At 39.1% G+C, this 576716-nt stretch overlaps 3 protein-coding genes across 12 annotated transcripts; 2 read left to right on the top strand and 1 right to left on the bottom strand.

Moving 5' to 3' along the window:
• Nucleotides 1702-32984, top strand: BCLAF1 (BCL2 associated transcription factor 1). Of its 7 annotated transcripts, none has more exons than XR_310281.3 (14): nucleotides 1702-1844; nucleotides 9429-9519; nucleotides 11186-11299; nucleotides 12100-13011; nucleotides 14196-14861; nucleotides 15013-15182; nucleotides 17474-17579; nucleotides 18605-18689; nucleotides 21082-21257; nucleotides 21391-21552; nucleotides 22389-22569; nucleotides 23635-23781; nucleotides 29845-30057; nucleotides 30211-32980. XR_310281.3 is itself a non-coding variant. In XM_005684800.3 (13 exons), exons 3-13 carry the CDS (start codon nucleotides 11196-11198, stop codon nucleotides 30214-30216), a joined length of 2760 nt encoding a protein of 919 aa, XP_005684857.2. In that variant the 5' UTR covers nucleotides 1704-1844; nucleotides 9429-9519; nucleotides 11186-11195; the 3' UTR covers nucleotides 30217-32980. The 7 variants fall into 7 exon arrangements, 5 of the variants coding, with proteins under 5 accessions (XP_005684859.2, XP_005684858.2, XP_005684857.2 ...); XR_310280.3 differs by lacking the exon at nucleotides 21391-21552 and having other exon boundaries at nucleotides 1704-1844; nucleotides 30211-30299; nucleotides 31406-32984; XM_005684800.3 differs by lacking the exon at nucleotides 21391-21552 and having other exon boundaries at nucleotides 1704-1844; nucleotides 12106-13011.
• On the top strand, nucleotides 39031-56628 carry MTFR2 (mitochondrial fission regulator 2). 2 transcript variants are annotated; one of them, XM_005684797.3, is made up of 8 exons: nucleotides 39031-39728; nucleotides 40841-40953; nucleotides 47215-47319; nucleotides 47768-47880; nucleotides 49404-49639; nucleotides 51374-51728; nucleotides 54566-54753; nucleotides 55740-56628. In XM_005684797.3, exons 2-7 carry the CDS (start codon nucleotides 40891-40893, stop codon nucleotides 54750-54752), a joined length of 1059 nt encoding a protein of 352 aa, XP_005684854.1. In that variant the 5' UTR covers nucleotides 39031-39728; nucleotides 40841-40890; the 3' UTR covers nucleotide 54753; nucleotides 55740-56628. The 2 variants fall into 2 exon arrangements, with proteins under 2 accessions (XP_005684854.1, XP_005684853.1); XM_005684796.3 differs by having other exon boundaries at nucleotides 39031-39949.
• Nucleotides 90121-450438, bottom strand: PDE7B (phosphodiesterase 7B). 3 transcript variants are annotated; one of them, XM_005684794.3, is made up of 13 exons: nucleotides 450047-450438; nucleotides 342846-342906; nucleotides 183354-183437; nucleotides 142188-142339; nucleotides 139923-139986; nucleotides 137434-137529; nucleotides 134544-134644; nucleotides 132765-132896; nucleotides 109859-109950; nucleotides 106721-106865; nucleotides 104692-104788; nucleotides 98408-98488; nucleotides 90121-93789 (listed from the first exon to the last, which is right to left on the bottom strand). In XM_005684794.3, the coding sequence occupies exons 1-13, from the start codon at nucleotides 450065-450067 to the stop codon at nucleotides 93566-93568; spliced, it is 1350 nt and encodes a 449-aa protein (XP_005684851.1). In that variant the 5' UTR covers nucleotides 450068-450438; the 3' UTR covers nucleotides 90121-93565. The 3 variants fall into 3 exon arrangements, with proteins under 3 accessions (XP_005684851.1, XP_005684852.1, XP_005684850.1); XM_005684795.2 differs by lacking the exon at nucleotides 450047-450438 and having other exon boundaries at nucleotides 342846-342927; XM_005684793.3 differs by lacking the exons at nucleotides 342846-342906; nucleotides 450047-450438 and adding an exon at nucleotides 251271-253736.

The raw sequence follows: 576716 nt of genomic DNA, 5'->3' as shown, positions 1-576716 counted from the left end.
CTCCAGCACTCTTGCCTGGAAAATCCCATGGATGGAGGAGCATGGTTGGCTGCAGTTCATGGGGTCGCTAGGAGTTGGGCACGACTGAGCAAATTCACTTTCATTTTTCACTTTCATGCATTGGAGAAGGAAATGGCAACCCACTCCAGTGTTCCTGCCTGGAGAATCCCAGGGACGGGGGAGCCTGGTGGGCTGCCGTCTATGGGGTCGCACAGGGTCGGACCCAACTGAAGCGACTTAGCAGCAGCAGCAGCATACTGCCTCAGGTAGCAACATGACTTCGTTTTCAATGAATTCGCAACAGAATTGCAGAGAAAGGCTTAAGATAATATCCTAGCTTAAAAGTACTCTTGTCAGATTGTGGTTTATCCTGTATGGGTAAGGGCTTTTAGCTTTACATCACCCCCCTTCCTTACTTGCAGAATAGTAGTTGTATTGAGCCATCAATGACTTTTCCTTTTTTTCTTTTAATATAGTTTATCCATTCAACAAATATTTACTGAGCACGTACTGAATGCTTGGGACTTATCAGTGCACGACATAGGCCAAAGATTCCTGCTTCCATATTTTGATAGTGGTGAGGGGTTGAGGGCCAGGCTGTACAAGAAATAACCGAGAGTACATCTCATACAAATGAGGTATTTTTTCTAGTTGAGCTCGTAAATTGGATTGTGATGAGAGAACGCCCTAAGCACAGTATTAAATCCACGGCTAGGGCCCAATACTAGACTGCATTTACTGACAGAAGACTGGTTGCTAATTAGAACTTTTAAATCCTTTCAGGCTGTTCAGGTCCCTAAACAACAAAGTAATAACCATTTTAGGCCCTAAGGAATTACGCGCAGCTAAGTCTTAATAGAAAATGTGCTATGATTCTTATTTGAAATTTTATCCAAATCAAAACATGTGGCTTCCCCATTCGTAATCTGGTTTATATTTTTGGCAGATTAGGTTGTTTCTGGACCAGCACAACTGATCGTTAAGCTTCGCGTTCTGCTTTATTTTTATGCTCAAACCAATGTCTCGAGGCGTCTAAGTGGTAATGCTTTAACCACGTCCGAGGACACGAAGCATCCTCTGACGCAAACCGCCAAGACAGCGTAAGCCTACTTCGGAGTACTGCAGCGTGAACTCCGCTACGGGTAGGAGAGGTGGTGTGACGCCACTCTAGAAACGGACGCAGATCGCGGCCATTTTTCTACTTTCTAAGTGCGTCTGGCATATTTTCTATCAAACAAAAAGCGACACTTCCTAGTTTCCAGTTGGCGTCTGAGAAAAAACTCGGCGCTTCCTGGCACAGAGAAACGCAGTGTGCTAATAGAGTCCGTGTCTTTTCCTCAGTGTGAAATTATCCTTTTGTTTCTGGCCTGGTCAGAGTTGGTCCCACAGAAAAAACAGACCAGACGAGGAAAAGTGGGGGCAAGCGAGGTCCGGAGGGTTCGCTCAATGCAAACCAGAGACCAGCGAGTCCCCCGGTGTGGAACCACCACCTCACATCACCAAAACACCCCGCCCACTTTCTACCGCCACCCTGGCGGAGGCGGCTGATGAAGACCGGAAGGCGGAGCCGCCAGATCATCGCGCGAGACCAGCCACGCGACTTCCCAGAAAGCCTCAGGCAACATCTATACCGCGGCCGGAGAGCGGCTTTAGGGCGGTGGGGTGGGTGGGGCTTGGTCAGATATTTAGCGGCACCGGAGGCCACGCCCCAAATCGGAAGTGACGGAGAGGAGCTAGCGCGTCGAAGATACCTCTATGGTTTTCCTCCCGTTCTTGAGTGGGGAAATGGCCGCTGTGTAGTTACCGGTGAGATAAGTCCCGGGAACCGTCCTTCGGCGTGTCAGGTAGGCCTTGTGTTGCGTCCAGATAACTCAAAAGGCAGTGAATATCGAGGAGGAATGAATATTACTGAATCTTTTGTTGGTAGTGGCGGGTTGGCGGTGACAGAGGAGAGCGCAGGAAACGTTGCGCCGTTATTTATGCGTTTCCCAGCCAGTTTCCCTCAGGCTTTCGAGGCACTACGGGCCGAAGAGGTGGGGGGTGGGGTGAGCAGCGAGAACCGTGCGCGCGCGCGCGCCTGCGAGCCTGGCTCGAGACCCTCAGACCGCGCGGCCTTCCGTGCGCTTGCGCAGATCTGCCTTTTCAACCCTTCCCCCATTTTCCTCAGCCCTGATCTCTGCGCGTTGCCGACTGAAAGCTCGCCCCGGCGCACGCGCGCTTCCTCTTCTCTCCCTTCCCCGCCTACGGCTCCTCAGGCGGTCCGAGGTGCAACTTGTGTTCGCTTCTCATTGGCTGGAATCGCCACCTTCTTTTCCGGCCTGAGAGTCTTGGACAAAATAACTAACCTGCAACAAAGTGCTTTGGGTAGGTTAACCCCTTTTCGCGCCGTCTTTTAACTCCGGAGATTTTTTCGCGGCTTCACGCTCCCGGTCGGTTTACGCCTTGTTTTTGTTACTCTAGTTTGTCCTAGGATCTCGTTCCGTGCTCTGTCCCCGGCATCCGCCTCCGGCTTTCTGGGTTGCGGGAAATGTTTCTTCGGGTTCCCCTGGTAATTGATTTGAAGCGAGAGTGCACTTTTGACTCTAGGATTTGGTGCCTAGTTACTAGCTTGAGCAAAGGTCTCAGCCGATGGATGTAAGGACGGCCTTGCCACCTCCGGGGCTAAAGAGCAGTTCTGCAGTACCCGCTAAGGCACGTCCTTCATGCAGATTTAGCCACTGTACTTTGTTAGAAAAGTTGGATCCGCGATTGGTGGTATAAATGGATGGATGTGAGTGGTAAGTTGAGGTTAGGGACTTTGCCATCATAGAGCCTTGGTTGACTTTATTTAAATTTTAAGGTGTATCTTGTCAGAATCCAGCAGTATTGACAACTACTTTTCTAAGTCAAACTTCTTAATTTATTTTATATATATTTATAGAGAGAGAATTTTAGAAGTGAAAACAATTGAAATTAAATTTGGAGGTAGATATGACCAAAAATGACGTACAGAGATTAGCTCCTTCAGTCTTGTATTTTTTTGTGCAGCAGCGCCTCTTAAATTTTGGGGATATTAAAAGGCAAAACAGTTTATTTCTCACTGAGAATTCTCATTCAGATTGGACTATAGTGGGAATGGTTGGGCTACAGTTTAGACAAAGAACCTTTACATGGAAGGAAACGCTACCAGTTTATTTGCAGTTTTATGTGATCCTAGACAATTTTGGATAACTAATTGAATGGAAGGATTGTGTGTCCGAAATAACTCACTTTAGGTGAGTAAACTGAAGCCTGTTTAGTGATGGCAGTTAGCATCTTGTTTTTAGAATACCACATTTTCATTGTCACAGTGTGGTAGTCATGGGAATCCCCCTTGATTCAGATAATTGTGGCAAAGGAAATTTTTTGCCTAGAGCTGATTTCTTGAGTTGGAAGAGCAGTAAGTAGTGTTTCAGGACTTGGAGATAGATCTCTAAACACTTGTGGCTTGGGTAGGCTCAGGTTTAGTTCAGTGTATTGAATATGGGCGGCTACCTATACTAGATTATCTATGTGAGTGACAACTTGCCTTAATAGAAATGGAAAGTCTTTTCACTTCTGTTATATATAGAACTTTGTATTAGGGTTTTCCAGAAGCTACATTCAGAATCATTGGTGAAGGACAGGGAAGCCTGGCATGCTGCAGTTCATGGGGTGGCAAAGAGTCAGACATGACTTAGCAACTGAACAACAACCACAGCTGTGTAATTTACAGTGATTTATTAAGTGACAAAGAAGTGGATAAGGGAATTGGGAAGTCCAGCTGTCTCTGACTGATAAGTGTAAATGTTTAGGTTATAGCTGTAGATTATGAATTTGTTCATTTTTCAGTTCAAGTTTCTTAAACACTGGTTGTCAGTGTTAGCTTCAGAATGTTAAGTGTTTAATATTTTCTTTGCCCCCAGCTGGAAAAAAGTCTATAAACGTTCAGTTGCTCAGTCGTGTCCAACTATTTGTGACCCCCATGGACTGCAGCACACCAGGCTTCCCTGTCCTCACCATCTCCCAGAGCTTGCTCAAACCCATGTACATTGAATGGGTGATGCCATTGAACCATCTCGTCCTCTGTCATAACCCTTCTCCTCCTGCCTTCATCACTCTTTCCTAGCATCAGTCTTTTCTAATGAAATCACCTCTTTTGCATCAGGTGGCCAAAGTATTGGAGCTTCCTTCAGTCCTTCCCATGAATATTCAGGACTAATTTCCTTTAGGATTGACTGGTTGGATCTCCTTGCAGTCCAGGGTCCCCCAAGTCTTCTCCAACACCACAGTTCAAAAGCATCAGTTCTTCCGTGCTCAGCCTTCTTTATGGTCCAATTCTCACATCCATTCATGACTACGGGAAAAACCATAGCTTTGAATAGATGGACCTTTGTTGGCAAAATAATGTTCTCTGCTTTTTAATAACACAGTCCAGGTTGGTCATAGCTTTTCTTCTAAGGAGCAGGCATCTTTTAATTTCATGGCTTCGGTGGTTTCAGAGCCCAAGAAAATAAAGTCTGTTTCCGTGGTTTCCCCATCTATTTGCCATAAAGTGATGGGATTGGATGCCATGATCTTCGGTTTTTCAATGTTGAGTTTTATGCCACTTTTTCACTCTCTCACTTTCATCAAGAGGATCTTTAGTTCTTCTTCGCTTTCTGCATAAGGGTGGTCTCATCTGCATATCTGAGGTTATTGATACTTCTCCGTGCAATCTTGATTCCAGGTTGTGTTTCATCCATCCTGGCATTTTGCATAATATACTCTGCATAGAAGTTAAATAAGCATGGTGACAATATACAGTCTTGATGTAGTATTCCTTTCCCAATTTAGAACCAGTCCAGTGTTTGATACTAAGTATTTAATATTTTCTTTGCCCCAAGCTGAAAAAAAAGTCTACAAACATTAATGTAACAATAATACAGATTGACATTTGTGTGTTATTTTGGAATTTTCAAACCTTCAACTTGATCTAGTATTTCTCCCTACACTAGTTCAGTCATTCAGTCGCTCAGTTGTGTCTGACTCTTTGCAACCCCATGGACTGCAGCACACCAGGCTCCCCAGTCCACCACCAACTCCTGGAGCTTACTCATACTCATGTTCATCGAGTTGGTGATGCCATCCAACCATCTCATCCTCTGTTGCCCCCTTCTCCTGCCTTCAATCTTTCCCAGCATCAGGGTCTTTTCCAATGAGTCCATTCTTCACGTCAGGTGGCCAAAGTATTGGAGTTTCAGCTTCAGCATCAGTCCTTGCAATGAATATTCAGGGCTGATTTCTTTTAGGATAGACTGATTGGATCTCCTTGCATTCCAAGAGTCTTCATTGATGCCAAAGCATCAATTCTTTGGCGCTCAGCTTTCTTTACAGTCCAGCACTCAGATCCGTACATGACTACTGGAAAAACCATAGCTTTGACTAGACGGACCTTTGTTGGCAAAGTAATATCTCTGTTTTTTAATATGCTGTCTAGGTTAATCATAGCTTTTCTTCCAAGGAGCAAGCATATAGTAGGAGGAAGCCAAAAAAGGTAGAAAACTTTTTAGGGCCACATGAACCAGGGAGTGGCACAATCTGTTCTGGAATGCAGGTATTCTTTTTCTCAGTTCTGCATGCTTTTTTCTAAAGCAGGCTGACAAGGAACTGGACACAGGACTAAAAATTTGTGACTAAGCCTTTTTTTTTTTTTTAAGCTTTTTCTTAAGGAAATATTCAAGCACAAAAGTAGAATATTGAACTGTTACTTAAGCTTAATAATTATCAGCATTTACCAACTTTAACATTATTTGCTTTTTTTTGAGAGTGCTTAAAAATTATTTTATATTGGAGTATAGGTGATTAACGTTGTTGTGTTAGTTTCAGGTGTACAGTAAAGTGATTCAGTTATACATGTGAAATCTGTTCTTTTTCAAATTCCATTTTTCCGGAGTATTTTAAAGCAAAATTCTACTCATTAAGCATTTCTTGAGTCTGGAGCCTTAGACCACTTGGCCATCCTCACATGGCCATCCTCACATCCTTTAATCATTTGAAGTGAAATTAATAAACTTCAGTTAAGACTGTTTCAGACCAGTTAACATTTGAATACAGACCATATGCCAGATAAGTCATTTCCATTTATTAGTTTAGTACATTTAATCTTAAGCTGTTACTAGCTTTATTTTGTATCTGTGGAAAGTGAAGCTGAAAGAGATTAAGGTAATTTGTCCAAAGTTGGGTAGCTGGTTAATTGTCAAACCAGAATTTTGAACCTAGTCAGTTGGAGTAATAGTCATGGGAGGTATTTTTAGGATTATTAAAGATATGAATAGCAATAGTTTTCAAAAATTTGGAGCCCACATCCTGAATATGCTAAAATTAAGACTCAGCTCAAGTACTTACTGCTACTTCAACCTTCTAATTTGTCTCCCTTTTCTTTTCTCCATGTGGTTCATGCTCTATACAGCAGCCATCTTAAAATGTAAATAAATAAGATGGTGACACTTCCCTAATCAGACCTTCTAGGACCTTCCCATTACAGTTAGAGTAAAATCTCGACTCTACTCTGGCCTCCTTATTAGATGCTATTTGATTTAGTCCTTCCTGTTTCCTGCCTTATCTTGCACCCTCTCATTGATCACAGTACCTCAGCCTTCTTACAAGTATGTCTTGAATTGGTTAAGTTTGTGTCTTTTGCTTAGAATGCTTTTCTTGAATCTTTGCAGTATTCCTTCTGTTTAACTTGATTGTTACCTCTTTAAAGATGGTTCAAGGACCCACTGTAGTAGTCCTCCTCTCCATCTCTTGACATCACTTTGTGTTCTTTGGTTTCTTTCTTCCCCTGGCTTGAACGTAAGCTCCAACAGAGAAGGGAACTTAATGTCTCGCTTAAAGTGCTGTATTTCCTACAGTAGTAGTGTCTGGCTTCTGATAGTCTTTGTTTAAATTCATATCAATTATGAAAGCTTAATCTGAAAGGTGGGGTTAAATATGTAGGTTATGAGATTATGAGGATTAAATAAGATAATTTTGTTTAAAGTCACCTAGCATAGTTCTTCGGAGAAGGCAATGGCAACCCACTCCAGTACTCTTGCCTGGAAAATCCGATGGATGGAGGAGCCTGGTAGGCTGCAGTCCATGGGGTCACAAAGAGTCGGATATGACTGAGCAACTTCACTTTCACTTTTTACTTTCATGCCTTGGAGAAGGAAATGGCAGCCCACTCCAGTGTTCTTGCCTGGAGAATCCCAGGGACGGGGGAGCCTGGTGGGCTGCTGTCTATGGGGTCGCACAGTCAGACACGACTGAAGTGACTTAGCAGGGACCTGTCGTGTCTCCCATAATATATAACACAGTACTTTGTATATAGACTTCCATTTAAAAAAGAAAAAAGGCAAGCTGATTACGATCTTTGTACTATCTTAAATATTAACATAGTATTAAATGTTAATTTGTAATGTATATTATATATTACTGTATTATGTGTCATATTTTATATATGATCATTGAGTTTTTGGTATGGATGCTTGAATATATTCATAGATCGTGAACAAGAAGGTATATCTGCTAGGCTAACAGCCTACAGCCCCTTTTCCCTCACTTTGCTATTTCTAGCATATATTTTCTTGGTACTTCAGAAAATCATGACTTGGAGTAAAGAGAGATTTGGCAATTGGTTCTTCTTTGGATATACAGAAACTAAAATAAGCCTTTTAGAATTGTTTGGGGGTAAGTGTTGGCTAAAGCCTTGTATCACTCCCAGCAGTGAATCAGTAGTATTGGACTTCTCAGTCAGAATAAAGTTTCATAACAACCTATCAGTTTAAAAGATGAGAGTTTTTCTCTGCCCGCTTGGGGGATCTAATATTTTTAAAACTAAACATAGGAATACTTTAGAATGTATCCATGTTCTTTTGTTTTTGCTAATTTCTATTTTGCTGTATTTCCCATACTGGCTAGGTTCCTATTCCTTCTTCCTATCTTAAAAATAAAATAATTCCCTTAGCTGTAAGGCCGTGTATAAATATTTAGGGGACATGTTCTTGTTTTACCAGTTTAATCTTATTCTACTTTGTGTTTTCGTTTTTATTAGCTTTTTTCCATTGGATCAATAATTTGATAAGACAGATTTTCATATTAATGTGGGGTTTTTTCCCATTTAAACTGATTTATGAATTCTTTGAGTATAGTCACATACAATTTTGTATTGTTTAGTTTCTGATCCCCTCGTAGTTTTGACTGTGTTTTGTACATAGCTGATAATGTGTGCTAAGTCATTTCAGTCATGTCTGACTCTTTGTGATCCCATGGACTGTAGCCCTCTAGGCTCCTCTGTCCATGGGATTCTCCAGGCAAGAATACTAGAGTAGGTTGCTATGCTGTCCTTCAGGGGATCTTCCTGACCCAGGGAACAAACCCATGTCTCGTGTGTCTCCTGCATTGCAGGCAGGTTCTTTACTACTTGCACCACTTGGGAAGCCCCATAATTGATAATAACTGAATTTTATTCATAAGGCTAAGCATTTCAGTAAATACTGAAACTGCTTAATACTTTGTGTATAACTTAAACTTATTTGTATAGTAATATAAATTAGTTTAGGAAGAGCTCTAGCTTCCAGTTGATACTTGTTTCATCTACTGGCTGGGGGGGGGGCAGTTTTGAACATCTGTATATATATCAAAATCCTTTTTTTTAGGCACAAAATTACTAAAGTTACTATGATGGTGGTTATATTAATTTTAAAAATCAGCTTCATATGAAACTGCACTATATGAAAGGAAGTGGTCAGGAGAAAATAAGATAAATAGCATTAAAGTAAATTCATACTGTAGTTGTTATAAACTGTAGCATTATGAATACTAACTGTAGATGGTAGTAGTTTAGTCGCTAAGTTGTGTCCGATTCTTGCGACCCCATGGACTGTAGCCTCCCCGGCTCTTCTGTCAGTGGGATTCTCCAGGCAAGAATACTGGAGTGGTTTGCAGTTTCCTTCTCCAGGGAATCTTCCTGACCCAGGGATTGAACCCAGGTCTCCTGCATTGCAGGCAGATTCTTTACCGACTGAGCTGTGTGGGAAACCCTTGCTATAGATACATAACATGTTTTGATATACCAAGATGGCCACTTATGGTAAACTAACCACTTTGGAATTTTCTGATAGGATGACAGTATAGCTTCTGTTTTCTAAATCCCAGATTGCTAAAATTAGAACTCAACTGTTTGAATTAAAGGTTCTGCAGTTTCATAATGCACTGCTGCATTCTGATTAAAACAGAAGTTGAATTTCTTTAAGCTTTTATGGTTAAAAACTTATTTCCTGATTCAGTATCCTGTTCCTGAAATATTTAGTGCCTTTATTAAGAGTTTATTGCAGTGCTGAGTGGTAATATGTTGTAAATAGTGGGTTTTTTATCATAATTCAAAATTTTTTTTTTATCTTTGCTAGGAATTTAATTTCTCAGAACATTCTCTCCAGGAAGAATCTTACAGTTTCTCAAAGACTTCAGTTGACTGCTTGATCCTGCATAAAACCCAAGGTAGATGATTAGTTTTTCTAGTCTGCAGTTTGGACTTTTTAAAGAAAACGTGACTTCTGAACTTAACGATTTAGACCGATTGAAAGTGATATGGTCTGAAACTTTTGTTATGGTGACTTGTATGAAGTAAGCCAGATTTTTAAAGTTTTAGGGGAAAGATTCTCTTCTATTTCTAGGTTGTGTATCTGCTTTTACTTCTATAAACACATCTACTTAAAGACTGAGAACACACAGTTGTTCAAAAATAATCAGGATAAAATAGCTCTGCTTATTTAACTTATCTTTTATGCATACAAGGGAATTCCATAACTTAACTTTTCCCCCGTTACATGGGTGTTAAAGTTAGGTTTGATTGCTTATTATGTGCTAAAAATTGTTTTAATAATATTATATGTATCAACTCATTTAATCACTACATCTCTGAGGAAGGTGCTGTCTTTATATCTTAACTCACTTGGAATTAAGAGTGAGAAAAGGTGAAGGTGGTGTTTGTCTCTTTGAAGACAGTTGTGTTTTATTTTGTTATAAATATTTGAAACCCTTTGAATTTATCATTTATGTGGCTTTTTTGGTGAGGAAGTATGCAGACATCATTGCCTCCTCTAGTTCATCTCTGTACTTTTCAAAAACTGTTTCAGAATATTGAGCAAAGTCTAATCAGGTCAAAAGGGTTTAAATACATGGCAATTGCAGGCTATTAGGAAAGTTTACTGAGTTGATTTTTTGGGAAAAAATACTTATTTTGTGTAAGTTAGTGAAAATTTGAAAATAGTTGTAGCAGGAATAAATTTGGGAGATGTGTAGGCTTAATTTTGTAAAGAGTAGGTCTTATAAATCAGTTAGTCCTGTTACTGATTTCCGTGAGGTCTGATTATTGCATTAGATACTAGCTAGTATTTAGAAAAGTTAGAATATTGGTGTACAAGTTCTCTTTTTCTTTCAGTCCCAATCTCTTCTTGCAGCAATCTCTTTAGTTTCTTTTATCCTTTTTCATCTTTTCACCAGAAAGCTACAGGGTGAACTAGGCATTGTCACATAAGTCCGTTTTTATTTCTACAGTCATGACTGTTAAAAGCAGAGCTGTGGGCTCCAGCTGTTCAGAGACTTAGTGACCTTTATTCTCCTAGGAGACTTATCCGTCACCATTCCAAGCAGTATTGCATACATGGAGTGGTCGATTTAGTCCCATTTCAAAGCCATAAAGCACTTATGATGACAGCTGGGTAGGTTTACTCTGTTTTTTAATATTATGTCATTTGTATTTTCTTTTCAGGTTTGTTATCTGTAATACTCTGATATTATTTATCTTTTTTACAGGAGAGGTAGGCATTTGTATTGGGCATGGAATAACATCTAACGTACTGCTGCAGTCTGATGTTGCTCTTTCTGACTTCTGCAGCTGCTGCCTTTTTTTGGATTGAGGCACATAAGTGGAAAAGTCCATAGAAATCTTCTGTTGTGTCTTTACCATACCTGCCATGCAGGTGCAAATAAAGTTTTAGTTAGGGATAATTGACTTAGTACTCACTTGAATAATGATGGGTAATATCCTTTGAGAAACTTAATGTTTTATAAATTTAATTTGTATCTGAAGATAAGTTAAATAATAGAAACGACTTCTCTTGCATTGTGATTTTAACCTTTTTTTGCCCTCTCATTTGCCTAGGAGAAAAGAAATGGGTCGCTCCAATTCTAGATCACATTCTTCAAGATCAAAGTCTAGATCACAGTCTAGTTCTCGATCAAGATCAAGATCACACTCAAGGAAGAAGAGATACAGGTGAATTACTGTGCTTTTACCTTTCTAAATTATAATAATCATACCAGCTAACAGTTACAGATTGCTTACACAGGCAAAGTGCTAAATTCATTAACATGTTTTAGTCTCCAAGAACCCAGTGAGTGGATCTGTTGTTTAGAATTAGTCCACTGGGGAAACTTTGAATGAATTTCCTGCAGATAAAGGGAAACTGTTGTAATGTTAAGAGATGAATTGGATAATGTAAGAATTATTTGGCAGTAAACAATCTTTGCATACTATTTCATAGTTTCTTGTTTCTGATTCTGAGGTCTCAATAGGTTTATTCTTTTATATAAAAATGATTGACATGGTTTTTCTTTAAATGGTAATACATACTTAGCATGTAAAATAGAAACTACAAGTTAAAAATAAATGACCATGGTCTTGTTATGAATTAATGTTAGTTTCTGATTTTTCTTTAGTATTTTTCTTGGCCTAACTTTTTATTACATATACATTTAGCCAGTGGTATTTCACTAATGAATATTCTTCCGTGGCATTACATATTCTTTTAACATTACCACTTTAAGTGCCTGCATGAATGTAATGTGTTAGTGTGTCCTATTTTTGGATGTCAGTTTTTCCCTGTTTTCTTGATATATACCTTAGAATTGAGATGCTCGTCACTGAAAATAGTAACCTTTTACTTTTATATATAAGTGAGGGTTTGTTTTTTTTTTTAATACATTTTTAGCTTTGACAACTTATTTGCATATTTGATCAGAATGGTACAATGGAATAGTTTATTTTTCTTTCATTGATATTTATTTCATTTTTAGTTCTAGGTCTCGTTCCAGGACGTATTCAAGATCTCGTAGTAGAGATCGAATTTATTCTAGAGATTATCGTCGAGATTACAGAAATAATAGAGGAATGAGACGACCTTATGGGTACAGAGGAAGGGGTAGAGGGTATTATCAAGGAGGAGGAGGTAGATATCATCGAGGTGGATATAGACCTGTTTGGAATAGAAGACACTCTAGGAGTCCTCGACGAGGTCGTTCACGTTCCAGGAGTCCAAAAAGAAGATCCGTTTCTTCTCAAAGATCCCGAAGCAGATCTCGCCGATCATATAGATCCTCTAGGTCTCCAAGATCATCATCTTCTCGTTCTTCGTCCCCTTATAGCAAGTCTCCTGTCTCTAAAAGACGAGGGTCTCAGGAAAAACAAACCAAAAAAGCTGAAGGGGAACCTCAAGAAGAGAGTCCTTTGAAAAATAAATCACAGGAGGAACCGAAAGATACATTTGAACACGACCCGTCTGAATCTATTGATGAGTTTAATAAATCATCGGCCACATCTGGTGATATTTGGCCTGGCCTTTCAGCTTATGATAATAGCCCCAGATCGCCCCATAGTCCTTCACCAATTGCTACACCACCTAGTCAGAGTTCATCTTGCTCTGATGCCCCCATGCTCAGTACAGTACACTCTGCAAAAAACACACCCTCTCAGCATTCACATTCCATTCAGCATAGTCCTGAAAGATCTGGGTCTGGTTCTGTTGGAAATGGATCAAGTAGATACAGCCCTTCTCAGAATAGTCCAATTCATCACATCCCTTCACGAAGAAGCCCTGCAAAGACAATCACACCACAGAATGCTCCAAGAGATGAGGCTAGGGGACGTTCCTCATTTTATCCTGATGGTGGAGATCAGGAAACTGCAAAGACAGGAAAATTCTTAAAAAGGTAAGAGTTAAGAGAATTTAGATCATAATAGTAATACTTCTCTGAATTCTGTTTGGATTTATGTTTGGAAATGGCATTGTGATGTGTATTTAAGTATTTTTAATTGTGACTTCTTTTTATAAAATAATTTGAAGTTGATTGTAAAGTGTTTTAATGTTTATGAAGATAATTCATACTCTTCTTTTTCATTTCATCCATTTTTTTAAGTCCAGAATTAAGAATATAAATGAGAAGTTGAAAGTGTTAAAGCATTGAAAGGTTATTTTGTCTTCTTCATCATTATAATGTGACCTACATAAAATAATGCAGTTATATATTCTTGTGTATAAATAGTCCAGCTGCCAATTTTTAGTAAATCCTCCTGACTGTAGAAAAGATAATAAATGGTATTTCTTATTGACTCTAGTAACATTTCAGAGAGATGCTTGGTCTAAATGCTAATTTTAAGCATTGCTAAAGGTTCCTTAATGAAAATGGATTGCTAAGGTAATATGGTTGGTTTTAAGTAAGGAAATACAGTGAGCTTGCTATTTATTTTTTTAGTGCTTCCCAACCTAAAATTAATTTTTTGTTGAATTGATAGGTAGTTTCTACTTAATATTGCCAGAAATCATTTTCTACTGAAAAATATATACATGAATTATTTTGTGATTTAGATAGAATAGTAACATCTAATATTAACTACACTGAAGTCCACTTTTTTGAACTCTTATTTATATTAGTAGATATATTAAAGAGTGAAATTTTGAGTATAATCATAAGTAGAATTCAAATAGATAAATATATTAAATAGACAAGTATATTTTAAGTATCAAATAGATAAGTGTATTACAGATAAGTTTTTAGTGGTTCTTAGTCTCAAAAATAAAACTTAAGCTATGTGAAAATTTGGATTTGTTAGTGCAGAATTGTGAACTGTGAGGAAATAGAACAAGTTTTTGAGAATGGCTTTACTTTTTTTAACTTCAGAAGTCTTAATGTGTGCATTTATTTAAAACCTCAGCACATAAGCTTTATGGATGCTTTTAAGGCTTTCTATAAGTGGAATCTGAAAAAAGCAATTTTCAGTAGGAGTTTTTCCTCTTATTACTGGCCCTGTGATACTGGGAAGCACAGTTAAGTATGTAAGTGGTCCAGAATGAATGCAATCCAGAGTTACCATCCTCTTCTTTGCTTATTCACAGGTTCACAGATGAAGAGTCTAGAGTATTCCTGCTTGATAGGGGTAATACCAGGGATAAAGAGGCTCCAAAGGAGAAAGGATCAGAGAAAGGGAGGGCAGAGGGAGAATGGGAAGATCAGGAAGTTCTAGATTACTTCAGTGATAAAGAATCTGGAAAACAAAAGTTTAATGATTCAGAAGGGGATGACACAGAGGAGACAGAGGATTATAGACAGTTCAGGAAGTCAGTTCTTGCAGATCAGGGTAAAAATTTTGCTACTACGTCTCATCGGAATACTGAGGAGGAAGGACCCAAGTACAAGTCCAAAGTTTCATTGAAAGGCAATAGAGAAAGTGATGGATTTAGAGAAGAAAAAAATTACAAACTTAAAGAGACTGGATATGTATTGGAAAGGCCTAGCACTGCAAAAGATAAGCACAAGGAAGACGACAAAAATTCTGAGAGAATAACAGTAAAGAAAGAAACTCAGTCACCTGAGCAGGTAAAGTCTGAAAAGCTCAAAGACCTCTTTGATTACAGTCCCCCTCTACACAAGAATCTGGATGCTCGAGAAAAGTCTACCTTCAGAGAAGAGAGCCCACTTAGGATCAAAATGATAGCCAGTGATTCTCATCGTCCTGAAGTCAAACTCAAAATGGCACCTGTTCCTCTTGATGATTCTAACAGGTAATCCACATTGCTCCCCAATAAATAATCTGTGGGTGGTTAGTTAATAATCCAGTTAATTATCTTACTTTCTGACCATACTTCCATTTTCATATTCAAACCAATGGTATATTTTGTTTGTATGTGTCTGTCTGTTACCGATATGCTCCAGACCTGCTTCCTTGACTAAAGACAGACTGCTTGCTAGTACACTTGTCCATTCTGTCAAGAAGGAGCAAGAATTCCGATCCATCTTTGACCACATTAAGTTGCCACAGGCCAGCAAAAGCACATCTGAGTCATTTATTCAACACATTGTGTCCTTGGTTCATCATGTTAAAGGTATGTTTAGTATTGTGAATTATATTTTTCTTGCAAGTAAAAAAAAAATTAACAGCTATGCATAATAATGATGTACCCTAGGGCTCTATGTAGACTATTAAAATTTTGTATAAATAGCACTTCATAAATGAGATACCAGTCTTGTTAACATTAACACACCTATTTAATAAAGTGATTTTTAATATTTAATAAGTGAAATGTAAGTAAAATTAAAACATACCCTGAAAATCTGTATCATGATAAAAAATGATACAGATTTATACAGTGCTGAAAGTCTTTTTGAAATGTGCCGTAATACTGTCTTTGAAGTTCAGAGTGCTTGCAGATTATCTTTGATTGCATTCATAAGACTTGTATTAATATACTCTTGGTATAGATTTCTAACAGAGTGGTGCAACGTTGTTACTATTATGAAGAATTTTTTAGCCTTTAAAGAAACTTGAAACCAGTGGGGAGGGGAAAACAGTATTTCTCTGTTAATTCTATATTACTTAATTTGTTATAGTATTTTACTTTTTTATATGATAAATCAGAAAACTTTATTAGGATTTTTAAAAGGGAAAAAGTTCAAGAAATTTAAAAGTATGTTAGGTAAGTAGTGATACTATGAGTAGTGAATGACTAAGGATAAAAATGATATTTCTTGAGGTCCTGGGGATGATGAAGGATGTTCTTTTCAACTGAAGTAGTGATGTTCTCTTTTCACCAGTGTCTAATTTTAGTTCCAGAGTTACTAATACTTTTCAAAGATTTTAGCTTGTGACTTTTTGTGTTTGAAAGGGAGTTTACCTTGAAGTAGGTTTCTTACCCAGGAATCTCCGTGGCTGTTGCTCTGAAAAGCCGTTTTTGAAAAGTTTGTCTTTGGACCTGAGAAAAACTCATAGGTGAAACTTATCACTCAGGAATTCTTAATGCACTTGATATTTCAAAATAGTGAAGAGTTAATGAATTTCTTTTTTACTGTAATTATTTAAACGTAACAAAAGAGTTTTGCTATTTGGCTATAACTAGGTTTATGAACCAATTTATGACCATATTACTGTGGTGCATAGAATATGAAACATTAACATTTTTTCTTTTTTCTTTTTTTTTTTTACCTGTCTCTACATTTTACAATTTATTGCTGAATTTTGAGATCAGGTTTTGATAAATTTTTCCTTTTTCCTTTTTTTTTTTTTTGAAGAAAAGAACTGTAGTTATGTTTCATTATTGGTATTGTGCAACCGATCTGAACAGCTCTTACTTCGTATAGAGCTGAAAATGCCCAGTGATGTTTTCTTTTTCATTGTAACTAGGTCCTGGAATATGTTTTGAAATGGCAAATCCATGTTTCAAAGTAAAATAGCTGTTGAAAGATACAGGCAAAGTTGAATCTTCTGTCTTCCTGGCAAAAATGGCATAAAAACTGAGTTGCTAGCTCAAATTCCTGGGTTTCATGGAATTATGATTGAGGCACTACCCTGGTAGTGGCCATTTCAAGTTTTAATGATTGGTTATGAGACATGTGCTGGATATTGGGCGGTAAGTTGACACAGATGTATGTTGACCTGTTAAGCAGATAGCTTGCTTCGTAATGTAGCATTTCGTGACTTTATACGTCTTTCTATATTACATCAACAGCATATCTTGAAATGGTTTAAAAAAGAATTGGCGTTGATATTACTAATTTTTAAATTGTTAAAAGACAAGACAGTAATATCAAATGTACTGTCAGGTTTGCCAAGATGCCAGATTTTTGGAGTAATTAGTGTTAATTGATATAAAAAATATTTTTCCAATTGAAGTGCCAGTACAGTTTTTTCTTAAATCCGGTTTTTGTAAACAACATAGTTCTTGCCAAAATAATTTTATTAGTTTATTAAAACAAGCTTTCAAGTTATTTTAGTATTTTTGTTTTCTGCAAATGATTACTTGAAGTTAACTTCATTGGTTCATATTGGCAAGGCTTAAGGACATTGACGTATTATTGTTGCTTTTTGTTTAATTTGAGGAAGTGTAGTGCGTTATTGAAATGGAATTAGAGAGAGACTCTTGATTTAGTATGTTTATTGTTCTTGGATTATATGTAATATTGACAGAGACCTATGAGGAACTTTGCATCAGTTACCTGTTAAGGTACAAGAAGTTACGTGGGACAGGGTAGGAGTTCTTTGTAACACTTGATTCTCTTCTACTAGGTTTCTTGAGTATTTTTATTTTCTATTCACCTGCTACATGCCCTTCTGTCACAATTGAAAATTCCTCTTAAGGTAAAGGTAACTAATTGGGCAGTGTTTCTCCTAAATCAACAGAGCAATACTTCAAATCATCTTCAATGACCCTAAACGAGAGGTTCACTTCGTATCAGAAAGCCACTGAAGAACATAGTGCCAGGCAAAAGAGCCCTGAGATACACAGGTATGTATACTGGGCATGTAAAAATGTTGTTTTGATAGGAAGACACTGTTAAATAAGTTCATGTTGAAGCTATAAATAAGATACATGAAACTATATGGGTATCATGACTCAAATGAAAATTTGTAATTTACCATTTCTTTTTAATTTTCAGTTTATTTGGTTAAAACTCGTTGTTAGAACTTAAAATACTCACTCTTATCACTTCCCAGTATGGAATTAAATAGTTAGCAATTTTTCTTCTGGGAGGGGGTTGGATGCCTAGAGTAAGTAACCCTTGAATTTTATTCACTTCAAGTAAGTTTGTAAAATAAAAATGCTCGGTGAGATAGAATTGTTCCTTGTGGAAAGATCGTGAATTTGAAGTTAGATAGTTAATTTCAGTTCCTTGCTCTCACTTAATTGCATTGTGATAAAAGTTATTTAATCTCTGAATTTTTTTTTCCATCTACAAATAAGAATAACAAAATATCCTGTTTTGCAGGATGATGGTGACAGTATTAATTGTTAAGTATCTAATTCAGTGCTTAATACATAGTGGGTATGGTTTTGGTGGTCACTGCTGAAAGAGGCACTGGGAAGATTCAACTGACAGTAGCTTAAGAACGCAAGGAGAGGCACAGAATAAAACTAAAGATACTGAATATGTAAAAATATGGGAGATAACTTAAGAACAAATAATCCTATTTGTGTATTCGTTGATACTGATACAATTATATGGTGATACTTAAATGATAATTTTAATCAAAAAAGAAAAAACTTTTTTGATTATTAAAGTAAGCTTGATATCTTAAACGATCAGGCTTCATTTGTACATAAATAATTGGAGGCATTTTAATTTATTTTTAATAAGTACAGTTTTATTTCTTAATTATTAGGAATTAGATTAATAATCTTGCTATACTAAATTTAGTCAACTGGGAGAGAAACAACTGTCTGGTATTCCCTTTCCAAAAATGGACGGATTTTAGGAATTTGTGGAATCATAAAATTAATGTGACTACAAATAGACTTTATTTTACATTAAGGAGAATTGACATCTCTCCAAGTGCCCTGAGGAAGCATACCCGTTTAGCAGGGGAAGAGAGAGTTTTTAAAGAAGAAAATCAAAAGGTATGTTTTGAATGCACTTTTTCTTTTCCATGTTAACTTCTGTTTAGTTAATGATATTGTTCTAATAAGCAGTTTGTCTAGGCAAAATGTTTATAGACATCATTGATTTATAACTTGTAAATATATATATTTATGTATATATCTATATCTGTAGTAGTGTGTATGTGGTGTTTCTTCCTATAGAAAAATTAAGCTCACCTTTTACTATATGTTAAACCAAGAATAATTAATTTAAATGCTAATGAAAGGAAAAAAGTATTTCTAAGAAAAAGGCAAAGAATCAGTGAGTAGACAGAAAAATTATAATAGGAAAGATACACATTATATAAAGGTTTTTGTTAAAGGTGAAATGGGTAATTCAGAATAAATATTCCTTGATATATGGGTACCTAAATTAATATCTTTAGGTTCTTCAAAGAGAGAACAATAAGTAATTGCCATGCTACTGGGTATTTTTGATCTGGACTAAGAAATGAACATTCTAAGAACTGGTTTACAAATGAACACTTGGAATAAAAACTGTTACTATTGGAATATTGTAGATTTTGGGGAAGAATGCCTTTAAACTTGAGAAAGGAGTCTGAATGACTGGCATTGGGGTCGGGGGACTTTTAAGAATGGAATTCAGTCATTAAGGGGACTCTGTTTAATTGATAATTTGATATTTCCTAGGTAGATTAGTCTATGTGACAGGCCATAACATTCTAGTTGAAATGTGGAGCAAGGTTAAAAGGGAGCAACTGTCTGTTGTAATGAGAAGGTTAGGGACTTACAACGGTATTACTTGGTTCCAGTCGTGGCCATTACTGAGTACTGTCTTGAAAATAGGAATGTGATTAGCTTTTTGGATGTCGGTTTCCTGATAAGAAAAATGAGAATACATCTGTTTTGCAGAGTTGAATAACTGGGCTGTTACGATAAATTGGCACTTTATTACTAGAAGTTGTTACTAAGGCTTTCATTTATAAGCTTTTTAATTAGGCATGCTATTAATTTATTAAATAAGAAATTTAGAGCTTAGAAAGTGGTGTCTTTGCGTGGGGGAAATTGGTTTTGGTAAAGCAGATTCTGAGAAGTGAATGCTAATTTTGGCTTTTATTTTCAATATCTTGGGTTCAGTGTTGATTACTTTTGTCTTGCCCACAATTTAGTCTATTCTTGTACTCTGACAGAGTGAGTGTCTTTCTTCTCTCTTCATTATTCAGACCAGGTTTTGATAACTAATGGAAGGATAAGAGGAAAAGACATTGCTTTTTATCCTTTATCTTCCTATCTGAATGAACAATTAACATACATGTAGTAGTGTGTAGTTTACATATATAGTTTGGTGTTTACAAAGTACTTCCACCTATACTGTTACCCAAGGGCTTGCCAATAGCATATTACTAGGTGAATAGGAAAGTTTTTGCTCTTGATTAGATTTTCTCATAACTATGGGAGCAAATAGGTGAGTAGCTGATACCATTTGGACATATACTTCCAGTTTTAGGAATGTTTATGAACATTGTAGCTAGACTTCCCAGAGTAAGTACTTCTTATTGTTGAATACTAGCAAGGATGTCCACATTGCTTAGCATCTTACTGATGTATAATTTTTCTTCATTCCTAGATGCCTCTTTCCATCTTCCTAAATTATATAGTATTTGAAAAAGCAATGGAACAAGAAGGAGGTGAATTGTGACCCAGTTAAACTAATGTCCGTTGCAATACCTGAATTGAGAAAGGGCAGTATATGGCCCAGATACTGAGTACAGGATTGGGAATGACTCTTTCTGGCTTTGTTTCTACCCTTGTTCAACCTCAGTTGGTTTCATTAATCATATTATGTTTGCATGTTATGGAAAATACAGAATATTTAACTTGTAAAGTGATTTTTATCGGGTTGGTCAACTAATTTGGGAAGAACTTGATGATGATGAGGCTTAAATAATGAGAACCATTTACTTTAGGATCCCTTAACTTTACTGTCAGATGGCTATACCCACAACTGAGTATAATCTCTATCATTGTTAAAGTATATAAAAAGCTGTTTCAAAAGATGAGGGATAATTAATGAGGATGTACCAAGTGGAAAAATAATTATATCATTTTACTGTATGAAAGTTTATTATGGATTGCTTTGAACAGAAACCTATGACATTTTGAAGACAATTAGCTTTTAATTACTTCTCTAGTCCTGTTGTACTTGTGTTCACAAGTGTTTAGTGAAAACAGCAAGTATGTTTTTAAACAAAAACTTAAGTATGGAAGTAGTATGTTATATTCATTCTTTTCTGCTACTAAAAATGCCAGCTTAGAAACTGGCCAAAAAAAATTGGTATTTTATATATATATTTCTTTTTTTTTCCCTATAGTTTCCCTGAAATCTGCATTTTACATCTGTCTTTTCTAGGGAGATAAAAAATTAAGATGTGATTCTGCTGATCTTCGGCATGACATAGACCGTCGGAGAAAAGAAAGAAGTAAAGAACGGGGGGATTCCAAGGGCTCCAGGGAATCCAGTGGATCAAGAAAGCAGGAAAAAACTCCAAAAGATTACAAGGAATACAAATCTTACAAAGATGACAGGTAATTGTTGAAACTGTCGGAGTTAGGTTTTAGCTTCTAATTAGCCTTTAATAATTGTCAGCTTAATTGCTTTCAATTTTGACTGTGTAATCGAATGTTTAAATTTAAACAATTAAAATTATTTGTTTTACAGCAAAAATGTATTTGTCTTTTACACGGCTTATGGTGGATGAGGACAAAAACTTTGGAATAGCAAGCTAACACTGAAAAAAAAATGACAAATTAATGTGTCCTATTATCCAGGCTACATCAGGAGGTTGGACTTCAATGCAGTGCATTTCTAGAAACAGTTTGTGTAAGAACTTTGGTTCGTTATGCTTGATTCCGCACTTTTTCAACTCATAACACCCAGAGTACAAGAATTTTAAACTGATGTCTAGTGGTTTAACATGGGAGAGTTGGGGGGGAGGAAGGACTAGTTTTTTTGAAATAGCAATGTGTATTAGGCTTTCAAAGTAATGTTTCCATGGATACTGTTAGAAGTGGTAAGAGTTATCGCAGGTATGACCTTTTCGGGTATTGCAGTAGAATCATGTATTGATCATGATAGAGTCAAGTAAATATTAGGAATACTAAGTATCATAGATAATCGTTTTTCTTGCTGTTCATTAGGTGAATGGTGGTAATTTTACTCGTGTTTTTAAATTTATAATTAATTTTAATTTCCTGGTATTTATAACGTCTTATGCCTTTTATTTCAATAACGGAGTTATGGCCCAATCTGTATCAACTGTTTTCACCTAGGGTTGTACAAACTGCAATCATTTTGAAACATGGCCTTAAGGACATTCATACTTTTTCCTACTCTTCCCTTCCTTTCCTTAAAAAAAAAAAAAAAAAAGAATGTTAAAAATGTTGAACTGAACTTTATATTCTTGAAGTTTCCAGACTGCTAGTTTCTAACTGGCAGGTCATAGCATGTTTTCCAGTAGTGATATAAAACAAATATTGGAGGAGAATGGAAACAGACTATGTCAAAGTTGAACACCCAATCATTTTAGTTTCATGCTAATTTTAATAGGGGATAGTTTCTTTGACTTGAAAAATATCCCTCTTATTGTAAGATACAGCAGGGTCTTTCATAATCTTTTTTTTAAATAGCACATTTTTCTTGTTTCTTTTATTTTTCAGTAAACATAAAAGTAGAGAGCAAGATCATTCTCGATCTTCATCCTCTTCAGCATCACCTTCTTCTCCTAGTTCTCGAGAAGAAAAGGAGAGTAAGAAGGAAAGAGAAGAAGAATTTAAAACTCACCATGAGCTGAAAGAATACTCAGGCTTTGCAGGAGTTAGCCGACCACGAGGAACCTTTGTAAGTAATAAAATTATTTTCTGTCTTTGATAGAACTTTAGCGCACTGTACATAAGGAAAGTAAGATATATGATGATTTAGTCATTGTTGTATGAGTCATTACTCCTGAAGTCTTTAAAATGGTATTTGATATATCTTTATTAAGAAATGCCATTTGGGAGAGTGAGGAGGAACTGGAGCTGGGATGATAACCTCCTTTGTATAGAAAGTAAAAAATCCATGTTTTTGCCTGATTTTGAAAATATTCCATTTTGAGATTTAGAAGCATCTGTATAACTTATTAACTGTGGATTCAATAACTGTACATAGTGCTTAGAGACCCAAGAGTCAAGGAAAGTTAATAATTTAGATCCATTTCTTTAATCACTTTTTTATTAATAAGAACATGTTTTGAAACAAATCCATGTTTGTATTAACAACTATTTTCATTTTTGCCTATTCAAATTCTTTTTTATATGTGTGTCAGTCATAGAAATTATAAGACTTTTTATCCTACCTAATATATATATTATTATTCCTATGTTTCCATAAATTCTTACAATTGTAAATTTAATGATTTCATAGTAGTGCATCTTCTTGACTCCTTAATTTCTAGGTTCAGATTTCTAACTTAAGCTAGTATCCAGTTAGTTGTTAGTAGGGTTTATTAATTAGATCATTTGGGAAAGAGAAGAGCTTTGCCCATATGGTGAAAGGTGTAGTTAACACTTAGGACTCCTGTGTAATTCAAAGAAATTAGACAACTCTTTTGGCTAGTGAAAGGGAAAAGAAACAACTTCTTAAAATTTAAACTATTTAAAATTTTAGTTCAGGCCATGAAAGAAAGTGCAGTGTTCTGACAACTTAGGTTGACTGTGCATTTCTTCTTAACCTATTCAGCTTTCAATAGGCAGAATTTTTTCTGTCCTTACTAGTATAAAATGGCTACCCTTTCCATCCTCAGTGGCTGTGAAGTTGAGATTTAGGGAAGAAATTAGGGAATGTTTTTTGTTACTGCAGTAAAATTAGAGTTTGCATGTAACGTAATACCTTTTGATTTCATTACTAAACAACTTTGTTAATCAGTTTCGAATTAGAGGCAGAGGAAGAGCCAGAGGAGTTTTTGCTGGGACAAATACTGGTCCAAACAACTCAAATACTACTTTTCAAAAGAGACCGAAGGAAGAGGAATGGGATCCAGAATATACCCCAAAGAGCAAGAAGTACTTCTTGGTGGGTGTTAGAAATCTCTGTTTATTTGGTTTGCATTAATTTTCAAAGCATACTGGGTGAATACATTTGAGTACAGGCATCCACTACTATGAGAAGTTTTTACTATCATATAGGAAACTTTTAAAATAAATCGTTACCCAGATGATTTGAAGTTTTGAACATGTGGGTCCCTTTAGTCCTTTTTACACCTTATTGATACTATCTATGGACTGGTCAGTGTAAAGTAAAAATTTTCCTGATTTGATAGTCACATTCAGAGAAGAACATTAAACTGTTTCATATCTGTCTATAAGACGGTAAAGTTAAGAAGGTAAATCATTAAGATTTCCCTTTCATCACCACAGCTGTTTGTTTAATTGAAAGACAAGGAGAAGAATTCTTCCACAGTGCATGTAATTAAGGTTTTCAGGAGGTTGTTAACTTTTATTGGAGTAAAAGGAAGAGGAAAAATTACATTATGGAAAAATTGCTAGATACACATTAATTTGATACTTCCTTGTGATGCTCTTCTCTCTCAATTAGTTTGTAAGGGATGAAGCTAGAGGAGGTGGGTCCTGAAAGATTCTCTAAGTAATGATGGAAATTTTTTACATTTTGGCACGGGAGAAGAGGGTTTATCTTCCATTATAGAAACTTAAGGAAATACCAAAACTATTAACAGAATATTCATTTTTGTCATAGCTTTTCAGGGAAGTCATGTTTTAGAGATTATTTCTGAAGACTAGTTGTTTTGTTGAACCAAGGAGGAAAATAGTGCTGAGTTTTTAGAAATGTGTCTTTCATTTGACTTTTTATGAGTATATTTGAATAAAGCTGAATGTCCCAGCCTTCTGCCAAGGTGGACTATATAGCTGTATTCTGAACTAGATATATATTTTGGTTGAAGAATGGGCATTGTAGTTGTTTCAAAAATTAATTTCCATTTATCTCTTTTTTGGAGTACTTTAATGACCAAGAGTCTGGAAAAGTTAAATTTTTACAGAGTGCATTATGCATAATGTTTCCACAATCTGTGCTCCTTTGAGGAAAAATTTATGCTTGACTTGACAATCTCTGGAAAGTGAAAGATGTTTTATTCAGTTACAGAAAGTTTAAAAGATATATTTCATTTTTAATATAGGAATTTATGAATTAATACACTGCTGTTTATGCTATGGATGGATTTCAATTTTTGGTTTAAGAGACTGGTAACAGAGAACATTCTAAATACATACCGTGGATGTCCTCCTGAGGAAGAGTGGATTATTGCGAAGGAGATACTGATTAAGAGAGACTTTGTAGACCAGTTTGGATTGAATCTTAAGCTTAAAAGATGAGCAGGTGTGCTGTAAAAAAGCAGGAGTGAAACATCCTAATCTAGAGAGTTCCAGTACTCAAGTGGCTAGATGATTGGTATAAGTTTGGGAAAATTAAGAAGCAGGGGCCAAATTGTGGAAGACAATAATACTTGAGTAAATTTGGATGTTAAGCAGAGTTTGGGAAAACATGGCTGTGACAAACAGACCTGAGACGTAATTGAGTGTCTAAGGGACTAGTTTTGAAAAATGTTAAAGCCACATTTATGAAGGCTTATTCAGGGACCCTCTAGTTTGGTGTTGGAAGTGAGAAGAAAGGATATTGCAAGCACAGGGAATACAGAGGAAAGCAGCTCATTTGACGTGAAGGTTAAGTTCTGGTATGGAAGTGCCCAAGATGTAATAAGTGGAAATGTGCAGTAGGTAGTTGCTAACACAGATCTAGAGAGAAAAAATATCTAGGTTCCATTATACGGTCACAGAACCACAGTAATATCACCCAGTCAGAAGAGAAGAGATTAAAAGGCCAACTTTTCAAAGGTGTGAATGAGGAGCAAGTGCTTATAAAAATGCCAGATGGTAAAACAAGTATAAAAGCACAAAAACTTAAGGAAATGAGAGGTGAACAAGTTAAATAATTGTTTAACACTTCAAACATTTTATAAATAATTAATTTGGTGGCTCAGAGGGTAAAGAATCTGCCTGTAGTGCATGAGACCCAGGTTTGATCCCTGGGTTGGAAAGATTCCCTGGAGAAGGGAATGACTACCCACTCAGTATTCTTGCCTGAAGAGTCCCATGGACGAAGAAGCCTGGTGGGATACAGTCCATGGGATTGCAAAGACACAACTGAGTGACTAACACTTTCACTTTTCTATGACATTCTTTCTAGTATTATAGTTTTTGTCTTAAATTGGGACATAATTATTTTTGATTAGCATGTAATTAGGCTTTAGTTCGGAGAAGGCGATGGCACCTCACTCCAGTACTCTTGCCTGGAAAATCCCATGGATGGAGAAGCCTGGTGGGCTGCAGTCCATGGGGTCGCTAGGAGTTGGACACGACTGAGCGACTTCACGTTCACTTTTCACTTTCATGTATTGGAGAAGGCAGTGGCAGCCCACTCCAGTGTTCTTGCCTGGAGAACCCCAGGGACAGGGTAGCCTGGTGGGCTGCCATCTACGGGGTCGCACAGAGTCGGACGTGACTGAAGCGACTTAGCAGGAGCAGCAGCAGGCTTTAGTTACACTAATCAAGAGGAATGTTACTTGGGGTTCCACATGTTGCTGTTCTGGACTATATTTTAAAGTCCTCGTTTCTTTTATGAGACATCATGTGCATTTGTCACAGGCTAGTGCTCACTAGAAGTGAAATTAATGTCACATTTCTTCTTATATATAAGTCAGTTCCCCAAGTTAATTGTTTTGGTTGTTAATGAGCCATTGGAATGCCATCTTTGGTTTCTACATGTGTATTTATGGATAGTCTAAAGGTATTTTTCAGTGATGAGACTAGAAATACAAAATTTTAAAAAAATTCAGAATGAGTGAAGTTGAAAGCTATAGATTCCTCTAGGTTTTTTTCAGAATAATAAGCATGGACATTCTGTCCATAGTAATGAAACATTTAATACTTAGTAATAATAATGGATAACATTTACTGAGCATTTTGCTCGGCACCATTCTTAGTGTTTTGAACTGAAAGTGAAAGTCGCTCAGTTTGTTTTCATGCTTGTAAAGTCATTTTGAGGTAAGACCATTATTCAGTTTATATAGATGAAAAACACAGAGGTACAGAGATTGAGCAGCTTGACCAAAGGTACTCAGCCAGAAGGAGTGGGGTTAGGATTTGAACCCATGCTTTAGGGTTCAAAGGTTCTTAACAGCATGTAACATTTTTCCTCCAGTACTTGGTAACAGTTACTGCATTCTTATCTGAAATTTCCCTTGTCTAAACTTTGAGTTATACAAAGATAAGATAATGTTTTCAATAATGAATATTTCAGGAAAGATAGTCTTTAGAACCTGAGATTCTCTGGAGGGATTGAGAGTATTTGTAAAGAGTTGGACCAGATGGGAAAGTACTGAAATGGGTAAGTTCCCCATGTTAATGTCATCTGAGGAAGAGAAAATTCCTTATGGGAACAGGGATTTGGATTGGAGCTTTAGTAAATTAACTCTTTTGAAACTTGATCATTCTGTAGAGAAGAGAAGATGATTCAAAAGATTTTGGTTCTATGGCCTCCTTTGTTAACATATTTTTTTTCAACTGGAATTTTCCTTTAATAATTGTACTTATTTTTGACTATTCTGTGTCTTCACTGCTGCTCATGCTTTTTCTCTAGTTGTGATGTTCAGACTTTTCATTTCAGTGGCTTCTCTTGTTGGAGACCACGGTTTCTAGGGCCTGTGAGTTCAGTAGATGTGGTTTCTGGCTCTGCTCTACAGCCTTACTAGTTGTGATGCACGGGCTTATTTGGCCATGACACTTGGGATCATCCTGGATCAGGGATCAAACGTGTGTCTCCTGCATTGGCAGGTGGATTCTTTACCATTGAGCCACCAAGGAAGGCCTCCATTAACATATTTTTGATTATATATTATAAATATCTCATATCCCCTTTAAATCTTCTGTAAAGTAGTTAATGTTAATTAATGTACAGTAAGACTGAAATCTTGTAAGAATTTGAGGATTAAGACTCAGTATGCTTTAGGGCCTTCATGGTGGTCCATTGTTAAGACTCCGCGCCTCCACTGTAGAGGGCATGGGTTCCATCCCTGATCGGGGAACCAGTATTCTGCATGCCACTTGTCCAAAAAAGAAAAAGAACTAGTACGCTTAGCATTAAAATGTCACTTCGGTAGCTGCTGGGATATCCTTTGAGAAACACAGTGTGATGATGTAGCTGTTGTTTAGTTTCAGATTATTGTGTAAGATGATTGTATATTTAAAAGTAATGGCTAGTCTAACTCTAGTGTCTAGCTTTGTTACTACTTTTCCTGTTTTAGCTCTTGGCTACCTCAATTTAGTAGTCATTTATTGTTACCATGATTCCTGGGAAGCTTATTCTGAGGATGATGAGCATAAAGGGCATTGGAAAAGACTGGCTCTGTGGCTTTGGGCAAGTTACTCAGTTTCTCTGTCCCCCAATTTCTTTATTCCTAAAGTGGAGTTAGTAACAGTATTTTACAGTTGTTGTGAGGATTAGATGAGTAAGTATATAGAAAATGCTGAGACCAATGCCTCATCCTTAGAAATAAGTACCATTATTCTCACCACCTTTGATTGAGTGCCTGCCTGTCAAGCACTGGGCTGGGCACTTTTTACAAATCATTTGTGTTCCTTTAAGACTATCTTTGGTTTTTTTAATGAGGAAATAAAGTTCACTCAGTTTCTGTTAAGATTTAAATCCATACCTCTGGCTTGAAAACCCATTTGCTTCTTCCTACAAATTCATGGAATACTGTGTAAACACCACAAACAGAAAGCATAAACTCTTACAGAGTTGTGATGGTAACAAAAAGGAGCTTGAAATTACATCATTCTATGTATGCATTATTTTGAGTGGCAGACTATTTTAAAATAGTTTATTTTGGATTTACATTTAAACTTTGATGTACTGAAATGGTACATTTTTGATAGCTCCTAAGTTCATTCTTTGGTCATCTCACTGGTTTGATAAAGCTAGATAATTAGAAAATAAACTGGTAAGGGCTCTTTCACACTGTCTGTTAATTACATGTGTGAACTTGTTAAGTCAGGTAGGAGGGTGAGCTATATTATGTGAATATGCACAAAGGCACATTCTTTGTTTTGAAAAGGTGCTTAGTTATGTATTCTTTTTTAAAAGTTTAGTGACTTTGGGACAGTTGGTCAGTATCAGTACTCCATAAGTTATGCAGCTATGTTTGTATTATACCTGTTGTCTCATGAAGGGGCATCATTCCCATTTTTTGTAGGTACAAACTTAAAATGTTTGTTTGAGATGGGCAGCAGTTAAGGAGAACTTTTCATTTTTTGTTTTATTCTTTGGGATGTAATACTTACCTACTCACACACAAAGTCAAGTACTTTTCACTTTTTCAGATTGTTTTGGTTAATGGAATAATTTGTAATTTGGGGAACAATCTATTTGGATGCAATTAATAAAAAATTAAAGTTGAGATGTAATAGCTGTAGAATTTTAGGTTATTGAACAAGAAATAAGTTGAGGTATTACCCTAGGGATCATGCCATCCTGATTTGGCTTGTGCCCTTGAAGATTAATATGTAATACACGTTAATTTAAATTTATCTCAATAGGATTTTTAAAAGTCTGTAGCTATATGTAAGAGAGACTTCTTACCACCTATTTTATTTAGTAAATGTTACTGATAATGTTGTAATGACATTTTTATACTTTATGTACTTGTGACAAGTAATTTTGGGGGGAAAATATCAGTTACATTATCTCATTTATGCATAGTAGATTGAAGTAGTGAAAAGCAGAACAATAAAAAATTTTGATAATTGGCAGTAATTTAGCAGTTGAGATTCTTCAGAAAACTAGGCAGCTTTCAAATGCTTGGGTTACTAAGCATGTAATTATTTACTTTCATGATGCAACATGTTTTTGATGAAAAGTTCAGTTTTATTGATTTTGTGTATTTTAGAACAGTACCCACCTCATATACCCAATTTTCAGAACATTTATACAATAACACGATTGGGGATGTAATCATATTCCTTACAAGAAAGACATTTCTTTCTTTGTTTAACCTTTCTATAGCATGATGACAGAGATGATGGTGTGGATTATTGGGCCAAAAGAGGAAGAGGTCGTGGTACTTTTCAACGTGGCAGAGGGCGCTTTAACTTCAAAAAGTCAGGTAGCAGTCCAAAGTGGACTCATGACAAATACCAAGGGGACGGGATTGTTGAAGATGAAGAAGAGACCATGGAAAATAATGAAGAAAAGAAGGACAGACGCAAAGAAGAAAAGGTAGACATTTTCAACTTGTTAGTGGTTCTGATATGTTCTTTTATGTGAGTTTCTTGGGCCAGTTATTTGATTTTTAGATACAGTGATTATTTTGAATTATTTCCACTCTTCATATCTTTTCTAATCTTTATTTCCTTTCCTTTTTTTTTTTAGGAATAGGAAATCTGAAGTAAGATTGCAACAGAGAACAGAACTTGCACCCGCCATTTTTTTTTACATGATTTTTGTTTTCAAATAAGAATGTAAGCATTTTACTTAAATTTTACTGTTTGCAAGTAGTCTAGAGAAATTTTGTTTTGAATCTTCAAATATCTTGAAAAATAGTAGACTGTATGTTGAAAATTGTACTGAAATAAAGTAGAAGATTGTTACGTACCATATTTGTAACTATCAACTTTTAAAAAAATATATACTTTTACTGTTTTTGTTACATGCATTGTAATTCTGCTTTGTCTATAAGATATGGTCAAGTACAGCTCTGTGAAAGTTCTGATTCTCTTCCCTCCCTGTTTGTGTTAATGTTTATTCTGAAGTAAACGTTAGCTCTACATACAAATCCCTGAAGAGGAATTGTCTATAGAGACCACACTAATTATTTTAACTGTATACATCTGTTTAACATTCTCCTTAATTCAAACACACTACATTGTAGGGTGACTAATTTTTGAAGAGTACCATGGAAAAAGTTGTTATTTTGGTAAACTAAACTAATTTAACATCTCATCAAATGTTTAAGATGGAAAAAGCTTTGCCAATAGCTCAAAAATACTAGCTGTTAAAAGTTAAAAAGTATGAAAAAATTTTTTTCTTAAACTGAAAGCAAGCAGTGGGCTATAAAAAAACATTTTTAGGAGCCCTTACTATTTGCATTCAAAATTCAGTGTTCTCTGTTTCATTTGAACGTTTGAGTCATGGTCTTAGATATCAGTTCTTTGAGAGAGGAATCTGGTTTGTAATAATACAAATAAAACCCCCATTCCTACTGAACGTCTTGCTTAAAAAAGAAAAACAGAACAAAGCCTGTAATTCTGATTTGGTATTGAAGAGGATTATTCTGCAGAATAACTTGATAACGTTAAAAAGATGTGTACCTGACGTCATATCTCACATACTTATTTGAGCTTTTAGACAGCTAAATCACTAGTTCATAGTCTAACTATAATGAATAATAGGCAAACAGAATATACTGCTCATTAGTAGTATTTTAAGAAACTTGTTTTCCAAATGTCACCAATAAAAAGATTTGACAGGAAGTTTGTCACAGCATTGATCTACCTTGTTTTTTTTTTTTTTTTTTTCACTATTTCTGTTTCAGTTTGTAAAATGGGTTTTTCTTTTTCTTCCCAAGGGTTCTGTTCTTCAGGAAGATAATCTTTCAAAAGTGAATTGCCTTTATGTTTATGATGATATCTCTTAGAAGGAATGAAAATCGGAAATAGTAAAATTTTGAGTGCTAAGTCTGCTCTGTGAGCATAATGTAAAAGTAGTCAAACTTCATTTTGTTAATTCAGCAACTGAATTAGTTGTATTTGTTTGCATTAAAAGATAATGATTATTGTGTTAGTGTAAACAAGCATTTTAAGTGTATGGCTCGTTCATGCTCACTGATGATTTGGGATGCTTCTGGCACCTTGATTGCAGTCAGAGGCATTTACCTAACAGCTATATGAGGGGAAAAATAGAAAAACAAAACTCAACAAATGTGATGTTCATGGCCCTAAGATCCTTAAGCATTGCATGATTTCTCTTATTTTGTTTTTCTGAAATTGAGCAGAAAGGAAACACTGTAAAAACAAATATATGTTGCATTAATCAGGACATAACTAATATTCTCCTAGTCAGCATAGCACATAATTACATGCTAAAGTAACATGGATTTGATCTCCAACACAGGAAAATTTTCACGACCATTTTATACAAATAAATTTAGCTTTTATTTTAACAATTATTATTCGGTTAGATACTGAATCTCTATACATGACTATAAATGTGCAGTTTTGCTTTTCCACATAAGAGAAGTGGAAAGGGGAATTTACTGAGAAATTAATTTAATAGGAAGTAGGAATAAAGCTACTTAAATCCTGTAAGCAGGTTACAGGTTCAAGTGCATTGCTTTAACCCACATGTACTCATGTTTGGTTACTTGTATTAAAATTGAGGGGAAGAGTATCCTATTAAAATATAGTGGGAAAAGAGATTGTGAAAACACTTCAATAGAAAGCCATTGCGGCTGTTATCTTTGTTTTAGAGCCAAACATATAAAGAAGCCTGTCTTAAAACCACAATTCAACTCTACACTTCATGACATGTTATAAAAGCTGAATGGTTGCTCTTGGTAAGGATATTTGTTTACAAGTGCCAGAAAATAGTAGCTGTTTGATAACCTGCATTAATAGATTTCCTTTTGCCTAGCGAAGGAAAATAAAAATAACCAAAGGATATTTCTAGAAAGGATTAAGAAAGCTGTTTAAGAAGGCCATGACTCAGTCCTTAGCTGTGTACACTTTTCAACATCTTAGAAATTTTAATATAAAAAGCAAAATTTGTTTTTCCTATTGCAGCCTACTTTTGGGAATTACTGTTTTTCCCTTTTGTCACAGTTAAAATCAAGTATTGGGAATTCAATTACAATTTGAGTAAAAATATACCCAATAAGAATGAATGTAGATGGCTAAACGATTCTTACTCAGTGTGATGTATAATGCAACAGGGACCCTTGTAAATTGTCATATGCCAATAAAATGTCATAAGTGGTAATAGCTGCTGTTTGTTTACCTGATTTTGAGACTATGTCTGTGTCTGTGCTATACAGCCAATGTCAATGGTTTATGTCTAATTTATGTCTAACAGCTCATCTGTTAGTAAAGTTACTAGTATGATGGGGCTTTTGGGGAGATCAGTAAATATTCTATAAAACTTCAAATTCACATCTATTTTTTTCTTTTTTCCTCTGGAAACATGGGAAATGTTACAGTGGTGATTGTAAGCCATTTGTTAACACAGGAATTCCAAATTCTAGTCTAGCCCTCCTGTTCATGTGTTCATACAGGAACTGTCAGCTATAAATTATGATGGAGACAGCAGCATTACTTCGGTTTCTAAAAATGAAGTAGTTATTAACTAAAAAGTGTTGTTGTTGTTGTTTTTGTCTTTGTTCACTTGAGTTAGAACTGGTGTAATTCTTAACTTCACTGAACCCTTTTGTAAGTTACTTGAAATATAAAGTGACCATTCTGTAACTTTACAAGAATTTTCACAGAAATTTGTGTGCTAAGGTAACATTTTGATTAATACAAATGTTACTCCTTTCTCTGTATGTTTATTAACTACACTGGATAATTTTAACATGTTTCAGCTAGCTACATAAAAGTATACCATCTTATTTTTTAAGGACTTATTTTCATAAGATAGTTGCTTTTTTTCTTTTTTGACTGCAGCATGAGGGAATCTTAGTTCCCTGACCAGGGATTGAACCTGTGCTCCCTGCAGTGGGGCAGAGGAGCCCTACCCACTGGATGGCCAGGAAATTCTTCTCTTTGACTTTTCAGCTGGAATCTCTGGGATATACTTTGTTCCATGTGGAATGATATTCCTTTCACATTCAGAACAAGAAGTACAGAGACCTGTCTGAATTTGTAACTTGCTTAAATAGGGAAGAAACATGGGGAAACTAACTTCACCCTCAGATTGTATTTGATTGGTTTCAGTCTCTATAAGTAGTAGATTGTGATAGATACTTTGACAAAATTTTAGAATATAATCTGTTACATAACATCTTGGGTTCTCAAAACATGGTTGAAATCATTATTTATAAATATGAGTATCAAGGGTCTAATTGTTCAGTTTATTGAGGTAGATGTTAAAAATTTGAAGTCTATGTTAATGAAGTTTAAAGTGAAAATTTTATTTTGAAATCCAGGAATATATAGAAATTACTGTATTCCATTGTTTGACCTGAGAGCTTTAGTAGAGATTGTGTAAATTTATGAACTGGACTCAAGTTTCAGAATCATTCAGTAATGATTAGTGTCAGTTATGCAAATGAATCCAAAGTTGTACATTAAGTGTGCTAGTTCTCTTTATTGTTACCTCCTCACATGTTAGTTTTTTCAAGAATGGATCCCAGTGGTTAAAAAGAACAGGCATTAGGATGGCACTTGCGTGCAACTACTAGGAGAAAAATTTCCAAATAATGTGTCGTAATTATAATGATCTGTATGTAAGATATTTTTCTCAAGGATGTTTTAGGTGTTTGACAACAGTGAACTGATTTGCAGTGCTTTTAAAATGCAGAAGATCATTCTTGAAAGTAGAAAATGCTAAGTGGTTTTAATACTATTCTCCTAAGAATTGGAATCAGATTTTTTCCTGTAATCTCTTAGGGTTGCCCAGCTTCTTGATTGAATAATAACAAGCCCCAAAAGTAGATGATACATGTTTAAAATATGCAACCAACAAAAACCTACTGTATAGCATAGGGAAGAACTGTGCTCAATATTCTGTAATAGCTTAAATAGGAAAAGATTTGTAAAAGATACATATAAAACTGAGCCACTTGGCTATGTATACCTGAAACTAACACAACATTATAAATCAACTGTAGTCCAATATAAAAAACCCCACAAATGCCACCCCATAAAATAATTGGGGACTAGCAAAATGATAGTAAGTACACCATAAACTTAGGTGAAGAAAGGATGTACATTCACAGTATGAAGTCTGTATTTGACAATGATAACTTCTTGGTACTGTCATAGTAATTGCAAATTCCATGGCTTGTGAAAAGCCACGTAAAATTACCACTCTCACCCTCCAGATGTTGGTTTACTTGGAATCTTACTTAGTCCTTGATTGTGGGAGGCCATAATTTTTCTGGCTTATTTGTACCAGAAAAGGAAAATTTTTGGCTGTGCCACACAGCTTGCTTAGTTCCCTAAGCAGGGATTGAGTCTGGTCTCTGACAATGAAAGCGTCAAATCCTAACCACTGGACACTCGGGGAATTCTGTAGAAACGTAGTTTCCAGGGTACTCCTGAGGCTGCTATGAGGGAAATGTTAAATGTACTTGGAGTTTTTTTGAAAGCAATTGAATATCACCACCAAGTGGAGTCATAAAACGCAATTTAGAGACTTCCTTAGTGGTCCAGTGGTTAAGAATCCGCCTTGCAATGCAGGGACACAGATTTGATACCTAGTTGGGGAACCAAGATTCCACATGCCACAGAGCAACTGAGCCCACGTGCCTAAATGAATCTAGGGCCCACAACTAGAGTGTCCCCTCACCACAATGAAAGATCTTGTATGATGCAACTAATACCCGAGGCAACCAAACTATTTTAAAAACAGAATTTCACTGGTTAATGTCAGTATACAGTGATTTTGTGTTTACATTTGGTGATGATACTCAACTTTAAAAGTCAACGTGTGGCTCTTTTCACCCCTGTGATAACTGGTAAAGATGCTCATAAACCTCAGTTACTGCAGCAGTCTTCTAATTTGGAAATCTTGACCTTTAAATTTCATCTTTTAATTGCCATCAATGAAATGTTTTTCAGTTGAAAAATTTTTTTTAACTTAAAATTTCTTTGATTTCTTGTTGCCTAAATCTTAGGATGAACTACAGGAATTTCCTCTGAGCTGTGTGTGTGTGTGTGTTTTTAATCCTTTGCCATATCCTACTCCTTGTTCATTTACCTATCTTAAAATCTTACATCTTAGCAAAAAATCAAAAAATTCCTCTTGTCATTCTTTCAGGCTGGCAACTCATTCTGCTTATGTGTCATGCTTTGCTAGAATAAACATTTAGCAATTAGTATTATGTGTTGTGTAGGACATACATACTATGGACAGGCAATTACCTACTTGGTAGAATGTTAACATTGTACCCTGCCACATTACTTAAGGTAATTAGAATAATTGGAGTTCTCCTAATCACCTAAAATTGAGGTTTGTGTCGGAAGACTAATGGGGTTTCTAACTGGGCTGTCACAAGATTAAGTACCTAGCTTTCTAGCCTTTGTTTACTAGCCCTCAACCTCCATTTATTCACTGGGAAAGTATTCTTAACATTGGGTTTAAAGTTGAATCAAAATTTCTTGCTCTTGAGAATATAGTACCTAGTGTGATGATTAACAATAATGTATTAATGATTCTGAAAAAATATATCTAGATAATAAAGCCAAAGGTGATAAGCTTTTCCCATTAACCTGCAAGTAGCGGGAGAAGGTGATGGCACCCCACTCCAGTACTCTTGCCTGGAAAATCCCATGAATGGAGAAGCCTGGAGGGCTGCAGTCCATGGGGTCGCGAAGAGTCAGGCACTACTGACTGACTTCCCTTTCACTTTTCACTTTCATGCATTGGAGAAGGAAATGGCAACCCACTCCAGGATTCTTGCCTGGAGAATCCCAGGGACAGAGGAGCCTGCTGGGCTGCCGTCTGTGGGGTCACACAGAGTTGGATATGACTGAAGTGACTTAGCAGCAGCAGGATAGGGACACATCACCAACCTGCCTGGTACTGATTCCTGTGTGAGTAAAAGTAAGGGTTGGGTAGCATCTGACAGGCTGGAAAAGGAGATTCTCAAATGAGCCTACTAAAACTGGGGCCTTGTCCTCTCCAGTAGTGAGCACAAGGTACCCACAGTAAGTATGGAGAGACTGGAGCACTTGACCGCAGTGAACTCTTCAAGTAGACCTGTCAAGACAAGACTCCCTTTTAAGGACAGGACCCCACAGTGAAGAAAGGACTAAAAGGAATCTTAATGAGCAGAGTAGAGATAGGAGATGAAAAGGGCCTAGATGCAACTGGGAGAGGGGAACATAGCCAGGAAGAGTTTAGAAAGTATGCCACCATATTTTCGAACACCACTAAAAAATGACAGAAAAGGTAGAAAAGATTTACTGAATTCTGCATCCTTCTCAAAGTTCAGGATAGTAATTTCACTTTAAGGTAATAGGAAAATAATGTCATATCACATAAAAGGTTATCAAGATGTGGTATGTATGACTTTTTCAGTTCAGTCGCTCAGTTGAGTCCGACTCTGCGACCCCATGAATCGCAGCATGCCAGGCCTTCCTGTCCATCACCAACTCCCGGAGTTCACTCAGACTCAGCGATTATCGAGTCAGTGATGCCATCCAGCCATCTCATCCTCTGTCGTCCCCTTCTCCTGCCCCGATCTCTCCCAGCATCAGAGTCTTCCAATGAGTCAGCTCTTCACATGAGGTGGCCAAAGTATTGGAGTTTCAGCTTTAGCATCATTCCTTCCAAGAAATCCCAGGGCTGATCTTCAGAATGGACTGGTTGGATCTCCTTGCAGTCCAAGGGACTCTCAAGAGTCTTCTCTAACACCACAGTTCAGAAGTATCAATTCTTCAACTGTTTTAGTACACATAAAATGGAGGAAGGATCTCTGAAAAGTTAGAGGAAAGTTGTCAGCAAGGCATTGATGGAAGATGTAGCATTTGACCTGGGCCCATCTTGCACTTGGATCAGTTGAATTCTATTAATAGTGCAGCCTGAAGGAGGTGTGTTAGTACTACTGGTTTTCCTTCTCATGCTTGCAAGGGATATTTTGCCTTTTGACCCTATTGTCTGCTGTTTTGATATCAGATTGGAAAGAGGAAGTTATAAGATCATCATGTATTTGCAAAGGCAAAAGGGAAGGATAAGGAAGCTGAAAAAAATCTAATGTAGGGTCACTGATCCATTTGTTTTACATTTGTCCAGTAGCCCTTTCCTGCTCCTTTCATCCTTATCTAGCTTATACTACGGGGCCTGTGACTATAAGCACTATTGTTCTGCCAGTTTCTTAGTGTCAAATCATTCTTGGTGTCTGTTTTCTCTTAGGTATATAGAACTATTTTATTCAACAAACTCTTAATTGAATGCTCATCAAATATACCAGGTATTCCTCTAAAATGATGGAGATAACAGCATGGGTCAAGACAGAGTTCCTGTTCTGGAGTTTAGTTTGGCAGTAGGTGGAGCATAAATACTACATGATCTGAGTACTGTAAAGAAAAATAAATCATGGAAAGAGAGTGGAGACATGCTATTTATATGGTGTTCAGCGAAACCTCAGGTCTCCACTAGAATGTAAGTTCCAGGAGGGTAAGGATCTTAGCTGCCTTGCTAATTGCATTCTCGTTGTCAGAATGATTCCTTGCACGTAGTAGACATCCAGTGTTAGATGAATGAATACATGCTGTGGACACAGAGAAATTTGTTGAAAAATTCTCCCACTTAAAAATGGTGTTGGTCAGCAGGAGACACAGTTGATCTTAAATTATTATGTCACCCTAGTGCATTTCTTGGTGAAATATGAAAAGCAGGAGCTGTAGTTTCTTATGAAGCCCAGTAACTTCAGATCAGAACTCAAAATTGAGATATCAACTGCCAGGACTTGGTAATCGCTTAACCGTTGTCCGCTAGGCCAGGTCAGCATCCGGCTCATATTTGATAGCCTAGATAACCTGGAGAATTTCATGAATACTGCAGATTTCTCGATGACAGTGTTTAGCACCTGCTAGTCCCTTAAACCAAAGAAGGCAATGGCACCTCAATCCAGTACTCTTGCCTGGAAAATCCCATGGACGGAGGAGCCTGGTGGGCTGCAGTCCATGGGGTGGCTGGGAGTCGTACACGACTGAGCGACTTCACTTTCACTTTTCACTTTCATGCATTGGAGAAGGAAATAGCAACCCGCTCCAGTGTTCTTGTCTGGAGAATCTCAGGGACGGGGGAGCCTGTTGGGCTGCTATGGGGTCACACAGAGTCGGACACGACTGAAGCGACTGAGCAGCAGCAGCAGCAGTCCCTTAAACAGGGCTTTCCTGGTGGCTCAGACGGTGACGTGTCTGCCTTCAATGCGGGAGACCTGGTTCGATCCCTGGGTCGGGAAGATCCCCTGGAGAAGGAAATGGCAACCCACACCAATACTGGAATTGCCTGGAAAATTCCACGGATGGAGGAGCCTGGTAGGGCACAGTCCATGGGATCGCAAAGAATCGGACGTGACTAAGTAACTTCATTGGTTCACTAATCCCATAAACAACAGATGTTCGCTGAATGGATGAATGATTTAACAATAAATCGCGACACTCCACGACAGGCGTACTTGAGAGAGGGGTCCCACTTCGGGTCTGTATGTAGAGGACGATACACTTTCCCTACGATGATCTGTACGGGGCACGAACTCGGGATCGTGAGCCTGAGCCAAAGGCCATAAGACTCCACAACTCCAGGCTTCCTACGCAGGTATTTGACAGCGCTGGGGAAACCTAGAGACACCTTCTGAGCATGCGTCGCCATGTTTGTGCGATCTACCACGCCCGCCCGTTGGCTCTAAGCTTCCATTGGCTGGCCCGCTAAAGGCCCGCCCTCTTGAAGGAAAAGGACGTTGAGTGGCTAAATAACCTTCCGTAACCAATCACAAGCAACGACCTAAAGGTTTGTCCAATGACAACGGGCTTCGTGAGTGGCTAAATAGCCTTCCGTAACCAGTCACAAGCAACGACCTAAAGGTTTGTCCAATGACAACGGGCTTCGGTCAAGGCCCGCGGAGTTTAATTTTTGTCCGGGGACGCGGAAGTAGCGATCAGGTCTAAGCCGCAGGTTGAGTGTCGCACTGGAGGAGGGCCGAATCTTCATCCCGGATACCCCGCTGGGTGAGGACCTTCAGGGCCAATTCCGGGGCCAGTGGAGGTGGTGTTTCCGCCCGTGGCAGGAAAGCCGGGGCGCGAGGGCGGGCACATGTGGACCTCTAAGCGCTCCTGGACCAGGGCGAGAGCACGCCTGGCCTCGTCCTCTGCGGATTCTGCCGCGAGGTTCCTTAATGACTGTAGCTTGAAGTTCCCGTGGTTGCCGGGAGGCTGGGCTTCGGAGGAAGGTGAGCCAGGCGACTGTGATCACCAAGCGGGAGAGACCCCCAGGCCGCTTGGGGCCAAAGGGAGTGACGTAAGCCGGAGCTAGTCTCGGTCTGTTATTTAGTAGTTGGGTGACTAAGTCACGTCACCTATCTGGGCTGCACAATCCTTATCTTTAGAATGAGCTAGGAGGGATGGTTGGTAATCCGATACGTCAGTAAGGAAGTGTTATCATTCCTTTTGTTTGGTCAAAGTCTCTGGTCGGCCGCCTGCCTGCTCTCAAGGAAGGGCTGAACTCATCCCTGCTTAGTCTCAGCCGGAGCTTTCCGAGGGAGGCGAAGCTTTTGGCTTTCGCTATTGCAACTAACTTGAAGGCTTCCTGCTAAGTTTCCAGTCTATCCTTGATTGATATTTATTAACGAAGTGGTGCGTTGGTAAAGAATCCGCTTGCTGATGTAGATGTGAGTTCGAGCCCTGGGTTGGGAAGATCACCTGAAGGAGCCTATGGCAGCCCACTCCAGGAATCTTACCTGGGAAATTCCATGGACAGAGGAGCCTGGTGGGCTACAGTCCACGGGATCTCAAAGAGTTGGACACGACCGAACAGCTGAGCACACTAACACTGCGTCCCTTAAGAGGTTAAAAAAAACCCAAAAAAACAAAAAAACAAATCCTATGAATTTTTAATGCAACTTAACTGATAAACTGAAGGTTTTTTTTGTTTTGTTTTGTTTTGTTTTTTTAACCAGCCCTTCCCCATTCTCCCATTCCTCTTTGTCTCTCCTCACCTCAAAATAATGCTGGCCAGAGAGATTAGTTTAGTTGATGGTGTAATGTGTAAGGAAGGCTTTTTTGTTTGTGTGTGCAACAGTTATTTATCAAGAGTAATGTTTTCTTATTTTTATCCCCTTAAGGTATCAAGAAACAATGTTTCTTTGAATTTGCTTCTGTATTTGCCTCATCAATGTCATTCATATTGAGTATCTTAAGAGAAATGCTGGAATATTTTGGTGTTCCCATAAACCAGGTAAATGTTTTTAATGGATTTGAATGGACCTGTTTATTTGGGGTCTTATTTTGGAAATGATTTATATGTCAACATTCAAGGCAAAATTGTTACTTCTGTATAAGGTGTAACAAAGGCAAGTTTGCAGTAGTGTAGCTTTGATAATTTGAGTTAAAAAAAAGGATGTGATTATTAGGAACCTATTTACTTGAAGGGTCAAAAGCTGATGAAAGATCGAAACCAAGCAAAAGATAGACATGACCCTCATAGATAAAATATTTTAAAAATTCTGGTGGTTTTATTTAAGGTAATTTATTTGAACTGAAACTAACATAACATAGTCAATAAACTATACTACAGTATAAAATAAAAAGTTGAAAAAAATGCTTGACGTTTGTTATAGAATGATGAATTTTGTAGTTCAGCAAATTCAGGAGAGAGGTTGACTTAGGTGTGAGAATCATAAATCAGATTTTGTCTACTTACTGAGTAGCTATGACATCTAAGATCTAAGACAGTGTGCAATTGTTCTGTAAGTGATGCAGGGTGGCAGCACATCTTTCTTGTATTTATGATTCTCAAAATATAGTGTGAGATATGAGAAATATATACATACAGCTACAAGAGTACATATAAGACAGACACAAAAATAATGGAGGGGCATACACAAAATGGGCAAATTGTTGCTATTTGGTATGGTGAATTAGAATAGTCAAGGATAAGTAAAGGATTTTGAACAAAAGTAAGTTGAAGAATGATGGAGCCATTAATAAAAAATAGACAACTCAGTATGAGGAACTACTTTGTCCTAGGGAGATAAGTTAAATCTGTTGGAATATATAAATACAAATATCTTGCAGGTAATTAGATATATGGTTCTGGGTGTAGGAAAGAAAAGAGATTCAGATTTGGCGTTTTCTATATACTTTTATTATTTGACTTTGATGATAGAGGATGTCCATAATGAAGCATTTTGAATTTCAGAATTGAGGAAGTTAAAAACAACAAAGACCGAGGGATAGTTGAAGATGTGCTTCAGTATTCTTGCCTTGAGAACCCCATGAACAGTATGAAAAGGCAAAATGATAGGATAGTGAAAGAGGAACTCCCCAGGTCGGTAGGTGCCCAATATGCTACTGGAGATCAGTGGAGAAATAACTCCAGAAAGAATGAAGGGATGGAGCCAAAGCAAAAACAATAACCAGCTGTGGTGATAGAAGCAAGGTCCGATGCTGTAAAGAGCAATATTGCATAGGAACCTGGAATGTCAGGTCCACGAATCAAGGCAAATTGGAAGTGGTCAAACAGGAGATGGCAAGAGTGAATGTCGACATTCTAGGAATCAGCGAACTAAAATGGACTGGAATGGGTGAATTTAACTCAGATGACCATTATATGTATTACTGTGGGCAGGAATCCCTCAGAAGAAATGGAGTAGCCATCATGGTCAACAAGAGAGTCTGAAATGCAGTACTTGGATGCAATCTCAAAAACAACGAATGATCTCTGTTCGTTTCCAAGGCAAACCATTCAATATCACAGTAATCCAAGTCTGTGCCCCAACCAGTAACACTGAAGAAGCTGAAGTTGAATGGTTCAGTGAAGACCTTTTAGAACTAACACCCCAAAAAATATGTCCTTTTCATTATAGGGGACTGGAATGCAAAAGTAGGAAGTCAAGAAACACTTGGGGTAACAGGCAAATTTGGCCTTGGAATACAGAATGAAGCAGGGCAAAGGCTAATAGAGTTTTGCCAAGAGAACACACTGGTCATAGCAAACACCCTCTTCCAACAACACAAGAGAAGACTCTACATGTGGATATCACCAGATGGTCAACACCGAAATCAGATTGATTTTATTCTTTGTAGCCAAAGATGGAGAAGCTCTATACAGTCAGCAAAAACAAGACTGGAAGTTGACTGTGGCTCAGATCATGAACCCTTATTGCCAAATTCAGACTTAAATTGAAGAAAGTAGGGAAAACCACTAGACCATTCAGGTATGACCTAAATCAAATTCCTTATGATTATACAGTGGAAGTGAGATATAGATTTAAGGAGAGAAATAGATCTGATAGAGTGCCTGATGAACTGTGGACGGAGGTTCATGACATTGTACAGGAGACAGGGATCAAGACCATCCCCATGGAAAAGAATGCAAAAAAGCAAAATGGCTGTCTGAGGAGGCCTTACAAATAGCTGTGAAAGAAGGGAAGCAAAAAGCAAAGGAGAAAAGGAAAGATATAAGCATCTGAATGCAGAGTTCCAAAGAATAGCAAGAAGAGATAAGAAAGCCTCCCTCAGCTATCATTGCAAAGAAATAGAGGAAAACAACAGAATGGGAAAGACTAGAGATCTCTTCAGGAAATTAAAGATACCAAGGGAACATTTCATGCAAAGATGAGCTCGATAATGGGCAGAAATGGTATGGACCTAACAGAAGCAGAAGATATTAAGAAGAGGTGACAAGAATACACAGAAGCACTGTACAAAAAAGATATTCACGACCAAGATAATCATGATGGTGTGATCACTCATCTAGAGCCAGATATCCTGGAATGTGAAGTCAAGTGGGCCTTGGAAAGCATCACTATAAACAAAGCTGGTGGAGGTGATGGAATTCCAGTGGAGCTATTTCAAAGCCTGAAAGATGATGCTGTGAAAGTGCTGCACTCAATATGCCAGCAAATTTGGAAAACTCAGCAGTGGCCACAGGACTGGAAAAGGTCAGTTTTCATTCCAATTCCAAAGAAAGACAATGCCAAAGAATGTTCAAACTACCGCACAATTGCACTCATCTTACACAATAGTAAAGTAACATTCAAAATTCTCCAAGCCAGGCTTCAGCAATACGTGAATTGTGAACTTCTAGATGTTCAAGCTGGTTTTAGAAAAGGCAGAGGAACCAGAGATCAAATTGCCAACATCCGCTGGATCATGGAAAAAGCAAGAGAGTTCCAGAAAGACATCTATTTCTGCTTTATTGACTATGCCAAAGCCTTTGACTGTGTAAATCACAATAAACTGTGGAAAATTCTGAAAGAGATGGGAATACCAGACCACCTAAACTGCCTCTTGAGAAATCTGTATGCAGGTCAGGAAGCAACAGTTAGAACTGGACATGGAACAACAGACTGGTTCCAAATAGGAAAAGGAGTACGTCAAGGCTGTATATTGTCATCCTGCTTATTTAACTTCTATTCAGAGTACATGAGAAATGCTGGGCTGGAGGAAGCACAAGCTGGAATCAAGATTGCCGGGAGAAATATCAATAACCTCAGATATGCGGATGACACCAGCCTTATGGCAGAAGATGAAGAACTAAAGAGCCTCTTGATGAAAGTGAAAGAGAGAGTGAAAAATTTGGCTTAAAGCTCAACATTCAGAAAACGAAGATCATGGCATCTGGTCCCATCACTTCATGGCAAAAAGATGGGGAAACAGTGGCTGACTATATTTTTCTGGGCTTGCAAATCACCACAGATGGTGATTGCAGCCATGAAATTAAAAGACGCTTACTCCTTGGAAGGAAAGTTATGACCAACCTAGACAGGATATTGAAAAGCAGAGACATTACTTTGTCAACAAAGGTCCATCTAGTCAAGGCTATGGGTTTTTCATTGGTCATGTGTGGATGTGAGAGTTGGACTATAAAGAAAGCTGAGGGCCAAAGAATTATTGCTTTTGAACTGTGGTGTTGGAGAAGACTCTTGAGAGTCCGTTGGACTGCAAGGAGACCCAACCAGTTCATCCTAAAGGAAATCAGTCTTGAGTGTTCATTGGGAGGACTGATGTTGAAGCTGAAACTCCAATAATTTGGGCACCTGATGCGAAGAGCTGACTCATTTGAAAAGACCCTGATGCTGGGAAAGATTGAGGGCAGGAGGAGAAGGGGACGACAGAGGATGAGATGGTTGGATGGCATCACCGGCACAATGGACATGGGTTTGGGTGGACTCCAGGAGTTGGTGATGGACAGGGAGGCCTGGCGTGCTGCGGTTCATTGAGTTGCAAAGAGTCGGACATGACTGAGCGGCTGAAATGAACTGAACATATCACTGAAACAACTTGAAAATTCCTACTTAGTAGGAACGTCAGTGAAGTCAGTAGGAGAGTGCCAGAGCAGAAATAGAAGAGGGAGGTGAAATCGTAAGAGTGGTGAAGATGGTTAGTGGCAATAAGGAATGAGAGAGAAGGACAGAAGTTTGGCAGAACGGAAATTGTAGAGCAAGACATTCACATTATCCTGGGGTTATGTGACTGTGTGTTACAATAGTGGCCCTCACTGTAGTGGAGCCTCTAGTCCTGTGGTTCTTAGCAAGGGTGCACCTGTGAGTGATCTGCAGAGCCACAGAGATAATTATGTTAATTAAGTCGGGCTTCTGTACCATAGGCTGTGCTGATCAGTGTGAATGTCACTTTAAAATACTTGAAATGTCTAAGTTGAGATCTGTTATAGGTATAAAATATACAATGGATTTTGAAGATTTAGTCTGGAATGTATTATAAAATAATGGCATTGTTTTTAAAAAATGTTGATTTCACATTGACATAATATGCACATATGAATTAAATACATTAAGGAAATTAATTTCACTTGTTTCTTTCTAGTCTTCAAATGTAGCTACTAGAAAGTTGTATAAGCTGTTCGTATGTTTTGGATATTATCCAGTTGTTGGTTGCAAATGTTTTCCTCCATTCTGTAGGTTGTCTTTTTGTTTTGTTTACGGTTTTCATGTGGTGCAAAAGCTTGAGTTTGATTAGATCCCGTTTGTTTTTGCTTTTATTTCTTTTGCCTTAGGAGACCAATCTGAGAAAATATTGCTAGAATTTATGTCAGAGTATTTTGCCTATGTTGTGTTCTGAGAGTTTTATGGTATCATATCTTATGTTTAGGTCTTTAAATCATTTTGAGTTTATTGTTATGCGTGTTGTGAGGCAGTGTTCTAATTTCATTGATTTGCATGTAGCTGTGCATCTTTCCAGCACCACTTGCTGAAAAGACTGTCTTTTCTCCATTGTATATTCTTGCCTCCTCTATCATAGATTAATTGATCGTGCATGGGTGGGTTTATTTCTGGGTTCTCTGTTCTATTCTTTTGATCTTCATGTCTGTTTTTGTGCCAATACTACATAAGTAAGAGTGAAAAAGTTGGCTTAAAGCTCAACATTCAGAAAACGAAGATCATGGCATCCGGTCCCATCACTTCATGGGAAATAGATGGGGAACCAGTGGAAACAGTGTCAGACTTTATTTTTTTGGGCTCCAAAATCACCGCAGATGGTGACTGCAGCCATGAAATTAAAAGACGCTTACTCCTTGGTGAAAAGTGATGACCAAACTAGATAGCATATTCAAAGGCAGAGACATTACTTTGCTGACTAAGGTCGGTCTAGTCAAGGCTATGGTTTTTCCTGTGGTCATGTATGGATGTGAGAGTTGGACTGTGAAGAAGGCTGAGCGCTGAAGAATTGATGCTTTTGAACTGTGGTGTTGGAGAAGACTCTTGAGAGTCCCTTGGACTGCAAGGAGATCTAACCAGTCCATTCTGAAGGAGATCAACCCTGGGATTTCTTTGGAGGGAATGATGCTGAAGCTGAAACTCCAGTACTTTGGCCACCTCATGCGAAGAATTGACTCATTGGAAAAGACTCTGATGCTGGGAAGGATTGGGGGCAGTAGGAGAAAGGGACGACAGAGGATGAGATGGCTGGACGGCATCACGGACTCGATGGACATGAGTCTGAGTGAACTCCGGGAGATGGTGATGAACAGGGAGGCCTGGCGTGCTGCGATTCATGGGGTCGCAAAGAGTCGGACACGACTGAGCGACTGAACTGAACTGAACTGAAAGCATTCTTAAATTGTTTAGGGCATGATTCATTTATTCACCCCTTTAAAGGAAATTACATGAGTATACTCTGTATTACTTCATTGCTTGAGAAATTGACATTGTCAGTTTTTAATAAAGTTCCCCAGGGTATTTGGTCATTACCAGAAATAAAGGGAAATGAATTTGTGGTGCTTTCTCAAAAGATCTTCTTCCTGGAATATGCTTATGTTAACTGCCTCCCTCAGCTGCACTCCCCTATACCCCCACTTTTTAAAAAATACATGTGAATAGTTTGATTCTTTGAAGAAAATAATTTAAAAGCATGCAATGCTATATTTTTTTAAAAAATAAATGCTATTCTATCTTTAACATTTGTTCTTTTCATAAACAATATAAACATGCTCAACAGAGTACTACTTTTTAAATAATGATTTATGTTTAAATAGGTTTTACGCATTTGGGAAAATAAAGACTATGGATCAGCTCGGAGTATTGTACGTATCATTGGGAAACTTCTTCCTTTAGAACCTTGTCCCAGGCCTAATTTTGAGGTAAGTCAGTCAACGTGTATTATTTAAGTACCATGTATAAAAATTTCTATAGGGAAATAGGGACATAGACTGGAATAGAAGAAGAAATGTTTCCTGCAAACCAAAAACCTATAGCTTATCTTGGAAACAAGTCATTTCATCTGTGTTTTTGTCTTTATTGCTTTAATTATATCCAAAGATTGGCAGATGTGAAGAAACCCCTGAGTCGTTTCTTTGATTCTTTTAGTCTGTATTTTATGTTGGATGACATTCCTAGGGGAGAGAACAGTGCTGTATGCATAGACTTTAGAACTGTGTTTTCCTGAGCCGTTTTTCTTGCTAACAGGTGTATGTTTTCCTCTTGCATATCCTTTCTCCTTTTCACACTTGTGTAGGTGGTTTCCACAGGCATGTGTATCCCCCTGACTGCCCGCAGAGCTCTGACTTTCTTTTCCCTTTTTCCCTTTAGCTGGTTCCGCTCTTGAACTCTGTGGACCCGGCTAACTGTGGCTCTGTAGTTCCGTCTTTTGCTGACGTTTGGTGTGTGGCAAATGATGAAGAAGCCAGTTATCTCAGATTTCGGTAATTTTTCTACGTATCTTGAAAAAGTGGGGTGTGGGCTACAATCTGAATTCTTGCCGGTGGTGAAGTGTGTTCAGACTAAGTGAGGCTTTTCATTTATTTTGTCTAGCTTTGTAGTACACTTGGAGAAGGCAGTGGCACCCCACTCCAGTACTCTTGCCTGGAACATCCCATGGATGGAGGGGCCTGGTTGGCTGCAGTCCATGGGGTGGCTGGGAGTCGGACACGACTGAGCGACTTCACTTGGACTTTTCACTTTCATGCATTGGAGAAGGAAATGGCAACCCACTCCAGTGTTCTTGCCTAGAGAATCCCAGGGATAGGGGAGCCTGATGGGCTGCCGTCTATGGGGTCGGACACGACTGAAGCGACTTAGCAGCAGCAGTAGTACACTGAGTCCTACTAATGTCTTCATGATAAGGATGACTGGTGTTTTTTTTTCATTTTTGGCTTTTCTTAACGCATGTTTAAACCTAACCCTAGCCTATGAAGGAATGATATTAAAAGGGTTTGAAGATCACTGCATTCATTTTTAGGAGAAAGCTCTTTCCTGTATACTAAATACTGGATCTATTTTTCTTTTAAATTATTTAGTTCTGGCTACTCTAGGTCTTCGTTGCTTTCTGTGGGCTTTCTCTAGTGGTAGAGAGCGGGGCCTCCTCTCAAGTTGTAGTGCAGGGGCTTCTAACTGTGGTAGCCTCTTGTTGCAGAGCGTGGGCTGGGTAGATTGCATCTTGTGGGCTCTGGAGCACAGGCTCCGCAGTTGTGGTGCACAGTCCACTGTGCCCCTCGGCAAGGGGAATCTTCCTGACCAGGGATCAAACTCGTGTTCCCTGCATTGGCAGGTGAATTCTTAACCACTGGACCACCAGGGACGTCCAATATTAGATCTATTTTGTTTTATATATTTAACCAAAATTTATACAGTGTTTACTATATACTAGGCAATGATGTTAAATATATTTCATCATTTGGATGTTTTACTGGTTGGGAATACTAACTTAGGTGTTGGTGTATTCAGATACAGGCTGTTAGTACAATAAAGGTCAATTATTCAAAATTTCTGCTTAAATTTATTCTATGTGAAGCTGGTTTATAAATTTTCAAAAAATTAGAGTACTTACCCCAGTATAACATGGAATCCTTTCAAGCCTTATATTCCAAATATGTAGAATTTCTAAACAAATTATTTCTAAATAAATCCATTTGTTTGGTTTGATATTAACAGAACAGTTATAGGATAATTATTTCTGGTTTACAGTTTGAAAGCAAGATGTGTCCCTTTATTCACTGATCACTTTTGGTCACCTGCTAAAGGCAACATTCTGTGCTGGGTACTGAGGATACAAAGTTGTGTAAGATACTGTTTGTCCTCAGTGAGTCTACAGATAGTTATAGAGTTAGTTAAAGAGAGCTATTCTGATTTTGTTTTGGTGTTTTTGTTCTTTGACTGAAAGAAATTATTTCTCTTAGAAAATTTTCCTTCCCCCATCTATCTGTTTTTTCCTTCATTCTACCCATAGAAATAGTACGTGGAAAAATGAAGAAGAGGAGAAAATTGCATCTTTTCATCCCTTGCAACTAGTTGAAGGTCCACTGACACCTGCTGTAAGGCATAACAAACCAAGAAAAAATGATTGGCCTGAAAGTGAAACTGCAATTAAAAAGATAGCTGCCCTTGAAGATGAGCTAGCTTTTCTTCGCTCCCAGATTGCTGCAATTGTGGGACGGCAAGAACTGGGAAACAGTACAAAAGCTGGTAAGTAGCATTGGGTTTTTGTTTTGGTTGGATGGTACTCCTCTAGTATTTTAAGTCAGCGCAGTTCTAAGTAAGAAAAGAATGTTTGCTGCTAACGTATCCTCTGAATGACATGGAATATGAAAGGATGTTGCGTGTGTGTGTGCGTGTGTATATATATATATATATATTTATATATAAAACTGCTGATGTTTGTTAAGAATAAATTAAGATGCATTTGTAGTGACCAGAATGGCTTTGGTTTAAAGAAGAGCTAGCTATGCTGCCAAAGATTGTAGTTTTATATTTAAAAGCCTATTTTCTAAGTACAGTTGTCCCTCAGCATTTTGGTTCTAGGACCCCTGTGGCCACCAAAATCCAAGGATACTTACGTCCCTTATATAAGATGGCATATTTATATATAACCTGTCACATCCTCCATCTTCCTGTATACTTTAAATCATCTCTCATTACTTATAATACCTAATAAAATGCAAATCATTGTAAATACAATGGAATTGCTATGTAAACGGTTGTTAGTGTGTGGCAGATCAAGTTTGACTTTTTGAAACTATCCTGGAATTTTTTTAAATTATCATATTATTTTGTTTATTTAATATAAATTTATTTATTTTAATTGGAGGCTAATTACTTTACAATATTGTATTGGTTTTGCCATACATCAACATGAATCCGCCACGGGTGTACACGTGTTCCCCATCCTGAACCCCCCTCCCACCTCCCTCCCCATACCATCCCTCTGGGTCGTCCCAGTACACCAGCCCCAAGCACCCTGTATCATGCATCGAACCTGGACTGGCGTTTCACATATGATATTTAAAAAAAAAAAAATTTCCAATTGGCAGTTTTTTGAATCTGCAGATGTAGAGGATATGGGTGAGGACGACTATAAGCTTTACTGAGTCTTTAGAAAATCGTTAGAAATTTAAGCAGAGGGATGCATTAATTTGAGAGAAGAGTATAGGTTTGAGGTTCATATATTTGCTGTTTGAAGTTATTGCTGCTATGCTTCCATCAAATCTAGGTGAATACTCTTTTCTAGATGATTCTCTCCAATTTTTAGAGATGTGACTTGCTTTAAATAAAATATACAAACACACGGTATCTGTATGTATGTAGAAACACCTATATGAACACATGTATGATTTGTTTATAACCCATATTTATATAGTATTATATATTTACAATTTATATGAAATATTATATAGTATATGTTACTATAGAATAAAAAATGAGATTATATATACAGTTTTTAAAAAGTAGTCATGTTACATATGATTTTAGGAGCAAATCTGTTGTAAAAAATTTAAGTATTTGGTATCCATCTTAGGCTCTTGCCTAGAAAATATGTGTCTGGGTGTTTCTACAGTGTCATCATAGAGTGAATATATCAGTTCATGTGTTTCTAGCCACAAGCTGTTGATCATGTTTTAGCTTTTGTAAACTGAGGATGAAATTTAGATTGTAACTGAAAATATTTTTTATCTTCTCTTTGAAATACATTCTCTCCCTTCCCCCTACACAGAGAATCCTAATTGGATTAAAAAGAAATTTACTGCTTGCTTGACTCTTCCAAAAATTGCTAAGCAGATGGGGTTGATTCTCCTTCTTGGCCACCGTGTCATTTGTTTTGATAGTATTACAGAAATTGTTCCTATTTTGATTCTAATTAGTGTTACATGTTATATCAGAGACAGTTTTGTATGATTTTTCAACAGACTAAATTTTTTCTAGGTTTCCTGGACTTGAATGACAGGCCTAGTGGTTTTGGACAAAAGCCATCATCAGGGGCTACTCAACTCAATGTCAAACAAGATTCGTTTTCAAGTTCAGTGCTTCCCTCTTCTCCTCCTCCACCACCGCCTCCTCAGATTTCTTCTGTACAGCCTCCATGTTCTCCTCTCTTGAAAACAGCATCTAATAATATTTGTGCATCAGATAATTCAACAACTGAAGGGAAAAAACAGCACCCAGATGCTAGGAACACCAATGATAGTCATCATTCAAAAAACCAGAGAAATGAAGCTGTTCCAAACATGTTGGATGTTCTAAAGGATATGAATAAGGTTAAACTACGTGCTATTGAAAGGTATGTTGTCATAATTTGCAAAATGAACCAAAATTTTTTCAGTGGTGTTTAAATAAATTATTTTATGAAAGTAAACCTATATAAGGGCTTCCCTCAGAGGTTAAAGTATCTGCCTGCAATGCGGGGGACCTGGGTTTGATCCCTGGGTCAGGAAGATCCCCTGGAGAAGGAAATGGCACCCCACTCCAGGATTCTTGCCTGGAGAATCCCATGGATGGAGGAGCCTGGTGGGCTACAGTCCACGGGGTCGCAAAGAGTCGGACACGACTGAGCGAGTTCAATTTCACTTTCACTTTCACTTTCAAACATATATGTCTTCTCTTTGATTCTTCTTCACCCCAAACAGTACTCCTAGAGAGAATCATTTTCAAATTTTTGTGACTCTTCTAGTGTCTTACCTTCATACTTTTGAGACAACATTATACTTTTGCTATTTTTTGGTATTTTAGTTATATTTACTGGAATTGTTAAAAATCTGAAATACATTCTCTTAGACAGTCTACCTCCTAACACACATGCACACATACACTTCTTATCACATCTTCCCATTATGGTTAAGTCACAGTCTTAAATCCATGTTCAGAATTTATATCCTTATTATAATAAACATTCACAGGAAAGCTATTTCATATACAATTACATTTTATTTGTTAACTAATTTTATTTTTTATTGCAGTTAGCTATTAACTCTTTGAATTCCCCCCAAACCCCTGGAAATACCCTCTTGGAGCCCTCTGCCCTTCCCTAATCTTACTTGTTGCATTGTTATCCTAAGGATTTCCTTTGTCATCATAGGCATTCTGTTTGTCAAGTGTTGCATCACCCATGTCCTGGGTGTTCCATCTTCTGTAGCTTCCTGAGGAATGCATAAAAGCTAAATTATTTTAAGACCTTGCATATTTGAAACTTTTAAAAAAATTTCTCACACTTGCTAGTTTGGCTGATATATAATTGGCAGAAAATCATTTTTCCTCAGAATTTTGAAGACATTATTTCGTTGGTTTCTAGCTCTCAGTGTTCCTGTTGCAAGGTTAATGTCATTTTAATTCCTGATACTATGTGTGAACCCTGTTTCCCTTATTCTTGAAGCATTTGAGATCCTGATGTTCTCAAAATTCAGGATGATGAGCCCTGGAGTGTTCTTTTAAAATTTCTCATGCTGATCACTTATGGACTCAATCAGTTGTCCTTTATTTTTGAAAATTTCTTATAATATTTTTCTGATACGTCTCCTATTTTTTCCATCTTTTCTTGAAGCTCCTATTAGAAGTTCGAATGCCAGAATTTATTTGTCTTATCTTCATATCTTTCCCCTTCTGATTTCTTTCTCTTTGCTTTTTTATTGTACTTAAAAAAAAATCCTTTTCAATTCTTCTATGTGTTTTTCCTGTTATCAGTTTTTGAGGGGGGAGGCCACACTCAAATCTATGTACCCTCACTGGTCCCCACTGCCACCTTTCATTTTAAGCCACCATTTTATATAATTTGGACTTTGGCAGTGACCTCTTAACTGGTCAGTCTCTTTTCATTCTTGCCTGCTTGTCTGTTCTCCGTATGTGAATAATAACCAGAGTGATCTTTAAAAATAGAAGTCAGATCATGCCATTCCCCTGCTGAAAATCCTTTGGTGGTTTTCACTGTGCTTAGAATGAAACCTTGACACCTTGCTGTGGCCTGGATTCAGCCCTCGTGCCTCTGACACCCCATCCTGCTTCCCATCTTACTTCACTGCGCTCCAGTTGTACTTGTTTTCCCTTTCTAACAGATGCCAGCCTCCTTTCTGATGCATCCATTGGATGTTAACAATAAAACTGACTGCTTGTCGTTTCCTTAAGAAGAATGGCAAATCCTTTAAGAGACTTATCCCCTCAGCATCTCATCGAAAGCGCTTTATCCTAGCCACTATCACACTTCCCTCGTTTATTTATTTTTTATTTTAAAAAATACATATTTGGCTGTGCTAAGTCTTAGTTGCAGCATGCGAACTCTTAGTTGTGGCAGTGGGATCTAGTTCCCTGACTGGCGCCCCTACATTGGGAGTGGGGAGTCTTAGCTACTGGACCACCAGGAAAGTCCCTCCCGCTTTTATTTTATTAACAGCACTAATTGCTGCCCCAAATGTTCTTGCTTACTTGTTCACTGATGAACTCCTGCCGCTAGAGTGTTCCACGGGAGCAGGATTACCTCTTTACCTCCAAAATGTAAAAATGGAGCCTGGCAAAATAGTCAGCATTAAGACTGAGTGAGTGAACAAAGAGCCTGATGTGTTTCTTTTCGTGAACTCCATAGTCCTTTTAAAAGTTATTAATTTTTCTTTAAACTTTTCTACCCACTGGAGAATTAGAAAATGAAAAAACAAAGATGATATTTGATAAATCCCAGGTTATAATGGATTGTGGTAGAGCCCCATATGGTTTCTCAGCTTTCTGATTCCTAATCCATTGCACCCTTATATTTGTTGTCCTAAGCCAAAACATTCCAATCTTTTGAAGATGAAGTAGATTGTGATATATTATGCTTCTATTTCTGCTATATAATGCTTATATTTTTGCTATGCTTGTCAAGGCTTATGTGCTCAGTTGCTTCAGTTGTGTCCAACTGTTTGTGACCCCATGGACTGGGACCTGTTGGTCTCCTCTGTCCACAAGATTCTCCAGAATTCAGTCAGAGCGGGTTGCCATGCCCTCCCCAGGGAATCTTCCTGACCCAGGGATCCAATCTGTGTCTCTCACATCTCCTGCACGGGCAGGCGGGTTCTTTACCACTAGTGCCACCTGGGAAGCTCTTCAATAAGGAACTTAATACACAAAGTTTTAAGTTATTCCATTTTTTTAAAGGTCCCCTGGAGGCAGACCTGTTCATAAAAGGAAAAGAGAAGACTCACCTTGGGATCCAGTGTCTCTAATATCCCATGCACTTAAGCAGAAATTTGCATTCCAAGAAGAAGATTCCTTTGAGAAAGAAGATAATTGTTGGGAGTCTTCTCCATTTTCTAGTCCAGAAACTTCAAGGGTGCGCTTATAATGTAAGGTTAAATTTTCAGTTTTTCTCATGCATATTGTTCATGATGTATCTCTACCTTCAAATTCTCTTGAAGTAATTATGTGGACTGGACCATAAAATTGTTTGTTGATACTGTGTGCTGCTAATGTTCTGGTTGTTTGTACTGACTTTCACTTCCATGCTCATTTTAGCTTTTAGCATACTATGAAATTTTTTGAGATAAAACATTTGTTTTGAAAAATACTTGTGCATAAGTTTGTAATGGTTTATCCTGGATACATGCTAACTTGACATTGCTGTCTGTCACTGTTGCCGCCCAGTATGAGCTGGGCATCTCTAACTTTGAGAGGACCAGAGAGTAATGATGTAATAGATTCAACCTAACCATATTTAAATGTGAATACTCCCAGTATTTTTCCTCGTCACATGTAAAGACTGGATTATCTAGATAAATAGAATATTTATAATTGTGCTTAACAAAGCAAGTGAGATCATAATTACCTTCGATGACCATGCTCCCTGGACACTTAAAAAAATTCACAATATATTTCAACTCTTAACCCTGAAGATTGCTCCTTATTTGAAGCCTCTTTGCTTTACTTCAGATATAATCCTAATTTGGGGGGTGGTTTCCCATGTCACAGTTTAGTTGAGGAAGTAAAGAAGAGTAAGCCATGGGAACAAGGGGAGAGTGAAAGAGGGACAGAGTCTAAAGTCCGGTGGGTGGCACTGGAGTGGCAAAGGAGGAGGGGTGGAAGCTAAAAAGCAGATGACAACTCACAGAGCACAGCAGAGCAGAGGAGAACTGTTCTACTCTTGTCAGTTCCGGCAGAACTGAGGTCTCACCTTCCATGACCCCAGCCCTGAGCAGCTGGCGTGACACATAGCCCACTCTCAAACAACTACTTACTGTTGAATGAATTAAGCCTGATAGGGTCATTTGGTGCTTGTGTTGCTATTCTGTTTTTTCACATCAGAATAATGTATTACAGATTTGCTTTGTTTCAGTTTGGACACCGTATCTCAAGTCAGAAGTATGTTGAATTAAAGGAAGTGCCAATAAACCCAGCAGGTGTAGACCAAGCCGTGAGCACCAGGGGCCGTGTCTACACCTAGAAGGCAGGACTGCAGAAGGATGCCTGCATGCCTCTCCCTGCCTGCGAAAGGATCGCATCTCCTGTCAGTGAATCTAAATGCAGTCCATATAATGGGGTATGTTAGTGCAGAGGTCTGAAGGATCTTGACCTGTGTCTGGTCTTATAAGATCCACCAGTTAACGGGCCACTGATGATAGTCAGGTGCATGGATCTTTTTCATTTTTTCCCACATATATTAGGTTTATTAAAGCTGAATAAATACTTTGAATGATTTTCCTAAGAGCTAAATCGTAAACAATTTAATGTTTCTCATTTGAGAAAGGTAAGATCTCATTATAAGGTAACAGAAACCATTTAGTGGATTAAGAAAGTAATATAAACTAAGTCTGTATTGTACTACGCAGCCGATGATAGTACATTTGGGTTTTTTAAAATTTCTTAAATCAGTTATGACTTGCTTATTTAAGAGTCTTTCGGTCTTTTAAAGATTGGTAGTGATATGGTTTACCTGGCCTCCAGCAACTTGGAGATTTTAAAAGAATATAAAATTATAATTTTTTTCACTAAGAGAGTCATACTTTGAATCATAGATTGAACCCCATAAAACACTTGAGGTGATAAAGAATTATTCTTAGAAGCTGATTTTGACTATTAAATGCTCGATTGTAGAAGTATTTAAAGAATCTTCTTGATAAGTTTTGCCCTCACTTGCTATGTAAATATGTACACCTATCATTTTATTTCCTTTGTTCTTTATTATGCTCTGTTCCTTTGTAAATAAATACGCCTTTTTGAACTTGTTTGTGTTTTATAGCACTTCAAATTCATGTTTTCTTCTCACTACATTTAGGAAGTCTAAACTTTTGGGGGGAAGAGAATTGTGTAGTTAGTTTCTTGGTCAATACGATGAAACACGTAAGTTTGGAATAGGTGTTTTTTTCCTCTGCCATTACACTAATGTGTGTGGGAATTTCCATGTTTCCCTAGAAATGGAGCTTAGGTTCCATTTGGATGGACTCAGCACCCACCCATTTTGGAAGCTCTCTCCTTTTGAAAAAGCCCTTTTGCTTACCGTTTTCATGTCATGGTGTCAAAAATTGGCTGCCTGGTTATCTCCATGTCCAGCCCCTTTCACCCAGCACCTTCTAGTTAGGCCTGGCTATGCCGCATTCATCTTATGACCACGAGGGATAGGCTTTGAATCACAGAAATGTGATTCAAAGACATCACCGAGCTGTTGAACTAACGCCAGCAAAAGCCATCTCTAGACTTCTTGCATGAGAAAGATTAAAAAATATGCTGAGTGGGTTTTCTGTTATTTGCAGCCAAAAGCACTCATAGTGATACAGCAAGTACCCCAGTGTGGCTTTCGGACCTGCCTGTTACTCCCTCTGTGTAGTCTTTGTTGTTCCCGCCCCTCCTAGACACTGTCCCCATTCTGCCTCTTCTCATCTTGTACTTGGAATTAGAGTCCCTCTTCCTCTGAAATCACTAGTTTTTATCCCGTAGGGCAGTTTTGCATTGCAGGAACATTTTGAAGATACTATTTTCTGCCAAGTGAGATCTGTTTCCTAAGAAATCTCAAGTTGGTTTTTTGGGGGAGGGGGGCTTTTCTTTTCTACTTCAGAATGGATTTCCTGCTTGCCTAAAGCACATGTCAGCACTAGGATGCATCAGAATTGAGTTGACCTTGGGCTTACCTCTATTAGCTTCCCTGGTGGCTCAGACTTGCCTGCAATACAGGAGATCCAGATTTGATCCCTGTGTCTGGAAGATCCCTTGGAGAAGGGAATGGCAACCCATTCCGGTATTCTTGCCTGGAGAATTCCATGGACAGAGGAGCCTGGGGGGCTGCACCGTGGGGTCAGAAAGAGTTGGACCAAATGACTAACACCTCTATTTAGAAGGGTGACTTGCAGTGTCCTGGACAACACAAGACCATGCCATGAAATTCCCCTTTGGGAGGCCTTTTGAGTGGCCTATACTTGGGCTCCTTGTGACTTAATGTTGACTGTAGAGTTTGTGAGGGTTTAGGCTTTCATCATGAATCTATACATAAATTAATACCTACGTGTTGTTTATAACATTTTAAACTTGTCTAAACATATTGTGAATGTGGAAACGTTATCTTCTTGCAAGTTGTATAAACAACAGCTTATTTTCCTGACTCTAAGACATTAATCCTCCCACTTGGTCTTGAAGAGTCCCTCCTCTCCCCTTTTCCTCATATGCCTTAAAACTAAGTTGTATTCTCTCTCTTGACTGGCTGGTAGTTAATCTGTAGAGAAGAATTAAGGCATTTGACAAATCATTTGACAAGGCATTCTAATACTATTTTATATTTGGGAAAAATATTGGTTTTATAATATAGATTGCAGGAAGTTAATGCTGTTCAGAATCTTGACTGGTTGAGACATGCAGATGATAGCAGATTGTCAAGGCAGGGAGAGGAGATGGGACTTCCCAGGAGGATACATCAGCAGCTGGAGGAGGCACTGGAGTTGCAAATAGTGGCATGGGACTGTTATGGGTAGGGGTTACCCAAACCCTTGCTTTTACAATGAAAATGCATTTGTGCTTTAATTATGAAATTTACATAAAAATTCGGTTGGGAGACAAGCCAATCATGCAAGTGTGAGATTTTTATATCAAAAGAGGGCTACTGGGGGACTTCGCTGGTGGTCTAGTGGTTAAGAATCTGCCTTGCAGTGCAGGAGACGTGGGTTTGATCCCTGGTCAGGGAACTAAGTTGCCCACGTGCTGAGGGGCAACTAAACCCACACACTGCAGCTACTGGGCTTGAGAGCTCTAGAGCTCATGTGACATAGCTAGAGAGTCCCTGCGCTGCAACAAAAGATACTGCATTGCAACAAAGATCGATCTCTTGTGCCGCAGCTAAGACCCAATGCAGTCAAATAAATATTAAACAGAAAAGAGGGCTATTGGGACTTCCCTGGTGGTTCAGTGGTTAAGAATTGCTCTTTCATTGCAGGAGGCTCCAGTTCAAGGCCTGGTCAGGGGACTAAGATAACACAGGCTCCATGGTGAAGCCAAAACATACAAAAAATAAATTTATAATAACAATAAATCAAAACCAAAACCAAAAAAGGGCTATTGCAGGTTGGGTCATCTGGGAGGCAGACTGTGAGATAGGGATTAATGTGAGGAAATCTATCTGACTGTGTTCTCAGGATCATACCCCTACTAGGGAAGGAAGCAGGATTGTGTGAGGGAGAAGCTGGGCTGAAATGTACCCTCAGCAAGGGCCTCAGAGCACTCTAGAGGGAGCTCTGAAGCTGGAGTAGCCCTATGGAGTGGTCTCCCTAGGTGGTGGTAGTGGTAAAGAGCCCCCCTGCCAGTGCAGGGGACACAGGAGATGTGGGTTCAGTCCCCAGGTTGTGTTGGGACGATCCCCTGGAGGAGGGCATGGCTACTCACTCCAGTATTCTTGCCTGGAGAATCCCATGGACAGAGGAGCCTGGTGGGCTGCAGTCCATCGGGTCACTCAGACACGACTGAAGCGACTTAGCACACATGCATGCAGTCTGCCATTGCGCTGAGGGTGCCAGGCGTTTTTGTCTTCACATTGACCCTGCATTGATGAGTGTGGCATGATCTTGAGCAAAGCATCCTTCTTCAACCAAGGACATTCCCACAGAGGTTTGTCATAGTGGTACATCACAGTCCATTAGCAGACTAGTCATCCACAGCAGACATGGGTTCCAAAAATGTTGCAGGGTCCAGCCTGCCTTCCACTGCCATTAGCCTTGAGTAGTATTGACTGCCCAGAATTCCCACTACCCATTACCCTGTCTTCCTTCTACTGATTTTCTTGAAAATGTTTGCATTTTAAAAATTGGTGTTGAGAATGCTTTTCTTTTTCCAAATATCCCCCTTCGAACCTGTGCTGCTCCCCTCGGTTTCTTTGTGGGTAACCTTTGGTTGGTCTTTCACAGCTTTGCCCTTTTGTCATGGAAATAACTCATTTTCAAGGACTCAGAAACATTAAACAGTTATTTCATTGTGTGGCTTTGGGAACCAATGGAAGAAGTGCTGGAAATGTGCTGGGAGAACTGAGTTATTACCTCTTGGGCCCCAAGCTCCTTGACTGTAAAATGGAGCAAGACATGCTCTGGAGTCTGATGTACGATATTAACATCCTCTGACTTACTTGGCTCAGTTTGGTTAATCATAACTCAATTGAGCTTCCCTGATAGCTCAGTTGGTAAAGAATCCACCTGCAGTGCAGAAGACCTCAGTTCAATTCCTGGGTTGGGAGGATCCCCTGGAGAAGGACTAGGCTATCCACTCCAGTATTCTTGGATTTCTCTTGCGGCTCAGCTGGTAAAGAATACGCCTGCAATGTGGGAGACCTGGGTTCAATCCGCTGGGTTGGGAAGATCCCCTGGAGAAGGGAATGGCCACCCACTCCAGTATTCTTGCCTGGAGAATTCCAGGACTGTATAGTCCACAGGGTTGCAAAGAGTTGGACATGACTGAGTGACTTCTTTTACTTTCACAACTCAGTTTGGTTGCCATTTCAGTTTCTGTTCAGTTCAGCCGCGCAGGAGTGTCCGACTCTTTGCGACCCCACGGACTGCAGCACGCCAGGCCTCCCTGTCCATCACCAACTCCTGGAGTTTACTCAAATTCATGTCCATTGAGTCGGTGATGCCATCAACCATCTCATCCTCTGTTGGCCCCTCCTCCTCCCGCCTTCAATCTTTCCCAGCACCAGGGTCTTTTCCAGTGAGTCACTTCTTCGCATCAGGTTTTCTGTACTCTGTCCCAAATATTCCTAGCAAGGAGATGTGGTTTTGGACTGGACACTAGGGGCATATGGTCTGTGGGTCCCTGAGAACTTCTGTTACACTGCACTTGGGAGTGGGCTGTAATTTACCATTCAGATGAGAGCAAATAGCTCTCATTTTGAATGGCATTGATATATCAGCTCCTGTTCTTAGTGATTAACAAATATTGACTCTATTATAACAAGACAAGGTACTGTTTTTTTCCTCATTTCACAGATGGGGACTAGACATGGGGAGCCGAATGAACTCCCCCAGATTTCCATTGCTGGTAAGTGGCTGAATGGGATTTGAACACAGGCAGATGGGTTTACACACACACACACACACACACACACACACACACACACACACACATACACATATGCTTTTATAAAATACATATTTTTAACCCCTGGGAAACATTGTCCATCTTGCAAATTTGTTTACTTATTTGTTTACACTTTGCCTTTTTCCTGAAAGTATTTAAGGCAGTTTACAAGGATGTATAAAACTTGGCAGAAAAACTTGAAAGGGAAAAGTTCAGACCGCAGTTTTCTATGTTTGCCACAAGAGGGAAGTATAGCCTTAGAAGAGCACCCGCATGCGAGCTAAGTCGCTTCAGTCATATCCAACTCTTGGCGACCCTAGGAACTATAGCCCACCAGGTTCCTCTGTCCATGGGATTCTTCAGGCAAGAATACTGGAATGGGTTGCCATGCCCTTTCCCAGGGGATTTTCCTGACCCAGGAATCGAACCCACATCTCTTGTGTTTCTTGCATTGGCAGGGGGATTCTTTACCGCTCGAGCCTCCTGGGAAGCTGCTAACTAGTTATAGCACTTGAAGGTCAGATCTTTAGAAGTCACAAAGTAGAGTCAGATTTTCATAACTTGCAAAAACAGCTTACTTTAAAGCATAATCATGAATTACAAATGACCATAGCTTTTATCAACCTGAGATTTATCATCAAACTAATTCAACTTTTTTTCTTAATTGAAGTATAGTTGATTTACAAAGTTTCAGGTGTAGGATAGAGGAGCCTGGTAGGCTACAGTCCATGGAGTCGCGAAGAGTCGGGCAGGACTGAGCGATTTAACTTTCACTTTTCACTTTCATGCACTGGAGAAGGAAATGGCAACCCACTCCAGTGTTCTTGCCTGGAGAATCCCTGGGACGGGAGCCTGGCGGGCTGCCGTCTATGGGGTCGGGTCGCACAGAGTTGGACACAACTGAAGCGACTTAGCAGCAGCAGCAGCAGCAGCAGCAAGTGATTCAGTTAACTGAATCAGATTATTTTTCAGTTTCTTTTCCATTATAGGTTATTAGAATATGTTGAATATAGTTTCCTGTGCTATACAGTATATCCTTCTTGTTTATCTATATAATATACAGTAGTGTGTATCTGTTAATCCCTAATACCCAATTTATTCCTCCCCCTCTCCCCTTTGGTAACCATATGTCTGTGAGTCTATTTCTATTTTGTAAATAATTTCATTTGTATTTTCCTTTAGGATTCCACATATAAGTGACATCATATGATATTTGTCTTTCTTTGACTTCACTTAATATAATCTCTAGGTCCATCCATGTTGCTGCAAGTGGCATTATTTCATTCTTTTTGATGGCTGAGTAATATTTCATTGTATATGTGTACCACATTTTCTTTATCCATTCCTCTATTGATAAATATTTAGGTTGCTTCCATGTCTAGACTGTGTGCTTCCCTGATGGCTCAGATGGTAAAGAATCTGCCTGCAATGCTAGAGAGCCGGGGTTTGGTCCATGAGTTGGGAATATCCCTTGGAGAAGGGAATGGCAACTCACTCCAGTATTCTTGCCTGGAGTATTCCATGGACAGAGGAGCCTGGTGGGCTACAGTCTATGGAGTTGTAAAGAGTCAGACACAATGGAGTAACTAACACTTAAACACTTATAAATACTGCTGCTATGAACATTGGATGCTTGTATCTTTTTGTAATTCAGCTCTTTTCCCAACAAAATAAATTTTCTATATAATTCAAGGATAAGAACAGAAGACAGTATTGCTAAACTTTAAGATTTCAGTGAGATTATTATAAGTTCTTCAATGTAAGTACAGCTATTATTTGACTACTAGAGAGAAGCATAAGGCTAATTATGAATAATAGGATTATAGTTTTTGTTTTTATTCCAGTAAAGATTGGTACATTAAAGTGGTGGAATTTTGGACTTGCCTGGCTGTCCAGTGGTTAAGACTCTGAGCTTCCAGTGCAGGGGGCATGGGTTCCATCCCTGGTTAGGGATAAGATCCCACATGATGGCACCAAAAATAAAAAGTGGTGGAATTATTTTCTTCCCCTGGGTTGGGAAGATCCCCTGGAGAAGGGCATGACAACTCACTCCAAAATTCTTGCCTGAAGAATCCCATGGATAGAGGTGCCTAGAGGGCTACAGTCCCACCGAGTGACTAACATTTCACTTCATACCATAATTTATACTTGAAAATATATGTTTCCAAAGACATTGTAATTGTTTAAATGATTGCCCTCTCTTTCTACCCCCGCCACCCCCAACCCCTGCTTTTGTATTAGCCCAGTGTCATCCTGCAGTTGAGAGAAGCCTTGTCAGAGGCTAATCTGGAGAGGAGTATCAGCGATTTCAGGTCCATCTGCTGGGGCATGGAAGTATGATGTGGCACCGGAGGGTCCCCTGAGTAGGACGGCACTCTGTCCCAAGTGGTTTCAGCCTTTGACTAGGTCTCTGTCTGGTCCTCCCCGCTAAGGACCTTGAGTTCCCTGCTTCACGGTCAGGCTTTCAGCCTTGGCCTAAACAGCTGGTAGCCAGGGAGCCTGTGCTGGGTCTGCTCACACCAACCCTTCTTCCCTGAGAACTAGACCATAGCTTCTGTCCTCCAAGGTTCTGCTGCCTGTGGTCAGAGATGATGATAATCAATCACGATAGCTAAACTCAAAAACTTCGTTTGTTCTGGTCTCTGGACTAGACATTTTACAAGTATTAACCTGTTAAGTCATATTCCTTTTTTACAGATGAGGAAACTAAGGAGCAGAGAAGTTAGGTACTTAACCCACATTCATGCTACTAGTAAACTGCTTGAGTTCAAACTCTGGATTTCAGAGTCTGAGTTCTTTCCTGACCAACCAGCCCCTCCCAGTGGATACCACTGCTGCCTCATCTGACCTGCAAAGGCAATAGGTAACATCTGGTCCCCAAAGTGCCAAGTTAGCATCACTCTGTGCTATGTATGGCATTTGCTGTTTCTGCCACATGAGGATTTCCACTCATCCTTTAAGACCCAGTTTAGGGAACATTTTTCTCAGAAGCCTTATCTGGTTCTCCCTGTCCCCTAAACCCTCCAGCAGACGTGACCACTTCCCACCAACTGGGCTTTCCTCTTTGCTGTCATATTTGTTGCAGTTCTAATTGACCATGCGTGGACCTTGGTGAGCAGATCCCTGCCTCACCCAGATTCCCTCCCACTTTCCGCTGGCTCTGTGTCCCATGATGTACCACAGAAGAGCCTGCCTAAGAATTGCTTCAGAGTCTTTGGAAAACCACTTCCAGCAGGAGTATCTATTTCTCCTCTGAGGATGAATCTGATTTCTGGAAATAGACAAGTGCCAAGTCTGATGAATGAATGGTTGATCAAGCTGAATGATATCACAGTGAGTCACAAATGACGTCCAACTTGCAGGTAATTCAAGTGATTTTCTTGTAAGGATTGTTGTAATGTGCTTCTGAAGGCATTTCCTGAAGACTGGTTCCAAAAATATTTTTGAGCAGTGGCTACATCAGCTGCATTATCGGGGATGAATTTTGGAAGCAAAAAACTCACTTAATATGTTTTCAGTACAGAATTTCTGATAGAAGTGTCAGTATATCCACCATAGGGCTTTCCAGTCATCCATGTGTTTTGTGATTGGTATTGCCTGAATAGCTATTTAGATCTAAGATTTAAAATGTTAGTTTTAGCAAATGATAGAGTAAAATTTTGGGTGAAGATAATATATTCTTGTCTCCTTATGTCAAACGCAGGTGTTATGGGCTTCCTCTGCAGCTCAGTGGTAAAGAATTGTTTGCCAATGCAGGAGACACTGGTTCAATCTGTGGGTCAGGAAGATATCATGAAGAAGGAAATGGCAACCCATTCCAGTATTCTTACCTGGAGAATCCCAAGGATAGAGGAGCCTGGTGGCTGTGGGGTCACAAAGCGTCAGACATGACTGAGTGACTAATTAACAATAACTGGAGTGTTACATCATAAATACATCTATTTACCTTTATTTCTCTAAGATATACATGGGAATTTTATACTTATCTGTTATTTTCAACTCAAAATGCATATTCTGACCAAATTGAGTCATTAAAGAAGTAGATGGAGGGTAAGATATCACAAAAATTGATTTCTTTTCCTTTAATGAAATCTGTCTGTGACCAGGAATCCCTCATTTCCTAAACTGCTGACATCGATGATAGTCAGCTGGACATGAAAAAAAAAAACCATTATTTTGTCCAAGTCAACCAGTCTTTGAGCGTTTCACGTACTATATGCTGTGTTGAGTATTAGTTTCATAGTTTTTATTTTAAAATTTATTTTGGCCACTCAGATTGCGGGATCTTAGCTGTGCTACCAGGGATAGAACCTAGGCGCCCTGCAGTGGAATCTTGGAATCCTAACCACTGGACCACCAAGGAATTCCCAGTTTCATAGTTTTAACTACAAGCTTTGTTTTGTAACAATTCCAACTTTAGCCTTTTTCAACTTAATTTCAGAACTAGAGTTCGAGGAAAGCATATTAAAATGGACTGTGCATTCTGTTACAGTGGTCCTCTTTCCTTCTTCCGTTCCTCTGTCCTGATACGACAGGGGCAGCTGTGAGGAATAGAAGCAGCACAGACTGGACACTGGGAGGCTGGAGAGCTAGTCACTGCAGGGACTCCAGTGTATCTGTTCGTATTAGCCAAATCTTAAATACCATATCATATCACTTATACATGGAATCTAAACAAGAAACCTGTCTACGAAACAGAAACAGACTTGCAGACACAGAGAACAGACTTGTGTTTGCGGGGTGGGGGGAGTGGTGGGGAAGGGAGAATAGGGAAGGGTGGATTGGGAGTTTGGGATTAGCAGTTGCAAACCATTACATGTAGACTGGATAAATAAGAAGGCCCTACTGAATATAGCACAGGGAACTGCATTCCACATCCTGTGAAAGTGAAAGCCGCTCAGTCACGTCCGACTGTTTTCAACCCCATGGACAAGAGTCCACGGAGTTCTTCAGGCCAGAATACTGGAGTGAGTAGCCTTTCCCTTCTCCAGGGGATCTTCCCAACCCAGGGATCGAACCCAGGTCTCCCGCACTGCAGGCGGATTCTTTACCAGCTGAGCTATCAGGGAAACCCCAATATGTATCCTGTGATAAATCATAATAGAAAAGAGTATGAGAAAGAACGTATATGAATGTATAATCTGAATCACTTTGCTGTACAGCAGAAACTAACACAACTTTGTACATCAGCTATACTTCTATAAAGCAAGTTAAAAAAATGTTAGCCAAATCTTTTAACATCTTTTGGCCTCAAATTCCTTTTCCATGAATGAAGACTTCGGAAAAACTCTAAAACAAAAATGTTTTTTATTTTAAAGGTTATATCACTAACATATTATCCCTTATCATAGAAGAACAAATGTCTAAGTATGTTGACAGTCTTTGGTTCACTAGACAAATCCAAGATGACACTTATTTGCTTGTACTTATTCTATTCAAAAGCCTGAAATATTTTCTCTTGCCCGATTAATTCATAGAACACCAATGGTCCCTTAAGGACAGTGAACCATGAAACATTTCTATTTCCTAGTTATACCTGTACCATACTGGTTTATTCTTTTGGTGGTAAGTGGCGGGGGGCATTGATTTCTGTATTTTTGGTTTTAATAATTCATGAATATATACTACCACCATACACATACTTACAAGTGTGTGTGCAGATGTAAGTGGCATGTCGGTAAGGCATTGTTTTATTCACAGGTGTATCCTTGGCAAATAGAACAAGGTCTGATTTTCCAGGTACCATGCTAGGTCCTTGAGATGTAATGAAATACTTTAAAGATCATCCTAACTGCAACTCTTATTTAACCTAACTTATACTTATTGAAAGTTTACCTAAAACAGTTAGATCTATCTGATTGGTACAGGACCCAGTTAATCTGTTTCCAAGATACTTAGCTAATATGTTTTGAAGATCAAAAAACATTCTAGCTTTGACTGCATAGCATTTTCCAGAAATATACTGCTCTTTGTAGACATTTGTAATTTAGTTTTTGAGATCACTTAGAAGTTAGCTGCATGTAATTCTTTTCTCTTTGACATAAAAGGATGTTAGGGATGGTGAATTTTAATAAAATGCTAAGATGTTTTCTGAAGAAAATTAAAGCGAAATTTATTCACATAATCATAACATTTCCAACTATAAGGGGAACAAACTCAAAATGTACCTGGAATGAAATGAATATCCCTAAACAAATATTTCCTCCCAAACAAATAAATAAACAAACTGTGTGTACATTTAAGTTACAGTAGTAGAAGTAATGTCTACTGATTCTACTGTATATTGAACATTTTAGGGGATACTTGGAATAACATATCCATTAGAGACTGTTGTTGCCATTAGTCCATCCAGAGAAGTTGGACCAGGGTGGTTAGTGAACAGATGCCCTATTTTATAAGGAGGAGTTTATCCAATCTGATGCACTTAATTTGGAAGAGGAGATTGACAGAGAGCATGATAGATGTCTTCATGTGGCGAGTGAAAGTGAAAGTGTTAGTCGCTCAGTCATGATGGGACTCTTTGCAACCGCATGGACTGTAGCCTGCCAGGCTTCTCTATCCTTAGGATTCTCCAGGCAAGACTACTGGAGTGGGTAGCCATTCTTTTCTCTAGGAGATCTTCCTGACCAAGGATTGAACTTGTGTCTTTTGCATTGCAGGTAGATAGATTCTTTACCATCTGAGCCACCAGGGAAGCCCCTTATGGAGAGGGGCCCATCTTATGTGTTGTTCCAGATGGAAGCGCCAAGTTCACAAGCAGCAGTTAAAGGAAAGCAGATGGAGGCTCTGAGTTACGAAGAGGCTTCTAACCCTGAGAGTTGTTTTACCTGGAGTCAAAAACTGTGAGGCTGTGGGATCTGGGTCAGAACCTCCCTTAATAGGGCCCTCCCATCCGGACTGCCACATAACATTGAGCAGAGTTCCCTGCTATGGATAGCCTTGTTGATTATCCATTTTAAATACAACAGCATGGACATGGCGATCTCAAACTCCCTAGCTATCCCTTTTAGGGGCTGGATTGTTGACTGCAAATCCCATATTCTGCAGGCTGAACAGAATACCAGAGGTAAAAGGACGAAAAAGGCAGTTTCTAAAATAATACCCATCTACTTAAATGTCAACTGTGACCATACCTTGTGCTTAGTATGGACATCAGCCTCAAGACTATCTGATTATAAACGTTACTAAACAGATTATAATCAGGGAACCCTCTTGTTTTCCCTGGACTGACCCTCAGTTTCTCTATGAGCATTGGTTATCCATCTGAGATGCAGTTCTCTGTTTAGATGTTTTCAAAAACTTAGAGAAAAACATCAGTTGTTTCTGCTTCTAAGGTCCTTTTTCCCTCTCCTACTTCCCAAACTTTCCTCCTCTCTCCACAGCTCAGACTTCCTTTTGAACATGAAGGCAGCAAGAACCAAAAGCTGAGGATCTGAGAAAGACAGAGGGCTCATTACTAAGCCTTCCTCTGAATCTCTTCTGCAAGACTTCCAACTGACTCCATAGCTGGAACAGAGTTGCTTTTCTCATTGCTTCTTTCAGTTCAGTTCAGTCGCTCAGTCGTGTCCGACTCTTTGTGACCCCATGAATCGCAGCACGCCAGGCCTCCCTGTCCATCACCAACTCCTGGAGTTCACCCAGACTCATGTGCATCGAGTCCGTGATGCCATCCAGCCATCTCATCCTCGGCCGTCCCCTTCTCCTCCTGCCCCCAATCCCTCCCAGCATCAGGGTCTTTTCCCATGAGTCAGCTCTTCCTATGAGGTGGCCAAAGTATTGGAGTTTCAGCCTCAGCATCAGTCCTTCCAATGAACACCCAGGACTGATCTCCTTTAGAATGGACTGGTTGGATCTCCTTGCAGTCCAAGGGACTCTCAAGAGTCTTCTCCAACACCGCAGTTCAAAAGCATCAATTCTTCGGCGCTCAGCCTTTTTCACCGTCCATCTCTCACATCCATACATGACCACTGGAAAAACCATAGCCTTGACTAGATGGACCTTTGTTGGAAAAGTAATATCTCTGCTTTACATGGACAGTTAAACATTGACTTTTTAAAAAAGTATAAAGGTAACAAAATCATATATTCAGGAAATAAAACAAATTTGGGAAGCCCTTGGTAATATGACTACTTAGCAATTTACCATAATTTAGTTTGACCCTTCTTTCCTTTTTTGTGTGTTGTGGGATAACCTAGGGTTGGCTGTCTCCTGTCTTTCTATGTTGTCTTTGTGAAAAGAATCTGTTTAATTTAGTGCTGTTGGGAGCAAAGTAGAAATTACTGACACCTTCCCTGGGGATTTGGAAGAGAAGCTCTATGAGTTTAGCTTCTGCACCAAAGGGCTTATTGAACAATTTTCCCAACAAAGATAAGTTCCTCATCCCACCTTCAGAAGAAATCCTCATGCTTGCTTCTAAGAGAAGACAATTTTTTTTATACTATTGTGATTTGCAATCATACTGCATTTATGGTATTTTGTCTTTCATTAACATTATCATCTAAATATTTCCCCTTTCTCTACCTGCCTTCTATGTCCCCGGCTTTTAATGATTGTACAGTATATCCATGAAGATGTATCCTCTCATGCACTTATTCATTGCTCTAGTTGTTGGACACTCAGATTGTTTTTCTTTCATTTCTGATTAACCAATAATGAATATTTAACTTTCACTGGGTTGTTTAAATTTTAAATTTAAATTTCAGCTTTTTAAAGGTATGCTTGGTTCACATGTATATATAAAAATGTAAACCTGATCAAAAGATTTACAAGTGAAAAGCACATTCCCCAGCCCCCAGCTCTCCAGGCCCTCTATTCAGAAGCAATGGTCATCAGATCCTTCCAGAGGTACTCTACACATACTCTATGCATGGATGTAAATGCACCTCTTTCTATTTTACTGCATCCTGGCCTTAGGGCTGCTGCATACAGTGTGTGGTTTGTGCAAGGACCCTACCCTAAGGCTGCTTTCACTTAGAGAAAAGGGCACAGTATACTCCTACCAAGGTACTGCCCCTGTCTAAGCCTGCAGGGGGCAGAGGGACAGAGCAGAGGAGCCAGTTGTATAGACTAGAGACCTGGGTGGTTAATCCTGTATTTAGCTAGTTATCTCTTGATGGAAATTTGAGTTATTTCCTGTACAGACTACAACCTTGCACCAAAAAATGTCTATATGCACATCTGCATATTTAATTTTTGGAAGTGCAATTGCTGACAAGAAAAGCATATGTAACAGTACCCCCTTTCACACTGAGGAAGTTCATGACCAGAGCTGGCTGGCGATATAAAGACTTGCCTGCTTTGGAGACTTCAAGCAAGGGGACTCTTTAGGGAGCTTCTGAAGGGCCGTCCAACACTGTCAGGCTCTGGAGCTAGCTGGCCTTATTTCACTGCCCCTGACAAGGATTTAACCCTTTGGTTCATCTTCGGTTTTCTCACACTAGAAGAAACCATAGCACTCAATTCACAGGGCTGTTGTGAATGAATTCACTCAGAGCTCTTAAAACAGTATGTTGAGAAGTGCTTAACAAATGCTAGCTGCTATCATCATTGCCATCATTATGCTGTTCCTGCAATTCTGGGCAGGCTCTCTGAGAACCTCAGTAAGGCCTGAGACACTTTCATACTTTAGGTCCTTTCGATTTAAGTAGCTAGGAGCCTGGCAGGCTACAGTCCGTAGGGCTGCAAAGAGTTAGTTTAGTTCAGTCGCTCGGTCGTATCCGACTCTTTGCAACCCTATGGACTGCAGCACACCAGGCCTCCCTGTCCATCACCAACTCCCAGGGTTTACCTGAATTCATGTCCATTGAGTCGGTGATACCATCCAACCATCTCATCCTCTGTCGGCCTCTTCTCCTCCTGCCTTCAATCTTTCCCAGCATCAGGGTCTTTTCAAATGAGTCAGTTCTTTGCATCAGGTGGCCAAAGCATTGGAGTTTCAGCTTCAACATCAGTCCTTCCAAAGAATATCCAGGACTTATTTCCTTTAGGATGGACTGGTTGGATCTCCTTGCAGTCCAAGGGACTCTCAAGAATCTTTTCCAGTACCACAGTTCAAAAGCATCAATTCTTTGGCACTCAGCTTTCTTTATAATTCAACTCTCACATCCATTCATGACTACTGGAAAAACCATAGCCTTGACAAGACGGACCTTTGTTAGCAAAGTAATGTTTCTGCTTTTTAATATGGTGTCTAGGTTGGTCATGACTTTCCTTCCAAGGAGTAAGTGTCTTGAATTTCATGGCTGCAGTCACCATCTGCAGTGATTTTGGAGCCCCCCAAAATAAAGTCTGCCACTGTTTCCATTGTTTCCCCATCTATTTGCCATGAAGTGATGGGACCTGATGCCATGATCTTTGTTTTCTGAATGTTGAGCTTTAAGCCAACTTTTTCACTCTCCTCTTTCACTTTCATCAGGAGGCTCTTTAGCTCTTCACTTTCTGCCATAAGGGTGGTGTATAGCTGAGGTTATTGATATTTCTCCTGGCAATCTTGATTCCAGCTTGTGCTTCATCCAGCCCAGCATTTCTCATGATGTCCACTGCATATAAGTTAAATAAGCAGGGTGACAATGTACAGCCTTGACATACTCCTTTTCCTATTTGGAACCAGTCTGTTGTTCCATGTCCAGTTCTAACTGTTGCTTCTTGACCTGCATACAGATTTCTCAAGAGGCAAGTCAGGTGGTCTGGTATTCCCATCTCTTTCAGAATTTTCCACAGTTTATCATGACCCACACAGTCAAAGGCTTTGGCATAGTCAATAAAGCAGAAATAGATGTTTTTTCTGGAACTCTCTTGTTTTTTCCATGATCCAGAGGATGTTGGCAATTTGATCTCTGGTTCCTCTGCCTTTTCTAAAACCAGCTTGAATGTCTGGAAGTTCGTGGTTCACGTATTGTTGAAGCCTGGCTTAAAGAATTTTGAGCATTACTTTACTAGCATGTGAGATGAGTGCAATTGTGTGGTAGTTTGAGCATTCTTTGGCAATGCCTTTCTTTGGGATTGGAATGAAAACTGACCTTTTCCAGTCCTGTGGCCACTGCTGAGTCTTCCAAATTTGCTGGCATATTGAGAGCAGCACTTTCACAGCATCATCTTTTAGGATTTGAAATAGCTCAACTGGAATTCCATCAGATATAATTACTTTGGCCACCTCAGGCGAAGAGTTGACTCATTGAAAAAGACTCTGATGCTGGGAGGGATTGGGTGCAGGAGGAGAAGGGGACGACAGAGGATGAGATGGCTGGATGGCATCGCGGACTCGATGGACGTGAGTCTGAGTGAACTCCGGGAGACGGTGATGGACAGGGAGGCCTGGCGTGCTGCGATTCATGGGTCACAAACAGTTGGACACAACTGAGCGACTGAACTAAGAACTAACTAATGACTAAAGTGACTGATCACACACAAACACACGCAGGTCACTGGATTTCAGTGAGGGTCAATTTTGTGATGAATTCTCACTCTGCTTCTCTGTATAACTTGCCACTGGGTTAGCTGTCAATCCGTTGGGCTGATGCTGTGTCCTAGCTCCCAGGTGAAGTCCTTCTCTGCCTCTTAGTTAGACCCCAGCAGTGTGGACAGTTCTGGTGGTGTGTGTTTGCGTGCATGTGCCCGTGTGAGGTTGGGGCATAGGGTGATTGCAATTGTCTGCCTCACTCTCTGGACAGTCCTTAGCCCAGATCCAGTTACAGGGGCCTTGCCAGGGTACTGCCACAGGCATACAAGTGGTGGAGAGGGAGGAGCAGGTGTCCCCACTCACTGACTCATTGGCCTGGCTCTTGACCTCATTTTCCATGTTCTGAAAGGGTTTTGGCAGCAGTACCAACTCCCAAAGTTAGCTGAAGGCTGCGTGTGTATGAAACAGTTTGCTGCTCTGTCAGAGGTTGAGAAAAGTTGCTCTTCCTAAAGGTGATGACAATTTTCAGTGTTGCAAAGGGAACAAAGGCTTTATTTGCAAATTAACACATCAGTCCACGTAAATGTAATTCAAATAGCCAAAACAAGCCCCAGGAGCAGGGTCAGTCCTTTTCTCCACATAGAGACGGTGGGTGTGTAGGTTACCTTCTCATTACGGTGTGGCTGGCAATAACCCCCTGGGGCCTGGGCTTCTGTTGGTAATTTTTGTTTATGTCATCTTTGTAAAATCAGTGTGGGTGTTTGAAGCACTCAAGTTTCCTAGAGGCTGTGTATTTGTTACAGATTGCCTGTGAGTGTTCTGTAAAGTCAGAGAAGGTTCACAGAGCTGCTTTTGGCCAAAGGGGCCTGTTTCAATAGCTCTAAATTGCTCTCGCCGTCTGAGATCATGTCTGGCCCCGAAGACAGATTGTGTCCTTTCTGTAGTGCCTTCGTTTCTTACTCCTCCTGTGTTCTTTTAAGGAATGGAGCTCTGTCCTCCATGTTTCTTCCTGTCTCCGAGGTGTGAATGGGACTGAAGCATATCATTACATTTCCCACCCAATTAATTACACAAGTATTTCTGAGTGGGCACCAAGCTAATATGGCCTCATTTCTTTCTATGTCCCCCAAACATTGCCCAGTGACCTCAGTAGGGTCATTTCTGTGGTTGGTTTCTGGTTTCACTAGTCTTTTGCTGAATGTGTTTATTTATTTCCATTGTGATACATACCTAAATTATGATTCTAGAAATGTGTTCTTGTCTTAAGAGCAAACCAGATGTCAAAGCTGTTTGGTTTTGTTGGTTTGCTATCTGACTCTTTGGTAGATGTCAGAAGGATTGTTAATCCCGGGCAGGATTTTACATGAGAGAATTTAAAAGAGTAGTCGTTTCCTTGGAAGTTTAAAAAATATTACAAAACCAGAGTTCCAAGCTGAGTGAGGACTTCGGTCACTCTAACCCTGTGTCTACTTTGCTATTGACAATGTGAAGTGAGTGAAAGTCGCTCAGTTGTGTCCGACTCTTTGAGACCCCATGGACTATATAGTCCGTGGAATTCTCTTGGCCAGAATACTGGAGTAGGTAGCCTTGCCCTTCTCCAGGGAATCTTCCCAACCCAGGGATCGAACCCAGGTCTCCTGCATTGAGGGCAGATTCTTTACCAGCTGAGCCACAAGGGAAGGACAATAAAGGGTCATTTGTAATAATAATGATGATGATTCTATTTATAAGCTCTCTACTGTTTACCAAGTATTCTCATGGTCACAGTTGTATTTGTCCTCCAAATTGCAATATGAAGCATGAGGTGATGCTGTTGTTTAGTTGCTAAGTCGTGTCCAACTCTTGCGACTCTATGGACTGTAGCCCGCCAGGCTCCTCTGTCCATGGGATTTCCTAGGCAAGAACACTGGAGTGGGCTGCCACTTCCTTCTCCAGGGGATCTTCGCAACACAGGGGATCGAACCTGCGTCTCTGGCATTTTAGGTGGATTCTTTACCCCTGAGCCACCAGGGAAGCTCTGCAGTATAAGGTAGAACCATAATAATTATATGTCATTCTACCCCCTTTTTGACTCCACTCCCTCCAAGAAGGCAATTTCAAAAGGCTCAAGTAAACAGAAAAGGTAGCTATGAATCATCTCGGTCTTCTTGACACTGAGGGGATTCCCAGAATGTGTGACTTTCCATTTTGAAATGAAGACAGATCTGGGTGAAGCAGCAGGTGTTGATCACCCTGCCACTCTCTGCATACCCCAGTAGACAACTGTGACCAAGATGGCCAGTCTTCTCCAGGGCTCTCCATCCATCACACTGCCCTTCCCGACCCCATCTTCTTATACAGGGGTCCTTGCCAGACCTGCCTCCCAATCTCTACCAGCTCTTATTCTCTATTTTTCTGGAGCAAAGCTTAAATCAAAAAGATGCCCTGTTAAAGGAAAAAGAGTGAACTCATGTTGATTGTGATTCACCCCCAAACCTCCTAAAAGATAAAACAAAGAGAAAGAAATCAAGATATTTTTGTTACCATAGGAACGTAAGAACTGACAAGGGGAAATTGGAATGCTTCATCTGCTCTAAAGCCTCATTACATGGAGCTCTCAGCAGTTGATAGAAGGAGGGTGGCCATGGGATAAGGTTTAGCCAAGCTACCAATCTGAGAATCCAGAACAGACCAGAGGGCAGCAAAGCAGAGAAAATATACAAGAAATTCTCTGTGAGGAAAATCTGTATTTATGAAACACATTTTGTAAAAGAGATAATGCACTATCATGTAATCATGAACACTAGGCCCAGTTGGTAATAAGACTTCCCAGGTAGTGGTAGTGTTAAAGAGTCCGTCTGCCAATGCAGGAGGTGTGGGTTTGATCCCTGGGTTGGGAAGACCCCCTGGAGGAAGGCAGGGCAACCCATGCTAGTACTCTTGCCCGGAGAATCCCATGGACAGAGGAGACTTGCGGGCTATAGTCCATAGTGTTGCAAAGAGTCAGACACGACTGAAGCGATTTAGCATGCACACACACATATAGAATCTACAGAAGTTTCCAGGTAAAGGGAGAGTTTGTAGAGCTGAGCTTCCCAAATAGAACTAATGGCTGCATCACAGCCACAACCAGAATTAACAGACAACTAGTCAGTGGGCAAAACTAGTTTTCAGGGTATCTGACAACTGGGAGAGGCCTGAGAGGTAAAAAGGCAGAGAGAGAGAGAGAGAGACAAAACTAGAAAGTGTAGCTGGGTGCCCTAAGTATAATCATACAATGTCTTGCACACTCCAGTGGGACCATTGCCCTTTGAACATGGTTAGACTTTCAAGTTGGGCTTGTTGTGGCTTTTTGGCAGGCCCTACTATCATATGGGGCTTCCCTTGTGGCTCAGATGGTAAAGAATCTACCCACAATGCAGGATACCCGGATTCGATCCCAGGTCGGGAAGCTCCCCTGGAGAAGGGAATGGCTACCCACTCCAGTATTCTTGCCCGGAGAATCCCATGGACAGAGGAGCCTGGTGGGCTATAGGCCATGGGGTCGCAAAGAGCCAGACACGACTGAGTAAGCACACACAGTCATACAGTGATTGCTTTATTGTTTTACTATTTACCGACTAAGCTCTTGTAAAAATCCTCACAACCCATTTATAAATTCATAGATATTTTCAACTAAGTTCTGGCACTTATCATATCTCATTGGTGGGAAACTTGGTCTCCTTCCTACAACTCCAGAAAGTTCTTTGACTTCTGAAATGTGGGCAAATATGGAAGCACTGAATTAAAGGAATAAAGCTCATGAAGCCATTAAAGCCAGGTCATCTTGTTTCTGGGTATTAAATCATTTGCTTATTCACTGATAAACTTTTATTGAGCACAGTTGTTTTAGGTGTTGGGTTTTATAACAGCAAATAACATGCAGACTATATTCCTGAATTGCTCAAAGTCCAGTCAGTGAAACAAACACATTGCCAATGGTGAGAATATTGAATTGTAAGAGCTATGGTAGAGGGTGCGATAGTTGGCTGATGGAGGGCAGCCAATCAAACAGAATTGTTTCAGTTGGTCCAAAAAGGGTGAGGTGGAGAATGAGCATTCCTACTGGAGGAAAATGTAGGTGGGAGGGCTCATAGGTGAGAAATGACACGCTGTCTTCAGAAACCAGCAAGCGTCACTCAAGACTGTGTGAGGGGGAGGCAAGAGGGAGAATGGGACAGTAATTGTGAGAAGACTGTAGAGATTAGCAGAGTTCACAGTATGAAGACCTCAGTGTTCCAAAGAGTTGAGATTTTGGGACTTCCCTGGTGGCTCAGTGGCTAAACTCCATTCTCCCAATGGAGAGGGCCTGGGTTTTAATCCCTGGTCAGGAACTAGATCCCACATGCTGCAGCTAAGACCTGGCACAGCCAAAAACATAAATATTAAAAAAAAAAGAGTTGGATTTATCTTTGAAAAGTCACAGGGGAGACCATTAAATGACTGCAAAAAGGTTAGTTAGCTTAGTATTTTAGAAAGACTATTGTATTGACAGACTGGATTGTAATATTTCAGATGGGGAATTAGGAAGCCTGAACAAAAGCTGTATATGGGGAAAGGAGGACAGGGGATAAATATCTAGAAGGTAAAATCAGTAGGGGTGAGAGAGAAAGAGGAATTATCAGAGGCTTCCAGATTTGTTTTGCTTGGGATGACTAGGTAGATGGACACTTTGGTCATTTACCAAGATGGCAAATAAGAAGCCAGTTTTATGGAGAAGATGTGTTCTGTTTTAATACATTAGGCTATATTGGCAGTTTGGGTTTGGAGGAGGTATGGATTTGGTAACCACCATCCAAATGTATCAATAGTTTCTAAAGCCTTGAGTTGAATGAGGTCACCAGTGAGGCTTTATAGGTGAAAGGGTCAGAAGGCCAAGGATGGCACCCTTGGGACACTGGTATTTTAGTAGTGAGTGGAAGACTTGGAGACTTCAAAGGAGACTTAAGACCGGGCTGATCAACCATCCCAGTTTGCTCTGGTGTGAGGAGCTTTTTGATATGTGGCATTTTCAGTGCTAAAACTAGGAGAAAGTGAAAGTGTCCAACTCTTGTGATCCCATGGACTATAAAGTCCATGGAATTCTCCAGCCCAGAATACTGGAGTGGGTAGCCTTTCCCTTCTCCAGCGGATCTCCCTGACCTAGGAATCAAACCAGGGTCTCCCACATTCTTTACCAACTGAGCTATCAGGGAAGCCCCTTGAAGTTAGGAGACTCCTAAACAAATAGGGATGGTCACTCTACAAAGGAATGGCTAGTAGACGTAGGGAGCGAAATCAAGAGAATATGATGCAAAAAAAAGTGTTCAAAGGAAGAAATAGTGAGGTGCAAATAATAATGACATGTGAGATAAAAATAACTATGCCATCTGAATTTGGAAAGATGAGAAGTTTCATGAGCACTTTTAAGATAGCAGTTGGACTGCAGTGATTTTTAAGAGGTCATGAAAAGTGTAGGCAGAGCTTTAGGATCTTTTGGGGAGGTTGTTTTTTTTTTTCCCCTGGCTGCCTTGGATCTCAGTTGTGGCATATGCACTCTTAGCTGTAGCATGCAGAATCTAGTTCCCTGACCAGGACTGAACCCAGGCCCCCTGCACTGGGAGCATGGAGTCCAGTCTTAACCACTGGCCCACCAGGGAAGCCCCTGAGGAGGTTTTTGTTTTGTTTTTAAAGTTGTTTTTCTTTTGATGTGGACCTTTATTAAAGTCTTTATTGAATTTGTTATAATATTGTTTCATTTTTTTTTTTATGTTTTGTGTTTTTCGGCCATGAGGCACGTGGGGTCTTAGCTCTCCAACCAGAGATCGAACCCTCACCCCTGTATTGGAAGGCAAAGTCTTAACCACTGGACTGCCAGGGAAGTCCCCCTGAAGCAGTTTTTAAATAATGAGATTCTAGTTTTATTGCAACCTTAATTGATCTGTGCCAGCTATCATAAAATAGATATAAGAAGAGAAAAAGGTCTCAGTTTCCTGGATGAGGAAAAGGTAAGTTTTCTACTCTTCTTATGCCTAAATTGTTATTTCTGATTATGATTTGATAAGCTCTTATGATTCCCTAAGTCAACATAGTTTATTTAACCCAAGATGGTGAACAACCTCTGGAGTCCCATTGAATCTGGTTTAGGAAGTAATTCTTTGTCATTTTCCTTTCCATAAGTTGTGCAAGCCTCTGATGGTTATTCTGCCTTTACGTATTTTCTACATGATTGGGAAATGAATACTTGCGGTATTGAGATGCAAAAGTTCTTAAGATGAAAAAAAAGGCATTTAAACAAATTAGAATACACCTGAAACTAAGAAAACATTGTAAATCAACTATACTTCAATTTTAAAAGGTCTGAAATATGACCACACACAGAAAAATTTTAGGAAGTGGAGAAGAAAGCAGGGAAGAGCACGAGGCTAGAACTGGAGAATAGATGAAGGAATTCTTCCCGGAGCTTTGTGAAGAGTGCCTCTGCCAACGAAAGCAGAGTCCTCGTTAAGACAGAGGGAGCGTCGTTCCCCTTGGCAGTTGCTGTCTGCCTTGTTTGGGACTCTTCCAAATGTGCTTTTGCTCCCATCTCATGAAGATGTTGGAAGTTTGTCTCATTTATTCCTAGTAACTTAAAAAAAAAATCTTTTGGCTATGCTGCTCAGCATCTGAGATCTTAGATCCCCAACCAGGGACCAAACTGCACCCCTTGTAGTGGAAAAGTGTGTGCATGCTAAGTTGCTTCAGTTGTGTATGACTCTTTTTGACCCTGTAGACTGTAGCTCGCCAGGCTCCTCAGTCTATGGGAATCTCCAGGCAAGAATATTGGAGTGGGTTGCCATGCCATGCCATGTCCTCCAGGGAATCTTCCCGACCTAGGGATTGAACCCATATCCCTTACGTCTTTTGCACTGGCAGGCAGGTTCTTTACCCCTAGTGCCGAGCATGGAGTCTTAATCAGCAGACTGCCAGAGAAGCCCCCCTAGTAACTTCCATGCCTCTATTTTAGGCAGCTTAGTTATTATTCGTTACCAGCATGGACAAATGATGGTGGAGGGACCATGATTGGGTAGAAGATATTGGAAAGATGAACTGGAGTTCCACTTTCCAAGTGTTGGTTTGCAGGCCATTCTGCCCACTCTTTGAATGGCTGCTCCTGGATATTTCCTTTTTTTGCATTCCCTCTCCTTTTGATAGCCTTAAGTCTTCTATAACTATTTCATCTAAGGTTCATTTTGTTGAACAATCATTCTTGGAGGACCTATTATCTGCCAGAAGTGTGGATATATTCTGGGCTTGAATTGGTGAATGAGACAGTTTCAGGGAGCACTGTGTCTGGGAACACGACCTCCAAAGTTATGACAGCAATCTCGCAACAGCTACAAAAACTGAAATATATACTGACAATATTGCCTAGAGGAACCCTCCTTGAATTCTGAGCAAGGTGAGAAAAGTCAAGAGAGTGTGTTTTCATGTTTCTTGTTCATATGACCATTTAGCAATTTAAAAACTTATTAAGCTGCTACTATGTGGCCACACTGTTCCAACTCATTTGATCCTTTTAAGAACCCCATGAGCGGTGCTATTATTACCTCATTGACGTAACAGGGACACAAAGAGACTGAGAAACCCTCCAAGGGATAAACAGCTACCAAGTGGTCGAGCCAGAATTCCAGTTCAGGCCATCTTCCTGTAACCACTCTTCTATGCTGTTTCTCCACTGATCACCACTAGAAATCAGTGGCTTAGTAGACAACTGCTGGTTAATCATAGTAGAGGTGGAAGTTTGAGGGGAAGAGAGGAGTAACATCCCAAATATTGCATTCTTTAGGTGAATCTCTGAGAAGTTGTAGTGACCACTTAAACCAAGCCATCTTCTATTTTTCTACCAATGCTTTCTTGGACTAACCAATGTCCTAGTATAACTTAAATACATCGTGTTTCAGTGTAATATTTACTGACTTGGGTCTTGATTTCAAAATTACGTTCTAGTTGAAATTGGTGCTTGTTGATAGTAGAATTGCCATATAACCTCTTCATTTCTAAAGAATATTGGATTATAGATCCTGTAATTCTAGGAGGAAGAGGGCCTCTGCACATCATGTTAGCAGAAGATGGGGTTACCTTTAAAAATCTCTACTGAACTCTCTGGAATTCTAAATAAAAATTCCAGGAAGGCTTGGAGGCTTCTGGGCAGCAACATCAGTTTCAGGGAAAAAGAGATATTTTATTTTCTAGCAAGTTCTCAAATTCTAAGAATGGTCTCTTTCTTAACTTAAATGTTAATAAGAAATCACTACACAACGGTGTCTAAGTGATCTCTTTCTGTCCGTGTTCTCTGTTGCTTTTTGAGAGCCAAATCTGATTAGATAAAAGAGGGCTTGAGTAAAGTCTTTTTTTCTTGCTGATTTCTGGGCCTCTTTTTCTCCATGAACTGAGTTAGAATTGAGATTAAATTCTGGATGTTGTTTGATTTATACTTTACAAAGAGATTGCTTGCATTTCCAATGTGTAATTAGAAATAGTTATAAAAAATCATTTACCTTTTAGTATCCATTTTTAGTCTTTGCTGCTACATAATGTTCTCCATGATTAAAGAGTAGCCCATTTGGTTGGTCAGGGGTAAATTTCTTTCCATTTTTCAGACTTATTATATCTCCATTTCATCCATAAAACTGGTATATTTGATGAGCCTTCCTGTTACAGCTAGCTGTCTGGGCTCACAGTTGACCTCTGCAGACACAGTACAAAGGACACTTAAAAAGTGTTAGCTACAGACCGTATCTCTGCCTCTAGACTGCACACAGAATCTAGAACAGTAGTATTGCTGGACTTGGAGTCCCCAAAGGAGAAGCTGAGCTGGTGTATGCTGAATTCTTCTGGGTATTGCTGCTTCTCAAAGAGCCTACTCCCACCACTCCTCCCAGCCAAGGCTGTCTGGGTTGAGAGCCCCTAACCACTCTCTAGGGGCAAGTACAAGTTACTGATGTCCAGTTACTGGGCCCTCCTTGGGCCCATCACAGTCAATCCAAGCCATAAGTCACTTCTTTCAAGAGCTCAGGGTTCCTCTTTTTCCTGTGGCTTCAAAGTGCATCTAGGAGAACTTCGTAAATCCCTGAACGTCTCCTTCTAGCCACAGAGGGAATGTTGGGACTAGTTTTCTGGGCAATCAAATGTCCAGCGTAACCCACCATCCCCCACCTGGTTTACCACTAAGAATAATGCTTCCTCCATTCATTGTCTTCTTCTACAGCCTCATACTCCATGTTATTCTGATCTAACCTTTCACTAGAGTCCTCCTTTCTGATCCTTGTGTCACATTCTCTGGAGCTTCTGGAACAGGATAGACACACAATTACACCCCCTAGCTCCACAACTGACATTCCTCTATTCTTCATGCTTCAATAGAAAACTGCTCCCGCCTACCCTCCCCCACCCCCTGGCAAGACCCTGCTTTCAAGATGCCTCCCAAATGGAGGCCATTTATCACCAACTGTCCTTCATGTCAGGACTGGGAAATAGGATTGGTGTCCTCTTACATCTTACTGCTGCTTCTAGACCATTAGTCCTCTACCTTCACCGAGATATCCGAAACGCTGAAACTTTTTCCTGGGGTTCCTGCCATGTAGCGGCCCCGCCCCCTTGTCTCTGCCATCATTTGATGTTCCACAGTCTGTTTCAGTTACCGGAGAGGCCCTGGGCTTCTCACCCGAAGTCCTGCCTTCATTCTGCAGGTCATGACTGCAGCACGAAGTTGAGAACTCATCTGCCACCAGGTCCTTTTTGTTTTTCATCTACACTAACCTTCTCCTCCACATCCTGAACCTACTTACTCCTGTGGCCAACCCCCCTGGATCTGTTGCTTTGCTTCCAAAATACTAGTGAATAAATGGATTGGAGTGTCTGGAACATTAGTGATGATGAGAAAGTGAAGAAGCTGAAATGTGGAATAAGACACACATTGTCATCTCCAGATGGCAGATGCCAGAGAGATTTTCAAGAATTTTTTTTTCTTCAGAGACTGATCTGAATTAGTAAGTGAAGAAGATAGAAAAAAGACACAAAGATGTGCTTTCGATCTTCCTTCCTGTAAGATTTTTCTCCAAGATTTTCCCTCCAAATATGCAAAACAACCCTATCTCAAACCTAAAGCATTCTGTCCCAGTAGCCTCACTCAGGCAGAATCCGGAAGATGTGTCTCTACTGTGTGTGTGTGTGTGTGTGAGTGATGGGGCTGATGCCATGGGAGGTAATGCACAGAGTGCATTGGTGCACAGTGTCAAGCTGTACTGAACTGAATAGAACTCCCATCCTCGCAATATTCTTGTCCACAAGAATGTGACTTTCCTTGGAAATAATTCTTGTAGATGTAACTCGTTAACATGGGGTCAGACTAAATTTGGGTGGATCCTGATCCCATGACTGGTTTCCCAAGGAACACCTGGAAACTCCTAGACACTAGAAGAGGCAAGAAATGCTGCTTCCCTGGAGCCTTTGGAGGGAGCGTGGCTCTGATGGCACCTTGGTTTCAGACTTCAGCCTCCGTATCTGGGAGAGAATAGAGTTTTGTGGTGTGAAGCCACTCAGTTTGTGGTGACCTGTTAGAGCAGCCTCAGGACACTGACACAGCAGGGGAGGAGTACCTTGGTTTCAGCCTGGTTATTCTTCCTTAAAATCTTATTTTACTTCGAATGTTAAAGGAAAACCAATACAAGCTCACTTCCCTCACAACTTCTCCTCCTGGCCTCCTGTCTCCATCACCAGCCTCATTTAAGTTAGAAGAAGAATTTAAAAGGGGACTTTCCCGGTGGCTCAGTGGTAAAGAATCCGCCTGTGGAGAAATGTCTATTTAGTTCTTTGGCCCATTTTTTGATTGGGTCATTTATTTTCCTGGAATTAAGCTGCAGGTGGAATTTAGAAAGGTGGTAATGATAACCCTGTATGCAAGACAGCAAAAGAGACACAGATGTATAGAACAGGCTTTTGGACTCTGGGAGAGGGAGAAGGTGGGATGATTTGGGAGAATGGCACTGAAACATGTATAATATCATATATGAAATGAATTGCCAGTCCAGGTTTGATGTAGGATACAGGATGCTTGGGGCTGGTGCACTGGGATGACCCAGAGGGATGGTACAGGGAGGGAGGAGGGAGGGGGGTTCAGGATGGGGAACACATGTATACCTGTGGCAGATTCTTACTGATGTATGGCAAAACCAATACAATATTGTAAAGCAATTAACCTCCAATTAAAATAAATAAATTTATATTAAAAAAAAAAGAATCAGCCTGTGATGCAGGAGACCCAAGTTCGACCCCTGGGTTGGGAAGATTGCCTGGAGAAGGAAATGGCAACCCGCTCCAGTATTCTTGCCCAGAAAATCCCATGGACAGGTCGCCAAGAGTTGGACAGGTCGCCAAGAGTTGGACACAACTATTAAGTGTCAATACTATTCAAAATACTGTACAAAGCACTGCGAGTCTATTAGCTCTAAGCCTCACTCCAAAGTTACAAAATAGGCTCTATTATTACTGTTTCTGAAACAAAATTAAGCCTCAGAGATCACTTTCTTTTTTGTTTTATTTTTTAATTATTTTTTAAAATTTAAATTTATTTATTTTAATTGGAGGCTAATTACTTTACAATATTGTATCGGTTTTGCCATACATCAACATGAATCCGCCATGGGTGTACACGTGTTCCCCATCAGAGTTCACTTTCTACAAGTGGTAAGAGGAGGATGGGACAAACTGGGAGGTTAGGGTTGACATATATACACAACTGTGTGTAAAATAGCTGGCAGGAACCTGACATAAAGCAAAGAAAGCTCAACTCGGTGGTCTGTGATGAGTTAGACGGGTGGGATGAGGGCTTTGGGGTGGAAGGTCCAAGAGGGAGGGGACATATGTATACATATAGCTGACTCGCTTTGTAGTGCAGCAGAAACTAACACAACACTGGGAAGCAATTATGTGCGTGTGTGTGCTCAGTTGTCTGTGTGCCAGGCTCCTCTGTCCTTGGATTTCCCAGACAAGAATACTGTAGTGAGTTTCCATTTTCTTCTCCTTGGGTCTTTCTGACCCAAGGATCGAACCCACATCTCCTGTGTCTCCTGCATTGGCAGGCGGATTCTTTACCAATGAGACACCTGGGAAGCCTAAAGCAGTTTATACTCCAATTTAAAAAAAGAAAAGGAAAAAAGAAAGTTAGTAGAAGCATCTAAGAACTATTTCACAGCATGTTACATAACCCAGGGATTGAAAGATACATCTGAACTGTTTATTCTTCCCCAAATCAGTCAGGTTAACACTTAAAAAGTCATCTGTAATTCTAGAACACATTTCTCACTTATGCTAATATATGACACTTGGCATTTTATTTTCGTTTGTAAGTTATTTTTCTTCAAGTGTGGATGAAAGTCCATTGATATGTCAAGTCTGACTCTTTGCTTAGAAAGGTCCAAACAAAAATATAACAGCAGGAAGTGGGAAGGGATAAATAACTCTAAGAAATGACCCTTCATTTTGATCCCTTAGGCTTTACTTTGCTGACAACTTAAAAAATGCACATGTAATTGCTTCCTGGGAAGAGAAAGCAGGAGTTGGTAATATGGGGTTGCAAGTGCTTGAAACAAAGATAAAATAGGAGATTCATCTTCTGCTCCCATGTTCCTTTTTAAAGATGAGTGTTGGGATTTATGTCTGCCTTTTCTTGGATTGTCTGTTACAACAGGCAACTTTTATTAGCTCTGCAAAGGAAGCAATTTAGTGGTCCTGTAGGTTTCTCTTCTATTTGGATGAAAGAAAAAACTAGAAATCTTTGGGCATCAACTTTTTCAGGGGAATTATCTTTGCTGTCACCACTCAAAAGAGTAGGCTCATAAACTGGGAGGAGAAAACATGTTGTCTTCCTAAATCTTTTTCTTATTTAGACTTACAGGCAATGTAAGTCTACCAGATAGAAATTCAGCAAAATTGAAAAGCAACATCAGTATTCAAATTATAGGACATTTATTGTTCCAGTTGGAACATGTTTGTTCAGATTTAAATAGTAACATTATTGTTCTGATAGGATTTTCAATTTATTAATCAAAATTATGTTCTTTCATTTAAGAAGTATTTGTTTTGTGCTTTCTGTACTATACTGTGGAGAATATACTAGAAAGGATAGCTACTCCTGTTATCAAGGAGCTTATGGGTGAAGGGGTGAGGGACATGTTGGTTCTTGCTAATATTTAGTGAGTGCTTTCTGTGTGCCCTGCTTTCAAGTGCTTTATATGTATGAACTCTTTCCATCTTCAAAAGCTCTATGAAATGGGTAATATTTTTTTAATCATTATTTTACCAATGAAGAAACCGAAGCACAAAAAGTTTAGAAACTTGCCTGAGGTCAGACATCTCAGTCAGTTCAGTTGCTCAGTCGTGTTCGACTCTTTGCAACTCCATGGACTGCAGCACACCAGCCTTCCCTGTGCATCACCAACTCTGGAGTCTGCTCAAGCTCGTGTCCATCGAGTCAGTGACGCCATCCAAACATCTCATCCTCCGTCTCCTCCTGCCTTCAATCTTTCCCAGCATCAGGGTCTTTTCAAATGAGTCAGTTCTTCGAAGCAGGTAGCCAAAGTATTAGAGTTTCAGCTTCAGCATCTGTCCTTGCAATGAACATTCAGGACTGATCTCCTTTAGGATTGACTGGTTTGATCTCCTTGAGGTCCAAGGACTCTCAAGAGTCTTCTCCAACACCACAGTTCAAAAGCATCAATTCTTCGGTGCTCAGCTTTATTTATGATCCAACTCTCACAGCCATACATGACTACTAGAAAAACCACAGCTTTGAATAGATGAAACTTTGTTGGACCTTTGTTGTCAGACACCTAGTAAGTGGTAAATTCAAGCCACAAGCTCAAACAAGTTAACCACAATGTTATATTATATCTCAAGTTGGACAGAAAAGATATACACATATCAATAATAATACATAACTAATAATCACTAACAAAACTAAATGATAAATGGGGAGATCATTCTGGGTTGATATGATCAAGGAATCCTTGGTGATATGAAACCAAAATTAGATCTGAACAGTATCATTTATATTGTCGTCATGGAGCTGTGCCTTAGTATATGGGAGGTTCTGAGAAGCATAGAGGAGAGGAACTTGGTTGTTTAATACATTGCTTCTCAAACTTCTTTGGCTATGAAGCCATTTAAAAATTTTTTAAATTTTGACCACCTGGCGCAGCTTGTGTGTTAGTTACTCAGTCGTGTTCTCCAGGCAAGAATGGGTAGCCATTCCCTTCTCCAAAGGATCTTCCCCATTCAGGGATCAAACCCAGAGTCTTCTGCCTTGTAGCAGATTCTTTACCATCTGAGCCACCAGGGAAGCCCTTATGAGCTCTTATTTCCTGAGCAGGGATTGAACCAGTGCCCCCTGCAGTGGAAGCCTGGAATCTTAACCACTGGACTGCCAGGGAAGCCCCAGAAGCCACTCCCAACGCCCGCCCCCAGGAATACTTAATAAACACCTTTTAGCATATGCATTGTCAAGCATAATTTGGGAGAACAGAATCTATTTTAGGATCATCTATTTACAAAGACTCCCCTGGATTCTCCACATTTGCTGTCAGTGGCCAGAAAGGATCTAATATTACAGGGCGGAAGGGCCACTGGAAATGTCTGCAGATAGAATTTATAGGGTATGAATGGAATTCATGAAAACTTGACGGGATATCAAGTTTTGTTTGTTAACCAAATAACTGGGGTTGTATTATCACTACCTCTAGGAAAGCCTTGATAGATTGGTTCTCTCTGGCTAGGCTGAGGAACATTTTACTTCACATACAGAAAAGATAGGTCTACTTTCCAGTGGTTCAGACAGTAAAGAATCTACCTACAATGCAGGAGACCCTAATTCCATCCCTGGGTCAGGAAGATTGCCCTGGAGAAGGAAATGGCAACCCACTCCAGTATTCTTGCCTGGAGGATCCCATGGACAGAGGAGCCTGACAGGCTACAGTCCACAAGGTCGCAAAGAGCTGGACACGACTTAGCAACTAACACTTACTTAAATGTCCCTGGTCTTCTATCATTAGTACCCTAAGGACACTGTCTTCTTCTATAGTCATTTTTTACAACATTTTGTCCATATTATAAGTATTGTTTTATAATCAAACCGGTCACCTGTAAATATAATCAGGCTCAATGTCTATTAACGGACCTGTGATTTCTTTGGCACAAGAAGGTACAAGCAGAGAAATCAAAAGTCATACTCCAACTCTCGCTTCGTAAATTTTTGTTCTTTAAACGATGTAAGAATTTCTATCTGTTGAGTATCCTCTTTCTGCTAGAAATCGTGCTATATGTTTATGTATGTCTTCTCAGTTTGACCTCACACTGCCCTGGGAGGAAGGTGGTACTTCCATTTTACATAGGAGGAAATAGCGGCACAGAGACCTGAAGCCATCTGCCTGGGGCTAAATGATCAAGGAGTTTGAATTCTGGTTTGCCTTCAAAGCCCACACTTTTGAAACTCCATCGGACCACCTCCTTAAAAGGAAAAAATTACTGGAGATTAAATCAGCACTAGCAATATTAGAATTTAAAGTATTTCAGGGAATTGAATCAAAGATACACACCATTCCTTAGATGACTAAGCAAGGCAATCATGCATCGTCAAACCTTATCAGCTAAAACTTAAAAATTTTTTTCTAATAATCTCTCTGAAAAAAAAGACCATCATATACTGTTTCATAGCTAAAAGCTCCTTGTTTAGTCATTATTCTAATGTTTGTCCATTACATTCCTATGGAGGCAGGACGGAGCCTTCTCCCTTCTTCGACATGTTATTAGGAAATGCCTCTGCTCTGGGACAGACAGTAAGCTTTAGCTGAGAACATGTTTGGAGGTGTGTGAGTGAGTGAACCAAGTGTGCCCGGAGGCACCAGTCCATGCCTGCTCCTGCAAAGCCTATGCAAACTTTTAGGGACTGACACAGAGGACCAGAGCCATCACTAGCTGGATGTGGGACTTGAGTGGCATCGATGCCATGTATATAAATGACTCTTATTTTTGTTCTTTGGAGCTGTTTCTTTCTCAGAAATTTCTGACGAAACTGCTAACATAAGATACATTAACTTCTATTCTTGAATATAGAGGACTAAACAGAAAAGCAGGCTGTAGCTAAGGCAAGAGGTTTCATCAGATAGTCTTTTTTTTTTTTTTTAACAATTTTGCCAATAAACAGATAAAAAAATACAGGAGTGAGTCTAACTTCCCAGTGTAAGATCACTAGCATTCTTTACTACATTATTCCCCATATGTTATCCACATTCTTACCCATGTATGAATGGCTATTTGTGAAGTGTCTGATAATTTCAGAGGAGAGAACTTGTATCTATTAAAAGCCTACCATGTACCAGAGTGCTGGGTGCTTTTTGTATGCAATCTCTTTAATTTTTTTAAAGGTTTAAAAAAATTAGTTTATTTTTGGCTGCACTGAGTCTTTGTTGCTGCGCATGATCTTTCCCTAGCTGAGACAAGAGGGAGCTCCTCTTCGTTGCTGTGCACAGGCTTCTCATTGCGATGGCTTCTCTTATTGTGGAGCACAGGCTTTAGGCGTGTGGGCCTCAGTAGTTGTGGGCTTAGCTGCCTTGCCGCATTTGGAATCTTCCTGGACCATAACAAAACCATTATTTTCTGGAAATTATTTTGTAGAGAGTAACTTGCCTGAAGTCACAGAATAGGTTAGTGACAGAATCAAGATTGGGACAACTTCTGCCTTCCAAGCTCATCTGCATGATCTTATGTTGTTCTCTAGAAGTTGAGACCTCACGGATGTTTGCACAAAATCTCAGAAGAGTTCACTGGTAATGCAAATCTTTGACACGAGTCTGAATGCTCCTGAAAGGATTGGGTTTTTTCTTTCTTTCTTTCTTTTTTTTGTCTTCACTGCGTGGCATGTGGGATCTTAGTTCCCTGACCGGGGATCAAACCCATGCCCCCTGCAGTGGAAGCCTGGTGTCTTAACTACTGGACCACCAGGGAAGTCCCAGATTGGGTCTTTTTATATCCCAAGTGTCTAGCCCAACCTCTGGCACATAGTAGATCCTCAATCAATGTTTGTTGAATTAAATTCAGTTGCTCATATAGGCTTGGTCTATTTGATAATGTTTCTGCTAGGTTCCTGGGTACATTTGAAAGTTATGTCTGACCTTTACTTGGAAAACCACGGCGATCTTACTTTTGATTTTGAGTTGGATGACACTGAGTGTTGGTAAATGAAAAAAGTGACATTACATTCAGACATGGGGAAGCATTAAAGAATCAGTGAGATTCTGAATACAAATCTTAACAAAATAGATATGAGAGGGATAAATAAAGATACAACACTGTTTCTGGGAAACATGGATAGTTTCTGTGTGTTTTTTTTTTTCATTCTTGCTCTATTTCCAGATAGATTTAGACACTCAGTTGTCCTGCCTGAACTGTTCTGTTGTTCTTGGTGGCTTCCAATCCTGAAACACAAGACTATATTTTTCATCAGTAAGTCTGCTATGGTTCCACAACCTAAAACATTGTACATTATTCTCATTCATATATGAATTTGACAAATGTGGATCAGAAAACTATCAGGACTCAGAGGAAAGGCAGAATTGAATGATGGCCTTTCCCCCCTAGTTGGCAAGTTGCCAATTAGCAGTGTTCTTGACCTTGACCTTGAATGTGACTGGTTGGCTGATAACATGCTACCTGGTGAAAATCAGAGTATTTTTCATATTGTGATATTTTTAAGAAATTATCTTTATTTTTCATTGTTTACCTAGACATGCCAATGAATATTTAGGCCACATTTTGAGCAAAAACTCACAAGGTGTTTGTTTGTTTGTTTTCCAAACTTCACGTGTGTACACAAACAACACAATTTTAAGGGTTTGCATATAAGAACAAAGCATAAGAAATATAGTGAGATACAAGCTCATAACCAATGTTCAAATCAGTGAGCAGATCTGATTCAATATGAGAAAAGTTTATAAGACAAGTCTGTGGTTTGTAGGAAGCACTATCTGGTGACAGTGTTGCAGGACACGATCCACGTCCCATTGCGGGAAGCCTTGGACAGGTAGAAACAGAGCAGGATGTTCACTCGGCCTATCAGGGAGCGATGGGGAGGTCAGTGTTTCAGGAAAAAGGGTCTGACTGTTTGCGGGTGCTTTCAAAAGGAAAAGCAGGCTTTGTCCATCAGGCCTGGCAGTGATATCTATTCTCTCTTTTGATTTCAACTTTACCTGAACCCTTTGATTCCTCTCTTCTCAAGCATTGAAGGAATTAAACTTGGGAAGTCAGCAAGTGACGATCCAGGGACTAAGAGGAAAAAAAAAATGTGAAGATAAAGTCCCCAGATGATCCAACAGCGGTGTCTTAACTAGTAATCAGACTCCTTCTATTGAAATATTGCAAGACAGCCACCAGTAGGCAGGAAAAAAGAAAACAAACGTTTTCACATTTTTTTAAAACAAAAAAATGGATCTAGGAACTCATATGGTTGAAGGAAGAAGACAAATGTAACTAGTTTATGCATCACATCTCATTTTGCTTCAGATTTTTATTGTACTAGTAGCTGCTTCATAGGCTTAACTGTTAGATATTTGGTAGTTTTCTCTGTGAGTTCTTCTTTAAGACCTAAAATACTTGTGTCCTATAAATTTGAAACTATGAAAAATGCCTCCAGTCTTATTTATTTAAATTATGATATAAATATTGTTTAAACAAGGTTCATTTCCCAAACTCAAAGGAGAGGCTCCATTAGCTGAAACAGTGTCTTCTTCCTTACCTTTCCTGTATCTTCCCCAGTAATTGCTTTCTTTGATTTGATCTCATGAAAATTAGAAATAGACTACTCAAAAGTCCTCTGCATCACCAACCCAAAATAAGCGAATTTGGAAGCAGAAATACATTCAATGAGTTCTCTTTTGAGGACTCACCAAGCTAAGAGCTTCAGAGTATTAAAGCCATAAAGAATCGTGTCAGTTCATAGTTATTACAAGAAAAAAACAAACCCAAAAAATAAACCCAGAGTTAGTGTTAATTTTTCACAACTTCCCTTCTTACCCATATCAATAATTTCAACTTATTATCCACCCATTTCATGAGGTTTTCACACTTTCTTTAGGACCTTCTGACCATCTCTCCTACTTTAATGAAACTACAACCAACTTTCCAATTCACCCTAAACCTTAACTCTGCAAGCCTCGGTCTTTCTGCAGGAACTTAATACAACCCAGTCAAGTTTCTCACATTTCATTTGTATGTTAGGAGGAAAAAAAGAGTTGCACTTAGGAAATGAGAGTTAGCTGAAGTTCTATCAGCTTGTGAAACAGCTTGATAGTAGCAGAAACAATCATATTATTCTCCCCAGTACCACACAGTTGAAGATAAAAAGGGGGCATTGCCAATTTTCATGTAACATTAGTTATGCTGGAACTTCTAAAGAAAAGGTTCAGTGAGTGGAGTTTAGCTGACTAGAGAAGAATGCTATAACAAATTGACTTTCCAGCCAAGTGTCTACAGAAAAAATGGCAACAAAATACCAAGGTGACTCTGCTAGTAGAGTCGTAATTAACCACCGTAACCTGCAAGGAAGGTAATGGGAATATTTTCTTTCCTTAAATGATGTTAATGTCTGCTAAACAGTTGGGTAGTTCATATGAAATGAAAGAAAAAGAAAAATCCAGTTACTATTAACACCAGAGAAATTCAAGCCAACCATAAACCAAACGTGCTTTGGTACTACAGCCAGAACAGATGACGGGGTTATAGGGGAGCAGGGAAGTCCCTGATGGTTAGCTGACAGGGTTATGGAAGGTTGGTGAGACCTGCCATGTGTCCCGTGAGGCTGACACACCATGACAGGAGCTGTAGAAACACACGCTAATCAGCTGGCTTGTTAAAACAGAGTGCAACATCGCTGTGCTGAAAGTGACTTCAGGCTTGCTGAAGGGTCTTGTTCATCTGAGGAAACCATGCTTGGTGCCATAGATTAGACACTATGGTCTCAAGCGGAATGCATGTGAAGTTTCCAGATTATTTCCTCAAAGACTTTATTCAGTTTTGGTTTGTGACCTTAGCTGGAAAGCATCAAGATGGACATGGGCAGGCAGTTCAGAAGGACATCTGTGAGGATTTCAGTTGGGGAGCTTTCAGAAGATGAAAAGGTGTTTAAAGTTAAGGCCTTTATCTGCAAACAATAGTATATTAATAAACTCTATACCATATTTACAAATGCATTCTCTTGTATTAAAACTAACAGTATTCTGTTCACAGTGCCATTGTTTATACAGGTAGCAATCCCATAATACTCATGTATTTTGGCATGGGAATCAGTAGCGCTTGATATTTACAGAAGATGTACAGGTGTGAAAAGAAACATGTCACTGAATCTGAGTTATTGATAAAAGACAGATTGACTAATGGTGCAAAGGAATGAACTGTACAGCCCCTTCCCCTCGCATAGGATAGGAAACGTGGTTTCTTAAATTGAGAAGATGCCAAATCTCTGACCCAAAGTGGCATGGAGTCCGTAACAAAACAATGAACCCCCTGTTCATGTTTGGGTACGTGATTATCACGTTGAATAATCTTTGTCCAGAGTTTTAGATCCGTTGTCTAGTGCACAAAATAGAAAAGTTAAAAAGATTTATTATTATTTTATAATAATAATTATTATTAAAATAGAAGGTACTTTCTCTAACACTCTCTTGTTTGTGCTCTTGCACTTAAGACCAATATCCTCGGAGTTCCAAATATGCTGGTGTTTGTGTCATGCAGATCAGCAGTCCGATGGCCAAGGCTAAAATGCTCTGGACTCAGGAATGCCACCCGTCACAGTGTGACCCAGGGCCAGAAGGGCCGTGGCAAGAGCACCTCTTTCTTACTCCCCAGTCTTCTCCTCCAGGGCCAAGCCGGTCCCTGGAATCAGCTCCCTCATCGTGGAACAGAGTTGCTCATTTCGGCAGCTAATGCTGAGGTGACGGATGGCTTCTGTACACTTGGGAAAAGGAGGGAGGCAGGTGAGTGGGAGGAGGGTGGACTCTGAAGAGCTCCTGGATGATGTCCAGAGAGGGGCCGGCTTGATCCGCAAGAGCCCCCCGACGCATCCGCCCTCCCAGAGGCCTCTGCGCAAGGAGGCTGTCAATCTCAGTGTGCAGAGCGGGGTGCAGGCCTGGCAGGCCCTACGGGGTGTCGCCTTCCGTCACAGTCTGCTCCTCATCCTCAGTCCCTGGGCCTTTGTGGTCCGGGCTGCCATCACCACTGCTTCTGTGCTGTTTGGGCAACAGGCTCTTCCACTGGGCTTTGTTGTGCGCGAGATGGCTTAGCATGCTCTCAGACAGGGCACTGTGTCCTGTGAAGTGGGCCCATTCCCGGAAGAGGGGCTCCACGATGTAGGTCATGAAACCTGGAACAGGCAAGGTCAACGTCATCACCAGTAGGGCAGTAAGACCACTTCTTCTTCCCTCACACACGATTGGGCTCATGATGTACTTGGCTCCAGGGGTATGGAGGCCTGAAAGATGTGGTCCCTGCCCTCAGCCTAGGAGCATAAGGTAAGTCACCTTAGGCTTGGCATTTAATCTCTCTATGCCTCCGTTTTTGCATTTGTAAAGAGGAGTTAAGAAGGGTACCAAACCCATAGAGTTGTTAGGACAATGAAATAACACCTGTGAAATGCTTAGAAAGTTCCTGGCACATAGCAAACACTCAATAAATGTTGGCTTTTACTATTTGAAGAAGATCCACTGGAGAAGCGGTAGGCTACCCACTCCAGTATTCTTGGGCTTCCCTTGTGGCTCAGCTGGTAAAGAATCCGCCTTTAATGCGGGAGACCTGAGTTTGATCCTTGGGTTGGGAAGATCCTCTGGAGAAGGGAAAGGCTACCCGCTCTAGTATTCTGGCCTAGAGAACTCCCGGACTGTATAGTCCATGGGGTTGCAAAGAGTCGACATGACTGAGCCACTTTCACTTTCATTTGAAGAAGGATAAAGACATATAAGGAAAAAAGTTAAAAAAGAAATGAGCTAGAACTAAGGAAGGTGGCTGAGGGAGGGGAAAAAGGGAAAGTGACACCAGGAAGCCACACATTGTTGATTCAGACCATCTGAAGAGTTCATTCATACATTTACCCTGAAGATATTTCTTCAGGATTATTGTTTCACATTTTTGTCTTACTTTCAATTATATTAAGCAACCAGGTGTAGATAATAAAAGTTCATTCGTCTTCAAAACAGATTTTTACCTGCATAAAAGTTCTGCTTGAATGATGAGATAAGATGGGTTGGTATGAGACTTCTTTGTTAGCATGTCTGTTCTCTTAATTATTTTAGCTTTGTTAAACTTTCTAATCATGTCTCACTGTTAATGTGCTTTCCATATTAAGCATGATTTATTAAAGCAAAGGTAATTTCCAGTCTAGGTTGGAATTATTGGATTCATCACAAACTTGGATATATTTAGGTTTTATTGTATTTCCCTTGAAATGTTGGTATTGGGAGAAGGGGACTTCTGTGGTATGCGGAGAGGCAAGTTTTTTCAGCATAATGAAATCTTCCGACAACTATCCCTGTATGTTTATAGGCATGCGAATTATAAGGCTTGACTGGATTATTTTTTTATTGGACAAACAGCCGATATTTAGCCTTTGAGGATGCTCTGGAGATGAGAAAAGGATACGTTGATTCTAAATGTTAGTATATGTGTCTGCATTCTCTTATTAGATGTGAAATATAATTTAAATATTATAAGATGATGTTAGATAACCTGACTCTAAGGAGCAAAAAGTTAAGCTAGCGACTTACTGTGTACATTTTGATAAGGTTATGTAAGGAGCCAGACAATTAAGATTTCATTTTAGAATATTCTTGCTTGCTATTCTAGACTACCTCCATATCTAATTTTGAATATCTTGTATCTTAAGAGATATTAGATATTATATATCTAAAAAGATAGCCTGCAATATTGTTATACTATTCTGAAGTTTAAGGTGTGAATATTTACCAGGTTTACCCTAAGTATTAAAAAGTTACAAATCCCACACTCAAAAATCCAGTACTTAAAACTTCAGCTCATTTTTTTCCTGAAATTACTCTGGAGTTGCATCTCTATATTTCTACTCATTAGATATAAAGACCTCTCATAGGATATAGGAGAGTGATTTTGAAGTCTGAATAGACACCATGAGGCAGTTTTTCTCATGAAGCAAAGCTTCTGCATGATTAAATTCGAGGCTGTCCCACAGGTTCCACTGTATTTGTGCAAACTGACTCAGATGGTAAAGAATCTGCCTGCAATGTGGGAAACCCAGGTTTGATCCCTGGGTTGGGAAGAGCCCCTGGAGAAGGAAATGACAACCCACTGCAGTATTCTTGCCCGGAGAATCCCATGGACAGAGGAGCTTGGTAGGCTACAGTCCATGGGACTGCAAAGAGTTGGACACGACTGAGCGACTAACACGTTCACATTCACCCTCTTCTACTAAGTGATGTAGAGCTTGACTTTGTGGGGACATTGTCCTCCTGAAGGGGTGCAGGTTGGGGAGGGGAGAAATGATGGCCTCAGAGTTAATAAGGATTAAAGAAAGCCTCTTTTTCTTCATCTTTCTAGCTTTTTTGTTTTTAAATGGCTTACAAAATCTTAATTCCCCAACCAGGGATTGAACCTGGGCCCCAGGCAGTGAGACTGCCGAGTCCTAACGACTTGACTGCCAGGGAATTCCTATCTCCTTACCTTTCTATGAAAGTGAAAGTGTTAGTCACTCAGTTGGGTCTGACTCTTTGTGACCCCATGGACTACAGCCCTCCAGGCATCTCTGTCCATGGGATTTCTGAGGCAAGAATACTGGAATGGGTTGCCATTTCCTTCTCCAGGGGATCTTTTTGACCCAGGGATTGACCCAGGCCTCCTTCCTTGCAGGCAGATTCTTTACACTTGGAAACAGCAGGGAAGCCCATATTCCTATAGGTTTCACCAATTGGAGATTCATTTGATTTAGCACCTTCTTTTTGAAAGGCAGATTTTGATGGGAGTGGGGAAGAAGGTGGGTAAGGGGTGGATATTAAATCCTTGTTTCACTTGGGTAAATATGAATTACTTAAAAAGAGAATCAGATAGAAGCCTGAGATGGCACTCAGGAAATCCTCATTGTGAATTGGGAAAAGAAAAAGAGAGGACATTTTCAGTCCCAAGGGAATCAGGACAGAGGAACTACCTGCATTATTCACACCCACTGGAAAAATATTTGTTTGGGAGGCTGGAGCCCACAGCTCCCATTAGACTCTGTTCATCTATCTGGGTTTTTCTAGTTTAGCCTGATATGCCCCTGCACACCACACTTCCCAGCCTTGAACCTACCGAGCTAGGAGATGTGGAATGGAGACAGAAAGATTTATCTGCTGAGGGTTGTTTTATAATTACTCTTTCTCTTTATTACTGGTGTGCTGGTGTAGCATCCATGGGATTTTCCTATGCACTCAATCTTCATCCCATTTTAAAAACAGGTATCTATGGTAACCACATTTTCCTGAGCTGAAAATCAGGACATATGATCTGACAAAATAAGTGTGTTCTCATGACAACAAGAGAATAGAATCTCCGAAATCAAGTCTGTCTTGCAAATCCAGGTTGTGTGCTTAACAATGTGAGTGCTTTTCTCTGGGGGCTGAAAATGTCTTTAACAGGTGCCTGGCAAATTCCTTTCTAACCAGAGTTTAACAAACTGGGTCCTGGGATTAGGATTTGGGTCAGGGTCTATTTCCTTTGAATCGCATCTGCAGAATTTCCAACCAGATACAGCATTAAATCCAAGGAGGCTGAGATTGTATTTCTGTTGATACTGCTGCCCTTCGCCCTCCCCAGCAATTCTGTAGCTTTCTCTGCTCTGGATTCTTCCTGGGTTCTGCTTTTTATAACAACACCCCTCTCCCCCTTTTCAGGTGAAGGAATCAGTTTAATTGTAAACAAAACATAACAATATTAAGGGCAATTGGGAAAAAAATTATCAATAATTTCAGTGTTCCAATATATCTATTTTAATATTTGCATATTCCCTTCAGATTTTTAAAAACTAGATTAATTTTGTTCCTATTTCCTTAGGTTGACTTTGTGACTCTTTTGTGAGACTATGGATTCAATTTGACCCTCAGTAATTGGAAGCATATCATTCTAACTGCCTGGTTTTCTCAGTTTTCAGCTGATCTTTTTGGGTGGCCCATGCCCTCCCAATCTCCAGGCATTGAGCCTTGAGCCTTGCAAAGGTTTGCTGCACTCTTAAGGCAGTTCTGTCTGAACTGTCTTAAGGCAGTTAAGAAAAACTTAAACTGGTACATGTCAGGGCTATAGTTGATAAGTAAAAGAGTTCAAGTTCTGAGTTTGGTTTTAACTGGAGGAAACTGCAAGGAAAAGAAAGACTTGCTTTAAATGTAGATGGAACTGGTAGAGTGTTTAAAGAAGTGAGAGAAACGAATAGTTATTTTAAAGGAATTAGTGCTATAGTTTAACACTTTATTGAAATTGACTCTTCAGAGTGTGGCCATAAGAGAACAAGACTGAAAATAACATACTGAAGTGAAGAAGCATGGGACCCCACATCACATGTGTTTCTGGGCCTGAGTCTGGGGACCCAGCCTTTGGAATTATGCACTGAGGATGAAGGGTAGTGATCAAAATGGAAGGATCCAAAACTATAGATTTTCCACGTTTCAAGGCCTAAAGAGAGTGTGAGCTAATCTGAACTTCAGCAGCCAATAATTGATTCTTGTTACTTTCCTTCATTTGGTTTCTAAACAACAAAGTTAATATAAGTTGTTTATTAAGGGTCTATAACAAAGACTTTACCCTACGTTTCATCTCAATTGATAATTATTTAGTAAATAGGTCATGACTAGAGTGTTTATTTGGATTCAGTTATTCAAAGGGGCATTGATTAGTTCGGATCTTTCAAAAGCTGTGTGTAGACCTTCTTTGTGACTCTTGGCCGAGGTGCCAAAATTATTCATTTAAAATTACAATTGAGTTCAACTCACCAATTTGTATACTAGGGATTGAATCTTTCTGTTGATTGCAAAGAGGACTGATTTCCAGTTCAAATTTCTGTTCAAGATCACCTAAGAAGAAAGAAGAAGAAACACATTGGTAATGTAGAATTTGAAATTTTTAATGGTCTAGTTGGAAGGAGTTACCTGGGAATTACTGTTTCTTGCCTTGTTGTTAGGAATGCTCTAGCAATGACTGACTCTGCCCTGCTCTGGTAATTTCTGTGAAAATTTAAAATATCAGAGTATCCCATTGCTGGGCATACACACTGAGGAAACCAGAAATGAAAGAGACACATGTACCCCAATGTTCATCGCAGCACTGTTTATAATAGCCAGGACATGGAAACAACCTAGATGTCCATCAGCAGATGAATGGATAAGAAAGCTGTGGTACATATACACAATGGAGTATTACTCAGCCGTTAAAAAGAATTCATTTGAATCAGTTCTGATGAGATGGATGAAACTGGAGCCGATTATACAGAGTGAAGTAAGCCAGAAAGAAAAACACCAATACAGTATACTAACACATATATATGGAATTTAGGAAGATGGCAATGACGACCCTGTATGCAAGATAGGAAAAAAGACACAGATGTGTATAACGGACTTTTGGACTCAGAGGGAGAGGGAGAGGGTGGGATGATTTGGGAGAATGGGAATTCTAACATGTATACTGTCATGTAAGAATTGAATCGCCAGTCCATGTCTGACGTAGGGTGTAGCATGCTTGGGGCTGGTGCATGGGGATGACCCAGAGAGATGTTGTGGGGAGGGAGGTGGGAGGGGGGTTCATGTTTGGGAACGCATGTAAGAATTAAAGATTTTAAAATTTAAAAAAAAAAATTAAAAAAAAAATCAAATAGAAATTACCTAATCTACTCCTTATATTAACCACTATGACTATGATGGTAATTAAAGGCAATTTAGAAAAAAAAAAATATCAGTATCAACGATCATTTACAATAGGCTCATTGTTAATAGGTACACTCTGGGATTAGAATAAACTTTTGAATAAAACTTTATAAAAACAGGAAAATGAATGGCCAATTTCCTAATATGAGATGGAAATTCTGGTTTGAAGTTACAGATTAAGAAAACAGGTTTTATGTTTTTCCCTCCTTTCACTCTGCCTGACCCTTATCTGGTTTCACCTGAACAACCAGGAATAATAAGTAGGCAGGAAACAAGGAAGAGGAACTATTAATAGAAAGATCTCATATGAGAGTATCTCTAGAGCTACAAAATTAATCAAAATACGGGTCTGATTCTTTCATTCTGACTCCTTAGAATTTTACTTAGTATAACTAAAAGTTAAATGAAGTATAAAGGTCAGGATGATCTTTTTTTAAAGAAAACTTTATATTTTTTACTGGGATAGAGCCGATTAGCAATGTTGTGATAGTTTCAGATGAACAGTGAAGGGGCTCAGTCATACACATATATGTAAGGATGATCTTTCTTTTTAATGCCTCTGTCAGCTAGAAAACCAAAGGAGAAATACATCATGCAAAGCTTTATCAAAATACTTTATCGATTCTTCCTGAAGGTGAAAAATTGTGGGTAATTCTCTCATTGGGAAAAACAATCTGGTTAATCAGTAGAGAAGCTGATTCTCAGAACCACCAGCTGAATTCACAGCTGTGAATGCACCCCTCTAAACTAGAGGAGAAAGACACATATATTTATACCATGTTTACTGTGTGTCAGGCACAGTTCTAAACATTTCACCTATTTAATTAATGTAATCCTCGTAACAAGCTCAATATAACCCCCCTTTTACAAGATGTGGCAATTGAGATGAGGCATAGAGAAGTCTGTTGACTTAAGTCCTTCTGCCAGTGAGGAGGGGAGCCTAAATTCTAATGCTGGAAGTCTGGCTTCAGAAGGTCTCACTTAGCCACGGAGCTACAGTCTTTTGAGATGCCACATTTCCGTCATTTTCTCCGACTGTAGCCAACGGCTCCCATGGTCTCCAGCGCCATGGCGATTCTCAAAACCGATGTGAGGAAATCACTCTGGCTTAATCTGAGGGGTTTAGGGAAGCCAGGTGATAATGGCCTTGAGAGGACAGGTATGACACCATTTAATATCAAAATGAATTCTCCTCAAGTTGATTTCACTCCTTCCCTCCTGAGCTCCATTAATAGGGATTTTTCAGTCAAGCATGGCACTTGGAGGGAAGTTTCTCTTCCTTCTACCCTCTGTATTGAGGCAGCAAATCTCGTTTATTTCTCTGTTGAAATATCTCTTTTCCCTGGTTTCATTCTAGTCTGGCTTCTTTCTTTTTTCAAATCGAAGAATAGTTGATTTACAATATTAAATGAGTTACAGGTGTACAACATAGTGATTCAATAATTTTATAGATTATATCCCATTTAAAGTTATTATAAAGTATTGGCTATTTCCTATGTTGTACATTACATCGTTGTATCTTATTTACTTCATACTTAGTAGTTTTTAACCTCCTGATCCCCTACTACTGTCTTGCCCCTTCCTCTTCCCTCTCCCAGCTGGTAGCCTCTAGTTCTCTGTCTCTGTGAAACTGTTTCTGTTCTCTTTTTTATTTTCATTCACTTGTTTTATTTTTTAGATTTTATATATAAATGAAAACATACAGTATTTATCTCTTCCTGTTTGACTTATTTCACTAAGCATGGCACCCTCCAGGTTTATCCATGTTTTCACAAATGCAAAAACTTCATTCTTTTTTATGACTGAGTGGTATTCCACTGTGGACTTCTCTGGTGGTTCAGAGAGAAAGAATCCACCTGCCAAGGCAGGAGATGTGGGTTTGATCCCTGGGTCAGGAAGATCCTCTGGAGAAGGAAGGGGCAACCCACTCCAGTATTCTTGCCTGGGAAATTCCTGGCAGGCTACAGCCCATTGAGTTGCAAAGAGTCAGACACGACTTAGGGACTAAACAACAACAACAACTCAAGTATTCCATTATATATATATATGTGTGTGTGTGTGTGTATATGTGTATATATATACATATATGTATATATGTGTGTGTATATATATATATATGGGCTTCCCTGGTAGCTCAGTGGTAAAGAATCTGTCTGCAATGAAGGAGACTCGGGTTTGATCCCTGGGTCAGGAAGATCCCCTGGAGGAGGGCATATTGATCCACTCTAGTATTCTTGCCTGGAGAATCCCACGGACAGAGGAACCTGGTGGGCTACAGTCCATAGAGTGGCAAAGAGTTGGATACGACTGAAGCAATTGAACACGCACACACACATACATATACGTATCTCACATCTTCGTCTGGTTTCTTAAAAACTCATTCTTATTTTCTGCTTCTTAGCTAGTTTCTTTAGTATTTCTTCTGCTTCAACTACATAGGTTGCCCTAATTGCACTTTCTAAGATGACTCCCATTGTCATTGTCTCCACTTCAGCCTCAACAGGGGCTCAACAGATCCTCTTATTCTTACCTTCTCTGGAACCAAACTGGTCTATAAGGCACGGGGATGGTCCCTTCCCCACGCCTCTTCCCATTTCCACTCCTCTCTATCCAGCTCAGTGGGACTTTCTGCAATGATGGTTATATTCTCTCTGCTGCCCACTATAGTAGCCCCTTGAAATAAGACTAATAAAACTGAGGAACTAAATTTTACATTTAATCAAATTAATTTAAATTTAATGGCCACGTGTGCCTTGCGTCTGTCCCACTGGACAGTGCGGTCACTACACATCCTTTAATGCCCAGCTCAGATTCTACCATCCTTAGCACTAGATTTTCTCCTGTGACCTCCACCATGAGAGGATTTTCTTCCAGTTGGATCATTTATTCTTTTAACTATTTCAACGGATTTATAAAGCACTGTATATTTCAGACACTTTGTTAATCAATGTAGAAAATACAGTGAGGAAAATTGCAGTTTCTCTCCTCCAGGAACTTTACTAATTAGTATTTTGAGCTTGTGAGACATTAACTTTAATTCTTTGTCTCCTTCAGGACACCCCCAATGGAGCTTTGCACATAGGAAAATCACAGCTTTGCTGAGGATTAGACAAGGCTGGAAACAGATGTTCAATGAAAACTTCTGGGTATCTTGGTTGACTGAGAAGATACCAATATGTTGTTACCATAGGACAGAAATTCTACTCTTTTTGAGTCATTGAGAGGAAGAGGATGAATGATGTTTGAGTTCTAATATCTGTTCTGAGAAGTTAATACTGTCTCCCTAATTCATGGAATCACCTTTCTTTCTCTCTCTGTCCTCATCCTTGGTTTTTGGGCTTTTCCTTTGCTCAACATCACAAATCATCAAAGATATTTTTGCAGGAATTGTTAGCAGTCTGTGGAAACCCAAATCCTAAATGAAAAGCTGGAAGAAGATTAATCAAAATGATACAAATAGTGGTTTATAGAATTTCTAAAAAACAATTCAGTATGGAGGACAAGCAGTTTGGATAACCAGAGAGTCTAGTCTTCTCTTAAATAAGCCGAACTTCTGCTAGATGATATGGCTATTAATTAAAAAGGACCCGACACACCATCTGTACTTTCTTGTCTCTGCCAGGAGACATGATATGGAGCAAAGTATATGAAAGCTTGCCCTTAGAGATCAGAGTCACAAATATTCTAGGTTGTTCTATCTTATAATGCTACTTGTTGTTTAGTCACTAAGTTGTGTCCAACTCTTTGCAAGCCCATGGACTGTAGCCTGCCAGGCTCCTGTGTCCTTGGAATTTTCCAGGCAAGAATACTGGAGTGGGTTGCCATTTCTTTCTCCAGGGAATCTTCCCGACCCAGGGATGGAACCTATGTCCCCTGCCTTGGCAGGCTGGTTCTTTACTACTGAGCCACCAGGGAACCCCTATAATGCTGCACATGTGTATTATTATGAGGACAAATTTTTGCAAAGGCATCTTACAGATTACCTTTATTGGTTGATTCCATTTACTCCACTTAGCTAAAACAACTTTGATTCGCCAGCTCTGTATGCCTTGCCATCTGCCCAAGAGACATGATCCCTGCCCCAAGCAGCTCATAATCCAGAGAGTGTAAGATAAGTAAATGAAAGGGTTAAACTCCAATCAGTGTCAACAAGAACACATGATTGAGTCAAAACCAAGAGCAACAAGGTGGCATCTTTTCTCTGTCCCATTGTTTGATATCCAAGGATGAAGATCCTAGCCCTTCTCTCATTGGGCTATTTCAATATTTTCTATATTTTATAGTAAAGTATTTATCTTATCTAATCTAACCTCCCTTCTCTAAGTTCATCATATTTCCTTTTGTTTTTCCCTCAGTGGTGATCTTGTAACATGGGCAACTAGAAGTGACCTTTTTTGATTACTAACCACTCACATTCATTTGAAGTGAAATTGGACAGAATGGACGCTACACGAGTGCTTTTACCCAAGGGAAAGAGACGGGGAGCAGAGCCTTCTGGCCCCATGTGAAACCAATCTGCTCTGTTTTGTCTTCTGTCTTTGGGACCATCTCAATGTCTTTGACTCATCTTTCTACTGAGGCGTCTCCAAAAGGCTCACTGTTGCTACTTGACCTCCCCACAGAGCTGGTATGTGGGACACTTCAGGCTTTATTTGTTCTCAGCCTCTCAGACCTGAGCCTGTCACTAACATCAGGGCACTGTTGTGCCTGAAAAAACATCCTGAGCACTGAAACCAGGCCTGAAGAAACAAGCTGTATTTAAAGGCCAAGATCCCACCCAACGTCCAGATTCTGCTGCTAATTCATTGCCTTACTTCTGAATGAGGTTAACCTCTTAAAAATTATACCCTAACTTGGGACCATTTGTCTTTTCACAATATATATACACGAGAGGATGAACTCTGACTAAATATGCTCTATGTCCTTATTCACTTTAAGAAAACAAGGGAGAGAAATACAAAAAAAGTCCAAGTCCTTCTGTCAGAGTGGAAAACATTGACCCCAAATGGCATTTAGCTTTTAAGCCATGCTCAGCTCATTAACATGAAGGTCAGAGTAAAAGTCAAACTGTCCTCATACCCGCAGAGAAAAACCATGAAAATTATCTATATCCCTCTATTGCTCATGTTACTGTACCTCATTACTACCTGTTTCCATAGTAAGTCAACTTATTTATTTTTAAATTATTTCCAAAAAGGGCCAGATGGTGTGCAAAAGGTTTAAAGAGAAAAGTGGGGATAATAAGAGTTGATGAAATAACAAATGTGATGATAGACGATCCATTTCCTATTTTATTAGGATAAACGCCCAAAAGGAGAGGGGGGTGATGAACACTCAGCAATTGGATCCCTACTAACCTTGCCTGTAGAATTCTTCGCAGACCCTTTCACTCCATTGTTTGCTCATCTCCCAGATTCTACAAGGATTGCAAATGTCAGCACACTTCAAGGCAATCTGAGAAATGACAGGGCAGAGAGAGACAGTCAAAGGACGATCCTTGAGCAGCAAATGTACCCCAAGCCCAAGCGCGGTCGGACCTGCCCTTCGACCTCACGGTACCAAGCCCATATTTACAGAGGCCTCTCTGATGTGCCTCTTCAGGAAACAGCACTTATTCACCACTGCACAAAACCTTCATTCAGAACTCCCACTTTATAGCAGTGAGAAGGAGAGAAGAGTCACCGTCCAAGGACATGGGGCTTCCTGGAGGGGACCTGGAGTGGGCAGGCCAAGGAAAGCCGTGGCCTGGCTCCTTCTGTTGCTCCACCCCTCCTGGGCAGGGAGGCCACAGGGCCCCCAACCAGGCTCGAGTGAGATCACTGGGACCTCACCTCACAGTGACCACATTGGCCAACTCCATACATCACTTATACTATGTGTGTTTGCATTTATATGGCTGTATCTGTATGTGTCAGCAAGCTCAGACTGCCAGCCAGGGAGCTAAGCCATATCAAGCCCAGGAGAGTTTGCTTGCCAGAGATGAGTCTGGGCCTTCTTGGCTTGCCTCATACAGTTCTGCATCTGGGATGCCAGCTTTTGTCAGGGATGCTGACCCTCGGAGGGGTCCCTTGAATTTCCAAAGAAGCAGGTTCTCCCTCTTAACAAACAACTGCTGAGAAACCACCGCCTAGATGGGCTTCTGATGGTGTACCCTCCATCAGCAAGATCTGCTGGTTTTGACCTAGTACTTTGGGATCATAGAACTGCTAGCAGTTTTGGGGGCTGGGAGAGCCTGGGTCATATTAAGCTGCAAACATGGTTGGCTCTTTATTTCCAGGTTAATGGGGGCACCAGTACTTGTTAGAGGAGGTCAGGGGCAGAAGCCCCCTCCATTTTCTGCCCTTCAGGGATTAATGGGTGTTAGTGAGCTTTCCTTTTGGAATGCAAGTGTCCAGGCCAAATCTTTCAGCTACTCAAAAGACTTGAATCTCTAAAATCAGATGTCAGTGGTACCCAGGGGCTAGAAGTCTACTTTGGGAAGAAAGAAGGAGGGAGATTCAGTTTTACAGCTGGGGGGGGGAATTTCTTGAAAAGGATAGAGCAGTTGGATAACTTCAGAAGGCAGCCTGAAGGCATGGAAGGGAAAAGACTGTATAGTTTAGTCTCCCACTTGCCATTTCCCTGGTTAAAGCTGGTCTATCTAGATGCATCCAGGATCCAATCAGTCAGTCCTTTGTGCCAAAAGGAAAGAAGGAAGATGAGAGAAAATGGAAGATCAAGCAAAAGGCTCTGGTTTGGATACCAGGTCAGACTTTTGCTTCCAAGATGCACTTCACAAATGGCTTCTTGCCATGGAAGGAAGCAGAAAGTGCTGCGCTCGATATGATTCCGTTCATTCAATTAAACAAAATCATTTATTTATTGGTACCTGATAATGGTAAGACTAGGTAAATATTTTTGAGCTTCAGATGAATAAATGAGTTTAGGTTGTAAAAAGAAGCAAGATTTAATAGGCTTGAGGTAAAGGAAAGATACTCATTTCTCAATTTTTGTTAGTACTATAGTTAACATAATATACTTTTGTATTAAAGGAATAGTTTTAGACATTGCAAAAGTATGATAGTGATCAACATTACATCAAGCCACAAAATGTGGTAAATTCTTACTGCATGCAACTACCAAGGGGGGCTACTTTGTGGTGAAGCAGATACCAAACAAGGAAAAATGAGATATTATCAACCTACTGACATGAAACCCAGATTTTTTTTTACTTGCTTGGAAACCACTTAAAAATTTCATGTGTCTCAAGGTTTTTAATAAACTAGGTCACTGCTCTAGCTTATACCATGGGGGATACTCCTTCTCAGATGTGCTAAAATGATTGATTGTATCCTTAGTGTTTTATAGCAAGGATAATGATGTCTTATTGTTGTTGTTGTGGTTTACCTGAAGCATAAAGTGCCTGTCGTGTACATCCTCCAGTCTTAGGTCTTTATTGTGGAGGTGAGCTTTCAATCTGGTCAAAAATTCATTCTGTCTGTTGATGTCTGTTGCCAAGATCAAGGAGCCCAGCTGCTGTTCAATATCCTGTCTGCATCCACAAGAATGAAAGAGAAAACACACACACACAAAGCAAATCCCTTTGAGCAGAGTGGTTGATTCTTTCATCATCAGGTGGCTTGTTTCCTTATTTCTGCCTCTGATACTGTTTATTACACAGAGTCCTGGTCCCTTGCAGCCTAAGTGTGATTCTCTCACCCACCATCATTCTGTCCTGGGGTGGGAGGTATGCCAAGGACTGAACAGAGTGATTGAAACCTTGGGTGAACAAAGTTGTGGCAGTTTATCCGTTCCCACAGCTCCTATAGGTGGCAAGATTGGAAGCCAACTAGAAATGTGTGCTTGAAGGAGGTCACAAAGACTCACAGAATCACTGGCATTTGGATTGTGCTTTTGAATAGTGCTCACACCAACTCAAACCTTAAGACTTGCATGGGGAGAGAAGGGGTATAATAATAGTCATGAAGCCAGTAATAGTGACCGTTCTTATGGAGTGGAAAGATCCCTCAAGGGAGCAAAATGGATAGGCTGGGAAGAGATACTGGAACTTACAAAAGAGTCACAGTAGATTAAGGTACCATTAAAAAGCAGTGTTCAAGCAATATATTGGTCAACAAATGGTATACAGACAATGGGACGTTTTGGAAAAGTAAACCAAATTAGGGCTTTCCTCATATATGGAAAGTAACCAATGGGAGGAAAATCCGTATCTATTTTTAAAATTCACCTTTAAAAGTGAAGTATGTTTAGATAGAGTGCACAGAACATACACAAACAGTTTAAGGGATAAATTACAAAATAAACATCTTACAATCAATGCCTAGGTCAAGATCGTTGCCTGCCAGTACTCCAGAAAGTCCTCATTGTGTCTCTCATCCAAACCCACTTCCCCTCAACCCCTGAAGCAACTACTATCTTGACCTTTGTTTTAATAATTTCCTTGCTATTGATAATTTTACCATCTATGCATGCATGCCTAAATATTATGGTTTAACTTTAACTGCTTGTTCACTTTAAGTTATGTGGTAAGTATCAGTTTGTGACTTGCTTTTTTTAGCTTAATATATTTTTGAAGGTCAGTTAAGTTGATGTGTGAGCTGTTGTTCATCCATTTTCATGATTAGATTATATGCCAGTGTAGGACTGTACTTCAATGTATTTATCTGTTCTACTTTTGATGATCACTTGAGTAGTTTCTAGTTTTTGACTACTATGAAGAAAATGACACAATAAATACCATTACGTACCTCCAATTATACATTTGTAAAGTTTCTCTAGGGACTATGTCCAGGAATAAAATTATTGGATCACAGAGTATGTTCATCTTCAATTTCTTAGATATTGCTGATTATTTTAAAAACAGTTGTATAAATTTACATTCCAAGCAGCAATAGATGAGCTTCTCATTGCTTTACAGTCTTATCCTTTACATTTCTTTTTTTCTTTGCCAATTTGCCAATATCATGCAACTCATTGTCATTTTAATATGAATTGCCTTGATTACTAATGAGGTTGGACATATATTCATATGTTCATTGGTCATTTCCATTTCTTTCTTTGTGAAATTTGTTTTAGTCTTTACCTACTAGGGCATTACTGGGACAAATCTGGTTTGACAAAAGAACAAATCATTTTGTTCTTTCCTGTCTCTTTCTCTTTCCTTCCCTTCTCCTTTTCTCTTTCTTTGGCTTTCTTGTCCTTCACCTCCTCATTTCTCCTCCAAACTTAATTTGTTACTCTAGACTTTAGTTATTTTTGTACTTAACTTTTCCGATCTTTGCAATATATTGTTTTCATAAAAGGCATGAATTTTTATTCCCTGTATGAGGATTGATTTTATTTGGTTCCAGTGGGTAAAGTGTTATCAGAATTGAAGTTCTTTCCACGAATTTCACATTCCTCTGGGTGCTAGGAAACAGCATAAATAGGAGCAGAGGGCCAGGGGTAAACCAGTGTGCCCAGAGCATCCTGCTACTTGACCAGGAGACACCACGGGGCCCTTGACCTTGGTGCCCCTCTGGAAGATGGTACGGGAATCTATTTACTTGTTCCCACCTAGCTACTTTGGGTTCTGTGCATTAATGAAACAGATAGGAATTGGTGGTGGCCTTGGAAGACAGTGCAGAGGCTAAATTAAGGCCAATATGGTGCAGCTGCAGTCTATGGGGTCGCGAAGAGTCGGACACGACCGAGCGACTTCACTTTGACTTTTCACTTTCAAGCATTGGAGAAGGAAATGGCAACCCACTCCAGTATTCTTGCCTAGAGAATCCCAGGGATGGGGGAGCCTGGTGGGCTGCCGTCTATGGGGTCTCACAGAGTCGGACACGACTGAAGCAACTTAGCAGCAGCAGCAGCATGGTGCAGCAGCTAAACTGAAGCCAGATGGAAATGAGGCCGTGGTCTTGGATTTAGTAGACCTCAGCCTAAACATCCAGTCTAATAAATAGTGGACCAGGAAACTAGTATTTCCACTTCTGTTTTAAATGCAAGAAACATAGGTAAATTCCTGGTGGAAAAGAAATGGCTGGGGCCCGTTCAGTCACTTAACAAAAGATGTTTAGAACAGAATTTCTGACTTCTCTTTTTACTAAGATTGGCAATGACAAAACACCCTTTATTGAACAAGGCTTCAGTCTCGCTTGGGAACTCCTGTGTTCCTTCTTGATAAATATTTATTATTTGGATCTACACTGGAGGACAATTTTGCTAACATAAAAGACAGGAGTTTGGCAAAGCACAGCACTGAGGCCAAAGAGTGTGAAAGCTGAGAACTGTTTATTATCTCTTTTCCTGACATCAGGTCCTACACTCTCCAGGTCCTTTCAGAGCTCACAGAGGGACTCTGGTTTCTGGGTTGCTGTAACTGATACCACATCTCCTCCGAGAGGCGACTAAGGGAGTGTGGGCCGGAAGCACTGCTGGCTGGCTCCCTGCCATTCACCCCGGGGGTCTCAAGCCTGAGAGCACACGGCTTATCTCTAATGTGTGGACATCGGTATGTTTCATCTCTAGGTCACTTACGTCATTTCCTTTGGCAAGTGAGCCAGAAGCCTTGATTCTCGAAGCATGCCGATTGTAGATCGCCAGTGGTGATTCTCCAGCACAGACATATTCTAGAAAGAAAGAAAATTAAAACTATAAACGGGGGAGAAGCCAGATACTGATCTCTCTTGCTGAACACAGCTTTGTGGAGGCCAATATTTTCCCTCCGGCCAGTTCATACCTGAGGACACAGAGGCAGAGCAGAAATGAAACACAAAACAACTGCAGGTCTATTCTCAAGGCTATAATAATCATGGGGGGAGTGGCAAGACCCTGCTGCCCCTCCAGTGGAGGGCTGAATGAGGGTCGATTTCTAGCAGCCGCAGTCCTGCCTCTGCCCCTATTTTTGAAAACTCCTTCAGGTAATACTCATTGTAGAAGAAAGAAAGAGAGGCAGTAAAAATAGGTAGTAATGGATACCCTAGGGCTATGTGCATAATATAATCCAATATCATACTACTCAACCAAACAGAGGCTGGCCTCACAGCCGCTGCTGTGATCTGTGCCCTGCCCATTATCAAAACTGAGAAGAACCCGCTGGGCAGCTGGTGACATATGCAGACTCCTAAATCCCAGTCAATAGATTTGTGATGATTAATTATTGTGGATACTAAAGTCTAAGAACCACTGTCAATAATCTTTGTGACCAGTATAATGGCACTTAGCCCATTAAGTCTGGGTTTGAATCTACAGGTTGTTTTCTTCTTCAACTATCTTCATATTTCTTTCTTTGTGAGAACCTCTATTATGTTCAGTCTCTCTGTTGACCTTAAATATGCTGCTTGTCTGAACATTTGCTAACTATTTAAATAATGACTATTCATAACAACCTATTGTGTTCTATTCTAAATTAGCAAACAGTATGGCCTTACCACTGATTTCATTCACAGAGAATAAAACTCTTCTAGTCTCCAGAAAATCTTTTTCCTTTATTTTCTTATTTGTTTATTTATTCATCACTTCTTGGCCTTTTGACTAAGATTAAGAGTCTATTCATTCTTCACTTTCTTCCAAGTTTACATTTTTAAACATAAAAATATATAGGAAGATAACATTTATTAAAAGTGAAGTTAAGTTGCCAACATACAGAAAGAAACAACCTAAATGTTCATCAACAGATAAATGGATTAAGAAGACGTGGTATAATGGAATATTACTCAGCCATAAAAAAGAATGATGCTGTACCATTTGCAAGAAGATGGGTGGATTTGGAAGGCATTAAATGGCAACCCACTCCAGTACTCTTGCCTAGAGAATCCTATGGACATAGGAGCCTGGCAGGCTACAGTCCATGGTGTCACTAAAGTTGGACACGAATTAGTGACTAAACTATCCTAAGTGAAGGACTTCTGTGGTGGCTCGGAAGTAAAAAATCTGCCCGCAATGCAGGAGACTTGGGATTTGATCCCTGGGTTTGGAAGAGCCCCTGGAAAAGGAAATGGTAACCCACTCCAATATTCTTGCCTGGACAGAGAAGTCTGATGGACTATAGTCCATGGGGTCACAAGAGTTGGTCATGTTTTAGCAACAAAACCACCACCATCACCACCACCATCCTAAGTCCAATGAGACAAAGACAGATACTGTAAAATATCACTTATACGTGAAATCTAAAAAAACCCCAACAAACTAATGAATAAGAAAATAAACAGACTCATGGGGAATAACCTAATGGTTACCATCAACAGATGGTCAACACCAAAATCAGATTGATGATATTCTTTGCAGCCAAAAATGGAGAAGCTCTATACAGTCAGCAAAAACAAGACCAGGAGCTGACTGTGGCTCAGATCACGAATTCCTTATTGCCAAATTCAGACTTAAATTGAAGAAAGTAGGGAAAACCACTAGACCATTCAGGTATGACCTAAATCAAATCCCTTATGATTATACAGTGGAAGTGAGAAATAGATTTAAGGGACTAGATCTGATAGATAGAGTGCCTGATGAACTGCAGACAGAGGTTCGTGACATTGTACAGGAGGCAGGGATCAAGATCATCCCCAAGGAAAAGAAATGCAAAAAAGCAAAATGGCTGTCTGAGGAGGCCTTACAAATAGCTGTGAAAAGAAGAGAAGTGAAAAGCAAAGGAGAAAAGGAAAGATATACCCATTTGAATGCAGAATTCCAAAGAATAGTAAGGAGAGATAAAAAAAAGCCTTCCTCAGTGATGAGTGCTAAGAAATTGAGGAAAACAATAGAATGGGAAAGACTAAAGATCTCTTCAAGAAAATGAGAGATACCAAGGGAACATTTCATGCAAAGATGGGCTCCATAAACGACAGAAATGGTAGGGACTTAACAGAAGCAGAAGATATTAAGAAGAGGTGGCAAGAATACACAGAAGAACTGTACAAAAAAGATCTTCACAACCCAGATAATCACAATGGTGTGATCACTCACATTCACCTAGAGCCAGACATCCTGGAATGTGAAGTCAAATGGGTCTTGGGAAGCATCACTACAAACAAAGCTAGTGGAAGTGATGGAATTCCAGTGGAGCTATTTCAAATCCTAAAAGATGATGCTGTGAAAGTGCTCCACTCAATATGCCAGCAAATTTGGAAAAAGCAGTGGCCACAGGACTGGAAAAGGTCAGTTTTCATTCCAATCCCAAAGAAAGGCAATGCCAAAGAATGTTCAAACTACCACACAATTGCACTCATCTCACATGCTAGTAAAGTAATGCTCAAAATTCTTCAAGCCAGATTTCAGCAATATGTGAACCGAGAACTTCCAGATGTTCAAGCTGGTTTTAAAAAAGGCAGAGGAACCAGAGATGAAATCACCAACATCTGCTGGAAAAAACATCAAAACATGATGCCAACATCATCGAAAAAGCAAGAGAGTTCCAGAAAAACATCTATTTCTGCTTTATTGACTATACCAAAGCCTTTGACTGGGTTCAGTTCAGTTCAGTAGCTCAGCTGTGTCCGACTCTTTGCGACCCCATGAATTGCAGCACGCCAGGCCTCCCTGTCCATCACCATCTCCCGGAGTTCACTCAGACTCATGTCCATCAAGTCCGTGATGCCATCCAGCCATCTCATCCTCGGCCGTCCCCTTCTCCTCCTGCCCCCAATCCCTCACAGCATTAAAGTCTTTTCCAATGAGTCAACTCTTTGCATGAGGTGGGCAAAGTACTGGAGTTTCAGCTTCAGCATCATTCCCTCCAAAGAAATCCCAGGGTTGATCTCCTTCAGAATGGACTGGTTGGATCTCCTTGCAGTCCAAGGGGCTCTCAAGAGTCTTCTCCAACACCACAGTTCAAAAGCATCAATTCTTCGGCGCTCAGTAGATCACAATAAGTGGTGGAACCTTCTGAAAGAGATGGGAATACCAGACCACCTGACCTGCCTCTTGAGAAATGTGTATGCAGGTCAGGAAGCAACAGTTAGAACTGGACATGGAACAACAGACTGGTTCCAAATAGGAAAAGGAGTACGTCAAGGCTGTATATTGTCACCCTGCTTATTTAACTTATATGCAGAGTACATCATGAGAAATGCTGGACTGGAGGAAGCACAAGCTGGAATCAAGATTGCCAGGAGAAATATCAATCACCTCAGATATGCAGATGACACCACCCTTATGGCAGAAAGTGAAGAACTAAAAAGCCTCTTGATAAAAGTGAAAGAGGAGAGTGAAAAAGTTGGCTTAAAAGTTAACATTCAGAAAACATAACATTCAGAAAACTAAGATCATGGCATCTGGTCCTATCACTTCATGGCAAAAAGATGAGGAAACAGTGTCAGACTTTATTTTTTTGGGCTGCAAAATCACTGCAGCTGGTGACTGCAGCCATGAAATTAAAGGACACTTGTTCCTTGGAAAGAAAGTTATGACCAACCTAGATAGCATATTAGAAAGCAGAGACATTACTTTGCCAACAAAGGTCCATCTCGTCAAAGTTATGGTTTTTCCAGTGGTCATGTATGGATGTGAGAGTTGGATGATAAAGCTGAGCACCAAATAATTGATACTTTTGAACTGCGGTGTTGGAGAAGACTTGAGAGTCCCTTGGACTGCAAAGAGATCCAACCAATCCATCCTAAAGAAAATCAGCCCTGAATATTCATTGGAAGGACTGATGTTGAAGCTGAAACTCCAATACTTTGGGCACCTGATGCGAAGAGCTGACTCACTGGAAAAGACCCTGATGCTGGGAAAGATTGAAGGTGGGAGGAGAAGGGGCTGACAGAGGATGAGACATTTGGATAGCATCACTGACTCAATGGACATGAGTTTGAGTAAACTCCAGGAGTTGGTGATGGACAGAGAGGCCTGGCCTGCTGCAGTCCATGGGGTTGCAAAAAGTCGGACACGACTGAGTGTCTGAACTGAACTGAACTACCAGTGAGAAGAGGAAAGGGGAGGGGGCAACATAGGGGAAAGGGATTAAGAGGTAAAAACTATTATGTATAAACTGAAAGCGAAAGTGAAGTCGCTCAGTCGTGTCCGACTCTTTGTGACCCCATGGACTGCAGCCCACCAGGCTCCTCCCTCCATGGGATTCTCCAGGCAAGAGTACTGGAATGGGTTGCCAATTCCCTCTCCAGGGGATCTTCCCAATTCAGGGACTGCACCCAGGTCTCCCGCATTCCAGGCAGAAGCTTTAACCTCTGAGCCACCAGGGAAGCCCTAAGTTACAAAGATAGCTTGCACAACACAGGGAATAGGGCCAATATTTTATAATAACTATAGATGAAATATAACCTTAAATTATGAATCAGTATGTTATATACCTGTGATATACAATATTGCTCGTCAATTATACTTCATTTAAAAAAAGTGGGGGGGGAGTAAAGGGACTTCTGTGTTGGTCCAGTGGTTAAGACTTTGCCTTCCAAAGTGGGGGGTGGAGATTCCATCTCTGGTTGGGGAGCTAAGGCCCCACATGCCTTGTGACTAAAAAACCAAAACATAAAACAGAAGCATAATTGGAACACATTCAATAAAGATTTTAAAAATGAACCACATCAAAAAAAAAAATCTTAAAAAGTAGGGGGCAATTGTGTGACTCTGCTTACATGAGATACAAGTCATCAAATGCATGGGGACAGAAAGAATGGCAGTTCCAGGGGCCTGAGGGACTAGGGAATTATTATTTACTGGGAGCAGAGTTTCAGTTTTGCAACATGAAAAGAATTCTAGAGAGTGGTAGTGGTGATGACTGCACAATGCAAATGTCCTCGTACTACTGAAGTTGATGCTGAAAGTGACAGTGAGGTCACTCAGTGGTGTCCGACCCTGCAATCCCATGGACTGTAGCCTGCAAGGCTCCTCTGTCCATGGGATTTCTTGGGCAAGAACACTGGAGTGGGTTGCCATTTCCTTCTCCAGGGGATCTTCCTGATCCAGGGATCAAACCCAGGTCTCCCGCACTGCAGGCGGAGTCTTTACCCTCTGAGCCTCAGGGAAGCCCTGAACTTAATACTGCTGTACACTAAAAAATGGTCAAGAGGGTAAATTTTATATTATGTGTATGTTGCCACAATTAAAAAAAATGAGGGAAAGGAGCAAGGAAAATAGTAGTGGAGAGTAAAGGAGGCTGGTCAGAGACTGAAAAGCATTTCATCATTTCATACCCCCACCCTTCTTGCCACTATATCTGTATTATCCATGCAATGCTCAACTTTTTCAGTAAATGAGAAGAAAGAATCTCCCATGAGTGACACAATCCAGGGTCCATTAGGCAAAAACAAGTTCAAGAAAACTGCAACCATTCTTTGTTCTAAATCCAGACCATGATTTCTCTCCAGGACTTTGTAGACTGAATTGATGAGGTGAAGTCTTATTTTGACCCTTTGTATAGGTGGCTCTGTTGCTATTCATTTCTCTCCTTGCCAAGGAGTCATTATTCCTTACTCACCACTTGACCAGCTCCGAACCTGTGACAAGATTTTGTTACTTATCAACTGGTCTATTATCCCCTTTTGGGCATGAGCCAGACACAACAAAAGCCAATGTTTATGAGAAATATCATGCTAGACTAATTTGTTTTGATTGTAAAGATTTATGAGAGCAGAGAGTGATAGGTTAGTGTGATGTAAAAGATGTCCTATCCCTGACGTGACATTTAATTCATCACTTGTGAGCGCTCCCTTCAAGACTAATTCAAGAAGATGCGACATGAGTGCCCTCACGTGAGTTTTTCAAGAGGCCCAGAAAGCTGTAACGAGACTTAATGAAAAATGACGCCATATCCTTGTTGAGTGGAACAAAAGCATCTGGGGAATTGCCTCAGGCATTGTTATTTATGCCAGCCTGACTTAACATCTTCATTAATAATCTTCCTGAAGACAGAATAAAAAGATGCTTGGGAGCTCTATTGGTGAAACCATATTTGGAGATGAGCACCAGGAAAATGGCAGGAAATGCAAGGGGCTTGGAAGCTGGCTCAGAATAAAAGAAAATAGTGCACGCATTACAAACACAATCTTTCAGGGAGCTGTCATTATAAATAAAAGTATGTTCTGGCCAGAACTGTGTTGGAGGTGAGGGTCCTCTAGTGGATTCCAGAGAAGAAGACAAGAAGGGCTGTATAGGGAGGGGGGATTAACATTTTTGAACCACACCTACTGTGTGCCTGGCATTTTACATGATCTCACTGAATTCTCACATAACTGTCTACCGTTTTAATCATTAACCCACAGATAATAAAACCCAGTCTAGACAGCATATTAAAAAGCAGAGACATTACTTTGTCAACAAAGGTCCGTCTAGTCAAGGCTATGGTTTTTCCAGTGGTCATGTATGGATGTGAGAGCTGGATTATAAAGAAAGCTGAGTGCTGAAGAATTGATGCTTTTGAACTGTGGTGTTGGAGAAGACTCTTGAGAGTCCCTTGGACTGCAAGGAGATCCAACCAGTCCATCCTAAAGGAGATCAGTCCTGGTTGTTCATTGGAAGGACTGATGTTGAAGCTGAAACTCCAATACTTTGGCCATCTGATGCAAAGAGCTGACTCATTTGAAAAGACCCTGATGCTGGGAAAGATTGAGGGCAGGAGGAGAAGGGGATGACGGAGGATGAAATGGTTGGATGGCATCACTGACTCAATGGACATGGGTTTGGATGGACTCCAGGAGTTGGTGATGGACAGGGAGGACTGGCGTCCTACGGTTCATGGGGTCACAAAGAGTTGGACACGACTGAGCGACTGAACTGAACTGAACTGAATAAAGGTTTCTCTGAGAGCTTACACAATTAGTCAGTAGCTGAGAAAGACCTTAAACCCAGCTGTGCCAGGCTTCAAGACCTAAACTGCATACCCCCACTTGCTGCCTTGCCAGAGTTACCTCTGCTTGGCTACATCCAAGTATTCAGAGGCTTGACATTTATAAACTGAGGAGTGCCTGCTGTTATACTTAATTTTCCCCCCAGTCATCTACAGTTGCTGTTTTCAAAGAGTATGGTTGGGGACTTCCCTGGCAGTCCAGGGGCTGAGACTCTGTGCTTCCAATGGTTAGGGAATTAAGATCTCACATGCCATGTGGCATGGTCCTCTCCTGAAAAATGATCTTTTTGATCTATGGGTGATTGTTTTACTTAGATGTTAGTTTGTAAATCCACACTAGAATTCTTGCAACATACCCCCAAATTGGTGTCATTTCAAAAAATCGTATAGATTGAATATGCTATAAGTTGAGTAGATTTAGATAGTCCTGGGGGAGAATTAATCATTCAGCCACTCTCAGCCCTCACATCTGAACAGTCTCTGAGTCCTGTTGATTCTTCCATCATGGTGCCACTTATATCCATCCCTTGCTTTTACCAAAGTGACCCTATTTTAGTGCTTTATTTTCCTTAATTCTCCTTTCTTCTATCCACCCTCCCCTCAACTTCCACAATGTGAGTTATTTGACAAAAGTTTCTACCATCTCCTTAATCATTGGTTGAAATATAGACTAATGTTTTTTGAGCAGCTACTCATATGCCAGGTGCTATGGTGGGCACTGGGGGTCCAAGAATGAATAAGACAATACTGCTGCTTTCAAAGAGCTCACCTAACTTCTCTCCTGCTCGCTCTAGCAGGAGAGAGCTGGCACAGTGCGACTGTGCCTTCTCCCATGCCCTGCTCCAAACCCTACAATGGTTTCCTATTGGATAAGTTAGGCTTAACTCCTTAGCTTGGCATTCAATGCTTTCTAAAAATTGTCCCAACTATCATTTTGTTTCTATATGTTTGAGATAATTGAATACCATTACCTCTCCTTTCCTACAGAGGTCTTATCGTTCAAATAAATTATACCATAGTAATAAAATGATAACTTATTATTGACAAAATTATTAAATTATTAATATATGAAAATGTCCTTTCCTCTTGCCACTTTCATCCCTTTGAAGGTGGTTTGTTTTCCTCAAACTCCTTTTCCTCTGTGTTTCCTGATCAAACTAAAACCTGTCTTCCAAAGTTCAACTCAAATACTCGATCCACAAAGCCACCTGGAATCATCCAGCTAGAGAAGAACCTGGCTCTCTTCTGAGTCTTATAGCTCTCTCTCAGCATTCCTCAAGTCCAGAGGCCAGCTAGACTAAGTCCCACTGATGTGTGTGACAGCTGTGTATGTACTTCTTGTTCTTACTAGATTACAAACTACATGTCAGCAGGAAGCCTGTCTCATTCTTGCCATATCCACTCAACTCTATGCCTTGCACCAAGAAAGTACTTTCTATTAATTTGCTAAATAAATAGCTGAACAAATTACTTGATTTCATTGCACAAGTATACTGAAAACTCATTATGTTCCTAGCACTGTAATATGTGCTTAGAATATACCAGTGAAGAGAAGAGACAAAGAACTAGAGGTAGCAGGGATGGGGAGAGATAGATAATAAACAATAAACATAAGAAATGCTTGGGAAAAAGTGTAGCATCCAGAAGATAGCAGATGTATGGAAAGAGGGAAAAGTAGAGCAGAAGAGTGGGAATTTGAGTCTTGGGGGTGGGGTAGGGAAGGGAAAGTGGTGAGAGATGAGATTAGAGCAAAGACTTGAAGGCAGGAGAGAGCTAGCCATGCTGAAGAAGAAACTGTTCTGGAGAAAACAATTAAAGGAAAGGCCCCAAAGAGGGAGCACACAGCCGCGAAGGCCATGTGCCGTGAGGAAGGGGACATGTCAGGCCTAGGAGTTAGAGAGGTAATGAGAGACCAGATCACATGCGGCCTTGTGGCCATTATAACGATTCTGATTTTCACTCTGAGAGAAACATGGATCCAGGGCAGCAGTTTGGGAGGAATGAAATTATATGACTTTAAATAAGATCACTTTGGTTGCTATGTTGAGAATAGAGTCTGGGAGGGGATAAGAATAGAAAGAGGTGTGTGTGGGAGGGAGAGAGCAGTTATCCAGGCAAAAGTTGATAGAGACTTGAACAAGGAAGGTGGAAGTGGGGAGAGTGGTTGATTTCTGTACCTGCTAGGAGGACTCAGTGTTTCTGGCCTGAACAACTGGAAGGATGGTGTTGCCGTTACCTGAGATGGGAAAGCTGCAAGTGGAGAAGGTTAAGAGGAGTCTCATGGCTGTCTAGAATAAAGACAACATTTTCCAACTTCCTTACAATTAGGCGGGATCATTTGGCTAAATTCTGACCCATTAAGTGTAAACAGAAATACTGTATGGAATATTCAAGTAAGTTGTTTTAAAGGGAACAGTTTCAACTGGGAGAGGCTTCTTTTGCTTTATCCCTTTCTTTTTTCTCACTGTTTGGAATGTGGCAAGAATGGCTAGAGCTCCAGCAGCTATCTTGGGCAATGAGGACAAATGTCACACCCTAGTGATAGAAGACTAAAGACTAAAAGGATGTTGGGTCCCTCATTCTTAACTTTGTGATGCCACCATGACTGCCCTGGACTGTCAACCTCCAAACCTCTTTTATGAAGGATAGAAATAAACATCTACCCTTGTTCAATAAGTCACTAACATACCTCATTATTTAAAATTACTTTATTATCACCCACATCATCCCCAAACAGTTGATAGAATAATGTTGGGTATTTGCATAAGAATTTTAATAAAGGACTTTATAATTCTAAAAAGGAGTGAGCAAAATGACCTCAGTAAAGTCAGAAATGCATGTGTGTATGCACATGTCCACACACACAGACACACACCCAAACACATACACACACACACACACAGACTTCTTATTTCTGAGATCAATTGTTGCCATCTACTAGGAAAGACTTCCCTGGTTCTCCAAACAGAACTGACAGGTCCCTCTTCTAGCTCCTCATTCCCAACCCAAGCTTCTATTGGAATATCCAAAACACCTTATAACAACTTTGCTCATGGGCCTTGCTCCTGTGTGTCTATGTGCTAAGTTGCTTTATCATGTCCGAGTCTTTGCAACTCTATGGACTGTAGCCCACCAGGCTACTCTGTCCATGGGATTCTCCAGGCAAGAATACTGGAATGGGTTGCTGTGCCCTCCTCCAGGGGATCTTCCCCACCCAGGGATTGAATCTGCTGCTCCTGTGGCTCCTGTATTGCAGGTTGATCCTTTACCCCTGAACCACTGGGGAAGCCCAGTCTTGCTTCTACATGAGTAATTTTCACATGTTCTTGTTCGTTTACACTTAAAATTTGAGTTTTGAAAAATATACTCTCCCTATATTTTTTAAAATTGATATTTAAAATCACAAATTTCTATGGTGACAAAATATGTAATGTCCTGCCTATTTGTGGATATTGATATTTTAATATGAAACCATTATATCATTCTTTTATGTATTAAATATATCAGTCAGTTATATCCAATTCTTTGCAACCTCATGGGCTATAGCTTGCCAGATTCCTCTGTCCATGGGATTTCCCAGGCAACAATACTGGAGTGGGTTGCCATTTCCTTCTCTAGGGGATCTTCCTGACCCAGGGATCAAACCACGGTCTCCTGCATTGCAGGCAGATTCTTTATCATCTGAGCCACCAGGGAAGTCCCAAATGTATGCAAGGGAATCTAAATACCAATGGCATTTAGTGCCCATTTATCACCTATTTAAGAAAACACATGAATAATTTATTATTTAAGTAAAAAATAAGAAATTAATTCTTTTCCCTCTAGAACTTAATTATTATACTATTTCCCCATAAAATTTTATTTTGATGTAATATATTTTCCCATGTGATATTCTTCAATTATCACCCTATCATATATCTCTGCAACAAAAATAAGTTTATAAACTGAAGTTTTAATTTAACAAATTTTCTAAGTAGTAAATGTTTTTCCAGCTGGAGTTTACAATGCAATTATTATAGTAACTAACTGATCAAAATACACATATCTCAAATGTGGAAAAATTATGCTTGAGAATAAAAAATTTTGACAATGCCTCTATTCATGAGATAGCTGGGAACATTATAGTCCCTCAGTTATGGGAGATTTCCTTTAATATTTTTGGTTGTTTCTTTGGTATTTTTTCAAACGAGGGCAATATACTAATCAGCACAACTGGAGCAAGATGCAATATGCAGAATGGATAAGAGAAATGTCTTTGTTTTGAACAGTGGAAACAGGGTTAATTATGAAAGAGGAGTGGAAAGCAGAGCTGGCTGGACTGTCCTGTGACCATATTGCAGGCAGGCCAGTTTAAGGAGCTGAAAATGAGTTCTGTGAGCACTATTCATGCCTGTGCACCGTTTGGAAAGTCTTCGTGTGTCCCCAGGGGCACACAAGCCTGGTTTGAAGCTGCTGCCATACATGATCGCCATTGAGAATGAGGAGCGTATCTTATTCATCTTTGTGCCCCAGTATGTGGCACAGTGCCATTTAAATAAGTAAATATTTGTTGAATGGATACGGAGTAATTAACTTCCAAAACCCCAAAGTTCCCTAGCTGCAAAAGTTTAAGTAACTGTGAAAGTGACAGAGTCCTGTTAGTTTTTTGGTCTGATAAAAGCCAGACTTGGAATTTTCTGTTGTGAAATCCTTAGACTTTGGTAAAAGCCAAAGAGATTTAAAAGTTACTATAGCAATGGCTCTCCCGCTGTTTACTCACAGATGACCAGGATCGGGCAAGTGACTCCAGGAAGAACATAGAGTGGGCGAGTGGGTGCTCAGTTGCTTTAGTTGTGTCTGGCTCTGTGTGACCCTATGGATTGCAGCCTGCCAGGCTCCTCTGTCCATGAGATCCTCCAGGCAAGGATGCTGGAGTGGGTTGCCATGCCCTCCTCCAGGAGATCTTCCCAACCTGGGGATCAATCCCGCTTCTATCTGCACTATCTATTCTTTACCACTAGCACCACCTAGGAAGCATCTATAAGAGGGAGCATTTGTCAATTGCAAGATAAACAAATATGAATGTATCATCATAAAGAATTTTTCATAATGCTTCTCAGTCTTCATAGTACACTTGATGTAGGGAAGTAAGAATGCAGGAGGTAATCCCACAGGAGGTAATCCCACAGTAGTAACAAGTAGTAACAAGTGACTACTAAACAGACAGTATGGGTAGATGCCTTCTGGTCTGTGTGCTGCCGACTCTGTCAGATTTTCACTCTGGGTCCCTGTGTGTACTCACTACTGGCAGTATTCCTGATTTCTCAAGGCTACTCAGGTTCTGCCTTTCTTGCTGCATGGGTCCAGTCTGTGTAACCATCCGCTTACTCTTTCAGCAAACCTCCCACCACCCAACAAATATTCACTGAGCATGAGGACTGTGCCAAGTGCTGAGCATACAGCAGTGGAAAAGGTAGGTGCCGAGAAACTTTCAGACTGCGGAGGATATGGACATTGAATCAGGAAATGGCTATTTCCAGGGATAAACATCATGACAGAGGAAGTAAGAGAGGACTGTGAAATCATATAGGAGGAGGTATGGAAGATGGATGTTTAAAGAAAGAGACAGCTTTCAGGAGGAAGATGTGTCCAAGTTGAGATCAAAAAGGTGAGTGAGTTAGAGAGGAATCGGGGAATGCAGGCAATAGAGAGGGAGCATTTTATTAAAACAGGCAGGAGGAACATGTGTATGAAGACCCGGAGCAAGGGCGACACTTTAGATCTTCCTTCCCCGTTTAATTTTTTTATTAAAAAAATTTTTTTTTTGACCATGCAGCATGTGAACTGAGCCCAACCAGGGACTGAATCCACTCCTGCTGGGGCCTGGAGTCTTACCCACTGGAGTGCCCAGGAAATCCTTCTATTTTTTAATCATTAGAAATGATCACACTCTAACATACCATGTATTTCACTTATTTTTCTGATTCCCCTAATAGAAAGCAGGCATGTTTATGTGTTCTGTTCATCTTCTGTATTGCCACTGCCTGGCACACATGTTGGCTCTGAGATTCTGAGAGTAGTTCAGACTGGATGATGCATAGAGTCTGGGAGAGGCATGGTGGGAAGTGGGGCTGGAAAGTGTGGTGAGGGTCAGATCGTAATGAGGCTTGTAAACTGGGTTAAGACGTTTGGACTTAATCCTGAGGGCAGTGGGATTTTAAGCAGGCGTCTAAGTGTCACAGTTGAGTTTCAGGAACTCATTCTGGCTGCACAGTGGAGGAAGGGTTGGAGCCAGGCAAGGCTGAGTGTAGACGAGAGGATGAAAGATTTTGGTGCCTTGCACTTGGGGAGGATCAGGGGTGAGCAGGCTGGGAGGTACTGGTGTTTCATAGGGAGGTATCTTTGTCTTTCTTAACAAACGGGGGTGGTTCTGCTCTTATAGGCTCACTGAGTTTCACAGCAGCTCAAAGACCAGTATCAGCAAAAGATGGATTGAAAAAAGAAGAAAATCATTAGAAATGCTCATGGAGACTTGAACATAGGATGAGATGACACCACTTTAATACCCATTGAAATCCCAGCCCCATTTTGGGATCCCACAGTATGTACATCATCTGTCTACCTCCAGAAGCATCAGCTCAACAATTTCACATCATCCCAGTGACAATGTGTTCTGGTATCACAAACTCTTCATACTTGTAGTCTTAAGAATAATTTTCATCGTAAAGTTGAAAGAGTGAACATCTACCTTTGTGGCAACAAAACCTATCAGAATTTATTTTGAACAAAATAAAACCCTTCAAACTCCAACTACAAAACCTTTATTTCCCCTTTTATCTGAATAATCAAGTATTATCCACCCTAAGAACAAAACAAGCCCTTTGTTCCGGAATAACAACACATCTGGCATTTAATAAACCAACACAGGTTTTCAAATTAAATCAAGAGTCTATTTGTCAAAGAGAATCTGGCAGAGCAGATTTGCTATCATACAAAGCGGCTTTAAACTGCTGTTGTTTTTTTCTCCTATTTACTGGACACTTTCTTTGATTAAAATACTTAGACTGATGTTGATAAACTGAGTCTGGTGTACAACAAGACTCAGACTTAATTATACCTTTTCAACCAGTGGAGGCAGGAAGAAAAACAACAACAGGAACATAGTCTGTGTTTTCATTTTTAATTGCTCACGAAACTGGGAAGCAAGACTCAAGAAGATAATGAAGTCACTGAGTTCCTCCCTAACAAGCCCAGTGGTCTCCTTGGTGATGCTGCCAGAGCCCCAGCTCAGGAGGTCTCAGGGGAACAGAAACTCCTTGAGTCCTGAATAAGACCTTGGGCCTTGAAGAAACTATAGCTCTGCCATGTTTACTGCCTGTTGGAAGAGGTCTTTCTCTTGTTTGATCTGCTTCTGCCAAAGATACTGCTCTGAGGGCAAGGAGCCTGGGTGGACACTGAACTGCTGTCCATGCGGCAGGCCTGGGTTCATTCAGATCAGGGCCATGGAGGTGCCCACAACAGCTACCTCATGATGAACAGCAGAAAGTTAAGGAAACAGAAAATCAAATTTGAACCTGCTTTTTACAATTTTCACTCTACTTGCCCCAAACACCTTTCATGCTGCAAAAATTATGAGGTTACATATAATCCTTGCAGTTGCTTGTTAGAGTAGTGGTCATAGGACCATGTGGGAGGAACATGTCTCCTGGCCCTGTCAACTTCGTATTTACAGTTCAGTTGTTAAGAATTAAAAGTGGTTAAAAATGCTGGCTTCTTCTAAGTGCTTATGATAAATGACTAAGAAAGATGATTATAAACCTCTGCAAGACAAGTAGGGAATGCAATAAATATAATGCTTCATGGAACAATTATTTTACTCATTGGGTTGCTCTGTCAATAGTTAATATGAAGTTGGACTCTATCAAAAGCAATTAAAATTTTTATATGTTTTATTACAAGATGCTGAATATAGTTCCCTGTGCTATACAATACATCCTCACTGCTTATTTATTTTATGCATAGTGGTTTGTATCAGATGACCCCAAACTCCTAATTTATCGTTGCCTTCCCCTTTGGTAACCATAAGTTCGTTTTCTATGTCTGTGAGTCTGTTTCTGCTTTGTAAATAAGTTCATTGGTATCATATTCTAGATTTTGAATTGAACTGAAACCAATCCCTTTTATAATTGTAACAAGCAATATCATATCTGATTTAATGTTTATTTTGAAAAACTGCTGAACCTACATGTTGGAAGATTGGAAGGTGGAGGGACAAAGAAAATAATTCTCAACTGTATCTCTCACATGCTCTTAGGCACCCTCTTAGTTCACCACAGGCACCTGGACTGCTTCCAGTCTGATGAGAGAGGTGCCAGGTGAAAACACCTTTATGGTCTTCATGTTGAACTTGGGTTGGCAGTTCAGCCAGTGAGTCTGACCCAGACAGAGGACAATGGGAGAGAGTCCTCTGGCCTGGCCTTCACTCCAGCTGCCCTGACTCTCTTTATCTCAGGGCAGAAGCACAGGCTGGGCCTTATGCAATGATCTTCTTATTTATTAGAACTAAAAGAGTACAGCCAACAAAAGGAGGGAGAGGAAGCCCTCTTCCATTTTATCTCATTTATAGTAATTCTGGATTGTACACAGTCACGCACAGGGCGTTCTCAAAGCCACATAATTCCTGGCATAACTTCTTGGTTATTCTTGTTGACTAAATGTGTCTGCATGTACAGTTTTTGTATATATGCATATATACTGGGCTTCTCAGGTGGCACTAGTGGTAAAGAACCTGCCTGCCAACGCAGGAGATGTAAGAAAACTTGGGTTTGATCCCTGGGTTGGGAAGATGCCCTGGAGGAGGGTATGGCACCCACTCCAGTATTCTTGCCTGGAGAATCCCATGGACAAAGGACCCTGGCGGGCTACAGTCTGTTGGGTTTCAAAGAGTCAGACACTCACACATGATATTATTGCATGCATGCACCCATTATATAATATATATATGTGTATATGTGTGTATATATATATATATAGTATGTGTGTGTATATATATATTTTTTTTTCACTCATTATCACAGTTCTTATTATTTTCTGAATCTATAACTCATTTTAAAACATGAATATAAGTTATGGATCCCCTTTCTAGAAACATGTATATAGGAGGTACATCATCTGAAAATCTGCTTATAGTTTCCCGAAATCTCATTTATGTGTCAACCAACAGGCCATGGTAGGCTAAAAGGCTTTATTTCCAAAGATTTTTAAATATCGTGTGTTTCTAATGGTCTTTTTGAGTTGATATTTTACATAACATGATTTTTTTTTTTCTTGAAATTGAAAACCGGAAGAGTGATGCCAGTTCCTCATTGACAACTTCATGCAGACGGAAGACTTTCTGACCCAGGTCATGTTCCATACAACTAATCTACAGTGTCTATCAAAGACAGAATATACATTACATAATATGCCCAAGTCATTGAGCTGAGGGTAAGGGCCATTCATGACAGGACTGTGCTCAACTCAAGGGCCTGGAAACAGTCCATTTGCAGTTCCTCTGGATTGCAGGTTGACATCCCCAAAGTACACTGGCTTGTGCTGCCTTTAGGCTATACTCTCTGCCCTGCTACTCAAAATGTTACTTACACTTCAAGACAATATTTATATCACTCTTTTTCCATGAAGGGTTTTTTTTTTTTAATTTTCAGAAACCATATACAGAGTCAATTTCTCTTTTGCCTCTGTCTTTCCACCACGTTTGTTTGTAGCTAGCTGCTATAGAGTACTTAGCAAAGGCTCTCCCACTTTAAGCTACTTGTCTCCTGCTGGAGGCCCTGGAGGAGAGTTCTTAGCTTCCTGCACATTGTCGGTGATTCACATGAATTTTAGAGGTGGTATGTATAGTGCTTAGGCACTTTGGCTCTGGAGATAGAAGTCTTGAGTCCTAATTCCAGCCCTGCCATTAATTAGCTGCTTATTATAAGGAAGTGTTGCTCAGTCGTGTCCAACTCTTTGCAACCCTATGAACTGAAGCCCTGCCAGGCTCCTCTATCCATGGGATTCTCTGTGAAAGAATACTGGAGTGGGTAGCCACTCCCTTCGCCAGGGGATCTTCCCTACCCATGGATTGAACCTGGGTCTCCTGCTTTGTAGGCAAATTCTTTACCATCTGAGCTACCATGGGAGCTCACTTAAATTTAACAGAAATTTTCTTTTTTCTGAAAAATAGGTATGACAATAGTACCTACCTAACTGGGCTACTGTGAAGATTAAATAATATAATAGATAAAATCATTTAGCCAGTGTTTGAATCACAGTCTGACTCTTGCAGGTCTTCCCTGGTGGCTCAAAGGGTAAAGCGGCTGACTGCAATGCTAGAGACCTGGATTTGATCCTTGGGTCAGAAAGATCCCCTGGAGAAGGAAATGGCAACCCACTCCAGTATTCTTGCCTGAAGAATCCCATGGACAGAGGAGCCTGGTAGGTATAGTCCAATGGGTCACAAAGAGTCAGACACGACTGAGGGACTTCACTTTCTGAGTCATAGTAAGTGTTGAATAAAGCTTAGTTATACAATTCATTGAACTGAATTAAAAAAAATCTTTTGGGCTGCGCTGCACAGCATGTGGGATCTTAGTTCCCTGACCATTCCCTGCTTTGGCAGGATGGAGTCTTAACTACTGTACTACCAAAGAAGTCCCTGAACTGAGTTTTAAAAAGAGTTTTCTTTCTCTTTTAGGAGTTTCTTCATATAGTCAATAAGAAATGGTGTTTGATAAGCAATGGTATATAGCCAAATGTAAAAGCCATCATATTTTTTTGGATATAATTAAGATCTCATATTATTTTCAGATCCTTTTAATAATTTTACTTTTAATATATAAAGTCCCAATTTGGCTGATAAAAGATTTATACTTTTATACTAGACAGCTCTAGGATATTGGAAGTATCTTTATGACATTAAGTGATACTGTTTTGTTTTCAACACTATTCCTAAATTAAAGACATGGATCTCTGGCCTTCCAGAGAGTCCAAGACTGTTTGAGCAGGGGACTGATGAAGTTAATATCTTGAATGTGGTTTTTAGTCTTCTATGCCAATTTCTGTCTAGTCATTAGCCAAAAGATCCATCTCTTTACTATTGAGGATCAGGCCAGACAATTGAGATGCATAAATTCACTGCTAGAAAAAAAAAATCTCATTTTATTGTTGTAACATCTTTGTATACAAAGAACAGCATGAGTATTTATTCTTCAGAGGCTTTTAAAAAACTTTTTTCTATGTAAGTATACAGAGGTATATATGTATATCTTCGGCTAACTCCTCTAATGTTTTCCAAACTGGGATTAAGTTTTCTTGGATTTTGCACATTTTGAGCACCTCAGTTTGCACCAATGTTCAAGGGCAGGGATTATATTTTATTTATCTTTGTACTCCTCAGTTCAGTTCAGTTCAGTTGCTCAGTCGTGTCCGACTCTTTGCGACCCCATGAGTTGCAGCACGCCAGGCCTCCCTGTCCATCACCAACTCCCGGAGTTCACTCAAACTCATGTCCATTGAGTCAGTGATGCCATCCAGCCATCTCATCCTCTGTTGTCCCCTTCTCCTCTTGCCCCCAATCCCTCCCAGCATCAGAGTCTTTTCCAATGAATCAACTCTTCGCATGAGGTGGCCAAAGTACTGGAGTTTCAGCTTTAGCATCATTCCTTCCAAAGAAATCTCAGGGCTGATCTCCTTTAGAATGGACTGGTTGGATCTCCTTGCAACCCAAGGGTCTCTCAAGAGTCCTCTCCAACACCACAGTTCAAAAGCATCAATTCTTTGGTGCTCAGCTTTCTTCACAGTCCAACTCTCACATCCATACATGACCACTGGAAAAACCATAGCCTTGACTAGATGGACCTTTGTTGGCAAAGTAATGTCTCTGCTTTTGAATATGCTATCTAGGTTGGTCATAACTTTTCTTCCAAGGAGTAAGCGTCTTTTAATTTCATGGCTGCAATCACCATCTGCAGTGATTTGGGAGCCCCCAAAAACATAAAGTCTGACACTGTTTCCACTGTTTCCCCATCTATTTCCCATGAAGTGATGGGACCAGATGCCATGATCTTTGTTTTCTGAATGTTGAGCTTTAAGCCAACTTTTACACTCTCCTCTTTCACTTTTATCAAGAGGCTTTTTAGTTCCTCTTCACTTTCTGCCATAAGGGTGGTGTCATCTGCATAGCTGAGGTTATTGATATTTCTCCCAGCAATCTTGATTCCAGCTTGTGCTTCTTCCAGCCCAGCGTTTCTCATCATGTACTCTGCATAGAAGTTAAATAAGCAGGGTGACAATATACAGCCTTGATGTACTCCTTTTCCTATTTGGAACCAGTCTGTTGTTCCATGTCCAGTTCTAACTGTTGCTTCCTGACCTGCATACAGGTTTCTCAAGAGTTAGGTCAGGTGGTCTAGATACTAATATATCATCTGATGCATGTAATAAATAGTTGCTAGTTCAAAATATATATGTATGCTCTGCTGAAAAGGCTGCAGAATTTGGTTATATTGGAATGTTTATACTTAACAAGGAGATGAACTATTATTAAAAGTTACACTTTAAAAGTTTGAGTAAGGAATCCATATTTTGAGACCATTTTAATATCTGAATAAGATAGATTGCAATATCTTTCTTTTGAGAATCATTTTTTGTTCATTAGCAGTGAGTAGTTAATTGATGAAATTCTACTTTTACTTTCTATTTTTTTTTTTTGCATGTTTAACATCTGGCATATTTCTTTGTGACTTTGTGTCGAAACATTCATTCACTACATGTTTTATATATACTATTATACATGTCAAAGCATGGTTTTATGACCCTCATTTTTATGTACAAATCAGGCAGTAGAGTAGATACTCTGTTAAACTCCATTGATGTGATTTATTTGATGTTGAGAAATTAAAATTAGGCAAGCGTTTACACTATATGAAATCTGTCTGAAATGCAGAAGACCTGGGTTTGATCCCTGGGCTGGGAAGATCCTATGGAGAAGGGACAAGTTACCCATTCCAGTATTCGCCTGGAGAATTCCATGGACTACAGTCCATGAAATTGGACTACATTCCATGACTACAGTCCATGGGGTTGCAAAGAGTTGGACATGACTGAGCGACTTTCACTTTACATTATACGGAAGTAGTTCAAGCAGCCAGTTCTGTTACTTTATATTTTTTGTTTAAAGATATTTGAAAAGTTAAATTAAAAACATGACAAGGACAGAAAATCTATTTGGGAGCTTTCATTTCAGCCATTCATTTTTTTCCCTGGTCATATGTTTATGCTTTTCCCAAGCAATACGTTTAGCTTCTGAGATAGTCTAGTAAGTTTAGTTCTAATTTTTATTTTCTTTGTTCAGTTTTTAGAACTGGACATGGAACAACAGACTGGTTCCAAATAGGAAAAAAAGTACATCAAGGCTGGATATTATCACCCTGCTTATTTAACTTATATGCAGAGTACATCATGACAAATGTTGGGCTGAAGGAAGCACAAGCTGGAATCAAGATTGCTGGGAGAATTATCAATAACCTCAGATATGCAGATGACACCACCCTTATGGCAGAAAGTGAAGAAGAACTAAGAGACTCTTGATGAAAGTGAAAGAGGAGAGTGAAAAAGTTGGCTTAAAGCTCAACATTCAGAAAACTAGGATTATGGCATCTGGTCCCATCACTTCATGGGAAATAGATGGGGAAACAGGGGAAACAGTGGAAACAGTGTCAGACTTTATTTTTCTGGGGTCCAAAATCACTGCAGATGGTGATTGCAGTCATGAAATTAAAAGACGCTTACTCCTTGGAAGGAAAGTTATGACCAACCTGCTGCTGCTAAGTCACTTCAGTTGTGTCTGACTTTGTGCAACCTCATAGATGGCAGCCCACCAGGCTCCCCCGTCCCTGGGATTCTCCAGGCAAGAACACTGCAGTGGGTCACCATTTCCTTCTCCAATGCATGAAAGTGAAAAGTGAAAGTGAAGTCGCTCAGTCGTGTCCGACCCTCAGTGACCCCATGGACAGCATATTAAAAAGCAGAGACATTACTTTGTCAACAGAAGTCCATCTAGTCAAGGCTATGGTTTTTCCAGTAGTCATGTATGGATGTGAGATTTGGACTATAAAGAAAGCTGAGTGCCAAAGAATTGATGGTTTTGAACTGTGGTGTTGAAGAAGACTCTTGAGAGTGCCTTGGACTGCAAGGAGATCCAACCAGTTCATCCTAAAGGAGATCAGTCCTACGTGTTCATTGGAAGGACTGATGCTAAAGTTGAAACTCCAATATTTTGGCCACCTGATGCAAAGAGCTGACTGACTCACTGGAAAATACCCTGATGCTGGGAAGTATTGAGGAGAGGAAGAGAATCAAGGGGACAATAGAGGATGAGATGGTTGGATGGCATCACCAACTCAATGGACATGGGTTTGGGTAGACTCTGGGAGTTGGTGATGGACAGGGAGGCCTGGCGTGCTGCAGTTCATGGGGTTGTAAAGAGTCGGACATGACTGAGTGAACTGAACATCATCAAGAGTTTTTCTAAATTCTGTCATCCTGTCCTCTCTTTATGGTCATTACTACCCTAGCTTCTGGTACTGGCTGACAGCCCAAGAGAGCCCAGTGCTGAAGTATGTACCAGGGGGATTCATAAACCTTGGTATTCCACTTCCTATATGGACCAAAAGCTAATCAGATGAATGGGAAAAGGCTTTGTTTCATGTTCCAGCTGTGCTTTATTGGAAATTAATGCATCCTCAAGCTCTACCATCTTATATAACACATCTGTTTTCTGGGAATCCTTCAGAAATTTTTCCTGCACTGATTTTTTTTTTTCTTTACTGAAAGAGATCTACTACAGTTGAGATCAATGACTTCCTTGTAAGCAATGATTTTGTTAATGACAACCAAAGGTCTTCTAAAAACTGTCATGAAAATTCTGGGAATAATTCATTTATGATTTAGGGTATTAATGTCTGAAGGAATATCAGAGATAAGAGTTCTTCAGGTCAAACTACTAGTGTTGCTGAAATATTTTATAGCAACAAAGTATGCTTATTGTCTTTGATATTATAGCTTTGTCTCAGAAGCCAAAAAAGTTCAGAATATTGTCAATATTTTATAATAACTATAAATGAAGTATAGTCTATAAAATTTTTGAACCACTATATTGTATACCTAAAACTAATATCATATTGTAAGTCAACCATACATCAACAAAAAAATTAAAATGTGATTAACAAATGGTCCTAGAGATGTAACATAAACCTGAATAAGAATTATACCTGGGAAGTATAATTTATAGAAGTTCTACAAGGACTGGCTTCAACTGGCCATTATATACTAGATGATTCCCATGGAGACAGATAGTCTCAGACCATGAGAAGGCAGACTCAGGAATCCTGTTTGACCTAGGACAATTTCAAACCTGCTTTGGAGCAAACTGAATTCCTTGAATATCCTTGCAAACTAATTTTATCTTCCCTGGGGGATATTCTGAACCTATTTCAAATCCATGCTGTTTGGCTGTGGTCATCACTAAGGCTGACCCTGAATGATGGCTATTTCCAAGAGTGAGATTCAGGCTCCAGTACTGGGCCTAAACCAGTTCACCATAATGTATCTTGTTGCCTTCCTTACCTGATATAGGTTGGCGAGGTGGTGGTTCGTTTTGATCAGAAATGGCTGGTTCACCCCTGGGTGGTCCACATCGTGGGCTGCTGCAGCCAGCAGTCCAAGCATGATATCCAGAGGCGTGAGGAAGCTGGCGAGCTGTTAAAAAATGGAGTTGGGAGATTGACTGGTGTATTTCCCAAAATAGGCTAGTCTTTGTTTTGGCTAAATCACCTGGAATGAATCATCATATTAGTATTGTTCGGGCCTGTCAGTCAGACCTTAACCTTCTGAAGCTGTCAGTAAGGTAACAGCCCCATGAAATTTCAGGAAAGAAGAAAGAACTGGGAGGAAAATAACTCAGCAACTCAAATTGTGTAGCTCTTCCCAGTGGCCTCCTCTTCCTGCTGCTACTCTTGTCGTGTTTTGCTGTTGTAAAAGCACTGACTGTTGGCAACACTGCTCTCTATGGTGGGTGGGGACAGGCAGAGTCTAGTCAGCCTTGCTCCCAGGAAAGCTGTAAGTGAAGGAAAAAGTTGAAGCCAAAGTGATGGGCACATTAAAAAAAATCACTTTTGTATATCATTCATCCAATATATCATTGCCACTTCTTTGAATATGAAATCAATAGTGGACTGAATTGCAAAATTTGCATATTTCTCCAATGTGTAATAGAGCAAGGCAATGTGTGAGAAGCTGTCAGGTTTTTTTTTTTGGGTTAGCTAAGGAAACAAGCAGGAAAATGGGAATCTAGCACTAACTTTAAATATACAACTGTGATATATTACAATTTTCAAATTACTTAAGGATTAAATTAAAAAACCTTTAAGTTCTTTGGGATATTTTATAAGGATGAAGCATACCCAGTTTTGTCTTGGGAATGACTGTATATTTAGTGGTTGATGTTAAAACTGATTGAACTAAACAGAGTCTTAGACTGAGGTATCATTTTCCAAAAACCCGAACAAAACTCATCCGATATGTTATACCAGCTAGGTTTTATATGGCTAAGAAATTTTTAGGTTTTGAGTAACAAGCATTATCATGTTTAAAATTTTTGATTAATACATTGCATCTGGGTATACTTCTAAGATGTCTTTGATGTACACAGGTTCTCTTGGGCTAGAATCAGGATGTCTAGTTGCCTCAGTAGGAAGTGGAACTTGGGTCTTGAATTTTAATTCTACTTGCTAATCAAAAAACATGAGCTGGGAGACTTTTCCTAGAAAACTTCAGTGCTGGTACTATGTATGGCATAGTATTAAGGCAAAAGCAGCTAACTTTTGTGATTGTTGAAAATATCTAAGATGCAGATTGTCATAGAGAGCGTTACTTTTGTCCTAATGCAGCCTTGAAAATATATAAATTATAGAAGGGAACCTCTGAAAATTTACTTTCTTTCATGACTATTATACTTTCTTTCATGATTTCAGAGCTGATGATGAAACCTTTTTAACATTTTTCTTTAAAAGGTTTTTTTTGATGTCAACCATTTTTTTAAAAAGTCTTTATTGAATTTATTACAATATTGCTTCTGTTTTATGTTTTGATTTTTTTTTTTGGCCTCGATGCATGTGGAAGCTTAGTTCCCCGACGAGGAATCAAACCTGAACTCTCTGCTTTGGAAGGCAAAATCCCAAACACTGGATAGCCAGAGAAGTCCATGAACCCTTCATATAAGCAATTTGTATTCATGCCATAAATGACTCATAACCCAGTTGCTCTGTTATGTCGGGCAACCTGGGGCCCCGCAGGCAGTTTACCTGGCGTTTTCAGGTGGCCGGGAGGACAGTGGTCTTGCCTTACCTTTGGCTCCTTTAGGTAGCAATGCATGGCCTGGGTGACATCGGCTGCATGAACAGCATTGTGATACGGGTTTTGGCTGTGGTAATCTTCTTGAACCATGACTAGGAGGTAAACAGATAACTCAATCAGCTAAAAACAAAACACAAAGGACACACGAGCTCAGACTTGTTGAAGGTCTCTTTTGCTTAAAAATAGCAGCGACTCCCAAATGCGCAACACGGGGATGCCTTAGAAATGAATGTAGTTTGCCAGCTTGGCAGTTCTACTGGGTTGTTAGAGGAGAAGAGGGAGAGGGAGGAGGGAAGAAAGGCTAGAAGGATTTGTGAGGCCCTTGGGATTCCTCACCACCTTCATAAATCACCTCTTTTTGGCATTCATGAAGGCTCCCATTCATAGGAAAAATAAATATGTGGGAAAAGGACAACTTTATTTCATATTATAGTTTAATTAAGTTTGCTGCCATTTATGAATAATATGCCATGAAAGAGGCTTCCTTTTGAAAAGCCCTGCTCTCATCCAAAGATAGCTTTATCACTTAAATAACAAATACAGACCAGAGCAAACCTTGGGATTCTTCAGGAGGAAATTCACTGATCCAACTGAGGAATCCTTAGATTTATTTCTATCTTATTCAGATCAAATGATTATCTTTCATGCCCTTCCAATCTAAGGATGAGTGTGCTCTTGATACCAGAGACATAATGCAATTTTGTTTGCAATTTACAGAAACCACTTGCCTGTTTCAGCAAAGTTAACCAAGGCAATGCCTAAGATGCAATATATTCAGTGTGTGTAGAACATCCTGATTTTCAAGTGTGGCCATATTCTCTCAGCCCAGCCTATGACTTTGGCTGTAGATTCTGGTGTTATTTCTGTCACTGACTCTAGCTTTTTCACACATACTCTGGTGTGCACACATGCTCAAAGTATCTGCATTCTCCCTCTTTAGACAAATTGAAATTATTTGGCTCCATTCATGGGGATTACTTCACTCACTCTCTCTCAACACAATTAGCTTGAGGTTATTTGTGTTTCTGGAATGAGCCTTGCTCTGGCTGGTTTCCAATATTCCTGTTGTGCCACAGGTACATTTTATTCAGCAGGTTTATCTTACTATTATATGTAAATCCTGGCTCTATTACTTACGTATATTGGGAAAGTTACTTAGCCAAGTTTCCTTCATTTCCTCCTCCATAAAGTAGGGATAATAATAGCTTTGATCTCAAAGGCATATTGTAAGGATTAAATGGGTTAATATATGCAAGTTCTTAGAAGAGTTCCCAGCATGTGTAAACACCAAATAAGCCTGGTGGCTGCTGCTGTTGTTATCACCATCACCATTATTTTATTCTTGATGTATCAAGCCAGCTTTCAAATTCAAAGCACTGCCACATGGCAAGTCAAAGAAGTCAGGAACATGCTAAGAGGCAGAGGACAGTTATTTGGTGATTAAAAATGGACCAAGGATGGCTCAGTGGTAAAGAGTCAGCTGTCAATGCAGGAGATGTGGGTTCGACCTCTGGTCTGCGAAGATCCCACATGCAGCAGAGCAGCAAGGCTGGTGAGCCACAGCCACTGAGCCGGTGCTCTGGAGCCTGCAGACTGCAACTACTGAACCCACGTGCAACAACTGCTGAAGCCTATGGGCCCTGGAGCCCATGCTCTGCAACGAGAGAAGGCCTTGCACTCTAACTAGAGCAAAGCCTGAGCAGCAACAAAGACCCAGCACAGCCAAAATAAACAAATACACAAAAATAGAAAAAATGTGCCCTGGATAATTCACTGGAAGATAAATAAGCATATACATAAAGTTGAATGAGAGCTGAGACTGCTTTTTGATGAAAAATGATGGTGCAATTGGGTGGAAAGATGGTGGACTTTCAAATCCAACAGACCTGGGCTTGGATGGAGGCTCTGCCAATTACAATTTGTTGACCTTGAGCAAGTTACAAAACTTCTTTGTACTTCTCCTTATCCATGGGTCAAATATTGATAACACTCAACTTGCAGAGGTACTGAAACTGTTAGAAATAACATACTCAAAACACTGCCTACAACGTGTGCTATCTACACAGGGAAAGTGAAAGTGAAGTGGCTCAGTCGTGTCCGACTCTTTGCGACCCCATGGACTGTAGCCTACCAGGCTCCTCTGTCCATGGGATTTTCCAGGCAATAGTACTGGAGTGGATTGCCATTTCCTTCTCCAGGGGATCTTCCCAACCCAGGGATCAAACTCGGGTCTCCTGCATTGTAGACAGACGCTCTACCGTCTGAGCCACCAGGGAAGTCCATATACACAGTAGTTTTCTTCTCATTAAAAAAAAAGCCTATTGAATATTTCAACAACTCATGTCCAGAGTGGCATTATTGAGGAGTACTTTGCTTGGGTTTTGCTAATATATGAGCAGATCAGTAACTTCTCTGACAGTTATCTGCTCTTGATGGTTGTCTTTACATTGTGGTTGTTCAGTTGCTAGGTCATGTCCGACTCTTTTGTGACCCCATGGACTGTAAGCTCGCCAGGCTCCTCTGTTCATGGGATTTCCCAGGCAAGAATACTGGAGTGGATCACCATCTCCTTCTCCAGGGGATCTTCCTGACACAGGGACTGAATCTGTGTCTCTGGCACTGCAGGCAGATTCTTTACTGTTGAGCCATCAGCAAAGTCCCTGTCTTCACATAGCCTTTATATTTTAAGCCTAAGCATAAACTAATATTTTTTAAACAATTTAAATAGATAAATTATATTTTAAAATGAAGATGGATGATTTAAGACTAATATGAGGTCTTCATCTACCGTGCTGTGGCTCTTACCACTTTATAGTAAACAGTATTGTAGACTGCCATTATTCATGAGAAATGGAGTAGAAATGTGGAAAAAAGGACTTACCTAAAAATCTGTGTAAGGTCACCATATCTAACTTGAAGTGGTGAATGAGTCCATGGGTGTTGAAGAGGTGGCACAGCAATGTTACCAGGCTGTTTCCTATAGGCAAACAGTCAGCTGCTTTAATTCATATTCATTACTATTAAAATATCAAGACAGACAATAGGATCCAAAATTTCTATAATGAAAGTTCTCTGATAGAATCATTTCTTTTCCTCTTTAGATCTGAAATTATCCAAGTACAAAGGATATTATTATTATGATCTGGTCCCAGGTTTTCTCTTATTGCACAAGAAAAATTAACTCAGACATTTCCCCAATACCACAGGCAATGAAAACAGTAAGAGTTAAAAGGAGCCTGCCTATAGCAGTACCAGGGATACATACTCACGCATGTGCGTGCGTGCCTGCGTGTGTGTGGTTATGTGTTTGTATGGGTATTTAAAAAAATGTGCAGTTTAATGGTCACTGAAAATGTGTCTTAAGTTGCTTCCAAATGATTTTTACATTTATAGGGGTATCTAAGCCACCATATTGCCTACTCTTCCTTTGGAAAATCACTCAAGATGAGATTTGACCATGAGATACTTTGTAACTCAAGTCAGCAGAGGTGCAAAACTGAAGCTACAATAACTTGTTAAGCATTCAAGAAATATCGTTCACTAGAGAATAAGGATTTTGAACTTTAAAAGCATTGTAGAGTTTATGAAAGACTGAAATGGACTAAGAAAAGGACTGGTATCTTAAATGGAAAACTATGTGTTGCTTAAGCACACTCATCCAGGGTATCTGATTCTATGTGTTTTTATAGCTTTCATTATCTTTGAGCTATTTCACAAGAATCAAAATTTTAGATAACCAATATCATTCCAGACGATTCTTGTCAGTATACATGAAAATGAAATTAGAGGGAAATACAATTGATTTTCCCCTCCCAGTTTCTCAGCTATTGACAAATTCATTTCAGCATTTCTTACTGCTTACATATATATGACTCTTTGAATTTTCCTTTGAACTAGCTGTAGCATTTTACTGAATCTGTAACTAATTTAATTAAATAAAATCATTGACATATTCATTTCATATTTTTGTGAGTTGTGATTATACTCTTTTTTTTAACAAAGAGCATTGAACTAATCCTTTTGTTCACGGTTAATTCCATGTACTGGTTCCCATCTCTCAATTGACTTGAGCAAAGTGAGACACAAGATTATGAGATACATCCCTAAATGGTCTAGCTTTCAGTGTAAAGCTCATTTTCAGGCTCCCCAGGTGGCTCTAGTGGTAAATAATCCACCTGCTAATGCAGGAGACAAAAGAGATGTGGGTTCCATCCCTAGGTGGGGAAGATCCTCTGGAGGAGGAAATGGCAACCCACTCCAGTATTCTTGCCTGGAGAATCTCATGGACAGAAGAGCCTGGTGGGTTACAGTCCATGGGGTCACAAAGAGTCAGACACAGCTGAAGAGACTTAGCACTCATGCACGCAAAGCTCAGTTTCAGGGTCTGAGGCTGTATCTCTCCACTTCGTGTTGTTTGTCAGGAATAGAATGGTGAGGAAATCTGTAATGACTTAAAACACAATCCTGGTATATGATGAGTGTGTGCGTGCTAACCACGCAGTTGTGTCAGACTCTGTGCAACCCTATGGACTGTAACACACCAGGCTCCTCTGACAATGGGATTCTCCAGGCAAGAATACTGGAGTGGGTTGCCATGTCCTCCTCCAGGGAATCTTCCCAACCCAGGGATAAAACCCTGTCTCTTATGTCTCCTGCATTGGCAGGGTGGGTTCTTTACCACTGGCACCACCTGGGAAGGCCGTGGTAGATGATGGTCAGCATTAAATGTGATGTCTTTTACTGATTCCCTATTATCAGATTTGTTTAATGAGCAGTTAAAAATACAATAGGATCTTATTATTTTCTTAAGAGAAACCTCTATAGGAACAAGAATTCAAAAAGTGGAGCCAATAAGAATCTTACTTTTCCCTTCAGCTGCAATCTAAGCTTCTGTACTCTATTCTCAGCAATTATTTTCTTCTCATGATGCCAAGCATATCTGAACAATACCTGCAAAGGGGCAGACTCACTCACTTAATAAAGTGCAAAACCACTGGCTCCAGTAAGAGTCAGGACTGATCAGATATGATTTTATGTTCCCAGTTTTCATCAACTAAGAACGAATGACCTCCTTTTGCATGTGGCTGAAGTATTATGCAAGGAAAGATCTAATCTGTGCTTTTTAAATGCTTTTGGAGTCATCAAGACCAGAAGAAAATTGTATTAAGATTTGAAGTCCAAATTCAACCCTTATTCTTCATCTCAACTAATTTCCCTTTGCCCTGGCCCTCCTAGAATGGCTGTAGATTTATGAACGTGGGAAAAGAAAGAAAGAAAGAATAACAGTGTTTAAAAATAAATTTTGTTTTTCACAAAATTAATCCCATTTTACGGTGTGTATTTTAGTGAAAATTCTTTTGGGTGACTTACCATTTGTCAAGCGATCAAACAAGAAAATGTCAAAGTCCCACATTCCCACTTTGGAGAGCATGTGCTGAAAAGGCAAACAAAAAACAGCACTCAGATGAATCATATTGGAGACCCAAACATTTACTTTGAGACACAGTGAATTAAAGAATTAAACAGTTGAAAATAGCGTACTACTATCTATGTACAACTGGTTTAGCAGTAAAACAAACCTTACTCCACTCCCTAATAATAACAACAGTGTTAAAGGGACAGGTTCCGGAATTAGACCGCCACATCCCATGACAGCCGCATGTCTTACTGGCTGTGGTACCTTGGGTAAATTGCTTAGCGTCTTTGTACCTCAGTTTTCTAATACATTACCATATGCAAAACAGATAGCCAATGATAATTTGTTGTATGACTCAGGGAACTCAAACCCCTAGAAGGGTGGGATGGGAAGGGAGGTGTGAGGGAGGTTTAAGTGGGAGGGACCATCAGCTATTATAGCTATGGCTGATTCATGTTGATGTTTAGCAGAAACCAACACAATGCTGTAAAGCAATTATCCAAAAAAAAAGTTAAACCTGTTGTGAAGATTAAATAAAGCAATATATGTAAAGAGCTTAGAGCAGTGCATGACATAGTGAAACACATATGATAGATAGCTGGTAAAATTGTAGTTTTATAGTCTCTACCTAGGGGAGGAGGTTTACAGTAAAGTTAAAAAAAAAAGAAATCTAGATGACTGATGAGCATATTACTCTGCTCAGTGTAGACTAAATGTGAAATTAACCACTGTTACAGACAGGAAACTGAAGCGTGGGCAATTGAAAATATTGGGTAATTTAAAGACCTATCGTCCAATGTAGACTTATTGTCCTACTGAATAATCTTCCATTGCATGAATTATACCACGCTTCGTTTATCCATTCATTTCCTGGCACACATATGGGTTGTTTCCTCCTTTTGGGTCTTGTGAATAATGTTGCTATGAGTGTAGGTGTACAAATATCTGATTCAGTCCCTGTTTTCAAACCTTTGGTTATATCTTTTTTTTCTTTGTGCTGTGCAGCATTTGGGATCTTATTAATAGTTCCCTGATCAGGGATCAAACCCGTGCCCCTTGCTTTGGGAGCACAGAGTCTTAGCCACTGGACCACCTTTCTTTTGAACAATAGCCCCTGCTTAGAGTTAGATGGTGTCAGAGTTGCAGTTGCTAACTCTACCCTCACTGTAGCTCCAGTGACTGCCTTCCTCTCTTCTCATGGGCTCTGCTTCCGCTAAGGACCAGCTCTCTTTCCCCACCTCCCGTTGAGTGGTCCCCCTGTGTCTTATGATAAAATCCGAAGGCCTCATCATGGCACACAAAGACTTCACAACAGCATCAAGAAATAAAGGGACAGTAGGTTTTGGGTGAAGTCCAGTTTAAGTACTCTTTTAATCCAGGTCACGCAATTCTAAAGGCAAGGCTAAAATTTGATCTCGGATATCCTGATTTCCAGCCTGTTGGTTTTTCCTACATCTCAGTGTCATCTTTCTTGGGAGATGGCTGCTGAGAGGGGTGGCATCCAGGAGAATGCTGTCAGATGCTCCAGTGCTGGGAGCTTAGCTTTGCTCTCCTTCTGGAGCTTCTCTGGTGGCTCAGAGTGTAAAGAATCTGCCTGCAAGGCAGGAGCCTGGGGTTTGATCCTTGGGTGAGAAAGATCTCCTGGAGAAGGGAATGGCTACCCACTTCACTATTCTTTCCTGGCTCCTGCCACCAGAGTGGATTGCAAAGACCCCATGGACTGCAGCCCACCAGGCTTCTCTGTCTATGAGATTTTTCCAGACAAGGATACTGGAGTGGGTTGCCATTTCCTTCTCCAGGGGCTCGTCCCAACCCAGGGATCGAAACCAGGCAGGCAGATTCTTTACCAACTGAGCTACAAGGGAAACCCTTGTTTTACTTAGTGTTGTGCAAAAATTTTTTGCACATTTATAAAAATAAAAATAGCTAGCATGTGCTAGGTATGAGTCTATTAAGCATGCAAACATGCTTTACTTTATTTAGTCTTTGTGCCACCCCTATGAGGAGAGTGCTTCTATTAATTCGCTTTATATTAATATTTAAGGGAAAAGCCCAGATGTGTTGAGTAACTGTTGAGAGGCACAGAACTCCCCAGGGCCCCGAAGTAGGACTCAAAGTGAGGTGTGACCAGTGGAGGGAGGGGAGGTGAGAGGGTAGGGGGAGGCACACCCTCTCAGCCACTGGCCTGGTATGAAGCGACAGAGGGGTAACTAGCTCACCCTTGCTTGTCCAAGGTAGTCTTCATCCAACAGGTGAAGAGGGGCTTGTGGTATAATTCCACGAAGCAGCCTTGATGCATGGAAGTATCTCTGAAAGCTTAACAGTCTTTTCACCTTTTTCTTGGTGCCAATTTCCCCTGAGTGTGTTGTATCTGCGGAAAGCAATCAAATTCTGAAGTTATACATTTAAAAAGCCCTATTTTCTCCACTCTGTAAAAATAGAGTGCATTATAAATGAGAGAATCCCAAGAGATGCTCTCAACACTTTCTTAAATAGAGACCATGTAACTCTGTATTTGAAATTCTTCTAGAACAAGAAGGATATTTCTGATATGTTACATTCATTAAAAGGAGATATTTCTGACTAATTTTGGAAGACGTGAATGTGAATTAAAAACCTCATTTTCTTATTAACAACGTTCGTAAACTTAGTGAGTAAATTTACACACTTTTGTATGCATTTAAAGAACAGTTGTGCTTTTTTATTCTTCTATACTGGAATGGAGGTTCCGGAATTTAGAACAGGTTCTCATCCTACAATCTCTGTAGGCTGATGAAATCCTTCACCTGAATTAGAAGAGTTGAGAATACACTAGCTTGGATACAAGGAAAGGTTTCCTAATGTCCCAGGAACATCGGCAGCAAAGGAATTAAAACTCTCAGCACAAGAGTGACCTAGATTCTCATGCCATGAAGCAAAAAGGGTGTTTATTTTCTAATGGAGTATATTCTCTTTCACTGGTGGCCATGAAAATCTGATCCTGTCAGTAGAGATATTTTAATGCTCCTGTCACATGTGCCTTTAAAACTTGACTGTTGACTGTCCAGAAATACCCCAAGCACATAATTTGAATGTCTGTCAAGGTATGTTTCATCTCAGATGAAATCCTATGAATCACTCAGCCACATGAGTGATGTCTGCTGCCAAATTTAGATCTGGAGTCAACCGAATGGTCCTAGAAGGAAAACATACAGTTCATACATAAAGAAATTTTGGTTTCTTTCATGCCTCTTCCCATGTCCCCTTTTCCTCTATAGAAGTCAAAATCACAGTGGATATTGGAAGCAGAGGAATAAATGGAAAATGACCCTTTTACAATGTGGTGCTCCCAAGGTCAGGGAATGACCAAAATTAGAAAGTTACTTGGTTTTATTGTGCATGCAAAGACTTAACTCAGGGCACACAACACCCACTGCTTTTTGGAAATGCCACCTGATTAAAATTCTTTTTATTTTCAATTGGGTTTAGATTTTCTGTGTGGGGAGATGTAAACAAGACCATAAGGAGATAAGAGCAGTAAACTGAAGTTGGGTGCTTAGGCGCACATCAATATGAAACGTGGGCTCAGTTCTACTGATGGGTTCTCACTCATTTCTGTTTATCAATCAAAGTACAGGTTAAAGTGGTTCATTCATTAAAAAATGTTTTGAGGCAATTTTCTGATGGTCCAGTGGTTGGGACTTGGCATTTTCACTGGCAAGGTCTGGGTTTGATCCCTGGTTGGGGAAATAAGATCCTGCAATGAATGGAATGAAGCCACACACACAAAAAAATGTTTTGAGTGTTACTAAATGTTACTAAGGGACAGGCACTGTTCCAGATGCTTGGTGAGATCTTTCAGTTCTAGATCCTCTAGTGAGCAAAACAAAGACCCCCATCTTCAAGAAGCTTGCATTCTAGCCAAGGGAGATAGAAAATAAGCAATAAACAAAAAAAGAAGTAATTTATAAAAATGGGTTAGAAGCTGGTATGTGCAATGGGGGAAGAAAGGAAAGCAAGGGACAAGGGATCAAGAGTTCTGTGATGGGATAGCCAAGGTCACCCTCATTAGAGGCTACGATTTGATCAAAACTTGACTGAACTGTAAGTACATGAAGGAGCTGACCAAGCTCTGGGGAAAAGCCTTTCTTACAGAGGGACCAGCTCAACTAATTCCAGAGTGGGAGTGAGGCTGGGATGCTGGCATGTAGAGTGAGAGAAAAAGAGGAGAAAGAGATGTGTTCATAGAGCAAAGTGGAGGTGTGTGTGAGAATTTTACTCTGAAAGCCATTGTAACAACTTGGGCTCTACTCTCAGTAAAACATGGAACCACTGCAAAGTTTCGAGAGGAAGAGTAGTGTGGAAACACAGCATTTAAAAAGGGTCACCGTGGCCTCTGTATTAAGAAAAGATTTTAGCAGCAGACTTTTGATACAGTGAAATCTGTTATGGGGCTACTGGAATAATCTTGGCAAGAAATGATGGTTTGGTTAGACCATAGGGGTAGCCATGGAGAGAGCTGACGTGAGGGGATTCTGAATACATTTTGAAGATATTTTCAAGTTTTTGGCCTGAATAACTGGGGGAATGGAGCTGCCATCATCCGAGATGGGGAAGGCTGCAGATGGAACAGGTGTGGGGTGGATTTCAGCTTGATACGTGTTGAATTTGGATGTCTATTGGAAATTCAGGTGAAGATGTCTAGTAGAAATAAGCGGATATAAAATCTAGAGCTTGGGGGGAGAACACTGGGTTTGAGAAATACATTTGGGAGTGGTCAGATGAGATTAACCTAGGGACTGTGAGTGCAGCACTCACAGTCAAAATTCACTGAACTGTGCCGTTAAACAAGCACATTTTATTGTATCCTTATAAGCAACAGTATCCAGTAGCTACAAGCGCGTTTAGCATGCACATTTTGTTATTTAAATACAATTTATCGCTAAAAGGAGCCAGATAACCTTGGTGAAATGTGTGAATCTAGGACTGGGGCAGGCAGAGTACAAGATGAACTGTGACTTCTTATAATGCCAGAAAATAAGGGAGAGTTCAAAAAACGATGGGCTCGTAGAAAAATGACAGAGGAGACGATGTGAAGGGGGGCTTTCTGAGCAAATATGCAGCTATTTGAAACTCAGCATGAATAACAGGAGAGTGGATTATAAACCACTGACTAAGAAAAAGAAAAAAGACTCCACCAGCCCATAGTAAGGACGTGAGTAAATAAGTAAATAAGAGAAAGCTCTGACCAATAAGGTGGAAGAAACAGTGAATTATTAGTAATAGCAACCTTTATAGTAATAACTGATTCAGGCCAAAATCATTAATAGATAATAAAATTAAATAAAAAGCAACAGGATAATTACATAGTATTAAAGAATCTTTTCACAGGTGACACCAATCCAAAAGGAAAACATGGATAGTTTTCTAGTGGACAAAGGTAGAGGAGGTACCATCTTCACTAACTATTCAACGTTAGCATCACTTGTCATAGGAGAAGCTGTTATCTGACTCTGCCTGATGTAATTCACCGAGGACACAACATCACCTGTGCAGTGGTCCTGCCCCAAAGGTACATCCCACCCCTCAAAAGAGGTAACATCAGAAAAACCCAAACTGAAGCATATCCTTCAAGTAAACAATCTGTCCAAACTCTTTTAAAAATTAATTAATTAATTTTAAATTGTAGAATAACTGATTTACAATATTGTGTTGGCTTTTGCCATACATCAACACAAAAGAGCCACATGCCTCTGCTTACACTCTTAAAAAATATCAACTTCATAAAAGACAGGAGAACCCAGGTATTGTTTCATAATAATGGATACACAGATACAGTGTGCTTAATGCAATGCATGGCTCTGAACTGGATCCTGGATCCGCCCCCCCCCCCCAAAAGATTCCATAAATGACATTAGTAGGACAATCTGTAAAACTGGGATATGGACTTCTATATGAGATAATAATATCCTATCTATAAATGTCTTCACTTTGATAACTGAACTGTGGTTACATGGGAGAATCCCTTGTTGTTAGAAAATACATGTTGAAATATTTAGGGATAAAGGGGCATGATGTGTACAACAAATTCTCAAGTGATTATGAAGAAAGTAGCAGCAAGGTAAATAAAGCAAAATACAGCTGGTGCATCTGGGTAAAGGGACTACAAATGTTCTTTGTTCCGTTTGCACAAATTCCCTATAATTCTGATGTTATTATATAATAAAGAGTCTAAGAAGGGAAAGAATGGGAAGGGAGAAATCTGACATAATGACACGGAGTATATTCAGCTCTCAAGGAGTTTTGCCACGTTTGGGAGCAAAGCAATGTGGTGATATTTCTATATAGAGCTATGCAGAATGAAATCAAGTGTGTTGGTAGATAAATGAAATTAATTATTTCTGTATTATGTATAAACCTGAAAGGAAATATCCATACAACGGTCTATTCCTTTTTTTGGTAGTCTATGAAAATCCTCCCATTCTAAAATACTAGAAGAAAATCTCCCTTGTGGCTAATAGCATGCCTGTGTTTACATAATAGAATCAGAAGCAAACAACTTAAGCTTGGATTATGGAAATATGGCACAAACATAGCAAATTGAAATTATGGATTGTTTCTTGGTAAACTTCCATTCAGCTTTCCATGTAAGATATTTTAAGCAGATTCGTAGGTAAGATAATGACACTTGTTACATACAGTAAATATAGGTGATTAGAGATAATTTCTGGTCACCAAAATTATCATTTTGACTAAAATATTTCTAATCTCCTGTTGCCATGAGCTGAGAATCCATTTTTGCCTTAAAGAAAAGAGGAAAACAGCAAGACTCTCTCCTTATTTTTTACCCTTGTAGTCAAAATGGTGATAGTGTACTAAAATGACAATGTGGATCTCTTTCAATTTTTATTTTCATTTTTGATATTTTTTGTTCTTAATTTTTATTTTAAAAATATTATGTTAAAAAATAAAATATCTTAATTACTGAATTATTTGGTACCTTCTAAAATTTTGCAACTGAGGTAAGGGCTTCACTTGCCCCAGCCTAGTTTTGGCCCTGTCTGGCATCTTTGCAGCAGAAGCTCAGATAATGTGAAAAATGTTAAATATTAAAATAAATCTATACTTAAAACCTTCTCATAGTTAATTTTTTATGGTAGTGTGTAGGTTAAAAAATACATTAATAGCATATAACATCATTCATCATGGGAGAGTCAAAGTTTTGGAATCATTTGGTTTAATGTGTATTCTTTATTTGTGCAAATTCTTACTTATTGTCTGAGATGGGCAGGTAGGTATCTGCCAAGATACAGTATTTGTTGGTGGCCAATATCTTCTAAAATACAAAGGCATGTCGTAAGTATCCATATAGCACTGCTCTCTGGGTTGTTCTTTAATATATGAGAGAATAATTCAGAAGTGATACTGGGTGACCATTTATGAAAATGATAAACTTTCATTTTCTTACATGAGGACATTCATAAAGCTAAATGAAAAAAAAAACTTTAAGGTAGCTCTCTTGAAGAGATTCAATAATGAAAGAAAATAAATTTATTTAAAAATAATGTTAATGATTTATTTATCAACTGTCATTTAGGGAGCACTTTGTGCTGTGAGATAATAGGATAGAAAACTAGGATATAAACTGAAGGTATAGTTGGGAGAAAAAATTCATATAAAGAACAACCTGTGAATAAATCACCATGCTGTATAATAATCCTGGGTATTGGCTTTGGAAGTGTCGATATGTGTTATACTGTTATTAAATAAGACCTGACACATTTGTTTCCAAAAGGACTTTCAGTGAGTAGCATATTTTTGTTTTGATTATTAGGAGTACAGTGATAGGCATTTCTGGACAGAAATTTAAATGATTGGCTAAGCTAAATTTGGAAGATAGTTTCATTAAAATCAGGCTTCCCTGGTGGCTCAGATGGTAAGTAGAGAATCTGCCTGCAGTGCAGGAGACCTGAGTTCGATACCTAGGTTGAGAAGATACCCTGGAAAAGGGAACAGCAACCCACTCCAGGATTCTTGCCTGAAGAATCCCCATGGACAGAGGAGCCTGGCGGGCTACAGTCCATGGCGTCTCAAGGAGTTGGACATGACACTTTCAGTTAAAAGCCAGAAAGAAAAACACTAATACAGTATACTAACGCATATATATAGAATTTAGAAAGATGGTAACAATAATCCTATATGTGAGACAGCAAAAGAGACACAGATGTATAGAACAGTCTTTTGGACTCTGTGGGAGAGGGAGAGGCTGGGATGATTTGGGGGAATAGCATGGAAACACGTATAATGTCATATAAGAAATGAATCACCAGTCCAGGTTCGATACAGGATCCCTGGGGCTGGTGCACTGGGATGACCCAGAGGGATGGTGCAGGGAGAGGGGTGGGAGGGGGGTTCAGGATGGGGAACACGTGTACGCCCGTGGCAGATTCATGTTGATGTGTGGCAGAACCAATACAATATTGTAAAGTAATTAGCCTCCAATTAAAATAAACAAATTTAAATTACAAAAAAATAAAAATTAAGCAAAAAAAAGAAAGAATCTTAACAAAGTGTGTAATAATAAAATACTGGGTTTATTCAATACTTTTATAGAATTAAAAAACTTGATTTAAAGGCATTCATAGCTACCCTAATGGTGCTTTCTGTTTGGATTTTGTAGTTAATGGGCTATGGGTCCCCATATTCTCATTTGGAAGTTACAAAATGTTGCTCCAGAAGGCCTCATTGCCTAATCTATGTACGCATTGACTCTGACTGTGAAAGTCGTTTTCTGCTTGCTTGTTCTCTTACAAATTTCACAAATTGTACATATTAACACATTTCTGCACTATTTAGACACTAATTTTAGGGTTATGAAGTTTATATTGGCACTGCTCATATGGTAATTTTCAAATTTCACAAGCTGGGATTGGCTTCAGTGCAAAAAATGTTAATAAAAATTATTTTCATTTTGAGTACCTTCTCTATGGCATCTTCTCTTTACAGGGGCTGATACATTTCTGTACTAGGAGAAATCTTAAACCTAGAAATACTATCTGGGGTTAAAGAAAAGCTATAAGCTCACCTATATGATGAGGGTGTTTTTGTCAACTGTATACATAGTTCCTCCAACAATGTCTTTATCTACTATTAGGTTTAAAAAGCCCATTTGGGTTTTCCACACCATCTTGCAGAAAAACTTGAAGGACATTTTTGGCCAACCCAATATTTCCAGAATTTGAATAATTAGTAATTGGTGCAGAGGTAGCTCAGGTGGTTCTGAGAACAAAGAATGCTTTTATGTTTAAGTGGAAACTTGCTTCTAGCAAACATGGATACTCAACTTCATAAATTTAACATCAATACTTTCACAGCACTAATTCTACTGAATATTTAAAATAATATTATTAATAAATTCCATAATCTGATAATTATTGTACTAATAATTATAATACTTATATAATTATCATATAATTATATAATCACTATGTTATAATAATTATGATGAAATTCCTTGCTGAGTTAGTGGCTATTCAAATACTTTCATATTCTTCTCTTACAGAATTTTAATATGTCATACTAAAGGGATATTGGTATACACTTATCACTCCTCAAGGTTAGAAACCATCTTATCAAATGTAACTCCTTGTATCTAGTGTAAAATCTTGCTAATTATGGAAGCCCCATACAAAGTTTGTTGTTGCAATTTGATTCAATTCTTTCAATTAATTTATAGAAACATCATTATCAAGTGCCATTTTAAAACAATAAGCTGATTTGTAAAGTGTAAGATCCTAAAACTTACATTTATACACTAGCTTTTGAAATCATTTTCTCAACTCCCCCAAATGGAGTTCCAGAGACCAGGTGTTCCTGCTACTGCCATTTCCTTTGACTGACCTCCACCATAACATGTGCCCTGTGTGATAGCAAATTTACTCTTATTTACACATTTGACTTATTAGACTATAAGGTCTCAGAGGCCAGATTCATGGTAGTTTTCTTTGAAATTTCACATTATCCTACAGCAGATAGGTGCTAAATATATGATGATGGAATTAAATAATTTTGCTGTATCTGTGCTCTAGTTCTGAGCTCAAGAATGATGAGCCTTGGAGAAATCAGGTTGAAATTCTAGTTTTAAATATGTGGTTTTAAAAAAGATGAAAAAAGTTAATTAGTGTGATTTTAGGAGTCCTGAAACGCAAATAGCAGGTTTACAGTATAACGCTTCTTTTGTATAGCCAATTCTCACCAGTTTAGAATTCAGGATTCCTGCAAAGTTGGAAGGTTAGTAGAGTTATCCAGGATGGCAATTTTCTTGAAAGCATTCATGAGGGTTTTAAGATTGAAATAACCTATGCTAAGGTGCAGTTGCCCTATAGATAAAATTTTTAAAGACTAATGAAAAAAAAAACTAGTAGAGATAATATGTAGAAAATAATATCAATGTATTTTAAAAATGTATAATGTGGACCTCTAGTTTTCTTGACAAAGTGCTAAACGAGACTAGTGCTCACTTCAACCTACAATTGAAGTATTAAACACTTCAATCTATTATCATGTGCTTTTAGGAAATTTCATGGGCTTCCCAGGTGGCACTAGTAGTAAAGAGCCCTCCTGTCAATGCAGGAGATGGAAGAGATGCAGGCTGAGTCCCTGGGTTGGGAAGATCCCCTGGAGTAGGAAATGGCAACCTGCTCCAGTATTCTTGCCTGGAAAATTTCATGGACAGAGGACCCTGGTGGGCTACTGTCCATGCAGTCGCAAAGAGACGGACATGACTGAGCGACTGAACACATACATACACAGCAAATTTCATAATTTATAATTCAGACTGGGCTGTAATGACTTTAGTCAAATCCCAGCATTCACAGATTAGTATCTCTAGACATGAAAGCCTCCATTTCTTCATAAAAGAACCAGATGCCAAGAAATCTTTAAAATATAACAACAATATTATGATATTGATATATGATATATAGAAAGCCCTAAAGACTCCATCAAAAAACCCTTTGAATAATTGATATTAGTGAAGTTGTCAGATAAAAAATGAATACATGAAGATCTGTTGCCTTTCTATACACTAATAACAAACAGAATGAGAAATTAAGAAAATGATCCCAGATACAATTACATTAAAAAGAATAAAATGCTGAGGAATAGATTTAACCAAGGAGGTGAAAGATCTGTATACTAAAAACTACAAGACAGCAATAAAAAAAAATTGAAAGACAAATAAATGGAAGGATATTCTGTGCTCATCAATCAGAAGAATTAATATTGTAAAAAATTTTACCCAAAATATCCTACAGGTTCAATGCAATTCCTATCAAAATTCCAATGACATCCTCTATGGAAATAGAACAAATAATCCAAATATTTGCATGGTACCACAAAAGAACCTAGATAACCAAAACAACCTTAACAAAGAAGAACCAATCTGGAGGCATCACACTGGCTGATTTTAAACTATTTTACAAAGCTATAGTAATTGCATAGTATGATATTGGCATGAAAACAGACAAATAGATCAGGGGAATAGAATAGAGAGCTCAGAAATAAACCCTTTGCATATATGGTTAATTGATTTATGACAAAGGAGCTAAAGGTATACAATAGGGAAAAGAGTCTCTTCAATAAATGGTGTCACCATTGGTAACAACATGAATGGACTTGGAGGGCGTTATGCTAAGTGAAAAAAGACCAGTCAGAGAATGACAAATGCCGTATAATCTCTCCTACATGTGGAATCTAATCTGGGTCCTAAGTACAGAGAACAGATTGGTGGTTGCCAGAGATGGGGGTAGGGGTGACCAAAATGGATGAAGAGAGTATTAAATATTTTTAAACAGAGAAGAACAGAAAAGAGAATACTTTGTCTATTCTGGTCTTTCGAAAGTCATCAGTGGTCATAAATGACCATATTTGTTTATTTTTCCTGTACATATTACCAGCAGTCAGAAAATGGCACTTAGAAACTAAGGACAAACAAAGATATTACTTGTCCTATAATATCAAGTGTGGAGACTGTCCTCACATGGGTTGATATATGTTTAAGACAAAGTCAGTACAAATGACCTCCGAAATCCGAGAGCAATTTGATTGAGATAAAATAGAAATTAAATTCCTTAGCATTTGGGGAATTTTCTAAGGCCTTTAACAGGAAAATAAGAAAATCAGTTGTGATATCCAAAAACAAACAAAAATGTAGACAACATAACATTAACAATAACAAAATCACCAAAAAAAAGAGAGGAAAGGAACAAAAAGAAAACAAACCTAAACCAAAAGAAAACTCATCATTGCCTTAACATTTAACTTGAAGTTGGAAAATCAATTTGAGTTAAAAGGAGCTAGGTTATTTTAAGTTTCCTAAATGCAGGTTCTGAACAGAGATGTAGTAAAGCCCCATGTCATTAGCTCTTCTATGTACAACAAATACTCACGACTTCTTGATGGCTGTCACTTGAAGAAGAGCTATGCTTCAACACTGCCACTGAGTGGGAGGAAGTGGAGGAAGAAGAGTTTTTAAGGCAAAGAGAACTGTTTCTCTAGTTCTACTTTTTAACGTTTATTTTTTTAAATTGCCAATTCTCTTTTATGCTCTTGACAGTAAAGAGAAAACCAAAATGGCTGATATGAGTCCTAGAATAGAATGAACTCTTTCCTCAGTTCACTGCATCCACACCTGCTGCCTTGCCTTTAGAAAACATGCTCAGAAAGTGTTTAAGAGGGTTAAAATCCTTGTCCTCCTCAACCATCCAATGAACTGGTTTATGGCAAAATGTGCTGTTTCTAGTCTATTATTTTGCCTACCCCAAAATCCACTTCAACCCATGGATTATGAATCTCTAACTTCGGGGTTCAGGGATAGTTGAAAAACTATTTCCTTTTTGTAAGGAAGGAAAAGCCTTTAAAAATAAGCTCTTAAGAATTCTCTGGGCAATAGAGAGGTTTTTCAAAATCTCAGTTTGAATGAAATTTAAATGAATTAGTAAGCATCAAATTTCTTTAGTTTAAAAGGGGAAATATGTGCCAGGCACAATGTGGTTTTATTGAACTCTCCGCTTCTCAGTGTTTGAAATGTTTAGCAAATCCCAAGTTTTGAGGGCAATGGTTTGTGGTGAGCAAATTGAGGTGACCAAACTTTCAGTTGATTCTAAGTCTCCAGAGGTTTAAAAGCGGTTGCATTAACTCTCTAGTTCCCAGCATGTATTTAAAATAAGTGTGGTCTTTTATCGGAGATATGTGTTTGAATTGTTATATTTCACTATAAAAATTCCAGATTTGTGTTGTAATATACATCTGCTCCTTGCCTTTCACTCTGTCTGCTCATTCTACACCCCCACCCCGGGAGAGTGGGGGTAATCCTCTGATTGTCTCCAGTTGTCCCCTCCAATCACTCTCACCTACCACTGACAGATTTCTTTCTCAAGCACGACGCCTACCATGTCAGCCCCTCTGCTTCAAATTCTTCAGTGGCTCCCCAATGTCTACATAGCTATACTATTTTTCTGGTACTTATGGTCCTTTACAATGTTGATGCCAACTTATTTTCCCATTTTTATCTCCCACCAGTCCCCTTGCAGATAGATAGGTCTCTGTTCTGGCTGTTTTTTTCCCTTCCCAGGTCCCTCAAGCTTCGGTATGATTCCCACACTTCTCAGCTGATTAATCAATTGATTACTATCTCCATCTATAGAAATGCCATTAACCCTTCAATAGCCCACCTCAAATAACTCCTCCTCACTTCCCAGTCAGATGCATTCAGATCTTCTGTGAGCCCTCTAATGCTTTGCAGCTGGGATTGGAGCAACCAGCGTTCTAACTCTCCTGCCCGTTGCTGCACACACTACTATAAGCCCTATTAGAGTAGGACCACGTGGGTGCTGATAGTGGTAAAGAATCTGCTTGCCAGTGCAGGAGATGCAAGCGACATGGGTTTGATCCCTGGGTCAGGAAGGTTCCATGGAGTGGGAAATGGCAACCCACTTCAGTATTCTTCCCTGGAAAATCCCATGGACAGAGAAGCCTGGCAGGCTACTGTCCATGGGGTCTCAAAGAGTCGGATGTGATTGAGCACACACACATGCCTGTATAGTGTGGTGGCTGGCTTAAAAGATGCTCATTGAACAAGGGAATGAAGGGATAGGTGATTATTTATTATTATTTTTAACCATTAAAAAAATCAAAGTATAGTTGATTTACAATGCTGTGTTAGTTTCAGGTGTTCAGCAAAGTGATTCAGTTAGACACATATTATATATCTCTATTCTTTTTTCGGATTGTTTCTACTTAGATTATTATAGGACACTGGAGATCTGTGCTATAGTTCCCTGTACTATACACACAGGTCCTTGTTGTTTATGTTTTATACATAGTAGTGTGTGTATATTAATCCCAAATTCACACTTTATCTCTCCTGGTCCCCTCCCACCCTATCTCCTTTGGTAACCATAAATTTGCTTTCTATGTCTATGAATTTATTTCTATTTTGTAAATAAAGTCATTTATATCAGTTTTTAACATTCCACATGTAAGTGCTATCATATGATATTTGTCTTTCTCTTTTTGACTTACTTCATTTGATATGATTAACTCTAGGTCTATCCATGTTGCTGTAAATGGCATTATTTCATTCTTTTTGATGGCTGAGTAATAATCTATGGTGTGTGTATATATATGTATATATATACATATTCTTTTAAAAATTATTTATTTTTAATTGATGGATAATTGCTTTACAATATTGTGTTGGTTTCTGATTCATCAACATGAATCAGCCATAGGTATAGATATGTCCCCTCCCTCTTGAACCCCCTTCCCACCTCCCACCCCATCCCACCCCTCTAGGTTGTCCCAGAACATTCTTTCTGGAGTAAGGTGATCATTGGTTGAGATAGAAACTTTTTCTTTTTCCTACCTCTTGTAGCACATTATTTTCCTCATGATGCACACCTCCACAGAACTGACAGTAAGAATGAATTGTCTGGAGCAGGCAAGATTCATTCATTTTATACAACAGATAACAGGGTAATCTGCTATGTAGAAGAACTTGAACTTCTTTTTCTTTTGGAATTTGTAGGATTTTTGAAAACATTTAAGTATATCTTTAGAGTATCCATCAGCAGAGACCTGGGTAGGAATGTGGACCTCCAAAAATTTTCAGAAAAGGATCCTTTATGTTTTATTCTTTGGAAAGGAAGTTCATTGTGAGTGAATTCCTTTCTCTTTCTGGGTTATAATGGATGCTTGAGTTACTGTCCACCTGAGTGAATCCTCTGAATTAATGGATTGAATCAAGTGGGTATTATATGTAGTTGGAATATAGCTCTTTAAATGCAAACACCCACTCTACTTCAGTAGAGCTTGAGATTTTTACCTGCATGTTGAGATTTGTTTCTTATGGCCCATGGCTCTCTATGGGTTATAGTGGCATGTTAGGTGTAATCAAACGTGTAACACCGTTAAGGAACAAATTCCCACTGACACTCACACCATTCATAGGTCAAGGAAAGCTATAGATTTGTACACTGAGTTAGAGAAGAGAGAAGAAATTTTTAGAGGATTATTCTGGTGTCAACTTGCATGAGTACCTGAACTGTCCTCAAAGATATAACTGACGGATTTAATCTAGAACAAGCACCCCTGGCCTTCTGTTCCATTTCTTCTGTCTATAGCAAAAACAGGGCTTGGGGCCAGAGGGTGATGGGACTAAGAAATATTGAGCACCAACTAGATAGTTTACATTTGTCATCCTATTTAATTTTCAAAAAAGTGGGTACTGGAAGTCAGTATTACCAGGTAATTTCTACAGATGAAGCAATGGATTTAGAAGAGTTTACTAAATGTTTCACAACAGCTTACAGGGTAATCTCCTGTGCAGAAGAACAGGAACTGCCTAACTGATAAGTAGCAGAGCAGGGACTGGAACCTAAGTCTATCTGATTTTTCAAGATGCTTTGTTCATTATATTCTGTTCTTTATAGAATAGAAAAGGACAAAGAATAGGGGGCATGTGACAGTCCAGCATGGAACCTTGTTTTCCCTGAGGTACAGTGATGTATGAATACTCACGAATCTCAGATTTCCTTCCTTTTAAAAAAGTATAGTGAAACAAAAGCAAGAAAAGGACATTTCAGTGCAATTCATAAATACAAGTGTTCTAAAACCAGTAAAAATGTAAAGGTTGAAGATTAAAATCAGTATCATTGAACAAGAATGTCCGAGTGAGAAATACTGGAGGGCTAATATTGAAAGACAGTCAGTAAAATAACTAGAGAACAACCAGAGAAATAACTTCATAGCAAAACTTGGAAGTGATTCTATGTATGTAACTTTCCTGTTTCTCTCACTAAATGTACAAATGGAATATTGGGAGGTGAATAATAAATCACTTGTGGGTTTTAAAATTGAAAACACATGTATTACTGACACTGACTTAATGTGATTTGATTATTATGTTATTACACAAAGAAATTCACAGACATTGGTTAGTACCTCAAGCTTTGGAAAAGACTAACATTTTTGTTGTGTACATAGAACAGAGCGGCCGTTTCTGGGGAAGGGAAAGAGTGGGAGGTACTTGGGCAAACAGGCTGCTCAAAATAAAACTGTGACAGGATGCATACTGGCCTCGTGTTTAACCATTTCCGAGCCGGGCCTTAAAGGCTCCTAAGATTTTTACCTGAATGGTGTCTGCTGATCAAGATGTGATCTGAGAGTGTAATCCTACTTGTTTCACATGGCCTGTGGATTTCTCTTCTTTTCTCCAGTTTTCTTTCCTCTAGAAAACTCATCTATCTTGTACGTGTTTTCTAAATATTTCTAATTTCCTCTAAAATGTTAAATAATATTCTAATAGGCAAAGGTTATTTAATAAACATATAATATTCTTTGGTAGCTGTCAATGAATGAAAATAAAGTACTTTAAGCATGAGTTGGCTGTTTTTTTTTTTTTTCCCTGAGTCTCTCTTAGTGCTTAGATCTAAGCAGTGTCATAATTACTGGGAAGGCTCCATTCACAACTATTCACTGAGCACTTTCTCTGTGTAGGTACACAAGGTACTGTGTACTTGAACACACAAAATTTTCAAGACAGTGTTTCTGCCCTCATCTACCCAGAGGAAGGTGGTAGAATGCTCTCTTTACCATCTTCACTACCTTTGTCTCTACTTTAGCTATGATGGGAAAGGCATATTTTGACATAAAAATGCCTAGAAATTATCACATAAAGCAGAAAATATGAGCAAGAAAAAGATTATATCATCATATAATCTTTTTTTTTTGGATGTGAGCCATTTTAAAATTCTTATTGAATTTGTTACCATACTGCTCCTGTTTTGTGCTTGATTTTTTTTTTAACCTCAAGGCATGTGGGATCTTCACTCCCTGACCAGGGTTTGAGCCCACACTCCCTGCAGTGGAAGGCAAAGTCTTAGCCACTGGACCTCCAGGGAAATCCTGGGATGATTCACTTTCCCCTTGCCCTGGATGGAGTCAGAAGGCAAGATGGCACCTGAGACGAAGGTAAGGGAAGGGGAAGAGAGGCGAGGATCAGTGGACAGAGCAGGAGAAAAGGAATGAAGAAGAGAGATCAAAAGAAGAGAGACATACAAGCACCCAAAGGAGGTGTCTCTACTGTTAAGGCCAATCTGAGAAGGAATGTAAGGATCGTGTTGTCTCACCCTCTGAATGCCACATGGGTTTGGGATTTCCTACAGTGAGGTTGTGTTCTTCCTGGTCATAGACTGGGTCTTGCATGTTCTTCCAGATGAAGTGAAGCCTAACTGCAGGGGTAGAGTGGTCAGTCAGAAACATGTTCCTATTTTCAGGACTATAGAATCACAGAGCTCTAAAAACAAGCTTATAGAGGCTTGTACCCTAAAAAAAAAAAAAAAGTGAATATACATTTAACTTGCTAGAGCTGTAGAAAGACCTGCTCAAGAAGGAGTTGTGGAGATGTACTAGGCAAGGAATCAAAGTGGAATGACATAGAAATGCACGAATAAGTAGTATATTAAGTGTCTGGGCTGAGGTTTATCTTCCTTCTGTCCTCCTCGCTCATTAGCCCTGGACAGCTCAGAGTGAAGAGTTTAACTGCTGTGCCTGAAGGAAGGGGTGATGGCTATGGAATCAATTCAGCTAAGAGAGATTCAGCTGGAGAGATCCGGAGAAAATCTGTCCTCAATCATCTCAATAGCTCATTTTTCCTTCTGTCTCCATCTCTTCCCTCTCCTTCTTCCTTCCTTCCTTTCTTTCTCTAAACATTAAATAAGGATTTAGTAGCAGCAGTGTTAGTCACTCAGTCATGTCTGACTCTTTGTGACCCAATGGACTGAGCCCATCAGGCTTCTCTGTCCATGAGGATTCTCCAGGCAAGATTACTGGAGTGGGTTGCCATTCCCTTCTCCAGGGGATCTTCCCAATGTGGGGATTGAACCCAGGTCTCCTGAATTGCAGGCAGATTCTTTACCATTTGAGCTACAGGGAATCCCCAAATAAGGGCTTACTTTGGTCTAGACACTGGGTGGTGCTGGGGGTGCAGAAATTATGAAGACATGGCCTCTTCCCTTAAAGAGTTCCTTGTAAAGAAGGAAGTTCACTCCTGTTCCTCCACAGCAGTAATAGTCTAAAACTGTTAGCCTGGCTTGGGAGGGTGATACCGCACTCTCCTGGGACCCCCAGCTGCCCTTCTAACAGGCAGCTAGTGTGCCGGGGGTCTCTAGGAGCAGCTATGACACCATGATGGTTCTTGTTCCATCTCATGCAGATGAGCCATGTTAGCACTGCTCTACTTGGAGTCTCAGCCAGAGGGGTGGTCAAGCTAGGCAGAACCTACAGACTGTGATAAAAAAAGTGTAATACTGTGTGATATCACTTATATGCAGAATCTTTAAAAATGATACAAATGAACTTAATTACAAAACAGAAACAGACTCACAGACTTAGAGAACGAACTTACCTGGGGGGAGGTTTGGTGGGAAGGGACAGTTAGGGAGTTTGGGATTGACATGCACACACTGCTATATTTAAAATGGATAATCAACAAGGAACTACTGTATGGCACAGGAAACACTGTTCAATGTTATGTATTAACAACAACAAATTCTTGAGAAAAGCAAATTTGAAAAAGAATATATACATGTACATATATATATGTATATATATATGTGAATCACTTTGCTGTACACCTGCAACTAATACAACATTGCTAATCAACTATATTCCAATATAAAATTTAAAAAGTTTCCCAAAACAGTGTAATTCCAAGGAAGAAGCCTTTGGTCTAGAGTGAGATCACCAGGCTCAAGCCTTGGTTCTCCAGTTCTGATAAACGAAAATTAATCCACATGGAGCATATTCAACAAAGAGATTAGTGGAATGTGTAAGGCAATTGCAGTCAGAATGCAAACATCATCTGGAAAAAGTTACTTAACCAATCAATGAATATCTTAGCTTGACTTAGTTTGCAATTAGATAGGCAATATCAAACAGACAGATTCTGATGGAAGGGGCAGCAGAAACAGTTTAAAGCTTGGGGTTCTATCTCAGAAGAGCACTCTCTACTTTGGGGAGAGCTGGAAGTTGGGGTGGAAAAGTTGAGAGAAGAGATGGAGGATGGTGAAAAGTCTTCTCCATCCTTCTCGGCAGTTGCTGGTGTTCTGTGCTGGTTTCCCACAGCCAACCTCACCTCCAACTATATTTAGCAAAGCAATTATTCATTTGTATCAGAATTGCCATATTTACTTGTTGTTCTCACCAGCTGAACTGTTAGTTCCTTGAGGGTAGGAGCTATGCCTTCAGTTCAGTTCAGTCGCTCAATCGTGTCTGACTCTTTGCGATCCCATGAACTGCAGCACACCAGGCCTCCCCGTCCATCACCAACTCCTGGAGTTTACCCAAACTCACATTCATTGGGTTGGTGATGCCATCTAACCATCTCATTCTCTGTTGTCCCCTTCTCCTCCTGCCTTCAATCTTTCCCAAAATCAGGGTCTTTTCAAATGAGTCAGCTCTTCGCATCAGGTGGCCAAAATATTGGAGTTTCAGCTTCAACATCAGTCCTTCCAATGAACACCCAGGACTGATTTCCTTTAGGATGCCTTATTGACCTTTTAATCCCCAACATTTAGCACAATGGAGTGAATTAAAGAAGAGAGTCAAAGAAAACATCATTGATTTGGTCATTTGGACCCAGAGGACCCAGTTCTCCAATTAAAAAAAAAAACACTGAACTAATAATAGTTATCCCTATTTCAAGTTTATAAGCAGAGAAACAGCATACCAAAATTTTAAGGAACTTAGGTTTTAAAAAAAAACAACATAACAAAGAGCTTGAACAAGTAGAACAAGAGACATCTAAGAGCTCCCACCCATCTCAGTAACTGATACTGTTTCTTTGACTCCCATAATAGAATTAATTAAAAAAAATCAGGTTCTATCTTTACTGAGAAAAGTGTTTTAAATTCTCCATTTACTGCAAATAAACCTCTGTTAGTTGTTTTCAATGATAAGCTTTCTAAAGAATTAATGAAATGAATGTCAAATCATTACTTTGATAGCTTGTATGTTAGTCACTCAGTCATGTTCAGCTCTTTGTGACCCCATGGACTGTAGCCCACCAGGCTTCTCTGTCCACAGGATTATCCAGGCAAGAATATTGGAGTGGGTTGCCATTTCCTTCTCCAGGGGATCTTCCCGACCCAGGAATAGAACCTGGGTCTTCTGCATTGCAGAAAGATTCTTTACCATCTGAGCCATCAGGGAAGCCAGTGTAGCTTGTGTAGGACATGTTCTTTTTTCTCAAGCATATGTACTAAGCCAGCTTTCCCAGTGTATGGAAATCAGCCTCTTTCTTAAAATTCCGGGCTCAGACTCTCAGTAAAAACCAAAATCTGTCCAGCTTCTTTTGAGTCCTAGAGAACATCCCTCTGGTAATGACAAGACACAGTCTGCCCTCTTGATGACCTGGTTGGGCTGACAGATTTCACACTGTTTAAGAATGAAAAGTGAGGAGTGTGTGCTCTGGAGACCCTCCAGAGCAATTCCTCATAGTGTCAGAAAGATCACAATAGGGCTTGAAGTTCAGAAGTTCAGTTAAGTTTAAGGTCATTCACCCTGGAAAGTTTTCATTAACTTTATTTTTTCTCTTTCTTGTACAACCCAACGAATGCTGCAGTTGCAAATTTCTCAGCATGACTTGATCAAAATCCACTCAAAATTATGCCAAGAATCTGCTTTTTAAAGCTATGCTGTCAAAATCTGCAGCCCTAGGAGGCTTAGATAATTCAGAAAGTATCTGATTTTCAGTAAACGGATTTCTAGCTATATTGAATTTCAGATTCTTTCAGGAGCTCCAATTCTGAAATATTTTTCTTAAAAGCAACCAAACTTTCTGAAAGTGACTGTAAAAATACTTTACCAACTTTGAGCCAACAAACTTTGTAGTTAACAAGCCACAATCAATAAAACTATAATTATAATAAAATAGAATACTTCTATAATAATTTAGAAGCCATAGAGCTAAATGTTTTATATTTAAGATACCTTAGAACCAAATACTATCACTGATAAATACAAAACTCAAACTGGATTAATAACTACCTGTTAGTCAGCCGTGAAGAGCTTAAGAAGCAACTAAACTCAAGAGTGCTACTGGATTTATGAGATCAAAACAGAAGGCACTAGGGAAACGTTGTGGGGCATTTTTGAATGTCACAATGCCAGAAAGAGGTTGAATGGAATTTAGAGGAAGGGAGCCAGGAATGCTGGGAGTCCTGAAGTGTGCGGGACAGTTCCACATGTCAAAGAGTTGTCCGGTATCTTGTTCCAAATTTTCAGTGGCTACTGAGGCACTCATGGAGGTGAAAATTCTGCTTATAACTAATTATCTGAACCTAGAACCTAACCCTGTTTCCTTGTTTTCCATATAAGCACAAAGTATTCTTTTGTGCTTACATGCAAAGTACAAATTAATAGTTTGTGCTTTACAATATAGCTTAACATTCTCTTTTCAGGAATGCAACCACCATGCAAATTAAGGGAGGAATGTAATTTTGGCAGGGAGAGGTGGACAAGACTTTATCAGCAGTTTTCTCCTTCTTAGGAAATCACCAGTGGCAAAACTGCTTACGGTAATGGGTTGTGCTACTGATATAACACACTTGTCCCGGTCTGTAGTAGTAGCTGTCACTCACAGCGATTCTGCATGTGGGTGCAGTATCTGACTACATCATGGAGCCTTCTAAGAAGGTTATCCCTGGGCATTTACATATTGAAAACATTATGCGATGTTTTCATTAAATGTGGCTTGTCTTGTAGTTTTGCTTTAGAATACTGTCAGGACCTTGGATTGATTTTTTTAAAATTTATGTGAACAAGTAGGCTATGGACTTCCTATCAAAATAGTATAGGAGGACATTATAAATTATGTGCTATAAAATAGAAGCCTTGAGTCTGAGAAGGTTAAAAGCCATTCTACCATGTGGAAATCTAACTGGTGACGGTGGTAAAGCAACAGACTCCAGTCCTGTAAGAAGGTCCTTGTAAGGATGCAGGATGCCTCGTTCCAGGAGAGAATGAAGGTCAGAGTCCCCCCAGTTTCACTCATCCAAGAGGCATTATTATGGTCTTTACCATATCCTCTTACACAGCTATTTACTTACTATCTCTCTTTAAATCAAATGAATTCATTTTTACTTAAATGTATCTTAAATCAATTTGGTATCAATAAAAACTAGATTTCATGTGCTAGCTATACTTTCCTTAGTACATTAAAATAAATGTTACTATCAAAGGAAAAGAAAAAAGCTTATTCCTATAACAGTAAGATCTTATGTATCCTTTGATATGTACATTGCACTTTGGGAAATTGTGTTATAAAAGTGATATATATTAACAAAGGCTATAGGCTTGGAAAACACAATTTAAGGGCAAGGGATGATTTAGTTGTATATGTTAATTTTCTTTATTCCTTAGGAAAAAACGTATGTTCTTTTTGCTAAGATATATCCTAAATATTGTATTTCAGGCGTTAATGCTTTGTCACAAATATGAATACTTTAGAATGGAGTATATGTTATATGATACCTGTACCACATAATGTTGCTAGTCTTTATGAAAATATTCTTTACTGAACTCTTATTTGAAAGACTTTTTGTAACAAGGCAAATCGTCAGCCACTGTTGTCAGCATATTATGTACAAATTAACTATAGTAAAAATAGAATATACCATCCATAGCAACAAGTCTTTTTGAATAAACACCATAAATAATTTGTTTATTCATTCGACAAATATTTGTCAAGCCTTTACCAAGTGCAAAGCACTGTTCTCGACACTAGGATACAGCAGTGAACATCTTTCCTTATGTAGCTTTTATTTTATTGATATAAAATGAGAATAAGCAAAATTAATTTTCATTAATTCTGAGAAGGAAGCCTAAGTTTGGCATCAGGGGATGCGTACAAATGATCCTGTCATTTGACATTTAATTCTATACAGTTAAGTGATTTTAATGTTCTTTTGTTTAATGTCTTTTAACAATATACTATTTTGTTGAGCTCACATAGCTCAGAGGCACAGAAACAAACAACTGAAACAAAAAATGGGCAAGAGATCTAAATAGACATTTGTCCAGAGGAGACATACAGAGATAGCCAATAGGCAGATTTAAAAAATGCTCAGTATCAGTAATTATCAGACAAATGCAAATTCAAACCACAATGAAGTATCACTTCACTCTGTCAAAATGGCCATCATCAAAAAGTCTACAAACATTAGATGCTGGAAAGTGTGTGGAGAAAAAGGAGCACTCTTACACTGTTGGTAGGAATATAAATTGGTGCAGCCACTATGGAGAACAGTATGGAGACTCCTTAAAAAACTATATTACTATATTACTATATAATGCTGTGATCCCATCCCTTGTCTTATATCTGGAAAAAACTATAATTTGAAAAAATACATACATCTCAATGTTCATTGCAGCACTAGTGAACAGTAGCCAAGACACTGAAGCAACGTTATTGATGGGTTATTGATGGGTTCATCTGTATCCATTAACAGGTAAACGGATAAAGATGTGGTATATATATGTGTGTATATATATATATACACACACATACATATGTTGTTGTTTAGTTGCTAAGTAGTGTCTGACTCTTTTGTGACCCCATAGGCTGTAGCCTGTCAGGCTCCTCTGTCCATGGGATTTCCTAGGCATGAATACTTAGGGTTGCCATTTCCTTCTCCAGGAGATCTTCCCAACTCAGGGTTCAAATCTGTGTCTCCTGCATTGGCAGGCAGAGTCTTTACCACTGAGCCACCAGGGAAAGCCTATATATATAGCCTATTTAAATAGCCTATATATATGGATGGATATATATATATATATATATATGTATGGATGGACCTAGAAATTATCATACTAAGTGAAGTAAACCAGACAAAGACAAATATCATATGATATTGCTGATATGTAGAACCTTGAAAAAAGATACAAATGAACTTATTTACAAAACAGAAATAGATTCACAGACATAGAAAAACTTACGGTTACTAAAGGGGAAAGGGGGGAGGGATAAATTAGGAGTTTAATTAACATATACACACTACTGTATATAAAAGAGGTAACCAACAAGGACCTACTGTATAGCAGAGGGAGCTATACTTGATATTTTGTACTAACCTATAAGGAAAAAGAATCTGAAAAAGAAAAAAAAAAACTACATATGTAACTGAATCACATTGCTGTATACCTGAAACTAACACAACTTTGTAAGTCAACTATACTTCAGTTAAAGATATATATACACACTATTTTATTGATGCTTTGCATATATGTCTCTTGTCCTTTTAAAATTCCACTCCACAATGTAAGAAATGGAATTTAAGAGTTCCTTAATACTTCAGCTCAAGTTTTCATTTTTCATATGTAATTTAAATTGTCCTTAAATCACCTTGAGTCACACTTTCTTATTATTCATGCCATTAATATCATTGGTAAATGGTTATCAGAGCCTCTTAATTATCACTTTAAGGAGTATAATGTTCCTTCTCTTAATCTTCTCTATTTAAGACCTTAAAATATAATACCAATGGGTGATTTAAGGTGATAAAAGCTGTTAAATAGGTAGTTCAAAAATACTACCTATTTTTGAATAGGTAGAATGTTCTAGGAGAACATTCCTATCATATGAACACAGTGACATTAATTTCCATACAGTGGGTGTTTCTCACTTATTCAACTATTAATATTAGGTGAAATTTATTCATTATATTATTCTGTTAGTCATTTCCAAACAACTGAAATAAAAACCCACTGGTTTTAGATTATTTTCAAGTCCAAGGTGGTACCATTGGTCTGTGCAAGCTGAGAAAAGGAAATTTTAAGAATAAAAAAGCTAAACTCAAAAAAGATTGTTTTGAAGTTCAAGTTAATAATTGCTGTTAAAAATAATTGACTCTGACTCTTTCTAAGATTCTGAGAGATCATGAGTCACTGAAGAAAAACCAAGTTATGCCCAAATAGCTTTTATGTTAGGTGATTTTGATTGATACAATTCTTTCAAAACAGGTTATCTGTGTTTGGCAAGTCCCAATTAAGAGAATATTCAAATGGCTAGCGTATGCTTGTCTTTCAATATATGAATCAATCCTTATCTTTTAAGTACTTTCCTCAGAGGTATTATCACTTATTTGTCTCTGAAAATAATTTTTTATGTGAAGATTAAGATGCTTTGGCAGTGGTATCAAGAGTAGTGTTGACATTTTGGAAACCTAATGAGACCTAGGAAAAATAAATGCGATAGAGAAAATCCTCTAATATGTTCTTTAAGAGAAGAAAGTTTGTTGTTTGTTTCCTTTCCACTGTTGGAGCTAAGCCATCAGAACAGTGCCTGACACACAGTAGGTGCTCAATAAATAACTATTGAGTGAATGCGCATGCTCAGTCCTGTCTGACTCTTTTGCTATCCCATGGACTGCAGCCTGCTACACTCCGCTGTCCATGGGATTTCCCAGGCAAGAAGACTGGAGTGGGTTGCCATTTCCTACTTCAGGGGATCTTCCTGACCCAGGGATCAAACCTGCATCTCCTGTGTCTCCTGATATGGCATATGGATTCTTTACCACTGTGCCACCTGGGAAATCAACTGAGTGAATAAGTCGATGAAAAAGGATCCCAGCAGCCTGAGTGTGTCTGGAGACCTGCCTAAGGAGGATGCCGTCCTTATCAGGGAGGGTGGTGGGAAGCCTTCCACCAGAAAGTTACAGGGGGATCATCCTTAGAATCTACTGTGTGGCTTTGCACCCTGACTGTGTCCCACACAGCTTTGTGGACTTCTGATTCTTCTTGGTGCTTCCACTGCCTCTTATGCCAACTGAAGATAAAAATAATTAACAGAACCCACCACCATGTCAAGAGGGATAAATAAAGCTGTACATAAAAAGTGCTCAGCACATAGAATGCTTTCAATAAACATCAGCTAATTTTAGAGTAACAATGATACATTTTATATTGATACTGGATTGAGATCCTGCACTTTCTATGTAACTGTTTAAAATAGAATTGGACATCAAAAGCAATATATGCTGTTTTTATAAGGCTATCTTTAAAGAAGTCTTGCTGTTAGATATAGAAGATTGGACTAAAGGTTCTAAAGTGGTAGAGAATGCTATTTCACTGTACAGCCAGGAATCACTGGCCATTTCATTGTAATTCAGTTTTAATATTAAGAAGAAGAAACCACTTGCTGTCCAAGGTAGAGGAAGGAGAAAACGTGTTTTTCTTTGCACATGGACTTTCAGGGATTCTCCATTTTATTATTATTATTTTTTTTACAGAGTAAACGACAAACTAGTATTCAAGATAGCCTTTGGTCTAGTTCTAACCAATCCCCATGGTTCAGTAAAAGTTCAGCCTAATTTTACATGAATTCTAATTACACGTTCTTCAACTGTGCAATTCCCTCCCTTCAACACTATACACTCACTCTAGGATTTAAAGACATTCACCTTTAAAATGAACCTAGCCTTTCCCCACTCCTGGTCTTTATTCTGAATGTTCTTAAGAAAAGTGTCCACTTATAAAAATCCAACCACTGTCCAAGTACCAATGCCAACTTCCCCATGAGGTCCTTCATCAGAAAGTCCAATGCTTTCTCTATGAGAACCTCCTTGGTACCTGTCAGTTTATCTGGTGGTAATTTATCTGGTATTTGTCTGAATTGTGTGCCAGCCTTTCCACAGATGTTTTGTTTATCTTTTATCTCCTGTAGCTCATATCCTGGCACTCTTTATATTATCAATACATGTTTAATCTAGTTTATCTTTTCTTTCTTTTTTTTTTTTTAAAGAGACTTACTCCAGGTCTTCCAAGGAGAAGGTTTTTTGGGTGGACTTTTTGCTTCTTGGTGTTTACCAAGAATTATCTCCAAAATAGAAAATAAAGCAAATCGAGTAAGGCACAATATGAAAGAATGAGAAAAGAAGAAGACAGGAGATGGGGGATTTTATATTTTCACTTGGCAAAGATTGTCAAGAAACAGTAGGCAAGAGAGGGAAAGGGGGTGCTAAGGCTTGCAATCTATGCTAAGGTCAAGTTCGTTTACTTGACTATTTCTTGGTGACTCTTGAGAGAGAAGGTGCTAGAAATCTTCACATTGCCTTAGGAGCCACAGCCATTGGGGGAATAAGAGCAAGGAGGGAACATCTTCCAGCTCCTGCCTAGAAGCAAACTAGCTGCAGCCACTGCTGTCCTCATGTGATGAATTGGTTCCTGTGGGTGGTTGTGGGCTGGGTGTGCAAAACAGAAGTAAAACTTGTTTTCACGGCTGGATTTTCCTTCCAGATTGTATTACTCACAGAGCACAAATAAACCCAAGAAAGGGAGAGGAGTCTTGGACAGGAGATTATAATTTTCTTTGTTTTCAGTTTTGTACTGTGTAGAGATATGGGAGAGTCGGGGGTGGGGCAGGAATGGGGGCAAGCTTATCCATAAGGATCCACACCATGAGAAAAAGGGAAGCGATGACACAGACTAAGCTGTCCAAGGTAGGGCCAGGCGAGCATGCGGTCACTGGGATTAATTTCCCTTGTGATGGCACCACAGCTTTGGGACCACAGTTGCTGAGGGCAGGTGGCCAGGTGGCACACAGAATTATCTCTCTGGGCCATAAACACATGACTGTCAAGCTCAAAGGGTCTTCTAGTGACCTGTCTCTACCACCCTCCACCTTGCTTCCTACTTCATGGAGAGACTGAAAGTCACTTGGTGGGAAATTCCTTACTATTTTGCTATAAAACCTATAAAACTTCCTCCTCTGCAGACATTCTTTGTTTCATTCTCTCTCCCTCTATTTCCTTTCTAGGACATTTTGCTCTGTTGTGGCACTGGGCGGGTCAGTGGCATATTGCTTATTTTGAATTAAAGTTACTTAGGAAATGGCCAGTGTAAGAGAGATGCTCTGATTTTCCTGTGTCCATGAAAGCAGGAAACCAACTTTTCATGGGAAAGCAGTGCTCCCTGTATCTGGAGGTAGAAAGGCACGCTTATCATTGGAAGTGAAGTGAAGTGAAGTGGCTCAGTTGTGTCCAACTCTTTGCAACCCCATGGACTGTAGCCTACCATGCTTCTTCATCCATGGGATTTTCCAGGCAAGACTACAGGAGTAGGTTGCCATTTCCTTCTCCAGGGGATCTTCCCTACCCAGGGATTGAACCCGGGTCTCCCGCATTGTAGGTAGACGCTTTACCATCTGAGCCACCAGGGAAGTCCCTACACTTATCATCGGAGACTGGGAATTTGGGCTGAGAAACCTGCATGAGTAAACCTTGGTTCTTCCTTAGTTTACAAGCCCAAACTCTGTTTACATTCTTCACCTAACTGGGCACCTCAAACCTAACTTTCTTCACCCTGTCAATTCCTCACAGATATATTTTGTATAAAAAGTATAAGAGTAGCTTTCTTTGGCCACTTCATTGGTTCCATTTCTAATAGTCCAGCAAGCCCATGAATTAAAACTTGTTTCTTTTTCTCCTGTTCATCTGTCTTATGTCCATGTTATTATTAGTCCAGCCACAAAAAGTCAAGAGGGACAGAAGGGAAAACTCCCCCTCCTCAACAACTCCCAGTTAGGACCTTTCTCACTCATATATTCCATGGTTCTTTCTCAACCAGATCATTCTCACCATAATTTCATCATGCTTAAATGTCTTGCAAAAACAAAACAAAAGAAACGTCCAACTCCATGTTTCCAGCTACCATTTTCTCTCTACCACTTTATTTACAACAATACTTGGGAAAGAGATGGGTCTGACATTGCAGGGGGAGCTCAATAAATATTTGCTGAAAGAATGAAAAAGTGAATGCCGCCTAGCACAGCACGCCCCCCGAAATGGTCTCCAGTAATTTAAAAAAATGATTAGAAATGAAAGAAATTGCAATTAGAAAAAAAGAACAAATATGTAAAAGAATGAAAAACTGTAAAGGGTTAATAAATCACTCTCTTCAATATACGTCAATGTGTTTATGTATTACAGATTCTTCTCAAGCATTTCTACATGTGGTCACAGAGAAATAGGAATATGAATAACAGCAATAATAAAAGCCTACTTTTATTGAGGGTCTGTCCTGTGATGGGTACTGTGCGAGTGCTTTACACACATTTACTCATTACCTTTCACAATAACCCTATGAGGTCTGCGCTCTTCAATCCTTTTCCAGCCCAGGAAGTTGGAGAACAGAGAGGTCTGGGCAGTTGCTACTGCTAGAACCCAAACCAAGGCAGCTGGGTCCCACTACCTTCACGGGGAAGCTTTAATTTTTTGTCTCATTGCAAATGGTAAAATTTGTTTTATATCTTTAAGGGAATGTTTAAATAAGCAAAGTCTGTGTGACTGCATGGAAAAACAATGTCAAAAGGCCTGAATCCTGGATCTTAACTCTTTGATTATCATGGAATGAGTCACTGGGCCTCTCTTTTTTTGTCTGCTGGCTTTTTGCTTGTAAAACTGAGAAAAGGGGCTGAAAGATCTCTCGAGTGCCTTCATTTAAAAGCTTATATATGCAAAGTGCTATTTAAATGTGAATTCGAAGTTTGGTTTCATGTTCTTTGGAATAAACTTCCTTTTTAAAGGACAAGCCATCACTGCAAAGTACCACACATGGCTTCCATAATCACCCAATCTCACAACTTCCAATCAGATTTCCAAGGAAGCCTAGCAAATAATGTTTTCTAGACCACGACGGGAGCCACTTCATTTTCTGCATCCTGATAGTACTTTATTTAGGAAAAAAAGGTACATGCTCTATTTCTGGTCAACATTTTTTTTTCAATAATTTTTTTTCCCTTGAATATGAAAGGAATACATGCTTGTGACATAACAACAGAAAAAGGAAAATAATAATCGTCTAGAAATAATCCCTGTTAAGATTCTGGTGTGTTTTTAAAAACACAACTGAGACCTTCTTATAAGATATGCAATTTGCATCCTGCTTCTTCTTACTTAGGGTATTATAAGCATTTTCAGAAACTGTCTTTCAATGATGCAGTTTGCATGACAGGAAATAACCAACTCCCCCTTGAGAAAAATTAAAGCAACCGGTGGCAGCCTCAAATCTGACTTAAATTTGTCACAATAGTGATTCCATTTCCTTCTTGGGGACAGTTGACAAGTGTCCTCAGCTGTCACCACCACACCCTTCTCTTTCTTATCAAAGCACATAAGGTCAGGTGATGAACTGAGCCATTTGTCACTCAGCACCATCTGCCAGAACAGTAGGAATATTGAAAAACAGTTGAATAGTTGCAAAGCTATTTAGGTGTATAAATACAAATTTCTGGTTAAGTTATAGAAACATTTGTTCAATGATACTGAAGCAGTTTCATAACAAAAAGGGAATTGTTTAAACGTACTATAAAAAAGAAAATAATGATTATAATGTAAGAAAAATATTTAATATCGTAATTGACACTTAAAAGTACTATCTGGCATACACGACTGCCTTTGAATATTAAAATTCATTATATATAAAGAAGAATTATAGTTCAGTATGATAAAGAACTTGTGCTCTGGCATTGTATTTTTGAGGTTTGAATTTTGGCTAACAAGTTATTTCCTGGGAGACCTATTTCTCCTCTTTGATCTTCAGTTTCCTGGTGGCTCAGATGGTAAAGAATCTGCCTGCAATGCAGAAGACCTGGGTTGGGAAAATCCCCTGGAGAAGGGAATGGCTACCACTTCAGTATGCTTGCCTGAAGAATTCTGTGGACAGAGGAGCCTGGTGGGCTACAGTCCACAGGATTGCAAAGAGTCAGACACAACTGAGTGACTAACACTTTCATTTTCATTTTTTCCTCATTTTAAACAGTAGCGCCTACTTCATAGGGATCTTGTGGGGATTAAATGAGTCAACCTGTGCAAAGCATGTAAAACAGTATCTAGAACCTAAAGGTTCCACGCATCTTAGCTATTATTATTGTTGATGATATTATCATTTGATATGTGTGTGGCATAACTGACCTAAGTCAGTGGTTTCCAGATACCCATGGAAGGACCAGGTTTGCTGCACCAGATCACCTCAGCTTGTTTTGAGAATATACTATCTGGAGATTCAGGTTCAAGGTGTTTGCAGTTACAGTGTGATGGATACTTTCTTGAAGATATGGTGGGAGCACAGAAGTAGGAATAATTAGCTTCTTAGGAGGGCCAAAATAGTCTTCATAAAGATCATAATACTGCATGAGGGCTTGAGCAGTGAATACAGACCCCCTCTCCCTATCCGTGGGTTCCATATCCTTGGGTTCCACATCCATGGGTTCTGCATTCATGGATAAGGAGGGTGGATATTGTAAGGGATTTGAGCATTCGCTGATTTTGGTATCCACGTGCGTGGGGTTCCTGAAACCAATCATCTGTGGTCGCGAGGGACAAATGTAGATGTCTCCTAGGAGAGGAGGTGCCCGGGTATAGGGGTGCACTCGGCAGAGGCAGTAGACAGATCCAAACTCTGACTACATTTACAGTGGACCTACTAGGAGCCAGGTGGGCTGCTGGACACATTGATTTCATGTACCTCTCACCTCATCCCAGTGAAGCTAGTGTTACAATGTCCTTCCACCTGTGTGGACATTAAGTAGTTTGGGTACCTCTCCCAGGCTCACAAGAGATGTAAGATTTAAACTCGGGTCTGACTTGAAAGTTCATTGTCTTTCCATCAGTCTCTCCTGTTGACCACGGTTCAGTGTGCATGGGGCTCTGGCGGGCAGCCACAGTAGACCCTACAAAGAAGCAGCCTGCAAGAGTGTGAAGACCTCTTATTTCTATGCTTACAGCAGCCCTCCTGCGCTTCTCGACCTTGGGGAGACTGTAGCCTTGGGGAACCTTGCATGAGATGGCTCCAGAGCCTGCTTCCTGGGCCGGGGATTAAGCACCTCCCAGGTTAATGTTGTTGTGGTGGCCGTTGTTAGGTGCAGTGACACTGGGCACCTTCCCCTGGGACTTTCCTTTGTAATTGCTGCCACTTTTCTCAGGCATGGGTTTCACTGCCCTCTCTCCTAAGGTTACTTATCAGTAATAAACCACCCAGGTGCCCCAAGGCAATTTAGTTTGCTAGTTAGAAAGAAAACAAGATCTTGATCTTGTGTGTTAACCCTGAGATCTCAGTTTGGAAACACAAAAGATTTTAAGTATGGAAACACTCTATTTTCCCATATATGTAGTTCAATGGGGATCATGCTGAGTCTTTCCGAGCTTCTGAAACTCCGAGGGTAGACTGGTAATCAGAGGACATAACCCCTCATTTTGTTTACTAATGAAGTCACAAGAGATCGCCTGTGCCTGCTTCTGGGTAGGAGGTTGAATTTAATGTTATTTAACAAACAAGTCATTCTAGCTCAGTGACTCAGAGGGAAACTTCGGTCAAAAGAAACTTGACTTGCTCCTACTTCCCTCTATATTTTACTATCTCCAGAAATCCAAAGACGCCACTTTACGCCAGAAATACTCCTGGTGGGTTAGGGTTTTACTCAAGGAAATGCTGCAGTAGAAAATTACCATTTCTCTGTGCTCTTTTCAGGTGAGTTAGCAAACCCTCTGGGCTCTGACACAGGGAGCCATGTTTGTACCAAACAGAATCCTTGAGGGGAGGGAGGAACAGGGGGCAGGTATCTGAACTGAGGTGTCTAAATTGTTTCTCACAGAGGAAAAAAAAATTGCTGGTGAAACTTCTTTCCTTGTGGGCTTTATCATCCACCGTCTTATGCTTTGCTAAATCAAGAATATTATAAACGGACACTCTAGGAGCATCTGAACAAAGTAGTTGATTTTGTGATACCTGTTCTGGCCATATGGCTCGTGGAGGGATGTGATTCCCAAGTGGAGCGTCCAAGACAGGCCTCTCTCCCCTGCACTGCAGGCCCTTATTTCCAGCTTTGCATCGAATATTTCCACTTGGACTATTCTGCAAACAACGTGTCCCAACTGAGCTCACCATCTTTCCCCCATCACTGCCCACTTTCCTCACCAATGACTTCACCTCTGGTGTTTCAGATGACCAGACCAATCCCTGGAAGGCCTGGTCTTCAGTATCAGCATGTTTTATCTCCTTTTCTCCATGTCATCTCTGGATTTATACCTTCATTTCTACTGCCATCATTGTTTGCCACCTGACTATATTTCTTTTGATTCATTGGGATTGTTCCTCCTAATATATGGATGTGAGTCAATTTCCTGAAACACTGTTTTATCCACATTTTTCTTACAATTCTCCAGCAATTCTCTTTCCTTAATGAATCAAGTTCAAATTCTTGATCTTGGCATTCCAAGCCTTTCCATTTTCTCTCTAGTCAACACACTTTACTACTTTTGGGCCCTTCTTCCTACTCAATGACTTAATGTCTCCCATGTGTCAGTCTAGTTTCACCAGAAATTGGCAATTTCTGAACCAGCCAACACTCCACCTTATCTTTTAGATTTCAGCACAAGACCATAAAGCCCTCTTCTCCTGCTCAGGGCACATCAGTAATCTTTGCCTTCTCTTGTCTTTGATTTGCTGTCCATGTCAATTATTTGAGAACTAATTCATTTATGGCCTTGTATGGTCTTTGGCTTAATGTGTATCTGTCTTAGCCATCTAGTAATGTTGTTGGGTCTTTGAGGGTAAAGGGATATATCTAAAGGTTTCTTTTAAACACTCAGAATCTTCAGCCCAGGGATAGATACTCTAGGTGCCACCCTGCCACCCCACCGTCCTTGTGGGCTAGAAAGGAATTATTAAGATATCTGTGTTCAATGAATCTGGCAGACTTTGGTCCATTGTCGTCTGAGACAGGAGCTAGCCATCATGTAAAAGGTGGTTTCAGCCCTGTGGTTACTGGTGTGGTTCAGGGCACCCTGGCCTCATGGCCTGATTGGCGTAAAATGAGTGTTTGCTGAATGAATGGATAATAGCCCAGAGGAAACACTGGGCTCATGGATTCAATTTTCTGTTTTTTATCACTCAGATAAAAAATAAATTTGTTAAATGATGTTGGCCAGGTTAATAGAAGGCAAGGGCTATTTTCAGTTCTAGCTTTAGATGGTGAAAAGTGTTTCTTTTTCAGTATAGCTTTCCCCAGACAGTCAGGGATAATGCATGGATCCTCCTTGAATACCTCATCCTCCAATAACATGTATATCCAGTTGAGTAGACTGGGTGATGACTCTTTCCTGGTTCCTTAGGTCCTGAAGCCCTAAACCCTGGCCTCTGTGTGTAGCCTTCCTTCACATCATTATGGCTTCAGAGTTACTCAGGTTTTAGATCCTCCAGAAAGCCTTCTCTCATTTCCCCAAACAGAGCTGATTCTTCCTTTCTCTCACTTCCCCAAAGTTTATTCCTCTCTCCTCAGAATCTTGTTTACACGTCAGTCGTGTCCAACTTTTTGCAACCCCGTGGACTGTAGCCCTCCAGGCTCCATTGTCCATGGGATTTTCCAGGCAAGAATACTGGAGTGAATTGCCATTTCCTTCTCTAGGGGACCTTCCCGACCCAAGGATCGAATCCTTGTCTCTTGAGTCTCCTGCATTGGCAGGCAGATTCTTTACCACTAAGCCACCTGGGAAGCTCACTTTTATTCTATACTCATGTATTATTATTAGATGTATTATATCACATCAAAATGTACTTGTTTATATCTCTGTAAAAGGACTTCCTTGATAGCTCAGCTGGTAAAGAATCCGACTGCCTGGGTCGGGAAGATCCCCTGGAGAAGGGAAATGCTACCCACTCCAGTATTCTGGCCTGGAGAATTCCACGCAGTCCATGGTGTCGCAAAGAGTCAAACACGACTGAGTGACTTTCACTTTCACTTTTATGTCTCTGTAAATTCTCTGAAGCCAGTGGCTATGTCTCCTGTATCTTCGTATCTTTGGTGCCTGGCACACTGCTTACCCTAGGAGGCAATCTACTGATGGCCAGTGATGAATAGTGACAGGGAACGAGGGAAACAAGGCGGACACCATCAACTCTGTCTTCTGAGATGCAGTTGGCATTTCGGTGGCTAACCATCTTATGGGTCTGGCCCTTCCGCATCTGAAGTGCTAGGAGTCTGCAGCCAGAAACCCTGAGTGTCCCTCGTGGAGTATGTTCCAGGTGAGTCAGCAGGCACCACAACCGCAACCAGCGCCTTGCCTTTCTTCCAGAGGAAGGCAAATATTGAACTTTGAAATTGTGGGGCGTTACCTTGGCATTGGAAAAGTCTGAATTGGTCCCAACTAGTGCCTTCCTACTCTGTTCAGAGAGCTCGGGGCTGGGGTTTGGGACTGGTGGGATATCATGCTCTGAGCATGACTTCTTTCAAATCACAGTAACACTTTTTAAAAGAATGTTTCTATTTTATTCTCTGTTTTTAATTTTTTTGGCTGCCATGTGGCATTTGGAATGACTGTTTCCCAACCAGGGATCGAACCTGTGCCCCTTGCAGTGGAAGCATGGAGTTTTAACCACTGGACTGCCAGGGAAGTTCCTATTTTTCATTTTTTTAAATTTTCTGTTATTTTTAGAAAATTGAGACATAACAGCATAGAGCATTGTGTAAGTTTAAGGTGTACAACATGCTGATTTGATACCTTTATATGTTACAATATGATTACTACCACAGTGATAGCTAACACCTCTATTCCTTCACCTAGGTATCATTTCTTTTTTTGCGGCGATGAGTTAAGACCTAGTCTCTTGGCAATTTTGAAGTATATAATACAGTATTGTTGGTTAAAATCACTATGCACATGTGTGCTTAGCCCCTTAGCCGTGTCTGACCCTTTGTGACCCCATGGACTGTACCCCACCAGGCTCCTCCGTTCATGGGATTCACGGGTAAAGAATCTGCACACCAATGCAGGAGACATAAGAGACATGGGTTCCATCCTTGGGTCCAGAAGATCCCCTGGAGGAGGAAATGGCAACCTGCTCCAGTATTCTTGCCTGGAAAATTCCATGGACAGAAGAGACTGGCAGGCTATAGTGTATAGGGTTGCAAAGAGTTGGACGCAACTGAGCAGGTATGCATATATAGAGATCTCCAACAAGAACCTTCTGTATAGCACAGGGAACTATACTCAATATTTTGTAACAACCTCTGAGGGTAGAGAAGCTGAAGGAAAAAATATATATAGCTGAGTTGCTGCGCTGTACACCTGAAACTAACACATTGTAACTCAACCACGTGCTGTGCTCTGCTTAGTCGCTCAGTCGTGTCTCACTCTTTGCGACCCCATGGTCTGTGGCTTGCCAGGCTCCTCTGTCTGTGGGATTCTCCAGGGAAGAATACTGGAGTGGGCTGTCCTGCCCTCTTCCAGGGGTTCTTCCCAAACCAGGGATCGAACCCAGTATTCCCACATCGCAGGCAGATTCAAGTTAAAAAACAAAAAACAAAAAACAAAAAAGGGAAAAAAGTTATCTTTCAGAAGTTTACTGAAAGGCTGTCACCATCTGCTAGGAAGTCTCTTAGAAAATGGAGTTTATAATCAAACTGACCCCCCCTCTTTTAGATGGGGATATCATTTAGCACCAGATTTGTAAAATGCAGGGTGGCTTTTGGTTGATGGTCCTTATGTGAATGTATTTTATATTTCTGCAGGGTGTAATATGTTTAGATGGAAGATTTTGATAAAGCATTTGGGTCTCTGGGTCACTTATAAAGGTTAATATAAACATGTTTGCAAATATTCTATTTTGGAAATTATAATCAAAGGAAAATATTTTGGTAGCTCTGCTAAAATTACCTCATGCTTATACAGCTAAAATTGCCCTGTGTGGAGAGGCAGGTCTAGAGGAATATAACTTTAAATATCAAGATTAACAAACTAACTGACAGGAAAAGCCAATTAGCCAATTAACCTACTATTACACAGCCCCAGGGCAGGTCTGGAGATCCACGTTCTCTGTGGCAACTGATAGCTAGTGTCCTAAAACCTCCAGCTGATGCCCCTTCTTCCCCTCCAGCTCCACAGTCACTGGGCATGTTTGCTTTGTATGTCACTTCCTTTGCTGAGCCCACATGGAAATCACATCGTGTTGCTTCGAAATGGTTGCCACGGGAACATCTCCACCTAGTTATTATCTATTCAGGCTCCTGATTATATTAAGCCAGGAGACAGAGATGCAACAGGGGTCGCAGCAGCCACCTGCTCTGCATAAAACTGTAATTGCTTCTGCGACGCTCACCTCTGTGGCCACCTGTCTCTCTGAACACTCGTCTCTACATTTTCTCCTCTCTTGTTTTCCCCCAAACAAAGTCAGTAAATGAAATTAGTATGTTGGAAATCAGCCTGGGGATAATGTGAGAAATTACATTCCTTTCCCTCCCGCTTCCTTTCAGTCCTCTGTTTTAGAACCGCAAGTGGAATAAAAATCATTGTCACCCTTTTTCTCATTCCGTTCTGTCCCTCCATACTTAGATGTAAAGAGGAGTCTTTTAAAAAGTCTATGATTCCGGATTCCCACACAATGGTGCTGAAACCAGTTTCCTGCTACTGATCCAGAGTAGCTTCAAGAAATTCATATAGATGCCTCTTTTCTAATTGGTATAAAATATAAACAGGAAATGAAATTGGCTATTAACAAGTAATTTTATCTCACATATCTATTGATCTGGGTGAATTTCTTATGAGGAAAATTTTCTGATCTTTATTCTCAGATTGCAGGTAACATAGGAGGGGTGCTGGCTTGGAGTTCTCTTTTTGTAGGAAAAACCATATAATCCATTGGCATTGTAATTTATTGTCCAAGCCTGGATATTATGGTATCTGAAAGGTAGCATTATAAATAAGTATGCCTAGATAACAGGTACAAATTAGGGCTATTGCAGGCAAAGCAGGTATATATTGTCACCTTATACAGAGATGACAGGTACATGATTACCATAGTACTCTACCCTCAAAGAATATGGGGAAAGGAGCACCTCTTGAAGAAGAACATTTGTGCATTTAGAAATTATAATTGTGGAGTTTAAAATCTGGATATGAAACTCCCAGCAAGATAGTTTCACTTTGGCTTATCCTCCTACTGCATGTAAATTTGGTTAACGTGAGTCCATTCTTAAAGTCATGGCACTGGGGAATGAAAAGAAAAAAATGTTAACAAAGGAGAATAGGCTGGATTGAATTTATCTATAGAGATATCATAAACTCCTTTCCCTCAATTAAAAAATCTAATTTAAAGGTTGGTAACTTTTTTTTCTGTAAGGAGTCATGGTCTTTGTTACAACTGCTCTGCCATTGTAGGGTGAAAGTAGCTGTAGACAACATATAAACGGATGGGCATGGCTGTATTCCAGTAAAATGTTGTTGACAAAACAGTGACACAGATTTGGTGCATTAGCTACTGTTTGCCCATCTCTGTTCTAGTTCTGTTTTAATACCTAGAAGCTGTGTTCTGATCAAAGGGCAGTTGTTTTAGATATGAGTTCTGATGTCTCCTGTCCTATTGTGACAGGCTGGGGTTGTGGCTAATGGGAGAAGTACATGGATCTTACTATTTAGTGCATGTTTTTGCTTATGCATGTCTCAGCCATTCTAGGCATAGCTGAGGTGGGTGGTGGAGGGTAAGCTGTCATGGACACGCTGGACAGAGAATGGCAGCCATGTGGTTCTCATGAAGTCTTGTAGGAGGAAGGCTGCAGGGATGCAGACAGGGAAGAGAGGTTATGGTGGTACAGTTTTACCTCTATTTTTTTTTTTTTAAGTCCTAGATGAGATTTTTGGGAGAGTTTACAGAACTGGAGGCACTGGAGGAAAATGGGTCTGTGCCTATTCTTGGAAAATTTGACTCAAAATTAAGGTAAATTACATTAAAAAAATCACTTGAATTTGGTACTTATGGTGTAGAATTGGAATCAGCTGGTAAAACTAAAAGTTTTTGGAGGAAGTCCCAAAATATTCTTAGGGGTTTATTTTACATTTTTTATAAAGTTATATTTAAAATGTTTCCCTTTAGGTGGAAAGCAGACACTAACAACTCAGGCATACCACAACATGGACAAGGATGGGATCAAAGAGAATTAAGTAGATTGCATACTATAAGGCAGTAGGAAATATGACACATATATCTTATGTGACTCTATATGACACAGATAGCCACATCTGCTGCTACTTAGTGACAAGCTGCTTTAGTTGTAGACCAAGGAAACTGTGGAGAGTGAGAGCAATAATGTCACTGGTTCTAGGCAATGGAATGGCTAGTATCACAAATAAGGAAAAGTCTCAGAGGTCTTCAGTTCTATCTGAGCTGCTCAGTTAAATGAAGAGGATGATTGACATTTATAATTATTTAATATTATCTTTTTGAGGAGACCCTTTATTCAGTAAGTCAACAGGAGCTACTAAAAGGTCAACAACTACCAAGAGAATATCATTTAGGATCTTGTAGTCTATGTAGGGATGAGGCTTTTTGTATCTAGGAAAAAAATCGAGATAACTTATAAAACAAAGTACAGCAAAGGCAAATTAATATTGCCTTAGCATATGTTACTGATAAAGAGGCATGAGTGAAAGGGTTATCAGAGTAGAGTGCAAACAGATGAGAAAGGGAATTATAAGATGGATGCCCAACGCTGTCACTCAGTGGATGGGAGGTCATGAGCAACAGGCGAGGTGAAATGGGGATGGAGAACAGAGAGCAACCTGGGTCAGGGGGAGGAGGCTAAGACTGGGTCTAGGTGCCAGGAAGATCCTGGCAGATCTGCAGCTGAGGGAAGACAGGAAAGCACCTGGTTACAGATGATCTATTATATTGTGAATAATATAACACTGAAATATTATCTACATTGACTTTCTGTTGAAATTTTTTCCACTTTCCAATTTTTTCAGCTTAAAAAGTAAAACAATATATTGAAAAATCCAAGTGTTACAGAAGCCTAAGATGTAGACAGTTAAATATTCCATAGTTCCACCTGCAAAGATAACCGTTATTAGCAGTTGATATTGCTCATTAATACTAGGATAAATAAATTTTTAAAAAGAGTTTATCATTTTGAACCTTGGAATTATAGGGGGAAATGTCTCCTATTTTCCTAATTTGTTCATCCTGTATATTAGAACCCATGACATAACATCTCATTTACTACTGAAAAGAGGCTTTTTGGTTATTTTCTGCCTCTATCTGGTTTTAGAAAAGGCAGAGCAACCAGAGATCAAATTGCCAACATCTGCTGGATCATCGAAAAAGCAAGAGAGTTCCAGAAAAATATCTATTTCTGCTTTACTGACTATGCCAAAGCCTTTGACTGTGTGGATCACAATAAACTGTGAAAAAATTCTGAAAGAGATGGGAATACCAGACCACCTGACCTGCCTCTTGAGAAACCTGTATGCAGGTCAGGAAGCAACAGTTAGAACTGGACATGGAACAACAGACTGGTTCCAAATAGGAAGAGGAGTATGTCAAGGCTGTATATTGTCACCCTGCTTATTTAACTTCTATGCAGAGTACATCATGAGAAACGCTGGGCTGGAAGAAGCACAATCTGGAATCAAGATTGCCGGGAGAAATATCAATAACCTCAGATATGCAGATGACACCACCCTTATGGCAGAAAGTGAAGAGGAACTAAAAAGCCTCTTGATGAAAGTGAAAGAAGAGAGTGAAAAAGTTGGCTTAAAGCTCAACATTCAGAAAACGAAGATCATGGTATCTGGTCTCATCACTTCATGGGAAATAGATGGGGAAACAGTGGAAGCAGTGTCAGACTTTATTTTTCTGGGCTCCAAAATCACTGCAGATGGTGGTTGCAGCCATGAAATTAAAAGACGCTTACTCCTTGGAAGGAAAGTTATGACCAACCTAGATAGCACATTGAAAAGCAGAGACATTACTTTGCCAACAAAGGTCCATCTAGTCAAGGCTATGGTTTTTCCAGTGGTCATGTATAGATGTGAGAGTTGGACTGTGAAGAAAGCTGAGTGCCGAAGAATTGATGCTTTTGAACTGTGGTGTTGGAGAAGAGTTCTGAGAGTCCCTTGGACTGCAAGGAGATACAACCAGTCCATTCTAAAGAAGATCAGCCCTGGGTGTTCATCAGAAGGAATGATGCTAAAGCTGAAACTCCAGTACTTTGGCTGCCTCATGTGAAGAGTTGACTCATTGGAAAAGACTTTGATGCTGGGAGGGATTGGGGGCAGGAGGAGAAGGGGACGAAAGAGGATGAGATGGCTGGATGGCATCATTGACTCGATGGATATGAGTTTGAGTGAACTCTAGGAGTTAGTGTTGGACAGGGAGGCCTGGCGTGCTGCGATTCATGGGGTCACAAAGAGTTGGACACAACTGAGCGACTGAACTGAACTGAACTGAACCCTCAGTATGTGGTGCTGTTGAGGGTCCTGGTCTACATGGGACAGTAAATTAGGCCCTTGCTCATCCCCACACTCCTTGGTGAAGCCATATGCCTGGGACCTGGAAATCCATACAGGTTAGAGGCTGTCTCAAGGAGTAACTTCCATGGTTAGCTGGAACAACCCATCCAGGGTTATAAGGAGGGGTTAAGAGACACTGTTGGCTTTCCTGGTGGCTCAGCAGTAAAGAATCTGCCTGCCAAAGCAGAAGATGTGGGTTTGATCCCTGGGTCAGGAAGATCCCTTGGAGGAGGAAATGGCAACCCACTCCAGTATTCTTGGCTGGGAAATCCCATGAACAGAGGAACCTGGAGACTACAGTCCATGGGGTTGCAAAGAGTCAGACACAACAGCAACAAGAGACACTGTCGGAGCTCCTCATTGACCAAAATTGCATTAGTCTAGTGACTTGGATCCTATCCTCTAAAATGAAATTTTGGGGGAATGGGTGAAGGAGGTTGTCTCTAGTATGAAAAGAGTTACTCCAAATCTCTGTGTCTCTGAAAGAACTGCAAAAACAGATATTGCACACTGATATTGGAGGGGAACAAGCCAGGAGAAATACACTCCTGTCCATCCTTCATTGATCTGGGGAGGATCTAAGGATCAGAAATAGCAAGTTCCAGTTTCTTCTAGTAATTTTCAGGGGTCAAGATAAATCAAATTACATCTTGAGTTAAACTTGTTTATGCCAAAGAAAAGTAATACTTTGTGGGTACAACCCAGCACTTTGAAATTTATGGATGTGAAGTGATATGAGAACCAAATACTGAAAACCTTGGAGTAAGTTGTGAAATATATTCATTTTTCTTCATTCCCTACTCCCAAGTCCCAAGTGAAGGATGATTGTAATAAAAGACACAAAACTGGAGTGGAGGCTGTTACTGGTTTGGGTTTCCAGAGGAACCTGAGATTAAGAGAATTATGAACCGGAGGTTGAGCAAATCTCCAAAAGAGGAATAAAATAAAAGTGGAAAGGCAGCAATAAATGAACTTCTTAAGTAGTCATAATGGAGGAAGCAGCAAGTATAGACTGAAAGGACTTTGCCATGGTGAAGAGTTCTACCAGGAATGCAAGAACAGACCTCAGAGACTTAGATTAGATAAAGAAGGGAAATTAGATAATGGATGGTTACTAAGGGCAGTGGTAGAATAGGTTTCCCTGTGGAGTTTTTAAAATAAAATAGAATCTCATCTGGTCTAGTCCTGGCTGAAGGTGGAGAGAATGTCCTGGGTAGTGAAAGGAATCATTTCCTTGTATACGGCTTCACTGTTTTGAAGATTTACATTTTTCAAGCTGACATGACTTCATTGGACACCCCACTGTCGCCCAAGCTCTGAGAGGTAGGGCTGGGCTGAATGACTTCACTACGAAGGAAATCTAAAGACCAAGGGTTAATTTGCAATTGGGAGGGGAGACACAGAGGAAGGAAAGCAGACCTCCGAGGGTTTTGAAGTTCAGAGGGAAGTGAGAAAAATTTTTTTTTAAAGGAAACGTTTGTTCCTTTCCAGGTACACTTGATTACTCACTGTTAAGGAGGCGGAAGTCGATGAATGGGTAGGAGCCGCGGCGTTCAGCAGGAACCCCCGTCTGACCCCTCAGTCGTACATCTCCTAGAAAACAAAATCCAAACAAATGTTTGAAAACGTTGCCAAGTGTATTCACTTTTCCTCTGCAAATCCTCTTACCCACTTATGTCACTGGAACCAACACCAAATATCAGGAGAAAAACGATTCCATTCACCTTGTTTAAGAGAGCACTATGAGGAAAGGGATATTTAATGAATGCTGAGCGTAATGAACTTGGCAATATTCTAACCAGTGAAGCAGCGTGCCTTTATATCTGTCTGGAAGATAGGTCTGTGAACATTTTGGTAATTTACAAAGTTCCCATAGTTTTTTTTACTCTTCCTATCGCCATAAAGATGAAGCATCTTAATATAGAGGACAAAAAGTATGCTGGGATTAGAGCTTTTATTCTAATTAGAAGTTTTAACTACCCACAGTTCTGTTTCTCTTGGTCCAGCACAAGTTTTTTTTTTTTTTTCTCTGACCGGCATCCACCTTCTTTGCTTCTCAGGTTGTATCATTTGACCTGCCTTAGAATCTGCCAGGGCCCATCGAGCTCCTAGTACTTTAGACACTCAATGTGTAAAGTTTCTGCTGCTGCTGCTGCTGAGTCGCTTCAGTCGTGTCCGACTCTGTGCGACCCCATAGACGGCAGCCCACCAGGCTCACCCCTCCCTGGGATTCTCCAGGCAAGAACACTGGAGTGGGTTGCCATTTCCTTCTCCAATGCATGAAAGTGAAAAGTGAACGTGAAGTCACTCAGTCGTGTCCGATTTGTAGCGACCCCATGGACTGCAGCCTACCAGGCTCCTCCATCCATGGGATTTTCCAGGCAAGAGTACTGGAGTGGGGTGCCATCGCCTTCTCCGGTGTAAAGTTTCTAGTGTGTGTTAAATCGCTTCAGTAGTGTCCGACTCTTTGCGAAGGACTGGAGTGCAGCCCACGAAGCTTCTTTGCCTATGGGATTCTCCATGCAAGAATACTGAAATGGGTTGCCCTGTCCTCCTGCAGGGGATCTTCTCGACCCAGGGATCAAACCCATGTCTCTTATATCTCCTGCACTGGCAGACAGGTCCTTTACCACTAGTGCCACCTTCATGGGTGCTAAAAGTTTCTAGTACTTATTCATTTGTTGTTTTTCAGTCGCTAAGTCACGTCTGACCCTTTGTGACTCCATGGACTGTAGCCCACCAGGCTCCTCTGTCCTTCACTATCTCTCAGACTTTCTCGAATTTATATCCATTGAGTCAGTGATGCTATCTAACCATCTCATCCTTTGCTGTCCCCTTCTCCTGCCTTCAATCTTTCCCCAAATCAGGGTCTTTTCCAATGAGTCAACTCTTCACATCATGTAGCCAAAGTATTGGAGCTTCAGCTCCAGCAACATTAGAACACGGTAGACCTTGGATAAACTTAGCTCAGACACTTGCTACCTGTGTGATATTGGAAATTTTATTTCTCTAAGCCTCAGTTGCCTCACTTCAAGGTGCCATTGGTTGGAGAATCTGAAATGACACTTGCTGCCTGCGAATAAATGCTGGTTTTACTTCCTTCTACCCCACTCCAGTACTCTTGCCTGGAAAATCCCATGGATGGAGGAGCCTGGTGGGCTGCAGTCCATGGGGTCGCTTAGAGTTGGACACGACTGAGCGACTTCACTTTCACTTTTCACTTTCATGCACTGGAGAAGGAAATGGCAACCCACTCCAGTGTTCTTGCCTGGAGAATCCCAGGGACGGGGGAGCCTGGTGGGCTGCCGTCTATGGGGTCACACAGAGTCGGACACGACTGAAGCGACTCAGCAGCAGCAGCAACACACCTGCAAAGCTGGGGTCATATTTTGTGTTCTGCATTTCTCCATAGTGCTTTGTGCGCTGTCTGGTATTTAACAGACTCTAAGTGAATGTCTCCTATTGACTAGATTAGATATAAAGACCAAATCCACCAATTAGTACATATAACATGAAATCAGAGGAGAGGTAAAAATACATGAGACCCAATATTCTTCCGAAAGACTTGAACTGGGGAAGGTTTCAGTTCCAGGAGTAATGGGTCCACTTCCATAAACCACTCTTTCCCAGACATGAGATGGCACTAGGGCCTCCACCTATGAGTGAAGAGGAAGAACAGTCTTCTCTCATTAACTCCTGGAGTTTACCAGGGCCTAGGTGAGATCTCCATCAGTTCTAACTCATGTGACTTACTGTTTAAAATATCCCCCACAGATGGGCCTTGTATATACATGGGCTTATGAATTGCAAGCTGTGAGCCCTCAGGCAATTCTTGCTTTGAATCTTATATTGATGCTTTACTTAATGGTTTGTATAATCTGATGTTGTAGTGCCATATTGATATTAAAGAATGTTACAATTTACAGAATACAGCAAAGTGGGAGGAGGAGGGAAAGGATGGAAAAGTACATTTCAAAATATAAATACAATGAATATAATCTGGCATTAAAGAAGAGAATGCTAGCATTTGATAAGTTCATTGGGGTGCATGGTCAATAGTTATAGGAAAGCCACTGGCAAAACATGAAGAGTTTTTCTCTCCTTGGGTTGTCTTCATCATCTTATGTTTCTAGCTCTCTAGACTTTACAAAACACTTTCACAGATATTATAGTACATTTATTTTCTTGGTTTCTCTCTTTGGATGCTCACAATAGCCTTGTAAGGAGAACTGCTATTATTTCTCTTACTTTATAGGTGAGAAAACAGAGGCTCAGAAAAGAGGGTGAAGGGACTGCTATTTCACCCTCCTGGTCCCAGCTCAGGTCTCAGGCCCCTTAAAGGCATTCAGTAGACTGACTTTATTTATTTTTAAACTTCACCGTTCTTTATTGAAGTATTGTTGTTTTACAATATCATACTAGTTTCAGGTGTATAGTGTAGTGATTCAGTGTTTTTAATAGATTGTACTCTTTTAAATTTTGTTATAGGGTGATGACAATAATTCCCACTGCTATACAATATATCCTTGTTGCTTCTCTATTTTATACATAGCAGTTTGTTTCTCTCAATCACATACCCATATCTTGCCCCCTCCTCTTCTTATTCCCCTCTGATAACCACTAATTTGTTTTCTGTATCTGTGAGTCTTTCTGTTTTGCTATATATATTCATTTGTTAATTTTTAGATTCCACATATAAGTAATATCAAATGTTTTTGTGGTTTTCTGTTTGACTAATTTCACTGAGCACAATATTCTCTAGGTCCATCCACATTGTTGCAGTGGCAGAATTTCATTCTTTTTATTGACTGAGTAATGTTTCACTGTGTATATATACTGTATCTTCTTTATCCATTTGTCTATTGACTTTGAGTGCTTGAATTTATGGTGCTTTAAGCTTACAATTAGCAGGGTTAGTCCTTAAATCTAGGTTGTTCTGCTTCATAGGCAAAGATCTCTCCTCAGTACCACTGGTTTTTATCCCTATGAAGTGTACACACCTGGTTTATAAAGTTAAAAAAGTCATAGGCCCCCATTTTAAAATGATATGACAAATTCAGCACTGCATTTAAATGAATTTATATTTTATGAGTGAGAATAAGAGACACACACTTGAAAACCTATGCAGAGATGAGACTGTCTTCATTTGGTGGAAAGCTGGCTGGGCTTGTGGATTTGTTTACCTACTATGTCATCCTTTTGGGCTTTTCCTATGGGTTTCAGGCTCATCAATTGGAATTCACTTCTTCACCAGTATTTTCTTCTCAGTTTTACCAAAGAGTTCCTCCTGCTTTTGTAGTTCTGATGGTATTATTTTCCCAGAAAATTTCTAATATCATTGTGGGTTTTGAAGCCTCTGCCAGAGTTTATTCCATTTGTGCATCTGAAAGTCTAAGGCAGAGATGACCCATTATTCTGTAAGACTTTAGATTTAGAGAAACTGTGAAGAGACAGCACCAGGTGGCAAAGTGTGCAAAAAGGGGATGATAAGCTAGGATCAGGAAACTCCTATTACTGAGAGGATTAGCATTTCATCATCTTGGGTGACCTTGGGCTAATCAATAACCACTTTGAGGTCCAATTTTTTAATATTTAAATTTGTGTTATGTAGCATTTTTCCACACCACAGGATTGTTGTGAGGAAATTATCAAGTGCCTGAAAAATAACATGTTAACATTATTGAAAATAATGAATAACAATAACAGTTAATGCTACTTATGCTGTGCTGAGCATTTTACATGCATTGTCTCGTATCACCTACCCAACAACTCATCAAAGAAGGTATTAATATTATTATTATACCATTCACCAATGAGGAAACTGAGGCCAATGTAAATTTGATATTTTGTCTGTGCTCAGAGCTAGTGAGTGGAGAGTTTGTGCTTAAACTCAGAACTGGTTTCAAACCCCATGTTCTTAACCAACCATCCTTCTATAGTATTAGGATAAAAAACTTGTATAAAGAGTTAAGCATTAACTTTTTATTGCATAATGTATGCTCTGATTGTTTTTGCCCATAAACCAAGTATATACTCATCGTGATTCTTGGAAACTAAATACCAGGGAAATCCAGGCCCTTGATGAATTCAAGATTCAATCAGATAGATGTTTATTCAAATAGCACTTCACTGGAAATGGACTGTATGAATAAGACAACCAAATCCTGCTCTGGATCAACAACACATCTATTATTTTTAAGTAAGAAATGGAAGGCAATTATTAAAAATATTATTCAGCAGAACTCAAACGACCTGGCAACTAATTTACACAAACTCTTTGGCCTGGAGAATTCCACGGACTTTATAGTCCTTGGGGTCGCAAAGAGTCAGAAACAACTGAGCCACTTTCACATTCTTTCTTTCTTTCTTAATTAAGATAATTTTTTTATGATGCAATCCCACTTTTGAGAAAAAGAGACAAATAACAATGAAGCATGTTGATAGCAAAGACACCCAAACAAACAAATCAACAGCAACAACAACAAGCTACACAACCCATACTTGAAAGATTCTGTTAAATGGTTATTCTAGCTGTAACTACAATTACAGCCTGGGAAGCAGATACTCATAAACCTAACAATGGCCTTTAGGTGTAGTAGATCATTGCTTTAAAATAAGGATAAAATCCTGTTAAAAATACTAATGAGGCAAGAGTCAGGATGACTGTAAGTTGGCTAACAATGCATTTCAGAAAATTTTCAACATGAAAAGTTAAATACAAACCAAAGATTCCGTATCTTGAGGGTTTTATTGAAGCAAAGCTTGAATGGGGGTAAAACGAATGTTTTCAGCATAAGTTCTTATATAGAAAGGTCTTGCTCCTTCTCCCTGCTTTCAGGAGCCCCTTCTGATATTAAATTGCTTCAATATGTTCTTGCAAAGAGAGAAATGATTCAGTAACAATGGTCCCTGGAGGAGCAGAGGCCACTGGTCTGAGGAACAGGTCGAATGGTGTCCTGCTGTGCTGCTTTTACTGGCCCGTAGTCTCAAGCAATTATCTATTTACCTAAGGCCTTATATCCAAGCTAAACAATTATTTTAACTATTCATGAGACCCTTGTTTAACTGAAGCAACTTTTTTTTTTTTTCCTGCTGGCAAACGAAAAGTGCTGTGGAAGCAGGGGGGGAAGCGTTGACAGCTCGGAGTCGTGTCCTCGGTCTGTTCTTATTGTGTTCCAAAATGAAACAAACAGCAGGGGAATTCTTATTTTGAAAGGGCTGCTTCTCTTTCGCCCCTTCAGGCTGAAAACATAACATGTCGTCCTCGGGTATTTAAAGCTGCCAACATGGGCAGGGAGCTGAGACAGCCACTCACCCTCCCAGGGGACGTGGTTCCGGGATGGACCTCTTGCCCACTTGGCTTCCCAGGCTGTCTCTGTTTAATAAAAGCTTGGGAGGGAGCAGACATTATGTGGCCTCTTATGTAACTGGGAAAGAGGGTGGAGACTCTGACAGCGATGACAACTTACAGTGGCTGAAACACGGGCCACATGACAAGAACCAGACTCTGGCCCCTGTCTTGGTGTCAAGGTCATCTCAGGGTGGGGAAAACAGGTAGGAAAGTGATATAGCAGTAGCTACTGTGCTCTTACTGCATCTAAGATGAATGAAAAAGATAATGAGACAAGCTGCAGGAACCCAGGATAGATGTTTACAGGGCATCACAATGAACGAGGAAGATGAGATGGTGGTAGAGTCAGAAGGATGCTCTTGAGCAGCCCAAACACGGCAGGAGAGAAGATGCGCTCGGGAAAGGTATTCCTTTGAACTTCCTTAGGTATTTCTAACTCACGTCACTGCCACACACTTGCAAAACAAAGGCAGAGAGAACCCAGATCCACGAATCTCACACAAGCACTTCAACAGGCTGCCCTGCCTCAGCCCTGGTGGCTTCAAATATTTCAGATGACTACTCTCAATTAGCAAAGTGAATTATTTCTCCTAAAACATTGATCTAGCCAAACAGAGGAGAAAGGTTGCGCAATTTAATCACTCCACAGATTTATGGGATACGACAGGCAGCCAGTTTAGATAAGTCAGGCAGAGAGGACTGTTCTGAGGACTGTGAGCTCACAGGAGATCCAAGATGGCTGATGAGACCCAAGTTTCCCTCCCAGAGGTTTTATCTTCTGCTTTACTTTCTTGAGTGAGGCTGTCTGTTACTCAGAACCTGTCCAGTGATCTGTTGCACTAATTGTGTATTTCTGGGCTACTGCTGAGGGAGCTTTGTGTGTAGGAAAGAGAGGGACCAGGAGTTAGATGTCCTGAAACCATGCTTTTGGCACAGGAAATAATATAAAGTTTTCTTTGCGTGTGAAAAAAGTTTTTTCTCTCTTCTCTTCTTAAAAACCTTTAACTTCATGTCAAATTCAGACAAAGGGGAATTTCACCAAGTTAGAGTCAATATTCTATTGCCTAACTGTATTACCCTGCAACTTTAGTTTAGAATTATTAAATACGTTGTGACAAATGAATATTTTGGGACTTAAATGGTGAGAAAATGAATATACAAATAGAAGTGCTTCTATGTTCTAGCATGGGTATGGTATGTTTTAACTCAGACTAGATATTTTTCAGCTTCATGATTTAACAAAGGGAAAATGAGGGAAAAAATTACAATCTCTAGGGATACAGGAGAATAATAAAAAGGGATATTGAACAAGAAGCAGCAGGAATGCCTTAAGAGAATTCCAAGAAGCTGCTTTAAAAAAAAGCCTGAAAAGAACACAAAAAGCATATATTCTCTCAAAGATTGAGAAGAAAGGGAATAATCTGAGGAGTCATTTTAGGGAATACATGATCTGGATCTGCCTTAAGTAATGAAAACACCAGTGTAAGCTTGTACATTATTCACTTATTTCTGGGATAATGCTCTTTATTTTCAGAATGTCACCAAAGTAAATTTTGTTGTTTTTCAATAAATGTATAACGTACACTCACAATGCCTGTTACATCACAGGCACTCAAAAAACCCCAGTAACTATTACTATCATTTTGTTACTGTTCTGAGATTCCTGCGTCCTCCCCCATAATAGATTCCACTGGAGAGCCAGGTATCTTGTAGGGTGGTAGAACTTTTGGGTAAGTGTTTCAACAAAGGGGCCAATTCTAGGGTAGGCTCTGAGAAGACCTTCGATTAATTCAGTTCATTTCAATAAATATGTATGTAAAACATTATACAGAGTGTTGGAGTGTAGGTAGGGAAAAGGAAAAAATAAAGGTAGAGAAGATGTTATGTTGGTTTTCAGATAATTAATAGTCTGTTAGAAGAGATTCATAGAAATGAGTAAATATATAAGCCAGAAGGAATCTAACTTTTAGCGAGACTGGGATATTTGGGTTTGGATCCCACTCTCAGAAGTGTCATGAGGTTTTATGATTTTATATGGAGAAATAACTTGGATATTTCTGGGTCTAAAATGACTTCATAGTAATCCTGTAAAAATGTGTCAGTTAGTAGAATTGAAAGAGAATTATTTGATGTCCAATTTGAAAATTTAATATAATTTTACATTTAAAAGAACTTCATATTTTAGAACAGCGATTGAAGCTGTGATTTAGACTTTCATACCAGGTCTTCACTAAGCAAATTTCTGTGGGTACAGGCAAATAATTTAAATTAGCAACGTTATTTTCAGAAACCTCCTATCAATAGCAGGCGATGTCTTTCATATCTAATGTGTGTTAGCTTTCTGGAAAAAAAAATTACAGCAGGAGAGGTTGGGGAAAAGGAAGAGGAGGAGGAGGAGAGAGAGGAGGCCACAAAGAAAATGGACACAGGGAGGGACTGAGTCCTGGGGCTGAGGGAGAGGGAGGTATCAGAGATGATTTGTAGATTTCTGTCTTGCGTGACTGGATGGTTGGTTCTATCAATCACAGAAAAAGGAAATTCTCAAAGAGGAGTCATTCATGTCCTTCATTTGATAAATGATATTTATAAGACATGATGTTTTTGGCAGGCAATACAATGGTGAAGAACCTTGGGAAGAATCTTGGCCTCATGAAGTTTGTAATCTATTAGAGGGGACATTACAGAACAATTATGCATAAATATAAAGTTACAACTTTGGGTAGAGGAACAAAGAAGAGATATATACTGATGTTAAGAGTAATGAACTTCCCTTTGTTAGGGAGTTGTTGTGAGCCTCCTTGAGGAGGTGATATTTGATTGGAGATCTGAAGAATTAACAGCAGTTAATTTAAGGTGAACACATGTCCTGATTTGCCCTGGAGAATCTTGATTTAGGCCTCTGGTCTTGCCTGCTGTATTTAGTAATATCGCCCCTTTCACATTCAAAAGTATCCTGATTAGCTCACACATTACATGATTGCCCTGAGTGCAGCAATCCAGGCAGACAGGCCTGCGAGTCTAAAAGTTTATTGCAGGAGCATGGCATATCTGAGCTCCTGTAACAAGGCCTAGCATATTCCAGAAATAACAAAGTGGATATGGTGGGTCACAGGCAAAATGAGGTTGGAGAGGTGTCAGGGCTTTGCAGGACAGGTTGAGGAGTTTAACCTTATCACAAGAGAATTAGAAAGCGATGGGACGGTTTTAAGGGGAAGATGGTGTAATCAGATTTTCATGTTGAATAAAACAATTTTGGGTGAATAACAGAGAAGGATTGGAAGGGGCAAAACAACTAGTTAGAAGATCATTGTAGTAGTTCAGGTGAGAAAAATGGTGACTTGGAGTACAGTAGTGGTCCTAGAAGAGAAGTGAATAGATTTCAGAGATGTGTAGTAGGGAGAATTGCCTGTGGAATTGCCTGGCAGGTCTGAGGAAGAGGGAAGTAGTAAAGATAGTTCATAGATTTCTGGTTTTCATAACTGGATGATTGATTGTGCTAGCCATAGAAAAAGAGAATTTTAAAAGGACCAGATTTGGGAGAAGTTCATGTGATCAACTTTGGCTACTCTGAGTTTAAGTATTACTGGGATTTCAAAGCAAAAATATCAAGTAGGCAGTATGGGTCTAGACCTATAGGGAAGATCTGGGATGGAGATAGAAATTTACAACTCAAATAAAACTATGGGCATGTATACACATGTCTAGGAAATGAAGTGATAAGTGAATAAGGCTTGGCATGCAGGTTTAAGCAACCCTAACATTTAATGTCTTGCTGGAGGAGGAGTCTATAAAGGAGAAGAGATAGCCATAAAGGTGGGAAGAAATCCAGAAGCTCATTTTGTCTTGGAAGAGAGCAATTCAAGAGAGAGGGAATGGTTTTCAGAGAGATCTTGCTGAAAGCGTAAGTGAAATGATGGTTGAAAAAAGTCCATTGGTGGCTGAGTGACAGTAGTGTGAAAAAGCAGCAGAGTCCTTTGGACATCACCTGGAGTTGGGGAACGGAGAAGGTTTTATTAAGAAGCCAATATTTAGATGATCTTAAATGATAAGCAAAATTTTGAAAAGTAGCACTTTATAGTGTTGGCTTGCAGTTGATCCAATTATGATCATTGAAAGGAAGGGAAGAGATTTTTAAGAAAAAATCATGCTGAACTTAAGAGCAGTGGTAATTCTTAAGATTGATATTAATATCAAAATATAATTTGAAAATTGCACAGAGGACAAAATAGCTCTGGTCACGAAAATGCCTGCAAATTTTTACAAAATATAGTGATACCCTATCACTTCTCATACATAAATACACTTTGAGAAAAAAAAAAGTCTCATGCAAATTAATGCCAAGAAAAGTATTCATTGGAAAGAAAAGGATGGGCATTTCTAATGAGAAGAAATGTAATTAATAAGATAAAATACAATGTCCCAATATTGCTGAATAATTTCTTGTTTTCTTGAACTTTGAATAATTTGAGAGAAGCGTTTCAATGTATTGTTTGTTTTCATGTGCTTCTGAACTTCCTGATTCTGGCTGGGAACAAGGACAAACCTGCCAAAATACTGCAAGAGGAGATGTTGCTGATCACGGGCAGGAAATACTCAAAGTCCCACGAGATGGCCTGTTCTTAGGAGACTTCCACACCAAGTCTGCTGACCTCAGAAGGACCATCAGGCCACCACGCTCACTGCTGGAGCCTGCTCAGGCCCAGGAGGTGTTTGGGAATTCTTATTCCAGGCATCTGTGCCATGATGGCACTTGGGATTCTTTTAAGCTCCAAGTGTTGTTCATTCTTTGTTTTTGAGAAGGGAAACAGATGGCAAAAACTGGACTCAGATGGGAAATGGCTGAATCCATTTTATTATATCCATGTTATAGGAAACTATTTTTCTATTAAAACCAGTCACTTACATTTCCACAGCAATATGTCGTGTTCAATCATTAAGCCATGTCTGACTCTTTGTGACCCCATGGTCTGCAGCCCTCAGGCGCCCTTGTCCTTCACTGTCTCCCAGAGTTTGCTCAAATTCATGTCCATTGAGTTAACGATGCAATCTAACCATCTCATCATCTGTCACCCCCTTTTCCTTTTGCCTTCAACCTCTCCTAGCAACGGGGTCTTTCTCAGTGTCTGTAGTAACAGCTAACATTTACTGAGCATTTAGTATGTGCTAGGTAATGTCTGAAGTACTTCTCATGAATTAACTCATTTCATCCTCTTAAGAACCCTCCCCGCCCCCCACCCCGGCCTTAGATAAATCCTGTTGTCTATGTCATACCTGAGACACAGAGGTGTTAAATTACTTTTCCAAGAAGACATAGTCAGTAAGCATGAAGGCAGATTTGCAACCAGGGTGACTAATTCAAGTGGTAAAATCCCTGTTCAAATATGTCTTGATCTGAAGTGAGAACCATGTTATATTGTTAAAGGAGGGTGGGTATTATGTAGTATTAGAAAGTTGTATCACAAGGAAGAAGTTAATAATATGAGAAGCCGTTTACTACCTCTATGACCTAGGTAAGTATTAGCCATTTTGAGTTTCATTTAATCTGTTTCATTAAGTTGGGATAACAATATCTGCCCTGTATACCTCATAGAAGGTAGGAATCAAATCACATGGATAAAAGTGGTTTGTCAATAAAGTTTTATTATTAAGAATATTCTTATTTTTATGTTGCTATATAAATATTAAATATATTACATATAATATAAATTCTCTATTTTTTGTCTTACATTTTATATATTGTATAAAATTATTGATATTGCTATAAAAATCTAGGTCATTGGTAAGATAAATTCAAACTAAGAAGCATTATTCTTGATATGTAATTAATTGTGAATTAAAGGTGCTATAATCAAATGTGCTTGTGAAACACAGAGTTTTAGTAAAGTTAAACTTCTAAAAGTGCAATGTTATGGGCTAAATCATGCCCCCCATTTATATACTGGGCTTCCCTGGTGGCTCAGACAGTAAAGAATCTGCCAGCAATGCAGGAGACCTGAGTTTGATCCCTGGGTTAGGAAGATCCCCTGGAGAAGGGAATGGCTAACCCCTCTAGTCAAGGCTATGGTTTTTCCTGTGGTCATGTATGGATGTGAGAGTTGGACTGTGAAGAAGAATTGATACTTTTGAACTGTGGTGTTGGAGAAGACTCTTGAGTGTCCCTTGGACTGCAAGGAGATCCAACCAGTCCATTCTGAAGGAGATCAGCCCTGGGATTTCTTTGGAAGGAATGATGCTAAAGCTGAAGCTCTAGTACTTTGGCCACCTCATGAGAAGAGTTGACTCATTGGAAAAGACTATGATGCTGGGAGGGATTGGGGGCAGGAGGAGAAGGTGACGAGAGAGGATGAGATGGCTGGATGGCATCACAGACTCGATGGACATGAGTCTGAGTGAACTCCGGGAGTTGGTGATGGACAGGGAGGCCTGGTGTGCTGCAATTCATGGAGTCACAGAGAATCGGACACAACTGAGCGACTGAACTGAACTGAACTGAACCACTCCAGTATACTTGCCTGGAGAATTCCATGGACAGAGGAGCCTAGCAGGCTACAGTCCATGTGGTTGCAAACAGTCAGACTGGGAGACTAACACTTTTCACTTTCACATTCATATATTGAATTTGTAATTCCCTAGTACCTCTGAGTATGACTGTCTTGCCAGATAGGACTTTTAAAGAAGTGATTAGGTTAAAATGAAGCCATTATGGTGGGCTCTAATCCAATCTGACTGGTGTTTTTATAAAAAGAGGACATTTGGACACACAAGGAGACATCAGCTTTATGTGAGCACAGAGAAAAGGCCATGTGGGACACAGCAAGAAGGTGGCCATCTGAAAGCCAAGGGGAGAGGACTCAGGAATTCATTTTGATATCTTGACCCTGCACTAACCTCTAGAACTCTGAGGAAATAGATCTCTGATATTTAAGACACTCAGTCTATGGTATTTTGCTAGGGAGAGAAACAGCTTCTAGTGGCAAAGAAGATACATCAGAATGAGTTCAATGGCCCCAGCTTATCAGAGGCTTCCCATATGTCTCCATTCCAATTTTCAGGATCCCATTCCTTCCCAATCAATGCCCTCACTTTAGTAGGAGATACTCTCCAGTGTTGGGAATTCAATTGTTTTGTAATTCAGCCACTAGCAGGATGAGATTCTGGGCTTGGCTTTCAGGAATCTCAGCTTTGCAGCTACAGGAAATGAGTCTTTTTCAGGGCAGACATAGAAGCTTTCAGGTCATTTATACAGAACTTGAGCTGGAAATTTGAATCCTTTAGGTCATTCTTTTCTTTTCCCACTTTGTCCAGCAACATTAGGAGTAAACAGCCAATCTCATTATACTTGTTAGTTTGAAAAAAACAACTGAAGGGATTATATATGTGGGTACCCAGAAACTTGTCTCTTAAAGGTATTTGGTTAGGAGTATCCAATGTTGATATTTTGCATAGAACTATTGCTATATCACACCACTTGAAGTCATCAGTGCTCCCTTTATTAATGAAAATAATTAGTATTTTAAATCTAATCAAACTAGACCGCCAATCCCAGACAGTCTAGACCAATTCAGAAAACCCATCCATAAGATGCTATTCCTCTTGAACCACCCTTGGTACCAAAATCTCCTCTAGTCAGAGTTTTGTTTCTCTGAACAACCCTGACTATTATATGTGAGATTTTTTGGATCCTTCAAATTATTGATCTTCATTGTGAATATGCAAGAAGGTGGGTTCACATAGCATTTCCCAAACACCTTTGTCCATAAAACATGTTTTTCAAGTATATGTATCTAATACTTAGGTCAAAATCTCAGCACTGGAGGAGCTTAGAGGTCCCCTTGCATCCTTCTCTGGAACCACCACTCTTTGTATTCTTGTCCTATATGATTAAGTCTACATGTCTGGTACTAATTGCTTTTTGGGGTTTAAACCAACTGAATATTTATTCATTTATTCTTCAAATATGTTTTGAATGCCTAACTATGTGCCAGGCCTTGTTCTAGACTCTAAGCATATGGCAGTGAACAAAATAGAACATGCCTGCTCAGATTTGAGAGGGGCAAGACAGACAATGGACAAAATCAACAAGTAATTGCAGGTAGGAACCTCATGGAAGTGCTATGGGGTGAAATAAAGCAGGGACTTCTGGGTGGCCTGGAGCAGGTGGGGCTGCAGATTAAATAGAGGAGAGTCTGGGAAGGCCCATCTGGGGTACCTTGAAAGACTTGAATGAAATGAGGGAGGAGCCATGGGATCATCCGGGAGAAGCAGTTCAGGCTCAGGGAACAGCAAGCACAGGACACAAGCAACAAGCTCGATATATTCTAGAACTAGCAAGGAGGCCAGTATACTGGAACAGAGAGAGCGTGGGAGGAGGTAAGGGCAGAGAGGTGACAAGTGGGCAGGGGTGGACCAGGAGTTTAGAGACTCAGAACAGAGACACAATAAGGTTTTGAAGAGAGAGTGACATGATTTGACCAATGTTTTTCAGAGGATGGTGCTGGCTGCTCTGCTGGCAATAGACTGTTGGGGAGCTTTATACATTCGATAGATCCCCAGACTAATGTTCGGTCTGTTCCTATAACCTAGGTCCTGTCTTCTGTCTTAGTTATGACAAGTCCAGTCAGCCACCAAGGCCTGTTACTGTGCACTGCCCTCCACTCACAAGAGGTGGTCTTATCACTTAGTAGGGTAGAAGCTCTGTTAAAGCCAGTGTATGCAGGGCCCTCTCTAGAAAAGGAGGCTAAAGCAAAATATACCTTCTCCTGGCTTCATGGAGAAGGCAGAAGAATTGGTCAAGTCACATGGTTCTGTGGCTACTTCATCTGTACAAATTGCCATCAATTTTACAAGTATGTAAGATACCAGTATTTTATCATCTGTAAATTTAATTAAACTGGTCCTACTACTACTGCTAAGTCACTTCAGTCATGTCCGACTTTGTGCGACCCCAGAGACGGCAGCCCACCAGGCTCCCCCATCCCTGGGATTCTCCAGGCAAGAACACTGGAGTGGGTTGCCATTTCCTTCTCCAATGCATGAAAGTGAAAAGTTAAAGTGAAGTCGCTCAGTCATGTCCGACCCTCAGCAACCCCGTGGACTGCAGCCTACCAGGCTCCTCCATCCATGGGATTTTCCAGGCAAGAGTACTGGAGTGGGGTGCCATCGCCTTCTCCGAACTGGAGATACATAAAAAGACCTTACGGGACTTCCCTGGTGGCCCAATGGTTAAGAATCTGCCTGCCAATGCAGGGGACAAGGGATTACTCCCTGGTCTAGGAAGATTCTACATGCCAAGGGGCAACAAAGCTCATGTGCCACAGCTACTGAGCCCACATGCTGGAACCACTGAAGCCTGCGTGCTCTGAAACAAGAGAAGCCGCTGCAATGAGAAGCCCACACTGCAACTAGAGAGCAGCCCCCACTCACCACAAATAAAGAAAGCATGAGAACAGCAACAAAACCCTAGTGTAGCCAAAAAGTAAGCAAACAAATAAATAGATAAAAATTAAACAAGAAAGATCTTGCAGTATATTGACTTGAAATAAGAACTATTTAAGAAGCAGATAAAATATAAAACTCAAGAAACATTAGCTCCTATAGAGACAGTCCTTGAAACCTGAACTTCTGTGCCTGGACAGTACTCATGTCAGGGTCGATTGAAACATACATTAATTTACCCATTCAGAACTCTGCTCCTGGCTTGTTTACAGAGCCACCACAACTACCCTTGGCGACTAAGCTGAAGTGGAGTTACTTCACAGAGACCACTCGATTTTTTGAACCAAATAATATTCAGACAACTTCTGCCTTTTTCTCGTTTTCTGACACTTTCCCATTCTCCATATCTCCATCAGGAATATTGACAGGGACTTAACAGATCTATTTGCAAATAGCTGGGATTATAATTCACTAGACCCAGAAACTTGAATTTTTTGCAAAACGGCCTTTGTTTTTGTTTGTTATTTGTTTTTTACTTTCTTGGACTTCCATTTCAACCCTCTATACTGACCTTGTTTAAAACAAAACTATACCGTTTCTACTTTGAGTTCATTCTTTTTGACAAAGAGAAAGAAAAAAGGGTGTTGATATTCTACTGCTCTCTGTCAGTCTGCTCCTGTTTTTCACATGTTTCTGCTTTTGTGGGCCATAGGCTGATCCTTCTCCATCCTTGTACTTTAAAGAGCATGTTAGTAAATCCTTTAAAAAGTCCTTTCTCTTTGGTTTGCATCACACATTTCTGTTTGCCTTTCACTAGATGAAATTTCCTCTGTCTTTTGTGCATGTCATGAATATTTTTTAAAATATCTGAACTCATCAGAGAACGTTTCACATACCTTTATTGCCTTCTCTAGATGAACCTCTCTATTCTTGCTTACTGAGATAATTTGTGATCTCAACATAAAGTGACTTCTATATTCTGTTTTTTTTTGTTTTTTTTTTTTTTTTTTTTTTGGCCACAACACACATCTTGAGGGGTCTCAGTTCCCTGACCAGGGATTGAATCCCAGGCCCCAAGCAGTGAAAGCCTGGAATCCTAACCACTAGGTCATTGGGAAACTCCCTGATTTCTATGTTTCTTACCTACAAACCCAGAAGTCCAAGAATATATCTTAGCCATCACTGGGAAAATGATACCTGAATTAAATGAATAAATACACATTTTAATAAGTTTGTTAGTTTTTTTGTCCTTATCAAGTCATACAGCCTTTTAGAATCTATTTCGATGGCAATATACATCTTACTTTATGAAATTAAAGTTTAACAATGCCCAGAATTTCTTTCATTACATCATTTTCCTCTTGTGATAATTAAACCCAGAGAAAGAGTTCTTCATGTCCAAACACAATTATGTGATTTTAATCTGTTTGAGAACTGGAACTAAAAAACTGATCCAAATATATGAAATCATTCTTTTGGAGATGATAAATAAATAAACAATAATATTTGTTTTCAATCAATGTTCACTGACTGCCAATTGTAAGTTTATTGTACTCATGTATGATCATATTAGGAATTACTTTGTGAGCAATATAATATAATGTTCCAAGTGATATCAAGTGATACCAGCAGACAATTCCTTTAGTATAAACATCTTAGTTTTCCATATTTGATGTGCTGCTGCTTATGGCTTTTATCTTGTGTAATTATAACTGTTGGATTTTTTTATGCAGTATAGAATTTATTCTGCACTGAGTAAAGCTTGGTGCTCTGTGTTGTTTCTCATTTTAGACACTCAAGATTCGATATTGAGTGTCTCTAGGGGCTTCCCTGGTGGCTCAGACGGTAAAGCTTCTGCCTGCAATGCGGGATTCCTGGGTTCGATCCCTGGGTTGGGAAGATCCCCTGGAGAAGGAAATGGCAACCACTCCAGTATTCTTGCCTGGAAAATCCCATGGATGGAGCCTGGTAGGCTACAGTCCATGGGGTCGCAAAGAGTCGGATACGACTGAGTGACTTCACTTCACTTCATGTATTTCTCCAGGACTTCCCAGCTTTTCCCATTCATAACACATAGAAAATAACATTTGATTCCCACTGGGTTAAATGTGCCTGGTTGCTCAAGTTGAGAGCCTTTAGTACTTGGATCTTGGATGACCCAGGGTTCCTTGGCTACCCCACTGACTGAGGGTGATCAACATCTCATCACACTGCTGCTGCTGCTGCTGCTGCTGCTGCTGCTGCTAAGTCACTTCAGTCGTTTCTGACTCTGTGCGACCCCACAGACGGCAGCCCACCAGGCTCCCCCGTCCCTGGGATTCTTCAGGCAAGAACACTGGAGCGGGTTGCCATTTCCTTCTCCAATGCATGAAAGTGAAAAGTGAAAGTGACGTCGCTCAGTTGTGTCCGACTCTTAGCAACCCCATGGACTGCAGCCTACCAGGCTCCTTCGCCCATGGGATTTTCCAGGCAAGGGTACTGGAGTGGGGCGCCATTGCCTTCTCCTCTCATCACACTGGAAACCCATTAATAGCACATTAGTCGGGGAACTCTGGTCTGTACAATTAAGATAACGTTACCTGGATACAATCCTCAGAGTAGCTTTTATGTTTGATTTATTAGAATATGACTTCCCTGGTGGTTCAGACGCTAAAGCGTCTGTCTACAGTGTGAGAGACCTGGGTTCAACCCCTGGGTTGGGAAGATTCCCTGGAGAAGGAAATGGCAACCCACTCCAGTACTCTTGTCTTGAAAATCCCATAGACGGAGGAGCTTGGTGCAGGCTACTATACATGGGGTCGCAAAGAGTCAGGCACGACTGAGTGACTTCACTTTTATTAGAATACGTGTTTCTTGAGGTCAACAGACTTCACAGAATCATGGGATCAATCTTTAGAGATCCTTACTATTCATCAGCAGGGGTTGGGAAGGGTGAGATGTGGGTCATGGAAAATTGGAGTAGAAAGAATGGATTGTCATTTAAAGCAAATGTTTTATTTCTCTGGACTGACATGGCCATGACCTGGAATAAGATAAGTGCTTACCTTCCTTTAACTTTCTAGTTATATGATTCAGCAGGATACTTAAAATTTCTTTTCCCATTGTATTTTCAGAATATATGGTCAGAATTTTCTCTCTTCTTCCCAGGATGGGAGGGAAAAAGAAATTAGACTAACATTCTACTCTGCTTCACAACCACCTAAGATCAGTTGTTTTTAATCACATTTTCTGATTTAATTGGTCTGAAGTGCATAGGTTTTTTTGTTTGTTTTTTTTTTTACAAAGTTTCCCCAGTGACTCCAATGGGAAGACATGGATATGAACTACTGATGAGTAGCCCAGTTTGTAACTGAGCACATATGTGAAAGGACACACCTCCTAAAGGATATGTTTGAGGCAAAAGCAAATAGTACAGGAAGCAAGCAAATATTTACACTGAATAATAAGTATCATCTCTGGAAGTTTCTGAGTTGTGTCTCATGGGATTTGGGCACTTCAGTTAGGGAAATGGATTATTACTGCTCTGGTGAGCTGGGAGAGGTTTTGCGGAAGAAATCAACTTAAGGAACATTTTCAAAGAAAAAGGTAGTGAAGATCTGGAGTACGAATTCAAAGACTAGGGAAAAAATCTCCAGAGCAGCAAATGGAGAAATAGATAGAGAAATGGTTCGCTTGGTGAAAGAAAATTTTCAGGCAGTGGGTACGAGAGAAATGGGGAAGACTCTCGGCATTCAGACGAGAAGCTCAGTAACTGAGCAACAATAAGGGTGATCTGCAGGTGGCCTCGATCAGATTGGAATGGTAACTGGCACATTTTTTCTTGGACTGGGCAATCAGAGCTGAGAAAGGACTTCATCAACAATAATCTGTACTCACACTCAAAGAAAAACTACAACAATTTAAAGCATACTATCATGGAAAATATTTACTGACAGGATTAAGAACACAATAAGGTGCAGGTATATTTCATATTATATAGTATACACGTGTGCATGAGAGCTAAGTTGCTTCAGTTATGTTTGACTTTTTGTGACCCTATGGACCATAGCCTGCCAGGCTCTTCTGTCCATGGGATTCTCCAGACAAAAATACTGGTGTGGGTTACCATGCCCTCCTCCAAGGGATCTTCCTGACCAGGGCTCGAACCCATGTCTCCTGCAGCTCCTGCATTGCAGGTGGGTTCTCTATCGCTGAACCACTGGGGAAGTGCTGATATGGCATAAGGAAGTCACAATTCAACTGGAAGTAAAATACAGGTAGCAATCCAAAGCCTAATTTTATAATATAGCATCTGTGAAGCCATCTTATATCTACAATTCCTTCAACTAGAAACACAAATTCTCCAAATTCCAAACCTTTAGCAACACTTTATTACCAGCTTTAAGGAGGATTTATTTCTGAATCTTTTCTAGAATTTTCAGGTAGCTTCTTTTTTTTAAACCTTGATGCTCCACACATGTTCAGCCTTTCTCATAGCTAGTGAATGACCCCATGCTGACCTGCCAATGGAGGGATATTATTCCTGAGGGTACAAAATGAACAACCATTTCTGGGTTTTCAAGGTTAATGTTGATATAGCACTCTTTGGGTTAGTTTAAAAATCTCATCTGGTGCCTTGCAGTATCTCAGAGGGCCTACACAATCACTGGTAATCACTGTGTACATCACTAAGACAGACAGTTTGGCAAGACAGTCGGTTCCAGGGGGATTATAAACCTATGATTGGGTAGGATATTCATAACTTCTACCAAATAGCCTTCAAAGTGCCTTCTGAGCACTAGAGATAGAAAATAAGGAAGAGAGAAAAGGCACACACAAAGAAGTAAATGTTTAGAATGTTATTCTCCAAGGGTGTGAGTTCTGCCTAAAAGTGACAAATATATGGCATAAATTAGAAATGTCCCAAAACTATTCTGTTATTTTATTTTATTCAAGTGCATTTTCTCTCACTTGGGAATGTGCCCTATATAAAGATGCATAAAATATTCACTTTGGCAAATCTACTTCCATTCATTTCTTGTTTTTCTGCATTCGGAAAATCTACAACGGTGTCAATATAACATTCTGATTATGTTTTTCAACTTCCCCATTCATTTACTTGGCTTTATACAAAAATAATATTCAAAAGATGGCCCCAAAGAAAATATGCTGGGTACCAGGGTCATCAAGTGAACAATTGCATCTTTCTCTGAGAAGGGAGCTGGGGAAATGGACCAAATTGCAGGAGGTAGAATCACATGTTTGTAGTCTTCTCTTTTCTCCATTTTTAATAGCATGGAACCATTTATTTATTGACTGCTTGAAATAAATTCAAATAGAAGAACTTTGTAAAGGCTGCAGTCTCTGGTAAGACCTACCTGGTGCCAATCTTTTTTGTTATTTATGAGAGGGCCTCAGAGAACTTGAATGTCTACTCTTTTCATCCAAGACTTTGTGTTGTTGTCAGCTAAAGCGCTTTTGTCTGGAAAAGATGCTGGACGATAATTCACAAGCTCACCACTCTCCTAGGACTGAATTAGGACCCCATCAAACCTCACACTTAAGTGGGTTTCAAATGTGGTTAGAAAATGAGGCACCCGTGTTCTCTGAAGAGTATTTCACTGTTTCTAAGTGAGCAAGAATATTTCATAGCTCCTTCTGTTTGGTTTCCTGTGGGTAGGTGGGAAAAGAGGGCAGGCTGTGAGGTCAGGGTCCTGAGGGGAAAAAATTCCATCCCTGAGGATTTCCATTCACTTGGCTTTTCTTTTTCCAATTTTCAAATTACCTTAGATTTTAAAATAATGGCTTTATTAAAATATAATTTACATATTCCAGAATCTACCCATTTAAAGCATACATTCAGTAGTTTTTAGTACATTCACAGATGTGTGCAACCATCTGACCGTCAACTTTGGAGCATTTTCATCACCTCGGAAAGAAACCCTGTACCTTTCAGTTATCATTCTCTTTGTCCACAATCCCTACCTCCTTGGTCTTAAGCAGCCACTAATTTACTTCCTGACTCCACAGAACTCCCTGTTCTGGACATTTCATAGAAATGGAATCATATATGTGGCCTTTTGTTCACTTGGCTTGTAATCTCATTTTGTCTTATGATATTTGTAGTCATGTTGTTTTGTGCTGTTATGTTTTGAAAACTTTTCACGTGTCCCTAACTTTTCTCCTCACAACATTTATGGTCTCTCTGAGTCAGGGACACTCAGCCAAGACAGCACACCAATTAGTGTTTGTGAATTTTTGAACCAACTTCTCTTGTTTTCTTTCCTAATACAAGAAGAAGTTCTCTGCAATATCTCTCTAAAGAAAGTCACTCTGCTTCACTCCCACATTATGAAGCAGTCTCTTCTTGCTCCCCTCCAGTATAAGGCATGATAGTACATATATAGTACATGTGATGACATGCTAAAAACCCAGGTCTGCATCTCTGGCATTGAGCTTCCACTACACCTATCTGTCTGCTCCTACCTCTATTCTGTCTGATTTTCAGGGTATGCTCTCAACAGCCTGTTGTTTGGTTTGAAGCTATCCTGGTAAAAGAAACCAGTAACATTGAACTTCAAGTCTTGTGGGTACTGGTGTGCTGGCGATGGAATGGATCACTCCACAGAATTGCTACTGATTGTCCACTCTTCCCTATGTGGTTCAGAGAAAAGACTCCCACCAGGATTGATTTGTCAAAACCATGGAAAGTATGATCACTTTGCTTATTTATTTAAATTTCTGAGATAGTTCTAAGAGCAAAACATTTACCAGTTTCAGTTGTTGAATATAACTTCACTTGACGCACATCTACATTGCATTACAATCTAAACAACAACATGAGAACAAATTGCCCTCAACCCAGGAATATGGATATGTATATATTTCTCAAAGGGACATATGTATAAATGAGGATTCTATTTTACCACGCTTTTGAAACAGACTAAGCTATTTAGTTAAGAAACTTAGCATGCCTTAGTCATATTGAAAAGGAGGGACATGAAGTTTTTACTTTCTAATTGTTAATCTCAATTCAGTTAAAACTTTTGGATCTCAAAGAACTGCTCATGTACAGCCAGAGTGAAAGTTAATTTTTACAGACTTGACTTAAACTTCAAGTCAAGAAAATTGGAGGGGAAATATCTCCTGATAAATAAATTTAAAGGAAAATGTATTTTTCCCTCTCTGCTTGGAGGTAAAAAAATTCTTTCTTAGGGAAATTTTGAAGAACTTTTTTTCTTTTGGTTAGCAAAACCTCTGGTTCCCAGCAAGAAAGCTTGAAGAAACGGATTGATCCACGTGGGCCTGTGCATTAGTCATCCACTGAAGTTCACTTGTATTTGTTTAAGTCTGCACCATTCATCAACTAAAGATGACCAGCCAGATTATAACTGACATTACATCATGCAATTGGGACTCCCTGGAAGTCCAGTGGATAAGACTTTGCCTTTCAATGTATGGGTGTGGGTTCGATCCCTGGTCAGAAGCTAAGATCCCACATGCCTTGTGGCCAAAAAACCAAAACATAAAACAGAAACAGTGTTATAAAGATTTCAAAAATGGCCCACATCAAAAAAAATTCTTAGAAAAATAAATCCTGCAATTATTTGTTATAACAAGATAAAATGAAAGAGAAAGATGTTGCCCTCTTCAATATCCTCCCTTTCTCATTCTGACCTAAGAAGGGAGAATGGGTGGTAAAGAAGGGATCTAAGGAATTGCAGGTAAAATTATGATACATAGAAATGACAGGGCTGGACTTCCCTGGTGGTACAGTGGTTAAGAATCTGCCTGCTAATGCAGGGGACACGGGTTCAATCCCTGGTCTGGGAAAATGCCACATGCCTCAGGGCAACTAAGCCTGCGCATAGCAATAAAGACCCAGTGCACCCATAAATACATAAAATAACTGAAAAAAAAAGGTCATTGCCTTCTTTAAAAAAAAAAATGACAGGGCACCTTTCTAGTTGGCATGGGAAGGTGCTTTTACCCCCAGAACCTGCCCCAGGCCTCCTGCAGTTTGGGTGGTGATTGGCACATTCCTGTGCCAATGGGAATAACAGCTGGCTTCTCAGGAGTCTTCCAAAGCAGCTGCCCCATACACCTTGGCGCTGTTTGTGTATAGCTCTAGTTGCTGACATTCTGACTGTTGCTGAACATCTCTAATAACAATACTTTACATTTTACACTTTTTCTTCTGAGTAAAATGTCTGCATCTTCAATCCTTGGTTAAAGAAAATGCAGTGAAAAATCACCCTAGGATAAAAGGCATGCTCATAGTCAGGGTGGTGTTAAGGTTTCTATAAATTATTATGGTCAGGAAAAAGGAAAATGGCTTTTTATATATACTAATGTTGTGACATGTGCTTTTTGGAAATGTTTCAGTTTGAGGTCAAAGTAGCATAAAAGAAGAAGGGTAGGGGGATGGGATGAATTGGGATTACATATATATATATATAAATATATTGTGTATGTGTGTTCATGCTTAGTTGCTCAGTTGTGTCTAACTCTTTTCAACCCCATGGACTGTAGCCCACCAGGGTCTTCTGTCCATGGGATTCTTCAGGCAAGATTACTGGAGTGGGTAGCCATTCCCTTCTCCAGGGGATTCTTCCTGACCCAGGAATCCTGGGTCTCCTGCATTGCAAGTGGATGCTTTATTGTCTGAGCCACCAGGGAAGCCCTGCGTGTGTGTGTGTGTGTGTGTGTGTGTGTGTGTGTGTGTGTGTGTGTATACTATCATGTATAAAATAGATAACTAATGAGAACCTACTGTATAGCACAGGGAACTCAATATTCTGTTGTATCTCAATGGGAAGGAAATCTAAAAAAGAGGTGATATAAAGTATATGTAAAGCTGATTCACTTTGCTGTACTGCAGAAACTAACACAACATTGTAAAGTAACTATACGCCAAAAAAAATAATTAAAAGGTAAAATTAAATAAAAAAAGAAGAGTGAAGGAAAAAAAGCAAAAGTATAAGGGAATATTTAGAAGTCATTAAGAAATGAATTAGAATACTGATAGGATAAGTTGCATCTAGACAGGGAAGGGAATGTGAGCATAAGAAGAGAGGCAACACAAGTCCAGACTATTCAGAGTGGTGCAGAGTACTCGAATATTCCCCAAGCCCAGGAGTTATAACTTCAGTTACCCAGATATACAATCTAGACACAGAAAGCAGAATAATGGGAAAAAGTCTCTTCTGACAAAGACACATCATGGTGGGGCCTATTAGGAAGTGCTGCAGAGCTATCTGTAGAACAAATATTAAAAATACCTCTGTAAGAAAGCAGCAATCACAGCCTCGCAGGGGACTGGAAAAATTGGCCGATAAAGCAATACCATGAGGGTATTTGGGGCAAACGTTCCATGGATGATAATCCAAAAACCCCACAAAGTTCAGAGTTTAATAGTCACCTGCAGGTGACATGAATTCTAAAATACTGCTGAGTCCACAGTGTGGTCACACTCTGTCATCTCCCTGTCACCCAGTAAGGTAGAGTACAGTGAAATCAGGGATTAAAGTGGGCAGACATGTGGTAAATATGACACCTAACATTCACTTCTCAGTTACATGGGGAGCTATACTGGAAAATGGGGGAGAGCTTCATAAATTCCTTTTACTTTTAATATTGAAAGTAAGAATTCCCTTCTTTCCACTATTTTGCCTCAACTCATTGCCTTTAGCCTTGCATCCCCTGGATAACCAGCATCCTACTGATGAAAGTCATGATTCCCATATCTGCCTGGGGAGGTTAACTGAATCCAGCAGCCAAGAGTCAGCCAGGCAGGAGCCCTTTCTCTGAACTCCCAGGCTTCCCGTACATTACAAAAACAAGACCAACGGGCTACCAGCTCAGAAGTTTTTGTCTTCACTTTTCACAAATCCCCATAAATTTCAGAACAGACTAATACCAGGACAGCACTTTTGGCATCAGTATGCAAAGTCAAGACACAAGAAAGAATTTCCTGACGCATTCTCTATGTGTACTTTCTACGAAAAGAATAATTCTTTTGATTCTCCTGCTTCTGAGAAGTGAATAATGCGTCAGGAAAAAGTGGTAGATCTATTTTTCTTCTCCTGTTTCAGAGCTGGGAAGCAAAGTCAGACTGTGACATCAAAGGCTCACCAACAAAAAGGGTCTATATCACTGGGGTGCATCAGTTACTGCTCTAAGACCCCCTGAAATGTCTCTAATACAATAATGCATTTTGGAAAGGATTTATTGTCAGGCCTAACTAGGGTGGGAAAAGGCTGGAATGGTCATCTCCAGGATGTGCGCTGCCCACTGCACCCGGCTCTTCTGCAAGGGCCAGGACTAAGCCATAGTGACCAGCCATCAGCTGACCTGGAGCTGAGACCCAGAAGGGAAAGGAGGGTGGAGAGAAAGCATGGTGGTGATGGGTATTTTGGAGAGAAAAAGAGGCTTTGGAGAATTTATGGACTGTTTTTTCCACTTCTTGAAATGAAATGAAATTGGTGTCCCCTTCCCCCAAATTATGTGGAACCAGTGTTATTCCTAGGTTTTGACTGACTAAAGCACAACAAAAAATTCTCCCTAAAGAGAGAATATAGATATTTGCATATTTTGGATGCCCTGGTCTACAAAAAGATTCCCTAATCCAGTTGAAATACAATAGATTTCATACTTATGAGGCAGTGTCTGGCAATTGGCTTTTACACCTAATTCTTACAGGACACTTTATATTTACAAAATGTTCCAAAACCACCTTTATTAGCTAAGCCATAATTAACCCTTCTGGTAGAGACTACTGGTGTTTATCTTAGATCTCAGAAACATGAAACCACCTCCAGCTATATAGCATACTAATCATTGAGTCAATAGTGTTGATCTTTCAGGTTGTGAAATTTCTTTCTTGTTCTTTCCTTCCCTTCTTAGAGATATCTCTAGAGCTCAGCTTGAAAGCATATTTCTGGTACAGTTCTTTAGCTATTTTGTATAAAAGTGGATTTCAATCCACATTACATACTTTCCCAAGGTAGCAATTGATTTGAGATAGCATAGATTTGGCCAGTAAAAGCCTCTGTGTCAGGAAAAGTCACTCCACTTCATAGAAAGTGGAAATGTTAGTTGCTCAGTCGTGTCTGACTCTTTGTGACCCCATGGACAGTAGCCCACTAGACTCCTCTGTCCATGGATTTCTCTAGGCAAGAATACTAAAGTGGGTAGCCATTCCCTTCTCCAGGGGCTCTTCCTGACCCAGGGATGGAACTCAAGTCTCCTGTGTCTCCTGCACTGGCAGATGGATTCTTTACCATCTGAGCCACCAGGGACCACTTCATTGAGGTTCATCTAACTTTTAAACAAACTGGGATGTTTGGGTTTGACCCTCTTCCTCAGAGGGTTGTGAGGCTTCATGACTTTATAGAAATAAATAACTTGAAGATTTATGGATCAGGGTGATTTCCTAGAGACTCTATAAAATGTCCCAGTTAGTAATATTGAAGCAGGAATATTTTAATGTTTAATTTTTAAGTCAAATAAAATTGTACATAGAAAAGTCCTTCACCTTAAGAACTATGATTGAAGGTGTGATTCAGATTCTCACACCAGGTTTCCAGTAAGCAAATTTTTATGAGCATAGGCAAATAATTTAAACTCACAAACTCTATTTTCAGAAACCATTTGATATGTCTCCTGCATCTGATGAGTTTATGGCTGTCTGAAAACAAAAATCAGATAGAGCAAGGGAGCTGAGGAAGAGAGAGAAAGAGAGAGGAAGAGGGCAAGAAGGGAGACACAGGAGGAGGAGGGGAAGAAGGTGACGAGGCTCCAAAGAAAATGGTTCGTGAAGGAGAGCCAGTCCTAATCCAGCTGTTCCAAGCCAACCAAAGCATCTGGTTTCTTTAATTTAGTACACTTCATACTAAAAGGCCAGCTTGTTTACACTGTATATTTTGAGTTATTTAAACTCTCTCTTCCAAACCATTGGGTTTGCAGCTTCAGGGGAGCCTTTTCAAATGTGGCTGGAAAGGATTCCCACATCAATATCACATGGCATGAATGATATGGAAAGAAAAAGTTACAGACATTCTAAGAGTAGTCAGCATGCCATTTCAGACTATTTTATTAGGATTTTCTGAGAGGACTGAAAATGTCCTCAAGTCAGCCTCTATACCATGCAAATGAGCCCATGTTCTCTATACAGGTGGGCACATATGCCAGTGGGTGAGTGCATGCTCCAGGCATATAGGGTATCTCTCCATTGGCTACCCTATTTCAGAAATACTATTTACATTTTAATTAAAACACAAGCTGAGAATGCACAAAGGTATTAAAATCCAAGAAGATCTTATTTGGAACCCTCTGGAAAGACAGTTAAGGTTCAGTCCTTGATCCTCGGTTTCTTCACAGAACTTCTCTCATTGTTGACAGGGCTTTGGTTTTTTTTCCCTTGCATGTAGCGATGGCCCAGCAGGATCATCCAAACCACTGTCCCTCACTCAAACTCTAGTCCCAAATTTCTAATCATTTCAAAACACTTCTGCTTGGGGGCCCCACTATCACCTGGATGTCCAAACAGAACTCAGCATTGTACCTACACGAATCCTTCCTCAATTTTACATTTCTGTAACTGATGCCATCCTACTCCTGGTCAAAGAGCTGGAAACCTGGGAGCTAATTTCAGCTACCTTGTCTCACCGCAGGTAGCCCCCTCGTCAGAGAAGCTAAGCCCTTTTATTCTTTTCTTTATAATATTCTTAAAATTTGTCCCTTCTCTCCACTCCCATTGCTCTCTCGTCACTTGATACCCAAACTATTCAATGATTTGCTGCTTGATTTTCCTATATGTGAGACTGAAAAATATATACCTGAAGGCAAAAACCAGAAAAACTTCAGAATATCATGAGTAAACAGAAGGAGCTTAACTCTGACTAGAAGCAATCCACCATTGGAAACCATTCCCAAGAAAACGAATCCATAGTGAGGCATGTGGCCAACCATTACTTTCACGATGCTCCCGTGAGACAGGTTCTTACCCATTTATCTTTTTTGTGGTCCAGGCTGACTGCATCACTGGCCCTGAGCTGGTCATTACAGCCCTTCCATTGTCTGGCAATATTCGGCAAATCTCACCACTTTCTCCAGGTTTATTGATCTTTGACTTTTAAACTCAGATAGAATAGAAGTTCAGACAAAGGAACGTTTGCTCTCATTTCTCAAGTCTCTCCAGCTGAGACTGTTTGACCTCATCAAGAGCCGTAACTGCAGTAACTTACGGACCAATAGCAACAGCAATGCCCAAGGGGAAATACAGCTGATAAACAGAAGGCAAGAGCTAGGTGGTAAGGGGTTGGCCATAAACACTTCAGGTCTCAGTGTGACACCTTTGTGGCCTGTGTAATTCCCATTGACGTCAATTCCATGTTATGGATACTTTAGGGCCACAAGAAAGAACCTTACATTGCTTCACGAATTGAGTTACTCAAAGCTTAGAGTGTAATCCTTAGACCAGCAATACTGGCAGTAAGTATAAAATTGCTAGGAATGCAAATTCATGGACCTTACACAGACTGACTTTCTGAATCATAATACCTGGGATTAAGGCTCAGGAAATTGGTTTAACACATTCTTCACCTGATTCTTATTCATGTATAGTTTGAGAAACACTGTGCCTTTCATACATGAGGATAATAACTAGTTATTGGCAAACAAATAAGTATACAAATAAAAACGAGATAAAAAACTATTTGAATAGGTCTGTTTTCTCTTGTATTTACAACGCTTAGTACAGAATAAATCTCAGTAAACATTGTTGACTAAATGACTTAAAAGATCTTATATAGGTAGATGCCAAAATTTAAAATATTCCATTTAGCAAACAATGTCTTAGATTTCTTTGCTTGTTTGTTTTGAAAGTCATTGAAGTCTAGAAAACAGAACACTAATCCGAGAGGCAAGGTTTTTGAGGATAATGAGAATCAGTTGTGATGTGCACAGAACATCCCAAATGTGCTAGTCCTCTGTTTCATGCCTTAAGAATCTTTCGTATATTTCACATTTCAAGGTAGATGGTCTGATAATAACCACCCCACTCTCAAAGCAAACCTTAAAAGACTGTTTTCTGGTCACTCGATGATCCTTGAAACCATTCTGGCTCCCTTCCATTTGTCCAACTGGTTGCTGCTGCTGCTGCTAAGTCGGTTCAGTTGTGTCCGACTCTGTGCGACCCCATAGACAGCAGCCCACCAGGCTCCCCCGTCCCTGGGATTCTCCAGGCAAGAACACTGGACTGGCTTGCCATTTCCTTCTCCAATGCATGAAAGTGAAAAGTGAAAGTGACGTCGCTCAGTTGTGTCCGACTCTTAGCGACCCCATGGACTGCAGTGCACCAGGCTCCTCCGTCCATGGGATTTTCCAGGCAAGAATACTGGAGTGGGGTGCCATTGCCTTTTCCGACTGGTTATCAGATCCTGAAAATTTTATCTCCTAACATTTATTGAAATCATATCATTGGGCTCTCTGTAGACCATCACCATTCCCTTGGTTGAAGCATTAATTTCCCATTTGAGGCACTGCAGTCATTGTTTATTTGGCATATGCCTCTCTCTCTTCTCATATGTTCCCTCCTTCAGTTCATCCCCTAGAAACACACCACATGAATCTCTCTAAAGTTGTGAGTCTCTCTTGTCCTTGCCATGTTTAGAAACCTTCAAGGACTTTATATCACCTTCAGGATGAAACACAGACTTTTCATCATCTGACCCTACCCAATGTCCAGCCTTACTGTCTGCCCTATGTACTGTACCAACCTCCCCCATTTACCCACCCGTCTGCAAACACTGTGTCTTTCTCCCTTTTCACCATACTGGGATATTCCTTCCCATCTTCATAGTTTGTCTAATTCATAAAGTGAAAGTGAAACTGAAGTCGCTCAGTTGTGTCCGACTCTTTGCTACCCCATGGACGGTAGCCTACCAGGCTCCACGGTCCATGGGATTTTCCAGGCAAGAATACTGGAGTGGGCTGCCATTTCCTTCTCCAGGGGATCTTCCCAGCCGAGGGATCAAACCTGGGTCTCCTGCATTGCAGACAGACACTTTACCAGCTATCCTTTAAGACTCAGTTCAAGTGTCCCCTCTTAGAGGAAGCTGTCTTAGACTCTAGCCCCCATCACCCTTTTTCAACGGATGCCTCTTCTCTGTGCAGTATCCCATCTCAGCATCCATCATCTCTTGCCTCTCGTTTTCATTTAGAGCTTCCTAAGGGCAGGAACCATTTCTTATTGATGTTTGTAATATTGACACCTGGTGCACAGCAACTGCTCCATAAATATTCATTAAGCATAGGAATGAACAAATTAATAATAAAGACAATAGCTCTTCCAAAGGCTTCTCCTTAGGATGGAAAGTTGAGAAAAACCTCCATGTCACAGAAGCATCCACTGAATACAAATGGCTCAAAAGCAGAGGTAAGACAACTCATATCGATGAGAAATGACTCCAAGTCTTCCTACAGACCACAAACTGGACCATTTGGGGAACCTAGAGAAATGGAAAATCTCTTTTCATGCTACTATTTTCTTCTCATATTTCCATACTCCTATTAGGTCTAGGGGAAAACGTGCTGCAATGAAATCCCAAAGGCCGTTTTGAGGAAGTTAAAATTTAAGTGGAAGGAGGAAGGATAAGAAATCTTCTGTGAGAATGTTTGTTCTCACTGCCAAACTTTCAGTCTCCAGAGATTTAAGAAGAGAGCTTGTGTGAGACCAGAGAGCATGTAACTTTAGGTGCTTATTCAAACAGCGCAAATTTTGAAAATCTGAAAGTTTATCTTCTCAAATGGTTGGAACAAGCCTGTATATTTTGTTCCCTTGAGACACACGGACTAAGAAGGGGGAGGGGCTCTTTGCTCGGCCTGAGAACATGATCCTGAACACATGTGTTTTTTCCCTTCTATTCTTTTCCTCATCATTATAGCATAAGATCCAGAGGAACTGCAGGTGGGTGGTTTGGTTTGTATCCAGTTCCCAGACCCTGCTGCTCATTAATGGTCCTTGTTTTATTTATATGCTGAGATTTGGAGTGATTTTCCCACGCTGAAATAGGATGAGACCCAATCTACAAGAGAGCACCTACCCTCAAGCTCTCACACTCACTCTGAGTGAACAAGAGCTATGATATCTTAATCAATGGAGCAGAGTGTTACAAAGAGTGTTATTTTGGTCACCAGAACATCTGCAAACCAGGGGCTTTGAGAAATCACCGGAAACAATGGGACAGTCTTTCTCTTTGCCTCCTTTATCTAAATGGCTGGTCAGTGAGTTGTGACTTCTGACTTCTACAGAGGGATTTAAGCCTACATTACATTGGGAAAAGTCGAAGCTCTCGAAAAAATCAGGTGTTTCCACAAAACCTCACCCCTTAAGTGGTCTGTGTCTGAAAAACATCTGTATCCAATAGAGTACTGTTCAATAGAATGTTCTGCAGTGATGAAACTATTCTGTCTTGTCCAATAGTGGAGCCATATGTGGCTTGTGTGTCCCTGAAGTGTGCTTAGTATAACTCAGAAACTGAATTTTAAACTTTATTCAAGTTTCATTAATTTAAATTTAAGTAGTCACACATGGCTGCCAACTACTGTATTGGACAATGCAGTTTCAAGATATGGTATTAATGTGTAAACAGATACACTGAGGATGCAAAAGGATGTTTTTTAGAAGAACGAAGCCAGGGTACTGGCATGGCTGATGGAAGTTTATGTACTCATTAAGAGTATATAAGTCTCCCGATTAGAAGTAGTACAAAGGGCTTCCCTGGTGGCGCAGACGGTAAAGAATCTGCCTGCAATGCAGGAGACCTGGGTTTGATCCCAAGGTGAGGAAGATCCACTGGAGAAGGAAATGCAAGGCACTCCAGTATTCTTGCCTGGAGAATCCCATGGACAGAGGAGCCTGACAGGCTATGGTCCATGGGGTCCCAAAGAGTTGGATATGACAGAGTGACTAACACTTTCACTTTCACAAGGGGCTTAGCCCCATTTATACAAAATTCACATGTGTTCGTATAGCTTTGTCTGGAAAGGTATTAACAAAATAGTTTCTGCGGCTGATTTTGGGCTATTTTTTCTTTGTTTTTTCCTGTTTTTTAAAAAATATCTGCAATAAGCAGGTATAACTTTTAAAAAGCCTGTTTTATAAGAATATATAGTGCAGTTTTCAACATTATTTAGTCTAAAATATATATGTATTTTTCAAGCTGAATATGAATTCAGCTACCTCTTATGATTTACAGTGCCCAAAAGAAAGATATTTAGGAGTTGGGGTAGGTTCTTACAAAGTTGTGTGTACTGCTTGCTAAAAAAAAAAAAAAAAAAAAAAACAAACCCAAAGAGATTCTTTTTGCTTTTGTCTCCTTCAGACACTACTTTTTTTTCTCAGGCATTTAATGTTTTTCATCATCATTGGAATTCTGAGAGAGCCTTGCGATATCATCACTCATCTTGAGCTGGGATGCTCAGATGTCCAAGTCTAATTTAACATTGAGGTTTTTCAAGGAATCAGTTAGGTGTGGACCAGATAGGATCTTTCGGGGCAGATAGAGAAGGGGTTAATGTCTGTTCATAAGAGTCGTCGGGTGGGCACTCTTGTCCATTTTCCCTAAGTTGAAGGTGTTGTAATGGATTAGTGGTCTTAAATAAACATTGGAAAGGCATTCCGAGAATATAGTCTTCATTAGACACCTATGCACAGATGAATATGGCTCACATTCAGCCTTCACTGGTATAGAGATTTATTTTTTAAATTTTATTGATTTATTTTTAATTGGAGGATAATTGCTTTACATATTGTGTTGGTTCCTGTCATGTATTAACATGCATCAGCCACAGATATATGTGTGAGTTAGTCCTCTGAAATCCTGCAAAGCTTATCTTCTTTGTATCTGACCAACAACTCTGCTCAGTATTCTTACAGGAAAGGACCATGTGCCTATGCTAAGACATCAGCCTCATGTGATCACTCTTTCCTCGATTTATCACCTGGCATCCTAGAGCATTCAACTCACATGGAGCTTGGCACTCAGCTCACAGGCAACTGAACTGAACATTCCATCCAGTGGCTAACCTCAGTTCACCCTGGGATGAGATTAGAATCAGGCAGCCTGGCCAGGTTTGAATTAGCAATGGATGACTCCATAGGATTTCAAATCATCATGGAAACCAGTGTGCATGTGTGTGAGCCAGAGTGGACCCCCAAACTATTTATGTTTATTATCGAGGGACTCAGCTTTTCAATAAACAACAAAAGAAAATTTGCCTTACAATAAAAAAAAAAAATCCAGGATTGATAAAACCTCTTTCATAGGCATAAATGCAGAAATATTATACAATGCAATCATAATTTTAAAGATCTACATTTCTAAAATTCTGATTTTTAGAATCTTTAAGATTAATATTTATTAAAAATACTCTTTCATTTAAAAATACATGTTGAAACAAGTATTTCATATGGGCTAATAACCTAATATTTTAAATTTAATTTAAACTTTTATATAAGCAATATGGCACACAGTTTAAAAAAATCAAATAAGATTAAGAAGCTAACAACAATCAAAAAGTTATCCTCTTTCTCACCATCCCATTCCAGTTGCCAGTCATGTACGCCACTGACAGTTACTTTTAAGAGTTTCAAATTTTTTAATGATATCTACCTCCATATTTCTCAAAAAAATTTTTTTTGGCTGTGCACATGGCATGTGGGATCTTAGTTCCCTGACCAGGGATCAAACCCACACCCCCTGCATTAGACGTGTGGAATCTCAACCACTGGACCACCACAGATGTCCTACTTCCATATTTGTAAATAGTTTTATATTGCTATATCTTGATTTTCAGTTTTAGACAATTACGTATTAGCATTCTAACACAGCCTTCCTTCTCCATCACACTTTGCATCTTCTAATCATTCCAACTTGGGTTAGATCATATTCATTATCATAGTCTTAATATTTTACAGCTGAGTCCCATTGGGTATTATGTTGACATTTTACTTATCATATACTTTTTTTGGTTTGCTTAGTTTTTTGTGTATCCTAAATAATGATAAAACCTCTTAATGCTGTCCAGCACAACGAGTGTGATATTTTTCTTATTCATTCTGCTTTAGGCCTCCTTCTTATAGCTTTGGTCACTGTCCTCCTGATCACTCTCTCCTCTCCCGTGTTGCGTTTTCTGATTTTTGTGCTCTCTCTCTCGCTCTCACACACACATCTATCTCTGTCTTCATCATCTATCTCTATATCTGTTTATATTCTGATTTGGTGTAACACATTCTCCTCAAACTCCCTGACAAAGAGTACCTGAGAAAAAATTGACCGCTTACATATCTGCATATGTTTTATTATAGCCTCCTTCACTGTCAGGGATTGAGAGGGACTTAGCCATTTTTTCCCAGGCACTCCCAAATAGAAATAACTTGAGGTCTTTTTTCTGGCTGGACCACTTTCCACAGTGAACTGATTTGGGTGCTGCCAGTTAGTGGACATACTTTGACTTCATTGCTGTGACTTTAGAATGGTGACTCTACTCTTTTCCTGGGTGTTCACATGTTCCGTTGTCCAGAACATTGCTGCTCAACTTCCCCAGAGAAAAAAACCCAGTATTATGCCAGAGTAGAAGGGGAGGATTTTCTCGGGTGTGTATGTAGTGAGAGCAGAGATCTGGGTGGGAAGGGGAGAGGTGGGGACGTGGGGAGGTGGGGGATGATGTCTAACTGCAACCCATAGAGACTGAACAAATTCTTTTACTTTTAGCATTTTACCATCTCCTTTGCCCCTTGTTGGTGGGTTCAATTCCTGGGAGTTTTAAGGTATGAGACACAAATCTGCTTACCCTATCCAGATTTTTCCCTTCTGTAGTCAGTGGTACAAAGAAGTAAACAACCGAGGCATCACCCTCCCATCAACTTTCCATCCTCCAAATGCATCTCTTGCTTAATGGTGTCTCCTTTTACACTCTTTTCTTTGTGGGGGGTGGTGAGTCTTTTTTTTTTTCCCCACTGTTGCCCCATTATGAGTTTTTGGGATAAACAGTTGTATTCAAATCTATCACATTTATCTTCTCTATTAAAAATTAAAGAGAAAACACATCGTCACTGCATAGATGCAGAAATTGAGGCACAGAACATTTGATACATAATCAACATCCTAGATAAATACGTGAAGTAATTAGGGCCAAAGTTTGTTTTCTCTGCCTCTGAGCAGTCTTGCCTCTTCTTGAGGCATTGTCTATCCTTGAGAGTTTGTTATATAATCCAGATAACTCTTCTCAACAGTGAGTACCATTCCCAGGGATCATTCTAATAAGAGGAGCTCTTAGAAGAGGGAAAGGATGAAATGGAAGGGGCAGTTAGGGAGAAAAGAGGGCCATCAAGCTGTACATATTATAGGCACTCTGATAATCTGCAGCCGCACTTCACCCAGAATTAGGTCTTCAAATGATAAAATGGTGCCGCTGCAAATGAGAACACACAAAACCCCATAGAGCTGGCGTGGAGATGGTGCAACTCTCATCCTTGTTATAATGAGGAAGAGTGAGACGCATTGTAGTCATGAGTGTATCTCAGCTGCTGTGCCACTTTAAGATATCTCATTTATTATGTAAAAAAAGGAGAATACATCAACAGCTCTAAGCAATATAGTTCAACAAGCTTTCTTTTTTTGTGAGAATCTGAAGGGGGTGGATCTTCCATGTTGACCAACATGGAAAGTTGTAATCTTAGTACATTAGTAATCATTTACCTGATATTGAAGCTGTCAGAGAACATCCAAGATAATTTTCTGATTCCTGCAGTCCTTTAATGTTTTCAACAATTCAAGTTTAAAAGAGTCTAAAATATGCTTTTGCTGTGACTAAAGATAAGTACTCAGGAAAGGAGAATAAGAGACAGACAGAGGGAGACCGTGGCATGAAAACATTTTTTTTCATGAACAAAAATGTCCATCAGAGTCTTTGATTTGGTCAATTTGTTTCAGAACCTTTCTCTCATTAGTTAACCACTGAATGATCTCATGAAGAGGAAAGAAATCTAGTTTCTCCAAATATATTTTTGTCATCAGAATGGGGTGGGAATGGATTCTCCACCATGGAATTAGGCCTACTGGGTAGGACGTGAGGAGCAAAATTTTTTCTTTGATCCAGTAAAATTTGCATTTTACTTTCATAGCAAGTTTTTTAGAAAATAGGTTGGGATTCTTAGCAAGAAAGATATAAATTAACATCGCCCATGGACACAAATTCTTATGGTTTAAGCTACCCATGCTGTGGTACTTTGTTATGGCAGGCCCAGCAAATGAATATAAAGATGCCCATGATTTTGTGACTCAGGAAAGAAACTTTTCACTTTTATTTAATCAAACCACATTATTTATTTTGTTTAATTAAAAATGAAAAAAAACACTTTTTTTTTTTTTTTTTTTTTGCCACACTGCATGGCATGTGACATCTTAATTCCCTGACCAGGAATCTAACCCATGCCCCTTGCATTGGAAGCAGAGAGTCTTAACTACTAGACTACAAGGGATGGCCCTCCAGTCACATTCTGTACAGAAAAGAGGGGATGCCTTTATGTAGCCCCAAGACCTATCGCAAGACCTATACAGTGCCTGGTATACAGAGGCACTCAGTAATACGTTTTTTGTACACCCTCCTCAACATCATTCTGATGGAGGTCCTTGGTTGTGGCCCTAGTTGTGTGATACTGTGGGTCAGGAATGGGGCAACAATGACCTGGATTGTGACATGGAAGGTAGGTTAAAGTGGAGCTGCCCCTATTGACACTGCTACCTCAGATATTCCATATCCACACACTTTACCCAGGAGAATAGCCAAAGTGACGTAAGGGTCAACATTGTTTTCAGAGCAGCCCAGCCACAAGCAACACTTCTCCCTGGGGCTTCTCAAAAAAAACGAGGGTAAGTAGAGTGGCTCTTAGCTGTTCCCATCAGAATGCACAGGTGAGCCAATAAAAGCCACATGACCAGCTTTGTCAAGAGCTGCTGACAAGCTCGAAGATCCAAGACGGACACCTGACCCATGTCTGTTGTCAAGACATTATCCACCATGGCAACCAGGCCAGTTTCCACTGCACACGCTGCTCTACAGCTCAACTGAAAAGGATCAAGAAAGTCAAGATTCCAAATATCAACTGCATCGCACTGTCAAAACCTCTCCTGTGACCTTTCTCAGAAAAGGAAATGTAATGACAAAATGAAAGCTAACTGGACTATCCAGGTCCAGAGAGTCTTCAGTGGTCAAGCCTCTCTCTGAACGACTCTGCCCTGCCAGCTGGTCACAGTCTTTCCAAAGAGTAATGTGACACTGTGAAACTTATGCTAAAACTGGGTAAGGTACAACACAGTTATTGGAAGACATTTTTTCTTTCTTAAGATCAATAGAAAAATAGAGAAATGAAATCCAAGCATCAGCTTATGCTTTGAGCTACCTAATCAGGTGCCCTCCTCCCCTGCTATTTCCTACCTCTGAATCTTCTTCAATCCCTTCATAGCACTGATGACAGCTTTGATCAGTCTGTCTCCCTCTCTGTCTCTCTTCCACCCTCCCGCTTCCTTACTTGTTTTGTTTTCCTCAACAGATGTGGCTTCCACAAGGGCAGGAACTGTATTTACTGTGCTCGCCAATGTCCATTCAGAACTTGCTGCATAACTGATGTTCAAAAAATAGTTGTTGAGTGACTGAAAATTAATTAAAAATGTCAGTGGAAACTAAGGAAAGAAGCTGATTATCTATTTAGTTCTTACTGAGTTGTACATCTTATAAGGCACTGTCATAAATTCATCTTATTTAATCTTAAAATGTTAAAACGATGTATTCTGAACACCATTTTCCTGATGAGAAAACTGAGGTCCAGAGAGGTATCATTTTCTGGTGTTTCCGTAATTAAAGTAGAACAAACTGGCTCTCTGGTCCCCTCTGTAGCACTTTGAAAATAAAATTCCTAACACTTTGGAATTCAGCTTTATTCTATATGTGTATGTGTGCCTTCCACCCTCCCCCAGCTTACTTTTTCTCTTGTCCAAGCTTTCTGATGCTTTAGTGATTCTAAAGTTAGAGAAATGCTGAGGTGAAGGTGGAGGTTGGCTGCAGAGACCATGGCAGCTCAGCTACAAAACAGCCTCTGTAATTTTGTTTTCATTGGTTATTTTCAATATATTTATTGGTTGTGAAACTGAACCATGTTGACTGTCCCCAGCCAAGTTTCTTACAGTGCAATGGCACACTAACTATGCAGCTATAGTGAAAGGAGTACTCCTAGGTGAGCGCTTGAATCTGAAATACAGATGAGTAAGCCGTGAGTGGGTCGAAGGTTCAATGCAATCTTTTCCAAACCTCTCTGGTTTGGAAATCTAACTAGAAACCTCCTGGGGTCCAGGTTTCTGATGAGATTCCTGGAGCTTCTTGGTCCAGGCGTGGGTTTGGAATACTTGGGAAACAGTCAACCACAGGGATCTCAGGGCTCCTCATTCTGGCTTGGTTGGGAAGTGCTGAGCTGCATGAAAAGTAGGACACTTGAGGGGGTTGTGGAGACTGTTGGAAACCTCAACAGGAATTTCAATTGTTCATTTGGGTAGGAGTTTGGGTTTGGTTTCTATGTAAGCCCCCAAAACTTGTTTTCTACCGACTACAGTGTTTTTGATTTGAGTTGTAAGTGTTCAAGTAATATTACAGTATTTTAGTTTGATGATAATAAAAAGTCAGCATGTTACAAGTTAAAAAAAAAAAGAGTGCCTTTCTAAATGATCAGAATGTTTTTTCTTTTGTATTCTGAAGTACACAAAAATATGGCATAAATGAATGTCTAGGATGCTATTCCAGCTGAATCAATTACTGGCCTTTTTCAATTAAGGAGATTAGAGTACACTTAATATTTTTTCTTTGAAAAATATTGTCATTCATGAGATTTGATTATGCCACTGTTAATATTTGAGAACTATGTATTAATATAATCATGTAAAATGTGAAAAATATAGGTCTGAAAGCAAACTGAGTGGGTATGCATAGAGCTTAATAAATATTCTACCTAGACACCATTGTGAAATTATACAGAATTTGCTTTAACCTATTGCATCTAATTCAAAGGGATTAAAATATGATGGATTTTTTTTTCTCCTGTTCAGTTGGAATTTGAGGACTCAATCCATTTCTAATTAAACTGTTCTGGGTGTCACATCAACATGTGTTACCATCTGTTTTTGAGGATAAGTAGCTGTTTCTTAAAATTGGTTTTAAATCTTGCTTCTGCTTTTTTAGGCTTTGATTCTTTAAAATACAGTGTATGACATTTAAAATTATCTGTAGCTTAACATGTATGTTCAGGAAGAAATGACCAGTGGTACTGGTAGGGGATTCCTAATTTTTGATAATGATCAATTTAATATTCTTTGAATTTTGGTGTCTCTTGTGCTCAATTTAGCTTAGATTTGCCGTTTGAATGATATTTTTCCTTTAATGGTGAATCAGATTGGAGATAGAGAAAGGCTATACCACCTCTTTAAGCCTTATACTTATTATTCTGAATTAATTTTTTTGACATTCATTTTTGCGATATTTTTACCAAAACAATTTATCTTTGAGTTATTTCCTGATGAAGATACTGTGATGTTTAACACACCATTAAAAGCAAAGAAATAGACTATAATTTAAGATTGTTTTCCCATATTTTATAACTGTGTATTATAGAACAAAGTTCTCAAAAATACTAGAAACAATTCATTGAAAAAGACTCAGTTTAATTTAATTGGCTGGATATCACTTTAAAATATTTAAGGTAGACGTATATTACTAACCGTACACTTGATTGCCCTCAAAACTCTGCACATTTATATAATCAAATGCTTCTTAAACTGCCAGTCATGCATTTTTTGAGATGACTTTAAACGCGTTCATTTCAAGAACTGAAGTTGAAGGGGAAAATCATGACTTTCTCTCTGAGGACAGGTTCACTGCCAATTATTTGCGAATTCCTCCTCAAGTGTGATCTGACATGACCTCACGCATCAATATCTATACACATGTGTGCAGTCACACACAGTCTTTCACATGCTTTAAAGATTGATCCAGTGCATGCAGACAGCATTTTGTCTCTTAGACGATTAGTCTCTGCTTGCTCACTGCTTCCAGCTCCTCTGCCTTTAAAGTTTCATAGACAGCACATTTTCCAATTATTTCAAGATTGTTTTTCCTGTGCTATGTGGATTAATGTGATGTGGGCAGTTAAGCACTGAACTGTTTTTAGGATGAAAACATAAATCACAAACTTTCCTTTCAGATTGAATTTCTTCTTCTCCTGAAGAAAATCAAGAACCAGAAATTCCTTCTACATTAATTAGAAGATCATTGTTTGCTGCTTTTCCTCTTCCTGACCTTCTCTTTTCATTGACTCTGTCTGAAAGGGAAGTGTGTGCAGCACTCATTTCAAAGGAATGCTTGCAATTTGGCGGTAGATTATGCAAACTCCAATTAGTGATCCACAAGGTGTTGAAAAAACAGGGTCTGATGTGTGGGAAACACAGGGCGGCTCACTTCCAGCAACTTGAAAAACACCTTCCTTGCTTAGATGTGAAGCCACATCTATATCAACACGAAATGCTGGTCAAAGTCACATCTACCATAGTTGAAATGGAAAACCAAGGCAAACCAAAAAAAAAGCAAACACCTTAATTCTACTTATGTTCGGTGCACAGAAGTCCTTATACATGGTTTTCAGGTGTTAATTACAATGAACTATATAGTTTTTGCTTTTATAGTTTATTTTTTAAATTGAAGTACAGTTGATTTACAGTATTATGTTAGTTCCAGGTATACAGCACAGTGATTCAGTTATACCAAATATATGTATATTCTTTCTCAGATCCTTTTTCTGAATAGATAACTGAAAATATTGAGTGTAGCTTCTGTGCTATACGGTAGGACCTTGTTATCTATTTTATATATAGTACTGTGCGTATGTTAATTCCATACTCCTAATTTATCCTCAGTTTTATAATTTAGATACTGTTCACTTTTCATTCACTCATTTCCACTAAAATCATTTATGCTCAGTTTTGGGTGTACAGCTCTTCACAGACCATGGAGTCTAGTGAGATGAGGGTGAAAGTGGACAGTAGAAAACCACGAATGCAGATGGTTAGAGTTGAGAAATAGAAACTTAATACCATCTCATTTAGAACTGGAATTGCTTAGTCTGGAGAAAAATGGGCTAACTGTTACTATAAGGACGCCTTGAGCTGAAACATCTTACATGCATACTTTATCTTTTTATCTACAACATTTCTGAGAATGAGAAATTATTTCTAATGTGTGAAGGAATTTTCCTACAGAGATAAGAAGTGGGTGTCCAGAGGAATACTCTGGGAGTCATTGATAAGGAGACAAACAGAACTCCTATTTCTCTATCTTCAGATTTGTGCTCCGTCCCCCATCTCTCCTGCTTCAGTTGCTAGGTGATATTGTACAACTTTTTATTCTTTTAAAATAATATTTATCATGGTAATTTATGTAACAGAATATACTGTGTACCTGACTATTTTTTTTAAACATCCTTTTATTTTAGATGTTTTTTACCATAATTAGTTTTCATCTGCATACTGAGAGCTGATCAGCTATTTTTTCCATTGCCTAGGCCATGACTATTCCATTAATTTGTCCAAAGTGTCACATTCTCAAAGGGCTTTGCATTTCTCAGAATTTAAGGATTCGCCAATGAGAAAATGATGGCTTTATAAATGAGAATCAATGAGGTTTCATTCTGTTCAGGGTTTAGTTCAGAATCATCCCAGATTCTCCTATCATACCATTGCCTTCTAAAAGGACCAAACCAAACTTAAACAGCAAACTAGGAATCCAGGGTACACCTTTGCTCTCAGGGTTCACTATGTCATCCTCCAGGGGTGAGGGGAGATTTCCCTTGTCTGAAGACAAGAACTTGGGCACAGCACTCAGAGCTGCTGTGGAAGGGGGATGAGATTGGGTGCCCTATTAGGCTAGTACTTCCTTCTGAACTGAGACGAAGTCAGACTAACTTAAAATAAGGAAAGGCCACATGTGGACATGCCTGGATAAAACTTAAAAGCAAAAGAAAAAGAGGAAAGAAGGAAAAATTTTTATGGAAACCATTGGAATGTGAGAAGCTTTGAGGAAGCCCTGTGGCAGTGGTGTGTGAATTGATGACCCTATTGTAAACCACTGCTTAGAACTCTGACAATCACAGGGGGAAATACTATTTGTGTGTTATTACTAAGAACTGATAAAAAATAAACAGCATACCTTAGTGCTTAAAGTTTGAATATTAACTGTTCAATGACAGCTATTACTCTTGAAAATGGATCTTTCTGAAATTTATGCCTACTCAGACTTTTTTTAAAATCCAGAACAAAATATTTAGATGAACACATCACAGAACCACCATTCCACCTAATCAAATATACTGAATTGCATAATTTAATAACATTGTTGCATACACAGTCACATACCCTGGATTCCTTGGTTGCTCTTTGGGTTTGTTTGGGTCCCTTCAGAAACAAAGGTCCTACAGCTTCAGGGTATTTGGAAGTGGTGGGAAGATTCTGAACAGTGTCCTGCAATGCTTCCTCAGCTGGTGGTAAAGGAGCAATGCTCTGAGCACCCTGGGATTAAATTACATGCTTGTCAAAAACCATCAGACTATCACTAATTACACGAGAAACATTGGACTTAGCAAATACTCAAATCAAGTCCAAGGTCTTTGTAAACTGGCCTGACACGCATAGCATTTGCATGGCTTCTAGTATGAGAGGAAAAGGACGTCAGTTTCAGCTTTTGCATGTCATTCCACTCCTGGGACTCTGCCTCAAAAGTAGTTTTGTGATGCAAATGTTTAATTTGATAAACTTATTTTTAAATAATTATACAGGAGAAATGGTTATTAACACAATTCCATGACATCTTCAAGGTAAACTGAAAAGACCCTGAAAGCCCAAGTTTCACCAGCATTCCTAGGGAGCTGCTGCTAAGTTCTTTTGTCCTGAGAAGCTGAACCCAAGTAGATGTCTCCCCCATTGACTTAAAGGCACACATGAAATTGTGCTTTGTGGTACTTGGGCAATGGGTTGCCTGTAAGGGCTAGGTATAAATGTAATTGCACACACACATACACATGCCACCCTTGTAAACCTACTTTTGGACTCTGTTATTTGTTTATTGTTTATTCATTTACTGACAACAAATATTTACTGAGTCTCTATCGTGTGCCAGGTGTAAAGTAATGACAAATACTATTTTTGCTCCTCAAGGGTTTATGGTATTTTGAGGAAAGGTAGAAATTAAATCTATAATTACAAGCATCATGAAGGAGAACGAAGCATGTAGTAGGAGCATGTCCTAGGGGTATCAGGGAAGGTCTTCTGGAAAGAGTGACAGTTAAGCTGAAGACATGGAAAGCAATGCTTTATGGGCCATGAGATGGACTCCCTTTTAAAAGGAAAGGAAGTGAATGTAGCTGATTCTTACCTCCATTGTCAAGTTCTTGGTCAAGGCTCCATATATGAAGGTGGAGACAGCCAAGAAGGGGTCAGACTGGGCCAGGGAACCAAATAGGACCCAATCTGAGACCCTCAGAACTTTGAGAGAAACATGGTCTCTATTCAGATCCCATGTTTAAGGGAAGAAATGGCCTGTCATTGATTCTTCTTCTTGAGTCCCTTGCCCCTAGCCTAGAATTCAATGAACTTGTCACCAATAGAGAAGCAAGCAGGTGGGTAGCTTTTGCATTTATGAGATAGAAAGCTGTTTTTTTTTTTTTTTGCCTACTGTTGGGTGATTTTTGGCTCCTCACGCACAGACAGAAAATCATTATAAGTAATTGTTTTTTCTTTTACAGCATTTGTTTGACCTGTTTGTGCTTTACCTGTAGAGCTGTAATGTTAATACAGCTGCACTTTCAGAAAAATTTTAGCTGTTAATAGTCTTCTATTGTACAATAAAACAAACCCCAGGGTAAAAATATGTACAATTAAGAAGTTGTGAATATTTTTATAGTTTCTTTGCATGTTAATAGAAGCCTAAGCCAGATGCTATTCCACACATTGTATTAAAAAAAGATTATGTTCTGCATTCAACTTTATAATTAATTAATGAAATAAAGTTTAATGGGTACCTGCCTCGCCTGGGGCAAATGGATGTTGGAGGGAAATTTATTATGTGGCCAGGGAGATATAAAATATACAGTAATAGCTATAGCACAAGCCAGAAGGTAAAAAAAAGCGATGTAATGGGTCACAGGTGTGGTAGTGTTTATTACTGAGATACACAAAGCATCTGATTAACCTAGGTACCTAGGGAATCTACACAAAGATGGTATTAAGCTGATCATTGAAGGTTAAGGGCATTTGGAAATTAGAGGTTTGGGGATGAGGCATGAATGTCCAGGGGAGATAGCTAAGTAAATTCAGAGTGAGAAAATAACAGTGCATTTGTGAAACATAAACCATCTTGTTTTGTTGGTGCAAAGGGAAAGTGAGGCAGAAAGTGAGGCCCAAAGGAGTGGGGCCAACTCATGATTCATCTTGGATGGCAGATGAATGCGAAGCCCCTGGAAAATTTTGAGGAAGAGTTGTATAAGCAGAGCTCTGCCTCAGATGGAGTAAACTGTGTTCAGGATGAATTTGTCTTTAGGACATGCTGAAAGCAGCAATCTAAGCAGCAATCTAATCTAAGAAATAAGGAGGACCTGACTTCCCAGGGTGGTGGGAGAAATGGGCTGGAGGGTGTGGGTGGGGCAGATATTAATAGGTATATGGAGTTCCTTTGATTTTGTGAGATATTTCAGGTTTACTTTTTAATCTCAAAATATTCACTTGTGGTTTAAAGTGCTATCTGTGATCTTTATCGGCTATGGAGCCAGATTCCCTAGGTACCTAGGTTAATCAGATGCTGTTAACTCAAGTAAACTCTGTTCATTCTTCCAGGCCACTGGCTACAATTTTGCAAGCCCTTGCATTATTTTTTATCTATATTTACTTGAGATTCATTTCCACATATATTGTCCCTTATAGAATCTTGTTTATGTGGCAGGGTAATTAGTATTAGACTCATTTTACTGAAAACCTGCCCAAGGGTATGTTGATAACAAATATTCGATTAAAGGTTCGTTTTCATTGTTTCTTCTTTTCTCTCCATCTACTTCAATTTTGAGGGTTCAAACTGATCTTGAGACTCTGGAATGGCAATAGGAAATCTAATCCAAACTCAGGTCTAATCCTGTTCTCTTTGCTTCTCCTCTCTATCCCCCTTGCCCCACAGGACTTCAGGATGGTCTAGAATCAGCTGATAGATTCTAGTGTACTCCTAGGACCATCTCAGCCTACAGTTCAATCTAGGGTCTTGAAAATGACTGCAGATCCACTCTACAGAGGGAGTTTGGGCTCCGAAGTTGGTCTGGAGCCTAGCTGGGCATTGGAGGTGGAGAGGATGAGGCGGTGGGAGCGAAGAGAGTCTTTCAGGAGCCCAGAGCTACTATTCTCAGGCTTAAATGATTTTCTTTTCTTTACATGGCAACTTTCTGATCCTTTGAAAATCCTCCCGGGAAAGAGGCTGTGTGCCATCCTGGTTAATAGTGTTGGCTCTAGAGAACTCAAATGTGAGTTCAAATTTTGTCTCACTAGCTGTGTGGCTTTAAGATGACTGTCCTAAATGCTTGGTGCCTTCGTTTTCTCATCCACGTTATACGGTAATAGGATTTACCTTGCGAAGGTGGTGGAAGCATGAGGACACAGGTTAGTTTATGACCACACTGTAACCTCTGAGGCTGTAAGCTTTCACTCCTCTATACTCTCACAGACTCTTGTCTTCTATCACAGCAAGTATCACAGAGTATTTGATTATTTCCATTTCTGTCTTTTCACTAGACCATGAGCTCCTTGAGGGCTGGTTCAGTAATGCTAATATCCCATGCTTGAGGTCTGGCAATGTACCAGGAACTGTACTAACTTACATAGGAGAAGACTGAGGACCAAGAGGTTAGACACTTTGCCAAGAATCACATGTAATAAGCAAAAGACCAGGATTTAAAGCTGGGTGTGTTGAATTGCATTCTCAATCGCTGGCCTGTTGTATCCTAGTCTTAGTCATCTTTGTACCCCCTGGGGCCTGGTGCAATGCCCAGCATGGATTAGATGCTCACTTAATGATTACTGCTTGATGAATAGGTTTGCTGAATTTTACCCAACAGGTAGTTGGGTTTGATTACATCTCATGTGACCTCTGTGGGCTATTGCTAAGTAGCTGAACATGTTGAGAGGTACTTTTGTCCTTGTTTTCACAACCTCTTTAACTTTCAGATTTGACAGGTAAGGGTATCCTTCTTCCTTAGATGGGGGAGGAAGAGAGGGAGAGGAGTCATTAAAGGTTAAGTTATTGGCTTAAGGATTCCTGATTTTAGACTCTCTACCTAAAACAACTATCCTTGAATTAGTGAAGAATTTCTTATTCTCTTGATGAGACTCCCCCATAAACAATGTTATTAACACTAGCATTGATTCATTCAGAAGTAAAGCTATTTGTTATGCTACTAGCTAATAAATGAATTTACTCAAGAGGAAAATAAAAACAGAAGGTGGCAGTCAACCTCATAGCATTTGTCTCATTCATTTACATTCATGCATTCCAGAAATCATTACCGAGCATCTACAATATTAAAGGCAACCACCATGCACAGCATAATGTTCTTGGAAATAGTATGACAATCTTCCTGCTGGGGTTTGCCCTGAAAGAGCAACCAAAACAACTCAGGGGACTTTACTTTCTCTCTTTTTTTTTTTAAAGAAGTAGAATGTATAAAAAGGATATATATAAAGTGAAAAGAACCCTAGATTTGGAATCAGAAGCAGAGAGTTACAACCCCAGCTGTGTTACATAGTGGTTAAAACCTGGACTTTACTGAGCACGTATTTAGTGACAGGTATTATTCAAAGCCTTCTTATTCATTATTATTATTATTAAATATTAAAAACAGCTTTATTGAGATTCACTGACACAAAAATTGTATATATTTAATGTATGCAACTTGATGTTTGGTTATACATATACATGTGAAATGATCACCATAATCAAACTAATTATTATATCCAGTACCTCTATCTAGATACCATTGTGTATGTGTGTTGAGAAGATTTAACTAAATCTATCTTCTCAGCAAACTGCAAGTATACAGTATAGTATACTTGCGTGCGTTAGGTCTCTAGATTTAGAAATAACACTTATTCAGGAAAAAGACTCCACCAAAAGGTTATTAGCTAAGGAAGGAGGGATTAATTAGATATTCATTTTTATCAATTAATTTTAAATAATTATTCATTTTGGTTCTGATGTATTATAATTTTTCAGGCTAATATTTTAAATCAGAATATAAGGGTTTGAATTGTTATATAGTGTTTCATGCTCAATTTCTTGATTCCAAACTGCCTTGTAAATTCTCAGGAGGAAGGGGTAGTAATTTGTAATTTTTTGTGTGTCCCTCTCCAGGTATGGCAGAGTTCTCAGTTTTGGTAGATGGACAATGATGAATTTATAGCAAATACTTTCAGTAAAGTGATATCTAATGTCCCTAACATCATCATCATCACTATTTTCTTAACTGAAAAATAAGATTTTAGCCTTTTATTTATGAAAGCGGTTCATTTATTTCAACTGTGAGGAGGTGAGAGCTAAAATCTTGAATGTGAAATAGTTATGAAAACTGAAAGGCATGGTTTGGGGAGATTAATCAAGTGGACTTTAGGATATTATTCAAACAGCCACTATGTTCTTGGAGTTTGCATAATTAAAACTGAGAAATTTATGCCTAGCGCCTTGGTTTTTCCTGCTCAAATGCTGCAAAACACCACCCTCCTCCTGCCCCCAGCCTTGCCAAAGTTGTCGTTCTGAGCTTAAACCAAACATGGGCTTGGTTTCAAGTGACTGTGCCCTCCTGGCAAGGTTCCATCAAAGCTCAGGTCTCCACGGCTCACACTCTGGCTGGCTCTGGTGCAGAGAGAGGAACGTTTACATCTGCATAGCAAGTAGGAAGGTGTCTTTTGACTCCACATCCAGGGATTTGATTAATTCTGTATAATTGCATTGAGAAACTCCAGAGAAATCAGAGCCTGGGATGGCATCTGCATTCATTCTTCCATCTTCTCTCTGCCTCAACAATGAGTCACTTCCATGCTGTAAAGTTGCTATTAGACCACCTCTGGTCCAAAGCACAGGTCAACTTGACATGTCAGCACTGCTCAGGCTGAACAAGGGCTCCGGGTGGCTCATTCATAATTCATGCATCTGAAAAGTGGATTATGCGTATTTAGGTTGCTCACATCCCAATCGTATTTCTGATACTTTCATAGCAGAACCTAAAAGCCTTCATTCTATTAAATTATTTCTTAAGTAAATCACTCTTTTCTTTCAAATTAGTGCTCTCAGTGGAATTCAGTTTGGTCTATAGATCTTTAAAGTACGTAGACATGTTTTTATATGCATTCTGTAAAATATCATCTATGAAAAAGCCCTCTTCCCTCTTCTCCTCATTCCATCTTTCCCCAATCACGTATTTTGTGGCATGCATGCGTGCTAAGCCGCCTCAGTGGTGTCCAGCTCTTTGCAGTCCTGTGGACTGTAGCCCTACAGGCTCCTCTGTCCATGGAATTCTCCAGGCAAGAATACTGGAGTGAGTTGCCATGCCCTCCTCCAGGGGATCTTCCCGACCCAGGGATCGAACCCGCCTCTCTTATGTCTCCTGCACTGGCAAGCAGGTTTTTACCACTAGCGCCACCTGGGAGGCTTTTTACAGCTTGAGAGAACACCAACTGATACTTGAGCGATAAGATGGGAGGAATATAAGCTTCCCGAAACTAACATTGTTCAAAAAGTTGGAATATCATATACTAGGGCTACAGTGAGTTGTCCATTCTGAACTGGGATAATTATTTTACTAACCCATTCCTCTAAAAGCAATTAACCAGATATTCTTTTTCTTAATTCGCTTTGATTGTTATTTCTTCCTTGCTGCTGAGTTCCCAAGAAATAGACCTTGGAGGTGGAATAGAGACACAGTCTTTGTTCAACAAACATATTGGTAGTTTCAGGTGTCTTTGGACATTTTGGGGAAAGCAGATATTATGTGATTTCATGGTGCCTTTGTTGCCAGTTGAAGATACTAGAAACCCTAAAATCTCATGAGAAACCTAATGGTTTTTCTTGAGCATAACTAGAAGACATCAAATCCTGCCAGTTATGTTAGGAAATGAGCCATTATGTTGATCGACTCACAAAACCCTGTTTCTGAGAAGTTTCTCAGCTCTGTGGTGCTTTGGCTAGGTCTACTGCTTGTCAAAAGTGATCAATCTTGATTCCTAAAAAGTTGTGGCTAGAATTCTAATGGAAACATGTTATAAACTGACTTTTTTTTTGGTCTGCAGATATCATCTCACTAAATTCAAGTAAAATACTCTTTGTGATTAAACAGGTTTTTGATGTTGAGTCACCATTCATACCATAAATAGCTGACTACTCAAAAATGAGAACACAAGCCTCTTACATTTTAACTTATTTTAGCTAAGGACTTAGTTGATGACTGAATACAGGCAAATTCAAAGTGCTTTTAGAAATTACTTTTGCATGTACTTTGACTCAACCAAAACTTAAATCCCATTTCTTTACCCCAAATCAATCAAAATATTTTGACAATTGCATAATTAGAATGATTAGTTTTTACTTTATATGCTAATGTATAACAGATTAAAATTTGATTAAAAATGGTAAGTAAAGGATACTTTTAAGATTGTATCACTGGAATTGCAAATATAACTAGGCCAAAATCCTGTTCTATGACTTTTCTTCCCACTTTATTTATGACTCAGAGTAATGCACCTTGGATGAAGGAATGCAAATTAAGTGCTCCCTGTTTTTTCAATGATAAACTAAAAGGCTACCTTACTACTCTCGAGTAATTATTAGAAATAAGAATAGTGTGGGATAATAACCATTAACACTTACAAAGTATTTACTACACACTAACAATTTGCTAATTTCTTTACAGGGACCATCTGACTTGATCTTGCACATAATGCAGTTTCTATTGTTATTTTCATTTTACAGAAAGAAAAACTGAGGTCCAAGGAGTTTAGTAAAAATACAAATCAATCTGACTCCAGAGCCCATCTTTTAACCATGATAATGAAGTAAAAGAAAGTATCCCTAATGATAGGGCCAAAGGGGGTATTGGGTAGTAGGCAATTATTAATTTTTCATAAGATGAAAAGGAAAGAATATAAACCCTATAAAAATGGAGTCTGTTCCCCCAAGGAGTTGAGAACTGAAGGCTCCCTGAGAAACGAGCCTTTATGATCTTTAAATTTCGACTTCATGGGGCAAGAGCAAACATCAGCAGTGACTATAGACAGAACGCAACAACTTCAAAGGTGGGTCCAGAGACCTCTAGAGAACATTATCTTGATTCCCAGTCATCTTACAGTAGTTAGCGTACTGCATGCCTGGTCTGCATGTATCTTGGTTGGCCCTTAGTTCAAGCTTGGTTTTCAATTAAAGTGCAAGGTTATTCAACTTGCTTAACTTGAAAAAAACTGATAATATAAATATATTGCAACTGTTGATAATAAAGGGCTCACCTTGACCTTGGCAACCTGAGAGGAAGAGCAGCTCAGCTCTAAGAAGGTAGAAGATACAGTAACAAGTCTTTCCAGTGCGTTCAATCCACCCCTTTCTATTCTCTGTGCTCCATTTGGCATTATCTTGCTTAGGCCTCCTTCTTCCTTTCTAAACGCTACTGTTCTCTTTAGAAAGCCCAATTATGCTTTCTCTCATCTTCTACTCTTTTCCTTACTTATTTTGCAAGATCACTGTCCCGTATATAATAATCGGGCAAAGCAAAAGCCTGTTTTCTTTCTAGCATTAATTTGTCCCAACACACACTGGTAACCCTCCTTGGTGAGTTTTATTTGGCAGTGGTCTCAGAAAAGCTGTCTGGACTGCAGCTCTTGATACAGTGACACTCAGCTACTCATCACTTTTGGACTGAATAGGAATAAATCCACTTCTTTTCAATACTTACTGTGCTTCCTTGAATACAGTATTTATCTCTTAATCTGAACATATACACTTTTTTCAATTTTCCGAATCCATGGGAAGTATTAAAAGGGCTTTCACTGAGCAGAATGTTAGGTGAAGTATGGGAAGTGGGTTCAAATAAAATGAAAAATGCATTCAGATATTAGTTACTCTGAACTTTTAATACAACATGTATGTTTTGAGTATCTACATGGGTTCATATGCTGGGGAAACAGAGATGAAATAAAGGGCTTAGTTTTGGCACTTAAAGTAAAGAGTAGCAGGTAAAAAATCCAGTAAAGCCTCAAGAATCACTCATGTGTTAATTAGGACTCCTTACTGATATGTATTTAATAACAGCCAAATGTCTGGCATGACCAAAGGCAAATATAAAATCATTTCTACCATCTAAGAGGAAGCATTTACTTCTTAATTTTTCTCTTTCCATATTAATGATTATAAAAGCAGATACACCCATTATGAGATTAGTAGAACTGCTGGATGTCCCAGTGGCTATAACCTAACTTAATACATTCGCAAGAACTGAACCCTTAGCCGAAGCTTGCATTTCCTTCCTGAGGTTACACACTTTCATTCTCACTCCCACAGTTATGCACATATTCTTGACCCTTTTTTATGTCTGACTGCTTAGGTCAGACCACCCCACAGTCACAATTGGGCCACCTCACTTTTGTCTCCCCAATGAATAGTCTCTATGGAACCATCTTTCACTGAGAAAGTCTGTAAAACTTCCTCATTGGGAACGCATGTAAGAATTAAAGATTTTAAAATTTAAAAAAATAAAATAAAATAAAAAAAAGAAAATATACACAACTTACCATAAAAAAAAAAAACAAAAAAAAACAAAAACTTCCTCATTGTAATGAATCTCTGTATAGCTGCATATCAAACTCCTAAGTAGGACATCCTCCATTATCAAACAGGGAGTCCTCATCAAAACTTGTTCCACATACTTGAAGCCAGGAAAAAAAAATTTTCAATGAATGTTGTAATCATACTGTTTTCCCTTTCACCCTGCCTGCTAGGAAGTTCAAATCTCAGTTTTGCTCAATCACTTTGTATATTTATTCTCCTTCCCTCCTACTTTACTATATGGTTTTTATCTTTTATTCAGACAGGATGTCTTTGTATACTTATGGCTTATTATGACCTTGTTAGAAGCTTACAAATCTTTTTAGAATTAGATGTTGTATAAATAAGTTCTTCCTAACATTTTTTATTTTAAATTTATACATAATTGCAATATTGGTCTAAATCTTGATTTAATCTCTTACCTCATCCTCTGAACAGCTCAGACATGTGCCTTTGCTTATGACCTAATGGTTGAATTCCATAATTCTGGTTCTGAAGTTTTAAAAACTTTTCATAGTGGAATATATTCTGTGTGTTGTGTTTATCTAACCAACCCATAAATAATCTGTTGTTGTGGAATCGAGGTGGTGATGCCCAAAGAAAAGTGATAATAATGATGATTGGAGTCACTGAATACTTTGGTATATTTTAGGTAGGCTAATATATCTTTTAGCCTATTATCAAAGACATGTTGTAGCCATAGCTTAGTTGTCAAGATTGGGAAAGTTAAACTTCAGGAAGCAAACTCCTTCTGAGACAAACCAGAGTTAGTTTCTACATCTTATTAACAGTCAGCTTCATCCAAGATTTATAATGCACTGAGCAAGCTGAATTGGCTATAGGACCAATTTAGAAGCTCTGTGTAATGTCTTTGAATACCTTAATGTTGACATTAATCCATAATTCACAATTTCAGGATATGCTTCTTGTGGGGAAGAGAGGAGGGCTGGGGCAAAACAACAATGAGAGAGTTCAAAAGGGTGGAAGATGCACTCGGGGTATTTGGATTGGCACTGTAGCACTCGCGGATGCTTGTGATTGCTTATCTGACTTATCTAAACTGCTGACGTCAAAAGAATTAGGCTAGAAATCTTATGATTACAGCTTTTCTTGTGATCTTTTCTGGTATTTCCTGTTTCCTGTCAGGCCAAATATACTTCGAGAGAGGGTTATTTTGTGGCATCTCACCGTTTCTGCCTCAGCGAGAGCCCGAGATACAAATAATTAAGAACAACATCAGAAAACTCTATCCACTGCCACCTCCCTCATAGTCACTGACATTTCTTTTTAAACATCAAAAAAGTTTCTGTAATGATTCAGAGTAGGGTCTTATTTTTAACGGAACAAGGTCTATTGTTCATTAAAAAGAAGAAGCCACTTCAATTATGTTTCTATTACCTTATTTGGGTGGTAACCAGCAAGCAGGCTGTGAATGGTACAATTCAAGCAGCCAAGAAGGCTTCAGAGAGAAAGGAGAGAGTTTCAGAGGAAAAGAGGAAAAATGGCCACAAAAGGCTACACTCTTCCTTTGCAAACACAAACACCTTATAGAAGCAAGCCAGAAACAAAATGGATGGTTAAGGATGAGCGTCATCAAGTCTCACCTAAATGTAGCTAAATCTTCAACTTGCTTTCTGAACTCCACACTGATGTTTGCAAATAGAGCCTGAGAGATCAAGATGTTAATCCTCAATGGTTTATTGGCAAATGTACTACAGACCTAAGCTACCAACAACCAGACGCACTGGCTATGTCTGGCCCACCGGTCCCCAACCCTGAAATTCTATCTCCGAGTGACAGGCAGAAAGAAGCAGAACAGAGTCACAGACATATTTCATTTATGATGGTTTTTAGCAACCAGCAACTACCATCTCTTATTTATCTTATATGTAACTTCCTTTAACCTCACCATCCTGTTTAAATTCTCACCTCTAGTATTCTTTTCTGGTGAACAACTGCTCTTTTAGTGTACTGCAGACACTCTAGATGGGGAAATTTACAAAGAGAGGGCTTGGAACTTGCCCACAACAATTTATAGTTGAAAACAAGAAAGATACCTGTATACATATACACCTAAGTATGCATTTGTTGGTAAATTTATAATTCTTGCTTCTGTTTAAGATGGATAACACACACTTACAGAATGCAAGCACAGAGATGCTGGCACTTGGGAGTGAAAAGGATAGAAAATTAGATTTAGAGAGATTATCATGTAGAGAAGTTTGGACCATGGCAGAAAGCATGGCTGAGTCAACAGCATGGCTGCACGTCAAGGAACCTCGAATTGTTTCCAAGTATATTGAGTAACCTCTAAGTACGTCAAACTTTCTTACCTAAGAAAAGGCAGAGGTGGCACTTTCTATTATACAGTGCAAAGAATTCTCTGCTTTCCCCTTAGCATTTTTCAGTAGTTTTACAAAAGTTAAGATCTCTTGTTCATGTGCACTCTGGTCCTTTTGATATTATGTCTTCATTTTTTTCCCCACTACTCTTTATGCCAAACATCAGAGCAAGTTAACTTGATTAATCTTCATTTCTCAACAATTTCTTGTGCTTTTCTGCTTCTATACCTACATTCATATTAATTCCTTCACCAAGAAAGTCACCTTGTCACATCTTGTTGAGATCTTAACTATTTTAAAGACATAGCTATCATGACCAGTCCACACAGAGCCTTTCTCACTGCAGAGATGGGTGAGTTAATGTCCATTCCTCATGGAGTATCTGTCACACTCTTGTATTTGAGTAAGTAATTCTGTCTAACTCAATACATTATAAGCTACATAAGAACTGAGTTTTTCTTATACATTTTCTCATCCATCCTGCGACACATAGCCTTGAAAAAGTTATTTGCTTAAAAAAGTCATGGCAACCTGAAGACAGGAAGAAACATAACTTGGCAAAGTAAGAGGGATAGAGTGTTCTGAGACTGGGAAGATAAATTGTGTCAGGTTTTGAGTTTGGGGAGAAGATGAGCATGACTTTGAATGGGAGGTCTGGATAAAAGAACTTCAAGGATGTAAATTCTTCAGAACAGGGTGGTGTCAGATGGGATAGGGCGTTGACTTAATGATTTGTGTATTATTTCTCATAAGATGCTATAGCACTTGGGAAAGTTGGTTTGTAAGTCAAAGAAAAATATTTACCATCTCAAAATTTTCAGTGAACACCAAACTGATGGTTAGAAATCATCAGTATCCCTACCCATGTCCAGCTCTCCACCAGCCCCTGTTGCTCTAGTGACCTTTCTAAAATGTAAAATTTATCACTTCCCACTAAAATTATTTGAAATCTTCTCACTGCCTGGAGGAAATATTCCTTATAAAGGCAGATTAAGCCCTTGGTGACCTGCCCCCAGGTTTGCCTTTCTAGTCTCATTATTAGAAGTATTTCTCATCTTCCTAAAATACTCATTTCTCATGACTTGGCATTACCAGAATTCCCTGCATTTTATTCTACTATTTCCTTTTTCTGAAATGTCCTCCATTTCTTCTTCATTTGGAGAAATGTAATTTACTTTGAATGGTACCTCAAAATAACCTCCCCTCTGAAAGCTCATTTACCACCCATAATTCAGACAGAGTCAATCACTCTCTTGTGTGTTGGGACTGACTTTGTGTAGGTATTTTTGTGATCTCAGTGGTGTCTGACTCTTTGTGACCCCATGGGCCACATCCTGCCAAGCTCTCTTTCCATGGGATCTTTCTTGCAAGAATACTGGGGTGGGTTGTCATGCCCTTTTCCAGGGTATCTTTCCAACCCAGGAATCAAACCCATATCTCCTGTGTCTTCCCTGTATTGCAGGTGGATTCTTTACCACTGAACCACTGGGTAAGCCCAGTGTAGGTCCCTCCAGGGTAACATATGTCGCCTACTTAGCTTGCTCTATCTGTCTATGTCTGTTCCCACCTATCCATCTATTCATCAATTTACCTCAACTTTCTTGGTTCATGAATTTTTATTTTTTAAGGAACCAAGACTGGCACATGATAATCACTTAAAAAAAACACAAAAAACAAAACTTAGTTAAATCCACAGACTTGGTCCTTCTTTAGCATTTCTACAGAGTATTATCTCTACTATATCTTAAAACATATGCCATTCTACCTCAATATCAGTGACTTGTTTATAGACCTGTATTTTCTAACAGGTTGTAATCTCATTTCATTCTGCATTCCTCCCAGGTACAGTAACAATGCTGTGCACTGAGTAGACACTCAGAAGATGGTTGTTCAATTAAATAATTGAATAAACCTAGACATTTGAATCACTTACTTCCCTTTCTGAGTATCTTGAATAAACAACCAGTAAATGTAGGTCTCAATTTCTTCTATTTCTAAATGGGGAATACATTCCCATTCAACTGATGCTTATTGTATTGTAGAATAAGCTAAATACTTGGACATAATATTGAAACATCATTTTTCATTCTGTGACCTCCTAGAATGTTTCTAATTATTTTTGGAGTGTTTGAAATATTTTCAAAAATGTTTTCAATGCCAAATTTGTTTTAGTCCAATTTTATCTGTTCACATTCTAGGTGCATGATCACCAAATCAAAGAATAGGGCATTTAGGATTAAAGAGGGTAGAAATCACCTGCTTTAGAGTTTATAAGTCCTGTGAATTCACAGTTCTTGATTTTATATACTGATTTAATTGATGAGGAAATATTTTCTTTTGTTCTATTGTAGAATTAAGTACTACTTCAAGAAAAACATCACAGAACTCAACTACTATTCAAAAGAGATAAGGAGGGCACAAAAGATGTATCTCAACATCAAGTGAGGTATAGAGAGGACAGAGAAGGAGAAGCAGTATCAGCTCCCAAGGAGGAGGCAATAATGGTTCCTGTTGCAACACTGGAAAAAATAAGGACCCCTCTTATAATATGTAGCTTTCCTGCTCTTCATATCAGTACACTTCTCCCAGTGCCCTCCAACCTAATCTTCTCCCTAGGGGCAAGGTGCAGAGAAAGGAGAAAAAGAACTCTCAGAAATTTCCAATTTGCACATTCAAGCAGTGATAATGTATCAGACATGACCTGAGTACAATGCCTGTATGATTATGACAACAATTTCAATTTGCATTAGATATAAAACTTTAGCTTTCAACGGGGAACCTGATCAGAAGAGTGTGACTTGTAGGCATCCTGTTTCATGAATTATGATCATTCAGTTGAACCTTTCTGTGTCAGAGTTCTGAGATGGTTACTGAAATGCATGAGCATATTTTAAGGGAAAGAGAGAGGGAGTAGAAAGGGGAGAATGACTGGACTCAGCACATGCATGGGAATGTAACTAAAATAAATAATATTGAGTAGGCAGTTCTCAAGTACAGGGCTCAGCACATGGTAGCTCAACTAGTGCAAAAAGGAGATCACATTTTTGGAAATAGATCAATGTGATTTTTCTTTTGCACTCTCTTGTGTATGTCTTCCCCATCCACCTCACCAGAGGCATCCACTGGGTATGGTTAGGAATACTGTAGCAAGAGGGAAAAGCGAAAGAAGGAGTCACTATTCATCATTTCATCAGAGTAAGGCTTTTTGTTTTATTTGTGTGTGTGTGTGTGAGTGAGTTTGTGGCAGAACAATAATCTTAAGCATTGGCTTTTGTGAAAAGAGAAAGTGAAGTGAAGTGAAATCCGCTCAGTCGTGTCCGACTCTTTGCGACCCCGTGGACTGTAGCCTACCAGGCTCCTCTGTCCATGAGATTCTCCAGGTGAGGATACTGGAATGGGTTGCCATTTCCTTCTCCAGGGGATCTTCCTGAACCAGGGATCGAACCTGGGTCTCCCGCATTGCAGGCAGACGCTTTAACCTCTGGCACTCTCATTTATCAGATCTCACTGAGAGGTAGGCTGTGGATATGGTTTCTTGTCTCTTCAACACTGAAGCTTCTTCCTCTTGGGAAAGGTGCTACGGCACAGAGTAAGGCCATCTACTCCTGACACGCTGGAGAATTGTAGGGAGGAGAATCAGACAGAGCCCAGTGGTCGAATGGACATGGTTCCCTGTCTCAGATTGGCGCTTTGCCTTGTGCGTGGTTGAAACGTTCAGATGAATGTGTGGGAACCTGAGACACAGCCACCAGGGCGCGCCCTGGAGAGGAGCAAGGGGAGGGAAGTATTTATCCAAAAGAAGTCACTTCATCCAGAGGAAACTGGCCACCCCCTTGTTAACTAGTTCAAATTTCCTTACCCCTCATTAGGGTGGGTTCAAGAGGAAGATTTGATTAGGGGAAGAAAAGAAACAGGGTACATTTATTTTACCTTTGAATGTAGAAATATGAGATCCCTGTGACAAATGTTTTTAACAGTGACTGGTTTCCTCTTTATTTCTGTATGTGTTTTTGATTATGCTTCTTATGTTTAGCTACTTCCCCGGTGGCTCAGATGGTAAAGAATCTGCCTGCAATGCAGGAGACCCATGTTTGATCCCTGGGTTGGGAATATCCCCTGGAAGAGGGGCACCCCATTCCAGTACTCTTGCCTGGAAAATCCCATGGACAGAGGAGCCACAGAGGCTACAGTCCATGGGGTCACGTAGAGTCGGACACTGACTGAGCGACTTCACCTTCACTTTTCACTTTCATGCATTGGAGAAGGAAATGGCAAGCCACTCCAGTGTTCTTGCCTGGAGAATCCCAGGGACAGCGGAGCCTGGTGGGCTGCCGTCCGTCTGTGGGGTTGCACAGAGTCGGACATGACTGAAGCGGCTTAGCAGCAGCAGCAGCAGCAGTGTGACTAACACTTTCTTATACTTGGGTCCAGTTTTTCTGCAGTGACCTCATCTTTCTTCCTTCTCCTTGGTGCCCTATGATTGGCTCTACCTGTTCCCTTCTCTTTTCTTTCTCAGTCATTTTCTTCAGAAAATTCTAATTATTGAATGAAATTTTTGTCGGAGATCCTCTAAATGAGTGTTTTGGGGTTTTATGAAGTGCTCATCAAGTCTATAGATTTCTGTGAGATTTGTGGGCCATGTGTCTATAGATTTCTGTGAGATTTGTGTGCCATGCCAAAAAAAAAAGGATGGAGAAGGAAGCAAGAAAGAGAATCTTGTGCTTTGGCTTTAATTCCAGAGGTTGCGGAATGTTTGGGGATTCAATGGGGAAACTTCTAAGGATTACATTATATGTCTTATTACCCTTGACTATTTAATTTTCTTTTTCAATACCTTGACCAAAGATCTGCATTCATTCCCATTATATCTCTCACCTTGATTTTATTTTACAGTTTTTTGGCTTTTCCACCTTCCAATTTCTACTACCAGGTACATGCAATAGCATGCTACTCAATATCTTTCAAAATTTATCTTTTTATCTCCAGGGATTTTGTTTTCTGGAGTAGGCTTGGCCCCTTGGATGCACTTTTAAGACCATATACAACTAAGCCCTGCTTTGTCTTGTCAATTATGCTTTTCAATTGCACACAAGGCTGACTTTCAGGTTTTATCTTGTTACTAATGATAAAGATGGTAACCTATAGGTTCTTCTATAGTAATAGAAGGCTTCTCTTGTAGTTTAGTCAGTAAAGAGTCTGACTCCAATGCAGGAGATATGAGTTTGATCCCTTGGTTGGGAAGATCCCTGGAGAAGGAAATGGCAACCCACTCTAGTATTCTTGCCTGGAGAATACCATGGAGAGAGGAGCCTGGTAGGGTACAGTCGATGGGGTCCCAAGAGTCAGATATGACTGAGTGACTAAGAACACATATTAATAACAAAATGCTCAGGACAGGGGCTCACTTTACAGTTTATAAAATATCATGCCATGTGTACTGTTTTAGGTGAGAAGTACTCTGAAGCAAGGGTCTTTGATAAGTTTGTAGTTTGAGGAAATTTGAGACAAGTACACAGATAGATATAAATCCAAACTCTTGGAGTGACCTCTTAATATTTTTAGGCTTCCCCAGTGGCTCAGCAGTAAAAGAATCTGCCTGAAATGCAGGAGACATAGGAGACGCAGGTTCGATCCCTAAGTCAGGACAATCCCATGGATGAGGAAATGGCAACCCTCTCCAGAAGTCTCACCTGGGAAATCCCATCAGCGGATCCTGGCAGGCTACAGTCCATGGGGTCACAGTGCAAAGAATCCAATGCAACTGAGCACACACACACAAAGAGATTAAAGTCAATTCTAAATACAAATACATGGAAAGGCGGAGAGACATAAACAGAAAAACAAAGAACAAGGTCTACGTTGTGAGTACACCCAGGCTAGTGCAGGTAAATCACAAGTACTTTGAGCTTTGCTCTGTATCATATTTTTGATATGGTGATACGTACCTACCATGTACTTTGAAATGTATTGATAATTAAAGAGAGAAAATAATCCCATAATAGAAGAGAGCACACACTTTCAGCTGCTTCTGTGAATTAAAAAATAACTTGGAGCTTTCGGTCTTTTAACAATAAAGTTTCTAATGTTTTCCTTTTAGAAATTAGATACAAAAGTCAATGGTTTGCTGTCCAGTGAAACTAGCCTTGTTTTAAAAAAAGAGAAAGAGAAAAAAAAGAAAAAAGAAAAAAGAAGCTGTTTCTAGGCAAAGAGCAGAGAACGTGGGAATAACATCCACCATTCAGCTTCATCCCCTCAAAAGCTCATTTGTAGAACCGGGTAAACACACACGTTCCGCATTCTATTTTTGAAATTACGTTGAGGAATATACAGAGTGTTATCTGTAAAAGAAGCAACTTTTGAAACTTTAGTTGATGTAAAATGTTCCAAGATTCATGAACAGAGTAATTATTCTAAAAGTATATAAAGCAGGCATAATTTACATGCATTTACTCTAAAATTTGATAATTATCAGTACATGACAACTCCTCTGTATGAAAGAGAACTGTCTCATATGAGTTCTGCACATACTTTATACCTTTTTAATGGTTTTGAAATTCACTCTTGTGTATTCTTTTCTTTTCCTTTAAAAGCTGTAATGACTAATCCTGATCTTCTGCCAGAACATAAGTTTAAAAATAATTCCATTAAAAGGAAGAGCTAGAATTCATATTTCTTAAGTAATCTGTGCCTAGAAAAAAAGTTCATTCATGCATTTAATGGCAACTTGTAAGCTATTTTATTCCTTCTGATAATTTTCCTTTTTTTTCACTTATCAAAGTGTATTGAGCAGCTGACATGTGAAAGATGCTAGGGAGGACACAAAGAAAATAGAATGTTCTCTAGATTCTCAAAAAGCTGAAAATCTAGGAGGGGAGGAAGAAAATACACATTAATTATAATAAAATAAAAAAGTGATTTGCCTGTGAAATAAATAAAAGAAAGTTCAGTAAGACTTCAGAAGAGAAAGGCATACTTCCTCAGTGACCTCAAGAGAGGCTTTGTGGAGGGTATGGCACATGAGTGTGGTCTTCAGTGATGACAGGAATTGGGGATATGGAGGCAAGTAAAGTAATCTTAGGCATTTGCAATGATAAGCAGAAAATAAGTTGGAGACTGTGGGATGCTTGTCTTGTCACAGTGGAATACAAGGGCTTAGAGGGCAATAATGACAAATAAGGTGGGGAAAGTGAGCTACTTTCAGAGTGTAGAGAGCTTTGGATGCAGAATAATAGAATTTGGATTATCTTCATAGGCAATGGAAAATCACTGAATGATTTTGAAAGGGGGGTGTATTCTGATTTTTCTTTTGGTATTTTTTATCTAAATGATGGGGGACAAAAAAGGGGCACAAAGAGAGTACTGGCATTGGAGGCTATTGGAAGATAATAGGCCAAACAACCTGAGGTTTAGCTCAGGGTCATATGATGGAACAGAAAGAAAGCAATGGGCATAAGTTGTTGAGGAAATAGCAGCAATATCGTTAATTATGATAGTGAACACTTATTGAGCATTGGGTAGGATATAGCTCTCTTTTAGGTACTTTTTAATATCATCTCATTTAATCCTCACCTTTTGCAGAGGTTGCTGTTTTAACTCCCTTTTTTAAAGGAGGGGAAATGGAGCCGCAGAAAAATGAAGTAATTTGTACAGTTTTCACAGTTCACAACAGAGAGGCAGGTCTTAAACTTTTAAAAATCTCAACACTACAATGACACCCTGGTACTCTTAACTTATTTTATGGACTTGGAGCCAACTGGACTTGGAGAGCTGAAGGGAGAAGTTTTGAATCTGGGTTTCTGCGGGCGTGATGCCTCTTATGAAAACTAGGAAGTCAGATGAAGAACAGGTTTAGTTCAAAGTGAGATGATGTGTCCCAGTTTTCATTCAATTTTGCACTCACATTTAAAGACTGGATTGACTCGTCAGTGATTATCATCCAGTAGCTACAGACTGAGTGGCCTTCCCTAGTGGCTCAGTGGTAAAGAATCAGCTTGCCAATGCGGGAGACGTGGGTTTGATCCCTGTGTTGTGAAGATCCCCTGGAGAAGAAAATGGCAGCCCACTCCAGTATTCTTGCCTGGTAATCCCATGGGCAGAGGAGCCTGATGGGCTACCGTCCCTGGGGTCACAGAGGAGTCGGACATGACTTAGTGACTAAACAACAACAGTAAATTGAGACGAGACTAATGTCTACAAGAACACAGAAAAATGTTATGGATTAATGTCAAGTTATCTACCGTTAAGACTAATTGATTCTTCGATCAAGGCAATTTGTCCTGCTTTGAATGAAATCATTAATAATGAGGAGTATTTGAAAGTATGCTTGAATTTTTTACTAGAGTTTTTGAATTTTACTGGCCAGTTTTTATAGCCAATAGTTTGAGTTGACATAGAGGTCTAAACTGACAAATGCTTGTTTTCAAAGTGAAGCTCTATATGAAATTCTGATTCATAAATTCATAATTGTTCTTCTATTAAGTTTGATTGCTCCGTGAATCTTTGGCACTTACCACAGTCCCTGGTATATATTACAGTCTAATAAGTGCTCCTTGGTTTTATAATAATAAAAATTTCAGTCTTCAACATATTTAATGTATATCATGCTTGATACTTGAGATATTTAAAAATAGCTGCTTTGTCAATTTGAGTTTTACTTTCTGGAATCAGTTAATTGTTTTTAGATATTTTCTCTTCTGAAGTCATTCTATTTTCAGGGCTCAGTATAAAGCAAATTTCTGATATTTTTATTCTCCTTGAAGACCGGACAAGTTATAATGGCTACGGGGAAAATGAATGCTTTTTTCTTTTTGAGGGAGGTGTATGTTTTATATATTTCTGTAACCAAAGGTTATTGAAATGGAAACAAGCTTAATGAATAAGTAAAACATAATATAAAATTTAGACCATAGATATCAAAATGAAAGGTAAGTTCCACAGCTGCAGAGCTTGCAGTTATTTGGTTGAATTCTGAAATCAAATTATTTATTCAACTAAGACCAAGTCCTGCTAGGGGATGTCTAGTCTTAAGCTGCTGACTAGAATCACAATTAGAATAATATTTGCACTCACAGCATTTAAGAAACCGTTTATTTATTCTCTGTCCTTCTTACTTCTCCCCACTCCCCTCTCCCCTCTTCTGGGCATGCTCTCACCACCATGCTTGAAAGCTTATTTTCTACTCATAATAGATGGGGCATCTCCCCCTGGGAATCTTCCCGGCACTGGAACCCTGACTTAAACCTGAAGCCCACAAAATGAGTTTAAAAATGTAAAGGAGGCACAATTCTTTGACTTATTTTGCATGGTAATTTTATTTTTTCTGCTTGCACCAAGGTTTATCTTGCCTGCTGAATCCCCATGTGTGCTCATCAATATATAATCCATAAAACAATGTCTTGGTTTAAATTTAAATTACCCAGCTTGTGTCCTGATCACATTAGTTTTGTGGACTAGATTTGGGAAGATAGAGATGGTCTGATTCTAACACAATGTGAAAGCCTGGACAAGTTGCTTAGTCTCTAAATTACTGTTTGTCCCGTTTGTGTTAACTAGACAATTAGGGCATCCTTCATTTGCTTCATAAAGGGAAAATGATGAGTGTTAATAAGATTAAATACTTGGGTACAAGTTTAAGGAACTGAGATAAAACTCCAAATCTGAGCATGCCAATACATTCCAGAGTCCCTCTCTGGGGCAAGCAGCACCTCTGCCAATTGTCCAGCTCCTGGGGCCATGCCTAGAAGCACACCCCGAGATGTGTGAAGCTGAGACTCTCTCTCCCTCCTATCAACCCCCATTCCCTCCCCCAATCTATTTTTTTTTTTTTAAGACCAGTATTCTGGACATGGGGATGGGGGTTGGAGGGTGGAGGGAAGTAGGTGGGAAGGAGAGGTGGGACCAAATGAGAGAGTAGCATTGATTTGTATACATGACCTTGTGTAAAATAGCTAGTAGGAAGTTGCTGAATAGCACAAAGAGCTCAGCTCAGTGCTCTGTGATGACATAGAGGGAGGTGGGACGGAGGCTTAAGATGGAGGGGATAAATGGACACATGTGGTTGACTCAGCCTGATGTATAGCAGAAACATTAGCAAAGCAATTATACTTCAAAAAGTAAAAATTAGCTCTTCTGTGCTATTTACCCTTTGGTCCTTTCCTGTTAATAAAGACTTAAAAAACAAAATCCAACCCATTGCTTTAAAAGTTGCATTGAGGTGAAGTTGCTCAGTTGTGTCCGACTCTTTGCAACCCCATGGACTATAGCCTACAAGGTTCCTCTGTCCATGGAATTTTCCAGGCAAGACTACTGGAGTGGGTTGCCATTTCCTTCTCCAGGAGGTCTTCTCAAGCCTCTAGCAAAGATATTCCCATGTATGACCTCCTCTGTAGAACTTGCTTGCTCTCCTCAGGGGACCTTGTTCCTCTCTGTCTTCCACCACTCACAGTTCAGTGTACTTCATCTTAACTATTTCTCATGAAAACGTATGCATGCATTTATCTTTCCACAAATCCTTTTGTTTTCTCCCTTTATTACCTACGCAAAATCTCAGAGCAGTTTTCTATTTCACTTCTGAAACAAAGTTCCAGTCTTGACTAAGAAGTATGAGGACAAATAATGATGTCCTTCACTAAGGAAAAGAAAAGCCAGAACTTTTACTGTTAAATTCAGCTTACTAAGAAACAGTGACTTCAGTCTCTAAAGTTCTCTACACTGTTGATTCTCTTCAGAATTCCTGCAGTTTCATGGTTTTTAGAAATGTAAACTTATTTATCTGTTATCACACGCAGTTGAAATACACATAGAATGTTATGGTATTTAATTTTCCTGTTTTTTGTTACGAGCATGGCCAACGTTGTGTACTAGAAATGCAATATGTGAAGTCCTTACAGGTAAAGAGAGTGAAAGAGAGGGAATATGTGCCTGTGGGGGAAGATTTAGGGGTGGGGGGCGGAGAGCAGAAAAGCCTCTGCAAAGAAAGAGAGGTGTGAGCTGGATTTTGTAGGTTTAATGAAAAATTTCAGTTGCCTATGTCAAAAAGACATTCCAAGCATAAAGTAAGTCTCAGGGGCAATTTCTGTGGAGGAACAGAGATGATTCCATTTTGTCAAAGTATTTCTAAATTGTCTGAAGATTCTGAGGCTAGGGTCAGATCTGAGAGAGACAGAGAGGGAGAGCAAGAGAGCATGAGGTTGCCTTGGTGTTTTTTGAAGAACCTTCTACTTAAACCCTGTACACAACCTGGAGCCAGTTTAAACCAAGTCCTTCTAAAAATAGAAAGATGCCAGGCTTTTGGAAATAATCTACACACGCTCTTGAGTCCCTCACCATCAGCTGGTAGGGTGAGAATGGTACAGAGCACTCGATGAGAGGAGGAAACACAGCCTCAGCAACAAGATGAGAGAACGAATGAGACATTTTGGAAAGTGAAGCAACTCGCCTTTGGGGCCTCATCATATGGACTCATGCTGCATATACGGATGAAAAATGGCTTTTTGTCCATATCAGAAACTGTGAGTCCATCGTCTCCTTGAGGCTGGGGTGGCAGGGAAGGAAGAAGAGAAGGCAAACAGGCAGCCTTTGGGGAGGTGCTGAATTACATCTTGCTTCCTGGCGAGCAGGACAAGGGTACCAGCAAAGGAGGGAGCAGCCTCCCTGGGAACCAGCATGGCCACTGATCTATATTCCACTGAGCGAGAGGTTAGGGGCCCGCGGGCACACTGAGACTCATTTAGCTCAACTTCACAACATTCAGAAAAATGTAACTTTAAGTGATAAAAAATTGTAACGCTTTGTTTTCTCTCTATAGTATTGCTTTTTCAGGAATTAGATGCCCACTAGCACATAATATAAATAATAATATACACATATCTCTACAGACAAACTAACATCTGTTAGATTAAGTAGTTTTACCAAAGTTGTAATCTGAAATATGCATTTTAATCATTCACTAGACTGAAACAAACCAAGAGTGGTTAAAGTTGAAGTGTCATAGTTAAGTTTTCTGCCCAGGTGGGTTTTTCCATTTTTCTTGAACTCACATGAAATATGGGATGGCTTTAGCATTACCTCATTTTTTCTGACCAAGACCCATTTCCTTGGGCATCCATCTCCCAAATGCCACATAAACCTCAGTCTCATGGGTTTCCTTCTCTTTCCTAAGTATTCATTGTTTGCTAGAGACCAACACTTTTTGTTTTTAATTCCTTTCAAATCTGTTTTCCTCTTGCCCAGAACATTATTTTTTAATAATGTTCTCTTTAAATAATTAGGCAAGTTTAAAAAGTTTCTGCATAAATGATTAAAAACAAAATTAGCTGAGTTTTGATTTCCTAGTCTCTTTCCATGAGAAGAAGAGGTAATTTTCGGTATAGCTTTTCCATCTAGTTCCCCATCTCTCACCACCAATGGCATGTCAGGATTCCACGCATTAGGCTAGCCAAGACTTCAAATGCATAAACACATGCTCACATTCGTTCTTCTAAAGTGAACCACCACTTTCCAAATATCTACCAACATATTCCCTAAGGAAAAGCACACCCTGCATTTTTAGTTGACGGTGTTATCAGAGTCTCTTGGGATCCTCCAAAGGGACCCTAGATGTGTTTATGGCGTGGTCCCCACTGTTAAAAATATAGTAAAGTTCTTCTCAACTGTCCCAAACACAGCACATTCTTATAACGTGACAAAGCTCCTATGAATCATCATTTCCACATTTGTGAGCTGAATTTTCCTAATATCAATGGGGAAATTTGTATTATCATCATTTGTCAAAAGGGGAAATTGAGGCAAGGCAGTTTATCAAGTTTCTCACAACATAAAAAATGTTCAGTTCAAACTCATTCTTGGGAACACGAATACATGGTTTACAGCCTGTAAACCATGAGAAAATGAGGAAATATATTTTACTTTGCATAAAGCATTACAAAAAAGCAACCTAAGAAGAATATTCTCTCAGAGACAACTAGCTTATCAACAAGAAATTGTAGAGACAGGATAGACAAAAAGTGCCCAATTTCTTCCCTTCCTTATCAGGACTGAAGCTTAGGAAATTTCACTTAAGCCACGGGACAATCAAATGACAGCTTAAGCCCAGATCCCAGATTTCTTGACTTTCCACTCTTCATGCTCCTCCTGCCACATCACTCTTAATTTTAAGATGCATTTCAATAAAAGAGCAAACATTCATTAATCACAGCCCTCGGGCCTTATGCTGTACAGTTTCCCTGCCTTCCTTTCCCCATTTTTATATCTTGGGCTCTCCAAGGAAGGGACTTGAAAGTCCTCAGACTTGGCCCTGGTACCTCTCACACCTCCCAGTCCGTTTACCTGGAATGCTGTGGAGAGCATCTTCATTCTCCAGAATGCCTCTCTGTTTGGTCGCCTGCAGCTCACTTTTGGATTTCCAGACCAGCTTTACCATCCTGATCATCTCTGGCAAGTCCCAGGGCAGCGGCCCCTGCTGGCACCCCGGCCGGCTGCCCAGGGGGGCGGGCAGCTCACCTTCTGGGGCCGTCCACCTTCTGCCCAGCTCTGCCGAGTGGAAATAGCGCTCGAGCACAGGCATTCTGCCCTGGTCCCCAGAAGAGGAGGTCGGGCTGCTGCTGCTGCTGCTGCCGCCGCGGCGGCGGCTGCTGCTACCAGAGGGGAAATTCTTCCCAGGCAGGGGAAGGCGAAGCCCCGGAAAATCCTCTCCAGCTTCGGAAAGGCAAGCCTCCTCCAGCCTGGCACAGCCCCCCTGTCCTTCCAGTCCCTCCACAAACACTGACGACGAGAGCGACTCACTTCCCAAGGTTTCTCACTGGTGAGAACGGTTCCTGTCCTCCTTCCTTAGAGAGAGAAAGCATTTTTCCCCCCCTTCTCTCTCAGGCACTGACTTCGCAGCACTTAATTAATCCCAGGCTACAGCTGGAACGACAGCAGAGGGGGGAAAAAAAGCCATTGAGGTTTTAGCCTTTGCTTTTTATCTTCTTCCGATTTATTTGTTCTCAGTTTTCTTTTGGTGCTTGTCAAAGTTTCTCAAGTAGCTTGTTTAGCCCTTAAGGACTTCATGCCAAGAGGTGGGGGGCTCCCCTTTGCCAGCCTCTCAGAGGGGTACTCCAGAGGCCAGTTACCTGAAGGTGTCAGGTAAGGAGTCACCCTCTTAGTGCAGGAAACCTAGAAGTTTCCGCAGCTCCAGCCCTCAAGGAGAAAACAGGGGAGGCTGAGCACTGGCAGGACCGATTCGCAGCTGCTCCTTTCTGGAAGGTCTGGCTGGGGGCCACCTTGCCAGTCCACCACAGTCTGCACTGAGCTGGGGTTATTCGAAAGGTCTTGGGTTGCTCCCCAGGACCACAGTTCACACACTCCCCTCCTCCATAACTCTCCCTCTCCGCTGTCACTTGGTTCTCAGCAAACTTAACTGAATTTTGGACTACTAGTCCAATCCCTTTGTAACCTCAGCTGCCCTTCGGCTGGAAGGGAAATAACAGTGAATCACACTCCAGAGCTAACTTTGAAAGAAGTGACTTGGGGAAGCATCCAGATCCTCATGCAAACGTGCAGTGAGGTTGCAAAGCCTGGACACATTATTTGGGATGGAATAATAATTTTAAAGCAGATTCATTGGAGACATAAATGACAGCAAAAAGAAAGTGTTGAAGATTCACTTTCCAGAGATAGAGTGCTGGGGACATGACATTTGGGCCACAAATTGGTACCCCCCCGACCTGACAGTGGTTGAGCTGAGGACAATCAGGGGCCGCCTGTCTTGGATCCTGAGGTTCAGAGATGGAGGCGCTCAGCCTAGAAGTGAGAACTCGCACAGCAGAGGGGTTGTCCCCTGGAGCTAGTGTGAAAAGCCCTGACACAAATGAAAGTGAGGTGGTATTTTGCCAGCAAATTGGGTTGGTAGGAGCAATTTGAACTTGGACATTCACGTGGCTAACTCCTATTTTCTTGGGGAGGTCATTGTAACAATCCCATCTTTCCTTTTCATGTCTCAGCATTGCAAAGGGCTTTATTTTGCTTGGCATTTTATTTTGTTGATGTACAATCTGTTGCTCCTGTTCTGCTTTCCTTTTGGGGCTGTTTTATCACATAGTCATTTGCTGTTTCTTTAGGGGAGAGGATAAGGACCATTGTAGGGTGTGTACTATTTTCATCTCCCTCACCTCATGTTTTAAAAGTTGAAACTAGCAAAAGCTACTGTCATGTTGTTATTGCTATTATGATTATTCCTCTAAACCCATGGGTGAGAAGTTTAGTTTTCTACAGTGAATTAAGTGGCTTTTCTTTTTTCTGGATGGAAAAGTACACTGGCAAAGCTTTCGTAATGGGTGAAGAAGGGTCAACATCTTTAAGGACAAGAAATAACAATAAAACACATTTAGGACACTGCTGCTTGTGAGTTTCATGATTAAAACATTGATCAAGCAGCTCTTCCTGTAACAACCAGATATTCATACAACCCAATTAGGAATCAATGACCCACTTATGAGAAAGATGTGCCTTTTTTAACTTCCTTCTTTGTTAAGAGATGAAGGGATTTAAGGCTCAGTCTGACAGTTCTACCACTTTTGACAGCCCTCCCAGTTCTTATCTTACCCTTCCATCAGGTTGGGGGCATTCAAGCTCTCTAGAATTGAGACAATTTTATTTAATAAGCACATGTATGCTGCTGTCCTCTATTAGCATATTTCCTGAATAGTGTCTTATACTCACTCCTCAGTCACAAACTTCCTTGACATAACAACCGAAGAGTTTCCTAAGTGTTTGACTATTTTTATTTTTGTTCAGTTATTTTGTAATAGTACTTAGCATCAGGATATCCTGACCCTTGGAACAAAGGGGTTAAGAACAAAGAAAACAAATATATGATATAATATGTTACATACACTAATGTATTAAGAATATAACTCTTCACTGCATATTCCTTTCAGAATGACTTTTTAAAAAAATCCTAGGATATAGGTTTCCACTGTATTCTCTATATAATTTTACATATTTCCATGTAAAAATACCTTAGAGAAGTTACAAAATGTTGAATCATTGAACATGAACACTTCATAGTCAAAATAAATTAAGGCCAGGAAAATGTCATCTCAAGTTTTCATCCTCGAAGAGGAATCTTCTTCATTAGAATATTTGGAAATTAAAAATACTGTACAATTTAAAACAAAAATTCTCCCCAATATGGGATTATCTCCATTCCACGGTAGAAGTGCAGAAATACCACAAGGAAGGTCATTCTCATGGTATTTCTGGCTCACATAGAAACAGGAAGTACAGGAAATCTTGCGAGAAAGCTTGGCTCAGGAGAGTTTTGGCTCAACTACAGGTTCAAGAGATTGGGACAAACTGATGAGATGCTAGCACTTGGACTGAAACTACTATCCCTCACAAATCTTGTAAAAGGTGGCTGTGTTCTATTTTGTAGGCTAGCATCTCTTTTATCTTTCAGATAGTTACTTTAGAAGAGCATGCCTTTAAACCTATGATTTGCCCCTTACATCATTCACCGATTACTATACGAGGGAAGGGGAGAAGGGGCTAATGGGAAGGATCTGTGCCCAGAGGACTTATAGAGCAAAGAGGTCTCATCTATGTAACTTGTAAGGATTCTTCTAAGTCTTAATATCAGTACTTAATATGCTACAAACAGGAAATTATAAGATAGACTTACAAAATAAGCTCTTTTTTTTTCAAGCATGTGAGTCAACCTAACTTCCCATGAAGAGGAAAGTAGCATAGTCCTCTTCTTGTATGAAAGAAATGTCATGAGAATTAACAAAATCAAAACAGCTTGTTCCAATGGATTCCTAAAATATCAAACTTTGTTGTGTGTTTGCAGCTATAAAGAAAAGAACTGATAACCACAATGCTAAAGTATATGACCAAGAAAAAAGATTTGGAAACATAATGTTTTAGAACCTGGATCATCTTGAAGAATTTCTAGTGTGCTGGGGGCTCAGTAAAATTCTTGTGGATTTATGGCTGTTCTAGTTGATAGGCTGATAAGCCTTTATTATACATGACTTTAAAAATATTAACAATATTAAATATTTTTAATAATTCTAGAGAATGTACATTAAAAAATAGAAACAGAAATACGCATTCATTTCAATTTTAGATTAGATTCTCAAAGCTTCATTTTAGTTAATCAAAGTCTTCTCACTAAGGTATTTTGCAAGTACTTTAAATACTTATTAACTCCCACCCTGTTTCTATATTTGAAGAAAAATTTGAGACTGTTGAGGGAATTTATTCATTTTGTCCTGGGCTTTTCTCTCCATCATTCAAATACGGATATATGATGTATAAACACACACACAAACACACACACGACCACCCAGGGTTTCACAAATGCAATTCAAATGCAATTCACAATGAGCAAAGGAGGAAAAACAAGTCTTTCAACTTTGTTTAAGGTAGTCTAAGTAGAAGAAGCTCTAACAATTTACAGTGTCCTTCAGGAGACATAGAAATGGAATAACTTTGGCCTTAACTAATCTTGAGGAATCATGCCAACAAGTAGGGAAAAGGACTTGGTCTACAGACCGACCATAGAAGGCAGCACATATTTCCACCATCACGTGGGAAGGGAGGAGAGGGGCGGGGCAAGATGAGGAGAGGCGAGGTCGGGGGAGGTAGAAGGAGGCTGAGCTGACAGATTCATAGTGTGATTTCACAACAGGTTTCTAAACTACAACCAATCATTCCCTTATTCACTCTGCAAATATGTATTAGCAGCCAGAGCAAGAGCAGAGGAGAGAATCTCTTTCCCAGCCCCTGGGCCCTTTCTCAGGCACTGGAACCTGTCTGGCCTTTCCCACCTCGTTTTGAGTTTTCACTGTGCATTTCGATGTCTTCTATTACTTTTCTTTGGATATTTAAAGAGAGAAACCAGGGTTTTAGCTGGCATCGTCAGACCTCTATCCTGGTTCTCAGATATCTAGCTAATGCTAAGTTTCCTGTTGCTGACAGTTAACCTGCAAAAAAAAAAAAAAAAAAAAAAAAAAGAGAGTCCAATAATACAGGGGTTGAGAACAAAATGACTGGAAGATTTGATTTTCTCTACCTGGCTTCCCCTCCCTGCTCTCTCCATGACCTGATGTTTTGCTATGTGACCATGGCATCCTCTGGCTGAAATCTTTCTGGGATTTCAGAACTTCTTTCTTTCTTTTCTTTTTGTCACGCTACACCACATGCAGGATCTTAGCTCCCCAACCAGGGCCCAAATCCATGCCTCCTGCACTTGGAGCGCAGAGTCTTAACCACTGGACTACCAGGGACACTTATTTCTGATTTCAAAGATTGTAAGTGGTGGTACTCTTTTCATAATTCCATGTTTGCAGGTGTGTCACCTTCTTCAAAAATAACTATAATGATGAAATATCCAAGAAGTCCTTCAAGACTGCTATTAATGCCTTAAGGGTTACAAAACTGTATTTCAGTTTCACCACTGAGCTTTGCCTCAAACTTAGAGATTTATCTACAAATGATGTGTGCTTAGTCACTCGGTCGTGTCCAACTCTTTGTGATCCTATGGACTGTAGCTTGCTAGGCTCCCCTGTCCATGTGGATTCTCAGGCAAGAATACTGGAGTGGGTTGCCATGTGCTCCTCCAGGGGATCTTCCCAACCCAGGAACAGAACCCAGGTCTTCTGCATATTCTTTACGATTTGAGCCACCAGGGAAGCCCATTTACAAAAGGGTATGGTACCAATAACAACCTTATCCACCATGCCTTTTATCTTATTTGTAAGGATAAAATAAGATTAAATAAAGATTAAATAAGCAATAATGTGCTGAAAATTTTTAAATGATATTTTTAAGCTGTAGGAAATCATAATTAATAATTTATCTAAACTGAAATTTTGGTTCTACTTTCCTGAGATCTATAAGAAAAACTGAAAAGTCAAACTTCCCATCCTTAAATTAGGTCCCACTCTGGAAATTCATGCTTTGCAGGAGTAGAGGAAGTCAGAGACAGGGTACTGGAGAGAGTATTGGAGAGTGGCCCCAGGGGAGAGAGAGTCAGAGATTTAATGATACAAAGGTGGGGAGAAGTGGGAAAAATGATTGCAATGTGAATGAGCATAGATGAATGACAAAATATGTGTTAAAAGAAACTCAGTAAGATAAATATTCATTGTAACTGCATTTGGGAGGTGTGATAACAGTTATGAATCATGTCTAGAGTGTAAGCCTGCGCCATCTTTACCAAGGGTTATTTAGTGTTCTGGTTAATACTGTATCCGTTTCTGTGATTAGAATTTCAATTTCCGGCCACAGTGACTAATGGTTGTGTTTGATGTTCATGAGCTGTAAAGCTTTGTGTTGTAGGCTGTGGTGATGAACATGTGTCTCAGGCCTCCCCCTGGCTTCGTTTCTCTAAACAAACCACATGGGCTTCCAGTCTTTTTCTTGGGAGTCTATAATCCTCAAATATTTTAATAATTTTGATAGCTCCTATCTCATCTCCATTGAATTCACAAATATTTTTCAAGGTGGTATAATACATAAAACCAAGTAGAATGTTTCAAAAGTGGTTTAAACAAAGTCTGAAATATGTTTTACTTCTTTTTTGCAAGTGAGATACATGGATTCTGGAAGCTCTCAAGAACTGGGAAGACTAAGAAGTCTCAACTAAGACTAAGAACTCTCAAGAACTAAGAAGACCTCAAGAAGGCTGGAGGGGAGATTATCCAGACATCCTCAAAGACCTGCTGGGAAATGCCCGAGTGAGATTTTTTTTTTCCCTCTTAATATAATAAAAATAAACTAGATCACTAATAAGATATAGAAATATTATTAGTATAAACAACATAAAAGGAAAGTGAGAAAATGGTAAGGAATAAAACCTTCTAAGAGCATTTACTTTTTTTCCCTTTGGCATTCAGTTATGTTTTTGTTTATGGAGTTCAAAGTCAATTTGGAAGAAGGACGTTTCAACTATATGTGTATGAAGCATAATCCTACTGCCTCCTCAAATTATTATTTATTTTTCCCTCTTTCACGTATTACCTCCTGGTGATTATGAATTACATTAAATATCTACGCCAAAAGGTGTCTCTCAGATCCTGTTATACAGCAATTCTTCTCAGATGTTAGTGTGCACACAGATCACTTGGAGATTCTATTAAAATGAAGATTTGGTTTGGGCAGGTCTGGATGGGGCCTGAGATCCTGCATTTCTAGGAAGTTCCGTGAGGATGACAAGGTCTGCGGTTCACACTGGGATGCAAAGTGAGAGGCCTACTAAGTGGCAGATATTTTCTGCCTCTTCCATGTTAATTATGAAAGAAAATGAAGCAAAAGTGCTCTTCTTTACAGGAACATGTATTAAGACTTTTGAAAACAATCAGTCGTGGCTCAGGATGACTACTCTCAACTGGAAATAAGCAACCAGAGCTGCAATATAAGAGCAAGGGCTATGTCCAGGAGCATTCGTGATATTGAATCACTACTTGGCTTTTAAATTTTGTTTCATACATTTCTTTTCCCTTATGAATTAACTTTAAAAAATAAGGTTGACTAAACAGTATGGGCCACTGTGAGAAAGAATATATGTACAATGGAGTCAACTTCAAAGACAAATGGCTGTTTCTGAAATTTCAAGCAAAATCTACTTAAGCCTAATTTTGCCACTCTTCCCCCTTTCCAGCATTTTGTTGTCCTGTGTGTGTGTGCTGTCTCAGTTGTACCTGATTCTCTGTGACCCTATGGACTGTAGACTACCAGCTTCTTCTAGCCATGAAATTTCCCAGGCAAGAATACTGAAATAGGTTGCTGTTTTCTTCTCCCGGGGATCTTCCTGATCCTGGGACTGAACTTGTGTCTCCTGAGTTGCCTGCATTGGCAGGCAGATTCTTTACCACTGAATCACCAGAGACTATTGTTATTTTCAGAATGATTGAAATACAGGCAAGGCTCTGAGTCTCTGATCTTCATCATCATGGATATTCTCATCAAGACGTACTTCTTCATTTGATTTATAAAAGGTCTATGTAAAGCAGACTTCAGATGAAGTCTGGTAATCTTTCTCACTGTAATACTCCAGGCATGAATGAATGGTGACCAGATGACTCCACAAAGCAAAGATGGAAAGAAAGTAGGCATTCATGGAGCTATAACCAGTGAGTAGCGTACGGTGCTGCTGACTCAGAGAAATGTACTGCAATGTCACAGTGAAATATAAAACAAAACAGAAAAGATAAACTCTGCAACAGGCTGTATTCTTTATCAGGTATCACCTGGAGTTCAGGCAGCTCCAGACATAGCGTTCATGGGAAAGTGATACCAGAAGCAAGAGGCATGTGAAATCAACTGGAAGACAAGCATGAAGTTGGAACACTATCACATTTATATGATTAAGAATTTGAACAGTTAACTGAATAAGAACGCTTAGAATAAATGGAAGCATCTGCGGGTAATTGGAAAAACAGGTGGTTGTATTTTTTTCCCTTTGTCTTTTCTGATTCTTTCTAATGCTAAGTGCTTTCTACCTTGATGAACGCCTATATTTCCTATCATATACAGGAGTAACTAAGAAACAAGAAAGGGAAAGCTAGGAGGTAATGGATTAAAAGTGAATATATATCACGGTAATTTTAAAGGTAATTTTAGAACCTCTTCTCCTCTGGAGAATCAAGGGGAAAAAGGAAAGTTGAGGTGCGGCTTCCCTGGAGGCCTGGTGGTGAAGACTCCACACTTCCACTGAATGGTGCAAGGGCTGCCATGCGGTGCAACCAAAACAAACAAAGAAAACCATTTTTTTTAAATAAGAAAAAATAAAAAGGAATTAGAAAAGTATTCAGGGAAATGGCTTGACAGAAAGCAGTCATAAAAAATAAGTAAAGGGGGGACTATTTAATGTATATAAACAATATACAACACACTCTCTGTGTAGTATGGTATGGGAAATCCAGCTGAACCCCCCACTCCCTTTTGTGGTACGTAGTGTTGCTAGAAGATAACAGCAGTACCATCAAGGAAAGAAAGCCTAACACACTAGAACAATTGGCAACACTGATGCATGTATGGAATCTTTACCATCTAAAGAGTCTCTAAGAGTTTCTTCGTAACCTTCTTTTCCATTCCACATTTAAATTCTAACTAAAATTTGCTCTATTTCATAAAGTATCTAAAATGATTGCGCATCCTTCTGTCTCTAAGAGGTGTTTATCATGGGTTCTGCTCTATTTTCTTCTCTGGGCTGCTGGGACCTGCTGCTTTCTGTCCTCCATGATCTTCTCCCTGAATCCATTCAACACTCTGACCATGAGACTTCTTGCATTCTTTGTCCTCTTACACATTTTTGTTTGGGACATTCACGTTCTGTTGCCTATTTTGAGTGTAAGGCAAAAATACCTACCTTTGACTTGCATGACATATCTTGCTGCTCTTATATCTGTGTGTCTGGATTAGAATATAAGGAGTCAACTCCAGAACCATCTGCAACTAGGCTTTTAAAAATACTTTTTTATGTTTTATTACTTCTTTGCTTTCAAAGTTTGAGGAGCAAATTGATTGAGCTACTTCTAAAATGTATTTTTTACTTTCTCTTTAGTCATTCAAAAAAATTAAGTGAAGTCTTAATTATTTTTAAAAGTTAGGATATTCCTAATGTGCATATCATTTTCTAATGTGCAACAAATAAAAAGTGATGGAGACATTAGTAGTAACACAACACAGAGAGAATTATTACCTAAAGAAATAGTCTAAATCCCTTTGTTGGGCATTCAACATTTCAAAACCATGCTCACGCTAACCGAGCCTTGTAAACTCACTCAAGCGTACATTTAACACTCAAAATTCCTGTGGAATCATATTGTTTCCCATACGTGCTAGATGCGCAATGATCTGTATGGTAGGCAGAATAATGACCTCCCAAAGATGTCTACATCCTAATCCCTAGAACCTGTGAATAAATTAGTTTACATAGCAAAGAGGAATTACTGTAGCAAAAGGAATTAAGGTTGCTAGTCATCTGATGTTAAGATAGGGAGACTCTTCTGGATTGTCTACATGGATGCAGTGTAATCACAAGGGGTTCTTACATGTGGACAAGGGAGGCAGTGTCAGACTGATAAGATGTGATAAAGATTCAACTAGCCAGTGTTAGCTTTGAAGACAGAAAGAACCCTCAAGCCAAGGAATGAGGGCAACCTTTCAAAGAAAGAAAAGGGAAAGACTGCATTCTCTTTAGAGCCATCAGAAAAGAATGCAGATACTTTGATTTTGGCCTAATGGGACTCATTTTAGACTTCTAAACTCCAAAACTGTAAGATAAAACATTTGTGTTTGTTTTAAGCATTAAGTTTGTGGTAATATGTTACAGCAGCATCAGAAAGCTAATATTTATTGCTCACATTTTTCTTCTCTTTATTGGGAAAGATTTTTCCACTTATCTCATCCAAAAAACTCCCATTTTCTTCATGAAGTCTTTGTGCCCCACTTCAACTGCCTCTTTGATTTAAAATAAAACAGAACTTCTTATCCATTTTATTTATTTTTAAGACAACTTGTATCACTATTGGCCTTTAATGCTCCAGCTTGTCTTTCAACTTAGAATGCAGGGAGCATTGTTTCATAGTTTGTATAATAACATAAAATCCTGGGATGTACCCTTCCTTCCTTTTTTTCTTCCTTTCTCCCTTCCTTCTGCATTTACTGAGTGGCTAATAATTTATTGAGTATCTCACGCTAAGTGCTTTATATACAAAACCATAGTCCCTGTCCTTAAAGTTATTTACAAATTTAGTGGAGAAACAAACACATATACAACTAATCATAAAGCATGATGTATTGTAGTATTAAAATATAATTATGGACCAGACAGGTCTCAATTAGTGACTGTGATTAATAATGATGAAAACCAACATTTTTTCTTAAAATTTCCTTGTACCTTGACAATTTAGACAATGTCTAGAAATCTATTTAAAACAAAAAATTATGAACTATATTAGAGTGTGTATGTTGTCAAAATAATGTGGATGATTAATTATATTTTTGTTGATTATTTTTTATTTGCTGATAGGATTTTTTTTTTTAAAGTCTAGCTGTAATGATTTTAAAACTTTAAGAATCTTCTCACCACTTTTCTCAGGTGACTTGATATCATGTTGCTAGTGACTTGGCAGCTTAGGGAAAGTTCTTGTTCCTAGATGGCCAAGAAAGGCAAATCATGCAATGCCAGAGTTTTAAAGGACTTTAGAGATAAATTAATCATTTCATTTAGATCCCATCTTAGCTCAAGCTGAAGACAGACTGGATAGCTGAAACAACAGAAATTTATTTCTCACAGTTCTGAAGTCTGGAAGGCTGAAATCATCAGGGGTCAGCATGGTTAGGATCAGGTGAGGCTCCTTATGCAAACACTGCCTTCTTACTACATCTTCATGTGGTGGAGAGATCATGCCTCTCAAGTCTTTCTTATAATCTCATTTATGAGGGCCCCACTCTCATGACCCAGTTACTCATCACACTGGGATTAGGGTTTCAACATAAGATTTTTGGAAGGACACAAACATTCAATCCACAGCAGGTAATTTTCTAATTATACCGATAATGACAGCATAAGCCCTGGATTCTCACAGACCTGAGCTTAAGCATGTTCTTTTCACTGCTTATGTACTCAGTACAGCACTACACATTTTATACGAAATGCCTTATATTATCCTTACAAGAACCCAGATAAGGTAGGTACAATCATGATTGCCTATGAGATTAATTTGCTCAAGATTCAGATACTACCAAGCTTTAGAAGAGTGATTTGAACCAAAGCAGGTTGGCTCTAGAGCAGGCTCTCTTAACACTGTGCTACACTTCCTGTGTGGCTGGGTATATTATAAAGCAATAGGAACTTGGTTTGATCAACATGTTGCAACCATCCATGGCTGTATCCGTGGCTGTATCATGAACATTTATGTAAGGCAAGTCAGAAGGAAAGAATAATTATGATACTTCCAGCACCTGTTTCTATATTTTTTTCTTCCTGGTAGGATTATATCCTGTGTCCTTTAAGCCATATTCTATCCCACTGTAGTCATGACTGTGGCTACCAGGTTGGACTGGAGATTTTTGCCACAACCTTCATCCAGAAAGTGCTGAAGGTCTTCCTGTCTCAGTATGATTGCAGAGAATGAAAATGGCACACATAGACATTTTTTTTTTTAATTAGGTGAACATCTGGTCTCCCTTCATTAATGGATGGTTTCCTCAAGCCAGACACTACACTCCAAAAATAACTTCATTCCTTATGAAAACTGACTTGAGTTACCTCTACCATTCTGTGTGATTGTCATTGCCACACACTGGAACTCTTCAGGGTAGCGATGAAAGATGATCAGAGTAGTTTCTGTGTGATTTAATCATAATTGCAGCAGCAACTCTGCTGTCTCTGACCTAAATCTTCAATCTGAAAAACCAGGGAACAATGATGTAGAATTGGTGAATGGAGATGAGTCGATTTCCCCAAGACATTAGAGGGACATTTTCCTTTTGGAGCCATTTAGCAAGGCTGCTTTCAGTATCACAGTGCCAGCTGCATCTGGGTTTTCTAAACAGCTTGGCCAGAAATGGGAAAAAGAGATTCTTAAGTGTTTCCGAGTGTTAAGGAAATGACTTGGGTCAGTTTTTATATGTACAATACATGTAGGGAAATCCAAATCTGGTCTTCAGCTGATTTCTGACCTGGGGTAATAGATTGGAGATGAAGTTGATGACAGCTACATTTCCAGTGGGCCAGGCAGTTTCTGTTTTCTGCCTTAGCTCCTTTTCTTGGCTTTACTTCCACATGGTAAATTTGGTTACCTCGTCGTTTATATCCACAGTCCTTCTACTAGGGAAATGTAAACCTATAAATTTCACAACACCTTTATATAACACCTTCTTTATAAGGTGTTACAAAGTGACAGAAGGGCTTGGCTCTTCAGAAATGTCCCTAAGGAGGGAAAAGTTCAAAGCCTGGGGCAAATCATTCTGACTTTCAGATCATCAACTTCTGTGGATATTCCCCAAGTCCTGTCCCCAGTAATAATTTATTAATAAATTAATTCACTTATTTGAAATAACATGAAATACTCTAAATCTTTGCCTGACCAAACCCAATTAATCCCAACCATTCCATTTATCCATCTATACATCTGTCCTTACATCAATTATAATTTATGCCTTGTTTTATTTAAAGTTTTTCTTTATGTCCATCATGCATATAAATTCTGTATTTCATTTTGGCAATATTACATTAAGAGTGCAGATACTCATTTCTTTGATAGCTTCCTTAGAGAACCTCTCAAGCAGTCAAGATCACAATGAATGATGAAATAGCACTATTATGTCTGTGGTAAAAATAAGAAGAAAGTTCGGTGGGGGATAGCCACAGCATTTTGGGTAACCTCAGAAGGGATACTTGGTGTTGCAAAATCCAAGTACTCTTTTTGACCTAAACCATATGCTGGTTTTCTTGAAATTATTGAAGGGTTAGAACTTTTCCCCACTAACATGCTTGGTAAAGTCACATTTCCCCATAAGAGCACAAATGTGCAAACAAAAGACTGGTTATAGAAATCTACTTGAAATTCCTTAGAGGACATACACAGTTGTTTCTTATCTTTAACCTATGGGTCAAATGTACCTCTGACATCTATTTTCTTCTAGTTGGCATGTATGGGGAGCTTTTCTTTTAGGATCTTTGGAAAGAGAGTTTTCAGAAACAAAACAAAAACTGAAAGAGCTTTTATCCTCCAGTAGAACCAAAGTGTTGGAAAAATTAGACTGAACTCTTGGGACAACTGAGGATTAAATGAGAACATTTGTGCAAAGTCTGTAGAACAAGTCCAGGTGCAAAGCAGGCATTCAGTAAAAGGCAGTTATGACCATCTTTTCCAAATCACCTGCTCTCTTTTGCATGGAGCTGGCATCAATAGCCCACTTAGCCCTGTGTGCCATCAGTAGAGCCAGAAAGTAATATACAGAGGGTAAAAGATAGGAGAAGTAAAAGTGTAGCGGGGATAAATTAGGAGTTTGGGATTAACAGATACATACGACTACAAGTCAAACAGAGAGACGACAGGACCTATTGTATAGCACAGGGTACTATATTCAATATCTTGTAATAACCTATAATGGAAAGGAATTTAAGAATATATATATATATAACGTATATATATAACTGAATAATTTTGCTGCACGTCTGAAACGAACACATTATAAATTATATACTTCATAAAAATGTTTGCAAAAAAGAGGTAAAAGTAAGCAAAAACAAAGGGTATGGAGTGGTCAAGGAGATGGTAGAAAAGAAGGCAAAGACAAAAAAGAAACTACAGAGAAAAGAAGAAAAAGTATGGCTTTTCACTGTCAATAATCATAAAGGTTACTCCAGGACCCTGGAGAACATCAGCTGCTGGGCCCTTCTGTTCAATACTGGGCTGTTCCCATCTCTTCCTCATGAGTTTCAGATGATCTGAAAGGTTCTCCAGATCCAGTTGTACACAACATAAAATTAAGTTTTTCTAGTGTGTTCTAAATAGATAGCCATTGACACCGAGTACTAGTGTGGTCTAAATAAACAGGCATAGACACTGAGTACTGAACCAGTTTCTCTTTAACTCTCTAGAAACCCATTGCAATGTAATTATTCCTAGAGAATAATTGTCTTAAAAGTCTTTATTTCCTCACTTTTCATCAAAGGATGTAAGTTGCTGAAGTATCAAATCTTTCTTGGTAAGACACTGTCATCTGTAAATCAGTCCCTCAGGACATTGCAAGGAGCACACTGGTGGTTTAGTCGCTAAGTCGTGTCTGACTCTTACAACCCCATGGACTGTAGCCTGCCAGACTCCTCTGTTCCTGTGATTCTCCAGGCAAGAATACTGGAGTGGGTTGCCATTTCCTTCTCCAGGGGAATATCTGGATTCAGTAATCGAACCCCAGTCTCCTGCACCGCAGGCAGATTCTTTATCGACTGAGCTACAAGGGAAGGCCAAGAAACACACTCCTGGCTGGTAATTAAAAGCACTCTGGGAAACGCCATCACCTCTTCAGGACTTATGAACATCATTGAAGGCATTAAAGTTTCTCACCAATTTTCTAAATAATATCCTTGTGGTCTGAAAAAGGTAAAGCAACTTCAAAAAGACCATTTATTTACTTTTGCCATGAGATGGTTCCTATAATTAGAAAAATCAAAGGTTTCTTATGAGAGTGTGAAATGACTTTTGCAGTTCTTGGAGAAGATTGCAGAAATGACCACGTCAAAAGAAAGTAAGAGAATGGCTTTCTTCACCATCAGGGGATTAGGATGGTGAAGGAAAGGTGCTCTGTTCAAGGAACTTGGGGAGCTGTAATTATAGAACCACTCTGAACTGTCCATTCCTCAGCCCCTCCATTGAAGACTGGAGAAGGACTGTTGGTGAGATTAGTGTGGTGTGGGACCAGGGGACAACTCAGAAGATTTGGGCTTCAGTCTCACATCAAAGGTTTAGACAAGATCTAAGCATCAACCTTTCTTTAGGGTTCTGCTTGCTCAGCTCTTGTTGGGGCTTGTAGACTACCTCTGAGTATGTCAGACCTGGCAACATCCTGCCGTTCTGGGATCTTCTGCACTGAGAGATGAACCCGGACCAAGAGTGATGTCACTGCCATACCACTGATCAGAGCAGACTGTTCATCAGGTGTGCAGATATCTGTTCAATGAATGAATGACCATTCACCCCTGAATGGCCTCATAGGTATCTAAAAGCAGCTCTATAATTTGACAAAAAAGCTCGAGTGTCACAGTGGCCTTATGGAAACTCAGCCAGTGTAGGACCGTATTAGCAAATAGCTGGTTTCATGGGGCAGTGGGGTAAAATGGGTGAGTGAGCTGATTTTTTTTTTTTTTTTTGGAGACCATCCTGTTTCTCTCAGTCTCTTTCTTTCTCTTTTTGGTTTCCATTTGTGATCTCTGAGACTCCACAGACATAGTACTTTGCAGTCTCTCCCACCCTCTCTACCAGTGCTCCCTAGTGGGACAAGTAAATCTGATCCTAGGAGCTCAGTCACTACCCATCCAAAGCCCCAGGCCAACTCTGGGGAAGAGTCAGGACGTTGCGTGCGCCACACATACAGGCTTGGCACTCAGCCCCCACCACGCTGCTGGGGCCAGGCAGGGAGGTCACCCCTTCTGATACCTGAAGAGCGGTGCCTTCCACCTCCTGCACTGCGGGTATCACTGCACATGGCCAGGGCAATGGGACAAAAGAGATCACTCTGGCTCTTCAGGCGCCAAGATGAGGAAAATCAACGTCAGGGCCCAAAGGATGCAACTGCTGGGGACAAAAGGTTACTACACATTAACAACCAGTCATTACAGAAACATTGAGTAGGCGCTCACGGATGGAAAAGACAAGAGATCTCTTGACCCTACATGACAACTCTTTTTCAGGGAGACTCTGAAGCACAGGGCTTCATTCACCTTGTCAGTAGCCAAGGCAGGAAGATGAAATGAACAGCACTGCGCAACAAACGCTCATGAAACACCTTTTATGAGCCAGGCAGGAAGCAAAGCTTTGAACAAGTCAGACTTTACATTCCAGTGAAAGCCAGAAACACGCACACAAATACATTAACAAGACAGTCCTCGGTCATTATCAGAGATATTATAAACAAAATTAATTGATTAATAGTGGCTGAAAAGGGATTTTCTTTTCTTTTTTTTTTTTGAAAAGGGATTTTCATTGTATGATTGGGAGAGGCCTCTTGAACTAAGTGATAATCAGGCTGAAAATTAATGGCAAGGAAAAGCCGGCCAAAGTTCTAGGGAAGAAGATTTGAGGTAGAGGAACAACTGAGGGAAAGACCCTTTTAAAGCAAGAACTAGCTGGCTGTGTCTGAGAAACGAAGAGCAGATGGCAGGGATTCAGTGAGTGAGGGAGAGGGTTGTGTGTGATGAGATTCTGAGCAGACCATGTTAGGCTGTGTAACTGACTAGAGATGATCTTGGATGTCATTCCAGGTGTGATGATAAACTATCAGAAGTTTTTCAGAAGAGTGGTGTGATCTCACATAGTTTTAATAAGATCACAGTAGTAGTTCTGCTGAGAAGGGATTTTATAGGAGCAAGAGTAGAAGCAGAAATTAGCAAGCAGGCTAGTAAAATTCAAGAAAGAAAGAGCAATGGCTTGGCTAGGGTGAGCCCAGAGGAAAAATAAAGTTTTAGGAAAGATTTTGGAAGCAGGTCTCGAGAATATACCTATGGATTGGCATATGAGGGAAAGACGGCAGCTGAGTTCTAGTATCCTAGTTAATGGCTGGGATGGGAAGAAACATATTTAGATGTGATGCTAATCAAGCACTTAGGTGGATATTGGGAGTTTGGGATGCCTTTCAGATACCCTAGTAGATGGCAAGTAGATAGTTTGAGTATAGAGTCTAGGGGGAAAAATCAGTCCTTACATGTTAATTTGGGAAATATTGGCATATTTGTTTTGAACACTGTGTCCTGTTCAGTCCAACTGCTTCCATCCCAAATCAACATAAACTAAGTACGGTAAGTGCTGAAGATAAAGAGACCAAAAAGCCCGTAATCCCAGAGGAGGTGGCAGACCAAAGCAGGCATGATTGTTAAAATGCAATGGTAAAACGGAGGAAGGTACAGGTACAAGGGAAGGTATATTATGGAGCAAATAGTTATTCCTGGAATAGTTATGGACAGTGGAGAGAAGAGGTGATCTGAGAGACAGTCATTTGATAGAAACAATTTTCTTATGAATCTCTTCTTTTAAAATAAGATCTTTTTCAGAGAACATAGAAAGTAGATGGGATTTGTTCCTAAAGTGTTACGGACAAAAGAAAATTCCATTTTGAATGGTTGTTTGATCTTGGAGAAGGCAGTAATCACTCTAGGACTTATTTTCCTCTGTAAAAGGAGAAGATTGAGTTCAGTGCAGTTTTATGCCTCAGAGAGATGATATGATAGGAAATTATGGTCAGCAAGTTATTTTTTGCTATATATTTAAAAGCTATATTATATTACCAGACATATTTCAATACAGTAAATGGCTTAATATATAGATATATACACTTATAAAAATATATGTATGTTTTTAGTAGAAACAAAATATTTAGCTTTGATAAATTGATATATTTATAAAATAAATTGCCTTATGCCAATTGTCAAAAATTTCAAATTCTTAGTTGACATAAAAATGTTAGCACCTTAATGAGCACAAGATCTAATTGTTAAAAAAGAGGGAAAAAGAAAAACAAAATAATCATTGCCAAGTTAATACAGTTTCATAGACAAAATATTTTAAACCATGAGTATATTGGGGGTACAATGAGAAAAAAGCATATTTGATAGGTGTAGTTTTACAGTTTGAGAGATTTTCCTTTTCTTCATCTTTTAAAGCTATACTAAATATTTGACTTCTCTGTCACTTATTTCACTCTTTGTGAAATTAAAAAAATTTGTTTTCTGGGAATTAATTTCTTCATCGTATGAAACAATGCAACTTCTCTCAAGGCACCCTGCAATTTACCAGAATAACTTTGGCTACAGAGTCCTGGAATGTCCTTCACTTTATTCATTTTACAGGGTTGAACAGTTTATTCTCAGAGAGTCATTTATTAACCTCAGAAGCAGATCAATTTTAAGAACAATACTTTGCATTTCTGGTAGTATTTATTTCCAGGATTGTATTTTTAAAAATCTATTTAGTAGTATGCATACTGACTTCATCAAGTGGATATAAGCAGAGACTATGTTTTTGTAAAATGGGTGACCATGAGACAATTCTGGGCCTTTTGTGGGGAGGGGGAACCCATGTGTCTACCCTTGGGCACAAAGATAGCTAATGCAAAGGCTAAGTCCATATTTAGGGGGTCAACAAAGCATGGACACTAAAATTTTCTTATAATAAATACTTGGATTTTTTGATACATACATTTTTAAAGTATGGAAATAAATATCTTAAGAATCATCAGAACTTTGTTAGACTTCTTTAAGTGATGAAGATTCCTTTATTGTTTCGTTTTGAGTTACTTAAATGAGGAGGTACCATGTTCTTTTTGTTACTTAGAGTGTTCAAAGTTTTTCATATGTGTATGCTCAGTCATGTCTGATCCTTTGTGACCCCCTGCACTGTAGCCCACCAGGCTCCTCTGCCCATGGAATTATCCAGGCAAGAATACAGGAGTGGATCTTCCCGACCCAGGGATTAAACCCGTCTCCTGCATTGGCAGGTGGATTCTTTACCCCTGAGCCACCTGGGAAGCCCTCAGAGGTTTTCATTTGACTCTAAATGGCATGGTGATCCAGATTACATGCCACTGTTGGCCTCCTTTTTCTTTTTCTTTTTTTTTTTTAATTTATTTTTTAAATTTTAAAATCTTTAATTCTTACATGCGTTCCCAAACATGAACCCCCCTCCCACCTCCCTCCCCATAACATCTCTCTGGGTCATCCCCATGCACCAGCTCCAAGCATGCTGTATCCTTTTTTCTTGACTGGGTTGGGATCAGGGTTGTTTGTAATGCTGAGGAGTTGATCACATTTAGTCAGGTTGGACATAATGCTTAGGTGTTATACCCACTGTATGATTTTTCCATGTCTGTCTGAGGTCACGGAGGACAAACCAAAAATCTTCAGGGGAAGAATATAGTCCCAGAGTGATCACCTGTTGATCTAATCTGAGTGGAGTTACCAGGAAATTGGGATGTATAAGAGGAGTCTGATACTAAATAGGAAATGTGTTGCAGTAATGCTCTAAACAAAGAAATGGATGAAAGAAAAATCAGTCCATCTCTCAGGTGAAGTTTTATCTGGTCCTCATTCATGAGCTTCCCAAGGACTCTGGTTTGCAGGACTTGGGTTGAAGGGACTCTGGTGGAGGTATGTCTTCCTGATTTATTCTGGATTCAGTTATCTGCGTTCTGGGGTCCTGTCAATCATAATGAGATTGGGATTCTTCTGGGGATCAAATGATTTGCCCCCAAATTCAAGAAAATATACAGATAAAAGTCAGAAGACAACTATGGCTTTAAAAATCCTAAGTCACTATTTAATATTTTTGAAATTTTCCCTGGCTATCTTATCCACTGCCATCATAGTTCCTAACTTCCCAGGGCTGTCAACCAATGTTGTCAATGTATGTTGAAACATAACCTGTTCAGTCAAAAATGCTTAGGGTAGAAATTCTTAGGAGTTTGCATGTTTAAAGAAAATGAGTTCATTTTCTTCCTGATCATACTTTATGTTAAAATATTAGTTCAGTTCAGTTCAGTTCAGTCGCTCAGTCGTGTCCGACTCTTTGCGACCCCATGAATCGCAGCACTCCAGGCCTCCCTGTCCATCACCAACTCCCGGAGTTCACTCAGACTCACGTCCATCGAGTCCGTGATGCCATCCAGCCATCTCATCCTCTGTCGTCCCCTTCTCCTCCTGCCCCCAATCCCTCCCAGCATCAGAGTCTTTTCCAGTGAGTCAACTCTTCGCGTGAGGTGGCCAAAGTACTGGAGCTTCAGCTTTAGCATCATTCCTTCCAAAGAAATCCCAGGGCTGATCTCCTTCAGAATGGACTGGTTGGATCTCCTTGCAGTCCAAGGGACTCTCAACAGTCTTCTCCAACACCACAGTTCAAATGCATCAATTCTTCGACGCTCAGCCTTCTTCAATATCCAATTCTCACATCCATACGTGACCACAGGAAAAACCATAGCCTTGACTAGACAGACTTTAGTTGGCAAAGTAATGTCTCTGCTTTTGAATATGCTATCTAGGTTGGTCATAACTTTTCTTCCAAGGAGTAAGCGTCTTTTAATTTCATGGCTGCAGTTACCATCTGCAGTGATTTTGGAGCCCCCCAAAAATAAATATTAGTGGTAACATTAAAAGTTGCCAACTCCTTCTTCAAATAGTGCAAGAAGCCATTTCCTATGCTAGTCAGTGATGTTTGAATACTGCCTGATATAAAATTTGCCTTTGGCCCAATTTTGATCACCCAATTCAAAAAATTATGTATAATGGAGTAAAGTCCAGCAAGTAAAAAACTAAAAGTTAATGTGGTTAAATTTTCAGGATTAATAATGAAAAATTAATATTGTCAAAACCCAATAGTTTTGATAATACTGATAGCTAAAACTGTCAACAGAGGAAATGTATTTAAATGATTGTTTTCCCTGCTGATACTTCCTATTTAAGTCCCTGACCTAAAAACAATAATATTTGGATGAAATTTATTTTTTATATAAAATGTGTAACACATTTCTGTTCTAACAATTTAAATGACTGTATTATGACTATTACTTCAAGGACGTGTATGGTAAGGGCTCCAGGCTACTACATTTTAAAAAAGTTTTGGGTCAGCATTTGGCAGGTTTTCAGAATTCACTTTTCTTGTTCTCAAGGCAGTTGGCTTTAGAAACTTGTCCCTGCCTTCGATTCTATTGCTTCAGATCTTCTGGAGGCTGTGAGACCAGATAACCAAGCTGATTAAATATACTTGAATAAGTAGTACTTGTGTGTTATGCTTGTGTACTTGCATTATGCTTGTGAACAAGTAGGCTTAGAGATTGCTACTGGGAATTCCTCTCGCAGGTGAGAAGGCCAGCTACCTTGTCCTTTATTTTATTTTACTTCTGGTTTCCCTGTCCTGTTCCAGATGATGGACCTCACCCCAGGCCTGCCTGCCCAATACTTCATATACTTCAGTAGGTGTGGTGTATGCAGGGGTGAGGCCAGGAGTTCTGGACAGGATCTCAGTTGAAATTCTGGCTGTCGTAATCCTGCTGTGTGACACTCGGCAAGTTACTTGACCTCCCAAGCCTTAGTTTCATCAACTAGAAAATGAGAATGAAAAGAAACACTCTCCTGAGTTATTGTGAGGATAAAACGAGGTGTGTGGTATGATAATAGCTAATATTTATGGAGCATTTATTATGTGCCAGGTACACAGTTAGCACTCATAAATGGTAGCTCCTTCACACATACCTGGCTTTGTGCCCTTACCAGTTGGACTTTACACAATTAATCCACTGAAATCCTCACACTGCTTTTTTCAAATGCCATAGAAAATAACAAGAAGGAAGAAAGGAATGTATCAGAAAGACTCTACTGTGTACAGTCATGGGGTGAGAAATTTTACTTATATTGTATCATCTAATCATCTCAGTAGCCCTTTGAAATAGGACCTATTATCTCCATTGTATAGATGAGAAAAACAAAGGTCAAGAGAGGCTGTTTTATACACTTTTTACATGATAACAGAGAAAGCAGCCATATAAGTAGAACAAATATAATACAATTGAGAACTTAATTCTATAAGAGTAAATTACAAATCTGACATTAATAATCTAGTTAATTCTCATTTATTAGCAAGTCATCAACCACATTTTCTTTTATAAAGTTAAAATCATAAGAATGTAAAACATTTGTTCACATATTTAAAATAGAGATATCAAATTCATTTTATTTTGCTTAACATAGATGTTCTCATAGGTCCTTGCATGAGTAAAAGGCTAAATTACTTTGTTTCAGTCATAATACATATTGAGGCTTGCTTTTGCTGCCAAAACTGTTCTCTGGTTTAGAAAATTTCCCCTAGGTCATTTAGAAGTATTCCCAGAAAAGATGAAAATGCCAAAAACCTGGTCAAAAAATATTTTTTTCAAGCATTGCACCAAGTATGGAAGGAATCTGGGAACCAAGAGTGTATATTTATCTGGTCACAAGGAGAACAGAGGTTATCTGAATGCCTCCAACTCAGTGTTTGTCACTGTCATAGCTGACAATTTCCCCTTTATTCTCTTGCTAAGTGGTCAATCATCCGCCCTTTCTCTTATTTTCAATTTTATTACTTACAATCAGGACAAAAGGCACTTGAGAAAAATTTCTTTTGGGGGATCCACCTTTTCAAAGGAAGATGCAAATTAATGTAGTAAATCTGTAATTCTCTTTCCATCTTTAAAAAGAAATAACATTCAGGCATTGCTCTGCGCTGTCACCTTGAGTCAGAAAATAACTCCATCTGGTTTATTTAGTTTTTGATAGCTCACACTTCAAAGAAAGGCAAGGGTTATATCCGCTGACAATTGTGCAAGCCTGTACAAGTTAAAAAATAAAATCTTTCCCGACCCCTGCAGTGATCAGTATGTATATCCTGAAGCACCAGAGATCTGATGACGTCTGTTGTGGTCTGCTGGCTCCCAACAGACTTGAGTCCGCAGGCTTGACTCAGGAAAAAGAATCCCACTAGCTTCAAGTGAAATTGTGCCCAAGTAAAGATTAATAATAAAAATACATGGAATTGGGCTCCAGTGTTACTTCTGGTCTTAAAATTCTGTGTGTGTCTCTGTTATGATTGCACATGCACACACCTATGGGTATTTTGACGTCATCATCCAAACTCAATGCAATCTTTTAGATTTCCTTGTAGCTCTAACACACCATTTAAACCTTCAGGCAAGAGTCTGGCAACAACTTGGCATACGCAACTGGTTTAACTTTCTACTCATACCCATGCGGACTCCCCAAGGTCAGATTTGGTTCTTAATTCGTGGAGAAGTAAGAGAGGGCTGGTATATTTTATGCATTATCATTTCAAAGAGATGAGGCTTTTGATTAGAAGTATTAAGTGCCAACGTTTAATTTCACCTATAATTTACATTCTACCTACTTTCAAAATAACCCCAGTATATTTCTAGCTCTGCCTTGGTTATGCAACTGCTGTCTGCTTTGGATGCCCCATCTGCAATACAGTGATAATAATACTTGCCACCTACGTCATTTCACAGTGGTGTCTTAAAACTAATGAATAGAGGTCTGCGTGAGCCCGAACTCTTTGAAATACAACAGCTTTATAGCTTACAAATTATTTTCAATGAGGCTGAAAGTTACACACAAGATATAGTTCTACAAAAAATTGTAAATTATATAATTAAAATTGGTTTAAAAATCAGTGTAGTATATATCACATGAATACATGTACACAAAAAGGAATACACCCAAATTGCTAAAAAACTTATATATTTCTATAGAAAAGCTTAGAAAATAATTTAATGAATATTCTATGCAAATTAATATTGACGATGGCTATTAGCATTGTGGTATTGTGGGCAATTTTATTTTCTTCTATATAGGTTTCTTCTATATTCCAAGTTTCCTAAAAATGGAGTGAAAGTGTTAGTTGTGCAGTCATGTCTGACTCTTTGTGACCCATAGACTCTAGCCCGCCAGGCTCCTATGTTCATAGAATTCTCCAGGCAAGAATACTGGAGTGGGTAGCTGTTCCCTTCTCCAGAGCATCTTCCTAGCCCAGAGATTGAACCTGGGTCTACTGCATTGAAGGCAGTCTTCACCATCTGAGCCCCCAGGGAAGCCCTAAAGTGAATATATAGTTTGTTCAAACTCAAGAAAATAATCTCAAATATCTTTGTTAAGAATAACTGGACATGATAGAATGCAAATATCAGAGCTTTTAAGAAAAATATTCCTTTAACTTCTTAAAGAGTGAGTATGGGTTGGACATTAATGACATAAAGGCTAGTCCTATAGGACTTGGGTTTTAACCCAGCTTATAATGGGAAGCTCAGAAAAAAACCTATCATTTAAGGAAAATATTCAAAGTCTTTGTTCATGTGTGCATCCAGTTTTTCTTTTTATCCACAAGTTTGTATGGTGTGTCAGCAGTTAAACCGAGTCTTATCTATTTAACTTGCACACTATTGAATGTTCATAAATTTAATATGTTCAAAAAGTGCAAAAGGGCGATTCTGATAGGTAAGTTATCCCTACTCCCCATCACGCCTGTCACACAGGATTTCTTTGGATTCTACTAATATGCTTGTGTGTGTTAGTCACTCAATCATGTCCGACTCTTTCTAACTCCATGGACTATAGCCCGCCAGGCTCCTCTGTCCATGGAATCTTCCAGGAAAGAATACTGGAGTGGGTAGCGATTCTCTTCTCCAGGGGATCTTCCCAACCCATGGATCAAACCCAGGTCTCCTGCATTCAAGGCAGACTTTTTACCATCTGAGCTACCAGGGAAGCCCTCACTAATATGCTGCCAGCTCTTTTTATCACCAGGGCTTCTCACATGCTGCTTCACCTTTCTGGAATGTCACTCACATTCTTTCATCAGGCTCATTCCTACAAATATGTTAGGTATTAGTTTGGTTCTCACCTCTTCCACAAATTGTATCCTGATCTTTAGACCAAGTTTGATGGCCTCTCATCTGCTCCCCCAACATGGATGGCTCTCCAAGTTTACTCCAAAGAGCACTCTTGTCTCACCTATGGTCTTTGGTATGAAAGCCATTTGAAGGCAGGGACCTCTGTACCTGGCTTACACAGTAAGTTCAACAGCTATTCCTGTCTACTGGATTTGGGAAGAGAGAGAAAGACTTCTTTTTGCCATTGTCATCATGCCTGTGTTTTTCTCCCATAAAAGAACTGGTAAAGAGGGGTAGAAATTTTAAGCTTTATTATACGGAAATTTTAATTTAACTTGTTGCAATATTTATTTAGTTAGATTTGTTATTCATAAAAAAATACCCTGGCTTGGTCTTAGAGAAATGACTACATACACAGAGGAATTTTAAAATTAAAAAAAAAAGAAAAGATTTTTTCCCCTCTCTGATTATTGTTAAGGCTCAAAAGCAGGCATTTTGTTAGTTCTACATGTTACATCAAAGATAACATGATTTGTGTGTCTTCTTTGAAAAATATCCTACATCTGTAAGTCATTAGCTTTTGTCTGGCTCTCTTGTTATATTGGATGAAATCCTTGAATGTGCTGTCTCCATTTTTCTAACTGTAGAATGGGCCTAAATTTACTCTCCATAGTGAAGATAATATTAGAAAAAAATTCATACTGGAATATAGACATTAGTTGGCTATTAATTAAAATGGAGAAAAATTACATTCACATTAGAGTCTTTTGTCACAGTACTCTCTTTAACAAAGGAATTATAGCCTTCTTTTTTTTATATGTTCAACTAGCTCTTTCTACATATAGACTTTCACACTTTCCTTCTTCTATTCCCAGCTAAAATGTTAGAACTGCTGAAAAGCCATATGACTGAAAGGTGGCTCCTTAACCACCCACAAGAAGAGGGAAAAGACATTAAATACACATTCCTCACTCCCTAACTTTTCCATATCACAACTCTGAAACCACTTGTGGACAGACATATTCATAAAATGAGTACATTAGGACAAAGTGGTTACTTAAGCCAGTCTGTTTCCACCTCTATAAGTCTGTGTGTCTATCTCTAAAGGAATCTTGATTTTTCCCATTCTCTGTACATTGCTAATAATGAGTAGGAGCTGGGGTGGGGGCCAAAACCAGATCAGAAGATTGAAAAGGCAGTTCCAGGAAAAATGACTCCTTTTGGTGACAGTGACTCTTCCTGAGAAAAGAGAAGTTGAGAGGGTGATTCTGGGCAGAGGGCTGAAGTGATGGGCCCCCGGTGGGTGTACCAAGTTGAGGGAGAGGTTGGTAAATCTGGGAATTAAAGAGGTTACTCAAATGCTTTTCTTGGTTAATTTTTCTTTTATTCAATTGTCACAAATATGTTATTGTCTTGGAATTAGGTTTGCCACCCCATGAGAGAGGCACACACAAAACAAAGACCACAAACTCTTATTTGAGGGAGACACATAAACTGTATCCTAAACCATTATCATTTCCTAGAAATTTATTTCTCCAATCAAAAAAAAAGCTACACTCTCATACTTCTTCCTCTTCTTCTTTTTTTTTTTTCAAAGACAAGAATCTAACAACAAATGCCTACACAGCCTATGAATCCAAGCCCAGCCACCCTGGATAATGTGAGAGATGAAGACCTAATTGAGGTTGTTTCATCAAGTTACCCACTATCCATACAGCGTGTCCCATGTTAGTTCGGGCACTTAGAAATATACACACACCCTAATGCTTGCCTACTCTGATCCATCCACAGTAAGCCTCTGGTTAGCCAAGATAGACAAGTTTGGGTAAAAAAGGAGAATATTATTCGAAAGGCCAAGATCCACATTTGGACACAGGGATAGTGCAGTCATGAAGAGGAGTGATTCCAAGGTCAGGCAGTGCAGCCACTATTAATAATAAAGGATGTATTATGAAATGATTATTATATTTTCCATGATTTCGGCTATATGATTCAGATCCTGTAATAGTTTAAATAAGTAGTGATAAATGGGCCTTTGGTGACCTAAAGTGAGTCTTACTCTGAGAAGAAAGATGCTCCGTATTTAAAATTCACTCAAGAAGGCAGATGACTGAATATTGAGAGCCACTGAGCATAGGCATCCCTGTAACAGAGCAGCCTGGGAATTCAGGACAAATTCTACACATACTTCTGCTATAAAGAAGAAAAGGGAAAGTAAAAACTTTTTTTTTTTCTATTAGAAGTGAAAAATCACTTTTAGTATGTATTTCTCAATCAACCATCTGCAAAAGTATCAAAACAAACCAATCTCAGTTTGCAATTAGTTCTGAGATGTGAGTAAAACATAAATTCAACCAGAAAGTGGTCTGTTTAGCTCATGACATGGACTAGAATTCTGGGTGAATGAAATCTGGAAGTGCCATGTGCAAATTCACTAAGCCTTCAGGGACAAGCCTCTCAGACTTGACCTCATTCTAGCCCTAGAACTTGGACTATGAATGGTTTCCCCCTCACCTCTTGACGCTGACCGCCTGTGTTACTATGATCCCAGTTAGGGAATTCACTTCTCATTGCTGTATTTCTGACCTTACTTTCCACTTACACCTTCCTGCTCTACGAACCAGAAGCTGATGTCAAATCTTATTAACTTTGTCAAAGTATTGGCAAAGGCTAAAATTCTTCTAGGTGATTAAAAAAAAAAAAAAAGCTAGAATGTGAATTGAAAGAAGGGCAGGGTCTAAGAACGAAATTAGATCCAATGACTACCCATGCCCCTGTGGGTTAGAAATTCCTAAACCCTGGTATAGACTGTTGAAGTGTTGACCTCAAAAGGCAAACAAAGATTTGTTTATGAACTCTGATTTTTTTTTAATGTCACCTGGTAGTTGGTGAAAGTTTCCAGAAATACCTTTCAAGATACATACTATCTACAACCTTCCCAAACTAGACTGAAGCCCAAGCATCTTAGTTGCCAAAATCCTTTGATTGTTTTTCTAATCTGTAGGAAAGAAAAGGTGTCTGCTTGTCATTCTGCTCCCTCTTTCTCAACATATAGGAGAATTAAATTTCCCAACCTTCCTTGTAGTAAACTGTGGATCCGTATTTCTGAGTTCCTTCAATTTCTTTCTTTCTTTTTGCTCTATTCCCTCTCTCCTCTCCCTTCCTCTTTTCCTATCTTCCTTCTTTCCCTTCTTCCTACCTTCTTGCCACTATTTGAATCACTGATAGAAAAGGGATGAGAATTGTAATGTTCTGTATGCAGGTCAGGAAGCAACAGTTAGAACTGGACATGGAACAACAGACTGGTTCCAAATAGGAAAAGGAGTACATCAAGGCTGTATATTGTCACCCTTCTTATTTAACTTATATGCAGAGCACATCATGAGAAACGCTGGGCTGGAAGAAACACAAGCTGGAATCAAGATTGCCGGGAGAAATATCAATCACCTCAGATATGCAGATGACACCACCCTTATGGCAGAAAGTGAAGAGGAGCTAAAAAGCTTCTTGATGAAAGTGAAAGAGGAGAGTGAAAAAGTTGGCTTAAAACTCAACATTCAGAAAACGTAGATCATGGCATCCGGTCCCATCACTTCATGGGAAATAGATGGGGAAACAGTGGAAACAGTGTCAGGCTTTAATTTTGGGGGCTCCAAAATCACTGCAGATGGTGACTGCAGCCATGAAATTAAAAGATGCTTACTCCTTGGAAGAAAAGTTATGACCAACCTAGATAGCATATTCAAAAGCAGAGACATTACTTTGCCGACTAAGGTCTGTCTAGTCAAGGCTATGGTTTTTCCTGTGGTCACGTATGGATGTGAGAGTTGGACTGTGAAGAAAGCCAAGTGCCGAAGAATTGATGCTTTTGAACTGTGGTGTTGGAGAAGACTCTTGAGAGTCCCTTGGACTGCAAGGAGATCCAACCAGTCCATTCTGAAGGAGATCAGCCCTGGGATTTCTTTGGAAGGAATGATGCTAAAGCTGAAACTCCAGTACTTTGGCCACCTCATGCGAAGAGTTGACTCACTGGAAAAGACCCTGATGCTGGGAGGGATTGGGGGCAGGAGGAGAAGGGGACGACAGAGGATGAGATGGCTGGATGGCATCACAGACTCGATGGACGTGAGTCTGAGTGAACTCCGGGAGATGGTGATGGACAGGGAGGCCTGGCGTGCTGCGATTCATGGGGTCGCAAAGAGTCGGACACGACTGAGCGACTGAACTGAACTCAACTGAACTGAATCATATGGGATTTTTCTTATCAAAACATTATTTCAAATACAATATATCAGTTAATTCTAGCATACTCTTAGGAGATAAAATTACCACAGACTATGAAAGAAGCATTGATTTAGAGACTTTCCCAACATCATGCAATTTACAATGGTAAGACAGATTGGAGAGGAAGTGTTCTGAGTTCATTTCCAGTGGTTGCATGCCTATGTGTGTGTATTTGTTTGTTTTGTAAAATGTGAGAAGTTCTTCTTGTAATAAGTGGGGAATGAAAAGGATAATATTAAGAAGGGAAGTATTGGGTATGATCCCCCACCCACCAGCTATTGCTAACATTTCCTATTTTCTTTGCAGTCTTATCTAGATACATATATAATGCATAGTTTATATTATGCATATATAATAGCTGGCACTATGTCACTCATACCATTTTGGGTTCTTTTTCACTTAACACTATAAGAAAAACAGTTCTCTTTGTCATTAAAACTTTTCACAAATGTAGTGTTTAACGGCTACATAATGTTTTACCATATGCCTTGATGATAATGAAATTCATCTCTTTCCTGTTCTTAAACATGTGGACTGTCATTAAATTTTTGGTTCTTATAACACTGCTGAAATATCTCTATACAAAAACCATTTATGTAATTTAGATTTTCTGAGGATAGATTCTTAGTAATGGAATTACAGAAAAAGAAAAAATATGCATGTTATCTTTCCCAAATGAGCTACTTCCTCTGATTCTTGAAATTATCACACAGTCGGTAAACAATAACAACAACAACACACTAGTTCAGAAATACAGGCACAGGCTTTAAGGGAACAACTGTTTCCAGCTTCCTTCTGGAACGGGCTGTTAAAAGTGCCGGTTCAGGGATGATGGGCCCTGAGTGTTTCTTATCAGCCCTAATATTTGGCCACAGTGCTGTATTTCCAAAGAACTGTAATTGGAATTTATTGTGTCTAAGCCTCACAGCACCTCTGTGCTCTAAGTGGGGTTGTTATTTCTCAGGGAGGGAGGAACACCAAACAATATATCCACTGTACTCTGCCCTGGGCCTTTCAGATGTACTCACACAAGTGCAGTGCACACTGGAAAAGAATCAGGGTAACTAGCTGGATGTTTCTCTGTCTTGGATCAAAAACAACCAGGCCAAGATAAAAGACCACATTTGGGGTCAAATGGGCATATTTCTGCTGTTTAACATTCCACAATGGGAGAGAGAATGAGTTTAAAAGAGGAGAGGACACTTCTCTGCAGCAGAGCTAGATTGTTTAAATGGTTTAAATTGACAGAGAACAAAGTCACAAAACACTCCTTCTTGTCCTACATTGATAAAAATCTGCACTTTTGTCTCTGTCATTTTCCTGTCCTTTGTAATGGTAGGAAATGAAAATATTACTATCTCTCTTAGCATTTGGGAGTCAATATAATATATAATTTAGAGGAAATCTAAATATATCAAATAATATAGTTGGTTGCTGGATCACTTGGGAAATCAATGGGTTTCTGAGTGAGGTTAATTCTTTGCTCAAAAATATTTATGACCTAAATAAGAGTGAGCATCACTGCTTGATTTATTTGAAAAAATAAATAAATCTGGAACTGTAGAAGAAGAACCTTGAAAGACACGCTTATTTATAAACAAGCCAATGATCATGTCAAAATGTAGTTATGATTTTGAAAATTAGAAAATTCTCTGCTATTATTCTCAATTTATTTATTAAGATTTGCATATCTGACACTAAGGAATCTATGTTTTCTGGGAAGGCCTCCTAAATCTAAATGTGTATCAATGACATGTAAAGATATTTTCCTCAGTTCAGGGTGAACTTTAAAGAAGATTTAATTAAGTTGGAAGAATAATTTTTGAAATTAATCTCTCATTTTCTCTGTGTGAGTATATCTCTTTGTTTAAAGAAAGCTAGGAAATTGTGTTAATGGCATCCCACTTCAGTATTCTTGCCTGGAGAATCCCAGGGACAGAAGAGCCTAGTGGGCTGCCGTCTATGGGGTTGCACAGAGTCGGACATGACTGAAGCGACTTAGCAGCTGAAGCAATAAAATTAAAAATAATTACTATATAACAGACTTATAAAGAAAATAAACTTTGAGGTCTATTTTAATTTGTTTTCCATTCATTTTTATTTTTATGTAGATCCAATTATTCCCCTGACAAATATGTTAAATAGAATGTGTCTTTATAGCTCATTAAAATCATGTTATACCAAGAAGCCTTACACTTATTAGATAATGGCAAAGGCTTTCAACTGGTGTCTCTTGGCCAGAAAGATTGTCTTTCGGGCCAATCAGCCACTCAGTACAGAAGGTAACTTATTCTGGCAAGATTGGCAAAGGTTGTAGGTATGTTAGCTTTAAGAACTTTATCATGCTATTGTTTTCTAGCAGCAGGGAATACGTCCCTATTCTCCTCAGAAAAGACCAAATTTCCGCTTGTACATATGGCTTTCCTTTCCTACTGTCACCCGGAACTAGCTCACAAGCACGATTCCTACTGGCTACAGTGCCAAAAAAAACAGCACTTGCATTTCTTTCAGAAGGGGACCTTTAACAAAATATCTCTTTTAGAGTCTTTAATGTGTTTTTTTTTCTTTTCATGGAAACTGCTTGTAGAGTTGCTTTTATTTTTTGTAATATAAATTTATTTATTTTAATTGGAAGCTAATTACTTTACAATATTGTAATGGTTTTGCCATACATTGACTTGAATCCACCGTGGGAGTACACATGTTCCCCATCTTGAACCCCTCTCCCGCCTCCCTCCCCATCCTATCCCTCTGGGTCATCCCAGTGCACCAGCCCCAAGCATCCTCTCTCATGCATCGAACCTGGACTGGTGATTCGCTTCACATATGATAATATACATGTGTCAGAGCCATTCTCCCAAATCATCCCACCCTCGCCCTCTGCCAGAGGCCAAAAGGCTGTTCTATACATCTGTGTCTCTTTTGCTGTCTTGCATACAGGGCCATCGTTACCATCCTTCTAAATTCCATATATAAGCATTAGTAAACTGTTTTCAAGATACTGGGATTCAGCCAAATTACTGTGGACACAAACTGCCTCCTTTACTTGAATCTGACAGAGCAAGTTTCAGGTCTGGGGTTGGATTTTGATGGACAAGTAGGAACTGAGTAGGTATAAGTGTGTAGGTGGGTGCGGGTTAACATTAAGGAGGGGGTGGGGGGTCCAGAGGATCTTGGGGCCTGAAGGTAAAGGCCAGGGCTGAGGGGGCTATGAGGGGCTGTTGTCTGATTGACTATGGACTACAGGGTGGGGGGCAAGGGAACACCTGAAAACTCACAATGAATGCTTTAGTTCTGAATGAGCTTTGATTCTGGTCTGAGGGAGCTGGACCTGGTTTGTTGGCAATGGATGGTCAATATTTACTACCAATGAAAGTGCTGTTTTATAAAAGTTTGCTAAAATGAGGAAAGAGTAAAACTGGGTCCCAGGGCTCTTCACCAACTTGTATTATGTCCTTCCAACTGTTGACAGTACTCACTGTTTCTAATCCACATTTCTTTTTCAGTAGTAGTGTATATTTAAATGAGAACTTTATTATCTGCTGTCTTAAATTTAATACAATACATCTATGATATTGATTAGCATTCTCTGCTCATTTAATACTTGTTTTATAGTTATTTTGAGGACGTCCCATGTTATTTTTTACTCTCAAAAATGTCAAACCTGTGACTGATCCTCAAGAAGTATTTGTTGAACAAAATTACATACATAAACTTCTTTCCCCTTCTAATGTGATAAAAGCAAGTTCTTAACTTTAGAAAGTCTACTCCATAGGAGGTGAGTGGGAGGCAGGCTCAAAAGACAGCAGAAACCAACACAACATTGTAAAACAACTATCCTCCAAGTAAAAAATAAATAAAAATCTACTCCATCTGCCTGCTTTTGGTGTATTGTGAGTTTGTCTTCCATAAATCATGGAGACATTTTAGATGATTTTGAGTGATTCAATGGTTTTCTGATTATGAATCTATTTATTTATAATTGCTTAGCAAAAGTTAATTAATAATTAGATATCTCCTTGCTCCAGGTAGTGTAGGGTCAAATACACCTTTGGTGAAAGAGAAACTTCAAATGCAATTTGTATATTTAACCTTGTTAAGGAGTACAATATAATATTTTTCCTCTAGTACTGTAACTTCATATGATACATTCATTTCCTCATTTTATATGAAATGAATTATTTCTTACTACTCCTCCACTTTAGTAAGCTTATTTGTGCTTAGGTGCTTCCTCAGTGGGACTCTCTCATACCCATGTACATGTAATTGAGTCCAGTATAAGGAGAGCAAACAATTCTTGATATAATTTCTAGGGGTTTCCTTGTGCAGGGGATTAATAAAGGAAGGGGTAGTTTAAGGACAGATCCTTGGTCCCTCTTAGATTTCTAGAAGTTATTTTTCAGGCTGCTGTTTATTACTTTGCTTACTCAAGTTAATTATAGTTCTCCTCCTATGTCTATCTGGATAGACCCAAGTTTTTATAAGGGCTGGTCCATGCACACTTGACTGGTAGAGGAAAGAAAGCATCCTTTTTATTACCACCAGTGCTTGTCTTGTGAGAGATAGGAAACTCGAAGTTAAACTTGAAATCTGTACCTTCACATTGGTCACTTTGTTAATCTGCCCGAATTTTGAGGTTCGATCTGCCTTAATGCTCACCATTAATTCAGCCCATCAGTTAACCATAAGCCCTTTAATAATAGCCCACAGGAATTCCCTGGTAGACACAACTTTCTGACTTGTTTGGAAATTATACAAGGCCTCCACATAGAAATGGTTGGGACTGTCAACAGACATGCTCTTTTTACCTAGTTTGTGGAGAAAAAAGGCGGCTTCTGTGCCAGTATAGAACAGTCTTTGCTTCCATTTCAGCTGTATCAGAGCATCTCAATCCTGGCTGCACATTTGTCACCTGGGGAGCTTTCAAAAATATCAATGTTTGTGCCCCATCTTAGATGCACAGGGAGTGAGGCCAGGCATCTGAATTAAAAAAAAAAAAATCTTCTCAGGTCATTCTAAGGGTTGGCCAGGATTGAAAAATCACGGAGTTTAGGACCAAGAAGATATATGTCTCTGAAACAGGACACTGGTGATACTTTCATGTTATTGTGGTGGGCTGAGTTGTTGGCGAAGACTAGAATTTCCATGTCTGCTTTTAGATTCAGATACTGGATGGCGTCTCTCTCTCTCCAGTCAAAAGTCTACCTATCAAAGAACTCTCTCCTTTCCTTTTATGTCACCTACTGAAATGTGACCTGGGCCAGAGTCGTGGAGGTTGACCAGACTCGGGACAGTGGGGCTGGGAGGACCTCGTGGTCACAATAGAAGAGGTAGCTGAACATGGATGACACAGGCATCTGGACAAATAATTGGTTTCATAACTCATTTTGTGATGTTGGGTAAATCACTAAATCTTCCTAGACACTTTTTTCCACAAGAGTAAATAAGAGGTAACAACCCCATGCCTACTTCACAGGCTGTTGGCAGCATCACATGAAATTGTGTTCTTGAAAGTATTTTGTTAACTCTAAAGTCTCATACTTCATCAAGGTTGTTATTCCCACTTGTGTAAGGGAGTTATTTTGAAGTGTCTTGTGTGTTCTTTCCAAGGACCAAACACTGGAAAACAATATTTTAAGATCTGTAAATGAAACATGAACAGGTATATAGTTCATATGTTGCATCATATTTTCCTTCATTTGTTATCCTTTATCCTGATGTTAAACCATATCCCAAGTCTAGCTACAGGAAACAATTTAGTAAAAAGGAAAGTTTCTCTGTTTATTCTGATATTTCAAAGCAAGAACAGAGAAAACCTAAAATATTATATTATCACAAATGCTACTGAATATTTACTGCCCATGACTATCTATTAGGCACTGTACAATGCAGACTTAATTTGAACTTAAAGATATTATGAACTAAAAATAATATGAAACACAAATAAATAATACATGTTTGAAAACTAAAATGAACTAGTGAAAGTGTTAGTCGCTCAGTTGTGTCTGATTCTTTGTGACCCCACTGAATGTAGCCTACCGGGCTTCCCTGTCTATGGAATTCTCCAGACAGGAATATTGGAAAGCGTTACCATTTCTTTCTCCAGGAAATTCTTCCCAACCCAGGGATAGAACCTGCTGCTGCTGCTGCTAAGTTGCTTCAGTTGTGTCTGACTCTGTGCGACCCCGTAGATGGCAGCCCACCAGGCTCCACCGTCCCTGGGATTCTTCAGGCTAGAACAGTGGAGGGGGTTGCCATTTCCTTCTCCAATGCATGAAAGTGAAAAGTGAAAGTGAAGTTGCTCAGTCGTGCCTGACTCTTAGCGACTGACCCCATGGACTGTAGCCTACCAGGCTCCTCCGTCCATGGATTTTCCAGGCAAGAGTACTGGGGTGGGGTGCCATTGCCTTCTCCGGGATAGAACCTGGGTCTCCCACATTGCAGGCAAATGAATGAGAGCTGTCACCTAAAACAGACTACTTATGAAGTGGAATTTTTCAGAGATTTCTTTGGTGAAAATGTCTAGACTAACATATGTGGAATGAAATGAAGGGGCAGCCACCTTCAGTCTTTGCTTTGATTTATCATAGTAATGATGACGATGAATAAACTATGGCTTATAAACTATGAATGAACTATGTCACTATGGATTATAGTGACAAAAATATGGACCATTTTAATTGAAAAATTCTTTGACAAGGAAGCTCTTTTGTGGATTAAACAACAACAACAATAATCAAAACAAACTAAAAGTCCTCAAGAATAACATGAAATGGAACAGTGTGACTGTAGCTTTAGAGGGGAAAAATCTATCTTCATGAGGGTCTTCAACTGAATATGCTTGTTGAGGGTAATTCAAGGAATGGCTGCAAAGTATGGAAAGTTCACAACCTTTTTTTCTTATTAGCTCCCTGTTCATCCCTATTACTTGGAACCTCTCTCTTTCTGCCTTTAGCTAATATTCTCTTGTTTGTTACCACACTTAGAAGATGATTTGTTATGCATGACTGAAAAGTGTTCATAGAAAACACTACCTCCACCACGAGTTATTTTAAGCTATTATTACAATACATGATATTATTGGGTTTATTGTCATTATGTAAATATGTTCATATATTAATACTAACAGTATTAATATAATTGTTGATTGGAAGGCCTTTCTCCCTTTAAGGGATTTCAGGTATTAGCAGGCTGGAAGTGAGTAGTCATTTAAGGATAGTTTGCTTATATTGGTGGGTGTGAGTTTATGGGGCAGGAGAGTACAGGAGGGGAGCAGAGAAGAGCAAAAGAATAACCCCTAATTTCTTCCTGTCTGACCTCAATTCCTGGCAGGCTGGATGCTTCCACCCACACTGTAAAGTCCTAAAGTCCTCACCATAGGTTTCCAAGAGAATCCAAAATTCATGGTTTTCAAAAGTGGATGTGCACCAGAGTCACAAGGAGCAATACCTAAACAGGTTACTGAGCCCAAATTCCAGAGTTTCTGACTTAATGGGGCCTGTGCTGAGACAGAAAATTTGCGTGTCTAGCAAAATCTCAAGTGACGCTTGAATGAAAACACTTTGAGAACCATTGCTTTAGACAGACCTTCTGTGACCAAGCTTTATCTACTGTTTTATGGATGAACTACCTGGAATCTAGGAAGCTAAATGATACCCAATACTCTGATAAAAATCTAAGCTTCCCATTCACAGGCCAGTGTTTTTTCCTCACTGAGTTCTCTACCATCATACAATAAGAATATGCGTTCTATTTTCTTGCCTCAAGGCACTCAAATGCATAAATTTTGGTTTCAACTTTTTTCATACTGCAACCATAGTCTGCAAAAATGTACTCCCTATAAACCTATGTTATCCATACTTTTGCTTTACATAATCTTTGTTTCTGACCCACAAAGGTTTCAGTGAAGCATAATAGAATTTGTCAGTAAATTTTCCCCCAAATCTAAAACCTTACTAAATGTACTTTTTCAGAGAGACATAACCAATATTCAAATCTAAGTTGAATTTCACATCTTCGTATACATTTGTTGCTCATGCAATAACAATACTGCAACAGGAGGAGGGAAACAGAAAGAAACCAAAGGCCCTGGATGACGCACTTAGTGGGTAGTTCTTGAGAAACCAACATAGACAACAGTAATTGAAACAACTCTCTAGTGGAATTTGATTGATATGTTTTTATATATCTCATCAGTTGAATCATTAGCTTTCTGAAAATAATTTTCCATTAACTTGATACATTTTTATTGAAGACCTCCTCCTGGCAGGCACCATGAAAGCCAAGAAGGAATACAGCGATGGACAAAATAGACAATGTCCATCTCCACATCTCAAATTCTAGAAGGTTTAGTCAGTCATTGGAATTACACACATTTTATCAAGTTCTTCTAGTTGATACTCATTAGGTTGGTTGGATTTCCAGTTAGTTTAATCAAACAGGACTGAATTTTTCAGATGAGAGAGCAAATTAATTTGAAACACGTATCTTTATTAGAAGAAACTGAATTCTTATACATTTCTGACATAAAAAAAGAGACAGAGTACTTTATTCTAGAACTTTGATTATTTAAGAGTAGGCAAGATTATGTAAGGGATACGTTTCCTTGGTACTGGCAGATAACTGACAAGATCAATCAACCTTAGTTTAGACTGAGAATAATTTTTCTTACAACATGTTTAGTTACTATTTTTTATGTCATGAACATCCATCAGTCTGTCCTTTTCATAAAAAAGATACATTTCACAAAATAAACAAGAATGAATGCCCTTAAAACAACGAGAAAAAACTCTTCCCTTATCTCATCATTCAAGATGAGATTTTTCCTAATTATCAACCTATTCTTTATTTTATACTTTGTTTTACCCATTTGGTCTGAAATTACATTTTCTTTGAATGCTTTATCCTAAGTGTATCCCTAAAAGGAAGAACACATTTTCACTCCCCCTTCATATAACCCAAAATAATACTGTATATTTGGCCCTTAAATTCTTTCTCCCATTCACATTTGAATCATTTAAAGACTAACTACCATTAGAAGCTGAGCTCTTAAAACATAGCATCTTAGAATCAGAATAGACTATGGAGAGATCCAGTCTCAAATTCTGCCTAACACCAACACTGCTGCTAGAATTTCTCTGGAAGAGGATTGTCAGTCTGAAGGAGTTCCATGCTAGAGACCTTACTATATAATTTAGGGGCTGTTACTTTTATTAGGAGGTTCTATCTTACACATTTCCAAAGTCTACCTCTTTCTAATTTCCATTTATTCTATTCTGAAACTATAAAGAAGCCAAGTCCTTCTTTAATATTCAAGTCTTCAAATATCTTCAAAAAATATTTGTGAGCTATCTTCTCTTAGATTTCTCCATTTTAGCTTCAAAGAGCTGTGGTTCCTTCAACATCAATACTTCTTATGATTTCTATTACTTTGGTCAGTTTCTTTTCTCTAGATACAGTTCTCCTTATCATTAATCCACATGATCCATAGTACTTGGAAATGTTAGTCGCTCAGTCGTGTCTGAGTCTTTGGGATCCAATGGACTGTAGCCCTCCAGGCTCCTCCATCCATGGAATTCTCCAGGCAAGAATACTGGAGTGGGTAGTCATTCCCTTCTCCAAGGGATCTTCCCAACCCAGGGATTGAACTCCAGTCTCCTGCACTGCAGGCAGATTCTTTACCATCTGAGCTACCAGGGAAGCCCAACTACAGTGCTTAGGCCAGGCATAATGTTACAGAGAATAGTACCTCTCAAGACTGTATAATTTGCAAATGTGATACCATATGTTACTGATTGATTCATTCGATACCCTCCTTCCCCACTGATCTCTAAATTCATATATTGAAACCCTAACCCCAAGTGTGATGGTCTGTGAAGATGGGGGCTTTGGGAGGTAACTGGATTAGATGAGGTCATGGGGGTGAGACCCTCATAGTATGAAAAGAGCCCACAGATCTTGTTCTTTCTCCGCTTCTGCCACAGCAAGAAGGGGTCTTCTGCAGACAGGCTCTCACCAGGAGCTGACCATGCTGGCACCATGATCTCAGACTTCTAGCCTCCAGAACTGCAGGAAAATAAATTTCTGTGGTTTAAGCTACCCAGTCCATGTTATGGCAGCCCACGCAGACTAAGGCAGTTAAAGGAAAATAATTTTGAATGCTTGGTGAAATTACTATGATTTATTCAACAGATTATTTGAATTTTAAAAATACACAAATACTTTCAAAATCTTGCTCTATGATTTTCACTTTGAAGTTCTAAGACTTTGAAAATAGGCAGTTTTGGTATATAGTGTTTCCTTCCCTTTTATTACTTGTATAATAAATGTGTATTTATACATACATATATGTACATGCACATCTTTATTGTTTGTTTCTTGCATAACAAATATTCACCTTCTTATGCCAATATTAGCAAATCAAGGCAAAAAGATAAACCAACCTTTGTGGAGAAATGTACCTTGTTCAGAAAAAGTGGTCTTATTCTTTCTCCTCTGGAGGAAAGAATTGGGAGTTTTTGCAACCAGGTTACTAGCACTCATCAGTGTGATCACCAACATGCTCTATCTTTGGAGCAGATGTGTATTTCTAGGAACAAGTGGGCTCTGTCATTTGCAAGTTAATTTAACTACCACTCTATGTGGAGCAATCAAAAAAGAAAGCTCAGGTCTGGTAGCCTCTATTCTACACACCACAATCACAGACACCATGCCCATATACGCAGTATTTGAGTCTAATAGTAACCGTACAGAGAATTACCCAATTATCTAATTCAGGAGCCACACCATTTACCTAACAGGTCAGAGGCCTGGAACTTGTACTCAATACAGACTCTAGAGGGATCATGCCCCAGATTCCTATGAATTGGCATCCCTTATCCTTGCCATCAACCCAGAGGCACTTCCTGTGATTCTGATCAACTTTCATCTGAGCTGAGACTATGATCCTGAGTCTTTAAAAAAGGGCTAAATTCTGTTCATGATTGCCTGTTCCTCTAGATGTGTCATCCATTATAGGTCCATTACAAGGTTAAGGATCACTTTTGTTATTTGGGGAAAGTTTCAATTACTTCTAAAGATAATCTACTCTGTACAAAGATATTACTTCAAAGATATGAGGCCTACACACACCCTCCCTTAATAAGGTAGAGCTGCAAGTTTACAGCATTACCATAGCTTCCTCCTAGAAGTTTCTACAGCATTTGGAGGTAAATGTGCCCACAACAAACTCGCCTCCTCTTCTGGCTCCTTCTACCCCATGTGTAACAAGATTGTCTCTAAGATGAGGCAGATCATAAAATGGGATATTTCCTCCTCCCCTCCCCCAAACAGTGTGACCAGCCTCATCAGATTCTTGGTCTGGGGTAGACTGGAATTTTGGGAGAGGAAAAAAGGACTATCCTAATGATTAGAAGTTGGATGAATAACATAAAATATATTTTATTGGAAATATTTCAACATTCAGAATTTCTTTCCTAATATCCCTTTCTGAAGAAACAGACGTGAATACAGGTTCATCACATAAAGGAGATCAGGGAAAAATAAGCAGCTAAAGAACTGTGACTGTATTGTTCTCTTTTCTCACTTCTGTGCTCTTCAGACCTGCCAGATGGAGCTGTCCAGGACATATTTAGCATCAAAATATGAATTAAGTATCTGAGTCATCTTTCTTGGAGTCATCAGTGAGAATGTTGACACCAAACCTGTGTGTTTTAACTTCCTAACTATTAGTTTGGTCTTGTTCTATAAGACAAGCTTGATCAAATTTCTTTAGTATCCAGCTTATAAAATGCTTGCTAAACTCTATGGCTTTCACACTTTACTAAATGTTCTCCCTGAAATAAACAATATTAATAAATAGATCTAAAGGCCACCATTTTGCAATATTCAGAAAGGAAATTTTGGGCTGTTTAGACATTTTCACATCATGTACTCAGAGGAGAAGGCTAAAAGGAAGATACCATCACCTCAGTTTCTGAAATTACTCTCATTTTAGAGACATTTTGGTAAACAGGTCGAGGCAGCTCACACCGCCATCAGCCAGACTTGCCCACACGTCCTCACAACAAGCCAGGTTTGTGTTCTCTACAGGTTCAGTAATGCGAATGCGAGGAGCAGACACTGAACAGAGCGCTGATTCCAAGGTCTCTGGTGAGCAGTATGGGTCCCTTCTATAACATGCAAGGCTGAAATCTCTGTTAGAGTAAGTTAACTGCACTGTAATTAGATCCCAGGAGTTTTAGTAGCCATGGGAGGGGAGGGGAGTTGAGAGCATCACCTGGGCGCCCGAGCAACAAGTCTTGCAAACACCGCACACTACGGGATCTGGAGACAGAAAAGCCTTTCTCCAGGGCTCAGTGGCCCCTGCGTGCTGCCACCCTGGTCAGGACTATCAGTGCTGGTGCTTCTCTAACCCATATACTTGCCAGTGCATCAAGGAAGGTCTCTGTTGCTCTGAATATGAAATGTTTGGAATTAGGCTGGCTTGACTGGAGCGAGCTGAAAGATCACTGGTTCTGTTTTCCTACTTTCTATATCTTTCCAGGGGATAGAAATACTTTTGGGTACTCCAAGCTATGTTTATCTGTCTTATCTTTTGTGTGATGCAAGAAATATAGTTAGATGAACTAAAATTGTCCACAGCAAGTTTAGTTTTGATGCAGCATCTTTGCCAAAGTGGAGTCTATGTCCAAAAAATCATTCCCTTTTGAGATGCGCAACATAATCTTTACTAATCTTTCTGTTCCTTCCACATCCATCTTCATTTCTCCACCAATCTAGAAAAAAATGGTAGAATACTCTGTATCCCCAGAGTAGTGACATTTCTGGAATAGTCTGAAGATTTCTGTAGTTTTCTCGTCTCCAACTGCAGAACATTACAGCCTGGGGGCTTTGGGGGCTTCCAATAGTTCGGCTCAGCTCAACCAGGAGGGCAGATGGCACCGCAGAAAAGTTGTGGCTGAATAGGGGAAACCAAACTATTTGGAGGGTTTTGTTAATTTCCCAGTGGGTTTCCCTTTGAATTTGTGACAAATACAGTAACACAACACTCTTTCCTTTCAAAAACAGTCGTGGAGAGACGAATGCAAATAATCCAAAGTAAAATCTGGTGCTTAAACAGGGTGAGCCTGGTAGCAAAAGGGCAAGTGAAAGAGGGTGGTCATATCCAGTTTGCAAACGGAAGACTTTCATTTCATTCCATGACTTCTAAAGGGATGACAGTGGTTCTAGAAAGTTCTCCAAAGCTCCTCCTATCCTCCCTTCCATGTAACTGTTGAATTTTTGTTTCTTTCTGTTCTCTTTTCTTAGGATTAATTTTGGGTGGAGCTGGGCAAGTGGGATCAGAGCTGTGGAGTACCAGTATTAGTGCTTTGAGTTCTCCCCAGGTGCCCACTCTGTATACATCACCCATATGATCTCAGCGAATCCTCGCAGCAACTGTTTCCATAATTACAGGTGAAGAAGCCAGCATGTTACAAGCAAGGAACTTTTCTTATCAAAATCCAATTGACTCCAGAGCTCAGGTTTGTAACTAATGCAATAGAAATCTTTGCTCTTTTCATTTTTCTTACATTAAACCCCAGTCTAAATCTTACTTTCTATATGAAAATTCAATATATATTTTTTGACCTGGAATAACCCTGGATTGGATTTTTCATACAAAAGCGACTACATGCCATGTGACACACCACTGGTCAGTCATCCAATGGGCCTCTTTAACTGCAAATCAACATAAGCATTTGTCAACCAATTTCTGTTGACAAATAATTAGGGGAAATTAACTGTTTAAACTTAAAATGTCTAGATCTCTCAGATTGGATGAAGATATTTTGAAAGAGAATCGAAACATGGTCTGGGCAGTTCTAAGTTAGCAGTAGGCAGGAGCTGTCATTTCTGAATGTGTGCGAGCGTCTCAATGACATTAACCTTTTTTAAAAAAACCTGGGAGACTGCAGTCTACTTCCAGGTCTCCTGATGAATAACCTTGATGTCTTAGGCAGGGACGCCAATATGCGTCACTCCTTACCTCAAGCTGACTGTTTTATCAACAACACTGGCTGCTGAAAAATTTTCCTGCAATTGTTTTATTCTTATTCAAAGCATGCCTCTTTCCCCCATTCCAGCTGGTCTAATAGGTGGATAAAAGAATTGCCAAAAACACACTGCAGGAGCATCTGGTTCTGAAGAAAAACACACCAAGCTTATTTTCCTCGATTCTGTTCCTTCAGAATTTGTTCTGTATTGAGGAAGTCTGTTTTGCAAGAGGTTACTAACAATGGGAGTAAATGCTCCTGGCTTGGCGTGCAAGCACACACGTATGGGAAATGAAGAAACTCAAGCAAATACTAAGTCTTGCTGGCAGCAACTAATATCTTCCAAGATTTTCAGGTCCCCTGGGGTGCAAGAGGCAACAAACTCCTGGAGCATTTACAATGGATTTTACAATGAAGATCAATACCTTTTTATCTTTAAGAATCAATGAAATCTTACAGAGTCTGCAGAGGATCTCTTGCTTGGGAAGGCTTAGAGAAATGCCTATAGGATATTTGAAACTATTTTCATTAAAATGTTCCAATATGAGATAGGAAAAGAGAGCAGTTCTTATTTAGAAAAGTTTAATTTTCATTAAAATGGCCCAATAAGAGACAGGAAAAAGAAAACAGTTCTTATTTAGAAAAGTTTAATGCCATAACCAAAGTACTTAAATTGGCTTAATTTTTTTTAAGAGGGTTTAAGGCAAATTCAATTATTTAGGACACTTCCTAAACCTTTCATCAACTGAGAATTCAGGTGTGAAGCCTTGCCCCTTCTTTCTCTTCCACTGGATGAGTGTTTATATAATGTGGGTTAGTTTTCCTCAAGAAAATGCTTAATTAATATTATGCATAAAAAATGTAATTCTGAACACAGGGGACAGATTCTGCACAAATTACCTGGATAATTTTAGCTGGGACATAGCCAGCTCTCTTTGAATACCATCCATGGTTCTGAAGCCAGTTCAGAACCACATAGGTACTGCTGAGGCAGCCAGAATACACGGCTTCTCTAGACTCCAACTGAACTTTTCTAGACTTGTGCACTTCTACCTGGAATATTTTGAGACAATGTGTAGCCTTATGCATATCTTGTCTTCAGATTTTTCTTTATCTACTTGTCACAGTGACTGAAATGGCTCCATTGGACATTCAGTCCTTGGGCATATAGCATATTTTCTCAAAGGAAAAAACAAATATCCAAATATTTCTAACATATTTTGATATAATCAATGTTCACCAATTAGGTTCCCATTAATCATGTAGATTTGCTCTCATTTCTTTTCTCCATGAAGACCAGATGAGAACAAACACTTAAGGATCAAGTTTTGATGAGGTTAATTGTTAGAGGATTGTGAGAAAAATATATTTAGAGAACATATGGATTTTCTCAGAGAGGACAAGCACAAGCACACCTGAATAAACTCCACTCTATGACAAGGGGAGATGAGACCCAAGGGGGCAGAAGGTGGCCGTGAAGGAATCTGTTGCACTTTGCGGGGGGTGGGGGAAGATGGAGTCATTGTATTGGGAATAGGTCCAAACCGACCTCTATACTTGCTATACGTGAATCATAGCAGCAGTATTACCTAGAGGCTTTTTAAAAATGCAGAATCTCCTGCCTTATGCAAGACTTAATCAGAATTTACACTTAAACAAGATAACCATATGATTTGTATGCACATCGTAGCTTGAGAAACACTGGTCTGTAAGACTGAATTCCACTGAGTTATGGTGTCATGCACAAACTGCCTCCTAGGGGTTTCTGATTGGACAAGAGGTGTAGGCCGAATCCAAGTTGAGACAATCAGATTCTCACTCTGTATTTATATATTAAGACAAAATAAATTGAGAAACAAGGTAAGAGCGAGGAGAGGCCTCCCTGTGGACTTCAGAGTCAGAGAAAGCCAGTGCAGAAAAAAAAAAAAATGAAAGAGATATTCAGAGGAGACATAAGTTCTCTAATTTCTACTTCCAGTTCCTTCCCAAGTCTGGCCAAAAGATTTACTAAACCTGAGTTCCACAAAGCCTCCCCTGCCACCACCTTACAAAACCCCTCCTCACTTTATGGTTAAGCTAGCTTGGCATTACATTTGATACTTGGGAACAAAAGTCCTAATTAGTAAAGCTGGCATGAGTTTTTTTTGTTGTTCAGTTGCTCGGTCATGTCGGACTCTTTGCAACCCCATGGGCTATAGCGTACCAGGCTTCCCTTCCTTCACCATCTCCAGGAGCTTGCTCAAACTCATGTCCACTGGGTTGGTGATGCCATCCAACCCTCTCATTCTCTGTCATCCCCTTTTCCTGCCTTCAATCTTTCCCAGCATCAGGGTCTTTTCCAAAGAGGTGGTCAAAGTATTGGATCTCCAGCTTCAGCATTAGTTCTTCCAATGAATATTCAGGATTTATTTCCTTTAGGATTGACTGGTTTCATCACCTTGCAGTCCAAGGGACTCTCAAGAGTCTTCTCCAACACCACAGTTCAAAATCATCAATCCTTCATCGCTCAGCCTTCTTTATGGTCCAACTCTCACCTTCATACATGACTGCTGGAAAACCATAGCTTTGACTAGATGGACCTTTGTTGGCAGAGTAACATCTCTACTTTTTAATCGGCTGTCTAGGGCTTCCCTAGTAACTTTGCTGGTAAAGAATCTGCCTACAATGTGCTTGGGTTTGATCCCTGGGTTGGGAAGATCCACTGGAGAAGGGAAAGGCTACCCACTCCAGTATTCTGACCTGGAGAATTCCATAGACTGTATAGTCCACGGGGTCGCAAAGAGTCAGACACGATTGAGTGACTTTCACCTTCGAGTTGTCATAGCTTTTCTTCCAAGGAGCAAGTGTCTTTTAATTTCATGGCCGCAGTCACCATCTGCAGTGATTTTAGAGCCCAAGAAAATAAAGTTTGTCACTGTTTCCATTGTTTCCCCATCTATTTGCCATGAACTGATGGGACAGGATGCCATGATCTTTGTTTTTTGAATGCTGAGTTTTAAGCCAGCTTTTTCACTCTCCTCTTTCACCTTCATCAAGAGGCTCATTAGTTCCTCTTCACCTTCTGCCATAAGGGTGGTGTCATCTGCATATCTAAGGTTACTGATATTACTCCCAGCAATCTTGATTCCAGCTTGTGCTTCATCCAGCCTGGCATTTCACATGATGTACTCTGCATAAAAGTTAAATAAGCAGGGTGACAATATAAGGCCTTGATGTACCCCTTTCCCAATTTTGAACCAGTTGATTGCTCCATGTCTGGTTCTAGCTGTTGTTTCCTGACCTGCATACAGGTTTCTCAGAGGGCAGGTCAGGTGGTCTGATATTCCCATCTCTTTCAGAATTTTCCACAGTTTATCATGACCCACACAGTCAAAGCCTTTGGCATAGTCAATAAAGCAGAAGTAGATGTTTTTCTGGAACTCTCTTGCTTTTTTCAGTGATCCAGTAGATGTTTGCAATTTGATCTCTGGTTCCTCTGCCTTTTTGAAAACCAGCTTGAACATCTGGAAGTTCATGGTTCACATCTTGTTGAAGCCTGGCTTGGAGGAATTTTGAGCATTACTTTACTAGCGTGTGAGATGAGTGCAGTTGTGTGGTAGTTTGAGCATTCTTTGGCATTGCCTTTCTTTGGGATTGGAATGAAATGACCTTTTCCAGTCCTGTGGCCACTGCTGAGTTTCCCAAATTTGCTGGCATGTTGAGTGCAGCACTTTCACAGCATCATCTTTTAAGATTTGAAATAGCTCAGCTGCAAGTCTGTCACTTCCACTGGTTTGTTCATAGCGATGCTTCCTAAGGCCCACTTGACTTCGACTCCAAGATGTCTGGCTCTAGGTTAGTGATCACATCATTGTGGTTATCTGGGTCATTAAGTTCTTTTTTGTATAGGAGTCTAATGCTAGGGAAATTCACCAATGTCCATTATGCAATACCTATATGTAAGGAATTCTAGATAATGAATGGGTAGAAAGTACGTGATTTCAGGACCTAATACAGCCTGGGTTAACCATCAAGAAGCCCAAATCAAGGGACTATTAATGCTGCTGTCTCCAAAGTTTCTACTGTATTACCTGGATATCATAGAATGTTCGAGAATCGGAAGGAATTTTGTTGCCAAAGCAAAGCCAAACCAAAACAAATTAGGGGAAAATAGCCCAAGAAACAAACTCTAGGTGAGGAAATCACACAGGATCTCTGAAACATTTCTTGACATTTGCTGCTGTTTTAAAGAAACGTGAAAAAACCTTCCCCATTTCACTAATTATGTTTCTGGATTTTTTTTTTTTTTTTTGCAGTTCCAGAGAAATGTGTAACAAATAAATTCCAGATACCTTAGAAAAGAAAGAATCCTGCACCTTCCTGGAGCTCTGTTGTACCTGCTTTCTCTTTGTCATGCTAACAGGTGTCTTATCACTGAAGAGTCTCCCCTGTAAGTGGGTGTGGAACAGAGCTCCTAGAAGCAGCCATCTGGGAAACAGTGAAATTGGCCCCTAAGGACCATTATGAGAGCTGAGTACCTGCAGTGACGACCAGAGGACTCTCAAAGCTCCCTCTGCTCTCTTTTCTCCCCCAAGTGGTCCAGGAAAGCAAAAGTTGAACTGTGGAGAACATTAGCTAAGGAATAGAGTCAAAGTTCAGAAATAATTAGTTTTAAGTTTAATCATTCTTGATAAAAATTGTTCTAAGGGATAACATAGTTCCCTGCTTTCTATGACTATGCCAAACTCACCATAAACTACCGATGGTCCCTGACAGATGATGGTTTGGCTAACCATTTTTTGACTTTATGGTGGTGTAAAAGCATTATGTATTTAGTCAAATTTGGAATTTCCATCTTTTCCTGGGCTAGCAGTATGTGTTAAGATCTTCTCTCATGATGCTGGGCAGTGGCAGCGAGCTGAAGCTCCTAGGCAGCCATGGGATCCAGAGGGGAAACAACGGGTTCACCTACCACCATTAGGTACCCAGACAACCATTCTGTTTTCACTTGCAGGACAGTGTTCAATAAATTACATGAGATATTTAGCATTTTATTATAAAATAGGATGTATTAGATAATTGTTATCCAACAGCAGGCTAACCTAAGTGTTATGAGCATGTTTCAGGTAGGCTGAGCTAAAGCTGTTCATGAGAAAAAACTCCAGAAAGAATGAAGGGATGGAGCCAAAGCAAAAACAATACCCAGCTGTGGATGTGACTGGTGATAGAAGCAAGGTCCGATGCTGTAAAGAGCAATATTGCATAGGAACTTGGAATGTTAGGTGCATGAATCTAGGTAAATTGGAAGTGGTCAAACAGGAGATGGCAAGAGTGAACGTCGACATTCTAGGAATCAGCAAACTAAAATGGACTGGAATGGGTGAATTTAACTCAGATGACCATTATATCTACTACTGCGGGCAGGAATCCCTTAGAAGAAATGGAGTGGTCAACAAAAGAGTCTAAAATGCAGTACTTGGATGCAATCTCGAAAACGACAGAATGATCTCTGTTCGTTTCCAAAGCAAACCATTCAATATCACAGTAATCCAAGTCTATGCCCCAACCAGTAACGCTGAAGAAGCTGAAGTTGAATGGTTCTATGAAAAACTACAAGACCTTTTAGAACTAACACCCCCAAAAGATGTCCTTTTCATTATAGGGGACTGGAATGCAAAAGTAGGAAGTCAAGAAACACCGGGGGTAACAGACAAATTTGGCCTTGGGATACAGAATGAAGCAGGGCAAAGGATAATAGAATTTTGCCAAGAGAACACACTGGTCATAGCAAACACCGTCTTCCAACAACACAAGAGAAGACTCTACACATGGACATCACCAGATGGTCAACACGAAAATCAGGTTGATTACAATCATTGCAGCCAAAGATGGAGAAGCTCTATACAGTCAGCAAAAACAAGACCAGGAGCTGACTGTGGCTCAGATCATGAACTCCTTATTGCCAAATTTAGTTGTAAATTGAAGAAAGTAGGGAAAACCACTAGACCATTCAGGTATGACCTAAATCAAATTCCTTATGATTATACAGTGGAAGTGAGAAATAGATTTAAGGGACTAGATCTGATAGATAGAGTGCCTGATGAACTATGGATGGAGGTTCGTGACATTGTACAGGAGACAAGAGATCAAGACCATCCCCATGGAAAAGAAATGCAAAAAAGCAAAATGGCTGTCTGGGGAGGCCTTAAAAATAGCTGCGAAAAGAAGAGAAGTGAAAAGCAAAGGAGAAAAGAAAAGATAAAAACATCTGAATGCAGAGTTCCAAAGAATAGCAAGGAGAGAAAAGAAAGCCTTCCTCAGCAATCAATGCAAAGAAATAGAGGAAAAAAACAGAATGGGAAAGGCTAGAGATCTCTTCAAGAAAATTAGAGATACCAAGGGAACATTTCATGCAAAGATGGGCTTGATAAAGGACAGAAAGGATATGGACCTGAGAGAAGCAGAAGATATTAAGAAGAGGTGGCAAGAATACACAGAAGAACTGTACAGAAAAGATCTTCACTACTGAGATAATCACGATGGTGATTATCTCACCTAGAGCCAGACATCCTGGAATGTGAAGTCAAGTGGGCCTCAGGAAGCATCACTACGAACAAAGCTAGTGGAGATGATGGAATTCCAGTGGAGCTATTTCACATCCTGGAAGATGATGCTGTGAAAGTGCTGCACTTAATATGCCAGCAAATTTGGAAAACTCAGCAGTGGCCACAGCACTGGAAAAGGTCAGTTTTCATTCCAATCCCAAAGAAAGGCAATGCCAAAGAATGCTCAAACTACCACACAATTGCACTCATCTCACATGCTAGTAAAGTAATGCTCAAAATTCTCCAAGCCAGGCTTCAGCAATATGTGAACTGTGAACTTCCAGATGTTCAAGCTGGTTTTCGAAAAGGCAGAGGAACCAGAGATCAAACTGCCAACATCTGCTGGATCATGGAAAAAGCAAGGGAGTTCCAGAAAAAATCTACTTCTGCTTTATTGACTATGCCAAAGCCTTTGACTGTGGATCACAACAAACTGTGGAAAATTCTGAAAGAGATGGGAATACCAGACCACCTGACCTGCCTCTTGAGAAACCTATATGCAGGTCAGGAAACAACAGTTAGAACTGGACATGGAACAACAGACTGGTTCCAAATAGGAAAAGGAGTACGTCAAGGCTGTATATTGTCACCCTGCTTATTTAACTTCTCTGCAGAGCACATCATGAGAAACGCTGGGCTGGAAGAAGCACAATCTGGAATCAAGATTGCTGGGAGAAATATCAGTCACCTCAGATATGCAGATGACACCACCCTTATGGCAGAAAGTGAAGAGGAACTAAAACGCCTCTTGATGAAAGTGAAAGAGGAGAGTGAAAAAGTTGGCTTAAAGCTCAACATTCAGAAAACGAAGATCATGGCATCTGGTCCCATCACTTCATGGGAAATAGATGGGGAAACAGTGGAAACAGTGTCAGACTTTATTTTTCTGGGCTCCAAAATCACTGCAGATGGTGACTGCAACCATGAAATAAAAGACGCTTAGTCCTTGGAAGAAAAGTTATGACCAACCTAGATAGCATATTCAAAAGCAGAGACATTACTTTGCCAACAAAGGTCCATCTAGTCAAGGCTATGGTTTTTCCAGTGGTCATGTATGGATGTGAGAGTTGGACTGTGAAGAAAGCTGAGTGCCAAAGAATTGATGCTTTTGAACTGTGGTGTTGGAGAAGACTCCTGAGAGTCCCTTGGACTGCAAGGAGATCCAGCCAGTCCATTCTAAAGGCAATCAGTCCTGGGTGTTCATTGGAAGGACTGATGCTGAAGCTGAAACTCCAATACTTGGCCACCTCGTGTGAAGAGTTGACTCATTGGAAAAGTCACACATAGCTGTGAGGGATTGGGGGCAGGAGGAGAAGGGGATGACAGAGGATGAGATGGTTGGATGGCATCACCAACTCGATGGACGTGAGTTGTTGAACTCCGGGAGTTGGTGAAGGACAGGGGGGCCTGGAGTACTGCAATTCATGGTGTCGCAAAATGTCGGACACATCTGAGCAACTGTACTGAACTGAACTGAGCTAAAGCTATGATATTCAGTAGGTTAGGTGAGTCAAATGCACTTTGAGAGAGAACAAGATGGTGGATGATTAGGTGGACTTGGAGTACATCTCTCTCCATGAATACATCAGGAATACACCTTCAGACACAGAAGTGCATGCAGAACACCAGCTGAGAGTGGACTCAAAACACCTGGTAGGACAAAGGACCTAGGGGAAAAACCAGGAGTGTTACTAGGACTGGATCTGCCTTTGGCTGGTGGGGGGACGGAAGCAGGGGTCTGATCCCCACATGAGGGCCATTTCTGAGTCAGAGGAGAAATGTTTAAGGCTGAGAATGAAACAGCTGATCTGTGGCAGCCTAAATTGAATGAGAATCAGACAGTCCTTGCTGCAGCCATACATACCCCAGATAGCGCAGTGGCTGGGAGCTGGAGTTTAGGGATTGTGGAGTAATCCCCGGGCAAGGGCTGCTATTGACTGTGGAGAGGTGGATCAAGGGGATGTGAGGGAGGAGATTATGGTGGGAAATGCCTGCGGAGGAAAGCTGGGCAGCCATGGAAGCAAGGTGACTCTGCTCAGTCACACGTAGTGGGTGGGGCCATCACCATAGCCTCTCTCCCCCTACTTGCCAGCATTGGCAGCTGAACAATAGAGAGGCTGGCCCATCAAACTCCTGACGCACTGATCTACAGAGTAGGACCCCACCCAGGGTGCCCCTTAAGTGCCTGATATGCCAATACAGAGTAGGACCCCAGCTGGTGGTGGGGTGCCCTCTATGTGCCTGATGCGCTGAACAGCAGAGAAGGACCCCAGGCAAGGAAGCCCTCTAAGTGCCTGAATGGGTGTAGCTACTGAGAAAGACTGACCAAACAGGCCTTCTGATCACCAGCTACAAGAGGCTCAGAAAAAAAGACTTTGATAGGGTCATAACTCCTGCAGCAGAGGCAGTCCATGTCCCTACACACTTGGCACCACCAGGGTCCCTGCAAGCCAAGCAGCTGTGCCACCTTCACCCTCAACTTTCACTGGGGCAGAGCTGCCACAGGCAAAAAAATCCTTGTGCCTATGCATGAAGGATCATTTCAGTCGTGTTTGACTCTTTGCGACCCTGTAGACTGCAGCCTGCAGGCTGCTCTGTCAGGTAGGGGTGTTCCCGAGCAAGAATTCTGGAGCGTATGGGCCAATACTGGTTTCCATACCCTTCTATATTTCCTGCTTCACTAGCTGACAACCCCCTGAGTATCTGGTGCTGCCAGAACCCCTGCGACCCAAGCAGCTGCACCACCTCCACACCTGGCCCTCACAGGGGCAAACCCAAGTCTTTCAGGGAAGCCTCAGGAGCAAACCCCAGTGGACGACCCACATGCAGAGGTGGAAATAAAATCACAACTGAAACTCAGGGGCAGTGTGAATAAGGAAGAAGACCCAAAACCTTCCCACCAGCTGTACAAGCTGCAAATTAAATCCACAGGATCAACTAGGCAGATGCTGTGTCTATGGAATATATAAAAGATCACTGAAAGCTGTGATTCATGGGGTCACAAAGAGTTGGACATGACTGAGCAACTGAAATGAACTGAACTGAACTGAACTGAGAGCTCCCACAAAAGAAAACGCACTAGTTCTGATAGCTGTGGACACTGGATGCAAGAACACAGAGGAGGAGGACCAGATTAGAATCTGAGCTGCCCCCACAGCAGGTCCAGAGATTAGCACAGTGTGAGAGGGCATCCTAGGGAGGTGAGGGGGACTGTGATTCCCAGTGAAGGAAAGGATTCTGACAGCAGTGATTCAAGAAAAACATTTACTCTTATTTTTTGACTTGTTCTATAGATTCTTCTGGATTTTTTTCTTTCTTTTTCTTCCCCCATTCTCCTCGTTGTAGTTGTCGATTTTATTGGCACCATGAAATCAAATTAAGCTCTTTTTTTTTCTTTGCTTTCTCAGTCATATTTTTTGTTGTTGTTGTTGTTATAAACCTCTGTCTCTACCTTGGGATTTTGCAGTTCTGGGGAGTTTCCCCTCCACCTTCTTTTTTCTCTTTTTAATTTTAATTTTTCTACATTTATTACTTTGTATGCCTTTCCTACTGTTCTTTTCCTCTTGAAGTTAATCTTTAATGCATATAAATCTTCAGTTCGGTTCAGTTCAATCGCTCAGTCATGTCCGACTCTTTGCAACCCCATGAATCGCAGCACACCAGGCCTCCCTGTCCATCTCCATCCCCCGGAGTTCACTCAGACTCACGTCCATCGAGTCAGTGATGCCATCCAGCCATTTCATCCTCTGTTGTCCCCTTCTCCTCCTGCCCCCAATCCCTCCCAGCATCAGAGTCTTTTCCAATGAGTCAACTCTTTGCATGAGGTGGCCAAAGTACTGGAGTTTCAGCCTTAGCATCAGTCCTTCCAAAGAACACCCCAGGGCTGATCTTCTTCAGAATGGACTGGTTGGATCTCCTTGCAGTCCAAGGGACTCTTGAGAGTCTTCTCCAACACCACAGTTCAAAAGCATCTATTCTTCGGCACCCAGCTTTCTTCACAGTCCAACTCTCACATCCATACATAACTGCCGGGAGCCAGCGTGAAGAATCACACCCATGGCAAAGGTCATGAGGAAGAGGCCTGATAGGCAAAGGTGAGATCAGGACTCAAGGGACCCCCTGGACCTGCTCAAGCCCACCCCCAAACCAGAATCTGTCTGTCTTACTATTTTATGTCTTTCACCAACTCTTCTGACAATAACAGGGGGCTGTCCCCGACCACCTTTTTCTGGAAAGAGTTAACTTAGGGCTCTAGTTGATAAATCTCCTGGGCATGAAAGGAGTGTTTAGCATTAGCAACATTAGACTTTGAGTTAATAAGTTCTTTCTTTGCTGTAACCGACTGAATCTTTGCTCCATAAAAATGTAACTCTGTATTTTAAGGGTGACGCAGGCTAGGAATTTAAGGAGAAACACATCAAGGGAAAATTATTGTTCTGGCTGACCAACCTTTATCAAAAAGAGGTCATAAAATATCAACAGGCCTCCAGGCCAGAAGATAATGTACAAAAAATAAGTCTCTTGCAGGAAGGAACCTTGTATCAATAAAAGTTAATGCTGATGGAATGTTGAGTTGACTTTGCATTTTTCACCTTGCTGTATGGACAACTCAGGGTATAAAAGCCCTCTCTGAAAATAAAGTAACAGGCCTCACTCACTGAAGCTTGGTCACCCCGTGTCATTCTTTCCTTATCTCTTTCTCTATCTTCATTTGCCGACGTCGTCCATCCTGAGGATATCCTTGGGCTCTGCTGAGGCTGGACCTCGGCACATGACTACTGGAAAAATCATAGCCTTGACTAGACAGACCTTTGTTGGCAAAATAATGTCTCTGCTTTTGAATATGCTATCTAGGTTGGTCATAATTTTTCTTCCAAGGAGTAAGTGTCTTTTAATTTCATGGTTGCAATCACCATCTGCAGTGATTTTGGAGCCCAGAAAAATAAAGTCTGACACTGTTTCCACTGTTTCCCCATCTATTTCCCATGAAGTGATGGGACCAGATGCCATGATCTTCGTTTTCTGAATGTTGAGCTTTAAGCCAACTTTTTCACTCTCCTCTTTCACTTTCATCAAGAGGCGTTTTAGTTCCTCTTCACTTTCTGCCATAAGGGTGGTGTCATCTGCATATCTGAGGTGACTGATATTTCTCCCAGCAATCTTGATTCCAGCTTGTGCTTCTTCCAGCCCAGAGTTTCTCATGATGTGCTCTGCAGAGAAGTTAAATAAGCAGGGTGACAATATATAGCCTTGACTTACTCCTTTTCCTATTTGGAACCAGTCTGTTGTTCCATGTCCAGTTCTAACTGTTGTTTCCTGACCTGCATATAGGTTTCTCAAGAGGCAGGTCAGGTGGTCTGGTATTCCCATCTCTTTCAGAATTTTCCAGTTTATTGTGATCCACAGAGTCAAAGCCTTTGGCATAGTCAATAAAGCAGAAGTAGATGTTTTACTGGAACGCTCTTGCTTTTTCCATGATCCAGCGGATGTTGGCAGTTTGATCTCTGGTTCCTCTGCCTTTTCGAAAACCAGCTTGAACATCTGGAAGTTCACAGTTCACATATTGCTGAAGCCTGGCTTGGAGAATTTTGAGCATTACTTTACTAGCATGTGAGATGAGTGCAATTGTGTGGTAGTTTGAGCATTCTTTGGCATTGCCCTTCTTTGGGATTGGAATGAAAACTGACCTTTTCCAGTGCTGTGGCCACTGCTGAGTTTTCCAAATTTGCTGGCATATTAAGTGCAGCACTTTCACAGCATCATCTTCCAGGATGTGAAATAGCTCCACTGGAATTCCATCACCTCCACTAGCTTTGTTCGTAGTGATGCTTCCTGAGGCCCACTTGACTTCACATTCCAGGATGTCTGGCTCCAGGTGAGTGATCACACCATTGTGATTCTCTTGGTCATGAAGATCTTTTTTGTACAGTTCTTCTGTATGTTCTTGCCACCTCTTCTTAATATCTTCTGCCTCTGTTAGGTCCATACCATTTCTGCCCTTTATCGAGCCCATCTTTGCATGGAATGTTCCCTTGGTATCTCTAATTTTCTTGAAGAGATCTCTAGTCTTTCTCATTTTGTTGTTTTCCTCTATTTATTTGCATTGATCACTGAGGAAGGCTTTCTTATCTCTTCTTTCTATTCTTTGGAACTCTGCATTGGTGCCCAATATGCTACTGGAGATCAGTGGAGAAAGAACTCCAGAAAGAATAAAGGGATGGAGCCAAAGCAAAAACAATACCCAGTTGTGGATGTGACTGGTGATAGAAGCAAGGTCTGATGCTGTAAAGAGCAATGTTGCATAGGAACCTGGAATGTTAGGTGTATGAATCAAGGCAAATTGAAAGTGGTCCAACAGGAGATGGCAAGAGTGAACGTCAACATTCTAGGAATCAGAGAATTAAAATGGACTGGAATGGGTGAATTTAACTCAGGTATCGATTATATCTACTCTTGCATGCAGGAATTCCTTAGAAGAAACGAAGTAGCCATCATGGTCAACAAAAGAGTCCGAAATGCAGTACTTGGATGCAATCTCAAAAACGACAGGATGATCTCTGTTCATTTCCAAGGCAAACCATTCAATATCACAGTAATCCAAGTCTATGCCCCAACCAGAACTAACCTTAGGGGGAATCAAATAGTGAGAACTCACACAAAGGAAACCACTGGAATACAGGACCTGGCATCACCCAACCACCAGTGGCACCCTGTGCAGGACACCGCATCTAAACAACAAACAAAACAAAAATACAAACCCAGTCATCAGCAGACAGGATTACCACCTCACTCAGCTTTGTCCATCAGAGGAAAAACAAACAAACAATCAAACAAAAACTCAGTACAAATCTCATCCTATAGGAAGCTTACACAAAGCACTGGACTAATCTTAGGAGGTCAGCAACCAAAAGGAAGAAAGAATTCAACCTTGAAGCCTGGGAAAAGGACTCAAACACAATAAGTTAAACAAAAATAATGAAAAGGCAGAGAAATACTATACAAATGAAGGAACAAACTAGAAACACCGAAGTCCAAATAAATGAAGAGGAAATAGGAAAATTACCTGAAAAGGAATTCAGAATAATGATAGTAAAGATGATCAAACACCTTGAAAACAAATTGGAAAAAATGCAAGAATTAATTAACAAATTAATTAGAAGCATTAAAGAATAAACGTGCAGAGACAAAAAACATAATTACTGAAGTTAAAAATACTCTAGAAGGAATCAATAGCAAAATATCTGAAGCAGAAGAACAAATCAGTGAGCTGGAAGATAAAATGGTGGAAATAACTTCTGAAGAGCAGAATAAAGTAAAAAGAATATAAAGAATTGAGGATAGTCTCAGAGACCTCTGGGACAATATCCAAAGCAGCAACATTTGAATTATAGGGGCCCCAGAAGAAGAAGAGAATATGAAAGGGTATGAGAAAAATTTTGTAGAGATTATAGTTGAAAATTTCCCCAACGTGGAAAAGGAAATAGTCAAGCAAATCCAAGAGGCACAGAGTCCCATACAGGATAAACCCAAAGAGAAACATACCAAGACACATACTAATCAAACTAAAAAAGACTAAACACAAAGAAAGAATATTAAAAGCAGCAAGGGAGGAGCAACAAGTAACATACAAGGGAAATCCCATACACTTAACAGCTGATCTTCCAGCAGAAACTATGCAGGCCAGGAGGGAATGGCAGGATATATTCAAAGTACTGAAAAGGAAAAATCTACAACCAAGTTTACTGTACCCTGAAAAGATCTCATTCAAAATTGATGATGAAATAAAAAACTTTTCAGATGAGCGAAATTCAAGAGAATTCAGTACCACCAAACCAGCTTTACAACAAATGTTAAAGGGACTTATATAGTAAAGAATTACAAAAGAAGAAAAAAGATCTACAAAATCAACCCCAAACAATTAAGAAAATGGTAATAGGAATATATATATCAATAATTACTTAAAATGTAAATGGATTAAATGCTTCAACCAAAAGACACAGATTGGCTGAATGGATACAAAAAGAAGACCCATATATATGCTGTCTACAAGAAACTCACTTCAGACCTAAAGACAAATATAGACTGAAAGTGAGAGGATAGGAAAATATATTCCATGCAAATGGGAAGCAAAAGAAAGCTGGAGTAGCAATCCTCATATCAGACAAAATAGACCTTAAAATAAAGAAGATTGCAAGAGATAAGGAAGGACACTACATAATGATCATGGGATCAATCCAAGAGGAAGACACAGCAATTTTAACTATCTATGTACCCAACATAGGAGCATCTCAATACATAAGACAAACACTAACAGACATAAAAGGAGAAATTGACAGTAACACAATAATAGTAGGAAACTTTAACACCCCACTCACACCAATAGGCAGATCATCAAAACAAAAAATTAATAAGGAAACACAAGTCTTACATGATACATTAGATGAGATGGATCTCATTGATATCTTCAGGACATTCCATCCAAATGCAGAAGAATACACCTTCTTCTCAAGTGCGCATGGAACATTCTCCATATCTCCAATATGTGGATAGACCACATTGTGTTACAAATCAAACCTCAGCAAATTTAAGAAAATTGAAATTGTATCAAGCATCTTCTCCAATTACAATAATATAAGACTAAGAGAAGGCAATGGCACCCCACTCCAGTCCTCTTGCCTGGAAAATCCCATGGATGGAGGAGCCTAATAGGTTGCAGTCCATGGGGTCGCTAAGAGTCAGACACGACTGAGTGACTTCCCTTTCACTTTTCACTTTCATGCATTGGAGAAGGAAATGGCAACCCACTCCAGTGTTCTTGCCTGGAGAATCCCAGGGACTGTGGAGCATGGTGGGCTGCCATCTATGGGGTTGCACAGAGTCGGACACGACAGAAGTGACTTAGCAGCAGTAGCAGCAGATATCAATTACCAGAAAAAAAACTGTAAGAAACACAAACAGATATTAAACAGAGATTAAATAGTACATTTCTAAATAACCAAGAGGTTACTGAAGAAATAAAAAGAGGAATCAAAAAATTTCCAGAAACAAAGGACAATGAAAATAGGACAACTCAAAACCTATGGGATGCAGCAAAAGCAGTCTAAGAGGGAAATTTATAGCAATACAATCCTACCTCAAGAAACAAGAAAACATCAAATAGGCAACCTAAATTTATACCTAAAACAACTGGAAAAAGAAGAACAAAAAAACCCCGAAATTAGTAGAAGGAAAGAAAAATCAGAAAGATCCAAGCAGAAATAAATTTAAAATAAGTGAAAGAAATAATAGTAAAGATTAATAAAACTAAAGGCTATTTCTTTGAAAAGATAAACAAAATTGACAAATCTTTTGCCAGACTCATCAAGAAAAAAAGAGAGAAGAATCAACTCAGCAAAATTAGAAACAAAAAAGGAGGGGTTACAACAGACAATGCAGAAATACAAAGGGTTATAAGAGACTATTATGAACAACTATATGGCAAAAAAATTGGATAACGTGGAAGAAATGGACAGATTCTTAGACAAGTTCAATCTTCCAAGACTGAACCAGGAAGAAATAGAAATTATGAACAACCCAATTACAAACACTGAAATTGAAGCTGTGATCAAAAACCTCCCCAAAATCAAAACCCCAGGACCAAATGGCTTCAAAGGAGAATTCCATCAAACATTTAAAGAAGAGCTAATGCCTATTCTTCTAAAACTCTTTCAAAAAACTACAGAGGAAGGAACACTTCCAAACTCATTCTATGAGGCCATGAACACCCTGATACCAAAACCAAAGACAACACACAGAAAAGAAAACCATAGACCAATATCACTGATGAACATAGATGCAAAAATCCTCAACACAATTTTAGCAGACAGAATTCAGCAACAAGTCAAGAAGTTCATACACCATGATCAAATTGGGTTTACTCCAGGAATGCAGGATTCTCTAATATATGCAAATCAATCAATGTGATACACCATATTAACAAATTGAAAGATAAAAACCATATGATAATCTCAATAGATGCAAAAAAAGCCTTTGACAAAATTCAGTACCCATTTATGATTAACTCTTCAAATAATGGGCATAGAAGGAACCTATCTTAACATAGTAAAGACCAGATACATGTTTGCTGATAAGCCTACAGCAAACATTATTCTCATTGGTGAAAAATTGAAAGCATTCCCCCTAAGATCAGGAACAAGACAAGTGTGTCCTCTTTCACCACTATTATTCAACATAGTTCAGGAAGTCCTAGCTACAGCAATCAGAGAAGAGAAAGAAATAAAAGGAATCCAGATTGGAAAAGAAGTAAAGCTCTCACTGTTTGCAGATGACATGATACTGTACATAGAAAACCCTAAACATAGTATCAGAAAATTACTAGAGCTAATTAGTGAATTTAACAAGGTTACAGGATACAACATTAATACACAGAAATCACTTGCATTTCTAACATACTAACAATGAAAAATCTGAAAGAGAAATTAAGGAATCAATCCCATTCACCACTGCAACAAAAAGAATTAAATATCTAGGAATAAACTTACCTACGGAGACAAAAGAACTGTATGCAGAAAATTATAAGACACTAATGAAAGAAATCAAAGATGATATAAACAGATGGAGGGATATTCCATGTTCCTGGGTGGGAATAATTAATACTGTGAAAATGACTATACTACCAAATGCAATCTACAGATTCAATGCAATCCCTATCAAAATACCAATAGCATTTTTCACAGAACTAGAACAAAAAATTTAACAATTCATATGGAAACACAAAAGATCCCAAATAGACAAAGCAGTATTGAGAAAGAAGACTGGAGCTCGAGGAATCAACCTTCCTGACTTCAGATTATAGTACAATGCTACAGTCATCAAGACAGTATGGTACTGGCACAAAAACAGAAATATAGACCAATGGAACAAGATAGAAAGCCCAGAAATAAACCCACGCACTTATGAGTACCTTATTTTTGAAAAAGGAGGCAAGAATATACAATGGGGCAAAGAAGGCTCTTCAATAAATGGTGCTGGAAAAAGTGGACAACTACATATAAAAGAATGAAATTAGAACACTTCCTAACACCATACACAAAGATAAAGTCAAAATGGATTAAAACCTAAATGTAAGACCAGAAACTATAAAACTCTTAAAGGAAAACATAGGCAGAACACTTGATGACATAAGTCAAAGCAAGATTCTCTATGACCCACATCCTAGAGTAATGGAGATAAAAACAAAAGTAAACAAGTGGGACCTGATTAAACTCAAGAGCTTTTGCACAGCAAAGGAAACTATAAGCAATGTGAAATGATAACCCTCAGAATGAGAGAAAATAATAGCAATGAAACATCTGACAAAGGATTCATTTCCAAAATATACAAGCAGTTCATTCAACTCAGTGCTAGAAAAACAAACAACCCAATCAAATAGTGGGAAAAAGACCTAAACAGACATTTCTCCAAAGAAGACATACAGATGGCTAACAAACACATGAAAAGATGCTCAACATCACTCATTATTAGAGAAATGCAAATCAAAACCACAATGAGATATCATCTCACACAGGTCAAAATGGCCATCATCAAAAAGTCTACAAACAATAAATGCTGGAGAGGATGTGGAGAAAAGGGAATGTTCTTGCATTGTTTATGGGAATGTAAATTGATACAGCCACTATGGAAGATGGTGTGGAGATTCCTTAAAAAACTAGGAATAAAACCACCATATGACCCAGCAATTCCACTCCTAGGCATATACCCTGAGGAAACCAAAATTGAAACAGACACATGTATCCCAGTGTTCACTGCAGCACTAGTTACAATAGCTAGAACATGGAAGCAACCTAGATGTCCATCGACAGATGAATGGATAAAGTTGTGGTACATATACACAATGGAATATTACTCAGCCATAAAAAGGAGCACATTTGAGTCAGTTCTAATGAGGTGGATGAACCTAGAACGTATTATACAGAGTGAAGTGAGTCAGAAAGATAAAGATAAATACTGTATTCTAATGCACATATATGGAATCTAGAAAAATGGTACTGAAGAATATATTTACAGGGCAGCAATGGAAAAACAGACATAGAGAATAGACTTACAGACATGGGGAGAGGGGAGAGAGGGTGAGATGTATGGAAAGAGTAACATGGAAAGTTACACTACCATATGTAAAACAGATAGCCAACAGGAATTTGCTGTATGGCTCAGGAAACTCAAACAGGGGCTCTGTATCAACCTAGAGGGGCGGGAAGAGGAGGGAGTTGGGAGAGAGTTTCAAAAGGGAAGGGATATATATATATCTATGGCTGATTTGTGTTGAAGTTTGACAGAAAACAACAAAATTCTATAAAGCAATTATTCTTCAATAAAAAAGTAAAATGCACTTGACTTAGAATGTTTCCAGCTTAGGGTGCATTAATGGGATATAACCCCATTGTAAGTTGAAGAAAATCTGTGATTTGATTATCTGTGATTTAATAAATGCACTGTTTTCAGAGCTCCCTATAAATAGATTCCTCTGATGGCTACTGTGGTCTGGATGTTCAGTTCAGTTCAGTTCAGTTCAGTCGCTCAGTCGTGTCCGACTCTTTGAGACCCCATGAATTGCAGCACACCAGGCCTCCCTGTTCATCACCATCTCCCAGAGTTCACTCAAACTCACGTCCATCGAGTTGGTGATGCCATCCAGCCATCTCATCCTCTGTTGTCCCCTTCTCCTCCTGCCCCCAATCCCTCCCAGCATCAGAGTCTTTTCCAATGAGTCAACTCTTCGCATGAGGTGGCCAAAGTACTGGAGTTTCAGCTTTAGCATCAGTCCTTCCAATGAACACCCAGGGCTGATCTTTAGAATGGACTAGTTGGATCTCCTTGCAGTCCAAGGGACTCTCAAGAGTCTGGTCCAGCACCACAGTTCAAAAGCATCAATTCTTCAGCACTCAGCTTTCTTCACAGTCCAACTGTCACATCCATACATGACCACTGGAAAAACAATAGCCTTGACTAGACGGACCTTTGTTGGCAAAGTAAGGTCTCTGCTTTTGAATATGCTGTCTAAGTTGGTCATAACTCTCCTTCCAAGGAGTAAGTGTCTTTTAATTTCATGGCTGCAATCACCATCTGCAGTGATTGTCTGGATGTTAGAACCTGACAATTTCTGACTTCCCTCAGCCTTGCTTTTGAATAAAAATCTTCATATAGGGGTTCCCAACATTTCCAAATGCTGCCTTCTGTTGCCATTCACTCCTTTGCCTGGTTGAAGATATCCTCTGTAGGTTACTGTAATATCTCACCATTGTGGATGAGTCTAGTTCAAGTCCATTTCTTTACCCTCCTAGTCCTGGCTATGGTGCCATATTTTTATGGGAATTATATCAGTTCTCTTGATTTAATTATTTTCTCTATTTTCATAGCTCCTAAATCTATAATTTTTAGACTTGTGTTTCATTTAAAATCTACCCTAAATTTCTCAAACTTAATTTGGAAGGCTTACTTTTCCCTTGAGCCCAATGCATTGAAAATAGAAATCTTGTCTCAATTCTCCCAAATTTCTTGTTTCTGTCAAAGGCCCTACAGTGGTCAGTAAGGGCATGTGAGCACTGGAAGTCTCTCCTTCCTTGGATAAATCCAAACCTGCACTCATTCTTGTCTGTGATGGTGTTACATTATTTATGGATCTATCCAAAGGCACGAGGGAAGGGGCTGGATCTGGGCCTTTAAAGGACCTACTTTTCACTTTCCCCAAACTCATGCCCTTCCAGTGGAAGGGTGGTGTTTCTTGAGACATCCCCGAGTGTGAGAGAGCAGAGAGGTGAAGTTCCTGAGGTGAAAGGGATAGAAACACACAGTGGCACATCTCACTTCCTCCCTGAGAATCCCTAAAGTGGATGTTACAAAATGGCGGCCTAGTGAACTTGGCTGCATTGTGTTTAAAAGAAAGGAAAATAACATAAGCTGCCAACATTTACAAACAGGATATTTGCACAGATATCTGAATTTCCAGACTGTCTTGGAAAAATCGTGAACTTGGCTATGTGAAACTGGCATTCCCTCAAGACATCGTGTGGCAGGAGCTGGGCAGCAGCTGCAGGTGGGACACTTGCTGTCCAGGTGGCCTCAGTGCCACCACTGTGTCTTGTATTGAACTCAGTCAGTTTCACTCTTATACGTCACCTCCCTGGCTCCCAGAGGCATAAGTATATGATCTCTGGGAGAAACCCTGGAGAGGGACATTTGGAGGCTTGCAGATCCATTCACAGAATCAGCAGCACCATATCTTAGAAACAATAAGAACTTGACACATGCTTATTGAATTAATGTGATTTTGAATCTTTGGACCAGAAAAGGTGATATTTAGGAGGACTCTAGACTTGTATGATAACAATGTTTGTATAGCTGTAGTTAAAGAGCTGTAGACCTTGATTTTGTTCAAGTACAAGGAATGCCTGTCAGATATTCCTGACATATTGAGAATACGCTTTCTGGAATTTAAGTGCCTGGTTATTTTATCAGGCGTCTTGTTAAGAAATGATACACATTTCACAATTACCCAGCTTATAAAGGAGAGCCAGACCACTGCATATACAATGCTGACTATTTCCTGGTTTGTTCAGTCTAAGTCATTGGGGAGAAATCGTCTACTTTCACTTCTTACACCTTAACGTGCTAATCTTTGAATAAAAATCACTAAAAATCTTCAGCTATAATCATCTGATACTCAGGGTTAGTGTCTTAGGAGACAAAGTGAACAACCATAGAATGAAAATAAGAAAATCTAGTATTTGGAAGATAAAGAGGATGAGATGAAATATATATCCATTTGGTTCAATTTGAATGAGAAGAAATGGATAGTATTTAAAATCTTGCAGGTTTATTTTGAGGATTGATGAAATAATGCATGGAAAGCACATCACACAGTCTGGCAACTAAAAGTATCCAGAATTGTTAGCTATTATTAGCGAGTTTGTAGCGAGTAATTAGCCTTGCTCTGAGTATCTGGAAAGAACCTATTTTGAGCACTATATTGTTAAGTTGGTAGGGGTGGTTTAGTCTTGGTCATTGATTAGCGTCACTTCAGTTGGTAATGTCAAAGTCTCAGCACAGGGGCTGAGGACCCCTTGGACGAGGAGAGTGAATTGTCTTCCTCGTCCTATGAGAAGGGCTCAAAGAGCCCGGCAGCTGGAGTAGCTGGTAGTGCCTCAGTTTGGTCATTGTTCTCCATGAGGCGGCTAAACTGTCACAGTTTTAATGGGCATTTCCAACAAAACATGATTTATTACAGAAAATGAAAAACAATATTAAAGGGATATAAATAAGCCCCAAGACCTGGGGACTGGAGTGAATACTTGTTTTAATGACAGTTTCTGTACCTTCCTCTCCTCATACCCGCCCCTTCTCCACCTTAACTGCGCCAAAAACATCATTGCTGTCATCTAGTCAGTCCGTCACCAAAGTTCAGGAAAACCTCATGGTTTATTTCAATGAGCTGCATAATTTGATGCAACAGTGGTAGCTAAAATGGTTCCCTTTCCACCAACAGAGTACTGATTTGTAACATAGACACCAAACTTATTTTTTAAATAAAAAGTCCTGCAAAAAATACTACTTCCTGTCCACACAGTTCTGAGAAACATAATGTGATTTTTTGTCATTTTTTTTTTGATGGGAGTGATTTAGCAAATAAACACACTAACTTCAAAGATTTCCATCTTGTTTTCATATAACCTAAATGAGATTAGATGACTAGTGATTTATGCTACCACAATCTTCCGTTGCTCCCCACTTTAAATAAAAATATGGTTATAATTAAAATCACATGAATGTGAAATTTTTAGCTTCTAAAAAATAAGATGGATGACTTGATGATTGCCAAAAGAGACTCTGGAGTATCCTCATAACATCAAGGCACATGGCCCTTGAATTGCACGCCTGGTATGTGCATATTGTCCATTTACTATGGCACTAGAGCACAGCCTCCATTAGGGTAGAAACCATAACCACAGCGGCAGTAACAACCAATCAACACAACTCATATAAGTTTTTGTACTTTGAGAACTACTTTCACTTGTATTTTTATTTTATTTGGACCTCTTAGCAGCCTGATGGAGTAGGTGCCATGGGTACTGTTATCTCCATTTCTGATGAGAAAACTGAAGCTCAGAGAGCTGAAGGGATTTGCTCAACTCAAGGGACTCATGCAAAAAGTAAGTGGCACAGTTAGAGCTTACCATGTCCTTTGAATTCTGATCCAAGGATCTTTTTACTCTAACAATCCAACTCAACTATATCACTACTTATCTGGAGTTTAAAATGAAATTTCCTTTCAACACCACCCATTCCCATATCAGGGCTTTCACACATGCTCAAACGTGTGTCTCCTTCCCTAATCAACTCCTCCTGAGAGATGGTCGACCTCAAACAGCCTCTCCTCTACTGTTTTAGTCTGCTGCTATGACAACTGTGGTGTTGGAGAAGACTCTTGAGAGTCCTTTGGACTGCAAAGAGATCCAACCAGTCCATCCTAAAGGAGATCAGTCCTGGATGTTCATTGGAAGGACTGATGTTGAAGCTGAAACTCCAATACTTTGGCCACCTGATGGGAAGAGCTGACTCATTTGAAAAGACCCTGATACTGGGAAAGACTGAGGGCAGGAGGAGAAGGGGATGACAGAGGATGAGATGGTTGGATGGCATCATTGACTCAATGGACATGGATTTGGGTGGACTCTGGGAGTTGGTGATGGACAGGGAGGCCTGGCATGTTGTGGTTCATGGGGTCGCAAAGAATCAGACACGACTGAGCGACTGAACTGAACTGATGACAACATGCCACTAACTAGATGACTTAAACAGAGATTTGTTGTCTCACAGTTCTGGAGGCTGAAAATGCAAAGTCAAAGGGTTGGTAGGGTTGATTCCCTTGTAGACTATAGGGAAGGACCTGTTTTAGGCCTCTCTCTTTGATTTGTAGATGGCCATCTTCATGACATTCTCGTGACATTCTCCTTGTAGACATGTCTCTGTGTCCAAATTTCTTTTTTGTATGAGGACACCAGTGATATTGGATTCAGGCACACCCTAATAATTTCATTTTACCTTAATTATCCCTTTAAAAAACTCTGTTATACAGAGTGAAGTAAGCCAGCCCAAGAAATACAAATATCATGTATTAATGCATATAAGGGGAATGTAGAAAAATGGTACAGATATACCTATTTGCAGGGTAGGATAAAAATGTAGATACAGAGAATGGATGTGTGGATATTGGGGAGGGGAGTGGAAGAAGGTAGGATAAACTGGGAGATCGAGATTGACATATATACACTACCATGAGTAAAACAGTGAGAACCTAGTGGGAACCTGAGTATATCACAGGGAAGGTCCATGCTCTGTGCTAACTTAGATGGGTGGGATGGGGGTGGATGGGAGGGAGGTCCAAGAGGGAGGGGAGATGTATATATATATATATGCACACACACATACACACACATATAGCTGATTCACCTTGATGTACAGCAGAAACTAACACAGTATTGTAATTGATTGTTGTTTCGTTGCTAAATTATGTCTGACTCTTTGCAACCACATGAACTGTAGCCTGCCAGTCTTCTCTGTCCATGGGATTTCATAGGCAAGAATACTGGAGTGGGTTGCCATTTCCTTCTCCAGGGGATCTTTCCAACCCAGGGATTGAACCTGTGTCTCCTGCATTGACAGGTAGTTCTTTACTGCTAAGTCACCAGGGAAGCCCCCCAAAGCAACTATGCTGCTGCTGCTGCTGCTGCTGCTGCTGCTGCTGCTGCTGCTAAGTCATTTCAGTCATGTCCAACTCTGTGCAACCCCATAGACGGCAGCCCACCAGGCTCCACCGTCCCTGGGATTCTCCAGGCAAGAACACTGGAGTGGGTTGCCATTTCCTTCTCCAATGCATGAAAGTGAAAAGTGAAATGGAAGTTGCTCAGTCGTGTCTGACTCTTCGTGACCCCATGGACTGCAGCCCACCAGGCTCCTCCGTCCATGGGACTTTCCAGGCAAGACTACTGGGGTGGGGTGCCATTGCCTTCTCTGAAAAGCAACTATACCCCTCTCCCCAAAAAAAACCTATTTCTGAATACAGTCACATTCTGAGGTACTGGGTGTTAATACTTCAACATATGAATTCTAGGGGGGCACAATTCAGTCCTGAACGATTGCCTCCTCAATGTGTGTCTCTTTCTACCATCCTCCTGCTCCCCATCTCGGTCAATGGCATCACCATTTATGCAGTTGTTTCAGACAACTCTTCATGGTTCTCTCATTTCCTGTTTATGACATCCTATTCATCAGCCCAACCTTCAGATTATTGCCTGAGTCCAATCTCCTCATTATTCTACTACAGCTTTCCTAGCCCAAACTACTAATCTGCTCAAACTAACATCACCATAGTTTCTAGTGGACACCAGGAGTCCGTTTTCCAGACAGAAGCAAGTGTGAGCTTTTTAAAACATAGGTTCTGTCATGCCACTTCCTGTTCAAAACACTGTATTTAGAACAAAATCTGAACTTTTTATCCTGGATGAAAGACTTGATATTTAAAGTGTGTTCCTGTGATCAGCACTATCAGCATCACTTGGGAGCTTGTTAGATATATAGACTCTTGGACCCTTTACTGACACAAAATCATCATTTTTGCACTATTCTCCAGGCAATTTATGTGCATTTTAAAGTTTGACAAGCACAGGCATGGAGAAGCCTGCAGGAGCTCCCATGTATGTCTTCCAACTCTTCTCCTTTCCTCCACTCTTACTCTTGTTCATCCCGTTCCAGACCTGGCCTTGCTATTCCCAGCCTTTTCTGGCTCCCTCTCTCTACCTGGAATGCCTTTTTAGAGACGACCCCATCTAAAGATGACAGCACCTTTAGGATTGACTGGTTTGATCTCCTTGTAGTCCAAGGAACTCTCAAGAGTCTTCCCTAGCACCACAATTAGAAAGCATCAATTCTTCAGCACCCAGCCTTCGTTATGGTCCAATTCTTAGATCCATACATGTCTACTGGGAAAACCATAGCTTTGACTATATGGAACTTTGTTGGCAAAGTGATGTCTCTGCTTTTTAATGTGCTGTTTAGGTTTACTTTGCTCACGGCTATTTTCTCTTATGCAGAGAACGGTTGGTGCATAGTAGGCAGTAAATAAACATTTGCTGAAACAATAAATATCTGGACTTTTGGTACAAGATAGGTCATTTTTTGTTACTGATTCAATTATTTTCTTTAGTAAACACTCAGGCTACTGTTGACTATTGCATAGTATTTTATAAATACACTCTTCATAATTTTCCCACTTGGGTTATTTTTTCTTCCCTCTCATCCCATCTCCCCTCCTTTCTCACTGGAATAGCCATGGGTTATTTTCCATTATACACTACACTTCTACCAAATTTTCCAAAACATGAAATAACATAGGCTTTATGGAGAAGGAAATGGCAATCCACTCCATTGTTCTTGCTTGGAGAATCCCTGGGACAGAGGAGCCTGGTAGGAGGCCGTCTATGGGGTCGCACAGAGTCGGACATGACTGAAGCAACTTAGCAGTAGCAGTATAGTTATTTTATTGTATAGCTGTTACTGGCTAGAACTTCTGAACTTAACATTTTTGAAATCTAAGAAACTTTTAAAACTCTGATTTTACTATAAAATCTTGGCAGTATACTCAGCACAGATGGAGCAACATTTCAAGCTTTGCTTATAAACTAGTGACCTTATCTTTTTATCTGTGAGACCTCTTTGCTCTTAACGAGCCAAGAAAGATCCTAAAACACAGTTAAGTACCAGTGAGCTCTGGTTAGTTCTTCCTTACAGAGAAGCTTCTCTTTATAGCTGTCCCTAGAAAAAATATATATATTTAATATGTGTATATGATATGTATGAAAAGGCCATTTTAAATTGAAGTTCTTGAGTCATTTGTTTCAAAATGAATTTAAATCTGCTTCAGTGTGGTCGAAAGCAGGCCTTTCTTCAAAAGCCACAGTATTCTTGCCAAGTCTTCTGAACAGAGTATTTCCTCAAGAGTCACTGACTTTCTTTTTTCGCAGCTACTTTAGCTTGGGGATTTGCAGTCTCAGTGGGTCTTCAGGTCCAACCTCCGTGCCTCAGCTCCCTTTTGCTATCATTTATGACCTTCCTCCCCTGACCTCTTGTTGCCACCTCATTATCCCACTGTTCATTCTGCCAAAAACTTTCCTACATGGTCAGTTTGTATTTTTGGAAATAAAGATAAGCCAAACCATCTAATTTAATACACATTCAGTATCAGTGGTTTTTAAAATGGACAAATGTGGACATAAACATTATAAAGTTTATCAGGAAATTTACTCCAGGGATACTCATTGGCCAAGTCTGCTAGCGTTGCCTGATAGTAGAAAAGTTGTTACTTCTGATCCCAGGGCACAGGTTTCAATACTGTCTCCTTCAGATCATTGTCTCAGCTTTTTCAAAAGTTGAAATATTGGTGATGGCAAGTCTGTTCAATTAGTTATCTTTCACTGAAGGCAAGTTAAAGCAAAGGCTGGTTTACTTGACTACCACAGTTTCTTTTAAAAAATATTTATTTACTTTTATTATTTATTTGGCTGCAACTGGGTCTTAGTTGTGGCATGTGGGATCTTTTCCTTGCAAAGTCTAGTTGCAGAATGTGGGATCTAGTTCCCTGACCAGGGATGGAATTTGGGCTCCCTGCATAGGGAGCATGGAGTCTTAGCCTCTGAACTCCCAAAGAATAGTTTTTAAAAAGTGACATTATGTTGGTCTAGACAGTGTTTTCCCCATGTGCTTTACTCCCTACCACTTTATCTGCAAACTCATAAACAATGTAAAGTAGGCATTAGTTAGGGGACTTTGTTGGGAACATTTGAAGGACAAAGAATTTGAGATAGAAAGAGATTGTGACACAGTATTAAAGGAAGAGGAAGGACATGAAATTGAGTCTCTGGACTCTCAATCAAACATACTCATTAGAGTTTTCTGGGCCCATCAGTGCTTCACCAGGATTAGAATTGAACAACTCTGAGGGGATGAGATCTTGGGTTAATGTGTGTATGTGAGTATACACACATTTTAAAGAAAAATACCACTACAGAGAAGGGACCAATCATGTCCCATTCTCTGCTACTATAGCCTTTCACTTATAAAGCTGAAGGGTAGGATGGTATAATGTTAGAAAATTCTAAGAAGGTTAGGGGATGGGGACCTACTATTTCTTCCTATCTCTACTACATAGCATTAGTTCTAGGATTACAGTAGATGCTCAATTATCACTGTAAATGGCATGGACAATTGTATATTGTGTTTTGGGACTCTTTCTCTGAGTTATGTTATACTAACACATATATATGGAATTTAGAAAGATGGTAATGATAACCCTGTATGCGAGACAGCAAAAGAGACACAGATGTATAGAACAGACTTTTTGATTCTGTGGGAGAAGGAGAGGGTGGTATGATTTGGGAGAATGGCATTGAAACATGTATACTATCATGTAAGAAACGAATCGCCAGTCTAGGTTCTATACAGGATACAGGATGCTTGGGGCTGGTGGACTGGGATGACCCAGAGAGATGATATGGGGAGGGTGGTGGGAGGGGGGTTCAGGATTGGGAACTCATGTACACCCGTGGTGGATTCATGTCAATGTATGGCAAAACCAATACAGTATTGTAAAGTAAAAAAAATAAAATAAAATAAAAAAGAAAAGATTCTCAAGGTCACTAATCATGAAAGAAATGCAAGTCAAAACCACAAGAAGAGATCACCTCTGACACATTAGGATAGTTACTATCAAAAAAGGACTATTTTTAAGATGTTTACTGGACATTAGTATAGGACACTTAAAATGGTTAAAATGATAAATTCATGTTGTGCTTTTTAAAATAAAAATAAAAACAAGTCTTGAAATAATAAAAAAATATATAAAATAAATTTTCTACTGTTTTTTCTAAAGAAATTCTCACACATTTTTTCTTTTGAAGTAAAATTAAAGTGAATGGGAGCAGAGAAATGCTGGTATCTTCATTTTCTAACTGACTAAGTCAAGGAAAACACTGGCGTCAGTCCATGGCTTTCAGACAAAGTGGGCTTCAGAGGAGCCAGAAAGACTGTAACAACTTATTTCATCCTTCTCAGGGCCCACGTTGCAACTCCAGGGGGCGCTGTTCACATACTAGTCTAGGTCAATGGCACCATGTGGGTGGTGGGTGCATCTCTTTCCAAGAATCCAGGGTGTCCGTTCTTTGCCACGACTCTCAGGTCATGCTTAACTCTGTTCGTACTTGAAAGCACTTACTTTTAAAAATAATTTTAAAAGGAGAGGTTTCCCTTTCCTTTAGCTTTTAGCAAAACTGGTTTCCTGAGCAGACCATTAGCTGTGATTCCAACCTACTATTTTGGAAAGTAGAGTCTAAGAAGGAAACACAGAGATAGCCCCTTCCATTAAAAAAGCCACTCTAAAGACAACTCAAATAAAGAATTCCCCCAAGAAGGGAAAATTTTCTAGAGGTGAGATTGCCAATCACCTTTTCTTTCTATATCCTAACCACTTTAAGGAGAAGGCAATGGCACCCCACTCCAGTACTCTTGCCTGGAAAATCCCATGGACGGAGGACCCTGGTGGGCTGCCATCCATTGGGTCGCGAAGAGTCGGACACAACTGAGCGACTTCACTTTCACGTTTCACTTTCATGCATTGGGGAAGAAAATGGCAACCCACTCCAGTGTTCTTGCCTGGAGAATCCCAGGGAGGGTGGAGCCTGGTGGACTGTCGTCTATGGGGTCGCACAGAGTCGGACACGACTGAAGCGACTTAGCAGCAGCAGCCGCAACCACTTTAAAGTGACACATGGATCATTTCAATTATTTGGAACATGTAGTGTTAAATCTGTTCACTGTTATTTTCCTAAATACATTCTTACAAGTACCTATTTCAGTCCAGTGAGAATATACTTCTCCAAAACTATGATGCAAGTACTCTTTCCTTACTTTGTTATTTTTTTAACATGTTATTAAAAAAAAAATCCAGTATTTTAAAATGGAAATCCACTCATGTGACACCAGTGCACAAACATTTCTGATGGTTCCTCATCTTCAGCTGAGTAAATCCAGAGGCCTCACAGTGACACACAGGATCTGTCTCCAGGACCTCTCAGCTCCTCCTCACATCCCTGGGCCTCTGCACACTCCCCTCCCTCTGCTCCTTGGGCTGTCCAGGTCACCTTCTGCTTTAGGACACTCTTCTGCAGGGCCTGGCAATGCCCATTTCTCAGGAAAGCTTTGGCAGTTCTAGTTAACATCTGCACCACTGCCTCTACCTCTCCCATCTTTACCCCATCCTTGTAGGCACCCTGCCTTATTTCTCCCTCAGTAGAATTTCTTCCATTGTCCTCTTTAAAATGAAGATGTACAAGATCTTTGCAATGAAGATGTACAAAATTAAAAGTACAAGATTTGTATTATTTACCATCCTTTCCCCCACCGTCATATCCCCTAGAATCTAAGTTCTGTTAGGATAGGAATTTTGTTTGTTTTATTCTCTGCTGTTTTTCTAATGTGTAGGAGAGTATACAGACTTATAAGACTCAATATCCATTTTTGTTGGGTAAATCACATTAGAAAATCATGCAGTTGTAGAATATTATGTGTTATAAATTCTGGATTAATCAGGCTCATATTACAAGCAAAATGCCACACAATTTTTCTTTCTCTAATCATTAATTCATAAGCAGACATTAGAAATCTTAGTATAGTACTACTATTTACCTCTGCTCTATGTAATGACAGTGGGTATGGATGAGATTCAGAAGCTGTGGATTTTTAGGGAAGTCACTGAATTTCCTTCCAGTGGATGGTTTACTTTAAAAATGAACCCAGGAAAAAATCTTTTTATTTAAAAAACAAAGAGGTTGCTAAAGGGGTCACAATACATTTTTAATTTTCCTGTGATAAAACAATAAACTAAATGATAGAGCCTGAACAAACGCTCACCTGTCTCTAAGTTCTCAGGAAAGTCTGATACCAAAGTCCCCCTGGACAGCCTCTCAGAACGTCTAGAGCTCACCAAAGCACAATAACACACTGCTTTCAGCCTTCCCCCCATGCTTTTTTATCCCTTTTTAGCTGTTTATAGCTACCAGCATCACCCTCTGACCCCAGATACACATAGCTCCCACCATAATTGATATCCCCCGCTGGAGGGGTACATTTGTTACAATCATTGAACCTACACTGACACATCATTATCACCCGAAGTTCCGATTTTACATTACATTCACTTGGTGATGCACATTCTGGCTTTGGGCAAATTTATAATGACATGTATCTACCATTATAGGATCACACAACGTAGCTTTACTGGCTAAGCTCCTTTTTTATGTTTATGGTTTTTCTATTATAAGAGTAATACACGCATCACAGACATACAGACAGACATACAGTTCCAACCAGGGTTTGGACTTGCACCCCATGCAGCGGAAGCATGGAGTCTTAACCCCTGGACCACCAGGGAAGTTTGCAGAAGAGTAAAAAAATTAATAAAAGTAATGCATGTAGATGGTAGGAGAGCTGTAAAATGCAGGAACATATGATGAATCAAGTAAAGTTAAATTTTTTTCCTACTGCTAAATTTTCCCCTACACACACATATGTAATCTTTTTATGTTTGGCAAAACACAGTATATGTGTAGCTCTTTATATGGTTTTACATTAGCAGAATCTTCCTTTATTTGAGACACTTTAGGACACTTAGAGCTATTAAACATTTCTCCTTTTCTTTTCTCCAAATACTGAAAATAAACTAACTGGCTGTGCAAAAAAAAAAAAACAACAAAAAAACCCTGCTTATATACCTTTATTCTCTTAGGATTAAAACCTTGTGCTTTTTGGATCCCAGTTGAGAAGAATGGAACAAAATAGAGATCTTGAACTTGGAAATGGGCAGTTGTCTTTTAGTCTAATGAAAGCTGCAGTCTCTTGAAATAATTGAAAAACCTCTTGTACTACCTCAAGGGGGTGTCTGGGGAGGAGGAAGTTTGTGTGTGTAAATGTGTTCAACCACGCATGTGTGTCTGTGTGTGTATTACATCTAACAATTCTGAGAACCCAAGGAAGTTCCACAGTGTTTTGCTCTACATTGTTTTATAGCATTTGTGCAACAAGCCCTCTCCCATCTCTGGTGCAACAGGCTCTTAGCATTTGTTCTGGAAAGCTTCCATTTGCCATGGAACCACAAACCTCAATTACTTGACTTTCATATTGTTTTGCAACCTCAATGCTATTTCATGGGCTGTGTGTCAATGGGTGGCACTTTTTACCTAGGGCACAAGGCACAGAAGTAACATGTATTCTGCAAAGGGAATCACCGATCTCAGAAAGTTCGTTCATTTGAGGGAAGGTGACTCTGCGAGAGAGTTCAACAAAAACCCAACTTATCTCCAAGAAGTAGCAATCAGAGTAGCGTAGCAGTTGGTTAGCCCAAGGCACAGCTTCTGTTAAAAATATCCCTCCATTTACAACTAGTTCACCACCAGAGTAAGTGTTCCAATTTTGACACTTGTCAGGTGTAGGTTTTAGTAAAGCAAACAACTACAAAAATCTTTGTATCCTCAGAAACCAGAAAACTACCTAAAGTCTCTTTGATTGCAAAATGAGTACGTAGTCTTTGTTGAACACTTGGAAAACATAAAGAGACAAAAGGAAGGAAATAAAAATCGTCTATGATCCCATCATCCAGGCAGCCAAAAGTGCATCTTGAGTAGAGGGAAATTATAATTCTCTCATTTGACTCAGTTGTGATATTGAGCAATGGTGATCTTCCTATCATCACCTGGACATACTTCATACTGAAGGAAACTGCTAAAAAGAGCAAAATGAAAATGCTTTTTGCTTCATTCCTAAAGCAAGTGTGAGCAAACCCACAGAAACAACATATGAGGGTTAAGTTTAGAATCACTATGCTGTGTGATTTCATAGTGATGGGCTAGCCTTTTGATTTTTCACAATTAGAAGCCTTAACTATAATTTTCATATCATAACTTTAATTTTAGAACTTAATGCAACTTCAGATCTGTAAAAAAGATAGATGTGTATTGTTTTAGTAAAAGAAGAAGTGGAAATTAATTATCTCAACAGAAAAGAGTATTTATGAACTGGGGTTTTGTTTATGGTTCCACTGTGGGTGGGGAGGCATTTCCTAGGATCATTTGTGGGACATTTAATTCTAAGTGCTCAACAAAGAATAACTATAAATTTGTTTTATGCAACAAATCCATCAACTCATGTATGTTTACTGAAAATGAAAAAATGAAATATACCTGCTTTATTACTACTGTTATAAAATTGGATGATTTGATTACATAAAAGTATTGTGATCTTCATTAAAGTCTGTTAAAAGAAATGTTGTTTGTATTGAGTTGAATGATTAATTATACATTCCAGCTTTTACTTAATGATAATTATCAGGTGTTAAATTATTTCTGGGACTTTCATACACAGCTGGTGGGAAGGTAAATTGGTACAGTCACTATGGAAAATTATTTGACAAAATCAGTTAAAGTTCAACATATATATACCCTATGACCCACCAGTTGCAATTCTAGGTTAAGTACTCAAGAGAAAATGTGTAATTTTGTGCACAAGAATATTTGCAGCTGCATTATTAATATCTGTAATAGTCCCAAACTAGGAGTAGCCAAATGTTCATTACCTCTAGAAATAATATGCACATGCGCATACACATGCTCTGGAATACTCTACAGAAGTGCTCAGAAATCTTTTTCTGTAATATGTTCAGTCACTCAGTCGTGTCCAAATCTGCGACCCCATGAATTGCAGCACACCAGGCCTCCCTGTACATCACCAACTCCCAGAGTTCACTCAAACTCACATCCATTGAGTCGGTGATGCCATCCAGCCATCTCATCCTTTGTCGTCCCCTTCTCCTCCTGCCCCCAATCCTTCCCAGATCAGAGTCTTTTCCAGTGAGTCAACTCTCCGCATGAGGTGGCCAAAGTACTGGAGTTTCAGCTTCAGCACCAGTCCTTCCAAAGAACACCCAGGGCTGATCTCCTTTAGAATGGACTGGTTAGATGTCCTTGCAGTCCAAGGGACTCTCAAGAGTCTTTTCCAACACCACAGTTCAAAAGCATCAATTCTTCGGCACTCAGCTTTCTTCATAGTCCAACTCTCACATCCATACATGACTACTGGAAAAACCGTAGCCTTGACTAGACAGACCTTTGTTGGCAAAGTAATGTCTCTGCTTTTGAATATGCTATCTAGGTTGGTCATAACTTTTCTTCCAAGGAGTAAGCGTCTTTTAATTTCATGGCTGCAATCACCATCTGCAGTGATTTTGGAGCCCAGAAAAATAAAGTCTGACACTGTTTCCCCATCTATTTCCCATAAAGTGATAGGACCAGATGCCATGATCTTTGTTTTCTGAATATTGAGCTTTAAGCCAACTTTTTCACTCTCCTCTTTCACTTTCATCAAGAGGCTCTTTAGCTCCTCTTCACTTTCTGCCATAAGGGTGGTGTCATCTGCATATCTGAGGTTATTGATATTTCTCCCGGCAATCTTGATTCCAGCTTGTGCTTCTTCCAGCCCAGCGTTTCTCATCATGTACTCTGCATATAAGTTAAATAAGCAGGGTGACAATATACAGCCTTGACGTACTCCTTTTCCTATTTGGAACCAGTCTGTTGTTCCATGTCCAGTTCTAACTGTTGCTTCCTGACCTGCATATTGGAAATCATATGCTGTCTAACACAACTATTCAGTTCTACCAAGGCAGTGTAGAAACAGCCTTAGACAATATATAAATGATAGGGCATGGCCGTATTCTACTAAAACTGTGTATACAAACAAGTGACGGGTCAATCTTAGCCCATAGGTTGTTATTTTCTGACCTCTACTCTATAGCAAAAGAAACAGAAAAGGAATGAACTATAGCTATATGCAGCAGAATGGATGAATTTACAGACCATGCTGAATTAAAGAAGGTGATGAAAAAAAAATATGCTCTCTGATTCTATTCTTTAAAATTTCATGTCAATGTATGGCAAAACCAATACAGTACTGTAAAGCAAAATAAAGTAAAAATAAAAATTTTTTTAAAAATTTCAAAGTTAGGGGATGGTGATGGAAGTCAGTGAGTCTGGATCTCTGGGAGATGATGTCTGGGAGGTGGTATGAGGGAAGCTGTCTACATTGATCTGTGTGGTTTTACATGGATGTGTTAATTTTGTAAGAATGAAGTGTCCGTCTAAAAACTGGATATTTATCAGAATTTAGCTAACCTTCAATAAAAATGTAAGAAAAGAATTTTCTACCTAAATAAGTCAATAGCTAAATAAACTAACAGCAGAGGAACCAGAAGTGCTAGTCAATATACAAACTACAATTTCAATTGTTGAGGAATAGCAAGCTATTGATATATATATAAGCTTGCACATATGTGCACAGATTAGTTTCCATTTACCAATGCTAAATTAATCGAAAAGTTGCTTTTTTAAAGACGCTCACATTTGAAATGAATCTTCCAAGAAGTTTTTCCTACAAGAATGCAAAGAAAATTGACACTCAAACTGTTTCTTTTCAAAAAAATAAATCAGATACTACTCCATTTCTAACAGTATAATTGCTACAGGGAAAAATCCTTTACTTATTGTAATGGCTTAAAATTTCATACAAATCTGTGTAGTTACAAGTTTGAGACCTGACCCTGAACTTTAGGAGTCCAGACGGTGGACTAGGTTGAGAGAAATTACTGGCTCCTTCTCAAAGCTACTTTCAGCCTTAAACTACTATGAAAGCAACGTATGAAAAAAGTAATCTCCTTCAAATACAGATTTGCTTTAGGCTCTGGGATGACCAAGTTCCAAATGTCTCCTAAACTATCCCCAACATGATCCTATTCATTCATATACTGTTGCCCAAAACCATATTGGCATTTCATTATCAATCATCTTGTAAACATGATCCATGAAAGAAGTCTCGTACAAAAAATACATACATAAAATAACAGATAAAGTAAAGGTAATTTTTCCAATGACTGCCTGGTGGAAGTAATTATTAACAAACCTGTTCTATAAAGAAAGTAGTAATTTGGAAATAAGATGTTAAACTCTTCCTGAGAAATGTGGAAAATGTACTTTTGAATTCAATATGTACTTCCAAACTGTTCAACTATGTTTTCCAAGTATTAAATTTTCTAAAAGAAGATAAAATATTCAAATGCATTTTGTTGACATTGCAATATAATTTTATGGTTTTTAAAACATTTTCCAGCTCTACTGAGGTAAGGTTTTAAAATATGCATTTAGGTATGCATTTAAGGCTGCACAATATAATCTTTAAAAGGTTTACAACCTGGTGTTTTAATATTTGTGTGTGTGTTCAGTTTTGTCTGAGTCTGTGTGAAATGGTTACTACAGTGAAATTAATTACCACATTCATCACCTGACAAAGTTACCATTTTTGTTTTGTGGTAAGAATACAAGATCTCCTGTCTCAGGAAATTTCAAGTATTTATAGTAGCTTTATTAACCATACTCACTATGCTAAACAATAGAACACTGTGACTTATTAATCTCATAACCAGAAGTTTGTATTGATGGAAGAAATTTTCACATATTGAGGTATGAGGAAGTCATTCTGGCTTATACATAATTCACCTTGAACTTTGAGCTAACCAAAACAGCTTGTTTGTGGCCTATTTGTTTGAACCATTAAAGAAAAGAAAGCATTTAAAAATCAAAATGGAGTAACTGTGATTCAGGCATCCAAAATGGAAGTAGGTGGCTATGGTGGATTTGGTTTCAGACACATTCTTGTATCACTGAGAACGTGAATATTCTGAACTGTATCACAGTCAAGGACATTACTAGCTGTTCTCAAAACAATATTAGCTAGCAAATGCCAGCTGCAACCTTATGGTCTCAAGGTCTACCCTTGAAACTGTGCAACCATTTCAGACCCCAACAAATCTTTGCTTAATATGCACCTTTACTGCCTGAACATGTGCTCAATTGTGTTCAACTCTCTGTGACTCCATGGACTGTATATAGCCTTCCAGGTTCATCTGCCCATGGGATTCTCCAGGCAAGAATACTGGAGTGGGTTGCCATTTCCTACTTCAGGTGATCTTCCTGACCCAGAGATTAAACCTATATCTCTTGCATCTCCTGCATTGGCAGGTGGATTCTTCGGCACTGCACCTCCTAGGAAGCCCGAATAAGCACCCTTACTTCGTGCCTGCTTCAGTCCTAATATTTGGCAAATGACTTATGTAATTTCATGGGTTTTGTATTTATAACCCACCCTGCATTTTGTAGTCCAGCAGAATACAATTCAAGTACTTCTTGAATCTGCGATACAATTTTAGGAGGAAGCGTGGTATGGGAAATCTTTTCATATGCTTACTATACACAATGCAAAAACCCTCAGATTTTTAGTTTATGATTATCACTGAAATATGAAAATACTGATATTCCCCAATCTTATCAAGTTCTATACTCTGTTAGCATTTCTGGTGTTATTTTCTTATACTTAAAAATGTGACAACCACTTTCAGAAATAAATTTTATACTGTGTTACATAGAATTAGAAACTTCAGAGTCCAGAATTTAGTTAAAGATAAAAATGATGATATATAAGATATCATAATGTTGACTATCTCATTAAGTTGCAAGTAATAAAAAGTTTTAAATTTTGACTGCAAACCAAAAGTATTAAACTCATGCATGGTTGACTACCCAAAATTCGGCAAAAATTAATTCTTTGCATTTGTTTATTATTGTATATAACCTATCTTTAGATTGCCTTTAAGATTTTTGGAGCAAAAAAATCAGTAATTACTTTTTGATAGTGTTCAAGTTAGCCTCACAAAAGTTGAAAACTTGCATTGATCTGTCAGTGTGCAAGCTTTGGGCTTATGAAAACTGTGCTTTCTTTACCAGCAGTTAGCTATCTCATCGGGACTGATCTTTTGGGAAGTTGATAAAAATATCTCTTGGCATTTAGATATGACAAAATGTTATAGCTCAAAGATATAATTGGAGCAAATATTTATTTTATCTAAAATTATCTTTTTTATAATATAAATCAGTTTGTCTCATTTTTTGATAACTTCCCTATTTGTGAATGTTTATAATCGATACACATTAGTAAACATATACTTATACTTATATACTTATACCACCACAAGAAAGAGCAGCCCCCATTTGTCACAACTAGAGAAAAGCTTGCATAGCAATGAAGACCCAGTATAGCCAAAAACAAATAAAAAACAAACAAACAAAAATCTCTAAAAAAGTATATAATCTATAAAAAAATATTTACAGTGGAATAATATTAAAAGCTGTGTTTCTTCCAATAAAAAGCCCAACATTATTTTTGGGTCGAGACAGAAATGACATTGTCTCTGGACAAATGGTGGTGATAGAGATTTTACCTAGAGATGCACTACTACATCAACTTTCACAGGAATCCTAGCAGAGGGCTGGGCATACCGCAGTGCTCAGGAAATATCTGATAATTACCTATTCTTATAGGTAGGTTCTAATTGCCTATTTGCGGAGAAATATCCACAAGGTCAGGAGGGGCGGTGGTGAGGAGATACCCCTCTTCCAAGGTAAGGAACAGCGGCTGTGCTTGGCTGGAGCAGCTGTGAATAGATACCTCAAGTCCAAGGTAAGAGAAACCCAAGTAAAGCGGTAGGTGTTGCGAGAGGGCATCAGAGAGCAGACATACTGAAACCATAATCACGGAAAACTAATCAATCTAATCACATGGACCACATTGAGTTAGCCTTGTCTAACTCAATGAAACTAAGCCATGCCCTGTGGGGCCACTCAAGATGGGTGGGTCATGGTGAAGAGGTCGGACAGAATGTGGTCCACTGAAGAAGGGAATGGCAAACCACTTCAGTATTCTTGCCTTGAGAACCACATGAACAGTATGAAAAGGCAAAATGATAGGATACTGAAAGAGGAACTCCCCAGGTAGGTAGGTGCCCAATATGCTACTGGAGATCAGTGGAGAAATAACTCCAGAAAGAAGGAAGGGATGGAGCCAAAGCAAAAACAATACCCAGCTGTGGATGTGACTGGTGATAGAAGCAAGGTCCGATGATGTAAAGAGCAATATTACATAGGAACCTGGAATGTTAGGTCCATGAATCAAGGCAAATTGGCAGTGGTCAAACAGGAGATGGCAAGAGTGAATGTCGACATTCTAGGAATCAGCGAACTAAAATGGACTGGAATGGGTGAATTTCACTCAGATGACCATTATATCTACTACTGTGGGCAGGAATCCCTTAGAAGAAATGGAGTAGCCATCATGGTCAACAAGAGTCTGAAATTCAGTACTTGGATGCAATCTCAAAAACGACAGAATGATCTCTGTTCGTTTCCAAAGCAAACCATTCAATATCACAGTAATCCAAGTCTGTGCCCCAACCAGTAACGCTGAAGAAGCTGAAGTTGAACGGTTCTATGAAGGCCTACAAGACCTTTTAGAACTAACACCCAGAAAAGATGTCCTTTTCATTATAGGGGACTGGAATGCAAAAGTAGGAAGTCAAGAAACACCTGGGGTAACAGACAAATTTGGCCTTTGAATACGGAATGAAGCAGGGCAAAGGCTAATAGAGTTTTGCCAAGAGAACACACTGGTCATAGCAAACACCCTCTTCGAACAACACAAGAGAAGACTCTACACATGGACATCACCAGATGATCAACACCGAAATCAGATTGATTATATTTTTTGCAGCCAAAGATGGAGAAGCTCTATACAGTCAGCAAAAACAAGACCAGGAGCTGACTGTGGCTCAGATCATGAACTCCTTATTGCCAAATTTAGTTGTAAATTGAAGAAAGTAGGGAAAACCACTAGGCTATTCAAGTATGACCTAAATCAAATTCCTTATGATTATACAGTAGAAGTGAGAAATAGATTTAAGGGACTAGATCTGATAGATAGAGTGCCTGATGAACTATGGATGGAGGTTTGTGACATTGTACAGGAGACAGAGATCAAGACCATCCCCATGGAAAAGAAATGCAAAAAACCAAAATGGCTGTCTGGGGAGGCCTTAAAAATAGCTGTGAAAAGAAAAGAAGTGAAAAGCAAAGGAGAAAAGGAATGATATAAGCATCTGAATGCAGAGTTCCAAAGAAAAGCAAGAAGAGATAAGAAAGCCTTCCTCAGCGATCAATGCAAAGAAATAGAGGAAAACAAGAGAATGGGAAAGTCTAGAGATCTCTTCAAGAAAATTAGAGATACCAAGGGAACATTTCATGCAAAGATGGGCTTGATAAAGGACAGAAAGGATATGGCCCTAAGAGAAGCAGAAGATATTAAGAAGAGGTGGCAAGAATACACAGAAGAACTGTACAAAAAAGATCTTCACGACCCAGATAATCACGATGGTGTGATCACTCATCTAGAGCCAGACATCTTGGAATGTGAAGTCACGTGGGCCTTAGAAAGCATCACTACAAACAAAGCTAGTGGAGATGATGGAATTCCAGTTGAGCTGTTTCAAATCCTGAAAGATGATGCTGCACTCAATATGCCAGCAAATTTGGAAAAAGCAGTGGCCACAGGACTGGAAAAGGTCCGTTTTCATTCCAATCCCAAAGAAAGGCACTGCCAAAGAATGCTCAAACTACCACACAATTGCACTCATCTCACATGCTAGTAAAGTAATGCTCAAAATTCTCCAAGACAGGCTTCAGCAATACATGAACCATGAACTTCCAGATGTTCAAGCTGGTTTTAGAAAAGGCAGAGGAACCAGAGATCAAATTGCCAACATCTGCTGGATCATCGAAAAAGCAAGAGAGTTCCAGGAAAACATCTATTTCTGCTTTATTGACTATGCCAAAGCCTTTGACTGTGTGGATCACAATAAACTGTGGAAAATTCTGAAAGAGATGGGACTACCAGACCACCTGACCTGCCTCTTGAGAAACCTATATGCACGTCAGGAAGCAACAGTTAGAACTGGGCATGGAACAACAGACTGTTTCCAAATAGGAAATGGAGTACGTCAAAGCTGTATATTGTCACCCTGCTTATTTAACTTCTATGCAGAGTACATCATGAGAAACGCTGGGCTGGAAGAAGCACAAGCTGAAATCAAGATTGCCAGGAGAAATATCAACAACCTCAGATATGCAGATGACACCACCTGCATATTTTGGGTAAACTCCGGGTGTTGGTGATGGTCAGGGAGGCCTGGTGTGCTGCAATTCATGGGGTTGCAAAGAGTCGGACACGACTGAGCGACTGAACTGAACTGATGCACTTTACATCCTCTAATCCAGAGTAATATGCTTGGGCAACTGCCACTTAGTTTGCTTAAGAGCTGACCTATTCTTTGGCTGAGTTAGCAGAGGGTTTTAAATGCCATACCCATCAGCATTTGACACATCTGGCCTACACTTTACCGATGATTATGCTATTTCGACAAATGCATCGGCATATATCCATTCAGCAAATATTAAGCTCTGATGAGGGGCTAAGTGACTGGACACTGTTCCAGATTATGAACACTGTTCCAGTAGATAAACTAATTCCTTGCTTTCATGATATTTACATTTACATTCTGTTTAAAAGGATGGGTGGTACCATGAGGCTGGGAGAGAATGATAAACAAACAAACATAAAATATGTCATCTGATGACAGGCACATTGAAAAATAAAACAAACCAAGGCCCTGGGTGAGTGATGAGGAGAATGCCTTCTTTACCATTCCTTGGGAATGTCCAAGTTTCAATTTTTCATCTTCTAAGAGTTAGAAAATATCATCCTTGGACATAGTAGTGGTTTAGCTGCTAAGTTGTGTCCAATTCTTGTGACCCCCATGACTGTAAGCCACCAGGCTCTTCTGTCCATGAGATTTCCCAGGCAAGACTACTGGACTGGGTTGCCATTTTCTTCTCCAGGGGATCTTCCCTACCCAGGGATCGAGCCTGCGTCTCCTGTACTACAGGCAGATTTTTACCAACTGAGCCACCAGGGAAGCATATGCATATAGGAAGAGTGAGATGACATACTCCCACAATAAGAATGAACTGCTTCGTAAGTGTAAGTCAAAATTAATTTAAATTCCCAAAGTTTTTAATCTTGGTAAGTCAAAGCTAAGCAACTTGAAAATCTGTCTTTGAGTATAGACCTTCAGTTTTACAAAGTTAAGTACAAATAAAATAGTCCTTACACTAATCTTTCTTTAATAACCTATGAAGATGATACGCTTATTTCTAGATTGCAAATGCGTTCTTGAAAATATCTGTTTACTTGAAGCAAACTGAAACAGAAAACATGCCAAAGCTGTTGGTCTGCATCACTCAGTTGTGTCTGACTCTTTGCGACCCCATGGACTGTAGCCTACCAGGCTCCTCTGTCCATGGGATTTTCCAGGCAATAGCACTGGAGTGGATTGCCATTTCCTTCTCCAGGGGACCTTCCTGACCCAGGGATCGAACCCAGGTCTCCCGCATTGTAGATAGACGCTTTACCATCTGAGCCACCAGCAAAGTCATAAAGAACACTACTAATATTAAATGAAATGAAAGCACTTAGAACATTTTAGCTATTGGTACTAATAAATTTATATTTCTAGAACCTCTAACAGTTTACTAAATGCTTTAATATTTATTATGCTATTTGATCCTTAACAAACCTAATAAGGTACATTATAATGTTATTATTACTTACTGTTCCATACTTGACTACTGGAAAAACCATAGTTTTGACTAGATAGACCTTTGTTGCTAAAGTGAAAGTGAAAGTCACTCAGTTGTGTCCAACTCTTTGCAACCCCATGGACTATACAGTCCATGGAATTTTTCAGGCCAGAATACTGGAGTGGGTAGCCTTTCCTTTCTCCAGGGGATCTTCCCAAACCAGGGATCAAACCCAGGTCTCCCGCATTGCAGGTGGATTCTTTACCAGCTGAGCCACAAGGGAAGCCTGTTGGTAAAGTAATGTCTCTATTTTTTAATATGCTGTCTAAGTTGGTCATAGCTTTTCTTCCAAGGAGCAAGCATCTTTTAATTTCATGACTTCAGTCACCATTTGCAGTATTTTGGAGGCCCCCAAAGTAAATTCTGTCACTGTTTCCATTGTTTCCCCATCTATTTGCCATGAAACGATGGGACCAGATGCCATGATCTTGAGTTTTCTGAATGTTGATTTTAAGGCAACTTTTTCACTCTCCTCTTTCACTTTCATCACATTAGGTTAAAATGATTTAATTTCACAAGTATTTGGTGAATAGCTATATCAATACTGCCCAATAGAAGCTAGATATAGAATATTCTATAAAACTCTCTATCAAAGTTAAAAAGTACTCTCTAACCAACTAAACAAAAGAGACCATGATGCTCTATCATTTGGTATTTCTGTCCTTTTTAGAGTGGGTGCTAACAGTGAAACTGTCTACAATAAAGCCTCAAAGTCCTTTCTAATTTATCCCTTCACACTCCTTGTGGCCTGAAACATGTCCTTCCTTCTTCACTCCTCAATTTCCCTGTATCTGGGCTTTTAAATATGGTCATGTATCCACCTAGAACGCTGCCTCTTTCTTGGTTTTTGCATAGCTCAATCTATGTGTCATCATATGCCAACTGCATGCGCTCTCTTCATCTTCTGAAATCCCAACACACTTTATTCCTTTTATATCACTTGTCACTCTCAGGCTAGCATTGCATATTTTGTGGTTTGGGACTTGAATCTCTGCCTGGACTGGAAACCCTCTGCGCTTCACTGGCCTTTGCATTCCCAGTGCCTAGCACAGTACCTTGCACATAGCAGATGCTCAGTGAATACCTGCTAAATGAATATTAGATGATGCCTTTGAGGCACAACAGAATTTTGAAGAGTGTATTTAATATTTAAAAAAATTGCCCTCACATAATGGTTTATCTTTTCAATTGCTTTTCTAAACACTGTTCATGTCATCAATAAATACTTTACTATTTATTTAGTATATTATTGTTCATCAACAATTTACTTATTTTCAGTTGTTTATTACTTAATTTGTTAATTTATTAATGCATATGCTATATCTAGAGCATTATAGCAGGCAATGTCTCCTTACAGAACATCACATTCTGCATCACCAGGAAAACCTCTGGGCTTGAAGGAACAGATATTTTTATTGCTACTTGGCAGAAAAACTATAAATTGTAGTCTAAAAGATGAAACAATTTCTAAGAGCACCCAGGTAAATTTTCAGAAGTAGGACCAGAAAGCAAGTCTCCCTGTGGTCATGTTGAATGTTAGCAAAATATTGATTTTATGGTATTCTGTTGCTTTAAAAACTGATAATCACTTGAAACGATTTAATAAAAGATTTCAACCAGAAGCATGACAATATGAACACCCCTTTCTAAGCCATGGCAGGTAAGAAAATACGTACTTCTATGAAAATGGTATGATACCAATTAGCATGAAAGGAATCACACATGAAACAAAAGCAGAGCCACTGAAAATTCAAATTGTAAAATTGTAAGGGAAAGAAAAGGCACCAAGTCTGATTGGGAACTCTTTTGAGAAACTTTCCCCCTCCAGCATTTAGCATGAGTGACTTGACTTTCACTTTTCACTTTTCACTTTCATGCATTGGAGAAGGAAATGGCAACCCACTCCAGTGTCCTTGCCTGGAGAATCCCAGGGACGGGGGAGCCTGGTGGGCTGCCGACTATGGGGTCACACAGAGTCGGACACGACTGACGCGACTCAGAAGCAGCAGAAAGAAGTTAGCAAATGAACTAAGAAGTGAATCAACATTGATCATTTTATGTAGTTTCTTCTTGGTTGTTTGTTCCTAATGTTTTCATTATACTTTGAAAAATAAAATTCTTTGAGGAATTGGCCACACTTCCTGCATTAATTGTGCAATGAGAGATCAGTTCTCTCCCACTTCCTTCTTCCTTTAATATCAGTTCATTACCCATATTTAAGGTACTTACTATATAGTGTGTACATCTTACTATATAGTGTATACTCTTTGATATAGTTGTATAAACTTTGAGGTCTATCTGAGCTTGAGAGAAATCTTATGACTAAAATTTTTTAAGAAGGAGGGGGATGGGAGTTTGAAATTTCAAACTCCTTAAGGGTGAAGGAAAGAAGAAAGCAACATTTATAACTCTTTGGTGCTTAACATTGTCCACACTTGTCCCCATGACAGAATCATTTTACTATACAGTAGAAAATAACACAACATATACTCCAATAAAAATTAATTAAAAAAATAAAATTGGCTATTATGTACTTGAAAATAAAAGCCAAGATTTTGAGAACAAAAAAGTTAAAAGAGAACCTATATAAAACTGGAAAAGGATTAATTGATACAATCTTTTGGGAATACCAAATTATTTGCAGTAATAATTTGCTACTGTTTGTAATAAAAGTGCTGCTGCTACTGCTAAGTCGCTCAGTCGTGTCCGACTCTGGGCGACCCCATAGACGGCAGCCCACTAGGCTCCTCTGTCCCTGGGATTCTCCAGGCAACAACACTGGAGTGGGTTGCCATTTCCTTCTCCAATGCATGAAAGTGAAAAGTGAAAGTAAAGTCGCTCAGTCATGCCCAACTCTTGGCAACCCCATGGACGGCAGCCTACCAGGCTCCTCCGTCCATGGGATTTTCCAGGCAAGAGTACTGGAGTGGGCAACTACTGGTAAAAAGGAGTACATAGTTAGTACTCTGTAGCCACCTCTTCAGTGCATCTTTATTTACCTTCATATCCAACACAAACTATTCCCCTGAACGTAGAAACCTAAGACCCATACATGACAATATGGATTTGCTCTCATTTAAAATTGTTTTGAACTTAGAATTTCAGTAACTTCAAGTGAATTTTACACTTATACCTCATTGAACTTAATGACCTAAAGTCTGAGTTTGATGAGGTTGGCTTGTGAGGTAAACAACAGAAAGCATAAAAATGGTATTTTCTAAATGATCTGGGGCATACCAATGGGACAGAGGAAAACTGCAAACGTGTACCTGACTAGTGACATTCTTCCCTATTCCATTTCAAACGTGCTGAAGCCAAAGCACAGCTGGGGTCCAGGCAGGAGCTCCAAACCTGGTGTGTGAGTGGATATAGCAGGGACCTTGGAGCGGGTGAGCCAAGAACTTGACAATTTAAAGCTATGAATGTCTCAGGTTGGCCTCCATTAGGGATCTCAATACTGGGGTGGTATGATGGTCAGGGGTGAAGTTTTGGAAATACAGTCTTTACTGATTTGATTTTCTTGTTTCAAAATTTTAATTTGTTCATAAAAAGGTTATAACATGACTTGCAAAACCAGGAACTGCATTCATGACTTAGAAACACTTATAAAACTTAATAGTCCCTTTAAATAGCAGAAGCTCCCATCCTTTATTGTTGAGGATAAAAAGTTTTCTCAAGATATGCTGCAAGAAACCATAAGGGCTGGTCACAGATTCCTCTCAAAGGAAGCAACAAATGAATTAAGACCTCAGACAGTGGTGAAGTGGAGCTTTATTGTTATTGTTGAGTTATATAGATGCCCTTTCTTGATGATATACAAGATGTGGCCTCAGTTTTGGTGAGTTATATGTTCACACTGTGAGTTTCTCTTGTTTCTTTTAAAGGAACAAACCATTCAACTAGCCTTTTCATTATCTTCTTGGTATTGCTGTGAAATGGTAGCCCCTCCACTTCAAGTGAACACGCTATTGGAGGGTTGATCCACCTGTATTGATATCCATAATAATTTAATTTTGATATTCTCTTTCATCTAAGATTTCAAAGGATTTTTAAAATGTTTTAATTAAAATTTGCAGCTATCCTCTTGAAAAGATAAGCAGGAAAAGTCTAAGTCTTTTGAGAGGTAGTCTTTTTGAGGGCATAATTTTAATTATTAGAGTAAGACATAGTAATATCTTCAAAATTCAATAAATATTTACCATCTACTTTAAAGGTAAAATGTATAATTGTTCTTCCTATTCCATCTTTAATAATTCCATGTCCTTAAACTAATAAAAACTTCTAATATCATAGTTCCTTTATATTATTTAGTTCTATATCCTTAAGAAAATAGAAATATAGTTAACTAATGAAACTTAAAAGCTTAATAATACACTGCCATTGTCAAAGATAGCTATGTTTTGAAAGAGAAGCCATGGCCTAATTTACTTAAATAAATGATCTAATTAAATAAGATGCTTAGGATGGACTTCACCTGTCACATATTTAAGTACTCAACTAAAATTCTTATGACAGTGGCAGCAATATAGAGCTGATTTATATAAATATTCTTCTGATCTTGGGATTTTGTGGAATTTGGCACATTCCTTGGGGGAATGCATTTGGTGGCCAGGAATATCTTCTTGTTGGGGATATAAATCATATCATATTATTTAGAAGAGAGGGAAAGATGATTGGCTTTAATTGAAATTAAGTCTATAGGCAGTAGTGGCTAGTCTGTTTTGTCCTTTTCATAGCTATAAACTAATCAAACAACTCACAGAGGAGGAAGTACAAGGAAAAATTCAATCAAAATAAGTGGTGCACTCATGCACTTAAAGTCATCATGAGTTCAAACTGATTCAAATTAGTAGATCATGTAGAAGCTATAATCAACATTTTAGTTATGATCTGCTTCAATTTTCTTTCAATAAAATGAAGATTATAACAGGAACAACTTCTCCTGTTATTGTGAAAATTAAATGAGTTAGTTGACAAATAAATGTGATATGGTGATAAGATGATTTCCTCAAAATCCAAAGTTGAGACATATAGCTGAACAAAAAATTTTTTTCTACTTCCATCTCTCTCTCATTTGTACCTATTATTAGCATTTTGAAGCATTTTTGTGGTTAAGAAAAAGGACTACTGGATATTTGACATGGATTTATGGAGGCTGTGCTACGTTCATTGTTCATGTGCTTCTGGTAAAATGTTCATTTTCCAGTGGATGTGTTACTCTATAGCCATGTTGTTGTTTTGTGGTTACTTGTGTCTGACTCCTTTGTGACTCCATGCACTGTAGCCCACCAGACTCCTCTGTCCATGGAATTTGCCAGGCAGGAATACTGGAGTGAGTCACCATTTTCTACCCCAGTGACAGAGTTTAGTGGCTCAAATAAGATCTAAATACTAGACCTAAAATTTTACAGTTTAAAAATGTTTATATCATGATTTAGATTTCCCACTTTGAGTATAAGTGCATCACTTATATTCTCTGACTTAGTTTTCTAATCTATAAAGTGAGGAAAATAATATCAACTTCCTTTTTAACAGAATATAGTATATTCGAGAGTTTGTGAAAGGTATTGATGATATATCCTACAAAAAACAAATTATCATTCATTATGAGGCTGTGATTTTTATTACTAATACAATATATGACCAACTGTTGTGCTGACTTCATTTTAGTTCAAATGTATGTTTCTCTCAGGCATTGTAAGTAAGGACTTTGTGCTGTGGTGTAAATAGTTTACTTATCTAGTATACCATCTCTAGTTTAGGATTTACAATGTGATTCTTCTTACGTCTACATTTGAGTTGCCTGAATACAAAGCACCCAATATAATGCTGATGATCCAAGAAAAATTTTGAAAGGCTCAAAAGCATGGTTCCTGAATTATTGAGTTATTACAATCAAACTCTTTCTTTATCATCAAGTGTTCCACATATACATGTATGATAGTAGTCTATAAACCTATAAAAGAGCCGATTACCCTCTGCAATATGAACAAGAGACAATTGGTAAGGCAACAGAACAACAGTAAGCCCACATGACATCAACATGCTTAACAGATTTAAAATGAGGAATCTTCTTACCTAGCATGCAAACACATTTGACATTCTGATCAGGGTTTTCAAACAAGATTTCGCCACACCTCTGAAATAGAAAGAAAGCCATCATTATTTTAAGATTTCCTTTTAGGATTCCCAAGGCAACATGTCCATGTCACCTGACATCACCATAACATTATTCTACTCTTCATGTTTTCTTTAGTTATCTGAATCTAGGCACTTGTCATGAGCAGAGACTTTCCTGGTAGTAAAATACCTAAGAGGTAAATTGGGAATAGACTGTTCCTGCATGCCTCATGCCCCTGCCTGGAGCTGACTCTGTGTGCCCTTCTGAGGGGTCACAGCCAGAGCACTCAGTGTCCAACAGTTTCTATTTCAATAGAAGATACGCAGTTTATTCGATCTGATAATCTGAGGTTAATCATTCACTCTCAAAATTGGTCCTTCAGCGCTGAAATTATTCTAAGCTACCTACTCTGCAATCAAGCAGATATTTTCAAACACAAACCTCAGTGGTATACACTTAGCTCTCTGAACTTGCAGACTTTGAACTCTCTGTTCAAATAAAGAAATGGTGAAAAAGTGGCATTCATAATGCTTTTCTAGAAGCATCAACTCATAGAAATATCAACTTTCTTATCTATATCTCAGTTCCAACTTGCTTGTTAAAATTTTTGTGCAAGACAAACTCCAGAGATGCAATCAGTTACTTAAGACTAGACCTCATTTATGAGTGTGATTGACTAATGGTTGGCACCCAAACATGTAAATAAATCCTTCAAATCAATAAGAGAATAACAAATAATCAAAAGGAAAATGGAAATAGGATAAAAGAGCCTGTTAGCCTGTGTAGTAAAGGAAATAGGCAATTCATGGAAGAGGAATTCTGAATGGTCATTAAACAGAGAGAATATATTCTACCACACCAATAATCAGGAATCAGCAAATTAAAGATAAAAATAAAGAAGCCTATTTTGAACCCAAAGATATGGGAAGACTTAGAAATCTGGCAGAAACAAGTATGTAAAAAAATGTAGAAAAATGGATATTCTCATATACTGTGAGTTTTAGTATAAAATGATGGAATCATTTTGGAGAAAAATTAGCAAAATCTTTACTAAATTTCCACTTATTAATGACTGGATTTCATTCTTACTAAGTTAAATTGTGCATAGACTATGATACAGCAAGTCATCTTCTAGACTGATAGTCAGTGAAACTTTAATGTTCAGCTACAAAACAGATAAATGTTATTCATATATTGAAATGCTACATGGCAGTTAAAAATGAAAATGAATTAGGGTTACATTACTGCAAAAACATATTAAATATATAATATATACCTATAAATACATAATATACAAATTGTATAATATATTCAAATTGTATAATATATAATGTTCAAATCATATAAAATATATGTAAGTTTTAAATCATACAAAATATATATAATGTTTAAACCATGTAAAAGTATGTTAGGTAAAACACTATCTCCATTTTTTATGAAGCTGAAAATATCTAAAAATAACACATTGTTTATGAATATATTAATTTACAGAAGAAGCATAAAAACAGGCAGGCAAAGAAAAAATATATCAAATTTAGGGTAGGGGATAAATACACAGAGTTATGAAATATTAGAGGGTATACAGGGGTTATCAACTTTTTCTATAATGATTTGTTCCTGAAATTATTCTATTTCTTATGCTTGAAATATTTCAAAATAAGTAAGAATTTCCCCCATTTGCAACACTCCGATTATAAAAACGGCCCTTCACATATTGCTTCTCTGCTGTCTCCCATGGGCTTATAGAGGTCATTTAGTACCAGACTGTATTTGTTCTCACCATTTATTTCCTTGTCCTTAGGAAGACTGAGAACATTTACTTTAGTCCATTTTCCTCTTTCTTTCACTATTCACAACTTGGTCAGTTCCATTCCAGTCAATCTTTATTGTACCAACACTTAAAACATCATAAAACAAAGTAATTTCTGAAGAAAAAAACTCCAGATCTGAGAATTTACATTCTTTACATCTAATGACGAAAACTCCTGGTAAACAGAGGCACGGGTTGAGAGGAATAGCATGACCCAAGTACATTCAAATCAACCTATTTTCTGTGATGACCTACATCGTGCACAGAGATGGACAGTTGGCTCAAGACCATGAAAAGGAAGCAAGCTGCTGGCTAGTTTGGGTGGGCTGCGGAAAGAGGAAGACCTGGTGCACGTGAAGGTTCGCAGAGGGCACTGAATACTCAACGGAAAGTACGTGGCTTTTCTCCTGGCTTTACTCTGCTGAACTAAATGTCATGTGATATTTATCATGCTATTCAATCTCTTCAGGCTTCATTTCTCTGTAAATAACATGAGGATGCTAATATATGCCACAAAGTCTGATCAAAGAGCAAATGTGAGGGTTAACGATCCGTGGAGTCTGACCCAACTGTCTGTTGCTTTTGGTTTGTGTTTTGGCAGAGGTTATATCCTTTCAAACTGCTAGGATCCATTTCCTGCGTTACTTGATTTTCAAAAGGGTATCTTTTATGCCCTGAAAGAGTTAATGATTATTTTTAATCGAAAGATCAGAGGTCTCTAAACTGTCTTCAGCTCCTTGGTGAAACAAAGTGCTAGGAAGTTCTATCACTCCGTATTCTGGATCTTACAGGGAAGTAACACTGGAGTGATCCCTTACACTTTGTTAAGAATGAAGCCCACACATGTGCTAGGATGGAAGAGTTTTCCTTCCTTAATTGCAGGGGCTTGCAGAAGATGGTGGGTACCCAAGTCCAAGGGCAGCCATAGGTCTATCCCTCAAGTTGCAGGTTGGTATGGGTGTGGGTGGGGGTCTTGCTTCCTTTCTTGGACATGAACAAATCCAAGAGAAGTTTCTGAAACTCCCATGAAACCTGCATTCCTTAAAAGCCATGGCCTGCCTGGGTTCAGTGACCACATAAGCTAATGACCAAGAAGCAAGAAGGGGCATGGCAGCCCATCCAGTGACCACAAGGCAGTCCTCTTCATTGTCATTATCTCCCTGGCTATCTGGGAGATGGCTGACACACCTCTAACTAGTGTTTTAACTGCCCTGCTTTGTAAAGTTACCTGATGATGGCACCCGATCTTAAAGCGATGCACCAAAGGGAATCTGACTGCTCTCAGTTCTCAGGATTTGAAAGGAACCAGACTTTTTCCAGCGCTTTTTCTTATTGATGCCACCGTTTGCAGGGCCTTTGCTGCCAGGTTCCTGCTTGCTGTGCAACCCAGGGTGAGACCTCGTTTAGGAGATTAATTGGGCTAAGGCACAGGGTCCAAGTCCCAGAAAACCACAGGATCTGCTCTGGAGGAAGGTCCCATGCTTTCTTGGAGTCTCTGGGCTGCAGCCCTCCCCTCTTACTGCTCTACCTGGTCATGTATTCGGGAACTCCCCAACCCAGCCCCTTGCTGCTGAATGACCCTGACTTTGATCCAGTTTTGATCCCCAAGCTTCTACCTTATTCTCAGAATCTTATCTCTCCAAAAGATCTCCATCCTTGCTTTATCTCCTGTGCCTAAAATAATGAGACCAGCTTGCCTTGCTTGTGTCCATCACTCCCAGCTAGCACTGCTAAATAACAGGGCATAGTTACTAAGTCCCCACCTGGAGCCCTGCTAACAATAGTCTCCTGTCCCATGCTCTCCTCCACAGCACAAAGGCTATGCTACACATGAACTCAGGTGTGCAATGCCTACTGCCTTCATAGACTGCAAAGAATCACACCGGTTTCAATGTTAGGGTTTTTAACATGCTTCATTATTATAATCCTGATGCCTTATACATACCAGCTGCTGCTGCTGCTGCTGCTGCTAAGTCACTTCAATCATGTCCGACTCTGTGCGACCCCATAGACAGTAGCCCACCAGGCTCTGCAGTCCCTGGGATTCTCCAGGCAAGAATACTGGAGTGGGTTGCCCCTTAACAAATATTTGTAAACTAGCTAAAATTTCTTTAGCCCATACTGTGGGCTAAGAATTGTTCTAAGTGTTATCTATACATCTATTATCTTGTACTCTGATTATACTCTTTTAAGAGTGTAGAAAATTGAGGCACAGAGAGTACCACTCACTATAGAATATTCCCTCCTCCATAAGTGAGAGAATGAAAGCTGATGGCTTCCCTAATGCTTGACCAGATTCCCAAATATAGGTTACTATAGGCTTCCTTATTGTCTTGGCCAAGTACGCCAGGTCTGTTTATGTGTCCTTCTCTCATTTGTTAGCCACTGATGTTTGCAACAGTTGCCACCTATATAGGCCTTGGATTAGACAGACCCGAGTTCAAATCCTGTTGTTGGATGCACATACTCACTATACCATAATGGATTATTTCGTTCTAAACTTTCTAAAGAAAGCTAAACTTGCTCTCTCATCTGTAAAATGGGGTGGTATTATCTACATCATAATATCATTATAAGTTTAGTTTTAATTTATTATGAACCAGAATGTACCAATTTAAATTACTGTATATGAGATTATAATATGAAAATAAGACTTAATAAATTGAACTCATCCATTAAATTCTAGTATAATGCCCATGTTATTATTTAAGATTAAAAACAAAGAAATACTTCTAATTTTAAAAGTCAGAATATTTTACACGTTAGTTGCTAATTTTATTTGCTAAGAATCTTCCACATTAAATCTAAAATTTACTTTTTGCTTAGGAAGAGCAAGATGGATGTTATAAAGTATGGCATCTATTCTATTACAATAAAAATTTATATTAAAAATATTTAATTTTCATTAGCTTAATTATGTGTTCTAGTAAAATGTACAATAACGTATATTTCTCTTAAGTGGACTGTATTTTTTCATTACTTTCATCATAAAGTTAGTTGTGAAAAAAATGAATATTAAGTACAATTTTAAAAAATCACATTTAAGTACTCAGCAAACCTGTTTTCTTAAGGGGATGTTATATCTGAAGTGAAAATAATATTCAAATATTTATAATAGTAAACATGTTGTTCAGTTGCTAAGTCATGCCCAACTCTGCGATCCCATGGACTGTAGCCCACCAAGCTCCCCTATCCACGGGATTTTCCAGACAAGAATACTGGAGTGAGTTGCCATTTCCTTCTCCAGAATAGTAGCATGTTATGCTCAGAGGAAGTAAGAAAATTAGAGAGAGTGAAAAGTTTACACATTGTTCAGTTGGCAGCACTTCTAACTTTCTTAAACCAGTAAATATTTTTTTTTTGCTACACATAAAATTCATCCTGTTTTCTTCTGAATATTTGTTAGCACTTGACCGTGCAGGCTTAACTCATTTTACTGTGCATTGCTTTATTGTGATTTTTACAAATTGAAGATTTGTGTTAACCCTGTGTCGAGCAAATCTACTGATGCCATTTCCCAACAGTATTTGCTCACTTTGTGTCTCTGAGTCACATGACAGTAATTCTCAAAATATTTCAAACCCTCCACCAGCAAAAACATTACAACTCACTGAAGGCTTAGATGATGGTTGGAATTTTTTTTACAATAAAGCATTTTAAAATCAAGGTGTGTACATTGCTTCTAAAGACATAATGTTATTGCACACAATAAGTGATATTATAGTGCAAACATAACTTTCATTTGCACTGGGAAACCAAAAAAGTCATTTGACTTGCTTTATGGCAATATTCAGTTTATTGCAGTCGTCTGGAACCGAACCTACAATATCTCTGAGGTCTGCCTGTGTTTAGTCTCTCAGCAGGCTTGCAGCAACTAGTCCTTTCAGGTCAGGTACATTGATATTTTTGGATAGGTGGAAACATTAGCAAACAAAATAAAACCCAAGACAGAAATTTTTTTGCTTATTGGTTTTTCCCTGTATTAGCTGAGGCAGTAGCTGTTTTCCACAACAGTGGTGATTATTTGATTATTTCCTTCCACCATTATAACTTTTCTTAAGCAGAAAAGAAATTATTAAAGGGAATTAGGTGCATATAAAATCATTGGAGGAGCAGGCTACAGGCTGGTCCTCCAAGAATGACTCAGAGAAAAAATGTGAAATTGACTCATGAGGGGAACGAATGGTGGGCAGCAACTGGGAAACTGGAGAAACAGAGGGCATCACTGGAATTTCTGGTCCAAGGTCACATCACCTTGGCAGCGATCCAGGGATTAGACAGCTCTGGGCACAACTGCCTCTTGACACCTCTGGAGCTAGTGACTGAATGTTGGATGCCACTGCAGATGCAGGAAAACCCAACATCTCCATGACTGTACTTGATAGATCACTCAACAAAACAAAGCGAAAAGAAACTCTGACATACGATTAGATCTATTTTAAGAAAAAATAAAATAAAAAGGAAGCTGAATTTCTTGTTCTGAAGAAGAGCTAAGCATGGTCCCTGGTGGAAAGGGAAGTCCATCTCATTCGTTCCCAGAGGCAGCAGAGGCAACCTGAAGGAGGCATGTCCTTAGCACACGCTGCCTTCATTCCACCCTCACCCCATCTTTAAGCTCTTGGGTTCTGCAAGTTGGCCATCCAATACAAGAATTCCTCTAGTGAGGTTTCTAGGAAATAAGGCAAATGCCTGTATGCTGATGCATCTGTTCTCTTTGATCGTCCCTTGAACATCTTGCACGATGACTAATGCATCATGGCACTCCCAATGGTAATCAAACAAATGAAGAAATCATTCTTTACTGTAACTCTGCGGGATATACTTGAGATTTGGGATTATCTGGGGGTAGCATGGGGGGGGGATCTTTTTCTGAATACTTGTGTATACTCACCAGTAAGTGCTGCGATTAGACACAGCCATCTGATGTGGAGCTGCAAAGGGGGCGATGAAGGGCAACTTGACACGGAAAAGACATCTTGAAACATCTGGGTCATTTCCCATCTCACATTTTCCCCTAACAAAGAGCTGAATGACACTAATTACAGCCAGACTCCTAGAAAATCAGCCTGGAGAGAACATGGCTTAGGTCTATAGATCATAAAAACATAGGTTCTGTTAAGGGACTGCATTCCCTAAACTCTAACATGGCCTGGAAACTTGAGACTCCCTTATACTGTCTATCAGATGAGTGAATGAATGAATGAATATTCCAAAAGACACCATTATCAAGTGCCTGCTCTATGCAAGCACTGTATTGGAGGTGGCTGAAAGAAATCAAATGCAATTTAGGCTAGATCCTAGCCTCAGGAATTTTAAAGCCTGGTTTGAAGTTAGAACATAAAATGCTACGAGTGTCCTCAAAGGTGGACACCCAACACTGTTTGGGAAGCTACCAGAAGGCTTCCAAAATGAGATGACCACAGGAAGAAGTTGGCTGGCAAAAGAGAGGACCTCTCCTGGTAGAGACAGCTGCCTGTGCAAGGTCCAGAAATCCTGTTACAATTCTTTGGCAGCTGCCCAGGATGGGAGCAATGTTGTGGTGTGTCAGGGTAGAGGGTTTAATCAAAGTGGCAGAATTTATACACATACACACACACACAATTTCAAGAATTTCCTGGAAGTCTCGTGATTAAGACTCTGTGTTTCTACTGCAGGAGGCATGGGTTTGATCCCTTGTTGGGGAACTAAAGTTCTGAATCCTGCATACCACATTGCATGGCCATTTTTTTTTTTTTTTTAATGGGCTGGGATAACAAGGCGAGGTTTGCTTTTGAAGAGCCAAAATGCTCCGTGAATTCTTTCAGTCCTGTGACAAATAATTACAATACAGTGGTACCAAATCTCTCTCACCAATGGTATTGGCTGCAATCTTTCTGTCCATTTCTACCTCAGACAAGGAACCAAGGCCAAGGTGTTTCTTATTCCTTTTTCTTGGATCATCACACAAGATGGTGATGGCCAAAGGAACAACCCCTAACCACCCGGCTGAAACCTCCTGTGAGGCCGACTCCTGCTCCTGCTGGAGCCGTTAGCACCTAGAATCGAGCCCATTATCATTTCCCTGGCACCCAGAGGTGCCTTTTCAGAGGCTCCAACCTCACAGTGGCTGAGTCCCTCCTACCCTGTGGGTGGCATAGCCAGGCCTTCATCTCTCAACACTGTGCAGCCCTTTGTGCCAGAGGATGGCAGATTTGGACCTGGGGCTGATTTCGGCTCAAGCTCATGTTTTCCTTTCTAAGTTTTTCCAGTGAAAGAGCAGATTTCCATCTCATTGCAGGCTGTTAAAACGTCAGACTAATAAGTTTTCAACAATCTGTCAGTGCAGATCTCCAGCAACAACCTGGTTCTGTCTTGGAATCAGGGCCTCATCGTCCAACCCAACCTGAGCCAGTCAAAATAAGAGACACACCAGCAGCAGAAAAGAAAAAGAAAGATAATCACCTTGAGCTGAGCAGAAATTCTTCACAAATCCATTGTTGCCAACAGCCAACAGCAAATCTGTGGGCTGCCTAACCTGAGGTGACCTGTCGGGAAGGGCCATCCTTCATAAACCTCTAATTAGCTATGGTTAGCAGTGACTTGAAAGATATTAGTGCTCTTGCTATTGGAAAATGAGCCTACCAGCTTTTAACAGCTTTGTTTTCTTCCTCAGTCAAATGTTCGCTCGATGCGTATGCTTTCTATTAGAAAAGTGCCAGGAGCAGCGATCTCCAGAGTCTCTCAGCGTTTATTACACACCCCTATTTTTAAATGTTTAAAAACTACTTATTATGAACCCAAACTTGGAAAACTTGGTTTCAGCCCAAGGGTAATTTTTTAAGTTATTAAACAAACATCCAGAATGAACTGTGTTTCCTGTTGTTTTGGCCCTGGACAGTAGAGGGCACTAGAAAGGCTGTACTTCTAACAGTCCAGTTGGACCCCCTCAGGGAGATCCTGGGGTTAGATAACTCACAGGTTCAGTTACTGTGTTAGGTTATCTTATGTCCTTCAGTTCCTGCAGACTTTCTCCATGTACTACTTTTAGTCTTGAATTCCTCTGCACACATCAAAATGCACATTAAAAACCCCATTTTTCATCATGTAAAACCATGACAATAGCCTCAGGGCAAGCCCAGTTTTAGCAGAACCTGTACCTGTGAGGGCTGACGGCATGTGGACTATAACCGAGGTATCTCTCTAAATGTACCCAGTTATAGCAACTGAATGGGGATCTTGGTCCAAGGCACTTTGGGAATAATTCTGGTATGAACTCAGAGAATTCTCCATTAGATACAAATAACAATGCCATAAATCTTGACAACCAGAGCGAAAAATATGTCAGAATTTTATCTTCTATCCTTTCCAAGCTCCAAGTGTTGATAATAAGCTGCAGCTAGTTTTCCATGAAAAAGATAGATACTTCTGTGAATACAAACAGCTAACCCCATAACCATTTCCCTACACATAGGGACTTCTGAAAGGTAAAGTCCACAGGCACTTTGTGTTAGAGAAAACAGAGAGCAGTACAGAAAGAGGACAGATTGGTACATATAGAGGAAGGAACTATCTGGATTGAAATCCCAATCCTAGCCCTCGCTAGCTGTTTGATTTTGGGCATATCTTATCATTTTGAACCTCCTCGTAGAACAGAGAGAGCAACAATGCTCAGCATTCTACTGAAATAATGTCATATGTGTGAAAGCATCTGTGTACCCTGAAGCCCATAACGGGGCCTGGTGTAAATGTTGTCTTATGGAAGAAAAGAGGCGGAAGTAGGAGAGGGCCACTTGGTGGTACTGTGGACAAGATAGAGAACACAGTTCTACTGCGTAAGGCGTGGGATTTTACGAGGGGAAAATTTTTGCTCCTTGCTTAATGGGGAGTACTGGTCCCTCCAAGGGTAATTTGCAAAACCAGACTTCGAGAGAACAGAGGTCCACAGGGCAAAAAAGAGGCAGCAAACTTGGGTTGGGTAGGAATAGCGCCTTTGACAAAGTATTTGAAAAAAGCAGAGGTATCAAAGTCTAGTGTGAGGTGCAGAGCCGAAAAAATGCAGGCAAAGGAAGAGGGCTGTGTGAGGATTTGCAGTTTGGACAGGGCAGCTCCAGTACCAGAAACAAATACCGTTAATCTGGGAGAGATCGGGGAGAGCATTGTGGCCAACCAAGTCACTTTATAGATTTAGCAGATAGACAAGTCCCTGTTGGGTGAGGTGACTTTCCATTCTAAGGTCTTATGATGAGCAGAGTATGGGCTCTGGAGTTCACATCAAGACTTCAGTATTTACGAGATGTATCACCTTGGGCAAGTGACTCAGTAATTCTTTGCCTCAATTTCCTCATACATACTGCCTACATCATGGGATCAAGTGAGGATTAATATAAAGCACCTAAAATAGTGTCTGGCAGAAATGAGTATCCAATGAATTATTATTTTTAATGGTATACAATTATTCAGAATCAGAGAAGCCAAGAAAATCATGTCTTTTTCGACTGTCATTCAGTGTTACTCCAAGTTATCTCCTTCTTTTTGACACTGAGCTATTGCCCCGGGAGCCTCAAGTCCTCCAAAGCATGCATAAAAAGACAGAAGCCAGCAGTACCTGTTAGATGGGAGTGCCCCCAAATATTTACTTAATGAATGGGCAATCTGAAGGCAAAGGGCAGATTGAAAACTGGACCAATCCTTCCTAGACAACTATCTCCAGTTTCTGCAAGGGAGGAGCTTGAGGGTCTAATGTCAAGTCTCATTTTTTAAAACAGCATATTTCATTCAGAAAACATTCATTGGCAGCTTTCCCATTCAGTAAAGATATTCACATATCTGTCATCAGTTGCTTATGCTATGTGTGTGTGTGTTCAGTTGCTTCGGTCTTGTCTGAGTGTTTGTGACCGTATGGACTGTAGCCCCCAGGCTCCTCTGTTCATGGGGTTCTCCAGGCAAGAATATTGGAGTGGGTTGCCATGCCCTCCTCCACTGGATCTTCCTGACCCAGGGATCGAACCTGCATCTCTTATGTCTCCTACATTGGTAGGCAGGCAGGTTCTTTACCGCTAGCACCACCTGGGAAATTCAGTAGAACCTATCTCTATTTTGATTACATTATTTTCAAATAATTCTTATGTCTGAAGTCCTAATCAAGGAGGATTAAGCAGACTTTCTGTGTCTGTGTAGTAGAGGTGCTGACTGCAGGAAGTCCTTGTGGATTATTTGGTTACTGGACTGATGCCCAAGGACCATCTAGCTCTGCCTGATGCACTCTTATCCCTGGCATCAAGGAAGAAGGAAGAATCCAAAGGGGTTTGAGAACATAGAGATTTCTCATGGTGATCAGGTACACTAACCACATCCTGATGGGTGTGGAAGAGTTTCTGAATAGGGTATTCTAATTGGATAGAGAGAGAAACTTTTTATTAAGTCCTCAGTGGATAAAGGGAGGCATTGAAAGTCATGAGATAAGCTGGAAGGGTGTCTGTTTTAGGTGCCATAAAACATAGGTGCAGAAGCTTAAAGGTGATTGAAAACTTGAAGGAAGTTAAGAATGGCTAGAAGGAGATGAGGTTCAGATAATCAGGGGAACTGGGGAGTGAGGAGACAGGAGGCTGAGCAAGTTGGCAGGGAGCAGACCTTGCATGGCCCTGTGGGACTCCATTTAGTGATTGGACAGCAGCCTGGATTCTGTAGACCCTGGATCTGAACAAAGTCACTGTAGGTCACAAGCCATCTGTTCAAGGCAGTAGAGAAATCCCAACAGTGTTTAGAAAGCTTTTGTAACAGGAATACTGTACAGCAGCCACATTTGCTGACCAATGTTGCTCTTTACAACTCTTGGCAGTAGCCTTTGGTGGGAAGAGGGTTCTGCTACGTGAGTGAGGCATCAGCTTATAATTGTGAGTTTATAATCATCTTATAATTAATGACATTACCTTACTATCCCTAAGACTTCTGGCAACCAGCAACATTAGGAAATTCCACAGAACTGCTCACTCATTCTCACTATCCAGTTATTACCTCACACAGGGTGTTCACAATCATATTTCTTCTGATTTAGTGTAAATCCATATAGCCTTGACAGAAGGAGAATCAGGGAATGAGACTCTGACTTGCTATGTTTCCTAGTCTGGCATGAATATAATATTAACATATTATGGAGACCAGGCCTTTCAAATCATGCATAGAGTGAGGGTTGGGAATGAACAGAAAAAGACGATTAGCACTCAAGACCCCAGATGCCAGAACAAGGCTCCTGGAACAGAAGTCCTTCCCTAACGCTTGAAAAGGCATCTTCTCAGAAACAACCGGGAAAGCCCGCTGCACTTCAAGAAAATGATTCCTTTATTCGACTGTCACCTTCAGAGTGTAATTTGAACCAGAACAGGACTCCACGTCCCTGCACTTCAAGCCGACACAACGTGCAGCAGTGCCCCGCCCTGTCCTCCCCCTGCCCCTGGAAGGCTGATGCTGAGTGCTTGGAACAACCGCCTTTTGGTCTGACCGGTGTGCTGCCAACAATATGTACTCACAATGGCTCAGCTCCAGCCATCTGGTCAAAGCGTCCAAGCTTTAGACATTGTTTTTCTTGATTTACATTGCAATTTGCAAGCTACTTTATATGACCCTATAGACAGCACAAGCTTAATAGATAATATCAGCAGTATCTCCAAATGCTTGCACAGACGTCACGATTCAGAGATTCATGGGACCTCATCCAGCCCGTAACTGAATGAGTATTTACCCAGGACAAAGGAGTACTTATAATGTGCTCCCTGCAACTCAGGGCAGTAATGCTCCTGTACATAAACCAACAATTAAATGTAATCCTATACACTTATAGTTTTAAAAGAAATTCAAACCAGTCCTTGGAATTAAATAACCCCAGTGCTAGAGAAAATGACTTCCAGAACATCAAGCCTGACAGGCAAACACAGGGTCTCTGAGCCACAAAGGAACAAACACTTTTCCACAGGGATAAGGGCCTGTTGTATAACTACTTGTGAGGTCAAAGATCCAGATGTTCCCGTAGACAATCAAAAAACTATTACTGGTCAAATTGTATTGACTATCTCCATATGAACAGCTCTGAGACATGGATCTGGCCTCAGAAAGGAGATTTCTGTAAATTCTACTGCCAATCAATGGCAACCCCAGGCTAGAGTTGGAAAAATCTGGTATCTTGGAGAAATAACTGACAGGTTTTATAAGCTGCAAGGAAATATGAAAATCTGTGAAAATAAGTGTTTATTTTGCTAACAGTTATATTCTGCCTTGGTATCATTTATTCAATCCCAAAACCTACTTTGAAAAAAATAATATTAAGAGTTATCTCCTCTTGGGTCTCTCTCAGGGGCTGAGACTTGTGGTCTGGTTCACTGTCCACCAGAACCCAGGTCACTGTCTGTCACATTCTAGACTCTCTACAAATATTGCTTGAAAAAAGAATGAACAAAGAAGTTGAGACAAAATAATATATCCAGTCCCTTCATTACTATATCTCAGTCAAGTTAGAAATTTGTGAGATGGTGTCTATTTAAATTGAAAGAGGAGAATAAAGGAAGTGAAGTTATACTTAAATTAAAATAAGCTCAACTGCAAGTTTTGATGCCAATACCCCATTAAGAAGCTGGTAACTGGGGTTGTGCTGTGGAGCTACTGTGAATTTCTTTAAGTGGAGTCCAACCCAAAGGCAAAGATCTCTCCAAGTGCTATATCTTTGAAAGATAATTTTCCCTGGGGAAAGCAAGAATCATAAACATTCTTTATTGTCAACCAGCAGATCTTTCCACTGACAAATACTACTAGGATTAAAAATTGAAACAAAATTTGTCTTAAATATCCTTGTCAGAGTTCAGATCAGGAAAACAGAGGTAATATCTATATTCTATTGCCTTAGTAAATGCTTAAGGGTCAGAGGAGAGCAGTTCTGGGTGTTCATTGGAAGGACTGATGCTGAAGCTGAAACTCCAATACTCTGGCCACCTCACGTGAAGAGTTGACTCATTGGAAAAGACTCTGATTCTGGGAGGCACTGGGGTCAGGAGGAGAAGGGGGCGACAGAGGATGAGATGGCTGGATGGCATCACTGACTCGATGGACATGAGTTGGAGTGAACTCGGGTAGATGGTGATGGCCAGGGAGGCCTGGCGTGCTGCGATTCATGGGGTCGCAAAGAGTCAGACACGACTGAGTGACTGAACTGAACTGAACTAAAGGGTTAAACCAGCAAAGTGCTTCCAATATTTGAGAAGAAAACGTATATAAAAGTCACTTGGGGATTATGTGCGGTAGGAAGGACTGTATTGATAGTTTATGATTCTCATTTTAATCACTCTATTGCCTCAAGATCTTCAGCAGCCTTTTTACAACTTAGAGATGATCATTGATTTAACATTTAATTTTTAATGGTGTCAGTAAACTCGAGTAATCCTGAAGATCACGCTTTGTTTTCATCCTTGCAAAACTGCCTGTGAAACCAACATGCCATATGACATGCATTCATCAACTAACAATGCTCACTAAGTAGTCAGTGCTTGGCAAACTAGCAGGCTCCTGCTTATATTGAATCTTTTTAACTTAATGACATAAAACTGTTTTCTCTACGTATTTTTTGCAAAGCAAGAAAGAACATGAAACAATAATAGCAAATAATCTTAGAAATAAAGTAATGCTTATAGACCCATTGTATTCCTCGATCAGCCTTGAATTACAAAAGGGAAAGACTAGAAATCTCTTCAAGAAAATTAGAGATACAAAGGGAACATTTCATGCAAAGATGAGCACAATAAAGGACAGAAATGGTATGGACCTAGCAGAAGCAGAAGATATTAAGAAGAGGTGGCAAGAAAACACAAAAGAACTATACGAAAAAGATTTTCATGACCCAGATAACCACGATGGTGTGATCACTCACCTAGAGCCAGACATCCTGGAATGGGAAGTCAAGTTGGCCTTGGAAGCATCACCACAAACAAAGCTAGCTCAATTCCAGTTGAGCTATTTCGAATCCTAAAAGGTGATGCTATGAAAGTGCTGCCCTCGATATGCCAGCAAATTTGGGAAACTCAGCAGTGGCCACAGGACTGGAAAAGGTCAGTTTTCATTCCAGTCCCAAAGAAAGACAATGCCAAAGATTGCTCAAACTATACCATGATTGTACTCATCTCACGTGCTAGCAAAGTGATGCTCATAATTCTCCAAGTCAGGCTTCAACAGTACGTGAACCATGAACTTCCAGATGTTGAAGCTGGATTTAGAAAAGGTAGAGGAACCAGAGATCAAATTGCCAACATCTATTGGATCATCAAAAAAGCAAGAGAGTTCCAGAAAAACATCTATTTCTGCTTTATTGACTATGCCAAAGCCTTTGACTGTGTGGATCACAACAAACTGTGGAAAATTCTGAAAGAGATGGGAGTACCAGACCACCTGACCTGCTTCCTGAGAAATCTGTATGCAGGTTAAGAAGCAACAGTTAGAACTGGATATGGAACAACAGGGTGGTTCCAAATTTGGAAAGGAGCATGTCAAGGCTGTATATTGTCACTCTCCTTATTTAACTTATATGCAGAGTACATCGTGAGAAGTGCTGGGCCAGATGAATCACAAGCTGGAATCAAGATTGCCAGGAGAAATATCAATAACCTCAGATATGCAGATGACACCACCCTTATGGCAGAAAGTGAAGAAGAACTAAAGAGCCTCCTGATGCAACTGCAAGAGGAGTGTGAAAAAGTTAGTTTAAACTCAACATTCAGAAAACTAGGATCAAGGCATCTGGTCCCATCACTTCATGGCAAATAGATGGGGAAACATTGGAAACAATGACAAACTTTTTCTTTAGGCTCCAAAATCACTTCAGATGGTGATGGCAGCCATGAAATTAAAAGATGCTTGCTCCTTGGAAGAAAAGTTATGACCAACCTAGACAGCATATTCAAAAGCAGAGACATTATTTTGCCAACAAAGGTTGGTCTAGTCAAAGCTATGGTGTTTCCAGTAGTTATGTATGGATGCGAGAGTTGGACTATAAAGAAAGATGAGCACCAAAAAATTGATTCTTTTGAACTCTGGTGTTGGAGAAGACTCAAGAGGGTCCCTTGGAATGCAAGGAGATCCAGCTGGTCCATCCTAGAGGAAATCAGTCCTGAATATTCATTTGAAGGACTGATGCTGAAGGTGAAACTCCATTACTTGGCCACCTTATGCAAAGAACTGACTCATCTGAAAAGACCCTGATGCTGGAAAAGATTGAAGGTGGGAGGAGAAGGGGACAACAGAGGATGAGATGGTTGGATGGCATCATGGATTCAATGGACATGAGTTTGAGTAAGCTCCAGGAGTTGGTGATGGACCTGGAAGCCTGGTGTACTGCAGTCCATGGGGTTGCAAAGAGTCACTCACGACTGAGCAATTGAATTGAACTGATGATAACTAAGGATATGAGTTGTGCCTTAGCTTTGAATTCTGGCATCCAGCAGAATGTTTGGCATAAAGTAAATGTCCAGTAAATGCTCTTTAATGCAGAAAGAAAATAAAACAAACCAAGGTAAGTGATCATCAGTTAAACAAATTCTACTAAACTCAGTCATGTCAACCCAAGCATTTGTGGATATCACTGTTAGGTGTGAAATATATGTGTATGTGCACACATCCACACACACATATACATATGTATATGCCTATATGGGCTTCCCAGGTGGCACTAGTGATAAAGATCCCACCAGCAATTCAGGAGACATAATGATACATGGGTTTAATCCCTGGGTCAGGAAGATCCCCTGGAGGAGGGCTCAGCAACCCACTATAGTATTCTTGCCTGCAGAATCCTATGGACAGAGGAGCTTGAAGGGCTACAGTCCATAGGGTCACAAGAGTTGGACACGACTGAAGTGACTTAGCATGCACGCATGTATATACATATATATTTACATATTCATATGCAAATATATATCATATCCATATACATATGATGTATATAACATCACTCTGCTTTCTAGGGCACTGTAGTTTAGTGGTAAAGAGTCCAGGCTCTGTCTGTACTCTAATGACAGTGAGTTTGAATATCAGATCCACCATTTCCTAGCACACTGACCTTGAAAATTGGCTTACTCTTTCTCTCTAAGCCTGTTTCCTTACCTAAAAAACTAAGACAATACAGAATTGTTAAGAAATTAAGTGAGGTAATATACATAAGGTTCTTAGAGCAGTGCCCAGTGCACAAGAAGCTGACAATACATGTCATCTATGACTATTATACCCTTACCCTCTGGCCTTCATCAAGTCAAATATACAAAGAAAGAAAAGCCTTCCTTTTCACTCTGGATATTGAGAAATTCAGCTTGTCCACCAATCAAAGTGAATATTTGCTGTTTCCTTTGTCTTGCAAATCTTTTAGGAAGTGTAAAGAAGTGGTGACAGAGAGCTGGGGCTTTGGAGTCCAGCAGCTCATGGGTGATCTCAAGAAGCCCTTTAAACTTGCTTTATCCTCTCTAAATTAATGGGATAAAATCTACCTCACAGGGTTGTCATGAGCATTCGATGTTTTATCAGTAGAGTTCTTGGCTCTGCTGTATTATGATATGTATGTACACATCTATGTAGTTATCTAACTCTGCTCTAGTGTTTTAACTTCAGTTATCTATCCTCCCTTCTCCAGATGTTCAAATTATCCCTATTCTTCATGGTCCAAATAAAATGGTGATCCTTTACAAAGTTTTCTTGATTTTTTTGGAGTCTAAATTAACCTTTTTCTTTCCTGAATTTCCTATAATTCCTGTAGCCACCTTCCACTTTTGCTTGACATTTTCATTACTTTGTCTATTAGACCATCTGGATTAAGTGCTAAATGCAGATTACTTTATTTACTTATTCCATTTATTTCCCATTCAGTCTCTGGAATAGTATACATATTTATCTGTGTATGTATGTATATATGTGTGTGCTCGCACTTATATATATGGTAATAGAAAATATTTAACAAGAATCTGTTTTAAAAATCTTGTATGAAATTAGTCTATAAATCTTTTGAAGTAGATGTATGTGTCTGTTTGGGATATGTGTGCATGTTTTTACACAGATCATCACCCTTCGCCCCACACCTACACACATACACATTTCAAAAGTCTGCAGTTAGAATCTCAAACTGTTCCGAAGAATAATATGTAGCACACGGTGCTAAACTCATTGTGGAGTTCTGTTCTTCATGTTGGAATCTCCTATTTATTTTGAAGTGATTAAGAGAGGACACAGTCTCTTGTAACACTTCCTGTAATATATTTTGTTATTATTCCAGGAAAAATTTTTGATCACTGTTACTCATTTATTACAAACGAAAATACTAAACTTTTGGAATCAAGGAAGTAATATTCAGTTGCTTTCTTGGCCCGCCACCATTCATACCTTTCACTTTTACCACTGCCAACATTCCTTTAGAGCCCTTTGTTCCCGAAACATTTCTTCATCTCAACCCCAAGAGTAATTCTTTTTTATTTTCAAAATGAACAGTCTTCATGTTGGATAACACTCTCAATGTTATCATTACAAATGGGTCACCAGTACCTCATATGCTATCATCCATATCATATAAAGAATATTCTTTTAAAGAGAGTACTTAGTTAAAATTGATGAACAAAGGAATAAAATTATGAAATTTGGTTAAAAATAAAGTTCTAAAGTCAAGATCTGATTTTAAGTACCTTTACATTAACTATTCATCAGTTTCATGAAATAATTATTAGTTTTTATTTTCAAATTTTACACCTTTATGTGGTTTCTATTCCCTAAAAAGGAAAATTAACATCTTTTCCGACCTTTTGTGTAAAACCTTTAATGTAAGGCAAATTTTAAGGAAGATAAAATATCAGCCAACCTATTAACAACTGATGTTTCAAATAAGTGGTTAGGTGAGTTGGCAAGGATGATTCCTCATAAGGAAACTATTTTGATGGTCAGAATAATAAAACCAAAGAGCTCTGGCACATGATACTTTTAAAAAATGAAATATAACACAAACTTTCAATTGCACATGTAATTCCAAGAGCCCAGAAATCTTATGGTGAATAATGAATGTATATTAAAGCCTTTGTCGTGTATGCACCACTAAAATATTTGGAACCTGAACATCTTGGAAATAATTTTATGACTATTTTTATTTCTTCCTTATTTTCTAACTCAGTTGCATAAGCCAGAATCCTAGGTGTCTTACTTGATTTCTCCCTTTTCCTCACTGCCTCCCACCTTACCTCCCTCAGCCTCAAAACAATTTAATCAATTCTTAAGTCCATTTGCTTATGCTTCTCAAATTCATCTACTTTCCCTAACCCACTGCCAGTACTCAGTTCCCAAAGGACTCTCATCCTGTGCTTTAGATTTGCACAGCTGCCTTGTAAATCTTTTTTTAGTGTTACCTCCCTCCATTCTAATTGCCACATAGCAGCTAGAATGGTCTATGAATCTGAGTCCATCGCTTCTCCACTTAAAAGTCTCCCCTGGGTACTTTTCCATCATCATCTAGAATTCTCAGCTGGGCCATCAAGGCTCTTTGTCCACAGGCTCTTGTTCCCCAGTTGTACTCTTGCTCTAGGCTCAGCGAACCACCTTTCCAAAACCTCACTGGCCTCACCTGGAGACCTCTGCACCTTCACCAAGAAGCTCCTCCTTATCTATATTTCAGGTTACAGTTTTGACATCACCTGCTCCTCCTGGAGGCCTTCTTTAACCTCAAGGTGATGCCAAGTGTCTCTTCCTAGTGTCCTGGTAGTACCCAGGAAGGACATCTATGGACCCATTAATCACATTGATGTCATTTCCTTGAGTGAGTCAAGTAAGGTCCCTAGCTTTTTTTCCAGTTATTTCTTGGTGCCTTATTCAGTGCCTCCTACTTAAATGTTTGTTGAAAGAAAGAAGGAAGGAAGGAAGCAGGGGTAGAAGGATAAATGATACTATTAGAACAAAGTGGAATACAAAACAAAATCTACCTAGTAATCCAAGAGTATGTCCAAACTATGAGAAAATATGTATTCAAAGCAACAGTCAAATAAACAATAAAAAGCCTTGATGCTTTCTTTGACACCAGAGTTTCTGTCTTGCTGAAGAACAAAGACATTCAGGGCTGAGAATAATGTAGGCTGGATGCATCACATCCTTATTATTTGTTAATAGCACACAAAATATCACTACAAAAGTGCAGTACAATGTAGTGGGATCGATTTTAGTTTTGGACCCTTGTTTATTGCATAAATACAGACATACATTTAAAATGTTGGCATTTTAAAGATTAGATTAATTAAAGAAAAATCCTTACGATCAGAAATTTTAAGACTAACTTCTTTCTCCTTCCCTATCTATTCCCTGGTGGCTCAAATGGTAAAGCCTCTGCCTACAAAGCAGGAGACCCCAGTTCGATCCCTGGGTTGGGAAGATCCTCTGGAGAAGGAAATGGCAACCCACTCCAGTACTCTTGCCTGGAAAATCCCATGGACAGAGGAGCCTGGTAGGCTATAGTCCATGGGGTTGCAAAGAGTCGGACACGACTGAACGACTTTGCTTTGCTTTGCTTTCTCCTTATCAGCACACACTAACATATTTTGGGACCCGTGTTAAGTATGACTAAACATACAGCTAGAAAATTATACAAGCAGTGAAAAATTCCTATGAGAGGCAAGGATTTAATCATTTGCAAGTTTTAAAACACTTATAATTATCATGTAAATTTTATGGTTTTACCGTCCTTAATTTTTGAACTAGACTGGTTTGTTTGTTTAGCTTATCCTCAACCCAAAAGAGATAAGAAAACACACTTTCTATTTGAAGCAATTTCATTTAAAATGGCTGAAATTTAAAACAAATTCAATTTTAAACAGTTACAGTGGCCTTTTTAGGTGACCAAAATCAACATATCACTGCCTGTGAATAAATTTTACCTGCCTACTGGATGCAACTTAAAGACCACCTTCCCAATCTATTCCTCCACTCCTCGTGTCACACTGATGTGTTAGCCATATGTGATTTCCCCCTTCTCCAAATCTTCATGATAATTTTTATCTTTTGATACTCAACATTGTTTGCCTTATAAGCAACATCTTTATATTGTTTGTTGCTCAGTCGCTAAGTTGTGTCTGACTCTTTGCGACCCCATGGACTGTAGCATGCCAGGCTTCCCATCTCACAGGGTTTGCTCACACTCATGCCTGTTGATTTGGTGATGCCATCCACACATCTCATCCTCTGTCATCCCCTTCTCCTCCTGCCCTCAATCTTTCCCAGCATCAGGGTCTTTCCCAAAGAGTTGGCTCTTCATATCAGATGGCCAAAGTATTGGAGCTTCAGCTTCAGCATCAGTCTTTCCAATGAATATTCAGGGTTGATTTCCTTTAGAATTCATTGGCTTGATCTTCCTGCTGTTCAAGGGACTCTCAGGAGTCTTCAGCCCCACAGTTCGAAAGCATAAATTTTTTGGTGCTCAGCCTTCTTTATGGTCCAACTCTCACATCTATATTGACTATATGGACCTTTGTCAACAAAGTGATGTCTCAGCTTTTTAATATTCTGTCTAGGTTTGTCATAGCTTTTCTTTCAAGGAGTAAGTGTCTTTTAATCTTTATGTTAGGATTCATTACTCCTATTTCAATCTTAAGTTCATTAAAGAGTAGAAATATTTCTTCTCTTTGGATCCTCAACAGGACCTAGATAACACAATTAATTGTTGAATTAAATCTCTGACAAATAAAAATAACACATATGTATTTGTTTTTGCCATTGTGTTTTTCATTTCATTACTAATAACACTCGTAAAATTCCATGGCTTTCAGCAGCATGAAAACTCAGCAGTTATACAGTAACATTTATCTCTTAAAAATCCCTTTCTATGTAATCTTATTTTTTTCTCATTTCCCAGAATGATTCCTAGATCCCACTGATAAAATATTCTTCATATATATGTATATATGTATGACTTATTCATAACCACTCCTGTGCCATCATCCAGGTGGCTTCCCAGGTGGCTCAGCAGTAAAGAACCCGCCTGCCAAGCAGGAGACATGAGTTGAATCCCTCAGTTGGGAAGATCTCCTGGAGAAGGGAATGGCTACCCACTCCAGTATTCTTGCCTGAGGAATCCTATGTTCAGAGGAATCCTATGTTCAGAGGAGTCTGGTGGGATATAGTCCATGGAGTCGAAAAAGAGTCAGACACAATTTAGCAACTAAACAGCAACAATAATGGCACAGTTCACTGGTTCATGTACTTTCCTCGAAGAAGGCTCTCATAATTAATCTCTCTTAATTTGGGTCAGTTTTTCAAAGAGTGGCTCAGATGGTAAAGAATCTGCCTGCAATGCAGGAGACCTTGGTTCAATCCCTGGGTCAAGAAGATCCCCTGGAGAAAGGAATATCAACCTACTCCAGTATTCTTGCCTGGAAAATCCCATGAACAGAGCCTGGTGGGCTACAGTCATTGGGATTGCAAAGAGTTGGACATGACTGAGTGACTAACAGTTTATTTCAACATATATTGTATATCCTTTTTGTATATAAGGAAAATATTCTGCATTTTTCTTTAAAAATGTGATATATAAGATTCACTGATTCTCAGACTCTAATTGACATAAAAGTTATCTGATGTGTTTGCTAAAATGGGTAGTCCTGGGCTCTGTCATGACAGAGAAAAAGAACAGGACTCAGAAATCTAAACATCTAAGAGGTACCCCCTGGTGATGCTGATGATGGTGTCCTTTGCTGTTACCTTGGGAAATCCTGGCAAAGGAGATCTGGGTTCTAGAGCCAGCTCTGATTCTAGGCAAATTCTGTGGTTTTGTGAACCTTAGCTTCCTCACCAGGGAAGCAGAAGAGTTAGACCAGATGTTTCTCAATCCCCTCTGATCATAAGTTTGTTTTTTTTCTTCTGTGATTTTCTTCCAAACATAGTCTAGTGATAAGCAAGGAGCAGATCTGCAAACTGCCCCAAGTCCCAGGAATACGGAAATCCTGAGTCCCAGGTCCAGTTCTATGATCTTAGGCAGGTTTCTCACTACTTGTTGTTGTTTAGTTGTTCAGTTGTGTTGACTCTTGTGACCCCATGGACTGTAGCCCACCAGGCTCCTCTGTTCATGGGATTTCCCCGGCAAGAATACTGGAGTGGGTTGCCACTCCCTTTTCCAGGGAATCTTCCTGACCTAAGGACTGAACCCACATTTCCTGCATTGACACACAAATTTTTTTTTTTTTTAATCACTGAGCCACTAGGGAAGCATTAAAGTCAACTGCTTTTGCAGCGAGCCAGGTACAAATCTGCACGAGGAGACCCCACTGGATTTCAAGTCCAACACCTTAACCACTTGGCCATTGCTGCCACTTCAATATCGAAAAGTATTTGATTTTATTCCAGTATTTCTTGTGTGCCTCATTTTATAAACTTGGCCTCAACCAAGGTAAATCAAGTACACAGAAAAGCAGTCAGAATAGAAGGATACTGTTCTATAAGGAGTTAGCCCTTTAGTGACTACAATATTCTGATTTTTTCCCCCAGTTTTCCCAAAAGAATAATTTTTAATTCAAGGAAAATGATTGAAATTATCTAGGAAAGTGAATTTGAATATTATATTGCAATGACCAGATTTATAATTGGCAGAGTTCATATATTTTTTAACAAAAAGGGAAATTCCCAGTAACTCTGTAAAATACAACTCATCTTGCCAACTTTCACAGTTCAGAAAAATATTCAAAATAGACTATCAACTAAATTTTTTCCTCCCAAGATCAGTATAAACAAACTTAACCAACCTTATGAACCACAGGAATTACTGTACTTTTATAAATGTACTGAAAAGAATTGTTTAAAAATATAATGAGACTCTTTGTAGCACACTGTATTATAAGTTGCAGCCTAGAGAAATAGTCTAGAACTAAAATTTCATTTTACCTTAGCAAGATAGGAACTATTAAAAATATACTCCATTTAAAATTGATGGACACACACAAACCACGGAAGACAAGAAAAATCTAAGTAAGGCCAGTTTTTCCATCTGGATGTAATATAATCCAGTGAAATGATAACAAAATATTGGTTTTGGTTTATATTTTTTGTGTGTTTTATGTAATATTTCACTGCCTTATGGGGACTCTTCTGTTAGTCTATTAAGAAATACCCAGTGTTGACATTCAATTCACTATTTCAAAAAAAACATCTTACTAATAGCTTGCTTCTTGCAAATAGAAATTTGCTTCTTTTGGCAATTTGGTCTTTAGTCATTGACAGAAGTTAAATGGCACATAGCAACAGGATTTAGGAACCCCAGAAGTATGTAAAGGCTGTTTTGATAGTCATATTTAAATAACCATAACCTGTATGCACAATAAAACAACTCTCCGTTGGTAGAACAGCATTAATGACAAAGAATCCCTCTTGTGGGCTACACATGCACTCACTCACATACACACATACATCCCCCAGATACAGGGGCAAAGAGAGAAGGCAGTACTTCCTCCATGACAGACACTGTCCTGTACCTTTCATGCATTATCTCACGATCACTGTGAATTAACACATGCACTAGGATTTAAGATTTGTATGCTCAACTCCAAAATTCACAAGCAAATTAAAAAATCTAAATAATTTACTCTATACAGCAACAAATGGAATATCAGTTTTTATTTTTGTAAGAATTACTGGCTATCGTTTTAAAGACCTGGAGTTTATTTCAGAATCCAGCTCAAAGACCTCCCTGGTGGCTCAGAGGATAAGAATCCGCCTGCCAATAGAGAGGACAAGGGTTTGATCTCCCTGGTCCAGGAAAATCTCACATGTCATGGAGCAACTAAGCCCGTGTGTCACAATTACTGAGTCTGGATGCTGCAACTCCTAAAGCCCGAGCACCTCACTTCAGTGATGGCTGGCAACATTGGGCCTCAATAGATGCAGGTTCATAGATCACAGAGGGAACTTATTAACATTTCAAGTCCCAGCATCATCCCTACTCCACCTTCCCATAGACCCACTAAGTCAATCTCTGAATTGCAATGAAGTTCTAAAACCAATGTCAAGCACATGAATTTGACACCTACTCATCTAAGTCAAAGAGAAAGGGAACACAGCTAAAGTCAGATTGATACTTGGTGTTTGATTAATCACACTGAACCATGTGTAATAATTCTTTTAGAAGCAGTCATTTTCAAACAGACTTTGTGGAGCCATTTTCAGATGTATTTTCAGGAAGGGTATCAAACATTTGACAACAACGTTATTAAAAATATTTTTATGTACTTAAAATATAATAAAAATAACATGCACAACTAAATAGTATTTAATCAACCAAACAATTTTGATTAAACAGGGACCATGGTAGAGTTATTTGTGAAGTCAAGAATGGAGTGTCTTCTGCCATCTCTGGCCCTGTATTTGAATTTATCAAGAGTGTGTCACTGTCTGTAACTGCAAGAGAAGTATAGTTCTGCAGGCCTGTGTCTCATATGGGCATTTCATATGTTCATATGAAATGAACCAAGTAGGTACGTTACTACAGATTCCATATCCCTCACTCAATTAAATGCCAGGTGAATTCAGGCATGTTTGCTCAATACAGGCTCTTGCATGTTAGAGTAAGTGACTGCACAACCTTTATATTTATATATTTTTAAAAAGTATAGTGAAGTCGCTCAGTCGTGTCTGACTCTGTGTGACCCCAGAGATGGCAGCCCACCAGGCTCCCCCATCCCTGGGATTCTCCAGGCAAGAACACTGGACTGGCTTGCCATTTCCTTCTCCAATGCATGAAAGTGAAAAGTGAAAGTGAAGTTGCTCAGTTGTGTCCAACTCCTAGCAACCCCACGGACTGCAGCCCACCAGGCTCCTCCGTCCATGGGATTTTCCAGGCAAGAGTACTGGAGTGGGGTGCCATTGCCTTAACTATTATCTAAAGACAAGAAATAACAGGTGTTGAAGATGTGTTGGTGGGAATGCAAATAGGTGCAGCTACCGTGCAAAAGGAGGAGAGGCAAGATGGGGTAGGGGACAAGAGGCACAAGCTGTGTGTGTGTGTGTGTTTAGTCACTAAGTCGTGTCTGACTCTTTTGTGACCCCCATGGACTGTAGGCCCCCAGGCTCTTCTGTCCATAGTGTTTCCCAGGCAAGAATACTGGAGTGGGTTGCCATATCCTTCTCCAGAAGATCTTACAACCCAGGGATCGAATCCATGTCTCCTGTTTGGTAGCTGGATTCTTTTCCATTGAACCACCTAAGAAGCCCCAAGAGGTGCAAATGAGTATGTATAAAATAAATAAGCCACAAGGATATATTGTACAACACAGAGAATTAGCTAATATTTTTTAACAACTTTAAATGGAGTATACTTGTAAAATATTGAGTCACTGTGTTATACACCTGAAACTAATATTGTAAATCAATTATACCTTAAAAAAATAATAATTTGCCTATTTATTTAGAAAAAAGTGAAGAAAAACATAAAGTCCAGCACTTAGAAAATTTGTCTGGCATTTAGTAAATGTTTAATTAATTTTGCTTATTGAATAAATATATGCATTAAAAATTATTTAGGTATATCTAAGATTTTTGCATTTACATATCTTAAGAGCTTTTACTCATCATTGTTAAAGAAATTTCACCCTTAGGATAGACTTTAATATCTTCATTTCTTTATAACCGAACAATTGTTTCCAGTTTTTTAAATAATAAAGAGCACTGTGATGAATGTAGTTTCACATAAATGTCTTGCGATTTGTTCAACACACTTTTCTAGAATTGGCATTAGGGGATCAAATAATATTATAATTTTAAAAAATTTTAGTATTTACTCTCAAAGAAATTTCCAGAAAGTGTATTCTGGAAATTGAATCAGACCTGAATGAGGATGCCTGTGTACCTTTGTAGCATTGACTGCTACGTATAGTAAAAAACTGTCAATTTGAAAAGCAAAAATTTATTATCGTTGTCTTAATTGGATTTCTTTGATTACTAATGATGTTTAATGTATGCTCCTATCCATCACTTCTTTGAATTTCTTTCACTGTGTGTTTCTGCTACATGATTAGTAATATTAGTTGATTCATATCAATTCTTCAATTATTAAGGGTATTAATTTGTTGTCATATTTTACAAGCATTTTATCAAGTTTGCCCCTTGTGTTTTAATTTTATAAAATTTCTACATATAATTTCCACATTTTTATACTGTCAAATTTGACATTTGGTCTCTCTTTCATGACTTTTATATCTAGAAACTCCTTCCCTATTCTAAAACCATTTCATATGTACAAAAATACTTTCTTCTACTTTATATGGTTTTTAACATGTACCATCAACTACTACTTTTCTTGGTGTTCTGCTTGAGGTTAGCATAATGTATACTTTTTTCTAAATAGTCAGTTTTTCTTATACAATTTATTGAATGATCCACCACTTTGCCATTGCTTGTGAAGCTTTTCTTACCACAAATTATGTTATTTCACATATAATAGAGTCAGCCTCAGTTTTACAAACCTTTAAATTTTCTACCATGTATGACATTATACAAATATCTCTGGGCTTCCCAGGTGGCGCTAGTGCTAAAGAACCTGCCTGCCAATGCTGGAGACATAAGAAACGGGTTTGATCCCTGGATCGCTGGATCAGGAAGATCCCTGGAGGAGGGCATTGCAACTCACTCCAGTATTCTTACCTGGAGAATCCCATGGACAGAGGAGCCTGGCAGAGTACAGTCCATATTGTCACAAAGAGCTGGACGTGACTGAAGTGACCTAATACACACACACACACACACACACACACACACACACACACACACACACACACACACAAGTATCTCCATACATCTCATAGGTTAACTTTGATTATTTGATTTAGTTTTTAATAAAGTAGTATTTTATCTGTGTAGCTCCTCCCAAACAGGTCACACATTTTCTTGGTGTCTGTTGTGCCTAGTGCAGAGTTTGGCACACAGCAACCACTGAACATACGGTTATGGAATTGCATGAATGTTCTATTCTGTGCAACAAAAGGACTGCAAAGCGGGTTACACAGACTGTGTTGGCTACATTAGTTTCTTTTCCTTCTTTCTTTTTTAAATGAACACTAATAAAACAGGATTGATATCTCTTGAAAGTTCTAGTAAGGCAAAGGAGATTTTCCAGAAGGTGGTTGCATCCCTTCATTAAAAGCATCTGTGTCACAGCCACTGGCAGAAACCCAAACAACCTGAAGTGGCTGGCTCTGGGAAATCGCAGGGAAAGAACCCGGCCAAGTTCTGAGATAGAACAACGTGTAAAATCACACTTCATCTTAATTTGATGACCAAGAGGAAAGATCTTTCTGTCTCATCAAATGTTATAAAACAAGGTGATTTATGATGTCCTTGTGAGCCTAGTAGGTAACAAAAGCAATATATAATGCTATTATGTAGACTTGGCATAAGACTCTGCTTGTTATGATATTTTGTAATTAATTTTTCTACTTTAATTTACTCTATATATGATCAGTTTCATATTTGGAATTTTATAATAGATAACCCATTTTCAGTAAAACTTTCCCAAAGTATAAAAAGAAGTCCTCTGGGGATATCATCTTAGTGAATATTCACAGTAATGAAGTTGTACATCTCAAAAGATGAATATACTTCTTCTCCAATATGATAAATAATTACTGAGAGTCAATTCTAGATGGTCTGTTTAGTGGGGTGGTAGAGAGCATTGAAAAATCACAGATGAACTCTTGACTAATTTTTTTTTTTTTGAATAGTTCCCATGCTTACATATGAAGAAGAGAGTGACTTATCCCCTTGGGAATTCACAGCACATCAAACCAAATTAGGAAGCCAGGCAGCTGTGACCTGCTTTTGTAAGGGCCAAGAAAGCTATAGAGTTTCACTATCAAACCTTGCAGCTCAAAATGATTCCCTGGTTCCCATGCCATTTGGGACATAGGAGCACCTCACCAACTCAGAAAACACCACTCTGGACTTGTGTGTTTTCTTACGTTATCCAGAGTTGTATATGAGGAAATAAAGACTTTGATGTGAGAGATCTTGAGAGTGACAGTGTGCAGAAGAAGAAATGAAAATAAAAATTAGAATGAACAATGTTAGCCCAGTAAGAACTTGGATTCAAGCTTTATCTTATACTGTGAAAAAACTGACCTTATGTGGTGACAATAACCCTCATGAACTGAGCTCTAATGCTAATACTCGTTTCATGGATGTTGAACTGTAAGAGGCAGAAGTCAATCAACTGGCTGTTTTGCCGAGTCTGACTCAGTATATTTTATTTTTCATTATTTTGGAGATGCTTTTGGGAAGGATAGGAGTGTGAATGAATATCAAAATTAGAGGTTGGGATAAGAATATAGGGGAGAGTTGAAGCTTTTTTTTTTTTTTTTTTTGTAGTAGGAGTGGATATGGAAAACAGGTTAAAAAGAGACTCTAGTTTTTTGTTATTTGGGGTTTGAAAATATTTTCCAAATTCTGAAGCCCTCACAAACTACAAATAAGTATGGCTTTTGGAACCTAGTTAACATTCTCTGAAGGCACTGAATAAAATTGTGAGTTATATTTTATTCACTTTTATTGGCATATCAGCCTTGTTTCTTGAAGAAAAAGAAAATCCCTTCCTGCAATCAATTCCTTGCGTAGTTTTCCTAAAAAAATAAAAAATAAAAATACAAACACTCAGAGTATCCAGTATGCATTCTTTTGTGAAAAATTTATAAGAGAATATATCATAAGGCAAACAGCTTAATAAGCAAGGAATTTTTCCTGTGCTTATTTCTGTAAAAACTCTAGTATTATTTTTATTCCTAGTTTGGTGACAAGCAATATGTTCTCTTGGCTTTTGTTCAGGGGTAAAGCTTGCAAAACCGCCTGTTGGTTTCTTTCATTGTTATTGTTGCCGTTGCCGCTGGACGAGCTTTCACCACCACTGTATCACCCCATCAACCTCCTGAATACACCCATTCATCTAAGAGAAGCGTTAATTCCAAGATAACCTTTGCCATCTGGACTCTACCACAGAGTGTTAGGACGGAGACTGAAACAAGAGACAAGTGGTGGTGAGTTAGAAATAGCTTATTTTCCAAGAAACTCTATTTCCTTACTTATGTTGCACTCGAAGAGGAGTGAAACCAGACCAAAATATTGTCCCCAGCACGTCCTGATTTTAATAGGTGGTCCTCCTAGGCATCTGACCACTCCCAAGCTCTTTCTGTCTTACTCTCTGTTGCTCCTTATACAAAGCTTTAAAATGAATTAGGAACTCTGCTGGTTCCTCCCAAGAGAAAAAGAATCCACCAGTAGCAACTACTAGCACCACATTGTTTACCAGAACATAAAGTTCGGTAGAAATCCCACAGTGACGTCATCCACCAGCACTTGCTGATGAAGCTGGAGATGTTTCCAAGACATTTTCAACCGGATTGGGCACTCTTTTGCAGGAAATGGTCAACCAGCTCTCACATCAAAGGACTTTCCTTTACTAGGTTGTGTTTAGCTCATAAAAGAAGTGGAAAGTAACCTAAATCATAGACTCAGTCTAAATTGGTACTGAAAGGATTCCAAAAGAACTTCATGTGCTGGGATTAATTTTCTATGGGTTGATTAGTTAACTATAATTACTGATATTTAGGTGAATCTCCTTTTGAAAAATTGTTAAACTGGGAGAGTCATGCTATGGGAATATAAAAATGCTTAAGGAGACTAATACATGGATAACACACAAAAATAGTTCTGGAGAGAGACTAGTTTTGCTGGAGGTCAAGCCACAAATGGTTTGGAAGGAAAATTGTCCATATTGATAGAGAGCATCATGTGCAGCTGGGAGCTGAAAACTAGAATCAAAGAAATAACTTTTCAAAAGATTAAAAATTTAGAAACATTTATTTAGAAGGGAAAAGTTACCTGGAGAAGAAGTAATATGGTTTATGCCACCCAAGTTGCTACACTTTTACTTTTTTTTTTTTTTAATCTGTTATGGTAAAGGTTGCTATATTATAATTGTAAACAATGCTATAGGGGACTAAATAGATATAGAGATATAGCCACATTTCTATTAGCAGAAGTACATTAGGGCTTCCCGAGTGACTCAGTGATAAAGAATCTGCCTGCCAATGAAAGGGACACAGGTTCAATCCCTGATCTGGGAAGATCCTGCATGCCATAGGGCAACTAAGCCCATGCGCCACAACTACCAAAGTCCGAGAGTCTCAAACCTGTGCTTCGCAACAAGAGAAGCCACCGCAATGAAAAGCCCATGCACCTCAGCTGGAGTGTAGTGCTGGCTCACCGAGAGAAGAGCCTGTGAAGCAATGAAGACCCACACAGCCTAAATAAGTAAATAAAATTATATGTTAAAAAATACATCATAATCTTGATCCCTCTTCTATCAAGGAAATTGTTGGTTGACACTAAACATATCCTTTTGAAATTATTATTTAATCTAAATAGATGACCAAACTAAATTTAGCAAGGACTCATTACCAACATGAAAAATGTTTGACTATTTTAATGCTCCTTAGGAAAACTGAGACAGAAATACAGGGTGTAAGAAGGTGTTAGAAGACCTATAGCTAAGTTTGGTTTTCTTATAAAATAAGGATAACTATTTACTTGAAAACTCTATTTTAATGACAAAATAAACTAATTTTAAAGATCTTGGTAAATGATAATAATAATGATGATGACAAAAACAATAGGTTAAATTTTACTGAGTGCTTGCAATATGCCAGGTACTACTGTCACCTGAACTAGTTCCTTTAATTTTTGCAACTCTCTTGTAAAAGAAGTACTATCCTAATAACCATTTAACATATAAAGTGAGTCAAGGAAAGGTTAAATAGTTTGCTCAAGGTCGTTTAGCTATTAAGTGAAAGAGTTTGCATTTAAACTTGGGACTTCTGTTTCCAGAGCTACTTCCCACTGTAAAGTGCATATTGAAATACTAGGAAAAACAAAATACACTGTGTTTTGCCTAAAGACCACCTATGTAGTAAACACAAGTACCCTACTGGGGCTTAAGCGATCACAGTGGAGAAGCACTATTGTCCTGCTGAGAAAAGAATAAGTCTATGAGTGGCTGTAGGGAGTGATAGAGCCGTTCACAGCATGGACAAGATTACTTAAGTGTCTAATTTACATAATATTTAACAACATTTTATTAGGTGTTTGTATCTTAGACTTTTTTCTCTTAGCAAAATTCAGGAAGTCATAAATAGCCAGAATTACAGATGTAACATCCGGAAGACTGGATCCTTAGCTCAGCCTCCCTAAAAGGTTCTTTGTTAGGTGAGAAGGAACAAAATATTCATTATCTGCTGCCCTTCATTTTCAATTGAAATTAACCTAAGAGACTTTCAAAACAAGGAGGCTTGCAGTAGTACAAGTGGAAAGATTGGCTTGGATTGCTATCCTCTCATATTATAGCCAGAGGAGGTTTTGTTTTGTTTTTTTTTTTCCTCTTTATTTTGAGAAGACATTTGTGATTCTTTCCATAAGCTGAACACAGATTTACCCTGGAGAATGACTCCCACATGCCATTGACCTGAGAAAGCGATATGATACCTTGATGCTTTCGCATTTCCCACTATGAGGAATAATAATATGGGGAATGTTTTAAATTAGTACACAATGCAGTTATCTTGAAAAAGTTACCGTAAGACCATAGAGGAAATGAACAAGGCATCAAATAATGCCCATGTTAAGATGTAGCTGCAGACTTACAGTGATAATCTGGGAACATTTCATTCATTATAAAATGTTAGATGCCATATTTCAAACAAGATAGGACTCTGTACTTTCTGCCCAAGCAGAAACAGAATGCCTTAAAAGCCACAGATATTGTATTTCTATCTTAAACAAACACCTTTGTAGCATCTCTGTAAATCATACACAAGAACTGTCTATGACAAAAGAAGTAAATTTGCTTCAAATAAAATTGCCATTTTAAATATTTTTCAGATTTCCTTTATAAAATACATCCTAACATAGAATATCATCCTACAGGAATATAAACTTTCTCAAGACATATGTTACCACTGCAAATACTTTCACTCTGCTTTATAGCTGCACATATATAAGTAGCAGGAAAGAAACAAAACTGGAATTCTGGTTTCAGAGATGACACCAAATGTGAAAGATGAAGAAAACATCTGAAGCCTAAGTTTTAATACGCTTTTCTTTCATATTCACAAAAAATGTGATAGGTAGCTTCCCTTCCCAGCCACAGTGAAGAAATTGGTAGTGATGAACTCCTCTAGCTCCAACAATGGAAAGATGGCAAAATATCTGAAGCAATTGCTCTTAGATATTGGAAGACACTAAGCACAGAATCCTGGTCTCTGAGAGGGAGGAATCTCTTGATGAGAGCTCCCTGATTGTCCCACATCTCTGCACAGACACAGGGAAGTCAAGCCAAAGCGGCACACAGTGGTCTTGCCAAGCTAAGGAGGAAGATACTCTTTGGGGTTGATGGAGTGGCTAGAATTTTGAAGGATGCTCCTCAACAGAAGAGAACTGGAACCCGCATAAAGAAGAAATAACAGAAATCTGCAGGAAGATCCCTTTAAGACTTCTGATAAATACTAACATATTCATGTCTTAGAGCTTCCACAGTGGCTCAGCAGTAAAGAATCCTCCTGCAATGCAAGAGATGTAGGAGATGTGGGTTCGATCCTTGGGCTGGGAAGATTCTCTGGTGGAGAACATGGCAACCTACTCCAGTATTCTTGCTGGAGAATCCCATGCACAGAGGAGTCTAATGGGCTACAGTCCACAGGGTCGCTAAGAGTTGGACGTGACTGAAGCAACTGAGCATGCATTCATGCTTAGGGCAAGATCTGTGAGGTATAGCAGAGTGGAGCTACTAGGGAGCTGGGCCTGGAATGAAGACAACAGGGGGAAACAGGGCTGGGAGTTCTGACTAGCCAGAGTAGACACTGAGCTCTGGGGTTGCCATTGAGATATGAAAATCACCACACTTCAGGATTAAGGCCATTTCTATCCTAGAGTAAGGGGTACTCAAAACTTGCCCTTACAAATCTTAATGACAAGCCTTGACAGAATCAATTGCTTTATAAGTACCTTTAACTTCCTACCAAACAAAATTCAATATTTATTAAAGGAAGACAACAAAATTCAGATTCTCAGCAAGATAGAATACACAAAATCTAGCACACCAAAAAACAAAAACAAAAACCACCAAATGTGCAAAGGATCAGAAAAATTTAACTTGCAACTAGAAAAAAGGTTGATAGAGGCAGATCTGAAATGACAAAAGGTCTTGGAATAAGCAGACAAGCTAATGCTCCAAAACATCTCTTGTATACTCAAGTCCTATTCAACCTTGAAGGCTGTGGCCTTGGAAACAATAGTTTTATTTACTTAAATGAACAGTAAGTTTTTGAAGGCAGGGGCCATAATTGTCTCTAGCAGAGAAGCCAATCTGTTTCTAGCAGAAGTCATCAAGAGCGCAGCAGAGGAGCTTACCAAGTAAAAAAAAAAAAAAAAGAATAAAATATCTATTATCAAAGGAGTTAAAGGAAAAAGATCAATATAATGACTAAGTAGATGACAAATTTCAGTAGAAAACTGGAACTGAAAAAGACAACCAAATGAAGCTTTTAGAACTGAAATTTTCAATATCCTAAATTAAAAACTTACTTGGTGGGGTTTGGCAATAGATTTGACATGGCAAAAGAAAAAATTATGTGACAATGAAAACTGGAAAATAAAAACTATATAAAATTGACATACAAAAAGAAAAAACATGTAAATATTCCCTGCAGACTTCTGTAAAAATTTACAAGTTAATTCTGAAACATAAGTGAAAATGTGAAGGATCTAGAATAGCCAAAAAACTCCTAAAAAAGAACAATTCTGGGGGATTATTTAATTTTTGTTATAAACCTTCAAAAATCACAATAATGTACTATTACCATATCAAAAACACACACAAAATAGTTTTATGTCTCAGACCGAGTGTAAAAGTGAAGACTACGAAGTTTTAGGAAGAAAACAGAATATCTTTGCAACCTTGGGGTAGGCAAAGATTTCTTACATAGGATATTGAAAAGAATGACTATAAAAAAATTTTTAATAAATTAACTTCATCTAATGAAAACATTTGCTCACCAAACATGTATTTTATAAAATATATTCATTGAAGTGTATTATAAATTATGTTAATATATTATAAAGATATACAAGTAATATATATTTACTTGTATTTTATTATGCTTCTTCCAAGCCACACACAGAGAGAAACAAGGAATTGTATGCAAAAATATGTGAAGAGAAACACTACAGATTAGTCAATTGATTAGAGTTCAGCAATAAACAGATAACCCAGTAAAAAAGAAAAAATACTTCAGCAGACACTTCATCAAGGGAAAACATACAAATGAACAAATAGTACATGATTACTCATCAGTGAAATTCGGTACCACCACAGTGAAGTATCACTACACACCCATTAGAAGGGCTAAACTTAAAAAAAAAAAGCAAAAAACTGAAAAAAATCTGACAAGGATGTGGAACAACTGAAACTCATACTTTGTGGGTAGAAATGCAAAGTGGGAAAGCCACTTTGGAAAACAGCTTGGCAAGTTCTTCTAAAGGTAAACATATACCTACTCTCTGACCAAGCAATTCCACTCCTAGCTCTTTATTCAAGAGAAATAAAAATGTGTCTTCACAAAACTGCTTGAACAAAAATATCTGCAGGAGTTTTAGTCATAGTAGACAAAACCTGGGAACAACTCAAATGTTAACCAACAAGAGAATGGATAAACAAATTGTGGATTTTCCAAACAAAGGAACGTTTCTCAGAAATTAAAGGAAATGCCCATTGCAACTTGGATGACCTTCCAAACACATCAGGCTAGGTGAAAGAAGCATAAATAAAGTATACTTTGCATAATTCCATACATATGAAGCTCTACTACAAGAAAAGTAATCTACAGTGAAAAAAACTCACAACAGTGGTTTATGTGGTGGGAGGAGATTGATAGTACAAAGGTACAAGGGTACAAAGGGAATTCCTAGCTAACTGGCTTTTGTCTATACCTTGATCTAGTGTGGCTTACATAAAGAGAGTACATTAGTCAACTCATCCAACTCTATCACGAAATATCATTGTACTATGTACAAATTACGCCCCCCAAAGAGATCTGTTAGTGACATTTCCAAGGAAATGCAAATTAAATTCACTCTATTTCCACAGTGAAATACACCTACTAGAAACACCTACAAGAATGGTTAAAATTAAGGAGACAGATAATGCCAAGTACTGGCAAGAAAAGTAGAGTATCTGGAATTCGCACATATTGCTGATGGGAATGCACAGCGTTATAGTGACTTTGGAAAATGGTTTGGCAGTTTTTTATAAAGGTAAACATACACTCATCCTATGACCATTCCTAGGTATTTATTCAAGAGTAGTGAAAACACATCCACGCCATGACCTGTTCACTGAAGCTTTACTGTAACAGACAAAATCCCAAATGTACATCACTGGGGAATGGATAATTAAATTTTTGTATAGCTATACATTGGAATAATAATTAGCAGGAAAAAGAAGTAAATGCTGAGAGGGTCAACAACAGGGATAAATCTTAAAAACATCATACAGAGTGAAAGAAACCAGTCTAAAAGGCTACTGGCTGCTTGATTCCATGTCTCAGAAAGACAGATTGAAAGAGACAGAAAGCAGAGTCCTAGTACCAGGGGCTCGAGGGTGATGAATGGAGTCGACAGCAAGGGAGCAGGGGACATTTTTTAGCCTGATGGAAATATATATTTTTATTGTGTCCTGTATGCAGTTGTAAACAGTTTTCAAACTTAAAATGGTAAATTTTAGTGGATTTAGTTATATCTCAATAAAAAGGAAATTAATTTGAATATTCAGTGTAAGATCTTTACTTCTGAAGTGGTGACTATATCCCTATACTTCTTAGGGGTCAACAACTGTGAAGACTTAGGTAGGAGGAGAAAAAAGTGACAGGGCTTAAAGCCATGGGGCATAAGAGAATCAAATAAATCTCATGGCCTCAGTCTTGGGCCAGTAAGATCTCTGGTTAACACCATATTCCACTCAAGTCTACACTTCTGAAAAGTTTTCTGTCAATCACTCATCACTGGGTAGATTAAAAAGTAGAGAAAGTGACACCATCACTGTCACCCAGGAATTTATAATTTTAAGAAACTGACAAGCTCATCAGTCACATAATGAGAATAGGATCATGAATAAGCTTACATATCTCTTTTCATGCCTTAAATGGTACCTAGAAGCTCTATTCTGTGTAAATAAGGCATATTCTTCCAAGGAGCATATTTTTTTAAAGCAAACTGTATTAGAGAGGATAACAAAAAGTAGGGTTTTACTAAAGCAAGCCTATTTGCTTATAATTTGAAAAACAAGTTGTATGGCAGCTCTTCCTGGTACACATCAAATGAGAAAGGGCAATTTTTTTTGATATCTTCAAAGAACTCTTTTTGAATCAGAACACCTGATTCAAAGGTAGGACAGGCAACAGCAGGATTTCAATAAGAGAGGTTATTTCAAATGAAGACTGGCAGGATAAAAGTAAGGAGGAACGTTTCATTCAGTAAAGAGTGGCTGCAATAGAAGCTGGGTGCTGAAGATGAAATCTATGGAATTCCAGTTAAGCTGAGTTTTCATATTAATAACAGAACAATAGATGAATGAGGCAGAAGGCCCACTGGGGCCTGTGGTCCTGAGCAAGTGAATGAGATGGCAGCTGGGCACGGGCAGTTGGCACTGCGAGTAGCAGTGCTGGCCCTGCTCTATGATGGCCTGAGTTTGAATCCAGTTTGAATCCAGGTTCTTATCAGCTATGTGACTTTGGGTAAGTTACCAATGACCTGGTGTGAATCATGCTCAGTAGTGCCCGACTCTTTGTGACCCCATGGACTGTAGCCCACCAGGCTACTTGGTTCATGGGATTTTTCAGGCAAGAATACTGCAGTGGGTTGCCATTTCCTCCTCCAGGGGATCTTACTGACCCAGGGATCACGCACGCATCTCCTACACTATTAGGCAGATTCTTTACCTGCGGAGTCAACTCAGTTTCTTTGTCCAGGTTATTTGGAGAGAAGAATTAATTAAACATGAGCTTGTTTTGCAGATTTAAAATTTAATTATGTGAGGTCTTCATTATAGAGTTCCTGGCACATCAAAAGTATTCAATAAATAGTTGTAATTATTATTAATGTAAAGAGAATGGGATCAAGAGTCAGACATAGGTTCAAGTGTAGGCTGATAGGCTACCCTGGTTTGCCTGAGACATTTCCTTCTTCTAGCACCAAAACTCTAGTGCCCTGGGAAACCCCAGTCCTGGGCAAGCTGGACCAGTGATATCCCAAGTTCTAGATCCACTACTGACTGACTGTGATCTTGTCTCTATTTCTTAAACTGGCGTCACAATTTCTTATCTGTAAAATGGGAATGATAAAAGCAGATTTCTACAATGATGAAAATATACCTGAGAAGATATCTTTGTAATCTAAAAGATATTTTAAAATATTAATTGCTGTTACCAATAGGACATTTGTCACTCTTCTAAAGACCCCAAATTATTTTTCTCTTTCAGCTTTTGCTCAATTTATTTTTCTTACCCATAATTTCCTTTTACTTTCCCTCTGTTTTCCACTGATGACCTCTCGTCTGTTCTCTCAATCTTTTCTTTCTGTTTTGTTCTTTTTCTAATTTTGCAATTTATATCTAATAGAATATTTAGAAACACTGGGTAGGAGATTCTTCCCCATAATGTCAAACTCTTTTCTATCAGCTCTCTACTTAGACTGGTCCTAGTTTTAGATGTACAGAAATTTGTGTGGTAGAAAGTAAGGGCTCAGTTGAGAACATATAAGCACTTTCACATCATTCACTTTTAAAAGTTTCTTCTAGTTTGAAATTCTATAGCTCAAATACTCTGACTTCTTTTTAAAAATATTTCCACATATGCTTTCAGCCCACAAATCCAAAGGGTCATTAAATATAAATACATGCAAACCACAAATACGAGATACATGAAATTTTAAAATTTCTAGTAGCCAAGTATTTCTAGCAGTTAAAAAAAATGATCATTCCAACATAGAACTCATATAAAATTATTCATGAAATGTTTTCCTTTTTTAAATCCCAGTTCTTGGTATGTATGACCTATGGTGGACAAGACCGTCCAGTTGGAGAAAAATTCACCATCCATCTAAAATCAGAGCACATGCTGGGTTTGCTTATGCTTTCCCCTGAACAGCTGTGGGTATGGAGATTTAACAGACCACCTAGAATTTTCCTGCCACAGTTAATTACTCATAGGGAGAGCTTATGACTTAATTAGAGCTCTCCAATCTTCTTGCAAATAAAGACTATGTTTAATGAGATGTTCACTGCAATTATTGAATCCTTTTTCACAATCAAATGTTTTTGCTTTTTCCTTTTATGCTAATGTTTTAAATATTTTTCATCCAGTGTAAAGATTTATATATACTGGCCTGGTAGAGCTTTGTGCTATCGACTATATAATTACTAGTAAAGTGAAAGAGGAGAGTGAAAAAGTTGGCTTAAAGCCCAACATTCAGAAAATGAAGATCATGGCCTCTGGTCCCATCACTTCATGGGAAATAGATGGGGAAACAGTGTCAGACTTTATTTTTTGGGGGCTCCAAAATCACTGCAGATGGTGAGTGCAGCCATGAAATTAAAAGATGCTTACTCCTTGGAAGAAAAGTTATGACCAACCTAGATAGCATATTCAAAAGGAGAGACATTACTTTGCCAACAAAGGTCCATCTAGTCAAGGCTATGATTTTTCCAGGGGTCATGTATGGATGTGAGAGTTGGACTGTGAAGAAAGCTGAGCACTGAAAAATTGATGCTTTTGAACTGTGGTGTTGGAGAAGACTCTTGAGAGTCCCTTGGACTGCAAGGAGATCCAACCAGTCCATTCTGAAGGAGATCAGTCCTGGGTGTTCTTTGGAGGGAATGATGCTAAAGCTGAAACTCCAGTAACTTTGGCCACTTCATGTGAAGAGTTGACTCATTGGAAAAGACTCTGATGCTGGGAGGGATTGAGGGCAGGAAGAGAAGGGGATGACACAGGATGAGATGACTGGATGGCATCACTGACTCGATGGATGTGAGTCTGAGTGAACTCCAGGAGTTGATGATGGACAGGGAGGCCTGGCGTGCTGCGATTCATGGGGTCACAAAGAGTCGGACATGACTGAGCGACTGAACTGAACTGAACTATATGCTAACTTATTAGTTAATAACTTATTTTTTAACTCTTTCTTATTTATGCTTCTGATACAAGAATGTAGGTTAATCATACAGAGTAATACTCTGATATGTTTTTAAAGTATGGGATCATTCTTAGAGAAATTTTCTTTAGATTGTGAAGTAATATTCTTGGCTGTGTAGGAGTCATGTAATCAAATAAAGTTTAAAAATATAGTTAGTGAGTATTCAGATGAATCCATAGGCTGTACCTATGTTCCTAAAGCAGTGACCCTGGTTTGTAGAGAAGTGGGACTCATGGGTGTCAAGACTGTGCCAATGTCATCTTAGCACAAGACACTGGCATCTGTGAAGTTGGATGCCTGCTAGGTGTTGTAGTGTGCTTCATATCTTCCCTGGTGTGAACTCATCTGTAGTCACAGTTTTGACTGAATATTGTGTGTCAGGCTGAGACGTCCTTCCTAAATTTCAAGCTTGTATTTCTAATGGCAATATTGAGCCTTCTCACCTGTTCCCATAGACACCTCAAAAGCAATACACCACTCAGGGATCTGGGCTGCAAGCAACAGAAACGTGCTCTGGCTTATGTCAGCATTTAAGGGTGTTGAGAGGGATAATTGGTAGCTTCTGCTATATATAAGCAGGATGAAGGGCTAGATGTGCTCTACTCATCCTAGACCCACTGCTGTGATCACATCTGCTTGTTTTTTGAGGATCCCAATGGTGCAGCTGCAGACTTTTAGATGCTGACTCTTCCATTCTTATCCCTACCAGCCCTGAGCTCTGCATCTTACCTTAGCATTGGTCCCTGTTGCCCAGATATCTCATTTTCCATAGCAACTGCAGAGAGCAGTTAAGAATTATACAGACAACATAAAAAAATATAAAGATGGAAAAATAACATGTATTATTGTGAAATATCATACACAGAGAAGACGGTATAAATAGTTATGTACAATTTAAAGAATGTTAATAGAGGACCCATTCACCCTCCATAAGCACAGGAAGAGAACATTACACCACCACATCTTTGGTATTCCTTCTGTTTTTTCTCCACACTCACATCCCCCTTCCATCTATCCAGAGGAAACATCCATCATGAAGGTAGTATTATCATTACCCTCCTTTTTCTTCTTCACTAGACCCATCCATATAGATATTCCTCAAACAATCTGTTATTACATGTTGTTTGGTCTTGAACTTTATGCAAATGGAAGTAGTTTGGATACTTCTGCTTCCTTCTTCCAAACTTATATATTTCCAAGCTTTCTCCATGGATGTAGCTGTATTCTTTTCATTTTTACTGTGGTATGGTACTCTAATGTGTGAATATTCTACAATAGGTTTATCTTTTCTGCTGTTGATAAGACACTTGGGTTGCTTCCATTTTTTTTTTAAACTATTAGCAATGATAGTCTTATGAACATTCACCCACATATGTGTAATAGTTTCTCCAGGTAAATACATAGGAGTAAAATAGCTGGCTTGTAAAATAGATATGCTTTATAATTTTCTAAGGAAATTGAACTAATTCATATTCCAATGAGCAGTAGATGAGCCTTTTTGTTTCTCTGTAATACTTGAAATTGTTGGATTTTTAAATTTTTGCCAATTTGGTAAGTATAAAATAGTATCTCCTACAAACTTAACTTTGCATTTCCTGATTTCTGGTGCAGTGGAGCATCTTTCCAAATGTTTGTGGGCCATTTTCTATTTTCTCTGCTGTGACATGTCTTTTCAATCTTTTGCCCATGTTTCCTCTATGGGGGAATTAGTTCTTTTTCATATTGAGTCTTTCTAAGAAAGTCATGACCAACATAGATAGCATATTCAAAAGGAGAGACATTACTTTGCCAACAAAGGTCCGTCTAGTCAAGGCTATGGTTTTTCCAGTAGTCATGTATGGATGTAAGAGTTGGACTGTGAAGAAAGCTGAGCACTGAAAAATTGATGCTTTTGAACTGTGGTGTTGGAGAAGACTCTTGAGAGTCCCTTGGACTGCAAGGAGATCCAACCAGTCCATTCTGAAGGAGATCAGTCCTGGGTGTTCTTTGGAAGGAATGATGGCAAAGCTGAAACTCCAGTACTTTGGCCACCTCATGTGAACAGTTGACTCATTGGAAAAGACTCTGATGCTGGGAGGGATTGAGGGCAGGAAGAGAAGGGGATGACAGAGGATGAGATGGCTGGATGGCATCACTGACTCGATGGACGTGAGTTTGAGTAAATTCTGGAAGGTGGTGATGGACAAAGAGGCCTGGCGTGCTACAATTCATGGGGTCACAGAGTCGGACATGACTGGGGGACTGAACTGAACTGAACTGAAGAACACGATATATATCTCTTTATTAAGGTTATAGTTAAAACCTTCCAAAACTATTTATTCAATAAATTTCATCATTTTCTCTTTAAAAGTCTTGTATGAATTTTGTAGTATTGTTAGGTGCTTTATACTTTTCTATTAAATTATAAATGTAAATTAAATTAAAATTACAGTGTCTGCTTTTTTTTCCATGTGTATAGAAATGGAATTGATTTTGTATATTCAATTTTTTTTTTAATTTTAATTTTTTATTTTTTTTTAAATTTTAAAATCTTTAATTCTTACATGTGTTCCCAAACATGAACCCCCCTCCCACCTCCCTCCCCACAACATCTCTCTGGGTCATCCCCATGCACCAGCCCCAAGCAAGCTGCACCCTACGTCAGACATGGACTGGCAATTCAATTCTTACATGACAGTATACATGTTAGAATTCCCATTCTCCCAAATCATCCCACCCTCTCCCTCTCCCTCTGAGTCCAAAAGTCTGGTATATACATCTGTGTCTTTTTTCCTGTCTTGCATACAGGGTCGTCATTGCCATCTTCCTAAATTCCATATATATGTGTTAGTATACTGTATTGGTGTTTTTCTTTCTGGCTTACTTCACTCTGTATAATTGGCTCCAGTTTCACCCATCTCATCAGAACTGATTCAAATGAATTCTTTTTAACGGCTGAGTAATATTGTATATTCAATTTTTAGTAGCATATTGTGAATATTCTCTTATTAATTATAGTAGTTCAGGAATTCCAGACCTGAGATGGTAGAGTAGCTTTTATTGGACAAAACTTCCTTTTCTGATAATAGCTAGGTCAGCCTGGTTGACTGAAAGCAATGCACAACAATAAGAACTAGTAAAAAATGGGATGATAATTATCCTTGAAAGAAGGGGGCCTCCATATTTCTTTGAGGTGCCAAGGAAGAAGTGTGGAAAAGCACAATTTTACTGGCTTAAGGAAACAAGAGGTCAGAGTTCAGGGCTGCAAGAAGAAATAAAAATATTAATAGAACTCCAAAAGAGAAAAAACCATATGAGAGAAACCCTAAAATCTGTGTACAAATTCCTCTCAAGTTGTTAGCTGACTCTTAAATTGTGTGTGAACAGGAAGGGTCTTCAAGAATTCTAGAGGAAGCAGCAAAAAGCCAAAGGCAGGAGTTAAATCAGAACTAGCAGAGATTTCCTGGTGTGAGAAGTTCACCAAGTATGGGGCTACATCAGTTATTTTCCTCTTGACTTACCAAGTCATTCTTCTCTTACCGAGCTTTTTCTGAGCTGGCAAGAGAAAGTGGGATGGGCAATTAGGAATCATTTTAACTGGTTCAGTTGGGTTACCCTATCAACTGTAATGAGGAAGTTAAAAATGCACGTGGGCTAGAGACATCTCATTAACCACATTGGCAAAATGACACCCTGAGAAAAGCCTAGAGGATTAAAAAGAAAGCCTCATTAAAATCCAAGTCAAAATAAGAAATGTAAATATTCACATCATTGAAAATATTTGTGTGATTACATTTTGTGAGGACACTGTGTAAGTATGTTCATACTGTTTTTTCCAGTACAGCTTACCGAGAAAATGATACATATTGAAAATTTAAAATCCAACAAAAACTAGCAAAATAGGAAAGACATTTGGAACTTCTTCCTTATGGAAGGTTTTACATATAAGGTCAATTCTCAGCAGAGGAGACTGGGTTGGCAGGAGCTGTGAGTTTTGGTGGGGAGTTGGGGAGTGTAGCATGCTGAATGTTTAGAGGTTTGAGACCCAGACTGATCAAGTGTTGGCCAAATATCAAGCAACATGACAAGAGCAGAGCTTGGCACTTCTTCAACACTGTAACATTGTAACCATAAGCAGACCAATGGGTACAATTTTTGATTACTGTTTGTAAAGAATTTTATATTGAGATTTCTTAAAAATGAAATTTAAGATACCTTGAAAAAAATACTGATTTTTTTCTCTTGCCATTTTATGTGAGAAGTTCTCTAAAATGCTCTTTGTTAAAAGCTTTTTAGTGCCCGCATCACAAGACAAGACTGAAATGTCCTCTGAGTCGCCACCAGGGCCCTGTTCTGCTGGGTCCCTTATCATGTCATTCTGAGCACATGAACTGAATCGTCTATTTCCAAGCGGCCAGAAAGGGAGGACTGCACTCTTGAAATAGCAGCACTCAATTGAGGAAACAGAGCTGGAGAATTCTGCATGTATAGGATTCCTGTTTATAATGTGAATGAAGAGGAGGAGGAGAATTACAGTGCTGCAGAAGTACAGAGAGGGAGCTTTGCTTTCTGTCCTTGTTCTGCTGCTCCTCCAACAATCCAGCAAAATGATGTCTGCTAACACTGCTCCACAAAGTGACCAGCGTGCATTCCAGCTGCTCGCCACACAATCAGTCCTTTCTGTGCACAAAAAGGCCTGAGATTCATGCTGGCTTTTGCACAGTGCATTGCGCGTCATGTTGCCCACTCCCCACGCCCTTGCACCCACACAGAGAAAGAAGGAGAAACATGGTAAGACTGCTCTCACTGATGGTTACAAAGGCCTTCAGACCCCCGTCTGTCTGACCATGTGCAATTTCAACTTTGATGACATTTGCATATTTGCAATATTTTTTATAAAACAATGATAAGCCAAAAATAAATAAGAGAGGATAATGAATTCTCTGAAAGCGAAGTCCATGTAATGATTATCCTGAAAAGAAAGTATTGAATGTTTTAAGTGTTTGTGCGTGTGTTAGTCACTCAGTCGTGTCGGACTCTTTGCGACCCTATGGACTGTAGCCTGCTAGTCTCCTCTGTCTGTGGAATTCTCCAGGCAAGAATACTGGAGTGGGTTGCCATTCCCTTCTCCAGGGGATCTTCTTCACCCAAGGATCGAACCTGCAATGCAGGTCTCCTGCATTGTAGGCAGATTCTTTACTTTCTGAGCCAATAAGTTTAAAGATTTTGGAATCTGGTTGGTCTTTCTCTTTTCTCACATTCCTCGTGCTCAATTTACTTATCAACTATTTATATATATATGCATTAATTTGTCATAGCTGAATCAGGGGTATTATATGTAATATACATATATAATATATATACACACATATACATGTGTATACATATATTATATATACATATGTTATTACATACATATATGTAATAGATATATAATATATATATACACACACATACATGTGTGCATGTATCACATTACTTGTTAGAGAATTAGTCAGTTTAAGAGAATAGAATTCTTTAACCAGAAAAATAAATCCAAATATAATTACTAAATAGGACATTCTGCTTGGGAAAATGTCTCATATATGTTAGGGGCACTTTGGTCAGATTTTCATTTTAGTTCTTATACTTTATTTATTTTTTTTTGGCCATGCTTTCGGCATGCAGGATCTTAGTTCCCTGACCAGGGACTGAACCTGTACCTCCTGTATTGGAAGCACAGAGTCTTAACCACTGGACAGCCAGGGAAGTCCCATTTTAGTTCTTCTGCTTTAAACCAACTTTTGTACTTGCTACATTAACACTGCAATGTGATCAGGACAGGCTACATAATTTGCAGATCACACAGCAAAATGAAAATGCAAAGCCCCTTGTTCATTAAGGGGCTTCAAGGATTAAGGATTTCAAGATCCTACAACAGACTGTTAAACCAAGTAAGGACACTTCTGAGCACTAAACCCTTCTGAGTGTTGAACCATGTATGGGGCCTATGCAACTACATTGGCTGCGTGCCCATAATTCAGCCCTGAATGGGACTTGCAGGAAGCTGAAAGCTCTAGAACCCAGATTTACAAAGGATGAATAAACTTTGCATCCATAGAAGGTAGATGAACTCTGTGAGGTTAATGAACAGCATTGTGAGATATGTAGCATTACTCATGCAGGATGAATGGGATCAGCTGGTCTCTGCTATTGGGTATATACAGACCTGTTCAGAGATCTCTGTATATCCCAGGAGGGACTGAGAAGTTAAAAACTGCATTCAAGTGGTATTGATGCTGTGATTAAAAGTAATACTATGTTTCCACACAGGTCAAAAGTATTTTACATCATAACGTTTGATGTAATATTACAATACACCTAATATATTGTTGGAAGACTCTGACATGATAGAGAAGACTGCTTTTAAGACCATTTTGGTGAAACTTGTTTAGAAACGTTATTTATTATTGGAATGTCCATTCAAACATGGGAAAAATATTGACAAAAGTGACTTGGTGTCTATAAGCATTTCTGGGTTTTTAAGAACTTCTGGTGGCCCAGAAGATGACGAAATTTGCAAGTGCACAAGCAGTGGGGGCTATGTGTTAGGGAGAAAGGTTCTCTTGGAGATCCTCACTCTCAATATGTGTATTCCAGCCTCATCAACAAGCAAACTGCTGTCCCCAGGCTAAGAGATGGTATCCAGGGTCTCGGGAACATTTGTTTCCATTTCCAGGTGGAGATATTTACTTATACTAACTCACTACAAGATCAGGTGCTAGCTCTACTTTGCAACGATTTGGTCTTTGGCAAAGCAAAAGTTCTGGCCTTAAATGTCTTGAAAAAGTCCAGTTTAAACATACAATTTCTTGCCCATTCCGTGTGGTATTTAAATATAAATAAGACATTTGGTGTGATGCGAACCAACTCTGAAAGGAGGACAATTTAAACCCAAACTGCCTTTTATTCAGTTGGTAATATTTTTGAGGAAAAGTGTTCTATTCAAATAAAGAGGGGAGAAATAGACTAAATTTATACCACATTTTTATTATTTTGAAAAACTTAAAGTACTTACATATTTTTTCATATATTTTACCTTTTAATATTTACAGATTGGTTCTTCTAGGTTATCACATACTAGATGCTGATTTTAATTTCTGCACAGACTCATGGAAAACTGCAGTGTCACTCAAAATTTCTATTAATTCATCTAAAAATATCAGAGCTTATATATAAAACATTAAATTCATTCACAATTGCTTTAAAAAGGAATTAGATGTTTTGATGCTATTTTAGATCAAATGTGCTGTGCTTAATCGCTCAGTCGTGTCAGACTCTTTGCAACCCCATGGACTGCAGCCCATCAGGCTCCTTTCTCCATGGGGATTCTCCAGGCAAGAATACTGGAGTGGGTTGTCATGACCTCCTCCAGGGGATCTTCCCAACCCAGGGACAGAACCCAGGTCTCCCGCATTGCAGGTGGATTTTTTTACTTTCTGGGCCACCAGGAAAGCCCCTTAGATCAAATATATACTATTAATCAAAATTATGTGAAAATCTGTCCATGGACCACTTTGGACCTAGACTTGTCTGCAATCTTCTCAACACTGGGCCATGCAGACTACAGTGGAGCATAATGACAGACATTCTCAAATACAGAGATTCCTTTTGGTGCCATCACCTCTAAAAAAATTCTAAGACTTTTCCAAATATTGGGGGCACTTGTGCATGCCCCCTGTTCTAGCCAAGACAATAAACTGTAAGTATTTTGTTTATGCATGCTCATGGAGGTGGTAGGCTTCCCAGGTGGTGACAGTGGGAAAGAACCTATCTGCCAATACAGGAGACATAAGAGACACGATTCAATCCCTGTGTCAGGAAAATCCCCTGGAGAAGGAAATGGCAACCCACTCCAGTATACTTTGGGAAATCCTATAGACTGAGAAGCCTGGGGAGCTGCAGTCCACAGGGCTGCAGAGAGTTGGACACAATGAGGCAACCACGCATGAAGGTAGTGTGTATAGAGAAGAAAGTGCAGGCGGAGGAAACAGACAGACTTGGGTTAAAATTCAAACCTTTGTGATCTTTGGCACATGATGATATCCCTAAAACTCAGTCTGTCAATCAAATGTCACTGATACAGCTTTGCTCATTCAGGTTTTATATAAATTAAGAGATGTGGGTTGTCTAGCACAGGGTCTGGGCCAGTGCAGGTACAAACAAAATCTGAATTCCCTCCCCTATCTATTCATTTTGTTTCTATGTCTCTATTCCACATCACCTGCTGCTGCTGCTGCTGCTGCTGCTGCTGCTGCTGCTGCTGCTGCTGCTGCTGCTAAGTCGCTTCAGTCATGTCCGACTCTGTGCGGCCCCATAGATGGCAGCCCTCCAGGCTCCCTTGCCCCTGAGATTCTCCAGGCAAGAACACTGGAGTGGGTTGCCATTTCCTTCTTCAATGCATGAAAGTGAAAAGTGAAAAGTGAAAGTGAAGTCGTTCAGTCGTGTCTGACTCTTAGTGACCCCATGGACTGCAGCCTACCAGGCTCCTCCATCCATGGGATTTTCCAGGCAAGAGTACTGGAGTGGGTTGCCATTGCCTTCTCCGATTCCTCATCACCTAGTAACTGACTAGTCTCAGAGTCTAGAATGGTCAGGTACCATTAAATGCTTTTTGAATGGAAAAGTAAACAAATTGTTGTCTGGATAGCACAGTGGTTAGATTTTGAAGCCAGATTGCCTAATTTGGAATCTGAATGCCACTTGTTCAGCTGTGTGACTTTGGGCAAATTACCTAACTTCTCAGATCCTCAATTTCTTAATCAGTAAAATCAGGAGAATAACAACACCAGCCTTGCAGGCTGTGAAAATTGAGCCATGCTGTATCTACCACATATTAAGAGCTATGTGACTGTTAACTATTCTTCTTCTTATAGTCATACTGTCTTACATAGAATGCAATTACCAGGTCTATTTGACTTTATTATGTGAGGACAAAATACAAATTCTATTTTCTTGCCAGGAAAATCCTTTAAAATATTTTTAAGAGCTAAGCTAAGACATAAACCCAAGATGTGTAATAAAATCAATAGCAGGATGGGAGATCAAATCTCAGATCAAAATTAGGATAATTAGCTGTGTTTTTCCAGCTGTCCATCTAATGATTGTTTATCAGCCATCTTTACTGAAATTAGGAGAGGGCTATGGCAAAAGGAATATTACTTAAATAGTGTTTGAGAATCTCAAATACCCTGTGTTTCACATAACTAAGTCCTGTTTTACTTGTGTAAAAAGGAGATCTTGCTTTATTTTCCACATTATGTCTACTGCTGAGTCAGGGCACAAAGAAGAACAAATTGTGTAATTTGAGTTGAGAGAAATCATTTTTGCAGTTGTTCTTTAAAAAGGAAAAAAAAAAAAAACAAAACCCTCACATAATGAGCCAAAACTTGCCTAGAGATCTGTGTGCTCTGCTTCCATTGACGTCACTTGGAGGTTGTGTGGGCAGAAATTGGCTGACTTCCTCCAGCGTGTCTTTTGAAAACTGAACATACTGAAAAAAATGCACTCTTTTAATCTCAAACTAGAGTGGGGAGAGGAGCATCATAAGCAATTTTCCTGTTTACATCTAAACAGACACCTATAAAGCTCTGAGAGACACATTCACAGAATAAACCGTCTCCGTGTCCAGTAAAGGAAACAGAGAATTTTTCTGAAAAGAGAATTGAGGGTGTTACAGCTGAAGCATCTTAAGGGATGACTTTGTTCAATTTCTCCATTTTTCAGATATGGAAACTGAAACTCAGAAAGATTCAGAAATATTCTGAATGTCAGGCAGAGTCCAAGGAAGAATAAGAACCCAGACATTCTGCTTTCTAGTTTCTTGCATAGTTTGGGACTACTGGGCAGAGAGTAACCAATGTTTCTCCATACCTATTTCTCATTATATAAACTTAGGCACTGAAATGACTGTCCTTGGAAACTAGGGGCTTTGTGTGCTACAAAAGTTATCAGTTGCTGACATACAACTAACGGAACATGGTGAGTATGAACTGAAGAGATTGTGGAGACAATTGGAGGCTGCTGGTTACAGCTGCTTCCTGGAGATGTTGCTGGAGACCAACATGGAGCTTGAGCCCTTCACCTAGGCCCTTCTCAGTTCCACGTGTCCTACTACCCAAGGCTCAGAGTGGCTACTTCACAGGGACAAGAAGAAGGGAATAAACCCAACTTCAGCTCAGCTCCTCACCCTCTTTTAGGCTTATTCTCCCAAAGTTATGATCAGTCATGCATTCATTGAAAAATATTTATCAAACGTCTACTATGAACCAGGCTATGAACTTCCAGTAACCATGAACATATTCAAAGTTTAGAGAATCATGTAATAAAAATGTATAATTACTATTTCTCCCACCAAAGATCCCTTATTAACCATAGTCAATTTCAACAATCTTTCATCTCACATACATAATAAGAGAATATATCAATTTATTTTGCTCCTGAGTATAGATTCAGTCAGTTCAGTTCAGTTCAGTCGCTCAGTCGTGTCTGACTCTGTGACCCCATGAATTGCAGCACGCCAGGCCTCCCTGTCCATCACCATCTCCCGGAGTTCACTCAGACTCACGTCCATCGAGTCGGTGATGCCATCCAACCATCTCATCCTCTCTCGTCCCCTTCTCCTCCTGCCCCCAATCCCTCCCAGCATCAGAGTCTTTTCAATGAGTCAACTCTTCGCATGAGGTGGCCAAAGTACTGGAGTTTCAGCTTTAGTATTATTCCTTCCAAAGAACACCCAGGGCTGATCTCCTTCAGAATGGACTGGCTGGATCTCCTTGCAGTCCAAGGGACTCTCAAGAGTCTTCTCCAACACCACAGTATAGATTACCACCTAGTATTTAACTAGCCTTGTAAATTTAAATCCATAGGCAAAACATACTGCTGCTTAGTTTCATTCTGCTTCTTCCTAAAGAGAAGCATTTGTCACTGGCAATAGATCACCTCTGCTGTGGCCATCTGGTTGAAGACCCTAGCAGGGACTGCCACTTTAGTTTCTTTGATAAATGTCTGTGATGGTCAAGTTCATAGCAGTCCTGAAAGGGTGGTTCAACATCTTATTCTCCTCACTCCAGCCACTGGTGCTGCATACACTGTGATATCCAAAAATCTTTGGAAAAAAGATTTTATAAGGCTTTACACGTTCCTAGGGCATTCAGAATCATGGTGCCAAAGAGCCAGATGTTGAGAATAGAAGATACTGCATCAACCAAACGGAAGTAATCCAGTTGAATATTACCTAGACACCACAAATGGAGCTAAGAGGATCTCTCACTGATCATCAACCCTGAAATAACTCTGAGAAAGTCCAAGGTTGATCAAATATTCTATCAATTGGAAATTTTGAGTATGGAAAGCTATTCTATAAGTGCAGATTTTGAAAAAAAAATCATAGAATAAGGAAATTATCTACAGATACATAGAAAAAATAATTACTGTTATAGCTGAGAAAAAATATTTAAGATTTGAATTCCTAAAACAGGCAGCAAGTAGATATACCTTCCAAGAAATAAGAGCAGAAAGACATGAGGATACAGAAAAGCAAAAAAAAAAAAAAAAAAAAAAAAAAAAGGATCAAAACCAAAGACAGCAAATTGAATTAAAGATAATTGTGTGAAATAGAGGAGAACTGAAGGAAAACTGTAAGTGCAATAGAAATATCTGAATTCTCACTGGGAAGAAAAAAGATCCAAATTAATACTATAGAAAATGGAATCAGAGATAGGATAAACAGAACGGAGAAGGTACTTAATAAAAAGTGTTGACAGTAATGATGGCAAATATGATAGATATAGAGGACAAGATAATAAAAAATCAATCTGAAGTTGTTCTTAAGAGAACAGCTGATGCTCCTAAAGAAGAAATAAAATGGAGCAATGAAGACCCAGTTAAAGAAATATTTGTGTGTGTGTGTGCTAGAAAGATTTATATACTCAGATTAAACATACTCACTATGCCCTAAGAAGTTAAAATAAAAACATAAAAGAGATGAGTTCGTGCTAACAAATAACCTGGTTGAGGTTTTTCATTTATTAGAAGATAAAGAAAATGTTTTTTATAAAAACCACGAGACGAGGGAAAAATTAGTAACAAAGGAACAATAGGATTAACTTTGGATCACTTGTGGACAACATCAAATTCTTGCAGTCAAATAGAAAACAGCTAGAATTGGAAGTTTAAAAGGATGTTAACAAAGAGTTGTACACAACATTAAATTCCAGAAATCATGTAAGGAAATAACCAAGAGTTTTGAGATGAAATGACTGCTAATGAAGAACCACAGACCCAGATAGTTGTCATCTATGGACAAATATGAAAATGATGGAAGGATTTGTGGTATGTGCAATGGTTTGGAGAATCTACTGTCCATAGATATTTCTTTAAAAGTTTGCAAAAGGTTTTTATTGCAAGTGAAAAAGGGAGGAATCAAAGACTGCTATAAGCAAAATTGAGTCCCAAAACAGTTATATCCTTGGTCTTATCTCATAAGAATATTCTTCTTTCATAAATAAGAATCAGTGCTCATAACACAGAAAGAGCTTTAATAAATCAATACAAAAATATAAATATGTTTAGTAGAAAATAGGTGAAGGATATAAACAGGCAATATGGACAAAATATAATTTGAATAAGCCATTTTAGAAATGTTTAGTCATACAAGCATGTCAAGAACATACAAGCAAAACTAATAAAAGAAAAACTTTTTAATTTATTAGTTTTAACTTAATTGCATGGTAGATTTACATAAGATGCTGGCAAGGGTTCAGGGAAAATGAGATTCTTATTTACTAACCTGCATAACTCTTCTGAAGCATAATTTGGCAGTATGTGTCAAAAATCTTGAAAATGTTTATAACATTTGTCATCACAATTTTACTTCTAGGATTTTTTCCCCAACAAAATCATAATAATTTATTCCCAAATGTAACTACAATAATATTAGTTCTTGGATTCTTTATAATGGAACATAAATAAACTAAATGTCCAATAATAGGAGGTTAAATAAATTCTGTGCATAAATTTCTGACCATAACAAATGATGGTTTGTAGGAATTTCTAGTCAAAATAAATGGCTAACCTTTTTTTTTCTTTTTTTTTTAAAGTATGATCTCAATTTTGTGAAAACGTTTTTTTCTCTCATTGAAATGGCTAAAATTCATCTATGTTTTATGGATAGTAGAATTGTAGAATATATGAATTATATGCTATGTGCTGAGTAAAATCTACTGCTACTGCTATTGCTAAGTCACTTCAGTCGTGTCTGACTCTGTGCAATCCCATAGACAGCAGCCCACTAGGTTCCCCCATCCCTGCGATTTTCCAGGCAAGAAGTGAAAAGTGAAAGTGAAGTCGCTCAGTCGTGCCGACTCTTAGCGACCCCATGGACTGCAGCCTACCAGGCTCCTCCGTCCATGGGACTTTCCAGGCAAGAGTACTAGAGTGGGGTGCCATTGCCTTCTCTGGAGTAAAATCTAAGTGTTCTATAATTATGTCACTGCATTCTTTAAGATCAGGAATATAGCATTTTAAATAAAATACTATATCACTAGAGGGCATGACTACTGGTCACTATTGTCATATATTTTATAACTTTATTTTCCAAAAATTTCACAGTTACTTTCATAAGCAGAAAAATGAGGCTTGTGTCTTTTTTCAAAGAGTTTAATTAGGGGGCCAAATATGTGCATATTAATTCATCAAATTTCCGTGATGGCTCAGTGGATAAAGAATCTGCCTGGGATGCAGAAGGTGCACAGGGATTGTGCAGGGTTCCATCCCTAGGTAGGGAAGTCCCTGGGAGTAGAAAATGGCAATCCACTCCAGTATTCTTGCCTGGAAAAATCCCATGGACAGAGGAGCCTGGTGGGCCACAGTTCATGGGGCTGCAGAGTCAGACATGACTGAGGAACCATGCATACACGTGATAAATTTCTGCTGGAGTTTACAGTATTTATTGGCCAACAATGACAACTATAAACTAAAAGTGTGAGTTTCCTGTCCAATACATTTTGCTTTTTGCTTTTTTGTCAAACAAATGCTAGTTTTGACCTGGGTAGCATGTATCCTGCCACAGTTGGACAGACATGCTTTTAAAAAATATATTATTTTATTTTTCACTGTGGTAACGTTGGTTTATAACATTATATAAGTTTCATGTGTACAACAAACTAAACTTTTCGAAGACATATGCTTTTCAAACTGTCTTCCAGCTAGAAGTGACTATTTGCCATAGCTCTAATCAATAAGACATGGGAAGGAGTTTCCTATGTTTTATTGATTAAAGGCTTTTGCTTATCCTGATATAATCAGCAAAAATGGTTTTTAAAATTTCTCTCTATTCTTCACGCCTTTAATCCGGATGAAATGTCTGGAACAGCAGCAGCAATCCTGCAACCATTATAGGTGAGAAGCCTGAGGAAAAGACCAGGAGCCTTGCAGAGATGCTGGCCCTGACACAATCCAGCTATTGAGTCAAGGTTGGCAGCCACTTCAGACCTCCGTGAGAGGAATAAACTCTTATATGTTTAAGACCCTGTGAGCCAGGTTTTCTGTTGTTTGTAGGCAAATGAATACTGATAAGCCATGGTACTGAATGGTTTCTGATTTTGTTTTAGTTGCTAGGAAGGATTGCTAAATCAAATGCCCAAACTGAAGTAAGTAGTTCAAGTGTCACTTCTCCCTTTATGTTGCCTCAGTCCAATATTTATTCTTAATTGCCTAGCTTTATACTGTTTGTGTTAGAACCTCAAATTCTTTAGCAAGTTGGTGAGATCCACACACTAAATAAATGTGCACTTTCTCGGTCATCAACTGGCCTCTCATAACCTTTCTCTTCTGGAGAGTTCATGCTCATGGGTGTATTCAGCACTGACTTGAAAACAGGGCCATTCATTCTGGTGCTTTCAGCAGGCAAGGGGCTTTGAAAGAGAACAATATAAAAGTGGAAGACACTATTCCTTTTCTTACAAGACACGAAATTAAGTTGAGAAGATTCAAGCACAGACTTTCGTCCTCTGTGTCTGTCTCTTTCTCTCTGTTACAGACACCACACACACCTCTCAATGGAAAAACACTTCTAAAGTTTCAAATAAGTTGCATTCAACAAGCACTCTCAGTCTCTGCCTGTGCCAAGACCTGTGCTGGGTTTTGGGAATGTGAAGGTGAGTAAGACCTTCCTACCTCCTGAGGCTCACTGACTAGGTGAAAACGCACCTAATTATGAGCACGGTTGACGCCATGCTGTTGTAAATGCTCTGGTGGGAGTGGGGGTAGGCTGCTGTGTATAAGGGGTGTACTGGGAAGTCCTTCTTGAAAGGACTAGGACTTCTCTAGGACTTTCTAGATGGGAAGTCCATCTAGAAAGATGAGGGGTGCTAAGTACATTGGAGACAGTATTTCAAACAGAGGAAAGAGCATGGATACATGCTGAAGAAGGAGTTGATAGATTATAAGTGTTTAACTATTACTGTTAAACAGTTAAAGGAGGGCCAGAGATGGAGCTGGAATGCAGGCAGCAGCAGAGTCGAGGCGGGCTTTGGGAAGCCTGCTGAGGAACTGTTTAAGTGGTATGAGCTCCAGGGTAGAGCCTTGACTTGGAAGCCAGACTTATTTTGTCTTAATTCTCAGCTAGATCACAATTTTGGCACTCTTAGGCAAATTCTTTCATCTCTCCATGCATGTCTCCTTTTCTTCATCTATAAACTAATGATAGCAATTGACACTTTATAGTAGCAACAGTCTTAGTAGATATGTTGCAAGCATTACAGTAGCTATATGTAAAACATGTAACACAATACCAGACACATAGTAGATACTCAATAAGTGGTAGAAATGATTATAACTGGAGGGTTTAATGTAGAAAATTGCCTTGGTCAGATAGGAACAGGGGTCCAGCAAGAATTTGGGCTGTAAATGTGAATGCTAAAGTCACAAGAACTAACAAAGTACAGACAATGGTATTGGTTGGGCCAGTTCTAGGAGGCAGTGGCTCAGAGTAGTTATCTTGGGACCAAAGGGCGATGTTTCTGGTGGTGACCCAGAGGACTGAGTCAACCTATTTTGTAGGAATCAGTTCCTGTGAACTAAGGCTTATATATGTTAGCTCTACCTCCAGCTCTAATGCACCATGATCATGAATTTACCAACGCAAGGAAAAGTTGTCCTCTCCCCACATGCTCACATACCCGTCCCTTGGCATGTTCTAGGTCCAGTCTCTCTAGAAATTGTCCTCATTTGCTCAACAGTTCAAATTCTCATAAGAGGTGCTAAGTTTTTTTTTTTTTTAATTGGAGGCTAATTACAATATTGTGGTAGTAAGAGGCGCCAAGTTTTAAATCTTGTTTCAAAGAAATATATCAGATGCAGAGAGAGATGTGTGGAAAAGGGTGAGACATTCTCAAGATGTCTGTTTCACAGGAAATAAGAAGGTTGGTACAGCTGAACAGGAAGAAATACGTGGGGCAGAGATATGAAAGGTGATGAAGCACAGGCCAGCAGGAGAGCAGCTGAAGGAGAAGCATGAAATAGAAAGCTATGTCTTTTCTGCTGAAATCCCCCTTGTACTCTTTTCACTTTCTACCTTCTTCCCTTGGCCCCTCCAAGAACACCAAAGCTGATGACTTAGCAAGTCCTGTCAGTAAGCAAGAGAAGCCTTTGTTTACAGGTAGAAAGCTCTGCCTAGCTACAATGAGAGTACTTTTTAGCTAATATACCCAAACTGTTCTTGCCCAGAGCACCCTGCAGAGACTTACAACCACATTTCATTCTGATCCTTAGAACACTTATTGGCAAACCTAGCACTGAACTTAAAGAACACTGGATAAAGGACTTCTTTCTGGATCAGGAATGGGCATATTAGTGTAACTGAATCCCCCATCGGCCTGGCAATGGTGGCAGCTCTCGAAGAGAGGTCTTGGGATGCTGGGTCTCTTTCTAGTCCGAAGGCAGATCCTTCTCTCCCTGATCTAGTTATCATGGCAACTTACATTTGGCAGCAACTTCATCTTGTGTGTTAAAAGTAAATCTGAGTTTGTTTTCCAGGACTTGATTAAACAGCATTGATTTTGAACATGAAATCCTTAGCTGGATTTTTTTTTCTTCATGTATCTCATGCAGACAACATATATTTGGGTCTTGCTTTAAAAAAAAAATTCATTCTACAAACTCTTTTTTATGAATTTACTTATTTTGGCTATGCTGTGCAACAAGTGGGATCTTAATTCTCCAACCAGGGATCGAATCCATGTGTCCTGCATTGGGAATGTGGAGTCTTAACCACTGGACCAGCAGGGAAGTCCCAAATCCTTAGCTTTTACTGCTCGTTATCATTATGAGTAGATTTCTAATCATTGAGCGATTTCTTTCTGGATGACACAACGCTTTTTTATTGCATGTGGACCTTCTTAAAGCTGATGGGCCACCTTCACGTTACTGTCAATTCAGAGACTAAATCTCAAAACAATTCAAGTCCCAAATCCTTAGCTTTTACTGCTCGTTATCATTATGAGTAGATTTCTAATCATTGAGTGATTTCTTTCTGGATGACACAACGCTTTTTTATTGCATGTGGACCTTCTTAAAGCTGATGGGCCACCTTCACGTTACTGTCAATTCAGAGAGTAAATCTCAAAACAATTCATCTAATTATTTAATTTTTATTTAATTACAGGACTGTATTGAAAAAAACAGGATTGTCTGTTTTACCTGATCTGACTCCTTAACTGTATTTTTAATGAGAATTCATCAATAATATTTTATTGAAATCCCATCTCACATTAAAAGGCATTAAATTAAATAAGCCAATATTTAAAGGTAAACTATAAATATTTCTCTGAGAAAATTTTCCTTAAAAACTCTAAAATCAAATCTGTAGTTTTTCAGGCTAGACTAGAAGAAATTAAGACTGAACCCACCTAGGTAAAAATGTTCCCATATTTAGCAGGATTCATCTTGTACTGAGGTTTCCAAATGTTTCATTTTCAATTTGAAATACATGTTCAAGGTGTACTGTACACTTCAACACAGCTGCATGGAAAGTTAAATATCTGCCATACAACCCCTTTGGATAGGTTAATTGTGTGGAGCTCACTGGAATCGCGCAACTTAAGTGCACTTTGGATGGAGGGAAGACGGCTTTTGTTGGGGGTCTCCTCTCTTCCTGTGTTTCCACTTGTATCATGTTTCTTTCTTAGAATAGAATTCTCTTGTTTCTTTGGAGTGCTCACCTTAAATCACCTTTCAAGAAAAATGGGAACAACTTATAATTCCTGTTATGTGGCTTTACTGAGCCCTTAAACTGTTTGATTTCCCAGCTCATTGGAATTCTCCATACTTAAACTCATATGAAGCCAAGAGTCAAGGTATTTTTCACCTCTTATATTAGTTTGTAGCATTCACACGTGTGTGTGCTAAGTCGCTTCAGTCATGTCTGACTCATTGTGAAGCAATGCACTATAGCCCACCAGGCTCCTCTGCCCATGGAATTCTCCAAGCAAGAATACTGAAGTGGGTTACCATGCCCTCCTTCAGGAGATCTTCCTGATCCAGGTATCAAACCCGTGTCTCTTACATCTCTTGCACTGGCAGGTGGATTCTTTACCACTGAGCCACTGATAGCCCTCATAACATTTAAAATAGTGTAAATTAATGGTATAGATTAAAAGTAATATAAAATGCTATATTTGAAATAGAATCATAAAAGCTAGCTTACAACATTTAACAAATATATCTCCCCAAACTATTTGATGTAGAGATAATGCTCATAGGTATGGTCAATGTTTTGACCTAAAATATTTTTTAAATGTCAAAGTAAGTTTGAGAAGAAAACTTTCTGTGATTGGTTTTGTTACTGTGATTCAAGTTTTCATAACTGGCATCATCTTAATGGCTCCCTCAATTAATTTTTAGAAGTAGGTGGGATATAAATTATGCATGAATATATAAATGGATCCGGTTTTTAACTAGAATAAATGCCTTTGGTGACAGCTTAAAAGAGCCACTTTAAGTCAGCTTATAACATCTATTTTTAAAAGACTTCAAAATTTGAAGTTAAATGTTCTCTTTTTACTTCAATGACAATGGTGTAATTATTCTTGGGATTAAGTATATATTGTCATTATTAATTTCTGGATAACAGACTATCAAGTCAAAGATTCTATAATTGCATACCTGCTATGTGCTTGTCATAGCAGGAGACACAGGATGAAAAAGAATGATTCCTGTTGCTACAGGTGTTTGTCATTTGGTAGAAAGTCTAAAAGAAGATGGAACAAGGTAAGCGCATAAGTGAGCTACAGAATCAACATATGTGAGTTCAAGGAGGGGCAAGATCATAAGTAATAAGGTTGATTTCTCTAAATACCACTCAAAACTCCTTAAATTCTGTTTAATTTTCAAAACTCAGTATGTTCAGTCAACAAATATTTGAGAATCTATAGTAACAACAGAAAAGAAAAAAATCAATTCAAGTCCATATATAAATAATTAAATTTCTAGTATTCACTTTTAAAATTCAAAATTCTTTGGGCACAAACCACAGACTTCATGCCCTCCTATCTGGGGGCTACAGGGGAGAGCAGGGAAAATTACAATAATGAATAAATTTAGCACATGCTCTTTCTCTCTGGAACTCATAAGACTCCCAGGGCTAATTATAGCAAAAGTCACAAATATGGCAGGCTCCTTTCAGAGGAGTTTGTGATCTAATGGAGAAGATGGCAGATATGCAACTACAAAGTAGAAAATGGTTTCTTTTCTTTACTACGGTTGCCATAAAAATAATTTGGGGAAATTTCTCAAAATTCATATGCCTGAGATTCTTTCCAGATCTAGGTGAATGAAAATGACTGGCAGTGGAAGCCTGGATGGAACATTTTTAAAGGCTCTCTCCAGATGTTTCTGGCATGGACCTCTGGTTAAGAACTCCTAGCCTAGAAGTCTTTGAATTGCTTGCCTTGGTTTTGCTGACATTATTACAAAGCGTTCATAATGTTCAGAAGGTTGCCCTGTTTTCCCACCATTATAGAGCCATGTGGATGGAATTCTTAACCCACAGTAAGAAAAGATAAAAACCAGCCATTTCAACGTCTGGCACATATATTCTTCCTTTGGTTCTAACGACCTATGACTTTCTGTTCACTCATCTCCACACAGATTTTCATTTTAATGGGTGTCATTCTATCACTCTCTTTATCCATCGTTTTTATTATTCTTGATAGTGATTGCTTCCACTTTGAAATCTAGTTTTCTTAACTTAGCACAAGATTAAAGTTAATCAGAAATATTAAGATTGTCTCTGCTCTTTGGCTTGTGCTGGGAGATCTAGTGTACCTGTAAATGAAGCATTATCTGTGAATGTGTCCCAGCAAAGTCAAAGCACATGGTACTCTGGGAGGATATACATCCCAAGCCTATTTGCAATAGAAATCCTCTGAGTCCTGGGAGCAGGTAAGATAGCTTTTCTGGCATGTGACTTACGATTGCAGAAAAAGAAAACATGCCTTTCTTTTATACTATTGACTTTTCACAATAATATGTAAATAAACATTTCAACATTTTAGTTTCTTATAGAAAAGTGAAAGTGAAGTTGCTAAGCCATGTCCAACTCTTTGGGACCCCATGGACACCAGGCTCCTCCGTCCATGGGATTTTCTAGGCAAGGGTACTGGAGAGGGCTGCCATTTCCTTCTCCAGGGAACTTCCTGACCCAGGGGTTGAACCCAGGTCTCCCACATTGTAGACAGATGCTTTACCGTCTGAGCCACCAGGGAAGTCAGAATGTGTTAAAAAAAAAAAAAAAGAGAGAGAGAGAGAGAGAGAGTGTGTGTTGCTCATGCATAGAAAAGCACAAATATAGTAAGGGCACCCAAAATCTCAGAGTACTAAGTTGGCCAGAGACACGTTCATGTTAGCAATTTTCATGCTCCTCCACGGACCTTAAAAAGTACAGGGCAGGAACAGAGATGCAGATGTAAAGGAGGGATGTGTGGACACAGGGGCAGGGGGAGGAGAGGGTGAGACAAACTGGGGGAGTAGGATCATCATATATACACTACCATGTGCAAAGTAGATTGCTGCATAGCCCTGGGAGCTTAGCTCAGTGCTCTGTGATGACCTAAAAGGACAGGATGGAGGGTGTGAGTGATGTTCAAGAGGAAGGGGATATAAGTATACATACAGCTGATTCATTCCATTGTTCAGCAGAGACTAACACAATATGGTGAAGCAATTATACTCCAATAAAAACAAAAACAAAACCCACAAAATTAAGTAGAGGTCAGGAGTGTATGGGATATCTCCGTACTTTCCTCTCAATTTCACTGTGAACCTAAAGTTGAAATAAACCAATAAAGAGGTGCATATTTGCTTTCTTGGACTTGGTGCAGCTTGTCTAACGCCAACTAAAAAGGATAGGCTGTAGTTGCTGCTTCTTCGTTTGATCCTTCTCTGTGTTCTCCTCCTTCTACTCATTTTTTGTCAATCTATAGCAATTTCAGGGAAGACGGTGCTGATTCCTTGGTGAGTTTATGATGCATAGTTAAAAACGCCAGGTGTACTAATTGCCGTGCTAGGTTACCAGTGGAATCAAGCTGCACCTTTGAAGCTGTGCACAGTTTCATCCTTCTGTTTCATCTCTAGTAGGACATATCCTGTGGAACATGAGTCATTTACATTCACTAGAGTGAAACAAATCAATAGCAGTGCTCTGATCTGCTTCTTTAGCCTGTCTGAATGCACAAAAGACCCACAGCTCCAAACACCACAGGAAATGCCTAGAATCTGTCTAATAAGCTTATTATGCTAATAAATCAGAGAGTAAACAATTTTTCAGGAAACTCTTAACTTGTCTACTACATCCCAACATTATGCTTCTTCAGAAATCTCTGATAATAGAACTTCTTTTTTGAAAATGTCATTATCAGAAGTTTATAAATTCTTGTGAGTTGTGTGCAATACAAGGTGAAAAGGGGATATAACTGGCATCCTCATGTCACTGATCTATCCACACTGGGAAGCTGGTATGAAAAAGAAATGAGACTTTCCAGCTGGAGCAAGCTGGACAGGAGGGGCTGAGCCAGGGTCCTCCTGGGTCAGGTTGGCAATGGTTCAGTAAGAGCCTGAATGCATTTAGACCTACACTGATGTAGGCTCTGTTGGTGGATCACATTATTATTCAAATCTCAGGCCTTCTCTAAAATGAGTCAGTTTCCTGAAGAGAACTTAAAGAGGTTCTTGAGAATCTGCAATTTGGCTTGACCCTGGAAGATCAGACTGTTGAGTGAAGAGATTCCTTTTACATTCTCAGGCAAACTAGGAAGTTCTGCTCCGAACAAGTTAAGCTGAAAACAAGTAGAATGTGTTGCCACCATAGTAAAGGAAGATTAGAGACAAAGAGTAAAATTAAGTGGGGTGGGAGAAAGGCATGAGATACAGGGATTCCTTCACTGTAGGTTAATCATCTCTCTTTTTTAAAGCTTTATTGAGGTATAATTTATTCATCATAAAATTCATCCACTGTAAGTCTAAAGTTCTTTGATAGTGTATCCAGTTGTTCAAGTTTCTCCACAATCCAGCTGTTTAAAATTTATTCTTTTAAAGATTTTTTTTGATGTGGACTATTTTTAAAATCTTTATTGAATGTGTTACAATATTGCTTCAGTTTTATGTCTCGGTTTTTTGGCTGCAAAGCAAGTGGGATCTTTGCTTTCTGACCAGGGATCAAGCTCACACTCTCTACATTGAAAAGCAATGTCTTAACCATTAGACCACCAGGGAAGTTGCATAATCTATCATCCTCTAAATTTCCTATTGTCCAGTTTGCCATGAGTCCCTACCTCCAGCTTCAGCAGCCACTCATTATTCATCTGCTCTCTGTCTTATACATTTGCTTTTTAAAAGGTATTTTATATAAAAGCGGTCAATATGTGGTCTTCTGTCTGGTTTATTTCACTTAGCACAATGTTTTGGAGGTTATACAATTGATAAATAATATTCTGTTTTACTGATATTCCACATTTTATACACTTATCAGTTCATAAACATTTGTACCGTTTCTAGTTATTGGTTATTACAATAAAGCCTGTATGAAAATTCACATACAAGTATTTGTGTAGATATCTGTTTGAATTTTTCTTGTGCGGTTAACAAAGAGTGGAGTTTCTGGCAAACATGCTTACCATATGGTAAACAAACATAATCAATATGTTTAAGAAACTGTCAAACTGGTTGTCTAAAGCAGTTGCACCATTTTACATTCCCATCAGAAAGCTATGAGACTTGCGGTTTCTCTATATCTTCACTCACATTTGGTATTGTTAGGTTTTTAGGAATATAACCCTTTCTAGTGGGTATGTAATGGTATCTTGGGATTCCTTGGTGGCTCAGATGGTAAAGAATCTGCCTGTAAGGCAGGAGACTCGGGTTTGATCCCTGGGTCAGGAAGGTCCCTTGGAGCAGACAATGGCTACTCACTCCAGTATTCTTGCCTGGAGAATTCCATGGACAGAAGAGCCTGGCTACAGTCCATGGGGTCACAAAGAGTCTGACATGACTGAGCGACTAACACTTTAGTGCTTCTCAGTAAAGAACCTGCCTGCAATGCAGAAGATCCAAGAGACCGTTTCAATCCCTGGGTTGGGAAGATCCCCTGGAGAAGGAAATGGCAATCCATTCCAGTATTCCTGCCTGGGAAATCCCATGGACCAAGGAGCCTGGCAGGATACAGTCCATGGGGTCACAAGAGTGGGACATGATTTAGCAACTAAACCACCACCAATGGTATCTCACTGTGATTTTACTTTTCAGTTCTCTAATGACTAATGATGTTGAACACCTTTTCAACATGCCTGTTAACTATTTGAATATCTCACATTTTGGACAGAGAGATTTACCAAGCTCATCATGTCACTTTAGCCAGAAGTCTCACTCAATTCCTGCTTCTTGAAATGTTCCCTCTCTGCGCTGTGGGCACCATGTGCTTGTATATTTTATCCTTCTCTCTGGCCACTTGTCATTCTTTGGTCACACCTCTTCCTCCACGTGACTTTTAAAAGTTAGCATTTCTCAGGACTTAGTTTTTAAATTCTCTTCACTTCTGACTTTATTGTTTTCTCATTCATGTTATTTTACTTCAAGGGCCATAGTCATGACGTTAATTTCCAAATTCATATCTGTAACCTTGTCTTCTCTTCAGTTATAGTCAGTATACTGACTGCCTCCATGAAAAACTTGGATAGCTCATAGAAATCTTAAATTCCAAAACATGCTCCAAATGAAACGAACATTAATCTTCTCTGAAAACCTTCTCGCTCCCTTTCCATCCCCATTCTCCCTTCCTTCCCTCCCACCCTCTGTCTCTTCCCTCCCTCCCTTTCTTCATGCCTCCACCTCCTTCTCATTCTCCTCTAGTCGTCTCCATTAAAGTAAATGATACCATATGTTCAGCTGATCCAGCCAGAAACCTGGGAGTCCTGCTTGATACCTTGTCTTTGTCACATTCCACATTCAACCTTCAGCAATTCCTGCTAATTCTATCTTCAAGGTATGCATCAATCTGTCAATTATTTCCTATCTCCTTTCCCCCACATCCTAGTACCACCAGCATTTCCAAGAGGGACTGCAAGAATCTCCCTCAAAATCATTCTCTACACAACAGAGAAAGATACATGTATTTTAAAATACGACCACGTTGCCTCCTGTTACACACACACACTCTTAAAATCCTTTAACTGCCTCCCATTTCTCTGAGACTAAAATCTGGAAAATAAAACATATAACCTAGAAGGCTATCACTTGTCTTTTCTAGAGCCACTTTAGAACCCTCTCCCTTCTTTCTTCAGAAGTCTTTCTCTTTCTTTTCTGAAATTGGGTATATACTATTCCCCCTGTCAGCCCTGTCTCCCCGACTCACTTCAACTCATCATTTCCTACACATCTCTTGCCTCGCTCCTTAAGTAAAAGTCTCCTCATCAAGAAAAACTTCTTGATTTACCCACTATTTATTCCTCCACTTACACACTCCAGTTATAACATATACATCTCTTTAAAACACTTAACCCAGTTGTAAGCTCATAGTTATTTGCATGATTACTGATATAATACTTATTCTTCAGATCCTCAACTCCATGAAAACAAGAACCCTGTCTTTTCATCACTGTCTCCCTAGCCAAACCCCAAAATTAGCTCAAAATAGGTGATAATGAATATTTTTCAGCTATATGAAGTTACAAGTGAATTAAGGCTTTTAAGTTCTCTTCAAGGATACCAACAGTATTCTCGGAAATATTTTCTCTAAGAGTCAGGCATGACTGAGTGACTGAACTGAACTGAACCAAGAACGATGAAAAATTGACAAATTTTTGAAATTTTTGAAAAATCATCTGGTTGGATATTTTTAAAAAAACTCACGTCTAACTTTCAGTTATAGTTTTCTTAGATATATTTATGGAATCCATGTTTGCTTTCTTTAAAGTATATATTCTTAGGGGTAGATCATATTACTCACTTTTATCTTCTGGGTACCCAGAATTACATACATGGAAACAGATTTACAAACACTGAAAAACAAAAACAAGGCTACCATACTTCACTATGGATGTTAGTTTTACTAACATCTTTGATCTTTGTTTTTAAATAACCCAGGATAGTGATTTTTATTTTATATGTATAATGACCATAAATGAAATAACAAAAACCTATTTTAAAGGTTTATTGGGCTTAGGTATATTGGAAAATTTTTCTCAGTTCACAAAATTACCCAGAATTCTAAGACCTTGGAAGCAGCAGAACATAATGGTTAGGCACAAGACTTTGCTGTTAGACGGATTTAAGTTTCATCATTTACTAATTGTGTGACCTTGGGCAGATTACTTAGTTCCCCTAAGCCTTAGTATTTTTAACCTTTATAGTGAGATTCGTTGGGATCACGCTGCTGCTGCCGCTACTGCTGCTGCTGCGTCGCTTCAGTCGTGTCTGACTCAGTGCGACCCCATAGACGGCAGCCTACCAGGCTCCTCCGTCCTTGGGATTCTCCAGGCAAGAACACTGGAGTGGGTCATTGGGATCATAGGCTACCGTAATATTCACATGAGATAATACGGGCAAAAGTATGCAATGCAGTAGTTGACATATGCTGCTGCTGCTAAGTCACTTCAGTTGTGTCCGACCCTGTGCGACCCCATAGACAGCAGCCCTCCAGACTCCCCTGTCCCTGGGATTCTCCAGGCAAGAACACTGGAGTAGGTTGCCATTTCCTTCTCCAATGCAGGAAAGTGAAAAGTGAAAGTGAAGTCGCTCAGTCATGTCCGACTCTTCGCGACCCCATGGACTGCAGCCCACCAGGCTCCTCCATCCACAGGATTTTCCAGGCAAGAGTACTGGAGTGGGGTGCCATCGCCTTCTCCAAGTTGACATATAGTAAGAACTAAATAGGGCCAATAGTACTATAGATAGAGATAAGAGATTACATTCCAAAAGAATTGATGTAAGTAAAAATGATATATCCATGGAAATCATAAGCACAGTGGAATAAAGAATTAGACAGTGGTGGGAGATAAATTATCAGAAGGTAGAATGGGACCAGATCATACAGGCATCAAAAGACTGAAAGACTGAACTTAGTGCTAAAGAAATTAAAATCCACTGAGAGGAATATGTGAGATATTTTAGTTTATAGATTTAGACTTGACTACAAGAAACTGCCATAAGTTATTCTTATTTAGAATAAGTAACTATACTTTTCTTAGATGTGGATAACTGAAAGGGTACAGATTAACAAAACAAATTAAGTTTTTTCAAGAAAAGAAAGCCCTTAATTAAAATATCCTTCATAAATACCGGTTAATTACTAAGTAGAAGCTTTCATTGGAAAATTCTGAAAGAAGAATATAGTACAAATATTTAAATAAATACCAACATGTCAGTGTATAATATGCACTAAACATCCTTTCAAGATCTCTTACTTTTCCTGGTAGGATTAGAGTTTAGTGAATAATTCTTTCCACTTAGGTCTATGCAGTCAATCTACAGAGAAATTATAAAATACTCAAAAGCAAGACTTGTTGTATAAATAGCCCCCAGCACACAACCTTGTTTAGCACAAATACTCAGCAAATACATACAAATATTTGTCAAGGGACAGACGACAGAAAGGAAGGAAAGAAGGAAAAAAAAGGGCAGGAAATATCCCTTAAAATATTGTTACTCTTGCCTAGAGATCTATTTGTCACACATGCTGCCTCCCCAAAGGGCTGTCTTTTATTTTCCTGAACATTTACAAACATTTAAAGAGAACTGTTTACAAATGGAGATAAGCACTGGTTTTCTGACAGGCTGATGTAGAAAAGTGATATTTCAAGTACTGAAGCAAAGAACTGACATGTAATGGAGAGACCAAACCCTGGACGATCATTGCAGAGATGTTTACCATTATATGCACAGGTTTATTAAGATGAAGCTCCAGACCAAGGGGGTGGCAGTGAAGCAAAAAAGAAAAGAAAAGAAAAGAAAAAAACAGATTTTCAAGGTATCATGAAGAAAGACTCTATTGGACACTAAATATTTGGCTCCAAGGGTGGAGGATGAAAGAAACTGGGAGATGTTGAGTGTGACTAAAACCTAGACTCGAAAATACAGAAGAATAGAAATATGATGACAGAACTAGAAAATCAAGAGGTGAGTTGGGTCTGAGACTTCAGCAGATCCTGAATGAGACTGCACACAAGCTGGGGTGATGGTGTAAACTCTCTGGCTTTTACACGAGTTGATGTGAGCTCTGCCACTGACTAGCTCCAAGATCTCAGGGATGACACCTAATTTACTGGGTGTAATCTCCTCTTCTGTAGAATGCTACTCACATTACCTGGGACTACAGTTTCTCCCTACTCAAAGCTTCTATAATTTTACTAACTTGATTCTTAGGAAGGTAGCTCAGAGGAAGAATGTGAAGAACAATGGATCTGAGTTCAGAGATCATGAAAAGAATAGTGGAGAGGACAATAAGAAAGATATACATGAGCAGGAACTTAGTGTCCAGCAAGTGCCTGTTGACTAATCCATAAGATTAGAAATAGAGAATGTCCCCAGGAACAAGGGAAGATAGGGCTCCAGAAATACTGCTAGTTGCCAACAATGTGAAATACCACAGCCAGTAAAAGAAAATAAAAAGAAAATAAAAGTGAAAGCTCTTGGATTTGATGTGTAGCATGCCAGTGACCCTAAAAATGTATTGAGACCGGCATATAGGCCTTGACATGAGATCCAAGAGCCATGACTAAGGAAGGGTACAAGAAGGGTCCAGTTTGAGTGTGGAGGGCCTGAGCATCTTGGGGAGCATTTCTATGCTGTAGAATCAGAAAAATTCTGAAAATTATTAAAAATCAATACATACTAAGTGGTTACTAGGTGGATCCAACTTATCCAGTATGAATCACATCTATTGTTTAAAGAAAATATAAGCCTAGTGTGAATCCTTACAAAACAGAGGTGCTAATGGTAAAGAATCTGCCTGTCAATGCAGGAGATGCAAGAGACATGGATTTGATTCCTGGGTCAGGAAAATCCCCTGGAGTAGAAAATAGCGACCCACTCCATTCTTGCCTGGAAAATTCCAAGGACAGAGGAGCCTGGTAGGCTACAGTTCATGGAGCTGCAGAGTTGGACATGACTGAGTGACTGAACACTATTCCTATAACTTATTCCACATGTACAGTGGTGGTAGCGGTTTAGTTGTTAAGTTGTGTCCGACTCTTCTGACCTCATGGACTATAGCCTGCCAGCCTCCTCTGTCCATGGCATTCTCCAGGCAAGAATACTGGAGTGGGTTGCCATTTCCCTCTCCAGGGGATCTTCCCAACCCAATGATTGAACTCTGGTCTTCTGCATTGAAGGTTGATTCTTTACTGACTCAGCTACAAGAGAATTTTGGCACCCAAATTCTATGAACGTGTGGAATATGAGTTGCTAAGATTCAGAATTGCACTCATCTCACACGCTAGCAAAGTAATGCTCAAAATTCTCCAAGCCAGGCTTCAGCAATATGTGAACGGTGAACTTCCAGATGTTCAAGCTGGTTTTAGAAAAGGCAGAGGAACCAGAGATCAAATTGCCAACATCTGCTGGATCATCAAAAAAGCAAGGGAGTTCCAGAAAAACATCTATTTCTGCTTTATTGACTATGCCAAAGCCTTTGACTGTGTGGATCACAATAAACTGTGGAAAATTCTGCAAGAGATGGGAATACCAGACTACCTGACCTGCCTGTTGAGAAATCTGTATACAGGTCAGGAAGCAACAGTTAGAACTGGACATGGAACAACAGACTGGTTCCAAATAGGAAAAGGAGTACGTCAAGGCTGTATACTGTCACCCTGCTTATTTAACTTATTTTCAGAGTAAATAATGAGAAACGCTGGGCTGGAAGAAGCACAAGCTGGAATCAAGATTGCCAGGAGAAATATCAACAACCTCAGATATGCAGACGACACAACCCTTATGGCAGAAAGTGAAGAGGAACTAAAAAGCCTCTTGATGAAAGTGACAGTGGAGAGTGAAAAAATTGGCTTAAAGCTCAACATTCAGAAAACGAAGATGATGGCATCTGGTCCCATCACTTCATGGCAGATAGATGGGGAAACAGTGGAAACAGTGTCAGACTTTATTATTTGGGGCTCCAAAATCGCCGCAGATGGTGATTGCAGCCATGAAATTAAAAGATGCTTACTCCTTGGAAGAAAAGTTATGACCAACCTAGACAGCATATTCAAAAGCAGAGATATTACTTTGCCAACAAAGGTCCATCTAGTCAAGGCTATGGTTTTTCCAGTAGTCATGTATGGATGTGAGAGTTGAATGGTGAAGAAGGCTGAGCACTGAAGAATTGATGCTTTTGAAGTGTGGTGTTACAGAAGACTCTTGAGAGTCCCTTGGACTGCAAGGAGATCCAACCAATCCATTCTGAAGGAGATCAGCCCTGGGATTTCTTTGGAAGGAATGATGCTAAAGCTGAAACTCCAATACTCTGGCCATCTCATGCGAAGAGTTGACTCATTGGAAAAGACCTTGATGCTGGGAGGGATTGCGGGCCAGAGGAAAATGCGACGACAGAGGATGAGATGGCTGGATGGCATCACCAACTCGATGGACATGAGTTTGGTTAAATTCCGGGAGTTGGTGATAGTCAGGGAGGCCTAGTGTGCTATGGTTCATGGGGTCACAGAGAGTCAGACACAACCGAGCAACTGAACTAAAGATTCAGAATGTGCGAGCATCTATCTATACTAATATTCAGAGATTATTTTATATAAAATATTTACAAAATAAGTCATAGTCTGTGTATTAAATGAGTTCTTCCTACCAAATACAAAACAAAGCTGAAACCCCAAAGACTTTGCTAATATAGAAGTCAACCATGCAGATTTAGTCCTGTCCATTCAACATGGTGAGGTTGGGCAGAAGCTGATGAGAAACCACTCTCTTTACTGGTGATCTGGATGTACTGGAGTGTAGGATACCAATGGGAGGCGCCTCAGCACTGCTAGGGTGGCCCTGAAACAAATGCTGTAGGTCTCAGTGGAGGACATTTCGTGACCTGGGACTATGTGAAATTTTCATGTTTATTTTGACCCATATTTAAAACCCTACAAGAGTCTGCACCAGGGGCTGAGAACACATCTTAGCTCAGTGTCTGGGACATGTGAGCACTTGATGAAAATTCTTTGAATAAAGCAGTTTTCCCCTTAATCTCATTGACAAAGCTCCTACACTATAATTGCCTTGTTGACTAAAGCATTGTGTATTTCAGGCCCATATTTCAAGGAATAAACATCATCAGATTTTACAGACACAATTAGAAAGTACTTTTCAGAAAAATTTGTTTTACTTTCCAATGACTTTATGGCCCAGGAGAATTAATACAGCTTATTAATAAAGATCAGACATCAAGAGATGCTCTGGCTCATTTAGCTTGGCTGAATTAATACTATTTGAGCAATAGAAAAAACATAAGCCTCTATGGGCTGAACCCTTCAGGGCCTCCTGTTGAAGATTTAATGTCACTACCTTCAGCAGAGCTGTTAGAACACCTAGTATATGTCCAGTTGATGCAGTATCTTCTTTAGCTGATAGTGACCCATGTACTTAGGCCATGTGTTTAACAGATCTTTGGGAAGAATGTCCCACTTTTAGAATACGCATTAAATAATATTTTAATGGTGGTCATAAGTTGTTTATGACCAATCTATTCTCCTAAATGACAAAATTTAAATAGGAAACTTGACAAATTTCAGTGTGTTGGTAAAAGGAAACCATGCTCAAGAGGGACCTGGATCCCTTGACATTTGAGGAAATGCCTGGAGTCATTGAGGATGTTTAGTCTGAAGAGTGGAGATTTGTCTTCCAGTCTGTCTTATGAAAGGGAGAGGACATTTGTTCTCTGTTGTAACAATAAAGAGAAAGACAGACACGGATTTCAGCTCAGTCTAATGGATAGTAACTGGAAATGTCAAACTACTGGCCACCTAGTGAAATATCGAGGTCTCCATCAGTCATTGAAAGCTTCCAATAGGGAAAGGTGACAATCTTCATTCTCAGTAGAGAAAAGATAACAAAATAAAAATTACAAATCAAGGGTGGTAAAGAGCTGACCTTCTGAAGCTGCATGGTACATAAGTGCAGAAATTGCTTTCAAACCTGCATGGATACCGCAAGGACTGAATACTTTATCATCATCACCACTGTTTTGCTTGAGGAGTGAAAATTGCTGTACTTGGGACTCTTATGGGAAAAAGGTCTGCAATCCATCTGTTCAGTCTATGAAGTATATTTATTATTGAATAACGTTTAAATTGAGAAAATTCTTAAGGGAAAGTGGCAGAAAAATTGATGAATGGCAAGGGGGAAATTGATAATGTTCAAACTGAGAGAAACTGGAATCTGATTTGATATTGAGGGGAAACAAAGAAACAAAGGGGGCAGGAAACAGAAGAAACACAGAGGGAAAGAAAGTTGTAAACAATGTTTTCTCAGTTGAAGACTTTTTTTTTCCTGGTGTCGAAACCCAGGAGACTTTTTTTTTTTTTTTTTAACACATATTACGAAGAAGACTTTAGTCAGCACTGTGAGGAACTCAGGGAAGAAGGAGATGATTTAACAAAAGTCTTTGTTCCCAGGTGGTCACACTGCATGCTAATAAACAAGAACTTGGTGTGCTGTGGTTATCCAATATGAGAATTAGCCACAAATCTTTCACTTAACAGGCTTTGGGAGATTCCCCTAGATGAATCAGGCCGGCTGCTCCTGCTGGCCTTACTTTCCATTCCAAATCTAATCACTTGCAAATTTCAATCTGGTTTAAGGAATGGTTCCAAAGCATATTGTTCAAAATATAGTAGAAGAATTTTAGCTCAACATAATAAAGAGTACAGCCATCCCTTGCTGTCTGCAGGGAATTGGTTCCCAGATCCTCCTACGCAACCCTACCTCCCCGGGGAATACCAAAATCCATGAATTCCCTAGTCCCTTATATAAAATGACATAGTATTTGCATAGAACCTATGCACATCCTCCCATACAATTTAAATCATCTCTAGATTACTTACAATGTCTAATACAATGTAAATGCTATGTAAATAGTTGCAAATATAATGTAGATGTTATGTAAATAGTTGCCAGAGGCAAATTAAAGTTTTGCTTTTTTGAAACTTTCTGATATTTTTTGGGGGGGAATATTTTTGATCCACAGTTGCCTGAATCAGGCAATGTGGAACCTGTGGGTATGGCAGGCCAAATGTACACTTATTCTAACTCTGTTTCACAAATTAAAGCCAGCAGGAGGATGAAGGAGGTTAAAGTAAGCAAGTCTTCCTCAACTTCATTTTAATGAAATTTTCAAATGCTTTTAAACATCATGTACCAAAGAATTGTGTAATTATTTCAATTACACAGCTATTTCAACTACATTTTTCTAGAATATTTTGAGTTTCTCAAACTAAAATCCCACATTGCACAAAAAAAAAAAAAAAAGAAAAAGAAGGGAAAAGTCCAGAGATGCTAATGGTTTGGTAACAGATTGAATCCTGGGGTTTGCACAATGCTTTATTTATATTAAAAGTTGACTTTATTAGCCTATAACCCCTCTGGTCTTTAGGCCAATGGCCACTCTAGATTTACAGGTCACTGCAATGTGTGTGTGTGTGTGTATGTTAGTCGTTCAGTTTTGTCCAGCTCTTTGTAACCCCATGGAGCCTACCAGGCTCCAATGTCCATGGAATTCTCCAGGCAAGAATACTGCAAAAGTATTTGCTATTAAAAACATATTTCAGGACCGGGATATTAGCATGTAGATGCCAGCGCTGGACTTTTTATTTCTTTTATTCAACATTCTGATTCTAAAACAAACTCTCTCAAAGATATGCCCCCCTCCCCATGTAGCCTGATAAAATAGCACAGGCCACCTGCAAGTTTCAAAATTGAAATGTCATAAAATGAAACGATGCATACCCTCCTCTGTGGAACCTCTGTATCTCCCAAGCTCTGAAATACATTGAGGAAAATGCGCCAAAACCAAACCTGGTCTAAGATTTACCCTGATGTTAGGGGAAGCACACTGATTGAAACCACCCACCCTAGCCAGGCACCATAGTTGAAGGCGTCTTTGGGGCCTAGAAAAGAAAACAACAGTTTCAAAAGCCCTTGCCGAATCATCTAACTTTGGAGAAAACAAAACAGAAATTTAGGTCCCGCTCTGATGCTCCAGGCCAGTTGCATCTATCTGGGACTTATCACCCCCTGTCCAGAAACCTTCCACCCCCTACACCTTCCCAGAAGACTTATCACCCTCTGTCCAGAAACCTTCCATCCCCTACACCTGCCCAGAAGACTTATCACCCCCTACCCAACTACAAATGCCATCTCAACTAAAAAATACCCCAAACATCCCGCCTGATTAACATTTCCATTATCGCTTCCACAAACCTCCCTACAAATATGGAGCCTCCCTGATCCCTCTCCGCACTTAGCCTGGTCGTTAGGCCGACTGTCGACCCTCCTTGCCTGAATAAAGGTAACCTACTTCTGTTGAGCTCAACTTACCTTTTTCTGCCTCAGCCCGAACTATACTTTACAATAGTAAGCATTTGCATGAGTTGTTTTATGACAGGAAATCCTGATAAGGAATACGGAACTAATAAGCCACCACCAACCGGAAGAATTCAGGAAAGGCCGAAAGGAAACACCGTGTGTCCGTCCGCTTCCCAGAATCCCTCTCACTAGCACCCATCTTGGGTGAGAGATGCATGTGCCACCAGGAAAGACTCTGAATTAGAATGATTGGCCAAAGACCACCCGGAAACTAATCCCATCACCATAAAACCCAAGACTGCAAGCCATGCGGCAGAGCAGTTCTCCTGGGTTCCCTTACCTTACTGCTCTCCACCCGGGAGCCCTTCCCAATAAAATCTCTTGCTTTGTCAGAACATGTCTCCTCGGACAATTCTTTTCCGAGTGTTAGACAAGAGGCCAGTTTTGAGCCCTGGAAGGGGTCCCCTTTCCTGCATCACTGAGATGACTCTTGTTTGGAAAAGAAAAAAAATTCCTCTTCATTATCTCTGGGATTGGAACTATTCGCAAACTTATAATTTTGTTTATTCATTTGCTGAGCTTTAGTATTATCTAAATTGCAAAGAAAATATCCAGACGACTGCCTTCTTCCTGCTTGTTTTACCCCCTGAATGCAATTCTCCCTCTCCTTACCAGCCCCAAATGGAAATTATCCAGCCAAGTTCTTTGAAATCCCCTTTGCTGAAGGATTTCTTTTATGTTGGAAACTTGGCATTAACTTCCCCTGTCTTCTTCAACTTTAGGGCCCAGTGGAAGATCAGCTCCAAATTCTCTTTCTTAAGTTCTAGGACAGAAAAATAAAGACAAATTCACTCCTTCGTGGATGGAGCTTCCAAGCATTACTTTTAATCCTGTTTTATTTTCAGTTTTCCCACTGTCAATCTTAAACCTTCTCCCCGCCATCAGATTCTGTCTGTGGTGTTTTCCTTAGTTCCATACATTCAATTTACCATTCCAATTTAGCCTACTCTTGCCTGACATTTCACTTCCTAACTAGTTACAAAATGACTCTTGATTCCACCCATCTATACCTATGGTGCTTGGCTCATAGTATGTGTTTGATAAGCGTTTATTAGATGAATAAACCCACGAGCCCCTCAACTGCACACCAGCATTTCTACTTCCAAAGTATGTGGCCCAGAGCAGAGACTTCTCCAAGTAGATTTTCTCTTTGGTGGAATATCTGTAGTCCACTGTTTTTTCCTTTAGATCTTCCCTCTAAATCAGTTTTGTTGACAGGCAACTCAAGCCAAAGAGGGGCAGTCTGGGCAAGAGTAGGAGGGGTGAGTGTCAGCAACGTCTGAATGTGATTTGTGGGATGGAGTTTTAGCACACATACAAAAACAAAGATAAGTGATTTTTCTAGGGTATCTGCCTCCATAGCTTACTCACTGTTCTGCTCTACATATTAATAAAAAAATCAAGACTTCAGGGATATCCTTATTTCTTTCCTTTTTTGTAGATACCTTACATAATTTTATACATATAAAACATATATATTAATATCTTTCCCACTGCCCCAAAGCTCTTTATGTCTGAAAATATCAATATGGTCTACAAATTACAACAAAAGGAATCTCTGTATTGAACTAGTTTGTCAATTTAGCGGACAAAACTATTTGTCAACTGAGTATTTGTCAGTTGTTACAGGGCCACTGAGTACCATTTTCCCAAGCTGTCAGTATGTGAATATACACAGGGTCTGTCCCACACTATTTTCTTTAAATTATTCTGTTTCACTTTTGAATATTTTGCCTCTCCACATAGATATTTTCCTTAAGGGGAGAGATTATGTCTTAAATAGTATCTCTTTGCATCAACAATGCAATCTGGTCATTAAAGTTGTTGCTTGCTGTTGTCAAGTTGCTAAGTTGTGTCAATTCTTTGAGACCCAGTGCACTATGGCTTGCCAGGCTCTTCTGTCCTTGGGATTTTTCAGGCAAGAATACTGGAGTGGTAGCCATTTTCTTCTCCAAGGGATCTTCTTGACTGAGGGATTGAATTTATGTCTCCTGCATTGCAAGACGGATTCGTTTACCTCAGAGACAGGAAGTCCTGGTCATTATAGTAAATGTGTAAAAATGCTACTGAGATGAATCTTGATTAAACAAACCAAAAACAAAAAGGAGGGAGGCATTAAAAAACATTTTTGTAAGTCCTGCCGAATTTGCCTCAGCTAATAAAGAAGTGGCACTGTCTGACAGTTTTAGAGTATCAGTAGATAAACAGACCTTGAGTTCTAGGACTGGGTTTTCTTGCTGATCACTTCTAAATATTATTATTTACTATATGTGTTGATGTTTTGACTGGTTTAAGACTGTCTTTAAAAAAAGATACAGAAGTTTGGAGAGTTGTTATCTGCTCCCTTGTTTGTTTGCAGAGGGGGAAAAGTCTAATTACTTCATTCCTTCTACAGAACAAAATATTTTATATTTAATATGATACTTTTTGAAGCAATAAAAGGCTTCTCATTCATCTTTGTCCTTTTCCTTCATGCCATGGAATATACAGTTCATAGTGAGTGTTCAGATTAGATTCTTAGATTTTTTTATAATTAATAATTATAGAAGCTTTTTTTAAAGCATGATATGAAATGAGAAACCACAAAATCAAAAATGGATGAAACTGGTTACAGAAAATTTTACATGGATAATAAAACACAATAAACAAATTCAAAAAATGAAACACAAACTTCAAAAACTATATTCAAGATATAGAACAAAGGGCTAGTGTTCATAATATAAAAAAGTCCTTATGAATCAAATTTAAAAATGAGAAGGCCTATAAAAATATAAGCAAAAGTCATACATGTGAACTCCAATGACCAGAAGTATATAAAATTGTCTTCACTAACAATGAAAGTTAAACAAATTAAGTAACCTATTACTTTCACTCATATGATCATCAAAGAGTCAAATGATTGATATTACACATTTTTGGTAAGGATAAGGGAAAAAGCCTCATTTGCTATGGGTGAGAATTTTTTAAAAAATGGTAAAGAAAAAATCAAGGTGGATTTGGTAGTATCTTTTAAAATTTAACTGTGCTAAAAGTTTGACTCATAAATTCAAGTACCAGGAATTCATTCAGAGACATACTATCAATAAATATGTAAAAATATAGGCAGAATAATGTTTATTGCATACTTTGTAATAGTGACATCCTATAAAAATTATCTAACTGTAAGAATTTGGAGAAATAAATGTAAAAGAATGAGGCAAACCTACCTATATAACTGGTTATAGAAAAAGTGTCAAAGTTATTTTAAGTAAGAAAGCAAGTCATAATGACATATTTAGTATGATTCTATTTTATAAAATTAAAGAGTATATTTAAATATCTTAGAGTAGTGTTTCAACAACAGGAAAGCTGACCTAGGTAGACCTCTTTCCCACTATAAACACATGGAAAAAATAAGTTTGACAAAATAAACAAAAGTTGCAAATATCTTATGGAACATAAGAGTAAAGAAAAGAAAGCCCCTAAGCATCAGCGCGAAGAGGGAAGCTAACCCCAGGTGCTCCAATCATGGGAGAAGTGTGGCAAGCAGCGGAAGGCTGCAGCAAATGCTGTGAGCTCCAAGGCCGTGTCTCTAGGGTATCTTAGGGTGCTCCTGCTGCCTTCGATGGCCAGGGTCCACATCTCTGACTCTGAGCTTTCTTCCTCCAGAAGTCTGGAAGCTGCTGTGATTAACTGCCCTTGGCATGTTGGAAATGTCAGAGAATAGTATCTCCTTCTCCCCTAGCCCTAGTAAGCCTCACTCGATTTCCCAGATATGACATATAAATATACTGGCTCCCTCACCTCTGTGGTGGGTTAATTGTAGGCATGCGGGTTTTTAAAAAATATTTATTTATTTGTCTGTGCCAGGTCCTAGTTGTGGTATGTGGGTATCTGGTTTCCCAACCAGGGGTCGAACCTGGGCCCCCAGCACTGGGAGCACAGAGTCCTCACCACTGAATCACCAGGGATGTCCCTGGGCATGTGTTTTGAACCATTTCCTTGAGCTTGCCACTTTAATCACCCACTGACATAGCTGGCTTAAAAACACATTCTGTTGGTTTCCTTCGCCTTCCTTCCACTCACTTTGTCTCTGTCTTACTGAGGTTCTGTGTACTCCCACCAAGGGGTCTATATGCCCCTGAGTCCTTCCTTGTCTCAGGATGTGCTTTTGGGGCAACCAAAACTAAGAAAGAAGTTATTGACTAGTAAGAGCTAGAGCATAGGACTGGGGTTTTAGTATCTATTCAGAAGAAAACTGGAACGGAGAATCTTATGCTAGCATGACCCTGGGCTGTCCCTCAGGGAAAAGAGAAATAAGGGTCTTGGCTCATCATTCCAGGGAAATAACAAGCCACTTTTTCTTTCTGTTATGAAGGGAATATAGGAAAACTCACAAGAGCAACGGAAAAACAAGACCTGAGCCTAGTATTTGAATGGTATAGGATTGTAAAGTTGTAAAACATGAATGCGCAGACTGGCTCTAGAATGGTAAAACTACTAGGACACTGTTTGGAAGAAAACACAAAACAAGTAAAATATGAAAAAATACATCTCTGGTGAATATAAGCTAAGCAATTAAAAGTACAATACAAATGAAAGCAAATTAATCAAGAGTCAGCAGACAGGAGAATTGGAACATTTTGAAAGAATCCATAAAACAAGCAGGCTAAACATTACTAGAGATAAATGAAAGGAGCAAAATAATAAGAGAAGCACCAGGACACTGACACAAGAATGGATAAATTTTTCAAAATAAGATGGGAAGTAAGATAATTAAAGATAAAAGCTCAAATATGGCTTTTAGACCTGGCTCAATGGTACCCCACTCCAGTGTTCTTGCCTGGCAAATTCCAGGGATGGGGGAGCCTGGTGGGCTGCAGTCCATGGGGTTGCTGAGGGTCAGACACGACTGAGAGACTTCACTTTGACTTTTCACTTTCATGCATTGGAGAAAGAAATGGCAACCCACTCCAGTGTTCTTGCCTGGAGAATCCCAGGGATGGGGGAGCCTGGTGGGCTGCCGTCTATGGGGTCGCATAGAGTTGGACACGACAGAAGCGACCTAGCAGCAGCAGCAGCAAAAGATTATGGAACTGGAAGAGAAATTTAAGGATGGTGCTCACAATAAAGTGAAGTGAAAGTAAAGTGAAAGTGAAGTGAAAGTCACTCAGTTGTGTCCGACTCTGTGACCCCATGGACTATATAATCCATGGAATTCTCTAGCCCAGAACACTGGAGTGGGTAGCCTTTCCCTTCTTCAGAGATCTTCCCAACTCAGGAATCAAACCAGGATCTCCTGCATTGCAGGCGGATTCTTTACCAACTGAGCTATCAGGGAAGCCCCTGTTTATGATAAAGTCTAGTGCACAAAGATATGGTAAATATGAAAGAGTGTTTGAGAAAAATGGATAATGGAACAGGAATGTGGAACATACATATGTCACAGATGTTCAAGAAACTGAGACAGGGTAGAAGATAACAATTTTCAAAGAAAGTGTGGCTAAAATTGAAAGGTATTTGATGACATACTTGAAATATAGGCTAGGAGAAATAAGAGTCTAAAGAAAGGTAGAAATAAACCTAGATGTTTTAGTGAGCCTGCAGAATATGAAAGACGGAGTGCAGCAGCCCTCAATTCTGGTCCCGACAGAAAGAACCTGCCACCAGTAGGACATACGCTGACAGCCAGCGGTGGCTGCACCTTCAGGCTCTACAGCAGTGGTCAGTGGGAGGCCACGCTCTCCCTAGCTGGCTCTCAGCCAGTGTGGGCCACGATGTGGGTACCACACTTGAACCTTTCCGGTCCAGTGCCAAACTCCTCCAGTTTAAGAGATCCCTACATGCTTGACCAAGGCTCTCAGAGTTGCCCTGCAGGCTACCTCTTCCTACACCAAATGCCTTTTGCAGCATCAGATCTGTATTATGGTTTGAAAGCTTCTGCCATCTACTCCTGCTACCGTGGCCCTTTATCCATTTTTCCCAAGAAATTCTTTGTATTTCTGTAATTCTGTAATTCTGTCTTGGAATGTGCTTTGCACAGGGCCTGAACAGACAGGAGAGAAAACCTTAAAAGCAACCAGAAAAGAAAGTGTACCACAAGGAAACTACAATTAGACTCACAGAAAAAATTATCAGCAACGCTAGCAACTAAAATGCAACGGAATATTATCTTCAGTGTTGAGAGAAAATGACTCATACTGAGAGAATTCTATATCCTATTAAATCATCACGCAAGAGTGAGGATTAAAAAGAATATTTTCAGTCTAAACATTGCAAGTATTTACCACTTACTGATCCTCAAAGAAAGAATGTGAACTTGAAAAGAAGGAATGAGCTGTAGGAAACAGTGTTGCGAAATGTTGAAAACCACAGGTAAATTTAAATAAGCATTTACTATAAAAAATTTTTTTTAAATAATGACTTAGGAGGGTCACACAGAGTCAGACACGACTGAAGTGACTTAGCAGCAGCAGCAGCAAAGTTCAAATGATAGATAAAATAACACAATTGGAATGTATATGGACATAATTTGAGATAAGATGACTTAAGTAAATTCCTTACATTATTCTGGGATGTGATGGGGATATTGAATAAATATTAATTCACTTTGATTTTAACTTCAATGTGAATGTTAAAAAATTTAAGGGTAATCACTGAAATCATAAAAAACAAAAAGTCTAATCTCCAGACTAGTAGAGGGAAAATGAATTAAAAACACTAAAATCTGATGGAAGAGGGGGGAAGGGGGAGAGGAGCGTTGGGATAAATTAGGAATATGGGATTAACAGATACAAATTACTATATATAAAATAGATAAGCAATAAGGATTTAACTGTATGGCACAGGCAACTATATTCAACATCTTGTAATAACCTATAATGGAAATAATCTTAAAAAAATTGAATCATTTTGCTGTATGCCTGAAACTAATACAACATTGTAAATCAACTATATTTTAATAAAAAAAACTCAAATCTATCCAATAGAAAGCAGAAGAGTAAGAAAAACAAAAAACTATAATGAATGAAAACCAAAGTTAAAACTGAATAAATAAAATGTAATGTATATATGGATTTAACTTGACAAAAGACAAAGAATCTGAAACCTAGTTAAAAATTCAGCTATGTTATCTAAAGAGAAACACCAAAAATATGCACTTACAGAAATGCTGAAAGTAAGAGGATTAAAAAAAAAAAGATATTTCAGGAAAATAGAAACCCAAAGAGAAATAGAATAGCAGATTTTAATATTAGAATATTATTAAAATATTATTAATATTATAATATTAGATGGGATAGACATCATGACAGAAAAGTAACAATCACCAGGAATATTTTGAACATTCATCCACTTACCAGGCAAACCTCTAAGTGTACAAAGCAAAAATTGACAGAAATACAAGGAGAAGTTCACAAATCCATAATTACAGCAGGAGATGTTAACATACTTGCTGCTGTCATTGATTCAGAGTCAGAAAACTAGTTAGGGGAACAGAGCATTTTGACAACACAGTTAACAGGCTCCCGCTGATGCCTTTATATAAACACCGTTCCAACAAGTACAGAAAATACATTCTTTTCTTTCTCATATTGATTTTTTCCACAAAAATTAGCAACTTAAGCCATAAAGTAAGTCTCAAAACTCAAAAAATCAAACATTATCTAGGAATCATTTTACATAAGCAGCATTCCCTGAACACAGTGCATCGATTTTAGACAACAATAAAAGACAGCCATCTCTTTTTCAGCTTCCATACTTAGAAATTTAAAATAACCACTTCTAAATCATTATTGAACAGAATGCAAATCGTGAAATTTACAAAATACTTAGAAAGAAACCACAATGAACATATCAGAGATCAAAGATTAAGGAGTCCAGCTAAAAAGGTACTTGGAGGGAAATTTCAAGATTGAATTGTATAAATTAGGAAGAAAGGTTAAAATTCACAACAGAATAACCAAAAGTCAGTAGACGAAAGAAAACCATTGGAATAAAGACAGAAATTAATCAGGAAGAAAAGAAAGAAATAATAGAAGCTCCCACATCTCAGTACGCCCCCACCTCTGGGCACTGGCCTTGCTGTGCCCTCTGCCTAGAACGTTGTTTCCCCAGATGTCTGCATGGTTCACTCTCCCAACTCATCTCACGTCTTTTGTAAAGTCACTAATTCAGTGGGATCCTTCAAGCACCCTATTTAAATTTTCATATCAACTTCCCAACATCCCCCAGCCATCCTCCCTGCTCTCCTGTTTTGTAGAGCAGTTGTAACCAGCTATCATCTTTTACACAGGCATTTTATTTACTGTGTGTGTTTCCCCACTATCTGGTTCGCTCCCTGCTGAATCTACAAGTGCCTAGAACAATGTCTAGCTTAGCAGTTTTCAATAAATATTTGTTAAATAAAGATCTTTTAGCTGAGTTAAGTGATGGGTATACAGATGTCTGTCACGTCATCTTCTATACTTTTCTATACATTTGAAATCTTTGCAATTAAAAAAATGGAAGGTTTTTTAGTAAAGAAAAATATCTAGGTCTATGAAGTGTTAAAATGATTATCAGTATTTACATTTTCATATTTTTCCAGTTTCATGTTTATATTGCTTCCACAGTCACAACAAAATAATGACCACCAAAATAAATCATATGTGCCTAGTTCATATATCCAATAAATTCCACTACTGTTTTAAAAGACCTATTCTCCAGAATTAGTGAAATTCTCAGAACTATATCATACTTTATTAAAGATCTTAGTAAAAGAACATTGAAGAATCCTTCAAAAACAATTTAGGGGAAAAAAACAACTCTCCATAATCAAAATATTCACAGGACACTGTATTATTTCAGTGCAAAAAAAGTTCTGAGATTATCTTTGGTCTCAAATGTTGACTCCAAAATTCCTAGAAACTAAGGGTCACTTGAAAGTACAGGGAAAATATCTTTACTCCCATTCTTAATACTTGCATCTATCATGTCATTTTGTTTTTGTTGATGATTCAGAAATTCAGATATGTGTTCTGAGGAGGAAGTTTACAAGCTTGTGGTAGAGAAGGGTGAAGGAGATGAAATAATGGTTGCCATTTACTGCTAGATCACTGAATCTGTTTTGCTCTCTGATCTGTCCTGCTCTCTGATCTGTCCTTCTATCTTCAGGGTAAGTACAATAATCTGATAGCTTTTTTGTAGCGAGCAATTGTGTACATGAACCAGAGTGAATTTTTCAGGGCTTGCTAAATGTATTCATTAGTACAAGAAGAATTACAGAAAATTAATTTAAATCAGATGGTCAAAATACTAATACATTAGACAGTACACCCAAACACAAAAATGGTGCTGTTACACATAACCCTTTTTTTATTCATAGAATAAAATTATCTGAGAAAAATCCTTAGTCCAAGATCATTGTAATCTGATTGTGAGGTTTTCAAAAACAGATTTTAAGTGAAAGATCTGGATGTGAAGAAATGAGAAATGCAGCACATTCGCTCCATAGTGATGTGTAAATAGTAGTATTAACTCAGGTTATGTTTTCCAAAGTTCACATGCACACTTATTATTGAGTGTGCAATTAAACAGAGTGCAATGTGTTATGTATGAACAGACCCAAAAGCCAAGTAAGTGCATGGAGAAGTGAGATTCCAGGTGAAACTAGTTGGGTAGACTTCAATTAATGCATTTACACAGTTCTTGGTAGTCTTTATCTAAGAGACCCCACTTCAAACATGGAATGGATTTGTCCTGTGAGACTTCTTTAAGTAGGAGAATCCACAAAGTTGGATTTCCTTCTGTTGTCTTGAAGCAAAGGGCGCTAATCAGACAGAAAAAAATTCAAAAAAAAAGGAAACCTCTGATTTCTAACCATTTAAAAATATTCTGTGCACACCTGTCTTTGATAACTGCATTCATCATTAAGCTATACAAATTGTATGGCACAAATATTTTTATCTGTATGCTCTTTATCTGGCAGTATCTTACATGAAATCGAAAGTACCCTTAAAAAGACAACAGCAGAGTTATAGTGTGGATGTTACCGTACGAGAAAAGTTCAAGCAGTATCGCTGGAAAGTCACTGATAAAATTTTGAAATCTTAAACAGGAATTCCTCCTGGCTCAGCCTATGGAGCAGCAGTGGAATACTAAACATTTATTTGTAATGAAATTCTAGATTGCTTTCCAGCGGTAAATTATAAGGATGCTACTGATTATATTTACATAAGAAAAAAACTTTCTAAGGCAACTGCTCTTCTCTGCAAGCACTCAAGCCCTTAAGAAAGCTGGAATTAGGTCATTTTTTGACAGCTCACTGAGGCATCTGTTATGAAAAATTGGAAGAGCTAATGAGATGACCTAATCACAATGTTATTATGAATAGAACTTATTATGAATTGTTGAATTAGTTGTTTTCTTTCAAATTTGTTTCTCATATTATTATTCTACAATATTAAAATCCAGCCATTCATATTTCCCTAAAGATCATGAATTAAAATAAAGAGCCTATAGCTGACTCATGTTGATGTATGGCAGAGGCCAACACAATATTATGAAGCAATTTTCCTTCAATTAAAAATAAATAAGCTTGGAAAAAAATAAACAAACAGATGGTATGAGACTATAAGACAAAAACAATAATACAAAATACTTGAGTTATTTGGATTTTTCTACTCCACATTGCCACTCATCAATACATATTTTACATATATATATACAAACGTATAGATCAGTCTATTCTTCCAATAACAATGAGTTCAAAACAAATGGAAGCTGAGTCAACAGTTAGTTACTTCCTTGGGATCACAGCACTGGTGAATGTCAAAGCTAAGGCTAGACTTTGATTTTCCTGTCTTTCCTCAGCATTCTTCTTAATTCATACACCTGTGTTTTCTACAACCACTGATCTATCTTTTATGTAAGTGACCACGGTCATGGAAGTGCTTTTCTCTGCCCACTGCCATCTACCAATAGGCAACCCTCTATCCTTACTTGAAGGAGAAGAAAATGTGTGCCTTGTATCTTAAGAAACTGAAACAAGTATTTCCATAAAAGCTGTTCATTGTGTTGTTCAGTGCCTATGTGTTCTTGGCGCGGTGATTTCACATCCTTGTGACTTACATAGGCTTTGCAGGTTGACTGGAAATCAAACTGTCATAAGTATATAATATAGTGCCTAGGGAATTATTTTTGCCAGCTCTAGACTTCTGTATCAAAACAAAAACATTCGTAAATCATGCCTTTGTAAATTGGAGGTGCCATCCTTTCATAAGGAAGGCTGAGCGTTGAAGAATTGATGCTTTCAAATTGCAGTGTTGCAGAAGACTCTTGAGAGTCCCTCAGACTGCAAGGAGATCAAATCAATCAATCCTAAAGGAAATCAACCCTGACTATTCATTGGAAGGACTGGTGCTGGAGCTCAAGCTCCAATACTTTGACCACCTGATGCAAAGAGTCAACTCTTTGGAAAAGACCCTGATGCTGGGAAAGATTGTGGGAAGGGGGAGAACAGGGCAACAGAGGATGAGATGGTTGGATGGCATCACCGACTCAATGGACATGAGTTTGAGAAAACTCCGGGAAACAGTAAAGCACAGGGAAGCCTGGAGTGCTGCAGACCATGGGGTCTCAAAGAGTTGGACACAACTTGGCAACTGAACAACAATATCCTTTCATATGAAGGAAAATATACAATAATGGCACAATTTAAAGCAACTGAGCTCTCATTAGGGGCCATATATAACTATGATTGTGCAAAAAACATCTAAGAGAAAACATGGAACAGTGTATTTATACCACAGTTTCTTTGTGCTCCACTCAAGTATGTATGGAAAATTTGTATGTTGGGGGTTCAAGGTGGAAGCCTTAGTCCCTTCCTACTAGGTATATATAAAGAGGCTTTCATGTCTGCAGTCTTCTGGAGCACAAGCTCTGGCAAGGCTCCAACAATATAGGCTGCTGCTGCTGCTGCTAAGTCACTTCAGTCGTGTCTGACCCCATAGACGGCAGCCCACCAGGCTCCTCCGTCCCTGGGATTCTCCAGGCAAGAACACTGGAGTGGGTTGCCATTTCCTTCTCCAGTGCATGAAAGTGAAAAGTGAAAGTGAAGTCGCTCAGTCGTGTCTGACCCTCAGCGACCCCATGGACTGCAGCCTTCCAGGCTCCTCTGTCCATGGGATTTTCCAGGCAAGAGTACTGGAGTGGGGTGCCATTGCATGTAAAACCCAGAAGTATATGCATTTGAATCATTTCCCAGTTCCTCTCCCTTCCCGACATCTGGATGCTGGTGGAAGGCTTAGTCCCCCACCCTCTTCCTATTTACATTGTCCTCCTAGGTGATCTCATCTGGTGCAAAGGCTTTAAATAGCATCTAATTTCAGTTCTGAGCTCTCCCTCAGCCCTGCATCTCAAACTTAATATGTCCTAAACAGCACTCGTACCTTCCTCTTGCACCTCCCTTCTCCATCTTCATCCTGCCCCAGTCTTCCACATCTCATCAATAGTACCTGCAGTGATGCAAGCCAAGAATCTAGACTTTATCGATTGTTCTTTATTTAACTGATATGTACACAATATACATAGTACTGACTGAACCTGGTTCTAAGTGTGCACACACATAGAGACACATACAAACACACAGTAAGTCTGTACAGCAATCCTGTAAGGAAGGCACAGTTAGCTTCTTCCTCCAATTTCACAAATTGGAGAACAGGTTATTTATCCAAGGTTACTTGTACAAGGTTACAAAGCTGGTAGGAGACTGAGCCAGAATGTAAACCTAGGGAGCCTGGCTCCAGAATTTGGGTTCATAAGCACTGTGCCCCGCTACCTTTCCTTTAGAGCCAATCTACTATCCATTCCTATCCACTACACTGTCAGATACTCACATCTGAACACTAACCATACTCCACTCTCTCTGACTCAAGCCAAGTTACCTTTACCTCTCATCACCTGCAGTAACTGACAGCCACCCATGATGGCTTCCATACCCCAGCCTGAACAGTCCATTCTCTGTACAGGAGCCAGTGTCATCATTTTAAAGCACCAATCAGTTGGATCTCTTTCCTGTCCTCTTCATTTTGGTGGGCTTCCCATTCACTGTGAGAAGGGTACAATTCAGACCGTGCCTGTGGAGGTTCTCATGGTCTGGGGCTTGCCTAGCTCGACCCACATTTCTCCTTTCATCCTCTAATCTCATCTTGCTCCAGCAGCCCTGACCTTTCCGTCTTTCAAACAGTGAAATTTTATTTTGTTCTTGGAGTTTTGCTCTTGCTCTTTCCTTCGCTTGGATCTCTCTTCTTCCAGGTCTTTGCATGGCTGCATCCATTTTATTACCTGTTACAGATAAGACTCCACTGACCGTGCAGTTACACACCTGCGTCTCTACTGCCAGCAACAAGACATCTCAGTACCCTGCTTTATTTCTTCACAGCATTTAGCAACATCTGAAATGATCTGTTTTATGTCCTTGCTTACATGTTAACTCTCAGGCTTCTCTCACTAGAATGCAAGCTCCATGGAGATGCAGACTTCTTCTCTTCTACTTTTATATCCCCAGTCCCTATACCACATTAGGCTCCAGATACTTAATGGTTGGATCAATGAATCCTGGTTCTGTCATTTAGAAACAGTGACCGTAGGTTAGTTATTTAATTAATGGGAGTCACAGTGTACAGTCAAAAGGGGACAATTATACCCATGTATTAGAGATCTTCTGAGGATATTTAGAGATTTAAGCAGAAATTAGAATTTTTCTCAAGACCACAGTGCTCCTGAATATAAGATACTAAAGTTTTGGACCAGTTAACAGTTTGTTATATGTGCACATACTATATTTCCCATCAATTGAAGTCTAGACCAATCCCAGTTGTAATATCTAACACAATTATTTGTAAACATAGGTTATCTTAATTAAAGCAATAATATTATGTGCCAGTCAGCATCTGGCTATATACTTGCATATGTGTACTTGTATATACACACACAAATACTTTAGCTATATCTGTACCTATATTTATATATCTATAACTATCTATCTATGGTCACATGGACACACACACATGTACATGAACTTGTATATCTGATTTTTTATCTGATGCTCTTATAATAATAAAATATTATTTTATTGTTAAAATAAATAATAATTATTCATTATTAAAAGTAAAATAATAATAATTGGGCCAACATACTTAAGGCATCTAGGCCAAACTAAACAAGAGAAAATTTAAAATATTTGGCTTAAAACTAAATCTCAGTTAAGTTCACATAAGAATTAACTTATGATTGAATACTGGGCATGGATCTCATGCTGCTTATGCATCACGCAGAAGTCAAAGATTCACCATATTACAGTTTTGGGTGTTCATGGAAGCCCCCTAACCAATATTTCTTTTAAATTGTCTCCACCTACTGATTCATCAGGCCATTAATAGGGATGATAGTCAACATAATAGTGGTAATGTTAATCACTCAGTCTTGTCCGAATCTTTGCGACCCCATGGACTGTAGCCCAAGAGGCTTCTCTGTCCACGGAATTCTCCAGGCAAAAATACTAGAGTGGGTAGCCATCTCCTTCTCCAACGGACCTTCCCAACCCATGGATCAAACTGTTTTCCTGCATTGCAGGCAGATTCTTTACCATCTGAGCTACCACAGAAACCCTTGATAGTTAACATATTTAAACACTAGCTTGACCAGAGGCAAAAGATGTGTATGACCATCTTGGCATCAAGCAGAAGAACACTGGCTCAGGACAAGAGCAAGGATGCAGAGAATGTTGCACTAAACTCAGCCATACACAAAAATCCTCTCCTAGCCTGGAATTCTAATGTTGTTGTTTTTTTTTAAAGCTATAAGACTCTGGTTTAGAAATGGTGACAAAATTTTCAGCCTGTTTCACAGTTAGAAAATAACTGAAGTCATCTTGCTTACTCAGGATTGCATGAATAACCTAATGCAGGTCAAAATTGACAGGTTTATAAATTTTTTTTTAATTTTAATTCAATGTATTAAATTAGTTTAAAATTTATAAATTCTTTTTTGATTTAAGAAAAAAACTAAATATTTGTGCTAGAAACAGAACAACTTACTCATGTACCTTTTAACAAGAATTTGCAATTAAAATTGTGCAAAACTGTTAGTTACACAACAGTTTGTAATAAGTCCTTGTTATTACTCTATAACATGCTAAAGCTAAAAATGTCTTCTCAGTTTAAAAACTCATGGAGTAACACATAAAGCTTAGTCTTCTGGCCTAAATATTAAGTCAATTTTCTTTCTTTTCTATTACCTGTAATGAATGTTGGTATCAATATAAAACAGCACATTTTATAAATACCACTTATTAATATGTTTTAGTTTAATATGCTTTAGCACACATTCAGTGATATACTTGAAAATCATTAAACATTGATTCTTTTTAAATTTCTATTTTGAAAAAAAATGACATTATGAAAACTAGAAATATACATTTATTTAAAAGCAAATCAACAAAGCAGGATATTTCACGCCTATTTTTCTTAACTATTTATGGTCTTTTTCTCTAAAATATATTTTTTCAAGCTATTTTAAAAATTGCTTGTAAATAATTTAATGATTGGACTCTAGGTTAAGGACTTGGCACACTTTCCATTTATTAGCTATAACTTCAAGCTCACCTGGGCTCCAAAGATAACCCAGCACTGGAAAATCTGCATAAAGTAGTACTAGAAAAACACAAATGCCCAAGAAAAGCCAACAAACTGCCAGAAGCAACAGATAAATAAAAAACACCAAAAACCTGGGTTTCCATAACTAGACCAGACATTGACTCTAGCTTAGCTAAATTTAATCCTGGTTATAGTATTTTGTTTGCAACTATTTGAATAATAATTAGAACAATTGCACTCATCTCACACTCTAGTAAAGTAATGCTCAAAATTCTCCAAGCTAGGCTTCAGCAGTATGCAAACCGAGAACTTCCAGATGCTCAAGCTGGAATTAGAAAAAGCAGAGAAACAAGAGATCAAATTGCCAACATCCAGTGGATCACAGAAGAAGCAAGAGAATTCCAGTAAAACATCTACTTTTACTTTGTTGACTATGCTAGTCTTTGTGTGAATCACAAAAAATTGTGGAAAATTCTTAAAGAGATGGGAATAGCAGACCACCTTACCCAACTCCTGAGAAATCTGTGTGCAAATCAAGAAGCAACAGTTAAAACTGGACATGGAACAACAGACTGGTTCCCAGTTGGGAAAGGAGTATGTCAAGGCTGTATATTGTCACCCTGCTTATTTAACTTACATGCAGAGAACATCATGAGAAATGTCAGGCTGGATGAAGCACAAGCTGGAATCAAGATTGCAGGGAGAAATATCAATAACCTCAGATATGCAGATGACACCACCCTTATGGCAGAAAGTGAAGAAGAACTAAAGAGCCTCCTGATAAAAGTGAAAGAGAATAGTGAAAAAGTTGGCTTAAAACTCAACATTCAGAAAACTATGATTATGGCATCTGGTCCCACCAATTCATGGCAAATAGATGGGGAAACAGTGGAAACAGTGGCAGACTTATATTTTCTTGGGCTCTGAAATTACTGCAGCCATGAAATTAAAAGACACTTGATCCTTGGAAGAAAAGCTATGAACAACCTAGACAGCATATTAAAAAGCAGAGACATTACTTTGCTGACAAAAGTCTGTCTAGTCAAAGCTATGGTTTTTCCAATAGTCATGTATGGATGTAAGAGCTGGATCATAAAGAAAGCTGATTGCCGAAGAATTGATGCTTTTGAACTGTGGTGCTGGAGAAGACTCTTAAGAGTCCCTTGGACTGCAAGGGGATCAAACCAGTCAATCCTAAAGGAAATCAGCCCTGAATATTCATTGGAAAGACTGATGCTGAAGCTAAAGCTCCAATACTTTGGCCACCTGATGCAAAGAACTGACTCACTGCTAAAACCCCTGATGCTGGGGAAGACTGAAGAAAGGAGAATGGGATGACAGAGAATGAGAAGGTTGGATGGCATCTCTGACTCAATGGACATGAGTTTGAGCAAGTTCCAGGAGTTGGTGATGGAGAGGGAAGCCTGGTATGCTGGAGTCCATGGAGTTGCAAAGAGTTGGACACAACTGAGCGACTGAACTGAACTGATTTGAGTAATATTTTGCTCATTCCACAAGACATAGCTATCATACTGAAAATAAAATATTTTAAGTGTTTACAACACATATGGACTAACATACAATGTCTCATTCAGAGATATTAGATTTCCTTGAGTGGAACTAGGAGTTATGAAACAATTTGGATAATGAAAGTTGCTAATAGCTCATGGTAGCTAATTCATATCAACTACTAAATAAGATAACTCTTAGAGACAGTGAAGGACTGGGAAGCCTGCTGTGCCACAGTCCAAGGGATTGCCAACAGTTGCACACAACTTAGCAACTACAAACAACTATATAAGATTAGTTTCCATGCATAATAGCCATAAATCAAGACTTAAATGATACATTTTGGTAGATATCCTTGATTGGAAATATGCAGTACAGATGAAAAATTGTCTATTAACAAATAGTTATTTAACCCAAGTTCTCTTTAGGATATTCAGTTGAGTTCAGTTCAGTCACTCAGTCGTGCCCAACTCTTTGCGACCCCATGAATCGCAGCACGCCAGGCCTCTGTGTCTATCACCAACTCTCGGAGTTCACTCAGATTCACGTTCATCGAGGCAGTGATGCCATCTAGCCATCTCATCCTCGGTCGTTCCCTTCTCTTCCTGCCCCCAATCTCTCCCAGCATCAGTCTTTTCAATGAGTCATCTCTTCGCATGAGGTGGCCAAAGTACTGGAGTTTCAGCTTTAGCATTATTCCTTCCAAAGAAATCCCAGGGTTGATCTCCTTCAGAATGGACTGGTTGGATCTCCTTGCAGTCCAAGGGACTCTCAAGAGTCTTCTCCAACACCACAGTTCAAAAGCATCAATTCTTCGGCGCTCAGCCTTCTTCACAGTCTCACATCCATACATGACTACTGGAAAAACCATAGCCTTGACTGGACGGATTTTAGTCGGCAAAGTAATGTCTCTGCCTTTGAATATGCTATCTAGGTTGATCATAACTTTTCTTCCAAGGATTAGCAACCTCCAAAATGATAATATTTGTCAAAGTACTACTGCCAAATAATATTTATAAAATCCTTATTTTATAAATATTATTTGGCAGTAGTACTTTGCACTGATGCAATTGTAATTCTTTGTTGTAAACATTTATGTAATGGTTATAGTACTGCTTATAGTGAAATATGAGAAGTAAACACATACTTATCTTTATCTATTTAGCTTATGATTTGATTATAACTTCTCATTTTAAAATTTATTTCGGATATAAAAGACAATTAAATTTTTAACAAATTAACAATTTACTTCTGGTGCAAACTGGGGTCTTTTTAATGCATATTTCTATATCTTTTTAAGAAAGCAATGAAAGGGAAAAAAAGATAGCTGCGTAGTACTTACTTGCTAGCCACTGTTCTAAGCACATCAGATATATTCATTCAAGACAAAATCAGGTTAAGACAATAAGGACTATTAATACCAACAGTAACTTGGCAGAAACAAATGTAAATACTATCTGGTGAAAGAGAGTATCACACTAGGCCTCAATCAAAAATAACCAAGCATATGAAAGGCAAGAAATGTAAACCCATCAGGAGCACTAAAGGACAATAGATACAGACATGAAATAAATAAAACAGTTACAAAGACTTCAAAATAATACATATAATATATACAAGGATATGATAGACAAAATTGAGAATTTTGTCAGAGATCTAGAAGCTAATAATACCATCATCATCATCATATAATGAAAATATATATTATATGAAAAAATAATAATGAATACAAAGAAAACCTCACCTAAGCAATCATAGTAAAACTACTGGAAATCAAAGCTATAAAGAAAGAATTACAGATAGTTTTTTAAAAAAAGGACAGTTTGCTTTTAAAAGACTAGTAGCAATGACATATATACACTACCATGTGTAAAGCAGATAGCTGGTGGGAAGTTGCTGTATAACAGGGAGCTCAGCCCGGTGCTCTGTGACATCCTAGATGGATGGAATGAGGAGGTGGCGGGGAGATTCAAGAGGAAGGGGTTACATGTATACTTAAAGCTGATTCACATTGTTATGCAGCAGAAGCCAACACGACTTTGTAAAGTAATTATCCTCCAGTTAAAAATAAATTTTAAAATAGACTATTTTCTGGCATCAACAGAAACAGTGAGTTATAAGACAATAACATCATGAAGTGGGGGAAGAGAATTACCAGTTTAGAATTTTCTTCCCAGAAAAAGTACATATTAAAAAAGAGACAATACATTTCAGACAAAAAACAAAACAAAACTGGACCAAATTATTACTATACTAAAGAAAATCCTATATGTAACCTCAAAGATGCAGGAAGAAATGAAGAGTATAGAAGACTATATGAAACCACAATAACAATAATTATTGTGGAATTTAAATTATATAAAATTAAATACCTAAAAATAACATATAATTCAGAAGAAGCACATAAGTAGTTAAGGCATTCATTCTAAGGTTTTCAAGTTTCACACAAAGTGATAAAAGTTCTAATTTGCATTGTACTTTGATTAGGTCAAAGACACCTCTTGTAACATCCATGGTAACCAGTAAAATAATGTAAAATTATGTAAAAATAACAAGCTAATAGGAAAAGGGCAATGAAATTACAAATATATTCAATCCAAAAGACAGCAAAGAGACAAAAAGAAATATAGAACAGGAAGGGCAAATAACATAGTAAGTCAGCATATTTAAATTCAAATATATTATTATGATGTTAAATATAAAATGACTAAATACTCCACTGAAAAGAAAAATACCAGACTGTATAGTAAAACAATATTTACTTATCTGATGCTTGTAAAGAGAGATATCTAAACCACAAACATACAGAAAATTTTAAATTTAGAGAATGAGAGAGAAGTCACACAGACACTAGTTAACAGAAAGCTAGTTGTATAGATTTTAAAGTCAACTTGAAGCCAAAATCGTTAATAGAAAAAAAAAAAACGGGTCTTATTACGAGACAGGTTTCAATTCACCATGATGATCTAATAGTTCTAAATTTGTATCTAACTAAGCATCTGTCATCCTTTTTTTTTTTCCCATTACCATCCTAGTTCCCTAAGGAGACTTTTTAGATTTGTTTATTCTAATCACTTCCTTCCAAAAGAGTTTAATACCATATACACTATACATCTGCTGACGCACTGAGTCTCTCTGGAGGGCCACAGACCACTGTACTACATACTGATTTTTTTTGCTTCCTAAGAACCAATTATTAGATCTGAATTAGGGGCTTCCCTGGTAGCTGAGCTGGTAAATAAACTGCCTACAATGCAGGAGACCACAATTCAATTCCTGGGTCAGGAAGATCCTCTGGAGAAGGAAACAGCTACCCACTCCAGTATTCTGGCCTGGAGAATTCCATGAACTGTATAGTCCATGGGGTTGCAAAGAGTTGGACACAACTGAGCAACTTTCACTTTCATGTGATTAACAATTTCCTAATTGACTTATTATCAGCTTGCTTATTTAACTTATATGCAGAGTACATCATGCAAAATGCCAGGCTGGATGAAGCACAGCTGGAATCAAGTTTGCAGGGAGAAATATCAATAACCTCAGATATGCAGATGACACCACCCTTATGGCAGAGAGTGAAGAGGTACTAAAGAGCCTCTTGATGCAAGTGAAAGAGACGTGAAAAAGCTGGCTTAAAGCACAACATTCAAAAAAATTAAGCTCATGGCATCTGGTCCCATCACTTCACGGCAAATAGATGGGGAAAAAATGGAAACAGTGATAGACTTTATCTTCTTGGGCTCTGAAATCACTGCAGATGGTGACTGCAGCCATGAAATTAAAAGATGCTCGATCCTTGGAAGAAAAGCTATGAACAACCTAGACAGCATATTAGAAAGCAGAGACATTATTTGCTGATAAAGGTCTGTCTAGTCAAAGCTATGGTTTTTCCAATAGTCATGTATGGATGTGAGAGTTGGACCGTAAAGAAAGCTGATTGCCGAAGAATTGATGCTTTTGAACTGTGGTGCTGGAGAAGACTCTTGAGAGTCCCTTGGAATGCAAGGGGATCAAACCAGTCAATCCTAAAGGAAATCAGCCCTGAATATTCATTGGAAAGACTGATGCTGAAGCTGAAGCTCCAATACTTTGGCCACCTGATGCAAAGAACTGACTCACTGCTAAAGACTCTGATGCTGGGGAAGATTAAAAGAAGGAGGAGAATGGGATGACAGAGGATGAGAAGGTTGGATGGCATCACCGACTCAATGGACATGAGTTTGAGCAAGCTCCAAGAGTTGGTGATGGAGAGGGAAGCCTGGTGTGCTGCAGTCCATGGAGTCGCAAAGAGTTGGACACAACTGAGCAGCTGAACTGAACTGACCTGTATAGGTTTCCCTGGTGGCTCGGTGGTAAAAAACCACCTGCAATGCAGAAGACTCTGGTGTAATCCTTGGGTCGGGAGGATCCCCTGGAGAAGGAAATGACAATCACTCCAGTCTTCTTGCCTGGAAAATCTCATGGACAGAGGAACCTGGAAGTCCATGGGTTGGCAATAGTCCAACACGACTTAGAGACAACCACCACCAATTGACTTGCACAGAGTGCAGTACCTAACAGCCAGAGTCCAAATTCATTTCAAATGTATGTGAAACGTGTAAAAGTTGACTATATGTTGGATCATACATATAAGCTACACCAAATCTCAGTGATCTAAATCATGAATTATCAATTATGAATCATGACCACAGCAGATTATACTAGGAAACAGTCACAAAAAGATAACTATAAGATCCCAACATGTTTGAAAATTAATAAATGCACATCTAAATGAGTGTCCAAAAAGAAGTTAGAAATTGTTTTGTGCTATCTGATCATGGACATACTAAATTTGGGGATGCAAATTGGAGAAAAATTTATTGGTTTAAATGTAAATATTGAAAGAGAAGAAATGAAATGCTAAGAGCCAAGGGGAAAAAAATACCCCTGAGAAAATAGAAAAATACTTAGGAAAATAAAACTAAAGAAAGAAGAAAAAGGAAATAATAAAGGACTAAAACAAATAAACAGACAAAAAATACACATAAATAAAGAGAATTTTAAAAGTCAAAAGTTTTTACTTGAAATATCTAATAAAATTGATCTTGGCAAAACCATTGGAGAAAAACAAGAAAAACTGAAATGGCATTGGGAGAATGGCATTGAAACATGTATACTATCATGTAAGAAACAAATCGCCAGTCTAGGTTCGATACAGGATACAGGATGCTTGGGGCTGGTGCACTGGGATGACCCAGAGAGATGATATGGGGAGGGTGGTGGGAGGGGGGTTCAGGGTTGGGAACTCATGTACACCTGTGGTGGATTCATGTCAATGTATGGCAAAACCAATACAGTATTGTAAAGTAAAATTTTAAAAAATTAAATTAAAAAAAAAAAACCATTGGAGAAAAACAAGAAAAACTGAAGTTGCATAATAAACTAAGAGTAAGAATAAAAAGTTAGCCTAAAAAGCAGAGAATTATGAACAATTTATGCTAATTACTAAATTTTGATAAAATTACTAAATTCTGACCTAGAAATACACAACTTACCAAAACTGAAAATAAAAGTAGAGAATCTGAATAACCCATAAAAATTGGTAAAATTAAAATTGTAACTAAAATCTTGGGCACAAAATATTCCAGGACTAGATGGACAATGTCTAACAAATATTTAAGGAATAAATGGCATGAATCTATATGAATTTATATAAATCTCCCTCCTTCAAATTTTAAAAAGGCACTATTTTCTAACTATTTTTATGAGGTCAATGGAAACTGGTTGATCCCAGAAAGGATAACTTAGACTTATTTTTCTTAATGAACATAGCTGCAAAATCCTAAAAGTTATTAGCAATCCAGAAACAAGGTAAAAATGGATTAAAAAATATCAGAACACATTATGACGAAATTGGAATACTCCAGGATTTCAAGTTGGATTTGACATTGTAAAATTAATCACCACTTCAAAAGAATAATAGAGAAAATCATATGGTAGATATCAGAAAAAAAAATTGATAAATCAAATATTTATTCATGGTAACTTACAAACTAGAAATAAAAGGAAACTTCCAAAGTATAGAGAATATCATACTTTATCCTTCTAATATTGAAAACAATATACTACCCACTGTTATCTCTTCAACAATTTACTGAAAATCTTAGCCATTACAATAAGAAAAAAATGTCAATATTTAAGAAGAATATATACATGCCTACCAATATTCTTGGATAGTATGACTGACTACATAGAAAATCAAAAGAACTGACAGATAAATTACTAGAATTTTCAAGTGAGTTCAGCAAGGCTGCTGACAACAAATTGATATATCAACATTTAATTGGTTTTCCATAATGACTAAATAACAACAAACAACTATATATTGGTAACAAAAATTAAAAATGAAAATTGAAGAGATTTAGAATAATATAAAAATACTAGCTGCTTAGTAATATATCTAGCAAGGAATATGCAAAATGAACACAAAGCGAGCTATTATTAAGAAAAATTACCAAAGACCTAAATAAAGGGAAGAATATACTACCTTCATGAGTTGAAAGACTCAAGGAAAGATGTCAAATCTTCCCAAATCCATCAATATCCCAAAAGTGTTATTTTTCTTTTTGTCAGGGAAGAATCTTAAGTTAATTTAAAAATTTATATGGAAATGTAGAGAACCAAGAAGAGAAATAGGAGATTTTACCAACAGGAGAAAAATATTTGTACAATAAATAGTAATCAAAGGTATCAAAATACATTTTAAAAATTCCTATAAACTAATATAAAAATGACTTATTTAGACAATTCACAAAGAAGATATTTACATGGCTAATATACATGTGCAAACATGTTAAAATTCATCAATAGCCAGGAAAACGCAAATTAAAACCACCATATACTAATCACTACATACCTCCCCTAAATGATAATTTATAAGGTTAGTGAGGAACCTTATAAATTAGCTTTTTATCAACCATACATTGTTGGTGGGAGTGTAAATTGTTTTAATCATTTTGAGCAGTTCTGAATTTTCTACTGAAGTAAAACATAAACATTCTCTGTGGCCCAGCAGCTAATTCCTAGGCATATGGTCAGCAGAAATACATGTACTGGTGTATCAAAAGACAGGCATAAGAATGCTCAGACCAGTACTATTCATAATATTAAAAACTAGAGATAGTTGAAACATTTTTCCATAGTAAAATGGATGAATCAATTGTTGCATAGTATCAGATAATTAGATACTATGCAATAATGAAATAAAATACAGCTGTACACAACAGTCTGCTAAATCTCACTGTATAATGAGTGAAAAGAGTGGAGGAGGCTTGACAGGATTTTTGAAGTGACAATTATGTAATAATGTTCTCTTTCTTGGCTTGGGTAGTGTCGTGGTTACACAGTGTTTCACTTGTAACTAATGAACCATTCTGTACATTTATCTTTTGAGTATTTCTCTGCATATGTGCTATAGTTTAAAAATAAAATTAAAACTCTATTTCTCTTAAGTGTTTAAAGCACCCCACAATACTATGTCCAAAATAGTTATAACTCTCCATGAAATAATTTTTATAAATGTAAGCAAACAATACCACTTGATACACATGTGATGCTCACTACCTTTCATACATTACTTTAAGCACTTTACAAATAAAGTGCATTTGATCTTCTCAACAACCATATGAGGCAGATATTATAAACACCTTCATCTTATAAATACGTAGAGTGTGCTCAGAGAGACTAACTGGCTCAGGATCACAGGGCTAATCAGTAAGCCACAGTGAACTGTGCCAGATTCCGCACTGTTTACCATTACACGACACTGCCTTCCAGAACAAAACTTCTGAAGTTGAAAGTGTCAGATTTAGTCACTGTGAATGAATTTGAAATGAAATAATGTTTCCTCGATACACTGGAAACTCCTAACAATATTTCAAGTAGATTGATTTAACATTTTGACATAGATATTTTTCTATTTTGTAAAAAAAATTTTAACACTCTTTTTCTATGCTTAGAATGATCAAAGATGGATTTTAACATAAAATCCAGCTTTTGAAACACTGAAAACCAAAAAAAAAAAAAAACCTGTCATTTAAAAAGCTGGGGTTCAATTTCAACTCTATTAGTTTTAACTTCTGTGAACCTCGATTACCTTGTCATTAAAATGGGCATAATGAATCCTTTCCTAATAGGAAGATTCTGAGAAAGAACTGATTTGACATTTGTGCTCTGAACTAGACGACTAATATGAAAGCCAATCCAACCGTGTGTGGAGAGAGTGTGTTAGAAATTTTACAACATAAATGTACCTCATTTTAAACTCACATTTAAGAGGGTTAAAAGCCAAAAGTGCTAAATAACTTAAGGCCAGCATTTGGAACTTGAATGTAGAAATTTAGGTTACAAGGTTAGTTTTTCTTGAAAAAAGTTTGATCCTTATTGTTTTCTTCCTGTTTTCCGTTCTCTCTCCACATAATATATGAAAACTAAATTAAAAAAATAATATATTACTACCATTTAATTCAATAAATATATTTGACCTATATTTTAAAAGACTTATATTAAAGGAGACATATTCTAAATAGGCTATGTTCTCCAATTCACTGTTTCTGACATGAATACCATTTTAAAAGTTTTTATGTACATTTGTTTTCAAGTTTAAGGGTTTGCCCTCTGTCTCTCTCATGCACTCACACAGATACTTAGCAGCAACAGATTAATGAAAAAGAAGATAGTAATTCTCAGCTACTCTATTATTAGCCATTGGATTATTTTTAAATGATCAACAGTTTTTCTTAAAAAAATTAAGAGAAATGTATAGAGAAAAATCTAGAATGTCATTCAAGCCTCCTATCATACAAATTTCTGTTTTGTGTCATCCATTTTAACTTAAAGATTGTTCTTTATTCCAAGCACAGTAAAAAAAGGTCTAGAAAAACATAAAATAAAAATTACTAAATAATTTAAATGACCAATACATTTTCCAAATCAAACTAAAACCAAATTGAAATTATTTTTATTTCATTGAAAAACAAGAACACTAGTCTGAAGGACATGGAAATATACTGTATTTTTATCACAGGGAAAACAACTTTTTCCCTAAATTTAATGATCTTTTCTAAATCAAGGCATTCTTTAGACTTCTGTATTACTGCAGCATCTCCTTTTACAAGAATGCATCTACACTTTTGTAAATGACTGAGTTCTTTCATCTGGCTGGACACAGCTGGCAAGTGGCATAATGGGAAAGGGAAATGAAAGTTTTTTTTTTTCCTCCTGAAAAACCAAGAAATGTATAAATCATATTGAAACTGAAGCATTTGTTGCTTGTATTACTGCGCAAAATATACATCTTAATACACACAGTGTTTTCTACTGTTTTATGAATAAATGATATTATAGCATATTTTAATTTAAAAAGTCTATGATGGGTGGTTTCCTTAAACACTATTTGAGTAAATATAGTGTTACTATAGTGTTAAATATGCACATATTTAACTTGAAAAATTAAACCAAACTAGTTCTAAAACAGAAAGTTTAAAGTGCTCAAACCAATAAAATATATTGAGTAAAATATGTACATTTAGTTTATGGAGAAAAGTCTCAAATAGTTGTCAGGCAGCAGGCCAGCAAGTTTTCTTATGAAAACTCTGAAACACATATGAAAGCTGGAAGGAACTCTGAGCTCAACTAAGACTCTCGTTTTGTACATGAGGACACTGGTGCCCTGAGAAATGATTGGTACACAGTTACTCAAGCAGGAAAGCTGGGCTATCTCTCTCCTCACTTCAGGGACAAGCTGGTCTCCTCAGCTGTGCCAAAGGCAAGGGAGGGCAACGCAATAGGATTGAAGGAATAATCTAACAAAGCAATTAAAAAATGGAACTTTTTTTTTATTTTCTAATTTTTGTCTCACCTTTAACTTAAATATCAGGCAAAAATAAATAGATACCCATAATTTTTCCATTGCATACATAATAAACTTTTGGTGAGAAAAGTTGAACAATTCTACAGTATTTACATCCCAGAGGCTTCCATTGTTGTTTTTATTTGAATTTGTAGACATTTTCAATCAGTGTGTGTGAATATGTATATGTAGCTATACAAATGCTAACGTAGCTTTTTCCCACTTGTCACATCTTGAAAATCATTCCAGATTGTTCATGTAGATCTCACTTATTCTTTTAAATAGCGATATGATATTTTAGACCATGGATTTAAAATAATGAACTCAACAACTCACCTATTATTAGTTTAGGTAGTTTCTGAGTTTTTATATTACAAAGAAGGCAAAAATAAACATTATTTGATATGTTCTTAGACTAAGATTTACTAAAGAGTCAAAGAATATGTAAAATATTGGACATTAAGTATCTTTATTTAAGATATCAAATTTTGACAGTTTAGGGAAGATCCCTTGAAGAAGGGAATGGCAACCCACCCCAGTACTCCTGCCTGGAAAATTCTATAGGCAGAGGAGCCTGGTGGGCTAGAGTCCATAGGGCCGCGAAGAGTTGGACATGACTGAAGTGACACAGCACACAAGCACAGGTGTATACTAACTTCCTATGTCTATATCTGAACCCATGGAAATACCTCCTCACCCCAAACTAACCCTGGACTCCATCTGCCATCTCAAAGGGAAAGAAGAATATTCTCCTTTAGTATATTTAAATCATGTATAAGCTTCTGTTTTGAACAAAATCTTTTTGTGTGTGTTTGAAGCAGCAAGTAGGTAATGATGATTTTCATCATGTAGAAAGGATGTCTGTTATATTTATTTCTATGTTAATTATGAATCTAAAACACAAAAGCTAATAAGAAGAAAAGAATCCGAGCAGGAATTTTAATGAAAAATTTTATGCAAATTCACCAGCTACTAGAAAGGAAAAACTAAAACAAACACACTTCAAGTTTTATGAGAGGAAACGCCATCAAAGTCTCATCACCAATCTTAATTTTTCCATCTTCTCCTTATAAATGCAAGAAAGAAAAGAAAAGGAGACAGGAAGGAAGGAAGGAAGGAAGGAATTATGGACGGACAGGAAAGGATGGAAGGATATGAATAAAACAAGCTTTATTTACTAATATATTGACTAAGGCTGTTATTTTCATGCTTCTTTACTGTACGTAAATAAATGTACAAAGCATCCAAGAAAGGATTTTAATTTTGAAATACTGGGGTATTTGTTTACACACTAGTATATTAAGTGCCGTCTATAGGGTCGCACAGAGTCGGATACGACTGAAGCGACTTAGCAGCAGCAGCAGTATATTAAGAATTATATATTCCTTAATAGACTTATGTGTGTTTTGTGTCATGTTATTTCTAGGTTTATCTGAAGCTACCAACCTTGCTCCCTATTCTCCACACTTGAGATGTTAACTGTAAATCAACAACCAAGGAGATGCCAGCAAGAATGCTCTGACCCAAGGAGGATCCTACCAGTAGATACTCAATGGACAATCAATTCGCCAAAAGCATTCTTCTTCTGAGGATTTCTCCAACTTAGTTATTAACACATGTTCAGTCATTCTCTAAAGAAACCAGAATTGGAGCAGAGGAGATATTAAAGTGAAATATTACATAAAGCCTAAAACAATGATTGGCACTTAGGAAAAAGACACTTGCCACATTAAAGTCTCCAGATACAATGAACTCTAAGCATGTCCCTTTACTGTCTGAAGGGGTGGTACAGCCATGGGCATGGGCATGTCAGCCTCAGAGGAGAGAAATGGGGGGAGGACACATGGTCTTCCCTGGGGAGCCATAGTCCACCTATAGAGAAACTGCCCAAAGCCCAGGGACTTGTTTCTGTTTTCCCTTGACAACGAGGGTATTTTGGAGGTGAAATTATATAAATTTGGATAATTGAATACAGGTAAACTTTTAAGGGAAGTAGAAGAAATAAAGGATGGGAGAGGTGGAAGAATAAAAAGAGTCTAATGCTAACGAGTCACTATTAAGCTATCACGGTGAAGCACAGAATCTGGAAAGGAAAAAGGCATCCTACAAGTATTCCAAGATCTTCATCTTAAAGCAGAGGAAATTGAGGCCTCCAAAGCTGAAGAAATTTGCCTTAACTCACACAGTTCTTCTGGGCCACTTTAGCATATTGGTTTCATGACACAAAGGACATTCCTGCCATATGACACTGCATCAGTGGTCAAGCCCATCACAGTTTAGGAAACATTCTTGCTTGTACCAACTGGCTACTGGCATCTGGGGTTGCTGTCAAGGTTCTTGAAGGACTCTTGCTTTTTGGAACTCTTATGGTTCCAAGTTCAAGTGATGATGGAGAAACTACCAATGCACTAATTTAATTCACCATCTCAAACCTGTACAATAGCTTAATCAACCAACGGAAAAACTTTGGCTCCCTTAAACATTATATTTTTTACGGGTATCACTACAAATATATTATCCACATCTTGACATGCAGAAAGCATAGAGTAATTTTTAAAATAAAAGTCTGACACTCACATTTTTATATACAAATAGAATTTTTAAAATTCCCCAATAAGAATGCTATAAAAAGTTTGATCAAAAAAAGACTGTAAGAAATAATCCAATACAACCAGTTTCATTTATAGGTGATGAAACTGGGATCAAGAGTAAGCAAGTGCTTCCCAACTAGTTAGAGCCTGAATAAGGGTACCCACTGGTCCTGTCTCTATCTGCTGCTCTTTCTAGTGTCCTCCATACAATCTCTTTCTGGGTACAAATTAAATCATCTAGATAGATACCTAAGCGATTTTGGGGAAAGTATAACTTCCTTGATTATATACTAGAATGTTGACACATTTCATTGCACTCTTCATTCAAATCTCTAATATGCCTGGAATATAGTAGATATTGTCACTTTGGGTTATACATGGGCTTCCCTGATAGCTCAGTTGGTAAAGAATCTGCCTGAAGGAGACCCTGGTTTGATTCCTGGGTCAGGAAGATCTACTGGAGAAGGGATAGGCTACCCACTCCACTATTCTTGGACTTCCCTTGTGGCTCAGCTGGTAAAGAATCTGCCTGTAATGCAGGAGACCTGGGTTCGATCTCTGGGTTGAGAAAATCCCTTGGAGAAGGGAAAGGCTACCCACTCCAGTATTCTGGCCTGAAGAAGTCCATTCTACATCCCTTTTCCCCCATTTCTCCCCCAAACTTCTGTATCATCACTTTAAAGATTGCTAATATACCAAGTGACTCATTGCTTATATACCAGGTGGCACAATAGTAAAGAATCTGCCTGCCAATGCAGGAGACGCAAAAGACACAGGTTTGATCTCTGGGTTGGGAAAATCCCCTAGAGTAGCAAATGGCAACCCATTCCAATATTCTTGTCTGGAAACTGGCATGGACAGAAGAACCTGGAGATGCAAATAGTCGGACACGACACACACACAATACACCAAGCGTGCATCAGTAAGTTACCTACCTCCTTCAACAAATTACCTGCTACCAGTCAATGTGAGTTAGACCACTTAGAACACCTAATAGGTTTTACATTTAGATGTTCTGAAGTCTGTTCTGATTCTCACTTTTGATACTTCTCTTTAATATAATGAAGACCTTTTGGTCTTGCTTGGGATTAGTTTCCTGCTTAATGTATTCCTTTTAATACCATGTTCTGTGAGTCAACATGCAGCTTCCTCTATGATTGAAGCCTGGTTAAGAAATTCAACTTTGGAAGATTAATTCCTAGTCAGAGGCATTTCCCAGGCAGTACAATCTCACTTTGAGGGAACTTACTTTTTGCATCTGTTTGGGGGTAACAGGTTCCTTTGACTGAAAAGAACATCAGTCAGTGTTCAAAATGCCCTCCTAACTAGATTATACGTCAGGTTGGACTTTAACATCAAAAACTTTTTTCAAAAACGGTTGAAAATACCATATTTGAAATTTACTTAAATTATAATATATGAAGGGTAGTAAATTCTCAGCAAACATTTTAAGTAGGTATTAACTGAGAACTGACAATGGGGAACTTTGTGCTGAACATCATGTAAGGCATTACAAAATGTACTGGGGCAATTATTTTTTCTAAGTTGATGTCTGCTCCTGACACATCTTGGAGTTTTCCATCCTTGCCCTAAGTAACTTGATTCAAAAGAGTTTCTCCCAGTTAATCGGCTGACATATATATAGTCACCACTGATTTTGTCTCATGTTCAACAGAGTACACTCTGAAACCAGACATCTTACAGCGTCAGGTGAAAAACCTTATAAAGAGGATACAGACTTTGGAGTTGCAACTTGTTAACTTTGGGCTTCTACTTCATACACAAAGCGACTTCATTATATTAGAGAAAATGTCAATCAAAACGTAACAACTGACACTCGTCTTTGTTTCACCAGCCAGTAATAAAAGATAAAGCAGAGGAAATGGAGGAGCGGCAGTTAGGCATTTGCAACACACAAAGTCCTTGTTTTCCCTCTAGGCACTGCAGAAAAGCAATTGTCCATTCACAGCACATCCTCTGCATTTCAGGGCTAATATTTTTGCAGTTCTTAACTTGGTACATTACACTCTTAGTTAGTTAATTTCACAATTTTTTGAAATGCATGATGTGTTTCACACCTTGCTTAATCTTACTGTTAACATGACCCAGTTTAAAAAATTTCTCTTAATGTTGAAAATAGAGACCTTTGAAAAAAATCAAGAAATTTTGGAAACAGAGTAATGGTTTCAAACAATCCTGTCTTACTTGTTATTGCATAACTTTGAGAAGGGTAATAAGGAAATCCATATTAACCATATATTATTTGAATTGCTCTTTCAATAACTGACTCTAGATAGGAATGATTTTTAGCAGAGGTTCTCCTCAACCTACAATAATATTGTGCCATTGAAAACAACATTACCCTGGGTTTAATTGCCCTGCTTGCTGCAACATTTAGTGGTTTATGTATATAAATATATATGCCTGCTTTCAGGGGCAAAGAGGTTTAGTCTAACATTTTAATAGTTTCTCTAGCCAAACACATGAAGAACAGAACCTATAGATGGTTAATTAGTTCCCAGGATTAATCACTCAAGTCCATAATTAAATATCTCACTCTGCTTTCAACTATTGTAGGAGAAGACAATTAGCAAATTTCCAGTGCTAATAAAGAAGTTTTATTCTCCTTTATAAATAACAAGATCTAAGTCATTTGATCATATAACTCAGTGCCTGGATCTCCTCTGTTGACTTCCAAATCCAGAACATGTTTAAAAATGCAACAAATTGATAAATTGCATTTTCCTCAAGAGTTCGTATTTCGGACACATCTTCCATAGGTTTTTTTTTTTTAACCTTCGGACTCATTATTAGCTTCTTTCTCCCTTCCTACTGATTTCTTCATCTTCTATCAACCAACATAACAAACTCAAGAGAAAAATGGAATTTCTTTTTCCCTGTTCCACAACCCTCACCAATCTCTTTACCAGTATTTTCCTGTCCTGTCCCACCAAAAAGAAAAACTGACTCAACTCTAAAATTTACATTGGAGAAGAAATATTGCATTCATTAAAAAAAAAAAAAAAGCCAAAGAAAAAAAACAACCCTCTCAGGAGGGGCTCAAAGAGCAGTGAAAAGGCCAGAGTGTCTCATTAGGCTGCTTGGAATGAAACAGTTAATTCAGGGTAAGTGATAATGTTTAGTCAGTTCGCCTAGAAAAAGGAAGGAAATTCAAAAGCTGGTTGCTGTAGTAACAATCACAGACCAAAAAATATATACATACAGCTTCATTTAAAATAAAACTCCTGCCATCTCTCTCCTGGGATTCTCTCAAGAAAAATGAGTTGCCGCTGAAATCTGTCGTACCTACCTCAACCATTAAACAAGACATTTAACCATAGTGGCAGTTCTGTGACCTCTGAATGCCGTGAAATCTCTGAGCGCTGCCGCTTGTTCATGAAGACTTGTGCTGCGGAATCCAGCAACTTCATCCAGGATTACAAATATAATTAAGTAAGAAAAAATAAGAAAAAAAAAAAAGAAAGAAAGAAAAACAAAAGCACACAGAGAGATCGGGAAGGAAGAAAGGAAGGTAGAAAGAGATTCTCTGTGGGTGAGGACACCACGTTTCTCCCAGAGCTGAGGCTGCTGCAGCGCCCAGACCCACCGACTGGCTGGGGGAGCAGGCAGCCGGCCTGCTGGGCTGGGAGGTGCTGTCAGTCGCCACAGGCAAGGAAAAGCAGAGACCAATCGGCTTCAACTCTGGCAGCTTACTGGAGTGGAGCCTTTTCTGTTTATGTTTCCTCATTTCAAGAGTGACGTCAAAGGGTTTAGTTTTTCCTCGGCATGTGCTATTAATTTTAAAGTGCTGTGCTATGGGAAGAATGCGTGTGTGTGCCTGTGGTGAGCCTGGGCACCCCACTCTCAGGAGAACCCAAGGCACATTTTCTATTTTCAGGAATAAATTTTAACAATTTAAAATACCTTGTGGCGAGGTGTATCTGAAAACAAAACAAGACGAGAAACACTGAGCTTGATGAGAGAGGCAAAGATTTCTATTTTCCCCCGGTGCGTGTGTATGTACCTTTGCCCACTGGCCAGCTGTTGCTTGTTTTTGAACTCATCCGTTTTTACCCTTCCCTCAAAGAGTTGTTAATCTTGATCGCCGTGGAGGCAGACTTGCGCCAATGTGCTGGTGAACGATATTCTGTGTAGTGAAGAACAGAAATTATGTGTATGCTGCTGGTCCCTGCTTTTCTCTCTTTCCTCCAGCTTCTGCGGTGAAGCGTCAAGATTATTCACGCCAGGGAGATCCCTCCTGCAACTCCCCACAGGGACTCATTCAAGAAGCAGGGAACGGGGATGCCACCCAAGCATGCCGGGGGCTTCAGCACGTTCTCGCCCAAACTGTGTGAAGGTACAGTTATTTAGGGAGACTTCCTCTACCAGGGCCCCCAGCTCATCCCTGTATTTCTCTTCCCACTCTGGAAAATCTCGGTGGTGGCCATCTGTTGTTCCTGCCTCCCCCATATCCTCTCCCTTCTCCGCCCCCCTCCCCGCCCCATTCTTCTAACAGAACCTCTTTTTTCCCCCCTACTTTGGAGACTTTCCTTCCTCTAACTAGAGACTGCGTAGCCTTTCCCTTAAGACCCTCCCCTCCAAAAGAACTATAAGGGGCACGTGACCCAGAGTGACCAATCTGATTTCTCCATTGCCTTAGAAACAGACAATATTTTAGGGGTAAGTGCAACTTTCAAGAAAGGTGAGTCCTTTTTCAAATATGAATACAGATTCCTTGAGAAAGAAGGTATTGGTAGCTGTCTAAGATTCTACATACTAGAGTTAAGTGAGACTGTAGTTGTTGGGGTTCACTTTGAAGTTGAAGATACAGAAGTGGGAACAAAACAGGTGGTATCTGCTTTCATGTAGTTTAGGTTTTGGAGAAGAGAGAAGATAGGCAATAAAAATAGGTTAATATATAATGCCAGCTGATAATAAGGGCTTTGAAGTAAAGGAAAATAAGGGCACAGAGGGCCATCTGTGTGTGTGCGCATATGCACAAGTGTGTGTTGTTTAAGAAACGATGATTAGGGATGCACGCTTTTAAAGCAAATGGGAGCAAAGGCCTGAATGAAGTAAAAAGCGGTCACCTGTGGCTCTGCTGCCAGGCAGAGGAATAGTGTGAAGGCCTGAGGCAGGTGAATACTTGGCATGTTGAAGAAACAGAAAGGGAAATAGAGTGGCTGGAAGACAACGAATAACCGGAGGAGATGGGTTCAGGGAGATATGTCTGGGGCAAGATCTGGAAGCATCTCACAGGCCCTGTAGAGGATTAGAATTTATCCCCAGGTGGAAAACCTAACAGACTGTTTTGAACTAAAGAAAGCCTATGATTTCTTTTATCTTCTGTGTGGAAAATAGGCTCTAGGGGAGCCAGAGTAGAGGCAGGGAGACCAATCATGATGGCATTGCAATAACAGCTTGAAGTTGGGTGTAACCAGTAGACAGAATGAGAGGGCCAAATTCTGGAGGAGTGTGTGTGTGTATGTGTGTGTGGACTTGGCAGGATTTCAAGATATGGGGTATGAGAGAGGAACCAAGGATACTTCCCAGGATCCTGGCTTGAACAAACAGAGTTGCCACACACTGACTTGGGGAAGACCAAGAGAAGAACCTGGTTTTGAGATAAACTGAAGAGTGGTTCCGGACCTTCATTCAATAGCAACAAATTGTGACCGATGATTGCCTACTCTGTACCAGGCACTGTTCTAAGTGTTGGAGATGCAGCGGTGAAAAGCACAAACAGATTAACCCAGAAGCCCTCACCCTCATAAAATTTAGATTCTTCTGAGGGGAGACAGTTTATAATAGGATACTTAATAGCGATAATACTATGGAGGAAAAAATATGACCAGGAAGCATTATTGGTCAGATGGAGGCTAGCAATTTTAAACTGAATATCTAGGGAGGGTCTCATTACAAAGGTGAAACTTGAACAAGATGAGGAAAGAAGAGGCACAGAGCAAGTGCAAAGACTCTGAGGTAAAGGCATGGTGACCAGCAGGAGATGGCAGTGGGCCTACTGGATGCAGATCAGGTAGGGCATTCTTGATCATTGGAAAGACTTTGGCTTTTATCTGAAAGAAGTAGGGTTCTAAGCAGACTAGCCTTTAACAGGCTCACTGTGGTAGTTGTATGGAGGTCAGACTGGATGAAAGGGAACTGATAGAGGGTATTGAATATTGAAATAAAACAAGCCAGACATCACAGTGGTGTCAATGGACGGCTTTCATGGCTACAAGTGGTTGGCTTCTGATTATATTTTGGTTTGGGAAATAATAGGATTTTCAAATGGATTGGACACTAGAGATAAAGGAGCTAGATTAGTGAGAGGAGCCACTAACATTTCGAATATGTTGGGTTCCATTAAATGGAAGAATTGCGCTGGTATTGACCAAGAGTGGGAACAGCCTTTGGAGGGAAGATAAAGAGTTTGACAGTGAATGTGTTACCTTTGCCTGTAGGATGTCTACATGGAGATATGGAAAGGGTAGTTGAATATATAAGCTTAGAGTTCAGGGGACAGTTTTAGTCTATAGATATAACTTTGGAAGTCACTGTATATTCATGGTGTTTGAAGCCATGAAGCTGGATATAATTACCAGGGAAATGAGTACAGATGAAAAAGCCTCAGGTACCCCGACATTAAGTAGTCAGAAAATGAGGAAGACCCATCAAGGCAGACTCAGAAAGAGCTCCCAAGAGGTAAGAAGCTAAGACTGGGGTATCCTGGAAGCCAAATGAAATTTTCAATGGTGAGCTTTGTAAAACCAAATTTAGATGAAGGTTGAAAATTGACCCTTGAATTCAAAATGTGTAATTGTTTGTGCCCTTGACAAAATCAGGTTTAGTACGGTAGAAAGGGTGAAAGATCAAGAGAGAATGGAAGGACAATTGGGGGTAGACAGCAGTTCTTTCAAGGTGGTTCCCTCCAAAGAGAACAGAGAAATGGGGACAGTAATTGGAAAGAAAGTGAAATCAAGGAAGCATTTTTAACGTAGGAGAAATATCAGCATTTTTATGCTGTTAAAAAAGATCCAGTTGAAAGAAATAATTAATATTGCAAGGACAGAGGGAGAAATTATTGGAGCACAAATGGAGTATGTGATAAGCAGAATAACCTGCCAAAGATGTCCACACTCTAGTCCCTGGAATCAGTTGAATATATTCTATTACATGGTGAAAGGGACTTTGAAGATCCAATGAAGGTTATGGATTTTAAGAGAGAGATTGTCCTGGATTATCTGGGTGTGCTCAATCTAATCACATGGATCCTTAAAAGCAGAGAACTTTCTCTGACTGGAAAGAGAGTAGAGATGAAGCAGAATAAGAAGTTAGAGAAATTCCAAATGTCACAAGTATTCAACACACCACAACTGGCTCTGAGATGTAGGACCTATGTGCAGGGACCAGAGAGAGGCCTCTAGAAGCTAAGGGCTACCCCCAGCTGACAGCCAGCAAGGAAAGTCACCTTAGTCCTTCAGCTGCAAGGAATTGGATTCTTCTGATCACCTGAATGAACTTGGAAATGGATTTTCCTGCAGAGCCTTGAGAAAGGAACACAGACCGGCTGACCCCTTGTTTCTAGTCTTGTGAGACTCTAAGCAGAGTACCTAGCAAGGTCCACCTCCAGATCCATGAAAGTCTGGGTTAATTCATTATAGCGGTGATGGAACACTAATTAAGGGTGATTGGCTTTAGAAAGTAGCATGGACGATTCATCCATAGAAACAGGAGGGAAGGCAGAGTGAATAATAGAAGTAGGGCTAGGTGGGTTGTGGTCATGTTGCACAACTGTGAATGAAAGTTCTTTGTGACTTCTAATTTCTTAGTGCAATAGGAATAAGGAGTATTGACTAAGAGAGGTAGGTTTGAAATGAGACTATGTGAACTAGTCTTCTGGAGAATAAAGAGCATTGTTCATTCGTCGAGAGCACTGAGGGCATATTTGGGTTTAGTTGTCATGACTTCAAATAATACCACACAGCATGTTACCTTTACAATATCTATGAGATGTCCAGAACCAAAGGCGAATTGGTATTGAATGTCATGGGTGTGCACAAAATCACTTAGGGAATGAGAATAGACTCAAGGTCTAAACGCTGGGAGCTCCCAATGTTTAAATATTGGGAAATTGAAAATGATCCAGCAAGAGAGACCAAAAAGGAGTATCCACAGAGGTAGATGCATAAGAAGGATGTAGTGGTCTCTCAGAAGTCAAGTTTCAACAGTCAGTGTTATGGACAGAATTGTGTCTCCCCTGCACTCACTCCCCCCCAAACATATTTATGCCCTAATCTCTGATGTGACCGTATTTGGAGTTAGGGTCCATAAGGAGGTTGCTGCTAGTGCTAAGTCTCTTCAGTCATGTCTGACTCTGTGTGACCCCATAGACAGCAGCCCACCAGGCTCCCCCATCCCTGGGATTTTCCAGGCAAGAATACTGGAGTGGTTTCATTTCCTTCTCCAATGCATGAAAGTGAAAAGTGAAAGTGAAGTCGCTTAGTTGTGTCTGACTCTTAGCGACCCCATGGACTGCAGCCCACCAGGCCCCTGCATCCATGGGAGTCTCCAGGCAAGAGTACTGGAGTGGGTTGCCATTTCCTTCTCCAGTGCATGAAAGTGAAAAGTGAAAGTGAAGTCGTTCAGTTGTGTCTGACTCCTAGTGACTCCATGCACTGCAGCCTACCAGGCTCCTCCGTCCATGGGATTTGCCAGGTAAGAGTACTGGAGTGGGGTGCCATTGCCTTCCCCCCATAACGAGGTTCAGTTCAGTTCAGTTCAGTCACTCAGTCGTGTCCAACTCTTTGTGACCCCATGAATCACAGCACACCAGGCCTCCCTGTCCATCACCAACTCCTGGAGTTCACTCAGACTCATGTCCATCGAGTCAGTGATGCCATCCAGCCATCTCATCCTCTGTCATCCCCTTCTCCTCCTGCCCCCAATCCCTCCCAGCATCAAAGTCTTTTCCAATGAGTCAACTCTTCACATGAGGTGGCCAAAGTACTGGATTTTCGGCTTTAGCATTATTCCTTCCAAAGAAATCCCAGGGCTGATCTTCAGAATGGACTTGTTGGATCTCCTTGCAGTCCAAGGGACTCTCAAGAGTCTTCTCCAACACCACAGTTCAAAAGCATCAATTCTTCGGCGCTCAGCCTTCTTCATAGTCTAACTCTCACATCCATACATGACCACAGGAAAAACATAGCCTTGACTAGACAGACCTTAGTTGGCAAAGTAATGTCTCTGCTTTTGAATATGCTATCTAGGTTGGTCATAAGTTTTCTTCCAAGGAGCAAGCGTCTTTTAATTTCATGGTTGCAGTCACCATCTGCAGTGATTTGGGAGCCCAAAAACATAAAGTCTGACACTGTTTCTACTGTTTCCCCATCTATTTCCCATGAAGTGATGGGACCAGATGCCATGATCTTCGTTTTCTGAATGTTGAGCTTTAAGCCAACTTTTTCACTCTCCTCTTTCACTTTCATCAAGAGGCTTTTTAGTTCCTCTTCAGTTTCTGCCATAAGGGTGGTGTCATCTGCATACTTAAGGTTAAATGAGGTCATAAGGGTAGACCCTCAAGCCAGTAGGTATGGTACCTTGTTAGAAAAGGAGGAGACACCAAACCATCCTCTCTTTCCACCATTTGAGGATATAATCAAAAGGCAACCATCTATAAGCCAGGAAGAGAGCCTTCATCAGATATCAACTCTGCTGGCACTGTGATCTTAGACTTTCAGTTTTCAGAAGTATGAGAGAACAAATTTCTATTGTTAAATACCCAGACTATGATATTTTGTTATACAGCATGAGTGGAGTAATCCTGTCAATTATGTGAGCCAATGAAATCTTGTTTTTGCCTGCAGCCATTTAGGTTGGCTTTTTGTTACTTTTAACAGGGAGTCCTAACAAATTGAATATGGTGTCAGTGTTTCTGAGAGGGGACACTTCTCTCCCTGCTCTAAATACTTCACCACTTGCAGCTCGAGAAAACTTTAAGGATTATATATATATACGTGTCTAATCATCTCTACCAAGCACAGTAATATCCATCTGAGACTACTGTGTTTAAAATACTAGCTGGTATTCTGAGGCATAATTATTTAATACATACTTTGGAGTCTTCTTTGAAACACGATATTTGAAGTGACCACATTTTCTGAAATTTATTAGTTATAAAAATAATCTTAAAGGAGTTACCTTATTCTAGTCCTTTCATTTTCTTCCCAAATCCTCTTAAATAGCCCATGACTCATAGAAATGACCACTCTTTGTCATTTTCTCTCCTTTATAATTCAACTCTCTATTTTCTCTATTAATAGATAGAAAATATGATTTTTCTCTTGCTGCATTTCTAGAAGATAAATTTCTCAGTGCCCTTACAGATGTTAAATTTGTTCAAGAAATACTGAGTATATATCATAGGCAGAACCCAGGGGTTAATGTTCAACATACTACTGGGGAATGACAGAGATCAAGAGGATGTGGTCTCTAACTTTAAAAGTTATATACTTGGCTTTAAAAATAAGACTATGTTTTATAATAGTAATGAGAGGAAAGATGCAACAAAGGCTCTGAAAGTAAAAAGACACAATGGAAATTCAGAGAAAGGGGAGATTACTTCTACATGGGGGAATTTGGGAAGAATGCATAATGATGGAGATTTCATTTATCCTGGAGCAGGAAAACACATGTTAGGTTGACGGACTGACCTGTTAGTTTAAGTATAATGGGAATATGAGATATGGGAAAGGAATAATATGTTGCAACCCCAACATAGTAGATTAGTGAAAAAGTGTAGAAAGTTAAATCTGGAAACTGACCTTTACTGATTAAGGAATGAGGGATTATTAAAGGCTTGTGACTAAGGAATTAAAATAACACTACTGAATTACTATTAGCTGAATGGTCTCATGCTGGATACAGACAACTAAACTGGTGATTACACTATGGTGAAATATATAATATGAGAGGGGAAGTTCAGGATAGTTTCAGAGTATTTAGGGAAGAAATGAACACCAGATTTTCAACCCCAAAAGGCTTCTCCCTGAACAAAGCCACATCTGAAGTCTAAAGATAAGTAAAAGATATTCTGGTAAAAAGAAGACTACTTGAGATGAGTAAGGAGAAATACCATTAGAAATAGGGGGTACCAGGGATACATATATACTGCATGCTGAGATGATAACACAAAGATAGGTGAAGATGAGCATGGTTCATTCTTGGGGCCAAAGTGAGCTCAGTGTGACTATAGTGAAAAAAGTGAAGACAGTATGTGGATTTTTAATCATATTCAGAAGTTTGGACTTTCATCCAAGAAAAATGGGGACATAGTGAAGAGTTTTATACAATAAACAGCATGACCAGATCGGTAGTGAAATGTTAGTTTATTGAAATATTAGTTTGACAGTTGTATGGAGACCAGAAAAAGGAAGTCTGGTGGCTTGACCAGAAGAGAAAGTATGGTGGTTTGGAATAGGGTGGTGGTGATGTGGAAAGGGGATATGAGCAGATTTAACAGTTGGTTAGGAAATGTCATCAATATAATTTGATGATGGATTGAAGGTAAGAGATGAGAGATTTACTGTGGGATGAAGCTAAGGAATGAGACTGTCAAAGAAGGCACTCAAGTTTCAGGCATGACAAATGGTGCCACTTGTTGAGTTAGGTCTGGCAGGGAAGATGTACATTCAGTATTGACCTCAACATCAAAGTGAAGATGGATACATTGTTATAAAACTTGGCAGAAAATCTAGGTTTAGAGGTTTTGATACCATGATATTGGTGAAAAAGTCATGTGAGCCAATGGGATCATTCAGAAAGTGTGTCTTGCATGATGATAGGAGAGAATCTGGGGAAAAACCAAAAGGAACCCTAATATTTAGGGGTAGATAAACAGAAGCCTATAAAAATATGGGCAAAGTGGCAACACAAGAAAAAAAAAGGAGAATTTGGTGTTAACGGTTTTTAGCTATGGTTTTTCCAGTAGTCACATACGGATGTGAGAGTTGGACTATAAAGAAAGCTGAGCACTGAAGAATTGATGCTTTTGAACTGTGGTGTTGAAGAAAACTCTTGAGAGTCCCCTGGACTGCAAGGATATCCAACCTGTCCATCCTAAAGGAAATCAGTCCTGAATATTCATTGAAGGACTGATGCTGAAGCTGAAACTCCAATACTTTGGCCACCTGATGTGAAGAACTGACTCATTTGAAAAGACCCTGATGCTGGGAAAGATTGAAGGCAGGAGGAGAAGGGGATGACAGAGGATAAGATGGTTGGATGGCATCACTGACTCAATGGACATGAGTTTCACCAAGCTTCGGGAGTTGGTGATGGACAGGGAGCCTGGTGTGCTGCAGTCCACAGGGTAGCAGAGTCGGACACGACTGAGCGATTGAATTGAATTGAACTGATGGTGTTATGGAATCTAAGGAAAAATGTGTTTAGAGATGGAACGTGTTAATCTGCTGAGAGGGAAACAGAACACCTTTCATATCTAACAATTAGCTATAAGAGCCTTCCCTGGTGGCCCAGACAGTAAAGAATCCACCTGTAATGCTGGAGACCTGGGTTGGGAAGATCCCCTGGAGGAGGCAACCCACTCCAGTATTCTTGCCTGGGGAATCCCCATGGACAGAAGAACCTGGAAAGCTACAGTCCAAGGGGTCCCAAAGAGTTGGACATGACTGAGCAACTAAGCACAATTTGCTATAAACATTATAACATTATGGAATTGGTGTGTTGCTGTTGCTGTTTAGTTGCTCGGTTGTGTCTGACTCTTTCTCGACCCCAAGGATTGTAGCCCGCCATGCTCCTCTGTCCATGGGATTTCCCAGGCAAGAATACTGGAGTGGTTGTCATTTCCTTCTCCAGGGATCTTCCCGACCTAGGGATCAAACCCGCCTCTTCTGCATTGCAGGAGGATTCCTTACCATTGAGCCACTAGGGAAGCCTAAATAAATAGAAAAATAAACCAATGGAACATAATAAAGTCTAAAAGAGAATCATCTTGTACCAGAACTTAGTACATGATAAAGATGGTATTTTAAATGAGTGAAGAAAGAATTTACTTAGTAAATGATGTTGAGGCAAGGCCACTCATTTGCAACATACAACATCCAAACTATTTAAACTTAGACTCATTCTAAAAAACATTTACAAATAGAAACTATAGTTAACGACTAACACATGACCAATCAAAATGTTAAAATTGTTGGAAAATATATGACTGGATGGAGACATGTGATCTCAAAGTAGCGAAGACCTTCCTCAAAAAGACAAAACAGCAAAGGCCACAAAGGAAGTTGATAAGGTATCTTACACCAAAATTAAAGTCTTCTGCACGATACAAGCCACTGAAATAAAGTTTAAGGCCAAGGGATAGTTTTAAAGATATTTTCAACCTATATAAAACATACATGATATGTATTAAACATATATAATATGATATATTTTTTAAAAGAGGATCTGGGGGAGAAAAAGGAGCACCAGTATTTAAGAGGTAGGCAAAGGAAGAGAAGCCTGCAAAAATATGGGGGAAAAGTAGCAACTTAGGTAGAAAAGAACCTAAAAAAGAACATGTATCATAGGACCCCTCAAAATTGTGTTTTGAGAAAGGGAAAACACCCAAGGATTCAAAATTCAGAAGTTTTAAGACTTTAGAAAAAGAGGTATAACCTCTAATATCCTCAGGGGATGCTGACCAGCTCATCAGCCTCTGAGCCTATCTCTCCTGGTTCAAAGCCCCTAGGGTTCTAATCCTCATGCTCAATCTGATCCGAGCCTTCTGGCACACGCCACCCTTCCAAATTACAACTCGCTCTTCCTGACAACTGATGCTAGTTTCTTTCTTTCTTTTTTTTTTTTTCTGATGCTATTTTCTATACCAGCTTCTCCTTTCTGCTTCATTGTAACCCTATCTGCCCATCTGAATCCTTCTCCTTTGGGGAGAGAGAATAGTGAGGGCAATGAGAGCACATCTTAATACCTTTGAAAATGGAATTTTTACTTCTTTGCAGGAAAGCTATTGGTAAGTATAAAGTAAATATTAATAACATTTACAAATATTTTCTGAGTGCCTACCATGAGCCAGGGCTTATATCATCAGCAAAAAATACATTAAGAATGAATTACTTAAATTTGACAGAAGAGAAGTATGGCCCCCACTACCAGATTTCCTCCTATGCATTTAAGATCATTTTCTCTTTTCCTCATACCACTGCTGTTCTTTCAGCAAAACTATTTCCTAAATCAGCTTTTCGAGATCGTTCCTCCAAAGTGCTAATTCAGCCTGAAACCATGGCAAAAACATCAAACAGAAAGAACAACTGGAAAGCAAGAAGTAAAGAACTTCTAAACTCTAGCATTTAATGTTTAACATTAACCATTCCCCACCGGGGCGAATTTGTAAATCACAATTTAGCTTCAGTTACACACTTCCTCCTGTGTAATTGGACTCCTTCTCAGCCTGCAGGCATCAGGAGATCTTTCTGAAGCTCTGCCCTCCCCACCTTCTTCCAGCTACCTGTGAACATACCTCAGGTAGCTCCTTGGCAGCATTTTCTAACCCAGTTCTCCACTCATTTTCCATTCATTTTGGGGGCCCATTTTTCATTCTTCTGCTCTCTGCTATCCAACATAGGCACTGTTATCATCTCATCACCTGATTTTCAGAAAGTGTCTATTGTGAAAATAGCAGTTATCTGATAACCTACTCTACACTGAAGTTTTTATAGGAGGCAAAAAGCTTGCATTGCTATTTATTTGTAACATGGAATTTTCTAATCTAGAGATGTGTTATGGGCTGTGTTGTGCCCCCAAGTCCATAGACTGAAGCCCTAACCCAAGAACCTCAGAATGTGACTACATTTGGAGATAGAGCCTTTAAAGAGGTAATTAAGTTAAAATGAACTTGTAAGAATGGGCTCTTAATCCCAAATCAGGTGTCTTTATTAGAAGAGGAGATTAGAACACTTATAGTTAGCAGAGGGGAAGACATCTTTTTATCATCCAAAAGAGATGCCTCAGAATAAAACCAGCCCTGCTGACATCTTGGTTTTCTGGCCTGCAGAACTGTGAGTGTTTCTGTTGTTCAAGCCATCAGTTCATGGTATTTTGTTAGGTAATTATTTTGTTACGTAACAAAATAATAGATGGCAGAACAGAGATTCCAAGGCAAAGACTTCGAGGGAATTTGCTTCCTCAAAAACAAGAGGTAAAAAGGTCTTGTGTAATGAACTGCTAGTGTGTTTCTTTTCATTGAATCAACATATATTTTCCCATAATTTTCATTTTGCTTTTCCTATTGATTAAATTTTTATATTGGTAAATTTTTTGCATTTGTAACACAGAAATTATAATTTGAAAGTCCTAACTTATTAAAAATAAGTTAATGGTTAATTATGTTCTTTGCATTGTTATATCAGGATTGCCTTGAATCACAATTGCCCTGAGAGCATTTAAAATAGAGATTCTGTTTATATTAATAAATGTTTACTTTTATGCATTTTTTGAAATGCTGGAGTTTTTTGAGCTATTTATGAAAGTTTCCAACATTAAAATTTCTCACTGCAAAAGTTCAGATTCATAATAAAAATTTTAAAACTAAAGTTTGATTATTAACCTTACAGGAATCCCTAAAATAGCAAGCTGTATCAGGGCATTTAAAACCTGAATTCCATTTAAGGAAAGTTCAACTCACATATTAATTTTTGGTAGTCTTCTAGTAAGTAGGAAAGCATTTTATTTTAGGAAAGCACATACACAGCTTTCTTAAGTATTCAGTAAAGCAGAGAACACTTTCCAGAGACTTTTCAGTAAAGCAGAAACCACTAAAAAGGTCCATATAATCAAAATTATGGATTTTCCAGTAGTCATGTACAGATGTGAGAGTTGACCATAAAGATGGCTGAGCACTGAGGAATTAATGCTTTTAAATTGTGGTGCTGGAGAACACTCTTGAGAGTCCCTTAGATTGCAAGGAGATCAAACCTATAGGAAAGTCAACCCTGAATACTCACTGGAAGGGCTGATGCTGAAGATGAAACTCTTAATATTTTGGCCACCTGATGTGAAGAACCAACTCACTGGAAAAAGACTTTTTGATGCTGGGAAAGACTGAAGGCAAAAGGAGCAGGAGGTGGCAGAGAATGAGATGGTTAGATAGCATCACCGACTCAATGGACAGGAATTTGAGCAAACCCCAGGAGACAGCGAAGGACAGAGGAGCCTAGCATGCTGCAGCCCATGGAGCTGCAGAGTCAGACCTGACTCAGCAACTGAAGAACAACAGTATACCTCCATTAGGCAGTAAGCTTTATGATGTCATTGAACCAAGTCTAACTAGATATATGTTCCCAGCACCTAATACAGAACCTGATGCCATCAATACATGGCTCTCTTTGATGACTGAATTGGCGAACAAGCGAGAGTGGTTAGAGAATTTATGTGTAAGTCAAAGGATATAATTCAAAAAGACTGAAAGGAGGTCTTACAGCTGCATAGCCACTAACCCAGGGGCAGTTAAATCGGGCTGGGAATCCAGATTATGTGAACCCAGGGGACAGAAATTGGATATTTTAATGAGTGACCAATGCATGGGGCTCTTTTTTTGCAAGAAGACAAAGGTTTTGATGGGCAGGGGCAGTGGAACAAATATTCCACCTAGCATTAAAATAAAGCTGTAAGAAATTATGTCTCAGGGAGGCTTGCTAGCAGCCAGAGACTCCACCTTTACATTTATTTGGGGGACCTCAGAAGAACAATGGGAACACATGCAGAACTGGCATAATGTGGGTGTATGCAGTAAAAGGAGAAGTAGATACTTCTAATGATAGCAAACCAGATATTTCCTGAGAAACATATCCTTGTGTTAAGGGAGGGGCCAATTTATTCATCTCAGGTCTCTTATCTCAGTGTCACTAACTGGCTTTACCCAGTCACTTAAGAAACAGAACAAGGGTGTGCATCTTGCAGCTTCATGCTCAAGGAGATGACAAACTTTTAATATTATCAGATCTACCTAGATATGGCTAAGTCCATACCAAATAAACTTCAGAATCTCTCTGATGATAAAAAAAAAAAAACAACAACAACCCAGGGGCATGTGATGACTTTCTTCTTCAGATTTACAATCATACTATGGTGACTTTGAACATTTATCTGAAGAGAGGGGCAAGTGGAGATGCTTAGGTACAGTGTGGATCTGCCATGTTGGCCATAATTCATGTGTTACATGAAATTTTTAAAAAAGTGTGTAAGTCAAGTAAATCACATGCAAAATTAAATAGTGGCATGAAAACTATTTCCAGTGTTTAGTATGTGGACATAAAGATGCATACATACAGCATTTTATATGACTTTCAGCTTACTTATTGAGGTAGACATCTGTCAACAGGAAAATATTCTTGATTCTCAGGTTAAAGAATAGCCTGGGACATGTTTTAACAAGAGATTGAAAATAAGGATGCATTTTTCTCTAGAGTGGTCAATTGTTTTCCCCTATTATCTCCTATGCCTGGCAACTGCCATGACACAATTTCATTACCACATTTTCTATGTGACATGATCTTAAATCAATACAGACTTTCCCACCTTCTCCAAATCACAACACCTGGCTGACCAATGAATCAACAGCAGGGGCTTTTAACTTTTTCATTTCTTAAGCTATAAAATTGATCCAAATATATCATTCCCTGAGTCTAATAGAACAACAGTAGTAGTATGTGTCCTCAGTTGTGTCCAACTCTTTACAACCCAGTGGCCTGGAGCCCACCAGGCTCCTCTGTGTATGGAATTTCCAGGCAAGAATACTGGAGTGGGTTGCATTTCCTACTTCAGGGGCTCTTCCTCACCCAGGGATCGAACACCAAGTCTCTTGCATCTCCTACATTGGCAGGCAGATTCTTTACCCACTGAGCCAGGACCTGAGCAAACAATTAGAACAATGGAAAGCTTTTAATTCTTTCCCAGGATTATTCCCCAAGGCTATGCCAGAACTCTCACCCAGTTCCACTGAGAATTCATGGAATTTTTCTAGCTGGCATCTCTACATTTAACATTGAGTTCAGACCAAATTGCAGCCCAGGGAATTCCTTAACCCCCAAGGGGTCCTTCTCCCCTGACTCCCACTGAAATCACCATGAATTTCCCATTCCTGGTCATAACCTACATCAGCTTTCTTGAATGGGTTCTTGTTTCCAGACAACTTGTTTCCTTCCCCTCTCTTCCTCTGAACGCACTCCTTTCTTCTTGCTGTGACAGCTCTCTCACCCTGATTAAAGCATCAGGCTGTAGAACACTTACTTCTCTCAGTTATCTCCATTTCCCCCTAGTTTGCCCCCTTTTTGGTTACCAGCCTGCAAGGCTGTTATGATATTCAATTTCTGGGAATTCTTGCTTTCTTGTTTATCATTCAATTGTAAATATGTCTCAGGAAAATTCCATCTTATGTCTGACAACATTTTGTTTTCTCCCAAAGCAGGGGTTAAAATGCAAATTTATGATAGGAACATTTTCTCATATTTTCATAGATAGTATTACAGCTTTAAAAAAAGCCAGAATGCTAAAGGTATCTGAGACTCCTACCTGGACACAAATGGTCCATATTTATGATTGTTTGTTGTATATTTTGTATCCTTCATTGTGCAAATCCTGGTTTCCTGCATGTGATAGGTACTCAATTATTCAACACTTTTCTCAAACATTTTCCCTCTGCTATTCCTAAATGTAGCGTCAGATTGGTTAGCCAGCCCGCTGTATCTGCAGAGAATACGTAACCTTAGCATGTACTGCATTCGTCTCCATGGATACCAAATTTCTGTGAATGGCACTTAAGAGTGAAAAAAATCTATAGAGGAGAAGCTGAATTTTGCTCATTCTTTCAATTCAGGTCCTTGTCATCCTGATCCTTTTTTTCCTCCTACATTTTCCATCCCTTGCTATGTAGGGCAAGGATCCTGGCACACTTCATGTAGCAGACGACCCGTGTACTAGGATCACAGGAAATCATGTTTGTATCTTTTTGGCTGCTCTGTGAGCATCAATCCATGGAAGCAAGCTGCTGCGAGAAATGAGGCAGTAAAAAATCTAAGTTTATTGTTGACAAACTCTAACCAGGGATCCCCAACCTGAGGAGCTTGGAAACCTGGAGTTTAGTAAAAACAGTAAATGTAGAGAGGGAGAGGAATCTTGCAGTTTTTATATCTTTGAAAAGCTAAATTGAAATGATAAGTCTTCACAGCCCCCCAGAATTGTCAAAGTTCTTCATATTTGGTAGGAACAGTATTAACTTAGTTAGCAAATCCCCATTTACAATCTTGTGTTTCTTAAAGTTGTGGTAGATTATTACTTCTGTCCTTAAATAATAAAAATAGAAAACATGTCTATTACTGTAGTGGAAATGGATATATTTGTGTGATATAAAGAGAAACCTAAGGAGGATGTCAATTTTAGTTAAGGTAGTATGCAGTCGTCTTCTTTTTTTTTTTTTTTTCCCCTGAAGAACAGATGGTCCATTTATTTGCCTACTTTATTTATTTATTTTTCTTTTTTATTTTATTTATTTACTTATTTATTTTTACTTTACAATACTGTATTGGTTTTGCCATACATTGACATGAATCCACCACGGGTGCATATGAGTTCCCAATCCTTATAGATGCAGTCTTTCAAAATTGCAGTGCCCATTAACAAAAAAGAAAATGGCCCTTGATGATCAAAATATTTTTTAAAAGTAACTGTTTTTACCTAATGACTTGCTTATTGTTTGTTGGTCTGTATGTTCTATTTTAATGCCTAACTTGCTTAAGAGCAACAGAGACACTAAAGGTAATTTCTGACATATTGTCATCTGGGCTATTTGTTTAATTTGAATGGAAGAAGAGGACAAAAATCTCAGACCGTTAGGTGATGATGGGCCTCACTCAAAGGCCCCATGGCAAGACACTGCAGGGCTTGGGCATGGGCCCCTAAGAGACTAAAGTGGAAGAGAGCAAGGAGATGAATGCCCCACAGAGGCCACTGGAACTGCTGGCAGCTGTGGCTTGGAGCATGGTGCCAGCTGTTCCTCAGTCTTCATGGCTCTCAATGTACAGCCAGTTGGGTCTTCCTGGCAGGATGCTAATGAAAGGAAGGAAGGGCAACCTGCTAGGGAATAAATGTTCTTTAGGGATCAGTTTGGATTATGCTGGGGTCAAGAACAGGGTCCATACCAACAATAGCTCTAATTATCAGATTGTTTTCTTTTTCCCCCACAAAAATATATGCTAAGTTTGAGGTATAAAGAGTTTTTTTCCCCATTAAAAAGAATACATCTCCATATTAAAAAATCATGCTACCAACACTAACAGATAACTACAGGTGAGAATGGTAAAAATTCCTCACTGCATACAGCTGTCAGAGTCAAGGTCCCTCCCACACTGTGGGGATGGCAAAGATAGCAAAAAGGAGTTTGTGAAAACACTTTTGCCTATGCCATTCTTTCAACATTTTGAAGCAAATCTAATGAGTATCTCTTCTCTTCTTTTCCCAAATCAGGCAAATACTGAAGTCCAGTATTTCTTATTCAGTAGCAGATCACTAACAGATATGCCTGGGAGAGATTCAGGCTTCGTTCCTGATCTAAAACTTAAAGCTGGGAAAAGATAGTCTCTAAAGAGAGCAAAAATGTGTGAAGGGAACTTCAGAAGCCGTCACTCTGGGCACATCCTAACTTCAATATCAACACACCTGGTGAGTTTAAAGGAACATAATGCTATTCATCACAATGATGGGAACAGTTTTTGAAAAGAGTGATGAATTGGATGATATCAACTAATTATATTCCAGAAAATGTCTGTTAACTCAGACAAGATCAATTCAAAGAAACCCTAGGAAAATAGAGTGGGGTAAACAACAAAATACTGTTTACTTCATTGGAAACTTCAGAGTACATGCCACAAACCAAAAGCTAATTTTGCCTTAACTAAATGAGGATATGCCACAATTTTCTCTGGTGTATTATATACAGCATAACTAGCTCTATTATTATTTTTAATATTTTCTTCATTTTTATATCAATAAAATTTTAAGAACTTCTGTTAGAATTTTTCCTTTTGTTTTTACATTTCCCCTCCCTCAACTCTTTGGTCTACTTCTCCTTTATCTCCACAGATGGAAGGTAGATGAACTACAGTGAAGAGGAGATGGATAAGTTCTTCAAAGGAGGGACTTATGTCTTAAATTTCTTTGTAAACTCCATTGCTTCGTACCATGCCTGACAGATTTAGGTACTCAGAGAGTGTTGGTTAAAGGTTGAATGAATGGGCTGAGCAATGCATAAGTGGGTAAATATATTTATTTTATCCTTCTACTATAACTTAAGGGAAAAAACATGTTGCCTGAATGTTTATTACAACTCTTCTGTTAACCTTGTAGAGGATGGATCAACTGGACAGTGTAGAGATGGAAGAAAAGGAATGTCATTTGCTATACTCAGAACATGTCCTGTGCTGGTGTTTTCACAGGTGATCATAGCCAATCCCTGTAGTGACCCTGTGAGAAAGTATCATTATCTGCCTTTTATAGCTAAGTTTCAGATAGGATCCCAGAGAGATTGCTAACCTGTCCAAATCTATGGCTGGGAGCTAGGATTTAAAACTCGAGTGCTCCTTTCAAATAGCCCACATTTCCCTCTATTTCCCTTCTAAACACAAAAGCAAAACCTAAATATTAAATCACTAATATATTGGGTTAAAGCTCTTGGCACCTTAAATGGTCCCTGCCAATTAATTCATTATTTATTAAGCACTCATTTTGTGCAGAGTACGTTTCCAAGGCAACGGGTGCCAGAAGTTAAAGTCTACTCCTTTTGTCCTATGAGCAGCTAAGGCCTGATGTCAATGGTCTGGGTAATACAACATTCTGAGTATACGAGATGCTATCAAGATGATTAAGGAACTTCAAAACATATTTTGAAGTAGTCAAAAATAATCTATCTTGAGACTAACAGCCATTTTCTCTCATTAGGATAAATTAAATTTAGTGCTAAAATATTATCTTCATATATGCAATAATCATTAGGCTAATTTTTGTAACCAAATAATCTTTTGAGGTTAAAAATGTCGTTAAAATTGATGAGCTTTTTGGAGAAGATTTTTAATGAGTATTCTGGACATCTAGAAGTCTTGCTGGACCACTAGAGGTACCCGGATCCTAATGGTTAACCCCTTTCCTTCCTCCTTCCTCAGAATCACATAGGAGACAGTCAGGATTACAGGATTTTGAGAAATGATATCCTCTTAGCCATTTGTTCCTCTTCTACCACAGAGAAGCTCTGGACATTTGGAGACTTACAGAATCAGGATGATTTCTTAGAGTCTCCGAGAACATTTTGACCACGTAGGAAAGGGATATGTCTGTCAGGGGTTCTACCCTTCCTAAACTCAGTGTTCCTCTGAGAGAGAAAATACTCATCATGTTGATGTATAGCAAAAACCATCACACTATTGTAAAGTATTTATCCTCTAATTAAAAAAATTATAAAAAAATACTCTTCTAAATAAATAGTACTTTTGGAAAGAACTTTGCTCTGAATCTTTTATTTATTTATTTATTGTGTCTTTAGTCTAACCTAAAGTTCTCCTTTCTTTACCAGGATGGTAACAGCACTTAACGCTAAGCCTGCAAGCCAGTTGATGTCAGGACAGAGTCCTGAATACTCACCTCAGTGAGGTAAGGAGCACACAGAGGGTCACACACACACACAGTTCTGGAGGAAGGAACACCCAGGGACAGGTCAGGGTAGAGAACAGTGGAACTGGAGGGATTAGTCCATCCTCCTCAGTAGTATGAGCTGATCCTACGGGTGGGGCTGGCATTTCTCAGATGCTCACCGTAAAGTGAATGTGCTCTCACAACAGTGCTCCTGTGCTGCTCAGCCATGGATGACAGGTGAAGGGAACACTTCCCGGAACAAACAGCTTTTCCTCAGCTAACGTTCACCTGGGTGGTGGCACAGGCCAGGTTGGGGAGCAGAGGTGGGAGGAAAATCATTCCAGACTCTAACTGGGCCACTGACTCAGAAGGCTGCACGCCAAGTTGCTAATTGTCAGCGTCCAGCCACCCTTCCTGACAGAGCACGCACAAGGCAAACATTGTTCTCAGTCAGACCTCGCACCACAAGAAAAAATGCGACGGCATAACCAGGCCCAGAGTCTCTCGCTCGTCTGAGATGCTGCCCTGCGGCATTTCCATCCTCTCTGGGTCTGGGGACCTTCATATCCCTCTCGGTCCTATCAAGAAAAAAGTCCCAGCACAATATTAACCGCACAGTTTCTTGGCTGTGAGTGAGGAGATGTCCCTCTTATCTACCTTCCTGAACTGAGAGAAAACATTTCAGAAAGTTTTCTAAATGAAAACCTAAGGGAAACAGAAGGAAACTTGAATTTTTCATGATTTATTCTTCTCGAATTTTGATGTTTCACCGGAAGCACACATTCCTTTGTTACAAGAGCCAAAAAAAAAGAAGGTCTAGAAGGAGTGAATTCACTTCACTCACTTCACATCAAGTCATTATTACAAATGAGTTTAAAGATAGTAAATATAATGCGTGAGTTTTATTGAGTGCTGAGGGAAGTGGTACAATTTAATTGAGGATTTCCTGTGCTGTCTGGAGCTGAGAATAAGGGATTGTATTGTGGCCTCCCTGTCGTTTTCCCTTTCCCCAGAGCCTAATATATCAATCACATAAAATTAGTGTAATTAGGAGGTCGACTAAAGACAGAGAGGCTCTTCCTGTAAATTTTTTCGAATGAAAACCCAGGCACCATTGTAAAACAAACACGTTAATCTCTTCACTGAAATTAAACGAATAGGATCGTGGTGACTTTAAGGCACTCAGATGATTTGAAATTCTGATTATTCAAAATACAAATGAATTCTTAGAGAATGAACACAGGCTTTGATGACAAAAGACCCATTTCCTTCCAAGCCTAAGTGTGTGACTCCCAGGCGTGTGTCCTTTGTCTTTCCAAGGATGCCTGCTCCTGCCCCATCCCTCGGCCCAATGCACACTGCTTTCAACCTCAGAGGGCAGGGGTCGGTGACAGGATGAGGCTCTGACCATAGGCATGCCTCGCAGAGGGCTGTTCCTGGAATATCAGCCCAGGACGATGTGGAGCCCTACAGGAACCACGCGGGAGCTTATTCCTCTTAAGTCTACAGTGAGCTCCATGCCGAGAGCAATTTTAAGAGGCTGGCAGAAAACATGGAAGGCTGAGCTGTGAATGCGAGCAGAGGAGATGGATACAGTCAGGGAAGACTAAATTCTCTTGGCTGCCAAAGAGAGTGAGGGCAGCCACAGCTTGAGGGGGCTGCCAGGTCGTAATCAAGTTACTTTGGGTTCGGCTCAATTTGGTCTGTTTATAGCCTGAGGGAAACAGGGAAGATGGGGACCTCAAGTTTTATGTTCATCCCAAACTTCCATTGAGTTGGTTCAGATTACAAAATATTTGATCTGTTACTATCCAACTGCAGGTGCTGGGATCTTTGCGAGTTAAAAAGAAGACAAGCCCTGGCACTCAGTGGCAAAACCAACACAATACTTACAGTAAGGTTTTTAATATTATTTGAACATACTCTAAAATAATAATCCACTTCCCCCCTGTGCTTTAGTCCTTTCACTATTCAGTCCATATAAAGTACTTTCAAAAACTGTCTGTTTTTCTTAGAACACTACTCAGATAGCTGTCTTTTCTGAAATAAAGCAACCTATCATTTCTTTTCAAAATCTAAAGTTCTTTTTGCTTTTCAAACTCTAAGCAAACCACCACTATAAAATGTTTAAATGTGGAAGAATTAGTGGCTAGTAACTGCCTAACTCTATGCTGATAGTATTATCTTTTTTAAATTTATTTTTTATGGAGGTATAGTTGATTTACAGTGTTGGTATTCTTAATTTTAAGATTGCTTATAATTAGTACTAAACAGTTACTAGGGATTTCTGACTTATGATGCCAGTTGGTTCACTTTGGCTAATAAGAAATGGCCTTGATGTCTCTGTAAGAGATATTACGTAGTAGGAGTCAAGTATATTCCAGTCTGTGAAGTAAGCATCACCAGGCCCATTTTATGAAGCAAAGTTGGAGGCATAAAGGCTAGGAAACTCATACAAATCGCACAGCTGGCTGGTTAAGCGTCAGAGCAGGACTCATATCCATGGAGGGCTGGCTGCAAAGCAGGTGCCTTTTCCCATTATGTTGTGGCTCTTGCCTCTTCAAGGAGGGAAGGGAAAATGAAAGGACCAAAGGTCACACTGTACAACAGCAGAAATCGGCTTGTTCGAGCAGGTGCCCTCTGGGATAATAACTGTGCCAGTAAGGCCACACTTGATTATCTAAGGACATCCTGGCCCAGCCTGGCTCTGCTCAGTTCTGCTGTAACCTTCTCTTCATGTAACCTGATTGCTGAAATTCTCATTTTTTCCTCTTCTCTAAGTTCGTTTCACTTCACCTGCATCAAAATGCTGCTAATCCCATATCTGATTGTTTGCATCTGTAATTTCAAGGCTTCCTTGGTGGCTCAGTGGTAAAGAATCTGCCTGCCAATACAGGAGATGCAGGTTCAATCCCTGGGTTGGAAAGATCCCCTGGATAAGGAAATGGCAACCCACTCTAGTATTCTTGCTTTGAAAATTTCATGGGCAGAGGAGCCTGGAGGGCTACAAGTCCAAGGGGTCCCAAAAGAGTTGGACACAACTTAGCGACTAAATGACAACAAAATTTCAAAATCTTTGTAATCTTCTCTGTCTGTTTCATATCCTGAATGCTAATATCCAGCTTATCTAGTTGACATACTAAAATGTATCCTGCCCTGCCTGTTCTTTCAGAGACAAATTAAAGGTAGAATTAGAATTGAATAGGCTTCATTATGGGCTTTTCTGGTGGCTCAGACAACAAAGATCTGCCTGCAATGCAGGAGACCCAGGTTCAATCCCTGGGTTGGGAAGATCCCCTGGAGAAGGGAATGGCTACCCACTCCAGTATGTGTCTATTCCATAGACAGAGCAGCTTGGTGAGCTACAGTCCGTGGGGTAGCAAAGAGTCAGACATGACTGAGCAACTAACACACACAGGTTTCATTATGCTTCTACACTATGGTGACTTGCTAAAAATTTAAATCTGGGCATATAATATTCATATGGTGACTACAACTAATGGTATGTATTGTGTATTTGAAAGTTGCTAAGAAAGTAGATCTTAAAGTTTTCATCAAACACAAAAAACTGTAACTGTGTGGTGATGGATGTTCATTACACTTATAATCATTTCCGAGGAGACACACACATCCAATTATCATGTTGTACACCTGAAACCTATTATGTTGTATCAATAAAACCAATGTGCTGGTTTTACTGATATATAAATGTCAATCAATTTAAAATCAATCAATTAAAAAAATTAAAATCTACCTCTTTATTAAACTGGTCATGGCTATCCTCTCTCATGAGAGTTTAACGAAGAATTGCTGAATGGATGAACCAAAGCATATCAGGTGAACTCTGCAACGGCAGTGTATTCCAGCTGAGTAGCTGATATGAAGAAAGCACACACTGATATAAGCCAGAACTCTGCAAAATCTAGCTTTCCCTTGGAGGCAACAGGGGTGTCAATTGCTTTATATCATTCTTAATTTCATAAAATAAAGACTAGAAATGTTTGCACACTATGATAGACCCGTGAAAGCACAGTTTTTAGACTTTTGCTACCAGCTTGGCTTTTGCCAAAAATGTTTTCACAGCCTCCGGTCTTCATGTGCTTCTTCATGCTGTCAGGCATGGAACAACTTTTTCCATGAAAACAAAACACTTCCCAAGGAATGTTCTCAGAAATTCTAAGGGGCTTTAAAGGAACATCCTAAATCCTCATGTTCTGATGGTTTCACAACGCTTACACTGCATCCAAGTACCCTATCCCTAACTTGTTCTGGTGAGTTTTTGTTTGTTTTCAGTCAGAGGGTTTTCTCAACTGGCTCGATAGCTCATGTCAGCAGAGAGTCAAAAATATCCTTACTGGGTGCCAAGAAAGTGGTAACCACACACGTACAAAATAGAACTGTTCTACTGGCTTTTTACTCCAAAGACATGAAGGTAACTTACAATTTAATTTATACAGGAATTCTGTTTGAGGTGGGAAAATTATTAGCTCAACTATCTTGAGTCTTATCTACATTAACAGAGAGAGAAAAAAACAAAACAGGACATGGTGGGTTTTGCTTCTGGCTGCTCTGTGTTATTTGCGTGGAACATGTCTTACAAAAGTAGCATTGGCAAAAATGTACCCACAAATATGTTTTGAGAAGTAAGCTATAGAGTATGTACACAATATGACACATAATTGCTATTGGGGAAGTCAAGCTCCCGCAGTGAAGTTTTACATTTATAATGTCAGTGATTGGCCTGTGTCTCTCCTCCAAACATTTCTTCTCCCAGCACCTCCATCCCTTTAACACAGTCAGATAGATGAAAAGTTAGCCACATGGTTCATTCCTTTGCTCATGCAACAGCTATTTATTGGGCCATTACTGCTTGTGGCTACTGCCTCATGCTATGTCCACTAAAAATAAGGCCCTTTGGAAGGCACTTTGATGTCTCACAGACTTAAGAAAGGAATGGGCAGAGCATGGTGCACATAGGAAGAGAGGCCTGGTCAAGTCCAGGGAGCTCCTTCTTGGCCACAAATTACAAAAACTGCATGTGGACGGAAACTGTCATCTCACTATGTTTGTATTTCTGTTGTTTTTTATTTGTCCTCAATAATTAAGTTTAAAAAAAAAAAAGTAAAAAGAGAGCCATTGATGTGCCCTCTGGACTAAGTTCTACTCTATAGCCAGATGTGATGACAAACTAGCAAGGGATAGACTCTGTGGAGGGGACTCTGAGAAGAGGCCTGGAACACCCACGAGTGGAGCTTCTGCAGGGCTCATGTGGACCACGAATTGCTCCTGCAGGCACATTGGTGGAATGGTCCATTCCTGTATCTGACAGCTGAGCTTTATTTATAAATATCTGAAATGACCCTTTATAAGGAATAAAACCCTTTTTGATCTAGATGTCTTAGAGGATGCATATTCAAGTTTTGAATCAATTGTTGAGAAATGGAATATTTAAGAGAAAACTTCTGTATCCTATTGAGGTCAGTCAGAACATACTTATATGCCAGGTGTTGTGTTAGATACAAAGGACCCAAACCTGAATAATGTGTGGTTTTTGCCTTCAAGGAGCTGATTTTCAGGGTGGGGTGACAGGTGAACAGATGACACATATATGTACATGGTGTCATCTATGATTTAACTTGAGAAACCTGTATGCAGGTCAGGAAGCAACAGTTAGAACTAGACATGGAACAACAGACTGGTTCCAAATAGAAAAAGGAGTACGTCAAGGCTGTATATTGTCACCCTGCTTATTTAACTTCTATGCAGAGTACATCATGAGAAATGCTGGACTGGAAGAAATGCAAGCTGGAATCAAGATTGCCAGGAGAAATATCAATAACCTCAGATATGCAGATGACACCACCCTTATGGCAGAAAGTGAAGAGGAACTAAAAAGCCTCTTGATGAAAGTAAAAGAGGAAAGCGAAAAAGTTGGCTTAAAGCTCAACATTCAAAAAATGAAGATCATGGCATCTGGTCCCATCACTTCATGGGAAATAGATGGGGAAACAGTGGAAACAGTGTCAAACTTTATGTTTTTGGGCTCCCAAATCACTGCAGATGGTGACTGCATCCATGAAATTAAAAGACGCTTGCTCCTTGGAAGAAAAGTTATGACCAACCTAGATAGCATATTCAAAAGCAGAGACATTACTTTGCCAACTAAGGTCCATCTAGTCAAGGTTATGGTCTTTCCTGTGGTCATGTATGGATGTGAGAGTTGGACTGTGAAGAAGGCTGAGTGCCAAAGAATTGATGCTTTTGAACTGTGGTGTTGGAGAAGACTCTTGAGAGTCCCTTGGACTGCAAGGAGATCCAACCAGTCCATTCTGAAGCAGATCAACCCTGGGGTTTCTTTGGAAGGAATGATGCTAAAGCTGAAGCTCTAGTACTTTGGCCACCTCATGCGAAGAGTTGACTCATTGGAAAAGACTCTGATGCTGGGAGGGATTGGGGACAGGAGGAGAAGGGGACGACAGAGGATGAGATGGTTTGATGGCATCACTGACTCATTGGACGTGAATCTGAGTGAACTCCGGGAGTTGGTGATGGACAGGGAGGCCTGGTGTGCTGCATTCATGGTGTCGCAAAGAGTCGGACACGACTGAGTGACTGAACTAAACTGAACTGATGACTTAACTCTGATTTGTTCATTTCTCTGCTTGCATAGTTCTTAAGTTCAAGTTTTGAAAACAAATTCCTTCATGTCATGAAACAAAAAAGAATGTTCTCTTTGAAAGATACACATATTGAAAAAGAAGTTTATGATCAATTTCTCAAATTTTCTTTGTGTGGGGCATGGTGGGGAAGGATCATTCATTATGGAAATTGTGTTTGCTAACATATTGAGAAACTAAGATTGAGAAACTTTAGGATGGCTTCTTAGCTCATGGTTGCATCTTTTGAAGAGAGAAATAAGCTTGGACCCATAAATTTTCACTGGAAAAGAACAATTTGAAACAGCAGGGAGACAAGAGCAACCCAAGTGCCTTGGGAAAAACAGGATCAAGCAAAAGAGAAAGAGGGGATAAGGTTAGTTAACATAATATACTTTTTATGAATATAAATTGAGAGAACAGTCATTCATGAGAAAAAGTATTCAAAGAAATGCTATTAGAACTCACTTTTTGTTTGTTTTTTCTTATGCTATATTTTCTACTGCTAAAATGTTAACATTTGAGGAAGCTGTATTAAAGATGCTCCAAAAATCTTTCAATTTTAATTTTTACAACATTTTTATTAATGTATGATTAGTGAGTGAAGTGAAGTCGCTCATTCGTGTCCGACTCTTTGCGACGCCATGGACTGTAGCCTACCATGCTCCTCTGTCCATGAGATTTTCCAAGCAAGAGTACTGGAATGGGTTGCCATTTCCTTCTTCAGAGGATCTTCCTGACCCAGGGATCAAACCCAGGTCTCCCACATTGTAGGCAGATGCTTTACCATCTGAGCCATCAGGGAAGTCCTAATGTATGATTACCCTAAAATAAAACTAAAAAATATGAACAAGTAACAAGTTCAAACAGAAATTAGCACAGCAAAGCTTTGAATCTAAATATATTTGACCATAAAACTCTGCATATTGACCACTTGTTATTCTATTTTCCTTTTGTTGTACTAGGTGATTCTGTTCTTACGTGTTCTTCAGTAACTGTGTTTAGGACCTTTAACCTTAGCTGCTGCTGCTGCTGCTGCTGCTAAGTCGCTTCAGTCGTGTCCGACTTTATGTGACCCCATAGACGGCAGCCCATCAGGCTCCTCCGTCCCTGGGATTCTCCAGGCAAGAACACTGGAGTGGGTTGCCATTTCCTTCTCCAATGCATGAAAGTGAAAAGTGAAAGTGAAGTCGCTCAGTCGTGTCCAACTCTCAGCGACCCCATGGACTACAGCCTACCAGGCTTCTCCATCCATGGAATTTTCCAGGCAAGAGTACTGCAGTGGGGTGCCATTGCCTTCTCCGTTAACCTTAGCTAGGGAGGATCAAACTTCTAACTCATGAGCTTTAGTCCTTTCTATGACTGGGTGACCTATTTGGAGGAATTCCTGCCATCACTTACTACTGAAAGTGACTTACTAATCTCTTCAAAATTACCCCCATTCAGTCTTTGATATAGTATTATTTCTTTGTTGTTATTGTTGTTATTTAGTTGCTAAGTCCTGTCCAACTCTTTGTGACCCCATGGACAGCAGTACACCAGTCTCCTCTGTCCTTCACTGTCTCCCACGTTTGCTTAGATTTGTGTCCATTGAGTCCGTGATGCCATCTAACCATCTCATCCTTTTCTCCTTTTGCCTTCAATCTTTGTCAGCATCAGGGTCTTTTCCAATGAATCAGCTCTTCTGTATAATAAATGTAAACGTAGTGAGTTAAAATAATACAAACATTTTATTTTTTTCTGTTGGTCAGGAATTCAGGAGTGGTTTGGCTAGGTGGTTCTGGCTTTGGGTGTCTCATGAGGTTGCAGTCAAGATATTGACCAGAGCTCAGTTATGGAACTGGAGAGTCAGGGCTGCTAAATTGGTGCTGACTGTTGTCAGAACTCAGTTGCTCTCCATGGAGCCTCTCCCAGGACTGCTTGAGTGCTTGCAAGATACAGAGGCTAGATTCTCCTAGATAAAGTGGCTTGTGAGAGAGAACACTAGGTAGAATGTATCTATGTTAAGACCTAATGTCAGAAGTCACATAGTCATTTCTGCCATATTTTTTGTTATTGTTAAAAGCTAGTCGTTAAATTAGGTCCCTAGTCAAGTGAAGGGGAAATTATATCCCATCTGAAGGGGTATGGAATGCCAAAGAATTTGCAACATATTTTAAAATTATCCTATGTGGGTTGGGGCCAATGACGCATATCCTATTTATACTTCATGCCATGGATAGGTCTGGCTATGGATTAATATTTCTGATTATGGTTCCTTGAAATAATCTGACCCAGGATTTCTTTCCATTTTCACACCTAGGACTTTGCCAAATCCTCTGAATGGGACTCTTTATTTAAATGACTAATAACCCAAGCAATGCCCACTTAGGACAAGTGGGCATTTATTGGCTCAGGCAACCCAAGGAAGTGTTGAACTAACCGAATACCAGGATAGGCAGTGATCCAGGGAAATAAGTGGAACCAGGAGCTTGAATATCAACAGGATTACTCCTCTATGTCCTGCCTTTATTCTTCTTAGAGTGTCAATCTTTCTCACTTTAGAGCAGTTTTCCACACATGGCAGGAACAATGGCTATCTACACCTTTAAAATTTTACATTCCATAGCTTCTGCCATGGGAGAGGGTCTTCCTCATACCCTATTTGATTCCAAGTTCTTTACACCAAAGAAGAACCTAGGTGGAACGAAAGGAGGGGCAGGATCCTGTAACATGGCAGCTCCTGCCGTTACTACAAGGTGGCCATAGAGAAATGAATGGTCAGCTTGAAAAAAGACGGTACCCTGGAGGAGTGGGCTGGGACTGGTGGGGAGAGTGATGGAGAGATAAACGCAAGAGCCCTTTAAAGGGTCTTTAGAAAAAGTACTGATATTGATAAGTATTAATATTGAAAGTAGAATAGATTTTATTTTCATGCATATTTTGCATATCTCATTTAAAATCAAAATAGTGACAGAAAAAGAATAGTGACAAACATTTATGTGTGACTTTCCCTGGTGGTCCAGTGGTTAAGCTTCCACATTTCCAATGCAAAGGGCAAGAGTTCGATTCCTAGTCAGGGAGCTAAGGTTCCATATGCTGTGTAGATAGAAAAAAATTTATGTGGAATCCACACTTTCTTTTGATGAACCTCATTTGTATGGATAACCACAGTCACAGTTGGCACTAATGTTAATATATTCTAATTAGAATAGCATGGTCAGTGGACATGTTGTAAGTCTGGATCTGAACCCCCAAGCAAGGATGTAAGAACTGGTTCTAATCTTTTCTCAGTTATAAAACACACTTCCTCCTCTTTGACTTTTTAGCAAGGTAGGAAACACTATGACAATATTTTCATTTATGATAGGTAGACTGCATTTCGCAGAAGAGCAACTTCCAAGAAGTGAAAATCATCAGACTCATACAAGACAACAATTCCGCTGTCAGTTGAGTGTGTGTGTATGGACTGGGGTCGGGATATACAGAAATACTTAGATATGCAACATTAGGAAGTTGTACACACACCAGTATCAGTCAGTTCAGTTCAGTCACTCAGTCGTGTCCAACTCTTTGTGACCCCATGGACTGCAGCACTCCAGGCTTCCCTGTCCATCACCAATTCCCAGACCTTGCTCAAACTCACATCTATCGAGTTGGTGATGCCATCCAACCACCTCTGTCATCCCCTTCTCTTCCTGCCTTCAATCTTTCCCAGCATCAGGGTCTTTTCCAATGAGTCAGTTCTTTGCATCAGATGGCCAAAGTATTGGCCTATTATACCAATATACCTATTTATTTTTTATTTTTAACTAGTCAAATACAATGAGTCAGTTGGAGGCGAAAAGTCTATGCATGCTAGTTGCAAAATAAAAGTTTTCAAAGAAACACACACCGTATTCTTTATACTTTCTTTATAAAATACACATATACTATACACTTTCTTTATAAAATTATATTTATTGAGAACATTTGACTTTTGGGCAGGCACTTTCTTCAGCTCTTGCTATGGCCTGGTTTCCAGGTGGCTCACTGGTGAAAAATCTGTCTACTGAGAAGGAGACAAGGGTTTGATCCCTGCATCAGGAAAATCCCCTGGAAGAGGAAATGGCAACCCAATCCAGTATTCTTGCCTGGGAAGTCTCATGGACAAAGGAGCTTGGCGGGCTATAGTCCATGGGGTTGCAAAGATTCGGACACGACTTAGTGACTAAACACCACCAAATAGCCTGGTTCACAAACATCGCCTCTCTACAATAGTTATTGGCCACTCTTAAAAAGGATTGTAGCTGTTTTAAAAACTGTCACTCTTGTGGACTCCTCATAGCAATCGACCTTTCCGACTCCTAGTTCTCAAATGAACTTCCCAACATCAACTCTTTCATTCTGACCTCTCCACAGGTTACCTAGTGATTTCACATACAAACAGATGCTTCCCTGGGTTTGTTCTATTTCAGGAGCCGTTTCTGGTCAATGCTTCTGGTAAAGCAATAGTTCTTCCTTAAACATGTCTCCCAGAAGCCTAGATACTCTTGACACCCACATGTCAGCTGCCTACTTCTTGGCTCCCTCCACAGAGTAACTGATATGGACAAAGGTTCATTCAGTTTCTTATTCCACTCTGTGGTCCAGCTCCCACCAACCCCCAGGACATCTTAGTGATGCCAACTGCTCTTCCCTTACCCCCACAAGTTTACAATCCTACCTTCCTGCCTCCAACTAAAATCTTAAACAGTAAATCCATTCATTAACAGGTAAACCTGAAAGAAGAGACTAGAAGGAGAGGAACATTAACACAAAAGTCTGCTGAATGTCCCAAACTCTTTAGAAGGTTGACTCTGAGCTGCTGGACTACACAATGTTAATATTTTAGTCCCTGGCCTAACAGGAGTAAGTCTACTTTAAGGATGGAGTTGGGACCTGTAGGTCTTGCTCCCTAATTTCCTTTGCCTTATCTTCAGTAAAATTGAGTCTTAGAAGCTTTGAGATCATGCAAGGCCTCTTTGTTTACACACAGCTGAGGCAGGTCTTTCCTCATTAGCACAAACAAATCTTCCAAATCTATAGCAACTATGCAGGAAGGACATCTTCCCTGCCTACCTGCAATTAAGGGTTATACCCACTCCAATATTCTTGCCTGGAAAATCCCATGTACAGAGGATCTTGGCGGGCTACAGTCCATGTGGTTGCAAATAGTCAGACATGACTGAGAGAGTTCACTTTGAACTTTTTGAACTCACAAAACTGGCCTTGGTGTGGTTAATGTGCCAGGTAAAGGGAACTTTGTTGTCACTTCCTGGAATTATTGGGCTAACCCAAGGAGACATTTGAGTTTCCCAGATGGCACTAGTGGTAAAGAACCCACCTGCCAATGCAGGAGACGTAAGAGACATGGGTTAGATCCCTGAGTCGGTAAGTTCCCCTGGAGAAGGAAATGGCAACCCACTCCAGTATTCTTGCCTGGAGAATCCCATGGACGGAGGAACCTGGTGGGCTACAGTCCATAGGGTTGCACAGAGTCAGACAAGACTGAAGTTTCTTAGCACACATAGCAAGGAGATATTTGAAGACTCTGAACAGTGTGAGATTGCTGACTGTTAGATTCAGAATTTCATATCCAGGTCTGGCCAGGAATGGGGCCCTATATCCTGATCAGAGAAGAATATAAATGAAATTGCTCATTCAGTCTTTGAGTTATTCTTTTAAAAGCACTGAATGTATACCAAGTTCTTCACCCTGTGCTCACGGATGAGTTCTAGGAGGGCCTACTCACTGCACTCTGGCCAGCCCTCCTGGATGGAAGTAGCTCTTCTTGTCACCTTAGATTCTTCCATCAATTCTTTCAGATCAAGGGCTCATTGTGATCTTCTGGTGGGGTCTTCTGTCAAAAAGTGTGCTTACAGCCTATGGTCTCCTCACTGGCAGTCCACCTCGATGCCAACAAAGTACAGTCTTTACAGACAATTTGAGAAACAACAAGGCAAAGAGAGGGCCCCTTCAAAAAATATTTTTAGTCCAGCCAGATGCAAAACAGATTTATCACCCAGTCAAATGATAACCTGACCCTTCTACTTCCCCTACCCAACAAGCCTAAACTACAGATCTATCCCTTTGGAAATCTGGAGACTTTACTGACTTCGGATTGACAATATGAAAACATACGCTTGCGTCATTCCAAAAGCTAGCCTTGGGTGGAAAAGCCTTTCTGTAACCCTATCAAACATAAGACATTTAAACTTTAAGACTCTTTTTCTGCACAGTGTTGCTTCAATGAGGTTGTTCAAAGTCATTCTCATATATTTAATCTTCAGGTTTTAATACCCTATGCTAATAGGCAAAAGCTTCTCTTACTACAGCCAGCAAATACTAATCAGAGAGATAGTTTGAATGAAAACATGTTCATAGTTATTATCAACAAACCCATTTATGGAACTGCCCAAGACACTCAGATAAAATAAATCAAAGGGAAAAATGTGTTTTCATGATCTCAAGAAGGTTAGAACACTAGACTGAAAACACTCACAAGGACAAATGATGTTTGGTCCATTCTTAAGGGGCTCTTAGGGTTTGGGTAAAGAGGTTGGAACAAGGTCAGGGGAATCCTCCTAAAACTGTGATGACTGAGAATAGCTGGTTGTTAATCCGGAATGCTTCAGAAAGTGGGACCAGCCTGTTGAGAAATCAATCAAACCAACATGTTACTTCAGTGTAGTTTTGAAAAATAATAATTGTAACAACTAAAATTTATAGATGACAGTCACATGTGAGAAATCCAGTTCTAAGTGATTCCCATGTATAAATAATATGAGAAGAAAGCTGGTGTGAGAGAGCTTCAATGGGAAGGTGGCATAGGATAGAACCTGCAGGATCTGGAGTTTTGGAAATAGATATGAAAAGAATCAGCAAGTATGAAATTTCATTGTTGTTCATTTGTTTTTATTTCAGGTGTGTTCAACTCAGTCTCACAGCACAATTTCACTTTTGTGATACTAAGTGGTGATCTACTCAATGGTGTGATGCTAGCTGTGGAATCCCTGAGGCTGTCTCTAAAGTGAAAGTGAAAGTGAAAGTGTTAGTCACTTAGTCATGTCTGACTCTTTGCGACCCTATGGAATATAGCCCACCAGGCTCCTCTGTCCATGGAATTCTCCAGGTAAGAATTGGAGTGGGTTTCCATTCCCTTCTCCAGGGGATTTCCTGACCCAGGGATCAAACCCAGATCTTCTGTACTGAAAACAGAGGCTGTCACTAGGATTGTGTTAAATGACTAAGATTGGGTCTGGATCTTTCTGTTAGATGATTGCTGATATTGATAATTGTAAGCTTGGATGTAGACTTGGTGGGCAGGACCAAGCAACACTGTTTTGCAGTGGCTCACAATTCCCTTGAAAATGGAGAAACTGATACACAAATAAGGACAAAATGCAGAAAAAGAATATAACTGGAAGAATAACTGTGCTGCAAGTGATATTAGCAGGTCTATTTTCCTCAGTGGTTTTGTATCTTACACGTACATAAGAACCACCTGGGGAGGAGACGGGTCCTTGTTGGAAATGCATATTTTTACGTTCCTCTTCCAGAGAATCTGATTCTGCTGGCAGTTGGTGAGAAGCAGGGCCTAGAAACATTTTGGGCAAGCACACAAGTAGCTTTGATGTGCCTCTGAGAAATAGTTCAAAAATCTCAGAAGAAAGACAATAGAGAAAATAGTCCACATGAAATCTAAAAGGCGAAAGGACATGAAAAACACAAGATCCAAAGTCATCAGGAGCCCCAATAGGAATTATATGACAAAATCACACAATCAGTGATGAATTATTAATATAATGAGTAATCATGACTTCTTTTATAGTTAGTGTTTATTCTCTGCCTATTTCCATTAAACTGTCTAGGAAGGATAAGGTTATATATATATATATATATATATATATGATAGAATAAAACATTATCTATTTTGAGAGAGGATAGTTGGGACAAGGGGAAGAAGTGATGGAAAATAAATCACCTGTTGCCTGGTATGAATGATACATGCCTTATAGAGCTCAGAGCCCGCTTTAATTGCTTACTTATAAGTCTGCATTCCTGAATGATTTCTGTGCTGCCAGGAGCAGGGGTTCATCTCAGGCATGTGACTCTGATTGGTTCAAGCCTGGTAGGGTAAGAAACATACAAGGAAATGCATCACTACTGATAAAACGACATCTGAGGAGAAGGAAGATAATAAAGCATTAATTTTGAGGAATGTAAATGAATTTCTGTTTTAAAGTTTTTATCACTGGAACTATTGGTCCAATAATTACACTTAGCATGATATAATCAAAGAAATTATTAGTAGTTTTCAAAAAATAAAGTCATGATAAAAATAATGGTGGTAATTATTTAATCATATTAACTTTCTTTTAAAGATATCTATATCATTTCAAGCACTGAGTCAAATGTGTAAAGAGATTCACTGCATGGAGGAGGACATAAAAATGGACATAAATGACTGATTAATATGAAGTAAAGGTATAGCATAACATACTTAGTACATTTTAACTAAGCAAAAAATATCTTCCCTATGTTTAAAAAAAGTGTTTAAAATTAACATCCTCAGCATCTATTCTGCCACATGTTCTTTAAAGAGAGTTGTGCATATATAATATTTTTTTCATATAGTCTTCTTGGATTATTTCACCAAGACTTACTATGGAATGAAATAAATTTCCTTAAGAAATATGACCAATCATACTTGATTGAATTGAAGGATAAACTGTATGAAAATACCTTAGAGAGAGAGAAAAAAAAATAGACATCAGTAAACTGTTGCCTTTTTAAGCATCATTTTCCCCTGTAATTCAAAATTCCTTTTCTGCTTTCTGAGACTTGAGCCACTGAACTGCCAGCAAGAACCATAATCATGGGCATCACAAGCCAGACACGGGGTCAGGGTGAGCACGTGGCCAGCGCTGGCTGATGAGGGCTGGGCCTTGTCTTCCTGGAGAAGTGGTTCCTTCTACAATGGAGAGTGGCAGAGATTTTATTAAAAAGCCAATTCCTTATGAAAGAGAAGCGTATGTGAAGGGTAAATCTCAAAGGAACATGGAAATAGTAACCATTGCTCTCATTCCTCTTAATTTAAATGGTGTGTATGTGCCTGCTCAAACTCAGTCTGACTGTTTGTGAAACCCATGGACTGTAGCCCGACAGGCTCTACCCATGGAATTTTCCAGGCAAGAATACCAGAGCAGGTTACCATTTCCTACTCCAGGGGATCTTTCCGAACCAGAGATCAAACCTATGTCTCTTGGGTTTCCTGCCTTGGCAAGCAGATTTTTTACCACTGGAGCCACCTGGGAAGCTATAAATTCAAATAGTAAATGCTTCAAAAAGTGAAAAACAAACAAAAATCATCACCAGCAGAACGAACATGATGGGAAAGTTCAAGATGACCTGTATCTTGGGTCAAATTATTCTTTTTAAAAATGTCTCATGTGAATAGAATAATAATGATAGTGCCTAGATTGAAACTAGACTCACACAGTGATAGAAAAGACAGAGTAACGTTGTGTGGGAGTTAAATACACCAAAACTTTCCCACCACTGATTTGAAATAACCAAGCGGAAGGGTTGGGAAGGGTTCTGGGGCACAGAGAATAGTACTCCAGGGTCCACTTACCCTCAACCTATTTGTAAAACCTACTATTAGTGGGAAGTGACAGGGGCAGGGGGTGGGTTGGAGCAATGTGAAGACTTTTCCCCCAAGAGCACATTGGCAACTAATGTTATATAATTTCCTTTTACTGACCACGGAATAGCTGGTCATTATAGCTTTTAGGCACTATGCATCGTTATTGTTCTGTAATACCATACACAATAGAGCTTACCACAAATACTGCAATGAAACTTGAAACAGTAAAATCCTAGGAAAATACAATGATTTGTAGAGCAATAGTTCAACAGGAAGGAAATGTGTGACTTTCTGTGGGCATCTATGGTTAAGTGGAGAAGGGTAATGATTACTACGATTCTTTGAAATGTGTTTTTGAGAAGAAAATTTCATAGTTATTTTTAATAATTTTCAAGATAAATAAAAATACTATGCATTAATATTTTAAATCATTTCATGCAAAATCATTTATGCCAGTAATTTTATCATGAACTGCATCCTACTTACTCAACACACATAGATTAAAATTTCCCGTCTGAACAGGGATCTGAAAAGCTATGCCACACTGAGGTGTAACTAATAATGATCTTGATGTCCTACCTATTTCAAAATATTGACCACTTAATGTTTAGAAGGTTTAACTCAAAAGACTGAATCAAAAATGCTCTAATGCAAAGAATTTCTAGGTAATTTCTCCTATATCTTCAGACACAGTCCCTATTGGCTTCTCCTTGCTGCCTCAATATGATCCTATAGCTATAATTTCTAATGTTTTCTTATTAAAATGCCAATATATTTGAGAAGGAACCGTTACTTCCTTCCATATTAGCTGATAATATAGAAGCTCATATGATCTTTTCTCCTCTGAAAATTAGTCAAAAGTGGGTTTGTTAGGAAACAAGATGGTGAGATCAGCTCTAAGAGGAAAAGCAGTGGAGTTCACTTATTGAGATTGTTGTATGCCAAGCATAATGCTCTATCTATATGGTACAATCCTATGTATATTAATTCATTTGGTTTTCACTTAAGTCACATGATGTAGTTAGCTTCACTTTATAAATGAGAAGAGTGAGATACAGAGACGTAAATCTAATAATTGCATTTCATGAGTGATAGAGATTGAAGCCAAGTGATGTGTGAATTCAAAGGCTTTGCTTTTTTAAGGAGCACTGTAATGGGAAGGCAGGAGGCCCACAAGCCCCACTAGAGTCCAGCAAAGCTGGCCCAGCTACTTGCCCTCAAAACTGAACCAGGAGCAGATCTCCGATTTCCCGACTCCTGGCTGAGTATTCCTTCCACAAGACCACACAGAAGGCTCTTATGAAATCATCAGGATTAGAGCTTGGCTCTTTCACCAAGTAGCCAAAGCCAGTCTCCATGAGTCAAGCCAGACCTTTTATCCTGGTCTGAGGCAACCAGAGGTAAGAGTCAACCTGTGTGATGACCTTTCTGGAAATGGTAGGGGAAGGGAGCAACAAAATTTGGCTTTCTCTTCAAATACCTTTGAAAAACTACCAATGAATCCCTCCAAGACAATTGTTCTTATATGTGGTGTTGAGACATACGGCTGTGTGCTGAACTTGTGAGAGGCACGGCATAGACAGTAAGTCATCATCAGTCATGGGATCACTGTCCTCAAAAGAACCACAGCTGATGGGACTATAAAATCTCAACAAAAGCAGGGGGAAAGAGAATTAAATTAAACCACTTATTTCACGTGAGTTGCTGCTGCTGCTGCTAAGTCGCTTCAGTCGTGTCCAACTCTGTGCGACCCCATAGACGGCAGCCCACCAGGCTCCCCCATCCCTGGGATTCTCCAGGCGAGAACACTGGAGTGGGTTGCCATTTCCTTCTCCAATGCGTGAAAGTGAAGTTGCTCAGTCATATCCAACTTAGCAACCCCATGGACTACAGCCTACCAGGCTCCTCCATCCATGGGATTTTCCAGGCAAGAGTACTGGAGTGGGGTGCCATTGCCTTCTCCGAGTTAGAACAATACAAAGTCTAAGAAAACATCCGCTTTTTATTTATCAATGTTACAAGTGTTCTCCAAAATGCACACCTATAAATCAATTTCTTTCATCCAGCCAGTGTTACTGAACCATCACATCAAGTTTGATTTTTATAAGGTACAAATGCAGGGTAAACAAAGAGGTTTTCTTCTCCAACTGAACAATTTTCATAACTGTCTGTGAAACCAACCCTCTATTGTAGTTCAGGTGATTAGAAGATCCAAGCTGACTGTAATTTTTTTCTTTAACTTCACATTCATGTGAATAATACATACATTTTCAGTATAATAAATAACATGTACTGCTTTCATCCTTCTGGAATGAAAGGAAGCTGAGAGAGCCGTATGATACTTTTGCCATGTTTTCTACTGAGATCTTAGAGTGCTCTTAGCAATTTGTAAAAGCTCACTGTGTTGTACACATGTTGGTTGTTATATTCATATTTGTGAGGATTAGCTATTTTAACAATAGTAATTTTAATGCAATCAATATATTGATGTTTTGTAACTTTTCCAATAATTTCTAAGCTAAGAAATTCCTTCCTACCAAGAGATAAACTAAATATTTATTTATTTAGTTTTTATTTATGTCCTGCTTTTTGGGATTCTATGACTCCTCTGTCCATGGAATTCTCCAGTCAAGAGTACTAGAGTGGGTTGCTATTTCCTTCTCCAGAGGATCTTCCCGACCCAGGAATCGAACCCAGTTCTCCTATGTTGCAGGCAGATTCTTTACCAACTGAGCCACCAGGGAAGCCCATTTATTTATAAACTTTCATAAATAAATCTATAGATTATCTCTTGAATTTTTGTGTAACTTTTTTAGCATTTCATTCTTAAATCCTATTTTTGAATTTGGGATAAAGTGATGATATAAAGTGAATTTTAGACAAATAGTTAAACAACTTTTATTAATGCCATCTACAGAATAATTGACTCAACTTCCATAATTATTTGTGATTTTTATCACATCATATCACTATATATATTAAGATCTACTTTCGAGCTACATTTATTTTTCACATTAATTTGTCTGAATGCTCTTGTAAGCTGATGCAAAAATAAGAACTATTTTATGTATGAAAAACTAAGTTGACCTATACTGCATGGGTGCTATGTCACTTCAGTTGTGTCTGGCTCTTTGTGACCCTATGGACTATAGCCCATCAGGCTCCTCTCTCCATGGGATTCTCTAGGCAAAAATACTGGATTGGATTGCCATGCCCTTTTCCAAACCCTTGTTCAATCCAATATAGTATTCAATCCGATACTAACAATATATAATAATTAACATTTATTGAAAGCTTGCATATGCTAGAAATGGTTCAAGTTCCTTGTATATTTTAATGGTTAATTTTATGTGTCAACTTGGCTGGGCCACCGTGCCTACATATGTCATCAGACATTCTGGATATTTCTGCAAGTGGTTGTTAGAATGAGATTAATGCTTAAATTTGTGGGCTTTGAGCAGATTCTCCTCCATCAATGTGGGTGGGTCTCATCCAACCAACTGAAGTCCTAATTATAACAAAAGACTGACCTTCCCTGAGCAAAAGGGAAATCAGTCAGCAGATGGCCTTTGGATCTGAACTGTAACACTGATTCTTTCTTGGGTCTGCAGTCTGATCATTTTTGGACAGTTTTGTGACATTGATTTTTCCCTGAATATCTAGCCATATGGTCCACACTGCAGGGACTTGCCAGCCTCTATAATCACATGAGCCAATTCTTTAAAGTAAAATATATATTCTCCCTCTCTCTGTTTCTGTCTGTCTGGAGAATTGTAGTGAATATACATATACGTGTATATATATATATATATATATATATATATAGAGAGAGAGAGAGAGAGAGTCATTTTTTTCATTACCACAAACCCCAACGGGTAGATATATTTTACCATTTTCATTTGACAAATAAACACTGTGTCTGGGAAGCTTAAATAGCCTGTCCAACGTCACTCAGTCAGTCTATGGCAGGATAGAGCTTCAAACTCATTGCCAACACTCTTAACAATGCAAAATACTTTTTAAGATCAATGAAACTAAGTTTAAAAATTATTCTATTTCTTTCTTGAGAAAAAAGAACAAAGGCAGAGGTATCATGCTCCCTGACTTCAGACTATACTACAAAGCTACAGTAATCAAAACAGTATTACATTGGCACAAAAACAGATTATAGATCAATGGAACAGGAGAAAGCCCAGAAACAAACCCATGAACCTATGGTCAATTAATCTATGATTAAAAAAGAAAAAATATATACAATAGAGAAAAGATACTTTCTTCAGTAAGTTCTGCCAGGAAAACTGGACAGCAACATGTGAATGAATGAAATTAGAACATTTTCTCACAGCATATACAAAAATAAACTCAAAATGGACTAAAAACCTTAATGTAAGACCAGATACCGTAAATCTCCCAGAAGAAACCAAAGGTGTTCCAAAAGTGGAACACTCTTTGACATACATCATAGCAATATTTTGGGGGATATGTCTACTAAGGCAAAAAAAAAAGCAAAAATAAACAAATAGGATCTAGTAAAGTTAAAAGCTTTTGCACGGCAAAAGAAATCATTAACAAAATGAGAAGACAACATACTGGATTGGAGAAAATATTTGCAAATGATGTTGACTAATAAGGGGTCAATATTCAAAATACATAAACATCTTTTTTCATACCTTATTCAAGATTCCATACTGTATTTAGTTGCACTGAGCAGCTTCAGCTGCATGCAACAAATTCTGAAAAATTCTCTTTTCATTTTTATTCTATTACAAATATTTTCTAAATTTCCTTGCTATGGCTCCTTAGATACACCCATCATTTACAAGTGAACATTTAATTTCCAAATACATGGGATTTTGAAAGTATCTTTCATATTAATTTATCATGTTTGCTTCTCTGCAATCACCCTTTGTGTTTTTTTCAGTCTTTTCACTTTATTGAGGCTTTCAATGACTAAGGCAAACATTTTCTTAGTAAATGTCACATTGCACTTGAAAATATGTGGGTTATTTTCAAATATCTTTTGATATTGATTTCTAACATAATTCCACAGTGATAAGAGAATAGACTCTGTATGATTTCAATATATGTAGACCATGAAAATTTTACACCTTATTTTATGTCACTGGATATGCTCCAGTGTCTCCTGGTTTATAGTTTATTGGAACTTGAATAGAAGAAGTTGTATCCTGCTGTTGTATGAAAATTTTATAAATCTTAGTTATGCTGAATTGGTTCATGGTGCTTTTCAAGTTTACCATATCCTTCTACTTTTCTGTCTATTCATTCTATTAATTTTTGAAACTTCAAATAAAAATTTAAATTTATCTACTTAAAAAAAAGATTGCAATATATAGTGGAACTATATGCAACTTTGTTTTGTATTTTCCAAGTCTCCTATAAATGTGTTATCATATTTACATAATTTTAAAATTAAAAAAGAAAGAGCAAAATACATAAACATCTCATGCACGCTAAGGCACTTTGGTCATGTCTGACTCTTTGCGACCCTAGGAACTGCAGCCCACAAGGCTCCTCCATCCATGGGATTCTCCAGGCAAGAATACTGGAGTGGGCTGCCATTTCCTACTCCAGGGGATCTTCCCAACCTAGGGATTGAACCCACGTAGCTTACATCTACCTCTATTGGCAAGTGGGTTCTTTACCACTAGTGCCACCTGGGAAGCCCTTAAACATCTCACGTAAGTCAATATAAAAACACTCCAAACAATACAATTTAGAAATGGGCAGAATATCTGGATAGACATTATTCCAGAGAGGATAAACAGAAGGCCAACAAACACATGAAAAGATGTTCAATGTTGCTAATCATCAGAGTAATGCAAATCAAAACCTCAATGAGATATCACCTCACACCTGTTAAAATGACTGTCTGTCATCAAAAAGTCTGCAAATAAGAAATGTTGGTGAGGATGGATAAAAGGGAACCCTGGTACTCTACTGGCATGAATGTAAATTCATGCAGCCACTATGGAAAACAGTGTTTTCCCTCAAACCACTAAAAATCAAGCTACCATACCAGCAATTCCACCACTGAGTATATTTCCAAAGAAAGTGAAAACAGTTCAAAGAGATACACGCACCCCAGTGTTTACTGCAGTAGTATTTACAATAGCTGAGAGATGGAAGCAACCTAGATATTCATTGACAGATAAATGGATAAAGATGATGTGATACATATATATGGAATTTAGGAAGATGGCAATGACGACCCTGTATGCAAGACAGGAAAAAAGACACAGCTGTGTATAACAGACTTTTGGACTCAGAGGGAGAGGGAGAGGGTGGGATGATTTGGGAGAATGGCATTCTAACATGTATACTATCACGTAAGAATTGAATCGCCAGTCTATGTCTGACGCAGGATACAGCATGCTTGGGGCTGGTGCATGGGGATGACCCAGAGAGATGTTATGGGGAGGGAAGTGGGAGGGGGGTTCATGTTTGGGAATGCATGTAAGAATTAAAGATTTTAAAATTTAAAAAATAAAAAACTAAAATAAATAAATAAATAAATAAATAAATATAAACCAACCATGATTGAAACACTAAAAAAAAAAAAAAGAAGATGTGATATACAATATGTATATAATTATTACTCAGTCATAAAAAAAGAGTGAACTTTTGCCATTTGCAACAATGTGGATGAACCTAGAGTATACTACGCTTAGCAAAATAAGTTAGAGAAAAAAATACTCTAGGTTATCACCAGAGAATCAGCTTCGATAATAGCTCTCAATTATTGTCACCTTCCAAAGGCCAGCCTCTATGCTCCTCATCTTCAAAGCTCCTGTTTCCTTTGCAGAACTTCACCATCACTGCACTGTACCTTCATTAGTATTTCCCGGGCCAAATGCTTTGTTGATGTACGAGTTGTCTCTGCTGCTTTATGATCCACTCTGAACTTAAGTAAGAAAATTGTTCAAATTTACTTTTTGTCTAACATCATTTCTATATTCTAAAACAAACAATAAGTAATAAGTCATTAGTAAAAAAAAAACATAAAGTAAGAAATGCACATTAAAGTGATGTATAACATAACCACATTTATTTAGAATATATTTCAACATAAAATGGCAAATTTCAACAACACAAAAATCACAATTATTTTTGCACCAACCATTGATGCTTTTGAACTGTGGTGTTGGAGAAGACTCTTGGACTGCAAGGAAATCCAACCTGTCCGTTCTGAAGGAGATCAGCCCTGGGATTTCTTTGGAAGGAATGATACTAAAGCTGAAACTCCAGTACTTTGGCCACCTCATGCGAAGAGTTGACTCATTGGAAAAGACTCTGATGCTGGGAGGGATTGGGGGCAGGAGGAGAAGGGGATGACAGAGGATGAGATGGCTGGATGGCATCACGGACTCTATGGACATGAGTCTGAGTGAACTCCGGGAGTTGGTGATGGACAGGGAGGCCCGGCGTGCTGCGATTCATGGGGTCGCAACGAGTTGGACACGACTGAGCAACTGAACTGAACTGTGGCATCTAAAAGTAAAATGAATGTATGTATCAAATCAGAAACAGACAGATATTGAGAACAAACTAGTGGTTACCAGTGGAGAGAGGGAAGGAAAGACAAGAAAGGGGTATGAGATTATGAAATACAAACTACTGGTAACAGAGGATGAGATGGTTGGATGGCATCATCACACAATGGACATGAGTCTGAGCAAACTCCGGGAGATAATGAAGCATAGACTAGTTTGGCATGCTGCAGTTCATAGAGTCGCAAAGAGTCGGATGGGACTGAATGACTGAACAACAGTAACAATTTATAAAATATATGAATAACAAGGATATATTGTACACCACAAGGAAATATAGCCATTATTTTGTAGTAACTTAAAGTGGGGTATAATCTCTAAAAATATTGTATCACTAAGTTGTACACTTAAAACTAATATAGTATTATAAATCAACTATACTTCAATAGAATTTGTAAAAATTATTTTGCTTCTTTAAAAATAAAATAATACATTGTAGTTCCTTATTTGTTTATTTATTTATTTATTTTTTAGGAAAACCAACATGTAAGTACTCAAAGCGGTTATCAGAATGCAAATACAAATAAATCATTTGCCTTTCTCACTTTCATTTCCTCATGAATGTACAGTTGAGATTTTCAGTAGCTATATGACTTATGATGGTATCAGTGCTCTGATGATAACCAGTAGTGTGCTTATTTTTGTTAATTTTAAGTAAATACATATTTAAAAAACCTCTCAAGTTTAACTTTTAATATGTGCTTAGTTGCTCAATCGTGTCTGACTCTTTGTGACCTCATGAACTGTAGCCTGCCAGGCTCCTCTGTCCCTGGGGATTCTCCAGGCAAGAACACTGGAGTGAGTTGCCTTGCCCTCCTCCAGGGAATCTTCCCAATCTAGGGACTGAACCCAGGTCTCCTGCATTGCAGGCAGATTCTTTACTGACTGAACCACCAGGGAAGCCCAGGAATACTGGAATGGGTAACCTATCCCTTCTCCAGGGGAACTTCCTGACCCAGGAATCGAATCAGGGTCTCCTGCATTGTAGGTGTATTCTTTACCAGCTGAGCTACTATCAATATAGTAAATATCGATAAAGACACTTTTGTGAAGAGAATATTGTTACTTACAGTTTAGCAGATACATTTTAAAAGGGTTCTTCAATACTTCACAGTCAAATCTGAGTAAGAGAGGGGAAAAATAAGCCTTTAAAATGGATCTTTGCAAATAGCTTCAATGCTATTTTCAGTTTGTAATGTTTTTATTTGGCCATGGTCAGAATAATTTTAGGCCCTGGGTCTATAGTTTAGTCATAATTCTTCCAATTTTATCCAATTCTCATTGGGTAAATGTTAGCTTATCTTCTTACAATGGTGAATTAAAGATGAACAAAACATACCCCCATCTTTCTCAAATGTCGAGCAGTTGGACATTTGCAAGAGCCCACTGCAGATGTACCTAGTGAAGAGAGCTGCGTGCTGGCATTCGGGTGCACAGTGACTCTGCACTTTCTGGTCCAGCTTCCTGTGGGCTGCCTGGGGGCAGTCCACATCCCCTGGGCATTCTCCCAAGGGTGGAGTGACAGCCCTAACAACTTAACATCTCTTTACTGAGCATTTCAGAGGAGTAGCAGCAAAGCTGAGGCAGAATGTTCTTAGACCAGTAACCCCCTCTTCTGGAGATGCAGCTTGTCTTAGCTCAGGGGCAGAAATAAGACGGAGTTCAGAAGCTCATCTTCCTCCTCTGTACTTGGTAACTATGAGCTCTCCCACTCACCAGGGAAAATGTGGCAGCAAGTCTTTTGTTTAGTCGCTGAGTCCTGACTGACTCTGTGTGACCCCATGGACTATAGCTGATCAGGCTCTTCTATCCATGGGAATTTCCTGGCAAGAATACTGGAGTGGGCTGCCATTTCCTTCTCCAGGGGTTCTTCTCGACACAGGGATCAAACCTGTGTCTCCTGCTTGGCAGGTGATTCTTGCCTCAATGCTATTAGATGAGTCAATGAGATGGAAGAAAGGAATCCCAGACTGATACCTCTCTCTCACCAGCTTGTGGAGAGTCTTGTTCTGTCAAAATACAGTTGTTAAGACTCCCTGTTTCTACTGCAAGGGACACATGTTTTGATTCCTAGTCAGGGAACTAAGGGCTTCCTTGGTGGGTCAGCTGGTGAAGAATCTGCCTGCAATGCGGGAGACCTGGGTTTGATCCCTGAGTTGAGTAACTCCTCTGGAGAAGAGAAAGGCTATCCACTCCAGTATTCTGGCCTAGAGAATTCCATGGACCATATAGTCCTTGGGGTGGCAAAGAGTCAGACACAACTGAGCGACTTTCACTTTCACTTCAGGGAACTAAGATTCCACATGCACATGCCTCATGACACAGCCCCCCCAAAAAACACCATTATTCCTCGTGTTTGTAAAGAATGTCACAGTTCACAAAGCACTTTCACATTCATTATTTGTCAAGGACACTGTGAAGAAAACCAGGCAGGTATTGTTAATCTTTTTTTAGGAATCAGAAAATTGAGAATCTAGAGGGTGAAGCGATTTACTCAAAGTCACAGGTAGTTAAGAGCCTTGCCAGGCCAGGAAGCCAGCTCATCTGATTGCAGTCCCACCTCAGGTCCATTGACTATGCAGGTGGCACACAGGATCTGCTTCCTCATTATACCTGAAATTACTTAACCGCAGGCATGTTTGGCACAAGTGCATTTGGAAGGAAGGTAGAGAGACAAAAAGAAAAAAGTGGAGACTGAAAAGGAGAAGAAAAATAATCACAGGGAAGGAAATGCATATCCTTTCATAAAATGTGTGACTATCCTCATTTCTTAGCTAATAATGCAAAGAAAGTCTGAGGTCATCACTATCTACTTTCAGAGATTAAAACATACTTTTACATGCAGAAAAATCATCAATTGAAACTGCAATGAAAACACCTGTTGATACAAGTTTTTCCTTGGGTGTCAGTCACCAAAATAAATTGGGGTGCTTTGCAGATTCCAAGGTTAAGATAGGAGTCCTTCGACATTCACCAGGATACGCTCTCGAGGGCTGCTAGCATGCAGACTCTCTGGTTCCACAGCTTGTGCTGAATGCAGAATGGCCTTCTGCAGGATGTGCTAGAGTTTCTTTAGCCATTAATTACTTTTACAGCTGCAGCTCTAAAAACGGAAAGGATAAAAATTGCACTGTTTGTTCCACTGAAAGTGCAAAGAGGACCAGCAAAAGGAAATCCAGACTCTGCCTTGCAAATGAATCAAACTTTTCCTTGAAGGTGTTTTTGCTTATTTGAAAATCACTTGTAAGAAAGTGTTAACAAATATCAAAACATAAACATAAAAAGTGTTCAAAATCATTAATGAGGTAGGAAGTGAAAAACTGATGGCTCCGTGAATGTGAGGGTTTCAAGACATGGCATCTGAAATGCTCTTTTTTGCCAAGGCATAGGAGCGACTTAGCAGCAGCAGCAGCAGCAGGACCATGGTCTGTCTTGGTCAGAACAAATGAAATTAAAGAGTTCATAATAAAGGAAACTAAAAGGCACTATATGGAAAAACAAAAATACATTTCGTCTTCACTTTATTTTACAGCTTGAGATTGTTACTTGCTACATAGATAAAGACTTGACTATCCATCGTGAGCACCATTACATTACAGCTCACTTATTACAGATATCTTTGTTAGTTATTTCTACCTTAATTTCCATTCTCTGTCTTCTGGTCTCTTCTCCATTTAGCAGCAGCTTTTCACAGCTGCAATTTCAAGGCAAATCTCTCATTCTTCCCTCAGAGGGACATTTATTTGCATAACCATTGCAGCTTCCAATTACTCCACTGAATAAGTGCCACTTAGGATCTTCATAAGCCTGTTGTTACTGTTATTGCAAAGTAGTAGGAACTTTGAATGCCAGATTTGAAAAATGTGTTTGAAACTAGGGAAGATATTTTAGAAGAAATTAAATGTGAATACCTACTCTTCCAACAATTATCTTGTGTAGGTTTTTCAAATGAAGAGTTGATTAATGATAATAGGAAAATCATCAGCGGAAGCAATCCCCATACTTTGGAGATATAATGTCCTTAAATTACGGACCTATATACACTATGATTTCTGATTTACATGGCTCTTTTTAAACTTCCATTTGAGCATATAGGAATTGTTTTATATAGTCAGACCTCTTCATGGGGTAGGTCATACCCTGACATTCTGTTCATGAGCTTATACCTTGAAACTATGTTTACATCTGGACTAAAAAAGTGAGTTATTGGAGAGATTCAATATTTTCTAAATCATATCAAATTTTCTTTCATAGTAAATATAACTACATTCTAGAGCATTAATGTGTATTAATAGTCTTCCTCACATCTGAAACAAAATCACACCAACATCCTTATTTGACAGGTAAACTATAGCAATAAATTGTTGTTTTTCAGTTGCTAAGTCTTTCACTTGCCCAACTCTTTGCAACCTCATAGACTGCTGCATGCCAGGTTCCCCTGTCCTTAACTATCTCCTGAGTTTTCTCAAACCCACATCCATTGAGTTGGTGATACCATCCAACCATCTCATCCTGTCGCCCCCTTCTCCTGGTCTCAATTTTTCCCAGCATCAGGGTCTCTTCTAGTGAGTCAGTTCTTTGCATTAGGTGGCCAAAGTATTGGTGTTTCAGTTTCAGCATCAGTCCTTCCAATGAATATTCAGGACTGATTTTCCTTAGGATTGACTGGTCTGATCTCCTTGCTGTCCAAGGGACTCTCAAGAGTCTTTGCCAACACCACAGTTCAAAAGCATCAATTCTTCAGCACTCAGCCTTTTTATGGTCCAACTCTCACATCTGTACACGACTACTGGAAAAACCATAGGTTTGACTAGGTGGACCTTTGTCAGCAAAGTGATGTCTCTGCTTCTTAATTCGCTGTCTAGGTTTGTCATAGCTTTTCTTTCAAGGATCAAGTGTCTTTTAATTTTGTGGCTGTAGTCACATCTACAGTGATTTTTGAGCCCAAGAAAATAAAGTCTGTCACTGTTTCCACTTTTTCCCCATCTATTTGCCATGAAGTGATGGGACTAGATGCCAAGATCTTAATCTTTTGAATGCAATAAATAGATCGTTATATAAAAAAGACTATCAGACTTTTCCTGATTTTTTCCTTTAGGTGAGAAGAATCTTTTCCAAATGAATTTAGAATCAGTTATCATATTTCAGTATCAATAGCGGCTAATAGGACAGTATGGGCTCTGGAGGAGCGAGGGGATATACTAACGATTTGTCATTTTTGGCTCTTTTGACCTTGAGGACATTGCTATACTCCTCTAAGCCTAAGCCTTCTCACTTGTAAACTATAGTGCCAATCTCATAATATTGTTGTGGGCATTAAATGGATAATATATATAAGAGGTTTAGCATAGAAGTAGGTACATAATAAGAGTTCAGTTAAGGAGAACAATCATTTTTATCTCCAGAATCTTTTCTTGTGCTTCTCCTGACAGAGAGGTGGCAGAGAGCACAGCTAATCATTTAGCTTAAGGTGGAAACAATTCATGGGGATTTAAACAGCAATGTTTATGCTGAAGATAACACAAGAAGAAATCTAAATTGAGGAATATAAAATTTAGGTTCAGATTAAATAATTTCTTAATCAGAACTTCTTAGTTACCTATTTTTTTTTGCTGTTGTTTATTTCTTTTTAAGTAGTTCTCTTTATTATCTAGTCTTAGAATTATTATTTTTACTTTCCACTCTAATCAGTCAAAGCTTCCCAGCTCATATCCATTGGTTCCTTTTAATTTCCAATATTACCTCTCAGGTTGTATTTTCATCCTGTCACACTGAGATTAATGTAATACCCTCCTAGACCTTCTCTCAGGCTTTTAATATCTTCCTTTTTCTATTAAATCCTGGGTTCTGCCATCAGATTAATTTTCCTCAAATAATACTTTGTTTCATCTCTCTGACTTCAGACTGCTACATGGTAAGATTAGAATTCCTTGGTTTAGCTGTTAAGACTCTATTCAACTTTAGCCCACTTTTTATCCCACTCTCCTCACCCCCCATCCCCTCTAACCCACCCTAGTTAGAGGAAAGTGGTGTGGTATGAAAATGAGAACAGACTCCAGAGCATGCTGCCTACTAGTGAGCTCCAGCTTCACCACCAAAAATTTTGACAGATACTCCGAACTGTGGAACAAGCATCACATATACCTGCTGAAAGTGGAATGTGGGCTTTCCCCCCATTAGTAAGGGTCCTAACCTATTTTCCATGTTTCAGGTAAAAGTTCCAGTTGTAGAGAGGAAGAGAATAGCTAGAGGTGGGATTTAGGGTATCTGAAATGAGAATCTTTCATAAGCCCCCTTGCCAGACTCAGGAGGTCTGAAGAATCAGCAAGGAGGAGGGGTGTGCCGAGCTGGAGGAAGCTAGCAATGGCAGGGCCGGAAGAGTAAGCGTGCTAGAGGGATAGGAGTCTGCCTTTCCCTTTTGTACTCAGACCTGCCCCACCCCAACACAGAAATGAAGATTACGGTGTCCAGGGGGTTTGAACTGCTCCCAACACAGGAGCCAGAAGGAGGCAGTGACTTGCTAAACTTGATAAGAATCATCCGGTAGGTGTTAGTGTCACAGGTCACAGAGAACCATTCTGTTTGAATCTGGGCCTCAGTCAGGGGCCACAGAGGGCAACAGTTCCCTGGCCAGTTTCCTAGAACCTGTGGGAGAATAGCTCTCCATGATAGCCTTGAAGCCCAAGACCTCAACATTTCTCAGCTTTCCTCAGAACCACTACGATTTGCTCATGGATGGACTTGCGGAGGGGCCTTGTGGCTCAGACCGTAAAGCATCTGCCTACAATGCTGGAGAGCCAGGTTCGATCCCTGGGTTGGGAAGTTCCCCTGGAGAAGGAAATAGCACCCCACTCCAGTATTCTTGCCTGGAAAATCCCATGGACGGAGGGCCCCGGTAGGCTACAGTCCACGGGGTTGCAAAGAGTCGGACACGACTGAGCGACTTCACTTCACTTCACTTCTTCCCAGGTGGCACTAGTGGTAAAGAAAAAAAAACCCACCTGCCAATACAGGAGACATAGGAGAGGAAGGTTTGATCCCTGGGTCGGGAAGATCTCCTAGAGGAGAAAATGGCAACCCACTCCAGTATTCTTGCCTGGAGGATCCTATGGACAAAGGAGCCTGGCAGGCTGCAGTCCATAGGGTCACACAGAGTGGGATACAACTGAAGCAATTTAGCATGCAGGCAGGGGCTTTGGAAGAGGTGTTTAGACTTCGACCTACCCAGCATTTCACTATTTCCTGAAAGTGAAAGTGAAAGTCGCTCAATTGTGTCTGATTCTTTGCAACCCCATAGACTGTATAGCTCACCAGGCTCCTCTGTCCGTTGAGTTCTCCAGGCCAGAATATTGGAGTGGGTAGCCTTTCCCTTCTCCAGGGGATCATCCCAACCCAGGGATCAAACCCAGGTCTCCTGTATTGCAGGCGGATTGTTTACCAAATGAGCTACCAGGGAAGCCCAAAGAAAGTATTTCCTGGATGATATTTATTATTATATTTTTACATCAAAGATCTTTAGGAATAATAGCATTTTCGTGCTCCTACTATAGTCCAGAACCGAAGCATATTGTCTCTAACTATCACACTCACTAGCAGCCCCTCTTCAGGAATGAAGAACCTGAGACTCATTTAGCTTAAGTGGAAGAACAAGGACCCCAACCCACACTTTCTGTCTCTGGAGCCAGAGCTTTCTTCATATGTATCTCCTGATTTCCTCCTTTCTCATTTGTTTCCCCTAGCTTTGACCTGTCTCCCATCCCCAGCAAAATTCTGAATACCGGTTCTGGCTCTGAGCTAAGGCACACTTCATGAAACTTCCTCAATCCTCTTTTAACATAAGATGAGCTGAGAGGATGGGAAATGTAAACTTTACAGTTCCTGTGCTATTCCTCATAAAGATTTAAAAGGAAATATAGAAAGCAAAGCAAAGCTAATAACTCAAGTTTGTGTCTATTAGTCATAACACAATAAAGGGCAAAATGAGTCCCAGGATATAGCGAAAGTTACATTTGGAAGACAAATGACAGGTATTTAGAAAGCACCTTATAAAAATTTTATGCTATACTATTACATCTTCAAGCCAAGCAATATGTCAACAAATCTTTACAAGGAAACCATTATGTGACAGGCATGGTGAAGGAGGCTCCAATATGTTTGTACGGCTTCATGAGTTTCATCTTTCCTATTGAGTTTCTTACAAATGTTTTAACATTCCTATATTCAGGCTAACCACTCTAAAATTTAAAATAAATTATGTTAAATGACATGCTAGCATACTAGCGAATATTTTTTAAGACTGTGCTTTATTCAGTTTATTCGTTTTTATGACTTTTTTTGCAGTAAAGATGAGGCAATTTTTCATTATGTAATGACATCCTTATAATGTATACTTTGGTTAATAATTACAGTTTAGAACTTTATTTCTTACTGTAAGAACTGATATTTGAATGCTGGATCAAATCGCTAGTAACTGCTCTGCAGCTCTCTTTTTCCAGATCTACTTAACTAACGCTGTTTAATTAACAAACTAAAAATGCTGACACTGTCTCTGTCACTAAAGTTTTATCAGACTAGCAATCCAGGTTCATGGAAGCACCTCATAATAGGTATCAGCAAAAAAAAAAAAAAAACAAAATTCTTTACCTTTGAATATTTTCTAATATATTAGAAAATAATAGCAAACAAATGTCTCATTTTTAAAATTTGACTTTAACCACTTCATCCTCTTGAATTATGTCCCTTTGATACCTAAATTATCCACTTAGCTACTCTGGTCCTGTGCTAACATGCACTGTGAGATCCCAGGGAGCAGGGCCCTAACTGATGATCTGCTTGTCAGGTGGCTTTCTCCTTGGCTTCCCTTTTATCTTTTCTCATGCCTCCTTTCCTAGGGGAGTTATATGACTTTGTGTGAAGCATTCAGTTACACAACAGAGCTACACAGAGAATGTGCATGTGTGTGTGCTAAGACACTTCAGTTGTGTCCAACTCTTTGTGACCCCATGGACTGTAGCCCGCCAGGCTCCTCTGTCCATGGGATTCTCCAGGCAACAATATTGGAATGGGTTGCCATGCCCTCCTCAAAGGGACCTTCCCAACTTAGAGATTGAACCCACATCTCTTACATCTCCTGCATTGACAGACAGGTTCTTTACCACTAGAACCACCTGGGAAGCACATGTGTGTGTGTGCCAAGTTGCTTCAGAGTATTCGACTCTTTGCGACACTATGGACTGTAATCCACCAGGCTCCTCTGTCCATGGGATTCTCAGGTAAGAATACTGGAGTGGGTTGCCATGCCATTCTCCAGGGAATCTTCCCAACTCAGGGATCAAGCTCATATCTTTTACATCTCCTGAATTGGCAGGCAGGTTCTTTACCACTCATGCCACCTGGGAAGCCTACAGAGAATGCAAAGATAGATAAAACGGGTGAGGGGTCCACCAGAGCTGAAGGGTCTTTCTCTGTAAAACTTAAGGACAACTGGTCTCTCAGTTGAAAAACATTAGAACTCTTGCACTAAAAACCAGGCAGCAACCCAGCTGTATCCAGTTGCTATTTTTTTGGTATCCATTCTAAGAAGTTATCATTTTCATGAGAATGAGGTACTTATTTCACCACAGAAATTTTAACTTTGGAAAGCATCTCTTTGTAGTTGTAATTTCTCCAAGGGCACTATTTTTCAGACTTGTATCTGTCTTTCATGTTTGGACATCCTAGTTCTCACTTTTTGAGGTGTCCTCAGTACTCTATCATATGAGGGCTATTGATAGCACTCTAATGAGAGCAAAACCTGAAATGATTAGGAAGTTAATTCATACCCAAATTTTACATTCCTCACTTAACAAGTCTTCTTTTGCTATATCTATAAATTGCTTCAGTCGTTACTTCATTTCAGTTCAGTTCAGTTCAGTCACTCAGTCGTGTCCGACTCTTTGCAACCCCATGAATTGCAGCACGCCAGGCCTCCCTGTCCATCACCAACTCCCGGAGTTCACTCAGACTCACGTCCAAGAAACCTATATGCAGGTCAGGGAACAACAGTTAGAACTGGACATGGAACAACAGACTGCTTCCAAATGGGAAAAGGAGTACGTCAAGGCTGTATATTGTCACCCTGCTTATTTAACTTATTTGCAGAGTACATCATGAGAAACGCTGGACTGGAAGAAACACAAGCTGGAATCAAGATTGCTGGGAGAAATATCAATAACCTCAGATATGCAGATGACACCACCCTTACGGCAGAAAGTGAAGAGAAACTAAAAAGCCTCTTGATGAAAGTGAAAGAGGAGAGTGAAAAGATTGGCTTAAAGCTCAACATTCAGAAAACGAAGATCATGGCATCCGGTCCCATCAGTTCATGGGAAATAGATAGGGAAACAGTGGAAACAGTGTCAGACTTTATTTTTGTGGGCTCCCAAATCATTGCAGATGGTGACTGCAGCCATGAAATTAAAAGACACTTACTCCTTGGAAGAAAAGTTATGACCAACCTAGATAGCATATTCAAAAGCAGAGACATTACTTTGCCGACTAAGGTCTGTCTAGTCAAGGCTATGGTTTTTCCAGTAGTCATGTATGGGTGAGAGTTGGACTGTGAAGAAGGCTGAGCACCAAAGAATTGATGCTTTTGAACTGTGGTGTTGGAGAAGACTCTTGAGAGTCACTTGGACTGCAAGGAGATCCAACCAGTCCATTCTGAAGGAGATCAGCCCTGGGTGTTCTTTGGAAGGAATGATGCTGAAGCTGAAGCTCCAGTACTTTGGCCACCTCATGGGAAGAGTTGACTCATTGGAAAAGACTTTGATGCTGGGAGGGATTGGGGGCAGGAGGAGAATGGGACGACAGAGGATGAGATGGCTAGATGTTACTTCATTTAGGAAATGCTAATTTTTTTTATACAGTGCTGCTCTTTTTGCTCTTCCTACAGAGTAATGCAGTATTGGGGTGCAACCTCAAAAATGACCGAATGATCTCTGTCCGTTTCCAAGGCAGACCGTTCAGTATCACAGTAATCCAACTCTATGCCCCAACCACTAATGCAGAAGAAGCTGAAATTGAATGTTTCTATGAGGACCTATAAGAACTACTAGAACTAACACCAAAAAAAAAAAAAAAAAAAAAAGACGTCTTTTTCATCATAGGGGACTAGAATGCAAAAGTAGGAAGTCAAGAGATACCTGGAGTAACAAGCAAGTTTGGCCTTGGAGTACAAAATGAAGTAGTACAAAGGCTAACAGTTTTGTCAAGAGAATGCGCTAGTCATAGCAAACACCCTCTTCCAACAACATGAAATGACTCTACACATGGACATCACAGTATGGTCAATACCAATCAGCTGAAGATGGAGAAGTCCTATACAGTCAGCAAAAAGAAGACCAGGAGCTGACTGTGGCTCAGATCATGAACTCCTTATTGCAAAATTGAGACTTAACTGAAGAAAGTACAGAAAACTACTAGGCCATTCAGATACGACCAAAATTAAATCCCTTACAGTTATACAGTGAAAGTGACAAATAGATTTAAGGGATTAGATCTGATAGAGTGCCTGAAGAACTATGGAAGGAGGTTCATAACATTGCACAGGAGGCAGTGATCAAAACCATCCTCAAGAAAAAGAAAAGAAGAAAGGCAAAATGGTAGTGGGGGAGGGGAGGTCCTAAGATGGCAGAGGAATAGGATGGGGAGACCACTTTCTCCCTCACAAATTCATCAAAAGAACATTTCAACGCTGAGTAAACTTCACAAAACAACTTCTGAATGCTGGTAGAAGACATCGGGCACCCAGAAAAGCAGATCATTGTCTTCAAAAACAGGTAGGAAAAAATATAAAAGACGGAAAAAAGAGACAAAAGAGGTAGGGAGGGAGCTCCATCCTGGGAAGGGAGTCTTAAAAAGAGAGACGTTTCCAAACAACAGAAAACACTCTCGCTGCCAGTCTGTGGCGAGCCTTGGAAGCACAGAGGGCAACATAACAGGGAGGAAAAATAAATAAATAATTAAAAGCAACAGATTACGAGTCCAATGGTAACTCCCCCAGTGGAGAAGCAGCGCAGACGCCTGCATCTGCCACTAGCAAGTGGGGGCTGGGCAGGGAGGCACGGGCTGGAATGCCCCAAGCGTAACCAGAGCAAACTAACTTGGGCTAGCAAACCAGACTGTGGGATAGCTACCACGCAAAAAGCTCTAACATAAGACACCACCAGGACTGCGCACAGAACAAAGGACGGAACAGAATTAGCCAGCTGCAGACCATCCCCTTCCGGTGACAGGCAGCCAGAGATGGAAGGGCCGGAAGGGCCGGAAGGGCCGGAAGGGCCGGAAGGGGGCAATCGCAGCCCCATAGAAACATTAACTTCCAAACTGCAAGCAAGCTTCTTTGCTAACTAAGACTTCCTGGGGTTCTGGACAGTCACCATCTGCCTAAGAAGGGGTGCCAGTCGTACACCCAGAAAAGTGAGCAGCAGGGACAGGAAAGGTGATAAGTCTCAGTGACCATGCTCGTGAAACACTCAAGTTGCTCGGACCTGGCAAGGGCACAAAACGCAGGCCCAACCGAGTCTGCACCTCCAAGGACGAACTGAGTGCCTGAGCCTGAGCAGCTTAGATCGGGGAGGTGCATGCAGCCCAGGGCCAGCCTCAGACGGTTCCCGGGTGAGCAACCTAGAGCCTGAGCGGTGTGCGCCGTGAGTGGCGGCAGGCCCAGCGTGGCTGAGACACTACGAGCACACACCAGTATTATTTGTTTGCAGCATCCCTCCCTCCCCACAGGGCGATTGAACAAGTGAGCCCCTCCCCCCCCCAAAAAAAGTGTCCACCACCATCCCCCTTGTGTCAGGGCGGAAAACAGACACTGAAGAGACCAGCAAACAGAAGAAGCTAAAACAGAGGGAACTGCCTTGGAAGTAAAGATCTTAAGAAATATAAGCCAGACCAAGGAACTATCTGAAAATGAAATGACCCCACACTTCCCACAACAACACCAGAGAAAGTCCCAGATATACCTTTACTATTTTTACAATCATTCTTTTTTTTTGTTTTGTTTTTTTCTTCTTTTCTTTTTCTTTTTTTTATTTTAACATTTTTTTAATTTTTAAGTTCTTAAAGCAAACCCCATATATAAATATTTTTGTGGTTGTTGTTGGTTTTTTTTAAAATAATTCTTGTGACTTTTTTTTTTCCTTTCTTCTTCTTTTCTTTAATATTGTAATTTTGAAAATCCAACCTCCACTCTAGATTTTTAATCTTTGCTTTTTGGTATTTGTTATCAATTTTGTACCTTTAAAAACCCAATCTTCAGTACCCATTTTTACTTGAGAGCAAGATTACTGGCTTGACCACTCTCTCCTCCTTTGGACTCTCCTTTTTCTCCACCAGGTTTCCTCTGTCTCCTCCCTCCCCCTTCTCTTCTCTACCCAACTCTGTGAATCTCTGTGTGTTCCAGAGGGTGGAGAATACTTAGGAAACTGTTTACTGGTTGGATCTGTCTCTCTTCTTTTCATTTCCCTCTTCTACCCTCCTGGCCACCTCTGTCTCCTCCCTCCCTCTCCTCTTCTCTGTATAACTCTGTGAACATCTCTGAGCGGTCCAGACAGTGGAGCGCACATAAGGAAGTGATTACTGGCTAGCTTGCCCTCTCCTCTTCTGATCCCACCTCATCTCATTCCAGTCACCTCTAACTCCCCCCTCCCTCTTCTCTTCTCCAAGTAACTCAGTGAACCTCTCTGGGTGTCCCTCAATGTGGAGAAACTTTTCATCTCTAACCTAGATGTTTTATCATTGGTGCTGTATAGATGGAGAAGTCTTGAGGCTACTATAAAAATAAAACTAAAAACCAGAAGCAGGAGGCTTAAGTCCAAATCCTGAGAACATCAGAGAACTCCTGAATCCAGGGAACATTAATCGATAGGAGCTCATCAAACACCTCCATACCTACACTGAAACCAAGCACCACCCAAGGGCCAACAAGTTCTAGAGCAAGACATACCAGGCAAATTCTCCAGCAACACAGGAACACACCCCTGAGCTTCAATATACAGGCAGCTCAAGTTACTCCCAAACCACTGACATCTCATAACTCATTACTGGACACTTCATTGCACTCCAGAGAGAAGAAATCCAGCTCCAGCCACCAGAACTCCGACACAAGCTTCCCTAACCAAGAAACCTTGACAAGCCACTGATACAACCCCATCCACAGTGACAAAACTCCATAATAAAGAGAACTCCACAAACTGCCAGAATACAGAAAGGCCACCACAAATGCAGTAATATAACCAAGATGAAGAGACAGAGGAATACCCAACAGGTAAAGGAACAGGATAAATGCCCCCTAAACCAAACAAAAGAGGAAGAAATAGGGAATCTACCTGATAAAGAATTCCGAATAATGATAGTGAAAATGATCCAAAATCTTGAAATCAGAATGGAATCATAGATAAAAAGTCTGGAGACAAGGATTGAGAAGATGCAAGAAAGGTTTAACAAGGACCTAGAAGAAATAAAAAAGAGTCAGTATATAATGAATAATGCAATAAATGAGATCAGAAACACTCTGGGGGCAACAAATAGTAGAATAACGGAGGCAGAAGATAGGATTAGTGAAATAGAAGATAGAATGGTAGAAATAAATGAATCAGAGAGGAAAAAAGAAAAATGAATTAAAAGAAATGAGGACAATCTCAGAGACCTCCAGGAAAATATGAAATGCTCCAACATTCGAATTATAGGAGTCCCAGAAGAAGAAGACCAAAAGAAAGACCATGAGAAAATACTTGAGGAGATAATAGTTGAAAACTTCCCTAAAATGGGGAAGGAAATAATCACCCAAGTCCAACAAACCCAGAGAGTCCCAAACAGGATAAACCCAGTGTGAAACACCCCAAGACACATGTTAATCAAATTAACAAAGATCAAACATAAAGAACAAATATTAAAAGCAGCAAGGGAAAAACAACAAATAACACACAAGGAGATTCCCATCCGGATAACAGCTGATCTTTCAATAGAAACTCTTCAGGCCAGGAGGGAATGGCAAGACATACTTAAAGTGATGAAAGAAAATAACCTACAGCCCAGATTACTGTAACCAGCAAGGATCTCATTCAAATATGAAGGAGAAATCAAAAGCTTTACAGACAAGCAAAAGCTGAGAGAATTCAGCACCACCAAACCAGCTCTCCAACAATTGCTAAAGGATATTCTCTAGACAGGAAACACAAAAAGGGTGTATAAACCCGAACCCAAAACAATAAAGTAAATGGCAACAGGATCATACTTATCAATAATTACCTTAAATGTAAATGGGTTGAATGCCCCAACCAAAAGACAAAGACTGGCTGAATGGATACAAAAATAAGACCCCTATATATATTGTCTACAAGAGACTCACTTCAAAACAAGGGACACATACAGACTGAAAGTGAAGGGCTGGAAAAAGATATTCCAAGCAAATAGAGACCAAAAGAAAGCAGGAGTAGCTATACTCATATCAGTTAAAATAGACTTTAAAACAAAGGCTGTGAAAAGAGACAAAGAAGGCCACTATATAATGATCAAAGGATCAATCCAAGAAGAAGATATAACAATTATATATGCACCCAACATAGGAGCACTGCAATATGTAAGACAAATGCTAACAAGTATGAAAGGGGAAACTAACAATAACACAATAATAGTGGGAGACTTTAATACCCGTTCACACCTATGGACAGATCAACTAAACAGAAAGAAAGAAACACAAACTTTAAATGATACGATAGACCAGTTGGAACTAATTGATATCTATAGGACATTTCACCCTAAAACAATGAATTTCACCTTTTTCTCAAGTGCTCATGGAAACTTCACCAGGATAGATCACATCCTGGGCCATAAATCTAGCCTCGGTAAATTCAAAAAAACTGAAATCATTCCAAGCATCTTTTCTGACCATAATGCATTAAGATTAGATCTCAATTACAGGAGAAAAACTACTAAAAATGCCAACATATGAAGGCTGAACAACACGCTTCTGAATAACCAACAAATCACAGAAGAAATCAAAAAAGAAATAAAAATATGCATAAAAACAAATAAAAATGAAAACACAACAACCCAAAACCTGTGGGACACTATAAAAGCAGTGCTAAGGGGAAAATTCATAGCAATACAGGCATACCTCAAGAAACAGAAAAAAGTCAAATAAATAACCTAACTCTACACCTAAAGCAACTAGAAAAGGAAGAAATGGAGGCCAGGGTTAGTAGAAGGAAAGAAATCTTAAAAATTAGGGCAGAAATAAGAGACCATAGCAAAAATCAACAAAGCCAAAAGCTGGTTCTTTGAAAGGATAAACAAAATTGACAAACCTTTAGCCAGACTCATCAAGAAACAAAGGGAGAAAAATCAAATCAATAAAATTAGAAATGAAAATGGAGAGATCACAACAGACAACACAGTAATACAAAGGATCATAAGAGACTACTATCAGCAATTATAGGCCAAGAAAATGGACAATGTGGAAGAAATGGACAAATTCTTAGAAAAGTACAACTTTAATCAGGAAGAAAGAGAAAATCTTAACAGACCCATCACAAACACGGAAATTGAAACTGTAATCAGAAATCTTCCAGCAAACAAAAGCCCAGGTCCAGACGGCTTCACAGCTGAATTCTACCAAAAATTTAGGGAAGAGCTAACACCTATCCTACTCAAACTCTTCCAGAAAATGGCAGAGGAAGGTAAACTTCCAAACTCATTCTGTGAGGCCACCATCACCCTAATACGAAAACCTGACAAAGATGCCACAAGAAAAGAAAACTACAGGCCGATATCACTGATGAAAATAGATGCAAAAATCCTTAACAAAATTCTAGCAATCAGAATCCAGCAACACATTAAAAAGATCGTACACCATGACCAAGTGGGCTTTATCCCAGGGATGCAAGGATTCTTCAATATCCACAAATCAATCAATGTAATTCACCACATTAACAAATTGAAAAATAAAAGCCATATGATTATCTCAATAGATGCAGAGAAAGCCTTTGACAAAATTCAGCATCCATTTATGATTAAAAAACCCTCCAGAAAGCAGGAATAGAAGGGACATACCTTAACATAATAAAAGCTATATATGACAAACCCACAGCAAACATTATCCTCAATGGTGAAAAATTGCACACATTTCCCCTAAAATTAGGAACAAGACAAGGGTGTCCACTTTCATCACTACTATTCAACATAGTTTTGGAATTTTTGGCCACAGCAATCAGAGCAGAAAAAGAAATAAAAGGAATCCAGATTGGAAAAGAAGAAGTAAAACTCTCACTGTTTGCAGATGACATGATCCTCTTCATAGAAAACCCTAAAGACTCCAGTTGCAGGATATAAAATCAACACACAGAAATCCCTTGCATTCCTATGCACTAATAATGATAAAATAGAGAAATTAAGGAAACAATTCCATTCACCATTGCAACGAAAAGAATAAAATACTTGAGAATATATCTACCTAAAGAAACTAAAGACCTATATATAGAAAACTATAAAACACTGATGAAAGAAATCAAAGAGGACGCTAATAGATGGAGAAATATACCATGTTCATAGATCGGAAGAATCAATATAGTGAAAATGAGTACTACCCAAAGCAATCTACAGATTCAATGCAATCCCTATCAAGCTACCAACGGTATTTTTCACAGAGCTAGAACAAATAATTTCACAATTTGTATGGAAATACAAAAAAGCTCGAATAGCCAAAGCAATCTTGAGAAAGAAGAATGGAACTGGAGGAATCAACCTGCCTGACTTCAGGCTCTACTACAAAGCCACAGTCATCAAGACAGTATGGTACTGGCACAAAGACAGAAATATAGATCAATGGAACAAAATAGAAAGCTCAGAGATAAATCCAAACACCTATGGACACCTTGTCTTTGACAAAGGAGGCAAGAATATACAATGGATTATAGACAATCTCTTTAACAATTGGTGCTGGGAAAACTGGTCAACCACTTGTGAAAGAATGAAACTAGAACACTTTCTAACACCATTCACAAAAATAAACTCAAAATGGATTAAAGATCTAAATGTAAGACCAGAAACTATAAAGCTTCTAGAGAACATAGGCAAAACACTCTCCGACATACATCACAGCAGGATCCTCTATGATCCACCTACCAGAATAATGGAAATAAAAGCAAAAATAAACAAATGGGATCTAATTAAAATTAAAAGCTTCTGCACAACAAAGGAAACTATAAGCAAGGTGAAAAGACAGCCTTCGGAATGGAAGAAAATAATAGCTAATGAAGCAGCTGACAAACAACTAATCTCAAAAATATACAAGCAACTTACGCAGCTCAATTCCAGAAAAATAAATGACCCAATCAAAAAATGGGCCAAAGAACTAAATAGACATTTCTCCAAAGAAGACATACGGATGGCTAACAAACACATGAAAAGATGCTCAACATCACTCATTATTGGAGAAATGCAAATCAAGACCACAATGAGGTACCATTTCACACCAGTCAGAATGGCTGCAATCCGAGTCTACAAGCAATAAATGCTGGAGAGTGTGTGGAGAAAAGGGAACCCTCTTACACTGTTGGTGGGAATGCAAACTAGTACAGCCACTATGGAGAACAGTGTGGAGATTCCTTAAAAAACTGGAAATAGAACAGCCTTATGACCCAGCAATCCCACTTCTGGGCATACACACTGAGGAAACCAGAACTGAAAGAGACACATGTACCCCAATGTTCATTGCAGCACTGTTTATAACAGCCAGGACATGGAAGCAACCTAGATGTCCATCAGCAGATGAACGGATAAGAAAGCAGTGGTACATATACACAGTGGAGTATTACTCAGCCATTAAAAAGAATACATTTGAATCAGTTCTAATGAGGTGGATGAAACTGGAGCCGATTATACAGAGTGAAGTAAGCCAGAAAGACAAACACCAATACAGTATACTGACACATATATATGAAATTTAGAAAGATGGTAATGATAACCCTGTATGTGAGACAGCAAAAGAGACACAGATGTAAAGAACAGACTTTTGGATTCTGTGGGAGAGGGAGAGGGTGGGATGATTTGGGGAAATGGCATTAAAACATGTATACTATCATGTAAGAAACGAATCACCAGTCCAGGTTCGATGCATGATACAGGATGCTTGGGGCTGGTGCACTGGGATGACCCAAAGAGATGATATGGGGAGGGAGGTGGGAGGGGGGTTCAGGGTTGGGGAACTCATGTACACCTGTGGTGGATTCATGTAAATATATGGCAAAACCAATAGAGTATTGTAAGGCAAAAAAAAAAAAAAAAAAGAAGAAGAAAGGGAAAATGGTTGTCTGAGGAGGCCTTACAAATGGCTGAGAAAAGAAGAGAAGTGAAAGACAAAGGAGAAAAGGAAAGATATACCCATTTGAATGCAGAGTTCCAAAGAATAGCAAGGAGAGATAAGAAAGCCTTCCTCAGTGATCAATGCAAAGAAATAGAGGAAAACAATAGAATGGGAAAGACTAGAGATCTCTTCATGGTAATTAGAAATACCAAGGGAACATTTCATGCAAAGATGGGCTCAAAAAGGACAGAAATGGTAGGGACCTAACAGAAGCAGAAGATATTAAGAAGAGGTAGCAAGAATACACACAAGAACTATAGAAAACACATCTTAATGACCCAGATAGGCACAATGGTGTGATCACTCACCTAGATCCAGACATCCTAGAGTGTGAAGTCAAGTGGGCCTTAGGAAACATCACTATAACAAAGCTAGTGGAGGTGATGGAATTCCAGCTGAACTATTTCATATCCTGAAAGATGATGCTGTGAAAATTCTGCATTCAATATACCAGCAAATTGGGAAAAATCAGCAGTAGCCACAGGACTGGAAAAAGTCAGTTTTCATTCCTATCTCAAAGAAAGGCAGTGCCAAAGAATGTTCAAACTACTGTACAATTGCATTCATTTCACATGCTAGCAAAGTAATGCTCAAAATTCTCCAAGCTAGGCTTCAACAGTACGTGAACCAAGAAATTTCAGATGTTCAAGCTGGATTTAGAAAAGGCAGGGGAACGAGAGATCAAATTGCCAACATTCGTTGGATCATAGAAAAAGCAAAAAAGTTCCAGAAAAACATCTAGTTCTGCTTCATTGACCATGCTAAAGCCTTTGACTGTGTGGATCACAATAAACTGTGGAAAATTATTCAAGAGGTGGGAATACCAGACCACCTGACCTGCTTGAGAAATCTGTATGCAGGTCAAGAAGCAACAGTTAGAACTGGACATGGAACAATGGACTGGTTCCAAATTGGGAAAGGAGTATGTGAAGGCTGTATTTTTTATTTAATTTAATATTTTATTTAATCTGCATATTTAACTTATATTCAGAATACATCATGCAAAATGCTGGACTGGAAGAAGCACAAGCTGGAATCAAGATTGCTAGGAGAAATATCAATAACCTCAGATATACAGATGACACTACACTTAATGGCAGAAAGTGAAGAGGAAATAAAGAGCCTCTTGATGAAAGTGAAAGAGGAAAGTGAAAAAGTTGACTTAAAACTCAACATTCAAAAAACTAAGATCATGGCATCTGGTCCCATCACTTCACGGCAAATAGATGGGGAAACAATGGAAACAGTGACAGACTTTATTTTCTTGGTCTCCAAAATCACTGCAGATGGTGACTGCAGCCATGAAATTAAAACTCTTTCTCCTTGGAAGAAGAGCTATGACCAACCTAGATAGCATATTAAAAAGCAGAGACATTACTTTGCCAATAAAGATCTGTCTAGTCGAAGGTAGGTTTTTTTCCAATAGTCATGTATGGATGTGAGAGTTAGACCGTAAAGAAGGCTGAGAACCAGAGAATTGATGCTTTTGAACTGTGGCATTGGAGAACACTTTTGAGAGTCTCTTGGACTGCAAGGAGATCAAACAGTCATTCTTAGAGGAAATTAACCCTGACTATTCATTGGAAGGACTGACTGATGCTGAAGCTCCAATATTTTGGCTACCTGATACGAAGAAGCAACTCATTAGAAAAGACCCAGATGCTGGGAAAGATTAAAGGCAGGAGGAGAAGGGGACAACAGAGGGCGAAGATGGTTGGATGGCATTACCAACTCAATGGACATGAGTTTGAGCAAGCTCTGGGAGATGGTTAAGGACAGGAAACCCTGGCGTGCTGCAGTCCATGAGGTCACAAAAAGTCAAACACGACTGAGAGACAGAACAACAGTGATAGAATGAGTGATGTAAATAAAATAATAGGACTCATTGGTAGCACATTATTCATTACACCTGCATTAAAAACAATCCCTAATGCACTGAACATTGCACCAAAGATACAGAATATCTTTTTATGAGTCCTGTTAACAAAGTGAGCTTATCAATATTTGACTTTGAAACTGAATTTGTATCATTTTTATATAATCTCATGAACATGAAATTATTTCTGTTTATTCCTATGGCCTGATGAAAGCCTGAGCTTTGTGAATCAGAGATTGGTTCATTCTTGTTAAGTAAAGCAATACATTATTGATTTTGGAGTTATACCAAATGGACATTTTCATGACCGTTATTGACTGAATGCTAGCGTTTCCCCACCTCAATTAATATATTGAAGGCTTAACCCTTCAGTTTGGATATATTTGGAAATGGAGACTCATAAGGAATGCTGCTGCTGCTGCTAAAGTCGCTTCAGTCATGTCTGACTCTGTGCGACCCCATAGACGGCAGCTCACCAGGCTCCCCTGTCCCTGGGATTCTCCAGGCAAGAACACTGGAGTGGGTTGCCATTTCCTTCTCCAATGCATGGAAGTGAAAACTGAAAGTGAAGTCGCTCAGTCCTGTCCAACTCTCAGCGACCCCATGGACTGCAGCCTACCAGGCTCCTCGGTCCATGGGATTTTCCAGGCAAGAGTACTGGAGTGGGATGCCATTTAAATAAGGTTAAATGAGGTTATAAGACTGAGGCCTTGATCCAATAGGACTAGCGTCTTTAAAAGAAGACATACCAGAGCGTTCACTCTCTCTCTCCCCAAAGGAAGGGGGAGAGAGAAGGTCATGAGACCTTCTCTAGCAAAAGAAGGTCATGAGACCACCCATGAGAAGGCAGCTGTCTGGCAACCCAAGGGGAGAGTTCTTAAAAGACACCAATCCTGTGGGAATCTTGATCTTGGACTTCTACTTTCTGGAACTAGTAAAAAATAATTTTTGCTTAAAACACTTAGTCTATAATATTTGATTATTGCAGTCCAAGAAAACCAATAAATGACTAACCTGTTTTCTTAAAAAATGTTTAGCTAGTTATTCTTAAATCATGCAATGCACAAAATAAATATAATGCAATTTTAAGACTTCCAAAATAAATTTCTAAATTGGAGTTTTCAAAACTGTGATTACTTTTTGCTCCATGTTTTTATCTGTGAAATGCCACTATAAAATGAGCATGATAGTTGAAATCTCATTAAAACCAACTTAAAACTCATCTAGGAGCATCTCAGCAATGACACTCAAGTTTTGTCATAGTTTTTAACTTCCAGATAAGGTATAGCAAGTCTGGGCATTATCAGATACAAATCTATAGAAATTGCTACGTAATGAAAGTAAAGAAAAAAAAGTTCATGAGTTCTATACCGTCTATAAAATAGAAGCTTACTTTCAGATATTTATTCATTAAATTATTTGTAGCTGCTTGCTGCTAAGGCACTTCAGTCGTGTCCAACTCTGTGCGACCCCATAGACAGCAGTCCACCAGGCTCCCCCGTCCTGGGATTCTCCAGGCAAGAACACTGGAGTGAGTTGCCATTTCCTTCTCCAATGCATGAAAATGAAAAGTGAAAGTGAAGTCGCTCAGTCATGCCAGACTCTTAGCGACCCCATGGACTGCAGCGCACCAGGCTCCTCTGTCCGTGGGATTTTCCAGGCAAGAGTAATGGAGTGGGGTGCCATTGCCTTCTCCATTATTTGTAGCTAAGCAATCATGAACTCCTTATATACCAAATTCAGACTCAAATTGAAGAAAGTAGGGAAAACTGCTAGACCATTCAGGGATGACCTAAATGAAATCCCTTATGATTATACACTGGAAGTGAGAAATAGATTCAAGGTCCTAGATCTGATTGATAGAGTGCCTGATGAACTATGGAATGAGGTTGGTGACATTGTACAGGAGACAGGGATCAAGACCATCCCCATGGAAAAGAAATGCAAAAAAGCAAAATGGCTGTCTGGGGAGGCCTTACAAATAGCTGTGAAAAGAAGAGAGGTGAAAAGCAAAGGAGAAAAGGAAAGACATAAGCATCTGAATGCAGAGTTCCAAAAATAGCAAGAAGAGATAAGAAAGCCTTCTTCAGTGATCAATGCAAAGAAATAGAGGAAAACAACAGAATGGGAAAGACTAGAGATCTCTTCAAGAAAATTAGAGATACCAAGGGAACATTTCATGCCAAGATGGGCTTGATAAAGGACAGAAAGGATATGGACCTAACAGAAGCAGAAGATATTAAGAAGAGGTGGCAAGAATACATGGAAGAACTGTACAAAAAAGATCTTCATGACCCAGATAATCATGATGATGTGATCACTAATCTAGAGCCAGACATCTTGGAATGTGAAGTCAGGCAGGCCTTAGAAAGCATCACTACGAACAAAGCCAGAGGAGGTGATGGAATTCCAGTTGAGCTGTTTCAAATCCTGAAAGATGATGCTGCGAAAGTGCTGCATTCAATATGCCAGCAAATTTGGAAAACTCAGCAGTGGCCAGAGGACTGAAAAAGGTCAGTTTTCACTCCAATCCCAAAGAAAGGCAATGCCAAAGAACGCTCAAACAACTGCACAATTGCACTCATCTCACATGCTAGCAAAGTAATGCTCAAAATTCTCCAAGCCAGCCTTCAGCAATACGTGAACCGTGAACTCCCTGATGTTCAACCTGGTTTTCAAAAAGGCAGAGGAACCAGAGATCAAATTGCCAACATCCGCTGGATCATGGAAAAAGCAAGAGCGCTCCAGAAAAACATCTATTTCTGCTTTATTGACTATGCCAAAGCCTTTGACTGTGTGGATCACAATCAACTGTGGAAAATTCTTCAAGAGATGGGAATACCAGACCACCTAACCTGCCTCTTGAGAATTCTGTATGCAGGTCAGGAAGCAACAGTTAGAACTGGACATGGAACAACAGACTGGTTCCAAATAGGAAAAGGAGTACATCAAGGCTGTATATTGTCACCCTGCTTATTTAACTTCTATGCAGAGTACATCATGAGAAACGCTGGACTAGAGGAAACACAAGCTGGAATCAAGATTGCTGGGAGAAATATCAATAAGCTCAGATATGCAGATGACACCACCCTTATGGCAGAAACTGAAGAGGAACTAAAACGCCTCTTGATGAAAGTGAAAGAGGAGAACGAGAAAGTTGGCTTAAAGCTCAACATTCAGAAAACGAAGATCATGGCATCCAGTCCCATCACTTCATGGGAAATAGATGGGGAAACAGTAGAAACAGTGTCAGACTTTATTTTGGGGGGCTCCAAAATCACCACAGATGGTGACTGCAGCCATGAAATTAAAAGACGCTTACTCCTTGGAAGAAAAGTTATGACCAACATAGATAGTATATTCAAAAGCAGAGACATTACTTTGCCAACAAAGGTCCATCTGGTCAAGGCTATGGTTTTTCCTGTGGTCATGTGTGGATGTGAGAGTTGGACTGTGAAGAAAGCTGAGCGCTGAAGAATTGGTGCTTTTGAACTGTGGTGTTGGAGAAGACTCTTGAGAGTCCCTTGGACTGCAAGGAGATCCAACCAGTCCATTCTGAAGGAGATCAGCCCTGGGATTTCTTTGGAAGGAATGATGCTAAAGCTGAAACTCCAGCACTTTGGCCACCTCACGCGAAGAGTTGACTCATTGGAAAAGACTCTGATGCTGGGAGGGATTGGAGGCAGGAGGAGAAGGGGACGACAGAGGATGAGATGGCTGGATGGCATCACGGACTCGATGGACGTGAGTCTGAGTGAATTCCGGGAGATGGTGATGGACAGGGAGGCCTGGTGTGTTGCGATTCATGGGGTCGCAAAGAGTTGGACACGACTGAGCGACTGAACTGAACTGAACTGAATGTTAACTATATAGTTCCACAGATAAGCAATATAGTTATACGAATAGATCAATAAAATTAAGCAACAATTGCCATTGCCTTCTCCATGATTTGCCCCTAAAAGGCATCAAACAAAACTTGTAAGAGTAATGTTTTTTCGATAAGAAAAAATATAAATTATTTGATTGTTACAAAACTCAGAACTATATCAAACTGTAGCATCTATTTTCCCCCACATTTTCCCCCTAAAGAATGAAGAAATATGATTTTCATAAAGTCATAAGATACTATCTTTCAAGAATTAATTAACATTGAAGAATTGTGTATTTTGGGCTTCACTGGTGGCTCAGACAATAAAGAATCTGCCTGCAATGCAGGAGACCTGGGTTCGAGCCCTGGGTCAGGACAATCCCCTGGAAAAGGGAATGACTACACATTCCAGGAAATGGCAACCCAGTCCAGTACTCTTGCTTGGAAAATCCCATGGACAGAGGAGCCTGGTAGGCTACAGTCTATGGGGTCGAAAAGAGTCAGACACGACTGAGCAACTTCACCTGCTCACACATTCCATTATATTTTCCTGGGAAATCCCATGGACAGAGGAGCCTGGTGGGCTATAGTCCATGGTGTCACAAAGAGTCAGACATCACTGGGTGACTAACACTTACACTTTTTAGTTGTGTGCTTTATCTTTGGACTTTTTTGAGTCACAAAATAAGGATTAATTTTGTACTTAATTAGTGGAGAGACAAACAGCAGATGGACTGGAACCAATGTGACCAAAAAGTGACAATGCTGTCACAAAGTAACTATACTTGGAAACAGTATACTTGCCAAATTTAAACGAATTTCTGGCACCAAAAGAATCCTTCATAAAGTGCCATTTCCACCTCCAACCAAGTTTATCTGTATTCTCATAATAATACACTCTCAGTCATATCTTTACTTTTTCTTCATGACATTTGTGATATTTTAAATTAAGCAGTCATTTGCATAATACCTAAAGATAAGAGACTGTAAGCTCCATTGGGGTGGGGCTCTCCATCTGTCTGTGTGCTCAGTCCTGTCCAACTTTTTGCAACCCCAAAGACTATATCCTGCTAGACTCCTCTGTCTATGGATTTCTCTAGGCAAGAATACTAGAGTAGGTTGCCATTTCCTTCTCCAGGGGATCTTCCTGACCCAGGGACTGAACCTACAACTTCTGCACTGACAGATAGATTCTTTACCACTGAGCCATCTGGGAAGCCAGGGTGGGGCTACATCTGTCTTGTTCACAGTTGTTTCACTGGTACTTGCAACAGCACACTCTTAATAACTATTTGTCACAGGAGCATGTATAACTTAGTAGACCTATGAATGAATGCAATACAAACAGGTGAGGCTGTCAAAATGACAGACACAACAGAAAGAAGACCATACTTCAAGGTCATTTGTCTGTCAAAAAGTGAAAAAACAAACAAACAAACAAACAACCTGAGGCCCTTTGGAAAATGATTTATTCTATTTCCTAGTGGAAATCTACCACCTAGTAAATTCAATCTATTTTTAAAAATAGCAAATACCTAGTTCATACTGTTTGGTCAGGAAGCAATCTGTAAGACTGTTTTTCATATTACTGTATGACGTAGCTTCAGGGTTTACAAATATTTCAAAATAATTTAAATGAATGAATCAGGAGTTTTTGAAAACTCAAAACTGTAGCACAAAAAATCATGGCATACTGTAAAGCTTATGAGAGAACATAAAGTCATGATTTAAATATTTTCTTACTCACTAGATTATTAACGAACTTGATTCTTTGTGAAAGATGTATTATTGAGAGAATTTTCTGAATGAAAGCAGTCAAATCATGAAAGCATATCCTAAAAGTTTAAATTATTTCTCAGTGTGGATAACAGAGTTATTTAGTTTTAAAGAAAAATTCAATGCAACTATTCAAAGACATCTTGTAAGAAAAGAGATTGAAGGGACATTATATGCTTCATAATGCAACGCATACATTATGTTTTCCTTCTCATCCTACTTCTTTTTTGGTTTCTTAAAGCTGATTTTTGTTTTGTTCACATGGAATATAGGAAAATGGCAGAGATAAACCTATTTGCAGGGCAGGAATAGAGACACAGACATAGAGGACAGACAAGTGGACACAGGGTAGGGTAAGAGGGATGGAATGAATTGGTAGATTGAGATTAACATATGTACACTATCGAGCATAAAATAGATAGCTGGTGGGAAGCTGCTGTACAGCTCAGGGAGCTCAGCCTGATGCTCTGTAGTGACCTAGATGGGTGAGATGGGAGGTGAGAGGGAAATCCAAGAGGGAGGGGATGTGCGTGTGTTAGTTGCTCAGTCGTGTCAGACTCTTTGGGAGCCCAATGGACTGGGGCCCACCAGGCTTCTCTGTCCATGGGATTCTCCAGGCAAGAATACTGAAGTGGGTTGCCATGCCCTTCTCCAAGGGATCTTCCCAACCCAGGGAACGAACCCACATCTCCTGCGTCTCCTGAATTGCAGGCAGATTCTTTACCACTGAGCCACTCTGAAGCCCTAGTATGCATAAAGTTGCCTTACTCATAAGAATTCATGCTAGATAATCCACCCCCAGGTTTGCTTAGGTTTTTGCAAATAATGTATATTTTCACTGTTAGAATTTCAGCCTGGTAGGGGACAGTTTAACTTGCTGCACAGGTGAACGTGGACAGTTACTGTGCAGATGCAATCTCTGGACCATTTTGACTTTTCTGATCTCAGTAACTTCCCTTCTTCTGAAATACTTGGTCAATCACAAAAACTCAGCAATAGCTATAAGAAGTCCTGAAACAAACACTCAAGGGCATGAGAATAGCAACTGTTTAGCAGGGCCTTGACAGGAAATTTTGACTTAGAAAGGCAGGAAACAGCTGCTGAAGATAGTTCATGACTTAAAAATAAAAAAACTGTATGGGAGATTAATAAAAAATAATTTGGTCTCAAGCAAATGGTTGAGCACTTACTATACGATGAACCTCACAGAAATATAATCACGTACAGTAAAATAACAAACATGAAATGAAATGCCTATTTAGTGTGGTAAGTTTTTACAATTATATATGCCCATGAAACTGAAATTCCTATTGAGCCTATCTATAATCCTATCAGGGCTACCCTTATGGCTCAGATGGTAAAGAATCTGCCTGCAATGAGGGAGACCTGAATTCAATCCCTGGGTTGGGAAGATCCCCTGGAGAAGGGAATGGCAACCCACTGTAGTATTCTTGCCTGGAGAATTCCATGGACGCAGGGACCTGGCCAGTTACAGTCCATGGGTTCAAAAAGAGTAGAACATGACTGAGCAGCTAACACACACAACACACATAATCTTATCTATAATCCCCAAATGTTCTCTCAAGCATTTATGCCCTTCACCATAGGTACCGCCATTCTCATATCTTCAATCACAAATTAGCAGAATCACACAGTATATAGTCTTTTGCTTCTGGCTGCTTTCACTCAACATAATTTTTTGAAGTTTATCCACATTGTTGCTAATATCAGGAGTTAGTTCTTATTACTGATGAGTTGCATCAATATATCATATGATTGATTATACCATAGTTCCTTTATCCATTCTCATGTACTTGGATATTTGAGTTGTTTCTAATTTTTATTTATTTATGAATAAATTTGCTTGGAACATTTTCATAGGAGTCATTTTATGTGCATGAGAAAAAATATTTCTCTTGGATAAATGCCTAAGTGTAGGATTGTTGATCATAGGGAAGGATATATAAGAAACTGGTAGACAAATTTGCAAAGTGGTTATATACCAATATACAAATCCTTTTTGGCAATGTATGACAATTTTTGTTGCTTCATATCTTCTCCAACATTTGGTGTTGTCATTCTTTTTAATTTCGCCATTTTAGTGGATTTAGTCCTATCTCATTGTCATTTTAATTTACACTTCACTGATGATTAATAGGACTGATCACTTTTAATGTGCCTATACATTTTGTGCATATCTTTCTTTACAAAGTATCCATTCAAGTCACTTACTTATTTTTATTGGATTGTTTGTCCTATTATTTTTGAGTTGGAGGTATGTTTTTAGGTTTTAAATCAAAGTCCATTGTGGTGCAAATATTTTTCCCAACCTGCGGCTTTCATACTTATTTTCATAATGTTAGCATGGATAAGAAGAAATTTTAAATTTTGATTAAGTCCACTTTATGGCTTCCCTCGTAGCTCAGTCATTAAAGAGTAGGCCAGCAATGCAGGAGACCAGGGTTTGATTCCTGGGTTGGGAAGATCCCCTGGAGAAGGCAATGGCAACCCACTCCAGTACTCTTGCTTGGAGAGTCCCACGAACAGAGGAGCCTGGCAGGCTATAGTCCATGGAGTCGCAAGAGTCGGACATGACTTTATGATTAAGTTACCTCCACCAAAGTCCACTTTATCAAAATTTCCTCTTATGATTAAAACATTTTATGCTCTAAGAAATTTTAGTCTCTTCAAGGATTGCAAAAATAATCCTATGTTTTCTCCAAGAAGTTTTAGACTTTTATCTTTTACATTTAGGACTACAATACATCTTGAATTAATTTTAATGGATGATGTGGGGTATAATTACAGGTGCATTTTTGATTTCGTAGAAGTTGTTATCTTTTGTAGGACCATTTGTTAAAAAAAAAACACAACTTTCTTTACCCTATTAAATAATGTTGGTACTTTGATTGAAAATAATAATCAAGTGACTATGTAAATATGGACATGTTTCTGGATTTAATATTTACTTGAATCTACTGTAAGTCTCTATGCAATATCACATCATCTTGATTACAGTGAGTTTTGAAATCAAATAGTATAAATACTTCAAAGCATTATTTTATTTCAAGATTGTTTTGAGTATTCTGAGTAGTTTTTATTTCCACATAAATTTTAGAATCATATTGTCAACTTCTATTAAAAAAAAAACCCTGCTGAGATTTAGTTTGAATTTATAGAGATATTTAGACAGAATTCACATCTTAAAAAAATCAAGCCTTTGTATTCATGAACATGTTATATATTTCTATTTATTTAGGTCTTCTTTAATTTTTACCAGCAATGTGCTTTAGTTCCAGTGTAACAGATCTTGAATGTATTATTCTTAACTATTTTACATTATTTGCTACTATTATAAATAGTATATTTTATTTTCCATTTGTTTTTTTTGGCATATAGAAATAAAAGTGGTATTCTTATATTGACCTTGTATCTGAAGCATTGCTTTAATCAATTGTGAGCGTCTGTAGTGATTTTTTTAGATAATTTAGAGTTTTCTACCCACATGATCATGTCCAGTTCAGTTCAGTTCAGTTGCTCAGTCGTGTCCGACTCTTTGTGACCCCATGAATTGCAGCACGCCAGGCCTCCCTGTCCATCACCATCTCCCGGAGTTCACTCAGACTCACGTCCATCGAGTCCGTGATGCCATCCAGCCATCTAATCCTCTGTCGTCCCCTTCTCCTACTGCCCCCAATCCCTCCCAGCATCAGAGTCTTTTCCAATGAGTCAACTCTTCGCGTGAGGTGGCCAAAGTACTGGAGTTTCAGTTTTAGCATCATTCCTTCCAAAGTAATCCCAGGGCTGATCTCCTTCAGAATGGACTGGTTGGATCTCCTTGCAGTCCAAGGGACTCTCAAGAGTCTTCTCCAACACCACAGTTCAAAAGCATCAATTCTTCGGTGCTCAGCTTTCTTCACAGTCCAACTCTCACATCCATACATGACTACTGGAAAAACCATAGCCTTGATTAGACGGACCTTTGTTGGCAAAGTAATGTCTCTGCTTTTCAATATGCTATCTAGGTTGGTCATAACTTTTCTTCCAAGGAGTAAGCGTCTTTTAATTTCATGGCTGCAGTCACCATGTTACCTGTGAATAAAGAAACTTCTTCTTTTCTAATATTTATTAGAAATCAAAATACTTCTTTTCTACTTTTTCTTTTTTGTTCATCTTCCAGGACTGACTGAAACTTTTAGTAGGATGTTGAATATGCTGAACAAAGAACACATTCTTGTCTATTTCCCAATATTTGGGGAAAGTTTTGTGTGAAAGAGATGGCCAGATATATATTGATACATGGACTGTGGCTAATGGCTTAGTAGGATGATCATCAATGGAAGGGAAGGTGATTAGAAAATTGATGATAGTGAGATTTAGGAAGAAGTAGGTGGATAGATCTAGGCACAGATCATCATCAGGATAGTTCAGTCCTACATCAATGCTCGCCAAAGAGTTGTTGATTTGTAAACTGGCCCCTGACAGGGAGTGAAGAGAGACCAAAGAAAGAAGACTTCAGGTAGGGAGGTGGTAGTTTTAATAAGTAAGGGAACCTACTTAGGACATTTCTCTCCACATCCACCTGCCATAACCTTAAAAGTTTACATAGAGGCCTTAACCAGGTTCAGAAACATAAACAGTTCAGATGGGCTCAATGACACATTACTTTCTAAAGGCTATGTCACTGGGACACCTTCTACAGCAGGGAAGGCAAGTAGAATGCACATGCCAAGGACCCAGAAAGGGTGGGGAGATGCAGACTGTTTGGGTCCAGCTCACAGCCTGTCAACTGGTAGTTACATCTTCTCATGAGCTCCTCCCACAGAGCCGCTTGAGCAGCAGAGGACATGATGATCCACTCTGTGGGTGTAAATGAACCTATTTTTCAGCTATCCTTGTCTTTGTCCAGTGGGCTTAGAAACAAAGGTGCTTTGGGAGCAGGGAAAGAGGTTTTGCATAGGCTAAGCAATGTACACTTTCTGCATCAAATCGGATTTGACGACAATTACTGCTGAGTGCCCAATCAGTGGTCAGAGATTAACACTGAGTCTCAATATGACACCATTTCTGGGAAGATCAGTCCAGCTACAGGGTAGTAAGAAGATTATATTATTTCCATCCTAAAAGGTGGATACTTTATTCTCACTGGAATAGAAGCTTAGTATGAATATGCATTTGCCTTTCCTGTCAGTGCTTCTGCCGAAATCACTGTCTGTGGACTAAAGGGATGCCTTATTCTTTACCATGATATTCTACACAACATAGCTTCTGACCGAGGAAATCACTCTACAGCTGAGAAAGGTCAGTCCGAGGTCTGTGTGCATGAAATTCACTGATATTATCTTCTCCATCACCCAGAGGCAGTTAACTTGATAGAATGATCTTTTGAAGACTGGGTTATGATGCCAGATGGAAGACAACACCTTGAAGGGCTGGAGTAGTGTTATCCAGGAAAGGGTATACAGTCTGGACCAGTTTGGTGCTTTTTCTCTCATAACAAGGACTCATAGGCCTGGGAATCAGAAGAGAAATGGAATGGCTCATGTCACTACTGATTGCTAATGAAAGTGAAAAGAAAGTCAAAGTCATTCTGTCCTGTCCAACTCTTTGTGACCCTATGGAGATAGTCCATGGAATTCTCCAGACCAGAATACTTGAGTGAGTAGCCGTTCCCTTCTCCAGGGGATCTTCCTGACCCAGGAATTGAACTAGGGTCTCCTATGTTGCAGGCAGATTCTTTACCAGCTGAGCTGAGTCACCAAAAAAAGTATATCTTTTCATCTCCGTAAACTTTGGTTCTTCTCGTTTAAAGGCCTTAGTTTTCAAGAAAGGAATGATTCTACTGGGAGACACAGAAATGGTTCCATTAAATGGGAATCTGACACTGTCATTTGACCACCTAGAAATACTCATAGTAGTGAATCAGTGAGTTGAGAAGAGGGATTTTAATCTGGCTGAATTGATTGATTCTATCAAGAGGATAATGAAGTTTCCACTGCATTTAGGATGGTAAGGAGGAGTATGTCCGCAACTCATGAAATCTCTCAGGACACATCTTTGTACTTCCATGCCCTGTGGTAAAAGGCATTGAAAAACTATAGCTAAACTGCTAATGGTTTATATCCTTCGGGAGTGAAGGATTGGTTTACCCCACTAGGAAAATAATTATGACCAGGAAAGATGCTTGCTGAAGACAAAGAGGATATGGATGGCAAAATGAAGCTTACAAATACTATGTGAAAACATATGACTAGTAGCAGAAATTAAGACTGTAATAGTTGAGCATTTCTTTCTTACTTTTATATGAATAACTTGCATTTTCATTCACCAGCTATATTTTTTCTCCCCTTCCCCCCTAACTTATAAGATATATTAATAGCAGCTAAGCTTGTATCTCAGGATTTAAGTCAGAGAATATCAAAGAGCATCATGGATGCAATGGACATGAACTTGGGCAAACTCTGGGAGATTATGAGGGGCAGGGAGGCCTGGTGTGCTGCAGTTCATGGGGTTATGAAGAGTCAGACACATCTGGGAGACTGAACATCGACAGAAATATCAAAGAGAAATGAACATTAACCAAAATTGAGTAAAGGGATTTGTATCTTCTTTTCAGGAGAGAGTTAGCATCATTTTATTTGTAGATCAAATACTTTTATCATGTATGGAGAAAGATGTTTTTACTGTTATCTTTATTTGGAAATTGAGTATGGTTAAAAGAGATATATATGGCAGCCAAGTTGTGAAAGGATGGAGTGTGGTAGCTTTGGTTTGTGTCAGTTTATCTAGATTTGAACTTTTTCTCAGAGTTACACTGCCTGTATCATTGGCCACAACAGAAATAGGCATGAGATTAGGAAGGCAGAAAAGAGAATAGCCAGTTTCCACACACGGAAGGTTGGCATAGAGCAAGGCATGTTGCAGCTTGTGTGTGCAGTTACTGGTCTGCTGGCCCACCTTACTGGTGTTGAGGGGCAACAGCAGGGCTTACAATTCTAACCAGAGCTCCTTTTTCAGATCCTGTGAACCGCAGTCCTCATCATGCACATTTTCATTAAGAAAGTTGCCAACTTAGTGTGCAGATCACTCACATTATCAAAATTGAAGAGGATGAGACAAACACGCATTCATATTTGTTCTAGTGGGTTCTAGTTTTTCCTCATGGATTTCAGTTTTCTGCCACAGGTTTCTTTAAGGTTCATCTTTGCTTTCTTCCACTTCACATCTATATTTCCTTGTAGACTTCAGGTGCAATATCAGCACAGATGCAAAGGTCTTATTGACTGCTAACCAGATCCCATAATTGAATAAGATCAAATCCTCAAAATAAATTCCTTATGTATATCACTTACCCCTGGCGTGTAAGTGTTACCTGTTACCCCTATGAAAATGCACCCTACTCCAGTATTCTTGCCTGGAAAATTTCATGGGCAGAGGAGTCTGGCAGGCTATAGTCCATGGGGCCACAAACAATAGGACAGACCGAGTGACTGAGTGTCGAAGAATTGATGCTTTTGAACTGTGGTATTCGAGAGGACTCTTGAGAGATCAAAGCAGTCAATCATAAGGGGAAATCAACCCTGTATATTCATTAGAAGGATGGATGCTGAAGCTCCAACACTTTGGCCACCTGATGCAAAGAACCGACTCATTGGAAAATACCCTGATGCTGAGAAAGATTGAAGACAGGAGGAGAAGGGGATGACAGAGGATGAAATGATTGGATGGCATCACTCACTCAATGGACATGAGTTTGAGTAAGCTCTAGGAGTTGGTGATGGACAGGGAAGCCTGGCGTGCTGCAGTCTATGGGATCGCAAAGAATCGAACATGACTGAACAACTGAACTGTACTAAACTGAGTGACTGAGGACACACACATCACTTACAGTAGTTCTTTGACGTGATTGGATCTTGCTATTCCCTGGTATTGTCTTCTTTGTGTTTATTTTGCTTGGAATTTGTTGAGTTTCTTGGATATTCTTGAAATTATACCATAAGTTATGGAAATGCCATTACTATTTTTCAGCTGCCTTTTTTCCATGTTTCAGTTTTGATAATTTCCACTGCTCCATCTTCATCTTTACTGCTTGCCTCTTCTGCAGTATTTAGTCTGAGGTTAGGCCCATTCACTGAGTTTTTAGTTGTTGATATTGTATTTTTATCCCTAGTATTCCTTTTTTTTCTATAGTTTTCATTTCCTGATTATTTCGTATTTTCCCTTTTAAGCCTTTTTTTCCTCCTTTAAATTCTTCAGTATCTTTTTTTTTTTAATTTTAAAATCTTTAATTCTTACATGCGTTCCCAAACATGAACCCCCCTCCCACCTCCCTCCCCATAACATCTCTCTGGGTCATCCCCATGCACCAGCTCCAAGCATGCTGTATCCTGCATCAGACATAGACTGGCAATTCAATTCTTACATGATAGTATACATGAATAGAGCTTGTAAAGGCATGGTCTACTAATTTCATCATCTGTGTAATTTCTGGGTCTGTTTTTATTGAATAATTTCTCATAATGTTTATGGGCTATATCGTCTAACTTCTTTGAATGTCTGGTTATTTTTTATTATACACTGGACATTATAGATGTTTTACTGTTGACTGGATTTTATTATTTTCCTTAATGGAATGTTGAGTTTTGTTCCTATATGCAGTTAATTTACTTGCAGTAGAATTTGATTCTTTCAAGTTTGTTGTTAAATAGGTCAAGAATAACATATTTCTAGGACTAGATTAGCCTTTTTGGAGTTTCTACATAACCTGCATTGTTCATAAAGTGCTTTCATCTTCGCAGGTAAGAACACAAATATCTACCTGCTCTGTCTAGTTCTAGATCAATCCTCTGCCCTTTGGTATTTTTCCTTTGTCTCACCTCAGGGAGTTTCAACCTGCATATACACTGCTTACTATGCAGTCAAAGATTCCAGGGGTCCCATGCCTATTTCTGGAACTCCTTCTTTGCATAGCTCACATCTCGCAATAACTGTTGTACACATTCCAGCCACCTCAGTTCAGTTCAGTCGCTCAGTCGTGTCTGACTCTTTGTGACCCCATGAACCGCAGCACGCCAGGCCTCCCTGTCCATCAGCAACTCCTGGAGTCCACCCAAACCCATGTCCATTGTGTCGGTGATGCCATCCAACCATCTCATCCTCTGTCGGCCCCTGCTCCTCCTGCCTTCAATCTTTCCCAGCATCAGGGTCTTTTCAAATGAGTCAGCTCTCCGTATCAGGTGGTCAAAGTACTGGAGTTTCAGCTTCAACCTCAGTCCCTCCAGTGAACACAGACTGATCTCCTTTAGGATGGACTGGTTGGATCTCCTTGCAGTCCAAGGGATTCTCACCTCACTGACTGTGAATTTTGATTTCTGTCTCCTTAGCTCAAGGAGTGCTTGAAAGGGTGCTTTCAGATGCCCTGGCCACAGTCTAGAAAGTGATGCCAGGCAGAAAACCAGTAAACTTGCAGGGTTCATTTCATTTTTGAAAAAAAATTTTGCTGTTCTTTCAGGAATCAGTCTTGTGCTGCCTTTTGTTCAACATCTAAAGGAAGTGATTTCATATATTTTTTCTTGTTTTATAGTTGCTGATGACAGGAGGCCTACTGTGATACCAATTCTTTCATCATGGCTACAAGTAAAATTTATTTGCTCTACTCTTTTTTAATCCTGACAACAAATAAATCTATTTACATATATCTGTTTTTAGAGACTTAACATTAAACCAAATGGCATAAACTTTGCAGCAAGAAGAATCACTTAAGATTCATCTCACACCTTCCTCCTCACCCCAAACTGCTGAGGATTTGGTAATCTTAAAAGCAGAATCATTTGAATGCTCAGATATTTGCATGTAAATTTTTATTTTGTTCCTTTTGTTCTGCTCAGTGGCTGTCAAATTTTACCGTGCATAAAAATGACTATACAAATCAATGATCCCCTACTTAATGGAATAGTTGAAGGTTGTTCTAGGATAGTTTTAGCATAATGTATTCCATTTGAGCCCCAATGTAAAATGTGAGTTTGTTGTATGTCTTTTGTAGATGCTGGGGTAGACTACATTCTGATTTGTTTTTCCTGAGAAAACTATCAAGGACAACTCATTTCTGTGGATAGGAAATTTTGTGTATGGAGTACTTAGACGGAAAAAGTCCACAGAGGGAAAGCTAGAACTGAGATAGTAGATCTTAGAAAGAAAAATATAATATAGGCCTTAATTTCTCTTCCAATCTAGATTTAAGAGTATATATGTATATGAAGATGCTCTAGAAAAGCAGAGCTAAAAATATTCACCTAGACATGGAGGAAAATGAACGAAGATGTCTGATCTTATCACCATATGCCACTATGAATGTATGTGTATCCTTAGTATTTGTTTTCCTGTTGCTGTTTCTCAATAATCTTTTTGATTATTTGAGCTTCCAAGCAGCTTTCAAAGAATTCTTTAGTTTTTTTCAAAGTATAGCTTGAAATAATTATAGACTTACAGAAAAAATCGGACAGTGCAAAGAATTCTAACTTTGACTCAGATTCCCCCAATTATACTTTATCTTGTTTGCTTTCTATGTATATATGTATGTGTGTAATTTTTCTGAGTTTTTGAGAATAAATTAAAAACATAGTAACACTATCCTTAAATGCTTTCATGCCCAGTCACTCAGTCATGTCCAACTCTTCATGACCCCGTGGACTGCAGCTCACCAGGCTCCTCTGTCCATAGAATTCTCCGGGCAAAAATCCTGGAATGGGTTGCCATTTTCTACTCCAAGAGATCTTCCCATCCCATGGATCCAACTCATGTCTCCTGCATCATAGGTGGATTTTTTACCACTAGCGCTACCTGAGAAACCCAAATGCTTTCATGCTGTTTTCTTAAAAATAAGGATACTCTTATATATAACCACTGTACCTGATCTAGGATCCAATCCAGAGTCACAATTTCCTTTTGTCTTTAATCTTTAATTTATGTATTTAATCGTTTTTAATCTATTACAGTTCCTTAATCTTTCTGAGTCTTATGATCTTGGTCGCTTTAGAGAATGTAGGTCATTTATTTTCAAGGATATCCCCCAACTTGGCTTTGTCTGACATTTCCTCACTAGATTCAGGCTGTACATTTTTGGCAGGAATATCACAAAAATAACCTAGGTGCATCACATCAGGACATTGCCATATGGTGACCAGCTCCACTTAATTTTTTAGGAAGAACATTTTTATCATGATTTACAAGGTCCCACATGATCTGGCCCCTGCTCAGTGTTAGATTTCACTCACTGTGCTATCTCCTCTTACTGTATGATCCGGCACTGGACATACCTGTTACTTAAAGAAAAATGTTGCTGGAAAAACGCCAGCTTCTACAATGGTTACTGTCTCTAATGAGATCTAACATATGTTAAAGTTATGTTTTAATTTGGCACACAGCATGTTCAATGATGGCTACTCGCCTAGCATGAGAAATGGAGAAGAAACCTTTGGATACAAAGCAGATGATATCTCCTTCTGGTTTGTAATATATTCTGGCATTATTGCTTTTTTGTTGTTGTTCTCTTTTGATGGGATGGGAGTGGGCTAAAGCCATAGGAGGAAAAATGTGGTATGTGTGTATAGTATGTACTATTTTATCCTTTTTTTTGTAAGGAAAGTTGAACTGTTTTTGAAAACATGAATAAATGGTGGAAAATGCTTAAAAAAAAAAAAAAAAAAAAGCTCCTTGAAAGTACCATGTTCTCCCACTTCCCTGGTAGTTTTGTTGGTAAGAATCTGCCTGTCAATGCAGGACACCTGGGTTCGATCCCTGATCCAGGAAGATCCTACATGCCGTGGAGCAACTGAGCCCCTGAACCACGACTGCTGAGCCTGAGCTCTAGAGCTTGGGAGCTGCAACTACTGCTAGAGCTGGTGCTCTGCAGCAAGGAAAGCCACCACAATGAGTCCCACGTACCGCAACAGAGTAGCCCCCCTCCCCACAACTAGGGAAAGCCCATGCAAAGCAGTGAAGCTCCAGTGTAGCCAAAAGTAAATGAGTTTAAAAAATCCCAAAATACCGTGTTCTCTGAGGTCCTTTGTACTTATGGCCTACCTGAGCTACTTCTCCCTTACCCCTCCCAGCTCCCTATTTACCTGGCTGATTGCATCATCTGTCAACTCTTTATTCCCTGGAATAGTTTTCTTGTCTGTTCCCCTACGCGCTCTAACCCTAGCAAATTCTTTGACAATTTTAACTACTTGTTTTATGTTTTTCATCCGTGATAGACACTAAATTTAAAAAGAGTGATATTGATATATTCTTAGCACCTAAAATCCTAGTACTGTATTTGGCACATAGAACATTTTAAAATATAATTTTGAGTAAATATCTTTTAGGGTATAATTCTTTGGGATGTTTGGGAAGAGGAAGTTCAGGTGTAAAAATTAAGGAGGCAGACAGTGAATTAAAGCTGAATTTGTACCTACTTCTACCACTTCTTAGTTCAGTAACCTTGGACAAGTTCATCAGTCTTCATGGATCTCTTTTTTGCTTATCTGGAAAAGTGAAAATAATGACTCTTATTTGGGATTAAATGAGTCAGTGTATGACAAATGGTCAGTATAAATGCAGATAATTTGAATAGTGCTCCATAGGCAATGGCTACTAATACACTTGTTATGAGTCTACCGTGCACACTTGGACCATAATGTGAAAAATAGCGTAAAAACCTGAAGCCACAGTGAAGGAAGTGGCATCTAACAGGTAGAAACCTTAAAGCAAAAGCAACCTCAGGGATGCAGAACAGTCCTATGTGCAGTCTTTCTGTTCCTGCTTAGGCATTCTCTTGCACGAGTCAACTTTGAAGTGAAGGGTTTTTGATTATTGCAATTAAAAGTAGCCATATGATAAATGCTAACTCTAGAACAGTGATGATTAAACAAAAGACAAAAGACTTGGTGCGATCAAGCCTACTCAATCCAGAGTGACATCATGCTGGAGGGCCCACTTCCTGAGTTCAGTTCAGTTCAGTTCAGTTGCTCAGTCGTGTCCTACTCTTTGCAACCCCATGAATTGCAGCACGCCAGGCCTCCCTGTCCATCACCAATTCCCGGAGTTCACTCAGACTCACGTCCATCGAGTCCGTGATGCCATCCAGCCATCTCATCCTCTGTCGTCCCCTTCTCCTCCTGCCCTCAATCCCTCCCAGCATCAGAGTCTTTTCTAATGAGTCAACTCTTCGCATGAGGTAGCCAAAGTACTGGAGTTTCAGCTTTAGCATCATTCCTTCCAAAGAAATCCCAGGGCTGATCTCCTTCAGAATGGACTTGTTGGATCTCCTTGCAGTCCAAGGGACTCTCAAGAGTCTTCTCCAACACCACAGTTCAAAAGCATCAATTCTTTGGTGCTCAGCCTTCTTCACAGTCCAACTCTCACATCCATACATGACCACAGGAAAAACCATAGCCCTGACTAGACGGACTTTAGTCGGCAAAGTAATGTCTCTGCTTTTGAATATGCTATCTAGGTTGGTCATAACTTTTCTTCCAAGGAGTAAGCGTCTTTTAATTTCATGGCTGCAATCACCATCTGCAGTGATTTTGGAGCCCCCCAAAATAAAGTCTGACACTGTTTCCACTGTTTCCCCATCTATTTCCCATGAAGTGATCGGACCGGATGCCATGATCTTAGTTTTCTGAGTGTTGAGCTTTAAAGCCAACTTTTTCACTCTCCACTTTCACTTTCATCAAGAGGCGTTTTAGTTCCTCTTCAGTTTCTGCCATAAGGGTGGTGTCATCTGCGTATCTGAGGTTGTTGATATTTCTCCCGGCAATCTTGATTCTAGCTTGTGTTTCCTCCAGTCCAGCGTTTCTCATGATGTACTCTGCATATAAGTTAAATAAGCAGGGTGACAATATGCAGCCTTGATGTACTCCTTTTCCTATTTGGAACCAGTCTATTGTTCCATGTCCAGTTCTAACTGTTGCTTCCTGACCTGTGTATGCCTAATCTATGGTAAGATCGTCTGGTTGGTATCTGTATTCTCTGCATCAGAAAGTGAATGTATGTGACACAGAACTGGATAACACAGTATGGGCTCAGAAGTCAAAATGCCTTTGAGACCTTGGACATGTGTGACATCCAGTGTCCCCCTTTTTTTTTTTTTAATTTCTAAAATCGTTAGAAGAATAGTTTCCGGGTTGTGAAGATTAAATGAGCTAGTCTGTGTAAACTGCTCAGCCTTGACAGAGTAAGCATTCAAACATGTTAGCTATTATTTTTCTGTGTGTGAGTATATGTGAGTTTGTGTGTATGCAGCTACAGTCAGTATCACTGGTCTTTAAGGGAGACACATCATGCAGCGATGTCCTTGCTTTTCAGCTTTATGTAAACATCCTGGTCTATTGGTTTAGCATCCATGTGTAGATTGATTTTCTCAAATATGCTCATTTGTGGATTTAACATTCTTCGTCAGAGAAACACTGTGTTTTTTAATGCTTTGTTTTGGATACAGTAGAGGCATCTGATTGGAAATATGCCAAATTTTCTGTCATAAGCCTATAATCAGCAGCTGGTATTCTTGGCTAAATATTTGTGGTAATGTTAATGTGAAGTCTTTCAGCATTTAATAAACAAATAAAAAATACAAATAAATTTAACTTATGGAAGTTAAGTTTTCTAAATAATTTTTAAAACTATTTCAAGATTATTGTCTGCAATACACATTAGTTCTTTAGTCAACACATTATATACTTAGGTTTGTAGAATGTAGCTTTTTCATTCTTTTTCCCTGGAAAGAAAATTTTTGGATATGCTTATTCCCAATGGTCTGGGAAAATATTTGTCTTCAAATCCTCCAAGATCAGAACTTTTACATCCAGTAATTGTAGTCTCAGCCAGTTTTATTTGTGTTTTCTGAGAAAAAGGTGATGTTATTTTTAATGGGTTTAGTAGAACCATTTTTGCATATACTATCTTTTTTAAAAAATATTTTTGAGAGAACTATATACTTTTTACAATTCCAAGAACTCAACTGCTGTGAAAGTCTGTGCTATAGAGGAGAAAAAAACAAAGCATGTAGAGAGATTTTCATACACTTGCTCATTATATTAATTTAAAGAGAAATATTCCATATGGTTCTGAAACCTTAAAAGTGCAGTTAAATCACCAGACACAGAAAAACTCTCTTTGTCTTCCTAATGTACTCTTGTTTCTGGTTGAATCAAGACTAGAAATCAAATTTTCTAAAGCAAATTTCTCTTGTCTTTGTGCTTGCAGAAATTTATAACTCCTAATTCTGTTCTACATCCTCAACAAATACTTAGAGTACCTGGGATAATTTTAGGATTCACTATTCTTATTACATCCAAAATATGAGGATATATTAATGAGAATATTTAGTGGAGTTTCACAGTCTGAGTCATTATGCAATAAAATTTTATTGCCTTAAAATGAAAATTCAAAAATTCAGGTTATACAGAGTCTTCCATTAATGAATAATTGAGCATTAGCTAGCAGGGTGATAGGTATTCTTCAAAATAGATTATTTTGAAGAAATAAATGAATAGATAGAAATTTGCTAATATTTATTATGATTCTATTTTCTATAATCTGTTAGAGATAAGCATAGCAAACCCAAATCCAACTTTTGGGCTATGAATCTGATATTGAAATAATAAAATACTGATTTAAAAAATGTGTTATTTAAATAACTCTCCGTATATATTTTTTGTGTGTGTTTTGAAAAAAATTATCATAAGGTAGATTAAATTCTAGTCTTTTACAGTTCAGTTCAATTCAATTACTCAGTCGTGTCCAACTCTTTGCGACTCCATGAATTGCAGCACACCAGGCCTCCCTGTCCATCACCAACTCCCGGAGTTCATTCAAACTCACATCCATCAGGTCGGTGATGCCATCCAGCCATCTCATCCTCTGTCGTCCCCTTCTCCTCCTGGCCTCAATCCTTCCCAGCATCAGAGTCTTTTCCAATGAGTCAACTCTTCGCATGAGGTGGCCAAAGCACTGGAATTTCAGCTTTAGCATCATTCCCTCCAAAGAAATCCCAGGGCTGATCTCCTTCAGAATGGACTGGTTGGATCTCCTTGCAGTCCAAGGGCCTCTCAAGAGTCTTCAACACCACAGTTCAAAAGCATCAATTCTTTGGTGCTCAGCCTTCTTCACAGTCCAACTCTCACATCCATCCATGATTACTGGAAAAACCATAGCCTTGACTAGACGGAGTATTTGGTACATGTTTTTTAACCAGAAATAGAAACCAATATTATGACATATAACCTAATGAACAAGGCAAAATATTCACAATTGAGAAATATGCTAACCATAAATTTAATTTCTCTGTGATGGCACTGCCCTGTGGGAAAATCATTATTTTTCAGTAAAATAGATGATACTCCTTGAATTCTGTTGGCTTCAGAACACACAGACTCTCTTAAAACTGGCATTTCTCATTAGTGGAGAACATTTATCTCAATCTGTGGAATTGGCTTAATAATGTGAAAAAGCTCTGCTTTTTATTAGCTTCAAAATGGGTGTGGTAATAAAATTAAGCTTATTTCAGTAATTATAGTTGATATAGGTCAACATTTTTAAACTTATGATGATTCCCCCCAAATAGGGTTAAACTTATCTGCTTAATTTTTAAAATGAAGAGCCTTATGAAATATAGTCATTATTTTCAACTCTTTTCCCATGATATTGTATAAAGAACATATATTGTCATGCCTAGCATGTGGTTGATATTTTACATTTTTCAAAGGGTTTGAAAATATGTAATTACATTTGATTCTTACCACATACTTTAGAGTAAACTAACATAGATACTGTTAGCCAGATTTTATAGATAGTATATTATTCTAGATGTATATGCTATTTTGTTCCCTAGGTATATCTGTGTGTGCATGAACAATATACATGCAAATGACAATGTTTGTTCTACTGTAGAAATTACCAATGGAGGAAGAAATGGCAACCCACTCCAGTATTCTTGCCTGGAGAATCCTGTGGAGAGAGGAGCCTGGGGGGCTGCTGTCCATGGGGTAGCACAGAGTTGGACACGACAGGGGGGACTTAGCATGCATGCATGCATTGGAGAAGGAAATGGCAGCCCACTCCAGTATTCTTGCCTGGAGAATCCTGTGGACAGAGGAGCCTGGTGGGCTGCCGTCTATGGAGTTGCACAGAGTAGGACATGACTGAAGCGACTTAACAGCATCAGCTGCAGAAATTACCAAAATTATATGAAAAGCTCCAAATTCCATTAATATTAGAAAACTGATTTTATCACCTAACACTTAACGTTAAAAATTCATTCTATAAACATTTATTATTGAGAGGTCAAAAGCACTTTTGCTTATATCTAGTGGAAATATATATTTTACAAAAGATCTACCAAAATTCTAACATTTACAGAAGTAAGGAAATATTCTGGAATCTTTGGAAGAATTCATGTATGAAAACAGATTGTAATCCATTCACTTAGCCAACAAATATGTTTGAACACAAACTGCATGCTGTTAGTATTCTAGGTACCAGGACCAGAGTAGTGAACAAAAACAGACAAAACTCCTGGTAATCATGGAGCTTGAATTGTTTCCTGGTCAAAACTGGCAAAAGTGATTTTCTGGGAAGTGTGTCCATAGAAAGGATCAATGTAAAGTCTTCGTTAGGATCACATTCCCACTTTCTCTAACTGGCAGGTCCTCTAGCAGCCCTTCCCTGGTGGCTTAGATGGTAAACCATCTGTCTACAATATGGGAGACCTGGGTTCGATCCCTGGGTTGGGAAGATTCCCTGGAAAAGGAAATGGTAACCCACTTCAGTACTCTTGCCTAGAAAATCCCATGGACAGAGGAGCCTGGTGTCCACGGGGTTGCAAAGAGTTGGACATGACTGAGCAGCCCTAGGAAGCAAATATTTAGGAAGAAAGAAACCAAATTTTACTCCATCTCTATAAACATGCAGACTGATCCCTAAATTGGTAACAGAAGTGGCACTATTTCAGGAATGTTACACCAAAACATAAATGTACGCACTAACAACTGATAAACAATATTGAAGAAATGTTTGTTCTTTCTATACTTAGAGAACAGAGCCTGCAAATACCATCCTTTATTCAGAAATATTAGAGTGTTACAGATCTAATCGAAATCCCATTTCCAGGTGGAGGATCAGGTTAAATCTTGTCTCAGTAAAAGAGATAATGAATACGGACAGTTTGCAACAATCTCAACTAGACACAGAAATGGAAAAACAAAAGATCAAGATCTTTCCAATTGACTCTATCATTTGGCTGATTATTTGGGGATATCTTTAAGGTCCTTTCCCAGGAGACTTCCTATACAAATAAAAACTTCAATTTAAAACACTAAATGAAAACACACTGAAGATATAGCTGGTTTGCTTAGAAAGCATTTCTAACGATAAAGAACAAAAGTGAAAAAAGAGACTATTTCCAATGATGTTCATTGTTTGACCTTCTTTATGGGCTTTGATCTCTGGTATTTGTATTCAAAAATGTTCCTTCTTCCCTCTTCTCTTTTCTCACCTTGAACTGTTATCATCTTACAGTTAAGAACTGAAAAGCTACAGGACATAGGGAGGTGATGTAGTCATGTTAGCTTGGGCCATCCAAACTTTTTGAGAAAGATAAGAAGCCAGCTTCATTCTCAAGATGTTCAGAAAGAGACACAGAAACTTTTCTTTGCAACATATGGTAATATTTAAGAACTCATAAAATTGGGGAATTGAGCCTAACTAAATCTCTATTTGTGAAGGCATAAAACAGTTCTCATGTATCACGTAAAAGCTAAATCACTTTTCTAGCTTCAAGCTAAAAAACCTTGCTCTCTTCAAAGTTTCTTACTGTGAAATATTTCAGAAATGCCAAAAGGTAGAAAATGCTTACTGTAATAAACATCCCCAAATCTACCACCTGGTATAAAAATGTTAAACATTATCAATATAATTGAATATTTCTGTCTTTCTCTCATTATAATTCTCTTTTCTCTTCCCTAGCCATTAAAACAGTATCATACCAAGTGTATTGGGTTTCCTGGATGGTGCTAGTGGTAAAGAACCTGCCCGCCAATGCAGGAGACATAAGAGACATGGGTTGGATCCCTGGGTTTGGAAGATCCCCTAGAGGAGGGCATGGCAACCACTCCAGTATTCTTGCCTGGAGAATCCCATAGACAGAGATGCCTGGTGGGCTACGGTTCATAGGGTCGCAAGGATTTGAACATGACTGAAGCGACTTAGCACACATGCATCAAATGTATCTCCGTGCAACTTTATTTTTTTCAATGTAATGTTTTGGAGATATTGTTATTGAACCAAACTGGTCTCCAAATTGGTGGAACCAATTGATATAACTACATCCTTCTTTGTGTAATTTTTTTAAATGTCCAGGTATTTAATACTATTTATATTAAATAGGAAAGGATAGAGAATCATAACTGGAAAATAATGAATCCATTTTCCCTTTTGTCTTTCTTTACTTGATCTAATTTATTGGGGTTGGGGAATGGAAGAAAGATGACTAGAAAGTGATATCATTTCTATTGGATACTAAATTTTCTGTCAAATTGGTGCTTACATTCTTTATGTTTTGTTCTCAATATTGAAACAAAACAAAATCAAACAATGATAATGACCAGGAATCTCATAACTGAAAGTGACATGAACATGACTTCTGGTTTATTATTACATATTTAGACTACATATTTTAGGATCGTAGAATAATGATATTTGAATTCATTGTACCTGACTAGTTGAGTTGCCACATATTAGTGATGTGAAGACAAAGGAACAAAGAGGCTACAAGTCAGCACTTTGATGTCTGTTTGGGACAAGCACTTGAGCCATTGAGAAAGACAAATGATAAATGCTTATTCCTGATTCTACATTAAACAGTACTATCTATAATTTATGATGTATATCTCAATTCTCTTATTCAATGGTTTTTAAACTTATTTGTTACCATGTGAATGAGGCTTCCTTGGTGGCTCAGATGGTAAAGAATCTGCCTGCAATGTGAAAGAGCAGGGTTTGATCCCTGGGTTGGGAAATCCCCTGGAGAAGGGAATGGCAACCCACTCTAGTATTCTTGTCTGGAGAATCCCATGGACAGAGGAGCCTGGTGGGCTATAGTCCATGGGGTCACAAAAAGATTTGGACAAGATTTAGTGACTAAAAAACAACAAAATATATAAAATACATTATGTATAATTATTTATGTATAATACATAATGTATATTATATACATAATCTTTGAGTATGATATATTCATTGGTGTGATGTTCAAATGCATGGTTAAGATGATAGGCAGGTACTTTTTCCTTGTTGAGTCTTAATATTCATGGGGTTGCAAAGAGTTGAACACGACTGAGTGACTAACACACACACACACACACACACCCCCCATCTGAATCAGTGTAGATTCAAAATATGGGGAAGTATCTTTTCTCAGTTTCCAGCACTCTTCATTATATGTTCAGTGAATGATTCATGAGATCTGTCTTTATATTCTCACATTTCTTACATGCAAAAACATCACTACCCCTGAGTTATCTTTAAAGAGGATTTTTGACCTGATAGTTCTGATAATGATTGAGAATTTTGATAAGAAATTGTTCGTCTACACTTGGAAACTTTCACTCCTAATGTGAAAGTGATAGTGATAGATGCTCAGTCATGTCTGACTCTTTGCAACCCCAAGGACTGTAGCCTATCAGGCTCCTCTGTCCACGGGGTTCTCCAAACAAGAATACTGGAGTGGGCTGCCATTCCCTTCTTCAATTCCTAGTACAGGAACAAAATAAAATCAAAGTAGCTTTGGCGAAACTGGCACATTTGGAAGCATTTAGCTATTTAAGATAATCTTAAACTTGGAGGCTGACATATTTCTAATTTTTGGCTTCTCTGGCTCTTCAGGATCCATGAAAAATGGCCCTTTTCCCATCACTAGCCATGGGAAGCATTATGTTCTAGTGTTTATATTTTATCTGGGTTGCTTCTGAACTACTGATCAAAACCTTGACTTGGTGGTTTTCATATAATTTTCACAGAAACATTAAGAACAGATGTATGGGCCAATCAAAAGGCAGAAAATACGTAAATATGACAATTAAATCAGCATAAATAAAAGAGTAGTCTACATTTTTCCTGATTACCACAAAGAAATATACGATTATTATTTACTCATTGGTATAGAAATATGTTCTGAAATAAAAGCAAAAGCGGCATGCCTATACTTTTTACAATCTTACATAATTCAATGGTATTAATGGAAATTACTATAACTAAACTATATGCTTTTTCCTAAAATATAATCAGTATCAATTTATTTAACATTACTTCAATATAAAAAATGATTTCAATACACAGATCACATGTCAAATGTTAAAAATTGTTGTATATCTGTATAAAGTATATGAATATAATTTAAGTAATTTAATAAATTCTCTAAGTAAATTTTCATCACATGTGTGTGTTAGAAAATATTTTGAAATGCTCAGTAAGGAGCAGTTACTTTTGATATTAGTTTTCTTCTACTCTATATCACAATTTCAGGTAGTGAGAGGATTTTAAAAGTAAAAATGTCCTTCAAGATTAAATTCAGCTACTTATTTTAGAGATCAGACAGACAGCTGAATAGTTAATTGAGAAACAAATAATCACATTTTAGTTAACTGACCTCTGGTTCTTTGGTACCTATTATTTAGTACCTGTGAAAGGGTACAAAATAAAATTCTAATTATTAAGTTTTCTTCTTTGATCACAAGTCTAATAGCTTGTTTGTCTGGCAGTGAAGGGAGAAATTTCAATGATCCATTAAACTTTACAGTTGTCAAACATGAATTCAATTACTTCTTTACTTTCTATGTTTCCTGTTGATACAGACAATAGGAATGAAGTGGAATGAATGGCTCATAAAAAGTAATCAAAACCAGGGGGCAGAAGTAAGCAGTACTTGCAGACAAACAGGTTTCTTGGTATTTTTTCATTGCCAATAATGACCAACTTTAATTTTAGGTCACGTGCAAGGCAAATGATCCCTGTGTGTTTTTAAAAAATTGACTTTCACACCAAATGCAAAAGCCTCTTTATAGCTGACTGATTCCTGACACCTGCCTTATTTCAAACTCAGCTGCCGAAGAATTGTAATACTTATTATATACTATCATGCTGATCAGACTTTCTTGAGTAGTAAAATTTCAGTTAATCTCCTTTTCATCCTTCTGTGCATTGAAGCAGTCAAAAAAATGCTTAGTTCACTGAAAGTTGAGCACTTGTAACTACAGTTTCTTCATTCCACACATATATGTAATTCTCACTATATGAAACATTTGAGGAAATTTGTGATTTATTTATAACTAATATGGAGGTTTGAAAGATATTTATTAATTGGCATTTTGGTGAAGGAGTACTGGGGCAAGAGGAAATTGAAGGGACTACCTCAGATGGACATGGAATTCTTCACGTTTGGCAGTTTCTGATTCAAATAATAAGTGGGTAACATTAATATAGAATAATAGCTTACATATACCTTAATTATTGAATGTATTCTACTATACATTATGACTCAACTAAAATCAACTCTATTGAAGTATAATTTACATCAATAAACTATGACATAAAAAACTCACACTGTACTCATTTTATCTGTATAGTGTGAATTATGACAAATGTAAGCATTTGTGCAACTAATCAAATCAAGTTGTAGGACATGTCCATCACATCATCAGGTTCTCTCCTGTCCCTTTCACGTCAGTTCCATACACTTCCCTTCTCAGCCCTAGGCCACTACTGATACGTTTTCTGTCACTACAGATTAATTTTGCCTGCTATAGAATTCTATTTAAGTGGAATCCTGGAAGACAGACTTTTAAGGCTGGCTTCTTGGGCTCACCGTAATATCCTTTCAATTCATCCATGTTGTTGCATGTAATAAGAGTTTCTTGTTTTATTGCTATTATTGAATTAATATACCAAAAATGTTTATTCATTCCTCTATGCATAGACATCAGAATTGTTCCCACTTTGGCTACTGTGAATAAATCTGTTTTGAATATTGTTGAATATATCTTTTAATGGATATGTATTTGGGGTAAATACTTAGAAATGGTCAAAAAGTAGGCATATATTTGACTTTATAAGAAACTGCAGAGTTCTCCAAAGTGATTATAAAAAATTTATAATTCCATCAGCAATGAATGACAGTTCCAATAGCTCCATATGTTTTCAACAGTTGTGCTGGCATTTTTTTTTTTTTAATGTAAGTCATTCTTGTGGGTATGTAATGGTATGTTATTGTGGCATTAATCTGTACTCTCTTGATTACAAAGGATACAGAGTATTTTGTCGTCTCCCTTTTGGCCATTGGTCTCATTTGCTTTTTGTTTTTGCCTTCCTTCTTTCCTATTTTCAATTAATTTTTAGTATTCTACTTTATTTTCTATTAGATTATTAGCTATATACCTCACTGCTTTATTTTTAGGTGACTACTCAAGAGATTACAATTTTTAACCTTCACCTTTTCACAACTGACCATAAAATTTTATACCAATATTTGAGACAATGTGATTAAAAAATACTATACTCGTTTCTCTACTCTTGCCCTTTGTAGTATTATTTTCATACATTTTAAACTACAATATAATATTATTATTTCTTATGTACCAATTTTAACTTAAAGAAACCATAGAAAGAAAAATTACTATTTAACCACATATTTGTAGGTAAAGAAGAATCTTCGTTCTATAAATTCAAATCTCCATTTGGTATCATTTTCTTCAGGTTGAAGAAAAGTGACAAATTCTCTCTTCTTTTGTTTATGTTAAAATGCCTTTATGTTATCTTAATAAGGATATTTGCACTGGATATAGACTTCTAGGCTGGCAGTTTTTTTTTTTTTAATTTTATTGCATTAATGTTGTCATCCCATAGCCTTCTAGCTTATAATTCAGTTCAATGATAATTCCTATTTTTGTTCTCCTGTATGTAATATGTTTTTTTTCCTTTGTTTCAAAAGATAGTTTCTATATTACTGGTTTTCAAAAATTGATGAAATATGCCTTGTATGTCGGAGAAGGCAATGGCACCCCACTCTGGTACTCTTGCCTGGAAAATCCCATGGATGGAGGAGCCTGGTAGGCTGCAGCCCATGGGGTCGCTAAGGGTTGGACACGACTGAGCGACTTCCCTTTTACTTTTCGCTTTCATGCATTGGAGAAGGAAATGGCAACCCACTCCAGTGTTCTTGCCTGGAGAATCCCAGGGATGGGGGAGCCTGGTAGGCTGCCGTCTATGTGGTCGCACAGAGTTGGACATGACTGAAGTGACTTAGCAGCAGCAGCCTTGTATGTAGCCCATTCAGATAATTTTTCATTTCAGCATTTTTAACTATAGAAATTTGACCTTTAAAAAATATCCTTCATTTCTCTCATAAACAACTAAAATTTCTGCATAATCATTTTTTAATTTTTATATTTATTTAGCTTTTACTTTTCTACATAGGAAACAATGTTAAGATTTATTCTTTAAAAACTTCAGTTCAATTCAATCATTCAGTCGTGTCGGACTCTTTGTAACCCCGTGAACCGCAGCACACCAGGCCTCGCTGTCCATCACCAACTCCAGGAATGCACCCAAACCCATGTCCACTGAGTTGGTTATGCCATCCAACCATCTCATCCTCTGTCGTCCCCTTCTCCTCCTGCCCTCAATCTTTCCCAGCATCAGGGTCTTTCCAAATGAGGCAGCTCTTCACATCAGGTGGCCAAAGTACTGGAGTTTCAGCTTCAGCATCAGTCCTTCCAATGAACACCCAGGACTGATCTCCTTTAGGATGGACTGGTTAGATCGCCTTGCAGTCCAAGGGACTCTCAAGAGTCTTCTCCAACACCACAGTTCAAAAGCAACAATTCTTCAGTGCTCAGCTTTCTTTATAGTCCAACTCTCACATCCATACATGACTACTGGAAAAACCATAGCCTTGACTAGAGGGACCTTTGTTGACAAAGTAATGTCTCTGTTCTTCAATATACTGTCTAGGTTGGTCATAACTTTTCTTTCAAGGAGTAAGTATCTTTTAATTTCATGGCTGCAATCACCATCTGCAGTGATTTTTGGAGCCCCAAAAAATAAAGTCAGCTACTGTTTCCACTGTTTCCCCCATCTATTTGCCATGAGGTGATGGGACTGGATGCCATGATCTTAGTTTTCTGAATGTTGAGCTTTAAGCCAACTTTTTCACTCTCCTCTTTCACTTTCATCAGGAGGCTCTTTAGTTCTTCTTCACTTTCTGCCATAAGGGTGGTGTCATCTGCACATCTGAGGTTATTGATGTTTCTCCTGGCAATCTTGATCCCAGCTTGTGCTTCTTCCAGCCCAGCTTTTCTCATGATGTACACTGCATATAAGTTAAATAAGCAGGGTGACAATATACAGCCTTGATGTACTCATTTTCCTATTTGGAACCAGTATGTAGATCCATGTCCAGTTCCAACTGTTGCTTCCTGACCTGCATACAAGTTTCTCAAGAGGCAGGTCAGCTGGTCTGGTATTCCAGTCTCTTTCAGGATTTTCCACAGTTTATTGTGATCCACACAGTCAAAGGCTTTGGCATAGTCAATAAAGCAGAAATAGATGTTTTTCTGGAACTCTCTTGCTTTTTCCATGATCCAGCGGATGTTGGCAATTTGATCTCTGGTTCCTCTGCCTTTTCTAAAACCAGTTTGAACATCTGGAAGTTCATGGTTCACTTATGCTGAAGCCTGGCTTGGAGATTTTTGAGCATTACTTTACTAGCATGTGAGATGAGTGCAATTGTGCAGTAGTTTGAGCATTCTTTGGAATTGCCTTTCTTTGGGATTGGAATGAAAACCTTTTCCAGTCCTGTGGCCACTGCTGAGTCTTCCAAATTTGCTGGCATATTGAGTGCAGCACTTTCACAGCATCATTTTTCAGGATTTCAAATAGCTCAACTGGAATTCCATCACCTCCACTCACTTTGTTCATAGCGATGCTTTCTAAGCACCACTTGACTTCACATTCCAGGATGTCTTGCTGTAGGTGAGTGATCACACCATTGTGATTATCTGGGTCGTGAAGATCTTTTTTGTACACTAGTGTACTTTAAACACTAATGCTTATAAAAATTTATGTATTTATTTATTTTTACTTGAAAGAAAATTGCTTTATAATGTTGCATTAGTTTCTGCCATACATCTGTATGAATTAGCCACAGGTCCCCTCCCTCTTGAACCTCCCTCCCACCTCCTACCTTTTCCCACCCCTCAAGGTTGTTACAGAGCCCGTTTGGGTTTCCTCAGTCATACAGCACTGGCTATCTATTTTACAAATGGTAGTGTATATGCTTCCATGCTACTCTCTCCATTCATCCCCTGCATAGTTATTTTTTTCCAACTTGGCCAAAATGTCCACCACTCCATAGAAGAATCGTAAATAGTATGTTTATGGTTAGCATTAAGTTTTTGTTTGTATGTTTGTACTGCAAATTGGAATTCCTACCTTTTGGAATCAGAAAAGCTGTCTGTGATTTGGCTCCAACCTTTACTACTCCTCGACCATGAACAATTCTTAAGTTTTGGTATCCAAAATAAGTGTAAAAAATCCCATTCCAGTATACTGATTTGACAGAATAATATGCGTGAAACTATTTTGTGCAAGGGCTTGCTCAGTGGGTAAAGAATCCGCCTGCAATGCAGGAGACATAGGAGATGTGGGTTCAATCTCTGGGTTGGGAAGATCCCCTGAAGGAGGTCATGGCAACCTACTCCAGTATTCTTGCCTGGAGAATCCCATGAGCAGAGGAGCTTGCGGGGCTACAGTCCATGGGGTCACAACAAGAGTTGCACAAGACTTAGCGACTAAACAACAACAAAACAGATAAAATACATTACATATAATACATAATGTATGTTATATACATAATCTTTGAGTGTGATATATTCATTGGTGTGATATTCAAATGCATGGTGAAGATGATAGGCAGGTACCTTTTCCTTGTCGAGTTTTAATATTCCAGGGCAACAAAAATAAGGATATGTCTGAAAAATAAAGACATATTTCTTTTCATTTTGAGTTTCAAGAAAATTCAAAGACAAATCTTAAAAACCTGCAGAAGGCAAGTAGGAAATGTGTAGCATTGTTTGACACAAAATTAGGGCTATTTTGGAATTAGCTGGCTTATTACTATATATTCCCAGGTCCTATAAATCTATAATTTGTGGGAAATTACACACTTTCATGTTTTTTAATAAAGGTTAATGTTATAAAAGTGTTTCTTTTTCACAAACAGTTGCCATCAAAGTGACACAGACTCTGTCCTTCTTTGAGGGAGAAACATTCTCAGCCAGAATCCTTCTAAGTATCCTGCGTTTACTGTGTTATCAGTGGCAAGATTTCCCTTGATGCAGTTGAACTGAATTTAGGCTTCTGAGTCCACAGAACCCTTGACACATGAATCAAAGAAAAATTGAATGGGAAAGATCCTGAGACATAACAAATCTGCTCACAGTTAAGTTAAACATCCCATGTAGGAAGTTAGTTCCATTCAAAGATAGAACTGTAGAATATGTTACACAGAGTCAGGCCAAATTCAAGGTCTTAAAAAAATATCATGTAGAGTATAAAATTGCTTTGTGTCATGTAAATGTACAATGACCCTTGGTCGTATAATAAAATGAAGTATAGCATTTCTCTTTTTACTTGAACTCATACAATAATTTCTATCTACAATTCTGAATTTGTACCTATATTCCAAATGACTTTACACATTAGTTGCACATAAAGATGATTCTTTTGTTAAAAGACTGACGTAATTATTTCTATTTGTCTCTTCCCACAGTTTTCTTTTTCTTGTCATCTGTGATCCAATCCCAAAACCTAAAGTTTGTTTTTTTTTTTTTCTTTAAAACACTTCCCTGGGCAAACCAGTGTGATTCTAGTCCCCATCTGTATGTTTGGATCTATCTGCAGATTGATTGGCTGAATAAAGAGAATGTTCGCAACGTAGAACTGTGACTCTGCGATACCCCATTCTCTGTGCTTGTGCCTGCCCATGATGTTACATAATAAAACATGTCACTGCAGCACCAATGGACACATGTCCCAGAAATTCCCTACTGGGCACTCTGCCTTAAGATGTGGTGCTAAGGTCCGCATGCAGGTGATGACAGAATCTATAGCACTAGTCAAGATTTCTTCCAGTCTTCAAGATTGCTGGCTTCTCGAGGCCAAATTTATGTGTATGACAATATAAGGTTAAATATTTCTCGGCTTAAAAGTAATATTTAAGAAACTATTTCTACTTTGACCTATCCAACAGCATCCTGTATTTCCTCTGAAGTCTTGATCTTTCCATTGGCAGACTAAGTGAAACACTTCTGAAAATGGTGATTAGTAGTGCATACTTTTTCCTCCTGCTTTCAAATTGTCCACCAGAGTAGCTGAAGCATTTCTTTAATTACCTTAAATACCTCTGGTATTCTCCACTCACATTCCCTGTAATATTTTAATATGGATGAGCAATGAATTGTGAATACTGTGTATATCTGAGGTGCATGTAAACTTGGAATCACAGAAAGCTTACTGAGTTTGAAACTATCCTCCTCAGATAACTGGCCTTTGCTTGAATCTCATCTAGCCAAGTGGCAGTTCTGTAGACATCTGCCTTCTCCTTTCTTTCAGTCCTCTCCTGCGGGTGCTCCTCTCACATGGCTCACCAACTCCAAGCCTTTGCAAATGTAAAAAATATTTGAGCATTCTTCCTTGGCTTCCTTCAGCCCCCTTTCTGGGATTCAGTTTGAATCCTCTTCTCCCCTTGACCCAAATATCCACAGCCCCAGGAGAGAGGCAATTCTGCCTCTGTTTTTGGCCAAGAGGACCCTTGTTACATAGGTCAACTTAATCCAGCCTCCCCATCTGGGGCAGGGAAGCCAACCAACACATGCTTACTGATGTATAGAAAATCATTACTGGTTACACAAAATTGGAACATCTATAAGGTAAATGGTTCATGTAACTAATATTATCATATAGTCAAGGGAAGTGTTACTGTTCTCAGTTGATACTATGAAGGAATAGATGGAAAAAAATGTAATAGATCAAGAAGGAGTTCTGAGAATCCTTTAAAGACAATTATATTCATAGCTCAGTTAGTTAGCTGTCTCTATCTTTCCAAAAGAGATGCTTTTTACATTCAATACTGGCATAGATATTAAGCAGAGACATTACTTTGTCAACAAAGGTCCGTCTAGTCAAGCCTATGGTTTTTCCAGTGGTCATGTATGGATGTGAGAGTTGGACTATAAAGAAAGCTGAGCACCGAAGAATTGATGCTTTTGAACTGTGGTGTTGGGGAAGACTCTTGAGAGTCCCTTGGACTGCAAGGAGATCCAACCAGTCCATTCTGAAGATCAGTCCTGGGTGTTCATTGGAAGGACTGATGTTGAAGCTGAAACCCCAATACTTTGGCCACATGATGCGGAGAGCTGACTCATTTGAAAACACCCTGATGGTGGGAAAGATTGAGGGCAGGAGGAGAAGGGGACGACAGAGGATGAGATGGTTGGATGGCATCACTGACTCAATGGATATGGGTTTGGGTGTACTCCGGGAGCTGGTGATGGACAGGGAGGTCTGGCATGCTGCGGTTCATGGGGTTGCAAAGAGTCGGACACAACTGAACAACTGCACTGAACTGGCATAGAGATGGCATCTTTGTCAGTCACGTGGCTGTACCCAACTGCAAAGGAAGCTGGGAAATGTAGTATAGCTCCGTGCTCATGAAGAAGAGGAGATATATGTTGGTGAACTACTGATATTCTCTTTCATAGTTTTATGCATTTACCATATACGCTGATTTTATGCCTATGAAAATATACTTGTCCTTAAAATATCACACCATAATAACAAATTAACACTCTATCTACATAAATGTTTAAAAAATCAAGATAAAAAGATAAATGAAGATCAAAGTAACAACAGTACAGAGAGTCTAACAACAGAAGAATGTACTTTTCAGGCTAGCACACATGCCCTGATTAGATGACACCAGACACTTTCATCACACAAAAAACACAAATATTTTATCAAAATACAATTTTAACCCAAGATTATCAAGATAATCTTCCTTATTTAAAGTTTTAATTACAGAATTTCTTCACAGCATGCAGTTTTATTTTTCATTTATTTTACACAGAATTTCCTGAATATTGAGACTATTTATATACTTTTTCTGACTTTAGTGAATTCTGTATTTTTACTGGCAATAGTATTTCATTCTGTAATTCTATGAAAGCTCTATTCATAAAATGTCAATAGACTAATCTTTGTCAACATCATATATACTTCATACACTAATATGTAAAATATGTGTTCCAAAGGAAAGTTTTCAATGCATGCACAAATTATTTTCTTCTATAATAAACAGAAAACAAAAATGTTCACTGAAATTCCTGTCTCTCACATCCCCTGAAATATTGGAACACATTTTTGCTCTTGGTCCTATAGATGGCCTATAGTTTCACCCTCTTGAAAATATGATTTCATTCAAAAAATAATTACTGCTTGGAGTGCCAGGTTCTTTATGTTTTCCTTCTTGCTGCCAGACTTACTTAGTCAATGTGTTATAATATTAGCTTTTGTGTTTTAAATGTATTTGTTATATACACTTTGAAAGCACCAAAAAGAAAACAGAATATCGCCCCTTCTAAATAATCCAAAAATTGAACACAGCTGAAAAATGGAAATAAGACAATATATTACCTTCAGGAATCTAGTCAGTTCTGAAAAATCAAAGCAGATTGAATAACCACAAGAATATCATAGAGAGCTCTGAAACTGGAGGAAGAGCTTCCTAGAAAAATAAATAACTAAATGGCTTTCAACATGTGTCTCATTAAGTATGAAGTATTAAAGAACATAAAGACACTAAGAATAATAAAAAAAATTAGTTTAAAAGCCAGCTAAAAGAAAGAGTCATAGGTACAAAAGGGATGCCAGTATTTTGTCTCCCAGGCCTTTTTTCATCCCATTTTCTTCAACTTTCTCTTTTGCCAAGTAACATGTGTCATGATCTAATTCTCTCTCTTCTTTCGGTCTGATTTTCTTTGCCAAAAACTGGAATGGAATGTTTCCTTCGGAAGTTTCAGTTTCCATATGCTCCATAATGTCATGCTTAAGATTATGAACCTCTCTGTACCAACCATAAACTTTGCCTAAAAACATAGCTTTGACAGCAGTCATGCTGGGAAGGGCAGACTCCTACTGCTTTTACCTGGCGTCCTTCTAATGAAGCCAGTAGCTTGAGCAGGAAAAATAAACCATTCTCATACATATCCTCCCTAGAAAGGTGCAGGGACGAATAAATAAAGTACACAATTATCTTGGGCAAAACAGCACTCTAATAAAAGGAAAAGAGAAGGGAGTTCTCTGGGATCCGGGAGGGGGTGTGTACAATCAACAAGGGAACAAGGTATAGGAAGGAGCCAAAGCCTCAGTGAAAATAACATATTTGAAAGTTCACAGAACATGGCCAAGTAGCTTTTCTGAGTGTGTTGAGCAATGTCTTTACTGTTTCACTTTATTTGCTGAATGTACATTTTGTACTTTTTATCCCCAAATGCATACACATCATTGGAATGCCAATAAAATACATTTATAATTTTAAACTGAGAAAATATTTCCATGGCTAAAGTTTTCACACACTAAATAATTACTAAATATTTAGCAGCCCACATTTCCCTCTTCAGTTGGCCCACCCTGCCACATGGGGCTGCTCTGTCAAGTCAGTGAGCTCACCCCTCTTTTCTACTTGCTCAGTACAGTTGTTTAAATCATCTTTATTTGTACCAGCTTTCTCCTCCTTAAAATGGTGTCTGTGACGGTCTGCCTGATTGAGAGATCAGTTGGCTATAAAATGCTTCCTATGCATTTTTCATTCAGATTTCTAAAGATATCTTTAAAAAAAAGGGGGGGGAGGGCATTGTAAGTGCCACAAAGCCTGCAAAAACCAGGGAACCCAAAAAGGAATTTAAATTTATTTCTAGCAAAAGTAGGCTTAATGCATCTCCAACTGACTCAGTACTAGTCGTTCAGTAGTGTCCAACTCTTTGCAACCCCATGAACTGGTAGCGCACCAGGCTTCTCTGTTCATGGAATTCTCCAGGCAAGAATACTGGAGTGAGTAGCCATTCCCTTCTCCAGAGGATCTTCCCCACCCAGAGACTGAACCTGGGCCTCTTGCATTGCAGACAGATTCTTTACTGTCTAAGCCACCAGGGAAGTCCATGCTTGATCCAGGTGAGGATAAAAGGGAGTAGAGATATAGTAGAAAGCAATGAGCAAGAAGAGATAAAAGATGGAATCTCTCTCACCTAAATCAAAACCCATTTAAGACAAAAATTTGAAATAATAAGTTGGTCTGCCGCTAACCTCATGCCTTTTTCTATACTCCAGTCCCAGTATCATGCTACCCTAATAACTTCACAGTCTTCCCAAGTGGCTTAGTGGTTAAAAAAATATCCACCTGCCAACGCAGGAGACATAGTGTCAATCCCTGGGCCGGGAAGATCCCTTGGAGAAGGAAAGGGCAATCCACTCCAGTTTCTTGCCTGGGAAATCCCATGGACAGAGGAGCCTGGGGGGCTACAGTCCATGGGGTCACCAAGGAGTAGAACACGACTTAGTGACTAAAACAACAATAAGAACTTCACATACTAACATCTTTTTACCATCCTATCTTCCCTGTTCTTTCTCTCAAATTAAAAATCTTATTCTTTCAGTGGGTGATCTCAGGTAGGAATTCAGAGCAATTGATTGCTTAAAATAATTTATACAAACTTAAAATGATTATAAAATTGTATTTGAATGATATTTGCAATTTTAAAAGAAGAGACTTGTTAGTCTAAATGGTTCATGAATTTGAGATCTTTCAACTGATTCAATAAAATAGACATTTCAAAATTTCTAAGCTTTTTCTAGAAGACATCAATTTCATTTTAGGACTGAGAGAAAACATGATAGGGTAAGGCTATGAACAGAATGGAGGCAATCCAATAGTGGTCCTTTGAAAGTAGATGAGATCCCTGTTACTGGTTTTTTATAATAAAGGACAAGAGAAGACTGTATGGTGTTCTGTTTTGCTTTGTTTCTCAAAGATCATAATATTTCTTCAAAAGGAAAAATTAGTGTCTAGAGGAAAATATTATCACACAACTGATCTTCCAGACTTAGAGATGGTTGCTTATATTTTGAAGGAAAACTTTTAGAGAACATCTAGAATAAGGCTAAATAAAAAAGGGATATATACAATGAGATAGATGACTATAAGTTATTTGAAGCCTACCCTGTCTGAGTGAACTTCAGGAGTTGGTGATGAACAGGGAGGCCCGGTGTGCTGCGATTCATGGGGTCACGAAGAGTCGGACACGACTGAGCGACTGAACTGAACTGAACTGAACTGGAATTCCAGTTGTGCTATTTCAAATCCTAAAAGATGATGCTGTGAAAGTGCTGCACTCAATATGCCAGCAAAATGGAAACCTCAGCAGTGACCACTGGACTGGAAAAGGTCAGTTTTCATTCCAATCCCAAAGAAAGGCAATGCCAAAGAATGCTCAAACTACCGCACAATTGCACTCATCTCACAGGCTAGCAAAGTAATGCTCAAAATTCTCCAAGTCAGGGTTGAGCAATACATGAAACATGAACTTCCAGATGTTCAAGCTGGTTTTAGAAAAGGCAGAGGAACCAGAGATTAAATTGCCAACATCCGCTGGATCATCGAAAAAGCAAGAGAGTCCAAAACAACAACAACAACAACAACAACATCTATTTCTGGTTTATTGACTATGCCAAAGCCTTTGACTGTGTGTATCACAATAAACTGTGGAAAATTCTGAAAGAGACGGGAATACCAGACCACCTGACATGCCTCTTGAGAAATCTGTATGCAAGTCATGGAGCAACAGTTAGATCTGCACATGGAAAAATAGACTAGTTCCAAATAAGAAAAGGAGTACATCAAGGCTGTATATTGTCACCCTGTTTATTTAACTTCTATGCAGAGTACATCATGAGAAATGCTGGGTGGATCAAGCAGAAGCTGGGATCAAGATTGCTGGGAGAAATATCAATAACCTCTCATATGCAGATGACACCACCCTTATGGCAGAAAGTGAAGAACTAAAGAGCCTCTTGATGAAAGTGAAATGCGAGACAGCAAAAGAGACACGGATGTGTAGAGCGGACTTTTGGACTCTGAGGGAGAGGGAGAGGGTGGGATGATTTGGGAGAATGGCATTGAAACGTATAATATCATGTAAGAAACGAATCGCCAGTCTATGTTTGATGCAGGATACAGGATGCTTGGGGCTGGTGCATGGGGATGATCCAGAGAGATGATATGGGGTGGGAGGTGGGAGGGGGGGTTCATGTTTGGGAACTCATGTACACCCGTGGTGGATTCATGTCAATGTATGGCAAAACCAATACAGTATTGTAAAGTAAAATAAAGTAAAATTAAAAATTAAAAAAAAAGAAAGTGAAAGAGGAGAATGAAAAAGTAAGCTCAACATTCAGAAAACAAAGATCATGGCATCTGGTCCCATCATTTCATGGCAAATAGATGGGGAAACAGTGGAAACAGTGTCAGACTTTATTTTCCTGGGCTCCAAAATCACTGCAGATGGTGATCGCTTACTCCTTGGAAGGAAAGTTAGGACCAACCTAGACAGCATTATTAAAAAGCAGAGACATTACTTTACCAACACAGGTCCGTCTAGTCAAGGCTATGGTTTTTCCAGTAGTCATGTATGGATATGAGAGTTGGACTGTAAAGAAAGCTGAGCACTAAAAAATTGATGCTTTTGAACTGTGGTGTTGGAGAAGACTTTTGAGAGTCCCTTAGACTGCAAGGAGATCCAACCAGTCCATCCTAAAGAAGATCAGTCCTGGCTGTTCACTGCAAGGACTGATGTTGAAGCTGAAACTCCAATACTTTGGTCACCTGATGGGAAGAACCGACTCATTTGAAAAGACCCTGATGCTGGGAAAGATTGAAAATGGGAGGAGAAGGCGACGACAGAGGATGAGATGGTTGGGTGGCATCACCGACTCAATGGACATGAGTTTGAGTGAACTCCGGGAGTTGGTGATGGATAGGGAAGCCTGGCATGCTGTGGTCCATGGGGTCGCAAAGAGTCGGACACGACTGATTGACTAAACTGAACTGAACTGAACTGGTGGCTCATTCAGTAAAGAATCTGCCTGCAATACAGGAGACCATGTGCAGTGCACATGACCTGGGTTCGATCCCTGGGTTGGGAAGAGCCCCTGGAGAAGCGAATGGCAACCCACTCCAGTCTTCTTGCCTGGAAAATCCCATGGACAGAGGAGCCTGATGGGCTACAGTCCATAGGGTTTCAAGAGTCAGACATGACATAGTGACTAAACCACCACCACCAGATTGATTTTAGGCTTCAGGCTTAAGGTCAACACTGATCAAAACTATATATGAGACTTTCCTGGAAGTCCAATGGTTAGCACTCCATGTTCCCAATGCAGGGGGCACAGGTTTGATCCCTGGTCAGGGAACTAAGATCCTGCATGTCACATGGTACAGCCAACGACAACAACAAACACTATATATAACTACAACTATGGTCTATTTTATTCAATTTTCAAAGCTATATTTTACGCTTTCAGGTCTCTATTCCTGCGCTTTACTCCAATTAAAGACACATTTATTTTAAATAACTGATGAGTGTTTTCTTAGGCATATGTGTATTTTAATTGAACATATTAATCAATCAAAGTGATAAATTCTTAACTGTGGTATTTCAGAATTCACAGTGTTTGGACCCACTAATGGGGGCGGTGGCACCTGAAATCACCCCTTTTGTGTGGCTGTACCCTCACCTGCCTAAAGGATATCCAAGCTATTGTACTGATCACTTTTATAATGTATTTTGGATGAGTTACCAGTAATGCACTATATGGGCCCATTATGTCCTTTACTGAAGTTTTAGAGCACAAACAATTTTTAACTTTATTGACCCTTAATCAGTGTTAGAAATAACTTTTCACACTGATTCTCTGGCAGTACAAAAATAGCAAAACTTGTTCACATAGGAAAATTTTCTCCACTGCATGTCTTCTGTAGTTTACTTTTAAACTTCCCTTCTCTAAACAAAAAGCTGGATCTAGTGCTATTTATCCTAAGAACACAACCCATCACTGATATGTTAATTTTTTTGTATTTTTAAAATGATAAATCTGGCAGGTTTTCTTTCTAAGAAAATTTCAACTTGCAATTGCAAACTCTAAAGGATGCTGGAAACCTCATTCAGGCATTTCTGTTTGCTGCCACAAAATCTTCAATGCTGTTAATATGTCGTTGTTTAGTTGCTAAGTCATGTCCGACTCTTTGTGACCCCATGGATGGTAGCCACCAGGCTCCTCTGTCTATGGGATTTCCCAGGCAAGAACACTGGTATGGGTGGTCATTGCCTCCTCCAGAGCACCTTCCTGACCCAGGGATTGAACCCCGTCTTCTACACTGATAGGTGGATACTTTATTATTCAGCCATACTTACTTTCAATTTTCGTGTTAGAAACAAGTTCATCTTCTTATTACATTTTCTACTCAGTAGATTCTTTTCTCAAGTAACTTAGATTTCACAGAAGTCTGAGTTAAACATATAAGGTATTAGCTATGATATTTGCCATCAAAGTTCAATATAAGTTTATTACACATCACTGATTTGCTTATGTTAGTAATTAAAGGCAAAGTTCTGGAAACTAATATTTTGTTGCTTAATACTGAGGAAGGAGGAGAAGAAAATTAGTATCACTTTTTTATAGGAAATTACTTTATGAAACATAAATTGAATCACAGTTGCTACATCTTACCATTATGATTTCCTTTCCTGCTAGAAAATCCATTTCATGTGGCACAGAAGTAGAACTAACTACTTTTTAAACCTTGACTAGTTCACTTCCACAAACATGGAGCACTTATTATGTGCAAGGCACCATGAAATACTCTGCGGGGGATTCAAAGATAAATAAGACAAAATTCCTGCAGCCAAAGAATTCACCATTTACCAGAGAAAACAAGAAAAGTACAAAAATAATAAAACACAAGGCTGCCTACAGAGAGCTGTTTGGCTCAATGCAAAAAGCACAGTCTTTATACCCAAACACACTGCTTTCAAACTTGGCTATGACATTTGCTAATAGAGTGTCTTTGCACGAAATAATACATATTTTGAATATAATTCTCATCTTTTGAAAAACAGACATGTCAGTGATTACTTACATCTTATGGCAAAACTTTTTGGAAGCAATAGACATAAAGTGTCCAGCAGACAGTAGATGTTCCAGGTTAGTTTCCCTGAAAAGAGCCTCTGAAATGGAAACTTCCATTTAGGAAGTTTATTATGGTGTGCTCTCAGGATTGACGTTGCTGGGAGGGAAGGAAGCAGGACTAGACAGAGGGAGAAGATGGGATATGAAGCAGTTTCAACACAGACTTCAGCACAGCAAGCTCTGGAACTAGATGGCCCTGCAGTGTGCTCTCAAACTGGGTCAAGGGAGTTGGGCCTTTAGAGCCCTACAACTACAGCCATGGGAGGTAAAAGTACCCACACGCCAGAAGCCTGATCTTGGAAAAGGCAACTCTTCAGCTGCTGCTTAGTTTTGGTAAAGGGGAGTTGCTGGTGTTGAGGGAAGCGGTTAGTCTTCAGGACCTCCAGAAGCAGGGGAATAAGAGCTTTGGTCCTAAGAGATGAAGTAGTGGGAGAGAAGAGGAGGAATCTGGGCAGTATACCAACCATACTTCAACTTTTCTGCCACTTTAAAAAATTTATAAACATGACTGGTAGGATGGTATCATCGACTCAATGGACATGAGTTTGAGCAAACCCTGGGGGATAGCGATAGGGAAGCCAGGCGTGCTGCAGTCCATGGGGTCACAAAGAGTCGGACACAACTTAATGACTGAACAACAACGATAACACGTGCTCAGGAAAATTTGGAAAATGTAGAAAAGTGCAACATTTAAAAAATTTGCGTAACATTAAAAAATGTTAATTTGCCACATTAAAAAAGTGCAACATTAAAAAATTATCAGCCATAATCCTATAACATTATTGCTAACCTTTTGCTGTATGTCTTTCTGGTATTTTAGGTACAGTTACCTTCTCTGAAATAATGGCACTATACTGGGGAAAAAAATTATTTTATGTCCTTTCTTATACTGTGAATATTTTCTGATGTAAAGATTTTATAGGATTGTTTTGGTTTTTATTGTCTTCTATTATACTATCTTCCAAAATTTGTCAAACTGAAATCTCTTTAGGAAAAATTCACAGAAATAAACATTGTTATGTCAAAGACTATTTACATTTTTAAGGCTTTGATACACGTTGTTAAGTTATTCTCTATAAATTCTTACCAACAAGGTGTGAGACTTTCTTTTCCCTAGCCCTTACCAAGATTGGGAATTATCATTCTTTTTAATCTTTGCCTGCTTTAAAAATAGATTTTCATTATTAATGAATATAGATGCAATGAGAGGAGCAGAAATCAAAGAGTATGAAGATTCAAAAGTGGAAGAGATTACATGAAATCAAGTAAAATGAGAAAAGACTGCCAAGAAAAAAAAAGGACTTTAAATAATAGACGGAATTTCAACAAATAAAATGTAAAGGATCTAAGAGAAGACATCAGGAACAAAGACAACATTAGGGGACAGTGAATACCTTCTTTGATTAGAATGGAAGAGGGGAATAAGACCAAAAGTAGAGTGAGACTATAAAGTCAAAGTGAAGTGAAGTCGCTCAGTCATATCCGACTCTTTGCGACCCCATGACTGTAGCCCACCAGACTCCTCCGTCCATGGGATTTTCCAGGCAAGAGTACTGGAGTGGGGTGCCATTGCCTTCTCCAGGAGATCTTCCTGACCCAGGGATCGAACCCAGGTCTCCCGCAATGCAAGCAGATGCTTTATCCTCTGAGCCACCAGGGAAGCCCCGAGACTATAATGAAGCGCAAAAATGGCAAGTAAGTTCAAATTTGAATAATAATCAGTAAGTGCCTAACACTGGTGTTGATAATGAGATTCTCTGATGCTCAGCTGGTAAAGAATCTGCCTGCAGCGCAGGAGACACAGGGGACATGGGTTCAATCCCTCGGTTGGAAAGATCCCCTGGAAGAGGCAAAGGCAACCCACTCCAGCATTCTTGCCTGGAAAATCCCATGGACAGAGAAGAAGCTATCATGAGAGTCATTCATTTGTCTAAGAAGCATTTATTCATCACCTACAATATGCCAAGTGCTTGTATTACTGATGGAGGCACATAGGAATCCTTACCAGTCTGGAGTAAATAGGAAGAAAGCACATAGAAAGAGAAGGTCATTCAAGAAGAAGAGCATTATGTTTGCAAAATGGGAGAATAACAAGCCAGATAAGAGGCAAAGAGAGTGTAATAAAAATGGCAGCCAAGAGACTGAAATGCCATGGACACAGAAGGAGGAAAATTTGAGAAGGACGTAGGAATCAATGTGGAGAACTGAGGAAGAGAAAAATTGAGGGAAAATGATAGGACTTGGCAATTCAGGGATCACCTGTAGCAATTTAAAGAGTTCCTTTTTACAGTGATGGAAAAGGAGGCCACTTTGTATGAGAACAAAGTAAATAGTGTGGGAAAGGGGGAAATACTAATAGAATCTCCAAACTGGTCATTCAAAAAATGGGCAGTTTATGGAATTAAGAGTAGCAGAATGAGAGCAGGAGAAGGAACTATGCTGAAGAAAGGGTTTTCAATTAAATATGAAGTACCTAGGGATAAATGTAATAATACCAACAACAAGGAAATCAATCATATGACCTACCTGACAGGCATAAAAGAAGACTTGAATAAGTGGAGAGGATACTATGCGCACAGATGAGATGATTCATCGCATTAAAGATGTCAGTTTTCTCCAAACTAATATACAAAACAACACAAAACTAAACAAAAATGCCAACAAAATTTTTCTTTGAAGAAGTAAACTTGGGTAGGGATAAGGCAGACTTATTCTACTAGATAGCAAAACACACAAGCAACAGTGTAGGATTGGTGCAATATTAGATAAAACTACCAAACAGAATAGACTTATGCCTATAATGGTATTGATATACGAAAGGGGTAGCATTTCAAGAAAGTGATAAAAGATGAGCTATTAATAAGCATGAGTTTCCCAGGTGGCTCAGTGGTAAAGAATCTGCCTGCAATACAGGAGACATGGTTTCGATCTCTGGGTCGGGAAGACCCCCTAGAGAAAGAAATGGCAACCCACTCCAATATTCTTGCCTGGGAAATCCCATGGATATAAGAGCCTGGTGGACTGTAGTCCATGGGGTCACAAAAGAGTTGGACATGACTTAGCAATTAAACAACAGAAATAATTAATATGGATAAAATAAAAATTAGACACCTACATTAAAATACATGAAAAAATTAATTTCAGAAAGCATAAAAATAGAATAAAAGGTTTTTAAACCTAGAAAAGCATCAAAAGGGGAGCTGTAGTATCAGTTCATGACCTCAAGTAGGAAAGGCCTTTTGTATTAAACAGGATACAAAAGCCAAAAAACTATAGTGTAAAAGATTGATTACCTTGATTGTATTAAGATGTTAAAAAGATACCATATATATAGCTGAAACACAAGAAATAGACTGTCAGTTCAGTTGAATTGCTCAGTCGTGTCAGACTTTTTCCAACCCCATGGACTGCAGCACTCCAGGCTTCCCTGTCCATCCCAGAGCTTGCTAAAACTCATGTGCATCAAGTCAGTGATGCCATCCAACCATCTCATCCTCTGTCGTCCCCTTCTCTTGCCTTCAATCTTTCCCAGCATCAAGGTCTTTTCCAATGAGTTAATTCTTCACATCAGGTGGCCAACGTATTGGAGATTCAGCTTCAGCATCAGTCCTTCCAATGAGTATTCAGGACTGATTTCCTTTAGGATTGACTGGTTTGATCTCCTTGCTGTCCAAGTTTTCTCCAACATTTTAATAGACTGTAATAAAATAAAAATTGTACAGCAAGAAATGAAAGATTAGCACTTAAAATGTGTAAAAATTTGTATCAATCACTGAAAAAGAGACAAACAGATGTGAGATTGATAGCTCACAAAAATGAAAGGCAAACAATTGATAATACTGAGAAATATCTTCGGCCATACTGGTGATGATGGAATAAAGTAATACACCAATTGAAAAAGTGATATGCAATTTTTAAATGAATAGATTATTTAAAATTTTAAAATAACAAAAACTGATGAGGCAGAATTTGAGCTTAGGTGTCTTTCATTCCAAAAATCCTGATTTTAACCACTTATTTCTCTGAGCGAATATAAGTTTTGTTACTGAACAAGAATAGTGACTCAGAGGGCAGTTTCCAGAGCCGCAGCAACATCATTCAAAACCTGTTAGAACTGTAAATTCTCAGGCCCCGTCTCAGACTTATGGAATCCAAAACTCTGGAGGTAAGGCCCACAGACTATAGTTCAACAAGTAATTAGGATATACACTAGAGTTAGAGGGCCACTGAACAAGAAGATTGGAGGATCATTAGGACCTGAAGCAGAAAAGACGGATATCCAATCGACTAGAAGAAGTAAGAAAACAAATGGAGCCAAAACAAAAAAGTTTTGGAGGGGGAAGAATTTAAAAAATGTTAGAGTTTGGGATACTAGCAATAAAGTAGGACTAAATGATGATGAAATTTAAATTATTATCATAGAGTGACTAAATTGAATGGAGATAGAAATCGTGCGTTTTATAAAGATCAGAGAGTTGGAAGAAAAACTGAGTAGTGTTGAAGTCATTGCATTGCCAAGAAGGATGAAAAACAGGTGTGTGCTTCCATATTGAAACTACAGAGAAATGGTGGAGTGTTCCCTGGATATCAGCTGATTGTGCCAATAAAAGACAAGTGTTCTCTTATTGGGCTTCCCTGGTGACTCAGTGGTTAAAAAAAAAAAAAAAAAAACCCACCTGCCAATACAGGAGATGCAGATTCTATCCCGGGGTCAGGAAGATCCCTGGAGAAGGAAAGGGCAACCCACTCCAATATTCTTGCCTGGGAAACCCCATGGAAAGAACCTGGCAGGCTACAGTCCATGGGGTCGCAAAGGGGCTGGACACGACTTAGCAACTAAACAACAAATCTCTTGTTAGATGAAATTCACTTAGAAAAGTCTGGGATGTTTAGTGATGTGGTTGAGCAAATATGAAGGGCATGAGAACCTCATCCCCATGGTTCATGAATCTATAAAAGGGGCAGATTTCCACTGGAACAATCTTTTTGCAGTATGCCATGACATCGAAAATTATAATAATTTAATTATTAATTATTAATATTAACTAACTTATATAATAGCTAGTTATTAACATTTGTTAAGATTAAAGACTATAACATAATATTGATTTCATTTTATTTTGAAAGTGAAGTCACTCAATCGTGTCCAACTCTTTGCGACCTCATGGTCTGTAGCCTGTCAGTTTCCTCCCTCCATGGGATTTTCCAGGCAAGAATACTGGAGTGGGTTGCCATCATCTTGACCCAGGGATTGAACCTGGGTTTCCCACATTGCAGGCAGACTCTTTACCGTCTGAGCTACCAGGAACACCATAGTAAGTTTGCATCTATTGAACATCAGTAGTTGGAAACTACATTTAACACTCAATGGAATATGTTAACCAAATGTACGCCTTCTCCATACATTGCTGCCAATTCTCTGTGTCTCAGATTTTGAAAAGTTTAAAGCTTAGGAAAAAGTTGAAAAGTTTTTTTAATTTTTTTTTCAAGTTGAAAAGTTGAAGTATTTCTACTCTTAAACCTTATTCTGCCAAACATGGCAAAATTACCAGCAGTCTCTTCAAGGAAACTTCTTCCTTGTGTTCTCGGATCTTTGGTTTCTGCCCTTCTGCCTTGCTATTCCTGGTGGCCTAATCAGAATCTTCTGATCATAATCCTAATTATAGACCTGGGAGACAAATTCTTAGAGTGATGTCTCTTAGGACAATATTTTTAATCTCTAAGAGTTAAAGATTTATACTGAAAACTTCAGTGGTATACACTGTAGGTCCTGGGCAGTTACCAAATGCAACCAGGAAGTGAGTGTGTCACAGCAAGGCAGCACCACCCTCTCTCATCAATGGGGTAGTGAAAAGGACATTGCAACGTGCAAAAATCCACAAAAATGTCACCGTTTTAGACAAAATTCTTCAAAATCCAAACTGACTGCTGTGCATCGGGAAGAACTTGTTTTAAAAGTTCTTCCCCCCAAAGACTATGGAGGCAAGTTTCCAATGTTCACCATAAAACAGTGTGTGTAAAGACTGCAAGATCAACCCTGGAATTAAAAAGCAAATAAACAAAACACTTTATAGGGTCAGACTCAAAAAGGCTGTACTGTTCTCTGGACAGAAATGAGGCTGCAGGTTGGTATTTCAAAAAAGCCACAAATTCTGTATCTGTCCCACATGGGAAATAATAATTTTATTGAATAATAAATTAAAAATGAATCCACTTCTTTCTCCTTATAACTTTAGCAAGTACTTATGATGTGGTCTTTGTAGCCAGAGTGCAGTTCATCAGTTAATGAATGAAAGAAGTGTTTTATGAGTTGTGTGTACAACTATCCAAAGTAAAAGTTAAGAACAAAGTAAAAAATATTTCAAGCAACTTAATTTTTGAAAGAAAAACAAACTAATGTCCTTCAGGGTTTCAAGTATGTGGGTGGTGTTGGCACGGGCCCCATATGATTTTAGGCTCCACAAGCAACAAGCACAGGACAGCTTTGAGTCCCTTGCTATCTCCATTTACAGGAGGAAAATACAAATAAGTTCATAAAGATCAGTTTAGGATTTTATCACTTTCAGCCAAAGACCATTTGAACTCTTGTAAAGTCAATGTCATATGGTTATTTAAATAAATAGAGAGCAAAGATGAATGCTTCCTCAGTAGGTAATGCTTCAAAATAAATTTAATAAGAAAGATGAATAACAGTAATAAATGATTAGGCTATTTAGTTATAATATGAAATTTTGATTCTTACTCTTACAGGAATCAAGATATATCAGCATTTTAGTTTTTATCACACAATAAATAATTTACCTTTTCTACTATAGTTTCCAGTAAATGCTAATTTTATTTATGTTCTTAAGTATTGTGGCTTTGTTTCAAATATGCATAGAAAGCTAAAATTTGATGTGAAAGGCCCACTTAGCCAAAGAGCTTATATACATAGAGTTTTTGAAATAAGAAGTGTGGAGACACCTACTTTGAAATGTCATCTTGAGCAGGATTTAGAACAGGTTACCAGAAAGCAGTTTTCCTTGGGCCTTAGAGGGCCACAGACCACTTTCAGAATTCAGTGAAATATGGATCCTCTTCTAAGAACAATGACTTCCCTGGTGGCTCACACAGGAAGGAATCTGCCTGCAATCGGGGGAGATCCAGGTTCCATCCCTGGGTCAGGAAGATCCCCTGCAAAAGGGAATGGCAACCCATTCCAGTATTCTTGCCTGGAGAATCCCATGGACAGAGGAGCCTGGCAGGCTACAGCCCATGGGGTCACAAAGAGTCAGACACGACTGAGTGGCTAACACTTTCACTTTCATTTTTCTAAGAACAATATATATACAAACACAACATCCTGCACAGCATCTCATGGGGTTCACAAATTCTTTGACACCTATCCATGGACCTTCTTGGAGCTCAAGTACTCTGGGTAAAGAATGCCTGATGGCTTGACTAGGTTCATATTGTCAGCCTGTCTAAAAAGGACAATCTGCTGAAATATATACTCATTGTAGAAAATATAGGAAATACTAAAAAGCACATATGATTCCACGTAAGTAACAAAATCATGTTTCCAGCATTCTGCTGAACAATTGGACATATATTCTTCCATTCCCTTTTCTAAGTAAAAATACATTTCTCCATAAATAGATTCATACCACACATAGTAATTTACTATAGCTTTTTAATTCAAATATTGTGATAATATTCTCATGCTATTAACATTCAGTGATATCATTATATTTTATCAAAATGCAATGATTTATTTAACTCAGTTTTTATTATAAAACATTTATATTATCTCTAATTTTTTTTACTCCAACAATCACTATTGCTATGAAAATAACTTTTGTATGATCCATGCTTATTTACCAGAATCATTTTATCTTTTATCTTCTAAAGTGAAAGTGAAGTTGCTCAGTCATGTCCAACTCTTTGCGACCCCATGGAATGTAGCCTACCAGGCTCCTCTGTCCATGGGATTTTCCAGGCAAGAGTACTGGAGTGGGGTGCCATTTCCTTCTCCAGGGGATATTCCCAACCCAGGGATTGAATTCTGGTCTCCTGCATTGCAAGCAGATGCTTTACCATCTGAGCCACCAGGGAAGCTAGTCTTCTAAAATCACATCATAAAAAATGACCAACCTATTGAACACAAAGTTTGAATCAGTCTTTGTTACATGTTCATGTAATACCATGTAAATATAAGAAAGGAAATAATAAAATTTGTCCCCAGTGGGTTTCATCTAAGAACTTACTAATTAAGATCTGGTATAAACTGAGCAAAAAATTCTCAGTGATCACTTTGGTGGCAATGGGGGGGAAAGGCGGGATGTTTGGTTGGTTTTATTTGATTGCTGTGACATAGTCTGGATTTTTAATTCTGTAATTATTTACCAGTGGGTTCTAATTGAGGGGAGTTCAAATTGAATCTATACAGATTCGAGTTCCTTTGACACTAAAAAATAAATAATGAAAGTTTGGGTTCTCTTTTTTATCCCTTTTTTGCTTTTCATATTTCCAGCCTGGTTTATCCTCCCCAGGTTGTTCTTTATTTCATCCTTTTCAGAACATATTTAAATTCATTCCAAGGGCTGTCTTAGTGCTAAAAATTTTTATTCTAGACTGAAAGGAAATCGATATATCAAAAGAACACTGGTTGTTTCTGAATAAGGGAGTATGTGTAATATTTTCCTTTTAATATGTTATATTCTAACTTTTCTAAATGAGCTTGTATAAGGGTGAACATCAAAACACACACACACACACACACACACACTCACACACACACACAAGCCAAATATTGCATTCGATGATTCTACTTGAGCAATACTAATTTCACGTTTAATTGGTTTTTCAGTACTAATATTTCATAGCCATTTGATACCCCAAATAATCGGGTAATTTTCCATAAAAAAACAATGGTTTGCACTCTAATTAATGAGCAAAATCTATGAACCTATACATCTACCCTAGTTTTAAATTTCCAGAATAGGTCTATCCAAGACACCATGACAGAAACAGGGAACCATTAAATGACAACGTTATGTCCAGTCTTTTCTTTATTCTATATACATGTTGGGTCTGAATGAAGATAAAAGAAATGTACATGATGGAACTGAAAGCTCTTGAACAAGAAGAAAGATATTGTCTTACACAATCAATCAGCTGGTCCTAAAATTTAAGGTGGGTTCATTCCGATATTGGTTCATTCATTCTTTCATTCACCGAATATTTGTTTGAGTTTTCTAAGTGGCAGGTGGTGTGCAAGGTGTAGAATATAAAGTAGTGAACAAAACTGACATGGCCCTTGCCTTCATAGCAATAAAATATTAAGCAGGTAAATGTGTGTATGAACATATAAATTCCATTATAGATATAAATGGCTTACCTTGCTCAAAAACTTCTAGGTACCATACCTGGGAAGTACACTACCTGGTAGGGAATATTTAGCATTACTGTAGATTTCAAAGTGTCCTGACCTCAATTTCACCCAAATTAATTATTTATAAGTAATTTCCTTGGAAGGAAAGTTATGACCAAACTAGACAGCATATTCAAAAACAGAAACATTACTTTGTCCACAAAGGTCCATCTAGTCAAGGCTATGGTTTTTTCAGTGGTCATGTATGGATGTGAGAGTTGGACTATAAAGAAAGCTGACCGTTGAAGAATGATGCTTTTGAACTGTGGTGTTGGAGAAGACTTTTGAGAGTCCCTTGGACTGCAAGGAGATTCAACCTGTCCATCCTAAAGGAGATCAGTCCTGGGTGTTCATTGGTAGGACTGATTTTGAAGCTGCAACTCCAATACTTTAGCCACCAGATGTAAAGAGCTGACTCATATGAAAAGACCCTGATGCTGGCAAAGATCAAGGGCAGGAGAAGGGGACAACAGAGGATGAGTTGGTTGGATGGCATCACCAACTCAATGGACATGGGTTTGGGTGGACTCTGGGAGTTGGTGATGGATAGGGAGGCCTGGCGTGCTGTGGTTCATGGGGTCACAAAGAGTCGGGCATGACTGAGCGACTGAACTGAACTGAACTGAACTGATTTGCTATATAATACAGCTCTGAGATTAATTAACTATAATAGATTTGGAATAATGAGTCAAGAGGTCTTAGTTTTGCAGGTCTTTTTATTTCTGTTATTGCTGTGCTTTAAAATAGAGTCCTCTGCAGGGATGGCTGTCTGCCCAAATCCCAAGTGGTCACCTCCTCAATGACTATCTGGGGCACCATATCATCAGTGGTCTCTTGAATTCATAACAAAGTCTACCAACCCAATGCTCTCAATCCAAGGCAGTGCATCTAACCATAACCTGCAAGGGGGATGGTGCTTGAGGATGATGTATTAGAAAGCAAGCAAAATATGTTCATTATTCACATCTGTTGAGTACTTGATATCAAAGAATTTAGGGCTGTCTTTGTAGAGACAAAAATAAATGAGCTGATGGACAATTAAAGAAACATGTATACACGTACAGATTAGAAAAGAACCTGAAATCTTTCACATGCAGTTTTCCCAAATGAAAACATATTCCATATCATGAACCATATAAGTCCTTCACAAATAGTCAGATTTTAATAATCAATTATTATATGTTTAAATGCCAAAAGAATTTACTGTATACAGCATATAAAGCAATATATTCTGTTTTTTCTTTCACTAAATACTATTTTGTAAGCATTCTTCTCTTTCATTAAGTAGTATTTTAAAAATTATATCACATGGTATTATAATTTACTTATTGATTATTCCATCATTGAACATAATGATTTATTTCTGATTTAATTTATAAATAAAAATAGGATCTTAAATATAAGTATTGGTATACTTCATTTTTTTTAAGAATAGATTTATAACAGTTCAAATGTATGATTTTCTTAAAGCTCACTTTCCAGAAATGATATACTCATTTCTCCTCCTAGCAGCAGTATAATAAATGATCATGTTATTATACTATTGCCTGAATTAACTACTATTATAAGCAATTCTTATATTGATAGAGGAAAATAGCATTTTTACATACGTATTTTACTTAATAGTACATATTTTAATTGGCTCTTTGTATTTATTTAAATTTCTTTCTTTTTATAAGGGTGTTTTCTTTCTATCAGTTTTTGAAACTCTTAATATATTAATTATATTAACTCTTTTGCCAGTCATATTTGGTGCCTTTTTGCATATTTTTGTTTGTTGTACTCATGTTTAGTCACTCAACTGTGTCTAACTCTTTGTGACCCCATGAACATAGCCCACCAGGCCCCTCTGTCCATGGGATTTTCCAGGCAAAAATACTGGAGTGGGTTGCTGTTTCCTCCTCCAGGGAATATTCCCGACCCAGGGATCAAACCCGCATCTTCCACATCTCCTGAATTAGCAGGCAGATTCTTTACCACTGAGCCACCTGAGCTTCCCATTTTTGTTTATTCCATTTAAGTAAAAAAATTCTGGAAATAATTTTGGTTTGTAATATAAGTTTAAAGTCTGATTTGAGTTTTTTCTGAAAAGCAATTTCCAGCATCATTTATGCTGTGGCCTTTACATAGTCACTGTTTGAATGTATATGTGCTGTGGTATATAAACTAGGCTGAAGTGTTCAGGAAGAATTTTTAGGATGAAATATTGTATTCAGCTGATCTACAGATTGATGTACTAGTCATATGCTTTTTTCTTTATGCACTGTATCTTGCTTTCCAAATTTTTCATGTTATTTTCATATATTCACTCTTCTCAACAATCCATTTAATCATGTTGATTATAATTGAGTTATATCAATAAGTTGACTTGGGAAATGTTGCTTTTTTTAAAAATATATATTCAGTTTTTTTTTTAATCCAGAAAGCTTATTCTAATCTTTCTATATATACCTAAGTAAAATTTTGTAACTTTCTTCAAAATATTCTAATTTAGTTTTACTGTAAATTTTTCTCTGCTGTTTTTGCCATTGTGAAGGCAATCTATATTTTATAATTATTATTGATAAATATAAAAACTTTTATGAATTTTGCACAATTTTCTATACATGGCCATGCTACTGATGTAAACTATCAATTCTAAGGAATTTTAGTTGATTCTATTGAGTTTATTGACTATGAAAAATATTAATTTGACCTCTACATAAATTCATTCTGTAAATATTCACTGAGCATTAGTGGCAACCAAAACGGATCCATGGAGGCTATTACCCTTTAAGATAAATAGACTTACTGTATTTAAAGTCTTGTCACACTGAAGAAAACATGCACAAAAATATCAGTTCAGTTCAGCCGCTCAGTCATGTCCTACTCTTCACCACCCTATGGACTGCAGCATGCCAGGCCTCCCTGTCCATCGCCAACTCCCGGAGATTTTTCAAACTCATGTCCATGGTGTCAGTGATGCCATCGAACCATCTCTCATCCTTGGTCGTCCACTTCTCTTGCCTTCAATCTTTCCCAGCATCAAGGTCTTTTCAAATGAGTCAGTTCTTCACATCAGGTGGCCAAAGTATTGGAGTTTCAGCTTCAGTATCAGTCCTTCCAATGAACATTCAGGACTGATTTCCTTTAGGATGGACTGGTTGGATCTCCTTGCAGTCCAAGGGACTCTCAAGAGTCTCCTCCAATATATCAAATAATCAAACACCACAGGCATTGTTGTGCTATCTTGATTAAGCAGCGACTCCTGTAGTATTTTTCTTTCTAAATATGATGTTGGGTCCTGGCTTGTGGGTAAGACTGCTGTCTAAAGCTGCTGTGCAGTATACAATCGCAGGGACCAGATTCACAAAGATCATGACTCAATCGGGACTTTTGCACTTATATCCTTACATAAAATGAATCTAATGTCTTGTTTTATGTTCTACTTCCAACTCCTTTTTTACATACATATTTTCACACAGACAGGTTACTACCTACTCATCATAGCACACTCTTATGGAACTGTCCTAGCCACAGCTCCTGGTATTTAGGTGATCATCTTGATGGCTAGGACCCTTCTCTCCACAGCAGCCGAAGAAGGGCAAAATGTGATGATCTGAGCCAATCAGACTTCCTTCTTAGGTATCTGAATTCAAACAAGGCTCAGACAATGGACACTGTGGAAGTAAGACTGGTGGTGGTCAGGCGGGGGCGGGGGTGGTCAACGAAGCTGTATCCATAAGCCAAGTTCTGAGAAAGCAGAAATTCAGAGGGAGGAGAGGATAGGACTGGTAGAGAAATTCAGAGTGGAACAGCAATATTAAGAGAGAAATGATGCAGCCCAAGAACGAAGATCTAGTCCCAGGGCTGGTGCAAGCTTACTTAACAGGAAATGCAGATTTTTGTGACATAATGTCATCAATTCTCTCTTCCTTTAGAGAAAAAAATTAAAAAAAAAACTACATAGAACAAAAATCTTTGCAACTTCTGAGAATGAACTGGGCACTCCCCATACTTTCCTAGGGTGTGGGATTAGTTGTATGTTTCAGAGTAGTCATAAACCTTGAGAGTAATCACTGGCAATAATACTGATAACAGGTAAAACTTTTCCCACATTACCTGGCAGGCTGCTCTAAGTACTTTACATAGATGAACCCTTAATAATTACAAGGGGTGCTCCTTGCAAGGGCAGCAGTCACAGCAAGAATGCTGGAGCCTCATGGCTTACTTGACGTGCTGGCTCTGCAGTGGAAAAGAATGTGTATGAAGAAAAGTCTTGACCAACAAAAGACTAATCTGATAAAAATCTATAAAAAATGTAATTGAAAGTGGACGTTAGCAGTATTCCTTCTAAAGTCAGGAATAAGACAAGGATGCCCTCTGTTGTGGGCTGTATTGTATCTCCCTGCCCCCAAATTAACTGTAGTCTTAACTCCCAGGACCTCAGATTGTGACCTTATTTGGAGATAAGGTTTTTATAGAAGCAGTCAAGTTAAAACAAGGTCATTAGGGTGGACCCTAACCCAACATGACTGGTATCCTTTTTAAAAAGGGGAAATTTAGAGACAGATGTTTACAGGAAGAGTGTTACTATAAAGCCAGTGAAGGAAAGAAGCCTGGAAGAGAAACTTTCCTCATGTTCAACCCTGTCAACACCTTCATTTCTTTTCAGTTTTTGGCCTTACCCCACAGCACTTGGGACCTTATTCCCCAAATCAGGGATGGAACCCTGCACCCCCTGCATTGGAAAGGGAGTCTTAACCATTGGACCGCCAAGAAAGTCTCAACACCTTGATTTCCAACATCCAAAATGGTAAGAGAATAAATTCCTGTTATTTAAGCCATTCAGTTTGTGGTGCTTTGTAAACTGCAGCCCTACTGTCTATGAGCTACCCAGGTGGCTCAGACCGTAAAGAATCTGCCTAAAATGTGGGAGACCCAGGTTCGATCCCTGGGTCAGGAAGATCCCCTGGAGATGGAAATAGTAACCCATGCCAGTAATCTTGCCTGGAGAATTCCATGGACAGAGGAAGCTGGCAGGCTACAGTTCATGGGTTGCAAAGAGTCGGACATGACTGAGCTACATATACACTACCCTCTACACACTCACAACTTCAGTGAAACATCTAACTGGAGGTATTAGTCATCTCAGTATAAATAGAATAAGAAATTAAAAAGTATAAAGATTATAAAGAAACATTCAGTTCAGTTCAGTTCAGTCGCTCAGTCGTGTCCAACTCTTTGCAACCCCATGAATTGCAGCACACCAGGCCTCCCTGTCCATCACCAACTCCCGGAGTTCACCCAGACTCGCATTCATTGAGTCAGTGATGCATCCAGCCATCTCATCCTCTGTCGTCCCCTTCATTACTGTTACTGCAGAAAATATATAGAAAGCCCAAGAGGATCTACCAAAGAATCATTAGAATTAATACAATGAATTAGAGAGTTCAACAAGGTGACTAGATATATATTAGTATAGAAATCCATTACATCAATAGAAATCTGCAACAATAGAAAATGAAATTATAATATACTATAATAATTACTTTCCATAATGATTCATAAAGTACTTTGGAATCTAAAAAAGTGAGCATGTCTTTATAGATATAATTATGAAACATTTTTGTAAGTCTTTAAGAAGACCTAAAAAAATGATATTTCTGTGAAAATTAAATAATCCACATAGTTTAGAGAAGATGAAGGACCTTATGAGCATGCTGTAAATTATAGCTATTATGTTTGTTATATTTTTATAGTTGTGGTTTTTTTATTAAATATTTAAAGTCATTTTGTTTTAGGTGCATTTCTTATAAGCAGCAAATAATTGTTACCATTTTGCATTTTGGTTTTACTAAATTTGCAAATTATCTTTCTAGTCTTATCACAGGGGCTATTACAGGCCAAACCTTCTAGGCAAATATCTTTTGTTACATTCCTCAAATACATTTATATAAGGCTTTAAAACATGCAAATAATACTTCCTATGCTTGAAAAAACACAGAAATATGCAGCAAAACTGGAAACAAATTTACATTAGAGATAGCTCTGTAGAGAGAAGGAAACACAAGCAGAGAGCAGTACACAGCATGTCCAACAGAATGTTTTAAGTTTCATTTTTCAAGCTAGAGGCAGATATCTGGGTATTGATTATTTTATCCTTTGTTTTTTTGATATTTGGTATATCTGATATATGTCATAATAACTTGATTGGAAAGAGACCTGGTCACGGCTCATGTGAAACAAAACAAAAGTTGGGGAATTCCTTTTAACCGTAAGCTCAGTATGAGTCATCAGTAAGATGTGGTTTTTCAAAACTACGGCAGTCTTGGGCAGCACTAAGGAAACCACTGTCTCAGTCAAGGCTGATACTAGGGACTCTGTTATTTACACATTCTCATTTATTTCCTTCTGCTAGACTGTAAGAGATCTTTGTGTATGTGTTCTCTGATGTGTGATGTGTCTAAAGTTGTTATGTGGCTGCTAGGCACATACGGGCTCAAAAATGTTTATTAAACGGTGAACGAGTTTGTCCATGTGTATAAATACAAATATGTTTTTGTTTGGATTGAATTTGCTATTATGCTGTTTAGAATTTCTCCATCTATTTCATAAATCATATTATTTCTTTCTCATACAGTTTTCTTTGGGTGTTGGTATTAATGTTATTTTAGCCTTATGTGTGTGTGCTAAGTCACTTCAGTCATGACCAATTCTTTGCGACCCTTTGGACTATGGCCCCCCAAGGCTCCTCTGTCCATGGGATTCTCCAGGCAAGAACACTGAAGAGGGTTGCCGTGTCGTCCTCCAAGGGATCTTCCTGGCTCAGGAATCAGACCCGTATCTTTCGGCTCTTATGTGTCTTGCTTTGGCAGGCAGGCTCTGGGAAGCCCTGTTTTAGCCTTACCACTCTCTTGCTCTGGAATAATTTATGTAAGTTTAGAATGAAGTGATCCTTGAACACTGGTCAGAGTTGTCTGTGTAATTGGGATGTGTGTGTGTGTGTTTCAGTGGAGAGGATTATAACAGCAGCTATTGTCAACATTCCCTAAATATCATTTGCTTCCCACACAGAAAGTTTCTTTGTCTGTCTTCACGTGTGTAGCAATTGGATGCTGGTCTCAACATCTCTATTCCATAGCTCTCTTCCTGCTTTTTCTATTGGATGGCTCTACCATCTAAACTTTTTTTTTCACCTTCAGCTGCAAGTGAAAGTAAGCCAAGAACTCTAAGAAAGATTTTGGGTGGCAGTCCTTGTGAGCGTTATACTCATTTTTGTAATCACCTACTACATGGCAAGAGTGAACACCAACATTTTAGGAATCAGTGAATTAAAATGGACTGGAATGGCTGAATTTAGCTCAGATGAACATTATATCTACTACTGTGGGCAAGAATCCCTTAGAAGAAAAGGAGTAGCCATCACAGTCAACAAAAGAGTACAAATGCAGTACTTCGATTCAATCTCAAAAATGACAGAATGATCTCTGTTCGTTTCCAAGGCAAACCATTTTATATCACGGTAATCCAAGTCTATGCCCTGACCAGTAATGCTGAAGAAGCTAAAGTTGAATGGTTCTACAAACACCTACAAGACCTTCTAGCACTAACACCCAAAAGAGATGTCCATTTCATTATAGGGGACTGGAATGCAAAAGTAGGACGTCAACGAACCCCTGGAGTAACAGGAAAATTTGACCTTGGAGTACAGAATGAAGCAGGGCAAAGGCTAATAGAGTTTTGCCAATAGAACGCATTGGTCATAGCAAACACACTCTTCCAACAACATAAGAGAAGACTCTACACATGGACATCACCAGATGGTCAACACCAAAAACAGATTGATTATATTATTTGCAGCCAAAGATGGAGAAGCTCTATACAGTCAGCAAAACCAAGACTGGGAGATGACTGTGGCTCAGATCATGAACTAATTGCCAAATTCAGACTTAAATTGAAGAAAGTAGGGAAAACCACTAGACCATTCAAATATGACCTAAATCAAATCCCTAGCGATTATACAGTGGAAGTGAGAAATAAATTTAAGGGACTAGATCTGATAGACAGAGTGCCTGATGAACTATGGATGGAGGTTCATGACATTGTACAGGAGACAGGGATCAAGACCATCCCCAAGAAAAAGAAATGCAAAAAAAGCAAAATGGCTGTCTGAGGAGGCCTTACAAATAGCTGTGAAAAGAAGAGACGCAAAAAGCAAAGGAGAAAAGGAAAGACATACTCATTTGAATACAAGTTCCAAAGAAGAGCAAGGAGAGATAACAAAGCCTTCGTCAGTGATCAGTACAAAGGAATAAATGAAAACAATAGAATGGGAAAGACTAGAGATCTCTTCAAGAAAATTAGAGATACCAAGGGAACATTTCATGCAAAGATGGGCTCAATAAAGGACAGAAATGGTATGGACTGAACAAAAGCAGAAGATATTAAGAAGAGGTGGCAAGAGTACACAGAAGAACTGTACAAAAAGGATCTTCATGACCTGGATAATCACGATGGTGTGATCACTCACCTAGAGCCAGACATCCTGGAATGTGAAGTCAAGTGGGCCTTAGGAAGCATCACTACGAACAAAGCTAGTGGAGGTGGTGGAATTCCAGTTGAGCTGTTTCAAATCCTAAAAGATGATGCTGTGAAAGTGCTGCTCTCAATATGCCAGCATTTTGGAAAACTCAGCAGTGGCCACAGGACTGGAAAAGGGCAGTTTTCATTCCAATCTCAAAGGAAGGCAATGCAAAGAATGGCCAAACTACTGCACAATTGCACACACCTCACACGCTAGTAAAGTAATTCTCAAAATTCTCTAAACCAGGCTTCAACATTACGTGAACCATGAACTTCCAGATTCAAGCTGGTTTTAGAAAAGGCAAGGGAACCAGAGATCAAATAGCCAACAACTGCTGGATCATGAAAAAGCAAGAGAATTCCAGAAAAACATCTATTTCTGCGTTATTGACTATGCCAAAGCCTTTGACTATATGGATCACAATAAACTGTGGAAAATTCTGAAAGAGATGGGAATACCAGACCACCTGACCTGCCTCTTGAGAAACCTGTATGCAGGTCAGGAAGCAACAGTTAGAACTGGACATGGAACAACAGACTGGTTCCAAATAGGAAAAGGAGTACGTCGAGGCTGTATATAGTCACCTTGTTTATTTAACTTATATGCAAAGTACATCATGAGAAACGCTGCCTAGATGAAGCACAAACTTGAATCAAGATTGCTGGGAGAAATATCAATAACCTCAGATATGCAGATGACACCACCCTTATGGCAGAAAGTGAAGAGGAACTAAAAGCCTCTTGATGAAACTGAAAGAGTGAAAAAGTGAAAAAGTTGGCTTAAAACTCAACATTCAGAAAACAAAGATCATGGCATCCGGTCCCATCACTTCATGGCAGATGGGGAAACAGTGGAAACAGTGGTAGATTTATTTCTGGGGGGTTCAAAATCACTGCAGATGGTTACTACGGACATGAAATTAAAGATCCTTACTCCTTGGGAGAAAAGTTATGACCAACCTAGACAGCGTATTAAAAAGCAGAGATGTTATTTTGCCAACAAAGGTCCATCTAGTCAAGGCTATGGTTTTTTCAGTAGTCATGTATGGATGTGAGAGTTGGATTGTAAAGAAAGCTGAACACTGAAGAACTGATGCTTTTGAACTATGGTCTTG

Source organism: Capra hircus, chromosome 9, assembly GCF_001704415.2.
Source record: "Capra hircus breed San Clemente chromosome 9, ASM170441v1, whole genome shotgun sequence".
Lineage (NCBI taxonomy): Eukaryota > Metazoa > Chordata > Mammalia > Artiodactyla > Bovidae > Capra > Capra hircus.
This window is presented reverse-complemented; position numbering and strand designations above follow the sequence as displayed.

Bases quoted from the DNA above. Each gene is read 5' to 3' on its own strand.
- BCLAF1 (XM_005684799.3), top strand. From the start codon at position 11,196: ATGGGTCGCTCCAATTCTAGATCACATTCTTCAAGATCAAAGTCTAGA. The intron at 15,183-17,473 runs GTATGTTTAGTA...CTAAATCAACAG, and splicing joins CTTGGTTCATCATGTTAAAG to AGCAATACTTCAAATCATCT. The intron at 18,690-21,081 runs GTATGTTTTGAA...TGTCTTTTCTAG, and splicing joins TTAAAGAAGAAAATCAAAAG to GGAGATAAAAAATTAAGATG.
- MTFR2 (XM_005684796.3), top strand. From the start codon at position 39,814: ATGTGGACCTCTAAGCGCTCCTGGACCAGGGCGAGAGCACGCCTGGCC. The intron at 47,881-49,403 runs GTAATTTTTCTA...TTCTACCCATAG, and splicing joins GCCAGTTATCTCAGATTTCG to AAATAGTACGTGGAAAAATG. The intron at 51,729-54,565 runs GTATGTTGTCAT...ATTTTTTTAAAG, and splicing joins AAACTACGTGCTATTGAAAG to GTCCCCTGGAGGCAGACCTG.
- PDE7B (XM_005684793.3), bottom strand. From the start codon at position 251,508: ATGCCTGTGCTCGAGCGCTATTTCCACTCGGCAGAGCTGGGCAGAAGG. The intron at 142,340-183,353 runs GTGAGTAATCAA...TGCTTTCCGCAG, and splicing joins CGACTTCCGCCTCCTTAACA to ATACAACACACTCAGGGGAA. The intron at 93,790-98,407 runs GTGAGTTGAACT...TGCCTGTTCCAG, and splicing joins AATCCCTAGTATACAAATTG to GTTTCATGACCTACATCGTG.